The sequence below is a fragment of the Dermacentor variabilis genome, chromosome 10 (assembly GCF_050947875.1).
Source record: "Dermacentor variabilis isolate Ectoservices chromosome 10, ASM5094787v1, whole genome shotgun sequence".
Lineage (NCBI taxonomy): Eukaryota > Metazoa > Arthropoda > Arachnida > Ixodida > Ixodidae > Dermacentor > Dermacentor variabilis.
The window spans coordinates 90307543-90845422 of NC_134577.1; the positions used below are offsets into that span (position 1 = coordinate 90307543).

Genomic DNA, 537880 nt, shown 5'->3' on the forward strand with positions numbered 1-537880 from the left:
GAGAGGCAAAGCAGAAGAGTGGGTCTAAAAATTAATCTGCAGAAAACTAAAGTAATGCTTAACAGTCTCGGAAGAGAACAGCAATTTACAATAGGCAGCGAGGCACTGGAAGTCGTAAGGGAATACATCTACTTAGGGCAGGTAGTGACGGCGGATCCGGATCATGAGACGGCAATAATTAGAAGAATAAGAATGGGCTGGGGTGCGTTTGGCAGGCATTCTCAGATCATGAACAGCAGGTTGCCATTATCCCTCAAGAGAAAAGTATATAATAGCTGTGTCTTACCAGTACTCACCTACGGGGCAGAAACCTGGAGGCTTACGAAAAGGGTTCTACTCAAATTGAGGACGACGCAACGAGCTATGGAAAGAAGAATGATAGGTGTAACGTTAAGGGATAAGAAAAGAGCAGATTGGGTGAGGGAACAAACGCGAGTTAATGACATCTTAGTTGAAATCAAGAAAAAGAAATGGGCATGGGCAGGACATGTAATGAGGAGGGAAGATAACCGATGGTCATTAAGGGTTACGGACTGGATCCCAAGGGAAGGGAAGCGTAGCAGGGGGCGGCAGAAAGTTAGGTGGGCGGATGAGATTAAGAAGTTTGCAGGCATGGCATGGCCACAATTAGTACATGACCGGGGTTGTTGGAGAAGTATGGGAGAGGCCTTTGCCCTGCAGTGGGCGTAACCAGGCTGATGATGATGATGATACCAAGCATCATGTCCTGTATTCACGCAGCAGTTGAAAGCTGAACCACCGTCCCGCTGGTTCAGCTCCCACTGGTTCAGCTAGGAAATAGGCAATCGCCTATTTTTTAGCCTGTAGCAGTGCAGGAATGAGGCTAACGAGGCTTCCATATCGCTACACAGAATTGTGCAAGCAGACGGAAAGCAGCATTTGTTCGTCGGGAAGTGTGTGGCGGCGACTGGCTGACGCCATGTAAATACGGCCGGTGAAAACCACTCGACTGCCAAGGGGTTGAAAAAGCACCCACGGCCTCTTGGAATATGAAATTCGCAGAACAATGGTATAGAGCCGCAATAAAATAAACGTTAGCGCGGAGGAAAAGGTGAAATAAATAAAATACGACATGCATCGAGGATCCGAATAAGTATGCGCAGCAAAAAAAAGAACAAAACACACACACACACACACACACACACACACACACGCGCGCACGCACGCACGCACGCACGCACACACACACACACACACACACACACACACACACACACACACACACACACACACACACACACACACACACACACACACACACACACACACACACACACACACACACACACCTGGCTGCACACCAATTGCCCAAGGTTAGGAGAAAGATATCCCCCTCCCCCCCAAGGGAAAAGATGAGGTGAAGCCAGATGAGCGTTGTTTATTTACGCATGTAGGCACCAGGATCCGCCTGGAGAGCAACGAGAACAACTCCACTGACGGCAAGGACAATGACAACCACGATAGACAGATTTGCACTGTCGGTAAAGCTCCTGCGCGCAGCGAAAATGGCAAGGCAAAGTCGACGGCTACTGGCTAATAATGGATCTTGCCGCGCTAATAATGGGCTTTTGGGCTGAAACTCCTATTTGTGTCGACATCGCGCGAGCACGCCATCTTTGCTGGGTTGTCATGGTGACAGCGCGGCAAGATCCATTATTCGAGCACGATGAAAACTCGTCCAAGGCGTGCGCGGTTTTTAACGCCGCACTCCTAGCAGGCTGTGCCGGAAGCGTTCCAGTCACGTGGTGTCTTGGTCCCGGAAGAGAAGGGCGTGATGGCTCGTCCACTTGGCTGCGTCGCTTTTGCAGCCAAACTGTGCGTATCTGGATGCATAACCCCTCCACGCGCGGCTGATGTCACCACGAGCCATTTCGCTGCGCTGTATTCACGTGCGTGCACTCCGACGGCGGACAAAGCCGTCGCCTGCATAGAATGAACACACGCGCTGAGGCTCTGTCTTGAGCGCGGGCACGCAAGGACCCGAATATCGCCAAAAAGTTGGCCAATCGAACCTCGCCGTTGGTGAGATGGCTGCCGAGTGAGTGTTTTGTTATGACCCGCTGCGTCCAGGTACGCGAGGGACTCGTCGACCTCATCGCTAATCGACCCGGAGACGCAACGCATCGGCGTCGCACTATTGCGAGCTCCCGTCGCATTCGCACAACGCTCCCACACCAGCTAACCGCGAGCGGTCGAAGCACGCATGAGGTCAGTGATCATCAGTCGACCTCCGTGCGGTATCATCAACTGCGGCGGTATCATGGCTCTGAACGGTGCCGAAAAAATAGTGTATATTGGGCAGTGTTCTGAGCGCGTTCTTTTATTGCGTCCCTTTCCAGCGCATCGCATTGCATCACCATCGCGCCATGCCAGGACGGTATAGGCCACGATAAAAGCCGAGATTCTCGGCTGTTATCGCGATGACAGCCGGACGGCGAGGTTCGATTGGCCAACTCTTTAGCGATATTAGGGGCCTTGCGTGCGCGCGCTCAAGCCAGAGTAACCTGTGTTCATTATGTGCCGCGACGGCCTCGTCCGCCGACGTAGCGCACGCGCATGACGCTGTTCATAATACGGCGCAGCGAAATGGCTCGTGGTGACATCAGCCGCGCGTGGAGGGGTTATGCATCCAGATACGCACAGTTTGGCTGCAAAAGCGACGCAGCCGAGTGGACGAGCCATCACGCCCTTCTCTTCCGGGACCAAGACACCACGTGACTGGAACGCTTCCGGCACAGCCTGCTAGGAGTGCGGCGTTAAAAACCGCGCGCGCCTTGGACGAGTTTCCATCGTGCTCGAATAACGGATCTTGCCGCGCTGTCACCGTGACAACCCAGCAAAGATGGCGTGCTCGCGCGATGTCGACACAAATGGAAGTTTGAGCCCAAAACCCACACGCCAGTAGCTGTCGACTTCGGCGCAAGAGCTTTGCCGACAGGACAAATCCGTCTATCCTGGTCGTCATTTTCATTCCCGTCAATGGAGCTATTCCTGTTGCTCTCCTAGCGGATCCTGGTGCCTACATACGTCAATAAACAACGCTCATCCGGTTCCCCGTCACCTTTTTTTCCCCCAGTTACTAATACAGTGCAAGGTTCCATTTCAATAATTATAACGCCAACGCAAGCCAAAATACTACGACATTTAGCTCCGTCCACATTTTCCGGACGATGCTGTGTTCGATTCCGGAGAATTCGTAATAGACAACATGACTAATAACGGATATTGCTACTACGATCATCATGAGCGATTAGAACATTTGGTCGACCAGATTGGGTCCAGCCGGGACCGTCTCGCTAAATTCGGGGACGGTTGGTAAACTTAGTCGGACCCCCTCCTTCGTTTTCCCCCCTCTCTTCCGGCTTACAAAAGCGTCTTCTAGCGGTAACGTGGCTGTTTCAGTATTGTGGAAGGGTAATTGACTAGCACAGGTCAAATAACGTTTACCCCCCCCCCTTTTTTTTTTTAAATCTAAGACACAGATAAAGGGGGTTGTACACGTTGCCTTGGTTGTGATTGGAGGCACTCGTGTTTCGGTGTCGACATCGCGTCTCGCAGTCTGTTTTTTTCAACGATGTGTGGCTTCGTGGCGACGTATACATTAATTCTGTATATAAGAACACCTTTCGTAAATAAAATTTCCAGTTGCTAGTAAGCGCCTTCTCCCGTGTTCTTCCCAAGTCTCCGTTTTGGCAGCGCTTTTCCATCTTGAAATAAACGTCCGACAAGAAAGAAGGTGGTCCACCCGCAGCCTAGCGGCTTACTTCCTTGCACATTTTTTTTGTGCAACTGCAATCAACGCGAACATAACACTTGAATTTAAGAAAAAGTAAAGAAATAAACATATATTTGCGGTTTTACTGGAAGTTCTCAGAAACGGCGAGTACAATATATGTCATTATTGTTTTTTTTTTCTTCTCTCACGGCAACTTCTGTTGTACCGGGTGTACGCATAGTCGAGTGTTTAGCGGTTCGGCTATGCTCGGTTGACCTTTAACGTTGTTTAAGCAGCTTGCAGCGTTCTTTTCTCAAACCAGGCGCGCTGAAGGAGGCGGTGCTGATGCATCCATATTTTCAGCTATGCTTCGTTATGTAGATATTGCTTAATTCTTTCTGTTTTTCTTTCTTTATTTGTTTTCCTGCGTTTCCACCGTGGAGGCGTTTGACGCATGTAAGCGGTTGCAGCTGCTCCTTGTCACTTAAGAGGAATACATGAATATGACGTCGTAAAAAGAGATAGAAAAAAAAAAAAAGAAGCGGAGACCACATACTGTCAAGCAGAGCCCACGTCACGCAGAGTTCGCGTGACGTCATCAAGCCTCTCTGAAACCGGAACGAAAGGGTCAGATACCTCCCACGCACTCTGCGTGCGTGCGTTATCGCACGGCACTCCCGATGTTTTCGTCGGTTTGCATTTTTTGTCGATTTTATTTTTGAATAGGTATCGCGTATTTTTCTTCTCATTTTTCCTTTCTCTCTCTCTCTGTCTTTTTTTCAATCCTTACAGTTGGCTTACGTGTACTTCTTGTTTTTCGTCGCTGCACCTGTCAGAGCCCGGTGAGCTGTAAACAAAGTAAAAATAGCGTGCTGGTGTCATGGGCCTCTGCTCGCAGCGGCACATCTGTTTTGCTGCCTTTTCTTGCTTTTCTTGTACTAATATAGGTGCCGTTCTTTCTTTTAGAGTTATCCGAATTTAAAACAAAAAAGCAGATTGCCTGTGGGATGTATCACAATTTCACTCCTAGAGCTGGATCTTTATTTTAAAAATATAAAAGTTCGCGCATTCTGGGGCGTATCTTGTCCTCAAACAATAATTGTAATCTGTCTTGCTTGCGTTTCCTCTCTTGAAAACTCTGCGCACGCTACTTTCCTGTCAAGAATGCTATGTCACGCTGACAACGCGCACGCCGTTTCTGATCTGGAAGTATCGGACGTGAAGTGTTAGGTATAAGCCCCAATGTAAGCGATCTTGCGCCCGACGGCGTTATCGAGATGGCTGTCGCGTTCACTCGTCGCCTACAAGTGAAACCCCAAGCGAGCGACGACTTTGAGCGGCGTCTCCACGGATTTGCGCCTGTATGAGAGCGGTAAACACGCATCGAAACTTGCATACCGCATGCCTAATAATTAGAGTGAAGCTGTATACCTCTACCATCCAAGGAAATTTTCGTGTCGTTGGCCAATGCCCCCTTTACTAGATGCCAGCCGCGTTGCTTGCTTTTCCATTGCGGCGGCGGTTCCCTTAGTTGAAGTTAGTTCAGAATAAATTCCGTGAGGCGGCGCTCGTTGCCTTTTCAACTTCCCGCGGATGTGGCAGCGAAGGCTGAATGCTCCACCGGCGCTTTATATGCGCGGGCGTCTGTTAGCGAGCGTTATCACGGGCCTCCGAGATGGCAACAGACGCCATGGTAATCTCAGAGGCCGCAGCACGTGATCTAGGTTGCAGACGTCCGCCACAAGCGGCGCTCGTTGCCTTTTCGTGGAGGAGAGAAAAGGGAGAGGGCCAGGAACCGAGTTTGCGGACAACGCGGCTGGCATCTAGTAAGGGAGGCATTGCGTTGGCATGGCAAGCAAAAAACTCTCCGAATACGTGGGCCGATCCCGAATATAGTGCAATGCCAGGCCGACCCGTGGAGGAGGTGCAGTTCGCCATTAAGGGGCCCACGTACACAGCTTCGCTGGTCATCCTTCTTCACAGAGTGGAAGGGCACTGAGATTTTTTTTATTTCCTTGTTTTTCTTTTTTGCTGTACAGAGCGGCATAAAATATTTCTGAAGGTCTCGCGGAAGGTTGCTTTATCCTTGCTCGTGCCTACATTGGGTCGTTTGCTTGCTTCGTGCGAGCAACCGGTAGTATGTAACTGATGTGCATCCTGTTCCGGCTTCTCACTATTGTTTCGCCTCTCACAGCACTTCCGGGCGACGAGCGACGACTTGTGCATTTCCAGAACCTGCAGCGATCGAGCGACAAGAACGAGCGATTTTTGTCGCGCGACGGCCCGTTTCGTCGCTCGAAGCCGTCGCTCGCCAAAGTCGCGCACTAAATCGCTCACGTGCCCTCCCGGCTTTAAACAAAAAAAGAATGTCATGCAAGATAGATAAACGCTTCTTCTTATTGGACAAGATAAGACACAAAGGGTGGGATCTTTCATTAGAGCAAGAAGTTTAAGGTGCGAATATTATTTGCACGAGAAATCAAAATTCATAGTCGAATAATTACCAAAACTTCGGTGGTTAACCTATTACCTACCTGCTTTACGCTTCATGTTGCAATGTGCGAATTCAAGCCGGTGAGCTCGGAAGGCACATCCACTTGGGACAAATACTCAGGATTGCACCAGATTCGAGATTGCTATTGGCCCATTTTTGTGTCCACTGCAGGACGAAGGCCTTCCCCAGCGATCTCCAATTACACCTGTGCCGCGCGAGCTGATTCCAAATTGCGCCTTGCAAATTTCCTAATTTCGACACCCCACCTATAATTTTCTGCCGTCCTCGACTGCGCTTTCCCGTCTTGATATTTTTTGTTCCCAATATTGCCAAGGCATTTGTTCCTAAAATGTGCTGTGAAATACAATGGCGTTCCAGTTAATTTCGTGCTTTAATGCCTAAAAAGGCGTTTTCTTAAATATGTAAGGGGGACAACAGTACATTTTTTGCCGCGAGTCTGACAGCGCCTATCTCAAAACTGGTGCTAGTTTAAAAATTCGCTGCAAGTGGACGTGCCTTGAGAACTCACTGGCTTCAATTCGTAAATCGCTATGTATACCTTTATATTTCGCTAAAAGGTTGAGTGAAATATAAAAGAAAGATGTGGCCTTTCATTTTTGTGCAAATAATGTGCCCCTCTGCGTAATCCAGCGCAATGAGCTTATTTGTGCTATGCGCCAACTACTATTAAAGAAACGGTAAGTAATAAAAATATAAAGAAGAAAAAAGACGTATAAAATGAAGCTACGGTGCCTTGGTGTGCCTTTCTTTCTCACCACAGCTGCTTAGCGGTTGAGATTTGCGGATGATGGTTTCTTGGTGTCGTGTGATTGTGGGGGTGTGTAGAATGGGGGAACTCCCACCATTTCACCATTCGCAATGCACAGACCCTTCCTAGTCCAGCCCACTTCAACTACCACCGATGTCTCCTCGAAGAAGATTCCTCTCCCTTCATATAGAATACGACGACCGTCCAAAACACCCCTGACATCTTGCGGATATATCAAGAGTGGCCGAAGGAGAAATGTCACTGTACTGCCAACGTGTTGACAAGGCGACTTGGGTTCGTCAGGCCATCATCACGTCAGCAACTTCTGTCTTGTTTGGGTTTGTGGATATACATATGTCATCCTGGCGCCTCTTCCAGTTCCATATCCCGCCTGCTCATTGACCGTCGCTGAGCAACAGCATAAATTTCTGTCACTTTGTTATAGCTGTTGAGACATTCAGTCTCTGAGTGCAAGGTCGCAGTTTCGGTTACCAGTCGCTGCGGTATTTGGCATGTTAAAATAAGTCCGATCGATCGATCGATCGATCGATCTTTACCTTTTCCCTCGGAGTGCCTCCAGCTGCTACGGCGGTCAGCAGATGAGAACTGCGGCACGAACCCGATGACCGCCAGCGTGTTTTGAGGCACATGTGCATCGCAGGAACGCGTCCAAGATTGTGCCAACACACACCATGTGCATGACATCATCAAGCCGGCACGGCTAGTCTGCGAACACCAAGGCACTGACGGCCCTGTTCTGGTGACCATGGTGGAACCCCGCGAAGGTGAGAGCAAGAGAGTTCGTACTAATGAGGCACCCAATAAGGAGAACGACAGTACTTCAAACTGTGACCTAAGCGATTATGAAGCCATTGAGTGTGATGAATAACCTTTAAGATTCGCGATCTACAAAAAAAAAAAGAAAGAACTGAAGGAATCCCAGTGGCGTTCCGACCATCAGAAGAAGGACACAATTTTTGGCAAGTGAATGCAAATCGTGATGCATCAGAAATTGTCTCCGTGGCAAAGCAAAAAGTTCAAACGTTCCGAGTGAACAAAGACGGCAGTTTTTCAGTGAGTGTTACCTCAGTGGCATCTGCGAAAAACCTGCTTTTATCGCACGAAGTTGCATGACTAATAGTTCAGCCATACATACCGGCTCCGCACACTCGAAGTGTCGGAAAGATTCGTCGCGTGCGACTTCAGTACACTGAAGGGCAACTGCTTGAGTTTGTGAAAGGTTTTGGAGTAATATCAGCTATCAGCCCACCGACAAGCACGATACCACCGTCTGGAGGATGATACAGTTGAATCGCGCTCTTTGCACAGTACAATCCTTCACTTGACAGATGATCAGCCATTGCCTCAGATAATCCAATTGGGCTTCACCAGCCACCCGGTGGAAGAATACCTTGGTCCTACCTTGAGGGGTTATAACTGTCAGAGGTTTGGACACCTGGCATAAAACTGTCGTGGAACTCGTCGATGTAAGATCTGCTCTGAGAAGCATGAGCATGTTGAACGCAATTCTGTGAGACAGCCTAAATATGCAAATTGTGCGGGTAATCATACGGCTTCTTTCTCGTGATGTCCACAGAACAAGGCCGCAACCATGCTACGCAAACATAAATTAATTTATGGGAAGCAACCACGACACAAGGAGTGCCTCCCGAATCTTTATGCAGTGAGCTCAGCGAATAATCGCCAGTTTACATAAACTGAGCAAAAAATGAAAAGAATCATCGTATTCGTCGGCATTAAAGCGCCAAGCTGCGCAGGGTCTCAGAGACAGCGGAGTCGTCATTCTGGTACGTCCACTGAAGGCCACACATCACAACAATATCAGCGACCCAACCTAGGACAACCTCAGCGATCAACTCAGACAGCGACTGGAACATCGGCGTTCCAGGATAGCACTGCGCCACTGTTGGACAGACGATTCTACCAATGCTGTTTGCTGCAGTTCGAACAATTGTCACAGCCCTACCTGAGGCGAACAAGCTTCCAGAGGTAAATGCATTGTTATGTCATCATCATCATCATCATCATCATCATCATCATCATCATCAGCAGCAGCAGCAGCAGCAGCAGCAGCAGCAGCAGCAGCAGCAGCAGCAGCAGCCTGGTTACGCCCACTGCAGGGCAAAGGCCTCTCTTATACTTCTCCAACTACCCCGGTCATGCACTAATTGTGGCCATGTTGTCCCTGCAAACTTCTTAATCTCATTCGCCCACCTAAATTTATGCCGCCCCCTGCTACGCTTCCCTTCCCTTGGAATCCAGTCCGTAACCCTTAATGACCATCGGTTACTTTCCCTTTTCATTACATGTCCTGCCCATGCCCCCCATTTCTTTTTCATGATTTCAACTAAGATGTCATTAACTCGCGGTTGTTCCCTCACCCAATCTGCTCTTTTCTTATCCCTTAACGTTACACCCCTCATTCTTCTTTCCATAATTCGTTGCGTTGTCCTCAATTTAAGTAGAACTCTTTTCGTAAGCCTCCAGGTTTCTGCCCCTTACGCGAGCACTTGTAAGACACAGCTGTTATACACTTTTTTCTTGGGGGATAAAGGCAACCTGCTGTTCATGATCTGAGAATGCCTGCCGAACGCACCCCAGCCCATTCTTATTCTTCTGATCATTTCAGTGTCATGATCCGGATCCGCGGTCACTACCTGTCCTAAGTAGATGTATTCCCTTACCACCTCCAGTGCCTCGCTACCTACCGTAAACTGCTGTCCTCTACCGAGACTGTTAAACATTACTTTAGTTTTCTGCAGATTAATTTTTAGACCCACCCTTCTGCTTTGTCTCTCCAGGCCAGTGAGCATGCATTGCAATTGGTTCCCTGAGTTACTAAGCAAGGCAATATCATCAGCGAATCGCAAGTTACTAAGGTGTTCTCCGTTACCTCTTATCCCCAATTCTTCCCAATCCAGGTCTCTGGATACCTCCTGTAAGCACGCTGTGAATAGCATTGGAGAGATCGTATCTCCCTGCCTGACGCCTTTCTTTATTGGGATTTTGTTGGTTTCTTTATGGAGGACTACGGTGGCTGTGGAGGCGCTATATATATATCTTTCAGTATTTTTACATACGGCTCGTCTACACCCTGATTCCGTAATGCCTCCATGAGTGCTGATGTTTCGACTGAATCAAACGTTTTCTCGTAATCAATGAAAGCTATATATAAGGGTTGGTTATAGTCCGCACATTTCTCTATCACCTGATTGATATTGTGAATACATGGTCTATTGTTGAGTAGCCTTTACGGAATCCTGCCTGGTCATTGGTTGACAGAATCCTAAGGTGTTCCTGGTTCTATTTGTGATTACCTTAGTAAATACTTTGTAGGCAACGGAAAGTAAGCTGACCGGTCTATAATTTTTCAAGTCTTTGGTGTCTCCTTTCTTATGGATTAGGATTATGTTAGCTTCTTCCAAGATTCCAGTACGCTCGAGGTCATGAGGAAATACATATACAGGGTGGCCAGTTTTTCTAGAACAATCTTCCCACCATCCTTCAACAAATCTGCTGCTACCTGAACCTCACCAGCTGCCTTCCCCCTTTGCATATCTCCCAACGCTTTCTTTACTTATTCCGGCGTTACTTGTGGGATTTCAAATTCCTTTAGACTATTCTCTTTTCCATTATCGTCGTGGGTGCCACTGGTACTGTATAAATCTCTATAGGGCTCCTCAGCCACTTGAACTATCTCATCCATATTTGTAATGATATTGCCAGTTTTGTCTCTTAACGCACACATCTTATTCTTGCCAATTCCTAGTTTCTTCTTCACTGCTTTTAGCCTTCCTCCGTTCCTGAGAGCATGTTCAATTCTATCCATATTATACTTCCTTATGTCAGCTGTCTTACGCTTGTTGATTAACTTGGAAATTTCTGCCACTTCTATTCTAGCTGTAGGGTTAGAGGCTTTCATACATTGGCGTTTCTTGATCAGATCTTTTGTCTCCTGCAATAGCTTACTGGTCTCCTGTCTAACGGAATTACCACCGACTTATATTGCACCCTCCTTAATGATGCCCATAAGATTGTCGTTCATTGCTTCAACACTAAGGTCCTCTTCCTGAGTTAAAGCCGGCTACCTGTTCTGTAGCTTGATCAGGAATTCCTCTGTTGTCTATGGAGCCATTAATGAGCAAGCTGTCCACATCAGTGCTACTGCATAGCAATCCTGAATAGTCGTTACGAAAATGTCGCAATATTTCAGAAAGACGCTAATAGCCTTCGATCCAAATCTGCTGATTTTCGCAAGTTGGTTGCACAATACAGCTTCCCTGTGCTATGCATACAAGAGGCTGGAGTACGTGATAATTTCCCTCTTGCTAATTACATATTATATAAATCCTCTCGTCCAGCTGGACGCAGTAGAACAATGATCTGCGTTCGAAAATATTTGCGCTTTCACCTCATTCAGTCAAGCAGTTCTGATTTTCCTGAATATCTAGCCTGCAAAATATATCTCGCAGAACTATGTGTAACAGTCGTAAGCATATACCTGCAAGCATCGAGACGTATTATGATTGATAATTTGGAAAATATTTTTAGCATCACAGGATCGAACATTATAATATGCGGCGACTCTAACGCACACAACGTAACATGGGGGAGTAATCACTGTGATGCCCGTGGGAATGTCGTTTAATGTGCCGCTGAAAGATGCACTCTGTCAATATTGAATGATGGATCTGTCACATTTATGCAGCGATATTGCTACGCCAGTTGCATAGACGTAACACTGTGCTCTAATGATCTTGTTACCAACGCTGGGTGGACAACAAATGCAAAGACACGTGGAAGCGATCACTGCCCAATTCTTATATAGCATCCGCGTTTAAAAAGTACTGTGAAACTAATATACGTTGCTCTTTCGCCAACACTTGTCCAGTCGAGTGGATTGTGAAACAGACGTAGAAAAACTCACATCAGCGATACAAGAAGCAATGAAATGTGTACGAAACAAGCACCCATTCCTGACGAGTGCACATCAGTTGATGGAGAATACGACCATGTGAGAGCTGTAATAGAAAGAGCAGAAAGAGCCTATCGCCGGAGTGGAAATAAAGAAGCGTATAGAAATTTGCAGCAAATCCACTCAGTCATGCGGAGACAACTACAAAAAATAGGGGAAAAAAGATGGCGTGAATTTAGGAATACGTACGCTGTCTTCCCTGACACCGCTTCCACAATGCTGGATGACTATTCGTGCATTATGCGGCCCCGTTTTTCAAATACAACCATTTCGTGCTGTCGCAATAGCCAAGGATACTTCAGAATTAGTGATTGCTGAGGAATTCTGCAAAGTTATAACTAGAACAAGCGTATCTATTACTAGTGCTGAGTTTCAATGCTCGATTGAAATGGCAGAACAAAAAGTTCTTGCGTGTTTTCAGTCGCAGCATCTACAACTAGACTACGAATTATCTATGATGGAGTTAAAATGTGCGCTTTCGTCTTCTAAGGCAAAGACTGCTGCAGGTCCGAATGTCATTACATACGGTATGTTGCAAAACATGGTACATAATGGTCGATTGGCACTTTTGGAATAACTCAATGACTTGTGGAAAAATGAATCTGTCCCTGACTCTTGGAAAACGGCATAAGTCATACCTATATTGCAGTCTGGCAAAACACCTCTATCTTTTGAATCTTCTCGTTTTGCAAGTCTGACGAGCTGTTAAGGCAAGGTCATCGAGAAAATGATTGACACTAGGCTGCAATGGTGGTGTGAGCAAACAGAAGCACTTCCTAATCATACGACAAGATTTCGAAGACGGCGACGCCCCAAGGATGTAATTTTGAATATCATTACGTATGCTGAATACGAACGAGCTAGGGGAAATGTCACAATAGCGGTTTTTTGGACATTAAACGAGCATTCGATACAGTCGGCCATGCTCATATAATATGTGGTCTGTTAGAAGTGGGAGTCTCTGGAAGGGCGCTACAGTGGATATCCATATTCTTGAAAGGCAGGTCAATATTTATTCAAACAAGCGTAGGAAAACGTTCCTCTCATAATATTTTTCAAGGAGTCTCACAAGGCATTATCTTAAGTCCGTTTCTCTTTAATTGTGTGATGGCGAATTTACCGCGGAGATTTCCACCTGCACTACTCTATATATGCGGATGTTTGCGTTTGGGCCTCTGGTTCAAGTACTAGCCTTGTTCAATCAACTTTGCAGGAAGGCCCAAGCATTGTGGACAAAGAGGAATGGAACTGTGTTGCAGTAAGACGGTTCTGTTGACTTTAACCAAAGGGCATCTAAAGGATTTTCAGCTGTGCCTTGAGGGATAACCTTTAGACATAGTGAAACAACACAAATTTCTGAGGGTTATTAGACAGCCAACTTTCTTGGAATTGTCACATTAAAACCCTCGAAGAACAAATAAACTCATTAATAAATGTTCTTCGTCGTGTAGTAGGCAAGACATAGGGAGGCTTGGTTTCATCATTACTAAAAGTACATAATGCACTTATAAAGCAAAAGATAGCATATTCTTCACCTGTTCTGCATGGGATCTCGCGTTCATTTGAAGAGAGACTCCAAGGATTAATAGCTAGGGGCCTTAGAGTATGCTTAGGCGTTCTTAGAGTAACCTCAAGTTCCTTAGTAATTGCAGAGGCACGTCATCCTCCATTTCCTATTATGAGGGGAGTGAAACCTGTCGACACTACTTTCGCGTTTCAGTGCAGCACAAAGGACGTCCACTAGCAAGTGCACTAATTTAGAGACAGGGCGAACATAAATTCGGTGAGTCAGGTGCACAAGGGTCCGCTATCACATCACGAATTTTGGTTCTCAGATATCTCTTACCCTCCACGGCGACTCGTGGCTCCAAAAATTGAACTTTTGGTTGAGGGAATTATTCGCTAACGAGATATGTTTATGCTAGCAGCACAAAAACTGGCGTTATACTAAATATACTTTTGATACCCTGGCTATATTCAAGCTTGTACAGATGGTTCTTGCCAAACAAGTTCTCCTACAGCTGCCTTTGTCATTCCATAATGGAACCAAACACAAACATTTAAACTATCTCACACCGCGTCATCAACAACAGCAGAGCTTTTTGCAATATTGTCTTCGCTACGCTACATAAATTCAATGCAATAATGGCCACAATGGGTCATCCTTTGTGACTAGCAGGTAGCTTTGTCTTCACTTCATAGTGACATCAGCAATTCGCAAAACATGGTATTAGTTAACGAGATACTTTAGGAACTCACAAAAGCAAATCAAGAAAATCGCGCAGTAATATTGCGACGGATGCCTGGCCACTGCAGTGTCCCTGAGAACGTTGCAGCAGATAAGGCAGCTGGACAAGCGCATGTTAATAACGCCACACATGGTCTCCCTCTAACAGAAGGCGAATTGCGCCGCATACTAAGACAGGTAGTCCGCGGTTGCAAAGTGACATGGTTTGATCAGAACTCGACATCTTCAGATTTGTTTCACTTTGACCAATCACTTCAATTTAAAGTCCCTTCCACGTTAAGCACAACCAGAGCCTTTGAAACGCTGACTGACCGTCTGCGGCTCGATACCGCGTACACAAAACACTTTCGACATAAAATTTCAAGAGCTGAAAGTGCGGAATGCACTTGTGGTCACGCTGATGAAGATGTACAGCATTGCATCTTATGCCAGAATGTCCCTGACACGGCACACACGACCTACGCTTAGCACTTGAGTTAATCGTATTACATCGCAGGCCCTTCAGCCTCAGGAATATCTTTGGTTCTTAGCCAACATACTCATTGCAAAGACGAGCGTTACTGGCCCTTCAAAGATTTGTAGAATCGAGTAATATTCTTGGAAACTATTGAGTAGAGTGTTAAATGTGATATCGCATTCTGTTTTTCTTTTACCCGAGTTTGGCCAATCCAATGCCTGGTTTTTTGTAACTTCATAAGAATGTGCCCTTATTTTAGTCTAGCTATGTGACCGGACTGTGTTTACTTTAGTGCACGCATATGTGACTGGACTTTGTGTTGCTGTGCTATTGAGTTGGCTTTCAGTTTTAGTGTGGCATTAGTCTACTTACGTGACTGGACTATGTGTTTTTATAATTTGGAGTTGTCTTTCAGTTACAGCGTGACATTAGTGTACTTAATAAAGGGAAAATGAGACATCCAGCCTAAACGTAGCTAAGTGCTATAAAGGAAACGCATACGGGTTCCTCGAAAGAAAAGCCTCGCAGTTGAAGAAAAAGTCGTTCTGGTGCGGGACTCGAACCCGGGACCACCGTCTTTCCGGGGCAGCCGCTCTACCATCTGAGCTAACCAGGCGGCTAGCAGATGGCAGGTGAAGTCGAATTTATCAACAACTCAGAAGCAGTCCTGCATTCTTTTATGCCGAAAACCTGTTCTGAGTGGAACCGCCTTCCCTCTTCTATCGCCACCTTAGCCGATGCATCATCATTCAAGACCACTGTAACAGATCATCTTTTAAAATCACTCGAATTTTGTTGTCTTTTCTTTTTATTTTGCTGCTGTTACTGTCTGTTTACATTGTCCTTGTCCTTATAGTCGTGAATGTTTTTTGTTTGTAAACCATGTACCCACCCCCTCTGTATAATGCCCACTGGGCCCTGAGGGTATGATAATAAATGATAATAAATAAATGAAAAACGCAAAAGTTTCACGCAATAGTTCTGCGGAAACCCGCAAGGTGGAGAGGCATAATTAATGAAGAGAAAATGAGACATCCACCCAAACGTAGCTAAGTGCTACAAAGGAAACCCATACCGGTTCCTCGAAAGAAAAGCTTCCCAGTTCTGAAGCTTTTCTTTCGAGGAACCCGACCCGTATGGGTTTCCTTCGTAGCACTTCGCTACGTTTGAGTGGATGTCTCATTTTCCCTTCGTTAATGACTCCTCTCCACCTTGCGGGTTTCCGCAGAACTATTATGTCATTAGTGTACTTATGTTATCTGAATTAGTGTTATGATTTCATTATCTTTTGTTGTGATTTGTTCCTTCTTTTTAAAAAAATATGGAGGACGCTTAAGCTTCGCCCGTTCGCACCGTCCACTCAAAACGATATACGCGAGCCAAACGTCGTAATCGGCACGGACAACCGCGCCGAGACGCGCTATGAAGGCGGACGCGTCCACGGGGCGAGTGGCGCGCCACGTGTCGGGGCAGCGTTGTACATTGCGAGGAGGGGGTCTTCTGTGTTTACCGCAAGATGGCTCTGCGGGTGCGCAGAGCGCAGAAGAAATGTAGCGGAAACGTACTTCGCTACTCGTGTAACTGCGACTTCTGTAATTTACATGTTCATAATTACTGATATACAACGCAATATAACTTGCTATAACCGCATTCACTAGAGGCGCTTTTGTCCCGCTTTGAACCACCGAAGTCGTGGCTGAGCTTTTTAAAATTTTTTTTATTACCGGCTTGGCAAAAGAAAGTACAATGTGAATATTACATGGCCATAAAAACAACTAGCCAATGCCGGACCAGTGTGTTGTGATAAGAACGACGTAGGCTAGTCACTTTGTCCAAAACACTTAGCCAATCAGGAGGATGGCTCTGTGCACAGAAAAATTCGCGTATATATAGCACACTTTCAATGAAGTGTTCATGTGCTGGGACCCGAACAATGCGCTCATGTCAACATCATCATAATTTATTTTTCCTTAAGGACCCCTGTCGGGGTATTACATAAGGGGGGTTACAGAAGATAAGGATAGAAACAAAGATATGGTTACAATTTCTTACAAGACTCAGCCTGTGGATTCGCATTAAAACAAACAAACAACAACAACAAAAAAAGCCAAGAGGCACACTGAATAGAATTCAAAAGCAAATCAGCAGAACAGTCACAATGTGAGACGGCAATCGCAAAAGAATGAAGACACAGTACGGTCATTATAAGGTTAGGGTTTAAGGTGATCAGTAAGCAGCTGCTTGAAGATAATGGGGTTGCGCTCATTGACAACTCTATCTGGTAAATTGTTCCACTCTATTGTTCCACGCGTTCGCCACACGCTATGCATGCACAGAAGCATTAACAGATCGACAGGCACTCCCTCTGGTTCCGCGCATGGCACGAATCGAAAAAAAAAAACGTCGTGGCTGAGTGGTAGCGTCTTCGTCTCACACTGCGGAGACTCTGGTTCGATTCCCACCCAGCCCATCTTGCAAGTTGTTTTTTTATTTATGAGTTGCCTTCTGGGATTTTTCGCTCACGGCCAACACCACGACACCGGCTTTTCTACGACACGAGCTCCTTAACGCTGTCGCGTTAAAACCCTGTGTGAAAAGGAGTAGCCGGCGCCAATTAAAGGCGACCAGATCTCCTAAATATCATGTAATAAAAGAAGTATTGGGCGGCAACAGCACACTTGGAAGCACCACCACCATGGAGGTGCCACAATTAACTTACGCTTGCATTCTTGCTTTGATTCATCGACTTCTTTATTTTTTTGACGTTTTGCTCCAGCACTTCACCATCGCGTTAAAGATGGCGAGCAAACAAATAGGCATCGCTGCTTCCGCAGGCACTCCAGATGAGCCAATTCGCCCAAATCAGTTTGTTGAGCACGAAAGTGGGCCAGTAAAGTGATAGAGTCGAACGTCCGCCGAAGTTGTGGGACGCAGACGCCTAGTGCCGCCGGGCATACGTGCCGGTAAAAATAGGTAAAAGCGCGCTCCTGGTTTGGTGCTGGGCAACCACGGGAGTTCCAGACGCTCGGAAGGACACCCACCTGATGGGAAGTTGGCGGCGCGGGATCGCCAGACACCTTTCTTTTATGTAACCAGCGCAAGATGGGACACAGAACACCAGAAATGCGACAAAGACAAGCGCTGGAAGATTGACACAATCAACAAAGCCCGATAAACTAGAAACAAACTGAAGCAAGGTGTGAGACCGAGCCTTTCTTGTGTTCTATGTCCTCTCTTGCGCTGGTTACATCAGCATGGAATACCAGCTAGCCCGGTCTCAAACCTTGATTCCTTTTTGTGTTGTTTGCTGAAGCTCACAAAGCCAATCAAATAGAACGACTGAAGCTCACGCCCACCGGAAGATCAGTGCTGCAACGGCTGAGCTACGGTGAAACTTTTATAACCACCACGGACCGAAAAGAAATAATTCCCTCAAACCTCCGCGAATCCTTGTGCATAGCCCAAATTCCACGCAACATGCACCCCACGTACCACAAGGAAAGAAGACAAGCCCGAGTGGATGCTCTACGGCGAAGACACAGGCAAGATCCGGACGCCAGACACACCGACGCAGTCAAATACCCGCAAAGAAACGCTTACGCCCTGAGCGTCGTAGATTCTCAGGGCTCCACAGGATCCACAGGATTCTCTCAGGATCCACAGTCCGTAAACGAAACCCCGAGACTGCAGACGAGACGGCGATCGCCCTAGCAACTACCACGTGCATGGACGCAGCTGTCATCTTCTCCGACTCTCAAGCAGCAGTCAGGAATTACGCTAAGGGTCGCGTGTCGACAGAAGCACTGAAGATATTGAAGCACCGCAGTACTCCGATCCCCTACACCTGCGTGACATGGGTTCCTGGGCACAAGGGGCTGGAGGGGAACGAAGCTGCACATGCCGCGGCCCGAGGCCACACCTGCCGGGCCAACCCTTCCTACTCTCGAGACGCCCGGTCTGCGTCAGCGGAGGCAGAGACCGTACCCATCACGAACTCAGGGATCCTTCAACATCACAGGTTGGAAAGCAGGGTGTACCCACCACCTCACCCAAAGCTCAACAACGAAGAAAGCACTACACTCAGAAGACTGCAAAGTAATACTTATATCCATGGAATCATCATGCGTAGACTGTACCCAACGCTACAAGGATACCACTGCCCAATGTGCGGCGTACCGGACACCTTAGCGCACCTGATCCTCGAATGTCCATGGCATCTGGACAAAGACGCATTGCCTTCACCGAGAGACTACTGCAAGGCCAGACAAAGCGAAAACCTCATAGAAACGTGGGAGGCCAGGCTCGTCTCCGAGGACCTGGAACAACAACGACGTCTCGTTGCCAGGGCCAAGGAAGCAGCGAAGGCCAGACGGTTCCTGGGATGAGGAGACCTCCCACCGAGAGTAGAACCGGGGCTTATCCCGGAATACTGTTTCCGAAATAAAAGTTTATTCCTCCTTGGTGGTTTGTCCTGGCTCCACTACGGCGTGCCTCATTATCAGAAAGTGGTTTTGGCACTTAAAACCCCATAATTTAATTTAACACTTTTCGCGTGACGGAAAAATTTTCCTCTGGTATTCGCCAAAGAATTCTTACGCATTAAAAAAGTGCGCACTACTGCTCAAAGAAGAAAACTGCGCCGACATGGCACACAACGAAGGGGTGCGCGACATCCGCAGTAATATCGCGCGGTGTGAAAGGCTGGGAATAAATATATCGGATGCACCGTGTTAGTTAGAAACGTCCTACTTACCTCACAAAGGCTCGCGGACGGCGGTCCGTAGAAGTTTGCGTCGCCGATCCGGTGCATCCATATCTTTCTTTGCTCCACATCATGCTTGCCGGACGGCAGCGTAAAAAAGCCTTTTGTCACTCATTGAGGCGGCCCGCATCAGTCCCAGACTGATCCCGCAGGACCTAAATAAAGTTATTCATACCATACCATACTCATTGAGGCGATTACGGCAACCATAGACGCAGCCACTCATGATGAAAAGAAGGAACAGAGCAAGGAAGCGCGCTGTTCTTAACGACGCGCTCATAACGGAAGCTACCGTCACTATATTAACCACATACTACTTACACCACGGCCGGTATTCATACGAGATGTTCATTTTATGGATCGCCAGCCGTTTGTGCGCGGGCGCGAGTAAGAGCGGGCGCGAAAGAGAAAGTCTAGGGGCTTGTGCTCCTTGAATATATGACTGCCTAGGCACTACTGAGGAGGGAGGTTTCTTAGCGCGTGTAGCAGGCGTTTGTCGCTAGGCGTGCCGGCATTGCTGAGTGGGGTCGAGTTTGCGCTTGGACGCTGACTGCCGGCGCGGTAAAATAGGTGAAGCAGCGGGCACTGACGCCCGATTTGGCGACCGCTGTGACGGACAGACTGTCTGGCACCTGCGGCGCTCGTGCTAAGTCAGTCGTGGCGGATCATAGCTTTCTCGCGCCTTACGAAAATGTACCTTGTAAATAACATAACAAATGTTTCTGTGGGCGCAGTAGCGACCGTAGTAGAGCCAGGGCCGTATATATTGAAGATGTGGAAGGCAGAGTGCCTTAGCAATCGCGGTTGAACGCAAGTGGCTGAAAGGCCGCCGGTGACGATGACTGACTCAGCACCAGCGCCGCAGGCGCGAGAAAGTCTGTACCTTCAGGCGCAAAGTTCCGACTGTGTTGCAGAAGTCGCGGGGCGCGGTAGTGCTTGACTTAGCGTCACAAATTGGCGGCTGAACGTAATTATGTTTATTCAATGGTGTTTTTTAGTAATTGTAACAACGTGTCATTATTTCACATTATTGGCGGCGCCTCCAGGACACCAAAGCTAGAACCCGGACTGGTCCGTGGGTTGGGGCTCACCGAGGCCTGCGGGTGCCAGGGGTGTATAAGATCGGCTGTCCGCTATCACCGACATCCAATTTTTATGCGAACACCCCCTGAAACGCTTCGGCCTACGCGGCCTCAACCCACTGGTCACCCTCCTTCCAGCTTTGATCACCCCACTGCCCCTTGGGTGAGTTGGTGATCCTGCGACGCCTGCTTCACTATAACCTCAGGTGCTCTCCTAAGGCCTCCGCTTGCCGGTTACATGTGCCCTCCTGGAGCAGTGCTTGTAAAAAATCCAATCTATCGTCGCGACAAAAAAAGCAACCCACGACTTATACAACACCAGTCAGAACCTTGCCCCTTCAGACACAGTGATCACCAAATGGGGCGTTCGTGCCCACTGCCTCAATGCGCGGGCAGCCAGCCGTAGAGCGTAAAGAAACTCGACCGCACTCCGCAATGCCGGCATGTCTAGGGAACAAACGCATACAACACGCCCTAAGAAACCTCCTCCGTATAGTGCCTTATATTCAAGGAGCAAAACGCCCATATTTTCTCTATCGCGCCCACTCTTACTCGCGCTTGCGCACAAACGACTGGCGATCCCTCAACTGAACCTCTAGTCGTAGTCATTCGTTGCATCTAAAATAGCGCACGCTTTCTTCTCGGATGAAAAAACAAAATTGGAAAGCACGCGTTGTCACGTGAAAGTGGTAATCTAATCGGAAAGGAGAGACGGGTGGCGGAAAGCGCGGATAAGGGAGAAAGACGTAGAGCCCTCGCTGCGGCGGCGCCAAAACTGAAAGGTTGGCGCTACTTTTAAACATTGAGGGATCTTATAGTTAGGACCCGTGGACTTTCTGGCGTGCGTCTAAATGTCGTACAAAAATTCCTCACGTGACCTGATTAGGTGCCTAGGGACAGGATCGTTTAGGGATTTTTGAGAAGGTCTGATGGTGGCGCCGAGCGACGCCGTGGCGTGTTCGTTCTCGGCGTGATCGTTCTCTGGCCCACGCGGACCGCGCATTGTTCAACGTTGCTTATGTGATTGTGCGTGCGTTTCTTGTGTGTTGGTTGTAGGTTCTGTGTTACTTGGCGGAAAGCCGCGAGTAGTGGTGGTGTGGCAGTGCGGCTTTCGCCTCGGTGAACCCTGAAAGTACAGAATCTGCGTTGTGTGACCCGTGCTTCCTTGACACTTGAAATGTCGAAGTGGCCTAGCGCCTCGGCAGCAAAGTTCTGCGAATCGCGATGCCGTGACGCCGTGTCCGACTTTGCTTAACGGACATCGAGGGATATGCTGCTCGCTACAAGTCATGTAAATGCGACTGCGTCGACCGCCCACTGTTCAGCGCTGAATGTGTGTTTGGTGTGCCGTGCTTGAAACGAGTGGTGCAGCCGTGCAGCGGGGGGTGGTGGAGGAGCAGAGGGGCTTAGGGTCTCCATTGGCACGTTTACAGATCTGTGCTCCCATTTTGGTCTCATTAGCGGCTGTCGCGTGATTGTGGTGTGCTCCTTGCCTAGTATGAAGTTTACGATGCTAACAGACAGCGACATCACTCTGTGATGTTCACGTTTTTCCGTGCTATATGTCATTTGCGTGACGAAGGAGTTGAAAACGAGGCATATGTCTGTGTTTGCGTTTGTGTGTCGTAAATTACTTCCTATTGCGGAAATTCTGGCAGTCTTATTACACAATGAGTACGAACGTAAACATATAAACGTATTTCTGTGTCTGAAATTTTGAATTACCCATAATACCCTTTACGACTGATAAGTGGGCGACACAGCCTGTGTGAATCAGCTACGTTTTGTTGCGACGCTCTTCCATGTCATAGACTGGTGCATGGTGCGCGTTTATTTCTGTACTGTTGTAAAAACCATTTGTTTATTCACTCAATACGAATGTACTGCTTCTTCGCCGTAGTACATTTTAGTTACGCGGTGAAGGATACTAAAAGTGGGAGGGGGCCGCTATCACCCAGCATAGTATGCCCATTCAGGCGACCTGAGAAGCGGCGGTTAAGGAATTAAGGAACTCTTTTTTGTGTCCGGTGATAATGGCCCCTTTTCACGTTAGTATGCTTCACCGCAGAACTTAGCTGTATTGCGAAAAAGGTAATTTAAAAAGCTCAAATATGCAACGTTTGCTTGCTACACCGCAATACAGGGGCGGAAATAAGCATCGTGCAGTAAAGCATAGTAAGAGTGTAAAGGGCACATAGGTTTACTCATTATTTTCAGTTGTGATATAATTTGCAAGTGCATCTGTGCTCTTGCTAAACTTCATTGACAGTTTTTTGTACATTAAAAATTCACATTGCAGGGAAGCTTACTAAAGCACATTCGTCATGTTGTAATGCATTATTCACCTTCAATGTAGGAGCACAATGCGGATTCATGCCCATGCTTCTGGCTGGACTGCACACGCTCTTTGAGAATTCATTCATTGTTCATAATTGCACAGATACTGTACTCTAAACTGGAGGGCTGAATTTGATACAGAAGCAAAATTTTTATTAAGGGGACAAGATGTTGCCAAGATGGTTGCAGCACAGCTTTTTTTGCTTTCAGGCACCTTTTCTACTAGAAGCTTCCATCGCAGTGTTTCGAGCCTCTTTGAATCAGCATATAATGTATATAAAAATCGGACACCGATTGGGAACATCACTGATGCTCTCTGCTGTAAGCTGCGCACAGGAAAAGTTATGCCTATGTATAGAAAAAAATGTAGCATGACCAGACAAAATAAAAGGGGGTGGGCTGCAGCAATACTAAGTGTTAAATAGTGCATTATCCTCTCCCTTGAGTTTTCTGTTTTGTGCTTTTATTATGGATCCTCCACAGTAACCTCACGAGTGCTGAACTTGAGCGTGTTGGTTTCAGATCTCAAGGTTGTTACTAACAGAACAGTGTGATAAAAGACAAAGAGCTTGGAGGCATCCTTGTCACCTTGCTTGTCTCATGATGTTGCTTCATAAGCACCGTGAGCATCCAGGCCAACTAGGAAGGGAGGTTTGTTGCAATCACTTCTGAACTGTATTTCCACCAAACCAACAGTGCTCTCAATGAGAACTTTTGGACAGTAGAATGCTTGCACCCAACAAAGTCTAAGAACGAAGCATTCAGGATGTGCGAAGTGGGCCTTTTGAAGCAGGCATCATTGCTGAAGGGGCTTTGCCTGTCTGCCCTCTTTATGGATACACAAAGATGATTTCTTCTTTGAGAGGGATTGTTTCAGATTTCGCTACATGGCAACAATACTGGGTGTATAGTAGCAGATAAGCTTTTATTTGCCCACTGTTAATAATAAGTTCCTTCTCCAGTGCCCCTGTGGAAGTGCCTACTTTTTGGACACAAAGTGCTCTCCATGCATGCATGCATCTTTAGCTTGTAAAGACGTCTATTACCCCTTGCCTCAAGCTGGTCCTTGTTGATGTCACCCAAGAAGACATTGGGGAGTATGGCGATGCAGACTTACATAACACTGTTGATACCAGTGAAACCAGATTAATGGAGCTGCTGTTTTTTTGTCCACTCTATCTTCGTCAGTTACAATGAGCAGTACTTTGTCCAAACAGAAGGCATATGTAGTAGGTCATGCATAGCCTGCGCACTAAGACTTGTTGGCACGTTATAAAGAGACCTGCCTGAGAACCTTAGGACAGTGTCTATATGCAAAAGCCTTCTGACGTGTTGATGACTTCCTTCCCTTTATCACACTTTGCCTGATGAAGCCAGCAACTGGGTCAATTAGATGTTCAACAGGCTTCCTACTAGTTTTCCCAGCGTCTCCTTTATCAGGGTGCTGCTCACAGATACCTGTTTTCTTGACCTTGCACTGTACTTTAACCATGGCCACACCTGCTGAACCTATAGTATGCGATCAGAAAAGTGCTATACATCATGTTGCTCCAAACTCATGACATGTGCTACAAGGCCTTGAGGAACATAATTTCCGCCCTCATCATACTGTATGAAGCTTCGCATGACAAGTGCGACAATTAACATCTGCTGGTTTTTCAGTACTATTCCTGTCCAGCTTGCTGAAAGCTATCCTGAGTGTTTCAAAAGCAAGACTGCTGCCGGACATGAAGTGCATAAACCATGGGTCGCTATAACCATATATGTCACACAAAATGAAGAAGGCCACTGAGTGTACAGGCGGTTTACTTCATATCCAACAAGCTTGGTTCTCCCTTTGCAAGTGAGTAAACCCAACTTGCCCCAAAGACATGACCTGTGACAAACTATGTGCCAGATGTTGTGTCCTCTGCAAAGCTGAAGATGTGTACAAGATCCTGACACCCGCAGCGGCTTCTACACTGGGCAAACAGGCTACTATAAGAACGACTGCCTTTACTAATATGCTAATAACATGAAAACGGGCAGAAATTTGGCTACTCATTGGGGCCAACCGCATGTTCAAGCGACTCTTCCATCAGATGTGTGTTGTTCACAGGAACTGGGGTTATACAAATGCAGATAAAAACAATGATGTTTGAAGGTAGTAGAGTTGAAGTATATTCTGCACAAGCAGTGCTGCTTGCAGCACTGGTACCTTATAGCTACAATTCATGGCTACCCCACCATGCAAAGGCACTGTTCTTGAATTATTAACTTCTATTTATTATATTTATTGTGGCCATATATTGCAAGTACATATCATCCACATTGTGTGCAGTATGGTTAAATGATGTCAACTATGATAGCCATTCCTAACCTGAGATGCACCAAAACTAATATAGGCAACAAATTGTAATTCAGAAAGACAACCAGTGCACAGGATAAATGACAGACTTTCTTCTATTGAACAAAAGTCACATGTCACCAGCAGTGGGTAACAAACTTGCAAGCTTGGGTGACAGAGGCAAAACTTCGCGAAATGCTACAATCATGCGCAAATGAAAACAGCCTATGGCAAAAAAAACGACATTATATTGTACTGAATGAAAGGGCAAGACTCCATCCAAGAACACACTATGGCACCACATACTTGACACGGTGTAAAAGAAGTTAACTTGCCCTCCCCATAAAAAAAAAGAAACTGAAAACATGCCTTAAAAGGCAATGTGCAGAGTCTGAAAGCAAGAAAAAACAACCCAAGAAAGGTTTCGCTAAGTCTTTCAATTATTAAAATTGTCAAACTGTCTAGTCACTTCTTAATAATTTGCACAGCTGAAAAGGAAGGAAAGAAAGCCCAATAGCAGGGCCACAGAAAATGTCACCAAATAAATAAACTTCGCTTACCAAGGATACCTCTGGTTTAGCTGTCTGACTCTGACAATAATTGTGTATGAGCTTTTCTTGTTTAGAGTGGTTTAATAGATAGTGGAAAAAATGGCCATGAGAGCACCAGGTGTATGCATAGTTGATGCACAAAAAGCCACTGTTTTCTTACTTTTATTTTTTTTCTCTACTACTATTCACGAATATTTAAGTGCCTTAATAGCACTGCTAACATCCTACTGCAAAACACAATATTGGGCAACTTGTTGCATAAAGAAAATTGGAGTTTCACTCATACTACGAAACAGTGATGCAATAGATAATGAAATATGCGCATGAAGCTTGCTTCATGCGGTGTTTGTTGAAGTGAACAATTGCCAGTGCAAGTCAGTTATCTCCTTTAAAGAAGTAAAATAAGTACGAGTCGTATTTATTTGTGGGAGTTGTGCCTCCCAATGTTGAAGTGGAAAGACTACGTTTCTTCCTCCTCTTTCATTACCAGACTTGGTTACTGGTCTCCACCAAAACAACCCTTTAGCTTTTTACTGCTGAATTCATTTGATTTTCTCAAATCTAGATTTGAGCTACCCATTGCTAGGTCTCGTGCTGTGCCCCATCCAGTAAATCTGAGAAGGCAAGCACTAGAAGAAGATTAACGAAGCAGATGCACCCAATCACTGTCATTACATGCAAAGAGAAAATTTAACATATGACTGCTTTCACAAGTGGGGAAAGTGATGAGTAAGAACTTGAAGGTGTGGACGCCAGCTCTATATACAGTACGCAGACATTGAACAGGTGTTAGCCAATCGTGGCACCTGTTTACTAGATCGCACTCTCCAGGATCAGTATTCGCCACGACTGTACCTTCAGCAGAGTGGCTGAAATGTAGAATTGTGGACTGCCAGTATTTTGATCATATATTTGAACCCACGCAGCACAATGAGAACTTTATTTGCAATATTCTAGCAATAAATTTGGGAATGAGAGTGACAACACCAGTAGACATCAGAACAAGGGGAGTTGGCCCATAGCAGCTATTGATGTAAAAAAGAAGACTGGCATAAGCACAAAAATTAAGATGGGCACGTTACATGCCTTTGTTCTGGTAGTGGTCCAGTACTTTGGTGATACAGTTAATGATCTCGAATGAGTTCAAGGAGCAAGAATTTAGCCCAGAAAAATATTACGCTTAACAGCTGTATCTAGTTGTATCATTTTTCTATGCCGCTTTATATAACCCTGTTCACACTGCTAGGAAGGGAAGCGTAGCAGAGGGCGGCAGAAAGTTAGGTGGGCGGATGAGATTAAGAAATTTGCAGGGACAACATGGCCACAATTAGTACATGACCGGGGCAGTTGGAGAAGTATGGGAGAGGCCTTTGCCCAGCAGTGGGCCTAACCAGGCTGCTGCTGGTGCTGCTGATGATGATGATGGCCACACTTACCTATAGCACATGAGTGGCATCCTGAAAAAAATGAGCTTTTGATATTGCTTTGGAGAAAATTCATCTGCTTCGGCGGGACAGTATGTATACGTACTGCGCATACCCGCATTCGGTTTACCTTATCCCAACTATTAATCACCTTCTTACCTCATCAGCGAATCCTTCCTGCAACCAAGTGTGTTGGTCCGGGTTTTACCTGCATTTCCACCTGTGCAGTTGGTAAAAGTCTTTGGCTGTTTACTGTAACTTCATATTCAGATATTTCGTTGCATAAGAGGCTTTGGCAACACTGGCAACATTAATGCCTGGGCAGGCTTCATGAAAGGCCACCAGTACCTCCTCGTTGCAGACTGTGCTCAACATCCTTCTTGGTTGAACTGTGACTAAGAACCCATATATCTTTCCTCCGAAGCGGATGTCATTGGCAATGGTTCGAAGCAGAAAGAGGCTATTGTGCCACATGTCAACCTTAGGCCAGAAACCAATTTGGAACAGGTGGAAATCGTCTTGTCTTTCCCAGATGCTGGTTCACCCTCGCGAGGCACATTCCTTCAGTCAATTGGCACACTGTCAATGTGAGTAATAATAATAATAATATTTGGGGTTTTACGTGCCAAAACCACTTTCTGGTTATGAGGCACGCCGTAGTGGAGGACTCCGGAAATTTTGACCACCTGGGGTTCTTTAACGTGCACCTAAATCTAAGCACACGGGTGTTTTCGCATTTCGCCCCCATCGAAATGCGGCCGCCGTGGCCGGGATTCGATCCCGCGACCTCGTGCTCAGCAGCCCAACACCATAGCCGATGTGAGTGAGACTCATGAAAGGTTGTCTATGGTGTCAGGTTTCTTGCCTGGTTTCAGTAGTGGCATCATGACCAAGTATTTCCACTTTGTGGGGGATTCCAATATTCCAGATTTCATTGATTACAAGCAATAGTGCTTCCTCGTTTCGGCAAGATTCCTCAACATCTGCAAAGTGACTCCATCTTTGCCACGTGCACTTTAAGTGTTGACATGCTCGAGAGCAACAGGTTCTGCCATCGTATATAGAGGCCTTCTATTCCTCCCTTTACAAGTGGTCCTTAACCTGCGTAGAACTCAGGTGATGGTCAGTCACTGCGAGGTGGTCGGGCAAAGCATCTGCAGCTTGTTCCTCAAATTTCTCAGATGTGCACTGAAGATCGAGCAGCGTGTTTTCAATAGTATTACAGTATTTGGTTCATCCTGTTATAGCCGAGAATGTGTTACAGCTTACTGAGACCTATACGTTTAAATGACGCGCAGTGATCCATCCACTGGTCTCTGGCAAGTTTCTTAGCCTGACATCTTGCCTCCTCAGTCTTGTGCAGAACATTGATTGGCTTTGTTGCGTGCAGCCACAATTTCATTATGAAGCTTGTCTTGCTCACCCCAAAGTTGCAGCAGGTGCTTGTCAGGGCTGGATGTTGCCCTAGTAAGCTCTAGTTTGCATGTCGCTCTTTGCAGTGTGTGAAGGATGCATGCTGCTAGCGACTCTTCAGTACCTTCACATTCTGCAGACTCAAGTGTATCACGAAAGTGGTCCCAGCCTAAAACCCTGATTTTGAGAATGTGGCACATTTTCACTCCTACATCAAGTATTACATCGGATAATGGTCACTGGCTCTTGGGGCAGAGTCGCACTGACACTCTGGATGAAGGCCCCAGTTTCCCATGCTAGGTAAGTGTACTGCCCTTCTGTTTGAATGGAGGGTATGGCAGTTGGGATAGTTGGTGTCATTTGTTAATTCGAGGTCTGTGGTGTCTGCTTCATCAAGGTGGCATCATCTTGGCCGCACGTCTTTGCATCCCCAATATAGGTGATGTGCATTGAGCTCACCTCGACTGAGTATTACGTGCTTGGGAAAGCGAATTTGAAGATGTCCAAGCCAACTGAAGTCGCCTTGGCTGCAGTGCCTGGTTTTGGGACAGAGGTTGACCAATGCCGAAACGGCTTCCTTTCACTATCTTAGCCTGCAGCACACCACCACAACTTTCTGATGGGACATATGTTTATTCAAGCTGTTCCTTCCTTGCCCTAATTCAATAATAGCCAATTTTAGCAGCTGCAAATCAAGCGGACTTCAGAAGACTGCCGATTTTTTAGCCACTTCTAGCAGCTTATTGCTTGGTTAATTTTCTAGTTGGGCATGACATGCTTCGTGCTTAAAAATGAACTGTTTAAAGAATTATTGGAGTAATATTAGGACAGGCAGCTCTGACTGAGTCATCACTGCTTTTGTCGCAAAACGTGGCAATGAGCTAGGCAGATGCTGTCACGAAACCGTAGGTTGTATGAGTACAGAAGAAACAAATTTGGAGTTGTGAAATTCAAAGCCATATTTTTAGAGCCTCTCTTTATACTGCTAACATTAGAGAGGTTTAGATTAGTGGACGCAAGCAGCCTGCGTAAACAAGCACCACGTTGGGGTATTTCTGGCACCCATGTGGTTTGCATAACCAAGCAGCACTCGAGTCGCTTGCGTCCTCTTATGCAGTACTATTATTTTCATTGTAAAGCAACCAATATCGCAGTAAGTCTGATCAACCTGCATCAATATGCTAGAAATTTTTAAGCACTTAAGGTGTGTTGGTTGAATGTTTTAAGCACTTCACCACACCCTTGGCCACTAGACCGCTGCGTCCGTGTATGTCACGTTTTTTTTTGTTGCTGGTGCGTTCGAGTTTTTGCTTGAGCGCTTGTATCCTCGCCTGTCTCCGTTTCTTGTCGCGCTCGGGATGCACGTTTCCGGGCATGGTGCTTGCGTGTAGCTTGTCTCTGATCTCGTGTGGGATATGCTGAGGTAGATGCCTCTTATTTTCGACTTGGTAGCCCAGATCTTGCAGCAGGGCTGTTCCTCTCTTTGTCAGCTTTAGTATCTCCAGCTGGTTGACGTTGTGAGCTTCCCCGAGCTCTTCCCATGTGCTGTGGACTCCCACTTTGAGTAATTTCGCTGTGGACATGAAGGGCAATGGGCCCATGGCAATTTTGTAGGCTTTTCTGATGAGGACGTTGATTTTATCTCGTTGACTGTTCATGTCAACGTATGGGGTCCGGTACGTGGCGATGCTCGTGATCAGCGCTAGTCGCATTCTCGTGCAGTCTTCTTTCTTGAGTCGGTGACTTTTGCTTGTCACCCGTTGGTGACAAGCGAGTATACCATTATGTCGTGGCTTTTCTCAGCCACCGCAAAGCTCGCATCGGCATAGCAGGCGTACAATCGGACATATATGATCTACCGCAGAAGGGTACTCCGCAAGGGTCAATATTATCTCCTTTCCTCTTCAACATCGGACTTAGAAAACTTGCTTTACAACTGGAAAACATCCCAAAACTCGGATGTACCTTCTATGCCGACGATATCACTCTATGGGCAACCAAGGGTTCATACGGCGACAGAGAAAACACGTTACTCGCAGCTATCGGATACATCGAGTCATACCTAACCACAGCAGGAATGAGGTGTGCCCCACACAAGTCGGAGTACCTTCAAGTCCGGCCTAAGCAAACTAAGGAACATCGAGCCCCGCCAATACATCTCGAGATTGCCGGGCAACCTATAAAGCGCGTCCCGACCGCACGCATACTAGGTATGCACATCCAGGAGAACAACGGCATAAAGCTAGCCTCAGAGAAATTAAGTCACGTTATAAGAAGCACCGCATCACTCATCGCCAGAGTAGCGCGCAGCAAAGATGGTTTCACAGAGGACGAAACCTTAAGACTGGTACAAGCCCTCGTCATCAGCCGTGTCACGTACGCGCTACCGTATCAAGTCAAGCGCAAAAGCGAGACAGAACGCATGGACACTCTTATAAGAACCGCGTACAAAACGGCCTTACAGCTACCGTCAAGCACAAGCACAAAGAAATTACTAGCGCTAGGCGTATACAACACCTTTGAGGAGCTAGCAAGTGCCACGCTCATAGCGCAGAGGGAGCGCCTCAACAAGACTCAACAGGGAAGACACCTTCTTCAACGGCTAGGGTACCCGCTGACACCTCAGTACTGCAAAGAAGAAACACAACTCTTGCCTAACCACATTAGAGAGAACATTGTAGTAGACCCTATCCCCAAGAACATGCACCCCACCCACAATCAGGAGAGAAGAGCAGCGCGTGCCCGCATGTTGCACAAACGTTGTTTCAGAGACCCGGATACGTACTACACGGACGCTAGCCCGTGTCCCTCGTCGCCACGTTGCGGGCTCAAATACACAATCGCCGTTGTCAATCAGGGGAACCTGGTAGCCTCAGCCTCCATCCGCGCCACATGCAGCGCAGCAGCAGAAGCAGCAGCAATCGCTCTCGCACTTCGCGACGCCGAGAGCAAGGGAAGGTCCGCCCGTGTCCTTACTGACTCACAAGCGGCTTGTCGTTTATACCTGAATGGAACACTCCCTATACAAGCCATTCGAATCCTGGGTCGCACACTACAATGGACCCATGGTATCGTCTGGTGCCCCGGGCACGAAGGCCTGCGGGGCAACGAAGAGGAGGACTGCGCAGCTCGAGGTCTCACTAGCCGAGCGGCTGACCACACCGTTCTTCAGCCCCCGACAGACCGACGAGCGACCCACGAGTTATTAACGACAGGTCAACAAATACTACAGGACCAACGGCTCGGAAGAACGCAATACGCTCCCCCACACAAAGCTCTCAATAACCTCCAGGCAAGGGACTGGCGCCGCCTGCAAACTAACACATACCCACGCTTATCTCGTCTACACGCAATCTACCCAGACAGTTATACGTCCCGAACATGTCCCTGGTGTAGCAACCACACAGCGACACTCGCGCACATAACACACGAATGCACCGACCGTCCGGGCGACGCGATTTCGCCACGAGTCACAACACACACACTCACTACGTGGTCTTGGGAGGCGAGACTCTCAGAACTGGACCTGGGAAGCCAACTGGCGACCCTCGACCAGGCCCGGCGAGCCGCGATCGCCAGTGGAGCCCTGTCAGAGGGAACCACCCAGGAATAAACCGCGCAACGGTTTCTGCAATAATAAAATTTCTCCTCCTCCTCCTGCTCCTTGTTGCACTGTTCTGTGAATATTTTCCAACTCTGCTTCCCCGGCCCTGAGCTTTTGAATCAGGAGTCCGAGGATGCGAAGCGTCGTAACCTGCGGAAACACGATGCCTCCAACCTTTACTTCTTGGTCTGGGATCTGCTGCGGTTGTCGGCCTCTTGTGCGCATCCTTAGCATCAAGAGCTCCGACTTTTCTGGTGCGCCCTTCAGTCGACTTGTTTCCAGGTACATTTCCGTTTTGTCAACGGCTTCTTGCAGAGCGTCTTGCTGTTTGCTAGTCGACCTTCCCGTAGTCCAGATAGTGAGGTGGTCAGCAGGTATTGAGCGACCAATCCTTTCAATTTATGTCAATTCTTTAGGCAGTCTGACAAGCATGTGACGCAAACTCGGGCATCATCTTCGTTGGTCCGCCAGGCTTGGTGGCCGGCCAGGCTAGGTAGGCAACATTGGTCACCGCACCCAATAATCACTGACTAGCACAGCTGCTCGCGGTCAGTCATTGTTCATCACCACCAACGTCTAACGGAGTGTGCCTCGAGCCCTCCCTTGTTCACGAACCCAGGCGGATCGTGACACTGGCGACGAGTACCCACGGATCGTCCCACGCCGCGGCGAGCGGTGAAACACCGCCTCCCGTTGCTGCTGCCATGCTGCTGTACGGAAGGCTCGCGCCGTTCGAGGGAGATGGTCCTTCCGGGCTAACGACACACCCGAGGCAAAACAGATGGACATTTTCCTCGCCAGCCGCGGGACCCGCGTCTTCAGTCTCCTGCTCGATCTTCTCAAGCCAGCCACGCCGCATGTTAAGACGCTGAGTGAGCTGCTCGCCATACTGCGTTCGCACTTCAACCCAGCACCATCCACACTAATGGAGCGTTTCCGTTTCAATAACTGGAGCCGCCGGGAAGGAGAAACCCTCGGGCAGTTCGTTGCTGTGCTACGAGGGTTAGCGAGTGTCTGCGTTTTCGGGGACCAACTGGACTCGCTGCTCCGTGACCGTTTCGTCTGCGGCATCAACGACCCCGCCACGCAGACGCGACTCCAGGAGCTTCCCGGCCCCTCGCTGGACGACGCCATGAAGGCAGCGCTGGCAATGGAAGCTGCCGCCAAGGACGCCGGCTAGATGGCCCGTGCGACTGGCTCACGGTCGGCGTAAGCGGTGGTCAACAAGTTGGCAACAAAGGGCAGTACCTGCGGTCGCTGTTGTGGTGCCCACTCCCCCTCACAGTGCCAGTTCTCTCAAGCACAATGCTTCGCGTGCGGGAAAACTGGGCACCTGGCACGTGTATGCCGAAGGGGGAGGACAAACAGTTAACAGCAGCAGCAGCCTGGTTCAAGCCCTGGTACCACACAAGCCCGCGGCCAGGGTAGCCATCGCAAAGGTACGCGGCTGGGGCGTGCGGAAGCAGGCTCAAGCTCTTCCGTGGACAGGCTCCACGTCGTAGCCGAGGACCCGCCGATTTTCGACATGTGGCACACAGGCCTTGTACCGTCGTCTGTGTCGCCGTACATGCTTACCGCCGAAATCTGCGGCACCCCATTTCCATGGAGATGGACACAGGGGCCAGCGTGTCTGTCATGGCCAGGAAACGGTTCAAGCGTACTCTCCCCGGCGTGTCCGTCCAGGCCTCGGGTGTGATGCTGCGCAGCTACTCCGGGCGGCTCTCGCAGGTCCAGGGTCAGGCACAGGTCAGCATTCGCTTTGGTGGCAGGGAGGCAACCCTTCCCCTCTATTTAACCAAGGGGTCGTCGCCGACGCTGCTGGGCCGAAACTGGATTCATGCACTTCGTGTTCGTCTGCCAGAGTGCCAGGAAACCAGCTTGCATGCGGTGAAAGACATCCCCAGCCTCCTAACCGAGTTCAAATCCCTGTTCCAGCCAGGGGTGGGCACAATCGCCGGCACGACGGCTGGCATATATGTACCTGAGAGAGCCCGGTCACGTTTTTTTAAGCCTCGCCCACTGCCGTTCGCCCTGAAGGACGGGGTCACCCAGGAGCTGCAACGGTTACAGCGAGAGGGCATTCTGGTGCCCATCAAGACGTCTGAATGAGCCGCTCCCATTGTACCAGTCCTCAAGCAAGACGGCAGTGTCAGGATCTGCGGGGATTTCAGGGTTACCATCAACCCCGTCGCAACTGTCGAGAAGTACCCGCTGCCCCGGATTGAAGATCTCTGGTCAGCGTTGTCCGCTGGACAGAAGTTTACCAAGCTCGAGCTCAGAGATGCTTACCAGCAGCTGGTGCTCCAGGATGCTTCCCGGAAGTATGTCCCAATATCGACAACTTTGGTGCTCTTCCAGTACAGGCGCTTACCATTTGGCGCGGCCTCAGCCCCGGCCATATTTCAGAGGGAGATGTACAACCTCTTCAGGGGCATGAGGCACGTGGCGGTGTACTTGGATGACATCCTGGTTACTGGCAGCGACGACGGAGACACCTCCGAACCTGCACAATATCCTGGCACGGCTGCAGGACGCCAGGCTCAAGCTCAAGCTGGAAAAGTGCGTTTTCCTGGCCTCCAGTGTTGAGTACTTGGGGCATGTCATTTCCCAGGCTGGCCTAGTCCCGGCTCCCCGCAAAGTTGATGCTGTGCTCAAGGCGCCTAAGCCCCAGAACAAGAAGGAGCTTCAGAGCTACCTCGGCCTCCTCAACCTCTACAGGAGCTTCCTGCCGAACCTGTCGGAGCATCTACAGCCACTCCATCTTCTGCTTCGAGATGGTCAGCAGTGGATCTAGAAGAAGGAGCAGGACCGAGCCTTCCAGCGCAGCAAGGGGTTAATCATCAAGGCTCCAGTGCTGGTACACTTCGATCCTGCCAAGCCTGTCGTCCTGACCGTAGATGCGTCGCCGTACGGCTTGGGAGCCGTCCTGTCACACCGGGAAAAGGATAGACAGGAACGCCCTGTGTCGTTTGCTTCTCGTCGGCTTCATGCTGCAGAGCAACGCTACAGCCAGCTGGACAAGGAAGGCTTGGCCCTCATGTTCGGTGTCGAAAGCTTCCACCAGTATCTGTGGGGCCAGAAGTTTGAGTCGGTCATGGACCACAAGCCGCTTTGGGGCTGCTAGGGCCTGACACGGCAGTTCCCATGCAGGCATCACTTCGAGTTTTCCTGGCCCACCTTGGTCCGCTGGACAGGTGGTGTCTCCTGCCAGCGCCTCATCGCTGCTCGTCCACATACCAGATGGGGCCACGTGGCACAGACATGCCAACCATGTTAGGCCTCGCCTCAGGACCTGGCCAGCACCCTCGACTGCCACTTCCGAGTTCCAGCCTGCAGGAGGACTAGCGGCAACACCAGTCGCTTCCTGCGGAGCACCGCCCACCTCGGAGGCGGCAAGCATTGCCAGTGGTGCGGCGCCTGTTGGGGCCGGTATAAAGTCCGGCACTACTCACAAGGCCGACCACTGTGGACCCTACGGATGGAGCGAGGCTGTCTCAGGCAGCACCCGGCGTTTCTACACCTGGCCCGTCAACACCAGTGCCCAGGCGGAGTACTCGACGGCGGAGGCCACCAGACCGTTACTCGCCTGTGTAGCAGGCACCGTCGAGCCGGCTAGAACGGAGGCAGAGCCTCGTACATTGAACTTAGAAGTTTTTTGTTGTCGACAAACAAACTGGGGTCAAGGGGGTGTGACAAGCATGTGACGCCCCCCCCGGGCATCATGTTCGTTGGCCCGCCAGGCTTGGTGGCCTGCCAGGCTCGGTAGGCAACATTGGTCACCGCACCCAATAAACACCGACGAACACAGCTGCTCGCAGTCAGTCATCGTTCAGCACCACCACGCTGCGGAGCGTCCGTCTAACGGAGAGTGCCTCGAGCCCTCCCTTGTTCACGAACCCGGGCGGATCGTGACAGGTAGTGAGCTCATCACCAGATTGAATAGCATCGGCGAAATGGCGGAGCCTTGTGGCGTTCCCTTTCACGGTATTTCGAATTTCTCAGAGCGTAATTTGCCTATTCCAAAGACAGCAAAGAGAGGAAAAGAAAAAAAAGACATGCAGTGGAGTTTGGGCTTCTGCTTACGCTGCGCCGATTGGTTATACAGTCGAACGCCTCTACAACGAACGCCTCTACAGCGAAATTACCTGCATAACGAAGGACTGATTATCTTGGCCAGATTGCTATCTTTAGAGTGCATTTAAGGAGCCCGTTACTGCGGCGAGCGTTCGGCGTCGGCGTAACCGAGCGAATGAGCACGGCGAAGGATGAAAGAGCGAACGCAGAGCTAAGCGGGTATGAAAGACGCCAGGAGGAAAGCGAAAGAGGAGGGTCTGGCGAAAGCGTGCGAAGAAAGGCGTAGTGCGGCGACGATCGCTACGATATGGCGCTAGAGTAGCGCGCGTCGTCTGGCAGGTCTGCCTATGGCGGCTGCTGTGAATCGCGCCACCCACGCGTTGCCTCTCGCGATCTCGGATGCACCGCGATGTGAAAACAAGTATAGAGCTGCGCTGAAGTCCCCATTAAGGATTATTGTTATCGTCAGTGAGTTTTTTATTTATATTGTGAATGCTTCTGCAATGAAGGCAGCTGCAACGAATTTACCTGTGCAACGAAGGCATTTAGGCGTCCACGGTGGCTGATTTGTTGCTTTGCAACGAATGTCATGAAGCGATGACGCCACTACCCTCCGCAGACGTCACCAAAGTGCACGGTCTGCGCTAGACCTAACGGCAGCGCTAGTTACGCACTTGATCAGCGTGCTGTTATCAGAAGTCCTGCTGCAATGCTCCAGGAATGGCTCAACTCGTACGTTAGTTGTTGCAACGCATCTATGGGTACGATGGCTGACGAATACGTCACAGTTGACGACTGCTTGGCGATGTAATTGTATCTGACGACCGACAACGTTTTAGCCATCTAAGACGGAAAGGACGCGAATGCCAATGAAAGTGACACAATTTTGTGTGTATTTGCGCGCTTCCTTCACGCTCGAAAAATAAGAGACTTTCATGTGGCATGGTATCGAGCAATAGAAAGCTGCATCAGCAGTTTTTCATATTGCTCTACAATTTTCTCATTGACCCTCCTCACCTAATTAAAGAATGATGACGATGAAATAACTACGACGGCATTACAACAACGGTATGGCAACGAATGCATGACGACAACTGTATGACGACAGTAAAATGACGATGATGGCATGACAACGGTATGATGACAATAGTATGATGAAGAGCGCTTGACGGCAACGGTGTGCCGAACACTGTACACTGAGCCTGCGTGATGACCGTGGCGTGACGATGACGGCATCCCTTCTTCTTTAAAAAAAAGTATTCATATGCATAAGCTTTTACATCACATGCTTCATCATTCTCATTATCTTTTTCGCTTTCTATGTAGCTGCCCAATAACGCTCTGATACAGACAGTGATTTCAGTTTCTTCTTCTAATCATGCTTTTTTTTAACGTCGTTCTTCCCAATTCTTTCGCGAGGCGTGCGCCACTACGTGTGAGAAGACGAAGAAGCAGTCATCTAAAGGTGCCTCGGGGCCTTGTTTTCAGCAGAAGCGCCGAAGCATATATAGCTCTGGACCGAGGCCTTTGTGTTAAAGAAAGGGCATGGACCTCTTCCTCCCGCGGCGACTCGCAGCCGCCGACCTTCTGACGAGTGAGTGCTTCGACTGCCAGGAAGGCTTCGGCGACGGAGTGTTCCAGAGGCGGCTGTTGATCCTCAGCGCCGTCACCATCTTCCTGCTGGACGGACACGCCGCACTGCTTCCCGTGATCTCGCGCGACGTGGACCATTGGTGCAAGAGACCGGCCGCATACAACGTCTCCGCGGACGCTTGGAAGAACTATGCCATACCTGTGGGCGCCGATGGACGCCGCAGTCGTTGCTACGTATTCGAGAATCTCGGAGACTCGCCGAACGACACGGACACGGTGGTAGAGTGCTACGAGTGGGACTACGACCAAGCGCAAGCCTCGACATCAGTCATTAGCGTCTGGAACATGGTTTGCCATAGACGCCCCTTGCTCGCCGCCATAATGGCGGTGCAGAACGCGGGTTCCGGCGCGTTCCTGCTGCTTTCGGGTGCCGCGGCCGACCTACTCGGCAGGATGCCTGTTCACTTGGTAGCCGCGACGGCTACAATTGCGTCGACAGTAGCTGGCTGCCTGACTACCAACTACGCGCTTTACACCTTGGCGCAGTTTTTTGCATCCGGTGGCGCGGCCGTCAGCTCCGCCGTGACCGTGCTCGTCTGCTTCGAGGTTACCGTCCACGAGCACAGGCCGCTGTACCTCATCTTCGCTGCGACAGCCAGCTTCTTGCTGGGCGACCTGTGGTTTGTCATCAATAGGAGCCTGCAGATCAGCTGGGCCCTGATACAAGCCGCGTTTCTCTCGCCTACACTGCTTCTCCTCGCTACGTTTGCGGTCGCGCAAGAATCACCGCGCTGGCTCATCGCCAAGGGCCGCCTGGAAGAGGCCGAGGCCGTGATGCTGTTTGCGGCCGAAATGAACCACTTTCCCTTCGCCGGCACAGCCTGCCTGCTCGACAAACTGAAGAGGGATCACTGGAAGCACCGGAACGGCGCCGCCTCCTCCACCGTTCAAGAAGGCCCGTTGCTCGACGCCGTCTCGGTCCGGCGGCGAGCGTTGATAATGTTCGCCGTCCTGTTCTCCCTCATGTTCGCCGTCTTCACAGACGTGATATCAACAATGGTGCGAACCGACGACAGCAAGGGCAAAAGTGGTTTGTTCATGGGCGCCCAGTTAGCTGGCGGCCTGCTCAGTTACGCGGTCATGCACACTGCGGTCACCCGCTTTGCGCTGGTGAAGGTGCTCCGCGTGGCCTTGATGGTGGCCGGCCTCGCCCACTGTGTGCTCGCTTTCGTCGTCAGCTTCAATCCCGCGGCCACCATTTTACTGGCGCTCTCGCGCGGCATCCTTATCGTAGCCATCGTCATCAGCGTCGCGTACGTCATGGAGATGGTCCCCACGGCCGTGCGCGGTGTGGCCCTGTGCTGGGCGCTGGCCAGTGGCTACATCGGCGCCCTCTGCGCCAGTGCAACCCTGGTGCTGCACCAACTCGGCCGCGAGGACGTAGCGTGCGCCACGTCGGCGCTCCTGCTCTTGATGTCGCTGTTTGCGACATCCGACCTGCCCGCTTCCTCTGCAGTCGAGTGCATGGTCGCTAATGCCGCGACTAGGCGACGTCCCTCGATCTCCAGCAAGGTCTCCATAGACCACATGAAGAAGACGCTGGAACAGGGCGGGATGGGATCCAGGTCGACCGCTAGGAGCAGGAGAAGCCTGTCGGAGGTTTCGCTGCGCTCGTGTTCGGGCCACACCGACGCGCAACATTTCTGACCATTATAGATGTATATATATATATATATATCCTCTATACTCCCTGCACCAGCCGAAAACGTTAAGTAAACATGTCTTACTTCCAAAAAGTTTGTCGTTCTGCATATGTTACGCCGTGACCAGCATGCTGAACTCTGAAGAAACCCCTCCCCATATATATATATATATATATATATATATATATATATATATATATATATATATATATATAATGTCCAATTATCTGCGGCGGCTTGCGCGAGAAATGGTCGTAAGCGCATACACTTTCGAGACAGTTCGGCTTACTTTATTAGTAATTTGCTGTAGACTGGAGGGGGGGGCACGAGAGGGGTTCAAGAGGGATCCATTCGAAGGCAGGCCAATGTGTGTACCTATCAAAATGTCTTTATTTTTCTTCTATAATTTTTGAAGTGACATTATACACAGTTGCAAAATGGGACATTCAAGTTTCTAATTCCGGTGTCGCCATGTTTTTGTGATTTGCAGTGGAAATTAGTTTCCTTTAGAAACCTTTCTGGAAATATCGAACAGCACAGACGAACAATATACTTGCAGAAGACCACACGGGTGCTGACTGACAACTGGTTTATTCGAAGGAACGGGAATTTTGCATGAAATTATTTCTGCATTTCTCTTTCTTTCATTTTTTGCTGAATATATGAAGTGCTTTAATGCGCAGAGTGCGTTACGGTAAGGCTGGAGGCCAAGTAAATAACGCGGGCAGTTTTTATTTTATTCTGGGTATAATTTGCTTGACTAACCTTTGCTGGGTCTTTTGCCACATCTGTACAATAGAAATAAGCCGACTTCAGCCATTCCTCCGGCTGTGGATTCCTTTGCGAACTGTGGCGGCAGCTGGTTCTCGCATGAGACAGGGAGGGGTAATACCGTCACACCCAAAGTAATAACGGAGAGAACATTAGCAGTCAATGAGCGTGGAATGTGATAAAATAATATGCGAATCCAAAAAGCTATGGGAACAGTTTAAGGCGAATCTTTCCTTGGTGTTTCCGAGCAACACTGGATGAAGATAGCAAGAGAGAATAAACATATTTATTATGTGAAATTAACATGGGAGAGGCGCGCTCATTCCGGAATGCCTTGAGCTCGGGAACCGTCCTGGGTCCTGGCGATCAGCCGTTGCTGATCTTTGAGGTCGGAGCTGGCAAAAGCTCTCTCCCAAAGCCGGTTGGTGCGATAAGGGTTTGGAGGATTTAGTCGTGCCTGTCTGCAACCCCCTACTATATGCCTAATAGACTCGGTTTCTCCGCAGACGCGGCATTTCGGAGATAATTTTGTATGGGCTACGAGATACTTTCCGGCTGGGTGTGGGAATGCATTGACTTGTAGAGCTCGGAGGAATGTTTCCTGGTTTCTAGTTAGTTACTTGATTGGGGGAGGGTATGTTCTGCGGGCTAGCTTGTAATGTTGTGCGACATCTTGGTGCGAGACTGGATTGTGCATGCGCTCGGATGCGGATTCCTCAGCGTCGGCTCGGCGCGTCAAATCTCGAGCCACGAGCTTGGCGATTTCATTGCCAGGAATGCCGTGGTGATCGTGACTGGTATAGTTGGCGGCTTTTGACTAATGATTCTGAGCGTCTTGGATTGAATTCTGCCGCTAGTGAAGCTGCGACAGGCTTGTTGAGAGTTGGTCCTTATGATTTCAACCTTTGTTTGGGAGATAGCGAGAACTATGGCCTCTTCCTCACCTTGGAGGGGATTTTTTCAGGGGAATGAAATGCTGATCCGATGTTCTTTGTTTGCGACGACGGCGGCTGTTGTGGCTGCTCGTCCGGGGTAAAACGGCGCGCATCCGTGTAGTTTGTAGAGGGTTGACTTCCGTGTTGCTTGTGTATGACCCGGGCGTCCCTTCGCAGCGCGGGCTGCGCTGGGTACATGTTGCAAGTTAGGGAAGGCGCGGTGATGTTGCTCCGGATGGCATGGGGCAAGCTTACAGTCTGAGGTGACGAGTGGCGAAGATAGCAAAATTTGCTCTCAGCGCAAGTTTATTATTGCATATAGAGCATATAAAGCGCAAGCATTTATATAGAGCGAAATAAACATTTCCTCATTTACAAGGCGTTTCGCGTCTACCTTATGAAATTGCACGTGGCATAGATTCGATGGAGGCTTGTAGAGGTAGTTCGCAATCATTTTAATTAAGTAAACGGTTCCGCACTAAGGCCGCGCGCGATTGAGCAGCAGAAGCAAAAAAAAAAAGAAAAATAATGGTGGACGCTTAAGCTTCGCCTTCAAGAGTGAAACGCGATAGCGTTATCGCACCCCGTTCGCACCGCCCACTCATTCGCTCGGCATGCTCTTGACGAGACGAAGGGGAGAAGCGGGCGAGTAGCGTGCCACCTGTCGGGGCAGCGCCGTACATTGCGAGGACGGGGTCTTCTGCGTTTGCCGAAAGATGGCTCTGCGTGTGCGCCAAGCGCAGAAGAAATGTAGCGGAAACGTACTTCGCTACTCGTTTAACTGCGACTTCTGTAGTTTACATCCTCATAATTACCGATATACACCGCAGTATAACTTTCTACGGCACGTTTCTAAGGCAACACCGCATTCACTAGAGGCGCTTTTGTCGCGCTTTGAACCATCGAACTCATGGCTGAGTGGTAGCGTCTGTCTCACCCTCCGGAGACCTTGGTTCGATTCCCTCCCAGCCCTACTTGCAAGTCGTTTTTATTTATGAATTGCCTTCCGGGATTTTTCGCTCACGGCCAATGCCACAGACACCGGCTTTTCTGCGACACGAGCTCCTTAACGCATTCGCGTTAACGAGTAGCGCAGCCGGCGTAGCACGTGCCAGCTAGCGTTCAAAACGCGCTCGTCTGAAACCGAAACCAGAAGGAGATAATCCCAGCCGTTTAGTGCGTTACAGTCAATTCGGCCGCTGGGCTCTGAGGGTGTGTCCGCTCTTGTTCCTGAATGATTAAAGTAGCGCCATTTCCGCCATCCTACCCTGCTTCGCACTCGTTTCTCTTCGCGTGCACTTGCATCCCGATGGTGGTGACCCTTGTCCGATGCATGTAGCAGACGACGTCACGCGTTAAAGCGAACGGGATGACAATTTCTTAGTTTCACGCTTTTGTTTTAGCTCCTATTAATTTCCTGTCGCGCTGAAATTACACCCGAGAGCCTTAATTTGAACCCTGGGAAGAAAAAGTGCTACTAAGGAAATTTTAGGGCAAAAACAGGTAAACAAGAAATATGCTTCGGAGTGACTGCAGGGATAGCGTGGGAGCCCACGTTCCAGTCTCTGTACGGGTTTTCTCGAATCGTCGCAAGTAACTATGAAGCACGGCTGCCTCAAAATATTAATCAGAAATAGAAGCTACAAATCTGTTTTGATTACCCGCCGACTATAACTGCTCAGTTATGCAGCTACGTCGTTATGGCAAGCAAAAGCGCTGACTGAAACCACACCAGCAATTCAGACTGATGGTGTGGAATTCAGGAACGATGTGGCTAGAGCCTATACCTGGATCAAGACCTGGATGAGTACAATAAAGATTAAAATTTATTATGTTGGCACTGACTGGGCTCTCTGGCTGATCAAAATTGTTCGTCTCTCGAAGCGGGCTTGATACCGAAAGCACTGCATTGCCATAATAAAAAGTTTTAGTTAGCGTAATAGTGGGGTTAAGAGAAGTCGCGTTACTGTTCCACAAACGAACTTAGCAGAAAGTGAGTTTAGTATAGCGTGATAGCGTAGTTTACGTGCAGGGCGCTATTTCGTTACGTTTTGAATTTCACATACATAGTGCACCTAACTGATTCTATCTGTATGTGCATCTAGAAAGTGCCAAGAGGTAGCGTAATTGAAGCCAGGTTGAAGCCAGGAGCGTGTTGTATTAGTACTTTCCATGTCCACCAATCCGTGGCAAAATCAGTACAACCACTACAGGCTGCCTACTATAAGCTCCGAGATCTTCCGATCGAATAGGCCATAGATGGCACTGGCACCTCAAAGGTTTTTCTTGTTAGGCTTCAATGCGTTCGAAACGAGAAGCGATCTCGAGAGCTCCACAAGGTTATCCATAATGCTCTGTCGTTAAAGCGGCCTGATACATAAGTGAAAGCCGTTTACACAGTTATTTGCTGTGAACGAAGTGAGTTCTACAAAAGCAGTGCCAAATTCAGTTAGAAGCTGGTGGCCAGGGACCACTGCCATGTTTTACGTAAACTGCGCAAGGACGGTAAAGTTAAGTCTGAGAAATATTGAGTGCATGTTTAGCACTATGGGTCATTTAGCATTCTGTGCATGTTCATTTCAATCCTGCTATTATGCACTCAACTAAAGCTTGTCTATTGTTGCAAATGAATAGAGTCGGAAGCATAAAAGGGTGCTAAACGTACTGCAATGTGTAACTGCGACACCAGTCACCAGCGCAGTGAAAATGGTGTTGATTTGCACAAAAGACACGTTTTTGACTCGGTCAACTTGTCTGTGTTTTGGATCGAAGTGGAGAAAGGCATTTGAAGTGCAAGTAGGCTGCTTCAGAAATACTTTGTCGCGAAAAGCACTTCAGTGCGTTCAGCATAAGTGGAGTTATTGGCAATACGAGCCAAGCTCGGATTCGGACTCGGACAGCAAACCTTAGAGCATGCTGGGTGCAGTATCCGGTTCCAGCTTCTTTTTGCCAAAATCGCGCTTAATCAAATGCTCAAATTGTTCATGCGAAAGAAAAATAACTTACATATTAAACAGGAGACAAAAAATACCTACATAAATTAAACATCATACGTCCGGAAAACGATTCGTCGTGGACAAATATTAGCGAAAAAACACAGAAAGAATATCGTAAATTTTGATCGAATGAGCAGCGTTTCCGACGGAATTTTCAAAGGTCAAATATTACGTTCTTCATAAATCTTATCCCATGCAAGTCTGATTTGTTTCATGAGTACTCTAAGGTTAGCCGACGCTGTATTTTTTTCCACGGTAAACACATATGCTTAAAAGCGCATATAGTCCTTGGGTATCACACTGTTTTTCTTATATCAAAAACCATGCAGAAACTCCGCCGAGTTATATAAGTGTGCGGAAGCATACCCCCAAATTTCACTTGAAAGCCCCCAAATCCAAGTTGGCCCACACCTACTCTTATCTTCCCATGCAATTTCTATGGAGCCCTATGTATCCTATGAGCACTCTCTTATCATTTTCATTTATTTTTCGGTTTCAGTTGGTTCCGTATCGCTTATAAAGCTACTAATCTTCTAAAGGCTACTCAACAATAGACCATATTCACACTATCAATCAGGTGATAGAAAAATGTGCGGAATATAACCAACCTTTATATATAGCTTTCATTGATTACGAGAAAGCGTTTGATTCAGTCGAAAGCTCAGCAGTCATGGAGGCATTGCGGAATCAGGGTGTAGAAGAGCCGTATGTAAAAATACTGGAAGATATCTATAGCGGCTCCACAGCCACCATAGTCCCCTCCATAAAGGAAGCAACAAAATCCCAATAAAGAAAGGCGTCAGGCAATCAGGCCAGGTACGATCTCTCCAATGCTATTCACAGCGTGTTTACAGGAGGTATTCAGAGACCTCGATTGGGAAGAATTGGGGATAAGAGTTAATGAAGAATACCTTACTAACTTGCGATTCGCTGATGATTTTGCCTTGCTTAGTAACTCAGGGGAACAACTGCAATGTGTGCTCACTGACCTGGAGAGGCAAAGCCGAAGGGTGGGCCTAAAAATTATTCTGCAGAAAACTAAAGTAATGTTTAACAGTCTCGGAAGAGAACAGCAGTTTACAATAGGTAGTGACGTACTCGAAGTGGTAAGGGAATACATCTACTTAGGACAGGTAGTGACTGCGGATCCGGATCATGAGACTGAAATAATCAGAAGAATAAGAATGGGCTGGGATGCGTTTGGCAGGCATTCTCCGATCATGAACAGCAGGTTGCGATTATCCCTAAAGAGAAAAGATTATAACAGCTGTGTCTTACCAATACTCACGTATGGGGCAGAAACCTGGAGGCTTACGAAAAGGGTTCTACTTAAATTGAGGACAACGTAACGATCTATGGAAAGAAGAAGGATAGGTGTAACGTTAAGGGATAAGAAAAGAGCAGATTGGGTGAGGGAACAAACGCGAGTTAATGATATCTTAGTTGAAATCAAGAAAAGGAAATGGGGCATGGGCAGGACACGTAATGAGGAGGGAAGATAACCGATGGTCATTAAGGGTTACGGACTGGATTCCAAGGGAAGGGAAGCGTAGCAGAAGGCGGCAGCAAGTTAGGTGGGCGGATGAGATTAAGAAGTTTGCAGGGACAACAAGGCCACAATTAGTACTGACCGGGGTTGTTGGAGAAGTATGGGAGAGGCCTTTGCCCTGCAGTGGGCGTAACCAGGCTGATGATGATGATGAATCGTCTAAATTTACACTATGATAACAATTGAATGTCTTAGAAAATTACACATTTTTGTGCAGATACAAGACAGTACACTTTTCGCGGCCACGGCGGCCGCATTTCGATGGGGGCGAAATGCGAAAACACCCGTGTACTTAGATTTAGGTGCACGTTAAGCAACGCACCCCTGAAAACCCGGATGCCTGGCCGGAGGGTTACTTATACCCGTCTTATAAACCGATGGCTGTCCGGCGGTGGATATCGAACCACGCACGTCGCCCCCCCCCCTCCCCCCTCGACGATCCGGGCTTCCTACCTACTGGCCCACTGCTGCCTTTTGAAGGCGTTCTCATTCGGCAACGGCGTCCTAATAGCAATGGTTAAATACGGTGCAACGTGTATTTAACGTAACGACATCGAGCGAACAGACTGCTAGACGCTTTTTTTTCCCTCTAGGAGTTTGATTACTTGATAGCTAAGGGGGTCAATGATTGGCATGAGCGAAGGCAGGGAAACAACGAGACAATTCCTTTTGCAGCTTCTTTCGCACATGCTTGGCGTCTGCAAATTCGAGCGCGTGGACTGCCTTTCGGCGTCGGGTTTGTTTTCTTTGTGTGAAGCCGGCTTGCTCATCGTATGCGGAGGACTTCACGCACTATCTCACTGCACACTGTGGGGAAAAAGTATCTACAAATGAAAAGACAAATAACCGACAGATGTCGGTTCAGATGCACGGCATCTGAGGGTTTATGCGCGCCTTGCTCATCGATGCGCGTCCGTGACAGAATTGCACGTGACTAAACACCTCCGGCCGTCGGCCGGAAGGTCGTTGATCGAGGGTGAACGCACGCTGCGACTCAAGGACGCGCGTCGTTCGTGCGCATCTTTTCGGGCTGACAACGCTTATTGGTTCGCAGACAGTTGCGGAGGAAACAGAGGTTGCAGCGTGGAAGAAAATTAGACGCTGTTTTTACAGGACACGGCATTGTTGCGCCTCGGGGAAAGACGCCATCACCACTACACCGCTTTCGCATTGAATTCTGATATACTCTTGCAATTACTGATAGACGTACTATCCACTCCTCGTCGTGTCACGGTCCACTTCCCTATCCGCATTTGATATCTTTTTTCTTTTCCTACGATTACACCTCCCTCCCCTTCTTAATGCGCTCCCACTACTTTCTTTATACCCCTCTTTATATCTCCAACCTCACCTTCCTTACTATTTCACTCCCGCGATAATTGGGGAGAAACGAGGTTCAACCATATAAGTCTTAACCATATAAGGTATCGATGATGTTCAATATAACTGGTGCTTAGTCAGCAAATTATTTTCCGATTCCTTGTGCTCCGTCGCCTGCCAGTGGCTCCTTGACCCCGACGAAGCGTTTGACGCAGCATTCCTGCCAAAGAGGCTACCAACATACGTATATCAATTGGAAAATAAAACTTAGTGGTGGTCAATTGTCTCCATGCTCGCCTCCGAGATCCCGCGTACTTGAAGCGTACACACACTGCATACACATGCTCACGTCCAAGCCGAAGTATCCACGCATGAATCTGCGGCGGTCGCAATCCCTCCTGTGTGCTCCGTTGTTGAGGTGCACGTCTTTGGAAGGGCTGTTCCGGACTCGTGCATCCGAGGGTACGGAGAACTACAAGTTGAATTCACCACGTCACCGATAAATCGAACCGCAGTGCAGAGTGATGCTCAAGTGTGGACCAGTCTTGAGCACGGCTATACGTAAACATTCCTGCGCTTGTGTGACTGGGCTTGCTATGCCATGCGAAGAAATACATCGCAGCGGAGCTGCTCAGCGCAGCTGGGGCTGTTTAGTCGGTATTTCAAACCTTTTTTACTGTAATATTTATGAGAATTGCTAAAAGCCACCGCTGAAGAAAACAAGGGAAGCAATGATGACAACAAACGAGAAGAAATAGTGTGGATATTTTTTCTTCTTCTTTTATGTACAGGCTCTACAACAGGCCTTACAAACAATCTTCACTGCGCCATGGTCAGAAAGCCAAAGCATTGAGGGGGAAACGCAGCTGCAGTCCATGGTGCGGGGCGTAATATGTATACATGCTAAATACAGTCGGGGCATGGTGAGCTTTGCCGTCTTGTGATTAAAACGCGTGAGTGACTAGCGTGCACGTGAACAGCTTTTTTAAAAAAAGAAAAAAAAATCGGTCACCAGCGTAGACAACAACACACGCAAATAACTGCAGAGTTTGCAGCAATATGTGAGGCGTCAACCTCTTGTCACACCGCGCACATCGCGATCGAGCCCACTCAGGATCGAATTTCTCCGTCGTGATTGGCTTCCTTGCTCAATCTGCGGAAGGGAGCCAATCGCCGTCGAGAATTTCGATCCAGATGGGGCTCGAAAGTGGTCGTGTGACACCGGCATAAGTCACAACGTACGAGACTTCTTGCAATGCACGGCGCTATGTGGAACACGTGGGTTCAACCGTGACACCGGAGTCGCGGAGCAATAAAAACACGTGCCGAGAGCCGAAGGGACTCTTCCTAAACCACCGCTAAAGAACGGAAGGGAAATAGACTTTGTACATCAAACTCAACAAGTGTAAAACGTTCGGCTTAAAAAGCATGCACGCACATTAACGAAAGCAGGTCACAACAATAACGTAATATAACCAGAGCGTAACTTCCATTTAACAACGGCGTAAACAATGCCACAACTTTGGCATAACGCAAGTGCCCGAATTAGTCGTCCACAAATAGTGTTGCACAGATCTGAGTATTCTTGTCTTTTTCTCTCATCGAAAACAAGTACAAGCGCGCACAGAAACCTCCGCTGCAGAATTGGCTCTTCTCGTGAGCGAAGTTTGTCATGTTATCAGACTAAAAACGCAAGGATAGCGCAAGCACTAAACAGCGGAAGGAAAATGGCAAGTTGGCTGTCCTCCATTCTCGCCACTTGCGCTTATAGGTCAACACAAACCACAACACAAATGAAATACAACAGTTATATGTGCAAGCGCATTGCAACATATGGCGCATGCAACGTCACAGTGTCCCGACATTCCAAGTGCATCCGTTTACGGCAGACACCAAAACGTTGCATCAACTTTCCAGATAAAGCCGCCGCACTTTCCGATACAGGCATGCATCCCTCGCTATTCTGTGGCCCAAAGGTAAGGCAATTGATCCCCCGCTGTGGTCCGCGAGAACTGTATGGTGGCCTATCGCACCCACACTTTTCGACAAACCAAACACAAGAAGCACGTGTAGCAATGGCGTGGGGTGCGAATGAGACACCGCAAATGACCGGGCAAGTGTCGAAGGCGGGGTTGCGACGCCATGCAAGTCATTCCAGACCATTTGTTTTGTGACGAGGGCCGGCAGATGCTACCTAACTCGATAAAAGTAAAAGGAAACTCTGCGAGTGCTACCACTTTTAGAATATGATAACCCGGCACAACATTGGCAGCAAGAAGTGTTCGGCTCGCGCCACAGGCTAGCAGGGTGCGCTGGAATAGCTAAGAATGCGACATTGTCACAAAGGAGCTAATTAGGCGAAAACCCATCTCTTTCGTGGCTTAATTAGGCAATAGCGATACCTACCCACTGTAAGCAGCTGCTGCTGACCAAGTTGGGGAGCCCCAGGCGGAAACCGCACGGGACCTATTTTTGGCGTATTTTCGTGGTCGCGTTGCCCGGCGTCGGTGCATTCACTTTACTCAGCACGATAAGCCCATTATCCACTTTTATCAGCAACGTCAATCAGAACATTTCGGCGATCATGACAGTGACACTGCGCAGAATAAAATGCACACCCCGCCGACATATGTACCCTGTCTGTGCCTCGCGAAGCCTGAAGGCCATAAAGGCTTGACAAGGCCTGTACCCTGTCAAGCCTTTATGGCCTTTCCTTTGTGCTTCACCATTTGTACTTTGTGTTTGAATGCTGAAATACACGTGTGGATATACGTGGATATGAAGATTTGACTCGGTCAAAGCCACGTCAGAAACTCCTCACACTATAAGCTAAATATGCATGGTCGTCACGTTATACACGCATAATGATGCTGCATGTTGAACGTTTCAGCCTCATGGAGCTCACCTCAAGAGAAGGTGATCAATATATTCCAAGTCATAGCTTCTGTCTTCTGGTGTCTCATGCTCTAACAAGGCTCGTATAGATTTTTAGGCACATCATCGACATATTCTTTCTTTTGTCTGTACAAATATTTCCGAGTAATACTCGTTTCTGGGCTAGTCGCTACACATTGTATTACGTACCAAAAGAACTATAACCACTCATCGCAAATTGACATAAAAATAAGGGAATGAAGGGTCAAGGTGAGCGCATTCTTATGGTCCTAGCGCACACCTTGTCCATTCCTCCCCTTATATTTATGTGGATATGCGCTAAGGGGCCATAGTTCTTATGGTCCGTGATATACAAATATTTTCATAGGTTATTTAAAAACGTACGAAGCCGCTTCTGCTTCTGTAAAAAATAGTGGTCCACGTTTTCGAGTCGATAGGCGTGACACACTGGTTTGGTCTGAGCCTACTATTTTGGCACTGTTTTGTAGCTGTCTAAGAAGTGATGCTTAATGACCCAGGAATTTTCGATTCTAAAAGCGACAGCGTTGTCAGAAGCACAATGGGTCATGACGATATACCTCGCAGTTAATGGTCGCGAAATAAGGTGGCATTATAGTCACGCGGAGCGGCAGTCACAATGCTGAATTAAGCAATGAACGTGCGAAGAATTTCAATAACCGCTGCTCAATAAGCTGTGGCCGCAACAAGACACGTCGCCTCTTTTCCATTTTTAAGCATATATAGCGTAAGTCGTGCCACTCCCATTTCCGACCGCCGGAACACGCTGTCGTAAGACAGTGAGAGTTGGGCCCAAACTGGTTTCTTTAGGCGCATTTCACTTTAACATCGCTCGTGAACGGTGTCGCCAGTGAACCATACGTAAACGCGCATTCGTGTCAAGTGTCCATTGCGCCGGTAATGAAGTTCCCATGAGGTTAAGCGTTGTTGAAACCTTACTTGTACACGCCTGATACCCTCAGTGATTGGCTCGAGGGAACAGCAGTCTTTCACTGTAGAATTTGACACTTAGGATCGAGAAAGACTTCACAGGGCACCGGGGTGATAGTCTAGCTTTCGCGGACTTTGTGTCTACAAAGACTTGATCGCGGTCAACCCTAAGGATGATACGCGAAGGGGAACAAAGATACACTCAAGAACAAGATCTAAAATCTTTCGGCAAAGGCTGGTTAGCACAGCCTGTCTTTAAGTTTGTAGGGGTGGCACTGCACAGATAACGTATATACATAATGTCTGCGCATGATTGTGTCGCTTTGAGTTACCTGTGAAACGACGCTCTTACGAACCCAAAACTAAACTCCAGAAACAAGCTTGCGCGGGGCACAACGACTCGATTTTGCAGTCGGCGTGAAAGAAATACAGGCAGCACAAAGTTGAATCCTCCAAGGACAACGGTGCTTGAGCAACGACATGCAGACAAGGGACAGGCAACGCCTTCACTAAACACGCGCTCAGATGCGGGACTGAAAGGGTAGGCAGTAAAAACCGTCAAGCTGTCACGCGTTCACAGGGGCCAGCGCGTACGAGAAGCTGTTTAGGCGGTGCACGCTGACTAGGACAGCCCGGGTTTGTTAACAAAATAAGCAACAAAAAACGAAGCTTTAACAGAACAGAGATGCGTGCCGTGGCATGGTTCGATTACAACCAGAGAGGGACACGGACTAGAGCAGCACACGAATATAACAATGCATACACTCAAGTGTTCACACTGGCGAAAGGGGCACATTGCGAGAATCCAGCCGGCAACACAACAGCGCTTCTTCATCGTTTTACCACTGCACTCGCGAAATCCAGAGCAACATCCGATAGACAGTTTGAAAATCCACAGATTACAGCGTCTCCCGTTTACAAAAAGAAAATGAAGAAGAATGAAGAGAAGTGAGCGTTCAGCATGGTGTTCGAGATCGCGTAGTGCTCAGTGATCTTGGAGGACATGCGTACAGCTACCGATACAAGCTGTGCGCAAGATTCTTCGTTCAGGGAATGCGGACAGTACAGCTAACTGAAAGGGCGCCTCGGTGCTACACCGCAGCCACCACGGTGCACAGTTTTCGGGCTCGTGGAGCAACAAGCGAGTCGACTTTCGCACTGCCAGGCCTGGCGTGGAAACAGCACCTCCGTGTTCATCCTGCATGATTATCTATGGTTTATGGCCGACGTAATCAGCATGCGTAACCAGCTTGGCCATGTCGGCTCACTAATTGACGCCTTGGCTAAGCGTGCAAACGCGTTACAAGCGGTGTCACACAGTGCCACGTCTAAGTAAATGCTGGCGTAAAGGTCGTGCCGAAATGGATAAAACATGGTGCGTCACCTGGGCCGCTATTTTGTAGCGATGCCTTATGCATTATTCTATGCTATTCTTATCATCCACCACACACGGCCGCCTGATCGCGTTGATAATGTGGGCAGACCGTCGCTCTGACCAGTGGCCAAGCGCGAAAAGCCTGAAAAGGCATAGAATCGGAAAAGGCATCGCTACAAAATACCGGCCCTGTAGAGCTGTTCTCACCGAAAGTCGAATTACCGCAAACGCGCACCCACGTATTACAACAGCAAGAAATTTACATTTTCTTTTCGGGTTGGCGTCGTCCTGTCATTCGGTTTGAGCAAGATGCAGAGCTTTTTGAGTATTTTCAAACGATTGAACACATCATCCCCAGTACGACGTCCGAGAGTGAAGTTCTCCGGAAAACATTGAACCAGCTGGACTCTAGACTGTTTTCGGAAATGAAGATCCTTGGACCATGGCCGTACGCGTCGAAGGCAAAGAAAACCATGAAAGCATTGTATAAGCACCTCAAGTCGACATGCATCGGCAACCGTGTGTAGACTCGGTGTGAACCTTCAAATGTGCACAAAACTGCGCTCTCTCTATCAACACTCTCTTTTCGTCCCCAGTACTGGGTAGCAAACTGGACGTTCGTCTGATCTGGTCAACCTCCCTGCCGTTCCTCTCTTCTATTTGTATCTCTCTCTCTCTCTCTCTTGAACCAACATGGTGGAAAGTCAGCGAATCCCTTGTCAAAGGCTGCCGCCATCCTTCCACTACGACTATCACCGAGGTGCGCTATCACTCCGGAAAACAGGCCACGGGAGACAACCAAGTGCAACAGCGACGTTTCGCAACCGCCACAACCGAAGATCTCTGTCGAACAATGAGCATCCGCATCAAGCGCGGAACCATGCACATCAAAACAATTCGATGCGTCAGTGCGGAGACTAGTCGCACCAACAACCCCATCGAACATGTTGCCAGCGTGTTCCAAGAGACGGAGCAGCAGTCGTGCCGATAGATCGGATAATTTCGACAAAAATGCGTTCCCAACGTCACGGACTAACACTGACACCAAACTGGCACACGATCACCTTCCCCGACTCCAGCTTGGCAGAAATGAAGCGCCGCAGTGCGACTAGTTTTACGTGCGCAGAGCATGAATTCGCCGTCCAATTCTCCAGAAAAGTCATGTCATCAGCTTTATGCCAACTAAAGTTGTGTTCGTTTCGCATGACAGCAAAAACAGTTAAATGGTTACGCAATGAACTGACTCTCAATAGCCTTTTTTTGGCGAAATCACGTGAGGAACATAAAGTTCTGTCATAACGCAGTTCGCGTTTTGCGGCTTTCGAAGTTCGGCACGACTTACTCACTTTTGATATGCTGAGTCTCTTTATGCCGTCAGCAACAAAAAGGAATTTTTCTTTTTTGCTTTGAGTTGATGTGTCCGCAAAAAAAAAAAAACGAGAAGCTATGGTATGCTGTGGGAATCCGCCACGTTTTTCTCCATTGATCCACTCATAGGTAGCGTAACTCTGAGGCAAGCAGAGTAGACATGCTAGCGGGATCCCACAATATGGCGGAATTCAACTATTTTTAGAACAGCATTCCGCAAATTTACAGGGCACCCAATTTTGACACTGAACGAGATACGGTTAGTGTTCGGAAACTAAGCGCGTATGATGGCTTGCCGTTTATTAGTGTGCCGAATATTAAACAATCAGAGTGTTCAGTCATCCGGTACAGACATATAGTTGCATAATACCGGTGTCACACGTAAACTTCTTATCGTGATCGGGGCCGATCCGGATTGGGCTTGACCCGGATCGAGTGTTGCTACACGGTCATTTGCGATCGCGACCTTGCGGGATCCGGATCCGGACAATCGCGATCCGTGAATCACGATAAGGCCTCTTGATCGCGATCGCAGGTTGCTGTATGCACCCTCCAGCGCAGTATTCTGAAAACGCTAAAACCAATAAGTGAAGGAAGCTCAATAAAAAAACACTTAAGAACATTTAAAAACATTTTTATAAACAATAGTAAGCTGTAAAATTGAAATATTGTCCAAATATAGTGACATTTTGCAAATCTGAATTTGCAACCAAACATTATGCAGTTCTGAGAGTTGCCGGCGACCAGCAGACGATAATAACTCGATCAGGATCGTTGGACCGAGTAGCAGCGACCGCTGTTGGTCGCGATCAAGAAATCCAATCCGCATCCGCCCCGAGCGCTATCAGAAGTGTACGTGTGATACCGGTATCAAACATTCTGAGATTACCCGTGCGGTGAACAAACATAATCTGCGCCACGCATCTTACCCTTATTGCGTTACACGTGATATGTTTAGAAGGGGTTTGAAGCTGAAGGAGCTGCAAGGGACTGTGGGATAAACAGATTTATCGTGGTGACATTGCAGATGGGGCGGTCAGGTCCTTGAGAGACGACTTCTCCAATCTGCTCATAGAGACACATGGACACTATGAAATCTGTACATCCCAGTCCAAACGTGTAAGCCTTGAAACAGAGCTTTCTCAAACCCGATCGGCCACTTCAGCTAGGTGTGGATATTGGTGCCATAAAAAGTGCGCTGGGAATATATATACAGTGTGTACTTTCAGCGTTCTTAGATAAAGTGCCTGAACTAGTTTCTTGCTCCCATGTGAAGGACAGGGAATATTCCGAACGAGCAGAAAACACGGAGAAGGAGGTCAAAGTCTGTGAGGTCTTCACTTACAGTCCACCGCAGTTAAAAGGTGTTCGGCCGAGACGAGAAAAAGTTGCACTTGCAAGGCCATATGGTTGCCCACTGAACAATTCGCATCTCATTTTCACCGCACTCTCTCTATAGTTAAACCTGAGTGCACGTTACACACGCAAGCATCAGAATATTCCAGTCCCTGCATCTCAGCCCTGCCTCGGAGAAGCTCTGATTTTCACGAACTACGCAGACTCGGCCCACTCATCAACGCTTTGTATTTAGGTTTTTTTTTGTACCAGGCCGTAACAATTGACAGGCAGTCTTAGCGCAAATAAAAGCGCATACTTCGACGGCCATATACCAACGCGGTCCTTTTAACCTGCTCTCTCAAACATTCGGGTGGACGGCGGGGTCAAGCTGCTTACCAAAAGCACGCTTTGCCCAAAATTTTTGATCAAAATATTGCTTTTGTACACGCGAAATCCCCGCCTTCTCCCTTTTACACGGACACGTGTGCATCCACATATACAAGCACGCACACAGACCGAACAGACACACGTAAGTAGCGCGATTCGAACGTAACTCAATTCCACCAAAGAAACTGAACCTCGACGATTATCCGCACCGGAAAGCGCTCACAACCGGGCAGGCGCGTGCAGCCCGGCGGAGGTCCCAGTGTCGCAGGCAGGTCGTGCCCGTGGCCGACGCAACGGCAGCTTCCACGATTCCCTCCAACAATGATATGCGTGGTTACGGCTCCGGACAGATAAGGAGCAACAGCGAGATATATGCAGCATTCACTTAGGCTACTTTGGTCCATGCTGAAATTTCTGCGCACGACAGTTTTTTACCCCGTCTCCTATAAGATCCTCGCCGCGCAGACATTGCAAATCGAACCCACGACCTGGGTATATGCCACCAGCGTTTGGTGTCGTCCTTTGTTGCGTCGTACGACCCGGAGCGATCTTTCGACTAGTGTCCATTTGGTTGGTGGGCGACGAACGTCTGGGCTGTTGCCTGAACGGCGTCAGTTCCACGAAACGACACTATGAACGTTCGCGCAGCATGGAGCAGCAGGTGGCGCCACCTCACTCGTGCCTTGGTGAGCCGGGCTGCGGACTGGCGATTGGCTGCGTGACTGCAGTGGCGGCGCCCGCGTCGCCTCCTCCTCCTCCTCCTCCAACGCCGCAACTGCTGCTGCTGCTGCTGGCTTCGTCGGTGCTGAACCAGTGCTTCTTGAGGGAGACGCTCTCGCGGAGCGGACTGTGCATTCTGCGACAGAGAACAATGTGGATACTGCACACATAACGCTTTCTACACGAATCCGTCCTAACTATCCATATCCAAAGTGCACCTAGTCCACCTAAGGAGTCCTCAAATCGACCCTCAATAGAAAGGTTTTAGGGTGTCCAGTTCGCTTCACGTGTCCAATTTAATTTGTTCGTACCCAGACGTTTTACTCGCTGTATCATGATGTGCTATAACAACCAACAACTCATGAGCTAAGGGGGTTTCATCATCATCACGGCCACGTGTGCAGTTTAATTTGTTCGTACCCAGTCGTGTTCCTCGCAGTGTCATGATGTGCTATAACCTACAACCACTGCTCTAAGGGGGTTTCATCATCATCACGACCATCATAATCTTATCCACTTCCGGAAGAAGGCCTAGCTCACCCAACAATCTTCAGTTACGCTAGTCCCTTGCGCCGCCGGACTCCACCTTACGCATCCAAATTTATTAGTTCTATCACTCCATTTTGTTGTCTGCCACTCTCAAATGTGTTTTCCTGCGATTTGCACATTATGTTACTCTACGAATTAATGATTTGCCCGACTCCACTTCGCGTTAATCTCAGCCACAGTATCAGCTACCAAGCTGGCTCCTTAATTTACACTTCCATTGTCATTTTTCGTTCCACACCATATCGACTGCCCTTTAGGTTTTCCAGTCACTTCTCATATGCTCCAAATTTTGACTCCATTGGTAAACAGTGACCTTATGCTGGTTATACAATTTCCCCTTCGAGAAAATGGTAAGCTGCCGTTCATGAAGCAAGAAGTGAAGCATTATCGGCAATGAAGCGGGCAACTAAAGCAGCCGACTCTGGAAAAAGAAAAGGTTAAGCGAAGAAAATAGGAACAGATAGTTCACTGAGCGAAGAGTGTTGCTCTACATAGATGTGAAGCAGGAGAAGTGAAAATACATCAGTAAACACAGACAAAAAAAGCTTCGCTTATAAGGGATTCCCACATATGCGGTCGATGGCCTGGTTTTTTCAAAATTTTTTATGACCGGCACCCGAATGATGAGACACACATGATTCTTACCATAGGGCCCCAAACATGCTAATGCAGACGTGATCTATGCTGAGTAGAGCGCGCTCAACAGTGCCGGCATGACAGGCAAATTAGCACGCTTCGGTCAACGCTTTTGCGGACCTCACTTTTACAGATGCCCATTCTTTCACCGCTCACCACTAGCTTGTGTTGCCTTTGAGTCTTGAACATGACTTCCTTCATGGAGATTACGCCTATGACTGCTAGCGAGAAACCACAGGTGGTCTAGACAGTCAAATTTCTGAGGAGCTGGTCATTGGCCGCGTTGCGCAGAACACTTCGCTTTTTTCTAGTCCCACATGTGAAGATAAGAAACGTTGGGCTGCATCCATTGTTGATTGGGAAGAGGCCAACCTAAGAAAAAGGGCTCCAATCCACGCTGCGAAGGTGGTTGGCAAGCGAAGCTGTGGTATCACCTTATCCGATAGACCAATGTGACGTAGCCTTCAACTGGGTCTTACCTAGCCTGAGCACGACGCCGTTGTGCATACTGACGTTGCTGCTCGCGTCACCGGTCATCATGTGCACGCAGCTCCTCGGTAGTCCTAACATAAGTGTGGTACTTATACAATGCTATCAGAACACAAATGAAATCAGTTGCTAGAAGGATTCTCCCTTTGCATATTGCTACGGAACAGCCGCCACAGTGTGGCTGCACTGAGGAGGAAGAAGACGTGGGCCCCGCTTGATATAGTGGTAATATGATTGAATAAATTCTTTTATTTATTTAATCATATTACCACCTGATTCGGTGCCTATCCCCCATAGTGGGTTTGTGCCATTGATTGAGGCTTCATCATCATCAGCGTCGCCATTATAGCCTTCCGTTAGCTTCCCTGTAAATAAATTGTACATAGCATTGGGCTTCAGCTACATGTAACATTAATTTGGTGGAGGTAGACGTTCCCCGTACCCGTCATGGAGCTTCGCAGCGGTCGCAACGGCGACAGTGCAACTTCGGCTCCTGCTGGCGGCACTTCATCTACGCAACCGCCTCCGCCTGCAGCTCCGACCTACGTCGCCGTTTCCCCCCCCCCTCGGAATCCTGGTGTTTTCAACGGAGTCGGCAGTCCTGATGTTGACGACTGGCTCCGCCTATACGAACGTGTCAGCACCAGTCACAGGTGGGATCTGACTATTATGCTTGCGACCGTTCTTTTCTACCTCGACGGAGCTCCACTTACATGGTTCCAGACTCACGAAGAGGAGATCTCGAGCTGGGATCTCTTCAAAGACAAGCTACGCGACCTTTTTGGCAATCCGTTTGGTCGACAAGTCAATTCCAAGAAAGCCCTTGCCACACGTGTGCAGACGTCGACCGAGTCCTACGTGTTGTACATTCTCGATGTGTTGGCCCTTTGTGCCAAGGGTGACCCGACCATGTCTGAGGACGATAAGGTTAATCACGTCCTCAAAGGCATTGCTGACGATGCCTTCAATTTACTGGTGTTTACGAACGTCACCAGCATCGATACGATCCTCAAGGAGTGCCGCCGTCTCGAGCATGCTAAAAGCCGCCGGGTATCCCAGCACATCACGCGACTTCCCAACACAGCTGCTACGTCATCCTGTGACGACCTCTTCCACCAGCCGTCGCGATGTGACAACTTGACCCGCATCATTCGTCATGAGGTCGAAGCGGCACAACCGGCGGCCCCTTCATTCCCGTCACCTGATCATCCTCCGTAGACAATCTCCTTGATCCAGGCCGTCGTCCGTCAAGACTTGTCCATCGTCGGCGTGCAATCCATTCGTTCCGTACGCTCGGAACATTTGTCTCCACGCACGTCCCCACCGCACTCTTCTTACTCCACTTATGGAGAGCGCAACCCCTCCGAATGGCGAACCGTGGACTACAAGCCGATCTGTTTTAACTGCCGACGCATTGGACATGTCGCTCGCCACTGCCGCAGCCGCTGGACTTCTCCGATGCGCTATCTTCCTGATTACCACCTTCGCCCCTCTAGCGCGTCCTTTTCTTTCGCCCCTTCTATGCCCGCTCCATCATCTGACCCTCCGACACTTTTGACACGGCCCCGCTACTCCCGCTCGCCTTCTCCCTCCCGTCGTCAATCTCGTTCGCCCCCGTCACGCCGTGCTCCTTCTCCGACCTACTCGCCGCACCCCCGACTGGAAAACTAGACAGTGCAGCTTCTGGAGGTGAAGCTGCAATGACGACATTGGCACGAAATCCTCGCTTCACTTTACCCACGAACAAGAATGTTTTGGACGTTCTCGTCGACGATTGCGCGTTGATTGACACCGGGGCGCACGTGTCCATTATGAGTGCTGCTCTTCGCCGTCGGCTCAAGAAAGTTGTGACGCCCGCCCCGAACAGATTATTACAAGTCGCCGACGGAGGGACTGTCGCTATTGCTGCCATGTGCTCTGCCCGACTCACCATTGCTGAGAGACACACCGTCGTTATCTTCACCGTCATCAAGCATTGCCTTCACTAACTCATTCTCGGTCTGGATTTCCTTGCCAATCATTCTGCCCTCATTGACTGTTCGGCTTCGCCTTGACTTGCCTCTTCTTGCCGACCCTGTGCACCCGCCTCCAAGCCGTTTGAGCTGCATGGATTTTATTCGCCTACCGCCTCACTCTGTGACACACGTCGACTTGTTGTCCTCACCAGCTGTACCTGACGGTAATTACGTGGTCGCACCAATTCCGGCAGTTACACTTACACGTGGTGTTACCGTGCCGCACAGTGTGCTGACAATTACTGGCAGCCGCACCTGCCTTCTCCTTGTCAATTTCGCGCTAACCACCCAAGTTCTGCCTCAGGGGATTTCATTGACTATAATTAGCGCTCTCCAGGATGATGAGATCAAGCCATTCACAGTGGAAGATCGTCACAGCTCAGCCCATACCGTGACGTCATAGCACGGTGCTGACGTCGACATTGAGAAGATGGTTTCATCTGACCTTACACCTGCTCAAGCTGAAGCTATTTGCCGCGTTCTTGAAGGCTATCGCGACATTTTCGACTTTGACAATCGACCCTTAGGTCAAACGTCCATCGTGACCCATCGCATAAACACTGGCGATGCGAACCCTGTTCGCCGACGTCCATATCGTGTTTCTGCGTCCGAACGAGCTGTTATCCAACAGGAAGTCGAAAAGATGCTTTCAAAGGACATTATCGAGCCTTCCTGTAGTCCCTGGGCTTCTCCCGTCGTACTTGTCAAAAAGAAGGATGGAACGTGGCGTTCTTGTGTCGATTATCGCCACCTGAACAAAATCACAAAAAAGGACGTGCGCCCTTTGCCACGTATTGATGACGCTCTAGACTGCCTGTACGGTGCCACCTATTTTTCTTCTATCACTTACGCTCCGGCTACTGGCAGATATCCATCGACGACATGGACCGAGAGAAGACTGCATTTGTTACCCCTGACGGCCTTTATCAGTTGAAGGTGATGTCTTTCGGTCTCTGTAACGCGCCCGCCACCTTCAAACGAATGATGGACTCTTTGCTTCAGGGGTTCAAGTGGTCCACCTGTTTGTGCTATCTGGACGACGTCATCGTTTATTCGCGCACATTTGACGCGCATCTAGACCGTCTTTCAGCGATTCTTGACGTGCTTCGCCGCGCCGGTCTCCAGCTGAACTCGTCAAAATGTCACTTCGCTACGCCGCCAAATCACCGTCCTTGGACACCTCGTGGAGGCCAGAGGCGTGCGACCTGATCCGGACAAAATTCGCGCCGTTACGAACCTTCCTGTTCCGAAGTCTACCAAGGACGTTCGTAGTTTTGTAGGGCGGTGCTCTTATTTCCGACGCTTTGTGCAGGATTTTGCGACCATCGCACGTCCCCTTACCGACCTCTTGAAGAAAGACGCCCCATTTTTCTTGGAGACCTGACCATGCCGCATCTTTTTCGCAGCTCACTACTCTCCTTACCACGCCTCCAATTCTGGCCCACTTTGACCCGTCTGCCTCAACGGAAGTTCGAATTGATGCCAGTGGTCACGGCATAGGAGCAGTGTTAGCACAACGCCAGCGTGGACATGATCGCGTTATAGCTTATGCCAGCCGACGTCTATCACCCGCCGAGGGAAATTATTCAATCACAGAGCGCGAGTGCCTCGCTCTTGTGTGGGCTGTTGCGAAGTTTCGTCCATACTTATACGGACGCCCCTTTTGTGTTATCACTGATCACCACGCGCTCTGCTGGCTATCCTCGCTCAAGGACCCCACGGGACGCCTCGCTCGCTGGGCGTTACGGCTGCAAGAATATACCTTCTCCGTGATATATAAGACGGGACGCTTGCACCAGGATGCCGATTGTTTGTCCCGCTACACCGTCGACGAACCGGCTGATGCGGACGCCATCGCATGCGTTTTCTCTGTGTACCAGTTGCTTGAAATCGGCAACGAGCAACGCCAGGATCCTTCATTACGAGCCCTCATCGATCATCTGGAGTCAACGCCTGGCGACGCCTCTCTCCGGATGTTTCTCCTTAAGAGGAAGCTTTAGCTCGAGTGCTCCTATCTAAATACATGTAAAAGGAGAATTCGTTTTTCTCGGCAACCACCGCACCAAATTTGATGAGGTTTGTTGCATTTAAAAGAAAAACTTAATATCTAGTGACTGTTGGTTTCGAATTTTTGAGTTAGGTTGTCAATTTTTTATTAAAAATTGGCAAAAATTGAAAATTTTGAAAAAACGAAACTATCAAGTTTGCAACTCTGTCACTCAACCACTATAAATGTTAATACAATTCTGTGAATTGCATCTAATAGTACATCTAAAGCGGACAAAATTGATATGTTACACATGAATATAAAAAAATTTAATCATAGGGAAATACAACTTTTTGCAAAACCGTTGTAACCAACGTAACAAATTCACGTAAGATGTAAAATGACATATCGAATTTGTCCGCTTTGAATGATCTAATGGATGCCGTTTACAGAACCGCGATATCAGTTCTTGATGCAGAGCTATGAATTTGTAAACTTCGTGCTTCTATTTTTTTCAAACGGTCAAATATTTGAAAATCGTTTTAAGAAAATTGAAGCCCTAAATCAAAATTCCGCTTCCAACAGTCACTAGAATTTAACTTTCTCTTTCATATGCGAAAAATTTCATCAAAATCGGTCCAGGGGTTATCTCATAAAAACGTTTTTGCGTTTTACATGTATTTGGATAGGCCGCGTCGGAGTTGGGCCCGAGCTAAAGCTTCCTCTTAAGGAGGGGACATTATATCGCCGCAATCTCGATCCACACGGCCTAGACTTTCTGCTCGTAATTCCATCACACCTGCGTTCGACTGTCTTCCAACAACTTCACGACGCTCCCTTGGCTGGACACTTGGGCGTCTCGCGCACATACGACCGTGTACGCCGTCAATTCTTTTGGCCGAGTCTCGCCCGCTCCGTGCGGCGCTACGTTGCCGCTTGTGAGCCCTGTCAGCGCCGGAAGAAGCCCTCCACACCTCCAGCTGGATGTGTTCAGCCGATCGACATCCCACCGGAACCCTTTTTCCGGGTTGGTCTAGACTTTCTTGGACCGTTTCCTCTCTCGGGCTCCGGAAATAAATGGGTCGCCGTCGTTACTGATTATGCTACGCGGTACGCAATCACCAGAGCCCTCCCGACAAGTTGTGCTACTGATGTTGCTGACTTTCTGCTCTATGACATCATTTTAGTGCACGGTGCTCCGCACCAATTACTCACTGGCCGCAGCTTTCTGTCGGCAGTCGTCTAGGACATCCTCCGCTCCCGCTCGACAAAGCACAAGTTCAGCACGTCCTACCACCCCCAGATCAACGGCCTCACGGAGCGCCTCAACCGGATCATCACCGACATGCTTTCGAACTACGTTGCGACCGACCACCACGACTGGGATCTTCACTTACCACATGTGACGTTCGCGTATAATTCATCGCGTCACGACATCGCCGGCTATTCACCATTCTATCTCCTATTTGGCCGAGAACCCGCGTTGCCCTTGGACACATTGTTGCCCTCGGCCACACGTTCAACCACTGAATACGCCCGCGACGCGATCGCACACGCCGACCACGCGCGCCTGCTCGCCCGCACCCGTCTCGAGGCCTCACAGGAGCATCAAAGACGCCTCTATGATTGCCACCATCGCGACTTGCACTTTACTCCGGGTTCTCTGGTGCTTCTCTGGTCACCCATTCGACGTGTGGGCCTTTCCCAAAAGCTGCTGTCGCGCTACACTGGCCCATACCGTGTAGTGCGACAAGTGACCGGTGTCACGTATGAAGTCATCCCCGCCGACCTCTCAGCGTCATCGTCGGCTGAAAGTGAGATCGTTCACGTGGCGAGACTAAAGCCATACCACGCACCTTTCACCGCGGATGTGTAGATTAAGCACCGGGACGGTGCTTCTACTGCCGGGGGTGATGCTACGGAACAGGCGCCACAGTGTGGCTGCACTGAGGAGGAAGAAGACGACGTGGGCCCCGCTTGATATAGCGTCGCCATTTCTGCCTTCCGTTAGCTTCCTTGTAAATAAATTGTATATAGCATTGGGCTTCAGCTACACGTAACAATATGAAAGTGCAGTCACGTCATTCCCTGCTTCGTATGCTACAGTTGCCGCTTCCCAGCAACTGCAGCTCACGCAATCGTAATCTATACCGGGAAACGTTTGCGTCGAACGCTATACGCGAAGGCGAGCTTCCTGGTTCTTTTTTTTTCTTTCCCCCGAACGACCGGCATCGCCACTGCTACGGATGGATGGATGGATGTTATAAGCGTCCCCTTTGGAACGGGGCGCTGGGTTGCGCCACCAAGCTCTTGCTATTATACTGTGTAATGTCTTAGCTAGGTTAAGAAAGAAAGAAAAAAAAACCACTATGAATTCCCACAACCAAATTTTATGACCTTCCATTGCGAACTTTCCTTTTGTAAGTCTCCGTGCTTTGTCGTTTCCCTACTTTTCTTCCATCAATCTTCACGGATGGATGGATGGATGGAACGTAGGAGCGTCCCCTTTGAAACGGGGCGATGGCAGTTGCCACCATGCTCAGATTTTTATTTTGCCTTTTATTTTTATCTGTGTTGTGTGTTATTGAATTTCTCGATTTTCTTTAAATACGTCTTCCTACCCTTTTAACCTTATGCCACCTCTCTGCTTTTGAGCCACCAATCCTCCAATCGCCTTTTGCTAATTTCCACCGCATATTTATTTACATGACTATCATCTCTGAACCCTAGGGCCTCAGGAAGGGTGAGTGTGGCCGCATCGACATCGGGATTGATACCATCACATTCTAGTATGAGGTGTTCCATCGTTTCTACATATTTACCACACACAGTACATGTGTCTTCTTCTTCGTTAAATTTCTTTTATAGCTCCGCGTTCTAAGACATCCTGATCTAGCTTCAAAGAGTAGGGCACTGCCTCTTGAGTTATCATAAAACGCTTCCTTCCTGATCTGCTGTTTCCAGTATCGATATAGTTCTACACTATGCTTCTTTTCCATTGAATTTATCCAATTTTTACCTTCCGCATTTTTAACCTGTCGTTTAATGCTCTGTCCTTTTTTGTCCTCGTGTCTGGCATACTTACTGGTTAGCTTCCTAGTTCTTTTCCGCCATTGTGAGTCAACGCTCTTTCTGTATAGGTATTTAAACACCTTAGCTTCCCACCTGTTATCATCCAATTTCCTCAGACGTTTTTCGTATAGGATTTTACTCTGAGCTTCCCGTGCTTCGAATGATGCCCAGCCCATATCTCCCTGTACTGCTTCGTTTGTGATTTTCCCGTGGGCACCTAGTGCTAACCTTCCCACAGCTCTCTGATTTATTTCTAGTCTCGACTGAACCTCTGCCCTTAAACACAGGACCGCATTCCCGAAAGTAAGCCCCGGCACCATTACTCCCTTCCAAATGCCTCTCAGTACCTCATACCTGTTGTAACCCCACAATGCCTTATGTTTCATTATCCCGGCATCTCTTCGCCCTTTTGCTATTAGAGACTGTTCGTGCTTTTCCGTGTACCTCTGCCCTTTGTTTATCCATACCCCGAGATACTTGCATTCGGCCACTCGGGGTATTTCGTGGCCTTGTATTGTAAGCTCCTGATCAGTTGTATCGTTGAAAAACATCCCACCGGACTTAGCTGCACTAAAACTGAAACCTAAACTGTCTCCTTCGTCCCCACAGTAATTAACCAGAGTTTGCAAATCTTCCTGGCTATCTGCTAACAGTACAATATCGTCCGCATACATTAAACCCGGTAGTCGTTGCTCAACAACCTTTTCGCCTAATCTGGACGACAGATTATACCCTAGATTGCTTCGTTGTAACCTTCTTTCCATGCTTATCATATAAAGCATGAATGAACAGCAGCGGTCATAGAGGACGACCTTGCCTTAATCCTTTGTGAACCTCGACAGTTGTCGTACTCTTGATTCCTTCCCATGTTATTTCAACATTATTTTCTCGATATAGTTCCTGTAGAAAATCAATTACCTCATTACCGATACCTTCAGCTTTTAATATGTTCCACAGGAGTTCGCTGTTCACATTGTCGTATGCACCACTTATGTCCAGGAAGGCTAAATACAGAGGTCTATTTTCCGCCTTAGCTATTTCTATGCACTGGGTAAGCACGAACAGGCTATCATCTAAGCGCCTACCACTTCTGAACCCGTTCTGAAGTTCTCCAAGTATTCTATTACTTTCTACCCATGACTGCATTTTTAATTTCACCGCCTGCATCGCCAGCCTATATATAACTGATGTTATCGTAATTGGTCGGAAAGATTTTATGTTCTTCTTATCACCTTTCCCTTTATAAATCAAATTCATTTTACTCTGTTTCCAACTGTGCGGAATTTGCTTATTTGTTATGACTGCCTCCAATGCTTTTATCAGCGTTTCCTTGCTTCTTGGGCCAAGTTCATTAATTAAGTTGATTGGAATTTCGTCTATCCCCGCGGACGTGCATTTTGGAACATTTGCTTCCGCCTTTTTCCAGTTAAGATTGGTCAGTCCTAAGCTGTTTTCTATTATGCTATTCTGTGTTGCTCCCTCACTTGGGGCGATTACCCTATCGTCTTTCCTAAATGACTCTGCTATAACTGAACCAATGTAGTTCACAGCGTGATCTCCCTCTAAACAATTTCCTTCGGCATCGTGAATCTGTTCCTCTTTTCTGTGATTAGCTTTACCAAGCCAGCTTATATGGTTCCAGAATTTTCTTGACCCCCCTTTAGTTGCATCGCGAATTTCAGCCAGTCAGCGATCAGAGGACTGCTTTATTTTAGCCTGGACGAGGACCTGCACTTGTTGTTTCTTTTGTCGATAATATTCCCATTTTTGGCCTATTTCCTCTTCAGATAACTGCGCCCTCTTTGCTTCTCTGTGTTCCCGAGATGCCCACCGTAGTTGTTCGATGGCCTCTCTAATTTCCTTATTCCACCAACTTCGTGGCTTCCCCTTTCCTCTCCAGCGGTTTACACCTTTTACCTCTTTTATTTTTGTACTAATGAGTAGGTCTAACTGATTATAATCCCACCTTTCCGTGGGATGTTTCTTTATTGCTTCCTCTATGCCAGCCGCTATTTGCGCTATTTGCGCGTCATTTAATTTTGCGTACTCTTTTTGGCTTCCCTGCATTTTTCTTTTGAGTAGGGCTCCCAACTGTAGACTAATACGCTTATGATCACTTCCGAGGCTGTACTTCCCCTCTTCGTCTATTTCCATTATTGCTAGCTTGCTATACGATCCCTGCGACATTAAGCAGTAGTCAATGGTCGTTTGTCTGTTACGGGACTCCCACGTGATTTGTCCCTCACACTTAGTTTCTCTATTTACTATAACTAGGTTGTGTCGTTCACAGAAGTCTAGCATCAACTTCCCATTACAATCTGTGTATCCATACAGATCCTCGATGTGGCCATTCATGTCACCCAGCAGACAAATATCGGACCCTTCTCCAAACTGCTTTATATCGTCATCGAGACACTTCACTAGATCTTTGTTCTCTTGCCTGTATTTGTCCCCTGTCCCTAAATAAACTACTCCTAGCCATGCCTTTTTACCGGCAATTGTACCTGATACCCAGACATGTTCTTTGCAAGTTAACTTTATTCTTTGCCAATTTGTTCCTTGGTGTATGAGCATACCTACTCCTCCTCCCTTGCTCTCCGTTGTTGTTCTATTGCTCCCTTCCCAGACGTGCCTTCAATAAGCGGTGGGTCTTCTAGATCCCTGAGGTGTGTTTCGCATAGCGCGTATACACCTACTTCTTCGTCCTTTAACTGCTGTTCTATTTCTAACCACCTCGCTCTCTTTCTACCGCCTTGCATGTTTATGCACCTGATCCTGGTGTTAAATTTATTTGTAGTTTTCTTCCTGGACCTCCTAGTGGCCATTTTATTGGCGTCAGCCTCTATTGTTGCACTTTCTACACTGTTTCTACCTACCCCTACGCCCTGAGGCGCAGTGGACCCCCTAAAAAAGCTACTGCCCGGCCTGCCAGGCGCCAGCCGATCTCGGCTCCTAGCCTTCCATTAAAGTGGACGGATGCGCGGAGGCAAGCGCCATCTGGTGGTGCAGCAAGGAACCCAATGGTGCACGCGGCACGCGTCGGTCGAGCTTTTTAGGCTGCGGAGGCGAAGGGATCCCGGGATCCTAGTCATATACAGCTTTGCAGTAAAACATCAAGCGCTGGTGGCGCTTGCTCTCCCGGACACGAGCAAGCCAATACGGCGCATTGTGGTAGCTTGACATTATAATGCATATCACCAACCCGCCAACTAACTGGCTGACTATTAATCTAGTGGCAGTAAGACGGTACATTAAGAACTCACGACGTGAGAAATCCCAGCTCGAAACGAAAAAAAAAAACTATCATCGAGCCGACTTCAGCGCGGAGCTGCAAAGGAAAACCACGTGGGTTTCTCAGAAAGGAAGATTCGCAGCTGAAGAAAAAAAAATCATTCAGGAGTGGAGAACTTTTTTTTTGTTCAACTGCGAAGGTTTTCTTTCTGACAAACCCGCGTGGGTGCGTCTCCTTTGTAGCTGCGTGCCGCAGCACAGTGGACGACATTTTGTTTCCCCTTTCACGAACATTCCTCCATCTTGCGAGATTCCGTAGAACTGGCTTGCCAAGTCACAGCTTTCCACGGGTGTGCTTACCTGCGGCGAGCTTCGGCGATGTGCGGGGTGGTGGTCTGCCGAGGCGCACTGCTCGAGGAAAACCCAGCTCCGCCTGCGAGGGGTCGGCGATTAAGCGCAACCGAGAATAGAGTCTGTTCGCCGTGTGCCCAGATCTATTGCAATACCTAGGCGAGATGCGTGACTGGGATCGAACAACTAATTCCCGCGGCCACGGGATTCCGAGCGCATGGGAGCAACGCAGTCATGACGTGGTCGTGTTTGCCGCGTTAAGAGGAAGCGTCTCGCTGGTAGTTACTTAAATGAATGGGAAAAGAGCAAGCCTTTTCCTTGCTATCTATCCGCTGCGGAGAACTTGATAAGGTTTTGTTGTACTTAAATCAAAAAGATCAAGATATACCGACTGTAGGAATCGGGTCCCGTATTCACAAAACGTACTCACGCAATAATTCTTTGTAGCAGGAAGTTCCAGCCAATCCTAATACTGGACATACCTTTAGAGAAGGCATCTAGCCAACGGCAAAATCATTTGCGAACGGTAAGCTTTGTGAATTCGGCCCCAGATCATTTTTTGTTAAGGCACGTACCAACTGTTTAGAAAAAGGGTTGTTGAACCGCCCCCCCCCCTCCCCCTTCAATGAATCAAGCGTCAGGCTAACAACACTACTCATCGATAAACAATGGTATCTCTGTTCTAAAAACGGCACCTATTAAGACGTTCAAAGTAGATGAAATAAATGTATTATACACCGCTCTGGTGCGTTTCTGAGTATTAACTAATTTTGCAAAATCCTCGTAAGCAGTTCAACAGTTTCAGGTAAGCTGTAAACGCACGCATCACATTTGTACGCTTGTAAAATTCTGACAGATGCTGTTTCCAGAAACGCAATATGTGTTTTTGGTGTAGAGTTGTGGAATTTTTATTCTAGTGCGTATATTTCTTAGAAACTAAGCGATTTTCGGCAATTCTTGCAATGACAATAAAGACGCGAATAAAAATTTCGTTTCCCGGAGTCGGTAGAAATTGGCTTTCTCTGCTAAATGCCACAACTCTCAATCAGATCGGTCAAGAAGTTGCTCAAAGAGAACATTTGTGCGTTTTACATGTGTTTGAATCAAAGTGTGCGATGTTAATGTGCGCCTCGCAAGGCAAAAAAGGTGACCGAAGAAAGCGAGTTCCTGCGCTGAAAGAGGTGCAGACACTACGAAGAAAACTGCGAATGGCCCTGAACTGCCTTAAATTGCTTGCCTGCAGCGCAGACTTTGAGTGCCGTTCCGGACCGTCAAATTCCGTCACATTGTCGAATTCGCCATCTTGCCAGCTCTGACTGGCTGACAGCGCTACTAGAGCATCTCTGATTGGCTAAAAATGCCAACGTAGCGGTATTCTGCAGTGTCCAAAAGTGCCCCTGCACCGAGCGGGTGAAATGCGTATTCATGTCTTATTGTCTGTTCCATGCTTTCCGACATGCCATTAACTCTGTTTCGGCAGCGTAGTCCTCAATTTTAACGCGAGCTGAGTGTTTCTTCAATATGCCGTATTTTTTTACATTGCTAATTGTGTCATCTTCAGGATGCGAAAAAAGTTCTATACCCGTGTCCTAGAAAAAAAAATTCACCGATGATTGCAACACTCCTCAATGCTAAATTTGAGCGCAGCTGTATACGCGTTTTCATTTCGCGATATACTGGCTGGCGCGGACAATCTTTCTCGTGCGGCACATCGCAAACGGAGCGATGTGTGGCGCGGCTGCCTCCCTATAATCGAGAGATCGCGAGAGGCGGCGTGTGGGCACGATTCAGAGCAGCCGCCGCACACAGACCTCCACTCATGCAGCGCTTTTTTCCATAACGACAACGCGCGTTACTCTGGCGCCACCTCGTGGCCATCGCCACCGCAAAGTACATCTTGCGCGGCACTACGCTTTTATTCTCACGCTTTCACGATACCTTTCTCCCCCGCTTTCATCCTCGCGCTCTCTTCGCTATCGCCGTCTTGCATATGCCGCAGCGCTCCGCGTTAGCTTTCATCCTTCGCTGTGTTCGTTCGCTCGGTTACGAGGTACAACGCCGACGCTCGCCGCAGGAACGGGCACCTAAGAGCTGCGCTCTAAAAGCCTTTACGCCAGAATCCTGATGCTGGATGTATTACTAGAAAAGCCGACCAGTCAATGGCACAGAGCACTTCCAAGCGAAAAGCTTTGCGATTTTGACAGCAGGCGATCAACATTGCGCTGCAGTTCTCAGCACCCAGAACATCACGCTTGCATTTATTGCTCAGTACCAGAGCTGGCTTACAAGCGAAGGAAAACATTGATTTAATGAAAACAGTGCAGTGATTTCCTTATTCGCACACCGAATTAAATCTATTACTCACTGGCAACCTAACCATTCAGTACAAGTTCCACAAAAATATAAATAAAATGAAATAAAAATAAATAAAAACAAACAAGCAAATGCGCTGCGCCTGCACTTCGTGCCTCTAAACTCCAAGACAACGCTGCCGAGAGACACCGACACTGAACGAAGATCGCCACCGCCATGACGTCACGAAAATGAGTGAGCGCAATCCATTGGCGTATATATACAAATTCTGAATTAGCTACATTTTCCACCGAATTTTCAGGTTGCCACCTATTATAGTACCTTATGTGTGGCTAATATTTATCCCATATGAAGAAAAATATAGTCTGAAATAATAATCGAAATACTGTAAAGGAGCCAGGGGCTCAGAATATAGCTGCCTATGGGAACGCGGAAGCTGTACAAGGTATTTACTCTTGATTGCTTTCTATCGACAAAGGTTCCATTAAGCCGAGCACTTAACATCCAAGTGTCAATATATATATATATATATATATATATATATATATATATATATATATATATATATATATATATATAATTAGAAGCTCGAGTATTTTCATTGACTGTTCACATGGATGCAACCCAGTCTTTTAGATATTGCGCGATTATTGCTTTGTTTGAGTTATCCTTCAACTCGAATCTTCCAGTTCCATTACAGACACATTCACCATGCTATAGGACTGTCACTGAGAAACTTCCGCGTCATGTATTCATACCGGCCAGACGAGACCTGCTATAGTTCTGGTTCATCGACCACTCTGCTTGTCACGATTATCGCCGCCGAGTTAGTCCGTTTCTTCGTGGACAAAAGTTTGTCCAATAAATCGTTTCCGCTTTTTCAGTTGATTGCATTTCCGTCGCCTCGTTCCTACACCGCGTGACAATACAGTCGAACTTCGCTATATCAAAATCGCATCCTTCACGAGAATGCCTTCGTTATATCGAATATTCGTTATAAGCATGCATTCGTTACATGGTATCGACCACGCATTCAGGAGAGCTGACGTTAGGGCACCTTGGTACCGATGCATGGCGGAAAAACCGCACAACACTGAGCGAATACGGAATAGGCACACCGGAGTTGATATCGACCATGCACATTTTAGATTTACTTCGTTATATGTGATAATTCGTTATATCTGTGTTAGTTATATAGAGGTTCGATTTTACTACTCAGTAATCTACTATGCTTGTTTTCCCGATGCGAAAAGAGCTCAACTGCACAACCGGAGCCTCAATTTTCGAACACTAAGGAATAAAACAAGGGAAGGCTCACCACTCTCGTCGTTCGCTGGTAGCTGTGGTTCGCTTGAGGTGCGGGCGGGCGTCGCCAACAAGTGGCGCGCGAGCAGCGAGGGTCGTGCGCCCGCTGCTGCGAGCTCCTCGAGGCTGGCGGCCCCCCACGGCGCCTCAAAGAACTGCCGCCTGAGTTCGGCCATGTTGCAAGCCTTTGACTGGGCACTCTGCAACAGGCATAGAACGAACGATGGTGTAAGAAAGCGGCATAGTTAGCAAACACGATGCCTGGTTGCGGAACGAACAATATGCTGAGCCGCGATCAGAATGAGTGAGCATGTTGACAGGCGGACATTATAGTCGCCGCGCCCGCGACTGAAGCGTCTGTATCATGCCTCCACACTTTCGCCCGTTCATCCACTCTCACAGTGATTCCCCAGTTCACGAAGAGGCACAACTGTAAACGTCATTTCCACTCGGTCACCCTTAGCCAAGGGCTGGCGCATTCATTCATTCATTCATTCATTCATTCATTCATTCATTCATTCGTTCATTCGTTCATTCATTCATTTGTTTGTTTGTTTGTTATTTCGTTCATTCGTTTGTTCCTTAGCTCACTCACTCACTCACTCACTCACTCGAGAAGTTTAATATTACGACTTGAAACGCCACTACAAAAATAGTGACGCAAGTTTTCCACTCTATCACTGAATAAGCTTGATGACAGGCGAACAAATTTCAAATGGAAATGGTATGTCATTGGGCATTCCAAATGGAATAATGAAATGCGTAGAATTAGGTCCCCGTTTTGCCCATCATTCACAGTAGGACTGAACCGCCCTATTCGCGGTCCGCGTTACAGATACCCGAGCCTTACATTCAACAAGAGAAAAGAAAAACAGCATAAAGAAAGAAGACGCACACTGGAAACATACAAGAAGACAGGAAAGATGCAATGCACCAACTAGCCCAGCAACGTGTTTTACTAGAATACCTTACTTTCAGTCGAACAACTTTCGCACGAAAACTCCCTCCGCGATTCGCGGCGTTCTCGCCCACTCTTACACCCCCAGCCCCATCCCTCACCATAGAGCAGGCCGCACACTGGCGTCGACTACAAACTCGGACTGCTCCGTACCCCGTACTACTACATGCCAGATACCCAGACCAATTCCCCTCAACATGCAAACTTTGCGGCAAGCCAGGAGACTTCCTGCACACGCTCCTCACATGCCCCACCTTCCCTCATCCCCCATCACCTGCCGTGGCGGTGTCTTACTGGGAGACTCTTCTGACCTGCACTTCCGCTCAAGACCAGTGCCGGATCATCTCCAGTGCAATAAGAAGGATTGCGCTTCAAGGACTCTCCTTCGCTTTGTAAGGGTGCCCCCTCATAGTAAGGGAGCACTCAAGTGCCATGTAGGGGGCATCGCCCCCACCATTCATATCATTGGCAATAAATGTTTCTACCACCACCACGCCCACTCTCCCCCCAGCGAGACGCACCTGTTCCGAAGAGGAGGAGGAGGCGCAAGTGGTCGTACTCCAGGTGTCGCGCGTGCAACTCCGCGCCTCCACCCTGCGGGCCGCGGCCCTGCGAGGGGGAGGCACGGGCGCCGGCTCGGCGGCGTCCTCGGAGGCGCTGGAACGCGCGCCGAGCCTCTCGACGCCGCCGCTGCTGCTGCTGCCGCTGTTGGCGAGCGGCTGTTGGCGCAGCCCGCTGCCCTCGTCGCTGGCCTCGGATTCGGCGTCCTCGGAGCCGCCACCGCCGCACCACTGGTGCACTGTGCCACCTGGGAACGTGCGAGTGAACGCTGCTTTGGAGAGAGAGAGAGAGAGAGAGAGAGAGAGAGAGAGAGAGACAAAGCAGAGAAGAGGAAAAGCGAGAAGGAGTTTTGTCTGAGGAGCAGGTTGCGGTTACAATTTTGCAAGAGATCGTGATGATATCGAAGAGGCTGCAAAACTAGAGCGCGCGCACACACACACGCACACGCACACACACACACACACACACACACACACACACACACACACACACACACACACACACACACACACACACACACACACACACACGCACAAGTTACCCTCATGTTCGAGCTCTGGCACTGCAGGCACTGAGAAGAACGACTTCTTCCGCCTCCTCCTAAAATTTATCTATTCAATGCACAGTGGCATAACAGACCCCATTCTTGTTAGCCACCTTTCCTCACTCCCTTTCATTTCTCTCTCTCTCACTCTGTGCTTTTCTCATTTATTATAAATGGATGAAACTGGGGACATTAAATCTACTAGCGCTTTACAATGAGTCGCTCGCACTCAAAGATGGTCCCGGAGCCATATGGCGCAGAACTGGCTGTTTGATGAAGACATGTGCTATCCCTCTCTCTCGCACACACTAATTTTCACGCAGCACCGGTGAGCCCAGATAACAAGCTGGGCAGTTATCAAACTACTGGCCGAAACAATAAAACTAGTCGAATGAGTATCTGGACGCGAGAGCGAGGAATTTGCAATTGTAAAAAAGAAGTAAACGAGAAAAAAGAAAAGGACCCCGGCTAGTGAGGTCATTGATATTCGTTTACCTCAAAAACAAGCAGTGGCGGTGACAGTGAGGACGAGCCCTCGACTCAGCGGCATGCAGGAAAGGTCACTTTTGATTGCACATAGTGGACATTTGCGCAAAGAAATTAGGCAACTTTAGATAATTTATGCAATTAAGCAAGAGAGCGTTTGTGAAGCGTACATCCAAAACCCGGCATTAAATATGTTTTCCGAAGGCTACACACATCTGGGGCCATATAGCCCCCGTAAAACTATTTCATTCTGACTTTTCCAATCTCCTGACGTCAAATTTACGCAACCGCTGACGCAAGGATCGGACGGTGGCCAGAAGTGTTGTTTGAACAGCCCAATGAAGCGCTTTGTTCGTTCGTAGGAGGTCACTTTTGACTGCTTTAAAAGCAGATAGCACTGCCTTCTCGATAGGTTCTTATCTGATTAGCTGACAGGGGGCGAGAAACATGCCGAAGCGAAGAAGGTTTCGCCGGATTCGAACTCGCGCACTGAAAGTAGATAACCGCACGAGGAAGACGGTGCCGGCGTCTGCGGTTGGTCCGCTTCTCCTAGCTAAGTTTGCGGTGGCTGGTTAAAAATGGCGCCGACGTTTAGCGGAAGCCGCTAAAAGGGATCCTCAGCGAAGAGGAGTTGTCAGAGCGATGTCGTATACGCGGGGGAGAGGGCTCGAGAACAGTACACTTTAACGAAAAAGTAGTTATTATACGCCGAGAAACCAATTCTCTTCCGCACCTCTGAGTAGCCAGCGCCAGAGCAATCGTCGGGTAGCTATATTTTATTCCTTTCGAAATAGGGCAGTCTCCGGCTATTCTGAAAATAAATAAATAAATGCAGTTTTGTTCGGCATATTAATGCATCTTTCGTGCGTACACGTCACTTTGACGTGGTGAGTTCTGGCGCTCTTGTGACGTCGCGTGACAGACAGCAGAAGTTGGTGCAGCCCGAGATATTTTGACCACTAGTGGAGGGCTGATGGTAAAAAAGATGTAGAATATAATAATTTTCTTTTGATCGGCCTAATCTTGCATAATGAGTGTTTATACGTCACGTCAGGTGGGAAGTCCTTGCGGGTTTTCGTGACGTCACGTGACAGCCAGGCAAAGCAGGAGGGGCCTGAGATATTTTTTGACGAATGGTGGAGGGATATAGGTGCAGAAATGGAATAGAATTAGGGATATCCTTACGTTATAGCGCCCTCGCAAGGATTTCCTTGGAATCAAATGTTTTCACACGCCAGAAGTCATTATGTGTATATAATTTAGGAGGTCACCACGAACGGCAATATCCGGACCCGGCAGCTGTCTCGCTCAGGCGCGCACTCGGGAATCGATTGCGAGTCCTCGATGTACGAGATTCCCTTGCCTTCGGTTTCCTTCACTTTCGAATGACAATCCACGACGTGATGTACATTTGATACGGAAATTTCAAGGTGCGTGTCACCGCTCGGCTTTCTGTCCGAGAGTTTTCGATGGATAAAGAAGCTTCCGGTCTGTGTAAAATAACTCGTTCGCTATTCCGAAAGTCCTGTTCCAGTTCAGTTAAACATAGTTCCTTTGAGAAATCGCACAAACCGCGGCGGATCAATGGTTGCTACGTTCTAATGCAGAGCAAAGAGGTCGCGGGGTGCGGTTCCCGGCCGCGACAGGCGCATTTCGATAGGGAATGAAAAAAAAAACACGCTCGTGCGTCGTGCTTTTGGTGCTTTTGAAGGTCAACCGCAACGAAATTTTACTTTGGCTGAATTGGTTATATGTGAGAACTATACTCCACCGAAACAATCTTGGCGAACCCACAGGGCTGGTGATTGTACAATTCTCGTATTAGCAGCCTCTAAACCGGAGCTAGGCAGACGACGCCTGTACCCATTGCTTGGGAGCCATGACGTAAGTCCCAGCACGTCATTTCCGTGATTCTTATTTCAGCACGCCGCGGGCGCCGCTTAATCCCGGAGTTCAGGCAGAGGAGCCGCGCATTCTCGGTTATGCGTGACTTCCGGCGAGCGGTAATGGCGACACTTTCTATGATGCGAAAGAGTGAAATGGTCCATTGAGCGAAAACGCCGGCGTCTGCCACCTGTAGCAGCGACAGAGCCGGCGAATTACCAGTGGCCGCGACGCCACGTCACAAGCGCGCCTCGACGGAGCAGAGCGGGTGAAAGTGAACACCTGCTGCCACGATAGCGCGCCAGATGTTTCGTGAGGGGAGAGGGCATCGCCGCGACGCCACGTCACCGCTCGCTCTCGGAAGCCTGTATTATTCGCGCGTTCCTTGTGCGCGCAAGCTCTCGCCCGCGCTCTAACTGCGCCTCGGTAAGGCCAAGTGAAAACGAACCAATCGTCTCAACGCGTTCACCCACCCGCAAAGGGTTAACAGCTGTTAACAACTGGAAGGACCGCTACACGGCGTTCAGTCGGACATTAACGCTTTCGCATTCACAACTCATAAGAAGTGCTTAGGTGTCATCGCATCTTTTCTTTAGTTTCGGTATCAAAAATGGCATTTTCTTGCGAGCTTTTCGTGACGCTTCCACTTTTATTTCAAAGGTGAAATTTTGCCCGAAGCCTCTATTTCTACACTGTCTTCAACTAGCACTTCCACGCGATTCGTTGAAGTTGGCCTTCAAGGAAATCGAGTTGCTCTAAATAGCTATGTCACGTTTAAAACGTGGCGCCCACGACGTGTTTGAGGTTCCCCAATCACTTCCGGCTCAAGCAGTTCGCAAAAAGCACAGGCTTCGAGACCTGCTTCTGTAACTAAGAAGCAACCGTCGCCGGGGCGTGCGCTTCTCCGCTACAGCGTCTCTCACAGCCCGCGTTTCACTCCGGCACTCCAAGCCTCATAACGTATTAATTTTAAAGCAAAGCTTCCTTTACGAGCCTTCAATAACTTTGCCGACCATGGCTGCCGCTTTTTGCCGAACAGAGCAAGGTCGCGAGAAAAGACCGTGTGAGCAAGACCGTGCGCGCGCGCCATTTTCCATTAGGCCGTATACGTAGGAATGACTCGGCTTAATTAGAGTAATTCTCATTAAGGTCTTTCACATTGTACTTATTTCTGCGCAATGCCACGTTCCCCATTATTCTTTCGACAAGCATCAAACATACGCCTTCGTGACATCACTGTAGCGATATCTCACGGCGTGTATTCGCATTAATTGAGTTAGCATTATTTCAACGTTACTTCTGAACATAAAATTTACATTACCTATGCTGTGCATTCTCCGAGACGGAAGCAGACACAAAAGTACGCATAGTCGTTACTTGAATAGCGCTTAGTTAATAGCTTGAACATAGTTTCGCTGCGCTTAGATTCCAAATGCAGGGTCTTTTTTTTTTAGCTGCACCAAATCTTTAAAAGGAACCTGAGGCACATAAGTCTAACCCTTGAACTAAATTACTCGATGAGGGGGTCGTTACATGCAAGACAAATCAAAATTCTTAATGAAATAATTAACATAATTAGGCGACTTACATTTTAAATTCATTACCTTACGGCCCATATTTCAATGTAAGAATTGTAACTAGTGCGTTCGCAAGGCGTATCCACTTGGAACGAATTGCGAGGATGGCGTCGGTTGCGAGATATATGCAGCGCCAAGCTTGCGGTAAAAATGAAGTGTTGTTCCACTTACTTCTATAAGAAAACGCTGTTTTTGCATTGAAGCACAAAAGTAACTCCAAACGCCAAAGCATTTGGTCGGACACTGAAAATTAATATCTCGACATTGATGTAGTCCTGAACTTTCGTTCCAAGCAGACACGCCTGGCAAGCTCACCGGCTACAATTCGTAGATAGAAATATGTACCATAAATAATTACCTTTATTATTATTATTATTATTTATTATTATTATTATTATTATTATTATTATTATTATCTTTATTATTAAATTGCGCATTTCGATATCTCGTAGAAGTAATATGGCCGGCCCATGGAGTAATTCAGCTCAAGGGTTAGAAATGTGCTACCTGCCATAGGCATTTGTTAATAAAAAAAAATGTGGCGCAGATAAAAGAATAAATACCTGATATGCATTGGTTTCAGGAGATCTTTATGTATTCGGAGAAAAGCATTTTTTTTTTATTCGATGCAGCTTCGGCACGGCCGCGCTTACCTGTCAGCTGGCTGGCGAGCACGACGGGTTCGGCTGCGTCATCACTGTCCTGGCTCTGCGTCGTGGCTTCGTCGTGCAGCGGAGATTCGACTGCGCACAAGTGCAACACTGAGAACTCGGCACACATCAACACTCGGCAACAACGAACGCCTCAGCGGGCGCCACTTGCCCTATTGTGGAACACTTTGTGCACTCGTATGACAAAGCTCAGCGCCCTTGTTAATCATAAGCGCATAACTGCACCTGGCGTGATACTCTCGAAGCTGCATGCATGCGCGTCGGAAGCCGAAACTCACGGGCGAGTTGCTTCGCGCGCAGAATGTTCGGTTTGTAAGTTGTGCATTATTAAGGTTAAATATGCTAATCTCCCGGTATACCTCCCAATGACCAAAGTCATTTAGCGAAAGTATACACGTTCGAGCCATTAAGTTGCGAAGTATTAATTTTACTTGCGCTATCGGGTTATACTTTGTGTTCGCAATGGTTCGTGAAGATTCTCGTTCGAAGCTTGTTGCATGCGATGTGTGCCTCCGAGATGCCAAGTCCCGTTAAATTTCACTTGCGATAGCAAGTAATAGTTGGTGTTCACACTGGTTAGTATGGAGTCTCTTCTGAAGCATATTGTCTGTCAAATGTCTAACGGCATATAGGAAATAATAAAAAAAGAGGGAAAACAACAACACAACGCTCCGCACCAACATCTCCAAGGCAACAGCCGTCATTCTCCGAGTGCATGCTACATGACTCCACAATACTACGCCTAAGCTAACAAAGTACGTAGTTTATTGGTGGCACAAGGAAATTCTCCACTCTGCACCTGAAGCTGCTGTTGATAAGCGAGAGAACGTACAGTCAGCCACGAAAATTTACGGGTCACGCGATTTGTGATAAACCTTAATTCCCGCGAAGCCTGGCTCCACAGCACTGGATTCGTCGGCACGGTTTCAGCGTGCAGCAGACTTAGTGACGTACAGAATAACCTATGAGGTTAGTATTGCCATGCTTTAGCGAAGCAGAAATTGACATTTTATTTGGAAACCGTGGTCTGTAAACTTCTGTGTACGTCAGGGGTATCGTGTACGAGACCTGAACTGCCTGCACCTTTAGTTTTTTTTCTCCTTACTTATTTCAAACAATCTTTCGAAACTGCCTTGAAGGGCACGGCTAGAGCTGAACAGCTGGCCGATTAGCCAGGACACTTTCACAGACACAGTTTACAGAACTTCGATATGTGTTTTTGATGCCGAGTTACGGATTCGCAAACTTCGTAAACTTTTTCTGCCGATTATTAGCAATGTTTGTAAAAATTGAGGTTTTAAATCAGATTTACCCTTACAACAGTTGCCATAATTAATTCTTTCTCTCAATTGGAACAAATTTATCCAAATTGCTCCAGCGGTTGTCTCATGAGAACAGTTCTGCGCTTTACATGTATATTTGAATAGTGAAATCTAGTGAAATCGGAGCTGGTCATGAGCTAAAGTTTCCTCTGAGCTTTGTCAGTCAATTTTTCTCGAAGTTAGCCTAATATGGATTACGTAAATATTCATCGGAGATATAAAGTCCGATGCACGCTGGACTGCATGGAATTGTTTAGGCGCACTATGGCCGTCTGGCTTGTGAAAATTACCATAAGTTTCGTCAGTCATACCGCTGTGTTGTCACAAGCGACGAAGTGCCTTGCGAACACTGCGAGTTAAGACGAAAACCAGGATGCCGCATGGACAGCCAACCTAACAAACGATGTTACATCATCACCTGTGTTTAGGACAATAAAAACGGTTCCTTGCAAGGGTTATGAAACGATGTTTACTTCCTCTCCCGTTTAAGTGTAGATGCTGCTTTCATCACCTGACCAGGGTATTTAAATAACATGTCACACTGTCACCATATAGGTGAAGCATTGACAGCGACTGCGAAGTAGTACACAACTGCGTTAAGTAACGTCCGTCGTTTTAGCGGCCGTATATATATATATATATATATATACCTGTAAACATTCGCTAACTCATTCAATTAACAAACATTGTGTCACTCGCCCACTGCCAAACATGAACAGATCTAACTCGATCACAGCGAACTCTCGCTGTCACGACGCTGGTATGACGAATATCGCCGGCCGCGCGAAGGGAACTCTTCCCGCTGCATCTTGCTTGAAGGCGTCTCCAAACTCGGGATGACGCGACCTCCTACACTAGGTGCGTAATCTCAAGACAGTGCGTATGAAGTCACCAGCCATCTCGGCTCGCCCTCAACTTTTGCGCCCGCCGCAGATTACCTGCAAGAGACGGCGCGTGAGCCGCGTATGGGCCCAGCAGTGCGAACAACGCCGCCAGCGCCGAGCTAAACGAGGGAATACGCGCTCAACCCCCACTCGCTTATAGCGCTCGCTTGATCACGCGACGTTAAATATTGGGTGCGCTGAAAAATGGCGCGCATCAAGCACGAACCTTCCCGGCTCACCCTTGCACGCTCCCCCTCGCACCGAAGTGTACGACGCGCAGTAGGATCTTATCACACTTGAAGTTTATATGGAACACCACGGCGACGCCGACTACGAAGGCGAAAATTCATTTGGATTGTTCACATGATTTCTTCCGCAATAAAAATGGGTCCTTCACGTTCGTAACGTATGTCAGTCGTTAATAAGAACCGAATGGGACAGCAGTAATGTTCCTGAGCGGTCTTCGGGCGTGAGGAAGTTGGACAGAGCCGGATGGTTGGTCTACAGGACTTCCGAGGGAAGATAAATGACTTACCGTCCCCCTCCGACGCGCACCGCCTGAGCGTGACGGCCTCGAGCAGGGTGTAGTGTTCCTCCGCCACCTGTTCATGGCGCGGCGCCTCGTCCGGGAAGATGCGGTCCACGTACATGATGAGCAGCTCGATGACACGCGTCTGATGCACAGTGTCCACTAGAGAGCTCAACGAGGCGCTGCCCTCACTGCGATAGAAGAAAGACAGAGAGCGGCTCCGTTAAAGGAATACTGAACGTTTTCGAAATTGTATAGAAACTGTAGCCAACACACGTAAATGGATACGACACGTAGTAGGTATGATTGTTGAAAAACATAAGGTATTATAATTTGATGCTAAAGCTGGTCTTACATTACCGTGATGTCATGACAGAGCAAAAAATTCATCGACGATTACGATACTCCCCAATGCGAAATTTGGGAGCGACTGTATAAACGCTTTCATTTCGAGATATATTAGCTGGCGCGGACAACCTGTCTCGTGCGGCATGTAGCAAACGAGTGAAGTGTGGTGCGACTGTCTCGCTAATCGGGGGATACCGAGAGGCAGCGCGGGGTGACGCGTGGGCGCGACTCAGAGCAGCCGCCGCAGACAGACTTCCGCTCATGGAGCGCTTTGTTTTGACGCGCTCGCAGCATGCCTTATCGATGGCCTCACCGGTGAACGGACAAAGTGCTCTACTCTGACACTATCTCGGAGCGATCTGGCGGCGAGCCGCTGCGGCAGTCACGTGACGGCATGAAAATCTCGCCTCTTCTAGTAGGTGCGAGATGTCGCGTGCTTTTTTCCTACATCTGCTGACAGGTCGGTGCTGTGTTTAAGTTCTTCGTCCTTCGTCCCTAACGCGAGTCATGTATGATGAAGATGATGACGTCCTTGCCACTGATCATAATCATGTTGGTAGGCTCTCTTCTGTTGCGGCGTCGCAGCATTCCAAAGTCAAGGAAAACGAAGTACCGGGTGACGTCTCCGCGCCCTTGTGTTCAGGGTACGTTTTGTCACACAGAATTAGATATGGCACACTGTCTCCAAAGACCTTTCCATCAGAACGTCTCAGTTTGTATTCATTATTATAAAGAACGATCTCAAACCATGGCAATCGAAACAAACGCGAACGAGACCAAACTAAGCAAACCAATTATGCGCGAGCGAGAGCTGACGCGAGCAGACGATAGTACGAAACGAGCAGTCAGGCAAATCCGCATGACACGAGCTTCCCGCGCGCATGTCACTGAAGCTCTCATTGGTCTCCGCCGTCCGCGACTCGCATCTTTCATATCTAGCTCCGCGTTCGCTCTCTCATCCTTCGCTGCTGTGCTCGCTCGTTCAGTTAGACCGACGCCGACGCTCGCCGCAGGAACGGGCGCACTAGGAGCTGCGCTCTGAAAATTTACTGGAGTCGTACACCAATAAAACTAGGTAGGATGGCGTTGCCATGGAGAAAGGAAATAAGCTAGGAGGGAGCATTAGGTCACGCAGCCAGCCTTCGCAAGCCAGTTCTCCATGACGCTATCGTCTTAGATTTTTCTTTCTCTAAATGACGGCTTAACACGTGACCCAGGTCGGCGGCCTCGGCCCAGTGCACTGCGCTCGCGGTAGGTTTCAATCGACGCGCACATACTTCGGGTGAAACTCCGCTCACATTCTCTCCCGATATGTTCGCGCAGATTCAGGCATTCATATTGCGACGTATACATTTATCGACATGGTTGCTACGTGATAGTTCGTTAGCCGCACGCTGCGGTCGAATCCGTTGTCTTTGCGGAAGATCGTGCGCTCAGCGCGGGCGATGGAAGACGCTAAATCTCACCGCCACATGATCCCGTGTTAGGCCGGCTCTCTTGGCTTCAGTTATGTTTCCATCAGCGCGCCCCTCCCAGTTATTTATTATTCCATAAGCGTTGCTCATAAAATTAAACCGAGAGCTCTGAGCGCGTTTATTTTGACTGCACTCACATGTCAAAGCTGGAGCGATCGCACGAACGGAGCAAGCCAGTTTGTCCTGACCAACTGGGTACCGAAACCGAAGCTGGTTTGTAGAAAACATAACGGAAAATTATTTAAGGAGGTATATGATGCTTAGCAGTATTTTGTTAGGGTTAAAGAAAAAAGTGCCAGTAATTTTTTTTCGCAGATGCTAAAAAATTAAATTATGGGGTTTTACGTGCCGAAACCACCTCCTGATTATGAGGCACGCCGTAGTGGAGGACTCCGGAAATTTAGACCCCCTGGGGTTCTTTAACGTGCACATAAATCTAAGTACCACGGGTGTTTTCGCATTTCGCCCCCATCGAAATGCGGCCGCCGTGGCCGGGATTCGATCCCGCGACCTCGTGCTCAGCAGCCCAACACCATAGCCACTGAGCAACCACGGCGGGTTTTCGCAGATGTGTGCTGCAGTCTGACAGCTTATACATCAAATACTTGCGAAGACCGCACCATAAGCGAAATTTCACACCGTTCGTGTGTAGTCGATGGCGTCCCTCGAACGAAGGACAACTGCTCCTGCGTTAGAGCACGATAGTGGTTGGCTCCACTCAACCCCGTATTGGGATGCGCGCCTTAACATTGGAAGCATATGCGTGGCTCGGTCGAAGTAACGCCTGACGCGAACGCGCAGAAGGAAACGCAACGAGCGCCCTGAGGCCCTATAACGTAAAACTATTCCAATATGTTTTTATTCCAATCTCCTGACGTCAAATTTGCGTAACCGCCGACGTAAGGATCGGGCGGTCACCCGCAGGGTTGTCTGAATAGACCAATCAAACGCTCTCCTCGTTCAGAGGAATTCCCTTTTGTTTGCTTGAAAAACGAATAACATTGCCTGCACTGAGCGGCTTGTCTTATCTAATTGGCTGACAAGAGGTGAGGAGCACGCTTAAGTGGAGAGGGATTCGATGGGGCCGAGCCACTGCACTGAATATCGATAACCGGATCAAGAGGGTGGTGCCGGCGTCTGCGGTTGGTTCGCTTTTTCTTACTAGCTTGCGGTGGCTAGCCGAAAATTGCGGCAGCATGCAACGGAAGCTTAAGGATGACGCTGAAACGGTTCCTCGGCAAAGTGTTGACAGAACGAGGTCGTAAACGTGCCGAAAGTGCTCGAAAACGTTACACGCCCACGCAAAATGTTTTATTAGACGCAAATAAACCCATGCTCTCCGGCAGGAGCGAGTAGCCAGTACCGGAGCGATTGGTGGCAGCCATCTTTTATTCCTTTCGGACCGGGGCAGCCTGCGGCTATTCAGAAGAAAATTCACTTTTGGTCGGCATATTAATGTATCTTTAACGCGTACACGCCACTTCGACGCGGTAAGTTTTTGCGGTTTTGTGATGTCACGTGAGAGGCAGGTGAAATGGGTGCAGCCCGAAAACTTTTGACCAATAGCCGAGGGCTATGGCGAAAAGGCGTCGAATCAGAAATAACTATTTTTGTTTTGTTCGGTAAAATTATGCATAATCAGTGTGTACACGTCATATCAGATGGGGAGCTATCACGGTTTTCGTGACGTCGCGTGAGAGACAGGTTAAGTGGGGGTGGTCCAAAAAAGTTTTTAACCAATCATGGAAGGCTGATTGCAGAATTGGAATAGAAAAGTTTGGAATAGTTTTACGTTATAGCGCCCCTGGGCACGTTCCCATCAGGCGTCGTTTAGGTCAAGTCGAGCACGGGCTTCAAGTTGAGGCGCATTTACGAATACGACGGTTAGTGACGGTACACATACCACGCAGGTTGCCTTGCAGAACAACGACGTCAATTTCTCACCGCCACAGCCGTGCGAACTCCTGGATAACCTCCAACGCGGACGAGAGACAAATATTACGGACGAAAAAAAAAAAGATGGAGTTTTGCGTGCGAAAACCACAATTTGATTATGAGGCACGCCGTAGTGGGGGACAACGGAAATCTGGGAGCCTGGGGTTCTTCAACGTGCCCCTGAATCTAAGTACACGGGTGTTTTCGCATTTCGCCCCCGTCGAAGTGCGGCCGCCGTGGCCGGGATTCGATCCCGCGGTATCGTGCTTAGCAGCCCAGCACCATAGCCACTAAGCAACTTCGGCGGGTAAATATTACGGACGACTTGGCTAAAGAAACCCCGCATACAAATCGTTTATCCGAATGACATACACGCAAGATAACTTTCTATTTCATAATCATTGATAATTGCGTTTAAAAGCGAATTCGGGTGTCCGACCTCGTCGCGTTGCATTTACATTTGATAGCGGCCACGATGGTGCACACAGGTCTTTACCGCACACGCAAGCCGTTGGAGAACTTCCTTCAAGAGGTTCGCTGTAAATAAACAATTACTAGACAAGAAAACGCCGTGCCAGCACGCCTTTAAGGCAGGTTAACTAGCGACACTGAACGCCGAGAACCACGAACGCCGAATAACAGGGACGTTACCTTGTGTTCCTGTCCCCGTCGTTTTGCGCCACCGGTTGCACCTTAACGTGAATGGCCAACTAGCTAGAAAGAAGATCCCTTAAAAAAAAAATGACCGTCCGATTGTGGAAAGCTTATTGTTCGTGTATTCTAACCGCCCAACGGACACTTCCGTCTCGTGCATATAAGCTGACGCCGAAGACCGGCTTGAAACAACCTTTAAAGTTGTTTGTAAAGAATTTCGGCTTCTTTTACAACTATTCGTGCCCCGCTGGCTTAATACTTACAGTAAAACACTTGAATTACGCATACTACTTATTTGATATAAGGTGGGCGTTGATTATTTGTCGTTTTCTATAACGCTGCTATTTCTTGATAGCACTGCCATCTTGTGAAAGTACAGAGAACCACATTATTATTATTATTATTATTATTATTATTATTATTATTATTATTATTATTATTATTATTATTATTATTATTATTATTATTATTATTATTATTTGATATGAAAACACACACACACAGAGAGAAATAGGGAAGAAGCAAGCTGGACATTGCCACCAAGAGGGGCACATTGCAAAACCTGCCTACTCTTTAGGAAAGAGGGGATATAAAAGGAAGTTGAAGACACGGAGAAGGACAGTAAATAAGAAAGAAAAAGCAAGATGACAGGCCACATCAACATGTGCGGGGGAAAAAGAAGGACAGCCTACTATTGTAGAATATTAGAAAAGGAGATATCGTTTTTAGGCTTGTCATAACCATGAAAAGCGACGTGTCTGTAGTTTTAAGAGTTTCGAGGACACACTTCGAGTTTCTATTCACTTGTTACTGCAGCATGTATTGCTATGTCAGTTTTTCTTCTTTTTTCTCTCCGCTCCACAACAGGTTGAGCGCGGAGCAAGCATTATTTTAAAACAAGCAACTACACTCTCTCGATGACAAATTTCCCCATTGAAAAGTCTTATACGCCCCGCATCCGTAGTCATCGAGAGAGTGTAGTTGTCATCGCTGACAACTGACAAAGAGAGAGTGTACACGCCGCGTGCACCGCCTATAAAGGCGCCACTGATGGCCACCTAACGGGCGCTTCCAACAGTACGCGCGAGAGCAGTAGCAGACGACAACCCCTTTGCAGCAAGGACGGCTGAAGTTCGCGGCTGCGATTTCTCCTTTGTTCGGGCGCCAGACTGCATCTTCTGCAGTGACAGCTGTAGGGAAAACGCTGACCTCTGTGGGAGCGGGTATGAACACGATGTTACCGGTGTTCGGGCCAACAAGGTCCACATACATGCCAGGTGCGTCCCGCAGAGAAACGCCATGAACCCCATTTACATTAAGTGGACCTCATGTGGACTAGCCGATAAATTTTGTTTACTAATGCGATATCTTCGATCGTGTTTTTTATTCTACCCTTTCCGTAATGCTGCTTCTGTACCTCAACAATAAGCACCCATCGTTAGTGCAGACTCTATATGAAACAAATCCTCACGGTGCGATGTCTGCATATGTCGTTGTGATTTTTCTGCCGATGAATACATGTGACATCGCTGAATAAGTACAGTCAAAGTCACCTCAAGAAGAGTAATTGCGAATTTATTGATGGAAACTCGTACACTAGTCAACGAAGTCACCAAACGCACGAGTTAATAAAAGCGCATGTTAGCGCTGTACCGCCGATGAACTGCCGTTCTCGCTGCAGTTTTTGCAATTTTAAATTCCCCAAGGGAGCAGGGAGCTGCTTGGAAACGTACAAAGCTAAAGTCTTGCTAACTTTTCAGTACTTTTTTTTATATGTTACTAGAGAGAGGTGCTCCATGATATATTTAAAGGCAGAGCAGCGCCAGTCAAAGTAGATGAGAGATGGCGGCAAGGCCCGGTTTAGTCCTGTGCGGCGTAAGCATAATAAGAAATAATCCAGTTGAATGCAAAATTCACATGCAAGAAGAGACCCCTACGTTGTGAAACAAATAAATCACTCGGCGTATTAAGTCTGCTCAGACAGCATCGAGGTGTGATGACTTCCCTAACGTGACGCGAACTTTTCAGCGAAAAATGGAACAAAAATACCATATGCAGCAACTATTAGCAATTCTCGCCCTGAACTACCTATTTCCTAAACACATTTCCCAAAAACCACAATATCTAAGATGCCCTCGGGCGAAAAGAATAAAGCTGTTAAAGAAGCATGCTTGGTATCATTCCGATAAGACACAGCGTGATTTATACCCTTTACAAACGAGGCAGGGTGAAAACCCCGCAGCTCAAAAGAATCAACAAGAGTTATGCATGAAGCAACTAGCCACAGTTAAACATGTGCGAAGCCAAGCATAAAATAGATGTAAAAACATGAAGTGCGCGACAGCCGGTGCGAGGATTTACGGCGCCACATAAAACTAACAATTTCAGTTCTTGTAAACTTCTGTAGCTTTATCGTACAATACAATGCGCTCGTGCAGTCGTGCTGCCTAGCTAGCCCAACGCGGTAAAGAAGCGGAAAACAATATACGCCGCAAACGGCATTCCGAACTTCAGCGAAATGCCTTTAAACCCCATGCTGCACTGCAGATGAACTTCGTCGCTTACGCGTCTAACTACGATCGAGTGAAAAAAAACACCGAAGCGACAAATGAAAGGATGAGAACAAGAAATTTCCCGCCGAAGCGACGATCCATTGCTACTGTTGCTCCCGCTGATGAGGCTTTGCGGGGAATGAGTAGAACCGTATCGCCGGCACGTTTTCGCCGGTATTTGAGCCCCCACCGTGCAACAATTCTTCGACATTCCTTGAAGCTTTGGCCACCCCACACATGCGAAGGGTGTTGCCTATTTTGCTCAGAAAACGTGAATGAGACAGAAAAACGCTATCAACGACACAACAAACTACGGCTGGCTCATCTTCTGTATGTTCTGTGCAAAGCCGCCACCAGTGGCGCGCCCATCGGTGCGCACTACGCGTATGAACACTTGTATTCTTCATATAAACGCATATAATCGTATAGAAATAGGGCAGATGGCACGCGGGCCTTTTCCAGTAGGGCTTGCGTGCCTCTGCATGTTCCTGTCGAGACTTGCCTCGTGCGTAAGAGCGTGGGGCCGAACACAATGGCCAGGTTTCCGGCAGGCATCTGGTTCAGATGTGAATGCGCCGCAACCCGCGCCAGGTGGCGCAGCAGCGCCGCCAGGGTGCGCGCGTGCAGCGGCGGCAGTTGCGCCACCAGCGACCGCAGCGCCGCCACCACGGCCTCTTCCTCTTCCTCGTCGTGACGGTGATCGCCGTCCCTGTTTTCATCATCTCCCAGCTCGTCCTCGTCCTCTTCAGAGTGGTGGTGGTGGGCGACGCCGGTGCCACCGGGGTGCTCCTGCGCATGCGTGTAACCAGCGACGCTTGTCAGTTCGCAAGCCTCATCACGCCAGTTCTACGTTTGTTGCGTGCTCGCGTAGAACGAGTCCGGCAATTCGTGCACCAGCTTTCACAGATACAGTTTCTATAAACGTTGCCGCGCATAAACGCGACAATACTTGTATAGCATCCAAATGCGCTGACTCGACAAACTGTGCCACGTCAAAGTACTTGAGACAGTGGAGCACATACTTGTTGCTCGTTTCTTATACAGCCGTGAACGGCAGGCACTGACCTCTTCGCTAGCGCCAATAAACAACAGGTCGTTGAGAAGAGTGGCACTGGGTTCTTGACCGGACGCGATATCAACGGAGCGAGCCACCATGCAAGGTTCTGTTATAATTTTTTTAGCACTGCAGGCCTTGATCCATGGTTCTAAACGGGTCCTGTGGACGCAACGTGTATATAATCGCATCCTACTGCTTATATAACCTCATCCTAACTCCTCAGACCCCTCTTTCATTAATCTTCTTCACTCTGAGCAGTGTCGCCGCCTTCATTGCCTATACTACCACAAGCCGACCTCTCTGCGTTTACTCAATAACTTCTCTCTCGTGTCCTGCACGAACACAGCAGCACAAGAAATACCCTGAATTCGTTCTGCACAAAGCCTGCAAGCGCCACGTTAAACGAATGCAAACTGTCAATGTGATGTCGCCACGTTGCTCTGATGAAACGAAAAGCGAAGCAGCCGCACCTCAAGATATGGTAGCTTAGAAAGAGCAGGTTCATCGCAGCGGACATGTTCAGCGCGAGCTGACCACCGCAAATCGAAAGCAAAGGCGGCCCGTAATCGGTAGCACATTTGTCCCGTTATTGTTTGTGCACTTTGAAAGCAAGCAAGAGACGTCCGATTTGTGGTCGCTACTGTGGTATTAAACTAGATTCCCGAGAGGCGCAAGGCGAAGGATGTGGCGTTGCACTCTTCCGCCATGTTGTACTATACTGTGGACGCTCGTGAAAGGAGGCCGCGTAGGATTGCCGCCGTAAGAGGTCGCTGCGTTGACCCCCAGCGTAGTGTTCCTGTATATGCTCGCGCAGGGAGCTGTGGGAGCATATACAGGGACACTACCCTAGCGGTATTACACGTGCACGACACTCCCCTGAAGGGTCCTGTACTTAGCGACATAGTAGCCTAGCTAGCCATTTGCAAAGCACAGTACACCATGGACACGGCAAACAATAGTTGTTTTTCCACAGTTCTTCCAGCTAAATGTGGATTGATTGACCCATTACTCGCGTTTTTTTTCTTTCTTTAATATATTGTTGTTGCACCTATTTCTGTATAATACCAAGCACATTGCAACCACATTATCGATATTGCATTGGCTTTTTCCCTTGCTTTCCTTTTTTTTCTTTGAACTGCGTTATGCATGTTGTTTTTATTATACACTTGCTTACTATATGACTTAACGATGCCTTCAGTGCCAGTGAAGGTGCCGAAATCAGCGCATTTCATATATTTGCTTCTGGAATCACTTTCCGAACAGACTGCCATCGTCATATACAAAACGTTTTCGGCAGTGGAGGTGACGCAAAGGCACGCGGCTTATGCTATTCGTTTTGATTGGTTGGGCATGAACATATATTGTGCGTACTTACGCTATACATTGGCGACGTTAAATAAATATACGTGCTTTATGGTTTTTGAAGCTACGAAGAAGACACACATTTGTGCAGCACAAACTAAATTCGTTTGCAACTGACACTGTAGATGAGCTGTCCAACGGCTTGCACTAGGGTGCCTCAATGCGCGCCTCCTCCCCCACGACGGGCGAGGAGGTCACCGAGGCACCGTAGTCTACATGGAAGTACAATGCAAAAACAGGCACTTTCACGTAGTACGTACGTACGAACACTGCGTAAAGTTTGTTCCGCACACCTTTCACTAACATCCAACGGCTGCTCACAAAATTTACTGTGTGTGAGAAAGTGCGTCTGCAGGCGGCTTACCTAGAAGGCACCACCCTATCAAGCTGCGAAGGGAAGCCAAGAATGGGAAGAAAACTTCCGGTACCACGAGATGTAGGGCCGCGTTTTGATTGGAAACAGCATAATACCTCGCTGGGTCAGGGAAATACGAAAGAGTATGGTTCTTTCTCTCACCCGCTTTTATTTTGAATTTGTGAACTGAATAACGTCTGCATGGTAGCGTCAATTTTCATAATTCCTTTTTTTTTTTTTGGCGTTCACCTCGGGATATATATCACAAGGATCGGGTTGTGATGCAGAACTAGGAGGGTATAAAATGGTCGAAGGGCCACTTTAAGAATGGTGCTTGGCGATCAATGCCGTTAGCTGCCGGGCATTCCCCCCAAAAGCAATTTGAGGCTTTTTCAGGCTAGTCACGGTACCCACGCCACTCAATAAATGTTATTAGTAGCATTAGTATTACTCGATAGCCTTAAAGTGGGAGACCCAAAGTTACGGGACGCTATCGACCGGCCGCACAAGAGAACGCGCACGTGGATGTTTGGGCTTTTCGGTATACGCTATACTGCCTGCTTCGGGATGCAATTTCGGAATCTTTGTTGAAGAACGTGAGCGAATAAACAACTACCGAGAGAAATGCGCAGCGTGGCCGGCAGTGTGCCTACCCGAGATGTATAAGTATTCCTATCTGTTTCCGTTCCTAATCGTCCATTAGCGCTCCGCCATAGGTCAGAAAGATTCGGGTCCAGCCCATATGGGCGATGCGCCCGCCCATATGGGCTGGACCCGAACCGTTCTGACCTATCACGAAGGGCTAACGGCCGATTTCAAATGAAAACAGACCGGAGATAGTTTTACGTCACGCCGGCCCCGGCTGTCCGGCATACCTTGGCCAGCGCGATGAAGTGCGGGTAGAGGCGGTACGTGAGCAGCGGCTCGGGCAGCTGCCGCAGGTACAGCTTGAGCACGTTGGCCACCACGTGCGGCGGCGAGTCGCTCAGGTCGACCAGGGTGGCGCCGTTCTCGAAGCACTGGCACAGGCGCTCCACCTTGGACTTGACGCCCGAGACGCGGTAGAGGCCCCGCACGCCGTAGCCGCGGGCGTCCATCTCGGCGATGCAGCGGCGCACGATGTAGGGCACCTCGTCGGCGGGCTGGCCGCCCAGCTCCACGCCGAAGGTGGTCATCTTGCGCGGCAGCCGCTTGTGGCCGCACCGGATGGCCAGCGTCTCCAGGCACTTCTTGTGCGAGGACAGGCCGCACTGCGTGTGTGTGTGCGCGCCCGTGAGTGTAGAGGAACACACAGCAGGCGTCGTGTGGGTCGTCATCGGCCCACGCCCACACAAGTTATTAGAATGGGCTCCATCAACAGGTCAGCAAACATAAAAGTATACGGAAAAGACGAGCGAGCGATTATGTCCATATATCTGCGCCTTCACTCTGCCTTTGGTTTCTGTTTATAGCGTAAGCACCACCGCTCTTGCTGCGATGGCAATTGTGCGAACGCTACAGGCGAATTTTAGCCGTCGCTGTGACGTTCCGGATATATATAAGCATGTGTATATTTAAATAAATAAACGAATAGAATTGACCACCGGCTCGATTCCAAAAGGGGACCCACAGCAGATAAGCCCGATGTTCTAGTCACTAGTAGAACACATTGTGCGGCTAGTTGGTTCATAGCCTTCAAAAGATGACGGGCCAACAGTGACAGCACACTAAGAAGTAACAAAGACCGAACAAGGCGCTTCCTGTTTTTGTTCCTTTGTTCCATTACGCCACCTAAGGATGCCTCATTAGGCGGAATAGGACACAATTAAGAATATCCCGAGGGCGAGCCAGCGCGCTCAGACGCTTGGCGCGTTTTATTGCAATATCCATCGTAATAGTTCCCTTATTTTTCATCATGAAGATGGTGGAGGCTGGGACAAAAAGCAGAGAAGCAGCTTGACCAGCTCCGGCCTTCCGGAAATACACTTTGCATACCGAGTGCACATCTTCAATATCAAAAGGTCACATGTACAGCAGATAAGACAAACAGCATTATCAACAGCATTAAATGTACAGCAGATAAGACAAACAGCATTAAATATATTTAATGCTGTTGATAATGCTGTTGGTCTTATCTGCTGCACATGTCACCTTCTGATCACTGTAAACGGAAATAAACCCACATGGGAATTTTTACCAGGTGATGTATCCTAAAAACTCTCCATGCTTGAATATTTACTCCGATGTATGGCAGCAATACAACGGCATTCGCTCGTTCCACTCCGTTGACTAGCTGCGGGATGATAAAGGCGACACGACGCGATTTTACTCCGCCTCAAAACCTTGTTCTCTTGTACAAACTACGCACAGGGAGTTTTAGACCCCCCCTCCGCCGAAACAGGTTGGCCACGTGGCGCTTCCCATGAGGCTGCGCACCGCGCCAGCGAGCGGCCGCGTTTGGCGGAGTCGGCAGTGCTCACGGCTTACGGTTTGTTTGCATCTGTGAAGTAGCAATCCGTGCCAGCTTCTCGTCAATGTTTTTTCCGATATTTCCTACCGGAAAGTGTTACAGGCGTGCCTGAAGCTCACTGTATCTCAGCTTCATATGCGTTAGCTGTGATCACTTTGCTGACAACGATGAATACAAGGGCAACGTGTTCAAGAGCGGAGCAAGGCTTAGGTATACCACGAAACTTCTCGTTGACTCGCGATGTCGGCTCAGATTTCCGACAGTGCTTTCGTGTTGCGTGACCCTGGCTTGTATTCTCCAGCACGTGAAATGCGACGTTTAAGTGCTTGTGAGTATACGCTGACAACGTCCGATATAATGTTTGAAAGGTCCACGTAGCAATGGCAACATCAGCCGCTGTCCGAGCGACAACGTGCATGAATGGCATGTTCCGAGTTCGTGGCGGTGCTGTGTTGCCAGCGAGAAAGACCGGACTGCATGCAACTGTATGTATCTGTGCACGGATACCCTCGCCCGAGAAAAAGGGTAAGACGTAAGTACGTACTGTAGATAAAGCTTCTTACTGAGTCATGTGAATCGAATTGTTATCACGCAGTTTGTTTTGATAGGTCGTTGCTTCTGATAATGCATGCATTAGCGTTATGCTTTATCCCAGATTTAGGAGCATAGCTGCCGGCTCTGAATGTGAGGACTCGTTCGACATATCAGTGATGTGGCTCCGTTTCACAACCGGGAAACATTGTTTGGACGCTGAGCAAGTAGTGCGGTCAAACAAATGTGTGACTACGCACTTCTCGGTTTTACGAGGGCTGCCGCGGGTCATACTCACATGTAATAAATTCTTGCTACGCTACCACTATTTCGCACGACGTTAATTTTGCCATGAAGCACACGCACTTACATCTGTTTGCTTACCGTAACTAACGCACTACTTTTTGGCCGCGAACGCCGGCAGCGTGCGAAGTCGCTTTGGCACTCACACAATTGCGTGCTATTTTTGAAAAACTATACCATTAACTTTGCATTCTCACTATTCTGATTCAACAGTTTTGTGTTGATTAAAGTCTTCTGTTAATTTCAGAGAGGCAGATCTCATATGAGCGAGCATGTGAGTCGTAGTTCTGAAAACAGCACAGCTGGTCGCTAGGCGGTTTCGAGGCACAGAATGTTGCGGCTATATATACTGGCACCTTGCTTCTTGATGCGTGTCGCGTTTACGTTGCATGTCTTTCAAAGTTTTGCATTGAGCGTTTCTCAAATGTTTATGTATGTGATGGTTTATGTGCTTTCATTGACTTGTTTCATCGAATTTGATGCGGTCTTGTGTGTATATTTCGAACTTTGACCAGTAGCCTCTGCATCTAAATATATTCACGCAAACAGACGCTATACCACTTTTTATAGTCCCGTTGCACTTCGAAAAAACTCCGTCCAGCGTGAAGCAACAAAATAAAGACAAAAAAAGAAGAAACTCCCAAGGTTTCACGCAAAAATTCCGCTCGCACGGAGTAAAAATTCTGCTCGGACCATACGGAGTATAATAAACTGTCAACCGGGGGGTCGCTAGAGGACAAGCATTATACTCCCACCTGAGAGTTATTTCCACTTGCAGTCTAGCACACACACAAAAAGACAGCATTAGCAACGGCAATGCGAACTATTTTCGTTGGATAGAAACAAAAGAGCACACTGAGACAGCTTACATTACGATAAAAAAAGGCAAACTCACAACTACGGAATGCTGTGTTTAACTTCCACAGTTAGGCCAGAGTGACATGTGTCCCATTTATGACGAAACGGAGCAATTATGCTTAATGCAGATACTGTTTAGCAGTGGTAAAATAGGATTAAATAAGAAACAGTACATAATTGCAGACTAATTTACAAAACTAATGAAACAACATTTAGTAATTTGAAAAGAAAGCACGCAATTCTTTTCGGGATGACCCTTCCGGAGCGACGTTTTCATCGCTGCGTAAGTTTATTAACTCCGAAAGCTTGTGTATCAACAAATGTGTCCCGTAGTTGGTTCTACGTAATTGTACTTTCCAAGCCTACGCATGACGAACGGAGTATTTGTGAACGGAGTAACCTCCTATCTAAGCAGGCTCGTTGAGCAAGAAAATGTTCATTGCTATTTATTTCTAATTCGTATGTTACGGTAAGGCAATAAGAGTATAGATAAGCAATTTATAATATATGCTTAAGAAAAAGTGGTGCTGAGGGATGATCCAAAGCTACGTTATGCGTGTGTTTTAGCATTCCTTTCTGAAGGGAGTGTAGCATTCGTAAGTGCGTGGAAGTAGTAGATCCTCATACAAGATGACAGTAAGTTATATATAAATAAAAATGCGAGTTTTAAATAGGTTTAACATTCATGGGGAGAGTTCGTTCCTTAACTTATCCCTACGATACTGGATAACGTTTGTATAACATAACTAACGTGGTCGTCCAAAGAAATTCTTTCCGAAACTATTAGTTCAAGTATCTTAAATGTTTTAACTGTGTCTTTGCCCCATATTACGAACCTTTGCCCCATATTAGGGTCATCACAAAAACTATATCAGTGACAACGTCTTTACTTTTGGACCGGAGAAGCAGAGCCTTTGTTTTAGTAATATTAATCTTTAGTGCATTGTAATCAGTCAACTTACCAAGTTGCATTAATGTTTGGTTTGCCTTATTGATAACGTCCCATAATGATATGCCGGAGAAAAGCAAAGTCGTGTCATATGCTTAAATTGCAAATTTGTTGTTTTATCAGTATCTACAGCATCATTTATAAACTAGTTAAAGAGAAATGGACGAAGGATACCTCCTTGTGGAACATCAGACAAAAACTGGTTTTACACGAGGTGAGTGGCCATTTATATTTACTAACTGGTGCCTGCAACTTAAATGAGAGCGGAGAAGGGCCAATGCTTTGCCGCGAAATCCACACTTTTCTAGTTTCTTTATTAACAAGTTATGATTAAGATAGTCGAATGCTTTGTTAAAATCTACATACATCTCCAGAGCCAAGTGTCCTTTCTCAAAACCATTCAAAATGAGCTCCTTCTGTACTAATAGAGCGAGTTCTGCTAACGAGTTCTGCTAGGCGCTTTTTCCTGAAGCCGAACTGTGAAGTATGTATCATCTCACGCATATTGAAAACGCTTGAAAAGGTATTTGAAAAGGTATTGAAAAGGCTATTGAAAAGGTATTTGCCATTGCAGTGTTCCAAGTAACGGCATTCTCCGGTATTGAGATTGACAAAAATAATCGAATAAATCTGCTAATCGTTTCTCAGTAAATTTTTTCATTACTCTGACTTATTCTTGTTCAAATATACGAACGCGTTGAGCAATTCGTCCACGGACGCTTCGAAAAAATACATAAATAACCAAATGAATGAATGAATGCAGAAAAGAAGGAACAAGCGAACGAACGCCAAAAGTACAGACTGCTGAGGAGCAGGACGTCATGCACACGTGGACGAACTGCACGGGCGCAGCGCCCTGAAGCATCTGCCGCGCAGCGTGAACCGACGGCTTACCTCCGAGCACTCGACCCCTTGGAAGTAGACGTAGGAGTCGCATTCCCGGCAGCGGGACGGCGTGCGCAGCTTTCGGAAAGAGTGCGTCTCGGCGGCCAGGGACAGGCACATGGGTCGGCCCGCGGCCCGCTCTGCGAGGCAACGACACCCGCACAAGCGTGATGGCCCACTCCCGAAAGGAAACACCCACACTTACACCCATATGTATGCGTAACTTTCGACAAATAAACAATTCAGCAGGTAGATTACTATAGGTGGTCTAGTGCCGGCCGGCCGGTCGGCCGGTCGGCCGGTCGGCCGGCCGGTCGGTCGGTCGGTCGGTCGGTCGGTCGGTCGGTCGGTCGGTCGGTCGGTCGGTCGGTCGGTCGGCCGGTCGGCCGGTCGGCCGGTCGGCCGGTCGGCCGGTCGGCCGGTCGGCCGGTCAGCCGGTCGGCCGGTAATAGACGCTGGTATCAGATCAATCGACAAGTAGGCAGGTAAATGTTGCTGAAAGCTGGGCTACACGGTTTTAGTGATATTATGAAACACGTTACGGCGCTAAGGAAGATGAAAACACAAGGAAACGAATTGCAAAGTACGGGCACTGGACACCAATTGACTTTAGAGCACAAATTATATTACATGCATGCATCGAAGTTCCAAATTACATCGGCATATCATTCAAAGCGCCTGTCACAATTTCGCGACATTTTCCTAGTAAATGAGAAATATGGATATGGCGGTATCGATAAATCGATTATCTTGAAGCTACGAACAGTTATAGAGGCCCAGACAGTGCAGTGAAAGAAAGCATTCTAAACAACGTAATTTATACAATTTTCGCTGATCACCTACAGCCTGCAGAACGATTGTGCAACAGTGCACATTAATATAGTGGCTCTTTCAAAGAATATTTATTCAAAGTTATCTTAGAATTTTAGTTTGGCGTTTTGTGTTATCACTCTGGAAGCTTTTTCAATGTCATATTCTCTCTTTATGTGCCACGTGTATGATTATCATTTGTACCTATTACACCTAACAAATTACAAAAGTTTTCTGTTCGCCATGAGGATTTCCTTCATGCTATTGACCTCCCAACACCCATTGAGAGAAAGCCTGTGGTGCTTCCCACATGCTGACGGGCATGCAGTTTATCATAGCCACTGAAGTGTAGGGGCACATACATGTCTAGCACGCTTTACAATCACCATCAGTGTTCCCAAGTAGAATTGAACTCAATATTAATTTTCATGCGCTGCACACGAGAAATAGTTGGAGCAAAAGCATCACTGAAGCAACTTGACCAGCTCCCACTGCCTACAAAGGGCAGCAAAGCAGTGACATCTTATTATGAACAGCAACTTGAAATACTGAAATCATTACAGTAATAGAAAAACATTAATACTAGACACAAATTTAGCAAGGTACAACAGTTAATTATCAAGCATCACGAAATATTTCACTAAATGTTAGAAAAGTACATGTACGCATACATATATATATAAGTAAAAAGTGGGACTACAGTGATACTATTTGGAAAATGAATGAATCACATCACTTCAGGAACTTGCCATCATCACTGCGTCACTACTATTCCATAAGCCAATTATTATGTTCCCGCTGTCACATACGTTCACACATTGGCCTCCCACTATGTATCCTACCATCCACCCAGTACACCCACCGTTCGCCCAGCACGCACACCATTCATCCACCATTTACACAAGTCACCCAGTATGTATCCCACCATCCACTTAGCACACTCACCATTCACTCAACATGCCCACCATTGAGACAAGTCACCCAGTATGTATACCACCAATACATCCCACAATCTACCATTGCACCCACTATCTATCTACCACTGCACCCACCATCCACCAAGTATACGCAAGATGCATTCCATCATACCCAACATGTTTTTCAACATGCCCAGTACATTTTCCACGATGCCCAGCATAAAATTAATGGTGGGAAATGCTGGGATTTTCAATTGGGTAGGCAGGCATCAATCAATTTTTCAATCACTTACTAAGTAGGTATCGAATATCTTACATGTAAATTTTGTAGGCGCGAGCTGCTAACGACAGTCCTGCCTGACTGGCCAGTTCTCGGTCGGTCAGTCAGCCAACAAGCCAAGCAAGCAGGCGGCCAGCCAATCAATCCATTTGCCCTTGCGGATACATACGGTCCTCCCCCCTCCCCCCACTAAAAAAAAAAAGAAAATGTGGAACACGGAACACGGCCCAGAAGGAGTTAAGGTACCGTTGTCGTGGTCGGTGTCCAGCTCGTCGCCGGAAGAGACGGTCAGCAGCATGGTCCGCGCCATCGCCTGCGGGCTGGCAGCGGGACTCGTGTCCCCCGAACGGTTGCTGCCATCCGAGTCGCTGGCCCCGGCCCAGCCCGCCGGGCGCGATGCGGCAGCTGCACGTGAAGACACGTTCGGAGAACAGTTCGTCCTGTACAGCACTCAATGAAGAAGCCTGGGCTATGGTTGGAACTAGCAGCACAATGCGCTACCTGTTCGACCCCTTGTTCGACCCAGTGACCTATAGGTAGGCGGGAAAACGCTTAGATACAAACAAACATACAAACGATATAGAGACCCTGGAAAGTGCACGAATTATCAAAAGAATGCTAAGGCATTATAAAATGAGTTAATGAACCCTTACATCACACTGGCCCTGGCGTATCCAGGAGGATCCCCCACGTAGATTGCAACGAAGTACCACGACTCTAGGATGTATAGCTGAGAGTGTTGGTTGAGCATGATCTGTTAAAGGCGTGAAGACGATGGTGGACAAATTTTGGCGCCCTGTGTTTGCGTGTGTGCATGTGTGTTTCTCTCTTGGTCCGCCGTCGTCTTCGCGCCTTTAACATCAGATCTTCCACGACTCCTTGTGCTCTTTAGTGACGCTGGTTTGTGCCCTATCTGTTGACGCGTTTTCGTGGCATGGACAGAGACGCTCAGTCGTAGGAATTGCCGCCTTGGATCGCAGGGTTTAACCCGCCGGTGTAGCCACTACTGTCACCACCCGGCGCATGCAGCTGTCACATCACCACTCACCTTCGGAAGATAGCCTGGCTTCGAGCGCTGCCTGGTCCAGCGTCTCTAGTTCGGCTTCGTGTACTTTGCGTGACTCAGTCCTGCGCCATACAAGAATAGGTACGCGGACATTTGGGTCTTGCGAATTGAGTCACGGAGCACTGTCTAATAAAAATGCTGAGTGCACAGTTGCTAGAACGGCGTAGCGTATGTCTGCTCCCTGTTCGGCACACCCTATCTGAGGAGCGAAGAACTAAAAAATAATTCGCAGTTCCCCCGGAAAGGAGAAGCAGCGATTGCGATAGCAAATTAGTAGATAGCTGCAAGAAGTAAGGATAGTAGTCTTATCGGCCGTATAGATTTGTAAACATTCGCTTCCTAACTAAATTAACAATGATAGAATAGGTAAGCGTGACTCAACGAGGACGTAGAAACAGACACAAGGAGACAGCGCTGTCTTTGTGTGTCTGCTTCTTTCTACGTCCTTGTTCAGTCGCGCTTACATATTCCATCATGAATTCAAAAGAACTAGTACGTCAACGCGTTTTAACCGAGACCCCCCCTCCCCCCTCCCCTCTTGCGCTGCTTCCCCACTTTTCCTTCGTGCGCAAGATGGAGCCGCGCTCGTCAGTTCCCATTGCGTCCAGTCGCGAAATACACTGTTGCTGCCGGAGCACAACGCGCCCCCCACCCTCCCTCCCTTCCACCCACGGTCTTACGCGCGACGGAAGACGGCGCGTTTGCTTTCAGTCGCGCGCGCGAGATTGGGCCGCGATCACCAGCTCGCCTCGCGTGCTTTCACTGTCACGTACGGCATACGGCGCGCGGCGACGCCGTTCTCGCCCTTGGGCTTTATACGTAACGTCACGACGACGGCGACGGCAAAAATGCGCCTGGAATGTCCATATAAATTTTATGCAATTGTAATACGACTGGAAGACTTAAGAACGTGGTTCATGCAAGGAAAGTTTTGCGACACACCCGACATCATGAAAATGGCTGGAAGTGTCCGTGAGCTCCTAAATTAATTAAATTCTCGGGTTTTACGTGCCAGAACTTCGATCTGATGATGACGCACGCCGTAGTGGGGGATTCCCGATCAATTTTGACTGCCTGGGGTTGCTTGATGTGCACCCAATGCACGGTACACGGGCGTTTTTGCATTTCGCCCCCATCGAAATGCGGGTGCCGTGACCTGGATTTGATACCGCGACTTCGTGCTTAGCAGAGTAACGCCAAAGCCACTAAGAAACCACGCGGAATGGCCGTAAGCTTCAATCAAGGAACAACACGCACAGGTGAGAAAGGATGAAACGTAAGCTTCATTAGTTACAGCTTCGGGTGCACGTTGATGAATTTGCACTGACCCACCGTGGTTGCTTGGCGGCTATGGTGTTGGGTTGCTAAGCACGAGATCGCGGGACAAGATCCCAGCCACAGCGGCGGCATTTAAATGGGGCCGAAATGCGAAAACAATCGTGTACTTAGATTTAGGTTCACGTTAAGGAACCCGAGGTGGTCAAAATAATTCGAAGTCCCTAACTACGGCGTGCCCCACAATCAGATCGGGGTTTTGGCACGTAAAACCCCATACTTTAATTAAACTTGCGCTGTAGCAAGGCGCCGAATCCACTATGTTTGCTGCAGCATGCTATTGCGGCTTCAACTAGCGTGCGCTGGGCGATAGACGGCTGTTGTCTCAGACATTTTGGCGCACCCCTTTGCGCATTTCTTTCCTGCTTAGATTTATCACACACAGCAGGCTTCAGACAAGACGATAAGAAGTAGTTCAAAAGCTAACTTGCTAACGCATGCATTTTGCGCTACTGGACGTTACGGAGGCACATATGACATACATGAGGTGTCAGACAAAGGGCTTCCCGAACTAGCGCTAACACAACGCGTACCTGCTAACACTATAGAATGAGAATGAAATGCACAAAACCGAATGAGAGAGAGAGAGAGAGAGCGCTCCCACCTCGTGTCTCCGGCACATGGCTCGAAGGCGAGCAGCTTGAGTTCGGCGGGGTGCCGTCCTGATGGAATACGGCGTACGAACTCCAGGTACTGCGAACCCGGTTCGTACAGGCGGCTGCTCTCGCACAGTGTCTGAAACTGCAGGGATATAGAGAAGGTAGTGTAAACAGAAGGATAACGATTACCCTGTTTACTGTCATCGTGTTAAGCCGTGAATAGCTAACCACTGCGCAAGCTCATGGTTTCCAATTACAAACTATAACGATGGCTTCTGTAGTACATAATCTTTAACTTGGTAAAGAGCTTTCTTGGGCTGGATTTTTCCGAACAACATAAATTCGGTGCAGTGAGGAAGCGACGCTCCGATAACCGTATTCATTCGCCAGCATATTAGACCAGCTGAATGTGGAAGGAAATGGAAAAGCCAAATCTTTGAGTCAGATTCGCAACGGAACTAATCAGCCGCGATCCAAAGCCTAGCTCATACGCACAGCCCTATGATTCTTTCCGCACGGTGAACAGCTGTGACTGAGATTTGCTCGGACAGTTATTTCGTGAGGGCTCAAGTGAGCCTCGGAGGTGCTGCCGATTCGGACACGATATCTCGCCAGACTTGCGCGTAACAAATTACGTGTAATTAATTACAATTTTTTTGTAGTTTCGCAATCGATCTAAAGCTTCCTTGCTCGGTAACACTAACTGTAATTCAATAACTTTTTTATTCAGTAACCAATTACATGTAAACAGTTATTTTATTGACGAGACGAGGCAAGCTGCAACAGGCGATACAGGTTAGAGCAGTTTAATTTGGCGGGGAACTATGCGGCAGCTTCGGCGGTGCGCACATTCTGACATGGGAGTCCGGGAGCTCGGCGGACGAGTTGAGCGGGCGCTGCTGGGGTCGACAGCGCCCGCCACATCGGACTATGATGCCCGGAAACGAACTACGGACGCTTTGTTCCATTGTTTTGGACCCACCGGAAGCCGCGTTGAGCAACCACAACTTTGGCAAATCAGTTCTGCGCAAGCCCGCAAGGTGGAGGAAAGTACATGAAAACGAAAAATTGACATCCACCCGAATTGTAGCACGAAGCTACAAATGAAACCCACGCGGGTTTCTCAGAAAGAAAGCCTCGCAGTTGAAGAAACATTCGTCGTGGCGTTAGTCGATTGGCGTTGGTACGATTGGCGTTTCACCCGGGTTCGAGTACCGGACCAGGATGAATTTTTCTTCACCTGCGACGCTTTTTTTCTGAAAAACCCGTACGGGTTTTCTTTGTAGCTTCGTGCTTCAATTCGGGTGGATGCCAATTTTTCTCTTTCAACCCCACTTCGTACGCAAGGCGTTCGGAAGTTACACCGCCCTTCCTTCCAGCGCACTCGTCGAGTGAGCTGTCAGTGTCGTTGCTGGTGTCTCGACAATACAACGGGGGAAGATGACCGACGAAAATTTCGAAAAACGATTGTTGATGAAGATCAACAACGCGTGAAGGGCTACTGAGGACGCACCAAAGAGCCTGGCCAGCTCGTTCTACCTAGTGTATTTGTGCGCTATTAATGAAGCTTTGGATAAAAATAACGTAAAAAGTATCGGTTACTCGTCAGTATTTGCTCAAGTACTTTCTCATGGCCAGTAAGTGGTAACTGTAACCAACTACATTTCTAAATAAACTGTAACAGTAATTGGTAACAATATTTTCTGTAATGTGTGTTTTCTGTCTGTACCTCGCGAACGTCCCCTTGAGATGAGGCGGAAAGATAGCATCCTGAAGTAGGGTATGATATCCCTGCACTGCCCGGTTATCTGATCTCGCGCAGTTTAACAACACACACACACACACACACACACACACACACACACACACACACACACACACACACACACACACATTTATATATATATATATATATATATATATATATATATATATATATATATATATATATATATATATATATATGCTTGAGTTGGTCCGAGTTTTTTCTTGAGGTGTTAAACTACGGAAGCTCGAGGCGCAATTGCGCCATCAGCGCAGCCGCAACCACTGTCGTGCTGTCCCGCTCAAGGCACACGCGTTGCTCGCGCGCGGAATGGCTAAAATCGAATACAGACACGAGGAGTGCGTGTGGCTGAGAAAAATGGCGAAGCCAAGTAGATGCACTGTCAACGCTGCTACGTTCGATCGCCTCGATGGCGGAGCACGGGCAGCGTTGTGCGTTTTGCTGCAAGCATGAAGCGCTGTGCGCGACGCACGCTATAAGCACACGGGCGTTCCTCCTGAGGTGGGTATTCTGTAAGTGTCCGCACACTGTACGTGTCCATTTGCTGGTGCTGAAGTGCTGATTCGCTAGGCAGGTGTACGCGCCAGAAAGAGACAGGTGACCCCAACCAATCAGGATTTCAGCAGCAGACAGAATGATATTGTTCATTAGAATGCCCCCTTCAGCAGGAGAGAGAGAGAGAGAGAGAGAGGGGGGGGTATTCTGCAGTATAATCTTCAGGCGCAAGTTGGAATCAACTAGTGCAAGACAGGAGAAATTGGAGATCGCTGGGGGAGGCCTACGTCTTCTAGTGGACATACGATTGAGCAGAAGATGAAGAAGAAGATGATGAAGAAGGCTAGATAGAAACACCAGTACCTGAATGGGCGCAGGCGCGGTGACGGTGTGCTGCAACTGGAAGTAGGCCACTGTCACGGCCTTCATGGTCTGGTCGCACTGGCACATCAGCTCGCGAACCTGCTGCAGAACCTCCGCCTGGACAACACACAGAGAGAAGGAAGCGTTCAGACCACGGAGGAAGGAAAAAAGAAAATCGTAGAGGAGGGAGCGCCAGGTTCATAAATCGGCAAAGTAAGCCAACACTCGCTCACCAGTATATTTTCGCAGGCTAATGTACTCACTCAAATCGTCGCGTGCTCTCGAAATCGCTGGCACTCAGGTTCTTACTGGCGCCCTCTCTATCATACCAACATACTCGCGTTCAAAGTCAGTTTCATTCGCATGCACAGGCAGCTACTTACACTCGCTTTTGCTCTCAGCGCTCATTCTCATACACACTCACGTTAACTAACACTCGCTGACGACGACTTTCCTTTGCACTCGCATGAACCAGCACTCACTCTTGTACATGCTCGTCAGTTTCGTAACCAGAAGTTATTTTTATTTTTTTCAAGGAGGGGATGGGGAGGGGTTGAGCGCAAATTGACCACGGAAGGGAGGGGCCAAGGTGGTGGCCTCTGTTTTACGCCAGGGACACTGGTACACGGAAATTTCCGGAAAAGTGGCACGTGCCCGGTTTCCCCCCTTGGTTGCATCCCTGATACTGAAGTCCATTCCAACCCTTCATCTCTTACTAACGGCCTATCTCACGCCGGTGAAATTGTTGAGCCAGTGTACTCGTGAGTGAGTACGCCAGCCTCGGGACTTGGATGAGAGTATTGAAGCCTTGGCATAAAATTTATAAAGGAAAGGCTCACGGAAAATAGGCCCTCACGACGTGATAAGCAAGCGGAAATGTCCAGCCGCCGAGCTTGTGTGGACATATCGTGAGAGGTACACAGCGCAGAGCAGATGGCGAGGGATGACCGCGACGCGGGCGTCACTGAAAGCTATCGCGAACAAAACAATGCTTTCAGAGGCCCGGTAACCATGGGGGGCGTACTACTCTAGAACCAACGCGCAGGTTTGACCCGAAGGGGAGGAGTGGGCCGGGCGACACGGAGGGCTGGCTTGCCGAGGCCAGCTGCCTCAAGTCACGCTCCCTCCAGTCATTTTCCTTTCTCCTCGATTTGGCCAAACAGAAAGACGCCGAGTGCCGTCAGAGCTGCCGGAGGAGTCGTCTCCGGCGAAAGAGCCGAAGGCAGTTTGCACGACTGACTCAAAGAGCCCCCTATTGAGGATTACAGCTTCACAAATAGAAAAGGCCGCACTCTGCCCAATATTCTGCGTCGTGGTAAAGCTCGTCAGCGGATTCCGTGGCCCTTCGACGCTACAGGAGAGTGTCATGGCGTGCGCTAAAACCTGCGACATTACACAGTCCCAGCCGCTGGAACGGTCCGAACGATCTGTCACGCTGCTCTGCCCTGCGAACGGCGCGCCGAATGTACGTTATCAGTGCACGTGCTAAGAAAACGCGTTCTACGTTGGATCATCTATTTTGACAAGGTCATCCATAAATAACAGATGGACGCGATGTTCCGCCAACTTTGTACCTTACTTACTACACGATGATTTCGAAGGGATTGCCGAATGAGTGATTTTGGCTTCGCTTTGCCTGCGCTCGGGAACACCCACACGGTCCTCCACGGCTAAGTGTATAGTTGGGCGTTTTATCCCGCTGTTACCTCTGCAGGGCAGATGACCCACGGTCTATTATCGTTGTAGAATAGCTTTCTTTACTTCGCAATAGATCATTGGTCGAAGTTGGAGAGATCGCCGTTTGCGATAACGATCGACATGATCGATGCAAACTACGCCGCAATGACCAATCGTGAAAGGCCCCTACAGCAGATAGGTGTTGCAGATACGCGGGGAGGTACTGCAAGAAGCCGCGCTCCTGACGGAACCGCGCACCTCAAGTCTTCCTTAGCGCAAGGACGCGCAAAGCTGGCAAGTGACGGCAACAGCATCGGTAGAGGAGTGCAGTAACGGGATGCTAAAACTCTGTTACATTAGTCACCATTGGTCACACGTAAAAGCTTGAGCATAGCGCTGCACAAACGCAGAAGTCGCACTTTTGACTGGACCGTGCGCACCATCGTCCTCTCCAGCGCAACGATTCGGGAAGATGGCAGACGACGGAGCACGAACGGGGTGCTAAAACTCGCCATCGTATTTGTGGCTCAAAGCATGGCGCCACAAACAGAGCCCTGGCAGAAGCCGCTGCGCGATAAGAAAGCGCACCTTGGTCCTCTCTAGCGCCACGATGCGCTCGTTGGCCTCCACGACGCAGGCCTTGTAGGTGGTCTCGGCCTCGCGCGCCTTCTGCAGGGCCTCCTCTTCGACGCGACGCCGGCGCTCGTCGCCGTCGGCCCGCTGGGCGGCCTTGTCGTGCTCCTGGTGTCGCTGCACGTACAGCGCGCGGGCCTTGCGCACGTTCGCCTCCAGCTCTTGCTGCAAGGGCGAGAACGGGGAAGAGGGGTGGGGGAGGGCATCGGCCCATGTGTGACACCAGCGGCAGCAACCTTCGCGTTACCATACACCGCACGGTTCACGAGAGCTACGCATTCAGACAAGGAAGGCGATATTCGCGTCGGCCCAGCGTCTGTAGTCTTGCGGAAAAGAGAAAGAATAGCTTTATCAAGGAAAATTTATGCCTCGCTTCCATTTGTTTGCATGCGCAAAGGCGTTCGCTGCGTCTGACGGTAGTGGTGCACGGTGACACAGCGTGCTACCCGCGCAGAAACTGATCTTTGTGCGTGTTACGAGCTTAGTTCAAGAGTATAAAGGCTACTCGAAAGTTCGGCGCTTGTCCTGCGTCTATGTCTTGCATTGCCCAGCCTAAATTTGGCGCCGGTATACCATGTTCCATAATGCTCCTGCTGGGCCCTGCAGTAGGGTTCCTTAGGCGCCTCTAGCATTCTAATGTGGCAATTCCGATAGGCGAATGCGTTAGGCTACGCTGAGAAACCGATCGTCATCATCGCCGGACGGGTATCAGACTGCACCATAAGAAAGAGTGAAAAATGAAAAGGAATAAATCTGAAAGGAAAGTACAGAGAAATAGCGATAGACTAGGAGGCCGACTGTGTTCAACGTAGCAGTTGCCTCACCATTCGCTTGAGTTCTCTCTGCCAGGCTTCCTTGAGCTGCTTACGCGCCTTTTCGTGCTCGTTCCTCCTGGCCGACAGAGGCTGCGAAAACAGAGGCAGAACAAGGTCATTGAACCGCGCGCCCCCAAAGACACACCGCTACACATTCATGTGCGAACGAATAAAAAAATGGCAGTGGCTTAGCTCGGCTATGCCAGGATATATGTAGCGAAAGCTAAGGCATAGCATGGTTAGCCTTGGTTAATATTGATTGCAAGTCCAGGTTAGTCTGGTTGTCTAGCTATGTTGCGGCGTTTAGCCAGTCGTTCGGCGCGCTGTTCGTCTGTTTCTTGGGCGATTCCTTTCCTCTTCATCTCGTTCCTATGTTGATTCCAGGCCTCCTGCTGCCTATAAGAATTGTCGCCGTCCATACAGCCGCCTCAACTATAGTTGCGGCGCACGCGAGCTCTCCTTTTCAATCCTCCGACATGTTATCAGGCATGCGACGCAGCTGGCGAAGCGATCGAAGGCGAACGCAACGACAAGGAACGCGGTGTGACGTCATGTGCCTCCTCGGAGCAAGGCCACGGCGAAATCGCAAGTTCGCGGCGAGTAAAGCTGCCGCTTTAAAAAAGAAGGTGCTCATGTGCTTGCCTTCTGCTGTGGCTGTGTGTAGGGTCAAATGCCACAAGAGAGAAAGTGTTTAGAAGCGTCCGGATAAGGAAATACTAGCTAGCAGACTACGAACAGTTACTTATGGATGATAGGTTCTGCAGGTCACATATGCAGCCTGACACCTTTGTTTCACAATGTATTTAGCAATACTATGTCATATGGCCAACCGCACGATAAAAAAGTGTGTTCCGTGAGAGTTCTGAAGTGTCAAACAGTACGAAGTAAATTATTTTGGCGATGCGAATTTTCTTGAAACCGTATCTGCTACCACAAAGCAGATTTACTTTAAATGCGAGGTGATGCACACAATATGGTGCAGAATGCACAGCAAGCGAGCGAGCGAGCGAACGAACATCACAGTCACTACGTAATGGAAAGAATAATGGAATGAAATGATCCGCACGACACCTACGGTCAAGGAAGACGTTCGCTTTGCGTGGAACGTATTTCGTCCCAGCGCGTTTAACACTTTCTTGTTGGCTTGAAGGGAGAATAAGGGTGCAAAGACATACACTAGAACGTTACCACTCTTGTGGATGTTTGTGAGCGGAGAGTGACCATGACATATTTGAGGCGACATTCACATTCGAGAACAAAACTTTGCCCTCGCTATTTCGCTCACCCACAAACCACGGCCGCGATCAATGAGCTGTCCCAATCTTGACACAGACATGCGGTCTAGTTGTTCCCACGATTCTCAGTACATTACGGGTACGTTGCAGAGGTACAACTGACGAGCCAGCTAGAGAAGACGCAACAAACGCCAGCCGAGTCTTCCGAACCCTGCGGACGTTTGCGCGCTTTTTTTTTTTCGGGAGGGGGGGGGGGAGCTGCCGTCTCGACTCGAATTGGGGGGTAGTGGCTTGTGAGCCTTAACGTGCCATCTTGAATTTTAATCGTTGCACGTAATTTAACTATTTCGAATGTAATTTAGCTGATATTTGATAGTTATTCAGCTTCGATCAGAAGTCGCCACGTGGAATCCCGCCCAGGAAACCTCCAATTAGCAAATTCGAAAGCACCACTACTGGGGAGCGTATCCTGTAACTATTCAGCTAGTTGAATGCCCATTTCGTCCATTACGGCCACCGCTAATTGGCTGGAGCTGTATACGACAGAGAAGGACACAGGCTGGGGCCGGCTACCTTCTTGAAATCACCAGTGCAGCTCCAGCCAACCAGTGGCGGCCGAAATGGACCGAAAATGGCAATCCACTAAGTGGATGCTTACAGAATGCCCTCCCCTCCTGCACAGTATTCCATATTTACGTCGTCCACGCACATGCCAAAACACTGGCCTAAGTAAGGTGGTACTTGTGGGGATGCGCGACTCTCGCGCGTCCCCTGATGTTTTTCCCGCATAGCGCATCTCCTGTAATCCCACTTCGCCGCGTGGCCTGCGTGACGTCAGCGGCGGTCGATGTGGTTGAAGCGCAGTGCGAGAGATGGCGCGAGTGTTGCGTTGCTAACGCCGCCTCACGGCAGGGTTACTTGGGGGCGCAGGGGAGGACGGGCTGTCTCTTCCCCGGCGCGTCGGCGAACGGCGTGGACATCCCGCGCGCCGCCGACGGATGCTTCTGCGAGACCGCCTCGCGTGGCCGCCTTCGAACGCGCCACTATTCGCGTGACCATACACGCGAAGGACCAGGCGTTGGGGTCCAGCATGGGGCGAACATATTCGCTCGCTTCCGGTCGCGGTGAGTCAGACTTCTAGATTTGTCGCGCCCCCATCGGCATGTTTTGTGGGTAGCACCTCGGCTAGCAGGCACTGATCTATGAAAGGTGCAATAAATGCCCTTGTGATTGTTTGCACTACTGTGTTGTCGTTCCTTTGTCCCAAGAGCACGGGTGTGAGAGACCCCACATACTGTACGTTCGTTTATTTTTGCTCGCACTGTGTTGTGTTAACGAAATTATCGTCGATTATTTCAGCACTTGTGTGTCCGTGCGCAGCACCGCCGCGTGCAGTGAGCACGGGTAGAGTAGAAGTAAAGCGAGCGCGTTACCTCGACGAACTTGTGGTCATGCAGCAGGGTACAGTTGGAGAGGCAATTGTTGGCGTTGTCCAGGTCCTGGTCGATGGCCGTGCAGTAGATGGACTGGAACGGCAGGAAGCTCTGCACCCGGCCACAGAGTACAATTACTTCGAAAATGAAATCACATTCCCTTAATGAAACGCTCGAACCTCGCCAATACACTTTCCCGGATACCAGGCTCTACTGCTGCAGTCCCGGAGAGAGCTTATTAGGCGGGTTCTGCTGTCTAATGTAATTTCACCATTCTCCTTAAATAGTGTTCACGACTTCACGTGAATGGCCTTCTGTATTTCTGGCCGCGCAAAGTAGACGCAGGAATTACTTCAGAAGAGATGCAAGACTGCCTCGAACTGGTGGTTTGTTCGCGCTTTAAGACGTATTGTAACGTTGTGTTTTCGTGTACAGTGCGTAGGTGCCTGTACCTGCTCGCAGTTTCAGAGTTTCTTTTTTGTCGCATCGTATCCCACAGAACAATCGGAAGCAATCGAAGACGGCCTCCTCCTCTCCTCAACCCCCCCCCCTATAAAGATAAAGAGAAAAACAAGAAGAATATTTGACGCAGGACATGGCGGAGGACTTCACTGATTTATAATCTAACAACATGACTAGGGCCGAGGCTTCACCTCTACATTCTTTTTGATTACTTTTTTTTTGTTCCTGCCTCAATTCGCGCTGCTAAATGTTGAATCATGTAGAACCAACAAGACCGATCTCCGACGCGATGCCATAGAAGCGCATCTCTGTGAACCGTTATAGAAGCACTCCACGACACAACCGCGAACTCAAACGATCACTGTCTTCCTGGTAGCTAGCTTCTGTCACGACGAAAGCAATCTATCGTTTATAAAAAAAACGTGCTGTATGAATCTAAATGAGCGGCCTCACCTCTTCCTTAAGGGCAGGTCGCATGGTCTGCGCCAGCTTGAGCAGGTTTCGGGCGTGCTCGGCCTCTGTATGTAGAAACAAGCCTCATCAACCAAAGCTGTCCTCTTGCCAAGCTTAACAACAACACACAGAAGCAGTGCAACAAAGCAGATCCTAAGTAGATGAGAACGAGAGTCGTCGAGTTCGCTCTTATTCAACTAGGGTGCGAGTTAACAACGTGACGTCACCTTCTGCATGCCTAGGACGTTTCCTTAAGCCACCGTAACTCTTGTACGCGTGGATGCTCTTGATACGCACTTAAGCTTCTCGCAAAAAAAATGTTTTACGGCATACTTGACATTTGAACGCCGGCCTTTTTTGTTCACAAGCCAGTGTCTTAAAAGGCTTCCTCTCACTGAGTTTAATAAGGCATTGCAAACAAGCAAAGCCGGCGCGTAAATCACACGGTGACGATCGCGCCCAGAAAATATTACGCCAAATGTAGTTGTCGAGAAAGGCAATATATTAAAAAGAAACCCACGCGAGCCTGTTCTCACAGCAGTGACAACTGTTCTTGCCAAGGGCAACAACGTCGCTGGCACGTTCTACTACGACAGAGGTCTTGCCTCCAATATCACAGATTAGAATACAATGCAGCGCAACTATCCGGTAGCAACACCAACAGGCTGATCCCCATGATATTCGAAAGCATGCACAACTGCCACAAGCGGTGTACAGCGCCGAAGAAAAGAAGAACGAGAAGGAAACAGAGGCGTGGCTAACGACGACAACATAACGCATGCTCTGAGAATCGGTATGTGAGAAGGAAAGGAGGAACTTCTTTTCCATAATGGTGGTCGGGGCTGTGAAAGCCCTGACCACCATTATGAGGACCCTGGGAGTGTTAGCCAGCGCCACCACTCGCAGACCTTGGCGGCGGACGTGGAACGTCCTTCTTGCCGCAGGCGTCACGAGAACGTGATCTTTTTGGGTGAGGGCAACTGGTCAATAAACCCACATATGCTACCTGAAGGCATCAATGTTCCCGGATTCGAGACCCTCGTTATGTAATCAACGAGAAAAAAAGGGGGTTAACCGAGGGGTCCGATTTGTAAGTGTGAGTGGTGGCGCTGGCTAACACTCCCAGGGTTCCACTAGGACACATAAATACTCAAGAAAGTGGATGGGAAAACAGCGCCGCGGCAGCTCAACTGTTAGAGCATCGCACGCGAAATGCGAAGGTTGTGGGTTCGGTTCCCACCTGCGGCAAGTTGTTTTTTCATCCACTTTAATTTCCATTAATTTATCGTTTCTTTATTTCATTTATTAAGCGCAAGTAATTTCCCCTATGTTGTCCTTGGTGTCAGTGTTTGTTGGCTTCTTATGATATGACTAATAAAAATCGGGCCCCTCGGTTAACCCCCTTTTTTCTCGTTCCTTTCGTCTGTAGTTATTTTAAGCCACTAACATCAAATTCGAGTGCAGACAGGCTACGTTACGTTGCCACACGTCAGTTCGCTTTTCAAATTCGTCAACGCGTCGTCTGACAAACTGTTCGAGGCCACGAAGAAATCCTCTCCTTCTCCTCTCTCTCTGCTCCGGGTGCTGCGCGCCGCTGCGCTACCCTCGAGAACATTTCAAGAAAGAACACTCAATGTTTCATAAAGCAGAGCTCGTAGCTTTGTTTTTACTATCATTTGCTGCCGTTCGTGGCGGGCGATACTTCCGTTCCCGCGCTTCATCTTATGCTGCGAGTGTAGGGGCAAATTGTGTAGGCAGACGTAGGTCTAATTAAGATTTGCCCCACGTTCAATGCTTAATTATCTACGATTATGCAGGCAGTGTCCTAAACAAGGTTGCTAGCGAAGCGCCTAAATTGCGGTCCGTGAATGCAAATAGCCTTCCTACCTCCTAAAGTAAGACAAAAATTCACGCATTCAACCGCGACGTCGATAGGGAAGGAGGGAAACTTCGCGTTTGACTGCGAGAGGCAAGCGACGCCTGTCCTTATATGTCTTTCTTCTTCTACAGCACGGTTTGCAATAGGCCGACTTCGCGTCTGTTATTACTGCACTTAGCGCGCAGGCATAGCGGGCACATAGCAAGCGAACTCGGGATCTGCAGCTACTGGAAAATTTTCGTCACAGCTCGCTTCTCCGCACTATAGCTGTTAATGCGGCGAAGCCAACTGCTTCATTATCATTGTCATGTACAAGTCAGTGAGTGGTCTGCACTTTCACCACGCGCGCGTTCGCGCATCAGTGCACGTCTGTCGCCAGACTTTATGGGGTTTGTGTAAACGTAGCTCTTGCGTTTGCGTGTGTGTTTGTGTGCGTATGTGCGTGCGTGAAACTGAAAGCAATCGTGAACGACTGTGCTTACCGAGGTTAGCGCGCTTTTCGACGTAGCTGATGACATCCTTGGCATACTTGGACCAGATCTTGGCGCGTCGCAGAGCGAATTCTACGCCATCGTCGATCCGCATCAGCTTGGCGTCCGCCTCCGGACCCGTCAGCGTCATTGGAGACGCTGTGGAAACAAGAGCGCAGGACGATCACTTCGCGCCTCGCGGTAGAATGACGTGGCGCGTTTCTATCAAAGCATTATGAATGCGAGGATCGCGAAACATATATTGTACAAACGTTATTTCTTTCAGCAGCTCAAGCTGCACGAATATATCAAGATTATCTTACCAACGCGCGACAGACGAGAACTAGAACAACCATACGTGTTGCACGCTATGAAATTTAGGCGATGACGCCACCGCGTGACATCAAATTTTCGCGAGCTTTTCTCTTATTTTTTACGTGGCATCATTTCCTTCACTAAAAAAAATGAACGGCAGACGTTGACAGATCGAACCTTTCTTTATCTTATTTCCCAATATGAATAATATACTTATAACAGCTATTGTAATATTAATATTAACGAGACTCCGTTAGCAACCGCCACAACCTGTGAAATAGCCGGAGTGACTTCGGGGATTTGCAAACTGCGTCACCACTCACCTTGCGGCATTACTTCATTTTAGCGACGTAACAAAGCTCTCGTTAGGCGTGGCCGATTTGACACATTACATGAGGACTTTACCACATTAGACACACTTAACGGTTTCCATTCAGAGCAGGAGCGTCTATGAAAAAGCGCAATAAAGGCATTTAGAAATTATTTCTCTTAGGAGCAATGCGTGTGACGCAGGACAAACCGTAAAACATGTTCAACATTAACTAGAAGATGTCGCTTACTATGTTATGTTTCAAGAAGGAAACAATGTAAAGCACAGAGGATGCAGAACCAGAAGTCCGCCCAATCAGGGCCCAATGAAGTAGGGAAGCCTCAGAATGAGCGAAAGCGTGGTTTCTTATTCTTTTTTTTTTAATGGGATGAAAATAAGTAGAGAAGTCTGTTCGCTGTGCCATTAACTAAAAATAGAATATTAAAATCCGTACGCTCAATAAAGAAAACGCATTAGTTAATAGCAAAGTATAAAAGAGAAAAGTGTATCGTCACTAGAGGAGACAAATATTTGCGAAAAGTCACTCGAAACAGCGTGCGCGGATGTCGGAGGCATACGATTACGTTTCACACTGGAAATAGATTGAGGGCGATCGATTGATGAAGGCGAATTCTGGCGCACTCACCGTAGGACCGTGACGTCGGCGCCTGCTTGTCCGGCGACAGGAGGTTCTCGCAGCTCTGCGATTAAAAATAGAAGATGAAGAAGAAGAAAAAAGAAAAGACAGGCCGGCAACGCCTTACATTTGGAACATACGAGAAATCGAAGTACTCATGGAAGCGTGATTTAAAAAAAAAAAACACTTCTATTTCATTTTTTAATTTTATTTTTGCAGCTTCGGCTCCGTCAGGGAATGACGCTGTGATACAGCCAAACCCGATTATAACAAACCCGGGTACAGTGAATTACGCGCTATGTATTGAACACGCCAAACTTTAATAGCAATTACAATGTGAAATATATGCGCTAAAGCGAATTGGGTATTGGATCCATCGAACTCCGAGCGCCTACATCATAATACTGCCTGCAGTGGATAATATATATATATATATATATATATATATATATATATATATATTACGCAGTCGCTTCTCGAGCATTGATTTTTTTTTCTTTTTGGATAGTATGGGCGAGCGAGCGCTTGATAGCATGTGCGGAGGAAACGGGAAAGGCTGCCCTCTGTAACACCTATGGATCGTCCCGGGTTGCTGTGTTACCAACAAACTTTCACACGTTACAGAAAAAACCTATCCGATTACACTTAATTTAGACAGAAACATCATTGACTATAGTGAAAAATTTCTGTCCCACGAGATTAAACAGTTACTAAAACGCAATCAAATAACTTGCCGTTACTTTGCTCCCAACCATTTATTAACATTGCACAAATACAGCAAATAGAACGGGCTGTCCTGGGCTTTTCGGGGTGTCTTCTGCAACCATTTACCCGTTATTTACTTACGCTAACAACTGCTCACCAAAATTTCCCTCGGTCATAATTGCCTCGCTATTTTGGTGAAGGAATCAGCAACGACACTTAAAACTCACTCTATGCGCGCGCGGGAGGAAAGCACGGTGTTGTAACGTACGAACATTGTGGTTTGCTTAATGCCGCCACGCTCGCGTCTGGACCCTGTGTTAAGCGCGAGCCCTCGTAATCACTGGATCTCGTCGAAGGCAATCCCGATATACGGCCAACGTAAAGAGAAAAAGCTCAGCGCCCTTCCACTCTGTGAAGAAGGACGACCAGTGAAGCTGTGTTTGTGGGCCCCTTAATACTGAATACTGAACTTAATACTGAATACTGAATACTTAATACTGAACCTTCGCCGCCGGTTGGCGCAGCACTGCACTATCTTCGGGATCAGCCCACGTGTGGGGAGTCTTGTGCCACCACAGGGACAAGATCCTGAGGGAACTATAGGCCTTAACAGCTGCGCTGTAAAATTCGTAACATATTTGTTTCTTGACTAATCACTTAGTTGGATAATTAATTATTTAATTAATGAAGCCGAACACGGGAGCAGCGGCGCGAGCGCGTGCGCGCGGTAGCGCCGAAGGGTGCCAACGAGCCACCTGTGCAAGAAGACGACGTCGCTGGGGCCAATCGTCATGGTGACAGGTTTTGTGTTAACACACGGACACGATCCTGGGGGGAACTAGTCCTAAACAGCTTTGCTGTTAAAAATAAAGGAAGAAAACAAAAAAGAAAAAGTCGTCTGTGGGCAATTTCCACGCATGAACGTCCAAGTGGCCATCACTATTTAGCCGTGGCAGCGTCAGCGGAAATCGTCGGCGAACATGCAGTTGAAAATGGGGCCACAAATATTAAGCGTTCGAGTCTGCCTGTCTGAACAAGCGAATCGGCGAGGTCGCTGCGTGCCGGGAATGCGGGCGTTGTCCTGTAGTTCCCGCGAAATTCAAGCGTTAGAAGCTGCATCGCCAGCGCGTACGAAACTGAAAATACGTGCAGAGACAAACGGACGACAGAAAAACGTAGAGCGATGGAGCTTTTCTAAATTCCAACTAGCGCCAACTCTCTTCCTTAATGCGTCCCCTGGCACAGCTTGTCGCGTCAATAAAGTAACTAACTGCATGTAACATGTTACTCAAAGAAGGAATTGAATTACAACGAGCTTTACCGAGTAAAAAGGTAACCAATCAACACAAAGCTGCCAAAAATGTAATTGGTTACAACTAATTATGTGTAATTCATAGCGTACACGTTTGGTTACTTACACGTTCTACTGCTCCAAGAGTCCGGTCGCCATGGTATATTTAAGCACGGTCGCGCAAGTTTGTTCCTTCGCATATAACGAACTCATCATAAACGTACACAAATGTCCGTTATCGCCGGGCTCGGATACATCGAATTACTTGATATATCGAACTCTGTTTCGCGCGCCAGCCTGCAAGTTATTAACCGGGTTTGACTGTAGTCGCACCTCACACAGGCCACTTCGGTTCGTTTCGATTTCATTGAATAGGCGCGATCTTCGCGGCTCTCGTTCTGCGAAACTTCCTGCTAACTCTATGTACATTTAAAAAAGTTCGAAACAAATTGCGTCGGCGAATCTCGTTCCCAAACAAGCTGATCACGCTCTCCCAGACTCACCTTGTGTGCCAGGCCCTCATTCTACCCGGTCACCTGCCCCAACAATGTAAAATAAGCGGCCCAACAAACCTAAAGACAAGCACCTTCAAGCGGTTTCCTATCGACTACCCTTTGCTTTTCATTGCGCCAACGAAGCGCGAACGTCTGTTACAAAGACTAAACTAAAGAAAAAATAGGAAATTGGGGCGCGATAAACTTGACCAACCGAAGGAAAAGTAAGGCGCTGCGAGACGACCGCACAGGACGCACTACAACAGGGCCACCAATAGGAGCACTCGCCGAGCGCATTCGGGAATATATCGAACGGTTCGTTACGGTAGCACTCCGTGGGTCAATCAATCGACGCCACGTATAAACGGCCGGCAAGACCACAGGGCGACCTTTTAGCCCTTCAATTCAATAAACCACAGTTCGCACGAAAGAGCAGCCATGTCTATATTATATGAAAGATCGAAGATACAAGTTTGTGGACGTGTTCGCGGATCCTGCTGAGACGATTTCGAACGTCTTCGAATAATTCCATACGTTTTCGCGCATTATTCTTACGAAAATCCCTAAGGTTCCTCCTCAGTCTTGATGGTCCCTCCCCAGTCTTTAACTATGCGACCTACTTGAGTTACTTTCTCGGTAGAAAATGGCGATCGCCTTAATAAACTGAAACCAAAAAAAAAAAAAAGCTCTCCGCTATCTCCCGTACGAAGATGGGACGATTGCCCTCCAGACAGGTTTAGGGCACTTGGTAGATGACAGGCCTTTCACAGAAGAGAAGATCTTGGGACCGTGGCTACGTGCCTCTGCGACGTAGAAAGCTACAAAAGCGCTGCTGCGATTCTTGAAATGCACCAGCCTCCATGACTGCGTGTGACTGACTCGTTGATGAACGCTTGACTGCCTGTGTACGAGTGCGAAGTGTGAACTTCTCTGTTCCTTCTCGTCTTTCACTGCCCATCTCCATTTTCACAGTGCAGGGTAGTCAACCGGGCTCAGCCTGGTTAACCTTCCTGCCTTTCCCTTATGACCTCTATTTTTCTCTCTCTCTACCACCTCCTTTTCTGCGCTATTTCCACAAAGAGAAAATCAATAGATGCGGACGTATTGGAGGACGTGCGGTACGCTTGAACAGGTTACGAAAAGAGCAGGCACTTTAGTAATTCTTGTGTGTACGCCCTGACGCACCGATTCAAAGATATTCGAAGATTAGAAGATGTTTCTCGCGACGGCCGTGGCCGCAATATTTTTCGCCCTGAGCTTTTCACACGCCGCGTTTTCTTTCATTTTCTTTTTGCTCCGCAACTCTGCCTTTCTGACATCTTTAAAAAAAAATATGTTTACAAATACACAGATTTGTTTCGTGCAAGGAATTATAATAAGAAAGGCTAGTACACTGTCCATGAATCCAGTGTTTTCTGTGGGGAGGGCGTCCTGGGCGAAGGCATGATGTCGTACGGAAGTGGCGAGGAGGGGCTCCATGGAGTCCGGGACAAAACCACGGAAAGAGAGCTCCACCGACCTTCATTTCTTATTTTTTTTTTGTTGTGGATAGCGGTGTCGCAGACCGGGCACGAATAACTTTGCAGAGCGCGATGTTGTTGGTGCCAGATCGCGGGTCACGGCCGGCGCGAGTGCTGCTACTTTGAACTCCCGCGCTTTTCAGCCGGAAACGTGTCGGAGATCAGGCACTTCTCGTGCTTGTCACCGGTTGCGCAAACTGCACAGCGTTCACAAGATAGCCTGCTAGCACCGAACGCCTCTTTAATCAGACATACATCGGGTGCACGACAGATAATAGTGGCTCCAAAACACGCCACGGTGCTATAGCGCGAACGCTGCGGGTCTGGTAGGGGCACGAGCGGACTGCGTCATCTATGCGCGCCAAAGAAAGTGCTTTTGACATCTTCTTTCTTTCTTTATTCTTGTGCGTGACACAGGCGTTGGCCGGGTCGCGCGAAAGTATCTAGTATGTTTCTATTCTGACTCTTTAAAATACTCCTTTTGACAGCATTTCTGTATGTTCGCATTTCAAAGGTCTATTTTAACGCGATAGCGTTAAGGAGCTCGTGTCGCAGAAAAGCCGGTGTCGTCGGTGTCGGCGTCCGCGGCGTTGGCCGTGAGTGATAAATCACGGCAGGCACTTCATAAATAAAAAGCAACTTCCAAGATGGGCTGGGTGGGAATCCAACCAGGGTCTCCGTAGTGTGAGACGGAGACGTTATCCACTGAGCCACGAGTTCGATGCTTCAAAGCGGTACAAAAGCGCCTCTAGTGAACGCGGTGTTGCCTTAGAAACGAGCTGTTTCTGAGGCTCAGGCGTGCGTCGCTTGCTCAGGCGCACATTTCGTTGTCGCGCCGAACGCTGCGTTGCTCGACGCTCACCGCGTCCGATGCGGGGCGCGTAGTCGCTGCGCCGTAGCCCATTGTCTTACACCCCTTGGCGGGTCGACGGGAACGCTGTCGCGTTCCACTCTTGAAGGCGAAGCTTAAGCGTCCTCCAATTTTTTAAATCCTACTCTGCTTCCGATATTTTCTTTTGGAAAAAACATTGTTCGTTCTTTTCTGTATTTGTTTTTGACCCCAATCATACGAACTATAATTAAAGGCGCAACATCAAAACACTAACCTTTCCATCAACTCTCAATAGAGACTTTTTTTCTGTCTCAAATAACTGTCACGCCACCTTACAGAAAAAAAAAAAGTACGAGGAGTCGTGTCCCAAGCTGCGTATCACTGAACATATGATTTCGGCTATACCGTTATGCTTTTGCTTGAGCTTCTAAAGCGAATGCCGTAAGATCTAAAAAAAGAAACAGACCTCACACTGAGAAGCGTGGCACGCCAAGACACTGTAAGGCTACTGCCGATTATTGCCAATTATTAAAGTGATTTTCTCGTTTTGAGCAAGTTTTCGCAGACGAAAGGCGCAGACTCACAAAAGCAGAATCACGCTTTGTCCTGCACTGGTGGTGTGCCAGCCAGCAAACTCTAAAAAAAAATGGCAGTGGCTTAGCTCGGTTATGCCATGATATACGTAGCGAAAGATAAGGCATAGCATGGTTAGCCTTGGTTAATCTTGATTGCAAGTCCAGGTTAGTATGGTTGTCTAGCTATGTTGCGGCGTTTAGCCACTCGTTCGGCGCACTGTTCGTCTGTTTCCTGGGCGATTCCTCATCAGCTCTTTCCGATGTCGATTCCAGGCATCCTCCTGCTTACCAGAATTGTCGCCGTCCATACTGCCGCCTCAACTGTGGTTGCGGCGCACGCGAGCTCTCCTTTTCAATCCTCCGACATGTTATCAGGCATGCGACGCAGCTGGCGAGGCGAGCGGAGGCGAGCGCAACGACGAGGAACGCGGTGTGACGTGGTACCAAACGGCGGCGGCGGTAAGGCGCGGCGCTGCACAGCGGCGGAACATAGAGTCACTGGAAAAAAAATTCAGAGTACCGCAAAGGTCGGGATTTGACTGGCAACACTGAGCGGCCACCGTCATATACCTTCCAAGCCGACTGCGTCGCGGGAAGGCCGCCGTGTTGGAAGAGCTTGATATTCGGTGACACATCGGGTTGTGTTTATTGAAGTACAGATACTTTGTGCCCCGTGATAATGGTTGCTAAGAACGAAAACAAAATGTTATTTTGTGCGAAGTAATGCAGCCGGTGGTTGTTTTGCACGTCGATCGTGTTTACTGCCTGAACGGTGCTACGATTGTGGGCAGCAGCTTAGCGCTGCTATCGGGAGCTTATGCACGTGGTTTTTTTTTCCCTTCCGCGGAGCGAGCTACGAAGGAAACATTTCGTCACTTCGAGCCGGAATGAGGCAACCTTCAGCTTTTGGGCATGAAGATCGTGGACCGCCGTCGGCTTTTATTGAATGTTTCCAAGCAGGACGAAACTAACACCTGACAGTGTCACAGGTACGTACGTTCATTGTATAATTTCACAAGCTAAATCCGATACATTTAATTTAGTTTGTAAACGGATACCACGCGTTCTCGATTCTGCCGGGCGACTTCGTCCGCTGTATACGCACGACACACTGCGACTGCCGTGTGCGCACCGGTGTTTGGCCGTGATCGTAAGACGATCTGTGCACAGCAGGCGTAAAAACCAACTTCGATGACCATTTTGCGCACTAAATCTTGTGGAAGGCCAATGTGGGCAATTTATATGATCACAGCAACGTATATGTACTTCTGTACACTGATAATGAGCGAGAGTTTGCTACATTGCGATTTATGAACGCGGCTGTCTAGTGCGTTCATGAGCGGCTACTCTTCTCAATTTATTTATGACTGTTTTCTTAGACTGCCAAGATTTGCTGCATGTGTAAACAAAAGCAGGAAGGCCCGCTGGTGACGCAGCACTTTTTTGCCTAAGTTACATAGGCGACGTATAAAATTCTTGTGCTTTTAGAGCGGTTTATGAAACATGCATAGTGACCGAGTGAAACTAAAGCTACTGGGTGTTCTGTTGTTTTGTATTTCTTGTTATGCATCAAGCACAGCATTATTTTGGTATGCACCGCAGCATTTCAACATAAAACATAATTTGTGTGCTGACTTCAGTTCATTGCATGTGCTCAGCTTACAAGCTAAAATTTGAAGGATGTGCTGTGAATATCACCTGGCCATTAATTTCAAGCTCGAAATGCGTATGTATAAATGAGCAAAGGATAAGTGGAAAAAAAGAAATATCATGGGCCTCGTATTGACCATGTTTTTATTGACGGCGATCGTCACGATCTGCGAAAAACAAGTGCCATATGGGTCGAGTGACTCGAGGCGAGAGCGCGCTCACGAGCGCGGGGAAATGATGCGAGTACCTGGTGCACGTGAGGAGGCGGAATTCTCGCGCGACAAGTGTGCCTTCGCGTGCCACGAGCACGGAATAACCGCGTGTGTTGAGCAACAAACGCATACACGTGTACCCGCGTCAAGCGTGCAAGACGCGAACGATCCCTGCAATGAACTCCTACTTGCGTAGCATCGCTAACACCGCGTGCACTTCGCTTAAATATCTTCTAAAACAGTGGCAAAAAGCACAAGCAAGGTGTACTTATACCTCGCACACGCGGGTGTTTCTTATAGGCTTGAAGTTCTACCGGCCGATTCTGTGTAACCACGCAGAACGACGCTCTCGGTCATTTTTCCCGGTCGGAATCTAGAAAAAAGTCTTTCCAGACTCGGTCCGGTTGCTGCATCCGAAGGCGCAGCAGCCAGGCATGATTTCCTTGCAGTTAAATGCGAGCGCGACAATCGGAACACAAAAAAGATAGGGAACCTGCGCTGCCTGCGCTCTCAGCCGGCCCGCTCGCGCTTGGAAGGTATATGGCACCCCAATGTCACGTGGTACGGTTGGGCCAATGAACGCGTCGGCGGCGCGGGGAAAACGAACGCGGTACTCTGAAATTTTTTCCAGTGACTCTAGCGGAACACCTGTGGCTCGGTGCTACTAGTGGCGCATGCGCAGTAGGAGCGAGAGATAGAGAGAGAGAGAGAGAGAAATATGCGCGGCGAGGCGCGCGTTGTGACGTCATGTGCCTCCTCGGAGCACCGCCACGGTGAAAACGCAAGTTCGCGGCCAGTAAAGCGTTCGCTTTAAAAACAAAGGGCATCGGGAATGACCGGACTCCAAGAAAGGGTTTCACAACTCGTTTTGAAGAACTCCGGTTAGCATTAAAGACAGCGTGATTGCTTCGCCTGTCACGTGTTTATCATTTCGAAGTCGTCACGGGTGCGCAGGAGGAAGAGAATTCTTCGCTTCTCAGCCTTAGCGACCGCTTCCTTCTCCCCCTCCTGAAGGATCTCGACTCGTACGCGAAGCAAAATCGACGCTGGTGGCCGTCGGGGCCGTTGCGAGCCACCCCTACGGTCTTTGCGTGCCTTAGCCTGCGTTGCGAAGTCCTGCCAAGGCACGCAAGTTTTTTTTTTTTCGGGTTTCTTTTCCACGCAAGCGTCCAGTGCTTACGCAACAAAAGCCTATTTTTCTGTGTCGCGCATCCCGTGGCATGCCATGTAGTCATCCAGCGAAGGACGCCGCGTTGCGCCCGCAGGGGTAGCACGGCGCAAGTTAAGCTATTTGCATCGCGCTTAGGGAGTTGGTGACGCCATGCCAGGTCCCGGACAACCGAGGGTCATTTGCATGTAGAGAATTTGAACGCTCTGTATGTTTACCGACGGTCTTTTTTGAAAGCGTGATGAGCGCGACTGTAAGTTGTCGTGTTGTAAGTTATGCAGTGACAGAGGAAAAAAAATTCCGTGCAAGCTTGGCTACTTTGCCCCTCAACATCTTCAAATGTGGCAGTGTGATGACCCCCTGCACGAAGCTCGTTATAGCGATACTAAGAAGAATCGCTAAGATCAGCTTACTGTGGTGAATGATTTCTTGAACACTTCAATTACACTCATATTTGGCGCCAAATTGAGTGGGGTAGAGGGGGGGGGGGTAAAGTAGATGAGAACAAGAAAAATAAAAAAAGCGAAAGAAAGTTATATCAGTATATCATGACCTCACGGATGTTAAAGAACCTTCACATGTATGACACTTTTTTCCAGAAAAGTTTTCGAGACATGTGTCTTGGATTTCACTAGAATGCAATGCTGTTGTTTATCGATGCGCTATTAGCTGGTGCAAAGCGTATGTTGTCTAAAACTCTTGACGTCGCGAGGAACTTGTGCCGGAACATGAAACCCGCCTTCCAATTTGCATTTTTTAATTGTGCGATTACGGGGAAGGAGCTTTCCGCCGTCCGAGATTCCAGAAGAGCGATTTATCAAACCGTCGTAATTTGAAATTCCTCTTTACTACCCCTTTCTATGTCCGCGAAACTTACGCGAGGATTATGCGCTACGTGCGAGCCAGGCATAGTACATAGATACAAAAAGATAGATTACGCCAAGAGACAAAAGAGACAGGCGAGATACAGACAAAGAGATAGACAAGAGACAAAAAGATAGATTACGCGCGAAATGAACCGCTGGACTACTTGCTTTGTAGCATAACTTAATAGGAAACGAACAGGATAGGTGCTATGCAAGAGTAGTAAATAGGCGTTACACGGAAGAAAGTTTTGCAGCCTGAAGGGCGCTTCTTTGTCCCACGGCTGCAATTTCTTTTGTTATACGCGACAGTGACTTCTAACTACGCCTGCCATTGGAGAAGCTGTAGTTGAAAATTCTATATTCCTTCTGACCACCTGGTATACACCGAAATAACTGAAAGGAGAGTTTGACAGCGGCATATTAGAGTCACGTACAAGCAAAATCTTATTACGAGGCACGGCGTATTATGTGATTCCGGGCTAATTTTGACCGTCTCGGTTTCAATAACGAACATCCAATGCACGATAGGCCACTTTTCTTTATTTTAAATTGCGTGATTGTTTGTTTCCTTGCCGATCTTTTCTGGCTGAATTGTCTTCAAGTGTAATTGAACTCAACCACGCGCTCCCCTCACTCAATGCCTCTCTGGAGGCCTGTGAGGTATTTCTCAACAGAAGCCAAATAAAAATGTAAGAGCGTTTTTTGCACACCACCCCCGTCGGAATGCGCCGACGTGCTCACCAGCGCTGTGCGGCAGCCACTGGGCTACCGCGGCTGGAACTCAGCTATACCACGACGTTTACGTACCCCAAGGACTCGCCAAAAACGCAGAACTTCATTTGTCCGCATCAACGATTCGATCTCTCTCTTTAAAGGTGAGGGTGTTGCTTATGGGACAAACTGGCACCATGAAGAGCTAACTTCTTTTTTTTTACTGTCTTTCCCTTTTTTTTTCAAGTACAGTGCAGTACCCTATTACCTTGGGAAGTGTGGGAGAACGCGGCTCTGCGGCAGACGACTCACGCTGTAGGTGAACGCTGTTGCTCCCCTACGCGCATGCGCAGTGCGCAATTCATTCGCACTGCCGCCACCTGTGCGCGCACTTTGAGCGCTCCCAACGCGTGAGCCCCGCGCTCCATGTAACAGTGGACCACTCTGTAACCAGCTGTTCCGCACTACTATTTAAATTTATATTAAAGTTACACTAAAGCAAACCAATAAATTTAGACTTATAAAATACTCTTCGAAAAGTCTGTTGTAATTAATTACATGATAATAGGTCGATTATTATTATTACTAGAAGTTTATTTTCTTTTCCTTTTTAATTTCGCGCCGAAACGTCGGTACGTCAGTGCGACGTCACAGATTTCAGTGTTTTTGTTTTTCGTATTTGAGTCGCGTTGGCTGAGCAAAAGTTCTAGAAACTTGCCGCATTCAGCCTTTGGCTCCTCAAGAATGCGATGCACTCAATCTTCTTACCGCTAAAGAATTTCTTAGGCCCAAGAAGACGTTGTCATAATCCATGATGTCACAGCAAGCTGGAGCAGCGTCGTCACCCATTTTTTGTGCTTTTCGCCTTTTTTTTTTTTTTCTGGCTTACCGAGCGAATTGGCTCGCGGTAAGAATGCTTTTGCCATTGTGAAAGAGTAATTTTACTCACACAGAAGAAATAATTTTTCTCTTTAGCATCCCTCTCTAAGCACACGCGGTCCTCACAGACGGGCCGCGACAGAACTAAACTTCTGGAAATTATTTACCCGCGCGGTTGCGTTGCTGCGGCGGGCGAACCCCGACAGTGGGGTGAGGTCTTACCCGCGCCTTGCCGATGGCACTCGTGGAGCCCGTGTCCAGGTCTCCCATCAGGTACTCGGACACCCTGCACCACGAGGAAAGAGACACCAACGTCAGGAGATGAGGAAAGGTGCGTGGCATAGTGGCAGCGAACGAGGCGAATGAGAGAGCAAAACGCTTTTGTTGAAGAGGACGGCTTGCGACCGTTTTAGTTACACAACATCACTTGTCATTAAAGGTCCAGACACGCAACGCGCCTGCGTTAAAAGACACGAGACGTCGGAAAGCTTCGGGCATAGCGCTACCACGTACCGTGGCGGCTAAAAGTCTTCGTTTGAAACCACTAACTTCTTTACAAATAACTCGCATTCTTTCGAAAGCACGGCCAGAGGACAAAGACAGAAGCCGAATTCCCGGCTGCCGTCAAATCACGCAGTTAATGTAGAGCAAATGCAATGTACAGCTCTGTTTTGCATTCGACAAGGGTTGCCTGTGCAGTTGCACATGAGGACACAGGTGGCTTGCGGTGGAGCTCGCTTTCAGTTAAACTGCATGTTGCTTGCTCATGGTGAACGAGGAGGAGGAGGAATGAACGTTTATTGTAAGAAACAGCGAGAAAGTGTCCTTTCTTCGCCCTAGGTGGGCGGCTCTCTTAGTCCAGAACGCCGTCGGCTAATGCTGCAGCCCGGGCCAGGTCCACCAGACTTCGCTGATCTTCCAGGCTCTGTGCCTTTAACATTGCCTCCCACGTTTCTTCGATCGCTTGTAGCGGTTCTGAGGCATCATCTTCACTGTTTTTCTCGCGGTGCGGGCACACCAACACATGTTGTGGGAGCGTGTCTGGTACGTCACAATACCGGCATAGGTATGAGAATTTGGTGGGGTGCATTCGGTGCATGATAATTCCATGTAAACGAAGCGAAGCTGAAAATGTAAACGCGAAGTATTTCTTTTCCTTTGTGTCGAATAATGTTACGGAGCAATGGGGCGTGACGCTAAAGTCTAGCTGACTGTCGACAAAGACAGTTAGGCGGGAAGAAAGTGCGACCGGTTCGGCCAGCCATCTTGTTTATGCGCCGTTGCCGCAGATCGCAAAGAACCTGTAAATATACTTTTTTTTCCTTCTTTACGTAATCGCTTCGCTGTTTCCGCCCTGTAACAATATCCTTATTTTGGGCGACACTTGCACAGTTGGACGAAAAATCAACATTTATTCCCTCAAGTATTTCGTATGTTCCTTCCTTAAGCGGTATAGCACTGGTACAGACAAAATACAACGACTGGTTATGCTACCGTAATTGTTAATTGTTGTTATTTGTTGTGTCAGCACATTCCACATAACTATACCAGTGCAAGAGGGTACACGCTTGTTGGGCGAGTTGCTACACGCTTTGAACAGGGAAATGACGGTGAAACAGAAAAAAAAGAGACCAGAAAGAAAAACAAGGAGGGGGGGGGGAACGGAACACACAGATAATTGAAGGGCAGGGCGCCCACCTAATCTGTGACTTCAAAGCGAGACGGTATGCACGAGTTCCTCTTTCGACGCGCCCTGAGAGAAAAGCAGGAAAATGGCGCAGGTAAACCGCATTCCCGCGAAATGCGTGTACGAATCTACTCAAAGCGAACGCGATAAGATCAGAAAGCTTAGGGCGTTGAGAACGTGTTTTCAAACCCGTTCACGTCTCCTCCACCGGCCTGTCCCCTTCTGCACCGGCCCAGACACAGAGGCAACGAATTAGGGACCACCTCCTGGGATCCTGTCTGGGCCTTCGCGAGGTCCGCACCCGCCCCATTCGCGGCCTGGACTACCACCCACGTCGAGCACCTGACCTAAAGTTTCCGACGCATGGTCGTCTGCACCGGCCGCTCCTGGACTTCATCCAGGAGACAGACCTATATATTTTTATTTAGTTTATGCCGTAGAACATAGCGGCAGCAATTTATTTAAAAACTTGGGGGCCGCTTCAGCTTCGCCTTTAAGAGTGGAACGCGATGGCGTTCAAACATCCTTAATAATAATAATATTTGGGGTTTTACGTGCCAAAACCACTTTCTGATTATGAGGCACGCCGTAGTGGAGGACTCCGGAAATTTTTGACCACCTGAGGTTCTTTAACGTGCACCTAAATCAAAGCACACGGGTGTTTTCGCATTTAGCCCCCATGGAAATGCGGCCGCCGTGGCCGGGATTCGATCCCGCGACCTCGTGCTCAGCAGCCCAACACCATAGCCACTGAGCAACCACGGCGGGTTCAAACACATCCTTGACTACCTCTCACGCTTGCCGGCAATGCAGCGTATGTAACCGCAATGTTTCCCGGGATACGCTGGTGGCTAACGCTATGCACGAAGGCGAGGTTTGTGGTAGAAACGTCGCCTCTTGCGTGGGCCGATCCAGGAGATAGTGAAGAGCCGCACCAAAAAGAAAAGATTAAATCATTTACAGGTTTCTGCTATTGTTTCGCAATATTATATTAAATACTGAGAAGATTTAACCTAAAACGCACGCGCTGTCGGCGTCTTATTTTATGACATTTGTTTGTGGGCTGTCATTTTTCAAATTCCGAGTAAATAACTTTGTCAAGAGTGTAAGACAAGGTATGAGCAACATTAGTGGCAGTATAAGCATATATATATATATATATATACCGCATGTCATATAGCAAGGCATGGCATTATATATATATATATATATATATATATATATATATATATACAAACACACACACACACACACACACACACACACACACACACACACACACACACACACACACACGGTAACCTTCACCGACGCCGGCGCCGACGTCGCATCTACTGCGACAAGGGGCCCTTTATGCTACCGCGTTAAAAAAAAATAAAAAAAGAAGCTTGTCTTTAGTTGAACAATGCGGTGTGCCCAGTCTGCTTTACCGCGGCGTCCTCGCTATTACGTTGAATGACAGCAGGCACGGGGCGCGCTCGGCGAAGTTTCAAAAGTGAAGCTTTTCTTTGCGAATTTATGCCGCCGCGTTTTCGTGACCGTGGGAGCCGCGTGGCCGTTCTAGCTGTCACCGGATAGGCCAACCAATCACAGCGGAGGAGCCGCGCGTACGTCACCGCCGCTGGGTTCCGCGCATCACCACTGCGCATCCGGAGCAGCGGCGGCGCCGGCTGGGGCTGCGCGCATCCGCATCGCGCATCCGCGGCTGCACGCTAATGAGGAAGCAGACGCTCCTTGCGGATAGAATGGGTCCGAATGGCGCTACGTAGGTATGCGCATGCATGCTGCCTCTGTCACTGCGCATGCGCAGTGTGTGTGTGTGCGTGCGCGCACACGCACGCACGCACGCGTGTACTCGTGTTTCGATTACTCACACGAAGCTTCGCTCACTGTAGATTCCAACTCGTAGGATCTCCTGAATTTATTTTTCTTTCATTTTCCCCCCTCCTCTTTACCAAAATTACATCACGAAATTAGTGTTCTCATCCTAATCCACCCCGGCAGCTTAGTGGCTATGGCAGTGCATGTGCTGTTTAGCACGAGGTTGCCATTTCAATTCCTGGCCCTGGCGGCCGCACATGAATGGGAGCGGAATGCAAAACAAAAAAATAATAATAATGGAAGAAGAAAGGAAACCGCTCACGTATCTCGCTTTCGGAGAACCCCAGGTCGTCAAAATTAAATGCAGAGCCCTCCACTACAGGGCGTGATTCACTTTAGGCGCACAAGCATTTATTCTCCGTGTGAGGTCTCAAGAACACCCTTGCTTTTCTTTTTTGGTTTGCATTCGTTGAGCTTTGAAAGTGGACTCATTTAGCGCATTTTTCCAGCGCCGTTCAATTCTGGCCTATTGCAATCAGCCGTGTGCGAACCAGTGTAATCACCACCACCACCAGCGACAACATAACTCCTACAAGCAGAGGAGCACGAGCTCGAAGAGGCCTACGTGACTGCAGAATGTGCCGATGGGAATTCGGGATGCGCACTCTCGAGCAAAAGTGTACAGGCTATACGTGCTCTCTGACGTCGAGAAAAAGGACTCACCGACGATTACGATACTGCCTAATGCGAATTTGGACCGCAGTTGTTTAAGGTGTTTTGAATTCGCCATTTAATATGGCAAAAAAGATTGATTGTGAACTTAATGTTTAAAAACAACGCAAAATACGTACACCGGACAACAGAAAGGAGGATGGCACACACATGGCGATGTGTGTGGCCCATCCTGCTTTCTGTCGTCCGGTGTACGTTTTTAACGCTGTTTTTAAACATTATGGAAAACCACCAACTCGCCCAATCTGCCGTTCTCTTTCTGAACGACAGGGTCCTCTCGGCGGCGGCGCTGAGCCTCTGCTCGGGCAGCTCATTTAGCAGCAGCAGCATACGAAGCACTTCCAACGGTTGCGTCGCTCATTGTTCACAAAGAAAGCGCGAACACGGGAACGCTTGGCTCGTGCGGAACGTGTTCTCTGGCGGTGGCGGCGCAGGCCGAAGTAGCGCATGCGCAGTGGGTGCTAAGCCCACGACGGCGCTTTGTGAACGCGCTCACCGCGTGCCTGGTCGCCGCCGTGGAGAACGCCTCGTTCGGCACTCCGCTTTCCTCCTCACTCTTTCGCCATACTGTCCTAATCATGCTACCGCTGCACCCTCCACCTCCGCTTTCCTCCTCGCGCTCTCTCCGCTTTCGCCGTCTTTCATCCCCCGCTGCGCTCCGCGTTCGCTCTTTCATCCTTCGCTGTGCTCGTTCGCTCGGTTACGCCGACGCTCAACGCAGGAACGGGGTCCTAAAAGCTGCGCCTTAAGAAATCTTTGCAGTCGAGACATAGAAAGCCTGAGGTTGACTACTATAGTCCAAGCTAAAGCATGCGAACAGAGCGGTTTTTCATCAAGTTTCGAGTGTACGTCTAAGCTACGAACAAATAACCTTTAGAGCGCAGCTCTTAGCCGCCCAGTCCTGCGTTGTGCGTCGGCGTGCCTCGGCGTGCCACAGCGTAACCGAGCGAACGAGCACAGCGAAGGATGAAAAAGCGAATGCGGAGCGCAGCAGGGTATGAAAGACGGCGACAGCGAAGAAAGCGCGAGGAGGAAAGCGGAGGAAGCCACCTTGAAGCACCGCCAGATGGCGCTCACATCCGCGCATGCACGGCAGCGGTGGCGCCGGCCGTCCGAGGGAAAGAAAAAAAACTATCCATCCTTGCTCTGCAAAAGTGGACTTCCAGCGAAGCTGTTGAAAATCACCACTACAACAGCTGAGAGTAGTATGCAATGCTTTATTGCTTTAGAGTAATAATAGTTGTGCTATTATATAGTCATGGTAGGAATGCGGTGCTGCAACATCGAAATCATGTTGCTAGGCTGCTTATTTTATATACGAACGGCTACGGATGTCACAACCCACGTTGCTAGCTGGTGTCAACGAGGCAGATTGCGCAACAGTAATCTTTACTGCGAAACATATGCGGCGGGTGCTACGTGCTTCGCATTGCTGGCACGAGGAGAGCGTTATAATAAATTACGTGGTTCGCATGCTCTTTTTGAGCTTGTTTTTTATCGACACGCATGCTGTTCTGTATGTTGTATGCGTGACTCCAAAGAATGTATGCACTGTTCGCTGCACTTTGCCGAGTGCTTGTAGCCTCTGTCTTACGGGGATATGAGCCGTTGCATTTTTATGTTCGCTTACGGGGAATGCGAGTGCTTACGGGGGCACGCGCCGTTGATGATGATAGTTTTCTGTCGGCGGACGCGAAAGAATCCCGGGATTCTGGACATATACGGCTTCGCTGTATAAATTAAAAAAGAACCAGAAAGCTCGCCTTCGCGCATAGCGTTTGCTGCAAGCGTTTCCCAGTTACGATTACGGTTGGAAATGCTGCAGTTTCCGGAAAGCGGCAACTGCCTGTGGCCGGTCTATATATGGCAGCGCGCGTCGCGGCTCTGCCAGTCACTGCGCCGATCGGTGCGATGCCTCAATATATCCCGAAATAAAAACATGTAGAGAGCTGCGCTCAAAATGCGCATTAGGGGGTATTGTAACCGTAGGTTAATTTTCTTCACGGAGACAGTGGTTCGTGCGACTTTTCTTCTTTTACGAGCGTAAACGTGCAGGAACCAGTGTATGGTGGGCACGTAGGCAGAAATACGTAGCCGTACAAAACGACGTAGACGTACAAAAACATAGACGTAGAAAAATTTAAAAATAAAAAGAAACAACGGCAAAGCTTTAAACAGGGTAGTATTTATTGAGCTAGTTGGTTTCATAGCTAAGACGAGTATGAACAGCTGACCTAAAAAAAACAAAAAAAAAACAGAGGACTCACGGAGACAGACAAGGATGTCGCTGTGCTAAAAACTGAATTTCCTATAGGAGGCACGGACGCTGTATGTCTCTTTCTTTTCCTGCTTTTTTTCCTATTTTTTGAGCGTGCACTTCAACATATGTAGCCGGCCGAAATCACAAAAATAAATTCAGTTGTTAGTACCGCGACGTCCTTGTCGCGAAGTTCTTTGTCTTTCTTTAGCTCAGCTGCTCAAACCCGTACTATATTAGAACAGGCCCTGCAGTAATTCACCGAGCAGTTCCTGTCTTGTTCAGTTAAGAGTGCAGTGTATATGTACCGCAACATGGGTCATTATCTGCCGTTATCATCGCCGTTTGTCGTACGGCTCGAACGGTGCAGCACCGCCATTATCACCGATATCGACCCCCGCGCATGACGGATGACAAGAAACAATGTGAAATTCGCTCCATTCTGCGGTCATTCGACCAATCAGCCAGCTTTATTACTTCATTATCAAAGAAAGAGTGCGCGCACAATGAGTGTACCGACAGCCAACAGGTTAAATACCGGTCCCCAAAACAAACTGGACGTATGCAGGCAAGCCAGAGGGAGAAATAAAATTTAAAAATAATAGTAATAGAAAAGGCCGAGTACGTATTTCGTTTTCAAAACCACTTTGGCGTTACCTAAAAAGCGCGATAGGGGTGATTTGCGTTTGCAGGCCCTGCGATGGCATTCGCCACCTGTCAGCCATATGTCAGCCGTGTTCCGTGAGGTGGCATAGTAACGCGACAATCGTATTAGCCATATAGCCACATACGACCACTTTTTCATTCATGCGACAACCGAAAGATCCGCAGGGATCACGCTTTGTAACAATCTACTGCGCTCTCGATGATTCTTTTTTAAATTACCCGCGCCGCGAGGGCAGCTTAGTGACTAGGGCGCCACGCTTCCGAGCTCAAGGTTGCGGGTTCGATGACCATAGCGGCGACCGTCGGAATACAAAAAAAAAAAGGAAAAAACGCTCGTGCACTTAGATTTCAGGTGTACGTTATAAAGAACAGCTGATGGGCAAAATAAATCCGGACTCCTCCCACTACGCCGTGTTCCGTAATCATATCACCGTTTCGGCACGTAAAACTCCAGAATGTGAGTTTCTTTTTTTTTTTTTCTCAAGTCACCCATCGGGCAGGGGGGCCCAGAGATGCGAAAACAAATGTCAGATGATGGGGTTTACGGGGACACTAAATAACCAGAAGATTATATCAGGTTTATTAGTAAATTATTTTCTACAATACCATGAAAGGCACTCTCATCGTAGGATTGGGCTTGGTAATCAAGAAAGGGTGCGAAAACGAATTGCGGGTGGTGACGCTCCCTTGAAGTTCCCGCACCGCCTTGTGACGTCATGGACTTGAACAGCGCCAGGGTATCTTTTTCTTCAACAGTAATGATCGTCTACATTGTGTTCCAAATGAGGTAAGAAGAAGCCACAGATCGAACTTAGCAAGTTTAATAAATTCACACTTAGCTACAATGGTCAAAATACGAAAACAAACAAACAAAACAAACATTACTTTGAAATCCGTGACGCCACGGTGAAATACCTGCCCTCGGAATTCAGCGCGAAATTCAAGAAAAATGGAACTTTGACCAGCATTTTTTGTTGTAGTAATCAACCGATTACCGCGATATTAACGAAAATAGAGCTCTGAAAGAACATTCTATCGGTTTAAACTGACTAAGTGCTTCTTAATAATTATTTAAAGTGCGACTTGCCGCAAAGCATGCTTAGTAATTAGATGAACAAAAAGGGACACCAGATACAGCAATGTATCCTTTTACAATGTAGGTACTGCAGTAATGAGTTCGTGCATTCACCTTTTCGATGGAAAGAAAATTACATCGCATTGCAACGAGTTCGCGCATTTGTAGTCCGCTACCCAACGGGTATACGGTGCTCTGGAACACCGTGCTTCAAGCTCGATCGCTTTGAGCATCGCGCCTCAAATAACCCGAGGACGTCTCTGTACTCACATTCCGCACTCGCTGGAAGCCGTCGAACGAAGCGAGCCGGCTTCGTACAATCCATTCGGCCGAGTAAAGCGGGGACTTGGAGACCACACGCTATTAGCGGTCGATGGAGCCGCCTCGCGTTTGGCGGACAAACGCGCGCGCTACGGCAAAGCCCTCTATACAGACGCGACACGCAGGCCGCAGACAGCGAGGGTGTGACAACGCGTCTCGACGCGGCACCGGAACTGATAACACGCTTATCACCGAGCCGGCAAGAAAAAGCAAACGCGCACACGCGCAGTCAATTGCGCGTCGATTAGCCCCCGGTCCTGTGGTTTCCGCCCACCCGCTGCGCGTATAATGAGGAGAATCGAAGGTGATAGCCGCGCCGCGGCAGTAAGCAGTGCCGTAAGCAGCGCATTAAGTAAGACTGTAAGCAGTGCCTGAAGTGACGATAGGCGAGCGGTTTAACGCCCCGAATATTCGCGCCAGGAGGCGAAGGGCGCATGCCGCGTGTGGCTTGCGGACTAATTCCAGCCGTGCTTTTAGCTAGAACAGCTATCTTTAGCTATTAGTGCGAAGCTTTATTTGAGAGCTCTCCCAGATTTTCCCGACGGTGGCTGCTTCCTTGCCGAATGTGCTTGCAGATGTACTACATACAGGGGACATACGAAAGTACCCACGAAGTAGCTCGGATGGACCTTGAACGCTGATCACATATTTCCTGCTCTGTTTGGCGTTACAACAACAAAATTAACTCCCTTCCTACATAAAACCTGCCCATATAATATCGGCTCAAACATATCTCCAAAGAAGACTGATGATCTGTTAATAGATTGGTTAATTATAGTTCACGATTTTTTAAAAAAATTTAGTCATTCGGGCCGTGCCACTGGGGTCGTGCGCATTTTTGACCGATACTCCAAGATGGGTATTGTCCCAGTGCGACACAAGAGGTATAGAATCCCTAAATGTTGATTGACACGTGTCCTCACTATACTCTTTGCCTGCACCTGCCATCGCCAAATCGCATACGCATTTCCGTTAGCTGTAAAACTTTTAATGAACAACCTTACTAACGTCTCGCATAGATTCCGACCTGTGCGTTGGACTTGCACGAGTTTCTTTCTTGTATTTTTTTTTCTTCATTTCTTTTTGCACTGTAATGCGATAGGGCCACGGTATGGAATCGACAATGCGATTATAAATCTGGCAGCGGAAGATAGGGAAAGTCCGGCAGCGCAGGCTGGCGCTAATGATAATTGACGGGCTTTTAACCTGGCTACTTTTCCCCAAAGATTCTTTCTCAATTACTCACGGGCGACTTGGAACAGTCGTAGCATGCGTTCAGCGCACAACTACTTCGTCAGTATCCCACTTAACTCAATAACTTAGCCTACGGCCCGAATTTACACCTCTACCCTGCAGAGAGAACGCATATCACCGTTGTTCTTAGCATGGAAAATCACTCCTGTTGGCGTGCAACCAGTTGCTTCAATACCTCTGTGGCAAATTAGTTGTGCTTCATGATGCGGAAAATTGCGATCTAGGCCTCAGTATATATAGCCAGCAGCTACGAAAGCGACCGCCCCGGAAAGGCGTTGGTCGCATGTTCGATCCCCGGACGAGGACGAACTTTTTCGTCAAACTGCGAAGCTTTCTGGTCGAGAAACGCGTACTTACTTTGTAGCTTGGTGCTACACTCGTGCGGATGATGATATTCTTTCAACTACTCGCTCCTAACGTGCCTTCTAAAGTACACGAAGGCTATTGGAATGGCGTTAGCGTAACTGGGCCTCGAACGTGCTGCTCGTGATTTAACGTAATGTCATTTCGCCGTAGCGAACGGTATGCACCAACTGACTATTTGAATCGTTCATGAGCTTTAATAGGAAGAGAGACGGCAAAGGTAGGGAGGTCACCAAGACGCAGTTCCGGTTTGCCACCCTTGCGCAGGGAGAAGAGGGTTAAGGGATGAAAAGAAACGAGGGCGAAGGAGGAAGACACTAGTGGTTGTCTTCATCACGCTTACAGTCGGTCACCGAGGCCAGTCGATTTCGTAAGGAACTTCTCAAGAGCACCCTTCGGGAGTTCTGTTTCGCGACTGCTCAAAATATGCACCGAAGACTTCGCGAACGCTACTCCACTAAGCCGTGCAATACGCCCGCCATTCCCGAGCCTTTTATTGCGCTTTAGTAAATCCGGGCTTACTTCTTTACTCTCCGTTACATACGCCGCAAGTGCCTGTATGTTCCACCGGCTGTGCCGACGGCAGCGCCCGGCTTGGCGTTCTCACCGATGCCCTGGATGCAGGCTGCGTGTTGCTGACTGCTCTTTTATTGGCATTTGATAGCGAGTCATGCCGCCGGTGCTCTACGAGATTCGCTGTGGAACTTCCCCTGACGAGCGTCGCTGTAAAAATGCGAAACCAACGAAGTTCTCCTGAAGCGTATAGTGTACATAAAGTAAGTGGCGTTCGGCTGAAACCATTGCAGCGTCTCCCTCTGCCCGAAGTACCTGCTGCTGAACGCCAGGGCGAGGTGGTCGACGGCCTCGAAGCAGGCCTGCGACGAGGACGATCCGCCGGGCCCGTAGTCGTGGCCCTTGACCCGCTGGATGAGCGCCGAGGCGGCGACCAGCAGCTCGGCCGACTGGATGGGCGGGTACTTCTCCAGGATGGAGCGGAGGATGCGGAGCACCTGGCCCAGACGCTCGTGAGCCGCCACCAGTCGCGTCTCGCGGCGCTGCTTCTCTGCACACGGGGTGGGGGGAGACGACTCGCAGTCAAGCACTTTGAGCATTGCGTACGCTCGGACTGGTCGACGTGACATTTAAAAGGAAGCCTAAGCTCGGGTGCCAACTCTTATTTCCCTGTTCAAGTACACTTGACACGCAGCAGTACATTCGAGAGACAATCGCTAGAGCAACTTGAATGACATTTGTTGCATTTACAAGAAAAAAATATTCTATCGAATGTACGAAGCAGAATTTAGATTGAGCGCCTCCAAGATTTAACAAAAGAAGAAAGCGGAAGCTCGAAATTTATGGATCTGTAACTGTTCGCAAAAAACAGACATCCGTTTCAAAAACGGATATAGATTTCTCAAGCCACTGCTCGTTGTAAGAGTCGTCCAGGAGCGCTATGGGTGGTGTTAAAATCCAGCTCCTGGCGACCACTTTCTTGGAGTAACGGAAACAGATCTGGTTTCGGGGGCCGCATGCGCCGGAAACGATTTCGGGAGCCAGAAAGACGGCATTTCGGCCATGTTTTGGACATCACCTACCGCAGCGCGCTGAACACTTTCCAGCCGAGAGACGGCACTGCCCTGCACTCGGTGCTACCTGGTGCAGGGAAGTGATTAGGTCAGTGGTTAGAGCAGTGCGGCAGTGGCTAGATAAGACAGAATGTAAGGCAGCAGCGGTAAAATATACAACGTAGAGAGGAAGAAGATCAAGAAGGAAACTTCATACGATAACTAGAGAGGCGGTGCATTCCTTCGTGAGGCTCATGCCTACGAATCTTGGACACTGCGCATTCGCCAATGTGTCGAACTTAACTGCAGTAGACAAGCGCACCTCTATGAGCAGCATTAAAAAAAAATACATATGTCACAAGATTGGCCTAATTTCAACAAGGTCCAGTTAGCAACGCCGAGAGTGTGCTTCCTTCTGATATCGTACCCATTTACGGCAGTTTGTCGCAATGTCCTCCTGCGGTACAGCAGCGTCATTGTCAGGACTAAAACACTGCTGTAACGAAGCATTCACTCTCGACGTTGCTAACTGAAACTTGTTGAAACTCAGGCAACACTGTGAATATATATATAATGAAGAAGAAAAGAGTATACGACGTAGTTTGAACAACCACAGTATATCGCACTGATGTTCCGGCTGGTGGACCAGCTTTTATCAAAGCTTGCTAAATTCACATCTTGATGTTTTTGTTGTTGTTGTACACATCCTGTACGTTATTCAAGCCTCAAGAATTATTTTTTTTTATATTTCACTTTACCGCGTGCCTTTTGCCATACGCGGCACACACACACACACGTGTGCACCCACCGTGTGCCTCCGGCGCGAAGGCCTTCCTGAGCCTCCCCAGGGCCTCCTTGAAGGCGCGCACGTCGTGCGTGAGCACGAGGATGTCCTCGCGCTGAACCATGGCCCCCGTCGAGGCCGACGCGCCGCCCCCGTGGCGGCAATCGTCGCGCGCCCCGCTGCTGTCGTTGCTGCTGGCGCTGCTCGCGCTGCTGGCCAGGCTGGTCGCCGACTGCGCCAACCCCGAAGACGACGCAATCCAACCAATGACCGCAATCAAGCCGCAAAAAAAAAAAAAGATAAGTCACGTCGGTTAACGTCCAGAAATTGCACGGTGACTTATGAGAGACGCTGTAGCGGAGGGTGCCGAGAAGGAGACAGTCAAAAGGTATTCGTTTGAATTGCGGAGAACTCTTACATCTATAGGCGCCTGCATGCTGTACAGTGTGCCCGTAAAGTCACGGTGCATTTTCTGACCGGTCGCAGGAAAGCAACAAAACGAGACAGAAACGTGAAATCTGCACCTCAATAAAAGGGAAGTTCTCCAAGTTTCCGTAGTACGACGTGCAAGGGCGTGCGCACGCAGGTGACGACGCAGCACCACGAACTGCGCAGCCGCGGTTCAGCCAACGCCACTCCGCGCGTGGACGGTACAGAGGAAAGTTCGGCGTGTTCTGTGGCTCGCTAAATTCGAATCCGTAGCCAACGTGCAACGCGAATATCGTCGCGTGTACAACGAAGCGCCACCTCATAGGAATAACACTGATCCGTGGGATAAGCAGCTGAAGGATACCGGCCAGTTTGCTGCACAAAGCCCGTTCTAGTAGGCCAGCGGTATGTGACGCGTCTGTAGGGGCCACACGGGCGAGTTACATAAGGAACCCCAAGAAATGTGTGCGTGCGTGTGCTCTACAATCACTGAACAGGTATAAACTTGGAGAGTTTTCCTTCTATTTCGTGAAGATTTCACATTCCTATCTCATTTCCTTGATTTCCTGCGACCAGTCATAAAGTGCACCATGACTTCACGGACACACTGTATATGCTCTGCGTGAGAAAGGGGATCGGGGACACAAAGGCTGTAGAGGAAGAAGAGGGCGGGAAAGGGGGAAGCCAAAGGCACGAAAAGATCTGATAATGGAACGTCCAGGTGAGACAAAGACGATGCTATTAACGTAAGCAGGTTAAACTTGTCAGTTAAGCCAGTGTCTTCGGATCACCTGGGGTTCCTTAACGAGACAGTAACGATGAACGCAAAAAAAAATTTAGACAGACAAAGTATGCACGCAAAACGCTACTTTCGTTGATTTTGCGATAATACAGGCTCATTGTTAGAATAAAAACTGAAGGCCGAGTTTCGGTTTTCCGAATTTCGAGCCGACACCTAGGGCCGGTAGGTCAGTTTGACGTCACGCTTTTGCAATTTTTCTTGCTTTCCTGTTTGGGCTGCTGTGGCAGTAAAAAGTTTTTGAGACGTTTAAGCTTTAGTCTTTAGCGCTTTTAGAATACGATATAGTCAATTCATACCGACACAAATTTATCTAGTGCTGAGTTAACGCCGTCGAAATCCATGACGTCACGGCGAGGTGGTGCGGCAACTTCAAGGAGGCGTCGCCACCCCTTTGCGCCTTACTGCTGCTGCTGATGTTTGTTGACGTGCCCTTTGAAACGGGGCGGCGGGAACAAATAGTCAGCTAGCCTGCTTGATTGAATAAGCTTTTGCTACATCTATGGTATACAATATTTTCCCTATCTGATCTAGATCTTAATTTTGTATTTAATATCTCTGTCACTACACTGTACCATTACCCACACTTGCAACGACTCCGGCTCTATCAATCTTTTCCCTGCTTTCATTCCACCTATAATCTAATCGTCCCTTATCTCCACTGCTGCCCAGTTAATCTTTTCTGACTTACCAAGCGTCCTCGCACGGTGGCTTTCCTTTTGGGGAGGGCGGGGGGTATTGTAGAATGTGAATTAGGTAGCGCTGCAAAAATAATTTTACTTTTTAGTTTTCTTTGGAAACGTGCACCCAATGCATAGTACACAAGTAAGTGTACTATGACCACAGTCGGAGGTCAGCCTGCCATATTGTCTGTTTATTTAGGTATTTATTTTTACTGGTATAATCTTTGCCTTCGGCTCAGCAAGCATAACAAGTGAGCAAGCAACGATTGCCTTAAACAAAGGTGTTACTGGATTTAAGAACATTTTGCAGTATACCTCCATGCGTGTCGGTGCAACTCCGCTCACTCACTCACTAACTAAATAACTAACTAGCTAGCTCGCTCACTCGCTCACGCACTACCTCACTAACTCACTCACTCACTCGCTCAATCACAATCGCTCACTCGCTCAATCCCTTACTCCCTCAATCGCTCGCTCAATCACTCATTCACTCACTCAATCACTCACTCACGCACTCCTTCACTCATTCACTCACTCACTCGCTCGCTCAGTCACTCGCTCACTCATTCACTCGCTCATTCACTCACTCACTCCCTCAATTGCTCATCCACACACTCACTCGCTCAATCGCCGATTCACCCACTCGCTCGCTCGCTGACTCACTCACTTACTCGCTCACTAGCTCGCTCACTCGCTGGCTCAATCACTCGCTGGCTCAATCACTCGCTCGCTCGCTGGCTCAATCACTCACTCAGTCGCTCGCTCGCTCACTCACTCACTCAATCACTCTAACTCATTCACTCGCTTGATCGCTCACTTACTCACTCGCTCGCTCGCTCAATCGCTCATTCACTCCCTCACTCAATCACTACTCGCTCACTCAATCACTAATTCACTCGCTCAATCACTCGCTCAGAACTCGCTCAGTCGCTCGATCACTCACTCTTACTCACGCAAGCACGCACCCACGCACGCACGCCCGTACACACACGCTCCCGCAGTTATACTCGCGCAAAAGACGCTGCGGCACATTCGAGAATTTCAGAATGGGGTACTTCAGACACACCTAAGCGTTGGGGACGCAGACGAGACTGTGGGCCCTTCGTGCTCATTCGTGTTCGCTGTGCCACTTTCCTTTTTATCCAGCGGCCGTGGCTGTGTTTTCTTTTGCACGTCCGGCGCTTTGCGTTCCTCAACGTTTGGGCACACTAATCTAAAACTCTCTATTAGAAATAGCGGACTCAAAGTTAGAGGACGCTATCCACCGGGCGCAAAAGAAGTGTTGCGAAGTTTGGGTTTTTAGCGTTTCCTACCACACTCCCCGACGCACGTTCGACTGTTTCCCACCGCGCTCTCTACCAGCTCGGTTTGCAGCGGTGCGGAGCCCTCGCGAGATATGAGCCAGAGACAGCCTGCCCACAGCCGAACGCATACGCTAGCCGCTTCCCAGAGCAATCGGAGTGGCCACCCGATCGAGTTTCTGCCGGACCTCGGTCGCGATCTCAGGTTGAAGGCGGGATCGCCTCCGAGAGCTCCGGATGAACCGGCGTCCCAGCGCAGGATTTTCGACCAGCCGGAGTGTACCGCAGAACGTTATTAGTCATCCTCGCACGCCACCTGCAGTGAGGAGAAGAGGACGCGCCCACCTGGCGGGCTTCGGGTGCGGAGGGTCCCATGGCCGCGCGTCCACCGCCCGGGTCGGACGCAGGAGACCTCGACTGGCCCGCGCCACGTGAAGCCGACGGACCCGGATCCTCGGGCTGAAGGGTCTGCGCAACAGAAAGAAATAAGAGTTTAGTTATTTATTTTATTTACTTATTTATCACACGTTACAGCTACGCTCCTATACGGAGCATTCAGGAAGGGAGGAAAGTGAAAAAAGGAAAGAAAAAAAAAAGAAGGCCAGTCTGCGACGAAAATTGGATACCCTTAGAAATATGTACGCTAATAACGGAAAATACAGCGCTACAGCCGTAATACAACTTCAACAGCACCTGAAGACAAAAATAGAGAATGTGCACATATTAAACAAAACTCGAACAAGCAGACACCCCCCCCCCCCCTAAAAGAAGCAAGAAAAAAAGCACATGAAAGAAAAAAAACAGACGGACATTGCACATCAACAAGAAGCATAATGTGCACGTAAACGTCCAAGATAAAGGCCGCGATCAATAATTGTTACTATGGCATCAGCGAGAGCAGTCAGCCACGTAGCATATAAGTTACAGGAGGGATTTTTCCCAAAGATTCGTTGAAAGCTCAAATTATTTCGAAGGCTTCGTGACATACAATGCGGCCTTTCCAGAAGAAGGGAGAGGGGGGAGGCGGCGGGTGTAGACGTTATTATGCAATAAGACATGATACGGTAACAAACACGGCGAGTTTCGTGGGGCTGAAAGGAAATGCGTAGTTTTATTTCTGTAATGCTAAAACTTGGATCTATTTTACGTGAATTATACCGGGTAGTTTATCGATTGCGTCGGAATACCGAAGCTGAACAAAAAACGCAGTTTCGCCCCTAAGGCGAAGCATCGATTGCGATATCAAATTCGCGGACAGGAATACGATGCAAGGATAACACTTGTCGGCCGTATGGACGTGTAAACAGTCACTTGCTAACTAAATAAGTATAGTGTCAGCGCGCACAGCAAACATGAACACATCACACTCGACGACTGCGGACTCGCTGTCAAAACGCTGGCGTGAGGAAACGCGGCAGCAGCAGCGAGCGAAGTGACATTCGTGCTGTCGATCGCTTCAACGCAAGGCGAGTGCTGAGGACACACAGCACGCACAAGGCTACGAGCCGCCGACGTGCCTAGACTCCGCCCCCAACGCAGATCGCTCTCAAGATACGGCCTCGCGACCGCGCGCAGCCGCCACATGCGCAGTTGCAGGCGGAGAGAACTCCCCCTCCCTCCTCTCCCCCCGGTGCTTCGCAACGCTGGGCGCCTTGCGCAGGCGAGATTGAGCCGCGATCGACTAACGCCCCTTACCAATCGTCAGCTCCCCTCACACGCTTTCACTCGCAATACAGTGTAGGGCGCGCGGCGACGGTGTTATCGCCCTAGGACTTTATACGGAACCTGACGGCGACGCCGACGGCAGAAATGCGCTTGGAGCGCCGATATAGTTAATATCGGAATTAAAGGAAACACAGAAGCGTCTACTATTGTGTGAACCGGGACTACACCAGAACACACCGAGATTTTCCGGTTCTGTACTTCAGATGAAAGGCAAACAAATGCAGTTTAAATTGCGCTTGGTTACATAACTTGGGACACTTTTGGCCCTTTCTTTCTAAACCATCACGCATACTACAGATAACGGCGTATCATGTTTATTAAACTGTGCCACAAGGGAACATAACTGAAAAACGTTACCATGCAAGTTGATGGCACACTGGCCTATGTTCGGGAAAATGCTCACACGAAGAAAGAGTAAAGATATGACCTTGCGAGGATTCCTAGCTGCTTCGAATTTTACAATTTAATTCAACGCTGGAGTTATACGTGCCAAAACAACATCTCATTATGAGGCACCCCCGTAGTGTACGGGGGGGGGGGAGGTTGCTTTTAATTTCGATCAATTGGGTATCTTTGACATGCACCCAAAGCCCCCATCGAAATGCGGCCGGTATTTGTTCCCGCGGCATCGTGCCTAGCGGTGCAATCAACAATCAACGTCATAGCCACTAAGCCATCTCGGCAGGTGGCCGCTTCACGGGCAGAGTACCACAGCGCGTGCAAGCCCCCAGTAAGACTGGCAAAAGGTCACTGTAGTGGTTGCTTCCTGGCCACAACACCGGGAGAGGGTAAAACATGGCAGGTGTTGGAAAATCCTCCCACCACCGAATGCGGCGTAGGCTTCATGCGCAGGTTGCGAGTCTGAAAACTGTAGCGTAGATATGTTTTCACGTTTCTGGCTTGTGCGAAACATACCTGCGGCGGCTGAAATTTAAAAAAAAAATGAAATAAAGGAAAGAGAGTGAAAAAAATAAAAACTTGAACCAGGAAACGCGAATGGCATTCAACGCCCGGCCACGCTCTAGCTTGGCACAGTGTCGCACAATACATATACACTCTAAGAACAGTTTACACCCTTTGGCTTGCCCCTTCTGCCACACAAAGATAATCGTCATCTGCCTTGATGCGTTTCCTTTCTTTATCGCTGCGAGCCCAGAACTTTCCAGTAACGAATGACACGCGCGTTATCAGCATAGAACAGTTTACACCCTTTGGAGTGCCCGTTCTGATAACGCGCGTGCCGTTCGTCACTCGAAAGTTCCGGGCTTGCAGCGATAAAGAAAGGAAACGCATCAAGGCAGATGACGATTATTTTTGTGTGGCAGAAGGGGCAAGCCAAAGGGTGTAAACTGTTCTTAGAGTGTACTTCAAAAAGTTGCTTTAAAGGGACAACTGTTTTAAAAGGTCACACGCTACATGCCCGTGAGCAGTCTTCTTCACCGGCTGTGGAAGCGGTGGTCGCGCCGCTACACCATATCTAAAGCAATAAAGCGTTGCATACCCCTCTCAGCAGTTGTGGTGGTGAATTTCAACAGCTTCATTGGACATCCACTTTCGCAGGGCTGGGATGGCGAGTCAATTCTTTTTTTTAATTACGCGATATTAGAGTAAATCCTGCCGCTTTCATGTGACACCAGCAACTCGTCGTGGCACGGGAAACATAATGCAATGGCAATAAAACAATACCTAAAAAAAAACGCTGAATAATTTCGTTGTGGCCTGCCGGATCCCTCTGAATAGCGGAGTGTTTACATAGCTGGGCTCAGGATCACTGAGAGGGCAAGAAAGAACGCTACGGCGACGAAGAAAGAAAAAAAAGGACAGAAAAAGGAGCGCGACAGGTTTCGCCTCTTGTATTATCGATTTCCGAGCGGAGCTAATTATCGTCGAATACTGTCGCCACAGTAGGAATTTCCGCTTCTTTTTGATTGTCTTTTCCGGCTTCTGCAAAAGTGACGTCTCCTAATACGTTTACTTTGCTATTGTTTCCTTTCTCTCTTCTTCTTTCGTATGCGTTACAGTAATTGACCTCTTCAATTATGCCGACTTTGCTGTTGTACTCAATAATATTTTTCGCTCGGTTCAGCCAAATTTCGTCCTCGCCGTTCACTGCTTTCCTTTATTTCGTTAGTCTTCCTGCTCTGATTGTAGCACGTTTCCGAAACATGCCTGCCTTCGTTTTTCTTCCTCTTTTTTTGTGAATTTCGCACAATATGGCCACTCCAGTCTTGCGGACTTGGCCGTTATTTTTGTCAGTTTCTTCGTTTCTTTCACGCTCATTCTTTGCTGTTTGCCTTGATTGGTTTTCCGTCGCTGTTCTCTGATAACACCGCGTTTCCGAACACGCGTATTGTGTCATCACTTCTTTTCGTGTAAGAACAGCGCATTGGTCGAGCTCTCTAGATTGGCTTTCCGAGCTATAAAATTCAGTTTCTTCTGCTTTAAGTCTGTATTTTTACTGTAACTATTATTAGAATTATTTTTTGCTTTGGCTGCTTTTTTTTATGACGGCTGTCAGTTCACTCGGAACGCTGTTCTTCTTGCTTATTTCAGGCCCAGCTGAGGGCCCTTAGCGAAAATTAATGAGAAGAACGAAAAAGAAAGAGAGAGACTGCAGGCCATTTCGGCAAGCATGGCAAAATATGTGGGTGCCGTCCAGAATCGTTCCAGCGAGAAAATTACCAGACAAATTATTCAGGGCTTTTATATTAACAAACCAGGAGACGAGCATATCAGCGCATCATTAAAGTCACTATGCTCCGTTTCATAGACAGAAGTCCACGCAGTGGAAGCTATATACGAAAGTAGTGCGGCGGCAGAAGTATCCCTCCGTTTGTTTTGCAGCGCAGTTGTTTTCGTTCTGCGGCTCTTTCTGGGGATTAACTGCTTCAAATATTACCACAGCGGCTAGTGTGCGTGAGGGTGCGCGAAATCGCGTACTGTTGGTGCACGTTTGCGCTTTCGGTGCGTGGCGCACTATGGTTGTCGTGGTGACTGCAAGCAGCGCGACGTGGCCGCTGGTCGCATAAATATATTACTCCCGCTCGCTCTGCGGTAACAACAAAATAAAAAGTTCATGTTCGGCTAAGCCTTCCCTGTAATAATTACTTCGTATCATGCGAATGAATGAATGTATGTGGTTTAGTGGCGCAAGGGCCAGATATGGCCAAAGAGCGCCAAGACAGTGCTAGTGATTTCGCGGTGGAATGATGAGTTCTGTGACGAAGATGTGACTTGGCTGTAAAGTGGCCTAAAAATAGTCGCTGTAAAGTGCGTAAAATCTATGTGCTATAAAATTATGGCGATGATTAATGACGAGTACTATGAACATTAAAATCCATCGTAGAAGGATGATGCAAAATATAAAATATATAAGATGATAAAATTTCTTCGAGCACTGCTGCCTCGCCAGAGCCCTTGAACCACAAGGGCCTAGAGGCATGTGCTATTCAAAATAATTATCACAGCGCCATCCTCTGAAGAGAGGAGACGCTACGAACATGTGGGGCTAAAAACATGAAACACAACATCTTTCAGATAACTTAGGACCGCGTTGGTGTCAAATAGCGGTTCTGGGCCGAGTAACATTACTGGATGAAGGGGGATCTGCTGCCGGTATGCTATGGGAAAATGTTTCTTTCTTTCATATTCGGCTTTCCGACACTCCAGAAGGACGTGGAGGACGGTGAGCCTCTCCCCGCATCTACCGCAGGTTGGAGGCTCGTTTCCGGTGAGTAAAAAGTTATGTGTGCCAAATGTGTGTCCTATTCTTAGACGACAGAATAGGACATCTGTCCGGCGTGATTTTGTTACGGAAGGCCAGGATCCTAACTGTGGCTTTATCACGTGGAGCTTATTTGTTTCCGCGTCCCATAGGCGTTGCCACTGGTTCCGTAGTTTCCTCCGTAAGAAGGGCTTCAGGTCTGTGACAGGAACTGCAGCGGTGTGATTAGCAGAATGTGATGCAACTGACGTGGCCATCTGGTCCGCCACAACGTTACCTTCGATGCCCCTATGACCTGGCACCCAGCATATGATGACATGCTGATTACCTATATACGCTTTACACAGAGCAGAATAGAGTTCGTTAATTACCGGATTTTTGTGGTTAGAGAATGCCATCAAGGCCTTCACAACACTAAGGGAATCCGTATATATGACTGCTTTCTGGAGTTTTGATTTTCTGATATGTTTCACAGCCGACAATAGTGCGTAGGCCTCAGCCGTAAAGATACTAGTTTCCGCATGTAGTACATCGGTTTCCGAGAAGGATGGCCCGACGGCTGCGTAGGACACCCCGTCGTGTGACTTCGATGCGTCTGTGTAGAACTCCGTGCAGGAGTGTTTGTGCTGGAGTTCCCGGAAATGCATTTGGATTTCAATGTCTGAAGCGTGTTTCGTAACTTGCATGAAAGATATATCGCATTGTATGAGCTGCCACTCCCAAGGAGGTAGCAGCTTGGCTGGATGCATTAGGCGAAGTTCGAGGAGTGGAACACGCATTTCATGACTAAGCTCCCTCACACGCAGCGAGAAAGGCTGTCTTACGGAAGGACGGTTACGAAACAGTGTAGCATATGTCATATCATTAATGGTGTTAAAACAGGCATGTTCAGGATTAGAGTGGACTTTCAAAAAATATGTTTGGCTGATGTATGTTCTCTGTATATGAAGTGACCACTCATTCGATTCTGCATATAAGCTTTCAATAGGACTTGTTCTGAAAGCTCCAGTGGCCAGTCGGATTCCTAGATGGTGGACCGGATCTAGCATCTTTAGGGCGCTCAGGGCTGCAGAATGATAGATCACGGCGCCGTAGTCCAACCGTGATCGGATGAGGCTCTTGTAAAGATTCATTAAACATTTCCTGTCGCTGCCCCATGTTGTGTGGGATAACACTTTAAGTAGGTTCATTGTTTTTAAGCATTTGACCTTGAGGTACTTTATGTGTGGAATAAACGTTAATTTCGAATCAAGTATGATGCCTAAGAACTTGTGTTCTTTGTTCACAGGAATTCGCTGACCATACATTTCGATACTGGGTTCTGCAATGAGCCCTCTCTTTATTGTGAAAAGCACACAAGAACTTTTGTTGGGGTTAACTTTAAATCCGTTTTCTTCTGCCCATTTGGACACTTTGTTCAAGCCATGTTGAACTTGCCTCTCACATACAGTAAGGTTGCAGGATTTGAAACCCATCTGTATGTCGTCTACGTAAACAGAATAAAAAATGGCTGGCGGTAATGAAGCACGAAGGGTGTTCATTTTCACGATGAAGAGCGTGCAGCTAAGTACACCTCCTTGAGGTACACCAGTTTCCTGTATAAAAGGTCGCGACAATACATTGCCGACTTTCACGCGGAATGTACGGTCGGACAAATAGCTTTCTATTAGGACGAGCATATTGCCACGGATGCCAATTCCCGACAAGTCTCTCACGATTCCATAGCGCCACGTAGTGTCGTACGCCTTCTCCATATCGAGGAATACTGATAGGAAATATTGTTTATGTAGAAAGGCGTCGCGAATGTTTCCCTCAATGCGCACAAGGTGATCGGTTGTGGACCGCCCTTCTCTGAAGCCACACTGAAAGGGATCGAGGATATTGTTGAGCTCAAGGAAATGTACAAGTCTGCGGTTAACCATTTTTTCAAAAAGCTTACAAAGACAATTTGTAAGAGCTATCGGACGGTAACTTGCCGCCAAGGAAGGGCCTTTACCCTGCTTAAGAACAGGGACCACAATCGCTTCTTTCCATGTGGATGGGAGGTATCCCGTAGCCCAAATAGCGTTGAAAAGCTTGAGTAGTGTAAATTTGGTGTCAGTGTGTAAGTTTCTGATCATTTCGTACATGACTCTATCAGGTCCCGGTGCAGAGCTTTTGCATGTGGTCAAAGCAGCTCTCAACTCTGCAATACTGAACGGCCGGTTATAAGGTTCATTCTGTCTGGATTTTCGTATTATTGGCTTACATTCTTCTATTTGTTTGTATTTGAAAAACGATTGCGAATAATGGTTTGAACTCGACACGCTCTCAAAGTGTTCTCCAAGTGTGTCTGCCTGATCTTTCAGTGTTTCACCTTGTGTGTTCACCAATGGAAGTGAATATGTTTGTCGCCCTTTTATCCTACTAACCCTGTTCCAGACTTTGGCCTCATCTGTATAGGAGTTGATACCAGATAAAAACTTCTGCCAACTCTCTCTTCTGGCCTGTCGGCGGATTCGCCTGCCTTGGGATTTCACTTTTTTAAAATTTATAAGATTCTCCGCAGTGGGGGAGGCGCGTAGCATCCCCCACGCTTTGTTTTGTTTCTTACGAGCGATCCTACAATCGTCGTTCCACCACGGGACACGCCGTTTGCATGTCAATCCATTTACTTGTGATATACATTTAGTTGCGGCATCTATTATGAAGGCTGTAAAATATTCCACGGCAGCATCAATTCCTAGCGAGGACATGTCATCCCATGATATATTGGTTAAGTTTCCGAATTTCTCCCAGTCTGCTGTCTCAGTCTTCCACCTAGGAGCCTGTGGTGGATATTGTTCTTCTTTAAGTGTTCTTAATAGTACAGGGAAGTGGTCGCTTCCGTAAGGATCGTTCGTAACTTCCCATTCTAGTTCAGGCAGTATGGACGGAGAGACTATGCTCAGATCAATTGAAGAAAAGGTATTGTTTGCAAGACAGTAATATGTGGGCTTCTTCTTATTCAGAAGGCACGCACCAGAAGAGAAAAGGAACTGTTCAACAAGACGACCTCGCGCATCTATACGAGAGTCGCCCCACAGGGAGCTGTGCGCATTGAAATCGCCAAGAACAACATAAGGTTCTGCCAATTGATCTATAAAGGATTGGAATTCATGTTTTGTTAATTTGTAGTTTGGGAGTACGTAAAGGGAGCAAATGGTGACGAGTTTATTTAGAAGAACAGCTCGAACCGCCACTGCTTTGAGGGGCGTTTGTAGCTGTAAATGCTGACAGGAGATGCTTTTATGAATTAAAATGGCAACACCGCCTGATGATACGACAGCATCATCGCGATCTTTGCGGAACTTGACATACGGTCGGAGAAAGTTTGTGTGTTGTGGTGTTAAGTGTGTTTCCTGTAGACACAGCACTTTTGGATTGTGTTTTTGGATAAGCTCTTGTACGTCATCAAGGTTCCTAAGGAGACCTCTGACATTCCATTGAATTATTTGTGTAGCCATATTGGAAGGAAATAAGTGCTGTGTGTATGGAAAGGGAGGTGTTGCGTTAGGTTACAGAGCTCTTTCGAGGCCCTGTAACGGGAGTTACGGGAGTTCGAGGGAGTCTCGACGCTCCTTAGGCGTTTGGTGCGCCTTGGGGATAGGTGTAGTGTCCATTGCCTCTTGTGAGGCGCCGGACACGTGCTCTTGCGAGCGAGAAGTTATAAGGGAGAGTCCTGCCTTGGAGGGCAAGACCCCTGCGCCCACCAGCCCGGAGGTCGATGGGGCACCCTGCGGGATTTGGCTGCGCCGGCTGTTGCCAGCGCTGGAAGGGGCCGGGGAGGTTGGGGCAGCCTCGGCTGCGCCCACCTTCGGGGTCGATGGCCCCGTTTGCTGAGTAGGCGGCGCAGCGCTAGCTGCAACCGCCGTGGGGGCAGATGGCGTAACTGCCGACTCACTGCCGCCGGAGACCGTTGTGGCGCTGCCCCCTGACGCGCCACTTCGGCAAAGGTGTTCTTTGGCAGGAAGGACACCCGCCTGCGTGCCTCTTTGAACGATATGTTTTCCTTAACTTTGATTGTGACTATGTCTTTCTCTTTTTTCATTTCATTTTTTCATTTCTCTTTTTACATTGATAACATTCTGATCACTGAAGCCCTCCAAGAGTTCATCCTCAGAGAGCTCCAGCAAGTCATCGTCCGAGACAGCACCGCGGCTTGTGTTCATGGTACGGTGCGGGGTTACTGTTACTTGGGTCTCTCCAAATGACACAAGTTTCGGCAGCTTCTCATACTGCTTCTGGTTTTGGAGCTCCAAAAGGAGATCACCACTTGACATTCTCGACACCTTATATCCTGTACCGAAAACTTCGGTCAAAGACTTGGATACAAGGAACGGTGAAATGGATCGCACTAGTTTGTCTGGGTTTTCTGAGTGAATCACGTGGAATCGCGGAAAGTTGTGGACTTGTCGTCCGAAAAATTGGAAGAGTTCTTCGGTGCGCCCTCGTTTCTGAGGGCGATCAGGAAGTTTGGGAAAAGAAGTTTCCATGAAATATATAAAAATTCGGCAACAGCGCCGACCACCCACCACGGAGCCCAACGAGGGGACGCGGCAGAGCTTGCATGCAAGTCTGCACGACGCCAGCCGTACGCCGCCACTATAACCAAATATGGTGTACCCAAGGTTGGATAGCCACACAGGGTTAACCCTTGCCGCCAAGAAGAAGGAAGTGAATAGAAGAGAGAAGGAGACAGGAAAGGTGGAAAGTAAGGGAAAGACGAAGTTTGTAGGAAGAGAGAGACAGGAAAAGGCGACTGCCGATTTCCCCCGGGTGGGTCAGTCCGGGGGTGCCGTCTACGTGAAGCAGAGGCCAAAGAGGTGTGTTGCCTCCGCCGGGGGGCCTTAAAGGTCCGAACACCCGGCATTGGCTCAACCCCCAGGATCCCCTTTTCCCCAGACACGGCTAAGCCGCGCACGGCTACACGCGGGAGGGTCCAACCCTCGTGTGCTCGGGTACGTGGTGTCGCAACACACCAAACGCCTGCTTACACAGACACCCCTGCGGGCCGTATCATGCGAAATAAGAAGTTAGACGCTTACGGCGAGTTCGGCAAATCTCACCGGGCCGCATGCGTGCGGGGTGCTCTGGGGGCGACGATATGATTGGACGAAACGGCGCATCAGGGCGCCCCGCCCCGTTGCTTGCCGGTACGATGTGCCGAAATGGCCATTACTGCTACATCGAATCCCGTGGTCCATGCCTATTTATCCGCGGAGGAAGGAAGTGACTAGGAGGGAGTATCTCTGGATAAATTTGAAGCCAGGAAAGAGTTGGCCCAATGCGTGATCCTGTCACGGCTACAGCTTTAGTCTTCCAATTCAGCGTACACTGTACAAGAAAGGGTGCGATAGCAACTTGCGGCTGTCGCACCAGCAAGTTGCGAAGAAGACGATTGAATGCGCACGTTGCAATAAACGTGCCGAAGTTGCACGAGCACATCGGTAGACAATGCGCACGAAGGAGTTGGCAAAGCACACAAACGAGTGTGCTCCGGTTAGACATGCGCACAATTTGGCGGTGGTAGTGATGTTTATTGGCATTCGCTTCGAAACGGAACTGTGACAAATAGTAACCCAGCTTGCTTGATCTGTAGTGAGGATTCACTGCACCTATCGAGGTCTGGGATTTCTCCTATCTAATCTCTATTCCTACTTTAATCCCTACATTCTATACAGTTACCAACGCTTACAACGACTCCGGTTCTATCAATCTCTTCCCTGAATTCTTTTTCCCGCCAATACTCTAAATGTCGCTTACTCATCTCGGCGGCTCTTGAAAGACAAAGGCCGAGCGAAACCGACGGAACGTTGCCCCACAGGGCGACCAACCGCGGGAGTAACACGCGCTGGAGTTGAGTAGAGACCACCCGCTGAGAAGACGTCAGGGCCCGCGTCATGGCGCCATTTAGTCATGGTGTCGTTCTGCAGGCGACTACATGAAGTTGTCTCTCTCTCTCTCTCTCAACTGCTGAACAGTTCATCCTTCCATATTTATTTATTTATTTATTTATTTATTTATTTATTTATTTATTCATTTATTTTCTGAAAGATCTGTTGTTGAGACATTATATGAGGGAGTGGGCGGTTAATGGCAAACAAACTGAGAGAGAGAGGGAGAAACGAAGAGGAATGGCAAACAAAAATATTACAAGTCGAAACGGGGTGTTTCCGATAAGCTGCTTGAATGCAAGTGGGTCGACGGTAGTGGCAACTTCGGTGGGCAGGCCTTTCCAGTCTCGTGCTGTGCGCGGAAAAAATGACCAATTAAAAGTGAAAGTATGAGTTTGTGGGGGATATATGCTGTGTTAGAGTGACTGGCGCGGACAGTGAGGTGTCTTCCTTTTAGGTACGGGTTATCAAAGGCAATTCGTTGAGCCTCAACGCTATCTTGAAAGTACACACTCCATACGGGTCTCGCTGGATGAATACTGCGACGTACCGAGTCGGCTCCGAACTTCTGTTGCACACACACACACACACACACACACACACACACACACACACACACACACACACACACACACACACACACACACACACACACACACACACACACACACACACACACACACACACACACACACACACACACACACACACACACACACACCTCCTCCTCCCGTGACGCAGATGTGCTCCACTTTCTTTCTTTTCTTTATTTCTTTTTTTGTCATCAGGCAGCTATCCCGGGCTTCAAATAGCGAGGCCTCTGCGTTGTCGTACAGATTTTCTCGCCTGACTTCTTTGACATTTTTGTAAATTTCCGTGGCCTTTCTTGTTTCCCTTCTTTGAATCCAGTTCGCTGTCTGTTCCTCTCAGTTTATTTTTTATGACGCCTGGGGAGGGATTCTGTAGGAGTCCATGTCGTGGCCTGTCCATTCCGGCCGCTGCTGATTGGCTGGGTCCACTCAGCGCCATTGCTCCGTGCATTCGCAAGTCTCTATGGATGGATGGATGGATGGATGGATGGATGGATGGATGGATGTTATGAGCGTCCCCTTTGGAAAGGGGCGATAGGTTACGCCACTAAGCTCTTGCTATTATACTACTTAATGTCCTACCTAGGTAAAAAAAGAAAAAGAAAAGAAAAAGAACCTGTGGACGTCAACCACTAGCCCCATCTGTCAGCGGCGGGTGCTGTGCGGTCGCTTCACTCAATGGGAAACGTGTTTTAAGAAATGCCTACAAAGCAACGCTATTCCTGTTTTTTTTTTTTTTTTGCACGGAAACGACTTCGTTTATATATTCTGTAGGTCGATCATTCTGTCAATAGGTGACAAGTTTGGTTTTATTTCGGTAATTTTCTTGGGTTCGACGGCCACTTTTCTGTACCATAACGAAACTCCAAGCGACGTGTTTGGAGATTGATACCACAGAAATAAGTTCATCCACCCAAGTCACTAAAGTGACGCAATCAATCTGCGTACTTGAGAAGTTTGGCCTAATTCCCCAATGCTTCTGAGGTTACAAAAATATAAAAGCCCTTTTGTAAAAAACGCACGCAGGGGTATGTACCTTTTATGAGAACATCGGCCGCCCAGAAATATATGCAAATTGTAAAGTTTTTAAGTAAAATAGCTCTTCTGGAAGGCTGAAAAGAGCGGACGGCTTGTATTATGAAAAAAAAGAAAACTGTGGGGTAAACAACTTCTTCACTTTCTTCAAACTTTCGCAATCGCTTCGACGTTAAACGACAATAAGCCGGTTTCAAAGAAAAAAGAACGAAGCAACCGTAGCTTGAAACATCAATTGGACAATAGTAAAGTCTTTCCTTATAGCTAAACAGGAAAACTGACAAGCCTTCGTGGAAAATTGCGAAAACGTGCGATGACATTTATCGACGATCATCACAGAATTAGGGAACTACGTTACGACGTCACGGTGGCCTAAGTTGGTGAACTGAACACGTTGGGGGCGCAGAAGGAACAACCACAACGTAGAACAAGGATAAACAACGCAGCGCTTCGCCGTTTGTCAGTCTTCCCTTCTGTGGTGTTCCTTCTGTGGACAACGTGTTCAATTCCCAAGAATTACATACGGAGAACCGTTTCCGTCGGGTCACCTAGAAAATCGAGAAAGTTGTGCAGGAACAAAAAAAAAGAAAAGAAAGGAAGAAGAAACTAGGAACCTGAGCGCCCTGTCGTTTCTGTAAAATGATGAAGTACACGGGCATCGCTGCGTTTACAAAAGCACGGCCGCTGGAGGAGGAGGAATAAACTTTATGTGTGCACAGCAGATTCGAGGTCTAGGCCTCTGTACCTAGATGACGGCCTCGAGCCCTTGGGCCCTGGCGGCATCTTCGACCTGCAGGATTGCCTTGAGTTGGTCTTCCGGTGCACAGCTCAGCAACGCGGTCTCCCACTGCTCTCTGGTCTTGTGTATTTTATTCTGTGTGGGTGGCCGAGGACAAGTCCAAACCATATGTTGTAGGCCCGCCATTTCTTGACAGAATCTACATCTATCCGAGTAAAGGTGCGGGCAGTAGCGGTGGTAGGCCACCGGGTTCGAATATGTATCTGGTTTGTAAGACGCGCCATGCCGTCGCATGCCGTCTACTCAGCGAGGGGTGTGCCGGGGGGAAATGGGCCCTTCCGAATTTATAGTGTTTGGTGATCTGATTAAAAAAATAAGGCGCTATACCGCGTGAATTGAAAATGCTGTCATCACTGCGGGGCCAACAGTCGGGGACTGTTGTCTGGGATCTGCATAGAAAATACGCGAGGAAGGCGCTTCGAACACCGTCGCCGATGCCATAGAGTTTTGTACCATAATTACTACAGAGGTAACTCTGGCGCTAATGTCCACGGGCGCTGCAATGGGAGCGGTTATACCAGCATGGGAATTATGGGGAAGTAGATGGATGTGCCTAAATTTCGTCCTTCTGGCTACAAGCAGCTTTACGACATGGTAAACTCGTCATTTTAAACAGCGTGTACTGCGTAATAAATACTTAAATGAACATGGTTAAAACTGTCCCACGGCCGGATCCGAACACAGGACCTCCCGCACAGAGGACTAATGTCGAAACCATTAAGCATGCGTCGACAAGCGACGCGAAACGCCCTTGCGAATTTACCGCGGGCATGCCATGCGTCTTGAAACGCCTGGCGCGTTTCGATTTGGCCACATAAATAATAAAGGCACATAAGGCCTTATACAAAGCCACAAGAACGTCTGAATCCGCAAGCACGAAGATCAGACAAATACATGTACTTCCCATCGTTCCAGTGGTGGGTCAACGACTGCAGCGCCAGAGTTCGCTATAGTATATATTGTAGGAAACTCTATGGCCGACGCCATAGAGTTTCTCACTATAACACCTAGAGGAAAAGCTGGCGCCACCGTCTATGGGGGTTTCTTAAGGGGGCACCGTGCCGTCATGAGAATGACGGTATATTTGTCTGCGAGGCTCGTGTTGGCTAGTGTTGTAAGAGGCTTCGTCTAAAACGTGGATGTGGCTACACAAATAACGCGTTCTCAAAGTAAAATCTTCATAAAATGTTTCCATTCACGCATATTACATCTTTACTCACCTACAATGCATGACGACGGGAAGAAAAGCAAGAACAGACGACAAACTGTTTCAAAGCGAGCGCGAACCTTGTCGTCTGTCCTCCAACTTTAGCGGCCCGCTGGTACTTTTTACGTAACATATAATCGTACGAGCAATAACAAGTTCTTATAGTTAAACAAAACATGTTTTTGCGCAATAATGAAACCAAAAATTGGAGGACGCTTAAGCTTCGCCTTCAAGAGTGGAACGCGACAGCGTTCCCGTCGACCCGCCAAGGGGTATTGGGCTACGGCGCAGCGACTACGCGCCCCGCATCGGACGCGGTGAGCGTCGAGCAACGCAGCGTTCGGCGCGACAACGAAATGTGCGCCTCAGCAAGCGACGCACGCCTGAGCCTTAGAAACAGCTCGTTTCTAAGGTAACACCGCGTTCACTAGAGGCGCTTTTGTACCGCTTTGAAGCATCGAACCCGTGGCTCAGTGGTAACGTCTCCGTCTCACACTCCGGAGACCCTGGTTCGATTCCCACCCAGCCCATCTTGGAAGTTGCTTTTTATTTATGAAGTGCCTGCAGGCGTGATTTATCGCTCACGGCCAACGCCGCGGACGCCGACGCCGACACCGACGCCGACGACACCGGCTTTTCTGCGACACGAGCTCCTTAACGCTATCGCGTTAAAACAGCTTTTCACGTGCTGTTTTAGTAGAAAATGAATCATTGTGACAGACGGAACGCCAAGCTAGCCAAGCTAGGCGCTAGCCAAGCGCGTCTTCAAGGTGTCCTGTCTCTCCAAGAACGATGCCAATCCGAAGTCACAATATACCGGCATTCCCATGCATACCACAGCGCAGCAGCGCCAGATTTCCCTCTAGGTAATGTAGTGAGAAACTATGGCCGACGCGTCTCATCCCCGGCAACTATTGGCGGCGAGGAGTTACGGAGTCGCCATCTATCGGAAGCGCCTCGCTGGCGTAGTATGAGGGATCACGCGGCGCGCTCCTGATAGGTTTTGCTGTCAGCGCTCACTGAAAATCCCACGCACGAGCTCTCCCGGACATTTCTGCAAGTACTTTCTAAACGAGAGACGTTTTCTACTGTGTAATAATTTTGGGCAAACTGAAAGCACAGAATCGTTTGCAGACGCTATCTCTTTACCGAATACGTACAGTGAACGCCACTGGACGCGGTCGCCGCGATGGAGTCTCCCAAACCGGCTTATTGCGTGAAAGGTAGGTGAACGCTTAGAGCAAACTATGTGAGATATGTTGTTATAGTGTTTGTATAACTAAATGGAGCGTAATAGAATGAAGCCTCAATGCAGCGTTCGCACAGATTCGCAGCGACCGACTGCGCTTCTGAATGCTTGTCCGCGCGCTGTTTCGCTTTCGCGGCGTGCGCGTTTTTGCCCCGTGCCATGAGCTTTAGGCCGCAGAATATGAGCATTTGACAGTATACAAGCAACCACTGTTGCCTGGGCGCTATCAGAGCTGTTCAAAAATAATTTCATTGTAGAGACTTCGACGCCTACGGCGATTTTGATGTGCCATCGCGACGATTCAATCTTTTTTTTTTCTTCTAAATTCTTGGATGTTCCAATATTATTTCTCGAGTTGCGTCGCACAGTAGGTTTATCGCTGTTCTCAGCGTGCGATTTCCCGCTGCTTCTTTTTTTATATGGTCATGGTCATATATGGTCATGGTCATATATGGTCATGGTCGTATGGTCATGTTTGCATTAATTCATAACACAAACATGACCATATGCCATGCTTTCTTTTTTAATCCGCTTCTTACCGCTCCCTTTCCTCTCCAGTGAACTTTCCAGTATCTCTAACATCGACAACTTCATAGACCAAACCGTCATGACATTAGTCTGGCAGCGGACTCGGGCGAGCGTCTCAGTGCGCGTTTTCCGAACATCGCAAATCCGGCGCCGCAGCAGAAATTTTCCTCGCGTCTGTGCTTGCTGCCTACCCGAGTTGTATAGCCGATGACTGTTTGTCGGTTTTATGTTTCGCGAGCCAAGCTTCACGCAGCTTCTTGTCCTGCGGCTACGTGTGAATAAGGCTGACACCGGGCTCCGTTGCGTACGTTCGGCATTGCGGCACCGAGCAGTAGCCTACCTTGTTGCGCGCCTTTAAAGGCAGCCACTACCTATTGTAGTGCTTTCAAGCGTTGTAAAGGAGACACTCGAAGCGGGAAAATCTCGCCACTAAATGAGGACCGCAGCGTACGCGGGAATTTAAACTGTCGTTTTCAGCTCGCTTCGGCGCTCCCGAAGCAGCCGACGCGGCCGCTATGTACACGTGATCCCTAATAGCACGTCACGCCGACGGTGGCGCCAACTTTTCCAGTGGTGGAGCTCGAGGCCAATAGCGCCGTCCGGCCCAGCCAAACGGCCGAGAATGCAACTATGGCTGTCACGTTCGCTCCCATTGCAGCCACTCCCAATCGCCGCTATAATTGACAGACAAATAGCAATAATTGTCCAGAGTAAGGCATTAAATATTTTAGGCTAACAGTGTCACTCTCATCATATCGACGCAAAGCATCCGGTCATTACAGTTTGGGAAGTTTGCGACCCATCGCCCAGGAACTGATTCGTTAGGGGGGGGGGGGGGGGAGGGGGGAGGCGGAACGCGCTTCTCTCGCAGCAAGATCATTCGGAACAACATCCACATGCTTCACTCATTCTCCCTGCGGACTAGTACAACGGCTGTTGTAGTCACTCGTAATATACGAACGGAACGAATATACGACAACATAGAAGAGTGACTTTTGGGACTGAATGCGAATCGAATGGCGAAGCCTCTGCGCTTCGCATTCGAAATATCGAACATTCGCGTACCTCCGCTCTCAAGTTGCAAATCGAATGAGCGACGAAGCGACGTGAAGGTTCGGCAACGAAGCGAGGGGGGGGGGGGGAGCGCGCGCTCGAAGCGTGTCCGCAGCCGTCGGCAATGCGAACTTCGCGTTCCCGTCTCACCCGATATGCCTGCCGGTGGTGCAGGCAACAGGTAGGTCGGCGCGCGCTATATTTAGAGCCGCGGCTCGCGGGGGAGGGAAGGGAGGAGGAGGGGGAGTGAGGGTAGCCTGGCCCCACAACGCCCTCTCTGGCCACATCGGCCGACGCGCGTCGACGGCGACACCCGAGCTATCGAGCTGTGCACACGCGCCTCCAACGGGGCGCCATGCAAGCCGGTCGATGTTTTAGCGGTGTTTTGGAAACGATCGCGCCGCGTATCCCACGTGCGAACCCCTTGCAGATTGCGTTCAACTGTTAAAGGGAACGCTCCGGTGCGAGGCTCTCGTTTTTGCTTGCGCTGTAGCTGCAAAAGCCAGCTGCAACCAACGTACTCGTGGCCTCCGAGATGGGGCGGTGCGCGCCGCGCGCCGCGCGATCTCAGAGGCTTTGGTTTACTGCACATGTGTGGCAGAAAGGTGCCAGCGCCGCCAATCGCAGGTCGTCTGCTGCAAAACTTGGTGCACGTTAAATTAAAATGAAATTATGGGGTTTAACGTGGCGAAACCGCTTTCTGATTGTGAGGCATGCTAGAGGATTCCGGATATTTCGACGACCTGGGGTTCTTTAACGTGCTCCTAAATCTAAGTACACAGGTGTTTTCGCATTTCGCCCCCAGCGAAATGCGGCCGCCATGGCCGGGAAGCGACCTCGTGCTCGGCAGCCCAACGCCATAGCCACTGAGCAACCACGGCGGGTCTTGGCGCACGTGCTCTGCACTGATGTAATTCCTTGAAAAAAATGGACCGGGCTATAGAGTTATATTATTAGAGATATACCCTCCATCGCTTTCAAAGATAAATAGGAAGCGATTACGTAAGACCTTCCTACCGGCGGTAAGTTGGATGCATGATAAACGCTATGTAAAGGGGCGGGGGTTGTTTCAGCATATTCTTACGTTAGCCTTCGTGAAAATCAACATCAATTTGGCATCACAGACACCCCTGTCGTCATCATAGACGACAAAAAGCAACCATAATGTGCGTTTCGAGTACAGCGATTGATGTAGAAATCGAGAATGTTGCGTCGGCGTTAGAACCCTACTACGCGATATTATGTCTTTATATTCGCTTTCAGGAAAAGAAAAAGGAACGAAAAACGGTTTTTATGAAAAAGGAACGTCAGGAGGCGCTAACTTTTTTTCGCATATGGGGCTGTTGCCGTGATGATTAAAGTACTGGGTGATAAAAGAAAATATTAAGTTAAGCTTGACCGACAGATTATTTTTGTAGAAGTCCATCACCGCTTTCTGAGTGCCGATATAACAATTTGTTGCGTAGAAGACGTCGCAGCTGCTCCTCTATCAGAACCGCCCGCGTCAGAACGGACGAGCTGACGTCATCAGCACGCGACCTCCTTCAATGCCCCTCACTGTGAGTTGGCCAGTGCCGACTTCACATGAGAGGTACCGTAGCTAACAACAGGAGGCGCCACTCTCACTTCTAGTTTTTTTTTAAATCATTTTGTCGCTTAAAGAAAGCTCTGTTTTCGCTACGAATGACGAATTCATTACTACAGAAGCCTACTATTTCAACATAGCCTGACCTAATATTTTCCTCTAGTGTTCCTTTAACCACACAGAGCCCGAACACTATTCCACATCAAATAAGATTACAGAAATTTGTTCTATGGTATTTATTTCTGGCCATTTATAGCGGCTGAGCGGCAGCGCGACCGACATGAGCTCGGGCGTGCTGTGACCGCTAGTGACCGCTAGGATCAGTGACCGCTAGCCGTTTGTAAGCATTGCAGCCTAACCTCGCTGTAAACAGATTTACACCCCCTAAAGGTGCTTTCTGTCTGTAATTAACTCACACCATTAAACCTTTTACGGGTGTGAGTAATAGACGAAATCGCACCACTGGAGACCCTTAGGGGCGTAGGTCAGTTTCCAGTGCTCGAATACGCGGGAAAATCAGAAAGTCCTTGCCCTATTTTTTGTCAGCTAAAATAAGGTAAATACCGGTAATTACACATATACGTACTATTCTACGTACATTACACTATTTTTCCCCATAGTCCACACACCGGCTCAGACATTGCAGACGATTCATTGAAGCAATCATTCGATTGCCTTACATCATGTCATCCAACTGATTAAGCACCCGAAGACATCAGATCTTCCGGTAGCCTAAGAACCCTTGAACGATGTTAAACGCTCCCATACGAAATGCCAAGCTCCCGGCAAATGTCCCTAAGGCGGACACGCCGATCCGCCTTCACCGTTGCATCCACGCGGGTAATCTCAGCCAGCGACGCACGCGGCCTCCCCGACCGCTCATTGTCATGCGAGTCTCCACGGCCCTTTTGCGAACGCACCGCACCGCCACTTCATACTTCTCAAAGCGAGACACCCTTTCCCCATACGTGGGCTGCATTTTCCCTGCGGATTTCGATGGGCGTTTGTACCTCGCTCCATAGAAAACGAATCACGTGTGAATCAGAACCGCCGTCTTCAACAACTGACGGCAGCGCCGTGTCGTGTAGCTACCGGCAGATAAGGCCGGGTGCGTCGAAGAAAAGTCCACCGCTTGGAATGCATATATTAATTTCACATTTACAGCCGTAATTTGGCTCAAAAAAATAGAGGCAAGGACTTTCTGATTCGACCTCGTACATTTGGTGGAGGTGCGGGATAGCGCGGGACTTCAGTGCTCCATGGTGGACGGAGACCGGAACCAGTAACTATTAATTAGTAGCAATTTGCTGAAATATCCGCAACATAGTGTATGTGTGCCAATTCTGGTCAGCAGTGGAGACGCCTTATACGTTGACAGCTGGGAAGAAAGCTTCGAGTCCTACTAATGGAGCGCACCTGGAACCGTACGGAAGACCCCCCTGCGATGTGACGCCGCCTGGCGTCGACGAGAGTAAGCTAACAAAGCAGATATCATAGCCGTATTTTCACACTTCGCGTGGGTGAACATATACAGGAAAGAACACGACGTAGCTTCCACTAAGTGCGTAAGAAAGCGTGCCTACGTTTTCGCGTGAGCCAAGACGACCTCAACGCCAAGTTTTCCAACATCAGCCGCCATCTTGCTTGGGCAGCAAAGTACCTTGCATCGGTTCGGACTTCGATGCGGTTTTGGTAAAGGTGTCTTGTTTGCCGGCTTCATCAGAATTGGAACGATGCTTAAGATGGTCTTTGCCCATTTAGCTGTCTATTTAGTCGTCTAAGGTGAGTATTGGAATAAAGCCCCTATACTGCCTCTAAATAGGTACCTCAAAAAACGCCACTATGGAATTTGCAACAAGATTAAAGCGCCTAAATCAGAATTTCGAAGCATCAAACAGCGTATCGGCAATGATTCGCGACGTTAGCTCGTTGGGGAAGCTGGTACATGGTACTGACTACCGAGTATCGAGATATGCTAGCAAATAGTGTGGGGAAGGAAAACCGTGTGCCTAGCCACCGACTTAGTCACTGCCGTCCTCTCGGTGTTCTTTCTTAATTTCCCACACTGTTCGCCTGCATCCCTAAACTAAAAAAAATATATATATAATTTGGCCTTTGAGGGCTTAAACAAACAAACAAACAAACAAACAAACAAACAAACAAACAAACAAACAAACAAAAACGGCTTTTCAAGTCTTCAGCATACCAGTCGGTGATAAAAATCGACTCGAAAAGAGATTACGTTCCGAGCTGTTTTGGTATCCGCGGAAGGATATTACTGCCTGAACTTTTTTCGCTCTCTCTCTCTTCGTTGTCCAACCCGACGATATAGCCGCCGTGGCGATCGCCTGCTCTTGACCGCGGGCCGCACTTACAGGTTGATGGCGTTTATTATTTTTGTCTTCTTCCCCACTCTGCTTCTCTCTTTATATGTGAGCCTGTGTGTTCACGAAGCGAGGTGGCCTCTTTCTGGCGCGCTCGCTTCCGCCCTGGCACCGGCTATCGATCGAGAGCGCGCGCATCGGGTGGGGAATGGGAAACTTGCCGCGGAAACGAGCGCGTCCCAGCCACTCGACGGGAGCCAGCACGGTGCGCGCGATGCATGTATAGCCTCTCGAATCGCGCGCGCGACACCCACGCCCTCTGTTTCGCTCCTCCTGTGAACACGGCTCGTTACGTCACGATATTGTGAGCCCCGCCCCCTCCCCCACTCTCAAATCTTCGGCTCCACCCAAAATTTCGACCTCGCGGATACATGAGATACGAAATCGCCGCGAGAAAACCGAGCCCCTGTGCGGTTTTTTACTTTATGTTAAAACGATATAAAAACGACATTGTTGCCGTGGCAATATAGCGCGGTCACACGAGGCGCCTCGCGCCGTAGCCACCGGCGACGCGGTGCTGTTGCACGTACGACGGCGCATGCGCGGTTCACACCACAGGGTCCGCCCTGCCCGCGAGTCTTCGGGTCACGTGACCTGGAGCGGGTGCCACGGTGAGAGCGCGAGGGCGAGCCGAGACACTGTGCGCGCCGTCTTCCCGCGCGCACAGTGTCTGATGTCGAGTTCTCTACTGTTTTTTTAAGGCGCTGTACTATACAGTTGAAACGGTAGCAGCACGAAACGTTAGTTTTAAGGACGAGGCGCCGACGCTCGTGTACGCTTTCGCGGTAATCCAGATTATACGTTCCGCACGTGTGTGTGCTAACACCAAGCGTGTTTCGTTGGTAAGCGAATATTTACAGCACTTTATACCGGCGGCATAACTACGCGTTTTCCTTTGTGTAATAGTGCAATAATTGGCTACCGCTTCTATACTGCTTCGCCTTTCTGGCGATAGTGCAACTTTTTCGACGCCTTACAACTCTGACGGTGACTCATTTCCAGGTAGCAGTAATGAAGAAAGTAATATGATACAGTAAAAATATATTATAGGATTTTACGTGCCAAAACCACTTTCTAATTATGAGTCACGCCGTAGTGGAGGCCTCCGGAAATTTCGACACCCTGGAGTTCTTTAACGTGCACCTAAATCTAAGTACACTGGTGTGTTCGCATTGCACCGCCATCGAAATGCGGCCGCCGTGGCCGGGATTCGATGCCGCGACTTCGTACTCAGCAGCCGAACACCATAGCCACTGAGCAATCACGGCGGTTTACAATAAAATGAAGTGTCACAATTACAAACTGAAAACTGTTCCTTTTATTTCGATTAAAAATGTATTCTGAGGTTTTAAATGCAAAAAACCACCGTCTGATTAGAGGCACGCCATAGTGGCGGACACCAGATTTTGACCACCTGCTTGCTGGTCTTTAACGTGCACCCAATGCACGATACACGAGCGTTTCTTCATCTGCCTCTCCCCCCCCCCCCCCGCCATGCAAATGCGGTGACTGCGCCCTTTTATTTTCATATCAATTAACGTTGACCATGCCGTGGTAGTTCAGCGACTGTGGCTTTTACACTATTGAGATCGAGGTCGCGGGTTCGATGCTGGCCAGGCCGGCCACATTTCAATAGGGGCGACGTGCAAGAACGCTCGCGTACAGTGCATTTGGTACATATTAGGCAGCAATAGCGTAGTGACATCAATGCGGCACCTGTAGTATTTGATGAATGTCAGTATTCTTTGAAAAGAAGTAGCAGTTTCGCCCGAAACGCGAAGGACCGAAAGGCGAAGCACCGATTGCGATAGCAAATTAGTAGACACCTATATGAAGTAAGAACAGTAGTATTATCTGCCGTATATAAACTTGTAAACATTCGCTTACTCACTAAATTAACAATGATATAATGTGTAAGCGCGACTGACCCAGGACGCAGAAAGGAACACACAGAGAGCGCTGTTCCGGTGTGTCTGCTTCTTTCTACGTCGTCGTTCAATCGTGCTTACGCATTCTATCATAGATTCAAACGAACTAGCCCGCCAACACGTTTTAACTAAATTAACAAGCACGGTGTCACGCGCGCACAGGTTAACAGGAACGCATTTCGTTCGATGACCGCGGCAACTTGCTGTCAAAACGCTAGAGTGAGGAATCGCGGCAGCAGCAGCGAGCGAATTGACCTTCGCGTATCTCTCGCTTCAGCGCGAACGAAACGTCGAAAGCACAGCTCAAAGGAAGCTACCGGCACTAAGCGCACGCTGCAAACGTCGCAGATTGCTTTGGAGGTGAGGCCTGCGCGGGCGCGCACTTTGACCACGTCGCAGATCGCTTTCAAGATACGGCAGCCGCCCCGGAGAACGCCCCCCTCTCTCTCTCTCTCACCTCACCCGCGTGCCTCGAGCGCGACAGGAGAGGGCGCGCTTCCGGCCCGCCTTCCTCGCTCGCATACGCGTGATTGAGCCGCCGCGTTCGCCGGCACACCTTCGCACGCTTTCACCGGGACACACAGCATGCGGCACGCGGCGACGATTTTGTCGCCCTTGAACTTTATACGGAACATCACGGCGACACCGACGGCAGAAATGCGTCTAAAGTGTCCATATAATTGCTATCGCAATAAAATTATGGTTGATCCTCTTTCACAGGAATCGGTAGAATACGAAAGTGAAACGTTTCTTCAGAAAAGCAGTTGATTGCACGTGCACTGCGCAAATCCGCCATAGACCACAGGCGTTCGCAAACCGTACAAACGAAACCGAATGGCTCGTTAGTAAATCACTTCGTTAACACGTGGTCCGTTGCAGCGAAACGCGAACGATTTACGGGTCGGCGACCCTGCTGCAGGTTCGTTTGGCGCGAGGCGTCCTGATGCCGAGTCGATTCGGCGAAGGTACGAGCATTTTAACGCGATGGTGTTAAGGATTTAGGTTAAGGTTTTAACTGTTCGATTGGCTAAGGTTTAATTGGTTAGGGTTTTATATTGTTTTCATGCCGTCACGTACGTAAGTGCATGCTCATGGTTGCTATCATAGTACCCACGTGGTTGTTTGGGGGTTGACCGACACCGGAAGTAAAATTTTCGTTGTTGATAGTCAGCGCTTGTGCTCGTCTTCGTTTATTCTTGTGTCCTTCTTATGTTGCGCTATACAGATACCTTTCAATGATAGCGCTAACGAGCCCGTGTCGCAGAAAACCCGGCGTCGGCGCCCAAAAAGAATTTAGCACTACATTCCGAACCGCCCAAGCACTTCTCTACCGCCAAAGTTGCTCATACCTTGTCTTTCATTCTTTACAAAGTTATTCCTCGGAATTTTGAGAACGGCAGCCCATAAAAAATATAATTGAAAAAAAAGCTCCGACAGCGCATGTCCTTTACGTTAGCTCTTCTCAGATTGAAAAAATTGGAGGACGCTTAAGCTTCGCCTTCAAGAGTGGAACGCGACAGCGTTCCCGTCGACCCGCCAAGGGGTATTGGGCTACGGCGCAGCGACTACGCGCCCCGCATCGGACGCGGTGAGCGTCGAGCAACGCAGCGTTCGGCGCGACAACGAAATGTGCGCCTGAGCAAGCGACGCACGCCTGAGCCGTAGAAACAGCTCGTTTCTAAGGCAACACCGCGTTCACTAGAGGCGCTTTTGTACCGCTTTGAAGCATCGAACTCGTGGCTCAGTGGTAACGTCTCCGTCTCACACTCCGGAGACCCTGGTTCGATTCTCACCCAGCCCATCTTGGAAGTTGCTTTTTATTTATGAAGTGCCTGCCGTGATTTATCGCTCACGGCCAACGCCGCCGACGCCGACACCGACGACACCGGCTTTTCTGCGACACGAGCTCCTTAACGCTATCGCGTTAATATTAAAGGCGCGAAACAATAACAGGAGATCGACCCACGCAAGAGGCCGCGTTTCTACCAGAAAGCTCGCCTTCGTGCATAGCGTTCGCAGCCAACGTTTCTCGGTAAACGTTACGGTTACATAAGCTGCAGTTGCCGGGAAGCATGAAGAGCAGTACGAGGTCTTTAAACGCTACCGCGTTCCACTCCTAAAAGCGAAGCTTAAGCGTCCTCCACATTTTAACGCGATAGCGTTAAGGAGCTCGTGTCGCAGAAAAGCCGGTGTCGTCGGCGTCCGCGGCGTTGGCCGTGAGCGATAAATCACGGCAGGCACTTCATAAATAAAAAGAAACTTCCAAGATGGGCTGGGTGGGAATCGAACCAGGGTCTCCGGAGTGTGAGACGGAGACGTTACCACTGAGCCACGAGTTCGATGCTTCAAAGCGGTACAAAAGCGCCTCTAGTGAACGCGGTGTTGCCTTAGAAACGAGCTGTTTCTACGGCTCAGGCGTGCGTCGCTTGCTCAGGCGCACATTTCGTTGTCGCGCCGAACGCTGCGTTGCTCGACGCTCACCGCGTCCGATGCGGGGCGCGTAGTCGCTGCGCCGTAGCCCATTGTCTTACACCCCTTGGTGGGTCGACGGGAACGCTGTCGCGTTCCACTCTTGAAGGCGAAGCTTAAGCGTCCTCCAATTTTTTTTGTCCCGGCTCCGTGTAGTGTCTTGGGCAGCCAGTTGAGTTGCGACACGTTCAGCTTCAGGAATGCGAGTGGTAGAGTTCGCAGCGTGCGACGCGAACGCGCGATGGAGTTTTGCTTAACGCTGGCATCTCTGTCGCCGGATCAGAGTGAGATTCGCCCAAACCTCCTTGGATTCGCCAGTCGACGTCGTTGCCTTTCTGCACCGCTTAGAGCAGCAGTTTTCTTAGCTGGCGCCATCGCATGCGATGCAGTATAGGTGGCGTGTAAGCGCTGCTGATGCATCTTGAAGCTGCACTCCGTAGGCGACGAGGTGTCACAGGCTAATCGGTCGCGAAATACAAACCATGTGCGGAAACTGCGTCCTCGCCTAAGCAGAAGGCCTACACCGTGTTAGAACCTCCGCTGCGATGAGATTACCGATGCGCCCACTGTCATCGCTCGTTAGCGCCATGATGCAGTAGCGCGCTTTACCCCGCCTAAATGGTGCCGTCTTTGTCAAGAGAGCATATTTTACGCGTTTGCGCCGACGTAACATCCGTTAGAGGAAGTTCATGGTGGACCCCGGCATAAAACACCTTTGTATTGAAATCGTTGTGTATATATAAAATGTAAAAGTATAGGGGCATAACTACAGCGGTGAAAAAAAAGCGGAAGCCCACAACAAGGTGAAGACAGAACTGGCTCATGTTATGGGATGTTGTGGGTTACCATTAAACAAAAATGCGTTAGCAATAGGAGTGCTCAAGTGGAATGTATAGAGGTATATACAATTCGCTCTTCGTAGAGGCAGGATGTGTGTCGAGCAAGCTCTTGAAGAACCCTTTGCAATGTAGTGAACGCGGTTAAAGTCGTATTCGGGATCTCAAAGAGGCACTACGGAATTATAACGCATTTCTCTAGCATTTACCGCTAAATCGCCATTGAATTTGTTTCTTTTGTGAACACTGATAAATACGTAAAAGAATACTCAAAACAACTATAGAGCAATTTTCTGCCTCAACAACCACAACCTTATTCCTCAACAGGAATAAGGTTTACCTTCGCGCACTCGACCAAGAGGCGCCGATAAACGTATAAGCATGCAGCGTTAACGGCAAACAGACCGGCACGAGCGAGCCAACAAGTGGTCGGAGCCGCTCAAAACAAGCCGACACAAGCGGCGCGCCTTGTCCAGAAATAGCTCGACGCTGGGCTCCCATGCAACCCCGGGCAAAATCCAGACGGAAGCGCGGAAAGTTTGCCAGAACCAGAGCCCGCTGAGAACAAGAAGAGCCTGTCCGCAGATAAACCCAAGCTTAAGGGGAAGCGTTAACTCGGCGCCGACTCCGATTTCTCTATCCGAGAACGCGCAAAACGCGAAAATGCTTTTGTGAGAGAGCCTCTGAACCGATTCGAATGAAATTGGTTGCATTTGAGAGGAGATAGAGTTAAGCTCTGGTGACTGCAGTAATCAGGGCTACACATTAAAATTTTAATAAAGAACAACGAAAACAACAACAACGACGACGACGACAACAATAACAATAATAATAATGAAATCTGGAGAGCCATGAAGCCCAATAACCACGATAGGATACTGCAGAAACAGAGAGAGAGAGAGAGAGAGAGAGAGAGAGAGATAGGGAAGGAGAACGGCAGGAACGTCCACCACGACAAACTGGTTTGCTACCCTAAATAGGAGAACGGGGAAAGGGGGGAGGGTGTATAGAAAGGTCAGAAGAAAATTTACAAGAGGCATGAATTCTGCGAGCGACATAGCCAAACAGCAATCGTCATAACTAAGCGCATCGGTCATACGGAGCCAACCGATTTATTAAGAAATAGAAAGCACAGGGGAATTTGCGTGTAGTCTTTAGTTGAAGTGTAGCAATGGTAAAGTCAAATGAAAGAGGACTAAAAAAAGATCTTGCCGCCGGTTGGAGCCGATCGCGCAACCTCGGCGTTAGGCGCATGGATTGCACCCCCCTACCAGTTGTCTCACGGCGGCGGCTCTTCCAAACGTCGCCATTCACGGGTATTTATGTATGCGTAGCCCTGGGAGTGTCAGCCAGCACCACTCAGGACATCGCGGCGGATGTGGAACGTCTCTTTGACCAATGCGATCTTGAGGAGCAGGCGGCTGACGAATAAAACCCTCGTACGCTGCACCTGAAGGCACCAAACGTACGAACGCTGTGCCTAGCCTACACATAGGAGGCTATGCGTAGCGAAGTCTGGCTGAACACAGTCAAGCCGTCAAACGGTTTAACGCACGCGGCGACTGCACCACTCGTACACGCCCCAGTCACGTATGTGACGTGAAAATAGTGCCGTGGACCCGTGGAAAACAGCCTCCGGTAGAGGCACAGGCGGCCGCAGCCACTATAGGCGGCCTTGTGATAAGGGCGACAGATGACGGTACAGATACGCGGAAAGAAGCAGCAGCCAGGTCGGTCGATTCGCTATGTATGCTTCTTCACACTGGTCGTTACCAGCCCGAGTTTGCACCGTCGGGCGCAACACAGCTGCCATTAGCGGTACAGCATTAACGTGCGCTGCTTATCAGCGGGATTGCCGCTATGCCGGAACGCAGCCATAGCATATAAACAACCTCTGTGCCCGTTAAACGGTGTCGACGTTGAAACCACTGGACTCCGGTGTCCGCTTGTGCATTGTAAATAACGCTGCCCGAAGTGTCTTTTCTTTTTCTTTTCTTTTTATCACAACGACCGTTCTGTCACAGCCGACGTTGCATCGTATGCAAACAACCTTTGGTGAGGCGAAATGGGCGTTCATATGAATTATGATGGAGTTGGACCGTGAGCGGACTCGTTGCGCTTGTACTGGGCTAAAAAGAGAAAAAAAAGAAAAAAGAAGAGAGGGAGGAAACGTTTCCGCACGCGGACTAGTTGCGTTCATGCCAAGTAGTTCATTCCTGAACTAATCGGAAAGTTTGCTCAATACATTGTTGTCGTTGCTCTTCGTTTTTTGTTTGTTCGTTCATTTGTTTTGGAAAGACGTTATTCGAGGCGATGGACGTAAGCTTCTACGCGTTAATGACTCGTCGAAGCGTTTGAAGACTGAACGTTGCCGAATTAACAATTCACTCGAAAAAAAAAAAAAAAGGGACAGGATACCGGTTGTAAGTGCGAAATGGAGGGCAGCCAGTACACATAAAAACACAATAACTTCGTGTACCAGTCGTCCGCGGCACCGGTTTCGAGAAGCGCACGTATACTCTAATCTACGGCGAACTGCCATTAATGTTGCTCTTAACATTCCTTCGCATTGCATTTTGCCGCAGTGTAGAAAAAAAATCTAAAAAAAAAACACGGTGATTTGCGCCGCCCATTAATTCGCGCGCGTACTCCTCCAAAATGGTGCCACAGACAGTATATATTCGCAGGAAATATTCGTGTTGCCACTGCCGGAGTTAAATTTTTTTTTTCAATTACAACGCGGCCCAAAATGTAGTTCTTAACGGAGGATTTGATTAGTGAACTTTATTTAGTGGTGACGATAACGCGGTGAATTCGACGACTTGCCGAAAAGACGTCGCCTCTTAATCCACTGCTGCGTTGCATTTCGTTGTCATTATCCTACGCCCACTGGACGCAAGAGGAAGGCCTCTATTGACTGGCCCCACTGTGCGTATATCGGCAAATTTCCTCATTTCACCACGCCATCTTATTTTCAGCCACCTTTGACTGCGCTTCCCTTTCTCGCAGTACCGATTCTCTCACTCAATCTAATGGACCACCCAGCCCATCATATACTATATATACTATACTATATACTACACTATACTGTACTATCTGCCCTAGACACATCACATATCCTGACAAGGTCCATTTATTCCTCTCAACGTCAACTAGAAAGTCGCCTACACCTCCGCTCGCATTCTAATCCACCACCGCTGTCTTCCCGTCTCTTCAAGTTACGCCTAACCTTGTTCGTTCCATCGCTCATTGTGCGGTCCTTATACGCTTCATTTCAAGCTTCTTGTATACAAGTTTCCTTGAATTCTTCCCCGAAAGGCCCAGTGTTCAATGAACTGCCAATTGCGCCAATGAAAAATAAAAGAGATACCTTCAAAAGCCTACGCGACAACGCTATGAAGCGGATTCATCGTTTCGACAGACGTGAAGAGCGCTTAATTTATTTATTTTGCTGTATAACTCTGCGATACCAAATCCATAGCCATAGCCACAGCTAAGGCTCCTCTCAAAGCCAGGATGTCACTTTGGGGCGTTGCTGAGTCGAGCAACTAATCAATAAAAGTGTTGACACCTTTCGAAAAAGCGCTCAGATTCTATAGTGAATAGAGCACGCATCTTCACATCGCCGTTATCTTTCTTTTTTTCTGTTGAAATCGTCTTGCAAAGCAAATAACCGGTCTTAAACAGTTAAGCGTAAAGCAGCGAGGCGATCAAGAGGAATTGTGCTCCAACAATATTCTAGCATATCTGGCGCACAGCTCGGCTTACGACAGCAGTCAACCGCGAACGCCGCGGAAACTGAACGGCTGAGTCGTTGCCCCGCTAAGCACGCGTGGTCGCGGAATCAAATTCCGGCCTCGGCGGCCACGTTTCGCTGGGGGCGAACAGCAAACTCGCCATTACGTGTGCCGTGCATTGTGTGTATTTGTCAGTTTATTTTGGGCAACATAAATACAAGGTTTGCCCGCAAGGTAAGGCAAAAGGAGGGCGTAATCCTCCTGACTAAGGCCTTTACCTCGCTGGAGCAGCAGAAGTAGCAGTCAACTGATAACAAAGTACAACTAATATGACACAAAACTTCAAAACTATTTACAGCAAAATTTTAAACACAATGAAAAGTATAAACCGTTTGCCAAATAGCAAGTAACTGAAGAAATACAGCACAGGAAAAATAAGAACATTCTGTTATTAACAAAAATTATGCATTCAGAGTAGAACATTAATAACATTACTATTGATATTACACAAAGAAACTTTATTAACATTCGTTAAACATACAGTGATCAGAAAATATTATGTTTTGTATTGCATGTTTAAATTTGTGAATTGTTCTAGAATTTATAGCTTCGGCAACAATGTTAGGGTACATATTACATAAAGAAATGGTTTCATATTCGATCGTTTGCGTGCCATATTTTGTCCTTGGTTTCTTTATTATTATTGATGTGTGACGTAGGTTGTATCCCGTGTCTCTACTCAGGTAAAGAGTTGAAAATAGTTCCCTGTTGCTGGAGATCTGCTTAAATAGCCGTATACAGATCTTTGTTTTGTAAGAGTCTCTAATATTAGGAATGTTGTAGCGCATCATTAGTATAGAGAAGTTCAGCAACCGGACAGCTCGCCGTTGCAAAGCTGCCAATTTTTCTATATCTGTTTTATTACCATTTCCCCATACTAAGAGGCAGTAGCTAAGATGCGAGTGCACAAACGAAAAGTACAATTGTATGAGAATTGTATGTATATTTACAGATCCCCGGGTGTTTAATAATTAACACGGGAGCCCTCCACTACGACATGCATCATAATAAGATCGTGACGTTAACCCGTAAAATTCCATGATTTATTATTATTATTATTATTATTATTATTATTAGAGGCGGTAAGCCTCCTTTGGGCTTGGAGTAGCACGTGCGCACACCTTCCTCATAAGCATGGCCAGAAGTCCAGAACGTGAAGTCTGTGTGGGTGCACAGAGATGATTAGGATAATGCTGTGCGGTTGTCCTCGTTTCGGTGTGCATAATCAGAGACACCAGGGGCATACTGGCATTGGACCTAACGAAAGCGTTCGACACGGTGAAACACAGATTTCTAATGGAAACGATCTCGGTGATGGGGCTCGGCCGGAAATTCCACTCCTACGTAGGCTCCTTCCTCAGAGATAGGAAAGCCACGATCAAAATAGGTCAGGCCACGTCCGATTGGTACACGCTGGGCGCGAGGGGCACCCCACAAGGGGCGGTGCTCTCCCCACTATTATTCAATCAAGCATTGAAAGGGCTCTCGGACCGGCTGACGAGAGTGACCAACGTCAATCACGCCCTGTACGCAGACGATATTACGGTGTGGTGCCCGGGAGGGTCCGACGCAGAAGTCGAGCGGGCTCTTCAAGAGGCGCTGGACACAACGGAAGAGTACCTGAAGGAAACGGTACTCCGTCTGCCACCCAGCAAATCGGAACTGTTGCTGTACAGGCCCTCGAAACAAGGCATGAGGAGTTTGACGCCGATCGATCAAATAACAATCTAATTACACACGAGTGCCGGCCAGCCGATCCCCAGAGTGGACACTATAAGAATCCTGGGGCTGCTAATTGAGGCTAAAGGCGGTAACACGCAAACGGTCATGAAACTCACGTCCAAAACGGAGAACATGCTCCGGCTGATCCTCAGGGTGACCAACCGCAGGGGAGGGCTCAGCGAGAGCAATCTCATCAGACTTTACCACGCCTTCCTCATGAGTCACGTAAATTACGTAGCCTCGGCGCTAAAATGGACCAAGAGAGACGCGGCCAAGATAGACACACTGATGCGCAATAGCATCAAGAGGGTGCTAGGTCTTCCGATCAGTACAAGCACGGAGTGGCTCGATCGGCTAGGGGTCCACAATTCGCTAGCAGAAATCATCGAAGCACAGACCAAGGCACAGGTCGTGCGGCTGTCGGCCACCAGGGCCGGCAGACGCATCCTAGAAGAAGCAGGGATAAATGCAGAGGCAGAGTGCAACGCACGCAGCGTCGCGCTTAGCGCGGCGGTCAGGGGCACTTTCAAGGTAGAACCGCTTCCGAGAAACGTTCACCCGCAATTCAACGAGGGGCGCCGAAAGGCGAGGGCCCGAGCACTGATAAAATCGACCGCCAACTGTCCGGGACTGGCGGCATTTGTAGACGCGGCCCAGTACGGGCGCAGCGACCGGTATGCGGCCGTCTCGATACGCTGGGATGGTACGATCATTAACGCATCATCGGTCAAGGGGGTAACGTCCGAGGTGGCCGAACAAGTGGCAATAGCCATGGCAATGAGGGACCCCGAACGTCCTTACGTATACACAGATTCGCGATCGGCGGCCAGAGCATTCTCCTCAGGTTCGATATCGCGGAAAGCGGCGGCCGTCCTCGGCAGCGAGGGAGCCGCGGGTCATCACATCCTCAAATGGTTTCCAACCCACATGGGGGCCGACGTGCACCCCGAATTTCCCAACGCCAACGAGCTGGCGCACGGACGCGCGCGAGGACTCACGCAGCGCGGCGATCATGGCGAGCGAGCTGGCGGGGAGGGAGGGAAGCACCGAGACCCGCTGCTCACCTTCAACAAAATAACAACGCACTATCAGCTGTCGAGGAGGACCTTCCCACTCCCCCACGCTAAACTCACCAGACCACAGTCATCTATATTCAGAATGCTGCAAACAAGGTCGTTCCCCTCGAGAGGTAGAATGAGCCTTTATTCACCGGACGTAGAGCCGCAATGTCCGGATTGCGGCGAATCGTACCGCTCGCTATCGCACATGCTCCGGCAATGCTCCGCGTTAAGCGGCACCGTGTTCAGCAAAGAAGAAGACTGGATGGACGCCCTGCGAAACGACGACCACCAGACCCAGCTCCGGGCCGTCCAGAGGGCTCACGAAAGGGCGGAGGCTCACGGGCTTCCCGCCCCAACGTGGGTGCGGCCCGCGACCCCTGCCGACCACTAAACCAAGAGTGGGTGGGAAGGGGTTCCCCAGGACCCAATAAAGTTATCTCCTCCTCCTGCACCACAGGCTTGCCAAGTTTCACAAGAGTTCCTTTACGTAAGAACAGAATGGAAGGACCCCAGATGCCTTCTCCGTGTTTGTGCGCACGAATTCTCTTCCCATATTCTATTCTTCCCTCCTCCTTGTTTTATACCCTTTCCCCCAGCGCAGCGTCACCAGCCGGACAGTTAATCTGGTTAACTTATCTGCGTCTCCTTTCTTTCTTTCTTTCTTTCTTTCTTCCTTTCTTTGTTTCTCTTTCTTTCTTTCTCTCTCTTTCTTTCGTTTTCAATTAAACATACCCACCAATTTAAATACCCGACACATGCTCTCCGAAGCGCCTGGACCGTTTTCTGGTCATAAGACAACAGACACGCGCCTCCCTGTCTGAAATTCTAATGCATTAGCATTACGAGTGCCAAAGCGGGAAGTACCAACTACCTTGTGTCATTGCTTGCTGGCTTTTTTATGATACGGTTAATAAAGCCGGACCCCTCGGTTTCCTTTCTTCTCCACCACACACACACACACACACTGTATAATGTATATATATATATATATATACACACACACTCACAAACGAGCGGGGGAATCATACAAAGGCGGCTCGCGAAAGACCAGGCGAAGCCCTAATACGAAAGAGTTGCCGCCCGCGCCACAAGCGGAAGCGGCCACGCTGCGCCCAGATAATATCGCGCGAGCCGTTAACACGTGCACAACGTTTGCTTGCTTTGAGTCACATCCTTGTTCACAAGCGAGAGGGCCCGGATGAAATACGAACAGCGTGACCTCGCCGGGGCTTTATGGCCGCGCGGGCCATGTGGCCACTCGCGTAGCGGGCAGGCGGGCTTCGTTGCCATACAAGCTTTTCCCGCCACACATACGTGGTCCCGCGGCGTCGTTCGCCGGGGCAGCTAGGCCTCACCCGAGAAACACCGCCGGAGCATTAAATATACGGCCCCGGTGGTGATAGCGACGCACTTGGTGGTGATGTGGCTGCAACGGCGTTGCGGCGGAGACGGGTTTTATAATTGGTCCCGGCGGTGGCCCTGTCTGAGCCCCCTTCCCCTACCGTCAGTGAAACACACACACACACACACACACACACATTTTATATATATATATATATATATATATATATATATATATATATATATATATATATATATATGTATATATATATATATCCAGTGTGGTTCAACATTAAAAGGCATTTCCAGCTCCAGTTTATAGCTCATGTCCGACCTACACCCGGGTATCCTTATGTACACACAAAGAGGAGGGAGAAGAATTTATTTACACAAAGGCAGAGAGGTCGGCCTGAGCCATACGCACGTAGCTCGTTATGGCCTCCTATGAAGCACTGGGGCACGGTGAAGAAAAAAGAGCGATACGTGGTGACGACGAAGAGAAACATCACCAATCGTAGTCCCCGGCGTTGCGGTATCTCCAAATCCGAGTGTCATGGTCCAGTGGCTCGTAACAAGGCTAGAACCACCCTTATAACCACGGCGGCGCTGTTTTGTGTCTGACCAAGAATTCAAAACGGCGTCATCAGATACAGCAGCCTGCTATCTACGCCTGCGATCGAAAATACCATGCTTCTTACGTTCTCGCATATATGCCGCCCAAACGCAAAACAGACGTTTCCATGGTAACCGACATGCAGTGATCGAATTTGAACCAGTCTCACTGCAACCTACGACAGTTGGGCGCAGGAAAAACATGGCGAGCAGTCAGTGCAGCGGTTGATCCACCGTAGGAATGATGGGTATGCAGAGATGTCCAACAATCATGCACCAGTATTGAAAAACATATGCAAATGCCGCGTAGCTGGACAGAACCAAGGTTACGTTGTTTGCCGCCGCTCGGAGATACTCAGATTCATATTTTACATCCTGCCTATTACATAATTACTCTTAATCAATTAATAGACATTTTAAATGTTATGATCAGATGAAAAGTTTCACGGGGAAATTGTAGAGCAACATGAAAAACTCCCGATACAGCTTTCTGTCGCTCAACGTGTGCTACGTACAAGTGTTTTTCCTAACGTGAAAGAAACCCGCGAGTACACGCAATATTGCCGCGCCACTGACCGCTCGAGGCACTTTGCGTGTATTCGCGGGTTTTTTTCGTAAAGTACTTTTTCGTCAAATAATAAAGGTGTAGTAGCTTCTAAATTTGTTTTGGGCTTCGCAACAAGGGTTTCCTACGTTAATTGGATGATTTAGAGCAACGCGGGAATAGTAGCGCGCAATATATAGCTTGCGAGAAATCAAATGAAAATAAAACTGGCATTTATGCCTATAAAATTGAGACAGTACATGAACGAAAATGCATAAAAGATCGTCTAGCAACCGTGCAATCCCGCAAGTCATTTGGCAAAGAGCAAGTCGATTACGGCCGGTTATAAGAGCAAGCGATCACACTGACGCGATTGCACAGAAGTGTGGCCACGTAAAGCCACATGCAAGGAACTACCGCTACCATGCAAATAACGACGATCAAACACACAACTTTAGGAAAGGAGGTGTCGAAGTATGGCGGGGGCAATCGACCTGCATGTTGCAGCTCCTGTAATGGAGTATCTTTCTTGAAGGAAAATTAAGAAATTAAATTATAGGGTTTTACGTGCCAAAACGACTTTCTGATTATGAGACACGCCGTAGTGGGGGACTCCGGAAATTTGGACCACCTGGGGTTCTTTAACGTGCAGCTAAATCTAAGTACACGGGTGTTTTCGCATTTCGCCCCCATCGAAATGCGGCCGCCGTGGCCGGGATTCGATCCCGCGACCTCCTTTTACTTGAAGAAAGGAAATAAACGAGGAGAGAGCATCACGTCCCGCACCGATCCAATTGGCAAGCCAACTCTCATGTGAAGCCATTCCCACCGCTTTTTCCCTCCCAGTACCGGCCCAACGCATGACGTCCTTAATACTCAGCACATTGGCCTATACAATGTTTGGTTCCTGGTAGTTTTAATCAATGCGCACTTGTTCGACTGCTATGGCGTGGCTCTGCCTGCTGAGCGAGATCACTTAGACCTACCACGCGCTCTGACGTGACGATCACGTGTTGGGTAGACTCGTTTTACTTCAATCGCTTTGTGCAATGTTCTGTCATAGTTCTCCCTTTCCTCCACGATATTTGAGCAGAAAACGCCAATTACGCAAGGGCGGGGTTCACCACGCATGCGCACTTGGAAGAAAGCTCTAGCGGTGACGGTAACTGTAGAACGTCAACGAAATGCTGAAGTATACTCTAACGATGCCTGTTCACGGTGCAAGGACCGCTCACAAGCACCGTCGCATACGGTAAACACCAGTTTGAAATTAGGCGTTCGTCCTTCGTCCAACCTGCGCTGTCCTTTTGCCAATCGCGCCGGAGGCAAAGCCTGCGCCGCAACGTATATACGCATACACCAACCAAGCCCAGCCACGTTGTTTGATTTCTTCGCACTTTCGAATGTACCGCACTCGTAGGCGGAAGAAGAGGAACGACTAGAAGCGTAAATAACAGAGGTTCGCCTCGCACTATTTTCGACCGCTTAATCGATTAGGAAATTAGCCGCCAAACCCGCGACGAATTAATCGACTAATCGGTAGCCGCATCGATCAGTATCGCAGCCCTACTTTATTCCAAACTAGTGAACCACCTCTTTCGGCAACCGGTTTGTCCTGTATTCGTTTAAAGACTTTTAACGTCTTCCTTTCCATGCTTTTCGATTAAGGTTAGTTAGTTCGGCTTCCTTGAGCACAGGTCGCGTCTGCTCGTTAGCTTCTGTGTACAACAGCCACTCAGAGCAGTGCGGTAAGCATTGCACTACTACTACTACTATTACTACTACTACTACTAATACTAATAATATTAATAATCACAATAATAATAATATGAGAAGATGTGATCTCGGAGAAAAGAACAGGCTGCCGCATTCGGCTTAAAACAGCTCCAGCTGAATAAATACCTTCTGGCTTAATAAAAGAAGAGAAGTCCCTATAGAAAAGGCTGTACGGTACTTCTGTTCGCCGTTAATTAATTAAATAGTCATTACTCGGCAGCTTTTCGACAACTTGCGCACCTTGTTTTCCTCCGACGTCTTCGGCAAGCTTGGTCTCGCACTGTCATCGGCTTGGCTCGTCACTGAACCGCCTTTGACAAGATTCGGGTCGCCTTCGATAAGCTCAATGTGCACCTTTGTAGTTCCGACAAGGCGGGGATTATTATTGCAATGAGTCTACTCATATAGTATGCTATTCCTTTACACATTCCGTTAGTATTCCGATCGGCACTCCGCCCACGTTATCACCGGGATCGGCATGCCCTGAACGGGAGCTGATAAGAACAGGAATAGCATCGAGCGAAAGCAATCCTTGCATAGCAGTGGCATAGCCAGAAATTTCGTTCGTAGGTTGTGTGAGGGAGTGGGTGTCGCAGAAGACAAAATAACGAAATCGAGATGTGACCGCACGACAACACGTCCTTGCGGCGCAACAATCTTTTTTTGGTTGACCAATACGGAAAGAGAGAAATGCAACGAGAGGAATGCGACGCTGGCCACAAGCGAACGTCTCCTTGAGCGTCTGATGCCGCGACCAAAGGACGGAGCGAATAAAAAGAAAGCGCAAGGCTTGGTCGATAGTGCAGCGTGCGCCTACTCATTACCATGGCATCGTATGCACCGGCGCGACAAGACAGAAAGAGGCGCGGTATATGTCTCACCAAAGGTGGTGATTTCAAATGTGCCTTGAGGGAGTGGTTAACGGGAAAAAAAGAATTGAGTGACGATGCCCGTGAGGAGGGAGAGCGTAGAGTTTGGAGGGCGCCGCAGGACCGCATTTGCGTCCAGGTCAGCAGGCTGCAGGTGCAGCCTGTGGGCCAGGCCCGGGGAGGCCTCTGGCTGGAAGTGGCAACACGTTTCTGAACAGAGTGCGTTTCTATGGTGTGATAGGGCCAGTAACTTGATGTTGCCGCCATGTTCCGGATAGAGGTGTCGAACTGTTTGCGCAGCGTGAATAGGAATTCTAGGCAAAATCCTAGGATGGTTTCCGGCACATGTGGCTGTCTTGATCGCTGTGCATGACTGCGCGACATATATTTTTTTTTGGGGGGGGGCAGTGTTGATGGCAACGGCAACAGTGCCCTCGTCGCCCTCCGATGCGATGGCTTGTGGTGTCGGCATTGTAAAATTACTTCATCGGTTAAAGGCCTTTGATAGTCTCTGTAAACTGTAGCGAGGACAGTTAAAGAGGAGGTGTTGAAGAGTCTCCTCGCTACCGCAGTAATAACACGAGGCGTCGTCGGCCCGTCCGATTCGGAATGCAAAATACTTCGTAAAGGCCACTCCTAGCCATATTCGACAAAGCAGAATAGCTTCGCGTCGGCAGAGTCCAGCTGGGATGCGAATGTGGAGCAAAGAGTCTACGTGGTGCAGCCGGTTGCTTCGAAAACTTCGCGTGTTCCTAGAACGTGACACCTCGGGTGAGCATTCGAAGTTTAGCAGCGGCGTCTGTCTTTGATAACGGCATCGACTCCTCTTCATCACCTTGAAGAGCCTACCGAGCAGCGTTATCGGGTTGTTCATTAGCTATGACGCCGCAGTCACTTGGAGGCGACTGAAATGTCGCATGGCGTCCTTTCGCAGTCAAAGTATGGATTAATTCTCTAATCTCGAATGCTAGTTGTTCGTTTGGTCCGCGCCGCAGGGATGATAGCAAAAACTGCATTGCTGCCTTCGAGTCAATGAATATTGACCATCTGCGAGGTTGTTTCTTGGCTGACGAGACAAAGTGCAGCGCGAAGAGCAGCAAGCTGCGCAGCCATCGATTTCGTTGGGTGACCCGTCTTGAAACTGACGGTGGTGGCTCTCACTGGGAAAACTACGGCTCCAAAGGAACGTTGGAGAGCTGCTGATTCAACTGTATAAATATGTACGTGGTGGGCGTACCTGTCACGCGAAAGGAGCAGAGTTAGCTCTTTAAGAGCAGGTGATGACAGCTCAGATTATTTTTTATTCCTGTCACCGAGAGATGCGGTGCAGGTCAAGCCAAACACCATGGAGGTATCGATGGATTAGTTGTGGGTATTAAGGCTGGCGGAAGGCCGGGCGTAATAATCCGAAATTGTAACACAATTTGATGCCTGCGGCATTTCTGACGGTAGCGTTGCAAGATGATGGGAACGGACTCGGGCTAAGTGCTCAATGTGCACTCTAAGAATTTCCAAGCCTCTGCTAATGTGCATTTTGGCAAACCAAGACAAGCTATGAGAGCCCGAGCTTGAATAGCCTGTAGAGCACAAAGATTTGTACTGCAAGCGTTGGTCAGTACCAGCAAACAGTGTCTCAACAAGCCCAGAAAAAGAGCCCTGTACAATTCCAACGTTGCGTGCGCTGACATTCCCAAGGTATTTCCGCCCAGAAACTTCAAAATGTGGGAGATTGTTGTCAGGCGCTGTTTTAAGTGGGTGACGTGCGTGCTCCGTGAGAGATCCCTCTCAATTAGTATGCAAAGAAATCTGCGAGACTTCTCATAAGAAATGATGTGAGCATTTATAGCGTAGGCGTATATAGGGTGTCATTGGTCTGCGAGCGAATGCCACCAGTGCACATTTCTCTGACGAGATTCAAGACTTTGGTTGGCAGGCATAAAGCTGTCAGAGTGCAGCTTTTTGAAGTCATGCACGCATCTGAGGACGTGTCACACCTGAATTCCATATGGCGTCTGCGTACATTGATATCTTGATCGCTGCTCGCAGATGTTCAACGAGACAATGAGTTTGAGGTTGAATAGGGCGGGGCTTAGTACTCCGCCTTGAGGAACGCCTCGGTAGGTGTAGTGTCGTGCGCTTCTCGTGCGGTAGCCTATTCTGGATACTCTTGAAACGGTTGGCCTAGGGGGCCGAGTTTTTCAATAACACGTACAAACACACAAAGGTACCCATGCTCGCAAAACACATAAGCGTAGACGCACACCAACCCAACACTTGAAAAAGAAAAAGAAACTAAAAGTAAAATAAAATAACGCAGTTCAGTGGTTTTACGTGCCAAAACCACGATATCATTACAATGTACGCCATAGTCGGAGGCTCCGGGTTAATTTTGACCACCTGGGGTTTTTTTAATGTGCACCCAATGCTCAGGGTTTCTGCATTTCGCCCCCATCGAAACGCGACCGCCACAGCCGGGATTCGATCCCGCATATCCTTTTTTGTTGTAGCGCAAGCGAAACAAGGACAACAGAAACGCACACCTGACACACACACAGCGCTATGCGATGTGTATGCCAGGTGTGTTTATTTTAGTTACCCTTGTTCAGCTTGCGCTACAAGAAAATAAGATATGCCGCATCAACAAGCCCCTATAGCTATCGTCATCGATCCCGCAACCTCAGGCTTAGCAGTGCAACACCAAAGCCACTACGCTACCACGATGGGACTTGAAAAACTCAAACGAAAATCCTTACTGACGCGAGCTTCGCCTCGCAGCCATTCGCACTGTGGAGAAGTCAGCTTCGACGAGCTCTTTGTTACGCGTTATACAGACGACACGGAAACGGCATGAGTGTTCGCCAACCATACATCTATAACTGGCTTGTTAACACGGGAAAACCTGCAGTCATTATCTAGAAGAAAGAACCATTATTTGTGTTTAAAATTTGAGTACAAAGTTAGAACAGGATATTTTAAGACACACACACATCACACGCAAGCAACCGCGCGCGCGCGTGTGTGTGTGTGCGTGTGTGTGTGTCACTCTTTATTGAAGAGAAAAAATAATGCAAAAGAAAAGTCTGCCTACGGTGACGCTGTGCTTTGATCCATACTTTCAGTCTATGCAGAAACTTTGCAAATTCTCTCTAATATTTTTTTATTGCGTTGTTCGCTATGGACTTTTGTTTCTTCAAAGCGCTTTGTACGAAAAAAATTTGCATTTCCTTGCTTATAATTTTTGAATGAAATACATAGCCATCGTTTGTATTCCTTATCAACGCGAAAAGATAAATTATCTCTCATATTCCCGGCATGCTGGAGTACCTCTATACAATCGCAGTCACGAGAGAGGCTAGAACAATCGCTAATTCACACTTTTCGTTCACCAGCACGGACGCCTAATTATGTAAGGCATACGTGAAATAAATGGCGCATGCGCGGAACGGGGCTATCACGACGAACGTATCTACACGTGCTCTCCGACAAGAGCTATCTCTCTATTCGAAAGGTTGATTGATAGATCGACGACACACTCACTCTCACTTTCTGATATTAAAGGAGAGTTCGTTACCTATACCTTGGTGATTATTTCTCGCTTATTTTGTTACAAGTATATCTAACACGCTAAGCAACGAAAAATCGTTACCATAGGGTTTGCAGTATCAATAAGATAACGAAAGAAATTTATACAGGCGAGTGCAAAAGCACTGTAGTCGAGCGGCGAGGCGCTATGCGGCCTCAGAAACCTGCCATTGCCCCAGTGTCAACGTCACAAAGCGAATTTCGCTTTAACGGGGCGTCGTGGCCAGTTCGTTGCTGCGTCACGTCATCGCGAAAACGCCGTTCACATCGTCCGCTCCGGAAATCCGTCCCAGGACGCAATTGTCGGTGTCATTCTGTGTACAGTCGTTTCGTGTATCGCATCATGGGGGTAGCTGCACGAGCATGCGCGCCCACCAGCTATAAGAGACCGCCAGACAACGGAGGGCGTTTTTTCGAGGCGCTACGGGGGCGACAGCCCGCGCGTCGCCTCCGCCCGGCATCCAAAACCAGCGTGGGCCCCAGGCAGTCACCACTGCATCGGCTCCGTCATCTGACCCCCGTGCTCCTTGGGAACGCGAGCGCGGAATGAGGAGAGCAGGCGGTTAGAAAGTGCTTGTTGAAAAGCCGATGGAGAGGGACGTCCTTATTCTAGAACAAAAAGAAAGAAAAAGAAAAGCTATAAAATCCGAGCAAAATGAGCTCGCACAGCGCGACTGACACGCTCTGCGCTAAACAACCATTTCTTCTCGAATGTTGTCAGTTTCACACAGCACTGTTTGCGCATTATCGCTGATTGGAAACGTACAAAATGAGTCGGTGCAGGTTAACGACATAATGCCGCCTCAAATATGCACTTTGGTTTCGTCGCATCTCGGTGCCAGCTATAGGGTCTTTCGCGGTTCGCAGGGGCAAATGGCGTCGGCAGTGCCCTCTTTCGTTCGAAGAAAATGTAGACCAACGTTGTGCGAGCACTACACTTGGCTTCCTTCTCAATTCAAGAGCTACTAAGCCACCTGTGGTAGCTCAAAAGGTATTCCGCTGATGAGCGAAGGAACTAGGGTTCGAGTCCCGGCCGCGGCGCTCCCACTCCTTTGTGGGCGGGAATGCGAAAATTTTCGTGCGCTTATGGCATAAACCTATTGAAACAATCCGCACGCCATTCCAATAATTCTATACATATTCCGCACGATTTCCGTATAATCCTTATGTAATATATATAAATTCTGTACAAATGCCGCGCAATTTCTATAAGCAGCTTACGAAAAAACGTATGGAATTATTCGACTTCATACAAAACATTTTAGTGGGGAAGTGACACCCGCAGGGTTAGTGCCATAATCGCATATGATTACATGGGTTTAAGTGAGCACAAATGCTCTTTAATAGGAGATCCCGCATGACAATACTGTATTACCAGTACGACTTTTTATTTCTTCTTTTAAAAGATCTCACCCTTAACGAATCCGAGATGGTCAAAATTAATCTGTAGCTCTCCATCCTCGTATGGGGCCTCGCAGATATCATCGTAAATGTAGGACGAATTGCGCGGTAATCATGACAGATGTCTTCATCTCTCTCTCTCTTGGCGTTATTATCTCTCTCTCTTCGTTATTGGCGTTAAAGCGCTGGTCGTCATAGGATGTAGGCAACATCGTAGAGTAAAACTTCAAAATAATGGCCTTACGCTGTTCCCCGGACGTAAGGTAGCACGACGCCTGTCTAGCCATCACAATTTGTCGTTGAACGTTCACGGTTTTAGAGCTAAATGCTGTGACGACGATCACAAAAGGAGGAAGAAATCGGCCAAAGCAATCCGAGCGACTCGCGCATCAATGACTGCGAAGCTGTTCATGTATATACGCATTTTTTTTTTCGCGCGCCCTTTGAAAGTACTATAGGGGTCTCTCCTTTGCTCTTGCCAGAGATCTACCTAAGACTTCGCAAATGTTCGCACTATATCCGGTAGAATTCCTTCGCTTTATACGCAAGTCTTTTCATGTGCGTCGTAATATCCGAGCTTAGTACTTCCACAGACCGCGTTGTATCCGACGCATATTCCTCTATTCTGCGCTAGCTCTACCCACGCCGGCGTCTGGGGCTGCGCGCTGCAACGATCACTAGCTGTTCTGATATCGAGGATTCATCACCGACGCCTCTATCGACGTCATCGATGTACGTTAACGACGTAATAAGAAACACCTGAGTACGCCAATGCGTACTCAGTCGTTTTTTTCTTTGTAGATTTTCCTTTTAATCGCGCTAACTACTCAAAACGCCCCTCGGACGTTGTGCACAGTGACCGAATACTACTTGATTGCACTTAAAGGCGCCCTTAAACCACGCAAAGTCCTACGTATCATTTCTTATACGTTGTGTTTGATACTTGAACACTCATGTCTAAGCGCAATAAACGCAACACGAAGGCCATATAGCATATCACTTTTGATGCGCTAGATATAGATAGTTCAGTTGTGGATATAGTGCAGGACACCACCGACTAATAAATGATAACTACGCTATTTTTTTATTCAAACAATATTCGAATGCATTTCTTTGTACAGTCACCCACAAAATTTTACGTACCACGGGATCTGAGAACAAGTTGAAAAATATCCGCAGGCTCACAACGTAGTCAGGTGCTCGCGTTTCCAGCCACTGCTGAACAACGTGGTGATGTAAGCTTTTACTGGCTACATTTACAGGTTGCTCGAGTATACAGCGTTTAACGAGATACCGTGGTGCGTAAACTTTTGTGGTTGACTGTACTAGTGATTTAATTATGGGTTTTTTACTAGCCAAAACCACGATCTCCGGAATAATTTGGACCACCTGTGGTTCTCTAACGCGCACACAAACTGAGATAACTGCAGCGGTGGCGTAGAGGTAGAACACCCGCCTTGCGTGCAAGAGGTCCGTGGTTCGAATCCCGGTGCCGGCAATTTTCCACCGGATTAAAAAAAAACCGCGTGTTGATAAAATTGCACAAACAGGCCTGGAGTGTGGCCTGATCCCGGTGACCAGAACCGGTAACGCACTCCCTCACCAGAGCAGGATTGGCCACTCTGGTGCAGTACTTGGCCACAACCTCCTATATGAACACAACAATGAAACCCCGGCCCTCAGTCCCCAGCAGCTGCGAAGCAACTGACCACGGCGGCGGTCAGACCTGCGACGCAGCAGAGGGTGCTAAGAATCACTGGCTCCGGACAGGCCGCCATTGGAATATGAACCTGGCAACGTTTAACGCTAGAACGTTATCTAGTGAGGCGAGTCTAGCAGTGCTATTGGAGGCAGAAGGCAGTAAATGGGATATAATAGGGCTCAGTGAAGTTAGGAGGCGGAAAGAAGCCTATACAGTGCTAAAAAGCGGGCACGTCCTGTGCTACCGGGGCTTAGCGGAGAGAAGAGAACTAGGAGTCGGATTCCTGATTAATAAGAATATATCTGGTAACATACAGGAATTCTATAGCATTAACGAGAGGGTGGCAGGTCTTGTGAAACTTAATAAGAGGTACAAAATGAAGATTGTACAGGTCTACGCCCCTACATCCAGTCATGATGACCAGGAAGTCGAAAGCTTCTATGAAGACGTGGAATCGGCGATGGGTAGAGTGAAAACTAAATACACTATACTAATAGGGGACTTTAATGCCAAGGTAGGCAAAAAGCAGGCTGGAGACAAGGCAGTGGGGGAATATGGCATAGGCACTAGGAATAGCAGGGGAGAGTTATTAGTAGAGTTTGCGGAACAGAATAATATGAGGATAATGAATACCTTCTTCCGCAAGCGGGACAGCCGAAAGTGGACCTGGAGGAGCCCGAACGACGAGACTAGAAATGAAATAGACTTCATACTCTGCGCTAACCCTGGCATCATACAAGATGTGGACGTGCTCGGCAAGGTGCGCTGCAGTGACCACAGGATGTTAAGAACTCGAATTAGCCTAGACCTGAGGAGGGAACGGAAGAAACTGGTACATAAGAAGCCGATTAATGAGTTAGCGGTAAGGGGGAAAATAGAGGAATTCCAGATCAAGCTACAGAACAGGTATTCGGCTTTAACTCCGGAAGAGGACCTTAGTGTTGAAGCAATGAACGACAATCTTGTGGGCATCATTAAGGAGTGTGCAATGGAAGTCGGTGGTAACTCCGTTAGGCAGGATACCAGCAAACTATCGCAGGAGACGAAAGATCTGATCAAGAAACGCCAATGTATGAAAGCATCTAACCCTACAGCTAGAATAGAACTGGCAGAACTTTCGAAGTTAACAAGCGTAAGACAGCTGACATAAGGAACTATAATATGGATAGAATTGAACATGCTCTCAGGAACGGAGGAAGCTTAAAAACAGTGACGAAGAAACTAGGAATTGGCAAGAATCAGATGTATGCGTTAAGAGACAAAGCCGGCAATATCATTACTAATATGGATGAGATAGTTCAAGTGGCTGAGGATTTCTATAGAGATTTATACAGTACCAGTGGCACCCTCGACGATAATGGAAGAGAAATTAGTCCAGAGGAATTCGAAATCCCAAAGGTAACGCCGGAAGAAGTGAAGAAATCCTTGGGAGATATGCAAAGGGGGAAGGCAGCTGGGGAGGATCAGGTGACAACAGATTTGTTGAAGGATGGTGGACAGATTGTTCTAGAGAAACTGGCCACGCTGTATACGCAATGCCTCATGACCTAGAGCGTACCGGAATCTTGGAAGAACGCTAACATAATCCTAATCCATAAGAAAGGGGACGCCAAAGACTTGAAAAATTATAGACCGATCAGCTTACTGTCCGTTGCCTACAAACTATTTACTAAGGTAATCGCAAATAGAATCAGGAACACCTTAGACTTCTGTCAAGCAAAGGACCAGGGAGGATTCCGTAAAGGCTACTCAACAATAGATCATATTCACACTATCAATCAGGTGATAGAGAAATGTGCGGAATATAACCAACCCTTATATATAGCTTTCATTGATTACGAGAAAGCGTTTGATTCTGTCGAAACCTCAGCAGTCATAGAGGCATTACGGAATCAGGGTGTAGACGAGCCGTATATAAAAATACTGAAAGATATCTATAACTGCTCCACAGCCACCGTAGTCCTCCATAAAGCAAGCAACAAAATCCCAATAAAGAAAGGCGTCAGGCAAGGAGATACGATATCTCCAATGCTATTCACAGCATGTTTACAGGAGGTATTCAGAGACTTGGATTGGGAAGAATTGGGGATAAAAGTTAATGGAGAATACCTTAGTAACTTGCGATTCGCTGATGATATTGCCTTGCTTAGTAACTCAGGGGACCAATTGCAATGCATGCTCACTGACCTGGAGAGGCAAAGCAGAAGAGTGGGTCTAAAAATTAATCTGCAGAAAACTAAAGCAATGCTTAACAGTCTCGGAAGAGAACAGCAATTTACAATAGGCAGCGAGGCACTGGAAGTCGTAAGGGAATACATCTACTTAGGGCAGGTAGTGACGGCGGATCCGGATCATGAGACGGAAATAATCAGAAGAATAAGAATGGGCTGGGGTGCGTTTGGCAGGCATTCTCAGATCATGAACAGCAGGTTGCCGTTATCCCTCAAGAGAAAAATATACAATAGCTGTGTCTTACCAGTACTCACCTACGGGGCAGAAACCTGGAGGCTTACGAAAAGGGTTCTACTCAAATTGAGGACGACGCAACGAGCTATGGAAAGAAGATGGTGTAACGTTAACGTGTAACGCTATGGTGTAACGTTAAGGGATAAGAAAAGAGCAGATTGGGTGAGGGAACAAACGCGAGTTAATGACATCTTAGTTGAAATCAAGAAAAAGAAATGGGCATGGGCAGGACATGTAATGAGGAGGGAAGATAACCGATGGTCATTAAGGGTTACGGACTGGATCCCAAGGGAAGGGAAGCGTAGCAGGGGGCGGCAGAAAGTTAGGTGGGCGGATGAAATTAAGAAGTTTGCAGGCATGGCATGGCCACAATTAGTACATGACCGTGGTTGTTGGAGAAGTATGGGAGAGGCCTTTGTCCTGCAGTGGGCGTAACCAGGCTGATGATGATGATGACACAAAACTAAGCACACAGGTGCTTTTGCATTTCGCCCCCATCGAAATGCGGCCGCCGTGGTCGGGAGTCGATCCCGCGACCTCGTGCTTAGCAGCCCAACACCGCAGACACTAAGCAACCACGGCGGGTCGACTGTACGAGTACACTCTCCATGAAGAGGGAGCAGGTTCTTAGTAATTTCCCTGACGTGGAACAGCATTTAGGCTTTCCGAGCTTAAGACGCCGTTAATTATAAGCAGGCGTTACTTTGTATCGAAGAGACACTACATATCTCTCGTCGAATTGAGCCGCATGCAAACGCCTGCGATACGCAACGACTCCCAGATTTCTTTTTTTTTTCCCTACAGTTTATTTGTCGCTGACGTCCGGGATACTTGCTCGCGCGCTTTAACGGGAGCCCTGGGACTCCGGTGACAACACCGGGGCCACGCGTCGGGGCGCAAATCCATCAACGAGGGATTACGAACCGCTCAAACGTCCAAGGGCGGACAATTGGGAGAGGCGCGCGCCAGCAACGGGACGCGCCTTTAATCAGCGTGTGGGCGCTGGTGCTCCCAGCCGCGAAGACGGTGTCAGACTGCATCACTAACTCAATCGCTCTCGAGGAGGACCGAACCTCCTCCCCCCCTCTCCCCCGGGAGGGGGGGGGGGGCGAACGGCGCTTCCGTACTTGTATCCCTCAATCGGTGAGGCGTGGGCGCAATCAGGACGCCTCGCGAAATCCAATTTATCGGCGACCAAAAACGGCGCGAGGGGTAAAGTTGCGCGAGAGTTACGAGAGTATATACAGTCGCAAGTACAAACACGCAGCTACACTCCGCTGCTGCAGCGAGTACGTATAAGTTGTACGCGGCGGACAACGACAGATTGACCTTGGCGACACTCGCGACCTCTTGCGTCGACGTCGTCTTCTGCACGTAGCTATAGTGTGCTCGTTAGCCAGGCGTACGTACATGCGGCGCGGCACGAACGAGTGCGAGGTCGCGTCGAAATCGCCGTCATCCAATCGTCCTGTCCACTGCAGAAGGAAAGCCTCTCTCTCTCTCTCTCCTAGCGAACTCCGACTGCCCTCCCCCCTCCTCCCCGTCTTGCGATGGCTGGCTCTCTGCCTTTATCGACACTGTCCTCTGGCGCGTACCCGACTATACGGGTCCCTTCCCTTGGCCCCATCTCTAACTCCAATGGGCCACTGGATACATGCTGTACGCATTACTTGGCTCGCCCAGCTCCATTTCTCCCTCTTAATGTCAGCGAGAACATCAGCCTATCGCCGTTCTATCTCGCTAATTCGCACCGCTGTCTTCCTGTTTCTTAAAGGTACGCCTATCATATTTCGCTCCATCGCTCGTCCAGCAATGCTTAGCTTCTCCTCAAGCTGCTTCATTGTATTGTCTATCGGGGCTCGAAGAAAGCCCTCCAGCCTTCTCGCAAAAAAAAGAAACCGTTTTGTTAACGCGCTCCACCGTATCCTTTAAGCGGAATAGCACGCATTCCAAAGGACGAGGACGAAGGAAGCGACGTGGATTTCCAGCGCTTCGTGTATATGAGTCGCTTCGACTGTGCCTGCCCCTTTTTTAACGGGCGCTGGTCTATATACTAAACGTAATGGATTACTAATCAGCCTAGTCAGCCAGTCGTACATCATATTTTCATTTTTCTTGTTTTTGAACGGCTGTCGATAAATTCAAGCGCCCTGTCATCTCCTAATTTCCCGGTTACTCAAGGAAGCCACCGGAATAGCTGCAGTTCGACTCCCCAGCCAAGGGGAATTTCCTTTATGCAAAGGCTTTCACGTTGGCGAGACCGAAGTGTCGGTTTCCTTCGCGAATGAGTTCTGCGAAAGCCCGCCAGTTGGAGGATGATTCACGAAAGGGAAATTCGACGTCCGCAAAAAGAAAAGAAAGAAAGAACGAAAACTCCGGGTTTCTCCGCTAAGAAAGCTTCGCAGCTGAAGAAAAATTCGCCTTATAGCGCCACGGATAACCTGACCGGGGAGTAAAGCCTTTCAGGAACGGTGGCTAGCAAATCAGCAGGAGGCTAGCAAATCGCAGAGCGGGCCCGAACGAACCGACAACTCGAAGTGCGGGGACCCCGAGTATGACAACACTGAATATTAAGTGTCCCGTGTCGCAGAAAATACGGCGTCGGCGTCCGGCGTTGCCGTGAGCGAAAATTCCCGTACATATTTGGGTACACGCGTATGCCACGCCTCGCTACACGGCATGCGGCAGGTGCGGGTTACATTGCCGCACCATTCTATCGCCAAAGTTGCTCCGTACCTTGTCCTACACTCTCGCCGAAGTTATGGCTCGGAATTTTGAGAACGACAGCCCACAAACGAATGCCACGAAACAAAACGCCGTTAAATCTTCTCAAACCGAAACGAAACAACAGAAGATCAGCTCACGCAAGAGGCCACGCTTCTACCAGAAAGCTCGCCTTCGTGCATAGCGTTCACCGCCTGCGTTTGCCGGTAAACATTACGGTTACGTAAGCTGCACTTGCAGGGAAGCGTGCAGTCAGGGCCATTTGAATGCTATCGCGCTCCACTCTTAAAAGGCGAAGCACAAGCACCCTCCATTTTTTTTACGGGTTTCCCTGTAGCTGCCTGCGCTGCTTTCAGACGGGATGCTGCAGTTTCACAGTTCAATTTATTCAGCAGGAAATGTATTAGCATGCTGTAACAGGCATATTTTATGATTCCCCCCCCCCTGTTCGATATCGCTTTCTCTTAGTCATTTCATTCGCCCCTGCTTCGCCGAATCGCTTGCTGTCCAAGAGCAGCACGCAGAGCAAGCTCCGTAAGAAGGGAACATTATAATTTTGCTTCTCGACCTTCCCTAGAATTCCTTCAGCGTTCGAATAAGTAAAGTACATAAATTAAAAAAATAATAATAATGTTTCTAGTACGTCCGCCATAGACTTGGACGTTGGCAACGAAATTGGTTCAGCGCCGAACTAAGTCCACAACGAATAAATGAATTCATGAAGCACAATACTCCTTTTTTTTCTTTCTCGACACATTCTACAGTGTCTTTCTGTTGCTTACTAAATGATGAGATAGCGGCGAAACCTGCCTGAATCCTGAATCATCAAAAATAAATTGCGAGGGAATGTAGGGAGAAAAACGAAAGAAACAAAATAAAAACCGAGAACAAAAGGCAAGAAAAAAAAAGGGGGGGGGGGAGCGACTTAGCGCCCGTCTCAGTAGCTCAGTGGCCATGGGGTTAAGCGGATGAGTACGAGGTCGCGGGTTCGATCCCAACCGCGACGGCCGCATTTCGGTGGGGGCGAAGTGGAAAATCACCCGTGAACTTAGTGCGTTAGGTGCACGTTAAAGAACCGCTGTAGTGGTCAAATTTAATCCGGAGCCAGCCACTACAGCATGCCTTATAATCACGCCGCAGTTTTGGCACCTTGAACGCCAGAATATGCTTTTTTTTTTTTAAATAGCGGTCGAATAGAGCAGGACCTAACTCGGCTATCAATAGTGGAGGAAATTTTGGTAATAGCAATATATATATATATATACATATATGCAAAATTACCTTCCTCCCTCTCAAATGAAAAAATAAGGGCGAAAAAACGGAGGGAGGCAAGCAGAGCCTTAACGTTGATGGGACGGCATTACGAATGCCCCAGAGTGAATCCTAACTAGAAACGAGCTCCCTTTCTCAGTAGCTTTTTCTTATAGAATGACTACACGATGACACTTTTTTTTTTTTTTTACAGCGAAGCTGTTTATGGCTAGGGTTCCGTGAATCTTTAGTGTCTGCCAACAAATCTGCGTGTGCAAAAACTCAACTCCAGAATTTGACGCATAGTCGCTTCATTCTATGCAAAAGCTTAAGCGTCTCATCACCTGTATATGCATCTTCAGTACATCTTAGTGTTTAATAGCACCATGTTCAAGATCAGCAGACTTACAGGTAAATATTTTTATTTTGCTTGCTTACAGGGGTATGGGCCATTCAGTATCTTAAGTGGACGACAAATTTCTCGCTGGGTAAGCATAGAAATGCTTACGCATTTAATAACAAAGGTGATACGAGAATGTGTGTGCGTAACTATCGTCACTCTTGCTTTATCAAAACTACTCCATAAATTACATGACAATTGGCCGCTACCACAGTGAAGTGGTAAATGTTGCGGAATTGCCGTCTGGCTGTCAATACATGGGCTTCGAGGGGGGGAAAATGGAAAACCGCATGTTTTGTCTGCTAGGATAAAATTCTAGTCCTGCCAAGTTTCATTAAGCTAATTAACTATGAAGTATGCTCGATGGCAAATTACAAACAAACGAGCTTTGTTTAGTGCCCTCGTTTGGCTTTGCTGTCCATGCCACCTTCAACACCATGGATTGGGGGCGTCATTGGGAGCACGACACCAACTTCGCTGGCAATCCACCTTCACAGAGTGGAATGGCTCCCTTTTTTTAAAAAAATATTTTGCACGTTGTGAACGCCCCCCCCCCCCCCCCGACTACTTTTTTTTTTATTTCATTTTTCGCACGTCGTCAGCGGACGCTTCGACAGCCGATTGAAGGCGCAAGAGGCTCCTTTGCGAAGATAAGTAAAGAAAGTTGGGGGAGGGGGGGGGGGGAGTCTATGATCGCGGATAATCTCCTGTCGCCGCCCGTTCTTCTGGAAAGCTGTGTCGCACGAACGGCTTAGTGAATCTGACATCCTGGGAGAGAATGAGCTAAAAGCTGTAGTACAAGCTCTTGCCCGCACAATGCATCCTCCTCGCCTGGTATTTGCAGGCTCTGTCACCATCGCGACGGGCTTCGTCGCACAGGGGGAGAGGTCAAGGGCTATAACACCGCGATGCTACCGTGATGTATAAGCGACTGCGCAGAGACAACTGTGATCCCTGGTGTGTACCCATCAATCTCTGTATTTACATTTTCGTTTTGTTTCTTGCCATTTCACATTTTTCTTTACGCCTGTTTCACATTTCTTCTTGCCATTTTTGTGCGGTAGGACCATCCCAATGAATTATTTCATGAACTCAAAACTGGAGCCTTGCGTGCCGAAACCACGATGCGTTATATTTACAGGCAGCTTATCTAAGGAAACGAGTTCACGATCACAGCCGCCGCGGCTGGGATCGAACCTGTGACCTCGAGCTTAGAAGCGCGACCGCTAAGCTACCGCATCGAGTCGAGTTGAAATTGGACCCGTCGATGCTTCTTCTTTAATTCTTTCAAGTTATATCGTTACCAAATGTTCGGGTAATCACGCCCGTGCCATGCACGTTCCATTTACAACCTTACACATGTAAATTGGTTATATTCCAACCCGGAATATAACCGGTTATTGGAATATAACCAACCCTTATATATAGCTTTCATAGATTACGAGAAAGCGTTTGATTCAGTCGAAACCTCAGCAGTCATGGAGGCATTACGGAATCAGGGTGTAGATGAGCCATATGTAAAAATACTGGAAGATATCTATAGCGGCTCCACAGCCACCGTAGTCCTCCATAAAGAAAGCAACAAAATCCCAATAAAGAAAGGCGCCAGGCAGGGCGATACGATCTCCCCAATGCTATTCACAGCGTGTTTACAGGAGGTATTCAGAGACCTGGATTGGGAAGAATTGGGGATAAAAGTTAATGGAGAATACCTTAGTAACTTGCGATTCGCTGATGATATTGCCTTGCTTAGTAACTCAGGGGACCAATTGCAATGCATGCTCACTGACCTGGAGAGGCAAAGCAGAAGAGTGGGTCTAAAAATTAATATGCAGAAAACTAAAGTAATGCTTAACAGTCTCGGGAGAGAACAGCAATTTACAATAGGCAGCGAGGCACTGGAAGTCGTAAGGGACTACATCTACTTAGGGCAGGTAGTGACGGCGGATCCGGATCATGAGACGGAAATAATCAGAAGAATAAGAATGGGCTGGAGTGCGTTTGGCAGGCAGTCCCAAATCATGAACAGCAGGTTGCCGTTATCCCTCAAGAGAAAAGTATATAATAGCTGCGTCTTACCAGTACTCACCTACGGGGCAGAAACCTGGAGGCTTACGAAAAGGGTTCTACTCAAATTGAGTACGACACAACGAGCTATGGAAAGAAGAATGATAGGTGTAACGTTAAGGGATAAGAAAAGAGCAGATTGGGTGAGGGAACAAACGCGAGTTAATGACATCTTAGTTGAAATCAAGAAAAAGAAATGGGCATGGGCAGGACATGTAATGAGGAGGGAAGATAAAAAAACCGATGGTCATTAAGGGTTACGGACTGGATCCCAAGGGAAGGGAAGCGTAGCAGGGGGCGGCAGAAAGTTAGGTGGGCGGATGAGATTAAGAAGTTTGCAGGCATGGCATGGCCACAATTAGTACATGACCGGGGTTGTTGGAGAAGTATGGGAGAGGCCTTTGCCCTGCAGTGGGCGTAACCAGGCTGATGATGATGATGATGATGACATGTAAATTGTGTGCAGCAAAACGTGCGAACGGTACCACCTGTGCGTTTTTGCTATCTTGCGCTCACTTGATTATAGGCTTTAATGTGAAATGCATGCTTCTCATTGTATGACGCATTCTTTGTTTCCTTTTTGCTCTTCTGTGTTTTGCCGCGCTCCAGAGTAGAGTGTCACCCGAAGAAACGGGTTCTAACGCTTTGTCATGAACTCGTTTGCTTTAGCATCAATCCTTCTGACAACTATCGTACTTGTCGATATAAACTTGTAACTGCATTGCGGGCTGAGAGAAAGCTTCTGTTCGAGAGTAGATGCCCTTCATTATTATTTAAGGCGACTTCAAGACCCAAACCGCGCATGAAATATATACTTCTGAATGCGGATATAATGGCCAATAATTTGTCGGCACAAAGGTTTTAAAAAGTTGGCTCGCCATGCATCCCAGCCCTGCAAAACTGGACGTCCTGCGAAGCTGTTGAAAACCACCAGTACAACTGTTTAGAGGGTATATGCAATGCTGTACTTCTTTAGAATAATGGTAATAACGGTGATTTAGAGTAGTGATAGTAATGGTAACTTTGGCAGCACGCCGCCGCTGGTTGTATTGCCGTTTATTTTTCCTTTTCCGCTCCTCGTATTCGCGCCGCTCTTAGGGAGTCCTTATTGCGCGTTTCCTACTCATAGCGGTGCTGCAACAACAACGAAACCAGTTGCTAGGCTGGTTCCTTCATATATGAAAGGCTAGTGACGGCACGCCCCACGTCGCAAGCTGCCGTCGCCGCGGAAGCTTGCGCAACAGTAATTTTTACCGCGAAACGTATTTGCGGGGAGCGCTACGCGCTTCGCATTGTTATCAGGAGCGCCTTATTATCAATAATGCTGTTTGGATGCTTGTCTTGCACTTGTTCCTAATTGAAACGAGCGCTGTGTTGTATGCGTGATTCTAAAGAATGTACGCACTTTTCGCTTCAATCGCTGAAGGTTCTTTTTTTAATCGCTGACGTTTTTGGTGTTCCTTTTTTTTTTTCGTGAGGACGCGCCGCTAAAAAATCCCGACCAACTGTAGAGACTGACCGCTTCGCTGTAAAATGTCCCCAAAGCCACGGGAACTCATACTTGTCAATGCCATTGTACTGGCTTGACTCAACAACTTTCTAAAAAAGAATAAAAAAAAAGAAAAGCAGATGTTCTGCTATCTGTGCGTGTGGCATCGTCAGTACGACACAAACCGTCCAACAGAGCCAACACATAATATCACATAACGCATATTTTCACCTAAGAATGTGACTAATAATGAATACATTTTTTCTCACATAACGATGGGAAAACGTTCGCACGGAAGCAGCGATAGGCCCCAAGAAAATTTGTGGAATCGCGGTTTATCCGCCGTGGTAGGTCGGCCCACAATTCTAACCGTGGCCCTCTACCGGATGTTTACAGTCGCTTCGTGGATAAAAAGGGTGTATTTCGCTCTACTGTAACATCTGTGTAGTGGCGATGCCATCCGGGAATAAGTGGCGAAACTTCTATGGCTTGTGTCTGCTTTCATAACATTGCAAAGACATTGACAAGTATAACAATTTCATTGTTTTTTATTTCTTGTTTGTTACGAACAACATGTAAGAAGAGGGGTCAATCCTTTTCAGAGCGCTACTCTAAGACGCAAAGTATATCCTTAGGAGGAGTACCAGGAGGAGTACACAAGGCTCCTCTTACGTGAAACTTGCCGTTGCCTCGGCGATCGTCACGCTACCGGTCTCGATAGCTGTAACGTAACAGAAGCGGCGGCGAGTCCTTGTAATTGGGCCATGTTCTGCGACTAAAAGCCTGCCGCGCAATGTGTATGCAGTCCTTTCTCCGAGACGGCAGTAAATACGAGTCGACTTGCGAAATCGTGGAGATTCATCGACACGTAGATGAAAAAGGCCGCGAAATTGCTTTCCACGCGGTTATCTGGTCATTGGGGGATCAGCGGGAATGATTACGCAGGCAGGGCTTTTCGAGCGTCGTGCGAAGCAAAACCACCGCGCTCACCCCCAATTCCACTCTCTGGCATAGACGCTCCGAGGCGAGCTCGCCACCTGGCACAGCAGAGTGGAATATCGCACGCATACAAAGCGAACCAGACTGCCCGATATAATCTATCTGCTGCAACTCAATCGTCGTCGCCCGCACTTCACAGACGTGAGGCATCGCATTTTTTTTCTTTTCTTTTCCTTTTCTTTCTTTTCGATTGGGTTGTCACGCGGCATCACGTTGTAATGAAATGAAATATAAGCATGCAGGCCCGTTTTATACAGATACTGCAACGTCTGCTTTCGTTAGGAGTTGGCTTCCCGAAGGATGACAGAAAACTAATGGAAAGGATCGACCAGACAATATTCTATACTCGCGTACAACTTTGTGTGGCAATGAAGGGAAAGCTACGGAGGTAAAGTACGCACAAGTGAGAGCGCTTCTGAAAAAAGTCCCGTGTTTTCGTCCGCGTTAGTTTAAGCTGGGGAAGTGAAAACATGAACACGTTATTATCAACAGTTAAACAAGACAGAACACACCACTGGATGTAAAGGTTTAGTTATTTTGAGCCTTTTCCCTTCCGCGTCTGGGCAAACGCGAAACCGTCGCACATGGAAGCTGCGCCGATTCAGCGTCCGTTGCAAGCAAGCAAAAGCACTGTCAAACGCTGGCGGACTACTTGGCGCCGTAGCACACGTGCAGCAGCTCCGCCTCCGTAGCTTTTACTTCGTTGCTTCATTCACACAGTTAGCAGCCCTTTCATTTCCTTCTCGATCCTCCTGCTCCCGTACGCCGCGGTATAGCTCAGTGGCTATATACTCCTGCGCTCCTGAGCTCCGGGTTAATTAAGGGCTCGATTTAAACCGCGGCAGCCGCATTTCAACGGGGACGGAATGAAAAAAAAAAAAGAAAGACGTGTGCCGTCTGTTAGGCGCTCATTCAAGAACTCCAGGCGGTCAAAATTAATCCGACGACCCGTCGCCGCCCCCTTCCTCCCAACCCTTTATGGGGCGTGGCTAATTAATCGTAACATGGCTTTGGCAGGTGAAAAAGCCCGATATTTCTTTTCCTCCTCGTTCTCGCGAGCACCGGCTCAAGTGGCGACCGAGCTGAAAGAGTCGTCCGAAAAAAAAAAAGAAAAAACTAAGGTATTGACGGAGACGGTATTGACCCGGCCGCCCGGGACGTACAGGTAAGTCCACCTTAAACGGAGCGAGCACGCCATCACAGCGTCATCGCAACTCGCACGAGCGTGACCTTCTCCGGGCTTTCATCTCTGTCGTGCTCGTTCAGTCGTGTCGATCTATAGCGTCGTACGCCTGCACGATCCGGCCGGAAAAGCAAGGCACCTCTGCGCACTCATTAACGCCGCGTCGCGCGTTGCGAATTATTGCGCGAAATAACAGCAGCTGGTGCCGGGCATTCGACCATACTGCCGACGCCGACAAGCGAGAGCACGCTGTGTATAGTCGAATACAGATTCATTCATTCATTCATTCATTCATTCATTCATTCATTCATTCATTCATTCATTCATTCATTCCTGCGTCGCGTTCGCTAACTCGTACACTTTGCACGCAGCGCGAGAACGTAAAAGAAAGTGGGCGATATCATTTTTCTTTCTAATTAAAAGGGCAATATTGAGAAATACCTAATCGTTTTAGACTACAAGAGTATCAATTTAAAAAAAAAACTCTGCAGTCCTTAATATGGTGGTGATACGCTGATTACCAGAAGAAAAAAATGAAGCTCAAACTCGCATTGTCTAGAAACCTCGCGCCGAAGCTTCGGCACTGGTACGCCTGTGTGATGTGACATCCAGGTTCTACATTAGTATACTTTTCTCGTACTTGGGCTGCTGTGGCGCAGTTCGGAGTTCTCGAAACTCGCCCACTCTGGCCCTTGGTTCCCTTGTAATGTAATCGAGTCTATTTTTTTTTTTAGCCGATAAGCATTTAACTATGCTCGAGAAGACAGGGTCGGTATAAACGACACAAGGGCAAGCTGGTGCAGAAATTTCAAAGCGGCGTCGCCACCCCATTCTAGCTTGTTCTTTTTTTTTGCATCTTTTGTAGGTTAATTGTAAAGCGGGCTCTTAGGATTGGTGTTCTCCATCCCCACCCCCCTTTTTTTCCTTCTTCTGGTATTGTAGAAGCGTAACTTACTAAAACAGCCCACGTTAATTGTTCTCTTTGGTGCCTCTTTAACATAACGTCTCGCTCGGCCGTACTGACGAACGGTAACCTGTTTAATCCCTGCAGGCCGCCGACCGACCAAGTTTCGTCATCGTCCAATCTCACGACTCTATAACTTTAGTAAACGCTGTAATCAGAATCCGGCGACTCTCGCTTCCAGAACGTGGCGTGCTCATACGAGGGACGTTCTAAAAGTAAGTTTCGTCATTTATTTTCACACAGAAACTCCGTTACCAAAAAAAAAAAAAAAAAGACGTCACGACAACGACATCAGCAAGCACTATTACTTAGGGCGCAGGGCGTTCCCCCTGCGACATTCTAAATTAAGTAGGCCACAGGCGGTTACATTGAGGTTGAGGGTTGGGCGAGTTGGCATTGCATTCTAAAACTGGTACAGCGCAACAGGCTCGGCTTGTTTCTTCCTTTGTGTGTTAATGTAACCAGTTTTACGGTTACATTAAGGCTTCTCTGCAGACAAGAACGTACCCTAACCCGGTCGTCATTAATAAAATTAATCCGGACTGCCGGGTTTCAGTATACTGTAGCAAGTGCGAGGGTTCGCTCGATTTATAACACGTGCTTTGGCGCTGCTTGGCGTTGGCCGGTGATGATTCTCGAGGCGAACAGTGGTGGCAGCGGATGCTGCGCAGTGGAGGACCAACTCAGGGCTGTCCAGAGGGCCCGTGTGACAGCAGAGGGGCTCGGCATGTCTGTCTCGACGTGGGAGCGGCCCGAATCAGTCCCAGATTGATCCCTCAGGACGTCAATAAAGTTCTTCATGCCATACCGCGGCATCATAAATTATACACCTTGCACTGTTTTCCCACATAGTCGTCACCGACATCGAGACATTTGTCGTAGCGTGCAATCGGTTTGAAGGAACCACTCTGGTAAAACTCGGTGGCCTGCGATGCAAGGCATGGTCGCACAGTCTGCTCCACCTCAGCACTGTTTTCGAAGTGACGTCTCGAGAGTGCGGCTTTCGATGCAGGTTACATGTTTAACACGCTACGTCGGCATCGAGGGCATCTCCGTCGCCGGTCAACGTCTCGAGGTGAGCGCTTACGAGGCTGCCCCCCACTACACGTGCAAGGGTGTCATCCGTGGCGTCTCCCTTACCGACGGGCCCGCGGCGATCGGCAAAAAACTCGTGAACCCGAGAAATCCCACGGCGCTGGGCGCCAAAAGAATCAAGAACGCCGGCACCGTGATAGTTCTGTTCGAGGGGTACCGGGTGCCAAATTTTGTCTCCTACTATCGCCAGGTGCACTTTATTTCGCAAGCAAATGGACGTGTGTTACAGCTGCGGCAGACTCGGGCACCGCTCCGACGTCTGCCCTTCGCCCAACGACGCCATCTGCAGAGGATGCGGAGAAGCAAACCCCGATGCTCAGCATAGGTGCGATCCCAAATGCAAGCTGTGCGGAGGCGACCACCTTACCGCCGCCAAGGAGTGCAAGCGACGATTTCAGACGCCATATCTCGTCAGGCGCAGAGGGGGGCAACGCTCCCGCGCCCTCAACGGCGAACATTTTCCGCCCATGGAGGGCGCGAATCAAGCCCGGCAAGCATCGCCTGAACGCCAATACGGTCGCAGCCGCTCCCGGTCAAGGGGCATATCCAGGTCTCGTGGCCGCTCCAGCGTTCGCACCAGGAGCCGCTCCGTCTCCAGGGCCAGGTCGAGGTCAAGATCCCTGTCGCGATCCATATCCAGGTCCAGATCCGGTTCCAGAACCCAACCAGCATCCGGGCCTCAGCCCGCCTCCACCCGTTGCGGAAAGCAGCCGACCCTTGTTTGGGCCGATCTGGTACGACCCAAGCCCGGCGCCAATACCGAGGCTGCTGCGGCATCTCGTAGCAACCCGCCCACAGAGCAAGCTAGAGACGCGGAAGTCATCCGCTTACGCAAAGGAAACGACGACCTCAGGAACACCATCAAGAGGCTAGTTAGCGAAATGGCTGAGATTAGGAAACTCGTTTCGAATGTGTCGGGTAACGGTGCGTCAGTCACGGCCACCGAGACTCCAATCCCAGCTCCGGTAGACGGTACTGCGATGTCCTCCAAACGCAGGGCAGTACTCTGAAACAAACATGTGAATCGGGAGCGTTGTCTGCAGAAGTCAGCGAGATTAAGCAAAGTCTCATTGGGCTGGCAGACGGCCTCAAACAGGTCACCGCTAGCGTCGCTTGCCTCAGTGATAACGTTCGCCAAATTCAGGTTGCGCTCGGGGACCCCAACAGGGGCCTCGTTGCTCTCGCAGATCGCATCGACGCCATTTAGGCGCGAATGGCTTCATTCGCCTCCGTCGTACAACCGCTAACCGTTCCCGCCATACTAAAGGAAGCTACACTTCATTATCCCATTAGCGCGGCGACGGGAGGTCCCATTCTTTGCACAGGCCTAACTGCCCCGTTACGTGGTAGTCCGTCAGCTCAGCCATAATGGATAGATCCAAAGAGAGTTTTCGCACTTGGCAATGGAACTGCAGAGAGTATTCTAACAAAAAAGCCCCTCTGCAGCAGTTTTTCAGGTCTTTCGCTGCGAAACCTCAAGTCATTGCTCTCCAGGAAACAATCTCCGCCGCCTCACTCCAGGGCTACAGGGCCGTGTCGGGCCGGCCTGGCGGGCGAGGGATTTGCACCTTGATCGATAAACGGCTAACTCATGTTACCCACGACCTCAAGCTGGCGAGTGGTAGAATCGAATATGTCATGTTCTAAATCCTGCTCGACGTTCGGCAGCGGAATCAACGCAGAAACGCAGTCGGCGACTTCAACGCACCATATGGCATCTGGGGTTACGTCTACAACACTACCAAGGGGCGCAACCTGTGGCAAGACGCCAACGAGATGGACCTCACTCTGGTCACTGACAAGAATTTTCCTACGTGCATCGGCAACTCCGTCACCCGGGACTCGACACCCGACCTCGCCTTCGTGAGGAACGTCGAGGACGTGGTTTGGGAGAACACCGCCATGGAGTTCGGCAGCGACCACTACATTCTCGAGACCAACTTCAAGGTGTCTCGGAGTAGGGTCAGTGAATTCACGTTCATCAATTGGGACCATTTTCGCAAGATTCGTGAAGAACCCGGGAGAGCCAGGGCACCCGCCGCCCTCGAAGAATGGTGTGAAGGCATCCGGAACGACGCTTCCGCGGCCACCAAGAAAGTGGAAACAGATCTCAACGTCGACCGGACGGACAGCTGACTCGCCCACCTGATCGAGGCCAAAACCACCCTGCTCCGCCGATGGAAGGGTCAAAGGCTCAATCGCAGACTCCGAAAGAAGATTTCGGAGCTCAACAAGGTCATCGATGTCCACTGCACGGCGCTATGCCAGCAGCAGTGGGACGAGCTCTGCGAATCCATCGACGGACAGATGCGCAACGGCAAATCCTGGGGTATGCTGAAGCACCCTCTCGACGAAAGTGGCTCGAAGTCAAATCAAAGGCATACGTTGGCCGGGGCCCTTCACGAAGCCACCAGGTCTCAAACGGTCGATGAACTCGTCGCAAACCTCATACAGAAGTACCTGCCTGTCCGTCGCGGCGGAGATCCGTCGACCCAACTCCCGGAATACCGAGGCCCTCCACGCCCGGAGCTGGACGAAAACTTCTCCATTGCCGAGGTGAGACAGGCCATCTTCGCGCTCAACCGCAAGTCTGCGCCGGGTCCGGACGGAGTCACCAACAGAATGCCGAGAAACCTCGACGACACGCCGATTATCTTTCTGACCGACAAGATAAACGAGTCCTGGAAGAGGGGCATTGTACCTGCAGAATGGAAGACGGCCAGCACGGTGCTCATTCCCAAGCCCGGCAAGGCCCCGAACATCGAAAACTTGAGGCCGATTTCTCTGACCTCCTGCGTCGGCAAGGTCATGGAGCGCGTCGTCCTCAACAGGCTTAACGGGTACCTCGAAGACAACGAGGTTTACACGTAGAACACGATCGGCTTCCGCGCCGGACTCTCAACGCAGGATGCCATGAAACTAATCAAGCATCAGATTGTGGATGGCCGTTCCAGAGACGTCAAGGCTCTGCTCGGTCTGGACCTCTAGAAGGCTTTCGACAACGTGCTCCACACCTTCATTGTCAAGACCATTCAGACCTGGGTCTCGGTTCCAGATTCCACAGCTACGTCAGCTCTTTTCTAACTGACAGGCAGGCCAAGCTTCGCATTGGAGACTTCAGCTCCGAAGATGTGCCCCTCGGAGGGCGGGGCACACCTCAGGGCGCCGTCATCTCCCCAACACTATTTAACATCTGTATGATTGGTCTTTCCGAGAGGTTGGCGCGCGTCGAGGAGGTCAAGCACACCATCTACGCCGATGACATCACCATATGGTGCTCGCGCGGCTGCGAGGGCAGAGTCGAAGAAGCCATGCAGGAGTCGATCGACGTGATACAGGAGTATCTCCGCCCCACCGGGCTTCGATACTCCTCCGCCAAGTAGGAGCTCCTACTTTACAGAAAAGAGAAGGGAGGCAGACCCAAAGATTGGAACCCAGTCTCCGAAAGCAGCATCAGACTTCGCACTTGTGACGGGGGGGATGATACCCAGGGTTGACGTTATTCGGGTCCTGGGCATGTTTGTGGAATTCAACGGCGGGAACGGAACTGCTCTCAGCAAGATCATCGCAAAGACGGACAACGCTTTCCGCCTCGTTCGCAGAATCGCAAACCGGCATCGAGGAATGAAGGAAAACAATCTTCTCAGCCTGATCTATGCCTTCGTACTCTGCCACTTCACGTACACAATTTCTATGCACAACTGGCTCAGAGCGGAGCGAGATAAGCTCAACATTCTTACCCGCAAAATAGTCAAGAGGGCTCTTGGGCTACCCATCAGGACCCATACCGAGGATCTCTTGAAGCTGGGGGTACATAACACCGCCGAGGAGATTGCCGAAGCCCAAGAACGCGCGCAACTCTGTCGCCTGACGACCACAGCGGCAGGTAAACGCATCCTCGAAGAGCTGGTTTACCACCCTGCGGAACTCCCGATTGTCAGTACTCCCATCCCTAGGTGCATTCGAGACAAGTTCGTAGTGGCCCCTGTGCCCCGAAACGTCCATCCCGTCCACAACGAGGGCAGACGCAAGGCCAGAGGAGCAGCCATCCTCAAACACATCAAGCAACACGACATTAGAGCAAGCTTCGTCGACGCCGCGGAGTACAGTGACGGGAAAACCTTTGCCGTCGTTGTGGTCGACTCGAGCGGCAAGATTTCCTATAGCGCCTCGATTCGCACTTCAGACCCCGGAGTCGCCGAGCAAGTCGCCATCGCCCTCGCCCTGCTAGACGGTCGTGGGTCCGAAATCTATAGTGATTCGATAACGGCAGTTAGGGCTTTTCAGAAGGGTTGCATCGCCAAGGAAGCTGTTCGTCTTCTTAGCGGCTCGAGTCCACATGCTCTCACAAACCATTCAATTCACTGGTTTCCCGCTCACGTAGAATCGGTCGAGGGTGCTCCCACGAACCTCAATGAGTCTGCCCACGAGGCTGCGCGTGACCTCACCGACCGCGCTTCCTCTATAAGGAGCACAGCCTCCCCTCCTCTCTACGGTCATAGGGACGCTCCCGCTACTCACAACGAGATTATTAAATATTTCTACATGTCCAGAAGGGTCTTTCCACCCCCTCACCCCAGGTTGAATAGGGCGCAAGCCGTTTCGCTTAGGCTTCTACAGACCAGCACATATCCGTGTCTGTACGCTCTCCACGAGGCTTACCAAGACGTGTATTGCGACGACGCCTGCCCGTCCTGCGGCCAGACCTCCACTCTACCTCACATGCTCTGGGAGGGCCGGGTCGACATACCCCAGGTTCATCAAGGAAGGTGGGACTCGCTTCTGCGTAGCCCCGCTCTAGAAAAGCAAATCCTGGCCGTCCGGCGTGCCCGCGACCGGACCGGTGGGCTAGACCTGCCGGTCCCGACGTGGGACTAGCCGGGTGCGCGACGAGTTCACGTCCTCGCCGGACCTGCAATAAGGTTTACTCACTCACTCAATACATGTGCCCATTCATACCGGATAAACAGCACGCGCTTCCACAGGCGGCCACGTTGTCAGCACGCGTCTGTCTGCCATCGTGATTTGTACTCGAATAACCTCGGGCACGCCGGTATGCTGCTACTCGCTCTCTTCTTCGGCGCCGTGGGCGTGCGTCATTCCTCCTCCGCTGACGCTTCTTCCGTCGTTGAACCAGCAACGGGCGTGGATTTTTATGGCGATTGTTTGTTTCACCTGGCCTACCATCTTTCCTTAAAAAAAAAAAAAAAGAAGACGAACTTATTTTCGGAACGTCCCTCGTATAACATTACGGGCTCAATCTGCTCGGTGGCTCGCGCGCATTTCAAAGATGGACATCACAGCTCGATCCTTTTCCTAATGCGATCACGAAAAAGGCTGCGGTGAGCACCAACGAACCGAACCAACTGAATCGACAACGTTTAGGAATAACGAGCGCTCTTGCCACTTCGACTGTGACGTCATAGGGAAAGGCTGCGATGCTGCTCGATCGAAAACAACAGTAGCGTTTACGCGAATGTGGCAATAGCGCATCGCATCATTTTTTTTTCTAAGCGTTCCGTATACACCTAAAGGGACGTTTAGTATTCTCGTAAATGCCCACTGGCAGTGCGAAATCGGAGTAAGGGCAGGAGAGAAGGGCCAGATAGGAAAAGCGTTGCCCAACAAATGTGGCCTTAAAGGAGCACCGTTGTTAAACATTCGACATGTGATTTCTTGTATAAAATGAAGGTACTAACCCTCTAAACAGTAGAAAAACAAATATAGGCAAACGTCAATGTGTCCCAAGTAATTCGTATTACTGCTTGTTCCTAGAACTACTTTCTGCTTTAGAGATCTGGCGGAGGTGAAGGAACTACAAGAAGGAGGAAAGACTGCGTTAACTGTTTCACACAGTGGCAGGCATCTAAACCATGGGCATGGGTCGCGACGTCATGGCTTGTTCTGTGACGTCATGACTTGCTCTGCGTTCCTCCGCTGTCTGCGGCTGTCAGAAGTTAGCGCAGCCAGAATAAACGACGTCACCACACTTCGCTCGTGCGTCATGACGCCAGGATAATGTCGACGATGAGAACTCCGGTCTTTAAAGCCCTATACTTTCGTGGAGGAAGGAACGAACTAGCGGGGGAGTATTGCGCAAACATGATTGGAGCGAAACATGCCGACCCAACACGCGATCGTCACGTCTGAGCGCGCGGCAGGTTTTAGTGATACCGCTCTGCTGGTAGAGCCAAGGCTGAGTAGCCTAACAAGTCCCGCGTCGAATAAAAGGTACCGGGAACCAAACATTTTCCGCCAGTACGCCGGGTCTCAGAGATTACGTTTCGGGCCGACATTGCAGGGAAAAAGTGGCTTCAGGGAAAGTTGGCTAGCAAAGGCCGGCTGCGTGGCGTAACGCCCCCTCCTAATTTATTTGCTTAGCCCATGACAACTTAAGTATCGAATAATAAATACCATCTTACTTGTCCCAAACTTCGGGATGGTTACGTATCGTTTTTTTTCGTTTATGGTTTTACAAGTGAGAAGCACGTGGTAAGAACCTAAAAAAATGTTTCAGCATACTTCTGTAATGTAACATCCGGAAAGTCGCATAAACGGGTAGAGCCGCCTCCATTGAATTCATGTTAAACCATTAGCGCATCGCATCAAGCAGAAGAGCGCAAGAACCGGGACGCCCGGCGTTCCTTCCCCTTTGCTCATGGTCGAGGCGCGCTAGCTAAAAAAAAAAAAAAGAAAGAAAGAAGAACATGCGCAAGCTCGTTTCGGACGCCATCGAAGGAGGGTTTTGATGCGCTACACGCATGCGCTGACGATTAACATCACGATTCACGGTGCGCGAGCATCTCATTACGCTGCTAATGTTTTCACATTGCTAACGATGGCGCTGAGCGTTCGCCATACGAAACTTGCGAGCAGCCGGCGTCTTAGCGTGACGTCGCCGCCTATCTAGAAAAATTGGTGCACGGTCATTAAAGTTCGTTCTCGAACAAATACGAGGCAGCGTGCGTTTTGTCCAAGAAAAAGCAGACAGACCTTTATTCTTTACGAAAACTTAAAACGCTCCGAGTTTTCATGATCATTAATAGAGCGATTAGAATGTGACGACACTGGACAACGTTTCGGAAGGCATGGAAAAGTGCGGCGTTTCCTATTCACGGCTACGTGTTAGTTTGTTCACAAAAAGACTATGATCCATCTGCACATGCGTTAACCACTTCTAATTATCGTTCTATTCAAGATAGAACTGCGAATAACGCTATCGATAGGGTATAGTAAATTTCTGTACGCACGTAAGGACAGAGGAAACGCGAACATTGAGAAACCAAGCTGTCACGGCACGCGGCGGTGTTCATTCGCTCCAAGGTGGGCAGATAACGGTGCCCCTGACGACACGCTGATCCGACAGGAAAGCAACGACACAAACGCGCATGTCACACGCCCGCTCGCCTGCGAGTGAAACCACACAAACGTGACAGCTTTCGCATCGGGCGCAGCGTTCTGCTCGCCCCTGTGACACAGTGCTCGCAAAAGAGGTTTCTTCGTGCAAATACGGCGACGGGCATTTGTCTCGATGCAACGCATACACAGCACCCGGCGGAATCACCGTTTCCTGTGCGCGTCCATTTCAGAACGCTTACGGCATTGTGCCGCAATTATGCGATGTGGAAACTTGCACGCATTACGAAAAGAGCGACGCATCGCTCCCTCCTATATACGGCCCGCGCAGAAACTGACGTCGGGTGGAGCTCTGACACTTGACGCGAGACGACACTGCCAGCGTCTAGCGATGACGCGCAGCCGGAAGCAGTGTGACAAATTCTGCGACGACCACCCTACCCGCTTCCGACCACGTAATGTCGCATAGCACACGCACAAAAAAAAATCTCTAACCAGGAGGAGCACGCCAGGCCGGCAAGCACGCCAGGCGAGGACGATCGAAGTGGAGCGAAGCGCATAGCGGCAGCTGCACGGAACATAGCCGTGCGCGGCAAAAGGGTTAAAAAAAAGACGACGCGCTGCGATGAGCCGCTACTAATTCGGCTCGCGCGCGCGAGAGAGGGAGAGAAGGCGCCCAAAGTCCCGGAGGCAGAAGGAAAGAGAGAGGCGGTCCTCCTACCTGGATGATGCCGGGCAGCGCGATGACCACTCCGGCCGCGTAGCTGGCCCTCCTCTGGCGACACGTCTTGCAGAGCGCCTTGGCCAAGTCCACCACGTTGCGATAGGGCAGGCTGGCGCGTCGTCCGCCCGCGCCTCGCGGCTCGACGGCCGAACCGCCGCCGCTCTTGGCAGCGCGACGCCCCCCGCCGCCGCCTCCCCCGCTCATGGTCGGAGTGGGCGGGCGGCGGACGACGCGAAGAGTTTTCGGGTGGGCGAGGGACGCCCGAATCAACAGGTAGGCGCCCGCGCCCCGGAGCGGCCCACGGAGCGGGCACCCGCCATCTTCGGCGAAAGCGCGGCCGAGGACGTCGCACGCCGCCCTCCGCCGCTGGAACGGAAACGAAACCACGCGGCGACTCCGACCGCCGGGGACAACGACGCGCGGGCCACCGACCACTCACTCGGCGGCAGCAGGCACGACTCTCGCTGCCGTTCGGCACAGATCGGCGGAGCGGGCACGGCGGCGGTGTGTGTGTGTGTGGCGCACACGGATTGCTTCTGCCGCGCCCGGTTGCCAGCCACCTCGGCGGCACGCACCACGTTCGCTGCCACACCTGCGCGCGCCGGGCAAACGACGACGAGCACCGTGCGCGAGTGTGTGAGCGCGCTCACCTGCGGCGATGGCCCGCCGGCGCTTCGATCCGCGCACTCGCGCGCCAGCGCTGCCACCGGCAGCGTCGGGATGTGCGCGCGGAGGGAGGGGGCAAGGGATATTTCGGTGGCCGCGGCCATCGATCCACGTGGGACCCTCTGCCGGAGGAGCACGGGCCGCCAAAAGACGACAGCGACGCCGCCACAGGTGGCGAACGCCGGCCGCCGTGGCAAGGTCGACACGCCTCTCCCTTCGGGCACTCGCCGTATAGCGGCTGTCTCGCGGTCCTCCGCATCCTTCGCTTCGCCGAGGCGAGGAAGGAGGGGCTCGCCCACAGTCGACGGCAGGGATGAGGAATCGCTTCTGTGCCAGTTGGATTCGAACTCGCGACGTCGACGTGCGAGCTATCGCTCCGTAGTCCCAGCACGGTCGCGTTTAGTGCGGCAGAAAAGTGTATGACTCTACGAGGCCAAGCGATCACCGCGAGGCCAAGGTTCACGTCCGCCTTCGGTCGGAAACCAGCCTTGTGTATCCATCCGCCTTTTCAGCCTCACATAAACCGAGTACAACCATGGACTCCAGAAGCGGGGAGGCAGGAGGGGCTTGAGCTTACCTGGCCCTCGGAAACGAGGGGGCTCAACACCCCTCCTTTCCCAACCTTCAGCTTCCCTTATTCGTACGCAGGACACACACAACACACATGCTAACTGTGTTATCGTTGCACAAAGAAATATCGCCCGCTTAAACCGAGCAGGACAATACGCGCAGTGACCCTTTCCACTGTCTCCTTTCCTAGACACCAGCCGCGTGTCACCCACGAAACGCACGGAACCAGCACACGTCACGTACAAACAACTTCATACGGCGCCCCACGGCGTCCCGATCCTCGGGAAGCTGAGGGGAAGGGTCTCAGCCTGTCCTTTCAACATCGGCGAATGTTTTGAGCCCAGTCACTCGAAGAACACTCCCGAATCCTCCGAGCACACGCGTGCGCTGTCAAACTTCGGATCAGGCCACATACGGATGAAAACAGGCGGTTGATATACGAGGCGTTTTGCTTGCGAGAATCGGAAAACTGCATTAGCGCACCTTCTCCTCCGTATCACGCGTAAAGATATCAGTTATTTGGCCGGGAGGATGCGTGGCGCACGCGCGCGATAACCGATTTGCAGGACGTGACAGGTGTATACTCTCGAATCTCGACGTGAGTGTGCGTCTTTCATGAACGCTATCATTGTGGCAGTACATCAAGTTGATGCGCAGCGCCCGGGCCCGCGCAGCTCGTGTTTGTGTTTTCGTCTTCCTTAGCGCCTACAACCACGTTTCATGATGCCATTAGCCAGCTTTTCCATTAAGCGATAGCGCCCATTGCTTCAAAACTTCTTTGACTCGCAATAGTTCGAAAGCCTCCCATGACGAATGAGAAGGCCGACGGTGTCCGGGGTATGGGGTGTTGAGTACAGCTGTTACTGAATTTTTAAAGCGAGGCTTTCTGAGCACACGCTCTTCCTGACCGTGACTGCTGGGCTCCTGCCGAGTAGGCGCGAACATCGCTTATAGCACGTGCAGTGGCGTAGCTAGGTCGTCTGGCACCCGGGGCCCTTAGCTCTTCTGTCACCCCCCCCCCCCCCCGGGTGTAGTCGAGGAAGGCAAGGATATCGACAAGTTTCGGGTGTCTTCAGACGTATATGACACCCCCCCCCCCCCCCGTACTGGCCCCGTGCACCCGGGGCCCACGGCCCCCCGGCCCCCCCTGTTGCTACGCCACTGAGCACGTGACATGGAGACCACGCGGCGCCCCGTGAGCGCGCGCCAGCTTCCATCAGGCCGTGGGCGTAGGAATGAAACGGGAAAAATACTGGTCAACCTCGCTCCCCCGTCTCTCGCGTCGTATACGTACACCTGTCCTCGCCATTCTTACCTCGTGACGTCACCGCATCGACGTCTCGGCGTGCGTACCCGTGAACTGCCGTTTGCATTTTCCGCGTAGCTCGTGAGCGGCGCACTACGTGACAGCGCATTAAAGATGCGGCCAACACGGTCCATGAACATAACGACAGCAGGCGATTGCGCGTTGCATAGCTAGACGACCATAAGACAATTGTACGCATCGCGTTTATTTGTATAGCAATTAAGGAACCGCTTCACGAACGCTTCGCAAAGATTGCACTATGTGCGTCGGACCTGCATACTTATTTTTAATGTTTAATTCAACATTTATCCTGGTCAGACTCTGTCACAGACGGTACTATTCCTCTCTTTTCCAATTATACTGCGTGGACAGAACATCAGCCATGCAGCCTAGACTGACAGGCAGAAATTTTATAACTGGAGTATTGCTATGGGACGAGTGTGCCCTGGTTATTGCAGCGAAAGAAGGCATTTTAAGCTATTTTAGATACGCGCTGATGCTCAATTTCGCTTCTCAAGTCGTCTCAGCAGTTAAATCAACTGTAAACTTTTGAGCGCGTCTCAAAAAAAGCTTGGAAATAGTTTCAAAACATTTGTACACATTCTATAATGATAAATAACTCACGTATTCACGACAATACTTTCATAATTCCTTTATACAATTTCAACAATGAAAAAAACTCGCAAATTTTGAATAGCACGTTACGTAATGTGTATTTTTTTACGCAAAAGGAGTTGATCAATCCTTCGCGACAAATTCTTGCCCATGTCTTGCGCTAGCTGGTTCCAAGTTGTGCCTGCAAATGTTCTCAATTCCGATTTTTAAATTTCACCGCCCCACCCAGTTCTTCACCGTCCTCGATTGTACCTCCCCTTCCAACGGCACCCATTCTGTAACTCTAATGGCCCCCCGGTTATCTGCCCTACGCATTACGTGACCTGCCCATCATCTCCTTTCTTTCCTTGTAATGTCCACTAAAATTACCTTTGCTCCCGTTAGCCTCTGATCCACACCGCTCTCTTGTCTTTTAACGTAACGCATAACATATTGGAGCGCAGCTCTCAGGCACCCGTTCCTGCGTTGAGCGTCGGCGCCCCTCGGTGTAACCGAGCGAACGAGCACAGCGAAAGAAGAAAGAGCGAAGGCGGAAAGCAGAGGGTGATCAAAGACGGCGATAGCGAAGAAAGCGCGAGGAGGAGGGTGCAGCGGAACCATGAGGCGTAAAGCGAAGGAAGGAAGGTATGGCGAAAGCGTGAGAAGAAAATCGTACTGCCGCGCAAGACATGCTATGCGACGACGATCGCCAGAGTAGCGCGCGTCGTCTGTTCCCTGATGACGCCATCGATAAGGCATGCGACGAGCCCGTCAGCCGATACCACATATGGAAACAAAGCGCTGCATGAGCGGACGTCCGCCTGCGGTGGCTGCTGTGAATCGCGGCTACGCGCGATTTGCCTCGCCTCGCGCGATATCCCGATTGGCGAGGCAGTCGCGCCACACTTCGCTCCGCTTGCAACGTACCGCACGAGAGAGATTGTCCGCGTAAGCCAATATATCGCGAAATGAAAACACGTCCAGAGCTGCACTCAAATTTCGCATTAGGGAGTATCGTAATCGTCGTTGGTGCTTTTCCGTTCCACCGCTCCTTGCGCGGCCCTTTAATTCTTATCGAGCCTCTTTATTAACCTCACAGTCCCCGATTTGGTGATGCCAGCCACCTACAACTCATTTTACAGGTGGCTATATGCGAGGTGTCTTATTTTATCGTGAGCGCAACTTGTAAATGTCAGACGTATTATGTACAACAATTCTATTTATTGAGCTAGATTTCTCTGAGCCGCAGACATCACCTGTACAAAAAATGAAAGTGAATACTTCACTAATTAACAAATTTCCTCTGACTTTAATCTAATCACTTTATAATAGATATTGTAGTTTACGAATGTAGCCAGTGTCTTTGAAAGTCACATTCAATTGGAACAAAATTTAGCAATGACACAAGTTTCCAGATATGCATTCCCAACGTTCACAACGAAATGCATGGGTGTTCCAGAAAAACGTTTACCCTCAGTGCAAAGCAAGGTGTTTATAGTAAAAGAGTAAGTGGAACAGCAGTGCATTTTTAACGCGATAGCGTTAAGGAGCTCGTGTCGCAGAAAAGCCGGTGTCGTCGGCGTCGGTGTCGGCGTCCGCGGCGTTGGCCGTGAGCGATAAATCACGGCAGGCACTTCATAAATAAAAAGCAACTTCCAAGATGGGCTGGGTGGGGATCGAACCAGGGTCTCCGGAGTGTGAGACGGAGACGTTACCACTCAGCCACGAGTTTTTTTTTTCTTTATTGTACTCACTCAGCCACGAGTTCGACGCTTGAAAGGGGTACAAACGCGCTTCTAGTGAACGCGGTGTTGCCTTAAAAACGTGCCGTACAAAGTTATACTGCGGTGTATATCGGTAATTATGAGCATGTAACTTACAGAAGTCGCATTTACACGAGTAGCGAAGTAAGTTTCCGCTACATTGCTTCTGCGCTTACCGCACACGCAGAGCCATCTTGCGGCAAACACAGAAGACCCCCTCCTCTCAATGTACGGCGCTGCGCCGACAGGTGGCGCGCCATGCGCGCATTGGGGCTGTGCGCGGACCGGTGCCAGGCGCGTCGCGGCTAACTCTCCCCTGACGACGCTTCGCCGTGCTCCCACGCGGGTTGCAGAATCAAGCGCCGTTCCTTTCTTTAGATCACTATCTATCTATCTCTCTGCCCGTGCCGATCACGACGTTTGGCTGGCGTAGATCGTTTCCCCCTCCGAGACATCGAGTTCTTTGGTTCGTTCCGTTTGCTCAGGCGCACGTTTCGTTGCCGCGCCGAACGCTGCGTTGCTCGACGCTCTCCGTGTGATAGGTGGCCGCAAAGTCCGATGCGGGGCGCCTCGTAAGTGATCCCTGCGCCGTAGCGCATTGTCTTACACCCCTTGGCGGGTCGATGGGAACGCTGTCGCGTTCCACTCTTGAAGGCGAAGCTTAAGCGTCCACCAATTTTTTACCACAAGTTCGACACTGTTTATCTCAAAACTGGTGCTATAGCTTCAAAAATTCGTTTTAAATGGATGCGCCTTGAAAAATCACCGGTTTCATTTCCTCTATTCCTGCGCACGCGCTAAACAGCTGAAAAGCAAACCATAGTGATATTTTGCTAGTTAATCAATTACGCGTATACCTGTTTCCCGTGCAAGTAATGCGTCCTCTTCGAGTATTTTAGCTCAACAAGCAGATTTGTGCTACATATCACAGACAACTCTTAAAAAATTCCGTCAACGTTAAAATAAAAACACCCGGTATATAACCCGATTCGTTCTACACGGGCAGTACCGTTTGAGCTATATACTCGACGCGACGCACTCAGCAAATTCTCGGGAGAGGGGAGGAAGGGGTTTGCTAGGAAAGCTTCGCATTAAAAAAGAAACGGAGCCCACAGGCACGCATAATCAGAAACGCGGCTCCGCAATTTGCGTCCGATACAAGGAATGCCACTATAGGCGCGACGTCCGCATGCCGGCATAACGTGGATGGAATTCGTAATCTCACGACGATATTTTCGGCCACGTCAAGTGCGACGCGTTCCTGCGCATTTCTTGGCGGTCACATGTCGTCACGCCTGGCGGGCTGGTCGAATATTCCGTGCGAAGGCTGCGCGTAGGACGAGCGTGAAGCGAAAGCGAACTTGTTTTGACGACAGCGCGGCGGGATATATGGAAGGTATCAGTGTATAGGGTGCCAATGAGTTTCTCGTAATTATTTACAGGGAGTAACCGGCCGCTGCATAATGCTGTGCGGGAACGTCGGGAAGTGGTGGCTTCGCGAATTGGCATCTTTCTCGGTAATGCCAAGACACTGTAAAGAAGCGTGTGGCTAGCAGCGTTCTGTTCGTTGCGATGGTTCATCACATTCTTCATTGTTCTGCAACAGTACTTTATTCAGGAATTGTAACTCGTGCTGAAGTATGCAGTTATATGGAACGTGAAACGACCAAAGTACACGTGGGTGCATTGGGTAAGTACTCCTGGGTAAACAGAGTTTAAGTATTCGTAGGAACTCATAGGTAATTGTGTGTCCTGTATCCCCCTTTCTTTGTCCGCGTCTTCTAAAGTCCACTTCGGAAAGGCTAAAGCTGTCTAGTGGCTCGGTACAATATGGTAGCGTAGACTGTATCCAGTGTACAGGGTGGCCAATCAGAGATTTCTCTAGGCTACATGCCACTCGATCGTTAACATTTAAGGTGACAAACTGCGAATTACTACGAAAGTTAACACAGTATATGGATCGGTGCTCTCATGATTCGTCAGCAGCGAATGAGAGATCCTCTGTCGCGGTGGCTGAGAGCACGACGTTGGATTTCAATAGAGGAGGTGCAAGAACGCCTTGAACTTAGATTCAGGTTCACGTAAAAAAAAAACAGGTGCTTGAAATTTTAAACAAAATAATTATGTATGACGTACTGCATGCAAACGTGCGTAGTCTGCCAGTCAGTATAAAAACTGCAAGTAAAAACATTTCTTACGTATAGCAGGCTTCTGTTTAATAATAGTATGTATACCTCGAAACCCACACCTCACATATACACATCTTTAAAACCTCCTTGCATAACGACACACCTTTCATGAGCCAGTTCCACCAGGAATGCTTCCCTTTGTCAATTGGAGTTGAGTATGCCCTTTCTTTCCTTCCTTCTTTCTTTCTTTCTTTCTTTTTTGACGACCCGTGCTATCCGTGCCACTTTCCGCGTCAATTTAAAACATAATTCTCTGTTTCGGAGATAAAATCATTCTTGCACAATCTGCAAAAAATAAAAGTTTTATCTCCAACAGAGGGAATGACATTCTCACTTCGACGCAGAAAGTGTAGAACGGATTTCGCGAGCCGAGACATGGCGGTTAAACATCGCAACGATACAGCTCGTAGTTCCTCGGCTCAAATGTACACGTGCCTCTTAAGCTACACGTAGCACTCTCCGTTTTATTGCGCTATCAACTACACGGACGTTCGATGAACACAACCGCCACCACCGTTGTCGTGCTCTTCCGCTATCGACGGCGCATGCGCCGTTCGCAAGCAGAGATTTTGGGGGTCTCCCGATATAGAGTACGTTTGGCTGCAGCAACAGCGAAGCGAAGCGGACGCTCCGCCAGCGCTCCGCTCGATCAGCTCGGTGGTGGAGCCAGGACGGCGTCCTGCCTTCCTTTCCTGGCAGGAGTGTCGTGCGCGCGCATATCGCAACGACACTAGCGTTTCTTCTCAGCTGTTGTGGTTATGTAGTACTGTCTGAGCAGTACGGTCACTTAAACGTCGAGCTCACCTTATGGAATATGTCATCGGGCACTGACGAACGACGAAGATTGTCCACTCTGGTCTCATGTCGCCCACTATCGATGGGCGACGCCTACGATACTTACTGCCTGCGCTCTTCATTGATGGATGGATGGATGGATGGATGGATGTATGCTATGAGCGTCCCCTCTGAAATGGGGCTGTGGGTTGCGCCACGCAGCTCTTTTCCTTGTTTGCCGAGTGGCCTACCCACCTTACCATTTTTTTTACAAGCATAAATTACAAGCATCACACTGTCCCATACAACAGTGGGACCGAACTGGGCTGGAAAACTCCCTACTTTTCTGTCACCAAACCTCTAGCCGCATTTTGCTAAAGTCTCTTGCTGACATCAAACCAGCGTTGTAGAAATGCGCTCTGGCCTGCTGCCAGAGCGCATTTCTTTCTACCCAGCAGGGGTAGCCTTCGCAGCAGCGTCGCGCGGACATTTTGGACTTGCGCGTAATTAGAACATCGTCAGAGAAGTGCAAGGGCAGAACTAAACCATGCTACCGCGATCATTGTTTCGCCCTGACCAGCCGTGGTTGCTTAGTGGGTATGGCGTTGGGCGGCTAAGCACGAGGTCTCGGGGATACGAATCCCCGTGACGCGGCCGAATTTAGGTGGGGGCAAAATGCGAAAACATCCCGTGTATTTAGATTCAGGTGCACGCTGAAGAACACCTGGAGGTCCAAATTATTGCGAAGTCCTCCACTACGCTGTGCTTCATAATCGAATCGTGGTGCTTGCACGTAAAATCCCATAACTTGAATTTAACTTATTCTTTCTCCCTGCGGCGAGACGGCCAATTTCTTGTCACCCGTAGTTCGACAACGACCCGTCAGCAACACCCTAACCTAATAATCAGGCATTAAACCTGCTTCGTCTTCCCTGCGTTCAATAACTTGCAATAAAGTTTGGTGGTGCTTGTGATTTACGACCTAACGCCTGCTTATTACGAAAAAAAATGTCCGTAGTTTATAGGAAGAGTTTTTCTAAAAGTTACAGAGCAACCGTGTGCTACTGTAGTTACCGAAACGAACGACCACAACGCTCGAATCTTCATTTCTTCGGCTCCGTCAACAATCTCACTGTCGCAACTGTCTGTGTTGCATTTCTAACGTCAATCTAGTAATAGACATTGTCAAAACACATGCCTACGTCATTTTTCCGGTTTCTTCATATCCATTGATGCATTCCGCGGACTTATTGTGGGACGATTAATCTCGGCGATGCTATTCGTTGCGCGAGACGCAGTACACAGCGCGTTGTGTGATTGCAGCGGTCCTGCTCCATCAGCCAATGAGCGCGCACGGAAAGTGACGTACGAAAGTCGAAGTACGTCACCGCAGACTTCTTTGAGCGTACCGCGGGCAGCCGCGGAGGTTGTTTCTGGGTGTTCCGAGGAGGAGGATAAAACACTTTTTGAAAGGAATGAAAAGACGCGAGTGACGAGAGGTTCTGATTCTTCTTGCTTCCGGGTCACGCCGGTGAAGGGACTCCCAAGTCCAGGAGTCCAAAGGCTGCCGAAGGCCGGACCGGCATGCCACACCGGCTGCTGCTGGTCTCGCGAATTTTAGCTGGACAGAACCGCCTCTTCTGGGGTTGGGTTTGCGATTGGGGGAACGTTGGGAGTATTGGGGCCGGGCCTGCGCAAAGATACTTCGCAATTCTATCATGACACGATACAAGATACCCGGGCAACAAGTATTTCAGACACATATTCAAGATGCTACCGACAGTTGTTCCTACCGGCACGGTACTTTTCATTTGTATCTCAAGATACTTCGATAAATTAGAATATTGCTTATTATAAATCTCTAACATGTAGCAGAAAACGAGTATGCCCAGAAACGTTTGCTTGGAAATATATTTCCACTAACTTAGTTTCATTTGGATCAAATGTCTGTCGGTACCTCAAGAGTTTCGTCTTTCGTGATCAATGTATAATAGTTTCATTCCGAAACAATTCATTGGGGTTGGTGTAGCTACTTAAGATGACATGTTTTTATACGCTGCACTATCAACCGTTTTTACTTTTCGCTATTGTAATTGATGCGAATCGCTGCTCTGCTTGCATGCCGACCAGCTGGGCGGGTAGCCAAGTAATTGCAAAAACGCCAATAAGAAGCGTCTGTAGAATGGCGCAAATACCGCAGTGAAGTTTTAACTTTGTCCGTAAATGTATTATTATTCACGGAATAGCGGATCACGAGACATATCTGCAGCGGCAACAACGCTGGCAGTGACATCTTTTGTGACGCGTCTTGTATACAAAGAGCACATAAAGCTTCAATGACCAACTTGCTGTACTTATCTGCTGGCCTAAAGCGCGCCTTAGCGACATATTCCTTAACGTGCAATCATTATACGATTTTGCATCTACGAGAAATCTTGTGCAGCTTAACAACGTTTCGTAAGTATCGTAGTGGCACAGAGCCTCGCAAGATGTCGCCGCTTTTCACACTATTGTAGCTTCGGTTACCTGGTGATTAACAGTAGGAAGTTTAAGGGTGAGGTTAAAAAAAGAAGAATGTATCCAAGTAAAATGGAAAGGCGCTTCCGTATCACCCAATCACAGTGAATACGTGGAAACACGATACAGGCGGCAGCACTAATATAGCTATGGCATTTAAGCATGAAGTATCGAGTATTGTCAACTTACCTGTTATAAGGGCACGCAATAGAAAATTCCGTGCCTATAGAAATTCAAGCGGCTTAATGGCAACAGTATCAGCTTGAGAAGCGGAGTTTATCCAGCGTTTGGCACGCTGACTTTGTGATAGTATCTTGTATCATGTATCCTAAGATACGCGATACATTCTTTCATGTATCGGAAGTACATACACTGATACACGTCTTGCCAGACGTATCGTGACACAGATACAAGATACCCAAAGAGTATATGTAAGATAGTATTTAAGGTACATGCATATTCGACACTCCCCAGCACTGGCTGGGCCAAGCCCAAGTGGTGTAATACAGCGAGGCAGACTCTCAGCGTTGCGGAAACTTGTGGGAGTATATATAGGGTGGCTTGCACTGCGCGATAGAGGTTTACGTGAGGATAGGTGTTTGCAGTTTCCGCCCCGCGGATGACTCCTACAGATTGAGGGTTTTACGAGCAGGGCGAGATAGACAGCGGGACAGGCGGTATATAGTGTCGGAGGAGGTTTGGATAGGTAAGGGCTATGGGTTCCATGCAAGTTCCTTGTGCAGCGGGGCACGAATGGCATTAGCTCGGGTAACGGCGTGCGCCCGGTGGTTCCCACTGGGAGAACCGTGGCCAGGAGTCCATACTATAGTCATGTAGCGGGAAATGGAGGCTGCGTTGGGGAGCACACGATAGGCGGAAGGGAGGCATGTGGCTAACTGCCACATGCCTCCAGCGAGTCGGAAATGAGGATGACACCATCACGTTTTGGGCGTTCCACAAGGGCGATGGCAATGACCGCCTCCTCCTATTCAGCCGTGCTGGTGTTCCGGAAGAAAGTCGTGGTTACTTCCTGCAGGTTGCTGTAGACGACGCTCACCGTGTAGGCTGAACGATGGGGTATCTTGGCCGCATGCAGGCGAAGTGTATGAATGGGGTGGTCGCCATAGCGGCCGAGTCATGCTTCACTGGGGGGAACGACAAAGGCAGGAATTTATCGCGGCGGCAATTATACGGACGCTCTACGCACGCTTGCACCGATGAATTGGAGTTGTTGTGCTGTCCAACTATGGACGCCGGATGCGCCATACGCGCGCGCGGGATTAGAGGCTACCCAGATACGGAGAGTACGTTTGGCTCTAAAAATGACGTAGCGAAGTGGACGCACCCTCTGCACTCCACTCGATCGGCTTGGTGGCGGAGCCCGGACGGCGTCCTCCCTTCCGTTCGTGGCGCTAGCGTTGTATGCAGGCATAGTGCAAGAACACTAGCGTTTGTTCTCAGCTGTTGCGTGTGCGCACTGGTCTTATCATAACGAGCACTAAACACCAAGCTAACGTATCGAATATTTCACTAGGTGCCCAATAACGATGACGGTTATTATTTCCGGTGTCATCACGCGCGCCATCGAGGTGCGATGTCTGCAAACCCCCTGCCGGCGCTCTTCACGGATGGATGGGCGCTATGCACGGGCGGACCATTTGAAATGGGGCAGTCGGTCGCGCAACCAAGCTCGTTTAGCTATTTTGCCGAATGTATTCCTTATCTTATTCCTTCACAGACAAAATATTGCCACCATCAAATTTCTGAAATTTTTTGCCACCAAACCTTCAACCGCATTTTATTAGGCTCTGTTACGGACATCACGCCAGCGTTGTGAGACAATTGGGGTCAGACCACTGTTTTTTCAGCCCTGCAGGAGTTGCCTTGCCAGCAGCGTCGCGCCGACATTTTCCACTTGCGTGTAGTTAGAACATCGTCTCAGGAGTTCAACCTCAAAACTAAACCCCGGTATTGCTGTCAATGTTTCACCATGCGGGCGAAACTGCTCATTGCTGGTCACCCTTACTTCGACAAAGACCCGTCAGCAGTACCCAGACCAGATAATTAGGCATCAAGCCTACCTAACTTCCCTGCGTTTCATAGCTGGGAATAAGGTTTGGTGCTACTTGTGAGTTATAGCCCAATGCCTACTGATTAAAAAAAATTGTTCGTAGTACATAGGAGGAGTTTTGTAAAAGTTAGGAAACAGCCTTGTGCTACTGTAGTTGTCAAAACGAAAGAGCACTATGCTCGAGGCCTCGTTGGTTCGGCTCCTTCAGTGTAGCCGGGTTGCTGTACATGGTGGACACAGTATATTTCTATCGTTAATCTAGTACTAATAGACATTTTCAAAACATATTTCATGTTGAATCTTCCGGTTTCTTCACATCGATTCATGCATTCTGGGGCCGTATTCTCGGACGATACAATTTCGGCGATGCTACTCGCCGCGCGCGACGCAGTACAGGGCGCGTTGTACGATTCCAGGGGTTCATCCATATTAGCCAATGAGCGCGCACGGAAAGTGACATCTCCGGAAGTGACGTACGAAAGTCGAAGTACGTCACCGCCGACTTCTTTGAGCGTACCGCGAGCTGCCGCGGAGGTCGTGTGTTCCGAGGAGGAGGATGAAACGTTTATTCAAATAAATGAAAAGACGGCAGTGACGAGGACTTCTGATTCCTCTTGCTTCCGTGTTGCGCCAGTGAAGGGACGGCTCAGTCCAGGAGTCCTACTGCTTATCTTATTTTGTTATAGCGCAAGCGTGACACGGACAACAGAAGGCACATCTGACACGCACAGCGCTGTTGCCTTCTGTGCCGTGCCTTCTGTTGTCCGTGTCAAGCTTGCGCTATAACAAAATAAGATATGCCGTACCAACAAGCCCCTATTGCTATCCTCGTCCTACTGCTCCCGCGGGCCGGACCGACCAGCCACACCAGCTGCTGCTGGTCAAGCGGATTGTTGCTGGACAGAACCGCCTCTTCGGGGGTTGGGTTTGCGAATAGGGCACAGTTGGGTGTATCGGGACAAGCCCAATACTCCCAGCCTAATTACGTGAAAACTGTCAATGAGAAAATTGTAGAGCAACATCAAACACTCCCGATGCAGCTTTCTGTTGCTCAATACGTACTACATAAATGTGTTTTGCTACGATTTGTTAATCCCGTTTCCTGCTATACATGCACAGTAGTGTTGCTTACGGTATTGTCATTGAAGGCCTCTATTAGTGTCCTCTGTTAGAATAACCTGCTCAATTATTTACCAGTTTCCTATCTTAGTTCATATATAACAATGTTGTCTCTGTTACTACAATTGCATAAACACAGTGTATCCATCCCCTCTGTAACGCCTTTTGGGGCTGAAGGCGTTCAAATAAATAAATAAACAAATAAATAAATAAATAGATAAATAAAATAAATAAATAAATAAATAATGGTCATATTTCGTTGAAGTCACACAGCCGTTCGAAGCCCAAAGGACGGACTTTAGGCAAATACATGTAGCTCCCATCATGCCCTCTGGCTAATTCGCCATACTTGCAGCTCACGTAGACACTAACGCCACAGTTGTTCCTTCTATATTAATTCTTGCTGGAAATACCACGCGTTAGAAGACTCGCATATACGGTGGCGCCAGATCTGCCTCTAGGTAATATTGTAAGAAACTACAAGAACGAAATGAGGCCCCCAACCGTTCTTTATTTCGCGTGTTTCAGCGACGACCGTCTCTCGTTAATAAATTTACGGCATTAGAGATGAAAGGATAAGTCTTGTTTACATCTGCTTTTGTTTACTTGCGAAAGCGAGATTATTGCTGACATCTTCGATTAGCATAATCAAGTTTCCCAATGGCCATATGTAAACGCAAGGACAGCTGGGAGAATTGGAATTGTAACATGATGAAACATCGCGGAAGCCCAGCACACGGCTACGAAACAAGACGTAGCAATCAATCTAAACAAAATTTTATTGAAAAAGAAAATGCATATACATGATAGTGGCGGTGATCTATTGGCATCCCCTTCCGAACGGGGCGGTGACGAATGGTCATGAATTCACCGTTGCCAGCGCAAGCAAGACGAGGACAGAAGGAATAGGGACTTACACACACACACACACTCGCACACACTCGCACGCACGCGCACACACACACACACACACACACACACACACACACACACACACACACACACACACACACACACACACACACACACACACACACACACACACACACACACACACACACACACACACACCTGACACCCCCCGAAGGGGATCCCGACACCACTAAAGATATCATTTCAGACCAACCCCACCCCCTGCTCTCTTAGAGACAGGCAGTCATCCCGGAAAAGAATTACGCTGATGCTATGGTATGCTATGGTGATAGGTTTAAGAAACGTTTACTCTTTGCGGAGGTGCACGCTACGTGGCCCTGAATCTGAGGCCCAATTTTGATGTTCAGCGCGGAGACCACAGAGCGCAGACGACTAAGCAGGCGACAGTGTTACACTGCCAACTGCAGGGAGCGGAGAAACCCTGACGTCGCGGTATAAACGCAAGACACGTCCGTGTGTTTTCGACCATGCAATTTTGCCGGCGCTCAGAGTGTCACGCCGTAAACTATAATCACAGTTAATGGACAGCTAGAGGCATTTCACTGTCGTCACGGGTATACCTTTATTTGGCCGTAAGAGCTCCGTCGCACTGGAGCTGGTTCTATTCGCCGCTATCAACACAATTAGATTTTTTCGGGGCCCGATACCGGTGTCACTACAGCAGCCGCGAGCACTTCAACGGCAGTCGCTCGTACTGCGGCGCTGTTGGCGTGTCGGTCGTCTCGCGGGGGTGGTCCCATTTTGGCCTTACGCACTGCCTGCTCAAGAAAGCGTTCAGATTTTGGCGTTTGGCATAAACCTACGAGGCCGCTAAGTGCCTCGAAAAGGAATTACGAGCAAGGACGGTGCCAGCCACCGCTGTGTTTCGTAAACTATAAAGTTTAATTGGTGTGTTTCTGTTAATTAGCAGCTTTTCCTTCATCATTTGTTGATAAAAAGCGTTCAGCCTTAATTAGAAAAAATAACGCCGTAAGAAGAGCGCTAGCCCCGTGAACTACCCCCCCCCCTCTCTGCCGTTCGATCAAGAACGATATAATCAATGACTTCGTATTCATACCTCCCCGCGTTTTGGTAACATCCCCCCAGCCCCTGCAAAAAAAAAGAGAAGAAATCGCAGTTCTGGATAAACACATGAGAAGGAGCACACATATAAACAGTACTAGAACGGAGACAAAACTAAAGATTCAGTTGTAAGTAATCTCTGTTGATGAATCATTCACTTCGCCCGTATTTATAAATAAGCTCAAATGTTTTGAAAATAAAGACAAGTGCTGAGTGCGGTGACCAACGTGCCGGCCATAACTGCACGCACGAATGCGGCCGAAGTACTCGTGGGTACACTGAGTTCTTCGGTACACGTGGCTAACTGTGTGTCCTGTACCACCCTTTGTTTATCCGCGTCTTCTAGCTCAAAAATTCATTTCGGAAAGGCACGTGACCTGACAGTGGCCCGGTACAATATGGTGTCATACACTGTATCCAGTGTACAGGCTGGACAGTAAGTGATTTGTCTAGACAATATTGTGACACGCTGACGAAGATGTCTTAATCCTGGTCGGAAGACGACGACGCTCTGGACTTCGAGCGCTGTCTACCATGTTGTCAGCTGCTGTAATTATTGTAAATATCTTGTAAATGTACGTCTAACTGTTTTTAACCCCGTAACATTTTTGGTCGAGGTTGCGGGATCATTATCAAGACGGATTTACGCAGCGGGCGCTCCTTGGCTGCATCTACAATGCTAGCTCAAGGCGAGGATGCTTCGGGCCCGTCGGCACCCACGCCTATTGTCATTCTAGCACAACCCCGCGACCCAGGAACCTTTTCTGGCACCGACGACATTGATGTTGAAGACTGGCTTCAACTATATGAGCGGGTGAGCGCCAGCAGCCACTGGGACCAGACCATCATGCTCGCTAATGTGATATTTTACCTCGTCGGCACGGCACGCGTCTGGTTTCAGACCCACGAGGAGGAACTTACCAGCTGGGACATTTGTACACAAAAGCTCAAAGATTTGTTTGGCAAGCCTGTTGGACGTCAGCGCGCCGCCCAAGAAGACCTCGCTTCGCGTGTCCAGGCGTGCACTGAATCCTACCTCACGTACATCCAGGACGTGCTCGCTCTGTGCCGCAAAGTGGGTCTGAAGATGTCCGAACCTGATAAGGTTGCACATGTCGTTAAGGGCATATCAGATGATCCGTTCCATCTCCTTGTCTTCAAGAATTTTTCTACTGTGCAAGCCATCATTATCGAATGCCGGCGGTTTGAAGAAGCCAAGAGTCGCGGCATTGCCAACACGGCTGCTACGTCCACCTTCGAAGACCTCCGCAGTCCGCCCACACCCAACCGCTTTGATGACATCCTCCATGTCATCCGACGTGAAATAGAAGCCGCATTTCCTATCACGACCCCAACCCATGGCCCCGACAAGTGCCAGGCGACCGTCTCATTGATACAGTCCGTCGTGCGCCAAGAATTGGCCAACGTTGGCTTGACCAACGTCTGCTCAGTTAATTGGCCTGACTACACTCCTTCCAGCACTGTCATACGCACCCACAGCCTAAATGCCCCAACCCGGTATCGAAACCCGACCGAATGGCGTACTCCAGACGACAGGCCTATATGCTTCACTTGTGGCCGTATCGGCCATATTTCACGTCACTGCCGGTCTTCGTGGAATTCGACACCCTGGTCCTACCATCCAGCTCACGGCCCTCATGCTGCTCCTCGGTTCCCCCCGCCAACGCAGCCAGTAAATTCTGGCGACACTTCTCTGCCTACCCGCTCTAGCCGCTCTCCTTCGCCACGTCGCCGCTTCTCCCGATCGCCCCCATCTCGCCGATCACCGTCCCCTAGCTCCTTCCGGCGCACCCTTCCGGAAAACTAACGGGTGCAGCACCTGGAGGTGATGCTGCCAAACCGACCCGACGCAAAAATTCTCTTGTGACCTTGCCCACACATCGGAACCTCATTGAAGTGAACGTGGATGGTGTACCTGTTACGGCTCTGATTGGCGCGCACGTATCTGTGATGAATGCTCAGCTTCGGAATCGTCTCAAGAAAGTGCTCACTCCTGCCCCGTCGCCTGTGGTCCAAGTCGCCGACGGTGGAACACCAGCCGTTATTGGCATGTGTCCGGCTTGCGTGGGTGTCACCGGACATCATACTTCTGTTTTATTTTATGTTCTAGAGCACTGCCCTCACGACCCCATCCTGGGCCTTGACTTTCTGTCTACACATTCCGCTTTGATAGACTGTTCTGCTGGTGTTGTGCAACTCGCTCTAGCTGCTGCTACTGACCCTCCCGATAGTGCTCCGATACGGCTATGTTCCACACAGCATATTCGCCTCCCTCACCGTGCCGTTACCTACATAGGTGTCTCCCCCGTTCCAGCTGTACCAGACGGTGACTACATCGTGTCCTCTAATCCGGATGTCCTGCTCTCGCATAACGTCGCTTTTCCTCACGCCGTCATTACCTTTTCGGACAACACGTCCTGCCTTCCGCATGTGAACTTTGGACTCTGTACACAAGTACTCCCGCGCGGAATATCCCTGGCGCAAATAACGCCAGCCAGAGACTACCACATTTCGGATTAAATTGTGACAGCTCCTCGTGTTCAAGTCTTGCTTCGCCCCCTGTCCCTTCACACCTGAATGCCCTAACAAAAATGATTGCTCCCGACCTTCCGCCCCAGCGTGCTCAAGAACTACGTTGCCTCCTTGCCTCATACGGGGACATATTCGACCTTGGAGAGCGCCCTGTAGGACAAACATCTGTCGTAAAACATCGAATAAACACCGGTGCTGCGAGCCCGATCCATCGGCGACCCTAGCGTGTCTCGCCTACTGAGCGACATATTATCCAACATGAAGTTGACAAGATGCTTTCTCGAGACATCATCGAACCTTCTTGCAGCCCATGCGCATCGCCTGTTGTACTAGTTGAAAAGAAAGACAACAGTCGGCGATTTTGCGTCGATTATCGACACCTCAACAACGTCACAAAGAAAGACGTCTATCCGCTACCACGCATTGACGATGCCCTGGATTGCCTGTATGGAGCACAATATTTTTCGTCCATCGACCTTCGCTCCGGCTACTGGCAAATAGCCGTCGATGACATGGACCGCGAGGAGACAGCTTTTATTACTCCCGATGGCCTGTATTAGTCCAAAGCGATGCCCTTCGGTTTATGCAATGCCCCGGCCACATTTGAACGAATGATGGACGCCCTCCTACATGGTTGCAAGTGGTCCATCTGCCTCTGTTACCTGGACGACGTGATAGTTTTTTCACCGACTTTTGCGACACACCTCAAACCCCTATCGACGATCCTATCTGTTTTCCGTCAGGCGGGGCTACAGCTAAATTCGTCCAAGTGCCACTTCGGCCGTCGGGAAATTTCTGTGCTCGGGCATCTCGTCGATTCTTCTGGTCTACGCCCTGATCACGATAAAACACGGGCAGTCAAAGACTTTCCCGTGCCAACATGGGCCAAGTATGTTCGCAGTTTCTTGAGCCTTTGCTCCTACTTCCGTCGGTTTGTCCGAAATTTCGCGAACGTCGCGCGCCCTCTCAATCAGCTCCTCAAGAAAGACGCTGCCTTCATTTGGGGCCCAGAGAAAGCTGGTGCTTTCACCGAGCTGATTGGGCTGCTTACGTCCCCGCCCATTCTCGCTCACTTTGATGAGTCAGCTCCAACAGAAGTCCGTACCGATGCCAGTGGCCACGGTATTGGCGCTATCTTGGCACAGAAATAACAAGGGCGAGAACGTGTTATTGCTTACGCCAGCCACCTTCTTTCCTCTGATGAGCGCAATTATTCCATCACTGAACGCGAGTGTCTGGCTCTCGTTTGGGCAGTGGGTAAATTGCGCCCTTATATGTACGGCCGCCAATTCACAGTCATCACTGATCACCACGCTCTGTGTTGGCTTTCATCCCTCAAAGATCCTTCAGGGCGCCTTGGCCGCTGGGATCTGCGCCTTCAAGAATACTATTCAGTTGTGTACAAGACCGGCCGGTTACATCAAGACGCAGACTGCTTGTCGCGACATTCTGTCGACCCTCCTGACGTTTCTGCGGCCGGCATACCTGTCACCGTTCTCTCTCTGGCTGCTTTTCGCGATATTGGAGCCGAACAACGTCGGGACTTCTCCTTACAAGACCTTATTCAACGGCCCACTTCAACGACGCCCGATCCTTCCCTTCGCACGTTCGAACTCACAGATGGTATATTGTACCGCTCTAACATGCGCCCGGACGGCCCTGCCCGACTCTTCATTGTGCCTGAGCATCTGCGTCAGACTGTTCTCGCCCAGGTTCATGATGTACCGACTGCAGGTCACCTTGCGTGTCACGGACTTATGACGGCGTTCGTCGGCGCTTCTTTTGGCCTGGTCTGTACCATGACGTCTGCCGTTATGTTGCTACGTGTGACCTTTGTCAACGACGCAAAAAGCCGACCACACTACCTGCTGGTGCCCTTCAACCACTTGATGTACCATCAGAAACATTCTTCCGTGTAGGTGTTGATCTTTTAGGTCCTTTTCCTACGTCTGCTTCGGGAAACAAGTGGATTGCTGTAGCAACAGACTACGCCACCCAATATGCAATCACACGGGCTCTTCCGACAAGCTGTGCAACCGACGTCGCCGACTTCCTCCTAGAGAACGTCATTCTTCACCACGGTCCCCCTCGACAGCTCCTCACCGACCGAGGCCGCTACTTTCTTTCTAAAGTTGTCAATTACATTCTACACTCGTGCGCGACTAAACACAAACTTGCTACAGCTTACCGTCCACAAACAAACGGTCTAACTGAGCGCCTTAACCTCACCCTTACTGACATGCTGTCCATGGATATCTCCGATGACCATCGCGACTGGGACGTTGCGCTGCCTTTCGTTACTTTCGCCTATAATTCGTCTCGCCATGATACCGCAGGCTACTCTCCATTCTTCCTCTTGTTTGGCCGCGACCCCACGCTACCTTTCGACACCGTTCTGCCTGTTACTCTGAATTCCACATCCGAGTACGCCCGTGAAGCCATACTCAACGCTCAAGAAGCATGCCATATTGCCCGACGTCGACTTGTGGAGTCGCAGGACAATCAGCGGCGCTTATATGACGCCCGCCATCGTGACGTCCATTACACACCGGGCACCCTGGTTCTCCTTTGGTCGCCGTCGTGACGCGTTGGCCTCTCGGAGAAGTTACTTTCACGCTACTCTGGCCCTTCCCGTGTCTTGCGTGAAGTAACTGACGTCACGTACGAAATCGCCCCTCTTGAGCCAGCCGTGGTTCAGCAACGCTCCGACGTGGTCCACGTCGTGCGCCTTAAGTTGCATCATTCGCCCGCCTCCTTACCAGCACCGAGCCGGTGCTTCCGCCGCAGGGGGTCATGTGAAACGCTGACGAAGGAGATGTTTTAATCCTGGTCGGAAGAAGACGACGCTCTGGACTTCGCGCGCTGTCTACCATGTTGTCAGCTGCTGCAATTATTGTAAATTTCTTGTAAATATACGTCTGACTGTTTTTAACCCCACAACAATATGTCACTGGATTGTTAACTTTCAAGGTGACAAACTGTGAATGCCTCCACAAGTTAACACAGTATATGACTCGGTGCTTTCATGATTCGCCAGCTGGGAAAGATCGCCCGTCGCGGTAGCTCAGAGCACAAGGTCGCGGTTTCGATTCCCGGCGGCCGTACTTCAATATGCCCTTCTTAGTTTTAGATGGACGTCAAAGAATCCCAGGTGCTCGAAGTTAATGCGGGACGCGTTTACTACATGACGTCCCTTATAAGCAACAGCGTACTTTCGTGACGGTAAAATCCGTAACTTACTTTAAATAAATTTCATTTAATAAACAATCGCATGTATAACCACAAAGCTGAGAAAATTGACCTTCTCCCACTCGCGCGGTCTCGCATCGCTGCCGTTCTGCGCATCCACTGCCACTTCGAGGCGAGTTGTATACTCAATGACGGTGAGGCAACACAGAAACGAGCTTCGAGGTAATTAAGTATGAAAGACATTCGTTTGAGTGGGGTAACATGAGAGGAATAGTCAAATGAGAGATAGAGAGAGAGAGAGAGAAACTTTATTGATCAGCTAATCGGAGTTATGGCAGGTCTGGGTGAGGCCTTCAGTCCAGGGCTCCCCTGGCTCTTGCGGCTCGCTAAACTTGGTCCAGGAGGGCCCATTGGCTTCCCCGATCCTCGCTTGCGAGCAGTGCCTCCCACTGCCATACAAAGTCCGTGAGACCTGACGTCACTTGGCCGAGCCGTACATACCCACGTTATGTGGGCCAGCGTGAGTTTTGAACCGCACCACGGGCAGGTGTCAATGTAGTATGTCGGGTGCTTTTTGTGTAAGAGGTTTAGGGGTGGGTATGATTTGGTTTGTATGCGGAGCCAGTTTTGGGCTTGTCTTCTATTTGGTTCGGAGTGTGGAGGGCCATAGGTCCGTCTCTCCCTCCTCCATTTCTCTAATATGCCTCGCACTGCGGGCGGAGGTTCCTCTAGGGTTCTGGCCGCTGCTCGGTCGTTGCTACCTACAGCTACGCGGTCTGCAATTTCGTTCTCATCCAGTCCGCTGTCCGCGGTGCACCACGTAGCCGAGTATTCTTTGGGCACTGCGCGGTAGCAGTCCCCGCATGAAGAGTCGACACGCTGCCTGCGAGTCTGTAAGCACATGATCCAACTGACCCTTGAAGTCGGCGTCTCGTATCGCCAGCGCTATTTCCGCTGTCTCTGCTGTGCATACCGATGTAGTCTTAACCGTAGGGGTTATCGTGGTGACTCCGTTGCTTGCGGTGATAGCGTAAAAGTCCCTGCGAGCGGTTGCACTAGCGTCCGTGTAGTTGGCGGCGGGATCCTTGCCGAATCGCTTCTGCAGAGTCCTCGTCCTGCCCTGCCTGCGGCCTGCGTGGTACTTGGCACTCATATTTCTTGGTATGGGTGAGACACGGACGTGCTGCCTCAAATCTCGTGACAACCAGTCTGTGTCGTCTCCGCAGAACAGGGGTCGAGCGTTGTATCCCAGTCTTCGGAGAATAGAGCGGCCCTGGGGCGTAGAGCTCAGCCTTTCTCCTTGCGATATCAGAACTGCAGCGGCATGTTCTTCGTATTTGTTGTGCATACCCAACCGCTCCAGGCGCTCCGTGCTGACTGTGTTCGGGAGTCCCAGAACAGATTTGTATGCCGTTCTGATAAGGGTGTCCGCCTTCTTCATTTTAGTTTGGTTAAGTTTTTGGAATGGCAGGCCGTAACTGATGCGGCTAATCGCAAATGCGTGCCACCAGCCTAATAGTTTCTTCTTCCGCGAGCCTGCGTCCAACTCGCCATATCATACGCGCCACACTCTTCACGGTTGGTTTAGAGCTCCGAATTGTGACATTGACATTGCCGCTTTCTTGGATAAGTAAGCCAAGCACCCTCATTTCGGTGACTTCGCGAATGGCCTGGCCATCGAGATGTCAGTCTATCTGTGGTGTGGCAACTTTCTTACGACGCTTGCTGCGTACTCGCACGAACTCTGATTTTTCGGGTCCGCACGTCATATCCGCGTGCTTGGTGAAGTTTACTACCTTGTCTATGGCCTCCTGTAATAGGTCTTGTTTTTCGCCATCTTTTATGCTTTTCTCCCCCGGTGTCTTCACAACGTTATGTCATCCGAGGTCCCGCCCTTGCTTGAGTTCTAGGGCCAGTCGCCGCATCCCCACGTTGAAAAGAAGCGGTGACAAGATTGAGCCCTGTGGAGTTCCTCGGTTGGGCATTACAATGACATCAGAGCGCGTATACTGCCATACCCAGTCGTTGCCTTGCTGTCGCGAACGAAGGTAAGGACGTACCGAAACACCCTTCTTCCCCAACCTATAGACCTTCGAGGATTGCTTCGTGAGAGATCATACCAACAGTCAAGTGAAAATAAAGGAAAATTACCCGCTCCCGTACCACAAAGTAGAACGGGAACAATATACAAGACAGAGGCGAACGCACTTTGGCACGGAACGCCAGAGGTGTTCAACGGTCCGTTCGTAATCCACCAGGAACGCGTCCTGAAGTTGCAACGCCAGGAGAAATATCAAATCTCAAAAGAACAGAAACAATATTTTTTTTATTTTAAGGTATGCTTCCTTGCCGAGTTCCAGGAACTTTTTCGTACGTATCTCGCCTCTAACGGGCAGAACGTGTTCAACGAAATGGCGCCACCTAGGAACGGCGCAGCGAAGAATTATTTGCCGTTTGAAGCACAGAGTTTTATACAATATGCACTAGAGGGAAATATAGCGCTATTGTCCACGGGAGCTGCAAGTAGCATGGTTAAGCTAAAATGTAAATGACGGTTATTACGTCGATTTGCCTAAACTCGGTCCCTTCGGCTTCAGACGACTTTGCGAACTGATCGTTTGACACGAAATACGGCGTTATAGATAATTAAATAAACATTAATAAAACTCTCCGGCGGCAGCATTCGAACTCAGGACCTCTAGTACACAAACCGGACATCGAAACAATTACGCACGCGTCGACCCGTTGCATTTATAGTGGGAACGCGAGCGCGTTGAGACGCTTGGCGCATTTCGATCCGCCAGTTGCACTACAGCAGGAACCGACTCATCAGGAACACCACCAGTGCAACACGACACTATGAATGGCAGCTGAACATTCAAACAGAATAATTATATACGATGTACTGCACGCAAACGTGCGCAGTCTGCCAGTCAGTCTAATAACTGCAAGTAAAAACATTTCTTACGTATAGCAGGCTGCTGTTTAAAAATAATATTTATACCTCCAAACCCAAACCTCACATATACACATCTTTAAGACCTCCTTGCATAACGACACAGCTTTCACGAGACAATTCCATCAGGAATGCTTCCCTTTGTCAACTGGAGTTGAGTATACCCGTTCTTTTTTTTCTTCTTTCTTTCTTTCTTTCTTTTCTTTTTTGTCGACCCGTGCTATCCGTGCCACTTTCCGCGTCAATTTAAAACATAATTATCTGTTTCGGAGATAAAATCGTTCTTGCACAATCTGCAAAAAATAACAGTTTTATCTCCAACAGAGGGAATGACATTCTCACTTCGACGCAGAAAGCGGCGAACGGATTTCGGGAGCCGACACGTCACTGTTAAACATATCAACCATACAGCTCATCGTTCTTCGTGAACTAAAATGTACACGTGCCTCTTAAGCTCTACGTAGCACGCTCCGTTTTATTGCGATAGCAAGTACACGGACGTCCGAGGCACACAGCCTACTCCGCCACCGCCACCATTGTCGTGCTGTCCTGCTATCGACGGCGCATGCGCCGTTTTCAAGCACACATTTAGAGGGCCTCCCGATGTAGAGTACGTTCTGCCGCAGCAATGACGAAGCGAAGTGGACGCTCCGCCAGCGCTCCACTCGATCAGCAGGTGGCGGGGCCACTTTCCTAGCACAAGTGTTCTGCGCACGCATGGTGCAAGGACACTAGCGTTTCTTCTCGCTGTTATGTTTATTTACTATAGTCTGAGCAGTATGGTCACTAAACAACAAGCTAACCTTATCGAATGTTTCACCGGGTGCTGACGAGCGAAGAAGATTATTACATCTGGTCTCATGTTGCCCACCATCGATGGGTGACGCCTGCTATACCACTGCCAGCGCTCTTCATGAACGGATGGACACATGGATGGACGCTATGAGCATCCTCTCTGAAATAGGCGGTGGGTTGCGCCTAGCAGCTGTTTTCCTTATTTTGCCGAAAGACGTACCCACCTTATCATTTTTACACATAAAAATTACCAGCATCATATTGTCAGATACATTAGTGGGACTGGACTGGACTGGAAAATTCTTTACTTTCTTGCGAGCAAACTTCCAGACACATATTACTAAACTCTCTTGCTGACATAAAGTCAGCGTTAGAGCGCATTTCTTTCTGCCCAGCAGGGGTTGCCTTGTCAACAGCGTCTCGCCAACATTTTGGACTTGCGTGTAATTAGAACATCGTCCGAGAAGTGCAAGGGCAATACTAAAGCATGCTACCGCGATCAATGTTTCGCCGTGACCGCCGTGGTTGCTTAGTGGCTATGGCGTTGTGCTGTTAAGCACGAGGTCGCGGGATGGAATCCCGGCGACGCGGCCGTATTTCGGTGGGGGCGAACTGCGAGAACATCCCGTGTACTTAGATTCAGGTGCACGTTAAAGAACCACTGGTAGTCCAAATTGTTCCGAAGTCCCCCCTCAATGTGGTGTGCTTCATAATCAAATCGTGGTTCTTGCACGTAAAACCCCGTAAGTTAAATTTAATTTATTGCTTCGCACTGCGGCGAGACTGGCAATTTTTTGTCACGCGTAATTCGACAACGACCCGTCAGCAACACCCTAACCTGATAATCAGGCATTAAACCTGCTTCGTTTTCCCTGCGTTCAATAACTTGCAATAAAGTTTGGTGGTGCTTGTGATTTATGGCCCAACGCCTGGTTATTACGAAAAAAAGTGTCCGTAGTATATAGGAAGAGTTTTGTAAAAGTTACAGAGCAACCCTGTGCTACTGTAGTTACCGAAACGAAAGAGCACAACGCTCGAATCTTCATTTCTTCGGCTCCGTCAACAATTGCACTGTCACAACTGTCTGTGTTGCATTTCTAACGTCAATCTAGTAATAGACATTGTCAAAACACATGCCTACGTCATTCTTCCGGTTTCTTCATATCCATTGATACATTCCGCGGACCTATTGTCGGACGATTAATCTCGGCGATGCTATTCGTTGCGCGCGACGCAGTACACAGCGCGTTGTGTGATTGCAGCGGTCCTGCTCCACCAGCCAATGAGCGCGCACGGAAAGTGACGTACGAAAGTCGAAGTACGTCACCGCAGACTTCTTTGAGCGTACCGCGGGCAGTAGGGGAGGTTGTTTCTGGGTGTTCCGAGGAGGAGGATAAAACACTTTTTGAAAGGAATGAAAAGACGCGAGTGACGAGAGATTCTGATTCTTCTTGCTTGCGTGTCGCGCCAGTGAAGGGACTCCCAAGTCCAGGAGTCCATAGGCTGCCGATGGCCGGACCGGCATGCCACACCGGCTGCTGCTGGTGGTGCGGATTTTAGTGGGACAGAACCACTTTTTCGGGGGTTGAGTTTGCGATTATAGAGAAAGGTTGGGAGTATTGGGGCAAGGGCTGCGCAAAGATACTTGGGGATTCTATCATGACACGACACAATATACCCGGGCAACAAGTATTTGAGATACAGATGCAAGATGCTATCGCAGTTAATGTTTCCGGTTCGATAGTTTTCATTTGTATCTTAAGGTACTTCGATAAATTGGCAAATTTCTTATTATAGATCTCTATAATGTCGGAGCAAACGCGTATGCACCGAAACGTTTGCTTGGAAATGCATTTAACTCCCACAAACCTTGTTTCGTTGGAATTAAATGTCTGTCAGTATCTCGAAATTTTTTTTCTTTCGTGTTTAATGTTAAAATTTTCATTCCGAAACAATTCACTGGGGTTGGTGTAGTTACTTAAGATGAAATGTTTTCATACGCCGCACCGTCAGCGGTTTTCGCTCGTCGCTTTTGTCATTGATGCGAGTCGCTGCTCTGCTTGCATGCCGGCCAGCTAGCGGGTCGCCATCTAATTACAAAAACGTCAATAAGAAGCCTCTGCCCGATGGCGCAAATACTGCTGTGGAGTTTTAACTTTGTTCGTAAATGTATTACCGTTTACGCATTACCGGATCACGGGGCAGGTTTACAGCGGTAACAAAGCTGTCAGCAACATTTTTTTTGTGACGTGTCCTGTAAACAGAGAGGACGCAAAGCTGCAGCGACCTCTCATACTGTACTTATCTGCTGGCCCAAATCCCTCGCTAGCGACATATTCCTTAACGTGCACTCATTTTACCATTTTGCATCTACGAGAAATCTTGTGCAGCCCAAAAACTTTTGATACGTATTGTAGCGGCACAGAGCGTCACAGGACGCCGCCGCTATTCACACTGCTCCAACTTGTAGCTCCGGTTACCTGGTGATTAACAGTAAGAAATTTAAGGGTGAGCTAAAAAAAAAGAAAAATATATCTAAGTAAAATAGAAAGGCGCTTCCATATCACGCAATCAGAGCGAATACGTAGAAACACGATACAGGCGGCAGCACTATAGTAGCTATGGCATTGAAGCATGAGGTATTGAGTAGGGTCAACTTGCCTGTGAAGGCCACCCAATAGAAAATTCGGTGCCTCTAGAAATTCAAGCGGCTTAGTGGCAGCAGTATAAGCTTGAGAAGTGGTATGGTATGGTATGAAGAACTTTATTTAGGTCCTGAAGGATCAGTCTGGGACTGATGCGGGCCGCTCCCACGTCGGTACAGAGAGGCCGAGCCCCTCTGCCATCACACGGGCCCTCTGGACAGCCCTGAGTTGGTCCGCCAGCACTTCACTGTGCAGCATTCGCTGCCACCACTGTTCACCTCGAGAACCATCACCGGCCAACGCCAAGCAGCGCCACAGCATGTGTTGTAAATCGAGCAAACCCCCACACTTACTACAATAGACTGAAACCCCGCAGTCCGGATTAATTTTATTCATGATGACCGGGTTAGGGTACGTCCGTGTCTGCAGAAGCCTTAATGTAACCGCCTGCGGCCTACTTAATTTAGGATGTGGCAACGGGAATGCCCTGCGCCCTAAGTAATAGTGCTTGGTGATTTCGTTGTAGGTTAACAGTTGGTCCCTGTACTCAGGAGCGGGAGATCCAGCCCCTTCAGGGAGTACACGGCACACTAATCCTCGTGCCTCCCTGTGCGCCACCTCGTTGAGGTTACGCGGGGCTCCCTCCACTGTCCCCATGTGCGCCGGGAACCAAGTAACGGTATGCGAAGTGATATCCCGACCCTGCAGCAGTCTGTTAGCCGGTTCCGCAACAAGTCCTCTCGAGAAGGCTGTAATCGCAGATCGCGAATCGCTAAACACCAAAACGCTTCTAGGATCAATTAGTGCTAGAGCAATAGCCACCTGTTCAGCAACCCCCGGGTCTTTGGTATAAATGGAAGCAGCATTTCTAACGCTCTCTTTGCCATCTACTACCACCACCGAATAAGCATTTTTACCATTAATCCATGCGGCGTCAACAAACGCAGACTCCTCCTCCTGATCCTTTGCCTCTCGCAACAAAGCCCTAGCTCTCGCGACCCGCCTCCCTACATTGTGCACGGGGTGCACATTCCGCGGAATGGACGAACCATGATATTTGCCCTAAGGTTCACGTTCAACTCGTGTAGGGGCGCCCTATCGTGCGACACAGCCACCGATTCTTCAATTGACTGTAATATATACCTACCCGCTGGTGTACCTAGCAACCGCTCCCTCTGTGCGGTACGTTGAGCGTCAGCAATTTCATCTAAAGTATTATGCAAACCCAGTCGTAACAACATATCGTTTGACGTAGTCATAGGCAGACCAAGCGCAGCCTTGATGGCTTTTCTGATTAATGCTTCCAATTTATTTTTCTCCAACATTTATAGTTTAGCAAGGCGACGTTGCAATAGCCAGTACCTTGTATCCAAAGATACGCGATACATTGTTTCATGTATCGGAAATACAGATACTGATGCACATCTTACCAGACGCATCGTGATGCAGATACGAGATACCCAAAGAGTATGTAAGATAGTATTTAAGATATGTATATTCGACACTGCCCAGCACTGGTTGGGTCAAGCCTAAGTGGTGTGATACAGGGAGGCAGACTCTCCGCGTTGGGAAACTTGTGGGAGTGTATATAGGGTGGCTTGTATGGCGCGATAGAGGCTTACGTGAGGATAGGTGTTTGCAGTTTCTGCCACGCAGGTGCCTCCTTCAGAGTGAGGGTAGGCGGTAGTGTCGGAGGAAGTTCGAATAGGTAGGAGCTATGGGTTTCATGTGAGTTCCTTGTGCCGCGGGGCACGGATGGCAAAAGCTCGGGTAACGGCGTGCTCCCGGTGGTTCCCACTGAGAGAACCGTGGCCAGGAGTCCATATATAGTCATGTATGTCTTGAGTTTCCTGTTATTATTGCGCCACTCCCCTTAAATACTCTTTTATTATAGCCAAATATTGTCCCGCTTGCTCTGTAATTCTATTAGTTATATTTTACTTTGTGAAAATTTCTTGTTCACTGACCTCCCCCGTTTTAAAGCATTCGGTTTGTCTTTTGCACAATTTTTAACATTACATTACTACATATTAGTTCATTTCTTGCGCTGTATTTCTTGTATATGTATTCACATATGTATTATAATTATTGTATAACCTTTGAGAGCACTCTCCCCCCTTACACAATGCTTCTAGGGGCCTGTAAGATATCTTTAAATAAATAAAAATAAACAGTGGGAGATGGAGGGTGCGTTGGGGAGGGTAGGATAGGCGGAACGCAAGAGCTGGACTCGGAGGTGACTGCGACGGGCCTCCTGCGAGACCGAAGTGAGGATGGCACCGTCATGTTTTGGGCGTTCCACAAGGGCGAGGACAATGACCGCCTCCTCCGATGCCACCGTGGTGGTCCGGAAGGATGTTGAGGTCACTTCCTGCAGGCTGATTTACACGACGCTCACCATGTAGGCTGAACGACGGAGCATCTCGGCTGCATCCACGTAAAGTGTATAAACGGGCTGGTCCGCCTAGCGGGCGAGTCGTGCTTTACTTTCGGCGACCGCCAAAGGCGGGAATTAGTCTCCACGGCAATTACACGGGCGCTCCAGCCACGTTCGCACCGTAGCGCCGGCATTGTCGTGCTGCCTCGCTATCGACGGCGCATGTGCCGTCGATAGCGAGACAGCGATAGCGATTGAGATAGTCATAGCGAGATAGCGATAGCGAGATTGAGCGCTCCGTTCATTCGGCTCTGTGGCGGAGCCAGGACGGCGTCCTGCCTTCCTTTCCTGGCACGAGCGTTCTGCGCACGCATAGTGCAAGGACACTAGGTTTCTTCTCAGCGTGTGTGTGTGCACTGGTCTTATCAGAACGGGTAGTGAACATCAAGCTAACGTTATCTAATACCAGTGTTACACGACCACTTTCAATCTCGGTCGTGCCCGATCCTGATCGAAATACTCGGTCGCCGCGATTGGCTCGCTCCGGCACAGTGCGCATGAAAGACAATCGTGACCGAAAAAAAAAGTCAGATCCCTATGGAAAGGGCAGCGTGCAACATCCGCGTAATATTCTACAGGGCGCAGGCTAGCGCCGACGTTTATTGCCTACGATCTCATCTCCAGAACCATCGAGATGATGTTGATGAAAATTACTGTTATTACTGGCATCTCCTTTGTAACGGGGCGGCGACAAGTAGTCGCCCAGCCTGCTTGATTTAATCAAGTCTTATTCGGCGAATATGAGGCGCGACGCATGCAACACAACTGGCGGCGGTCTTCACCAGGGCAGCGTCGTGAGAAGCCTGGCAGCTGGCGAGGCACTGTTCCTCCTGCCCAGCAGGAGTTGCTTGCCTGCAGCGTACCGCCAACAACATTCACGCGCGTGTAGTTAAGGCATCGTCCGAGGAGTTGGAGCGCGCAACGCTAAGCCCTGCTATCGGTAACCTTTCTTTCCTCAAAAGTTATGCCTGTGACCCAAGAGCACAAAAGAATGACAGCTAACTGCTTAATGCCTTATACCGTATTGACCCTTGCGCGGTGCAACACGGACGTATACTTAATGGGATAACCACGTAATGCTATTTGCAGCATTGTGCGTTCTTACAACTCATTCGGCCGTTGAATGCGCACGCCCGCTCCCAGTACTTCTTCGCAGTTACGGCTGCATATGAAAGATACACATTTCTGAAGGAACCTAAGATTTTCCTACAGAAGAATACTCCTCTTAAACGGTTGTTGTGAAAGTTGATGAAGTTTTGTCATCTAATTATCTTTTTTGATGGAATCGCTGATGGCAAACAAACAGCATTTTCTGCAGCTATCAACATCGCGACGTTTGTTGTCATTAAACGTGCGCATGTATAGCAGTAGCTTCAGATATACTGCAATTCAGGAAATTAAAAGACTTGAAAAATACTAACATTAACGTCCCCTTCGTGCCCCGGGTATTATATTTTCTTGCGGCCTTATTTTAATTGCTTATTCTCTCTTTCGATGTGCGCGAGTCCGCAGAGATATTGCTGAGAGGTGGCGCTACTTTCGCACCAGTGTGACGTCACGCGTCGCCTGCACTACACGCAGCCTTGTGCATATTTCAGTGCACCTTTCCGATCAGGAAATTAGGGGTCCGTCTTGCTGGCGGCGTCTAGCCATGCAGGTCGTCAGAATAAACCCACGCTCCCTCACACACCGATGTTTCTTCTCGCAGGCTGTGCTCCCACTGACGCGCATTCACTCGCGTCTCAACTTGCGCCTGCTCTTACTACCAACGCCGCCATCGCATTGCTGCAGTCACTTGCACTGACACTCGCGCCTACACACTCACCCTCGCATACATACTGACGTTTTCACGCACTCGAAGACAGGCACTCACGTTCGCACTCACGTTTTCTCTAATTCAACCGTCACTGACTTTCACTCGTACTCACGTCAACCGGCACTCGCTAGCCGTTCATACTCGCGCCCTGCTACAACCTCTGCCACTCGCTAACGCTCTGTACCTCATACCTGTGAAACGAGTGCAACGTGATTGTGAGACAGTGTATACACTGCCTCCTGCGAATCTAGTGCCGTTCACTAAGATCGTACGATCTGTATACATGGTGCTCAAAATTAAGCTTCGTGGTTTTCTTAATATAAGGCACTGGAAAACACGCGAAGACCAGCTCTGCAAATAAGTCATGTGGCCCGGGGCCGGGACACAAAGTGATGTGATAATAATCGCTGTCCGCAGCCGAATGAACTAAAATTGAATAATTAGATTTTGGTGGGCTGCAGTAAGAGGATATGTTTGTATCGAAAAGTTAGAGGCAGTCGTGCTTCTACACAGTATCATTTGGAAGAATTATTCCTGCGTGTCTGTGCTCCGAGATATCCGACTCCAAATTTGAATTATCGTTCTCATGATTACGCATGCAAGAGAGTGAGCATCTGCGCAAAGCTATTCACTGATGTGACGCGGCTTTTGCGTGCGGCGTTTAGCCGGACAACGGGGCGGGGGCATAGGCAGAGGTGATGACTGTTCCCCTTCCCCTGTCGGCTGGCGAAATCAAGATGTGACAGCGCAGTGTGCCGTACAGTTGCTGCTCTTGATTTCAATAAAACTTACAATGCTTGGAAATCAGCAGTCACTTTATTTGCGTAGCCCAGGCCATGCCCGCTCGTCTATAGTGACCTTTGCGCACGCGCAGTGCCCTCCTGCTTCTCCGCTCGCGCCATTACCTCGGCATGGCAGCTGCCGCCATCGTTCCAGGGTGCGCGGTCGCGTGTCACGACAACGGTGTCGGGTTTCTCGATTTCTTATTTTGCCAGTCGAGAGGGGAAGGGGGACAGTTGTCACCTTTACAATACCTCTGCCCCGTTGTCAGACTAAACGCCGCACGCAACACCTGCGTCTCATCAGGGAGCAGCTTTTGCGCCGGTCCTAACTCTCTTGCATGCGAAATCGCGCGAACGACAATTAAAACTTGCAGTCGGATATCTGGAAGCACCGACACGCTAGAAGAATTCTTCCAACTGATACTGTGTAGAAATACGACTGCCTCTAACTTTTCAGTACAAACGTACCCACTGACTGCAGTCAACAAAAAGCTAATTATTCACTTTTAGTTAATTGGGCTCCGTAAAGCGATAATTATCATCTCGCTTTGTGTCCCCCTGGCCGCACAACTTATTTGCACAGGTGGTCTTCACGCGTATCCCAGTGCCCGATTTTAAGAAAACCATAAAGCTTAATTTTGAACACCTTTTACATAATAGACATGCACTAGGTTATGGGGGTGGTTAACTGCTACTATACCCTCACCGTTACCACGTGCGATTACAAGCACCTTGGTAAAGTTTGTGACAAACCATCGCTACATTTTAGCCACAGTGACTGGCACGAACCCTATGTTTTAAGAGTGTATACACATGTGAGCCGGCATGTCGACGTACGCGCCCAGCTGCATGTGAAACTTCGGCTCGCGCGAGGACCATCGTCGGCGCGCTGTGGTTTACGCACCGCCTGGTTTGTAGGTCTACGTTACTATAAGTGCGCTTCGTGTTCTGCTATAAATGCAAAGCAAAATCATTTCTTTTCTGCGGTGAGAACTGCGGTGCCTCACCACTGGATGAACGTTCATCGTTTCCGCCGGAAGAACAACGAATACCCAATTCGTAACCTCGGTTATTACGTAACAAGGACCACAGTGTGGCGAGCTTCGAGCGCTAATAAGCCCGCGGTGAGCTAGAGAGATATCTTTTTTTTTTTTTACGTCGTCACAATAAGTACGCAGGTCAAAGTATTTAGATAGACAGCTTTGCATTTCAATGAAGCGGTGTATAGGAACTCGGATATTTCGAGCTCATTAGCGAAGCACCGTCGCCGTCACCCGGCCGATGCCAGTCGAATATTCGCTGCACATCAATGAGCGAAAGTACACAGGCAGGCTAGAAGCAAGTTTTATTTTTCTTTTCTTCTTCGTAAAGGTCACGGAACATGGACATGGCCCACGGCTACCTGGAAGAGGGAGGCCGCCAACCTGAAGGGCACAGACTGCGTTTTCTGAGAATAAAATTTTATTATCTCTATCTCTCTTCGTACCGGCAAAAAAAAAAAAACGAAAATCATACGCGCTGCATCTTACGAGCGATGTTATCCGCATAGACCTGCGATACTCTCGAATAAAAATAGCAACGACAACAGAATTTCCTCCATCGCCAGAAATTTAACGCGTAAAAAATAAACAAACCAGAATGCTTCATTCAACGATTCCTTCGGCTCGAAAACAATTTGCTGCAACAGCACAGGGCCCTCGAATGGAAACGACCATATAACTAGCTTTCTTTTATTTCTTTGATTACTTTTAGTTTGAATGTAGAAAAACAGGAGGGTAGACCTCTTTAAGGTAATGATCCTTAAATTCCAAAGTACACTATACTCAGGCACGAAAAAATGAAAGAAAAAGCGATGTCAACGCGCATTACATACACAAACAGAAGTCGCAAGCCTCCGAATAACGTGTCGATATACCTGTATTAATAGCGGCAGCGTAGTCCAGTACCTGTGACAGTCAAACATCACATACGTGCTTCAACATCATACTTGTTCTTGTTCTTGTTCCCTAGTCAAATGTCGCAACCCACTCTGGGGGATCGGCCATGAATCGGGCGGTGAAGGAACTGCGCCTTGAATTGCCGTAGTCGTAGTCGTCGTTGTTGTTAGTATTGCTGCTGCCCCAAAACACCGCTCATGCCCTCCAGGATAACTAGTTATATAGACGGTAATAAATACTGGGCAGAAGAACTGATGAAAGAAGGAATAACAAAAAGCAATAGCTAATAAAGGAATAGCATAATTTTGATTAGGCACACTTCACAAAGAGCGCGCAAAATGCACCACGGTGAAACCCCCCCTGCCAGCAGTATAACGTTCTGGACGATTATTATTATTATTATTATTATTATTATTATTATTATTATTATTATTATTATTATTATTATTATTATTATTATTATTATTATTATTATTATTATTAAAGCGAAGCTTTCTTTGCCTGCTCTCCCGACTTTCCGGGCGCTGCTGCTGCAGTCTTGCTAGCGCGCGCCGCTGGGTTTCGTGCAACACAAACAGATGGCGCTCGCCTCCGCGCATACCGGCTGGCGCCGCCGCGGCAGCGTTTCACAGTCTGTGCGCACGACACGTGATGCTTGCTTTCCTATGCGACAAAAAATGCAGGTGCAGGGCTGTGTATGGGCGGTGATAGCGTCAACATTGCAATCGCCCATAACCTGAAGAGAGCGCTTGGAGCTGGAGTCTCAACAGCGGGCTGGCCACGTGTGCAGAAGGACAACGTAAACGCGCGCCAGCAAAATGGCTCCAAACCGTGCACTCAGCTTCGAGGACACCCGGGACCGAAAGTAGCGTCGCGCGGAACAGGAACGTCTTCGCTACGCAGCGAAACGTGGTGCAGATCGCGAATGTATGCATACAATGTATACACAAAAATATATTAATTGAATTATTACAGCCAGACCCATAATTCAATTAATGCTTAACACTTCTGCCACGATGCGATGTGCCATGCGAGGCAATGGTAATGATCAACCGTCTCAGAGATTATGGATAACGACACGCAACAACGCCTCAAGCAAACAAGTCTCCCTGTGTGTTCTGTGGACTACGCACACAAGGGGGGGGGGGGGGGCGTGGAGAAGGACGACAAAAGACAGGGAGGTTAGCCAGTGTAAGTACCGGCTGGCTACCCTGTGCTGGGGAAAGGTGTAGAGGGAATGAAAAGAGAAAGAAGAACAGGGAAAAAAAAGGAAATCGGAGAATTCATACAGTAACGCAATACTACGCGCAAGAACACTCAAAGGCGGTCGCACAATTCGCATGTCCTTAAAATCTTCAGCAAAGCCCTTAAGGCCTTGAGTGTCGAAGCCCGTCTGGACCGGTGTCCTAGAGCTTTTTCCTCTGTAAAAGGGCGATTGTCCAGTTTTTCGAGCACGGTCACGAGCACTTTTCTTGGCACTTTGTAACGGGGACAGTCACAATCGGAGGTGCTCAATCGTCTCCTCGCAGCCGCAGGTGTCGCAAGTAGAGCTGTCGGCCATTCCAATGCGGAATGAATAGGAGTTCGTGAATGCCACGCCGAGCCACAGGCGGCACAGAAGTGTTGCTTTCGCTAGTGGTAACACTGGTGGTAGACGGAGTTGCAGACGTGGATCCAATCTGTGGAGACGTGCGTTCGTGAATTCACTGGTGTTCCACAGATTCTGCGTAAGCTCGCGGGCGAGGGAGCGAAGACTTGTGGCTGTATCTGTTCATGACAATGGTATTGGTATAACATGGCCACCATCGTGGGCCGATCGGGCGGCGTCATCCGCACTGTCGTTTCCCGAAATTCCGCAGTGACCCGGTATCCACTGGTAGACGATGTTGTGCCCCTTTTTGATTGCGTGATGGTGGAGTAGTCGGATGTCTGCCACTAGTTGCACATTTGGTCCGTGGTTGAAAGGGGAGACCAGACACTGGAGAGCTGCCTTGGAGTCAGATAAGATGGACCATGATTGTTGATGATTTGTGACCAATAAACTCCAGAGCAGCACGGATAGCCGCGAGTTCTGCAGCCGTCGAGGATGTAATGTGAGACGTCTTGAACTTGAGGGTGACAGACTCCGCGGGAATTACCACTGCACCAGCTGAACTTTTAGAGGAGACAGAACCGTCCGTGTAAACGTGGATGCGTTCTTTGTGCTTGTCATGTAGGAATGAAAGCACGGTTTGTTTGAGGGCGAAAGATGACATATCCGTTATCTTTTTGATACCGGGAATAACAGGAAGAGCCTGGAGTGGATGGAGGCACCACAGCGGTAGAGATGGTCGTGCTGCAGGCGTGAAGTTTTATGGTAAAGTTCCATGGTTGGCGGCAATAATCCTGCTAAACGCTGAACGAGGTCGAGCGGCAGGAAGGGAGGCGAGATGATGCAATGGAAGTCGGGCGAAGTGCCTGATATGCATCCTTAAAGCGTCGACTTGAAGATACGTATTGATAGAGTGGTCATGCGCAATGGCTACTGTTGCTGCCGTGGATGTACATCTGGGAAGATCAAGGCAAATTTGCAGAGCTTGAGCTTGTACAGACTGGAGGACACGGAGGTTGGTCTTGCTGGTACCACCCAGTACAGGTAAGCTGTAGCGCAGGAGACCGAGGAACAGTGCGTTATAGAGTTGGAGCATCGCACTCACAGGCGCACCCCATGACTTTCCCGCACGAAATCTGAGCCCGTAGGTTATCATGACTAATTTACTTTTTAGGTAGGAGATATGAGGAGTCCAGGAGAGGTCTCGGTCTATTATCACTCCTAGAAAGCGGTGCGTCTTCTCGTAGGCGTGTGTTGTGATGGCGCACCATCCTCTGTTTGCACAAAGAATGACCTGTCCTTCAAGAAGCTGAATATCCACCGAAAAACAAGGCCGCCTAGGCCGATATCGCCCAAAGCGTCCAGGATGGCTCGATGGGTTACGGTGTCATAAGGGCCTTTAACATCCAGGAACATCGCCACTGACAGCCTCTTTAGGCTTTTTTCGTGCTGAGCAGACGAGACAAGGTCTAGTTCTCTAGGAAAGGTGATGGAGAGGATGGCGCTGACGCGTCTAGAGTGATATCTAGAACACTACCAGTTATACCCTGACGCTATGAGAGGCTTTCGACGCGGACGCTCTTCTGACTACGCACACAAACAGCAGTGGTGCAGGCAAGGTGTTTGACATCACTTGGACACCACTGTCGTATTGCACTAAACGCAGAAGAAATTGGAGATTCGCCGCCACTATCACCGCTAATCATTGTCAATCAAAGCAAACAGCATACAAAGCTTCGCTTACATCAATTCCCACAGTGCGTGGGATCCGCAGATTTATTTTATACATAGAAACATGGAGACATATAGATAATTTAGGGCCGGCTATTCCCAAATCCCAAATATGTTGCTCAAGAAACAATAAAAAAAGAAAAACGCGGGAAGCAAATATCAAGAAGCATTGTACACGCACGAAAACAAGCACACGCATTCTCTACGGGCACTGCAGCACTGAAAGCAGCTCAGTTGATCTAAAGCTGTCAACCATCACACAAGTGTGAAAGAATTCACTCGTCTCTATTCATGCATACATATATAGGGACAACTCAATGGGCTCCTCAAATAATGTATGTTCGTAATAGGAAGTTGTTGTTGTTGTTGTTGTTGTTGCTGTTGTTGTGGTGGTCGTCGTCGTTGTTGCTGTTTAAGCCTCAACAGATGGCTCATGCCTACAATGTAGATTGGCCACACTGGAGTTAATGAAGAGTGCGCTCAACAAAAGACAAAACGGGTTTGAAAACCAAACTATAAAAAGTAAAATATAGGCAGCTGAAGAGTAACAAAGTTTTGATAGGGCTTATTCATAAAAAAGGGGCCCGTAAATAAAGTATCGTCGCGGTAATAAAGTACAAACTAGCAGCGTAATCTTCTGGCCGCTACAATGGACTTGCAGGACAGTAATATTAAGCCCATGGATTGTGCCTAATCGATAAGCAACAAAGAACGATAGATTTGATGTTGGCAGCGTTAAGCCGAGACTACCAGGAGGAATTACGACAAACGTTCTGCGGTGACAGAAGAGGGAAGGGAAAAGAAAAAGAAATGGTCTACAGTTTTTGGTTCGTCATAAAGAAGAGCCGAGGTTAATTATACATACACCGGAAGTATCAAACGTAAAATTTAAACACGGAATTCTACAACGGAAACTTGACAACGTCACCTCGAATTCTTGTGAAAGGCATTTGCTCAAGCTACACGAGAATTTTAGCTGTGGAAAATAATAAAAGAAAATTGCAGATGATTCATCGCAGTTTAGAAATAAAAGGTGTGTAAATCTCTTATAAAGGAAAAATTAAGAATAGTGAAATGCGGACTATTTTGGCATGACGATGCAAGCAGGTCAGCGGACTCATGTAGAAAGTCCACGGGCTAACTATGTCCGCAAATCGGTGGACCCACTGTGTCGGAGCGCCCGGACAAAGCGGACATAGACAACCCGTCCTGCACAAGTGTTTGAAGGATACTCAGCAGCTGCGACCGGCTATTTGAAGTTAAATGTGTACAGACGGAAAGCACGGCATCTGTAACAATCATTACGTCTCTAGATTTCTGAGGACCCGATTTTCTGATTACCACGATAATTGCCAGAAATTCTGCAAGAGATATCGCGATGGGTTCAGGCCGACGGAGCGAAAAAGGGCCAGTTAAGTCGAGCGAGGAAGAAATAATACAAAAGAGCCAAATCCAGTCTTCTACAAACTTTTAGTTGCGTCCGTATAAATAAACAAAGTGAGAAGGAAATTGACAGAGTTTATCTTGGAAGGAGAGTTTGATGTAGACCTTGAGGTATCTCTCCAAATTATACATGCACATGCGCCCTACATGTGCATGTATAATATACATGCACAGTATACACCAGTTATACATGTACCCATTCGAATTACACATGCACAGGCGCCACCGCTCACAGAGTGTGCGTGGGCACGCAAAAGCCCGCGAAAATTGAGAAGCGCGAATGTTGCGCGCGATAACTGAGTCGATACACCGTGTGCCGTTGGCCGCTGCATAATATCGCCGGGTGATCTTTTTTTTTGTTTGTTTTACTTTATTTTGGTATCGCCATTGTAGCGCCGCGTCTTCTCGTTTTATTTTTTCGAAGCGTGAATCTTACTCGTACCCATATACAATTTCATACGAGATTTGCTATAAAGTGGACATGTGGCCGCGGTGTCTCAGCGGCTATGCGTTTGCGCTGCAGAGAACGAGGTCCCAGGTTGGATTTATACATGCCGCGACAGCCGCTATTCAGATGAAGGCGAAATGCAAAAAAAGAAGAAAAGACGCTCCTGTATACCGTGCGTTTAAAGAACCCCAGGCGGCCAATTTGATTAAGAACGCGACTGCGAGGTATCGGTATAAAGCAAACTTTGATACAGGCGCGACTCGATTGTCGTTTCGATATATGTCACGCCATTTTTTCGTGTGCTCTCTACCGGATGGTGTGGGCGCGTTTTTTTCTTTTTTTTCTTCTTTTAGATGCGCACTTAAACTGTCGTATAGCGCCTCCTCCATGGCCAGCTAGCGCTTGTTTCCTTATGGCGCACAATTAGTTCCTTTCATTGTTTGGGGGGGGGGGGAGGGGACAAGTAAGCCCGAATAGAGTTCTGTTGATTTCATTCATTTGCTTTGTCGTCGCCTCAATCCTACATGCGTGACGATAGTGCGAGGGCGAAACTGAGGACGCGAGCTGGTTATGTAGCCTGCCGACAACGACAGCGTCGCACAGGGAAGGACGAACAGACGGGCGGAATATGGTTCAAAATATATAGTTTCGTGCTTTTAACCGACGTCGCGAGGTAAAGGTAGCTTCAACATCTTTCGAACGGCTGAAGGTATAGCGTATGTCACGCGCTTTAAATTATATGAACAGTCACACTTTCGTATACGTCATACATACACGGTTCGACACAGTTTTCTACTCGACAAGCACGGCAATTTTCCGGTCTCTGTTAAGGGACTTCTCGCGTAAATAACAACTCCTCTTCAAATAGTGGAATTAGGCAGTCTGTCGAGAGTATATATGTATTTCAGGTATACGCTCATTTGCATTTTTTTTTCGGAAGACGAGTCATTCTCTGAAATCTTGTTGCAAGTCGATAAAGCAGACCACTCAATGTCGTTTCCGCCGTATTACATGTCTAAAGACAAAAAAAAAATCGCAAAGCAAGTCTGTTTTCTCTTGTCTAAGCGTGATTCCGAAAGACCCGTACACGCGTTGCCTATATACACAAACGTACAAAACGTTGCGCACGAAACACTGCTACAAACATTCCCAAGTCTGCGCCAACGCTATACATTTCGGATACGAATCTAATATAGTACTTGGTTAGGCGTTGTACCGCTGCCGCGGCTCGAGTACAGTCGGGCGCCGAGTATCGGGCGTGGCAAATGAAAATTCCGGGGGATCCCACACATACGTAGGGATTGGTTATCGGGTTATGAATAATAGAACGGCGCGGCGCACATCAAGGAACGGCTAGCTATACTCGAGTAACAGGCGCTGCCGGAAGCGATATACAACCGACTGCGTCCACAGCGCGGCCGCGCAGAGCGGGGACGCGGCTCGCTTGAGTGGCGGAAGACGGATGCGAGCGTCATTTGCACGCCAAGAGCCGGCAAGAGCGGAGGAGGAGGAGGAGGAGGAGGAGGAAGGATCGGACCGACTCACCAGACCGACGGGGCCGCTGGCACACTTGGCATGACGGACTCGGGTGAAGCCCAGCGGGGACTCCATGGACCTGCACGCCGAGACAGAGAGAGATGCTGACTTCGATAAAAGTTGCGGCAGAACCCATCTCGCGGTGTGACTGGCGACAGTAATGCGTTAGCAGTGAACCGATATAGCGACACGACGCATTGCCATCGCCAGCTTCGAATGCTACTCGAGCTGATGGGCAAAAAGATGTGATACACACGATAACTTTTTTTTAAAGTTATGCAGAGCCCACACACCGCGGAAATTAACATTATGCGAGGCATTTCTGCGGGCTATCTATACCATTGCTCGGGGTTACGCAAAGTGTCACCAGATGACGCAACGTGTTCGAGCGGGTGTGGCGACGAGAACGGAAAGGCGACGGCAAGACGACGGCAAGACGACGGTAGCTTGGCGGTTTAATTGTGTTGAAACGATGCACGTGGACAACTGAGCTACTTGGTTTTGAATAGCAGTATGAAACATCGTTCCGACGTAAGAAAAGAAAACTATGACGAGCAGAGAGGGACAAGAACGCCGTCAAGAACGCCGGCGTCCTTGTCCCTCTCTGCTTGTCGCTTCTTTCTTTTTTTTTTTGGTAAGCCTATGTAAGCCTATGGTAAGCCTATGTGACTTCAGAAATTTGAAAGTTTTTCCCGTATTTGGGCCGTATTGCCGCAGGAAAAGTTATAGAGACAATTGCTGGATTGAGTCTTTGACCTATTTAGAATGACGTACACTATTATAACGCTTATTTACTGATAAGCAGCTTGGTGGACGAGAGCAGGCGCTGTCGAAATTCATGACGTCACAGCGAGCTGCTGTGACGTCAACATTACGGCGACGCCGGGCCACCGGTTTCGCGTTTATGCGCCTAATTGTGGCTCACCGCACCTGCTCGCACAGTAATACTAATCACTTTGACATTGCGCAAGCTTCATTCACTAGTACGGGTTAACTTATAATTCTTCTTTAGCGTACGTTCATAAAAGGCCAGAGTTTCATTTATTCTGAGCGCTGCAACGAAAGTGTAAGTTTCTTTATTTTTTTGTCAGCAAAGAGTTCCGCTGACAATGCACCGCTGTGTCAGCACTTCTTTTATTGTCTTGCCACCCACGCCCGACGCAAACAAAAGCAAGTCCAGTCTCATGCCTGTACGTAAACCCCGCGTGCCTGAAGGAGACAATTAGCAGCGCGTCGCGAACAAAGTTCGTAAAGCACACAGCGCAGGATACTTATTCGCTGCGAACTGAGAGTCTAACCGAACACAACGGTGGTTAAGCGATCAACTGGTACTAATAAGCACGCGTGCTGCGTTACGCCGACTGACATTTGCCTGCTTACGGCGTCACTAATTAAGGATCGCCGGAAACTTGCCCAATTAGCCACAGTGACTAAAAACGAGAAGACATTTCCGTAACGCCGCTTATTATGTTCTTACTTTAGACCACCTCGTGTCAGTGACTACGCAAGTAGTAGAGGTCAGGAAGAAGGAAAGGGCAGTGAAGGGAAGAGCTCGTTCACTGAGATGTTAAGGTCCCATAGAGCGTTCTTAAAAAAAAAAAGACCAAAGAGAAATATGGCGGTAGCGCAGCTTTGTGGGCGAAAGGCAAGCATGGTGGTTACGCCAGCATGAGATTATGTGTAGCACAGTCTATTCCCGCTAATTGGACCACGGCTAACTCATTTTTTGTTTAATTTTAATGCCCCGCCATGTCACGCAGAGACACCATACATGGCTGTGAAAGGAAAATTCGCTTAGTTCGAACGCGAAAGCAGGTCGCTTCGGTTAATTCGACCTCCCCCAACAGTGCCCTCTCATGCGCGCTGTGGTTCCTGCAAAAGCTTGAAAGGGCAAGAAATTCAGCAGACGACGCTACTAGTTTCTTAGGCGATTGCAGTGACGGCAGCGACGTGTCCTGCAGTAGTGATGACGGCTTGCGCTGGCGCTGTACTCTACGCGATGTCCCTATTGGCGATTTTATCAGCGTCCGACGATACTGTCGAGGTCTGTGGGCCACTGACCGACGGCGACATGTATAGTTATTGTAATATTGTATCGAACACATTTTACCGCCGTTCCTTAATCCGTCCTTTCGGATAATTCGACCAGAACTTGCGGTCTCGCAAGGGGCGCTGCAAGACAGACATAAACTACATACACTGAAAGGCCACACGAAAGGAAAAATCTCATACAACACATTCAAACATAAAATTAACTCAAATAAACAAAACAAAAGTCAAAGACGTTGTTCCACACGTGTACCGCAGCGTGACGGTAGGGATATAGTACAGTGATACTTGAAAAAATGCGGAGTGATGCATCGACTAGAGACAAAACTCAAATTTAATGACGTCTCGGTTCCCCTACTGGATCCTTGTTCACAACAAAAACCAGTATGTATATTGTGAAGACGAAGATAACTTGGTTTCGGGCGCTCGCACAGCGAGCGCAGGAAGAGAGGAAGAGGACGAAGTAAAAGTAAACCAAGCATTGAATAACTGTCTACTGGATCGTTTTGAACTTTCCTCGCTTTAATTTATGCATCAAAGTTATAGATATATAAATTTATTACCGAACACATATGTAAAGTCTGCCCGACTCTCGGAATCACCGTGAGTGGGTATGCGCCAAACACATCAAGATCATCATGATAATCACCACCACCACCACCACCACCACCACCACCATCATCATCATCATCATCATCATCATCATCATTCGGGCGGACGGCCAATTATCTGCTTCTCTTCTTTACAATGGCGTAGTCGACGAAAACGCGCCCTAAGGCACCCCAGCGTTTAGGGCAATCCTCGTGTGATCACGCCGTGCTGGTTGCCTTATTCGGCCGCGGAAGGCCGTCCACACTTCCCTTGCCATGAATCTCTGCGCCAGGACATCGTCAAACTCTCAAACGCCAAGGGATGCCGTTCACGCTCCTGGGCCCCTGGGCCGGTTGGCCCGAGTACTGCGGTCGTCGCCTCAGTATGCGCGGATTGCGCCCCTGGCTCAACGGGCGGCTAAGCCGGCATTTTCACGAAGCCATGCGAGCCATCTCGCTGCTCTCGCAGCAGCTGAACTACATCGTTTCGGCCACCTCCGGTCTCCCGCCTGCAACCTTGCCATCACGGGCTGCCTCGAGACTAGCGGATTTTCACAAGTTTCAGAATGACCCCATTCTGTGGGTGCAAGAAGCCAACGCGCTCGGCGCTCGCCATGCCCGGCCCGACAACACGATATGGCTGATTACAACGTGGCGGCTTCATGGCGGTGCTAAGGTGTGGGACAACTATACGAAGGTCGCAAGTACCCGTCCTGCGCCGAATGGAGCGCAGCTTTGACGGCTGTGTTCCGCCCGCTCTCGTATGCCTGCGACGAGCCCGGCTATAGCATTGCTCCGCCGTCGGAGCTCCCGAGGAGAACCACCCTGACGAAGCAGTGGTGCCCAGCAACGCCTGAACAGAGAGGTCCGCAGGCTGCCCCACCACAGACACCGACTCACCGGGTGTCGCCCTCGGCTTCACACCGGGCGGTGGAAATCGTATGACAACCACCGCTCCCGTGTCGTCCCACCACCGGACGGCGCATCACAAGCCAGCGCCAATGGCTCCACCGCAGTTAGCCAACACGCAACAGACTACCGCTGGTACTTTGACATGACAGTTTACGCCAGCTGAGCTGCACCGACGAAAACCCTGCGAAGCTCCGGAGCAGCATTATCCCGGCACTGCAGCTGCATCTGGAACTGACATATTCCTTCGCCACCTGCCCTTCTGTAGACACCGAGTGTGAGCCCTTTTTTTTCCGCCACTGGTCTCGAACTCTGCGTCGGCATCCGAAGCCACACTACCAATTCCAGAGAGCGAGACGACTTTCCGCCCACAGCATACGGCGAAGCGGCTCCCAAACTCAACAATGCTGGGACGCGCGAAGGCGCCGACGCTACCACTCCAGAAACGCGCACTGTCCACGGATCACGTCTGGGAGGTGCTTCTTCATTCGTCGGAATGCCATCCTTGGACGTCAGCGCAGTCTCTGCCTGAATTCCCGACCATTCCACCTGCGCTGGTGGAGGCCTCGCTGAGGGAAGCGAAGGAGACTAGGTCATCATCATCAAAGAGTTGCCCATACGCGAAAGACGCGCAAGAGACAGCAAGATTTGCAAGTTACCACCGCAAAAAACCATCGCAAGAGACCTCAAGAGACGCGCAAAAGACCAGAAACCCAAGGCATGCGGTATTTCGTGGAGCTCAGCTGCTTCGAGCGCATCGGCGAGCATCGATCAGTCAGCGGCAACGCTGCGAAGAAGCACCCGACGGCTACAGGCAGAGAGGCTGTTCACTCTACAGCGTCTCCTGCGTGCGCGCCCAACTGCGACGGCATAATCGTCGGCGAGACCTGCGACCAGCGCACCCAACCGACACATGCCCCCCGCCAGAGAAGCTGGTTGCGCGCAGGACGGCTCACCAACGACGACTTCCCTCCCTGGCCAAGTTGCCTTCATGTTAAATTGCGTGTTTGCAAGCCGTGCTGTCAACTTGCAGCGTGGCCGAGTCTGAAGGCCAAGTGAACTTGGTCTCGGGCGCTCGCACAGCAAGCGCGGGAAGAGAGGAAGACGACGAAGTATAAGTAAACCAGCAGGCGTTCTGGAGGACGGCCGATTGTCTGCTCCTCTCCTTTGCAATATGCGTACGCATATTATATTATAAAATAGAGGGTGCCTCGATGAGGCGGCCATTACTTCTAGGAGAAATCAAGATGCTTAATTGAATAATTAACATATTTAGCTAATTACCATTTTTAATTAATTACTTTACGGCACACATTTAAATGTACGTTTTGTCGCTAGTGAATATGCAAGGGAACGGAACTGTCATGAATGACATGCCATGCATGCATTTTCTAACAAGTTATATATCAGGGTATCCATTACATGATTGACAATGCATGTATTCCATGACATGGTCGTCATGAATGACATAAATGACACGAGATGATAGCATCGTGGTCATTCCTTTAACTGGATATATGTATTAGGATATATGCGTGGTAAAACATGACGTGCACGACATGACAACACTTACAAGGAATAACATGTTCGTGCATGAGAGAGAGAGAGAGAGAGAGGTTTAATGATACGAAATGCAAAGAGGTAGCCCTGAGGTACATTCCTCTAGCCAGCTACACTGCGTTGGGGGAAGCCGAAGAGGGAAAGAGAGGGGGAAGAAAAGGCGCACGATGGGTGACGATGATGAGGAAAGATGTAAAGCCTATAGTAAGCCTACAGCCCAGGCCCGTGCTTTAAAAAAAACCAAGTAAGTACTTGATGGCCTTAAAACGCCTTTTAACGTCTGATCAAGGCCCTAAAATAACGTCCTCCGGCAGAGGTGGGCTGCCGAGGCGCGTAAGGACATTGTTCGACTTTTGACGATCTTCCACGTACTGAGGGCAGTCACACAGCACGTGACCTACAGTCTCTCTCGCACTGCACAGCTCGCAGTCTGGAGATTCGGTGCGTCGCATGATGTGCACGTACCCACGCGTAAACGCCACCCCAGCCTAAGTCTGTGCAGGAGGCTGCCACGGCTGCGTTGATTTTCGGGAGGTAGCCTAAACTTCGTCGCAGAGTCCAATCTTTGCAGGCGTATGTGGCGATTATCCAGATTGTCCCAGTGCTTTTCTGTCGCTTTTCGGATGACACACGAGAGAAGGCAGCTGGCGTCCGCTCTTGAAAAATGAATAGCAAGCGGTGGCTCTGGTTCTTCGAGCGCCTTCCTCGCTTCGGCATCGGCCAGTTTGTTGCCGTGTGTACACCACGGGGACTGGGAGCCCACTGAAATGCAATGTGGTGGCCGTTCTCTTCCGCTAGAGTGTGTAGCTCGGTAGCCTGAAGAGCCAATACTCTGTAAGAGCTTGCTTTCATTACGACTCTAAGTATGTGCAAAGCGCGTTTCGCATCACTAAAGTCTGCCCATACTAGAGGAGGCTGTCGCAATATATATTGCACTGCCTGTCTGATTGCCACTAGTTCCGTGGATGTTGGTGTCGTCTTGTTTCGCAAATGAAACCGCCGAATGACTCGATGCGCAGGCTAGGCGAAAGCCTAACCTGACGCATACGACGAGGCCGATCCGTCTGTATATACGTTCACCGATAAGCCATATTCTTTTGAAATATATTCAAGCGTTAGATGTCTGAGGCCCTCGGTAAGCATTCGCGATTCTTTAGAAATTTCGGGAACTGGGAGTCGCACGCACCCGTATTTTGGCATGTCTTGTGATTAATGTCATGCCATGCAATTTATGGCACTCATGTCATGTCATGGATGGATGGGCGGATTGATGGATATCAGCCACGGGCCTGCTCTCCTAAGTTGACGCCTTACGTGACGCCATCGGGCTAAAAAGGATGTTCCACATGCGCTCACCATAGCTTTCAGTGGCGCTGGCTAACACTCCTAGGGCTAGATCTAGTAAGCATAAATACCCAAGTTAGTGGACGGATTGGCTGTGGAGGATTGACTGGTAGGGCAACGCACGCGTAACGCACGAAGGTTGCGGGCTCGGCTCCCACCCACGGTAAGTTATCTTTTGTCCGCTTTCACTTTCCTTTTCTTTATTATTTTGTACATTTTCAATTGAAAGCCACAACCAATTTCCTAGACGCTGTCCTTGGCTTAATTGTATGTTGGCTTTACATGGTCATGATTATAGTTTATATACGTAAGTCTATAATCTAGCTATCTACATAAGTGTAGATAGTGTGATGTGTGGTGCGCGACACGGTGCGGTGTTCGGGACGGTCAGGAGCAGACGACACTGAGTGCACGCGAGCCGAGGTGGAAGGAGGAAAACAACGACGCCGAAGAGCGTCCGGCACGAGAACGCGCGGCGCATGAAACAACAAAAAGAAGAAAAGCAACCAATCGGAAAAGACCACGGGGAGTCAGGCAGCCAATCCGAGAATGCCGAATCGGCCAGACCAGAAGAAAAAGCGTGGTGCGCGGGCAGAAAGAGCGGACACTCGAGGACACGCAGGGAGACGCCGGGGAGACGCCAGGAGAGTCCGAGGAAGCGACGGCAGGAGGAGGTCAACCACCGGAGCGGGCGTTGAAGACGGGCCGTCGGGTTCCGGACCCGAGCCCACCAGGACTTCACCCGACCGGGGCCTCCTGCCAACCTGTTCCTGTGCGTCGCCCGTCTACCTGAGCGTGCCGCCAGCTCCTCAAGGCCGGTGAGCTTCTGCGCCAGTGGGCAGGACGAGAGCAGTCGGGCTACGGGCCCGAGTTCTACGCCAGCTGCCCGGCCAGAACGCCGCCCCGTCTGTCGTGCCGCCTGCTGCCCGAGGCCGGCGTTCGAGCTTCTGCGCCAGTGGGCAGGGCAAGAGCAGTCGGGCTACGGGCCCGAGCTCTACATCCAGCTGCCTGCCCGGCCAGAACGCCGCCGCCGTCGACCCCTGCCACCCAGCCGCCCGCTTTACCTCGCCTAGCCAGAGCTGGCGCGCTCATGTCGCTCGCCCGGTCGATCAGCTTGTACCGCGACCTATGGTGAGACCGGCGCCACTCCTTTCGCTAGCTTGTCGCCGCGTCGCCGCGTCGAGACTGTGACGCGTCCCCGCTCTCGTGGCAAGCCCGGACTTGCGTACTCGTTAACCGCATGCAAGCCCCATGTGTGTTTCTATCCGCGATTATGCCTATTTGAATGTTTGTTTTCTGTTTTCTATTTTCTTCTACTTATTCTAAGCTTTCTTTTGTTTGATTAAAAGTCTTTGTGTGTGTGTTCAAACCAACGGCTTTGTCCTCAATTGGGTTCTCGGAGGCTCCGCCTAAGAGAACCAACCGAACCATTGAGTACACGAACCTTTGCTCCATATTAGAGGCATCACAGATAGCTAGACACATGACAGACAGATAGATGGATAGATTGATTTAATGAGCAGCAGGGTAGAGTGTGATCCCACCGCACTGGCATTGATCGCCAGCTGTTTTAGCTGTTTTCAATGAAGACGCGCCAGACACTGGAAGTGGTGCTATTCCTTTATCGGCGCTACCCATAATGCCAAGAACGTCGAGGGAAATAAAACTAACACTAACGGGTAAACACGATCCATTCCCATAATGCCTTCGAAAGACTGAAGGGGTATGCGAAGCGGAATGCATTAGAGAGCGCTGTGTCCCCAATTAGGTGTACGCAGCTAGCGAAAAGATAGATAGATAGATCAAGGATAGGAAAGGCAGGGAGGTCAACCAGAAAAGCAGCGAAAAGAAGTTTCTTCTTAAGCATAGCTTACGTCAGTTGTCTCTTTTTATTGTTATTTATTTTATCTCGCATGATGTCTCTCTTCAATTTCGAACTGCATGCGATATGCCCTAAGAAATTGCATAATACGTCCTATAATTATTCGTTGGGGCGTGCATTTCAGCGCATTAACACGGCTGACGGCGGCGAGCCCTAAAACTTCAGTTCGAGCGCAAAAAAACTTCAATATGGGTCAAATTACTCGATGTTCGCCCTGACTGCACGCTATCTCCGCCGATTCCCCGTACTGTATTAGATTACGCAAATATCGTCTCGGCTATTTTTTACAGGCGGCATTGAATAGTCCTCTGCGCGCGAGTCGTAAATTAAAGGCCGCATCCGGCGCAGCGTTCGTATATGGGTGGCCGGGATATAGGCGGCACATTGTTCGTGCTTGGGATTTAAAAAAAAAAAGTACCTCTCAAATCTCTTTTACCGAGTGCCTCGCAACACCGCTTGTGCGAAAGGTCGGCAGCGAGACAAAAAAAAAAAAAAAAAAAGAGTGGGACGTACTTTGGGATATCGGACACAAAGGAGATCGTGTTTCATTTAAATGAAAGCTCGGCCACTTAGCTTTCAACGAGGGCCGCCCGGACGGCACGTGCAGTGTGCTTCAATGCCCGACCATAGTCCGAAATAGCTCGACCCCGTGTTGTCGAAGTTGAAGGATACCAACTTATGCCAACTCGCTCTTCTTGCTTCTTTTTCTTTACCTATTTATTTTTCTGCGTCTCTGTTTCGCTTTTCTGATTGTACTTGAAAAGGTGAATGTTGCACAGTAGGATGTATATTGAATGTTCCTTTGCTGCCCCTTTAAAATTACATGCCCGTAATTATATTCTGTATGTATTACCCTGTAACTTTTTTAAAAGTGAGCGTATGTACATGGCACACTGTATGTTTTCTTTAAATTTTTTTGTATTGATCGTTATATTGCCTACACATTCGTAATGTATTATAACTTTCGCTACCTTGAGACGTTTATTACATTGTTTCTTGTTTTGTTTTTGTTTTCCCTTGTTGCATTTATTTTTGTATTTTCGCGTTCGTACCGTTACTGCGTGCTGCACGTTAATTCCTTAGCCGCGTGCACTAATAGCGAAAGGTCGCCGTGACAGTTTATACCATGGGACCATACCGATGTGCCATAAAACATGTGTGCCCGTGTAGTACGTACATCCCACGAATATACATTTATATAGAATTTCAGGGTTTCACGTTAATGGCACAAAGAAGCGGCCTATGGTTTGTGGTACCTACACTGTTAAAGTTTGCGCCCTTTGAGTCTCGTCTTGTCCTGCAGCGACAATCGTCGTCTGTCTTGCCCGCGTTTCCTTTCTTTAATACTGCGAACCCGAAATACTTGCAAGTCACTGAGGCCTTGCGCCTTATCAGCGTGACGCAGCATCCTCGTCAGGAAAGTAGCGAGCGCCGAGCTTTCAAGAAAGGAAACGCAAGCAAGGCAGATTACGATTATCGTTGTGGGACAAGATAAGCCCCAAAGGGTGCAAACTTTTTCAAGAGTCTAGCAAAAAGACATTTCCACAAACCAAACGCCAATTCAATGGGTGCGCTGAGTTGCCATAACATTCTTCTTAGCAAAGAGTGCAAGGCATGCCATTACACCCATTTCTTAGAAACCGTGCATTCACGCGCTATTCAATGTTGCATCCTGATACTCCAGTGAATAATAACAGGGCAGCGCCACCTATAGATATGGAACCACGAAAACGTAGTAGTTACTGCACGGACCAATAGATGCCACTAAATCCCGCTGGGGAAAAAAATGCTGATTTCTTCTGTTTTGTTCCTCAGATTTACATCGTGAAGCGGCGACGGTCAAAACACAATAGAACTTTGACACTCAATCACACTTTATACACACCAGAACAGCCGCAACAAAGAACACACATAGGCTCAGAAGTTCGCCTACAAACACCGCTTGTACTGACTACACTGATTTGCCTTCAGACAGGCTTATATATAGCCACAGCGTTTTGACCTACAGAGCAGTACCAGTGGGAGCATTTCTTTTCTACAGAAATAAACAATAAATCTTCATAGAATGCTCGTTTCTATATATTCAATTAATAGGCACCTCCAAACCACACATGCATGTTAATATACAAACGCACAATATTGAATGCCTTTCGATTAGGGACTCCTTATCAGCACTGTGGCAACATTTACGAAGTGCTTTGACAGCTCATCAAAACCCTAGCCCGAAAAGGTTGTTTTAAAGAAGAATGCATTTTTACGGAAACCAGAATATAATTTTCGTAATCGAAACACCCTAACACCCACATTCTTGCACATTTCTGTTTGGAAATAGATGTTTTTGGCGCTGCAAATCTTCTTAAGAGTGCAGAGTGCTTTACAGCGTGGGTAGAAAATGTATTGGTCTCAACTTCGGCCAATAAGCTTCTGGTTATTTGTTTTAACCTAACGCTGACATCTAGAATTTGCTGTGTACTAATGATTAGGCCCATACATCCTCTACACTCTTAAAACGGTTGCAACCTTTGATGTGTACATTTGCCCCACAACAGTAATCACCATTTACCCTGCTTGCGTTTCCTTTCTTGAAAACTCGGTGCTCGCTACTTTTCTATCGAGAAGCTGTGTCACCCTGATAACGCGCAAGCCGTTCGCGACTTGGGAGCAGTGGGCTCACAGCGTTGAAGAAGGGGAATGCGGGCAAGACAGATGACGATTATTGTTTTGGGATAAGATAAGCCCCAAAGGGCGCAAATGTGCTTAAAAGAGAGTAACATCTGCTATCACACTGTTTTCAGAACATGGCAAGGGTCACTGCGCAGAAGTCATCCAAATCTAGCGCCACTCATCATCACAATGTGTCGAGTATTACGTATTCATTCCGAATTACATAACAAAATTAGGCCTACTACGAGATAAGCCCACAAGGCAAGGCAAAATGAGGACAGAATCTTCGTCACTAACACCCGTATTCTCTAACGATCCTCGACTCGAAAGTCCTCGACGGATGAATGGATATTATGAGCGTCCCCTTTGGAACGGGGCGGTGGGTTGCGCCACCAAGCTCTTGCTATTATGCTGCCTACTGCCCTACCTAGGTTAAAAAAGAAACAAAAAAACACTATGAACTCCCACTACCAAATTTTCTGACCCCCGATTGCGAACTTTGCTTTTGTACGTCTCCGTTTTATGTCGTTTTCCTACTTTTCTTTCAACAATCTTCCGATCGGCTCTTACTAATCTCTATTGCGGACATGTTTACTTTACCACTGCTCTCGCTGAACCCAAGTGTTTCAAGGAGGCCAGTGGTGCCTAAATCGACCGCTGGGCAGATGTCTTCATATTCTAATAAAACATCCTCCATAGTTTTCCTAGCTTTACCGCAGCAGGCACAAGCTTCTTCCTTCTTATATCTCGCTTTATAGGTCCGTGTTCTAAGGCATCCCGACCTCGCTTCGAAAAGTAATGAGCTTCCCTTTGAGTTATCATAAGTTGTTTCTTTCCTTATTTCGTTGTTTCCTCTTAATTAGTTACTCATGGCAGGTTTATTTTCCATTGGCGCCACCCATGAGATTATTTCAGCCTCTCTGACTTTCCGCTCGACCTTCTTTGTTGCTGTATTGCCCAAGCTACAGGCTGCATACTTGCTGGTAAACTTTCTAGTTCTTTTCCTCCACTGTGAGTCAATGTTTTTCCTGTACAGATACCTCAACGCTCTCCCAGCCCATTTACTTTCTTCCATATTCCTCAGTAGTTCTTCATAATCAATTTTACTGCTAGCTTCCCTCACTTCAAAACTAGTCCAGCCCATATCACCCTGCAAAGCTCAATTTGTTGTCTTCCCTTGAGCGCCCAATGCGAGGCGTCATACTGACGTTTGGTTCCCATCGAGCCCTGATTGTACCCCTGATATAAAGCAAACAACCGCATTTCGAAAAGTAAGTCCTGGAACCATTACACCTTTCCACATACCCCGGAGCACCTCGTACCTATTTTATCTCCATAGCGCTCTGTGCTTCGTTATGGCTGCATTTCTCTTCCCCTTCACTGTTATTGTGTTTTCCTGTGTTTCCATATATCTATTGCCTTCGTTTATCTATATATTAAGGTTTTCATATTCTCTTACCCGAGGTATTTCCTGGCCCTGTATTGCAAGTAGCTGTTCACTGTTTTCATTGAATACCATAACGCCTGATTTTCTAACACTAAATTTCAAACCTAAATTGTTGCCTTCCTGTTCACAGATATTAGCCAGACGTTGCAAATCACCACTTTGCTTGTTAGCTAGCAACACAATGTCGTCCGCATAAAATAAAGCTGGAAGCTGCTGCTCTCCTACTGTACCCGCCTGTTTGTATGAGAGATTAAACCCTATATTGCTTCCTTCTAGCACCTTCTCCATCTTCACCATGTATATCATGAACAGCAATGGGGATAAACGGCACCCATGCCTCAGTCCCTTGTTGATATCAACTTTCTCCTCGCTCCTCATCCCTCCCCATTCAACGCAAACGGTAATTTCTCGGTTAATCTCTCTCAAAAGCTGTAGACAATCGCCCCCTAAGCCTTCCCTTTCCAGAATATCCCACAAAATGTTGTGGTCTACGTTGTCACAGGCTCCTGTAATGTGCAAAAAGGCCACATATAACGGTCTGCTTTCTGCTTTTGATATTTCAATACACTGAGTAAGAACAAACAAGTTATCATCCAAACGTCTACCTATTCTGAAGCCATTCTGAAGTTCTCGCATAATGCCGTTATTCTCTGCCCATGCTTGCCGCCTTAATTTGATTGCCTGCATTGCTAGCCTGTATATTACCGATGTAATGGTAAACGCTCTGTACGAGTGAATTCTATCCTTTTGCCCCTTACCTTCATAAATTACATTCATTCTACTTTGTCGCCAACTGTCTGGTATTCGTCTATCTTTTAAAGTTTTTTCCACTGCTTTCACCAGAGCTTCCTTACTTTTTGGTCCTAGTGCATTAATCAGCCTAACGGGAACCTCGTCTAGCCCTGTGGCTGTGCGCTTAGGAATTTTCTCTTGGCTTTTTTGCAGTTGAATTTTGTCAGCACCAGCTCCTTTTCCACCTGGGTCTCTTTCATGCTATTTTTTTTCTTCAAATACGACCTCGTCATTGCCTTGGAAAGATTCGGCTGTTATTTTGCGGATGTAATTTAGAGCCGCTTCACCTTCTAGTTTGTTTCCATCTTCGTCTATAGGATATGTTGTTGTATTGTTGTTGACTTCCTACCTAATAATTTTATGTGGTTACAATATATTCTAGGTGCGGCCTTCTTTTTCTCACGTATTTCTGACAACCAACGTTCACTTTCACGTTTTATCTTTGCTTGGACCAGTATTTGAACCATAGACTTTTTCTCCCAGTATATTTCCCATTTACTGGCCACTTCATCCTGCGGCAACTGCGCCTTCTTTGCCTGCCGGTGCTCTCGGGATGCTTTCTGTCGTTCGGCGATCGCTTCTCGTATCTCCTTGTTCCACCAGCTTTTCGGTTACTTTTTTCCTTTCCAACGAACATGTTGTTTCTCTTTCCGTATTTCTGTCGTTATTACACTTGGAAGCTCGCTATATTCCCACTCTTGGCGATTTGCCAAGTTCTTCCCCAGCTCTAGTGACTACATTTGTTATTTGTTCAGCGTTCAAATCTGGACTGGCCATTTTGCACTCCTCGCTCTCTTTCCCAACTACATATCCCATTTTCAAAATGATGCGTTTATGGTCACTCCCCGTGCTGCTAAACCCTTCCTCATCGATGACCATTTCTGTCAACTCCCCTCCTCCACTGCACCGAGCGCCGCCCCTCGACAGGAGAAGGCAGTTCGCTTCACAAGACACGGCCTCCGTGATTAGCGTGCCCTGGCAGGTTTTTCCCCGGCCGTCCCGTTCGCACGGGTAGAGCGTAATTGCAGTTATGGGCGTGGCCGGTTTCTTTTCCGCACCGCGGCGCTCGCAGCCGAGGGCTTTCGTATGGCCGGCAAAAAGCAGTGAACGGATTGATAAGGCCAACTCCGTTACAAGCATGGGTAACGGTACAAGGTAGATAGAGAAGTTTTGAAGAGAGAAAAAGATTGAGGTGCATACAAAAATTCTAGAATGAAAAGCGTGCACAGCATAGCTGATTCACTCAAGCAGGCTAGGTAACATTTTCACCGCCCCGCTTAAAAGGAGATGCCACTAAATCATCATCATCATCATCACCGTTTCCATGCGTCTACAGGAGGCTTTCGCGCACTGCGATACTGTTGCTGCGGCTAGGATGGGGCGAGCAAAACAAATGCACTGGCGGCTATTTATTCTCAAATGCGCTACTTTTCTTTTTGTGCATACTCCCAGTTAATTCACGTGGCTATGCAGACGTGGTATATCTCTGCAAGAGTTCGTCATCAGGCTGACAGAAAGTATGAATACCCAACAACTATCGCTTTTCATCGACATGTTGAACTACACATATGTAGCGCTGGCTTCCTCAGCGAACGAACAGCCAGTTCAAAGGCAAATATTTAACGTGAAATGTCACTGAAAGTGCAAACACGCAATGCATGTTTCGGCTAAGGCGCATCAAGCTTTAAGAAGGGTTTCATCACGGATTAAAAGATGTCCGTGTGTTCAGCTGCATGCGTTTGCGTGCCATTGTCTGTTGCGTGCCGCAGTTTGTAGACTGGCTGGAACGAAGCGTGAAATGGTAAAGTATGCAATTATTTGCTCGTCTATTAATACCCTATAGCGGCCGCTGAAGCAGGAAGTATAATTACGAAGAGTGTGATTGAAATGTTAATTGCGCCGAAAACAAAAACCCATTGTGTTTGCTTGCGGTATGTTTATTTTGTTTAGGAAAATGTGTTCATTTATTAATATCTTACATACGCCATGCAGAAGGCACTGGGTAAGGGAGAAACTACCGCTACATCAAAGCAAAACAGGCGTTATGTAACAAGGCAAACAAAAAAGCATCGACGTAACAAAAGCGTTATTCGCGCAACGTAATAACGTGTTAGATCAATACAGTCAATAAAGAAAAGTACAGTCGAAATGAAAACGAAAAGCAGGAAATAAAGTACGCACGGTAAGATACAAGTAAGCAGTACGCGAAGGTCAACACCCTATAGATTAGGTGTACAACGCGGCAATGACCACATCAAGTGATGAATCACTGCAATGCAAAGTGCAAAAAGAAAAGAAAAGAAAGAAGGAAAGAAAGAAAGAAAGAAAGAAAGAAAGAAAGAAAGAAAGAAAGAAACTACGACAATGCAACAGCAATGAAAGTCTGGCATCTACGATAAGCGTCAAGTTTAGGGACAATACATGGTATGTGAACCATATAATTTGTTTAGCAAAATAAATTATTAAACATAAGTACCACAGCATCAATGTATAAGAGCACAGAAATGTACTGGGGAAAAAGGCACCAGAGAACTATACGGTTGAGACGTCAAAATGCTCGAGGCGGAGTTGAAAAACTGCCTGGGATATACCCTGCGAAAAATATCCCGCAACACGTGAAAAGAGAGGCAATGCGCACGTTGATATCTCGCGCGGTCTGCCCTCCTACGGCCGTCTCCGCGTGCGCCGGAGCCCTAGGCTAACAGCGCCATCCAGGGGCAGCCGGGCGCGCGTCGCATTAAGTAGCATTAATTTTATTTTTCTGGGGAGCGCGCCGAAAGGGACGACCAGCGCAGCACCTGCTACCGCGCGCAATCTCGGAGGCCACGGTAAAAAAATTGCAGTAGAGTGTCAATTAACGTGCAATGACCGCTCCTATCGAAGAGCAGCGCTACCAGTTACTTTTTCGAGCCAGGTGCCATGGAGGAACGTTCAAGAATACCGGGGCATAAGGCCCTCTTTTTGCTGGAACAGCAGCAGAAGAAGCAGGCTTTCGTCAATAAAAATGAATACATCGACACCGATCAAAGTGAAGAACGTATTAAAAACGTGCCTTGTTTTTTTCTACATTGTTGTTCACGGCCGAAAGAGATCTCGTCAGATTCTAGGAGGTTTTATCAGTTGTCGTGTCAGAAAAGCAAAAACACCAAATCAGTATCATAATTACCCCCGAACGCTCATCATATACGCCCATTTTGATATTCCCAAATTTCTACCTAAACGTGCGTAAACTTAACGCAAAGCCCATAGCTAGTGTTTTTTTTTTTATTTCCTAGAGCAAATCTAAAGTTGTGAGTGGTTGAGAAAATCAGGTACCAATTCATTACTTCATATACTAATCAATTGCTTAATCAATTAAAGGTTAGCCAGCCAGCTATAAAGGGCTGTAAAGGTGAACAGGTAATTATTCTTAATATCAATATATTTTAGGCGAGGTTGGCGCCATTACGTCGCACCGGCTACTCCTCGTCGCTAGGCAAAGAAAATTAAATCCCGAAAAGCGCTGAACAACATTGCATACGGCCATACAATACGAACACATAAAAAGATCTGCCCGCGAGTCCACAAAGTCGCAGAATATAGTAAAGGAACACGCTCAAAAAGATGTACAAACACGTATAAACACGCGCAGTTCCAAAAATAAATAAAAGCACTCCAAATTGTCAATGTAAGCGCACAGTTCACAGTTTTGCAGATGAGTCGATCATAATTACACAGTGCACCACACACCTACATAACTTATTACACCTAAGTGAAACATGCGTGAAGCAAGACACGGAAATTTAGAGTAAACCTAACCTATGTTTCTATTTGCTAGAAAAGTTCTTCAACGAACGAGCGCTCTTCTCTGCAAGCTCACTGTTGGCCATGTGCGAAATATTTTTTAAGGCGAAAGCCTTACAGGGACCCTGAAACAATTTTGACGGTTTTGTACAAGCGTACGTATTTGCACATTTGCGGCCGTCACAACACGCGGAGGATTACTACCACAATAAGTGGTAGTAATAAGTGGCAATAAGTGGCATGGCTATGGAGGAGGGTATCCTGTAGTTGTCCGTGTCTATCTTAATAGTACACGTGTCAATATGAGACGCTTCACTACTTGTCGAAACGTTGGCTCCTGCATTCACCTTGTTCACGTTTTGCTCATACCACAATAAGTAGTGTTTCAAAGCGGACTGCGCTAGGGCGTTTCACAGGATGAGCGGAGTTTCAAATGTGAACGGTCTGCACGGTGTAGCCACCTGGTGGCACAAGAGCTCAACCACACACAGAACTAAAACAGCAGTAATCAAATGTATTATAGTTTGCTGCTGGTGTAACTTTTTGGCGGAAGCGCGATCGTGAACACGTTGTTTCTCTAAATGTTTAGAATGCTTTGCACTTGGTTAGAGGAATATTAGCTATTTGTTTGTCTGGTTACGGTTTGAGCCACCTGGTGGCTGGACAGCGCAGCCCGATCTAAGACCGATGAGGCCGTTCACGTACGTCTACGCTAAAGCTCCTGCATCACGGTAATAGTAGTATGGAGGGGCTTTGGTTTGTGCGTCCACCCATCCGTCGAAACGCCCAGCTCGCGTTTGGTTACCTGAATACCGGACGCGTTCGGCGCTGCGACAGAATGCTCGCAACACACGCTGCTCCGATAGCTATCGCTTGGGATCGACTGCCAGGCGACTGGCGGGGAGGTTGGAGAGGCAGCGCGCGCCGACTTCGAGACAACCGGAAGTAGACGACACGACTTCCGTTCATGACGCAGAGCCAGTGAAGGCGGAGCTAGCGCCGATCAGTCGGCGTGCGAGTCTGGGACAAAATGCATGGCTACGGAGGAGGGTATCCTGTAATTGTCCGTATCAATCTAAATAGTACACGTGTCAATATGAGACGCTTCACACAAATTGTTGTGCGAATGATTTACTGTAGCTGTGCCACACGCGTCTACAAAATTTGTCCGAAGTGTTTCATGGGCCCTTTACGTGGTTCGTTGCAATGACTCACAATCGAAAAAAGTGGAGCCTAGTCCGGTGATGCAAAAAATCCATGATGCACAAAATATCATTATCAAGCAAAGATGCAATGGCTGAATATGAATGAAGAAACGGCGGAGAGAAAGAACGAAGAAAGAGGAAGGAAAGAAACAAAGAGGGAACGAAATAAATAAATAAATAAATAAATCAAGAGAGAGAGAATGAATAAAGGAACGAAATAACCTTTAGGTAGTGCATTAGGTGCTCGCATGTGTAGTTGAGGAGGTCGTTTACTTCACACTGCGGCTCGTTATGTCTTGCAGGAAGTTCGACCCCTCCGATCGTATAACTTATTGCGGTACCACGAGTGCATCAGGCTTTCGCCTTCACGTGTTATTGTAGTGTACTGCCGAACTTTCTTTTTAGGGAACGGGGGGGGGGGGGGGTTGCGGGTGATCCTATAACACCAAATCTGCCTTGAGTGCATGTGCTCTCTCTAGTTTCTGGTTTTGGACACTCGAGAATGAGGTGGCGTACATCTTCGTTTTCGGGGCCACAAAGGCACCGCGGCCTGTCAGCGCGTTTTATCCTCCACAAAATGTGTCGCGCCGTACCAAAAACGCGGACGGCGCGAAGATTCCCTCTTATAAACAGGATTACTGATCCGACCGAAGAGCAGTGGGAGGATCGACTGACGTGCGTGGACCTCGAGGACGAGCAACGCATGGTGGACAGGGCCAGGCTGGCAGTGCGGGTCTACGGCTTCCTAGACTAAAGGAGGCCTCCCACCTCGGGCAGCATTTTTCCTTTCGCTTTTTTTTTAATATCCATTTCGTAGCTGCATCCACTACAGTGTTTCTAGGAATACTGTAGTACGTGCTCCGGCATCAACAGAAACACTGTAACGTTGATTCGTTGCTCTAGCTTTCGCATGCTCTTTTGGCGTTTTATACAATAAATGTTTACTCAAGGAATAATTAATTGTCAGAGTTCTTTAGCAACGTGAAGGCGACTAGGTAATCACTAAAAAATAACACATTTTTCAGCACTTTCAGCCAATTCTATGAAGCGCAGGCATGTACCCAGAGAGGGGGGGGGCGGCCACTCCCCCTCGAAATTAAGCGGCATACCCTCCCCCCCCTACTCCCCACCCACGCCACCACTCCTCTCACACATTCCTAAAGCGCCGCCAAATCAATGTTGAGACTTCACAGCTATTTGGCGGCCAACGTTTTGCTTCCCTTTTCACTCCATTTGGATGGCGGCAGTTATCGGCATCTCCTGAAGTGTGAAGGCCAGTTTTCTGAAAGATTCGGTGCTCGCGCGATTAACTCGAGATGCTTTCAGTTGTCACCACCTATTCAACGGCCACGCGCATTGCTGTTGCTTCGTTAGTTCAACCTTCTTCGTTTAGACTGATCCAGGAACCAGGAAAGGGATTCGGTTCGTAGTCAGCTGGTCAGTATGCCCGAGAAATGCCGCGACGGTGGCAGATCCTCTGAACCATATACCCGCGATATGAGTTAAATAAGGTGGAAAATAAAATAATGCGAAACAGCGTCCATCGTCAAACACTGCAATAACCCTTAAAAGGAAGGTTTAGCTCGGGCCCAACTCTCACGCAGCCTATTCAAATACGTGTAAAACGAAAAAAAAAAAACTTTTTGAGATAACCCGTGAACCGATATTAATGAAATTTGTTGCATTTGAGAGAGAGTTAGATTCTAGTGACTGTTGGAAGCTGAATTTCGATTTATGGCCTGAATTATGTGAAAAAATTTTCAAATATCCGAAAGTTCGAAAAAGATAGATGAATGAAGTTTATAATTTAAAAGCTCTGCATGAAAAACAGATACCGCAGTTCTGTAAACGGCATCCATTAGATCATTCAAAGCGGACAATTTCCATACGTCAATTTATACCTTACGTGAATTTGTTGCGTTGTGTACAAGGGTTCAGCAAAAGCTGTATTTCCATACTACTGAATTTTTTTAGATTCATGTGTAACATATAAATGTTGTCCCATTTAGATGTGACATCACATGTAATTCACAGAATTGTGAAATCATTTTTCTTTGCTGAGTTAAAGAGTTGTAAACTTGATAGTTTCGTTTTCTGAAGATTTTTGATATTTTGCCAATTTTTCAATAAAAATTCACGATCTAAATCATAAATTGGAAACCAAGTCACTAGATTTTAAATTTCTCTTTTAAATGCAACAAACCTCATCAAATTTGATGCCGTGGTTGCCGAAAAAACGAATTCTCCTTTTACATGTGTTTAGATAGGAGCACCCGAGCTAGAGCTTCCTCTTGAACCCATAAGCAATATGACCCTCATCCGTTACCTCGTTTGGTTTTACCCAATTGTACAGCACTTTTCGTGCAAAATTGGCAACTGCAAACAAGAGTCTCAAGGAGTTGAGAAATTAAGCAATCTACTAAGGGAGAGAGCCAAGACAGCAGCCAAACAGGAACAAAAAGCGAATATTAACAAATTTAACCGTTGTTTATGGAAATATTTATGGATCAACATCTTTTTTTATTAAAAAGGAAGTAGAGAAAACGCCGCCGGAAATGGAGAACAATTCCGTGTGTTTTGAATGACGCTTCTACAGTTATCAGTGGAGCCGCCTGACGTAGCCACTTCTCTGCTGTGCTTATGTATAGGTGTTTTTGTATCCTTCCGTGGTGGGCGCAGTACGCCTATAACCGCAGCGTCCTGCGCTCTACACGGTTATACGGGACTGGCGGCCACGCATCGTTACGAAACTTCCCAAATAACAATACGAGTCGGTTGTGGCATTCGATAGAACAGTAAACGAGGGATCCAAAAGAACTCTAATTGTTCTGCAAATGTATATTTTTCTATAATTCTCCTAGAGCTAATTCAAGAAACGCTGCTATAGTCGGATACAACTCAAGTCCACAGTGAAGCCCCGCACACGCCCTCATAATCGCCAACCACTGTTCCTCCGCGAGGCTGCTCATAATTCGTACTTCAAGCTTTTCCTGTTACCCAAATTAGGCGTAAATACAAAAATAAAATTATTAGGGCGTAAATTTATACGTTTTCCTTCGCCCATAGTAGTGGAATGGTGAATGCTTAATTTATTGAACTGAAATAAAATGCTTGCTTCGCTGCAACTATGCAGTCAGTTGTACTTGTGTCAAGTTGCACTTCAATTGGCAGTGAAGCATCATCAGTAAAATGGGCTCAGCAGTGAAATGAACTGTACCGCAGACTTTTGAAGATTAAATTAATTATGGAGTTTTACGTGCCGAAGCCACGAGGCATGCCGTAGTGGGGGTCTCCGGATCACCTGGAGTTCTCTAACGCGCACCTAAATCTAAGTACATGGGTGTTTTCGCATTTCGCCTCAATCGAAAATGCGGCTGCCGTGGCCGGGATTCGATGCCGCGACCTTGTGCTTCGCAGCTCAACATCATAGCCACTAAGAAACCATGGCAAGTAGACTTTTGAAGAGTGAAATGCTCAGACTCGATACACTTCCTCCATGTCTGTTGCACACCTCATTGCTTCCGTCGATGAAAAGACTATTCAAGAACAGCAGACGCTCCGGAAGTATAAAGTACGACGCCATTTTGAAAGGACCGAATGACGACGATATTGTTTGCTTCAAGGATTGGCTGGCGGTGTAACACAACCACGTGTTCCAGCCGTGTGCCTTGGTTGTCAACTGCTGTTTTTTTTTTAAGTTGTATGCTACCATAGAAATCTTTATTATACACTTTCGCTTTTTTAATTGTTCTTGGCAGTGTTCTTCTTGCACTTTTTTCCTGCGCGAGTCCATTTGATGTGGTTCCTTGTTTGCTTAGTAAAGGAGAGGTGTATTTCACGCGCGTACCTGTGAGATACACCTTATTTCATTGCTCTTTTGCGGGTTTAAGCGTCTTTATAGCGAATGATGGGCGTTAACATTTGTACTAGTAAAGGTACCCCCCCCCCCATTTGCACAGAAAAGTTACCTTGGATTAGGCCCCCCTCCCCCACCCCCTAAAAAAAATCCTGGGTACGTGCCTGATAAGTATACAGACGGTAAAATTACAGATATAATAATACAGACGGTGACGGTAAATACGGACGGTGACATGAACATACAAGGTGGTGCAAGCAGGATAAATGGGTGGAAATTATAACGCGCAGCTGAATGACGAAGCTATTAGCCTGTACGCCTTGACCGAAGCGCACCTACGAGATTTGGAGCAGTCGCCTGTTATGGACAATATTGTACGGGACAGGTGCCCCAGAATTACTGGGTCAAGGAAACGTGGAGGAGTGGACACGCTAATTAGGCTAGGTAAGAAGTGGCAAAGGGTGAAAGAGACGTAAGGAGCCCGTACGAATTAGCGGCACACGGGAAGGCAAAAAGACGTGGGTGGGAGTAGCTTACCTATGGACAGGTAGATATCATCATCACCACTATCCTCATCATCAGCCCATTTATGTCTACTGCAGGACGAAGGCCTGTCCCTGCGATCTCCAGTTGCCCCTGTCTTGCGCCAACCGATTCTAACTTGCGCCTGCAAATTTCCTGATTTCATCCCCCCGCCTAGTTTTCCACCTTCCTCGACTACGCTTCTCTTATCTTGGCACCCATTCTGTAACCCCAATGGTCCATCGGTTATCCATCCCACACGTTACATGGCCTGCCCAGCTACATTTCTTTCTCTTAATGTCAATTAGAATATCGGCTATTCCCGTTTGCTCTGCGATCCACCACCGCTCTCTTCCTCTCTCTTAACGTTACGCCGACATTATTCGTTCAATCGCTCTTTGCGCGGTCCTTTACTTGTTTTCGAGCTTCTTTGTCAATATCCAAGTCTCTGCCCCATTTGTTATCACTGGTAGAATGCGGTGACTGTACACCTTTCTTTTCAATGACAATGGTAAGCTTCCAGTCAGGATATGGCAATGTCTGCCGTATGCACTCCAACCCAATTTTTTTCTGCTGTAAATTTCTTTCTCATGAGCATGGTCCCCTGTGAGTAATTGACCTAGGTAAACGTACTCCTTCACAGACTGTAGAGGTTGACTGGCAATCTTGAACTCTTGTTGCCTTGCCAGGCTATTGAGCATTATCTTTGTTTTCTGCATATTAATCGTCAACCCCACTCTTATGCTTTCTCTGTTAAAGTCCTCAACCATTTGTTGTAATTCGTCCCCAGTGTAGCCGAACAGGACAATGTCATCTGTAAATTGAAGGTCGCTGAGATATTCGCCGTTGATCCTCACTCCTAAGCCTTCCCAATTTAATAAATTGAATACTTCTTCCAAGCACAGAGTGAATAGTATGGGAAAGATTGTGTCTCCTTGCTTGACCCCTTTCTTGACAGGTAACTTTCTAGTTTTCTTGTGGAGAACCAAGGTAGCTGTGGAACCTCTGTAGATATTTTTCAAGCTATTTACGTAAGCATTCTGTACTTCTTGATTACGTAATGTCTCTATGACTGCTCGTACCTCTACTGAACCAAATGCCTTTTTTTCATAATCTTGAAAACCATATAGATTGTACACTGCAGATTTCTCGATTACCTGATTGATGACATGGATGTGATCCATCGTAAAATATCCCTTCCTGAAGGCAGCCTCTTCTCTTGGTAGCCTGAAGTCAAGTGTTGCCGTTATTCTATTGGAAGCTATTTTGGTGAATATTTTATACAATACTGAAAGCAAGCCAATGGGACTATAATTTTTCAATTCCTTAACGACTCCCTTCTTGCGGATTAGTATAATGTAGGCATTCTTCCAGTTCTTTCGGACCCTTGAAGTCGCGAGACACTTCGTATAAAGGGCCGCAAGCTTTTCAAGCATTATGTCTCCTCCATCTTTGATTAAATCCACTGTTATTCCATCTACTCCTGCCGCTTTTCCCCGTGTCATGTCTTGCAAGGCCCTTCTAACTTACATCGTTAGTTATAGAAGGAGCCTCTGTAACCTGTTCATTAGTACTTCGAATGAAAGTAGCGTGGCTGTTTTGGGTACTTTACAGGTCAGCATAGAATTGTTCCGCTGCTTTTACTATACCTTCTAAATGGCTGATGACATTACCCTGCTTATATTTCAGTGCATACATCTTGGCTTGTCCTATGCCAAGCTTTTGTCTCACTGATTTCAAGCTGCGTCCATTTTTTACTGCTTCCTTGGTCTTTCTCACGTTATAATTTCGAATATCCCTTACTTTCTCCATGTTGATCAGTTTTGACAGTTCCGCGAATTTTATCTAATGTCTTGAGTTGGACACATTCATGCTTTGTCGTTTCTTTGTTAGGTCCTTTGTTACTTGGGAGAGCTCGCCTACTGGTTGCCTTGGTGCCTTACCTGCCACTTCAACTGCTGCTTCTGAAACCAGCCTAGTTACGGTTTCATTGATTACCTCTATGTCATGTTCATCTCCCTATTCTAAAGCTGCATATTTGTTTGCAAGCACCAGCCTGAATAGGTCTGCTTCTACCCTTACTGCGTCTAGGTTGGCCTGTTTCTTCTTGACTAATTTTAGAATTTCTGTCTTCATATTGCGGGAAATCCTAGATCTCACTAACCTATGATCACTGCACTTTACCCTACCCAACACTTCTGCAGCCTGCACTATGCTGTGACCGGCAGGGAGTATGAAATCTATTCCATCTCTTGTTTCTCCAGTAGGGCTTTTCCAGGTCGATTGCCTGTCGCTACGCTTCCGGAAGAAGGTATTCATTATTCGGGGCTTATTCCTTACCGCGAATTCCAATATTTCTCCTCTAGCGCTCCTAGAATCCATGCCGTAGTTGCCAATTGCTTGTTCACCAGCCTGCTTTTTCCACACTTTTGCGTTGAAGACGCCCATGACTACAGTATCCTGAGTTTGCGCTTTTCTCGTCGCTAGTTCAACATCTTCATAAAACTGTTGTACTTTTTCATCATCGTGACTGGAGGTTGGAGCATAGGCTTGTACTACCTTTATTCTATATCGCCTATTCAGCTTTATTACGACTACTGCTACCCTCTCATTAATGCTGTAGAATTCATAAATATTGCCCGCTATGTCCTTATCGATTAGAAATCCTACTCTGTATTGTCTATTCTTTCTAAGTCCTCTGTCGCAGAGGACGTGGCCGTTAGTCGGCACTATATAAGCCTCACAAACACTTCTAACCTCATTAACGCCAATAGTATCCCACGCAATGTCTGATAATTCCTCAAAGAGTCCTGCTAAGCTGGCTTCACTCGGGAGGGTCCGTGTGTTGAACGTTGCCAAGTAGTGATAGCAGAGATAAAATAAATAATCGATTGATTCCATTAGAAGCTGTATTAATTAGTTCGGTAAACCGGACAGGATGGTAATAGTAGAATATATGAATACACACATGGATGATTTACACAGATATACCGATTACAACGGTTCTCTAGTGCTTGATGTGCGCGATTAACGGAACCTCGTAGTAGTTAAAAGGGGGAAATAAAGGCTATGGCCAGATAACGTGGCAAAGCAGAAACAGACAGTCATGTGTAGACTACGCCTCAGTCTCAGAAACGGTCTGCGAACGACTATACCGAATGACGACAGATGAACATGTAAAATATAGCTAGGGTAGCGATCATAAACGTCTAACCTTAAAATTTGGGAGAGATAATAATGCAAAACACGAACCGATAGCAGCAAAATGCTTAAAGAATGAATGAAAAGCAAATAGCAGAGGTCTCAAAAGACATAGAGGGAAAAAATGAAGGCGCTTCCTACAAGTCTCAGCATATAAGGAACGGGTTGACGTTAAAGCAGGGAATAAGACATACACTGCAAAAAAATTGTTGGACTGGAAAGAAAAAAAAAACCACGTAAGTGGTGGAACAGGAAAATAAAGAAAGCTACAGGAGAGCGTAAACAGGCGTCTAGGGACCATCGAGAAGCCAAAAAGTTGGGGTTGCACGAAAAAGAGGCGCTCCTCAGACGGAACAGATACCGAGAAAATAAAAGGGTGGCGACTGAGCTTGCGCAAGAGAAAATTGAATGCGCAGGTGAATGTTGGGCCCATTACATTCGCAAAAGAGGAAAAGGCGCTCCACTAAGATTCTGGAGCCATGTAAGAGCATTCGAAGCTCCAACTGACAATTCACAACCGGTTATAAGGGACGAAGACTATAAGGGATAGGCAACCGGTTTTAAGGGATGAAAGTGACGATGCGCTGCGGTATATCAGAGACGTTATTAGGCATAAATGTGTCAAGAAAGAAAGCGTAGTCCCAACTCAAACACATTCAGCAACAACGGAGAAGACTGAAAAACCAAAATTTAATGTAGAAAAATTTTACTGAAAAAAAAAGTAGAAGACAAGTCAAGCTGCTTTCTCTGCAGCTTTTCCCCCTTGTTTTTCTTCCACAACCATGTACCTCCTTGCTTGTGGCAATAAATAAATAAAATAAATAAATAAATAAATAAATAAATAAATAAATAAATAATAACACGGCCGCAGTAGCCGATGAAATTCCAATACACCTAATCAAAAGCCACTGCTGCCTAATGCCATAGAGCAAATGCTCAAAACGATGATGATGATGATGATGATGATGATGATGATGATGATGAAAAACTTTATTTATCCCTCTTTAAAGGGAAGGGGGCAATGGAATAGAGGGTGGGGGGAGGAACTGCTTGAAGTAGGCCTCCTTTATCCTCTCAGCCCACTCCAGGATGGCCTCCTGAAGATCGGGGCCTGGAGCTGCGCAAGGCAGCCTCCCACTGCTCCTCACTAGATATTAATTGCTTGAGGAAGAAAATTCCGGATAGATGGCGTGAAAGCGAGAAGCTCGTTTGCAAAGGCAAAGGTGATAAGGATAAGACGAGCTCGTACAGTCCAGTTACGGTAGCATCGGTGATACATATAGAATGGGAGTGCAAACCATAACATTAGAACTGTCGAAGCGGGCTGAAAAATATGATGTACTGTACAAGGCAGACGCTTAGAGGATAATATGTTTGTACTAACTCAGTGCATAGAGATTTCAATACCTCTGAATAGACCTTTATGGATATAATTTCTAGATATCAAGCGCGCTTACGACAACATACACAGGGAATTGTTATGGGATATTCTCAAGTCCGAATATATAGATGACCATTTCGTAGAGCCAATGAGGGAGATTTATAAAGATAACCGAGTACGAATTGCAAGAGAAGGCCGGAAATGCAATGAAGTGGTGGAAATTAACCGAATACTGAAGCAACCATGTCTTCTGTCTCCATTGTTGCCCACGCTTCATGTTAAGCATGTGGAAAGACGACTGGAAAACAGCGAATTAGGGTTTGATTTATGCTAAATGCGTAATGAATAGACGGTGCAAAAGAAGGTACACGCATTCATGTATGTGGACGACATAGTGCTGCTAGCGGACAATGCAGGCGATTTACCGACACTTGCGAATATCTCTGGCAACGCAGCCACAAATCTAGGCCTCAAGTTTAGCACTGATAAATCTGGAATTATGATCTTTAAAGGGACCCTGAAACGATTTTGACGATTTTGTACTAACGTACTGAGTCGTTAGAGTAGGTCCTTTTGATCATTAATTGACGCATCTAAGTGCTCCGCGTAAAGCGTGTAATTTACTATAAGGTTTTATAAATGTACATCGCTGCCGATCGCAGCACACTGTTCACCGGAATTTTCAGCCGCCCCTACCCATGCGATGTAAATTACCCAATTGGCGTCAGAAGGGCGAGCTATCCGATTGGCTGCCCTGGGCGCGTCATCGATAATTTTTCCACCTTTATGGTGAACAAATGATGTTCGTAATAGTTGGAACGTTCGTTAATTTGTTTCTATAGAAAGAAAGTAACAGAGAGAAGAATGCACAAGAACATTTTCACACTACACTTAAGCACTTCCGGCACACAGCAAGCGAAGTCTGCTTGTGCTACAATGTGATCCATTTTGACGAGAGCTCCGCAGTCAGAGTCGGTCTCAGTCTTTTCGCGAGCACTATGATTCGACTTTGTTGCGTTGTGGACTGCAAACGTAGCGACTGGCAATATGCCAAGCTGCGACATCGTGTCCCTATGCAAGGCAGCAGAGGAGCGGACTGGCTGCAGCACATCGGACTGTCGCTATCCGATCGGTGCCAGGATTTGCGCGTTTGTGGCCGTCACTTTACACCGGAAGATTACTAACGCAATAGCGTTTCGCGAGTCCGGTATTAGGGTAAACGCAAGCGCAAAGGAGACGGGGCCTGGTCGTTTGACCGGTCGTTTCACGGGATGAGCAGAAGCGCAAAAGTGAAGGGTCTGCAGGGTGCAGCCACCTGGTGGCACAGAACTCTACCACATACAGCAGCACTAACCAAATGTATTCTTCTTTGCCGCTGGTGGAAATTTTTCGCGGGAGTGCAATGGTTAACACGTTGTTTTTGTAAATGTTTAAAATGTTTTACACTTGGTTAGAGCAATATTAGCGCTTTGTTGGGCTGGGGGACAGAAATCTCGCAACGCACGCTGCTTCGATGGCTCTCGCTTGGCGCCGACTGCCGAGCAGGTGGCGGAGAGTTTGGAGAGACTTCGCGCCACGGAGGATGCTTTGCGCGCTACCTCCTAGAGAACTGGAAGTCGACGACACGACGTGCCATCACGACGCAGAGCCAGTGAAGGCGAAGCTTAGCCCCGATCACTCGGCGAACGAGTTGAGGAGAAAATGCATGACTATGGAGGAGGGTAACTTGTAGTCGTCCGTAACTCTCATAATATGAGAGGTTTCACACAAACTGTGGTGCGAATGATTAACTTTAGCTGTGCCCTACGCGTCTACGAATTTTGTCCGAACCGTCTCCGGGGCCCTTTAACGAAGGCACGAGTAATCGCGTCGTGATAACTGAACGGCAAGTCACACCCAAAGTCGAGCAATATAAATACCTGGGCGCAAAAATAAACGAAGGAAATACTTATTCAAGCATCCACCAAGGGAATCTGAAAATAGAAAGGAAGCGGAAAGCTGCAATAATGAAACACAGAGCACTATGGGGCCACAATAAGTATGAGGTGGTGCTTGTATTCTTGAAAAGAGTAATATGGTGCCAGCGCTAACTTTCGCAAATGCCATTCTGTGCTTAAAATCGGATATCGTGTCGGGGTTGGAAGTAAACCGAAAATCGGTAGGTTGGTTGGCTTTGGGAGCCCACGATAAAACCACAAATGAGGCAGGGTGACAGGGTTTGGGCCTTTTTTGCAATCAGAGAAGCGCAGAGCAAAATTACTTTTGAAGAAAGACATGGGTCAAAATAAATGGGCGCCTAAAGTGCACCAGTATGCGTACTTGAAAAGCGTGGACACCGAATGTAGGAAGATGTCAAGAAAGTTGGCAACCAAGTTGGTAACCCTCCTTATGTAACGCCTTCTTAAGGAGAGATAAATGAGAAGTACAGGGTAATTGAAAGTGTAAATAGACAACCTGGAGTCAACAGAAAGAAAGTGAGAGAAGTAGATACAATGAATTGGATGCAAAGAATAGGAACAAAGAAGACCATGTAGAATTACAAGAATGGCAAGAAAGAAATTAGAAGGGAAAATCTGTACGATAACACTTAGGGTTGTGCCTTGGCTATTTGAAGCTCGAGCTGGCTGCCTAGGGAGAAAGACATTCCGGAACAAGTATTCGCAACAAGATGAGGCATGAGTCTGCTGCAGCGAATAACCGGAGACCACTCAGCACACCATAAAGTAATGCGAAGGTATTCACCCAGCGAGACCCGTAAGTAACCTGCACCTCCCAGAAGCGCTTGGATTTCAAGCGGATGAAAGCATCAACCGGTCAGCAGTCGAGCAAGGGAAGTTTAGAGTGCTGGTGGAAAAAAAGCAGGAAACAGATTGATACGACCGGATTCGTTACAGGGATGGGTAGCGGTACGAGATAAGAAGTTTTGAGGAAGAGAAAAAAAAAAAGATTAGGGAGATGTATACAAAATGCTAGAATAAAAAGCATGTATAGCATACCTGCATACTCAAGCATGCTAGGTGTGTATTTGTCACCACCCTGTTTCAAATGGAACGCCAATAAACCATCATCATCATCGATGCTCGGTATTTGATGCGCCGTTCCCGTGGGCGCAACACCTCGCGCGTGACTCCGTGATGCTTAAAACGGTTGTAAAACGTAATGCCGTAGATTTTTTCGCAATAGTCATCATAGCGGCACTCTCGATCGTCAAGTCCTGCCTACGAAGTACGCAAAATCGCCGCACCGAGGCGATGCCATCGGCGCCGTTCAACAAGATTTTTCTGGCACGTTGCAGGTCCCCGTTAAGGTAATATATAGTATCTTTTTTCCCCTATTGCAGAAGAGCAATTTACTAAGTGCAGCAGCACATTCAACTTTGCCGTTATTACAGCGACGCTGTATATGGCTAGGGTTCCATGCATTTTTGTTCTCCGTGAACAAAAACTATCATCATCAATGACTCATACCTCCGTAAGCATTCATGCTCCCGTAAGCAAGAAAAAATGCAATGGCTCATAGTCCTGTAAGGCAGAGGCTAAAAGCACTCCGCAAAGTGAAGCGAACAGCACGTGCTTAAATTCTTTCTAATCACGCATACAACATAAAGAACAGCATGTCGGAAAGAGTCATCATCAATGGCTCATACCACCGTGAGCAGTATGGCTCATACCCCCGTAAACAAGCAAATAATGCAATGACTCATAGTACCGTAAGGTTCATGGCTACTCACTTTGCGTAAATTAGCTGCGATGACGCTGCCCTTGTTGTCGTTGTCAGCGATTTCAATGTGTATGTGTGGGTACCGAAAAGGGAGCGGTTTACGCTTTCCGTGTTGCAGACATATCCCTCACGATGCCACACCAATCCGACCCAACCGACCCCCCGGCGGCTTACGAGCATCGATCTGACATTATCAAAGAATGTGACTGCAATTCTGAGTGAAATAATGACCACCCATCAAGACAATAAATAAATGTGCCTACCTTTCATCACGATGACCACCCATCAAGAAAATAAACGAGTTCTCGTCTTTGTTCAAAATTATGCGTCACCTCCGTGTCGTGTGCTAAACAGTTTTGCTGGTCAACCACCTTCACAAAGTGGAATGACTCATGACTTTTTTTATTTAAGTTGTTTTTTTTTAGAACTCTGATTACGCTAAACAACGCCAGCACTAAGGCGATCTCGGTGCAACCTACAGGTTCGCAGTACTGATACGAGTACATTGCCTATCATTTCCCAGTAACAGTTTTTCACCTGCTAACTGCTGATACAAAGTTATCAATCGGCGCAAGATACGCCTACGTGTATCTGAACTTTCCTTGCGTTTTCAAATAAGGGTCCCTATCTTGAAGGCCCCAAATAGCTTTGTGCACACGGCCTTTGACTCACGCGAGGGCAACGAGCTATAGGATTTAGCGCTCGCTCTTTGAGTCGTGCGCTTGCCGCGTTTCGACGAGCGAAAACGAAAGCTTCAACAAGAAAATCATCTAAAGCACAGCAAAATCGCTCTTTCGACGCGTGTTTCATGAATAATAACAAGTATGAGCACTGATGCCCTGTTAATAATAAATCGAGTCATTTTAAGCTCTGACTTTCATCTGATCAGCCGACCTAGCAACGAGACGGGCCTCTCGGTCCCTAATAGCGCCGAGATGCGTTTGCGTGAGGCCTGACGGCCTTCAATTTCGGCTACCGATCCAAGAAATAACAATGATTTCTCGCTTAACCCTTATTTTCTTCTTGCTTAATGTTTACATGGAATTCATTTCATTTCATTTACTTTCACCTTAAAGGCCCGGATGTATTACATAAGGGAGGGCTTTAATCCTTGCGACAATGTTAGAACAAATGTACGGAACAGTGAAGAATCAACAATAAAGTAAAACAAGCCAGGAACAATTGTGAAAAAACGGGGAGCATCGTGTTAGAGTAAAGGTAGGTGGGATCGGTAATTAATCAATGTGGTTAGTTAACATTTCGCGGAACGTTTTACGGTCAGTGCATGACACGATCTCTTCTGGGAGATGGCTCCAATGGGAGTTATTTGGCGTCGGGCAAGAATGAAGTGTTCACGGCAGGTGATCGGGCGTTAATTTTTGCTATGGGACGACTGTGGCTTAAGCGAGAGGATGTACGTAAGGGTGGATTTAATAGGGAATGCCTGGAGTGTGGATGGTAATAAAAGGCGTGAAGCAAGCAGAGACGAGAGACGATCCGGCGGGAAGCAAGTGATGGTAGTTCAAGTGTACGTTTTAGTGCGGTTATGCTCGTATCACGAGAGTACTTGATAGTTATAAACCGAGCAGCGCGATTTTGTATTGCTTCTATGCCATAGGTCAGATATGATTGAGAAGGGTGCCAGATAGATGACGTATATTCTAACTGCGTTCGTACGAATGTAAGATATGCTAGCTTTTTTTATTTCTGGTGATGTAGCTTTCAGGTTGCGTTTTAAATATCCAAGGGTAATGTCAATATGAGTTGCCCATGATAGTGTCGATGTCATGTGAACGCCGAGGTATTTGTAAGACGGGGCATGATTGATAGGAGCTGAATTTATTGTGTAGGTGTGACTGGATAAGCTGTGGTTGCGGGTGAATTACATAGCTTTTCATTTAGAAAGGTTAAGCGGCATGGACCATTTCTCGCACCATACTGCGATGGAAACGAGATCCTGTTGTGGTGCGGTAATGTCATTCGAGCCTTTGATATATAGGGAATATAGGACACAGACATCCGCGAAAAGACATAATGAGTGAAAGCAAAAGCCTACAAAGTTGTTCATTGCTTTTGATGGCCGCAGGTTAATGAGGGCCGGGGCCGAACGTGGTGCAAGGCGAGAGCCGTCGCTTCGATGGATACCGCCATGTTCGTTGACGCAAACCTTTTGTGTCGAGTTTGGGTCGGCACATTTCCGCTAAATAGCGTCGTTAACGCAAACCCTATAAAATCTTTTCCCGTCTCCCGCCTGCGCAGTGGCACTAACGCAATTTCTTTGGGGCCGCTAAACCTTCGGGGCCCATATTCTAAAGCTCTCTAATAATGTCGCCGGTCCTTTAGCGACAGAACCTTGCCCTATGATTGCATGCTTGAAGCGAACAGTGGTGCGCATTTTGGGACGCACGCGAACAGCAGCGATTACGCTGGTATGTACGACGAGTCTTGCATGACTAGCCGACGCGTTTGACCCGCAGGTCAGACTTCGACGCCCGTGCTCGCCTCTATCGTTGTGCTGTGGGTGTCACCTGTTTATCCGGGCACGAATTGGACCAATAAAGAGTTAGTTCTCGTCCCTAACAGTTTTGCTACTGTCTCGTCGTTGACCGTCAGTACAATGTGACAATATTATTCGGGCATCGCGTGCTGCCTTTTTATAGAGCGGACTACCTGTCCAGTGTAACCGTTTTAGTTTCACGCACGCAATCGCGAGAGTACTACGTGCGCTAAGCGTCGCATGCGCGAGTCGCTCATAGTTTCGCGTGCGCAGAGATTTGTATAGGTGGAGGCTTTGCAAACGTGTATAGATCGTTGCTTCTGCACGTCCATAGGCGCCCCTTAGCCAGCAAACACGAACACTACTCCAGCCAAGTTCGTTCACGAGGTGCGCAATCGGAGCCAACGCGCGATCCTCGCACCTCGTGAACAAGAGAAGCAGCTCGTGCTGCGTTCACTGCCTGGTAGCTCTTATACGGTGAGTATCATGATTTTTGCAGTGCGATAGCAAGGATTCTATGTCTTGATCAGCCTCCTCACAAGCGCACACAGTTCTGTCTGTTTTCTTTCTTTCTAGTACAAGAAGTATCTGGTACAGAATGTGCCAATCCCAAGTCTATGAAATGCTGCTTCCATAGAGCGGCTGCTTTTCATAGGTATGGTGAACTGCATGTTAGGGTCTATCACATCTAATGTGGATCTTTCCGCACCATTTGTGAACCAATTTTCTCTGCACATTCGAACACATAGTTCGCTCAAAGGACAACGCTCATCACTCGCCGCCGGGGGTAGTAGCGATAGTACCCCATTTTGGTGAGCTTCGCGCGCCATGTAGTCTGCAATGACGTTCCCTGCAATTTCGCCATGACTTGGTATCCATTGGATTACGTGTGATGTCACGGAGAGGTCCTTTGCTAGTGTAAGCCTTTTGTGTTTTAATGTACTGTTTGCTTCCCACAAGGTTGTACTTTTTTCTGTGCACAATAGCGAAGCTTGCGAATCGCTCCGAATTACCCATAGAAAGGATCCCGAATGCGAACATATGAAGCGTAATGCCGAAAGCTAGTATAGCATACAGCTCTAGCGTCGCAGATGTAAAGAAGCGCAGGGTAAATGTTCTTCGCTCTTTATATGCTGGCATAAAAAACGCTGATGTAGAGCTCCCATTCTTACGCGAACCACCTGTGTAGACATGACCACGATCTCTGCATGCAGTGTAGAGGTGTGACAAGGTAAACTCTTTGGTTGCAATGACTGGCATGTCGCACTTACATGTTAGATCGGCAATGGAAGTGACGGTTATTTTTTTTGGTATTGGTTCCCTGTCTTTACATTGGCTTCGTAGTTATTCGATAACAAATCCCCGCAGACGTCAGCACACGAAGTTACAAGGATGATATCCATTCAGAAAGCTCACATTTATTGTAGTCAGACAACCCGAGGAGAACCGTAAGACGCACTGCAATAGTCATCAGGATGGCACGAAGTCCTTATTTCTCTAGAACAGCAGAGGCCCTAATGTCTCGCAGAACGAGAATTACTAATACGAAAACGGCACACCAGTAATTTAATTGACGTGAAAGCAAAGAACTAGCTTGCGTAAGCACACAATAACAAAGCGTACAGTATATCGCCATCAATGTGTAGATGCACGAAGAAAAAAAGGTTGGGCTTTCTCAATTTAGGATGCATGGCCAGACGGTGACATTGAATCTGCACGCATATGTACTCAATGTAATCTGTGATAGTCTTAGAGGAATAGCGCACCCATGAACAAGGGCACATGTTCTTGTGTGCGCTATTCTTCTATAGACCACCATTAACTACTAAAAAAAAAAAGGCCAAACTGGCACATTTAGTGACCTCACCAGTGACCACCATCGTGACTTTGTGCGCTCGGTATAGCTCTTTTCGACCGTTGTCCTCACTAACCACGTGACGTTCCTTCCCGTATTACGTATTTCAGCATATCCTCAACGTCACGTGCAAGCGCCATCATCACCTCTACCGTAATTTCAAAAGATATAAAGGCAGCGAGGAGTCAACTTACGGAGGGCAGCTGTCACCCGACGCGCTCCAAGACGGCCTGTGAGTGAGGCTTCCCGGCAGGGTCCCGAGAGAAGCCGAGCAGCGACGGAAACGCGACTGGCAACGTGCGGCCCCCAATACAGATCCCGCCATTATTACGCCCCCGCCCGCGAGGGTCGGCATTGAGGGAAACACTTGTCGGTTCGGAGCGTTATTGCTGCGAGCTTTTTCTGCGCGCGCTTCGAACGCGATCGAGGGCGAACACAGCGCGCGAGGTGCATACTCGTAGGCACACAATGCAGGCTCACAGCTGTGGCCCCGCTTTTCCATTCGTTCGTCCAACATTAGTGAAGCTGCCTCGCTTGTCTCTTCAGCGGCCGCTAGCTCTTCTCGACATCGCACGGCTCGTTTGACCTCGTGCGTCCGATATGCGCCCGAAGACCGACGTTCCCGTGCGACCCTCGAGTGTACGTATCCTCAAGAAAACTATTACAGACCTGCTGGGATCCCTGAAGGGACACTCAAGAGAATAATAAGTTGAGTTGTATTAATACATTCGTCGTCGTCGTCGTTGTCATCATCATCATCATCATCATCATCATCATCATCATCATCACGCCTATGTTTACTACAGGACGAACACCTCTTCCATACGACAGCGGCGTTTTAACTTATTACGCCGCCCCAGGAAATGTCAAATAATCGCGCTCTTCGCCACTCTGGCACCAAATTTAGAAGTATCACGTGGAAATTTTTAAACACCCTGCTAGGCATTATAAATGATATGGGAAAAGCACATATGTTTTCTGGTACGGTCAGGAGATTCTTGGCGCGCTTCCCGAAATGCCGGCGGCCTGCTTCGTCTATATACAGGACGGAACGCCCCTGTATGCTCAGCGATCTCCAATTACCCTCCTTGTGCCAGCTGACCACATCTCACGCCTGCAAATTTCCTACAGCTTGGAGGTGGCGCACAGGGCGTCACTACAGGACGTCACTTACAGAGTGCAGTGATTGTGCACTTTTCTTCTCACGGACAGCGGTAAGCGGAAGGTCACGACTTGGCGATGCCCCCTACCGTGTGCGCTCCCACCAATTTTTATTATTCTGTACATTTCCTTCTCACTATAAGCATTAGTGCACTGCACTATTGTGGGCTATGGTACGGAGCGAGACACACTATCATCTGTGTTCTACTTGACTGCATAATTAGTCAACATTAGTTATTAACAGACTTCGCAAGTATTAACTTTAGGGCAAAAACATTGAATGAGAATGTTGTAGAGCACTCTAGGAAACATTTAATTCAGCAAGCAGCTTACAACTTTCTACTTGTTCCGCAATCATTTTTATCTGAGTTCTAAAGAAAGCTCCCGAAATATTAAGAAAGAAAGTAAGAAAGAAAGAAAGAAAGAAAGAAACAAAGAAAGAAAGCACGTGACACGCCCGCTTGCGCGCCGGGATTGTGGTGCCCTCAAACGTGCCAAGCATGAACGAACAGCACCCTCAGCCCGGTCTGCTGCCTGGTCTGCATATCGCCATATATACTTAAGCATATCACTGGCGTAAATTGCCAAATTGCGCTGGCTTTCATTAGGACGCCGAAAAAAAATTATTACATAACTAGGAATTCTAAGACTGCTGAATTAGATGTTTCCTATATAACGCTCTATAACTTTCTCGTTGGAAGTTTTGTCCTGAAGTTATTACTCGTGAAGTTGATCTTGACTGATTGTGCAATTAGGCAGAGTTCAAAAATAGCGCAACTCGCTCCGTGCAATGACCGACAACACCGACATTTGGTCGCGTTCTCCTAAAGTGCTTAGGCATACTTTTTAAACCATTGGCTATAGAGTTAGCTGGGACGCCCTGTGTGTAGAGCCCATACAGTGTCACTGTCCTACCTTCGACTCTCGATCAAAGACGTGCTCTGCGCACCAGCCTCACCCGCGGAAGCAAAGATGCCGGCACCTCGGCCGCACGCCTCTGCGGTTTATGCACAGGGCCACCAAATCGATAATGCGACTCGCAACCATACTAGACGAGCAATTGCGACTACCTCCGTATGAAATTTTGTCGTTTTACATGCCAAAACAAAAGCCACAATCTGATTATGAGGTACGCCGTATAGTATAGGGACTGCGCATTAGTGTTGACCATCTAGCTTTCCTTAACGTGCACCTAAATCTAAGTTCACAAGCGTTCTTGCATGTCGCCCCCATCAAAATGCGGCCGCCGCTGACTTTTACTCGACTGTATAAACATGAGTCAACATCCATGCATCTGCGGATGTGCGCACATTGAATCCCCTTCTTCCTTTTCTCTTCCTGATGGGGTCGAGTGAGTGAGTGAGTGAAAAACTTTATCAGCTCTATGTTCGCTGGTCTTCTGCGGTTCTCAGATGGCTTCGTCCATCTTCTCGCACAACGGTCGGTTGCCCTTAGTCCAGGGCTCCGCTGGATGCTGCTGCCAGTTGTGCTCGCCGAATCAGACCTTCTTGGTCCACCTGGCGATCGCTGGAGAGCACTCCCTCCCATTGCTCCGCACTCGGGTTTGGTATAACGGGTACCACGTCTATCTTCTGGCATGCCCACGTTATGTGATACAGCGTGGGTGTTTCGTGGTACCAGGGGCATTTGTCATTGTATTGTGTGGGATAAATTTTGCTGAGTACGTTTGGGTTCGGGTAGGAGCCCGTTTGTAGCTGCCTCCACGCGACAGAGTCCTCTCTGCTAAGGGAGTTGTGCGGTGGTGGATACCGCTTTCTGCAGCCCTTGTAGTAATTTAGTATCGCCGAATAGTCTTGGGGTACAGGTTCGGTCCCCTCGAAGTCGCCTACGTTGGATGCTCGGTAATAAGTGTACCATCGAACTATCCTGTCCGCCTCTTGGTTCCCTGCCACTCCCATGTGTCCCGGCGTCCATACTATCGTATGCCTAATTGGTTCTTCTTTTGTTTGTCGTTGTGTTATGTGGTCTCCGGAGCGGAGTATGCGGAGCGCTCCGTGCCCTATTCTGCCGCGTAGGTAGTTGCGGCACGCTGTTTGCGAGTCTGTAAGAATTGTTAGAGACCGTTTAGACCGATATCCCTCCGCTGCCGCTAGAGCGACGGCCGCTTCTTCAGCCTCGACTATCGTACAGCCTTGTAGTGATGCGCTGGTGATCTCGCGTAGGTTCGAATCAATCACCGTTGCTACCGCGTTGCTGTTGCTCTACCCCGCTGCTCTGGCGTGTGTGGCTGCGTGCACATATACCGTCGTTTCTTGGGGTGCTAGTGTCTTTTGTAGGTATTCAGCCCTCGCTTCTCTGCGTGCTTTGTGTAGTTTGGGATCCATGTTCCGGGGTATGGGTGCTACCTTTATTGTGTTGCGATACTCGTCCGGAATTGTTTCGGTCCTCTGTATCTCTTGAAGTTGATCGGCGCAGCCTAGTTTCTTCAGGAGCTCCCTTCCAGATGGGGTCTGCTGTAGTCTGCGCTGTTGGGAGACTAGTTGCGCCTCTTTCAATTCCTCGAAGGTGTTGTGTAGTCCTAAGGCTAGGAGCTTTTCGGTTGAGGTGTTGTGGGGAAGGTGGAGCGGGGGGGGGGGGGGGGTTTGTAGGCTTTGCGTAGAATCGCGTCCGCCTGTTGTACCTCACTCTTGACGGGATTGTAGTATGGGAGGCTGTATGCCACTCGGCTGACGACCAGGCTTCTGACCAGCTTGAGTGTGTCCTCCTCTCGCATGCCGTGGCGTCTGTGTGAGAGGGGCGTGATCATGCAGGCCACTTGTAGGGTGCATGCCTTGAGTAGGGCGAGGGTGTGGGTGCAGCGTTGGTTTGACTGTATCCTCATCCCCAGGATTCTGATGAGCGTCTTTTCCGGTATCGGCTTCCCCTCGAGGTAGACCTTGAGCTTTAACTCGTCGCTGGTGGGTACTGTGCGGTTTTGCTTTCCTCTCCAAACTCTCAGGAGCTCGGACTTCTCAGTGGAGCAGGCTAGCCCTCTTGCTCTGACGTAGTCCTCTACGCAGGTGGCTGCCTCTTGTAACTTCTCTTCTTTCTGTCTGAGTGAGCCTGTGTTAACCCAGATGGTGATGTCGTCGGCATACATGGCATGGTGTATGCCGTCGATTTCTTTTAGCTGTTTTGCCCAGCCAATCATGGCTATGTTGAAAATCGTGAGGGAGATGACCGACCCTTGAGGCGTCCCTTTGTTTGGAGCAAGGAACTTCTCTGATCTGAGCTCTCCGAGGCCAATCGTTGCCGTTCTGTTTGAAAGGAAGGCTTTGACGTAGCCGTAGAGTCTCCTCCCGCATTTCAGGTCGTTCATGCCCGTGAGGATAGCCTCATGGCTCACATTGTCAAAAGCTCCCTTGATATCCAATGCCATTGTTATATTCTCCCCGCTCCTGGGGACGTTCCCGAGTACTTCTTCTTTGATTTGAAGCAGTACGTCTTGGGTCGATAATTTTGCTCTGAATCCAAACATGTTGTGGGGATACAGTTCGTTGTACTCCATGTACTGTTGTAGTCTCAGCGTCACCACTCGTTCGTACAGTTTTCCCAGACACGATGTGAGCGAGATCGGTCTGAAGTTCTCAATTTGCAGTTTCTTGCCCGGTTTAGGAATCATCACTACCTCCGCATGCTTCCACTCCTCGGGGACGGTCTCAGCTTCCCAGTGTTTGTTGAGAAAGTCGGTTAATTCTGCGACTAACTCTTCACTGAGGTTGCGGATGAGTGCGTTATTGATCTTGTCTGCACCCGCGGCCGTGTTCCTGGTTGTGTTTCGAATCGCTGCGTACACCTCTTCTCGCGTGATGGGTCTGGGGTCGACATGCGAAAATACCCGTGTACTTATATTTAGGTGCACGTGAAAGAACCTCAGGTGGTCCAAATTTCCGGAGTACCCCACTACGGCGTGCCTCATAATGAGATCGTGGTTTTGGCACGTAAAGCCCCATAATTTAATTTGATATTTTTTCTCGTCCCGACGTGCAGGGTAGCAAACCGGGCGCGAACTTGGTTAACCTCCCTGCCTTACCTTCTTTATATGTGTATGTATATATCATCGTCATTACCATCGTCATCCGATTTTTTATGTGCAAAGCAGAGCGAGGACCTGTTCCAGCGATCTCCAATTGCGACATTATTTTCATCCTCTTATTTACTTACATTGTTAAATCAAGTCACGTCCACGCGTTTTGCTGCGAGCTATTAAAGAAAGGAGTACAGGAGGCCTACGCGAATATTTTGTGAAAAATCTACAAATATTCCACAGCTACCTTGGTCCTCCGCAAGTAGTAAGTTACCTATCAGGAAAGGGGTCAGGCAAGAAGACACAATCTGTCCTATGCTATTCACTGCATGATTGGAGGAAGTATTCAAGCTATTAAACTGGGAAGGCTTAGGAGTGAGGATCAACGGCAAATATCTCAGCGACCTTCGGTTTGCAGATGACGTTGTCCTGTTCAGCAACGCTGCAGCTGCCATGGGGACAAATTAAAACAAATGGTTGAGTGCCTTAACACAGAAAGTGTAAGCGTGTGGTTGAAGATTAATATGCAGAAGACAATGTTCAGTAGCCTGGCAAGACAACAAGAGTTCAGGATCGCTATTCAGCCCCTAGAGTCTGTGAACTGCGTTTATCTAGGTCAATTACTCACAGGGGACCCTGATCATGAGAAGGAAATTTAAAGAATAAAAATGGGTTGGAGTGCATACGGCAGGGATTGCCAGGTCCTGACCGGGAGCTTACCACTATCATTAAAAAGAAAGGCGTACAATCAATGCATTCTACCTGTGCTAACACATGGGACATAAACTTGGAGGTTGACAAGGAAGCTCGAGAACAAGTTAAGGACAGCGCAAAGAGCGATGGAACGAAAAATGTTAGGCGTAACGTTAAGAGACAGGAAGGGATCAGTGTGGACCAGCGAGTAAACGGGATTCTAATTGACATTAAAAAGAAAAAAATGAAGCTGGGCAGGTCATGTAATGCGTAGGTTGGGTGTCAAGAGAAGGGAAGCGCAGTCGAGGACGGCAGACGACTAAGTGGGGCGATGAAATTAGGAAATTCGCGGGCTCTAGTTGGAATCGGTTGGCGTAGGACAGGGGTAATCGCAGATGGCAGGGAGAGGCCTTCGTCTTGGCAGTGGACATAAAATATACTGCTGCTGCTGATGATGATTAAAAAAAAAGTCACGCTTTCGCCCGAAAGGCGGAGCACCGATTGCGACAGCAAATTAGTAGATAGCTAGACGAAACCTCGCCTCTCATCCCGAACCTACCTTTCGGACGGTTGTGTCGGCCTCCATGCTTGGATTACAAGGAGGCGCAACCCTCCCCGGCCTTAGGCACCACATCTAGCATTGTGCTACGTCTACCATTGACCGACGTGCACGGCCTCCGAGAAGCTGGATTACAGAGGGTCGCCACACCCTCCAGCGTCAGCTGCCAAGACGCAAGTGTTCTCCAGACTAGGTCACACGGTTTATGCACACACACCGTAATGCCCCATCCAATTGAACGGGTGGCGGTGCAGCGGTGGCGTAGAGGTAGAACACCCGCCTCACGTGCAAGAGGTCCGTGGTTCGAATCCCTGTGCCGGCAATTTTCCACCGGATAAAAAAAAAAGAAAAAAAATCCGCGTGTTGAAAATTGCACAAACAGGCCTGGAGTGTGGCCTGATCCCGGTGACCAGAACCGGTAACGCACTCCCTCACCAGAGCAGGATTGGCCACCCTGGTGCAGTACTTGGCCACAACCTCCTATATGAACAGAACAATCAAACCCCGGCCCTCAGTCCCCAACAGCTGCGAAGCAGCTGACCGCGGCGGCGGTCAGACCTGCGACGCAGCAGATGGTGCTAAGAATCACTGGCTCCGGACAGGCCGCCATTGGAATATGAACCTGGCAACGTTTAACGCTAGGACGTTATCTAGTGAGGCGAGTCTAGCAGTGCTATTGGAGGAATTAGAGGGCAGTAAATGGGATATAATAGGGCTCAGTGAAGTTAGGACGCCAAAAGAAGCCTATACAGTGCTAAAAAGCGGGCACGTCCTGTGCTACCGGGGCTTAGCGGAGAGAAGAGAACTAGGAGTCGGATTCCTGATTAATAAGAATATAGCTGGTAACATACAGGAATTGTATAGCATTAACGAGAGGGTGGCAGGTATTGTTGTGAAACTTAATAAGAGGTACAAAATGAAGATTGTACAGGTCTACGCCCCTACATCCAGTCATGATGACCAGGAAGTCGAAAGCTTCTATGAAGACGTGGAATCGACGATGGGTAGAGTGAAAACTAAATGCACTATACTAATGGGCGACTAAGGGGACGCCAAAGACTTGAAAAATTATAGACCGATCAGCTTACTGTCCGTTGCCTACAAACTATTTACTAAGGTAATCGCAAGTAGAATCAGGAACACCTTAGACTTCTGTCAAGCAAAGGACCAGGCAGGATTCCGTAAAGGCTACTCAACAATAGATCATATTCACACTATCAATCAGGTGATAGAGAAATGTGCGGAATATAACCAACCCTTATATATAGCTTTCATTGATTACGAGAAAGCGTTTGATTCTGTCGAAACCTCAGCAGTCATGGAGGCATTGCGGAATCAGGGTGTAGACGAGCCGTATGTAAAAATACTGAAAGATATCTATAGCGGCTCCACAGCCACCGTAGTCCTCCATAAAGCAAGCAACAAAATCCCAATAAAGAAAGGCGTCAGGCAGGGAGATATGATATCTCCAATGCTATTCACAGCGTGTTTACAGGAGGTATTCAGAGACCTGGATTGGGAAGAATTGGGGATAAAAGTTAATGGAGAATACCTTAGTAACTTGCGATTCGCTGATGATATTGCCTTGCTTAGTAACTCAGGGGACCAATTGCAATGCATGCTCACTGACCTGGAGAGGCAAAGCAGAAGAGTGGGTCTAAAAATTAATCTGCAGAAAACTAAACTAATGCTTAACAGTCTCGGAAGAGAACAGCAATTTACAATAGGCAGCGAGGCACTGGAAGTCTTAAGGGAATACATCTACTTAGGGCAGGTAGTGACGGCGGATCCGGATCATGAGACGGAAATAATCAGAAGAATAAGAATGGGCTGGGGTGCGTTTGGCAGGCATTCTCAGATCATGAACAGCAGGTTGCCATTATCCCTCAAGAGAAAAGTATATAATAGCTGTGCCTTACCAGTACTCACCTACGGGGCAGAAACCTGGAGGCTTACGAAAAGGGTTCTACTCAAATTGAGGACGACGCAACGAGCTATGGAAAGAAGAATGATAGGTGTAACGTTAAGGGATAAGAAAAGAGCAGATTGGGTGAGGGAACAAACGCGAGTTAATGACATCTTAGTTGAAATCAAGAAAAAGAAATGGACATGGGCAGGACATGTAATGAGGAGGGAAGATAACCGATGGTCATTAAGGGTTACGGACTGGATCCCAAGGGAAGGGAAGCGTAACAGGGGGCGGCAGAAAGTTAGGTGGGTGGATGAGATTAAGTTTGCAGGCATGGCATGGCCACAATTAGTACATATGACCGGGGTTGTTGGAGAAGTATGGGAGAGGCCTTTGCCCTGCAGTGGGCGTAACCAGGCTGATGATGATGATACGAAACAAGGATAGTAGCTTTATCGACCGCATAAACTTGTAAACATTCGCTTAGTAACTAAATTAACAATGGCATAACATGCAAGCGCGACTGAGCGAGGACGTAGAAAGAAACAGAGACAGCGCTGTCTCTGTGTGTCTGTTTCTTCCTACGTCCTCGTTCAGTTGCGCGTACACATCCTATCACTGATTCAAACCAACTAGCCCGCCAACGCGTTTCAACAAAATTAACAAGAGCGGTGTCACGCGCGCACACGTAAACATGAACACATCTCGCTTGACAGCGCAAACTCGCTGTCAAAATGCTGGAGTGAGGAATTGCGGCAGCAACAGCGATCGAATTGACCTTCGTGCACCTCTCGCTTCAACGAGAACGAAACGTCGAAAGCACAGCGCATACGAAGATATACCGGCACTGCGCGCACTTTGCAAACATCGCAGATCGCTTTGAAAAAGAGGCCCGCGCGGGCGCGCACTTTGGCTACGCCGCTGATTGCTTTAGATGCGGCGCCAGCCGCCGGAGAAGAACCCCCCCCCCCTCCTCCTCCTTCGCCTCAACCCCGTGCCTCGCGCGCGACAGGAGGGGGCGCGCTTCCGGCTTGCCTTCCTCCCTCGCGCACGCGAGATTGAACCGCGTTCGCCTGCTCACCATCGCACGCCTGCACTCGCACATACAGCATACGGCGCGCGGCGACGATTTTATCGCCCTTGGACTTTATGCGGAACCTCACGGCGACGGCGACGGCAGAAATCACCTGGAGTGTGCATATAATTGCGATCACAATAAGTGCTGGGTTATTTCATTTACGTAATCACATAATAATTTATTTAACAATTTAACGTTATGGAGAAGCTGGTGAAACATTGTGTTTGTTTCCAATCCGTAATAAAGATGGCTGAATCAAGGCGTAAATCTCATCCAAGACCCTTACACGATTTCACCAATCTTTTCAATACCTGAATGTTTCATTTACATTTTATTTGTTAGAGCGTCCGCCCCCCCCCCCCCCCATCCCCTTGGCTGGATGCGGTGTTAAAAAACAGTTCGTTCTATGCCTACGGCACGCAAGTAGGACCAATATTCCTCCACGCTATTTTCATTTGTAAACAAAAACAACCGTCGTCGCTAAGCGCGCAGTGCGTTGAACATATGCACTTGCGCAATAAAGCGTGCAGTGAGAACTTCGGTTTCAGCACGCCAGAATATTTTAGGCGCATTTATTTCCGCATGTAGCGGGTGTGTACGCCACGGTGCACTCGTTCAAGCGAAGACCTCGGTCTAACGGAATCAAACGCAGGCGCAGGTTCTTCATAAGTTTACGCTCCAACGCAAAAGAGAGGAGGTCGAGGATCGATGGTAAATATTCTCTCAGAATTAGCCGGACTTATATAAAGTGCAGCTTAATTCCTAACATATACCGGATGTTCAATATACATTTATTAATGCCACTAGCTTAATTAGTGAGAACAGGCAGCTTGCTTCAGGCAATCGCGATAGCCAAAAACATGACAGATATTAATACACCCCTCAACGAAGAGCAGCCTTTAAGCGCGAATTAAAACATATCCCCTCAGAATGCACGATAACCGGAGAAGCACCTCGCGATTGTCGAGTTTTCGGTCGGTCATTCACAACAGCAACCGTAAATGACACGATATACTGACACGGTTCTAGAGGTGATCCCACGTTTCGCGATACACCTGGCCTACATGAATGTACGCGTGGAGTTGAATCGCGCAGTTCGCAGTATCGAGAGGTCAGCGAAGTCTGGCTGCACCGACGCTGTCATAATCTTAACGGGAGCGACAACACAATAGCTGACTTCGGTGCACTCGCGCGAAGTTGCTCAACTGTTTCCGAATTGAGATGTCGGCGATTATTTATGGCGCGCGCTCAGACACACAATTACGGCGAAATACGCAAGTTGGGTGCTCGCGGAATATACGCGAACGCTCAACATATGGGCCAGTGACCGATTCGATCGAAGAAAGGAAGAAACGTAGGGGAGAGATCGAAAGCGAGAGGAGGGAGAGGCAGCCACTCCGGGTTGGTTAACACCAACAGGCAGAGTGCGAGGGGCGCAAAGGAGGATCGCTTCACCGCTCGACTCGCTCATGCGGGACCGTCGGCTTTTGCAGCCCCGATGTGCGGCGTCTGTCTCACTCCGAGGTTTCGCTCATCGCTCTCGGCTCCTCTCATCACTGCGGCGTCCTAGCGTCGTCGCGGAGATGGATTGAAGGCGTTCACGCGAAGGGCAGTAAACCGAAGCGGGCACGACGCACCGCGTCTTCCATATCACGCACATAGCGCTGGAGCGGTGTACGAAAACGTTCACGGGGGTCCGAACTCGGTGCAAGAACGGGCCGAGCGGCGCGCACGCACAGACCAGCTGCGCAAGCACAGAAGAGTGGGAAACACATGCACTGACCACAAATTACGACCGCCGGGAGGATCCTCCAAACTTGGTCATGCTCGGGGAAGCAGCGCTTGCGGGGTGGCCGCCTTCGTTTCTCGAGGACTCCGTGGACAGATAAAAACTCGCCGGGTGATGGCAAGGAGCAAGTGCGCTGGCTTGCTTTTTGCACGACTGTTGTCGCCGCACCGCCGCCGCTGGCCTCGCCTTCGCTGCTATGCGGTCATTTAAATAAACTTGGCCGACCCTTCGAGAGCAAAAAAGCCTAGCGCGCGCGCGCAGCACGCAGCAGCTAGTCGCGTCGTCGCCGCCGTCGACCCACACCCTCGTGGTGGCGGCGGGGGCTGGCTAGCGCTGCTACTACCCGCCAAGACCGCGGCGCGTTTTTTTGTTTGTGCTCGAGAAACCTCACGCGGAGGCGTGGGCCGGCCGATTCCGCCGCTCGCGCGAGTTGTGACGACGAGCTCGCGCGACGCCATGCCGATCGCAGCGTCTGTATGAGCTTTCTTCCGCACCGAGACGCGAAGATATTCTTTTTTTGTTTTTTTCCACCACGCATTCCTACAGCGCGTCAGCTGATGCGTGTCGCCGCAGTTCATGTCGCCGTTCCACCATTTACGAGACACGAGCGAGACGTAGCGTCGAAACTGGAACCAGTCCACTCGTTCCACTTTTTCAGCATCGCCCACTGTGGTGTCGCCTCTTGATGGCGCTACGATCGTCATAGAGTTTTGCATTTTAGCCCCCTTACGTTAAGTAGCGCATAAGAGCAAATTATAAACGCAATAAACTGCCAGCAATGCCATACATTAGTTTTTGTATTATAGTCTGGATGCTCTGCAATGAGTAGTGAAATAAGTACCTCTGTTTGTCACCGTTGCCGCGCTGTTAAAAAAAAATAAGAAGTATTACCTTACATAAAATAATATTTTAATTATTGCAGTACACATATAAACTTCCCATAAAGGTTTGTTTTAACTAACCTAACTACGTAAAGACTGCTAAAGACCGTTCAAGAACGTTGATAACGAAACAGACAGCGTTTGAAGTCAAGTCAAGCCTCTCAGTCAAGTATCTTCCAGCGGTACTTGCCGGACTCCTTTGGCAGCGGCTGGCAGATTTCGTGGTTCCGTTAATGCCCTGTTTGAGTGTCCCGTCCGTTCTGCGTCTAGTTTTTCTGATATGAGTGCGGTTTGAGAAGCGTAGCACATATTCGGCGGGCCACCGCGAAGGGCCTGCGACCAAGGGGACCACTTGATTGCTTCCTCGGGTCATCGCCAGCGGTACGTATCGATTCCGGGGCCGGCCGTTTACGATGCTTCGTGTCTCGGCTACTCAAGGCCGCGATTTGCTGTCAGTTCCGCTCAACACAGCACCGTCAGCCGGTGTTAGTGTTCGCGCAATTAATCGCCCGGGCTAACGGTGGGAAGTTGCCCCAGGTCTGAACTCACGATTGTAGTCGCGCGACGGCGCCGGCTGTTCGCTTTCGCATTGCATTCCGTTGCACTCGGTTCTTGTTCTACATCCCATTTTCCTGTTTATCTCTCGCCGTTGCAGATAATCCGGCACCATGTCTGCTTCAGCCATTTACATACTGGACCTGAAGGGCAAGGTAAGCGCTCAGCAGCTCCTTGGTGGCGGCGTTCTCGGTGCGAGCTTTCGCTGGACCACCGCGGCAACACAGGAAGCGAGCCACTGAGGGCTTCCCTGCCCTACACTCGGGCTAGATCATCGACATCGCCAGCTGCCTGCTCTCGTCACGGCGGCAGCGTAGCGCTACGCTGTGTTGGAACGGCCGCGGCGCGATCACTTTCTGTACGCAGTGGGCGTGGTCTTGTTGAAGTATGTTCGGAACTACGTCAGACACGAACCGTATTCAGACACGTTGCTGCAGAGCCCGCCGGCGCGTATCCCTTGCCAGACAACAGCCTGAAAGCGAATAAAGCAAAAAAGGTGGAGGAAAGAAAGTGATGTAGTCGTGCTTAAAAGTGACGTTTAAGCTTAGAACAGTCAGCTAAAAAGAGATTGCACAAGTGGATGAAACCACCTCTAGGGTAACAAGCTTGGTAGTGAGTGCTTAAAAGAGTATGTTCTCTTTAAATAGACCAGTAGGTTGACTCATGTATTTCTTTTACTTGTAATAGGATCATCAAAACGAAACCTTCATGCTGTGTTAGCATTTACTTTCTAAATGTTCTTGAGGCATGCACAAGTTAGGGCCTTCCGTATGCTGTGAGCTGTTTATCAAGACGCCAGGTGTTTGGACAGGCACTGAAGAACCATTTAGTCACAGAAGAAGGGTCATAGTTCAGATGCTGTCAACAAACTCACTGCATAATATAGGGTAACAGAACAAGAACCACACTCAGTGTAGTTATTCACAAAACTCACATTGGCTGTACCTGCCTTTGTGACTCAGTGGCTGTGCTTTCTGCTGCTGAATGCCAGGTTGCGAGTTTTATACCCTGCAGCTTCGGCCACACTTCAATGATGGTGTGACGTAAAAATGCTCGTGCCGACATCTGCATGCACGTTAAAGAACTGGAAGTGGTCAAAATTATCTGTATTTCTCTGCTACAGATTCTGTCATAGTGCTTGTGATGCTTTAGAATGGTAAAACACATCAGTCACACCGACTGTGACTTTTGTTCGCAAGAATATAATGAGCTTCAAGTAGGTAAATCTCTTGTTTACCTAAGAAAGCTTCTGCTTATATTTATTGAAAGAAAGTAGATGCATGAAACAGCAGCAGTAACTGTAAACTAAGAAAGCAGGATGCGCCCACTTAACTCTTTCGTTACAGCCAGAAATGTTCTCATCGTCAGTGCGTTTATGTTTTTAACATTTTATTTCAAGACATTGTAGTTGCTACATATACTGCGATACAATATTATAGACCGATCACTGGTGTTCTGAATGGCTGTATAGCAATAATAATTTCTCAGGCAATTTTTGATAATTTTTATGAGAAACTTCAAAGAAGCACCTCAAGAAACATGAATGAAAGTGTTAGTTTGCTATTTTTAGTATAATTGTCGAGAGAATAAAAAAAAAGATCTGAAATACAAAATATGCACCTGGTTCCTTTTTCATAACTTTTGTTAGTTATAACATGCAAAAAAAATTATGAAGATAAGCTGGCATCAATATTATCCATAGTGATGCCCATCCAATGAGGAAAGCAGAAGCTTCAAAAATGTGAAAACGGGTAAGTTCTTGTACAGAGAGCATTTGTTTTTGCTCATTGCAGCCGGCACTTAATTCTTTACAGCATTCTCTAGGCTGTAGAATGTGCTAGATTACAAAGCTGGTCAAGCTTCGTTCACTGGTCTGAAATCGGGTGTGGGCTCAGCTCTTGTGTGAATGAAAACCTGACGATACGGGAAGGATTGCCCCTAATAATTTGTATGTACGCTGTCAAAGTGCTGGTGGATAAAAGCAACACACAGTGGGGCAAATAAAGGAGCACTTGATATTAGTTGAATGCAGTTATCAGAACAACAAGCACTCACGAGCACTTAGTATTGCTTGATACATCGTAAAAACAGCCTATACATCGTATCAGAAAATTGACCACCGAAAAGTAGCTTTTGTGTCTTCACTGCTGATGTCATTTAAAAATTATGTTGCCGAGTAGACGAAAGCACAAATTTTGCATTTTTTTATTGAAATATGAGGAGCACAGAACGCTAGTTTCAGCGATACCTCCAGTCGAAGTTATGTTTTTCAGAGTGCTCAATCTGCCGAAAATTGCACAAATAAAGTAAAATTGCACAGTCATGTCCATTGGTGCATGATGTTGCTAGTTAAAGAATCCCAATGGATATGTTTAAATTGCTTTCAATTTACACCAACTTGCTAAGGATTTCTTGTGAAGCATTCTTTACAAGTAGGATATTTTTTTTATAATTCTTTATTAATAAAGCTTTCATTGTAAGTTGGAATGGCAGATGCGTGACAATTGCATGTCACCTTTCTTATCCATGTAAAATACCTTCACTGTTTCACATCTAACATGGTCCTTCTTTCTAAATAAAATGATTGTTTTTCCAATTCCATTCTACTAGGGGCGACATGCTTAACTTATTGTTTCATAATGTATGGTTTTTATTTCCATGAACTCGGTTGTAGGTCTCTCCAGCCGCTTTGCACAGCTTTCGTATAAATTGGGCTAACCTAGTTTTGAAATTCTTTCCAGTGTTATGAACACATGTAACCACCACATAAATTTTCACATAGAAAGCGTACATTATTAGCTCGTTTGACCTTTATATTTAAACAGAATAAGCTGGCTCATCAACTGCGGCATTCCACCGCTAACTGCAGAGCACAGGGGATATGTGATGTGGGCGAAATGCTGAAATTTATGCGTAAAAGACGCTTTTTCTTGTTTGCAAGTGTGCTTCTCTGCATTGTGCATTTGCCAAACTAATGGTGCGGCAGCCCGTGGCACCATTAGTTATGCGGTGAAATATGACGTGTCAAGTTGTATTTCTGGTCGCTTGTGCCCGCTTTCGTCATGAGTCATGGCTACATTTTCCATGGCATTGGAGGAGCAAACTGTGTTCGTACAAGCAGATTGCAAAACATAACTGCACCGCCATTAACATGACAAACTGCCTCATGAGAAATCCAGCTTTACAATTATGGAAAGGGTCCATGGCTTATGTTGCACAAACCTGTGTGGTCAAAATTAACTTGCAACCTCTCTGAAGCACAGCATTCCTCACGTTCAAGCTGTGGCTTTGGAATGTGACTGAGAATTTGCACCTTGATGCGGAAAGTGAGTTGTGCAAAACGCAAATACACCGTTACTGGTTGAGGGATTGAACTGGACACCACTGTCATTTCAAACCAGCCACTGCACCATCTGAGCATTCCAATATGCTAACAGATGGTACAGTGAGGACAAAGCAAATGACAACTTGAAGCACTTAAGCAATAAACTCTTTTTAGCTAAAAGCTGCTTTCAGGAAGAATACAAATTTCTTAGTTTACATTAAATGGTCTGAAGTCACTGCATTAACAATGATGGGAAGAAACTTCTTTAGTGAGTTAATAAAGGTTCTGTTTGATGATTTGTTTTGTTTCATCCAAAAAGCTGGCAGTTGGACTTGTTGAAGGCTGCTGTAATAATTTTGGCTCCCTGGGTTTCTTTAACGTGTATCCAAATCTCGTTATATGAGCATTTCTGCATTCCACCCCTTTGTATATACGCTGCAATGGCTGGTAGCTAAATCTGCTAGCTATCCTGTGGCAACCAAATGCCATGGCAACTGAGACTATGCACCAGGTGCCTCTCGCTGACCCTTCGTTATTACCACTTCCTGCATATGGCTGGGAACAGTGGCTACACACTTTTGCATTTATGTCCTTTTATTAAAGCTTTATTCTTCGCAACAGGCATCATAGTCTGACAAGGATCCACAGGTGCCTAGAATTGGCTTGACAAATTTCATCTTTTCCAACCTATCCATTGCGAACAACTTCCTTATCGAATCCGACCTATTGCCCTGTTAAAATTTGCATCTGCTTTGTTTGTTTGTCTGGGTAGCCTTACAGTTAGTGATATGCTTATTTATTTTATTATTCTTGCTGTTCTTTTCATTTTGTCACACAATTTCACCTTTCCTCACTGCTCAGTTTTTATCAGTCCTGGAAGTTTATTTGTAGTTGTGATTTAGTATAAGCCATCCGATTCTTGTTCAACACACTATAGTGGGCGTGAGCCTCAGGTCTCTTGGCCAACTGTAACAACTGTTGTTGCATTCCGTTGTGCGCAGGTGCTGATATCGCGCAACTACCGCGGAGACATAGACATGACATGTATCGACAAGTTCATGACTCTGCTTATGGAGAAGGAAGAGGAAGGCTGTGTGACGCCTATCCTCCGGCACTCGGACATCGCCTTCATGTACATCAAGCACAACAACCTCTACTGTATCCTTTTCTCTGGCCACGAGGCTGGCCCCGAGAATTTCGCTGGTGCGCTCGTCTCAACTGCTGTTGCTGAAGAATTTCTTTGAAGGACAATACCCTTGACAAAAAACACACTCGTTCATCACTCTCAAATGCACAGGAAGTTCTAGGTTAGGTTGCAAAAGAGTTGTGCGTGTCATGCAGTGCATTGAACAGATAACCTGTTTTGTATTTAGGGGGACACTGAAGGAAAATATTAAGCCAAGTTAGATCGGTAGATTATTCATCAAGGAGCATATCACCGCTAGATTATTCATCTAAAAGTATGTCACCATCGTGTGTGTGCCAATGTACGACAGTTGCACGGAAAATTGCCACCAATTCCACTGCTGCTCCACGATTTTCATCGCCCGTGCCAAAGTGGACGAATTGACGTAGTCCCCACGTGACCTCCCTTTCTGCCGCTCCTTGTGAATCGGTCAGTGCTGATGTCACGTGAGAGGCACCATAGTCGAAAATAGGTGGCGCTACTTTCATTTCCCATTTTCATAACTTTCTCGCATGCAGATGCTCTGTTCTCACTACAAAGGACGAATTTATTATTGCAGAAGCCTAATCACTCAATCTAGCTCTCAACTTAATATTTTCCTTTAGGGTCCCTTTAAGCAACAACTGGTGCCAAGGGAAGGGAAGTGCAGCTGAAGGCTGCAAATGGGGATACTGATGCTACATTTCTCGAACTCGGTGCAGTGCAAACAATGCTACGGCCCACGTCAGCCAACCAGAATGAGAGAACCAGAAGAAAGGCTGGTCACTCTCTCTGCGGTGTTTACTGAATGAAAGCTTCACAAGCTTCACAGAAGGATTCATAGTGCCCTTCTCAGAACAACACCCAGCCAGTTCTTGTTGCTGATTGGCCGGCTCGAGCCCTATCCTTTGTTGCACTGGAGACGGAGTGGAGATGGATCAGTGTGGTTTGGGAAAGAAGTACTGCATTGGTTAAGTTGATGGTACGAATGCCGTAATTGAAAATCTCTTCGAGCAGCTCTTTTCCTGCAGTTGATGACAATGGCACTGAATAAGTGGAAGGTTAAATAATAAAAGAGTCTTGTACAGAAGTGTGCATGTTAGTTTTGCTTTTATGTAACAATAGTTGTCGAATGCATTGACAGCGTAAGGTCTTGCGTAAACTCCTACTGGAGGAAACTACCCGCCGTGGTTGCTTAGTGGCCATGGTGTTGGGCTGCTAAGCACGAAGTTGCAGGATTGAATCCCGGCCACTGTGACCGCATTTCGATAGGGGTGAAATGCAGACACCCATGTACTTAGATTCAGGTGCAAGTTAAAGAACCCCAGGCGGTCCAAATTTTGGATGTCTCCCACTACAGCATGCCTCATAATCAAATCATGGTTTTGGCATGTAAAACCCCATAATTTAATTTTTTAATGGAGCATCGATAAGTAAAGGTTTTCGGATTAACACCTGTTGACTTTCTGGCATGCTCTGTAACAGCTTGCTAGAGAAGACAGCAGGTGTGATGGCTGCCCACAGTTATCTGACCTACATGATGGGACATCCTGGAGGTATTTTTTGTTTTCTTTGTTATCAGTTCGTAATAAATGTAGGAAAGTACTTAGTCTCCTAATGACTGCAGATTTGTTTTAGAGAGCAGCTCTTAATGGCTCATTCCTGCAGTGAGCAGTGGTGTTGGCGTGACTGAGTGAACGAGCACAACAGCAAACGATGAAAGAGTGAACGCAGAGCAGCAGATGAAAGATGCGAGCCACGAACAGCAGACACCATTGAGAGCGGCCCCTTCAGTGACGTACGCGTGGGAAACTGGTTTCATGTGGACCTGCCCGACCGCTTAATGCGTACTCGTATCTGGTCTCAGCCAGACCGCTCATTTCGTACTATTGTCTATGTACTCGCATCAGCTCTCGCTTGTGCCTTTTTGGTTTGCTTGGTTTGGTCTCGTTCATGCTTGTTTCAATTGCCATGGTTTGCGACTGTCTTGTAATCTGATTGCATGCGTGACGTGAATCATGTAGTACTTTCTGGAAGCCAGGCGGCACCAGTGTTTGCACTGGAATCTTTATGAGTCATGTATAAAAACCGACATACTGGACCTGCAGATCAAATTTTCGACTATTGCCGACTCTGCTACATGACTCATATTTTTTGCCTCAATATATCGCTAAATGAAAACACATATAGAGCTGCGCTCAAATTTCGCATGAGGGAGTATTGTAATCATTTGTGAATTTTTGTCTAGCTGCTTCGTGCGAGGCTATCATAGACTATGAAGTGTGTGTAAGAAATATCATTTTTGCATGTGTGCTAATGCCCCATATAAGCCAACAAGTTGCCATAACGCATGCAGGCTTGATGCTCTAGCATGTTGTTATCCTGTGAAATGTGAGCTCCTCATTTGAATGTGTTAAGAAATCAAAAACCACGCTTGTGGCCCTTGACCTGGTGTTCTTTCAGTGGTGGCGACTTCGAAGAAGAACGCCAACGTCGCTCTTATATTTGCATTCCTTCATAAGATAGTTACTGTAAGTATGAATTACTCATTCAATTCACTTTAATTTTTTTTAGACTTAAAGTACAATAGCAGCAACTGTACACTTACATGGGGTGTTGAATTGAAATTTTCAAAACATAAGGTTAAAAGTTAAAGGAGGAAGATAAATGTATTTTTTATGCACTGTTATTAAGAGTGCATTCTGTGCAGATCTGCATCATCAGGCTTAATATTATTACGAAATTATCGGTAGATACCAGAGAGACGAGCCGCTGCGAGAACGACGACGAAGTGGGTCAGTGCCCTTGGTGCGAGTGAATGTCGGCCTGGCGCTCTGGCTCCAGTCCAGTGTAAATAGCCTGTAAATAGCCTCTTTCGTCTATGTCTTTGTACACGTAACAATATGAACATGCTAACAATGCTCCAAATGTGACATGCCTTGTAGTATTAGCAAGTAGTAGTATACAGTGCCTTTCTTTTTTCTTTTTGTGCTTGCATACAGAATAGAAACCAACGCCAAAATGTGCTTTTTCGCACATATTTACACATTTCTTGCATGAAATCATGTGAGAAAGTGTTGGAGAAGTACTCCTTTTCAAAGTACAATAACAGAGTGAACAATTTACCACTTGTAACATATAATTGTGTAAGCTGCTGCAGTATTGTTGGTGTTTTCTATGTCCACACTGCTTGCATTTGTGTCAAGTCTACAGCATGTAATCATATGTCTCTGCCTCTGATGCGTTCAGGTGTTCAGTGAGTACTTCAAGGAGCTGGAGGAAGAGAGCATCCGGGACAACTTTGTCATCATCTATGAGCTGCTGGACGAGCTGATGGACTTTGGCTACCCGCAGACCACCGACGGCAAAATCCTGCAGGAGTTCATCACCCAGGAGAGCCACAAGATGGAGCTGCAGCCGCGGCTGCCCATGGCTGTCACCAACGCCGTCTCCTGGCGATCGGAAGGCGTCCGCTACCGCAAGAACGAGGTCTTCCTTGACGTCATTGAGTCAGTCAACCTGCTTGCCAATGCCGGTGGCAGCGTGCTGCGAAGCGAGATTGTGGGCTGCATCAAAATGCGCGTCTACCTCTCGGGCATGCCGGAGCTTCGCCTGGGCCTCAATGACAAGGTCCTTTTTGAGAGTACAGGGCGTGAGTAGAAAGATTCTCGGCACCATCTTCTATAATTCAGATCTCTTTCTTATTTAAGACAGTGTCATTATTTGAAGAAAGCTTCTAATGCAAAGCATCTTTTGCCTCCTACCAAGCACTTTGTGGTAGGTAATTCGTCTTATTATGTTGCTTTAGAGTGCAAAAGGTAGGTTGGGGTGTGTAGGTTGCTCTCTCATCACATTCGGGGCCTTTTCATTAATAAAAGAAATGTGTGGTGGTAAGAAGCAAAAGTGATGTGAAACTATCAAATTGACCAACATCAACATCAACGCAACCAACAAAATTAGTTTGCCTTCTCTATTTTAACCCCTCAAGGGTGCTATGTGCCCAATTACGCATGCCAGAATAGTACATTATAAACAAAAGCACTGATTAAAACAATGATAATGAAAATGTCTAGCATGCATCTTGAAGCACTTTTGACTGGACCTGTGCTGCAAGTTTGAATAGTATGTGTAAAATGTTTTAGTAAGGCAAGTTTAAAGGCAGATGACTGGCTGTTCGCTCTTGTGTCAGCATGTTGTTGTGTAGTGGGTTCACTTTCCATGTTTCTGGCAATTTTTTACATTGAGCATCTTCTTCAAGTGGCTGCACATGTGCTTTTTCGGCATGCTCATATCTGATGTCCCTGCAGTGAGTTCTCGCATGAAGTGTGCATTCTGTGAATTTGACAAAACTCGTTGGAAATTCGAAAACTCTTGTCTCTCCTGCCGCTGCACACCTTTCATAATTCTCAGTATGCAAGAAATGCGGTGAAACTACATTTAAATGGGCATAATTATATGGCGTATGAGAGGGTTCAAATCTTAACATGATAAATGCTATATTAATTGCGGTGTGGTCATTACATTTGTTTTTTCTTGACCTAATTGAACAGCTACGCTTGTAACTTAGTGTTAACTTCCTTGCCCTTCAGTCCACTCCTGTTCGAAATTTCGTGTATCCAGCAGCTGAGAAGCATGTGTTCTTCTAGTACTGATGGCAGAAGCATGCATTAAATATACTACTTTAGTCACTTCGGAGAGTGGTGGTGTGGAGTTTTGGCTTGGCCTTCATATAATTCTAGGGAGTTGCTTCTAGGGAGGCACTTTATGTGGGCTACATGTGCTACAGCATGCCTGTGCTATCCAACATGGGATCATCTTGTATACGCTCGCTAGAGAGCCTTCTGGCACAAGCACTGCGGCTACGCCTTGGCTTGCCACGCTGCACGTCAACTAAGGGCACAATAGCGGAAGCACAGGCTTGTCCAATCGACATATGCAGGTCTTGTGAGCCTGTGCCGAGTCCATCTCCACCTGGTGGCCAGACACTCACACCATCCTATGTCAACACTTCCAAGAACCAACCTTGACTGTGGTTTTTCTAAAGCAATTGCATGTCACGCAAGCATTATACCTGCAAGGTTCCAGGCCACCAACATCCCCGAGACACCTCCATGGACATTGCCAAGAGCACTAGTGAGGCTTCAGATACCCGTAATTATGAAGAAATCCCATGTTTTCTCCATTGGCTTGAAACAACTCACCCTGTCCCATATATTTACATTATATAGTGGGACTGTACAAGTGTATACCGATGGTTCGGTCACGCCATCTATCACAACGGCCGCATTTGTCATCCCACAGCTTGGAATTACTCGAAGGTTTCGATTAGATCACAAATCGACATCTATGGCTGTGGAACTTGCGGGAATACGGGAGTCTGTCCGTTTTATGAGAACGCAGACACCTCATAAATAGACGGTATTGTGTGATGCCAAATCAGCGCTACAGGCACTAAAATGCTTTTTAAAGAAAGGACCATACTACCTGCTTGTGCTGGAAAATGCCGAACTTCATCACAGTGCTGAATTAAGTGGCCACGTGATCATCTTTCAATGGGTGCCTAGTCATTGTGGTGTGATTGGCAATGAACTCACTGACAGTGAGGCACGATCGGCCTTCTTTTCCTCTGATGAAGTACGGATTGCCTACACGCGACCTGACACCAACTCCATGATCAAGGCACTCATGCAGGACCTTACAAAGGCATACAGAGCCCACAATGACAACATTCCTACAGCCTACACATGATCGACCCAGACGGTAAATTCTGTTTGCCCCCGAAGCTTACACGAAGCAAAACGTCATTGTCACACAGGATTTGGCTCAGCGTTGCTTTCACTCGTCGCTACGCGCACCTCATCGGCCAATCGAACAGTCCTGATTGTGAACACTGCCAGGTGCCTGAAACACTGGAACACATACTGTGCGATTGCCCAGCATATCTGCTGGAGCGAAAAACGTTAGAAAGTTTCCTAGCCAGTGTTGGCAAGCAACCACTGTCAGAGGAAGCTATCCTCGGCCCATGGCTTGACACTGCAACTTCAGTGCGTGCAACTAAAGTGTTGTTCAAGTTTCTGTAGGACACCAAGCTCGACGAGCGGCTCTAGCAAGGCAACTGTCTCATGTACATAAGCACTCACCACTTATCTTATCATCATCATCTATCCCAGTACTTCTGTCACTCCCCTTCCCTCTTCCCCAGTGCAGAGTAGCAGGCTGGAGCGCACTGGCTCAGGTCGACCTCTCGTCTTTACTGTCAGTAAATTCTATTCTCTCTCTCTCTCTCTAGGGCGTTGCTATTCCTTAACCGTGGCCGAAACTCCAGGCACTGGTGAACTATGTCACATGAGTTTTCACTGCCATCATGGAACTCTATACCTTGTAAAAACTTCGTTCCTGTAGTACGGAGGGGTTCCCATCTTCATTGTTTGGTGGTGTGTGCACTGTGAGAAAGCAGAGCATTATGATCGTTACCACAGTCTGCATAGCATGTGGCTTTGGACATGCAGGAAAACATTGCCATGTTTATGTTGTGGTGATTATGTGCATTATGTTGTGTGGTTCTGTGCTCTTGGCAGTACTCTCAATAGTTGCTTTGCCATTGATAGTTCGGTAGCAATTAAAATATCAGTCAGCATGCTCACTTACGAGTACACCGACTCCTACTTGCTCCACACTGATTTCACAAATGTGAGATGATAGAGCATAAGCGACAAAGGGTGTGAATTGATGCGAGCTTGCACAGGAGTGAGTGCTTGTTTAATGCAAGTACGAACAAATTAGTGGGGAGCTTGCATCTATGTGAGTAGGAACGTGACTGACAGTTGGCAAAGTGTGAGTGGACATGAATGTGTATGTGAGTGCCGGTGAGTGGGAGGGCATGTGAGTAGGAGTGTGAATGGCTGCTGGTAAGTTTGAAAGGAAACAGCTATAAACACGAGCGAGTGCTAGTGAATATGAGTGGGCGTAAGTAGAAATGGCAGTGAGCAGAAGGGTGCAATTGAGTACACTGCCTGCCAAGACATCGGTTAGTGAGTATCCACCTATTCTGCCTACCTATGGTCAGCAGTATAAATAGTACTGTCGATAGTTCTGAGTCAATAGAACCCAACTGATCAGGCCAAGTAAACAGCTTGCTGTGAGACTGTAGCAGTAGTGGTCTAATTAAGCTGTGCTCTCCGGCAATTGCAAAAGACTCGCTTCATCTGCCCAGGGGGCAAGAGCAAGTCGGTGGAGCTGGAAGATGTCAAGTTCCACCAGTGCGTGCGACTGTCACGCTTTGAGAACGACCGCACCATCTCCTTCATTCCACCGGACGGCGAGTTCGAGCTCATGTCGTACCGGCTCAACACCCATGTGAGTCATTCATCCATCTGTTCAGCGGGGCTTGAAAGGGATGCTAAAAGGTAACGTTGAGTTAATCTAGATTTGGAGATTACTTTTGGAGTATACTTGATATGTAACGGCATCATTCCGATGGAGGTGGAATGCAAAAACAGTCACATTTTTGGCACATATCTTTAACTAGTCTCACTAAAAGGTACTGCATTGAATTAGTTGTTGGGCTATTGGGGAATTGAGGCTCCATGGCGTATTTACTGGGTGAACAGCTATACAGTAAAGAAATAAAAATGAGGCAAAAATTTACAATCAATGCTTCTTTAATAGATGTGGACATCCAGCCTTTGTTGGCATAACATTCTAAGGATCAGTTAGGCGCATGTGTGTGTTAGCACCCAGCTCAGCTGCAGGAAGTGCGTGGTTTGATACCCACCGCTGGGCACCCACCAGTTTATAAGACAAGTAGTACAAGCTATCCCCAGCTAGGCCTCTGGCTTTCCAGTGGTGCAATACTTGGGAGAGATTCATACAGACCGCTATGCTAGCTGTGATAAAAACAAGACAAACAAAACACCAAAACAACTCGGAAAGGAATCTGCCACTCCCGTGCCGCCCACTTCCCTATGGGTGGGTTTCCTTTCCATCCGTTTGGGGCTTCCATAGTTGCCGGTCACAAGGCCGAGAGTGCGCTTGTACCTGTTTTACCATTAGGACCTTGCAGCAACAATCATCTGCCTCCCACAACAGTGGCAGAAGCTTGACTATTTCACCAAAGCTGTGGTGTGAGAAGGGATATTCAGAGACTTTCACATGTCTCTGTAGGGCCCCCTTTTAAGGTGAGAACCCACATAAACAATTGAGTGCCAGGTCGGAGTACATCTCTACCCACTAGAAAAAGAAATGGGTTTCCGGCAGCATAAGGATTCAAGCCTAGTATCGCCTGCATACGAGGCAGATGCTCTACCATTTCACTACTGCTGCGGTTCGTGCTTGTGTGTGTCTTTTTTCATGTCCATTCACTTCTTTAACTTGTTCACTGTGACATGGGTCACGGGTGGGTCACGGCGGTGCATGGCTTTCCTGTAGCGCTCAAGCGACGTCATTGCTAGAAATTACTGGAGAAGAAGAAAACTTGTTGCTTCTGGTTTGATGCGCCCTAGCCCATCTCTTTGCACCTTGAGCACAGCTCCCTGTTGACTCACCAGTGGGTCATAACGCACAGGAATCGAGACTTTCACAAGGTCCTGTAGCAGTGAATGCGTTAGGCAATTTTCGCGGCAAATGTTGTGCAACGCGTCACTTTGTCCTGTGCTTAGCCTGCCCGTGTTGTATGGACGTCCAGGTGAAACCGCTCATCTGGATCGAGTCTGTGATCGAACGCCACGCCCATAGCCGAGTGGAGTACATGGTCAAGGTTGGTATGCTGTTTCTGCCTCCTCATTACCAGCGTTATAGTAATAGCACATTTTTGCTACGTCCAGCAAATGTTAGATTAGCGATGTTTACGGGCACCCTGCGAAGTGCCTCAGTCGCTACAGGACTACGCTGCTGAGCACAAGGTCACAGTTTCAGTTGCTGGCTTCAGCAGCGGCATTTGAATGAAAAGGGAACACAACACTGCTGGTGCTTCGAGATTACAAGTATACTTAAAAAAGCGCATTATTTGGCGATCTGTAGGCAGGTCTGTGACTGTACAAAAAAAATTGTTTTGCTGTTAACGGCTATGGTTAGCTTGTTTATAAGACATGGTCATGAGTCTAAATTGCTGGCAAACAGCAAAGGAAGGCACCAATTAATTTCTCATGGCCTGACATACAGCACTAATACACCCAGTACTACTGTGTGATACTTCTCATATTTTTCCGTGTTCACATACTGTTTGATGCCTGCTGTTGAAAAAAAGTGTTCCCGGTCTGCCACCGTTGCTGTGAGTGGTACGGGCTAACACGCCCAGATTCGGATCTTGTGTGCCTACCCAAATACCCGAGAAAGTAGACTGGGGAAAGTCACTTCTGTAGCTCAATTCGTAGAGCACCACGTGTACATTGCACAGGTGGGTATGACTCCTGCCAACAGAAAGCTGTCTTTTCGTACACTTTCATTTCCCATTTACTTAGTATTTCTATATTTCAAATTGAAAAGCATGGTTAAATATCGCCTGTGCTTTCCAAAGCTTCAGTGTCTGTTGTCTTCATGCCATCATTGTAATTAAATAGTTAGGCTCGTGTGAATATTAATATTTTCGAATAATCTATAGAATATTATTTTATTCAATATTTGCTTCAGATTGAATTGGAATAGTATTAGGAATATTTTAATTATTTGAAACAAACAAACATCAATTTTAAATAATGTTCAATGAACAGTTTCAATTTTGGTGAACCAATCACCTTGCCATTGACCCGGTTTCTAGACAAAACAAGCCAGAGACGAAGCCACCATGCCACTGACCGAGCTTTCTGATTATCTAAGTTTCGAATAAGTGGTGTTCAAAACATGGCCTCTTAGTTGACCAGAATAATTTGACTAGAGTTACTGTTCGCTTCAAATACAAATCAAACTTGAAATTTTCTGTTTGACCATCCCTATTAAAAGTTGAGCCCCTCAATTTCTCTTATTCTTCATTGTTTACGTGCACTGTTTCTTCAGCAGGCCCATATTATATGGCTGTCATGAGTTTAGAATATTTTGCTTCATATTTATAATTATTTATGTTCTCTCTGAGGCATGACATAACCGCGGCTAACGCCTTGGTCGGTCTTCAACTGTGCAGGCTAAGAGTCAATTCAAGCGGCGGTCTACTGCTAACAACGTGGAGATTGTGATCCCGGTGCCACACGACGCAGACACGCCCAAGTTCAAGACAACCGTGGGCAATGTAAAATATGCACCCGAGCAAAACGCTGTCATCTGGAGCGTCAAGTCCTTTCCCGTATGTACCTTTTCTGAACTTCTAAGTATAGTAGAGTTCCGTTAATTCGGCTCTGGTTAATTCGATCCCAGCTGGCACCCGTGCATTTATGTGGGCCAAAACTTTTGTTATTTTGATCCTAAAATTGACCTTCGCCAGATAATTGCAGGATACTATTGTAGGATACAGTATTGTAGGATACTGACTGCCATTGAGCAACACATATCCGGCTCGTGCATTTATGTGGGCCAAAACATTTGTTATTTTGATCCTAAAATTGACCTTCGCCGGATAATTGCAGGATACTATTGTAGGATACAGTATTGTAGGATACGGACCGCCATTGAGCAACACATATCCGACTCTTGCCCATTTTTCTTGCTAAAAAATCGGTTGTGCGTAAGATTTGTGCATTGTTTAGGAGCTTTTAGGAACATCCTGCATCGAAGGTCCTGAACAACACCTCAGGCTTGGTGAAACAATGCAGTCAGCAAATACTAGCATACGCTGCTGTGAACACCTTCAGCCACATTTTGTACATTCGCCAACCGTTTATTCGGACCTCACGGGGACTGTGGAAATGTCCGAATAAACAGGTGTCCGAAAAAGCAGATTAAGGAAAAAAAAAGAGAAATGCTTTATTTCCACACAATTATTTGGGCTCGGCAGTAGGCTTGAAGAAATTGTGAATGCGCCGTTGCACGTTGTTCCGTTTACGCGCAATCAGATAAGCCTGAATCTCGGAGAGGGTCGTATGGTCACTGTAGGCTGCTGAAAGCACAGTCACTGCTTGTACATGCTCCGCATGTGACGGCAGCGCAGCATATGATGCGTCATTTTCAGGCTCGAAGTCATCGTCCGGCGGTGCAGCAGAAACCTGACGAATGATCTCGCCGTTGTCGAGTTTTGCACATGTCAGTACAGCAGCATCAGCACCTGTGAAACCGTCAAATAAGACGGTGTCCCGCATTGCAATGCAACCACTGCTCAAGTCTCAGCAGAAGATTTTCGGCGTCACTAGGGAGCACGTCGGAAGGCGACAAATCCTAGGCCTCCAGGCATCCGCTTGCCGGCATTCCCCAGCACAGTCTGCGCGGGCACTGTTGGCGCCATTAGACACTTGATGCGATGTTTCTGTATGCCACATTGCATCACTGCAACCTCAACACAGCACATAAAGCAAACATCATCATGCCGGCACGCCGACACCAGTCGCACAAACGAAAAATGTGGCCTATTCGCAGCGTCGTGCATGAAGAAAGAAACAAATCAGCTGCTGGACTGTCTTGACATGGCTTACTAAGCTGAGACCAGAACTGCTGTAGCTACGAACCAGGCAGAAACGATGATGATGAGCGGGGATTTGCAGTAGCGCCACTTCATGGGGCAGCAAGGAAGCTCCGTTCAAGACAAAAATGGCATTCAGCAAGTCGGACCATGCACAGGTCAGACTCTGTGCATGGTGCTCTCAATCGAGTTGGCTTAAGGAGTGACCAAAAAATCAGACGAGAGCTTGCAAGGTGTTCGAACTTTCGGCAGTTGTTATACATTATGGTCTATGGGGAGAATGGCGGTGCCGCGAAGCAGACCGAATAATCGAGCATGTCCGAATTTTTGGAGTCCGAAAAATCAATCGGCGACTGTAGTCATGCACAATAAGTAGAGCTCACAAACGGAATGTGAAGTCGCCTTTCCCTCAAATACTCTCTTTTCAAACAAGGCCTTCTCCTCACCTGCTTTGAGGCTGTGGGCAGCTTGTATACGTCGTCATATGCAAGGTCTTCATAGACAGCTTCTATTGGCTGATAAGCCGACATCAGTCAAGAATGACGTTTGGATCAGTCTGCTTCTTTCTACTAATACTGTGTATATTTATTGACACAGTTGAACAAACAGGCTAAAGTAAGCGAAAATCTTCTGATGAATTTCGATAAAAATTACGTACTTCCGGAAGAAGCCAACTCTCGCATTTTGCCACCCTGCTTATCAGTGTCATAGCCTTTTGGTCTCATTGATTTTGATTAGTTTTGAACACTCGGCTAGTTTCAAATCATGTGAAACTTAAGGTCATACAATGCGTACACTTGCCAGTGCGCGCTCACTTCTGGCCGCCCCTGGTTGGACGCCTTGGCAGCGATCGCTTTGTAGTGACCTATTGACAGCACTTGACAATGCATTCTTGCAGATAAACATAAATACTTTAGAAAATCGATGGGAAAACGACGCTGCGGTAGCTCAATTGGTAAGAGCATCGCACCGTATGCGAAAACGTGGGTTTGTGCCCCACCCGTGGCCATTTGTTCTTTTTGTCCACTGCAACCCGATAATGCAACCCATTGATTTATCGATTCGTTAATTCAATTAATAAGTACAAGTAATTTCCCTATGCTGCCCTTGACATCTTTGTTTGTTGGCTTCTTATGATTTGTTTTTGCTGCAAAGTATTTCTAACATAGCCTAGTTTAACTTCAACTGCCATTTCTCGACTTCGATAAAACATATTTCAGGACCCCTTTAATTTCTATGTTAGTTTCCTACTTTGGACACACAGAAAGAGGGTGCACATTTGGTTCAGGGGTGTGTTAGAATCTGGAAAATACTGCCAAATGAATCAGCAGCATGTTTGGTGTTTTTCTGCATCTTGTTTAATTCGGCGCCCCGGATAATTAGATCGAATTTGATCTAATTATCAGATCGAAGTAATGAAAGTCGACTGTTTGGGCAGCTACCTGTCCACCCACTGTGATTGTACCCACATGAAATAGGATTGGCGTAGGCTATGCCACAATCCAAGGAAAGAGAAGCGTAGCAGGAGACGGCATAAAGTTAGGTGGGCGGACGAGATTAAGAAGTTTGCAGGGACAACATGGCCACAACCAGTACATGACCGGGGTAGTTGGAGAAGTATGGGAGAGGCCTTCGCCCTGCAGTGGGCGTAACCAGGCTGATGATGATGATGATGATGATGATGATGCCACAATCGCATAAAACGAATTTTGAGCTGTTTCAGCTGTGCCTAAATAGACAGAGTGTACCAACCAGGCGACATGAATAGCCTCCTTTTTCACATTTGAAGCCATGCTGCATTTAAAGTGCGTTTTGAACGACTCGCAACTATGATGAAGTCTCAGTAATTCGAAATCTCTTGATCCGTATGGACGGCTAATTCAAAATGGTCTGTTTGTCCGGGCAAAGATCACAGGTCTCTGAATAGGGAAAAACTGTCACAAATTCGAATTCCTAGAACCACGCTATGGCTATTTCAAACCAAATTTCTCTGCTCTCATGGACCGACCGCCTTTTGGACAAATGTGGGCCAAAGGCCAAAGTTTAAATTGAGCCTTTTAGCTTCGTGTTATGCATTAGGCCCATAGTGCATGCAGTGCGTCTCCACGAAACTGGTGTAAAGTGCTCCGTGAGCAGCATTTTAGCATACTGTCATTGCATTCCAGGCTTGAGCGAGTAAGCAAATTAACAATCCAGTAAAGAGGTCGGCTTTTAAGACATTCTGTATCACCAGCAAATGACCAGTGCTAAAGTCTGTAGCATTATCTGATGGGCACATACTAGTCCACAGGTCACACTAATGTGATTATCCTTCCCTTTGCATTCCCTGCTTGAATTACCTGCACTTGCCCATATTGGATCCTTAATTACTGAGACAATGCTTCCAAAAATATACGTGGTAAGGCACTAGGTCTTTGTGATGGTACAGTCGCTGACCAGTAATTCGGACAGATTCAAGGAAATTCAGACACATTGCAGCACACGGCTTGAGAATTCGGACTTTGTGTTGCTTCACCTACATGACCGCATGCCAGTTCGGCCATTAAGTTGACCAAGTTGACCATTAAGTTGAAAAGCAATATTTTGATACGTTGTCAGTGCCGCTTTGATCCCGAAAGGGACAGTCTCCCCACTCAATCTAGTCATAGCCGACTCCGCCCAAACGACAGCGCAAACCAACCCAAGACGCTACAAGTTGTGAAGGACTGCATTAGAGTGCAGTAGAATAGACTGCATTCGTGGTCTATCGCATAAGTTCCACAAATCCATGTTTCTTCCTTTACATGTTAAGCTTCGGTTTGAGTGACTTCGTTGATTGCTATTACAAATTTTTATCGGTCATAATCATCAAGCAGCTTTAAATGGCGGTAGCTCCATTCTCGATGTCTCCATGAAGAGGGCGGCGATTGAGTGAGGGAACTATCGGGCAGTGGTTGTTTCGAAGAAACCTGCAACTGCAGTCATATGGCTATCACAGCATGGCCTGTCTCAGTTTAAGTTGTAGGAGATGGGGTTTGGTGCATTTGGAGACCCTAGTTTCATCTGTCTGTAGCGACAGCCATGACAATAGTTAAAATACACACTGACCAGGTTGCACGCAAGCATATGTGCACGTGCACAGCAACTCATTGACAAGCTTTTCTGGCTGTTTGTGAAATATGGACTTCTGGCAAAATTTGACATTTCAGACTGTGTTTATGCAGACTTTTAGGCGGTCTTCACCGACTCCAAATTATTGAGCGGTGTTGCAACTTGGGGTAACGTTTAGGCTAGGGATCCTCCTGGCACAGGGATGAGTATGTTAGGGAGTAGGAGTGAAAGATAAAGGGTTCATTTCACATTACTTACACTGGCTCCAGATGTGGAAGTCCACTCCATGTAGGAGCTCTTTAAATGTCTGAGCTCACTACGTCGTGTCTGAGCACATGTCAGCACATGTCATGACACACACTGCACCAAGGGTGCCCGCTTTTAAAACAGTAGTCTTCCCTAGGACTAGGGAATCTGATGACTTGGTCTCGGCCAATCCCAATCGTCAAATCGTTCACAAACTCCCTTCCACGGTGTTGCGCCGTTCAGCTGGATTCTACTTCCAATGTTGCGTGATCACCCTCGCATACGAGGCAATCATGTGGCAATTTGGGAAACCAAAGTCGACGCAGTTCCCATGGAAGTCTTCGACGTTTGCCCCCCTTGCATCAATTAGTGGGCTTCTTACAAAGGTCAAGTTGTAAGGGTCAGGAGACGGGCCTTCACGGTAGTTACCGCTTCACAGAGGGTTGTGGTTGTTGTCACCTTGAAGTGAGCTCCTTTGTTTGCATGTCACAGTCTATGTCAGGCCCCATTGCTGTCTAGACAGGTGCTGATGAAGTGACTGCCTTGTAGGCAGTACCTAAGGAACGTCTATTGCTGTTTTGAGAAGTAACAGCAGCGACTGTGTTTTACCGTGCACATTATTGAGCAGAATATTCAAAGGGGTTCTCCATTGTTCAAACTCTGTCTGTTTTATTCTAATAATTTTTCATTCTCCTTAGAGTTCAAATGAATTAGGTTCCACTGCGGTTTATTTGTGGCGCTCTCCAGGAGTTGAGGATTCACACTGTAAATGAGGACTGACAGCCGCCTAACCCTTTATTGATGAGTGTTGCCTACAGGCAACATACCAGAGAGAGAGCATAAACTTTTATTTTCAAATCAGCAAGACTTGAGTCTGGCGTCCTTTTAGTGCGTCTGGGCACCTGCTGCGGACGCAGTTCCACGGTGGATGCCCATACCATACCAGAAAAAAATTTGTTTCTTGCAGAGTTTCAGTATCGAGTGTGAAGTATCTGACTAAATGTCTTCCGGCAACACTGAATGACAGGCAGCAAGCGTCATTTGTTGGTTTGGAGCAGAACACTGGATGAGGAAGAAAGTCTGGCATGCTACTGACTGTCTTTTGAAAGCAAGGTCGGAAGAGACGCACCAATGCAAGATGTCCAGCTGCACTGGTGTCGCACATGTGATGTTTTTCCATCCAATCTCAATTCCATTAACTTATCCATTTCTTTAATTCAGTTAGTACAAGTAATCTCCCCTGTGTTGTCCTTGGTGTCTGTTTGGTGGCTTCTTATGACATGTGATGTAAAGCAAATGAAATGTGCACCTATGGCTCACATGTGATAACTGTCTACACAAATTGAACACTGAGCATTTGGTGGCTTGGGGTGAAGCCCACTTCCAGTTTCTTGCCTGGGGCTTTACTCCTATTGGTGAAAAAATTTCCGCAAGATATTTTCTTGATGTGTTTTGCATTCAGATACAAAATAAAATATTTAGGGGTCATTTATATGTATTGTCTTTAAAAGCCAGGAAACTGAGATGCAGTATCTTTTTCAGTACTTGTTTATGGGTGGGAAGCCTTAATTTCATAAGTCCTATTGCAGCGTAGAGCTGAGAGGCTCGCTCAGGTTTCTCTCTGCATTGAGCTTGGAGTTAGCCTTTCTATGCATGCTGCCACACTCTCCACCTGGCTGGAGGAAAGGGCAGCTCAGTAAGTGTTCTCGTCGCCCCCCCCACTTGCAGGGTGGCAAGGAGTACCTCATGCGGGCGCACTTTGGCCTCCCCAGCGTCGAGAGCGAGGAGACGGAAGGGCGCGCACCAATCCAGGTCAAGTTTGAGATACCCTACTTCACCACCTCCGGTATTCAGGTCAGCACCCATCGTTTTCTTTGGCTGCTTGTTGTTCTTCGGCTTATGTGTGCGCACACTTATGTGCACATTGCACCTGCGACAATAGCCCAGCAGTGGCTGTGGTATTGCACCACTGAGCTCTAAGTCACGGGCTCGATCCCAGCCACATCGGCCGCATTCTGATGGTGGTGGAATGCAAAAACGCCTGTGCATCGTGCGTTGAGTGCACGTTAAAGAAGCCCAGCTGGCTGAAATAATCCATGGTCCCCAGCTGCGGTGTATCTCATAATTAGATTGTGGTTTTGGCAAATAAAACCTCACAGTTTAAATTTGTTCTTTGATGTGCTCCTTGTACCAAGTGTCTTGCTGCGCCTGCTACATTGCTAATAACTATTCAATCAAGTGCGTTGGTACTATGTGCCGACAGCTTTGTGTGTGGTGTGTGTGTGTGTTTATTTGCTCATTTCCTCGGATCATTTACAGTCGTTAATTTCATTATCAAATGTTGGGTAAGCGCTGGCAATAAAAAATGAAGAAAATTCAGAAACACCTTTTGTAGAAAGAGTTGATTAAGCATTGCTCTGCAAGTGCTCTGGGAATGAAAAAGGAAGGACCCATGAGAAAGACGAATATGAGTGCCCCTTAGGGGCTGTTGATAATCGGGGGGATGTGTTGAAAAACATAGCTTTTTTCACTGCATTTACAGAAACCAGATCACTGCATGTATACCGAGTGGCTCAAATCTCGCACGAACGTCATAAAGAGTTTGAGAAAGACATCTTACTCCCACAGAAATAAACAGTCTTTTTCATTACTTTTCCACGAAAGATGCTTCCGAAATAGTTGCATTCTGCTAGCGCTCTTACTTGTGTGTCTATCTTTTTTTGTTGTTATCTTTGTCTCTGTAGTTCAGCTGAGGTCCCTGTATTCATTTTGAACACCTGAGGGTCTCTAGTACTATGCACCCAAAGATCAGTGCAGTAGTGCATTTGCATTCCAACCTCGTTGGAGTGTAGTTGCCAGGGACAGGATTGAAATCCACAATTTTGCTCACAAGGGTCGAACGTCACGAGACAGCGTTTCCCGTTAATACAAACACCCCACATGGTCTACATTAACCTGAGCTCTTCGTTGCAGTGTGTATTAGGAGGTTCAGTCAAACCTCGTTACAGCAAACATGAATACTACACCAAATGCGTGGCTATTCTGAACTGTCACTGAAAGTTTATAGAATTCACATGCAATTAAGAGTCATTATTGTGAGCTCGCGTGAGTGCATTACTGGTATACCATCAAGCCTGCTTAATATAATCGCGATAGTTCCATGTAAGGTGGTCACTTGGCACCGCCACCTGCAGTAGTTTGCTCGCGTCATCAATTCACTTTGCGCTGCCGTCCGCAGCAGTTCATGTCACCGCAGCGCTGTCGTTTATACCGGTTAGATCACGTTTCAGAACATTGATAGAGACACAGGGGTGCGTGGAGATGAGCAAGTGGCACAAGGCTCCTGCGTAATTAGACAACTCTCAGAGGAGTGTCCGCATGAATGTTTTTCACTTCACGTGCCCTCTCTTTTTGCCAAATCTTAGTTATAAGCATTTTTTAAAACGCTTCAAAAACTACTTAGATGTTTCAGAAATGCTTGCCATATCTGCCCGCACCTTGATTTGGTAGAGTAAAAAATATTGAATGCACTAAAACTCATCATTATTTGATGCAGTGAAAGCAATCTCTACTGAAAAATAAAACAGCCCACGTGTGCCACTATTAAAAGAGATATCGAGGGGAATAATAAATTACTAAAATGAATTACCAAAATACCAAAAGGCTGCTCATACGATCGGAAGATGCTTGATAAGTCAGAAGTGACACAAAGACCTACTACGGGTGCTGATTTGAAGCTCCTGGACTAACTTGCCGTGACGTCATGGATTTTCGCAGTGCTTGCTCAGACATAGTTCAATTTTTTGCTAGACGGTGGACTTCATTTTATTCTAAAGGAACCAGAGATGGAACAGAGCAAATTTCAAGAATTTCTCCTACTCCACAATGACCCAAACATGCAAAAATACTTTGAAATTTTGTGATGTTCATACTTGTGTACCAGCACTTGGGTTTCAAAGCAAAAATAGAGAAAATGAGAGCGTAGCATTGATTTTCTCATTTAATAACCAACCTGTTACCTCGGAATGAACGAAAGTAGAGTTTAAAAAATACTTTATAATTCTAGACTGATATTCTGTTTTGCTTTTAGATGCTGAAGTTTAACAAGAGCTAGAAATCTCACATTATGTCTGTGCAAGCACGGTACTAAAGGGTTTTAGAGGAGGGGCTCCAATCGTTTGGGGCCTCAAAGAAATAGCGTCAAAGCCACTGCACATGCGCGAGGTGCAAACTGTGTTTGGTTTTTGTGTCGCGGACTCTATTTCACTGATTTAGCGGGAGACCCAAAAGCTTTGCTTCAACAAACATGACGGCACCCATCGAAGCGGCAGCTCTACCCTAGCACCAAACTGGGTTCGATTCGTGCTAATGCGTGAAGTTCACAAGCTAGGAGAAGTGACTGTTGTTATAGCTTTGTCTCAACTAGCGTGTGTTATGAAGATTGATTCATTAGACACCGCTGATTCCGAATTAGATCGTCGATTTCATGGCTCGTAGGCCTGACACGGCTTAGCTTGGCCAGTGAAGGCACCTAAAGTTGGTTACTCAAAACTAAGCACAACAAATTGCTTGCTGCTAGTAGAACAACCTCTAAATTGTAAATTAACGCGGAAGCTCAAGTGTCAAAATCACTCTTATCATAAAATGGTGTACTTTATTTAATTATTTATGATAGCTTTCCTTTGATATTGTAATGGCCCTGCAAGCGCAAGACGCTATCCGCAAACACAAACCGCTATTCTAAAACTCTTTCCTGCATGCCCCAAAGCTAACACCCACAGAGCTCTCTGGGGCCCCAAACTTTCAGGGCCCCTAATCTAAAACTCTGCTATCCATTAATGAACAGCAACACCTTACAGGCAACACATGTGTTTTAGATGTTTGTGTCATCCTTTATCTTTGTAGTACTTCTATAATGGTTGCTGCATGCATCACATGATGACTGTTTTTTTACTTCATTTTCCGCTCTTTATAGCTCAAAATATGCACTTCACATTTGATTTATGGCACTATGATGATGTTTGCCTGTAACATTAAACAAAACGAAGATCTGACCTGCTGTTCTTTCTCCAGGTGCGCTACCTGAAGATTATAGAGAAGAGTGGCTACCAGGCGTTGCCCTGGGTTCGCTACATCACACAAAATGGAGACTACCAGCTTCGCACCAACTGAACACTGGTAGACAATAAAACGCAGTCAGTTAACCATGCAACTACTTGGACTATGTCTGGTCCATTGGCTGATTTGCCTATACATATGGCATTTACAAGCACACTATGTAGTGTCTTGACATCCACGATTCCCAAGAATGACCCCGTGTGCTTGCCAAGGATGAAAACCCTTATGACCTAAATTTGCAATGCCACATTATGATATGGGCTTATAATCTGGTATTCCAGTTAGGATTTCATCTGATGTCGTAAGACCACTGATTTGGGGCATGTGTGTGTGTGTGCCAGCCAGGGTTCATGCAGGTCCTTGAAACCCTTGAGAATCCTTGAACTTGAAAAGATTGTTTTCAAGGCCTTGAAAGTCCTGGAATTTTCGCAGATCCTTGAAAATCCTTGATTTTCCTAAATTCTTATTTTTAATAAACTTCCAGTGATTGTGTTCGATAAAATTGCAACCCACCTGAATTCCCGCTGCGATTTTGTTAAAAATAGGGTGTAAGTTTCATACAAAGTCAAGTAAGCACATGTCTAGCGGACGCTCGTGAACGTCTGGCAACATGGACGCTGGCCTGTCCACCGTTTCCTCTCACCCATTTCCTGTGCTACTTTCCAGTTGAGTATACAAATGGCCGCCACTGTGTCTGTGCGGTTGCATGGTCGCATCGTGACATTTTGTGCGGGTTTAGTGCTTGCATGCGCGGTTGTATCATCACGTTTTGTGCACATGTAACGCTTATGCATGCGTGTGCGGTTCCATCGTGACATTTTATGCAAGCGTAGCACTCGTGTATGTGCGGTTGTATCGCAATATTTAGTGCACTTGTACGGTGGTATCGTGACATTTTGTGCATTTGCAGCATAGTGCGTGCAAACAATGCCCGGAAAATGCAAATTTCAGCGGTCGTGGCTGAACAACGACAACTACCGAGAGTGGCTTGAGCCGGACATGTCAAATCCGCACAAGGTAAAATGCAAAGTTTGCTATAAGTGTTTCGACATCACTGCCATGGAGGAGTTTGCGTTAAAAAGCCACCTAAAAAGTGCAAAGCATAGAAAGCACATGCAAGCCGCCGGGAGTAACTGCATGATAAGGAGCCTCCTGACGATATCTGAATGTCAAGCGAATGAACCACAGCCACTGCCATCGCAGTCATCAAACTTGATGGATGCGTGCAAGAAGCATGAACTTGTGATGGATGCAGAAGTTCTGTAGACATTGAAGGTTATAACATCACACTATTCTTACCATTCGTCATCACAGGTGACTGAATTGTTTAAGAGGATGTTTGCAGACAGTGAGGTGGCACAATCTTTCACATGCGGAGAGCAGAAGTGCTCGTATATCGCGTGTCACGGCTTGAGGCCATTCTATCTTTCCTCTCTGCGGCGGGAGATAGAGAACAGTGACTACTATGTTGTCTTGTTCGACGAGTTTTTGACTGAGAATTGCCAGCAAAAGGAAATGGACGTTCATCTAAGGTACTGGGATGCATCACAGTACGCTACTTCACATCTGTGTTTAGGGCCATGCCAGGGCTGAAGACCTGCAAGAAAAACTACTTGATGCCTTAGAACCACTTCCATTACATAAAATAGTGCAACTATCGATGGACAGACCCAATGTGAATTTCAAGGCATTTAAAGGCCTGCCAGAGCACCTACAGAAGAACTATCAGGTGAGGTGTTTGGACTTGGCAGCTGTAGCTTGCACACTGTGCATAATGCCTATGCCGCATAATGCCGCTCGTATCATCCACTCGTCATATTCCTTTGATATCAGCGTTTCCTCCTTAAAAACTGCATCCGCATTATCCCCCTTATCGCTCCGTCGTCGCATTTCCAGCCTCTCTCTATTTCACAAATTCTTTCATAGCCCTATGCTCATCGCACCTTATATCCTTCCCCCTACACGCATATCTCACCGCACCAGCCATCAGCTACAGGTTGCCCATCCACGCTCACGCACAGTCACATTTTCAAATTCTTTTTTTTTCCTTGCACAGCTGCAGACTGGAACGGCCTTCCTAACAATGTTGCTGTCATTATGTGCCCATCGAAGTTCGTCGAAAATGTAAAAAACTGCCTCTTATTGTGACTATGTATTTTTATTCTTGCCACCCCTTATGTAACGCTCCATTTATTGGGGCCTTTAAGGTAATAAAATGAAAAGAAAGGCAGGTCTTGCAGCAAGCAAATGGAGCTTGGTAATTTAGCTCTCAAGTATGAGTATGTTGTTTCTTGATGCACCTGCCCTGGGAGAAGACTTTGTAGCTGTCACTGGACAAACTCTGTTTCCTCTCAAGTTCTGTGCACATCGGTGGATTGAGAACGTCCCGGTGATAGAGCAGATTCTGCTTCTCTGGCCTCACTGCAAAGAGTATGTGGAAGTGGCAAGAAGCAAGGAAGTGAACCTTCCCAAGTGTGCTTCTTTTCAGAACCTTTGTGGACTTTTGCTGTAAACCACTAGTGGTAGCAAAGCTCAAGTTTGCACTTGCTATTGCGATGACCCTCCAGCCATTTTCGACACACTTTCATACAGATAAGCCAGCTATGTTCTTGGCAAAGGACCTTGACAGTATTGTCAGAAAAACTGCTAACAAAGTTTCTCAAGTCTTCTGTTCTGTTCAGTGGGATTCACTGTCCTCCTGAAGATTGACTTTGAAGATTTTAAACAACCATGCTGGTCACACAGCTGACCAGCTTCTTAAAAGCCACAAAGTAGGTGTGAAAGCTGCATTTGCATTTCGCATGCAGTGCAAGCAGTTTCTTATAAGTGTCACAAAAAAAGATCCTGGAGAAGAGCCCCGTGTGATACCCCCATTGTGAGAGGCCTCTCTTCACTAGACCCCAGGCAGATGTCATCGAAGCCGGATGAGTATCTGGAAGGCTTAAAGAAAGTTACTCATTTCAGCAGAGAGAATCCATGAGCATTCAAGGGATACTGTGCTTGCACAGTTCATTGAGCTGCTACAGGAGCGCAAACATGAGTTGCAGCTGTTTGAAAGGAGCTCACATACACTTGACAAGTTTTTCTATGAACTTTTAAAGGTTGGCTCAGCATATGCTGAGCTTTGGAGGATTGTATACTCTGCTGCTTACACTTAGTCATGGCCAGGCAAGTGTGGAGAGAGGATTCAGCGTGAATCACCAGTAGAGAACATGAAAGAAGTGTCTCGCATTTCGCAGCGCATTATCTGTGATGCTGTAAACGTAGCAGGTGGCATTTTCAATGTGCCCATCACAAAGGAATTGAGAGCATCTGTGGCTTCTGCGAGGAACCAATACCGTGCCTTTTTAGAAACAGAAAAAAGCAGGAGCGTGAAGATGCGAAACAGGAAGAAACGCTGCATTGATGAAGAGATTGAAACTCTCAGAAGGAAGAAAAAGAAACTAGAAGCCGCTGTTGCAGAATCGACAGCTTCAGCAGACTCAAATGCAGAAAAAGCGGAGGCAACCAGTGACCTGACTTGCATAATGAAGTCAAACAGCCTAAGGAAGACTGCCAAGAGCAAGCAGCAGGATATCTTGGTCATTGATGTAAAAATTCAGGAGAAGCAAAATGAGGCCACGTAAAGACTGAGTGAGTGTTTGCTTGGTTGATCTTCTTTAGCGAGTAAATATTTGCATCTTCCAACACACTGAAAGTGGTCATCCGTGTAACTCTAACAAACAATCATAAGAAGTGGTCGAAAAAAAAATATCACTGGAGCCATCGTTTTGTCTGAAGACGAGTTTCCTTGTTACAACGTTGGCTCCAGCGACAATGCCCTTTTTCAGTGAATTCTCATCATTTCAAGCCTCTGTCTACCCCTGAACATCTGTCTTATTTGGATTTCTAACAGGGAATGTGGTCCTTGAAAATCCACACACAGGGCCTTGAAAGTCCTTGAAAACCTTTGAATTTTTGTCATATACTCCAGCATGAACCCTGGCCAGCTGTCCTAGCTAAATGTTACCAGCAAGTAAAAGGGGACGGCATTGCGCAAGTGTTGATCACTGTATGCTGACGCACATTTTTACGCCAACTACGAATATCTTTTGATTCTAAAAAAAAAGTAATTTAAGTATTACTGGCTACCGCTGCCAACCGATAATTTGGACTCGGCGAGGATCGCCAAAAATGAACAACCGGGACTCCTAAATACCACATTCACCTGAAATTAGGTGCCTTTACCAAAACAGGCGTGCCACATTATCGGATTGTCACTTTCAGGGATACCTTCAATTTCGTGTGGCTAGTACAGGAGGCATCGATGTCTACTAGTTATAGCATACTTAGCACGGTGCCAAGCACACTACAGTCAAATCTCGTTACTACGAACCCAACATTAATGAATTTCTGAAATTTATGAATATTTTAAAAATCCCCACTAGATTGCCTATATTTTCAATGTGAAAATATTTCAGAACTATGAATTTCAATACAGCGCATATTTCAGTATAACGCACGTAGTTTATTTCCCCTTCATAGCCAAAGAACATCAGTATTACGAATTCGGCTATAAGTAACAGCGCCGCAACTCTCGCGTGAAGCAGAAACCGCGAGTGCAGTAGCTACCATCATCACCATGTCGAGTGCCAACTGTTTCACCACGAACTTCACCAAGAACTTCACGACAAAGGTTTGGTGGGGTTTACGCGAGATTCAACGATGAATGCAGCTAGCGATGACGGCAAGAAGCAGCGAAAGTAGTTTTCACTGCAAGACAAATTGGACGTACTGCAGGAAATTGACGCAGGAAAAAAGCAAATCGACGTGTGCAGACAGCGCGGAATTGCCCCATCGACCGTTGCGACCATTTTGAAAGACCGAGACAAGATTGTCAAACTTCACCAGGAATCGCATCTCGCTCCTACAAGGAAACAGCTGTGACTGGGAAACATTCAAAACGTGGACCAAGCTGTTCTCACATGGTTCAAGATTCCAGAGTGCAAAACGTCCCTGTGTCTGGCCAATGCTCCAAGAAAAAGCCTGTGAATTTCCCGATGCACTTGAAATAACTGGGTTTGACACCAGTGCAAGTTGGCCTTTTCGTTTCCACCAAAGGAACACAATAACTTGGAAGGTAGTCTCGTGTGAGGAAAAGGCTGCTGACAGAGAAGGCGAGGATTCCTGGAACAATGATTGTTTTCTAGAGGTGGCTGAATCGTACTCTGAAGACGATATTTTCAACGCGGATGAGGCCACATGTTTTTATCAGCTCCTGCCAGACCGGACGATGCACTTGAAAGAGCAGCAGTGCAAAGAAGGGAAGAAGTCGCATCTTTGCGTGACAGTCCTGTTCTGTTGCTATGCAACAAGCATGAAGAAAATTAAACCGCTTGTCATCGGCAAGTACACGAAGCCTCGCTGCATGAAAAACGTCATGTCATTACCGTACGCCTACAGCGCTAAGAAGCGAGCCTGGATGACCAGAGAACTCTTTTCCGAGTGGCTGACCAAACTCCCCGACCCAATGAAGAGGGATGACCGAAGAATTCTACTGGTTGTCGACAACTGCTCTGCTCACATAGGGAATGTTCGCTTGACGCACGTTCACGTGGAGTTTCTGCCACCAAACAACACGTCCTTGCTGCAACCTCTGGACCAGGGCATTATAAAAAGCGTGAAAGCAGAATTTCATAAGCACTTTGTGCAGCGGTCGATTATCAACTTCTGCCTAAAGCAGCCGACTGCAATCAATATTCGTCTGGCAGCGGAAATGCTCGCAGGAGCTTGGTGGAACTTGAAAGCGTCCACGATTAGCAACTGCTGGCGAAAGGCAGTGCTTGTCAAAGCACCTGTGCAGCTTGGAGATGACCTGGAGGTGGCCGACAACAACCAAGGAGACCTGTAAACCGATGTTGTGGAACAGCTGCCCGCGGTCTCTTCCTTCGACAACTATGTGGAGGGCGACAGTGCAGCACTAACAGCAGCAGACCTGACAACCAAAGAGATTGTTAACTGCTGTCGCGACGTCTCCAGTGACGATGACGACCTGAAGGAAGACGAACACATAAGATGAGATCGTGTTGAACATTGATGTTTTAGTACACATCAACCAAGTGTGCACTTTCATCGCTCGGTGCAATGACGTACCCGATGAGGTATTGCGCAAAGTGGAAGATATAGACGCATTCCTAATCGGTTGAGCGTGCTGCATGCGCCAGAAGAAAATCAGGTTTCTTCAAATAAAGCAGCTTTGAAGTGAGTGAAACATTTTTATTTTAGAGTATGCTTGTCTGCACACGCGTCTGCTGCCAAGGTACGCCATTTTCATTCGTAGGTTTGTCCACTGGCTTTTAACTGCAAGTTTTTCATTACAATATTTCAAAATAGCGAACGATATTTGGTGGTGCCGCGTGATTCGTTATATCGAGATTTGACTGTATATTGTCACTGGGTGGTAACGCTGCCGCCTGTCAATGCATCCGGTGTTAGTGAAGCAAAATATCGCTAAAATGAAAGTATCTTCAGAAATGATCGTCCAAGAATATGGTCCAAGTTGCTCTATGCGTTGGTGTGCATACATACGCTTGCCCTTTGCATAGACATTTATAGCACTGCCCTTTATGCTATTCCTTTTGCACTTTTTGCGCTTCGTGAGTGGTTAGAGCGACGCTCTGCACACATTATCAAAGGGATCAGCCAGCCATGAACGGTAGGTGATATAAGAGTGGCATATCGAGCAGAAGGCATCGCTACAACATAGTGGCTAGCATCTCAACCATTGTCATGCTGTTGCTACAGATATACGAATGTACAGTCAATGCAACTACTATGAAGAGTAGCCTTTGCTGCTTTCTTATTGAGGAGGCAATGCATAAAAACAAAAATATTGCTATTTCTGCTTGACTCGGTAGCCGAATTAGCACACAGTCATGCAGTTGGAGTCCAAATTATCGCATGGTGCACTGTAAGGTGTCTGAAATTTTGGTCGTCCGTATATGTGAAGTTTCTGGGGCCAATGGCTAGTGCCACAGAGCTGTCCAAATAATCAAGCATGTCCGAATTAATGGTTGGCCGACTGTATATTTTAAATAACTTACCTAATCGATAAAGCACCAATGCAAAAGTCATTAAGGATGTTGAGAAAGGTGATCGATAAGAATGTGTAAAACAAGCTATGTCTTGTGTTTACCTTCCTTTTTCCTTTGAAAAAATCTAAGTCTGGAAAATTAAATAAAGCAAAAAAATGCATAGATCCCACACACTATGGGAAATTTACGTTATGCGAAGCATTTTGCAGGCAGCTGACCATGCATTGTTGTTCAAGGTTCTGCAAAGCATTACCAGGTTGGCCAATGTGTCTGTGTAAATTTAGTGTTTGTGTGTGTGATGCGAGTACAGTGAACTATAATTGATGCGAGTGCGTGATCACAGCAGCAAGACAACTACGACGGTGACGACGATTGCATGATTTCTACAAACGATGAAATTGACGTAAGTGAGTGGCATGGAGCGGTGAGATGGGTATGAAACGCAGAAGCTTAATGCTCACTGACGCCAGCATGTGGTATCACTTAAGGACATAAACTGGCTATTTGACAGCATTTATGTAGCACAACCTGAAGCCTGTGTCCTTTTATAACCATTCGGAAGAGTGGCATTGTGCAGCTGCTTACCTTGGTTGAACTGTGATGATGCTGCCATTAGAGGAATTCGATGCAGCGTTTTCATATTCGGAGACTATGTGCACCAGGAAAGAGCACGCCTCAGTGTTTGGTTAAGTGGCCTGGCAATGACAAGAAGGGCCACAAAAGTCTGGTACAGCTTTGGGAGAAACGAGGAGGTGGCGCATTGCTGTTTGGCGATTTCAACACTCGTGGTAAACTTGTTTTTCTATCGCTGTTTATACGGATGCAACCACCACTTGGTGTTCTGATGTCAAGATGCTGGGATCTTACATGTGCCACCTGGCTCAAGTGCAGAGGGCATGAGAGACTCAGAGGCGTGAGTCTGATTACGAAGCTGGTATGACTATACACTGTAAAACAAAAAGGTGAAGATGCTTACCGCATAGGGTTGGCGGCGATAGCTGTGAATGCGGCGTGCGACCACCCGGGAGGAGATTTCTTGGTACTGGAATAAGAAACTCAGTGCGCGCCGGTGTCCACGCGCGAGACGGGCAAGCGAGTATTAGGGTGAAGCTGCCGTGGTGGGCAGCTGCTGTTCTCGATTGTGTGTGCCTCACGCAAATTCTTGTTTACGGGGGATCAACGATTGGAAAGCATTTCAAACGATCAGTTTGGCGATGTAATGAACGTTGGTGGCGATGCTGAAATATCACGTTTTCCAGCAACGTGTGGACGGGTAAAAAATAAGCGGAACTCAATTGGGTAATTTTCTTGTGTTCTCGATCATGAAGGTTGGTGCCGGGAAATCCTACATAATGGGACCGTATCAACGAGGTCCTATTGTATGTTGAGTTAAAGAAACGATGCGACAGCATCATATTAGAGATGATCGATTAATTTTTTTATTCGATTAACAATTACTAATTTTAGCCTTAATCAATTAATTACTTTTGGTGCAGGGTTTTTCTATTGAATAACTGAAATTATTGCCGGCAATTTCAAAAAGGTTAAAACACAGTTATCTACTTATGTAGGACCCTATTTTGATGTTAGAGAGGTGTAACCAAGTTTGAAACAAGTGTATAAACACTTGATGAAGTATAATCTTTAACTTGTTAAAGAATAAATATAGTTGGCACTAGTGGCTTTTGAAAAGTTAATAAATGTTATAAATGGCACATCATGCAAAATTAGATAAGATACACGGTAATAGTGAATGCTGTACAGTAGAATTAAACATAAATTTAAAATTTGGCCAAAGTGAAAGGTGAAGTCCAACTGAAGTACGGAAGAAACTGCAATAACAGGGAAAAAGAAAATTACTGGTGTAGGATCTTAAACTACACGCTCTTTTCTACGAAGCGAATAAATGCCAGTTGGCTGGGTGAAACCGGCGACACCTTTGAATGGCCGCACAACCAGCATGCGACAATAGACGCTCAGATGCTACAGATTTGCTGGAATTGACATGAACTTCATCGCTATGTCGAAGTAATGCTCCAAACTGGCACGCATGCTGTGCCATGTCTTTAGGGGACTGGTAGTGGCAGGAATATCAATGACTGGGTTTGTTGTGGTATGCCTTGAATTGCGAGGGCATTTCAAGCTTCCGGCAAGGGGCAGTGTGGTGGCATAAAGTGGTGTGGGGAAGAAGGGAAGCACTTGGGTACAGCCTCAGTCAGGACTCGGAAAAGCAGCAGTGTTACTGCGCCAAGTAGTCCGCCAGCGTTTGACAGTGCTTTGACAGTGATCTGCCTCCGTTGCTTAAGCTAGGGAAGCAAAGCGCGCACAAGTGAGAGCGCTTATGAAAAGAGTCCCACATTTTCATCCTCTTTAGATTAAGCTGGGGAAGAGAAAACATACACACCTTATTAGCAACAGTTAAATGAGACAAAACACACGATTGAATGTAAAAGCTTACTTATATTGCGGCTTTTCCCTTCTGCATCTAGGCAAATGCAAAACCGTCGTGGAAACCGCCGATTCAGCGTCTGTTCCGAGCAACCAAAAGCACTGCCAGACACTGGCAGACTACTTGGCGCGGTAATACATATGCGGAAGCTCCGCCTCCCTAGCTTTCCCTTCATAGCCACAGAAAGTTGTCCCCGAGTATAGCAGACCAACCGGAAGTCGTAGGTTCTTGTTCGACCAGTAAATAGCGCCTGATCCTGGTGACATCACCAGATACACTCTGGTGACGTCACAACGAGCGTTGGTTACACCGGAAAGGCCCGGAGAGGAGCACAGGATTGTTTTTTTTTATTTTGTGACGTGCCCGTGGCGCGTAGCGTTGCATCGCTTGGCATCGTTGATCGTTACAGCATTCTCAACTCTATGCACGTGTTTACTTCAAAAGTTTAAAAAATGTTGGAGGTGGTTTAGTAGCACTTTAAGCCCATATAAGATGGTGCAGCTTAAAAACACAGAAAGAAAAGAAAAAGAAAACGCTAGAACTTGTTAACTAGATCAAAGTAGACTTAATTAGTTGTACGCGCAAGCACCACGGGTAACCTTTCATCAAAGTGACGTTTCTATACCTCGTATCTTTTACAAAATTTCGATCTCATGCACACTGTGACGTGCTTGCGTATGCGTACACACCGAGTTTTCTATTAGATACCTCTAAAGTGGGTGAAGTCCACCTGCAATGCTATGAAGAAATACTTGGCATGGGACCTGTCTTCAAACATTGCAGCCCAGCGCTCTACGTTACCGTTAGGCCACAATCGCACATTCTAGAGCGCAACTCTGCGGCAGCCGTTCCTGTGGCGAGCCTAAGCGTTGGTGGCGTAACCAAGCGAAGAAGCACAGCGAAAGATGAAAGAGCGAACGTGGAGCGGGATATGAAAGACGCGAGTCGCAAGCGGCGGAGACCAATAGAGAGGTTTAGTTTAGGAGACGCAAGTGGCTTGCGTACGCAAAAACTAGGGGCCACGGTACTGCGCATGCGCAGACGATTAGGGGCGACAGTACTGCGCATGCGCAGTACCGTGGCCCCTAGTTCTGCGTACGCAAGCCGCTTGCGTCTCCTAAACTAAAACTCTCTAATGAGAGCATCAGTGACGTGCGCGCGGGAAACTGGCGTCATGCGGACACGCCCGACCGCTCGGTGCTTACTTGTGTCTGGTCTCAGCCAGACCGCTCGTTTCGTGCTGTCGTCTGCTAGCGTCAGCTCTCGCTCGCGCTTGTTTCGATTTTCATGGTTTGCGATTGTTTTGTAATTTGATAGTATGCGCGACGCGAATTACGCAGTACTTTTTGGAATCCACGCGGCACCGGCGATAACAATGGAACCTTCGACGAGTCATATATAAAAGCCGGCGAGCTTGACCCGCAGATCAGATTTTCGGCGATTGCCCCCCCCCCCCATATATACATTGTTCTCTCAAATTCTTTGCCTCAATATATTGTGATATGAATACACGTATAGAGCTTGCACTCAGATTTCGCATTGTTCAGTTTGTCCATATATATATATATAAGTTGTTCCCTGGCAAGGTCGACCTACTTTGCCGCTAATAACGGGAGCTTCTGAATATTCATTAACGAAAATTTATTTACTTATTACCTTAGGGGCAGTTGCCTAAATAATGAGTTTGAAGGCAGTCACGTTTTAATGCACTGCCATTTAAATATCTTGAAAGTCGCACCTATTTGTTTACCATCGAATTTTAACGGTAAATCCAGGCAATATATCGAAACCTAGCGCGCCGGGAGCTCGTTTTCCAACTTTGGAACACAAAAAGCAGGCGTGCGATCGTGGCCTAATGGTTAGAACACTTAATTGGCTGCTGTGCGCGGTGGCAGAGGTTCATAGAATTACTGTATAGGATCCCTTTCCATAAAGGGAGCCTAGCTCTCTCTATATGTTCGATTCTCATATTGCTCACAGATTTCATTTTTCTTAAAGCGAGGCGAGACAAAAGAATTATCAAAGGGCCAAGAATGAGCCAGAGACTGCTTCACATTAAAAGCATAATCTTTACTTTCCTCACCCCTCCTCTGCACAACATTTTATCTCGGCTGGGGTGGGAACAGCAATATGACCCTGCCTATTGCTCCTTTGAAGGGGTCCCTGAAAAGGTTTGGACGAATTTTGTAGACGCATAAGGTACAGCGACAGTAAAACATTAGCGCCACAATCGAAGTGGAGAGTCTCAAATTAACAGAGCTACGGACGATTAGAAGGTATACTCCTCTCTAGCCGTGTTTTTTTTCTCCTCAACTCGTTCATCGAGTGATCGAGGCTAATTAGCTCCGCCTTCACTGGGTCTGCGTAATGAGGCGACGTCGTGCCGTCTACTTCCGGTTGTCTTGTACCCAGCGCTCGAAGCCTATCCAACCTCTCCGCTAGCCGCCTGGGATGTTAATCACTGGCGAGAGCTATCGAAGTATTGTCCGTTGCGTGAATTCTGTCGCAGCACCGAGCGTGTCCGGTATTCCGGTAACCGCAGGCGAGCTGGGCGTTCTGACGGATGAGCGGAGGCCTTAACTAAAGCCGCTCCATACTACTACCACTGTGATGTGCACAGTGCAGCCACTTGGTGGCGCAGAGCTTAACTATCCAAACACAGAGCTAGAAGAAGAGTTCTGGACGTTTAAGTGCCAAAGCCACGATTTGGTAGGGCGTTCTTGCTGGCTAGTTGGTTCGATAATGAGGCACGTCGTAGTGGGGACTCCGGATTAATTTTGGCTTCCAGGGTATCTTTAACGCGTCCTTATGGCATGGAACATGGTTAGAGTGCAGTAGAATACCACTAAACTCCAGCAAGGGCGTTTTCGCATTTCGCCCCCATCGAAATGCGGCTGCCGCGGCCGGAATTTGGTCCCGCGACCTCGTGCTTAGCATCACAACGCCATAGCCGCTAAACCACCACGGCGTATAAACACAGAGCTACTGTGTAGCTCTGTGTAACTCTGTGTATAACATTTTAAACGTCAAAAAAGACATCCCAGGAATCAAAAGTTGGCTACTAGCTAGCTTGATACAGCTTGAACAGGCTAGAAACAGCTAGAGCTATCTTAAGCTACAGTTTAGACATCTTCAAGATGGCTAGCACTTGATGTCTTTAAGCTATGCTCACTGAAGACGTTCAGTTAGAAAAAAAAAAAACGTCGAGACATTTCAGCGCCCTGGCTAGCACTTGATGTCTCCAAGCCACACGTTTCTAGCAATTGTAAATACAATCACTTAGAAGAAGTTCAAAATTTCGAAGGCATTGCCAGGAAGATTCCACGGCAGCCTCAACGAATAGGACGGGTGAGTGGGGCGGCTTGTCAGTACACAGAGTGAAGGGGGAGGGGGGCGACACGGTCAATTCTGTAAGCGCGGAAGTTGCCGGCACGCTTCGGAAAAGGTGAGGGGATATAGCTGCGTTGATGGGGCATATTGAAACCCTTTGTAGCGTAATGAGCACCACAATAAACGGCGCGCGCGGAAACCGATTCTTCGTAGATTTCTTACGCACGTTTTGAAGCACGCACGTTCGCTGGTTCAAACCTGGTACCACATTGATGGAATGCTACGACTTGCAGCCCACAAATGGGGTGCGCAATTTAAAGCGTACATAAAAAGCAAGTAAAATATATATGCTGTACAAGAACATAGCTGTGCGTTAAAGTGTTTTAAAGTTAAAATATGCAAGCACGTGAAAGGTTAGGCAGCTTTATTCAAGCACAGCGCAGGTGGCGCCACATGCAGCAGTGCCGCTTCGCGCTTTTTTTTTTTTTTTGCCGATGTTGAAACTTTCGGCAGCGGTGGCGGCGGCTCGTTCGTGCTGTTCGCTTGCTTAAAGTGATATATGATCTCGAGTGGAGAACTTCGGATTGTGTTTGCAAGAACGGCAGCAACAACACCGCTTTATTTCGGTACGGTAAGTGGTTTATATTTATTTACTTATTTATTTCATTTCAGCATCAGACGAAAACAGAGCCTGATGCAGGGACAGAAGCTAAAGGCTGATGGAGCCTGACGGGGCCTCTGACCCTAAACAGTCTACAGCGGTTACAGATACAACACAAATCTTAGAAATAAAGGAAATAAAGTAAAAAAGAACGCAGCATTTGACGCCTGTACACAAACGTATTGCATATACTGTTGCACACAAATGACACATAACAAATCATGCATAATAGGACGCTAAGCAATTTACTTGAATAAATCAGCGCAAACAGCTGTTGTACAAAAACATACAAATGAAATATAATTGTCAGTGAAACTTAATAATGTTGCTTGAAACGACACAAAAGAAAGATAAGAGCAATTGCTAGAGTCATCTTGTGTTAAATAGAGTTTTGTGTATCCTTTGTGTGAAGACAGTAAAATATGAAAAACACTTCAATTTGGCTATAGTTAAAGTGGCAGGATAACAATAGCTCCCTAAGTTGGCTTGGAAGATGATTGATGATGAGATGGTTGAGATGAGATGATGATGAAGATGATTGGAAGGTTCCTACTTTGCTGGAAAACATTTTGAACGACACGAACGTCTGTTGACGTTTCGGATTGTTGCGTTCGTGCAGTTATTGACGCAGCTTGTGTCAGATTGGAATATTTCACGAGGTCGCGGGATCGAATCCCGGCCACGGCGGCCGCATTTCGATGGGGGCGAAATGCGAAAACACCCGTGTGCTTAGGTTTAGGTCACGTTAAAGAACCCCAGGTGGTCAAAATTTCTGGAGTCCTCCACTACGGCGTGCCTCATAATCAGAAAGTGGTTTTGGCACGTAAAACCCCAAATATTATTATTATTAGATTGGAATATTTTTTTTTTAGGTTTGTTAGCAGATTTTTTTCTTTTGCCTCTTTGCAACTTGAATATGGTAATGGATTTCAGGCTTCGACGGTAGCTGTGTAGTTCTGTTATCGACTCGATATGTGGTTGCGATACTATATCCATCACACCCACCGTGGTTGCTCAGTGGCTATGGTGTTAGGCTGCTGAGCACAAGGTCGCGGGATCAAATCCCGGCCACGGCGGCAGCATTTCGATGGGGGCGAAATGCGAAAACACCCGTGTACTTAGATTTAGGTGCACGTTAAAAGAACCCCAGGTGGTCGAAATTTCCTGAGTCCTCCACTACGGCGTGCCTCATAATCAGAAAGTGGTTTTGGCACGTAAAACCCCATAATTTAAATTTAATATCCATCAGTATGCGCTGTAATTAAACGTGATCGGATAAATAACACTCGCAGACTGCCACTACAGACGAGAACTAAGAGAGACCACAAAAATGTCGCATGAAAGTCGCCTTAACACCATTCGTTGACCTTCCAAATCAGGAAAAAATTTGCTAATAGCTCCATATTTAGCTCACGGAAGTGTGTCCACTCCACTATTACGCTGAAGGCAAAGCAAATAATACTAACGGCAGGCAGCAGGAAAGTGCGGTCGCCGAACTTAACGGCCGCCTGCAGCTAGGCCTTTTTTGTATAACGATGTCAGTAAAGAGCAGAAGATTGTGATGCTGTTTCAAGAGAAACCAAAGGGTAGTAAAAATCAGTAGCAGCTCATAAGCACACGTATGCAACATTTCAGGAAAATCGAACTTTCGAAGTGGTTCAAAAATCTGACGGGCACTGCATACTATTTCGAGTGCAAAAAATTATCACCTTTACACATTAGCTATGTCAACGTTAAGAAATTTGTTACTGTGTGACTCCTTTCGATGCTCCTGTGTGAAGTGTAAGAAAATTGGCAGTGGCTTAGCTCGGCTATGCCAGGATATACGTAGCGAAAGCTAAGGCATAGCATGGTTAGCCTTGGTTAATCTTGATTGCAAGTCCAGGTTAGTCTGGTTTCTAGCTCTGTTTCGGCGTTTAGTCAGTCGTTCGGCGCGCTGTTCGTCTGTTTCCTGGGCGATTCGTTTCCTCTTCATCTCGTTTCGATGTCGCTTCCAGGCATATTCCTGCTTATCAGAATTGTCGCCGTCCATACTGCCGCCTCAACTGTGGTTGCGGCGCACGCGAGCTCTCCTTTTCAATCCTCCGACATGTTATCAGGCACGCGACGCAGCTGGCGAAGCGAGCGGAGGTGAGCGCAACGACGAGGAACGCGGTGTGACGTCATACCAAACGGCGGCGGCGGAAAGGCGCGGCACTGCGCAGCGGCGGAACACCTGTGGCTTGGTGCTACTAGTGGCGCATGCGCGTAGTGACTAGGGAGTGACAGAGAGAGAAATATCCGCGGCGAGGCGCGCGTTGTGACGTCATGTGCCTCCTCGGAGCACCGCGACGGCAAAATCGCAAGTTCGCTGCCAGTAAAGCTTTCGCTTTAAAAGCTTATACTGAAATTATGAAGAACATTAAATTACTTTTGCACGTATTGTTTTGCTCGAATGCTTATAAATTTAAAAAATTTTGTATAGGTAATATATTTTAACCGTCGGTTGGCCTTCATTCTATTTTTACTGAATCACTGACCATCTTGTCCGTCTTGAACATGAAATTCGACATGCATTTTTACACAAACAACACTGTCTTGCAGTTTTTTTCGATTTAGAAAAAGCCTATGATACCACATGGAGATATGGAATTTTAAGAGACCTGGCTGACCTCGGCATCCGCGGTAAAATGCTGAATTGCCTAGCTGATTTTATGTCTACTAGAACATTTCAGGTACGTCTTGGTTCAGTATATTCTCATTTACGCAGGAAAATGGCGTTCCACAAGGCTGTGTTCTCAGCACGACAGTGTTTATAGTAAAAATGAACTCAGTTAATAAAATTATACCGTCGTCTCTTATGCATTCTGTTTACGTAGACGATCTCCAAGTGGCTTGCCGCGCCTCATATTTGCCAACCTGTGAAAGGCAGCTGCAAATGACAATAAATAAACTTACACAATGGGCTAACAAAAATGGTTTCCCTTTCTCCACACAGAAAACAGTTACTGTTTTGTTCTCACAGAAACGAAGGCTACACAGCAATCCAGTCCTAAACTTCAACGACGCCATATTGCCGGTGAAACAAGACCATAAGTTTTTATGGGTAACCTTTGACACCAAACTTAACTTCCTTACTAACATTAAAACACTAAAGATTAAAGCAAATAAAGCTCTAAATATCCTTTATGTTTTGTCTCACATGCACTGGGGTTCCGACCGAACGTGCCTTTTACGTGTTTACCGGTCTCTTGTGCGTAGCCTTTTAGACTACGGCTCCGTAGTTTACAGCTCGGCCAGACAGTCCTACATCCAACGACTTTATCCAGTACATAACCTTGGACTGCGACTGGCAAGTGGTGCCTACAGAACGTCACCTATTCAAAGTTTATATGTTGAGTGTAATGAACCCTCATTGCATCAGCGCAGAGCATTACTCACTTTTTCCTACGTACTAAGAATTCAGTCATCACCACAACACATATGCTACAATATCCTCACACAATGCAACTCACGCCTACACTATACAAATAAACCGAACATGATTAAACCGCTTGTCCTGCGATATGAGGAATATGTTCGGGATTATGACATTCCTTGCGAAGTCCTCCAGGTTGCCAGAAAGCCACAGCGTTTGCCCCCGTGGTATGAGTTTGAACCGCTATGTGACTGGACACTGACACATTTAAAGAAGAAAGACACCCCATGCGAACACATCACACAAGAATGCCGTACACTTCAGGACAAATATCAAAATAACATGCAATATTACACTGATGGCTCTAAAACGAAAGAGCACGTGGGTGTGGAGGTCGTAACGGAAAACTGGGAAAAAAGTATTCGACTGCCACAACACGCCTCTGTTTTCACGGCCGAAGTTTTAGCTACATCATCATCATCATCACCACCACCACCATCATCATCATCATCATCAGCCTGGTTACGCCCACTGCAGGGCAAAGGCCTCTCCTATACTTCGACAACTACCCCGGTCATGTACTAATTGTGGCCATGTTGTCCCTCCAAACTTCCTAATCTCATCTGCCCACCTAACTTTCTGTCGCCCCCTGCTACGCTTCCCTTCCCTTGGAATCCACTCCGTAACCCTTAATGACCATCGGTTATCTTCCCTCCTCATTACATGTCCTGTCCATGCCCATTTCTTTTTCTTGATTTCAGCTAAGATGTCTTTAACGCGCGTTTGTTCCCTCACCCAATCTGCTCTTTTCTTATCCCTCAACGTTACACCTATCATTCTTCTTTCCATAGCTCGTTGCTATATGGGTTGTTCTAAAGAAGGTTATCGCTGATAAACACAAAAATGCAGTCATATACACAGATGCTTTAAGCACACTAAAGGCTCTACATATTAAATCTGAGTGTGGACCCCTGATTGGAGACATTTTAAACATGGTGGCTTTTAACGAATACGGGAGGTCAATTCGTTTCTGTTGGGTCCCAAGGCACGTTGGGATACCGGGTAACGAAGCAGTTGATAGATATGCATTGATGGCAGCACACAAAGAAATTACAAACACAACACTCCCATATAATGACAGCATCCGTGCAATTAGAAAAGCCTTCATGGTAAAATGGCAGCGTGAATGCGACCGATGTTCCGACAACAAGCTACATCTCACGAAACCCACAGTTGGCGAGTGGAAGTCATGCTATCATCAGGAGCGGTTCATCGAAGTAGTTTTATGCCGACTACGCATTGGGCACACACACCTCACACACAATTACTTACGAAAGAAGACACACCAACATGCGAGAAATGTCAACAGCCACTAACAGTTATGCACATATTACTCACATGCACGGAGACAAACACACAGTTGAACACTTTTGCACAAATTATATCAACTACACATACCTTTACACCCTGCTCTAATTTTAGGTGTTGATCCACTAGTACCATTATGTGAAGTCCGTAAGTTTCTAGATGACACTGGCTTTTTACATAAAATATAGATTAACAAAGCCTTTTCCTTCACAAACTGGATCTTAAAACACCTCGTGTTTGGCGCAGCATAGCCTCAGCCGCTTTTGCGTCATTAAACCCCATTTAACTAAGTAACTAACTAACTAACTAACTAACTAACTAACTAACTAACTAACTAACTAACTAACTAACTAACTAACTAACTAACTATTTTTACTGAATAGTTTCTGCGTTGCACTAACTCCATGTGTCTGTCAAGACAGCTGCACCGCTTGCAGTGTCAGAGTGTCTACCTATCAGGAAAACTGGGAATCCGAAGGGATTTTGAATAGTCTCGAAATATTCAGGGAAAACTCAGGGAATTTGTGCATCCATAATGAAAAATTAGCTGTAATTTTATTGAAAGGGAACGAAAGTCGCGCTAATGCTGGCCTGAGTAACAGAGAGGAATCGTAACAAATCCTCTTTGACGGCGTGTCATCGGTTCAAGTTTCCAGTGTACAGTCGACTGATTTTCCGGACACCTGATTTTCGGTACATGCCCGATAATTTGGACGGCTTCGCCGTACCATCACGTACACCACAAAGTCAATATATATAGAGCGTCTGAAATTTTGGACGCAAGAACCTTTCGCCGACCGATTTTCTGGACTTCCTGCCGTGACCGCAGGTCTGAACCGGCCACCGCCGCCATTTTGATTATTTCGTCGCCTGAAATCGGTTCTATCGCAAGGAGATCCGCTGGCAGCCGTAGCCATCACAGCGGCAACGCTAGGCCGAGCTGCTTCGACGATCGCTACTAAGATTCTTGCCGTTCCATGCCGTGTTTTTCGTTGAAAAAATTCGCCGCTGTCACCAATTGCACCGACTCTGCCTTCGTAATCCTCACGATTGACCTCGAAGCTCGGAAAGCACGGCGCGTTGCATAATGCCGGTTCTCGAAGGTCAGCTTCGCCTCTGTACAGCCATGTTAAGCGGTGAAGCATACGCAAAGTATTGTGGTGAAGCTTAATAATAATAATATTTTGGGTTTTACGTGCCAAAACCACTTTCTGATTATGAGGCACGCCGTAGTGGAGGACTCCGGAAATTTTGACCACCTGGGGTTCTTTAACGTGCACCTAAATCTAAGCACACGGGTGTTTTCGCATTTCGCCCCCATCGAAATGCGGCCGCCGTGGCCGGGATTCGATCCCGCGACCTCGTGCTCAGCAGCCGAACACCATAGCCACTGAGCAACCACGGCGGGTTTGAAGCTTAAGCGTGGAAAGGGGCATTTGTCAAGGTACACAGTATGTATTCCTTAATTATACACGCTTGCACCCGCCGTCTCCTGTCGCAGTTCAAGCACCGATAGGCCTAATAAGTGTACTGGGAAGCCTTCAGAGCTTTTTCGGACGAGCCTGTGCTGATTTGAGCCCTTAAGGGCAGCAAAATACATGCACTATTTTTTGGACTGCCCGATTTTTCGGACGTGTTCGCGGCCCCTAGGGAGTCCGAAAAATCGGACGTTGACTGTACGACTAACCAAGAGAATGCTTCAAATGGTCCATGGGGCTAACGCACGGCGAAAGGAACAGAGAAGACTGACGCATCGAGGAAGGAACGGGAAAGGAGGTGTGCTTCCGCTTCTTTGAAGGAGCTTGAGCTCAAAAAACAAAGTGTTGGCTTTCGCCGAGATGCAGGTGCCCTTCATCCAAACCAAAATAAGCTCTCTAAATCAGTGAAACGCAACACTGAGGCGTTGTGTTGCGTTTACGTGCGTGCTTTAGCTAGGGAGTAATTTATGTTCATGAACAATCGCTTAATGACTAGCGTCTATGGGCTGTTGCGCTCAATATGGCATCATTGGAAAAAAAATGCGACGAAAGGTAGCCTTGAATGCCACAGAGAACCAGTGATCTATTGAGATATCGTGGGCTCCCTGGAGCGCGCATGCCGCAGAAAAGCACGTGGCAATTCGCTTATGTTCGCGGCAGTATTGTGTACAGATCGCGAAAGGTTCCTTGCCAGGTTCGAAAAGTGCTGCCGCGTTGTTTCGTAATTATTTCCCAGAATGTAAAGTAGCATCAAACATAATTAGTTGAATTGTGGTATTCAACGTCCCAAAACTGCACAGTTAGTGCACAGTGGGTTACGAGGGACGCCGCAGTGGAGGGCTCGGTATTAATTTTGACCACGTATATACCGTTCAACGTGCACCCGATGCACAGTGCAGCGAGTCTCGTTGTATTCCACCCCCACAGAAATGCGGCCTCCGCGTTCGGTAATCGAACCAGCACCCTCGAGCTCCGCAGCACAACCCCATAGCCACTCGGGTGTCATCAGATTGAAGACGGTGCCAAAACCATAGGTGGCAGTGCCAAGAAGTATTTATTTTATCCATAACGAACGAAAAACGTATCTGTTGACTGCGATGGGAACGTCTGGCCTTTAGGCCTGCGTGTCCGCTTCGCCGTGCAATCTCACTGGGCGGTCCGGCAGGGCAGGGGTAAGGGCGATGGATCATCTTCACACTCGGGTTCCGCAACTCCGCTGTGCGCAGCATAGTACAGTTGCTGCTGGGCTGAGAACTTCCACCCCGAAGCGTGCAGCTCTAGAAGCTCGAGCAGCGCCAGTCGAGTCTCGGCGGAGGCATCGGGCGTCGAGAACTCGTCCCGCATGCACGCCACCAGTGCCGCCATGCGGGCGGGCGCGGCTCGCTCGGCAGTCATGCCCGCAGTTTTCAGCGCACTGCGGATGCACTCGATCTGCGGATAAGATATTTTTCGCTGAAGTCATGATCGTGGCCGCCATCTTAGGATACTAGTACCCGGAGAAGCTGAGTAAACAAGAAACGCGACAAATCGACAGCAGTGATAATCCGATGAAAACGTTCGCCGTAAAAAAAAAATAAAACATGACGTACGCGAGATCACAAGGCGCAGTGACGCCGTAGTGGTCGCCATGTTTGGGTACTAGTGCTACGAGAAGCTGCGTCCGGGATGTCACATGAAAACTATCTATACTGCACTGTTCATGACGCGCGCGATCTGAATACATTTTGAGCTATGGAATTGGAGACAACGTTCAAGAATTTTCAGGTGCACTGTAGGCGCGTCTTCCGCTTGAAGCGATAAGTTCATAACACTGATAATGCGGCGAAAAAAATAAAGCCTGCAAAAAAAATGTGAGACACTGACGCCTGGCATTTTCTTTCGTGCAGCCACACGTTACCACGATGCAATACTAAGGAACGGGGCATAAACGATCATTCGCTGAAAAATAACGACCCCGGCCGATTTGGGCATACATAGTTTTATACTAACGTTATTGGAGAGAACTTCGGAGTTGCAGTTGTCCAGTGGCTACTACACGGCTCTATCTTGGATCTTCGTGCTTGTGGCTTCAGGTGTTCTCCTGGCGTTATTTACTGCGCTTTATCTCCCGTTATTGGCCCTAGCTTTGAGTTACACTTTTGTAAAGGCAGAGGGCAGTAACACTTTGCGTGCGCGCGCATAGTAACTGCGAATTGTTGCATTTCTAATGAAGCGTTTTGTTGAAAACCATCAAGTTGCAAAGTCGTAAAGCCATTTGAAGCCAGATGGGCGAATTTTTTCGGAAAAATTGATGTACTATACCCATCATTCCCGTGCTGGCTGAACAGCCACGCTTGCAAGCTCCCTAAACCCTATAGTGCCCAGAGCTTCCGTCTTTTAATTTTCGTAGGAAACTATGGATATTGGGGAACAGACGTTAGAAGGATGTCGACCTGGGTGTGCCAGTCCAGGTCTGGCGAGTGTATCATGAACTTGCAGGACTCGCACAGAAGTAACGCCAGGCAGAAGATGTGTCCGGAGTGGCACGACGCGACCGCCGAAGCCTTTCCTTTTCCAGGGATAGCGGTCAGGAGCACGGACAGGAAGCTCACGAAGGCCCCCCACCGGTGACTATCCTTTTGCTCCGGCGGTGGCTCCACCGGTGCCGCGGCGGTGAACTTTGGCAGTAGGAGGTCGCGTTGCTTGAACCAGTTGCGGCAGGCGCACAGAAGGCGGTCGATGAACACACCTGCTCGCTCCTTCTGCGATTTTTTTCAGGGAAAGAAACAAAATCGGACGACATGACTAACTTAGCAAACATAATACGGGGTGCTCAGCGTTAAAGTGACGAAAGGCAAGCGAGATATGCGGTGCGGTGCCGAAAACATGCGTAGCGTAAGACGGCAACTCCACTTTAAAATAGAAAGCGGCCAGGCCTTCGTCCGAGTGGTCCGGACTACACCGTGAGCCATGTAGTTGTCTTGCATTGATGACACCCACCGTGGTTGATTAGTGGCTATGGTGCTCTGCTGCTAAGCACGAGGTGCCGCGATCGAATCCCGGTCACGGCGGCCGCATTTCGATGGGGGCGAAATGCGAAAACACCCGTGTACTTAGATATCCCCAGGTGGTCAAAATTTCCGGAGTCCTCCACTACGGCGTGCCTCATAATCAGAAAGGGCTTTTGGCACGTAAAACCCCATAATTTATTTTTTTAACTGTTACACCCTTATGGGTGCTGATTTATCCCGTTGCTAACTCTCTTACCATTAGGCCTAAAATATTTTTTTCTCTAACTACAAAACTTGCGATTAGAGAAGCCGTTGTTGCAATTTAATAACTCTGAGCGCCTGGTGGACACCGAGATATCTGAAACCAGGTTGTCCCAGTGATAGCTATTAACTAGGGGTGGGCGAATATTCTAAGTTTCGCGTATGAGTCGACTACAGATAGCTACTATTCGTATTGTTATTCATGAAGAAAGGATTCGGTATTTTCGAATATCAGAAACGCATCAAATAGGTGTAACGTTAAGGGATAAGAAAAGAGCAGATTGGGTGAGGGAACAAACGCGAGTTAATGACATCTTAGTTGAAATCAAGAAAAAGAAATGGGCATGGGCAGGACATGTAATGAGGAGGGAAGATAACCGTTGGTCATTAAGGGTTACGGACTGGATTCCAAGGGAAGGGAAGCGTAGCAGGGGGCGGCAGAAAGTTAGGTGGGCGGATGAGATTAAGAAGTTTGCAGGGACGGTATGGCCACAATTAGTACATGACCGGGGCTGTTGGAGACATATGGGAGAGGCCTTTGCCCTGCAGTGGGCGTAACCAGGCTGATGATGATGATGATGATGATGATCAAATATTTCGCAAAGTCGAAACGTAAAGCTGTTGCTGTTCACTACCCAGTAAACAAAGTTGCAAATTATTAAGAGTTAGACGCCGAAAATTTTTGAAGCGATGCAGAAACAAAATGGTTAATGCAAGCCGAGTTTACAGTTTCGTGGCAGGAGCCTATTGTTACTTCTCAACACCACAAAGGCGTAATAGGGCATTTGCCACGAGTCAAACCGCTACCAATGCATCAGCGCTTATCCAGACGTCAATGAATCGTGGACACCGACTCTTGACGGGTCCCACAAAATGCCCTCACCTCACTCCAACTTGGCAGCCTGAGCGAAAGATGTAAAGGAGGGGAACAACGTCGACGACCTGAGAGTCGCAGGTTTCTTTCTTGCCACATATTCCAAACCAGTGTTTTTGGAGGCGTAGTTACTGCGGGTTGTTGCGAGCATGGACAATGTATCGCTACGAAGTCGAGAAGTGCGATTTGCTGCTGGACAGTCTTCAGATTCCCTAGACGACTCGCCTAGGGAAGACGACGGCATTAAAAGCGGATACTTTTCGAGAGTGAGGACAGAGGGTCCTGATATGAACTCGGACGTTTAACTTGCTCTCGCGTGGAGTGGGCTTCCGTAACTGTAGCCATGTAACCAAGCCAATAAACCCGTTTTCCTTCATTTTCTACAACCTGTCGTAGCAATCGATGGGCTTGGTGGATTCCTTGCCCTAACGTCACCCTAAGCTGCAACACTATACATGTCAACCTGTGATATTTGCTTGTATACGCTGTCATTTACTGTCCGTGGCAGTCTAGTCATGTAGACATTTCATCTTTTACGCTACGTCAGGTGGGGCTTATTTTTTGCGACCGACCAGTTTACATGTGTCTACGGCACGCAATTTCTTCAGCAGTTGCCCCCCCCCCCCCCATCAGTTACATTTTCTTCTGGCAACCATTTATTTAGCGTTGTCTGGAAATATAGTCATACAACGTCCATTCTTTCTTGAGATTGATCGCAACCTGGCTCAAACGTTTTTGACATGTTATTCATGAAGTATTTTTAATGGCAATAATTAATCCTTTGTTGAAGGCTCATCCTTTGTTCAGGATAGTTAGCCATTTTCCACTATTTAGCACAGGTGTGGTACTAAATTATACTGCCGTATCCATTCCTGCTGCAAATTTACGCGTTTGACTATTCGATATTTGACTCAATATTCGATTCATATTCGAATAATTTGATGTTCGCCCACCTCTACTATTAACGTTTATTTTTCGCAGTGTTTGTGTGATCTATCGCTTCACATCCATCATGTTTACTTGCCACGAAGTCGCCAAAAATAATTAAATACGAATTTATCAAGATGCGATCTTGCCCCTAAAGAATAAAGCCACAAGACAAGCTGCGCACCCTTCATACACCAATAAGGGTGTTAACGCGTTTGGCTAGAAAGAAAGTCATGCACTTAAACCCGCGATTAAGAATTTAATTGTGGTGCTACGTGAGAAAACCATGATATGATTATGACGGCACGCCGTAGTGGGGAACTTGGGATTAAATTTGACCACCTAGGGTTCCTTTACGTGCACGCAATGGACGGCACACATGCATTTTTTTTTTGCATTTCGCCCCCATCGAAATGCGGGGCCACGCGATTGAAGGAACATCGTTCCATGAAAGATTCCCCCAGCAGTAAGAGGTGGTACCCTGGTACAACTGCAGTGAACACATGACCACGGCGTGTTGCGTGGTGCTGCAGAACGCACAGACCAGCCAAATCGCTGTGCGTGGGGATGTAAAATGTGGCTCACAGAACACACGTAGGAATAAAGGAAATTTTAATTTGCCAGACTTGTTCTAGGCACCTCCGCCCCCCCCCCCCGTGCTGTCGCCCCTCCCCCCCGCAATTAGTGTGCATGTGGAGGGGGGACGAGTATGTGAAACCCAGTGTAACAAGTTTTTTTCAATTTCGTCGTACCTTTAGAACGCAGTCGGCCGTTCCTGTGGCGAGCCGTCGGCGTCTCTGGTAACCGAGCGAACGAGAGCAGCGAAGAATGAAAGAGCGAACGCGGAGCGCTATGGGGCGTGAAAGACAGCGACAGCGAAGAGAGCGCGAGGAGGAAAAAGGAGGAGGAGCGTATGGCGAAAGCGTGAGAAGAAAAAATGGCTGTGGCTTAGCTAAGGTTAAGCCCAGGATGCGAAGCATACTAGCCTTTATTTTAGTTGTTGAACCACTGTTTAGCCTGGTGAACTGCTGTTGCTTGGCTATATTTGGTTCGGCTAGACGAAGAAACAACTCATGCGTTACTCTGCTTCGCCTTCAAGAGTGGAACGCGACAGCGTTCCCGTCGACCCGCCAAGGGGTGTAAGACAATGGGCTACGGCGCAGCGACTACGCGCCCCGCATTGGACGCGGTGAGCGTCGAGCAACGCAGTGTTCGGCGCGGCAACGAAATGTGCGCCTGAGCAAGCGACGCACGCCTGAGCCTTAGAGACAGCTCGTTTCTAAGGCAACACCGCATTCACTAGAGGCGCTTTTGTACCGCTTTGAAGCATCGTACTCGTGGCTCAGTGGTAGCGTCTCCGTCTCACACTCCGGAGACCCTGGTTCCATTCCCACCCAGCCCATCTTGCAAGAGTTGAGCCAAAGCCACCTAGAAACAAGCGCAGCTGCTTATATACTGCCGCGACGCCGCGAGCGACGGCGCGAGTTGGAGCCCCGTTTCTCCTCTGTCGTGACGTCACGGTGTCACGTGGTATGGCATGGGGTCACTAAAGGTCATTGAAGGCGACACCGCCGCGCCTGAGGAGCTGGGTTGAGCTCTAGTAATATGCTTCGCATAAAACATAGTGCCGCGCAAGACGGGCTCTGCGGCGACGATGGTTACGAGATGGCGCCAGCAATACCGTATATGCATGAGGGGAGGTCTGTCCGCCGTAGCTGCTGTGAATCGCGCCCACGCGTCACCCAGGCTCTGCCTCTCGCGATCTTTCGATCAGCGAGGCAATCACGCCATGCTTCGCTCCGTTTGCAACCTGCCGCAAGAGAGTGTCCCCGCCAGGCGATATATCGCGAAATGAAAACACGTATGGAGCTGCGCTAAAACTTCGCATTAGGGAGTATCGAAATCGTCGGTGATTTTTTAAAATCCCCTACACATTGATAGAACCTAACGCGCTTAAGACCTCGAAGCAACGAAGTGAACTCTACATCTCGCGCTATATAACGAAGCTTTGTGTGTGTGTGCGGGGTGGGTGTGAATGGTATTGGTTAATTATTAAAAAAATATGGTATATGCAGAGTCAGTTCAGGTGACGAACGACAGTGACCTGTTAATAAAGTCTGTCACTTTTACGCAGGAACACAAGAAACGCTAAAAGGGCTCGCTGTCTACGGCTTGCTGTGCGTACGCAGACGACACTCGCATCTTTTTTTCTGTTCTTGAATAAATATATTCGCACAAGTGTGTTAGGTGTTTTCAAATAAATGGAGTTTCCCAATTACCGAATTAATTTTCTGATCTCATTGAATTCGTCGAAATCAAATTTAAATGTGCGACGAAAGGCTGATCACTTATGGACTTTAGTGTCACTGCCACGCTCACGAACAAGAGCTTCTTCAGCAGGGCGAGGAGTTCCTCGACTAGAGGATTCCCAGAGGAAGGTCAAGGAAGAGACAATAATACAAAGGGGAATGAAAGAAGGGGACATCCGGACGAGGCAATTTCTGACGCATGAACACGTTTGTTTATTTGAAGGGCACTTTCCGTTACATTCCGAACCTGTCTCAGCTTTGCTTGCATGAATTCGACTCGACCAAGTCGAGTCAGAACTGCAGATGGCCCATAATGACCAGGTCGCGTTTACATGTGCATATCATGCCAAGCGGGTTGGGCGAGTCAACTCAACCCTTGCAAGCGGGTTTGACCGAACTCGCCCGCCGTTCGCTCGGCCCGTAGCACTTTCGTTTACATGAACTCGACGACCGGGTTCTCGACAGGCCGACTCTACCCAAATTTGTCGTGGTCATGCGAACGTAGTTACTGATCATAGGTTTCCCGACTGAGAAGGCTTCACCATCACAAGTTGCTTTGCCGCCAGGCTTTTTCTTTTCTTGGGTCGGGGCGGGAGGGGGGGGGGAGCGGGAGAGACTCGCACTTGACCGGGGCTTTAAGGGGGCGGCAGATATTGCCACACGTCTTTTTATGCCAGGTATCTCGGTACAAAAAACATTTCTGAAGGGGGACGATTCGCACTTTACCGGAGCTTTGAGGAGCAGATGGGCTTTGCGGCACGTCCTTTTGTGCCAGGTATCCCGATACAAAAACAATCCGCCTTTTTCATTTTCCTGTGCTACTCTCGGCCGCACGCCTCGGGAAACGTTTTGGAAGGGTGCCGGGGTATTCGCCGGTTGCTTTCTGTACCTGCGCCCACGTTGAGTGCGCATCGGTTGCGAGTTTCATGGATCGCGAATAATTTTAACGCGATAGCGTTAAGGAGCCCGTGTCGCAGAAAGCCCGGTGTTCTGCGTCGGTCGTCACATCGGCAATAAAGTTTCGAAGCCTTCCATATGATGCAAGGAACTGACTGAACTAGTTGAATTTCTCAAGCTAACATACGCAGAAAAAATCGTAAACTATGACTTGCATACAACCTACAGACATGATAGCTCTAGATTGTAATTTGACTTTACGAGAAAACATAATTCTGTTACGCGAGAACTCAAGGGAACCCCTTCACACACACGAACCGGCCGCGGTGTTCACAGATCGACCGCGGCGTCCGCCATGTTGCGCGCGCCGGCGCGATGGGTGTCTTGGGGGCCACGGCCATCTATTGTGAATGCTGTAAAATACTCCACAGCAGCATCAATTTCTAAAGAAGACATATCAGCCCATGAGATGCTAGTGAGAGTTTGAAATTTCTCCCAGTCGGCTGTATCTATCTTCCACCTAGGAGCCTGTGGAGGAGGATATTCATTTTCTTTAGACGTTCTTCGTAGTATGGGGAAGTGGTCGCTGCCGTAAGGGTTGTTGGTAATTTCCCATTCAAGTTCAGGCTGTATAGACGGGGAAACTATGGTAAGATCTATTGAAGAAAAGGTTCTGTTTGCAAGAGAGTAATATGTGGGTTCCTTTTTATTCAGCAGGCATGCACCAGAAGAAAATAGGAACTGCTCAACAAGACGTCCTCGCGCATTAATACTAGGGTCGCCCCAAAGGTAGCCGTGTGCATTGAAATCGCCAACAACAACATGAGGTTCTGGCAATTAATCTATAAAGGACCGAAATTCATGTTTGTTCAATTTGTAATGTGGGGGTATGTAAAGCGAGCAAATAGTGATGTTTGTTTAGCAGAACTACTCCAACCGCCACTGCTTCAAGGGCCGTTCGTAGCTGTAAACATTGACACGCTATGCTTTTTTGAATTACAATGGCAACACCGCCCGATGATGCGATAGCATCATCGCAATCGTTGCGAAAAGTAACTTACTGTCGAAGAAAGTTTGTGTGTTTGGTTTTAATTGTGTTTCCTGTAAACACAGCATTCTTGGATTGTGTTCGTGGATGAGTTCTTGTACATCATCAAGGTTTCTCAGAAGACCTCTGACGTTCCATTGAATGATTTGTGTATCCATATTTAAAGTAAATTGGTGCTGTGTATACAGAAACAGACGTGATGCATTAGGTTACAGAGCTCTTTCGAGGCCCTGTAACCGGGGGTTTCCCTTTTCTGAAGCGTCCGAGGGAGCCTCGCCGCTCCTTAGGCGCTTGGTGCGCCGTGAGGATAGGTGTGTCCACTGCCTCTTGTGAGGCGCCGGACACGCGCTCTTGCGAGCGAGAAGTTTTTCGGGAGAGTTTCACCTTGGAAGGCAAGATCCCTGCGCCCACCAGCCCGGAGGTCGATGGGGCTCCCTGTGGGATTTGGCTGCGCCGGCTGTTGCCAGCGCTGGAAGGGACCAGGGAGGTTGGGGCAGCCTCGGCTGCGCCCAGCTTCGTGGCCACTATCGGTCCTGCGGGATCGCTGCGTGTAGCGCAGGTTGCCGCAGATAACTCTTGTGGGGCCGGCGACCCAAGGGTAGCCTGGCCTGTTTGCTGGTTGGATGGGGTAGGCTTACCTACTTCCACCCTGGGGGCAGGAGCCAAAGGTACCTGCTCGCTGTACGCGGGCTCGGCACTTGGCAATGGCCGCTGCGACGCTGCCCCCCGACGCGCCGCATCAGCATAAGGTGTGCTGTGGAACGGTAAGCACCTCTTACGGGCTTCCTTAAACAAAATGTTTTCTTTGACATTGAGGGTGATTATTTCTTTTTCTTTCTTCCAGTTCGGACAGGAGCATGAGTGAGCTGGGTGGTCACCGCTGCAGTTCACACAGTGAGGTGTGCCACTGCAGTTGTCGGAGGGGTGGCCCTGAACTCCAAACTTTGCACAAGTTATTTTACCACGGCAGCTCTGCGAGCCATGGCAAACCTTAGGCATTGGAAACAACGTCTAGGGTTTGGAATATATGGTCGGACTGTTAACCTAATGTATCCTGTTTCAACGGTTTCCGGAAGAACGCTAGATGCAAATGTTAAGACGAGGTGTTTGGTCGGAATTTCTTTGTTGTCCCGTCTAAGGATAATTCGCTTTACATCAGTCACATTTTGATCTTTCCACCCGTCCAGGAGTTCAGCTTCTGTCAAATCCTGAAGGTGTACTTCTGACACGACTCTGCGTGAGCTATTCATTGATCGGTGTGGTGTAATAGAAACTGGTATGTTATCAGATGTCACCAGAGTGCCTAGCTTCTCGTAGTGATTTTTTTTAGGGATCTCAAGAAGAAGGTCTCCCGCTTGCCATTTTTGTTCCTTCGGTCAAAGATTTTGAAACTATGAATGGTGAAATGAGTCTGGCTTGTTTTTCAGCGTTCTCGCTATGTACAACAAGGCATTTCGGGTAGGTCTCCTTTGTGCGGGTCAAACATGTGCTGAAGTCTTCGGCGCGTCCCCTCTTCTGAGGGTGACGATCAAGTAGGCGGGGAAATGCGGGTGTTCCCATGGTATTTCGGTTCGTTTTCGGCAGCAATGGCGGCTACCCACCACGGAGCCCAACATGGGGACGCTGCAGAACTTAACGCGTAAGGCTCCGGGCGCCAACCGTACATTGCCTCTATAACCTAATATATTATACCCAAGGGAGGCCACACACACACAAGGTTAACCCTAGCCGCCCTAGGAAATTAGGAAGTGACGGAAGAGAAGAGATGATAGGACAGTAAAAGAAAGAAGATAGGAAAGAAAATAGATTGAAGAGGGGGACAGGAAAAGGCGACTGCCGATTTCCCCCGGGTGGGTCAGTCCGGGGGTGCCGTCTACGTGAAGCCGAGGCCAAAGAGGTGTGTTTCATCCGCCGAGGGGCCGTAAAGGTCCAACACCCGGCATCGGCTCAACCCCCCGGATCCGCTTTTCCCCGGACACGGCTAAGCCGCGCACGGCTACGCGCGGGAGAGGCCAAGCCTCATGTGCTCGGGTACGTGGTGTCGCAACACACCAAACGCCTGCTGTCGCAGACGCCCCTGCGGGGACAGATCGTTGTTAACGTAAAATATTGTGGAAAAGATGCATCGCTGGTATGAAATAATGTCGAAAGGTAGCAAAGCATACATATCTGCGCATATGTGGCCCGTTCCTCCCTGGGACGAGTCAATATGAGCGGCCGAACCACTTGCACAACGGCAACTGTGATCCAGATACGCATATTATGGGCCATCAATGTTAATTTATTGCTGATTACAGATAAACATTGATTCTCTGAAATTGACAAATGTATCAGCAGAACACGCACAGACCCACCCATCTACGTAGCGAATGCGATCGGCAGCCTAGAGGTACGGTGACGTACAGAGGGCGCAGCGCTATGTCGCCGCTTGCCGCTTTTTGTGTACGCGCAGTGCGAAGTGAGTGTAGTGTAGTTCATTTCAAATCGTCACTTTACTTCATGCTAACTGCTCACATTTCAGTTCAGGACCACCGGTAGCGGGTGCGCAAAGTCGACGGCACCAGGTTTAACCTTTGATGAACAATATCAACGTTGGCTCAAGCATCGTGTGCGCTGCTTGAGAGGGTTGAAGCTTGTGCATTTCAACTGAATAGGCATTTTTGACTCATTTTGAGTGCGACTAATAATATATACAAGTGGAGACGCTGTCGCTATTGTGTTGTCGGTTCCACGGCCGATGCCGCCAGGTTCGGTCGCACGATGCTTGGCACGCTGATTTTGTCGGTGCCGTCGACGCGAAGCCCGTCGCAGTACAACTCACGCTCATCGATTACGTTGTATATGGCTGCATCATTGTCGGTCGGGTATGATGGTTTCAGTGACACACTGTGGTGAATAGTCGGTCAATCGTTGGCGTGAGCGTCTTGTCGGTCTCGTATCGACCTAGTGTTACCGCGCATTAAATGAGTATACGTGAAGTCAGGCATGCGTTGCCACTACCAGCAAGTGAGGGCCCACGCTGCAAAAAGACTACGTCTGCAACGCAATATTTGGGTGCCGCCGAAGCGTAACGCATGGACTATCAGTAAAATTTGCTTGCGATCAATGCTAAAAATTTAATTAAATTACGGAATTTTACGTATCAAAACTACTTTCCGATTATGAGGCATGTCGTAGTGAAGGACTCCGGAAATTTGGACCACCTGGGGTTCTTTAACTTGTACCTAAATCTAACTACACGGGTGTTTTCGCATTTCGCCCCCATCGAAATGCGGCAGCCGTGGCCGGGATTCGATCGCGGCACCTCGTGTTTAGCAGCCGAGCACCATAGCCACTAAGCAACGACGGTGTGTGCCATCAATGCCAGACGACAACTACATGGCTCACGGTGTAGTCCGGACCACTCGGACGAAGGCGTGGCCGCTTTCTGTTTTAAAGTGGAGTTGAAGTCTCGCGCTACGCATGTTTTCAGCACCGCACCGAGGTCAAGCTAATAGTGAATAATAATATATGGGGTTTTACGTGCCAAAACCACTTTCTGATTATGAGGCACGCCGTAGTGGAGGACTCCGGAAATTTAGACCACCTGGGGTTCTTTAACGTGCACCTAAATCTAAGTACACGGGTGTTTTCGCATTTCGCCCCCATCGAAATGCGGCCGCCGTGGCCGGGATTCGATCCCGCGACCTCGTGCTCAGCAGCCTAACACCATAGCCACTGAGCAACCACGGCGGGTAAGCTAATAGTGAAGTTTCAACGCGGTAGATGACACGAGTGTTTGCAGCAGCGCGCATCCGAGGGCTTTCTTTTGTCGGATGACTTTTTGGTTCGCGGCCCCGCACGCGACCCTTCCAAAACGTTTCGCGACTAATCCGCTAGGGCAGGGCCCATGCGACTTCACGCCATGAAAAAGGCGGGTACTGAAGGGGGCGGGGGGCGGACTCGCACTTGAGCGGGGCTTTAAGGGACAGGTGGGCTTTGCAGCATGTAATTTTATGGCAGGTATCCCGATACAAGAACACTCCTGAAGGGGGGGGGAATCGCACTTTAGCGGCGCTTTAAGAGACTGGTGGGCTTTGCAGCATGTAATCTTATGGCAGGTATCCCGATACAAAAACACTCCTGAAGGGGGGGGGGGACTCGCACTTGAGCAGGGCTTTAAGGGACTGGTGGGCTTTGCAGCACGTAATTTTATGCCAAGTATCCCGATACAAAAACAATCTTGAAGGGGGGGGGGACTCGCACTTGAGCGGGACTGTAAGGGTCTGGTAGGCATGGCAGCATGTAATTTTATGCCAAGTATGCCGATGCAAAATACTCCTGAAGGGGGGACTCGCACTTGAACGGGGCTTTAAGGGACTGGTGGGCTTTGCAGCATGTAATTTTATGGCAGGTATCCCGATACAAAAACACTCCTGAAGGGGGAGGGACTCGCACTTGAGCGGGGCTTTAAGGGACTGGTGGGCTTTGCCGCACGTAATTTTATGCCAAGTATACCGATACAAAAACAATCCTGAAGGGTGGGGACTCGCACTTGAGCGGGGCTGTAAGGGTCTGGTAGGCTTGGCAGCTTGTAATTTTATGCCAAGTATGCCGATACAGAAATACTCTTTAAGGGGGGTCTCGCACTTGAGTGGGGCTTTAAGGGACAGGTGGGCTTGGCAGCATGTAATTTTATGGCAGGTATCCCGATACAAAAACACTCCTTAAGGGAGGGAGGACTCGCACTTGAGCGGGGCTTTAAGGGACTAGTGGGCTTTGCAGCATGTAATTCTATGGCAGGTATCCCGATAGAAGAACACTCCTGAAGTGGGGAATCGCACTTGAGCGGGGCTTTAAGGGACTGGTGGGCTTTACAGCATGTAATTTTATGGCAGGTATCCCGATACAAAAACACTCCTGAAGGGGGGGGGGACGCGCACTTGAGCAGGGCTTTAAGGGACTGGTAGGCTTTGCTGCACGTAATTTTATGCCAAGTATCCCGATACAATAACACTCCTGAAGGGAGGGGACTCGCACTTGAGCGGGGCTTTAAGGGGCTGGTGGGCTTGGCAGCATGTAATTTTATGGCAGGTATCCCGATACAAAAACACTCCTGAAGGGGGGGGGCTCGCACTTGAGCAGGGCTTTGAGGGACAGGTGGGCTTTGCAGCATGTAATATTATGGCAGGTATCCTGATACAAAAACACTCCTGAAGGGAGGGGACTCGCACTTGAGAGGGGCGTTAAGGGACTGGTGGGCTTTGCAGCACGTAATTTTATGCCAAGTATGCCGATGCAAAAATACTCCTGAAGGGGGGGACTCGCACTTGAGCGGGGCTTTAAGGGACTGGTGGGCTTTGCAGCACGTAATATTATGCCAAGTATCCCGATACAATAACACTCCTGAAGGGGGGGGACTCGAGCGGGGCGTTAAGGGACTGGTGGGCTTTGCAGCACGTAATATTATGCCAAGTATGCCCATGCAAAAATACTCCTCAAGGGCGGGGACTCGCACTTGAGCGGGGCTTGAAGGGACTGGTGGGCTTGGCAGCATGTATTCTTATGGCAGGTATCCCGACACAAAAACACTCCTGAAGGGGGGGGACTCGCACTTTAGCGGGGCTGTAAGGGTCTGGTAGGCTTGGCAGCTTGTAATTTTATGCCAAGTATGCAGATGCAAAAACAATCCTGAAGGGGGGGGGGGACACTCGCACTTGAGCGGGGCTTTAAGGGACTGGTGGGCTTTGCAGCACGTAATTTTATGCCAAGTATCCCGATACAAAAACAATCTTGAAGGGGGGGGGGACTCGCACTTGAGCGGGACTGTAAGGGTCTGGTAGGCATGGCAGCATGTAATTTTATGCCAAGTATGCCGATGCAAAACACTCCTGAAGGGGGGGACTCGCACTTGAGCGGGATTTTAAGGGACTGGTGGGCTTTTCAGCATGTAATTTTATGGCAGGTATCCCGATAGAAAAACACTCCTGAAGGGGGGACTCGCACTTGAGCGGGGCTATAAGGATCCGGTGGGCTTTCCTGCACGTATTTTTGTGCCAGGTGTGCCGTTACAAAAACAGTTTTGAAGGGGGGTCTCGCACTTGAGCGGGGCTATAAGGCTCCGGTGGGCTTTGCAGCATATATTTTTTGTGTCTGGTATGCCGTTACAAAAACAGCTCTGTAGGGGGAGGGGACTCCCAAGTGAGCGGGGGTTTATGTGACCGGTGGGCTTTGCAGGATGTATTTTGTGCCAGGTATGCCGTTACAAAAACAGTTCTGAAGGAAGGTCTCGCACTTGAGCGGGAAAATAATGATCCGGTGGGCTTTGCCGCACGTATTTTTGTGCCAGGTATGCCGTTACAAAAACAGTTTTGAAGGGGGGTCTCGCACTCGAGCGGGGCTGTAAAGATCCGATGGGCTTTGCAGCATGTATTTTTGTGCCAGGTATGCCGTTACAAAAACAGTTTAGAAGGGGGGTCTCGCACTGAGCGGGGCTATAAGGATCCGGTGGGCTTTGCAGCATGTATTTTTGTGCCAGGTATGCCGTTGCAGAAACAGTTCTGAATGGGATGTCTCGCACTTGAGCGGGGCTATAACGATCTGGTGGGCTTTGCTGCATGTATTTTTGTGCCAGGTATGCCGTTACAAAAACAGATCTGAAGGGGGTGTTTCGCACTTGAGCGGGGCTTTAAGGGACAGGTGGGCTTTGCAGCATGTAATTTTATGCCAAGTATCCCGATACAAAAATACTCCTGAAGTGGGGGGGGGGGGGTACTGGCACTTGAGCGGGGCTTAAGGGACTTGTGGGCTTGGCAGGATGTAATTTTATCGCAGGTATCCCGATAAAAAAACACTCCTGAAGGGGGGGACTCGCACTTGAGCGGGGCTTTAAGGGACTGGTGGGCGTTGCAGCGCGTAATTTTATGCCAATTATCCCGATACAAAAATACTCCTGAAGGGGGGGGAATCGCACTTTAGCGGCGCTTTAAGAGACTGGTGGGCTTTGCAGCATGTAATCTTATGGCAGGCATCCCGATACAAAAACACTCCTGAAGGGGGGGGGGGACTCGCACTTGAGCAGGGCTTTAAGGGACTGGTGGGCTTTGCAGCACGTAATTTTATGGCAGGTATCAAGATGTAAAAACACTAATGAAGGGGGGGGACTCGCACTTGAACGGGGCTTTAAGGGACTGGTGGGCTTGGCAGCATGTAATTTTATGGCAGGTATCCCGATACAAAAACACTCCTGAAGGGGGGGGGGGCTCGCACTTGAGCAGGGCTTTGAGGGACAGGTGGGCTTTGCAGCATGTAATATTATGGTAGGTATCCCGATACAAAAACACTCCTGAAGGTGGGGGGACTCGCACTTGAGCGGGATTTTAAGGGACTGGTGGGCTTTTCAGCATGTAATTTTATGGCAGGTATCCCGATAGAAAAACACTCCTGAAGGGGGGACTCGCACTTGAGCGGGGCTATAAGGATCCGGTGGGCTTTCCTGCACGTATTTTTGTGCCAGGTGTGCCGTTACAAAAACAGTTTTGAAGGGGGGTCTCGCACTTGAGCGGGGCTATAAGGCTCCGGTGGGCTTTGCAGCATATATTTTTTGTGTCTGGTATGCCGTTACAAAAACAGCTCTGTAGGGGGAGGGGACTCCCAAGTGAGCGGGGGTTTATGTGACCGGTGGGCTTTGCAGGATGTATTTTGTGCCAGGTATGCCGTTACAAAAACAGTTCTGAAGGAAGGTCTCGCACTTGAGCGGGAAAATAATGATCCGGTGGGCTTTGCCGCACGTATTTTTGTGCCAGGTATGCCGTTACAAAAACAGTTTTGAAGGGGGGTCTCGCACTCGAGCGGGGCTGTAAAGATCCGATGGGCTTTGCAGCATGTATTTTTGTGCCAGGTATGCCGTTACAAAAACAGTTTAGAAGGGGGGTCTCGCACTGAGCGGGGCTATAAGGATCCGGTGGGCTTTGCAGCATGTATTTTTGTGCCAGGTATGCCGTTGCAGAAACAGTTCTGAATGGGATGTCTCGCACTTGAGCGGGGCTATAACGATCTGGTGGGCTTTGCTGCATGTATTTTTGTGCCAGGTATGCCGTTACAAAAACAGATCTGAAGGGGGTGTTTCGCACTTGAGCGGGGCTTTAAGGGACAGGTGGGCTTTGCAGCATGTAATTTTATGCCAAGTATCCCGATACAAAAATACTCCTGAAGTGGGGGGGGGGGGGGGTACTGGCACTTGAGCGGGGCTTAAGGGACTTGTGGGCTTGGCAGGATGTAATTTTATCGCAGGTATCCCGATAAAAAAACACTCCTGAAGGGGGGGACTCGCACTTGAGCGGGGCTTTAAGGGACTGGTGGGCGTTGCAGCGCGTAATTTTATGCCAATTATCCCGATACAAAAATACTCCTGAAGGGGGGGGAATCGCACTTTAGCGGCGCTTTAAGAGACTGGTGGGCTTTGCAGCATGTAATCTTATGGCAGGCATCCCGATACAAAAACACTCCTGAAGGGGGGGGGGGGACTCGCACTTGAGCAGGGCTTTAAGGGACTGGTGGGCTTTGCAGCACGTAATTTTATGGCAGGTATCAAGATGTAAAAACACTAATGAAGGGGGGGGGGACTCGCACTTGAGCGGGGCTTTAAGTGACCGGTGGGCTTTGCAGCACGTATTTTTGTGCCAGGTACACAATATAAGAACAGACTGAAGGGGGAGGTCTCGCACTTGACCGGGGCTATAAGGATCCGGTGGGCTTTCCCGCACGTATTTTTGTGCCAGGTATGCAGTTACAAAAACAGCTCTGAAGGGGGGGACTCGCACGTGAGCGGGGGTTTAAGTGACCGGTGGGCTTTGCAGCATGTATTTTGCGCCAGGTATGCCGTTATAAAAACAGTTTTGAAGGGAGGTCTCGCACTTGAGCGGGGCTATAAGGATCCGGTGGGCTTTGCAGCATGTATTTTTGTGCCAGGTATGTCGTTAGGAAAACAGTTCTGAAGGGGGTGTTTCACGTTTGAGCGGGGCTATAAGGATCCGGTGGGCTTTGCAGCATGTATTTTTGTGCCTGGTATGCCGTTATAAAAACAGTTTTGAAAGGGGTGTCTCGCACTTGAGCGGGGCTATGAGGATCCGGTGGGCTTTGCAGCATGTATTTTTGTGCCAGGTATGTCGTTACAAAAACAGTTCTGTAGGGAGGTCTCGCACTTGAGCGGGGCTATAAGGATCGGGTGGGCTTTGCAGCATATATTTTGTGCCAGGTATGCCGTTACAAAAACAGCTCTGAAGGGGGGGACTCGCACGTGAGCGGGGGTTTAAGTGACCGGTGGGCTTTGCAGCACGTATTTTTGTGCCAGGTATGCCGTTACAAAAACAGTTCTGAAGGGGGGGTCTCGCACTTGAGCGGGCTATAAGGACCCGGTGGGCTTTGCTGCATGTGTTTTTGTGCCAGGTATGCCGTTACAAAAACAGTTCTGAAGGGGGTGTCTCGCACTTGTGCGGGGCTATAAGGATCCGGTGGGCTTTGCAGAATGTATTTTTGTGCCAGGTATGCCGTTACAAAAACAGTTCTTAAGGGGGTGTGTCGCACTTGAGCAGGGCTATAAGGATCCGGTGGGCTTCGCAGCATGTACTTTTTTGTTCCAGGTATGGCGTTACAAGAACAGTTCTGAAGGGGGGTGTTGCACTTGAGCGGGGCTATAAGGATCTGGTGGGCTTTCCCGCACGTATTTTTGTGCCAGGTATGCCGTTACAAAAACAGTTATGAAGGCGGTGTCTAGCACTTGAGCGGGGCTGTATGGATCCGGTGGGCTTCGCAGCATGTATTTTTGTGCCAGGTATGGCGTTACAAAAACAGTTCTGTAAGGGGGTCTTGCATTTGAGCGGGGCTATAAGGATCCGGTGGGCTTTGCAGCATGTATTTTGTGCCAGTTATGCCGTTACAAAAACAGTTCTGAAGGAGGCGAGGGTGGGGGGGGGGGCTCGTACTTGAGCGCGGCTTTAAGCGGCCGGCCGGCTTTGCCACACGTCTTTTTGTGCCAAGTACCCACTGACGTACTGCCGCTGGGGCTTCCCGTAGGTGAAAAACAAAAATATGGCTCTTCATTTCGCCTTCTAATAATGAACCTGTTACCACGGAAATACATGTATAAAGCTTTAAAAGTCTACTTGATCAGTGTAATGTGACAAGTGCTTACGTCTTTAGCGTCCATTTAACATACACGTTTTCTGGCACTCGGCGTACGACTGCTTTCAGATGCCTCCATTCTAATATAATTAACACAGATCAACTTTATACCATTTCCGGGTTACTCCGATGTTGCATGGTAGAGGTTGTGAGGAATGATTTGTAAACGGTACAAACGGAGCTACTCCCAGAAACAAATGCGACCTTAGCGGAGGTGACAGCAATAGCACTAGTTATGAAAAAAAGTGCCCGCTGTTAACTAAGCCTCCTCTATGTAGAATTGTATTTACGGGCTCACTGGCCGCGTGCTGAAAATTGCTATAGAGCGATGGCCCTGTCCATATATCCACACTCGTTTCCTGCCGTCCTCGATTATGCTTCCATTCTCTTGGCACCCGTTCTGTAACCGATAACCCACCGGTTATCGCAAATGTTCTAGAGACACCGGCAAGACAGGGTTAGTAGCACGCTATGATGACGCTAGCTGCCGTGAAATTTCACAGAGCTGTAATCACTTCCTTTCTTTTTAATTTCTGATGAGCATTTTGGCCACAGACACAGCGTCGTTTTGAGGCCAAATGTGTACGGCGATGTAACGTAACTAAACTATCATGAACGTAGATTGTAAAACAAGGCGTGGGTACTACAAGAAATGGAGAGCATCTTCGTTCGGAATAAAAGCCTATAATTAGCGTACGCAGCATGCCAAACTGTAGATCCTAAGATGACAAGCTGGGCACGGTACTTGCCATTTAATATGCGTGGAGCATACGTGCGCGCTCAGCAAAGAAAAACAAAGGCGCTTGAAGCTCGCTTCTCCACATCAGTTGACATTTCTGTGGAGGAGCCCTACTACATGGTGTACCTGTCTTCGACGTTGACGGCCATCACCTTAGTGTTCGTAAGGTTTTCGCCACAGTGAAGTCATGTTTCAGCACAGATAGGTACCGAAAGAAAATGTTGTGAATGCAGAAGAGTAAATGAGTTCAATGATGTGGGTCACTTTGTGGTCGAATAAAGCGGGTAGTTTATTTAACGGAGGGATGCGCGACGTAGAGAAGTTACTACAACGACGCCCTTGGCGTACTGTAATGCCACATAGCGGTAAGGTAAGCCTTTTCCCACTACGTGCAGCAGACCCAAGGCAACAGATTTCCGTAGCTCAGAAGAATCGATTTAGTTCGTCGAGTTGTTACGCCTTCTGCCTCAAAAACTCAATTGACGAATATAAATACCTAGGTGCCACAACCAGAAACCTAAGTTGCAACTCGCATGTCTCCCACATCTCTGACTCAGCATTTCGTAAACTGTCTTCTAAGGCACAAACTCCCTGACCAAACATTTTGGTGCATACTCGTAAATGGACACAGTAAACTCGAGTACACTTGCGTTATTCGGGACCCTTACATAAAAACAAACCTACACGCCCCCGAGATAATACAGCGCAAGGCTCTCAGCTTTATTTTTAAATATCGACGTACAGACTCTCCTAAATCACCGATAAAGAAACACGATATCCATACGCTCCAAATAAGACCTGATATTAACAGATTAAAGTTCCTCTTGAAAGTTATTTTCGAGTACCTTACAGCATACCTAAGCTCTGTCACTAGAAGACAAAAGAGGCATCGTCATGAAAACCAATGCCACACAGCCCCAGAACTGGCATCTAAATAGTCGTTTTTCTCCTGAAGAATGAGTGACGAAGAAACTACGATCAGTCTTAACAGAGAGACTTAATATTACTGATCGCGTTGATTCACAGTACAACTGTGTGTTTCCTTGTCATTTGTTCAATTACGATGTTGGCGAGCATTGATAGTGTTATTAGTGTTTTATTGAGTGTTGTATATGCTTATTTCTATCCTATACTTGCTTTCCTCCTATCTAAAGTACGCAATATTGAACCACCTATTTCTTTCCATGTATTCCCCTTGCCTATGTTTCTAACTCATATGTTTCTTTGCATATCTTTTTGAATTGATCCTCCAGCTTGGGCCTATTGCGGCCTGCTGTATCTTGTAAATCAGTAAAATAAACGAAATTATTCCCTAGGGTGTGCGCTCACGGCACATTTTTTACTATGTAGTAGTATATATATATATATATATATATATATATATATATATATATATATATATATATATATATATATATATATATATATATATAGCGTACATCGCGTTGCAACAATGTATGTTGCCGTATTTCCCCTACGACCAGGTACCTTTTTTTGTATAGTGATGCGTCCGCCGGACCTACTACCTACTCATCCTGGCCGTGGTGCTTTGACGGGCTTTAGGACCGAATGTCAGAATTTCAATTTCCGCGATAGTGTCGTATTCGTCATCGTGTCATCTCCGGTTGGCCTACAAGACGACATGCGGCGCGTGAGCTCTCACGTAGCAGAGTTGCTGCGAGGGCCAGGAAAGAGGGGGGGGGGCGGCACTGTCATTCGTTAGCTCGCTAGCTGCTTCATCGCGGGAAGGCGAGCTGAAGAGTGGTGGCTTTCGAGCAAGCAAGTTGCGGGAGGGGCCAGAAGGAGGAGGAGGGGACGCTCTCTCTCACTCGCTCCATCTGTACGATCGTTCGGGTTATTAGCTTACATTGACAATCATACTCAATGGTTTCTACTAAAACTTTTGATATTATTATTGTTGATACGAAAGCGTCAAATGGCCCATCGAATGAAAAATTCCGGCTCTGTAGTCTGCAGCAGCGAAACGGCACCTAAATTCCCATTGGTTGCGACGCCAGGTCTCAAACGTGCCTGGGCGGAGCAGAGCGGGCGTAAAGGAACACCTGCTGTAGCAGCAGTGCGCCAGGTGTTGCGTGAGGGGAGAGGGCATCGCCGCGACGCCACGTCACACTCGCTCTCGGGAGCCGGCGCGAGGTATCGCTCTCGCACCTCCACTGGGCTTAACTGCTGCTCCTGCCTGCCGGCATTGGGGGCCGCTTCTTCCTCGGTCTCTCCTCGACGTCGGTGGCATGAGGCGTTGGCACCGCAGGCTGCTGCTGCCTCTTGCTAGGTCGGGCATCACGTGCCGCTATGGTACAATACTCACAGCGCAAAACTAGAAAGACCGCTCAGCGGCGTTCACTTGGACATCAATGCTTTCGCTTTGACAACTCATAAGAAGTGCTTAGGTGTCCTCTTATTATTATTATTATTATTATTATTATTATTATTATTATTATTATTATTATTATTTATCGTGCTCATGAATAGCCAGAGGCCTTGGCGGTGGTGTGCTTCAGAGGTGTAGATAAGAAATAGGTGTACCGAATTAAAACATTCAATTAAAAAAATGTACCCAATATTAAAGTTTTCGACATTGACGGACTCCTCGACTGACGCTGTCAACATGGAAACGCAATAAATTTTTCTGCAACGTTACGCCTGCTGAATTACATTTGTTAGTCACCATCACAAACAAAACATTCTGAGACTGCGTACGCCCAAGCAAAGTTTAGCGCTAATGTAATGTCCGGACATATCGTATTGCGTACAACATTAAATAATAAACATAAAAAACCTAAAAAAGCCTAATCACGCTGCTTACGTCGCATTTCCGACGGCGTTAACTTGCATTTATAGAACACATGGACATGAGGGGGTAACAAGTAAGATGAGGTCTGCGTGAGCCCGTAATATGATGGAAGGTTCGTAAAAGGGAAAGTTGTCAACCACTCGACTGTAGCATGAAGGTACAAAGAAAACTCGTGTTTCCTTTCTGAGAAACCAGTTTGGATTTACTTTGTAGGTTCGTGTATGCCGTCGGCTGCATAAAATTTTTTTTCCCTTTCAGAGATTTAAAAAGTTGTACGTCATAAAGATCTATCACGGAGCACGACAGAATTAAGCTGCGGGCTTGATGAGGGTGCACAAGACGCGTGCTCGCGTGCTTACGACTCACCGCGATGACGCAGGCGCAAAACCTGGCCGCCATCTCGGCGCTGTCGTCGTCGTTGATGGCCTTCCCGCACACGGCGCGCACCAGTCGATCCACCTGCTCGGCCGTCAAGGAATCCGGGTCTGCGAGGAAAGGGCGCAGGGCTCACGCCACGCTCGAGTTACGGCAAAAGCATTGGAGATATGGCGGTTGAAGTGCCTTAACGTACTAAACGAGAAGAAATGGCGGTTAACCGAGGGGCCCGATTTTCATTAATCACATAAGCCAAAAAAAAAACAGACACTATGGACAACACAGGGGAAATTACTTGTCCTTACTAACTGAAATAAAGGAATTCTGAATTAATGGAATTGAAAGTGGACTAAAAAAACAACTTGCCGCAGGTGGGGAACGATCTCATGTCTTCGCATTACGTGGAGCATCGCACGCGTAATGCGAAGACGTGGGATCGTTCCCCAACTGCGTCAAGTTGTTTTTTTCTTCATCGACTTTCAATTCCATTAATTCAGAATTCCTTTGTTTCAGTTAGTAAGGACAAGTATTTGTCCCCGTATTGTCCTTGGTGTCTGTGCTTTTTGCTTCTTAACGTACTAAAGCTTCACGAACTGAAAGGATCACATGAATATGAAAGGCTCGAATAGGTCAACACCAAGATAACCGTCTTCACTTGCATGTCTTGCAAAAAAGACGCTTTACGGCTAGCCTGTAAAGTCCTACATCGCTGCCACACTGCACACTTATTTAAGAAGCACCACATCATTCAGGTTACATCAAGGTACGATTACGAACTATGCCGTTTATGGAAAAACTGGGTTTACAGTAAAATAACTAAGCCATAACAAGCTTAGCTAGGCGAGAAAAAAACTTCTTTGCTTATAAATGTTCGCCATCCTGAAGTGTAGTATGTCGCCAAAGTAGAACCAATTACGGAGATCAAATGTTAAAATTTCAATTGCCTACACTTCTAAACCACATAACAAATGAAAATAACATCGACATATCTGGTATATCACCCAAAGAACCGCGCTTAGTATTTGTATAGTGATGTGATACGGTGGCTTACTTTTTTCTTTACGCCTGCTCTGTAATCTCCTTCTCGAGCGACGTTCCATAACTCGCGCATGTGTTTCCTCTTAGTAGGTTGTACTCTCTCAGCCGCACGCTTTTATGCTGTGCCGTGTGCTAGGGCGTCAGGGCTCCTCAAGCTGTTCTCACAACTTTTACCTGTCTTTCTCGTAACTTTTTTTTCCGTGGAATAAAATTTTGATTCAATTCAATAACAGAGGAGACCTCCACCTGGAAACTTCAGTGAAAGCGACTACAGCGCAGAACCAGAAATAGACAAGGGCAAATCAGCAGATGTGTGCAAGTTAGGCTGCACGAATATAAGCTGAAGGTAAAAAAAAAGGCACGAAAGATTTCCTTGCCTGCACAGCACTCAGTGCCGTTGCGTTGCACAGCTTGAAGATACGAGAGATATGGCCAAGCATCAGAGTTATTTTGCCAGAATAATTATAGAAAAAGCAGTGGCAGACAGATGTCCCATCCGTAAACGTCCTACCTCCAGGCATTTGGGTAGTATGGCATATAGTGTTCCTTTGTAGATAGTTTGTTCTCGCTTAGTGCTTTTCGAATCGCTGTGCCTTTGTTGCACGCCTGTGTGTGTGTGTGTGTGAGAGAGAGAGAGAGAGAGAGAGAGTCGGCGTTTGTGACCGTCCCTTTCCTGCGCTGTAGTCTCTTTGCCGAAACGTTACCTCAAGTAGAAGAGAAATCGCAGCCGAGGCCTGCGGATTCAGCGTCCTTGTCGGCTGCTTGAGAGGTCACGGGTTTAAAACCACGGTGCAGCCGGTTACCCACGGATTATAATTTGGCGCAATGGTACAAACGCTATGCAAAGGGGGAAGAGCGCTGCGGTGGCGTAGAGGTAGAACACCCGCCTCGCGTGCGAGAGGTCCGTGGTTCGAATCCCGGTGCCGCGCAATTTTCCACCGGAATAAAAAAAAACATCCGGGTGTTCATAAAATTGCACAAACAGGCCTGGAGTGTGGCCTGATCCCGGTGACCAGAACCGGTAACACACTCCCTCACCAGAGCAGGATTGGCCACCCTGGTGTAGTACTTGGCCACAACCTCCTATATGAATACAACAATTAAACCCCGGCCTACAGTCCCCAGCAGCTGCGAAGCAACTGACCACGGCGGCGGTCAGACCTGCGACGCAGCAGAGGGTGCGAAGAATCCCTGGCTCTGGACAGGCCGCCATTGGAATATGAACCTGGCAACGTTTCACGCTAGAACGTTATCTAGTGAGGCGAGTCTAGCAGTGCTATTGAAGGAATTAGAGGGCAGTAAATGGGATATAATAGGGCTCAGTGAAGTTAGGAGGCCAAACGAAGCATATACAGTGCTAAATAGCGGGCACGTCCTGTGCTACCGGGGCTTTGCGGAGAGACGAGAACTAGGAGTCCGATTCCTAATTAATAAGAATATAGCTGGTAACATACAGGAATTCTATAGCATTAACGAGAGAGTGGCAGGTCTTGCTGTAAAATTTAATAAGAGCTACAAAATGAAGGCTGTACAGGTCTACGCCCCTACATCCAGTCGTGATGACCAGGAAGTCGAAAGCTTCTATGAAGACGTGGAATCGGCGATGGGTAGAGTGAAAACTAAATGCACTATACTAATGGGCGACCTCAATGCCAAGGTAGGCAAGAAGCAGGCTGAAGACAAGGCAGTGGAGGAATATGGCATAGGCACTAGGAATAACAGGGGAGAGTTATTGGTAGAGTTTATGATAATGAATACCTTCTTCTGCAAGCGGGATAGCCGAAAGTGGACGTGGAGGAGCCCTACTGGCGAAAGACTAAAAATGAAATAGACCTCACACTCTGCGCTAACCCTGGCATCATACAAGATGTGACCATAGGATGGTAAGAACTCGAATTAGCCTCGACCTGAGGAGGGAGCGGAAGAAACTGGTACATAAGAAGCCGATCAATGAGTTAGCGGTAAGAGGAAAAATAGAGGAGTTCCAGATCAAGCTACAGAGCAGGTATTCGGCTTTAACTCAGGAAGAGGACTTTAGTGTTGAATCAGTGAACGACAATCGTGTGGTCATCATTAAGGAGTGCAATAGAAGTCGCTGGTAACTCCGTTAGACAGGATACCAGTAAGCAATCGCAGGAGACGAAAGATCTGATCACGAAACGCCAATGTATGAAAGCCTCTAACCCTACTGCTAGAATAGAACTGGCAGAACTTTCGAAGGTAATCAACAAGCGTAAGACAACAGACATAAGGAAGTATAATATGGATAGAATTTAACATGCTCTCAGGAATGGAGGAAGCCTAAAAGCAGTGAAGAAGAAACTAGGAATTGGCAAGAATCAGATGTATGCGTTAAGAGGCAAAGCCGGCAATATCATTACCAATATGGCTGAGATAGTTCAAGTGGCTGAGGAGTTCTATAGAGATTTATACAGTACCAATGGCACCCACGACGATAATAGAAGAGAATAGTCTAGAGGAATTTGAAATCCCACAGGTAACGCCGGAAGAAGTAAAGAAAGCCTTGGGAGCTATGCAAAGGGGGAAGGCAGCTGGGGAGGATCAGGCAACAGCAGATTTATTGAAGGATGGTGGGCAGATTGTTCTAGAGACACTGGCCACCCCGTATACGCACTGCCTCATGACTTCGAGCGTACCGGAATCTTGGAAAAACGCTAACATAATCCTAATCCATAAGAAAGGGGACGCCAAAGACTTGAAAAATTATAGTCCGATCACCTTACTGTCCGTTGCCTACAAAGTATTTACTAAGGTAATTGCAAATAGAATCAGGAACACCTTAGACTTCCGTCAACCAAAGGACCAGGCAGGATTCCGTAAAGGCTATTCAAACATAGACCATATTCACACTATCAATCAGGTGATAGAAGAATGTGCGCAATATAACCAACCTTTTTATATATCTTTCATTGATTACGAGAAAGCATTTTATTCAGTCGAAACCTTAGCAGTCATGGAAGCATTGCGGAATCAGGGTGTAGACGAGCCGTATGTAAATATATTGAAAGATCTATAGCGGCTCCACAGCCACCGTAGTCCTCCATAAAGAAAGCAACAAAATTCCAATAAAGAAAGGCGTCAGACAGGGAGATACGATCTGACCAATGCTATTCACAGCGTGTTTACAGGGGGTATTCCGGGACCTGGATTGTGAAGAATTGCGGATAAGAGTCAATGGAGAATACCTTAATAACTTGCGATTCACTGATGATATTGCCTTGCTTAGTAACTCAGGGGCCCAACTGCAATGCATGCTCACTGACCTGGAGAGGCAAAGCCGGAGGGTGGATCTAAAAATTAATCTGCAGAAAACGAAAGTAATGTTTAACAGTCTCGGAAGAGAACAGCCGTTTACGATAGGTAGTGAGGCACTGGAAGTGGTAAGGGAATATATCTACTTAGGACAGGTAGTGACTGCGGATCCAGATCATGAGAATGAAATAATCAGAAGAATAAGAATGGGCTGGGGTGCGTTTGGCAGGCATTCTCAGATCATGAACAGCAGGTTACCATTATCCCTCAAGAGAAAAGTTTATAACAGCTGTGTCTTACCAGTACTCACGTACGGGGCAGAAACCTGGAGGCTTACGAAAAGGGTTCTACTTAAATTGAGGACGACGCAACGAGCTATGGAAAGAAGAATGATAGGTGTAACGTTAGGGGATAAGAAAAGAGCCGATTGGGTGAGGGAACAAACGCGAGTTAATAATATCTTAGTTGAAATCAAGAAAAAAAATGGGGGCATGGGCAGGACACGTAATGAGGAGGGATGATAACCGATGGTCATTAAGAGTTACAGAATGGATTCCAAGGGAAGGGAAGCGTAGCAGAGGGCGGCAGAAAGTTAGGTGGGCGGATGAGATTAAAGGGAAGCTGAAGAGTCTGGAATTCAATAAGAGGCTCATATACGGATGTGGGAACCTTATAAACCATGAAGGTAAAATTTTGGGGGGATTTTTCACTGAGGAGCGACGCAATCGTCAGTTAAAATTGCGCTGTAGCTCCGCCCCCCGTCGAGCGCCGCGCGCTGCTGCTGACGCTGACGATGCGAGCGGAGACCGGAAACCGCGGCTTAGTGACGTCAACACTGGTGTTCCGCTCCTTCGCAGTCTCCGCGACCGTGCCTGACCGGGCTTATTTCTGCGTGCGTGTCGTCCTAATCTGCTTCGCTCGACCCTACATTCCTTTATTTGTGTGTATATAGGAGTGGTAGTTGACGTGTGCAGCATCAATTGAACGTGTAGGCCGATCATGCCGGCGTTATGTGCAGCCTACGCTTGCACGAACACCAGCGGCCGCGACGATGTTCCGATGTTCCATTAGTTCCTGCAAGACAAGAAGCTTTCAGCTAAGTGGGAGGCTGCTATGAAGCTAAACAACTTCAAGCGCTCAAGAACAAGTGTTGTGCTCTAACCACTTCCGTGACGATTACTACAGGAGCTTATCAATAATGCGTGCTTTGGGTTCTCCTAAAAAAATTGTTAGCACGCTGAACGGAAAGTGCATGTTTATCGCCCTCCCTTGACGCAGGTTTCATCGCCAAGCGCCGCGAATTTTCTATTCGTACGTGGGTTGTGAAACAGACTGCAGTTTGCAGGGACAACATGGCCACAATTAGTCCATGACCGGGGTAGTTGGAGAAGTATGGGAGAGGCCTTTGCCCTGCAGTGGGCGTAACCAGGCTGATAGAGATGATGGTACAAATGAAGGAAATCCTAGTGCCGGGCCGGTGTACCATGACGTCTATTATAATCCGATGATAAGCGGCGACAGCGGTACATCGGCCCGACACTAGGCTTTCCTCAGGGGTGAAACGTATGGGGTAGGAGTGCGCGCCGTGGGAATCGCGTAGAAACCCTGTCGGCACGCATAACCCTCTAGAGGCGGCCTTGCCATTTCCGTTGCATCAATTTTCTATAGGGCGTCCGCAAACAGCTGGTGGGTGGGGACACCGTCGGTTCAACAACGGCAACTTTACAACAAAGTCTCGATCCGAGCACTTGTTCCAAGACAGTGCCCGTGTCGAAGTGTTAGATCCAGGCTAAAGACTCCGCGGTTGAGAAAGATAGACTTAGAAAAATGAGTGAACACCGCAGGGCGCTGTCAACTGAAATTTATTGGAGAAAAACAAGTTCGGCAGCGTGTTACAGTGCAGTAACACGAAAAGACGAAAGCCCGCTGCACGCGTGGTATTCATTAAGTTATACAATCGGAGAGACATAACGAACCGCTGTGTGAAGTGAACCCATGGCGCTGTAGGTCGACCTCCTCAACGATACTTGTGAGCACCTAATGCGCCACCTAGAAATTCCTTCCTTCCTTCCTCCCTCCCTCTCTCCCTCCCACCCTTCTTTCCTTAATATGTTTGCATCACTGGACTAGACGCCGCTTTTTTCAAGTATGAGCGCCGCCTTTTTCGGGTATGAGCCAATGCAACGAACCACTTAAGCCTTTTGCCCTGATAAGGAATAAGAATAAACATGAGCAATAGCCTAGCGTTCGTGTTCTGTTGATCCTCTGCATTCGTGAATTTCGCGGTGTTTGTTACCATCATCACGAACAGTCGTTTTTAACGCGACGGCGTTAAAGAGGTCGTGTCGCAGAAAATCCGGCGTTGGCGTCCGGCGTCCCGCATCGGCGTCGGGCGTAGCGGCAAAACGTTTTTCGAACCACTTAAACCCAGGCAAGCAATTGGAAGGAACGTACGAAATTCAATTTCTCAAGCTAAAATGCTCAGGAAAAATGGTAAACTAGGACTTGCACACAACCTGCGGACACGATAGCTCTCGGATTGTAATTTGACTATACGAGAAAACATTATTCTGTTACGCGAAAACAAAAAAAAGACCATTCACACACACAAGCCGGCCGCGGCGTTCACAGACCCGCCGCGGTGTCCGCCATTTTGAGCGCGCCCGGTTCCTTGCAATCCACTGGCGCTCGCCTCCGCCGCATCGCAAGAGGCCGCGTTTCTACCACAAAGCTCGCCTTCGTGCATAACGTTCGCGGCAAGGGTTTCCCGTTAAACATTACGGTTACATACGCTGCAATTGCCGGGAAGCGTGAGAAACAGTCAGGGATCTCTGAATGCTATCGCGTTCCACTCTTAAAGGGGAAGCTTAAGTGTCCATTTTTTAGACGACGTGAGCGCAATGTAGCAATGACGATGACAGCGCGGGGACGACGGCATGACGAGAGTCGGGCGACGAAGATGGACTGACAAAGATGGAAAATATGTGACATCACGACCACGGTACGGCAAAGAATGCATATCGACTGCATGAAGACGACATCATAGCGAGGGTCGGATGAAGACGCTGGAATGGCGACGATGGGCCAGCCACGACGACATCACGACCACAAGCACGAATCTACTTGCCCGAGCTATTACACAACTTTGTTAACTGGTGCGGCGTGAAAGGCGGGATGATGACTGCATGATGAAAGTAAGTCAGATGACGTAGCTGGAATGACGACAGTGTAACTACCACGACAGCATCAGGACAGTGGTATGGCAACGAATGCATGACGACTATGTGAAGACAACATGGCGGCGATGGCTCGACGAGGGCAGCATGACGGAAGCTGGATGACTAAGCTGTAACGACCACGACTTCACAAACACCAGCACATACCTAGTGACCCAAGCTATTTGACAACTTCGTTCACTTGGTCGGCACGAAAGGGTGGACGGCGACGGCAGGACAGTGTCGGACGACAGACCAGGAATGACGAAGAGAGAATGACAACGACGGCGTCATGACAATGGAACGTTGACGAATGCATGACGACGAAGCAAGACGAGAGTCGGATGACTAAGTTGGAGTGACTGCGATGAATTGACCACGACAGGATCAGGACCACCAGTACATACCCAGTGGTCTAAGCTGTTAGCCAACTTGGGTCATTTGGTCGGCATGACACACACACACACACACACACACACACACACACACACACCACCACCACCACTACTACTACTACTACTACTACCACCACTACCACTACTACTACTACCACCACCACCACTACTACTACTACCACCACTACTACTACTACCACTACTACCACTACTACTACTACCACCACTACCACTACTACTACTACTACCACTACTACTACTACTACCACCACTACTACTACTACTACCACTACCACCACTACTACTACTACTACCACTACCACCACTACTACTACTACTACTACTACCACTACCACCACTACACTCTAAGAACAGTTTACACCCTTTGGCTTGCCCCTTCTGCCACACAAAAATAATCGTCATCTGCCTTGATCCGTTTCCTTTCTTTATCGCTGCGAGCCCAGAACTTTCCAGTAACGAATGGCACGCGCGTTATCAGCATAGAACAGTTTACACCCTTTGGAGCGCCCCTTCTGATAACGCGCGTGCCTTTCGTCACTGGAAAGTTCCGGGCTTGCAGCGATAAAGAAAGGAAACGCATCAAGGCAGATGATTATTTTTGTGTGGCAGAAGGGGCAAGCCAAAGGGTGTAAACTGTTTTTAGAGTGTACTACTACTACTACCACTACCACCACTACCACCACTACTACTACTACTACCACTACTACCACTACTACCACCACTACTACCACTACCACTACTACCACCACTACTACCACTACTACCACCACCACCACCACCACCACCACTACCACCACTACCACCACTACCACCACTACTACCACTACCACCACTACCACCACCACTACCACCACTACCACCACCACTACCACCACCACCACCACCACCACCACCACCACCACTACTACTACTACTACTACTACTGCTATCCAAACCTCACGTGCGAATTTCTACAGTGCGAAAATGACGTCCTTTGTGTTGCAACATAGGGGTGCAAAATATCCAGAAATTATGATCGGAAGAAAGAAAAATTTCGTTTTTTTGTTTCAGGAAATTTGGGAAATTGAGAAAAATTGTAACTCCAGTGATAAATAGGTTATACTTACTATGCGAGCAATAAAAATAATTACCCTTAAGAGGAAGCTTTAGCTCGGGTGCTACTATCTAAATACATGTAAAAGGAGAATTCGTTTTTCTCGACAGCCACTGCACTATATTTGACGAATTTTGTTGCATTTAAAAGAAAACACTTAAAATCTACTGACTGTTCGTTTGAAATTCTTGATTAGATAGTCAATCCTTTATTAAAAATTGTCAAATACCGAAAATTTTCAGAAAAAGAAACAATCAAGTTTGCAACTCTAAGTCAGCAGAGAAAAACGATATCACAATTGCATTATTTGCACCTGATAGTACATCTAAAGCGGGCAACACTGATATGTTACCCCCCCCCCCCCATGAATCTAAAAAAAATCTATAATATTGAAATACAGCTTTTTCAGAGCCCTTCTACAAAACGTAACAGATTCACGTAAGACAAATTGACATATCGAATTTGTCCGCTTTGAATGATCTAATGGATGTCGTTTATAGAACCGCGATATCTGTTCTTGGTGCAGAGCTATTAATATATAGATTTCGTGCGTCTATTCTTTTTTCGAACTAGCAAATAGTTTAAAATTTCTTTAACAATATTTAGACCCCAAATCGAAATTACGCTTCGAACAGTCACTAGAATTTAACTTTTTAGCTCAAACGCAACAAATTTCATTAAAATCGGTGCAGAGGTTATCTTAGAAAAGCGTTTTTTGCGTTTTACATGTATTTGAATGGGCCGTATCGGAGTTGGCCCCGACCTAAAGCTTCCTGTTAAGTACATACGGTAATTACCTAGATACCTAGATAACACGTAAAAAAATGGAATGAACGCCTCGTTCTCTTTTACGAAAGATTGCTAATCTGATAACTGAAAGAAATGTTACTCAGCGTCCGCGTCGCTCTTGCTGGAAGCACTTGCATTAGACTCCAATGCGGCTGCTTCCACATTGAAATTTGTAAGTTGACAAGCTTTCGAACACGTTTATGAGCCTGTCGCGAAGGTTATGACGAATATTTCCGAACAAAGACCAGTTTCGTTCACAACTGGTAGATGGTCAATCAATCTGAAACAGCCTAGGCGCTGTAAGTGGCCGCGCCTGACTAATGCAAAGGCCTTACAACAAAGTAGACGCCCTCACGTGCTTCGCGAAGTCCCAGGCTCCAGTCCCGAACGAAAACCCAGAGGGCGCCCTGTATTCGGCTACTTTTGAAGCTACGCTATGTTTTTATAGCGGGACTGAGGGCTAATAACGAAGACATGCACTTCAGATCTGTGCTGCCATTTTCTTGAGGTCGCAGCTTCTAGAACCGTACGCTGGCTGCATAACCGAGAATGGCAAATATAACTGTATGTGGAAATTGTAACGTTTTCTTTTCACGATCTCGGTGCTGAAAAAAAAAAACTGGAGAAAAAAAGCGTCTTTTCCCCCAAATCCTTCCGGGTTTTTTCGACGCCATTACCTCTCTAATCCTACCTACAAAGGCTACCCATGTGGGACTTGTCTCCAAATAATATTCGTAATATATTGCTACGGGATAGTATTTCCAATGACGAAGAGCTGAGCAGTAAGAAGACGACGACGACGACGATTTGAAGCTAGCGCGGGCTGTTGCCTCTTGGCCAAGCGCAGCGTATTTTCTTGTAAATATACTTGTACATAGCTTTTCGTCTGCGTCTTCCTCAGTAACAATATGTTACGTGCATTTACACTAATTATCGCTGCACTTTCTCTAATTGCAGGTCATGAAAGACATGTTTATCAGCGTGACAGCGTTTCTCACAGGAAAGTATCGAGCGCAGATCGTGTTAAATAATGGAAATGAACGCAAACAGACGGTCATGTTCGGGGAGATGTGCCCAAGTTAGCACGATATCCGTGGGCCCCTGATGGAAATTCGAGGATATCCCCACCAATGTTTCGTCCGCAGGATGGCTGCGGTATGAAATTCTTGCGTTTCTTTCCCTCTGTACCGCACCAGTACATGTTCCTTTTTTGAAGTACGGAAGCTCGTACCGCATAGAGCTTTTTGTACTATGCTGAGGCGCTGGCTTGTCGATGCGGCAGCCCCGTGCTCTTCCTTGCGTGACGTCTCGTGACCCGAAAAACTGCGGTCGACGCCCTCACCGCCGCTGGTCTCACGCTTTCGCCGCTGCTGCCGCGTTCGACGCTCGCTGGCTCTGGTTGAGGACGATGGCGCACGCTGCGTGAGGAAGCCATAGGGAACACGCTGTTTTTATTTCCAGTAGCAAGTTACACGCACGTTCCGAGAACAAAAGTACACGGACCGCAGGCACGCCAAAAAACCTAATTCAGTCTTAATTCAGCTTAATTCAACCTAATTCAGGCGCACAACAGCGAAATTCAGTGCAATAGAAAGTTTACATTGCGAAGTTTGGGCCTGCAGTCCTCAATTTCAAGGTACGTTCATAGGCGGAGAAGAAAATTGGCTTTATCGCGGAATCTAGCCCGTCAAACCACACTCGAGACGTGCTTGCGCCGTCGCCGTGCTGTCCCGGGTGCGACGGCGCATGCGCAGCCCGCCCGCCCGCCCGCTCGCCCAGCCGCTTGGAGAAGTTGCAAGCAACGTGGCCTGCTGCGGCTGCAAGCGCCAGCAGCTAAGGTTAGCAAGCTGGGGTCGTGACGCCCGCTGCCATCTCGCACACCCAGCGTTGGAGACGACTCGATCGGTCGAGTTTTCGGAGGAGCGGCAGCATGGAACGCTCGCTTCGGTACAAGCGCGCGCACTCGGCCTCGCAGGCGCTCCACGTTAGGCCAGCGTTGGGAGCGCGATTGTTCGCGGATATGGAGTACGCTATTGTTCACGTCGGCCTTTGGGCGTGGGACACCACTCGTGTTCGGCTGGTAAGTGAACGTCTACTGCCATCTATACTGCCCACAATATGCGAGACTTGTTTCGTGGACTATTATAATACTTTGCTGTTCCTGTCAACGATTCGTCATTCAGGCGAAACATGCGTTTTAGTCAGAACTGAAAGTGCTTTAACAGCAAAACGTTTTACTCGAGCTCGAATACTGAAGAAATGCGGGCTTCGAATATCGAATCGAACACTCCCATAATTCTGAAAGCAAAAGTTGAGAAAGAAGCGAAAAGCGCCAAAGTGGCGCCAAATAATACACAAGGTTTTTCTTTAGTAAGCTCCATATAGCATTGGACGGCCGCCGACGCTAATAATGTGTCTAACATTGCAATTGGCTAGTAGCTCCTCTTACGAACACTCGTAACAGGTCAGCAGAAAAGAAGACGCCGGCCAAGAAGGTGTGCTTAACAAATTTCGGACGTTGCAGCTACCGCTTCAGCCTTGTCTCAACAAACAAGGCTTGCGTATGTAAGGCGAAACGTACAATGGCTCTAGGAATTTTTTTATCAGCGCCCTTATCTTTAATGCGAAGCATTCTTAGCGAACTTCAGGTGTTTTGAGTGCGTCCGTCCGTCCATTCATTCATTCATTCATTCATTCATTCATTCATTCATTCATTCATTCATTCATTCATTCATTCATTCATTCATTCATTCACATTATCATACGTTGTGATGCCGTGGTGGTCGTTTCTACAACTGGATATATATCATAACAGGCATGGGGCGGCATGACATGCACAACATAACATTCATGTTATGATATAAAGAACATGAGATCTTTGTCATGGCACGTACGTTACGACATATACGACATAAATGGTATGAATGACATGATGCCGTCGTGGTCGTTTCTTAACTCAATATATGTCACAATATCAGGCTATCTCCCTCATGATTCTTGCAATTAACGCATGGCCCTCAGCCCCCAGCGACTGCGGAGCAGCTGACCATGGCAGCAGTCAGACCTGCAGCGCGGCAGGGGATGCTAAGAACCTCTGGATCCGGAAAGGCCGCCACTGGGAACTGAACCGGGCACCATTTAACACGCGAACCTTCTCGAGTGAGGCTTGCTTAGCAGCGCTCTTTGAGGAATTATCAGGCATTGCCTGGAATATTATTGACCTTAGTGAGGTTGGAAGAACTGGTGGGGCTCATACAGTGCTGACTAACGGCCCCGTCCACTGCTACATAGGTCTTTCAGATAAGAGAATACGAGGTAGGATTTCTCATCCATAAGGACATAGTGGGCATCATTGATTAATGAGCATTAATGAGAGGGTAGCAGTCGTCATAATAAAGCTCAATAAGAGGTATAAAATAAAGGCCGTACAACCCTGCGCTCGAACCTCCAGTCTTGATGATGAAGAAATGCAACATGTTTCTGAAGACGTTGAACTAGCAATGAGAAAGGTGCAAACAAGCAATTGGCAACAACGGCATCGATTCTTAATAAAGAAACGGCAAAGCATGAAAGTGTAACTCAAGAGATAAGATTCAACTCGCTGACCTGTCAAAAGTCATCCAAGAAAAAGAATAAGTAAGGGATATTCGAAATTGTAACGTGGGAAAGATTCAGAAAACAGTCATAAATGGCCGCAGCATGTAATCAGTGAGAAGAAAACTTGGCATAGGACAGGGCAAGATGCATACACTGTAAGATAAGCAGGATAATGTCATTAGCAATTTCGTTGATATAGTAAAAGCAGCAGAAGAATTCTATACTGACCCGTACAATACCCAGAGCAGCCACGCTACTTTCATTCGAAGCTGTGATGAAGAGGATACAAAGGTTTCCTTCTATACCTGGCAATGATGCTAGAAGGGCCTTGCAAGACATGGCCCGGGGAAAAGCGGCAGAAGGTATAATAACAGTCGATTTAGTCAATGCTGGAGTAGATATGATGTTTTAAATGCTTGCGGCACTTTAAACGCAATGCTTCACGACATCAAGTGTATCAGATACCTGCAAGAATGCCAACATTAAATTGAATTGTGGGGTTTTACTTGCCGAAACCAGGATCTAAATATGAAGCACGCGGTAGCGGGAGACTGGATTTTGACCGCCTGGGGTTCTTTAACGTGCACCTACGTCTAACTACACGGATGTTCTCGCATTTCGCCCGCGTTGAAATGCGGCCGTGGTGGCCGGGATTTGATCCCGTGACCTCGTGGTTAGCAGCGCAGCACCAAAGCCACTAAGCAACCATGGCAGCTTAGAATGCCAAAATTATACTAATCCATAAGAAGGGAGACGTTAAAGAATTGAATAATTATAGGGCCCGTTAGCTTGCTTTCAGTATTGTGTAAGAGCTTCACCAAAATACTTTCCAGTAGAATCAGGAAAACACTTCAGTCATTCAAGAGAAGGCTGGCTTCAGGAAGGGACATTCTACCTTGGCCCACATCCATGTCATCAATCAGGTATTTAGAAATCTGCAGAGTACAATGAACCTCTCTGTACGGCTTTCATAGATTAAGAAAAATCATTTGATTCAGTAGAGATACCAGCAGTCATAGAGGCATTCTGTAATCAAGGAGTAGACAAGGAATTCTTGAATATCTCGGGAAATAGCTACACACATTTTCTACTTGTTTCTTCACAAGCAGAAAATTACCGATCTAGAAAGCGGTCAAGCAAGGAGACAATCTCTGCAATGTTATTCCCTGCATGTTTAGAGTATTCAGTCTGGGAAGGTCTAGGAGTGAGGGCCAACGCCTAATATATCGGCAACCTTCGATTTGCATTGACATTGTCCTCTTCAGCAAAACTAGGCACGAATTGCAACCTATTATGAAAGACCTTAACCAAGAAAGTGTAATATTGGAGTTTAATATCACTATGCAGAAGAGGAAGATAATTTTCAATAGCTTGGAAAGGGAACAAGAATTCATGATCGCCAGTCAGCCTTTAGAGTCTGTGCAGGAGTATGTTTACCTAGGTCAATTACTCACAGGAGACCCTGATGTATGGGGTTTTATGGCGCAAGGGCCAGGAATGGCCAAAAAGCGCCATGTATGTGGTAGTGGGTGTGCAGTGCAACTATGATTACTATGAAATTGGTGTGACGTGGCTGTAAAGGGGCCTTAAAATATACGCTCTAAAGTGCGTAAAATCTGTGTAATAAAATTATGGCGATGACATATGACTTGTACTATGAACATTTCGATACATTTAAAAAGAATGATACGATAGGTAAAATATATCAGATTATAAGAAATGCTACAGCACTACTGCCTCCTTAGAGCCCTTGAAAACACAAAAGCCTGGAGGCATGTGCTATGCAAAACAATTATCGCAGTGGCATCCTCTGGAGAGAGGAGGCGCTACGAATGCATGGGACTAATAACATGTAAGACCACATCTCTGAGAAAACCTTGGACTGTGTCTGTACTAAAAAGCGGTTCTGGACCAAGAAACATCGCAGGATGAAGGGGAATGTGCTGTCGGTATGCTAAGGAAAAATGTCTCTTTCTCTCAGATTCGGCTTCCCGACACTCCAGGAGGACGTGGAGTACGGTCAGCCTCTCCCCGCATCTACCACAGGTTGGAGGCTCACTTCCGGTGAGTAGAAAGTTATGGGTGCCAAATGTGTGTCCTATTCTTAGACGACAGAATAGGACATCTGTTCGGCGCGATATTGTAGTAGAGGGCCAGAATCCTAACTGTGGCTTTATCAGGTGGAGCTTATCCGTTTCCGCGTCCCACATGTGTTGCCAGTGGGCTCGCAGCTTCCTTCGCAAGAAAGGCCTCAGATCTGTGACAGGCACCTCAGCGGTAGGGTTAGCGGCTCGCGATGCGATCGACGTGGCCATCTCGTCCGCCAGAACGTTGCCTTCAATTTCCCTATGGCCAGGCACCCAGCATATTATGATATGCTGCTTAGATGAGTACGCTTTACACAAGACGGAATAGTGTTCATTAAATACGGGATTTTTACGTTTGCTGAATGTGATTAAGGCCTTCACGACGCTTAGGGAGTCTGTATAGATCGCTGCTTTCGGAAGTTTCGATTTCCTTATATGCTTCACAGCAGAGAGTAATGCGTAGGCCTCGGCCGTAAATATGCTTGTTTCCGGATGCAGTACGTCGGATTACGAGAAGGATGGGCCGACGGCTGCATTGGATACCCCGGCATTTGACTTCGAAGCGTCTGTGTAGAACTCTGCACAGGAATGTTTGTGCTGGAGTTCTAGGAAATGCATTCTGATTTCGGCCTCAGGAGCGTGCTTTGTAACTTGAATGAAAGATGTGTCGCATTCTATCAGCTGCCACTCCCAAGGAGGTAGCAGCTTGGCTGGATGCATTAGGCGAAGCTCGAGGAGTGGAACATGCATTTCTTCACTAAGCTCCCTCACAGGCAGCGAGAAAGGCTGTCTTACGGAGGGACGATTGCGAAGGAGTGTAGCATATCTCATGTCATTAACGGTATTAAAACACGGATGTTGAGGACTTGAGTGGACTTTCAGAAAATATGTTTGGCTGATGTATGTTCTCTGCAGATGAAGTTACCACTCATTTGATTCTACATATAGACCTTGTATGGGACTCTTTCTGAAAGCACCAGTGGCCAGTCGGATTCCTAGATGGTGGACTGGGTCTAGCATCTTTAGCGCGCTCGGGGCGGCAGAGTTATATACTACAGCACCATAATCCAATCGAGACCGAATTAGGCTCTTGTATAGGTTCATTAAACACTTCCTGTCACTACCCCATGTAGTTTGGGATAGAAGTTTCATTAAGTTCATTGTTTTTAGACATTTTTCTTTCAGATATTTAATGTGTGGAATGAAAGTGAGTCTGTCGTCATGTATGATACCTAGGAATTAGTACTCTTTGCTGATAGCTATTCGTTGTCCACACAGTTCTAAGGAAGGATCCGGAACCAGGCCTGTCTTTCTTGTGAAAAGAACGCAAGAGCTTTTGTTAGGATTGATCTTAAATCCGTTCTTGTCTGCCCACATTGAGACTTTGTTCAGGCCATGCTGTACCTGTCTGTCAGACTGCGAGGTTACAAGATTTGAAAGCTATTTGTATGTCGTCCACGTAGACAGAATAAAAGATTGCCGGTGGTAATGAAGCGCGAAGCGTGTTCATCTTCACGATGAAGAGTGTGCAGCTGAGCACGCCTCCTTGGGGTGCACCCGTTTCTTGCGTAAAAGGACGCGAAAGTACATTACCGACTTTTACCCGGAAGGTACGACTGGACAGATAGCTTTCTATTAGGTTTAGCATATTACCATGGATGCCCATTTTTGACAAGTCTCTTAAGATTCCGTAACGCCGCGTCGTATCGTAAGCCTTCTCCATATCGAGGGATATGGATAAGAAGAATTGTTTGTGTACAAATACGCCCCGGATATTGGCTTCTACACGTACAAGATGGTCAGTTGTGGAGCGCCCCTTCTCGGAAACCGCACTGATAGGGATCAAGGATTTTGCTCAGTTCAAGGAAATGAATGAGTCGCCGATTAATCATTTTTTCAAACACCTTACAAATGCAACTTGTGAGGGCTATCGGGCGGTAACTTGCCACTGAGGAAGGGTCCTTGCCTTGTTTCAGAACGGGGACCACAATGACTTCCTTCCATGCGGTTGGAAGGTACCCTGCATCCCAAATGGTGTTGAAAAGTGTGAGTAGTGTAACCTGCGTGTCATTGTTTAAGTTTTTGAGCATTTCATACATGATTCTATCAGATCCTGGTGCGGAGCTGTTGCATGCGCTCAAGGCAGCTCTCAATTCGGCAAAACAAAAAGAACGGTTGTAAGGCTCATTCTCTCGACCTTTTCTTGTTAATGGCTTACGTTCTTCTGTTTGTTTCTATTTGAGAAAGGATTGTGTATAATTTGTTGGACTTGACACGCTCTCAAAATATTCCCCAAGTGAGTCTGCCTGGTCTTGCAGTGTATCGCCCTGTGTGTTTATCAGGGGGAGTGAATATGTTTGGCGCCCTCTAATCCTTTTAACCCTGTTCCAGGCTTTGGCCTCATCTCTAAACCAGTTAATACTCGATAAAAACTTGTGCCAACTTTCTCTTCTGGCCTGTCGGCGGGTTCGCCTGCCTTGGGACTTTATTTTTTTAAAGTTGACAAGATTCTCAGCGGTGGGAGAAGCGCGCAGCAACCCCCACGCCTTGTTCTGATTCTTACGGGCTGTCCGACATTCGCTGTTCCACCACGGTACACGTGGTTTGCATGCCAAACCACTTACTTCGTATATGCATTTGATGCGGTATCTATTATGAATGCTGTAAGATAATCCACAGCAGCATCAATTTCTAAAGAAGACATGTCAGCCCATGAGATGCTAGAGAGAGTTCGAAATTTCTGCCAGTCGGCTGTGTCTATCTTCCATCTAGGAGCTTGTGGAGGATATTGGCTTTCTTTACATGTTCTTATCAGTATGGGGAAGTGGTCGCTCCCGTAAGGATTGTTCATAACTTCCCATTAGAGTTCAGGCAGTATACACGGGGAATCTAGGCTGAGGTCAATTGAAGAAAATGTTCTGTTGGCGAGAGAATAATATGTGGGTGCCTTCTTATTCAGCAGGCATGCACCAGAAGAGAAAAGGAACTGTTCAACAAGACGACCTCGCGCATCTATACGAGAGTCGCCCCACAGGCAGTTGTGCGCATTGAAATCCCCAAGTACAACATAAGGTTCGGGCAATTCATCTATGAAGGACTGAAATTCATGTTTGCTTAGTTTGTAGTGTGGGGGTATATAAATCGAGCAAATAATGATAAGTTTGTTTAGCAAAACAACTCGAACCGCCACTGCTTCAAGGGCCGTTCGTAGCTGTAAATGTTGACGTGCTATGCTCTTTTGGATTACAATTGCAACACTTCCCGATGATGCGATTGCATCATAGCGATCTTTGCGAAAAGTAACATGCTGTCGGAGAAAGTTTGTGTGTTGTGATTTTAGGTGTGTTTCCTGTAGACACAGCACTTTTGGATTGTGTTTGTGTATAATCTCTTGCACATCATCAAGATTCCTGAGAAGACCTCTGACATTCCATTGGATGATTTGTGTATTCATATTTAAAGAAAACTGGTGCTGTGTTTACGGAAACGGAAAGGATGCCTTAGATTACAGAGCCCTTTCGAGGCCCTGTAACAGGGGTTCTGCCCTTTTTGCAGCGTTCGAGCGAGTCTCGGCGCCCCTTAGGCGTTTGGTGCGCCTTGAGGTCAGGTGTAGTGTCCATTGCCTCCTGTGAGACGCCGGACAAGCGCTCTTGCGAGCGAGAGGTTTTCCGAGAGAGTCCTGCCCCGGAAGGCAAGACCCCTGCGCCCACCAGCCCGGAGGTCGATGGGGCTCCCTGAGGGATTTGGCTGCGCTGGCCATTGCCAGCGCTGGAAGGGGCCTCGGAGGTTGGGGCAGCCTCGGCTGCGCCCACCTTCGGGGTTGATTGCCCCGTCTGCTGGGTTGGCGGAGGAGCGCTAGCTGCAACCGCCGCGGGGGCAGATGGCGTAGCTGCCGACTCACGGCTTGTGGGTCGGACAGCCGCCGGAGGCCGTTGTGACGCTGCCCCCTGACGCGCCACTTCGGCAAAGCTGGCCTTAGGAACGTATGCAACCCGCCTGCGTGCCTCTTTGAATGATATGTTTTCTTTTACTTTGATTGTTACTATTTCTTTTTCTTTCTTCCAAGACGGGCATGATCGCGAGTATGCGGCATGCTCGCCATCACAATTTACATAGTGGAAAGAATTCTCACAAGCTTCAGAGGAGTGTTCATGCGCGCTGCATTTCGCACAGGTTTGGCGGCCTCGGCAGCTCTGCGAACCATGGCCAAAACGCTGGCACTTGAAACATGGGAGGGGATTTGGCACGTACGGTCTTACACGGAGCTTGATGTACCCGGTCTCGATTGACTCGGGCAGGACACTTGAATTGAAGGTGAGTATTAGGTGTTTAGTCGCAAGTTCTTTACCATCTCGCCTCATCTTAATTCTTTTGACATTTATAACATTTTGTTCACTGAAGCCCTCCAAGAGCTCAGCCTCAGTGCGCTCCAGCAAATCATCGTCCGAGACAACGCCGCGGGAGGTATTCATTGTGCGGTGCGGGGTTACTACTACTTGGGTCTCCCCAAATGATGCTAGCTGAGGCAGTTTCTCAAATTGCTTCTGATCGCGGAGCTCCAAGAGGAGGTCACCGCTAGCCACCCTCGAAACCTTATATCCTGGACCAAAAACTTCGGTAAGAGACTTAGATACAAGGAACGGGGAGATTGTTCGCACTTGTTTAGCTGGTTTTTCTGCGTGGATGACATGAAAACGAGGAAAATTGTGGACTTGTCGTCCGAAAAACTGAAAAACTTCTTCGGTGCGCCCTCGTTGCTGAGGGCGATCAGGTAGTTTAGGAAAAGCATGTTCCATAAGTAACGTTGGGTTTTCGGCCGCGATGCCGACCACCCACCATGGAGCCCAACAGGGGGACGTGACAGAAGTTCCTGCTAGAGAAACCCTGCCAACGCCAACCGTACATCGCTGCTGTAACCAAATACAGCATAACCAAGGCTGGCTAGCTACACAAGGTTAACCCTTGCCGCCGGGAAACTAGGAAGTGAGGAGAAGTGATGAGAAGATAGGAAAGATTAAAAAGGCAAGAGAGAAAGACGAAGATTGGAGAGGAGGACAGGAAAAGGCGACTGCCGATTTCCCCCGGGTGGGTCAGTCCGGGGGTGCCGTCTACGTGAAGCAGAGGCCAAAGAGGTGTGTTGCCTCCGCCAGGGGGCCTTAAAGGTCCAAAATCCCGGCATCGGCTCAACCCCCAGGATCCCCTTTTCCCCGGACACGGCTAAGCCGCGCACGGCTACACGCGGGAGAGTCCAACCCTCGTGTGCTCGGGTATGTGGTGTCGCAACACACCAAACGCCTGCTTGCGCAGACGCCCCTGCGGGGACAGGAGACCCTGATCATGAGAAGCGAATTTACAGAGAAATGAAAATGGGTTGGAGTGCCTATGGCAGGCATTACCAAATTTTGCCTGTGAGCTTACCACTGTCATTGAATATAAAAGTCTACAATCATGGCATACTACCGGTGCTAACATATGGGACAGAAACTTTGAGGCTAACAAAGAAGCTCGAGAACTACTTAAGGACTACAGAAAGAGCGATGGAACGAAAAAAAGTCGCAGTTTTGCTAGAAAGGCTAAGCATCTAGTGCGATAGCGAATTAGTAGACAGCTATACGAATAAAGGGCAATAGTTTTACCGGCCGTATAAACTTGTGAACATTCGCTTACTAACTAAATTAACGTGCATGGTGTCATGCGTGCACAGGCAAACATGAACACATTACACTTGATGACGGCGGACACTCGCTGTCAAAATGCCGTCGTGAGGTAGCACGGCAGCAGCAGCGAGCGAAGCGACCTTCACGCTGTCTATCGCTTCAACAGAAATTGAGCGGCGAGAGCACAGCGCACACAAAGCTATGAGCCGTCGGCGCACCTGGACTTCCCCAATCACCGATCCCTTTCAAGATAGGGCCCTTACGGCTGCGCCATACGCAGTTGCCGCTGAAGTAGAACGCCCCCCATCCCCCGCTTCCTCCTCTCTCTTGCGCTGGCGAAATTGAGCCACCGTCATCGACTCGCCCTCGCACGCTTTCACTCGCACATACAACATATACGGCACGCGGCGACGATGTTATGGCCCTTGGACTTTTATTTTTATTTATTTCTTCACACTGTCAGCCCGTGAGGGCCGATACAGAGTGAAAAAAAAACAACGCTAGGAGAGGCAGCTTACAAATAAATTAGCACTTCAGAACAGGCTCTTCGTAAACACGTACACATTTTGAAAATAAGCATACATCGATACATCGTTCTTAATGCGCGATACATTGTTCAACGATACTCATAATAATGTCAAATATAGTCACGCCCGTTACGCGGAGACGGATTGCTGCCAACGTGAGGGAGAAAAATTAAGAGAGCCCCAAGGTACTCAACAATAGCCACACGCTTAGAAGTGTACATTTACAGTATCCGTAAGCACAGACCGTACATAAATTTAAAATGTTCACAAACAAGTTCAAGTACAACTGGACGCTCTCACTCACGCAAACGAAGAAAGTGCAGTGATATTCCGTCCGTTTTAGGTGAGCGGATGGCTGGAAGATGTGCAGATCGGGAAGAATTTTCAAATTGGTCAGCAGTTTCGATTGAAAAATGGTCTAACAAAGATTTTTCGAATTGATTTAGACTTCCTGCAATTACGGTTTCTCGCGGCAGAAGGTTCCATTCTTCTATTGTTTTAGGAAGCAAAGAGTATTGGAAGTGTTTATACGTGTCATTATCGGCGTGAACTGACCTTGATGACTACTTCTTACTTTTCGCGAGGGCCGCTGCCTTAAGTACAGCTCAGAGTTAAAATTACAGTACATGTGCGTTAAATAAAGAAACTTTAATAGTGCCACTCTACGCCGCTGTGAAAAAGGAGGGAGTTTGAGCTGATGTAGCATTTCTGTAACAGATTCTGATGATCGATAGTTGGGCATTATGAACCTTCTGGCTCTTCTTTGGTTCCTTGTATTTTTGAGACGGGTCCCATACTATGCTGCCGTACTCTAACACATGACGCACTTTACACGGAAGAGTACGGCGACGGCGACGCTGATGGTAGAAATGCGCCCGGGGTGTTCATGTAATTGCTATCACGATAAAATTTGAGGCTTTACGTTCAGAGACCGGAAGACAACTGTGTAGATGAGAGAGCAAACGAGGATAACCGTTCCTATGTGTGGGCAGCGCAACCCGGACGAAGGACAAGAGGAAGTACACAATTCGAGCGCAGACTAACAACTGGTTTATTATTTCAAGCAACGGACTATAATATACAGAAAATGTAAACACGTGTAAAATGACGTTTACAAAGGTGTTAGCCTATCTTGCCATTCAAGAAATCAGCTTCTTTATCCTGTAGAGTGATAGAAGGCTAGCTGACGCATGTGCCTGAGTTCACATGCATGCATAACCGACAATATAGCTGACATTAAGAGAAAGAAATGGAGCTGGGCAGGCCATGTAATGCGTAGGGTGGATAACCGGTGGACCATTCGAATTACAGAATTGGTGCCAAGGAAAGGGAAGTGCAGTCGAGGACGGCAGAAGGCTACGTGGGGTGATCAAATTAACACATTCCCAGGCGCAAGTCGGAATCAGCTAGCGCAAGACCGCGGCAAGTGGAGATCGCAGGGAGGTCTTCGTCTTGCAGTGAGCTGTTATCAAAGTATGAGTGACACCAATGCGTGACCTGACATGGCATAAATTTCACGACAAATTTCATGACATGCATGACATGGATTGTTATGTGTTCCATGGCATGACATCAACGACAATCACATGCTTGTTATAGCAAGCATGCCATGACTAAATAGTATGAATGACAGGATGCTGCCGTCGTCCCGTTACTTTAACTTGATTATATATATATATATATATATATATATATATATATATATATATATATATATATATACTATACATGGATATGAATTGCATGACGTGGGCGTGGCCTGAAATTAACATGAACGTCATCACATGCGTGTCATGAATTAAATGTACTGAATTGCATGGCATTACTGACAAGGCATGCGTGAGCATGCCACGCACGCACTTCTCGCCACACGTATATCTTGATACATATCCAGTTAAAGAAATGACCACGACGCCATTGCTTCATGTCATCTAGTCATTCATGACAATAACGTCATGCCTTGCATGTGCATGGCGTTATGTCATGTGCATGCCGTGCGTGTGCATGCCGGTGTTATGCACATGCATGTGTTATGCATGTGCATGCCGTGCATGTCATGGATACCCTAAGATATAACTTCTTAAAAATGGAATTGACATGATTGACAATCATGGCATCCATGTCACGAATGTCATAAAGGAGATGACTATACTGGATTGAATTGCATGCTGGATATATTCTGTCATGCATGTCATGTCAAAATAATTGCCTAATTGCCATGGTCTGTATGTGAAGCCATGACATGATTCCCATGAATGTCCTGACATGCATGACAAGAATGCGATAAATTCATGACAGGCATGACAAGAATGCCATAAATTCATGACAGGCATGACAAGAATGCCATAAATTCATGACAGGCATGACAAGAATGCCATAAATTCATGACAGGCATGACAAGAATGCCATAAATTCATGACAGGCATGACAAGAATGCCATAAATTCACGATATGCATGCACGTACACACGGCATGACATTACCACGAGAAGAACTTATGCCGACCCAGTAGACTAAGTTGTCTGCTCACTTCGGTTGTTGAGTATATGCTCGCGTTCGTGATGAATTGATGATCATTGCATAGTAATTCTAGCTTCACCCGCCGTGGTTGCTCAGTGTCTATGGTGTTGGGCTGCTGAGCACGAGGTCGCGGGATCGAATCCCGGCCACGGCGGCCGCATTTCGATGGGGGCGAAATGCGAAAACACCCGTGTGCTTAGATTTAGGTGCACGTTAAAGAACCCCAGGTGGTCAAAATTTCCGGAGTCCTCCACTACGGCGTGCCTCATAATCAGAAAGTGGTTTTGGCACGTAAAACCCCAAATATTATTATTATTATTAATTCTAGCTTCGTAATCCGACTCCCGCCTCTGGTTCTCAAATGCCATCGGCCTTCGAGTTAGGTGACGCGCGCAAGAAGATCCCGGTATCTCGGCAGCAGAACACCGGCTGGCGATTGCATGCGCTCAGAAAGCGATCCAGAAGCACGTTTTCCACGAGCGTTGATTTCCGAGCGCCGGAGAGCAACACGCCGCCTCCTCTTTCCTCCCAAAGTTCGTACCGGACTTTCCCGGCCCTTGTCGTCGCTACCAGGCCGCTAAATCAAATATTCTTTCTTAAGAACGTAATCCAGCGCTACTTTTTTTAACGAGGCCACAGAGAAACATGACAGGACGGGCGCTTTTGTACTCATCGAAAAAAAGTAGCGCTGGATGAAGTTCTTAAAAAAGAAATATCGCCGACGAGTACGATACTCCATAATGCGAAATTTGAGCCAAGCTGTATACTTGTTTTCATTTCGCGAAATATTGGCAGGCGTACAAAATCTGTCTCGTGCGACACATTGCAAACGGAGAGAAGAGAGGCGCGAAAGCCTCGCTAATCGGGAGATCGCGAGAGGCAGCGCGTGGGTGACGCGTGGGCGCGATTCACAGCAGCCGCCGCAGACAGACCTCCACTCGTGCAGCGCTTTGTTGCCGTATATGGTATCGATCGACGCGCTCGCCGCATGCCGTCGGTGAACAGACGACAGCGCGCTACCCTGGCGCCATCTCGTAACGGTCGTCGCCGCGGAGCCCGTCTTGCCCGGCGCTACGCTTTTCTTCTCACGCTTTAGCCATACCCTCCTCCTCCACTTTCCTCCTCGCATTCTCTTAGCTATCGCCTTCTTTCATCTGCCGCTGCGTTCCGCCTTCGCTCTTTAATCCTTCCCTTGCTCGATCGCCCGGTTATGCTGACGGAGGCCGCCGAGGTCCGACGCCAACTCGAAACGCAGGAACGGGCGCCTACGAGCTGCGCTCAAAAATGCATCGCCAACTACTGCCGCAGCGTGTTTTCTTAAACATCCCGACGTGCTCTATCCTAGTACACAGTGTTCAAGGCCGACAACAACATCATCATCATCAGCCTGGTTACGCCCACTGGAGGGCGTAACCAGGCTAATGATGATGATAATGATGATGATGATGATGCTCCCATACTTCTCCAACTACCCCGCTCATGTAGTAATTGTGGCCATGTTAACAAGAATATAGCTGGTAACATACAGGAATTCTATAGCATTAACGAGAGGGTGGCCGGTCTTGTGAAACTTAATAAGAGGTACAAACTGAAGATTGTACAGGTCTACGCCCCTACATCCAGTCATGATGACCAGGAAGTCGAAAGCTTCTATGAAGACGTGGAATCCGCGATGGGTAGAGTGAAAACTAAATACAGTATACTAATGGGCGACTTTAATGCCAAGGTAGGCAAGAAGCAGGCTGGAGACAAGGCAGTGGGGGAATATGGCATAGGCACTAGGAATAGCAGGGGAGAGTTATCAGAAGAGTTTGCGGAACATAATAATATGAGGATAATGAATACCTTCTTCCGCAAGCGGGACAGCCGAAAGTGGTTCTGGAGGAGCCCGGACGGCGAGACTAGAAATGAAATAGACTTCATACTCTGCGCTAACCCTGGCATCATACAAGATGTGGACGTGCTCGGCAAGGTGCGCTGCAGTGACCACAGGATGGTAAGAACTCGAATTAGCCTAGACCTGAGGAGGGAACGGAAGAAACTGGTACATAAGAAGCCGATTAATGAGTTAGCGGTAAGAGGGAAAATAGAGGAACTCCAGATCAAGCTACAGAACAGGTATTCGGCTTTAACTCCGGAAGAGGACCTTAGTGTTGAAGCAATGAACGACAATCTTGTAGGCATCATTAAGGAGTGTGCAAAGGAAGTCGGTGGTAACTCCGTTAGGCAGGATACCAGCAAACTATCGCAGGAGGCGAAAGATCTGATCAAGAAACGCCAATGTATGAAAGCATCTAACCCTACAGCTAGAATAGAATTGGCAGAAATTTCGAAGTTAATCAACAAGCGTAAGACAGCTGACATAAGGAAGTATAATATGGATAAAATTGAACATGCTCTCAGGAACGGAGGAAGCCTAAAAACAGTGAAGAAGAAACTGGGAATTGGCAAGAATCAGATGTATGCGTTAAGAGACAAAGCTGGCAGTATCATTACTAATATGGATGAGATAGTTCAAGTGGTTGAGGATTTCTATAGAGATTTATACAGTACCAGTGGCACCCTCGACGATAATGGAAAAGAAATTAGTCCAGAGGAATTCGAAATCCCAAAGGTAACGCCGGAAGAAGTAAAGAAAGCCTTGGGAGATATGCAAAGGGAGAAGGCAGCTGGGGAGGATCAGGTAACAACAGATTTGTTGAAGGATGGTGGACAGATTGTTCTAGAGAAACTGGCCACCCTGTATACGCAATGCCTCATGACCTCGAGCGTACCGGAATCTTGAAAGAACGCTAACATAATCCTAATCCATAAGAAAAGGGACGCCAAAGACTTGAAAAATAATAGAACGATCAGCTTACTGTCCGTTGCCTGCAAACTATTTACTAAGGTAATCGCAAATAGAATCAGGAACACCTTAGACTTCCGTCAACCAAAGGACCAGGCAGGGTTCCGTAAAGGCTACTCAACAATAGACCATATTCACACTATCAATCAGGTGATAGAGAAATATGCGGAGTATAACCAATCCTTATATATAGCTTTTATTGATTACGAGAAAGTGTTTGATTCAGTCGAAATCTCAGCAGTCATGGAGGCATTACGGAATTAGGGTGTAGACGAGCCGTATGTAAAAATACTGAATGATATCTATAGCGGCTCCACAGCCACCGTAGTCCTCCATAAAGCAAGCAACATAATCCCAATAAAGAAAGGCGTCAGGCAGGGAGATACGATATCTCCAATGCTATTCACAGCGTGTTTGCAGAAGGTATTCCGAGACCTGGATTGGGAAGAACTGGGGATAAAAGTTAATGGAGAATACCTTAGTAACTTCCGATTCGCTGATGATATTGCCTTGCTTAGTAACTCAGGGGACCAATTGCAATGCATGCTCACTGACCTGGAGAGGCAAAGCAGAAGAGTGGGTCTAAAAATTAATCTGCAGAAAACTAAAGCAATGTTTAACAGTCTCGCAAGAGAATAATTAATATTTGGGGTTTTACGTGCCAAAACCACTTTCTGATTATGAGGCACGCCGTAGTGGAGGACTCCGGAAATTTTGACCACCTGGGGTTCTTTAACGTGCACCTAAATCTAAGCACACGGATGTTTTCGCATTTCGCCCCCATCGAAATGCGGCCGCCGTGGCCGGGATTCGATCCCGCGACCTCGTGCTTAGCAGCCCAATACCATAGCCACTGAGCAACCACGGCGGGTTCGGAAGAGAACAGCCGTTTACGATAGGTAGTGAGGCACTGGAAGTGGTAAGGGAATATATCTACTTAGGACAGGTAGTGACTGCGGATCCGGATCATGAGAATTAAATAATCAGAAGAATAAGAATGGGCTGGCGTGCGTTTGGCAGGCATTCTCAGATCATGAACAGCAGGTTGCCATTATCCCTCAAGAGAAAAGTATATAATAGCTGTGTCTTACCAGTACTCACCTACGGGGCAGAAACCTGGAGGCTTACGAAAGAGTTCTACTGAAATTGAGGACGACGCAACGAGCTATGGAAAGAAGAATCATAGGTGTAACGTTAAGGGATAAGAAAAGAGCAGATTGGGTGAGGGAACAAACGCGAGTTAATGACATCTTAGTTGAAATCAAGAAAAAGAAATGGGCATGGGCAGGACATGTAATGTGGAGGAAAGATAACCGATGGTCATTAAGGGTTACGGACTGGATTCCAAGGGAAGGGACGCGTAGCAGGGGCGGCAGAAAGTTAGGTGGGCGGATGAGATTAAGAAGTTTGCTGGCATGGCATGGCCACAATTAGTACATGACCGGGGCTGTTGGAGAAGTATGGGAGAGGCCTTTGCCCTGCAGTGGGCGTAACCAGGCTGATGATGATGATGATCATGATGATGTCCCTGCAAACTTCTTGATCTCATCCGCCCACCTAACTTTCTGCCGCCCTCTGCTACGCTTCCCTTCCCTTGGAATTCATTCCGTAACTCTTAATGACCATCGGTTATCTTCCATCCTCATTACGTGTCCTGCCCATGCCTCCCCCCCATTTCTTTTTCTTGGTTTCAACTAAGATATCCTTAACTCGCGTTTGTCCCCTCACCCAATCTGCTCTTTTCTTATCCCTTAACGTTACACCCATCATTCTTCTTTCCATAGGCCGTTGCGTCGTCCTCAATTTAAGTAGAACCCTTTTCGTAAGCCTCCAGGTTTCTGCCCCGTACGTAAGTACTGGTAAGACACAGCTGTTATAAACTTTTCTCTTGAGGGATAATGGCAACCTGCTGTTCATGATCTGAAAATGCCTACCAAACACACCCCAGCCCATTCTAATTCTTCTGATTATTTCAGTCCCATGAACCGGATCCGCAGTCATTACCTGTCCTAAGTAGATGTATTCCCTTACCACTTCCAGTGCCTCACTACCTATCGTAAACTGCTGTTCTCTTCCGAGACTGTTAAACATTACTTTAGTTTTCTGCAGATTAATTTTTAGACCCACCCTACGGCTTTCCCTCTCCAGGTCAGTGAGCATGCATTGCAGTTGGTCCCCTGAGTTACTAAGCCATGCAAATCATCAGCGAGTCACAGGATACTAAGGTATTCTCCATTGACCGTTATTCCCAATTCTTCCCAATCCAAGTCTCTAAATACCTCCTGTAAACACGCTGTGAATAGCATTGGAGAGATGGTATCTCCCTGCCTGACGCCTTTCTTTATTGGGATTTTGTTGCTTTCTTTATGGAGGACTACAGTGGCTGTGGAGCCGCTATATATATCTTTCAGTATTTTTACATACGGCTCGTCTACACCCTCATTCCGCAATGCCTCCTTACTGCTGAGGTTTCGACTGAATCAAACGCTTTCTCGTAATCAATGAAAGCCATATATAAAGGTTGGTTATATTCCGCACATTTTCCTATCACCTGATTGATAGTGCGAATATGGTCTATTGTTGAGTAGCCTTTACGGAATCCTGCCTGGTCATTCGGTTGACGGAAGTCTAAGGTGTTCCTCATTCTATCTGCAATTATCTTAGTAAATACTTTGTAGGCAACGGACAGTAAGCTGATTGGTCTTGTTACGTTTCGCCTACGACGCGCGGTTTAGCCGGCGCGACTGCAACAAAGCGGCAGACATTTTGGCCCGTTCGGCGTCGCCGCTACGCTCCCCGCCAAGCGCGTCCAGGCATGTTCCGATGCCACGTGTCTTCATGTGCGTGTGTGAGTGTATGTGCCATTGTGCCCGACCGGAGGCGCTACGAGAGTAGAGGTCACCTTCTCCTCCCAGCCATTGTGCCCGACCGAAGGCGCTACGAGAGTAGAAGTCTCCTTCTCCTCCCAGCCATTGTGCCCGACCGAAGGCGCTACGAGAGTAGGAGTTACCTTCTCCTCCCAGTCTTTGTGCCCGACCGGCGGCGCTACGACAGTATGCGTCACCTTATCTCATTGTACAATCACGTGCTCGTCTATTGAGGGGTTCCTTCTTGCCCTCAACTGCGAGAATATAAAAGCAGCTGCCCCCGGACGCCAAAAAAGAGGGCTCCGATTTCTTCTGTTGAGTAAAGTGCTCTCCCGTCTCTCTACTTCGGTCAAACTGACCGCCAACTCTTTGCGATGTTAAAATAAACAAGTTGTTTTGTTGTTACCAGTCGACTCATGCTTTGCCGGGACCTTCGGATGCTTCCAGTTGTACCCCAGGCCGCCAGGCCAACGCTACCCTTGGGGCTTGCGACCCAGGTACAACAACGGGCGTCAGCGCCGAGTTCCCAACAGGTCGTACCATCAGTGCGACCACAACAACCGTTGCCATCGGTGGGATTCAAACAGTCTATAATTTTTCAAGTCTTTGGCGTCCGCTTTCTTATGCATTAGGGTTATGTTAGCGTTTTTCCAAGATTCCGGTATGCTCGAAGTCATGAGGCATGCCCAGGCATGAGGCAGGGTGCCCAGTCTCTCTGGAACAATTTGCCCACTATCCTTCAACAAATCTGCTGTTACCTGATACTCCCCAGCTGCCTTCCCCCTTTGCATAGCTCCCTAGGCTTTCTTTACTTCTTCCAGCGTTACCTGTGGGATTTCGAATTGCTCTAGAATATTCTCTCTTCCATTATCGTCGTGGGTGCCAATGGTACTGTATAAAACTCTATAGAGCTCCTCAGCCACTTGAACTATCTCATCCATATTAGTAATGATATTGCCAGCTTTGTCTCTTAATGTGTACAACTGATTCTTGTCAATTCCTAGTTTCTTCTTCACTGCTTTTAGGCTTCCTGCGTTCCTGAGAGCATGTTGAATTCTATCCATATTATACTGTCTTATGTCAGCTGTCTTACGCTTGTTGATTAACTTCGAAAGTTCTGCCAGTTCTATTCTAGCAGTAGGGTTAGAGGCTTTCATACATTGGCGTTTCTTGATCAGATCTTTCGTCTCCTGCGATAGCTTACTGGTATCCTGTCTAACGGAGTTACCAGTGACTTCTATTGCACTCCTTAATGATGACCACACGATTGTCGTTCACTGATTCAACACTAAGGTCCTCTTCCTGAGTTAAAGCCGAATACCTGTTCTGTAGCTTGATCCGGAATTCCTCTATTTTCCCTCTTACCACTAACTGATTGATGGGCTTCTTATGTGCCAGTTTCTTTCGTTCCCTCCTGAGGTCTAGGCTAATTCGAGTTCTTACCATCCTATGGTCACAGCAGCGCACCTTGCTGAGCACGTCCACATTTTGTATGGTACCAGGGATAGCGCAGAGTATGAAGTCTATTTCATTTCTAGTCTTGCCGTTCGGGCTGCTCCACGTCCACTTTCGGCTATCCCGCTTGCGGAAGAAGGTGTTCATTATTCACATATTATTCTGTTCCGCAAACTCTACTAATAACCCTCCCCTTCTATTCCTAGTGCTTATGCCATATTCCCCCACTGCCTTGTCTACAGCCTGCTTCTTGCCTACCTTGGCATTGAAGTCGCCCATCAGTATAGTGTATTTTGTGTTGACTTTACCCATCGCCGATTCAACGTCTTCATAGAAGCTTTCGACTTCCTGGGCATCATGACTGGATGTAGGGGCGCAGACCTGTAGAAACTTCAATTTGTACCTCTTATTAAGTTTCACAACAAGACCTGCCACCCTCTCGTTAATGCTATAGAATTCCTGTATGTTACCAGCTATATTCTTATTAATCAGGAATCCGACACCTAGTTCTCGTCCCTCCGCTAAGCCCCGGTAGCACAGGACGTGCCCGCTTTTTAGCACTGTATATGCTTCTTTTGGCCTCCTAACTTCACTGAGCCCTATTATATCCCATTTACTGCCCTCTAATTCCTCCAATAGCACTGCTAGACTCGCCTCGATCACTAGATAACGTGCTAGCGTTAAACGTTGCCAGGTTCATATTCGAATGGCGGCCTGTCCGGAGCCAGGGGTTCTTAGCACCCTCTGCTGCGTCGCAGGTCTGACCGCCGCCGTGGTCACTTGCTTCGCAGCTGCTGGGGACTGAGGGCCGGGGTTTGATTGTTGTATTCATATAGGAGGTTGTGGCCAACTACTGCACCAGGTTGCAGCGGTGGCGTAGAGGTAGTACACCCGCCTCGCGTGCAAGAGGTCCGTGGTTCGAACCCCGGTGCCGCGAAGTTTTCCACCGGATTCAAAAAATAAAAAATCCGCGTGTTGATAAAATTGCATTAACAGGCCTGAAGTGTGGCCTGATCCCGGTGACCAGAACCGGCAACGTATTCCCTCACCAGAGCAGGATTGGCCACCCTGGTGCAGTACTTGGCCACAACCTCCTATAAATCCGACAACACTGCGTCGAATTTCACTATGACAACGTCATCGCAGTCCGGCTAAGGCGAGCGGCTGAACCGCCCGAATGGCTGTAAAATGAGCGTGGCTTTATGTCGCGCTAGAGTATCGCCGTCAGGTGATACCACGTGCTGCTGTCAGCGAGCACTTCTGCGTTTCTTACACATCTCGCACCTCCATGCCGCCCTTATACTTTGCCCATCCATGCACACGCGGACCTTATACGCCCCACGTGCTCTATGTTTGAGGTAATCGGCTGATGTGCAAAGATGAGAAAGCCGTGATGGCGCTGTCTTCCAATGCGGCTAGTGTTGGAGGTTACGTAATCTCAATTTTCGGAGAGGCTTTGAAGTGAAAGGCGTCAAGAAGCGTTTGCACCCCGCTGCCGGCGCTCTTCACCGCGACAGCGTTCTGACAGCGAGTTCGCGGCCATCGAGCGAGACCTGTTCTGGTTTGCCGGCGCCGGCGTGACACTATGCTCATTAATTTAATTTGTAGCGAATTTTTACTCCCATTTATAAGATCGATAAAACTACGAACCTTACTTTGTTTAGTTGTCTTATACTTCGCTATCGTTATCAGTGTTTCGCTTTCCGGACGAAATTGACTTTTCTATAAATATGAAGCTTCTGGGAATGCACGGGGTGGTGTCCGAAATTTCATTCATATCAACCAAAAGTGCAAGTTCATCTTTCGTGGTTAGGGGGGCCATAACGCATGGGACAACACACTCATGGGGCGTTTCTAGCGGTTGAAAGGCTAAAATGGTCAGTCCTGGCCATTGCACCAATAAGCCCTAGACATCGTCCAAAGGCTAAAATAATCGTATTTCGCTATAATATTCTGCTATATTCTAATAACGATGAAATCTAACATCAATTTCTCGAATCAGATACCCTGATTCGTTTGCGGAATTTAGAAAGTTTCCGCACCCTGCCGTGTCAAAACCAATCGCTAAAGAGACAGCGTGCGACTCTGATGGCGTGGGGATGTGTCATTGTGTACCACATTTCCTTTGAGCTTCCATATACTCTGGGTGTCTACAAATCATGTGCCTGTATAGGAGCGTATATGCGCAAAACGCAGAAATGCTTTTCCGACACAACTCGAACCGATTTGAATGAAACGTGTTGCATTTAAAAAATAAGATAGAGTCTACCGACATAGGATGCGAAATTTTCATTTAGGGCATAATCATTTTTACAAAAAATGAACGACCATCGGTAAGTAAAAAGAAGTAGAAGCACGTAGTTTACAAACCTGTAATTCCTCACCCCAAACATATATATATATAAGTTCTGCGAGCTGTACATATCCGAGCATTTCAAGTGGACAAATATGTTACATTAATTTACAGCGTACGTTTAGTCGTCACAAGGTTTACGAGGGTTTTGCAAAAGCCCCCCCCCCCCAACCTCACAAATTAGCAAAACATTTCAGAACAGCCTACGATGTCCGCTTTAAATATATTATTAGGGGCAGTTTAACGAATTGCTACCGTTTTTATTTTTGCGAAGTTACAGAGTTGTAAACTCGATAGCTGAAGTTTAAAAAAAATTCGCACTTTTTGAGAATTTTTTCAAGATCATTTATGGCATGAATTAAAGCTATGCGTCTTTTGATTTTCCTTTGAAATACAGCTCAATCGAAACCAGCGCACTAGTTGCAAAGAAAAGTAATTAGTCCGTTCCAATTTATTTTGACAGCACATCCCGAGCTAAAGCTTCCTCTTAAGCCATCATAGTTCGTACTAAAATTGGCGAGAACCGCCAAAGATAAAGGAATCTGAAAGAAAAGACTTACAACTTTTCAACTCTGTACGAAAAACATATCCCGGCTCTGTAAACTCTCTTAAAGCATATCGAATGAAAAAAAAATGATATACGTGTTACAACCGACGTAAAATAGTTGAATTGTTTACGAGAGTATAGCAGCATTTATACTCGTAAATTATTCGTATATTTCCAAGCGATGTTTAATACATTAGTTTTGTCTGGTCAAGATGTCTCAATAGGTGCCATTTAGAAAATGGTGATATTGCTTTCTATTTCCAAGTTACAAAGCTGGAAACTTGATACCCGACCTTGTTGAGATATGGCCATTTGAATTTTTTCCAAAAGAAACATTGACGGCTTAAATTAAAAATCTACTCGCTCCAGTCGGTAGAGTTTTGCGTTCGCATTTAAATTCAAGATTCAATTTATGCGGTGCTGGGTTGCCGAGCAAACCGATTATCCCAGATAATTATACACGAGCTCCCGCGCAAAAGCTTCCTTTTAGGCTTCGAAGAAGTTACACGGCTCCCTGTTGGCGAGGCTAGTCGTGGTTTGCGAAATTTCGCGCCGCTTGAATGTGTACGTATAAGGCCTGAGTGGCAAAGAGAAATTGGTGCAGAGGTCCAAGGCGTCGAGAGCGTTAGCTTGACCGTTAAGGAGGTGCGAGATCGTTTCGACAATTGGGGCAGCCATTGCTTGCGCAGAATACACAATTCCAGTGCAATTCCAATCACACTGGAAAGGCCCCCGTGGAAGTTACCCGATGGCTTCATTGCTGATGTCACAAAATCGTACATCTAGAAACGGTGCACCCATATGGACATGGACACCTGTCACGGCTGAATTTAAATAATTTTTGGCACACTACAAAAGCAGCCCACCTATTCCTTTTATTTTTTTTCTTTGTTATCGGCTTCAAGAGAACGGGAGGTAGCCTTGGTAGGCTAGTTGGTGCCCATTGATTGGTTTAATTGCCTGCGATAAATTAAGAAAGCAACAAGAACGCAAGGATGCATCGACGGGACAAGCGCTAACTGGCAACCGAGGTCGAACGTTTCCTTCGTTGCAGAATGCATTCAATGGTGCATTTCGTAGTGCTCTTGCGCAGACATATAGGGTTGTTGCAAGTAACCGAATTTGATTCAATCCGGAGGCAAATCGGCACGGGAGCTACTGAAAAACAAAAAGAACCATCCTTGATTGCAGGACCGCCGTATGGTGTAACCATAATTCCCCAACCCGCACGATTAGCTAAAGACGAGATGTCTCGGTGCAACAACATAGATTTGCAGCATATATTTGTATATGCGCTATCGGACAGAATTAAGAACAGACGGAGTAAGCAAAGCTGCTAAAAACATTTCCATCTGCACGCTCCAATACTCACCCCGTACATTCGACGAGAACTAGCTGAAGGCAATACGTTATACCCGGCTCGCGCTTTCCGCTGCCTCTTTGGCATTGCATTATGTGGTTGGCTAACAATCGACCTGTGTTTCGCGTGAAGATGAACGGCTCAAGCGTCTCCGTCAGACAACTGCGGCCACGTGATCGCAAAGGTGATCGAGCTGAGAGTAACATGCTGACAGACAAAGACGGTTCCTGTGTGGTGATTTCTATTAACACTGGAAAAGCGGAATGGCGTCCTTGCGCACACAGTTCCCATTGTTGTGTTAACAATATCTCGAGAATTCCTTACTCTAGCACTATACTATAATGACGTCATTTTTTTACTGCACACTGTTTGTTAGCTATGAGTTATTTTCTTTTGTACCGGATAACCATGCTGTAGGTTTCTTCAAATATTAATAGTTTTGAATAGACTAGGAATATTTGCTTCAAATATAGGATAAGAGTCCTGGAGTAGGATTTCATTGGAAATAATAATACCACACCGCTACCATTTAGCTATTGCGCGTACAACCATGTACATATTGTGAAGTCGTCTTACGTAACATCTTATTATAAGACCATGTATACTGCATATTACCTGCTACTTTTTGCTTAAAACTAATATATATATATATATATATATATATATATATATATATATATATATTACCATTTGTAACCACTCCTCCCGGTACTACTTTTTGGTCTTGGCGCACGTTGACGAAATTGAAAAAAACATATGTGAAAACATCGAAACTGGTTCGATGGATAATCCAAGTTTTATAACTTGTAATCAATTTGCAGTGTTTACAACAAGCCACCGAAATGGCGTGGGACAACTGGTGCTACCGTGCATGGAGAGAAATGCCCTGTTGTAAATATTGGGGCCATTGGTTCACTCAGACCTGAAGACGACATTCAAATCCTCAAAGATTTCTCTGTAATCGTGTTTCACCCATACGCGGCGATCAGCCGGTCCACATGCTCTTCAATCCGTCACCAGACAGCTATGTTGCACTGGACCATTCAGAAAGTCGTTTATGCGTCAGGCCCTTCTACGTAGTTCTAAAACGCTCCACTTGCGCCACTTCGCTCTGCTTACGTCAATTATTTGGTCTTTAAGAACGTTCAGCAAGCGTTGATCAATGCACCATGGGCACAAATTGAAACTCGAAACAGTAATAACTGATCAGAACGCCTGCTACACATGAGTTCTTGGAAATGTCATGTGTAATCACACTGTATCTGGTTTCTGAGCATGTATAATAGTTCGAAGTGTACGTTTAGGAGTCTTAATTAAGCCACTGTTACAAATTCATGTGAACCTGAAACCGCAACAACGCATTGGGGTAGTTTCGGAATTGTTCGCGTTTGAATTTATTCCGACAGTAGATGAGCACAACACTTGTAAAAGGCAGCGGCTCATTCACGCGGTTCTCGCTCGCAGGGACGTAAACAAAAGACGTCATTGTGTGTGAATGCCACTATGCGATCAACCGTCACACGGCAGTAAAATTTGCTGTACGTTGGCTAATGAATGCACAGGTGACCCAAATTCCTGTACCTGGCATGATGAAAGTGAACGCACCGAGACTGCACTGGTGATACGCCTCCTGCGTGAGGGTTGAAACGTTGACTGAATTGTTGAGGCAATGTGAAGAGGATGTACTCTCTTTTATCGTTGGCCATAGTGTTGAGTCTTTACTGTCCGAACATGCGCCTGTGAACAGCATTATTAGAAGAAGGCAGTCAGCTAGGCGTACAAGGGCATCCTCTTCTGCATCATCATCGGAATACGACCACCCCTTCACAGAGTCGTACCCATGAGAGCGAGCATGGCATAGCACAGCATCGAAAGCTCTTTAATATTACCGCGCGTTGTGGATGTTTCCTCACATAAGCTCTGCGATAGTCATTTACTTGTGCTGTTTGCACGGTTTTTTTTTTCTCTGTTTATGCGATGTAGAGATAAACGAATGTTACGCTTATAAGTACAAACGTTGTGCTGCATTGCCACCACCACCGACACTCGACGGATTGTCCTTGCGCCGATGCCGGTAGAGTACAAGTAAACATACATAGATAAACAGATACACGCCGTCTGATCAGATGCAGTCGATGGAAGATAGTGCTCACCTTCAAACGTTCAGCCGTCGCTGTCGACTTCTGCTGGGGCGTGGACGCTGCAATCCCAGCATTGTCGGATAACGGCTTTACATCGCAAGCGCTTTGAGCGCCCCCGCAGGCCAACGGCGGGGCCTCCTGATCAGCAGGTGGTTCGCCAGACGTAACGACCATATCTGCAACAAGAAAAGTGCAACCGGGCGCTTAGAAATACGTACATATTTTAACTGCAGCGTACTGTATGTAACTTAGATCGCTGCATCCAGTTAATACTATTCGAGTATTAGCGGGTGGGTCGATGAAGCCGGGATGGTATTCTGAACACCGCTATAAATTCCGCCGAGCTTGCTTTGTTGACCAATTAATTTCAGGGGAGGCAACAACCCTGTTATAGTCACAAGCGGGGAATGGTAAGCAAAATTTATCAGGGAACTTTTGCAGAGAATAAAGAAAGCCAGGGGTCGCATTTTTTCAACGCTGGCATTTCATTTCGAAACCATTACTTTCATCGATAGTCAGTGGCTAGGACGTCTCCGCATCATTATTATCGCTGGGAAAGGACACGACTGCCACACTGTTAGCAAAAGGAATGAAAAGTGAAATATAACATTGACGTAAGAGTTCTGCGGAAACCGGCAAGGTGGAGAGAAGTAATTAAGAGAAAATGAAACGTCCACCCAGTCGCAGCAATTCCTACAAAGGAAACCCATTCGGATTTCCTTTGTAACACGTATGGGTTTCCTTTGTAGCAATTGCTACGATTGGGTAGACGTCCGATTTTCTCTTAATGAAATATAACATTACGAAATATGGGCCCAGAACCAAGAGAATCCAATGATTTTATTTCTTTGTTCGCGAGGCACAACATCCCAAAGCTATTAGCAATCGTAGTGAAGGTGTCCAGATTAAGTTTTACCCCTTGATGCTGTTTAGGGAGCACCTAAATGTAAGTAAGCGAGCGCTGTCGCATTTCGCGCCCATCGAAATGCGGCCGCCGGGAATCGAACCCAGAACCTCGCGCTTAGCGCCACAGGGACATGGCCAGTAAGCCACCTCGGCGAGTTGGGTGCGCGTTAAAGAAACGCAGGTGGTCAAACTTAATCCTGAGAGCCCCTAATGCAGCCTCAATCATAATCTCCTGTGCAGTTTGGAGACATAAAACCCACCAATTTTCATTCTTTTAACGCGTGCTTGACCGGCTCAATTGTACAGCTGTCTTGCACGACCTTAGTATATATGTTTAACATGCTGGCGGTGAATCCACCTAAGCTGCCCTTAGTCCCCGAGATCAGCGTTCACAGCGCCATTTTAGCGCCTTGTTGTTTGGACACGATGCTAAAGCAAAGATGGTGGCGCGCAATACACACAGGGTGACGCCATTTCGTCTGAGATTCGGGGAAGAGCCGGAACCAGGTACCAAATTCAAGTCGTTCGTTGTCGCCATTCAATCAACGTTAGCTTCATCTTTAGGACATGGTGTCAGTATATACCGGCTGTTTTTACAAAGACATTACGTAGTATCTAACAGCATTACAGAAACGCTGTCAGTGGTGGCGACTCTGGGATGACGGGAAATACGGGGTAATTAGTAGCCAATTACCAAAGAATACATCAATTAACTCCTAAATCTTTAGGTTCAGCGAGCTCATGGTAATTGGGAAATGCAAGCCAGCCCTCCGTACAAACAAGAATAGCTTTTGGATATGAAAAATTGCGATTACCCGCGGAACTGTGGCACGACGAATTTCGGCCAAGTGCGCGAAAACGAAATCGGAACTCTCTATCGGCCGCTGGGATTCCGTTTGAATGGAAGTGCCGTTTCTCGCGTAGTGCGCATTGCCATCGGCTCGGGACGAACAGAGAAAAGTGCGTACTCGTCCGTAGTACCTAGGTAAGGTCTCAATATTTCTCTCCCGCAACTCACACAAACGCACAAGCGTCGGGGCGGCAAAGGCGGCGCACCTGTCACGTGCCTGCGCCGTCGCGTGTCTGTCGCGTTACGTATTTGTGGACCGTAAAAAATTGCACAGAGAATAAAGAGTTAGTGGAATGCATAAGCGCTGATATTAATTGTTTCGGGAATGGTGCTGAAATTGTCCTATTAGGTGACATGAATGCCCACAAAGGACAATAACGGGAAGTCAATGCTAGACCTTTGTGAGCAACATAACCTCGTGATCGTGAATACAGGGCCTAAGTGTGAAGGGCAGATCACGTGGGAAGTGGGAAACCGGCAATCAACCATTGATTACCGTCTGATGACAGAAGGAATTGACGATAAGTTGAGAGAAATGATTATTGATGAGGAAGGGCATAGCAGCATAGGGAGTGACCATAAACGCATCATTTTGAAAATGGGATATGTAGTTGGGGAAGAGAGCAAGGAGAGCAAAATGGCCAGTCCAAATTTGAACGCTGAACAAATAGCAAATATAGTCATTAGAGTTGAGGAAGAACTTGGCAAATGGCCAAGTAAAGAAGGGGAATATGGTGAGCTTCTCAGTGTAATAACCACAGAAAGCACATGTTCGTTGGAAAGGAAAAAAGAAACCGAAAAGCTGGTGGAACAAGGAGATACGAGAAGCGATCGCCGAACGACAAAGCATCCCGAGAGCACCGGCAGGCAAAGAAGGCGCAGTTGCCACAGAATGAAGTAACCAGTAGATGGGAAATATACAGGGAGAAAAAAGTCTATGGTTCAAATACTGGTGCAAGCAAAATTAAAAGGTGAAAGTGAAAGTTGGTTGTCAGAAATACGTGAGAAAAAGAAGGCCGCACCTAGAATATTTTGGAGCCACATAAAATTATTAGGCAGGAAGTCAACAACTATACAACAACATATCCTGGACGAAGATGAAAACAGACTGGAAGGAGAAGCGGCAATAAATTACACCCGAAAAGTAACAGCCGAATCTTTCCAAGGCAATGACGAGGTTGTATTTGAAGAAAAAAAAAAGAGTATGAAAGAGACCCAGTGGGAAAGGAGCTGGTGCTGGAGAAATTTCAACTGGAAGAAAGCGGAAGAGGAAATTGCGAAGCGCACTGACACAGAGCTATACGAGGTTCCCATTAAGCTGATAAATGAACTAGGACCAAAAAGTAAGGAAGCTCTGGTGAAAGCAGTGGAAAAAAAACTTTAAAAGATGGACGAATACCAGGCAGTTGGCGACAAAGTGGAATGAATTTAATTTATAAATGTAAGGGGGAGGAAGACAGAATTCACTCGTATAGACCATTGACCATTACATCGGTAATATACAAGTTAGCAATGCAGGCAATCAAATTAAAGCTTGAAGTATGGGCAGAGAATAATGGCATTTTGGGAGAGCTTCAGAATGGCTTCAGAATAGGTAGGCGCTTGGATGATAACTTGTTTGTTCTTACTCAGTATATTGAAATATCAAAACCAGAAAGCAGACCGTTGTATGTGGCCTTTTTGGACATTACAGGAGCCTACGACAACGTAGACGGCAACATTATGTGGGATATTCTGGAAGGGGAAGGCTTAGGTAACGATTGTCTACAGCTTTTGAGAGAGATTTACCTAGAAAATACCGTTTGCATTGAATGGGAAGGTATGAAGAGTGACGAGAAAGTTCATATCAACAAGGGACTGAGGCAGGGGTGCCCTTTATCCCTGCTGCTGTTTATGATGTACATGGTGAGGACGGAGACTGCGCTAGAAGGAAGTAATATCGGATTGAATCTCTCATAAAACAGGCGGGTACAGTAGTAGAGCAGCTTCTCCCAGGTTTATTTTATTCGGACGACATTGTGTTGCTAGCTAAGAAGCAAATTGATTTGCAACGTCTGGCGTCTGGCTGCAACGTCTGTGGACAGGAAGGCAACAATTTAGGTTTGAAATTTAGTGTTAGAAAATCAGGTGTTATGGTATTCAATGAAAACAGTGGACAGCGGAGATACAGGGCCAAGAAATACCTCGGGTAACAGAATATAAATACCTCGGTATATGGATAAATAAAGACAATGGATATATGGAAACACAGGAAAAAACCATAACAGTAAAGGGGAAGAGAAATGCAGCCATAATGAAGCACAGAGCGCTATGGGGATACAATAGGTACGAGGTCCTCCGAGGTATGTGGAAAGGTGTAATGGTTCCAGGACTTACTTTTGGAAATGCAGTTGTTTGCTTTAAATCGGGGGTACAATCAGGACTCAACGGGAACCAAATGTCAGGGGGTCGCCTCGCATTGGGCGCTCACGGGAAGACTACAAATGAAGCTGTGCAGGGTGATAGGGGCTGGACTAGATTTGAAGTGAGGGAAGCTCGCAGTAAAATTGAGTATGAAGAACGGCTGAGGAATATGGAAGAAAGTAAATAGGCTGGGAGAGTGTTCAGGTATCTGCAGAGAAAAAAAACATTGATTCACAGTGGAGGAAAAGAACTAGGAAGCTTACCAGCAAGTATGCGGCCTGTAGGGTGGGCAACACAACAAGAAAGAAGGTCAAGCGGAAAGTCAGAGAGGCTGAAATAATCTCATGGGTGGCGGCAATGGAAAAGAAACCTGCCATGAGTAACTGCTTAAGAGGAAAGAACGAAATAACTCAAAGGGAAGCTCATTACTTTTCGAAGCGAGATCGGGATGTCTTAGAACACGCACCTATAAAGCGAGATATAAAAAGGAAGAAGAAGCATGTGCTTGCTGCGGTAAAGCTAGGGAAACGACGGAGCATGTTGTATTAGAATGTGAAGACGTCTACCCAGCGGTCGATTTAGGCACCACTGGCATCCGTGAAGCCCTTAGGTTCAGCGGGAGCAGTGGTAAAGCAAGCATGTCCGTAATAGGTATCAGTAAGAGGCGATTGGAGTGTAGCGGCAGCAGCATCGGCGTCGCACGAGAGATGACGTAGACGCTAGCGTCTACACGAGGCTCGAGCGGCTGGCACGCTCCGGCACGGGCTAGCGTTCCGAAGGAGATTAAAAAGAATGCTACGCTAAGAGATCGAGTGTCAGTTCTTCCTCTCCTGCGAGTCCGAGACTTTAACGGTCTACTTGGTCGCTCGTCGCCACAGTTTGGTGACCCGGACGTGATACTGCCATACGCTCCTGTGGTAGAGACGACCATGGACCAGACCGACGCTACGAGAGCTCAAGGCCAGAACCCTTCCGAGGAACGCGGTGAGCCCTCCTGTTCCGCCATCGCTGTCCGCCTCCCACAGTACTGGGACCAGCATCCTTCGGCGTGGTTTCTTCAGGCCGAAGCGCAATTTCAAGTCGCTGGTATCCGCTCTCAAGCCTCGAAGTTCCATTACGCCGTCGCAGCGCTCTCGCTCGCCGCCATTGACGAGGTAGCAGATTTGTTGAACTCCCCATTGTCTGCCGCCGCCTATGACGATCTCAAGGCAGCACTGCTACAGCGCACAGCAGCTTCACAACGTTCTCGCATCCAGCAGCTTCTGTCCGCTGAAGAACTCGGCGACCGACGCCCTCGTCAACTTCTTCGCCGAATGAGCCAGCTGCTCGGAAACAACGCGAGATCCATCGACGACACGCTGTTGCGCGAATTGTTAACGCGATAGCGTTAAGGAGCTCGTGTCGCAGAAAAGCCGGTGTCGGCGGCGTCGGTGTCGGTGTCGGCGTCCGCGGCGTTGACCGTGAGCGATAAATCACGGCAGGCACTTCATAAATAAAAAGCAACTTCCAAGATGGGCTGGGTGGGAATCGAACCAGGGTCTCCGGAGTGTGAGACGGAGACGTTACCACTGAGCCACGAGTTCGATGCATCAAAGCGGTACAAAAGCGCCTCTAGTGAACGCGGTGTTGCCTTAGAAACGAGCTGTTTCTAAGGCTCAGGCGTGCGTCGCTTGCTCAGGCGCACATTTCGTTGTCGCGCCGAACGCTGCGTTGCTCGACGCTCACCGCGTCCGATGCGGGGCGCGTAGTCGCTGCGCCGTAGCCCAATACCCCTTGGCGGGTCGACGGGAACGCTGTCGCGTTCCACTCTTGAAGGCGAAGCTTAAGCGTCCTCCAATTGTTTTTGCAACGACTCCCGGCTAACGTGCAGATGGTCCTGGCGACAGCCTCCACCATGGACCTTACCGGACTTGCCGCTTTGGCCGAAAAAGTCATGGAAGTAGCCACCCCAACTATCGCAGCCACGTCACCGTCTCCGGGTGACAATACAACCGCTCTGCAAACTCTTCCCTTCTCTTCCGCAGTGCAATCTCAGCTCGACTCCTTGTGTGAGCGCCTGGAACGCATCATCTGTGGAGCGGAACATCGCCGCACATCTCGTCGCCCACGCAGCCGTAGTTCCGGCAGATCAAGACGCACGGGCACCCGCAATGAAACCTCAGCTACAACGCCTGGCGTTTGCTACTACCACCGCCGTTTTGGAAACTACGCTCGTCACTATCGGCGTCCCTGCGCTTGGCAGGGAAACGGGCCGGCCGACCTCTAACGGCGACGAGTGGTCCGGCCCAGCACACAAGTCACCTTTTCTACGTGACGGACAGAGTTACGGGTCAACGGTTCTTAGTCGACACAGGTGCTGACCTCAGCATTCTTCCCGCAAACCACTCCGACCGAAAAGCGACACCTGTCTTGTTTTTGCAAGCCGTCAACGGCACCGGGATTCCAGTTTTCTCGTCACGCTCCGTCATGCTAAACCTTGGCCTTCGACGAGCGTTCCGCTCGATTTTCCTGGTTGCAGACGTCCGTCATGCAGTCATTGGAGCAGACTTTTTGCATAACTACGGACTCCTTGTGGACATCCAACGACGCCGTCTCATCGACTCCGTGACCCAGCTATCCGTTCCCGGCGTCCCATCATCAGGCACATCGCCCATAGCGCCCATTTCTGCCATGTTGGACGAACCTTTCGCCGCGCTCCTACGCGAGTTTCCCACTTTGAGGCGCCTGCCGGACTGGACGCAACCGGTACAACATGATGTGTGCCATCACATCGTCACCTCCCGCCCACCGGTCTGTTTCCCACCCCGGCGTTTGTCCCCGGAGAAACTCAAGATCGCTCGCGCAGAGTTCGAACACATGCTGCAACTTGGCATCATCCGCCCTTCCTCGAGTAACTGGGCATCACCACTTCACATGGTGCCTAAGAAGACGGGAGACTAGCGCCCATGCGGCGATTACCGGGCACTAAACAACGTCACAGTTCCTGATCGCTACCCTCTACCGAACATTCAGGACTTCACGGTAGCGTTGCACGGTGCGACGATCTTTTCTAAGATCGATCTCGTTCGCGCCTACCATCAACTACCGGTCGCTGAAGAAGACATTCCCAAGACCGCTATGACCACACCCTTCGGTCTTTTCGAATTTCTCCGCATGCCTTTCGGTTTACGGAACGCGGGCCAATCCTTTCAGCGTTTCATCGATTCCGTCACCCGGGGTTTGCCTTTCGTTTTTGCATACATTGACGACCTTCTCGTCGCAAGCTCTTCGGCAGAAGAACATCTTCACCACTTGCGGTTGTTGTTTTCACGCCTTGCCAGTAAAGGAATTGTCATCAACGCCGCCAAGAGTGAATTCGGTCAACCCGAACTCGAGTTCCTCGGTCATATCGTCGACGCTAACGGCATTCGACCACTGCCGTCCAAGATCCGCGCCATCGAAAACCTTCCCCGACCGACCACACTCACCAAGCTTCGCCAATTTCTCGGATTCGTCAATTTCTACCGCCGATTCATTCCCGAGTGCGCACTACTTATGGCTCCGCTAGGCGCTCTCCTGGTAAACAAACGCAAACAAGTGCTTCAGTCGACTGAAGAGGCCACCGACGCTTTCACAAGAGGCAAGTCTGCCCTCGCCGACGCCACGCTGCTTAGACACCCAAAGCCAGAGGCACCCACTGCCATCATGACCGACGTTTCAAACACCGCCGTTGGTGCCGTTCTGCAACAATTCATCGACAATGCGTGGCATCCACTCGCTTTTTTCTCCAAGAAACTGAAGCTTGCGCAGTCCCGCTACAGCGTGTTCGGCCGTGAATTACTCGCTATTTACCTGGCTATCAAGCATTTTCGCCATTTCCTAGAAGGCCGTGCATTCACTGTCTTGACTGACCACAAGCCCCTTGTGCACGCAACGAATCGCTCGGCGTCCTGTTACTTGCCCCGCGAGATTCGACACCTTTCCTACATCTCCGAGTTTACAACAACGTTCCACCACATCAAGGGCACCGACAACGTTCCAGCCGACGTTCTGAGTCGTGTCAATGTCGTTTCCACTTTGACATCGGAACCTTTCATCATCGAGGCCGACTTACTCGCCAGTCAACAGCGTGACGACACTGAACTTCGTACACTCCGGAATTCGTCAACGTCCCTGAAATTGGAAGACGTCGTTGTGACCCCAGATGGTACATCCGTCGTCTGCGACACTTCTAACGACACACCTAGACCATACATTCCGGCATCCCTTCGCAGACGTCTATTCGAAACCGTGCACAACCTGTCGCACCCTGGCATACGCGCGACACAGAAGCTCCTTTCCAGTCGTTTCATTTGGCCTCGGCTAAACGCGCAAGTTCGCGATTGGGTTCGCTGCTGTTTGTCGTGTCAACGTTCGAAGATCCAGCGTCACCCCATTCCGCCTGCCAAGTCTTTTCTTCCACCGGATGCTCGTTTTGACACCGTACACCTGGACCTCGTCGGCCCTCTCCCACCTTCGAAAGGTTACTGCTACATACTGACATGCATCGACCGTTATACACGGTGGCCAGAAGCTACACCTATATCTGACATCTCAGCGCCCACTGTTGCAGCAGCTTTCGTGTCTACGTGGATCGCAAGGTTCGGCTGCCCATCCACAATAATCACATATCGCGGTCGACAGTTTGACTCAGCACTCTTCAACGAGCTACTCAAACTACTCGGAACGACACGTTCTCGCACAACTGCTTACCACCCGAAGTCCAATGCACTAGTTGAACGTTTTCACCGGCATCTCAAGGCCTCCCTTATGGCACATGAATCGCCGGAGAAGTGGGTCCTGCATTTGCCCCTCGTCTTACTTGGCATCAGAGCCGCACTCAAGAGCGACCTAGGTTGCTCCTGTGCTGAGCTAGTTTACGGCACTCACCTACGCCTTCCGTGCGATTTCTTTGTCGCCACCCCCAAAACGCCTATGCCATCACCTGCCGACTACGTTGCCGAACTGCAAGCTTTCTTCAGCTAGATACGCCCCGTGCCTACATGTTCACAAGAAGCAAGGTCCCCGTACGTTTCTCCCGCACTCACCTCTGCTACGCACGTTTTCGTGCGTAACTGTGCCGTGCGGAAGCCTTTGCAGCCACACTACTCCGGGCCATATTGTGTCATATTGGCCATATGGGGCCATATTGGTGGAAGAAAAGTAGGGAAACGACAAAAGACGGAGACGTACAAAAGCACAGTTCGTAATAGGGTATCAGAAAATCTGGGCGTGGTAGTTCATCGTGTTTTTTTTTCTTTTTTCATTGTTTAACCTAGGTAGGACATTATGCAGTATAATAGCAAGAGCTTGGTGGCGCAGCCTACCGCTGCGTTCCAAAGGGGACGCTCATAACATCCATCCATACGTCGATCCATCCATGCGCCGTTGACAAACGTATGGATGACAAACGCGTATCTTGTCAGCCCGTTGCTTCACCTCCTGACTCGCTGCTTCGGTATGCATAGCATAGCTCTGAAGTCTCCGCCAGAGCCTTTGGAATCTCGCGTTCCTTTTCCGCTTGATACTTTCGAGCCGCCATTGCTGCGTCTGCAAGTAAGTGCTGGCGTGCAACATAGCGCACCTAGCGCAAGCAAGCCACGTCCGTCTGGGGCGCGCACACCCGTACCGGGGAGCGGAGCAAGGAGTGGAGGCGCCGAGACAGTAGCGGCTGGCGAGCGGGTGCGAGTGGGAGAGCACGCGCATGCGCGTGGAGGGGGTCGATTTCAGAGCGACCTTCGACCGAAGCTTGACTAGCTGATTATCCTCTCACGTTCTGAACACAGCCTGTGCAAGTGTTCATTGTTGCACAACATTGTTCGATACTCCACATTACTGCTCGGCATTGTACAGAGACTGAACAAAGCATGTGGATGCTGCAGAGCCAGTTGAACGCAAAATTTACCGCCTTGCTTGCACATAAAAGCTCATCGAACGCAGTAGACCATGTACGAAGAGGCTTCTGCATGCTCCCTGACCTGAAAACCAGCGCTTCGCGAGCCTACGGAATGCAGTAAAAAACGAAGTGGCTGCTGCAGTGAGTAAAACCACATGCCCCATTTCATCATCCTCATCAATATTATTATCATCATCCTCAATGTACAATAGAGGGAAAACACGGAGAAGGCGGGGAGAAGAAATTCAAGAGGTGCCGAGAAGAGGATATGCCACCTTGAAGAAGACAAGTCCACTTGTCGAAACGTTGGCTTCCGCATTTACCTTGTTAGTTTTTCTCATCGTCCATGCACAATAGGAACTAAAACCTATTTCAGATTTTCGAAACTATTACTTTCCCGCATAGCATGGGCATCACTATGGATAGTATTGACTCAAATAAATCTTTAGAGTATTTTTTTCTTGCGTGATCTGACTTACAAAAGTTGGGAACTAGGAACTAGGTGCATACCTTGGTGTAGTTAATTACTTCAAGAAATTTCTAAAGGCCCTCACAACGAAGCTTTATTACATAAGGGGGATGGCAAAAGTTGCATGACAAACTATAGAAAATGAATAGGCAACAAGAATCAAAATGTGGCGGAACAACACTACTAAATGAAATATTAAAAAAAACGCGACATAAGGAACAATACGAAAAAAATCAGACACATTACGGTCAATGGAGCACAACTGAATAAAAAACTACGGGTCGCTTTATTTTTTTTGGAAGTTGTTCAAAATTAGTCGCATTCATTTCAGTTGCGATTGCAGGAGGTAACTGGTTCCACTCAATGGTTTTGGGCATGAACGGGTTGGCAAAAGTTGAAGTGCGGCAAGTGATGCGTTTGATCTTGAAAGAATGGTCTCGACGTGGAAAGACGGCGGAAGGTGAGTGAAAGAAATCGTCATGAAGCAACGGATTGTGATAAATTTTGTACAACTGAGTTAAGTGAGCAAGTCTGCGACGATGGGAAAGGTTATCAAGACGCGCACGACCTATTAACGCCACGACGCTGGAATGTTCGCCAAGAAATGCTTCGCGCTCAAAAAATGAAACGAGCAGCACGGTTCTGCAGGGATTCAATGTTATCTATGATGCAGGCTTGATCCGGGTCCCATATGGCTGAAGCGTACTCGATTTTAGGTCGGATTAAGGTAATATAAGCAGGTTTACGCACCCGCGCAGGAGCCTGTCGAAGGTTACGTTTTAAGTGGCGAAGAGAACGATTAGAAGCTGCTAGAATCAAATCAATGTGATAATTTCAGGTTAAGCCGGACTGAAGGTGAACTCCTAAATGTTTTAAGTGGAAGCTGTCTCAACTGTTATGTCATTACGAGTATGTGGTCGGGATCCGGCAAGAATTTCTAGTGAAGGAGACGAGCTTTGTCTTAGAGTGATTTAGGGTCGTTAGCCACAATGAACACCAAGTGTTAATTGAATTGAGGACAGTTTGTGAAGACTGAAGGTTAGTGTCAGTGTTAATGGATCGGCACACAAAGCAGTCGTCAGCGAACAGCCTAATTTGGGAAGCAATTAGGTAAAGCATTAATATATATATATATATATATATATATATATATATATATATATATATATATATTATAAGATTTTTTTAAATTCTCAGTATCGAAACTAAAAAATCGTAATTTATTACTTTTAGTCGTTTTTCTTGAGGTGCTTCCTACATGTTTCACATAGGAATCCTGACAAATTCTGAGCAATTATTACTGCTATGCATCCATTCAGAACCCCAATCATCAGGTTATAACTTTATGTATATGTTGCGACGACTATGTCTTGAAATAAAATGTTGAAACAGAAATGCAACGAAAAGGAGCAGGTTTATAGCGGTCTCGAAAGCGCTAATATGCTGTTATTTGCATTCATACTGATTGTCACTGTCATGTTCAACTGATTGATTATAGTGCAATGCTTTACATAACGTACGTTGGTCAGCGACTACCGCGTTCCTAATCGGGAATCTAAAGTAGACAACAGCGCATTAACGGACGGAGGGCAGAAGGGGTACAAATATACGCACACTCGCACAGGCAATTTCCAAACGAACTGCCTCGTTGCCCCGTTGCAAAAACACAATCGAAAAAGAAAAGGCCACGAAAAGTAAGGAAAGAAAACAGAACAAAACGGCTCTCAGTATTCTAAGAAAACCAAGGAATATTAGGATAGTGCACCATTCAATGCGCATTGAAGATGTTCTAGTTCTTTGACGAGGCAACTGAAGGCTGCGGACGCAGCCTTGACCATAAGTGTCACCTTTGCGCGACTACTCGCATGCTTTGCAATGACCAAAGTCTGATGAAACTGCGGCTACAAAAACATAATTGTGTCCTCCCTAATATTACTTACGAGGCAGCGCTTGGGTCCATCTCGTTTTGTCCTCCGTCCATTAATGCGCTGTGAAGTCTTCAATAGAAAACCAACTAGCTAGGTCACACACTTTGTTTAACAATATACAACTTTTGTAAATGCTTTGAATTTTCTTTCCGGCCTCATCCATCAAAAAGATCCGGCCACTGCAACAAAAAGGCCTAATTTAATAGCAATCTCAAGATTAAAGATATGGCACTGAAGTATACGCGGTTTAACAAGGACAATAATTAGACGAGCCGGATATTTATCACCTTGGAAAGGCAGCACTAATGAACGGGACCACCAGAAAGCGAGGGGAAAAAGACGGACAACTCGCAAGTAAAGCTTTCATTGAGCCCACACTCCACACAAGCGCACATACACGTCATCGGTGAGGATTCGAATTAGCGGCGTGCGGCTCCATCGCCTTGCTTTCTTGGGGTCCCGCGATTCCGTTAGCCGCTGCCTTTCCAATATGCCTAAGGGGGTTTGCAGGCCCGCATGGCATTTTCTTGTGCGCTAGGACTATCTGTCACACCGTCAGACTGAGCTCGGATATCTGATACTTCATTAAACAGCACAGCGTTCCATCGCCAGACACAGAAATCAAGCGGGGGACGATGCCTGCCAGCCCACTCGAAATAACCCTTCCAAGTTTCGACGTCCTCCCTACACGAAGCGTCGTCACATATATCGAAAGCACTTTGCTTGAACACGGTTAGACCGAGGCGCAGACCGGGCCTTTAAGGATAAGCAGAAGCAAATGTCCCCGCTCACCTGCTGATGCCTTCCCGCCCGGTGCTCCTGGGATCGTCCTAGAACACCGGTAGCCTACGATCATATCAAGGCGGTGGGTTCGCCGTTCTAAAAGAACAGACTTCCTGTTCGTGAACCTTCCTCCACCTTGCGGAATACCGCAGAACTAATTTCCTAAAAGCGGTGTTGCTAGGACACTGCAGGCAGCCGTTTGTTACAAGTGCGGCTCAACAACACGCGCTCGCTCCAAACGTGGATTCAAAACCTGACGGCCCCTCGGCCCCTTCGTCTGCACGGTAGCGAAGGTCGCGCTTCCGACCGCCGGGAACTTCCGATGGTGCGCGCACTCCGACTGGCTGCTTTTCTTTCTTTCTTTAAAACTGCGTCACCGTATCTCTAACAGCTGCGACGTTGTCGGTATCACCCTTTGCTCGCTTTTCGCGCGTTGAAATCGCGCTCAGTTTCCAAGCGTGAGTCGACAATTTGGTGAACTGCGCAAGAACGCGGCACTTTTTTGCCGTAAACCGAAGCCAGAGGCAAGCGATCACGTGCGTTACGGCGAGCGTCGCGAAGTGACAATGAAACGAACAAAGAGGAAAAGACTGAACTTGATCAAAGGCTTACTGCAGAAACAGCGCCATGCTCGGCATTTATTACGTGTGATTTGGGTGGGTTGTCGTGGTCGCGAAAGCAGGACAGCACGCTTTGAGCTTTTCGGTTGTATATTTCCGAGTCTGGGGGGGGGGGGCTGCGTGGCAGGGTGTGAACTTATGTCTGTAAGCGCGTATGTAACGTTATGCGAGAGTGACCATTTCGGAAAACACCGGGACACCATGCTCAAACGGGACACTCTGTGCCAGATATATCTGGCATAATTCTTAGCCGTACCTGCAGCGTCAACTGCGCCCCGCGCCCCTTTTCAGCAGCGGGGCTGATTCATTATCGTTCTTCTATTGCTTGCGGTTGATTTGGTAAAGTTGATTTGGTGATTTGGTGATTCTGGTAAAGCTGCCGAAGAGGAAGAGGACCCAGGGTCGAAGAAGGAACTCACAGCAGGCGAACAGCGCAACAACTTGTCTCTCGTAAGATGGACTATTATAAGCTCATTTATTGAGTTTAGCAATAAGTGTGCCGTCATTGCGACAGATGACTGACACTGCGAAGAAAAATCTCGAATTGGCATTTTTGCTCCTGCTCTAGAGTGGTCATTCTCAATGAGGATTCCGGACTACTTTATCCGTATTTCTGGTTGAATTTCTGGCTGTGCTGTCAACCTTGCGCAAACTAAATTAATCGATATCGATAGTAGTCATAATAACTGGTTCTTTATACTTGTTTTCGTTGCTCACAGCAAATAGTTGAACTGACTTTTTACGTGCATTTCGTTTCATAGGGTCTGCCGACACAAATTTAATCAGTGTGCTTTGGGTGCCTGGACATAGGGTATTATTTATGAACGAAATGGATGACAGTCTCGTGAGAGTGGCCCTCAGTGACCCTGTAGTATCCTTGCTTCCCATACATCAGCTTTTGACTCAGATTCAGTAGAATACGCAATTATTCAAGAATTCTTGAACCCACCTATGGCTGACTTTTCAGAATATCGACACCTACTATTCTCTTGGCACAAAAATTCCTTTCACGCCAGAAGGAATTAAATAATTTTTGATCCCATGATTTTGTTGGGGAATATCGGTCTTACATTATTATCGCCACAGGGCTGATCTGGCGCCCTCCCCTCTGTGCCCAATTTGTGGATAGGATGAGACTGTGGCTAATTTCTTTTATTGTATCGCCGTTTTTATTCTTCAAGGAAATATATTATAGAATAATGTTTAGATAACTTCGTCTAAATTTTTCCATTCCGGGAATACATTCTATAGGAGCCTCACTATTGGCCACTGCCATAGTTGTGTTCCCACAGCCGTGGAGAAATTAATAATTGTTTCGGGGAAGTTTTACTAAGTTCTTCTTACGTTATTATTCATTCATTTCTTTCTGACGTTTCTTTTTGCTAATTTTAGTAGTAACCGCAATTTCCTTAGATTTAGGTGCAGATTAAGGAAATCCAGGTGGTCGAAATTGTGGCGGAGTCCCCCACTACGGCGGTCCTCATAATCAGAGCGTCGTTTTGGCGCGTAAAATCCCATAAATAAATTTAAAAATTTCTGAACTTTCCAATGCAAGCAGAATCTTGGCCAATCCCCCGTAGTGGGCATGCGCCATGGAAGAAGGAAAAATATAGGAGGGAGTATTGCGCAACGTGATGAGTGAGTGAGTGAATAAACTTTATTGTAGGTCCGGCGAGGACGCGAACTCGTCGCGCACCCGGCTAGTCCCACGTCGGGACCGGCAGGTCTAGCCCACCGGCCCGGTCGCGGGCACGCCGGACGGCCAGGATTTGCTTTTCTAGAGCGGGGCTACGCAAAAGCGAGTCCCACTCCTCCTTGATGAATTTGGGGTATGTCGACCCGCACTCCCAGAGCATGTGAGGTAGAGTGGAGGTCTGGCCGCAGGACGGGCAGGCGTCGTCGTGATACACGTCGGGGTAAGCCTCGTGGAGAGCGGACAGACACGGATATGTGCTGGTCTGTAGGAGCCGAAGCGAAACGGCTTGCGCCCTATTCAACTTGGGGTGAGGGGGTGGAAACACCCTTCTTGACATGTAGAAATATTTAATAATCTCGTTGTGAGTAGCGGGAGCGTCCCTGTGACCGTAGAGAGGAGGGGAGTCAGTGCTCCTTATAGAGGAAGCGCGGTCGGTGAGGTCACGCGCAGCCTCGTGGGCAGACTCATTGAGGTTCGTGGGAGCACCCTCGACCGATTCTACGTGAGCGGGAAACCAGTGAATTGAATGGTTTGTGAGAGCATGTGGACTCGAGCCGCTAAGAAGACGAACAGCTTCCTTGGCGATGCAACCCTTCTGAAAAGCCCTAACTGCCGTTATCGAATCACTATAGATTTCGGACCCACGACCGTCTAGCAGGGCGAGGGCGATGGCGACTTGCTCGGCGACTCCGGGGTCTGAAGTGCGAATCGAGGCGCTATAGGAAATCTTGCCGCTCGAGTCGACCACAACGACGGCAAAGGTTTTCCCGTCACTGTACTCCGCGGCGTCGACGAAGCTTGCGCTAATGTCGTGTCGCTGTATCTGTTTGAGGATGGCTGCTTCTCTGGCCTTGCGTCTGCCGTCTTTGTGGACGGGATGGACGTTTCGGGGCACAGGGGCCAATACGAACTTGTCTCGAATGCACCTAGGGATCGGGGCACTGACCATCGAGAATTCCGCAGGGTGGTAACCCAGCTCTTCGAGGATGCGTTTACCTGCCGCTGTGGTGGCCAGGCGGCTGAGTTGCGTGCGTTCTTGGGCTTCGGCAATCTCTTCGGCGGTGTTATGTACCCCCAGCTTCAAGAGATCCTCGGTATGGGTCCGGATGGGTAGCCCGAGAGCCCTCTTGACTATTTTGCGGATAAGAACGTTGAGCTTGTCTCGCTCCGCTCTGAGCCAGTTGTGCATAGAAATCGTGTACGTGAGGTGGCAGAGTACGAAGGCATTGATCAGCCTGAGAAGATTGCTTTCCTTCATGCCTCGATGCCGGTTTGCGATTCTGCGAACTAGGCGGAAAGCGTTGTCCGTCTTTGCGATAATCTTTCGGAGAGCAGTTCCGTTGCCGCCGTTGAATTCGACAAACATGCCCAGGACCCGAATAACGTCGACCCTGGGTATCACCCCCCCGTCACAAGTGCGAAGTCTGATGCTGCTTTCAGAGACTGGTTTCCAATCTTTGGGCCTGCCTCCCTTCTCTTTTCTGTAAAGTAGCAGCTCCGACTTGGCGGGGGAGCATCGAAGTCCGGTGGGGCGGAGATACTCCTGGATCACGTCGATCGTCTCCTGCATGGCTTCTTCGACTCTGCCCTCGCAGCCGCGGGAGCACCATATGGTGATGTCATCTGCGTAAATGGTGTGCTTGACGTCCTCGACGCGCGCCAACCTGTCGGAAAGACCAATCATACAGATGTTAAACAATGTTGGGGAGATGACGGCGCCCTGAGGTGTGCCCCGCCCTCCGAGGGGCACATCTTCGGAGCGGAAGTCTCCAATGCGAAGCTTGGCCTTCCTGTCAGTTAGAAAAAAGCTGACGTAGTTGTGGAATCTGGAACCGAGACCCAGGTCTGAAATGGTCTCGACGATGAAGGTGTGGAGCACGTTGTCGAAAGCCTTCTCGAGATCCAGACCGAGTAGAGCCTTGACGTCTCTGGAATGGCCATCCACAATCTGATGCTTGATTAGTTTCATGGCATCCTGCGTTGAGATTCCGGCGCGGAAGCCGATCATGTTGTAAGTGTAAACCTCGTTGTCTTCGAGATACCCGTTAAGCCTGTTGAGGACGACGCTCTCCATGACCTTGCCGACGCAGAAGGTCAGAGAAATCGGCCTCAAGTTTTCGATGTTCGGGGCCTTGCCGGGCTTGGGAATGAGCACCGTGCAGGCCGTCTTCCATTCTGCAGGTACAATGCCGTTCTTCCAGGACTCGTTTATCTTGTCGGTCAGAAAGATAATCGACGTGTCGTCGAGGTTTCTCAACATTCTGTTGGTGACTCCGTCCGGACCCGGCGCAGACTTGCGGTTGAGCGCGAAGATGGCCTGCCTGACCTCGGCAATGGAGAAGTCTTCATCAAGCTCGGGTCGTGGAGGGCCTCGGTATTCCGGGAGTTGGGTCGACGGATCTCCGTCGCGACGGACAGGCAGGTACTTCTGTATGAGGTTTGCGACGAGTTCATCGACCGTGTTAGACCTGGTGGCTTCGTGAAGGGCCCGGGCCAACGTATGCCTTTGATTTGACTTCGAGCCGCTTTCATCGAGAAGGTGCTTTAGCATACCCCAGGATTTGCCGTTGCGCATCTGTCCGTCGATGGATTCGCAGGGCTCGTCCCACTGCTGCTGGCATAGCGCCTTGCAGTGGTCTCCGATGACCTTGTTGTGCTCTGAAATCGAAGCCACACCTGGTGGCCCATCACGTGATCGCACGTCAAAGTGCGCGGTTGCTTTTAGCGTTCCTACTCTCCAGGCAGAGCCATGGTACGGCACCCGAACAAGTGCGCGCCGAATAATAACTACTGGCATAGCTACTGGGAACCAAGCGTCTCTGCAAATCTCGATTCTTGCTCCGTGATCGCGACGCAAGAGGTCACGTGTTGGCCCTGGCCCATTACTCTGGCTTCGCTGAGCGTTTGCTTGCCAAGGCTGGCTGCATGACGTAATGCTCCTTCTTTATTTTTTGTTCCTACATGATATGCGCCATCATAAGTGGAAAACGAAACGAGACGGAACGCCGACTAATTAAGATTGAACAGTTTAAGTTGTCAATCTTGTGTCTGGAACTTTATAACTCTTACACTTGTTGTTCCGTTCATTCGCCTCTTCCTCGCTACCCGCTACGGCATAGCTCAGTGGCTGTGGCGCCCTTCTGCTCCCCCTGAGGTTTAATTTCGCCTGGGTGGGCCAAGTTATACCGGGATACGTCGATCTACTACGACGTCCCTCGTATCCGACATGCAGTTTCGAGACGTTAAACCCCCACAGGTTCAGTTGTCGCTGCTGGGCTCATTCCAACAGGTACTTTTATGCGGCCCGTCTCACTGCTTAATCATAAGCTCTCTTTTTTCTCTTCTTATTTATTGATGTGTTTGTTTATTTCTTTCTTTATTAAAGCGAAAGCCTTTCTAGGCTCATGGTGAAGTTTGTGTCAGCAGACCTGAGCGCTGGAGTGTCCGCCGAACCGTCATCACGCCATATGAAGACAGATTAAAGAATGAAAAATGATTAATAGTGGTAGTTAGTGAAGGACAATGTTATAATAGAGATTGGTTGAGGTTAACAATGACTAGTAATGACTACTAATGACTCCGAAATGACCAATATGTCTAACGACGGCTTGTAATGACCACAATTGATAAGAAATGACTAGAAAGGCCTAGTAATGAGTAGTAATGCCTAAAATGACTGCTAGTGACTTGTAATGAATACTAATGACTACGAAATGACCAGTTAAGTGTAATGACGGCTTGTAATGACCACAATTAATTACAGATGACTAAAATGCTTACTAGTGAGCATTAATGACTACTAATGACTGAAATGACTTGTATTGACTAGTAATGACTATAAAATGACCAATCTGTGACAACTTGTAACGACTATAATTGATTATTAATGACTAAAATGCTTAGTAATGATGAGTAATGACTAATAATGACTGAAATGATTTGTAATGACTACTGATGAGTATGATATGACCAACATGTCTAACGACGGCTTGTAATGACTGCAACTGATTACAAATGACTAAATATGCTTAGTAGGGAGAAGTAGTGACTAAAGAAAGAAGAGAAAGAGAAGAGGCAAAGAGAAAGAGGCGAATCATAAGAGGAGGAGAGTAGGCATTCGCCATTCACCTATTAAGAGAGATCCTAAGAGACCCTGTAATTTTTATTTATTCGAAAGCTGTGCCAGTAATACATTTATAGACGCCACACGACTCTGAGGTCATCGTCGTCGTCGGCTTCTTCTCCATCATCATCATCATCATCATCATCATCGTCGTCGTCATCATCACCATCATCAAGAAGCAGAAGAAGAAGCTTACCTGAAAGCCCGTCCGACAGGTAAGAGCTCTGCATCCTTTCACCCGTATTTTGTGTCTTGCGGTGCTTCGAGTACGGTAATTACCTCTCAGTCCATCCCAGTGCGTCCCATGTGACACGATTATTTAAAGTGCGCCGTTGTCGTGTACCCTCGTCTAACGGTGTGTGTTAGGGTTACTTTGCGGGAACACATTTCGTAGCCAGAGCACAGCGGAGACTAAACTAAAGCAAGGAAGGAACTTGGGCGGACAATCATTTTTTTTATTTACAGTCGTCCGCTTCGTCTTGATCTCTTACTTGCTCATCGCCGCGAAATATTCATGAGTTAGGTTATTTAACTTGGGCCATTATGTAGATTCAAGGCCCAAACAGGGTGGGCGTAATAGAGGAAAAGAATATACAGCAAGCATATAAACAATGAACAGTAATATCGTATTTTATAGAAAATGTTCGTGATAAGAAACTTCAGTCACGTATTGCACGCGAAAAAAGAAACTTTAATGTGTCTTTCGGTCCAAAAAAGGTGTTGATTGATTACCTATCGTGTTGGTGTGGCGTATGTCTGGTCGTTAAGGCGTCGAAAATGGTGAAGGTCTGAGTGTTTTTTTTTTGTGTGTGTCCAATTCTTGAGCGTACGAAATAAATGCAGGCACAGTTATTTCCTTCGTGATGTGGCTCTCTTGTAGTGCACTATATCAGTTGGAAATTCGTGCGCTGAAAACTTTACTATAAGCATACAGCGTTAATTCGGATTCGTTCTAATTTGTTAATAGTGCTATACGTCAGGCTGAAGCATAAACGGGCTCAAGCCGAAGCCAGCCGCTACCACCGCGATTCTCGTGATAACATTAAAAACATTCTAGGTTCGAAAGAAGCTAATACACTGCGATATAAATGCGAGAAAAGGAGGCTATTCGCTGTCTTACGATGTCAAGATAGTTTCACATTTTATTTAAGTGTAATCCGTCTTGTTTTCTTGCTGTTTTTTCTTTAACAGTCCAGGCAGCTGAGTCTCTGTGCAGCTGAGTCAGTGATCATGCGTGGCATCGTCGGCTTAGTCCTGGGCGTCGCGTTCTCGCTCGGTGGAGGCTCTGGCTCTAGCTCGACAGCGTCGCGGATCTCCGAGCCTGCAGGGGAACCGGAACGTAAGCCCGGCATCTCTGATTCGCGCGCTCTCTTGACTTCGTGCGGGTACAGCCGCCACGGTGGCCCGACAACGCGGTGTCGTGGGCCTCGATTACAGACTGCAGAGGTGAATCTCGCGTCACCAATTCGCGACTACTGTGCCTATGTGTGTGTGCGTGTAGCGATGACGAATAGTTTTGATTATACAGAGAAACGGGGCGTAGACAGGACGGCGAAAAAGAAAGATGCGGTGCGCAGCACTGAACGTGTTTTCAGTGTTAACGTTCACCAACGACCTCACATTCGCACCTAGCAAAAGTTTGTTTCTTTCACATGGAGCACATGGCTACAAATCCTTCTATATGGCATGTTGAAGAACAAATATTGTTAGAATGTTTTTCGTCTCAAGAGTGGTACTAAGTGTTCCTTGAAATCGACAAGACGAGAAAAACAGAGAATTTTAAAACGAGGCAGAAGTTCAAAGCACGGTGGAGACCTGAAGGTAAATTATAAAAAGCGAAATAAATTTTGAGATTTTTACGCGCCACAACCACGACCAGACTACAAGGCGGGCCGAAGTGGGGTGTTCCGGATTAATTTCGGTGACCGGGGCTTCCTTAACGTGCCCCCAATCGCTATCCGTCCCCAGCGACGTTAAGAAAATAATGTCAGCGGGCTGTCTTCTTGTGCCCATCGCAAGCACGTGACAGGGATACGTATATAGAGAGTCCTATGTCATGGTAAGGCGTCGTACACATGCGCCATTTTTGTTTTGTCCTTTTGTTCTGTTACAGATGGAGGTGGTTGCAACGTGCCCTACTTCACGCGTCAGCGCGAGCTGTGCGACGCCGCGTTCAGACGAGGAACTCGGCAAGCCGGTTGGAAAACGAACACTGCATGCTCGTGAGTGGGTGCCCCTGGGCCCAACAAGACACGCGGGGCGTTTGCTTGAACCCGACAGCAGCGGGTCGAGTCGGGCTTGTCGCGTTGGAATTGGCCTGTATAGAGTATACGTGTGAACACTATAGTAGCACTTGCTGTCGTGCTAGTTGGTGCATCTCAAGTATTAAGGTATTATTTATTTATTTAAAATTGAATTATGGGGGTTTTACGTGCCAAAATCATTTTCTGATTATGAGGCACGCCGTAGTGGAGGACTCCGGAAATTTCGACCACCTGCGGTTCCTTAACGTGCACCTAAAACGTAAGTACGCAGGTGCTTTCGCATTTCGCCGCCATCGAAATGCGGCCGCCGTGGCCGGGATTCGATCCCACGACCTCGTGCTCAGCGGCCCAACACCAAAGCCCCTGAGCGACCACGGCGGGTAATTATATATTTTAGTTTTATTTATATGATTTATTTAATACTGCCAGCAACCTTTCTGGCCGCCGAAGCGGGATTGGGTGCACGGCATCATGACTAATTTTTGGTGCAAATCATTGCCGCGCTGTGACGACGAAAGAACAATGGCACAACACAAACACCAACAACGGTAATACAGTGAACAATCAACACTTATTAGCGTATGGGCACTTTCTAAAGAGTAACAAAGAACGCGCAGGAATCACAAGAAAGGAACAACGGCTCTTAAAAAATATTCCGACTTTGATAAGTTCACCACCTCATCCGGCAGCCCATTCCATTCAACAAAAGTTCTCGGGAGAAAGGAACCCTTGTAGGCATGTGTCCTGCATTGAGGTACTAAAATAGCCCCGCTGTGTCTCTTCCGGGTAGGTATTGACGTGTTAAATTACATTTATGCCTGGAAATATAGTTTTACTGGGCTGTTAATGATGTTGAATTGCATTTTTAGGCGGTGCAACTTCCGCCGTGATTCGAGTGTGCAAATATCGGACCACGTATAAAGATCAGATATGCACACCTGCCTACCATAAGCATTGTAAACAAAGCAAAACGCTTTTTTTTAATACGTTCTATGCGCTTAGCTTATATTTCGGTGTGTGGATCCCATACTACATCTGCGTACTCGAGTAACGGGCGTACAAAGGGTGTATATGCAACTAATTTTGTTTTGCTGTTACAGTGTTTCAAGCGATGCCTGAGCAACCACAGTCGTTGTGAAGCTGTAGAGACGATGTTTTTAATACGGGAGGTCTAACCCAATGTGAAATTAATAAAGTATTTCAACTGGTTAACAAGGGTGTTTTGGATATTATTGACACTGTATGCGTGAAGAAGTGACTATTCTTTACGTATTATTGTAATTTGGGCGCATTTTGAGGTAATCAAACTGATCTCCCACAGATGACCCCAGTTAGTAGTATCCATTAGGTAGTTTTTTACTTCGGCTTGATCCTCGATTGTTTGCATGGTGTGATGGAAAATGCAGTCGTCTGCAAAATAAACAAGAAAAAACGGCTGAGGATAGGAGGGTCGATGGACAGATCCTTGAGATATTATAAGAAAAAGAAGCGGCCAAAGAACCGAGCCTTGAGGAATCCCAGAAAGCACTGTTGTTGTATGAGACTTCGAGTTAGCTATTCGTACGTATAGATATGGTGGTTAGAAAGGTAAGAGTCACGCCACATTACAAGTTGGTTATTGTTTAAGAGGCTCATAAGTTTTCTCATTAAATTCGAATGGGACACGCGTCGAACCCTTTCTGGAAATCGAGAAAAATTTACCTTTGTTTGCCCACCTTCGTCCAGGGTCGCGAAGAATTCCTTGGTGATATGAATCAGTTGCGTGACCATCGATAGGCCCCGCAGAAAACCATGCTGGCTGTTCGTGAAAAAAATTCGAGCTCTCCAAAAAGAAGAACGAGCTCACGTATTTAAAAATGAAGTGTTGGATAACCTTGCTGGCGGCGTATAACAGAGAAATGGGCATATAATTTGCTACGGAGTACTTATCGCCGAATTTGTACATCGGCACGGCCTTTGCCGTTTTCCAATCTTTAGGAACTTCACCTTTATGCAGACTTGTGGTGAAGATAAATATTTCGCGTACCATTCGGCGCATCTGCAAAGAAGCTTGGAATATCGTTCGGTCCGGATGACTTCTTTGTCTCGAGGTGAAGAAGTGCTAAAAAAATGCCCTGCTAGCTAATGACAAGGTGTAGGTGCATCTAGATTTTTGTTTCTAGAATTCGGCAACCGTGTCTCTTCCACGCAGAACTGCGCTGAAAAATTGGTCATTAAAGACTGACACTATTCTACATTTGTCCGGAACGGCAGAGCTGTGCAAAAAAAAGTTTGCTTACAGCTTCTTTCTTTTCAATTAGGGGCCTCCAAAACTTTTGGGTGTCGCTGGTAAGGAAGTTGTGCATTCTGATGTTAAAAAGCTGGTAACTTTGACAATCTAGTCTGCAGACAACCTGCAGTACCTTTTCTGTGAACGAGCACTTGACAAGCACTTAACACGACGTTTTGATTGAATGATTTCACGTGTAATCCAAGGGTTAGAGCTGTTCACTTTCCTAAGTTTAAGAGGGACAAACTACCGTGTAGACTCATGAATCGTGTACTTGAAACTCAGCCATAAACCATCAGCACTCGAAGCAACATCGGCGGCCATTTCATCTAGCATCTCATAGTTCAGTTCGAGAAGGTCTAAAATATTAGTGTCGTCAGCGTGATTATAGTAAAGAAACGTGGTTTTTTGTCTCTCTAGTCTCGGACCGTCTGAGGTTGCTTTTAAAGAGTACCATGTTGAATTAATTCAACATCGTCAGTGGGACCAACTTCGTGGAAATTCCAGCTGGTAGACGCGTATTCTACCTTTGATCGAACTAATAATTTACAAACAAAATTGTTTTACAGGTTGTGCGGCGTGTCGTAGATATCGTCTAAGAAAACACAAAGTTTTGTTAGCTTCCCAGATGATGTCAGTCACATCACGTGCGTTCCGTGACAAATCATTATATAAGGTAACGCCAAGATATCTGCACATACCGATTCAACATGTGTGTTAGCGAAGTTGTAACGGTAGCGCAATGAGTTACAGCGACGACTGATGGAGATAAGTTTACGTTCAGCACGGTTCAAGGTCTTTAACCAGTCGTCGCACCATTTTTGGGTGTGGTCGAGGTTTTCATTATGAACCATTTAGTCTGATAAGTTAGTCATAGAGCTGTAGATAGCATAGTCATCAGAGAACATGCGAACGTTAGAGCATAAAATCAGGGGCAGGTCATTAATAAATATTAAGAGTATTAGTGTGCCGATGAAACCTTGCGATACACCTGGTGGTACATCTGAAATGTGTTCAAGTAAAGCTCTTGTTTGGGCTAGTTGGTTCATGCTTGAATGAGTAAAGGCAAGGTGCTAGTCCTGTCGTTTGTGTCCTTCTTCAGTCCTTGTCTTTTGCGCCTTGCCTTTAAGGCTAAACCCCACGAGCGCGATATTGTGCGCGTCAGCGACGAGCGACGGCTTAGAGCGACGGTTCGGGCTGTCGCTCGAACAGATCGCTTGGTCTTGTCGCGCAATCGCTCGGTTCTGCAAATCTGGAATTCGTCGCTCGTCGCCCGGAAGTGCTATGAGCGACTAGCCAATAGCGCGAAGCCGGAACTGGATGTACATCATTCGAGTACTACCGATTGTGGCACGGTACGAGCAAACGACTGAATTTTTATAGTGCAAGGATAAGGACCTACTGGAAGACCTTCAGAAATATTTTATGCTGCTTATTATAGTAAAACACATCAACTTAAGTTAAAAACACGTGTCAGGCTAGTTTCGGCGCCTACACTGCTGCCCTCATACCGGTAACACTGGGAAGACGTCGCCCGAAGTTATCGCTCACATGGGGTGCGACTTGTAGGCGACGAGCGAACGCAACAGCCATCTCCATCGCGTCACTTGTGGCTGTCGCGTGCAAGATCGTTTGCATGGGGTTTAAACTTTACTCATTCAAATGTGTGTAGTGCAGAAAAATGGTAACAGACAAACGGTAGAAACAGTCATTTTCAGAACTATAAAGAAATATTTAAAGAGAAGGAGCAGAAGAAGAAAGACAAGTGGAACAACCCTGCTTGTACCCACCACTACCGCATTTCTTTAGTGACGTTCTTACCGTATAGACTCGTGTAAGGGCCGCAACCCTAGCCCAAAATTTGGGGGGAAATTGCCAGCGGTGAAGCAATTGCGCTCGGTGCCCCTATGCGTACTAGCGCGTGCCACTAACAGCATATGGTATCAAGAGTAGCGGCCCTTAGACAGGACCGAAAGAAATGGTTCAGTCCCGTGTAAGGGCCGCAACTCCTCAAAATTGCGAGAAAAGTGCGGCCCTTACACGGGTTGATGCGGTCATATGCATCACCAGCCTTAGATGTTGACACCACCGATGCGGACGACATTAGAGATATCTTCAGCGGTCACAAGACGACGTCGCGAGTGACGTCATGCTCAACGTTGTACTCTGCGTTTCTTGCCGCATCGCAGGCTCATTGGCGACTACAAAGAGTGCCTGGCCGAGCTGATTGAGGAAACCACGTGCGCGAACAGGGCTTTCCTCCTGGACCAGCTCAAACCGATGCGACGACAGATCGAACTGAGCCACGGCCACTGCATCCGAGAGCAGGAGGGTACGCGATGCCGCCGCACGCGACTAGCTGTTCGGTCTATATAGACCCATTGCGCTGATCGTTGCAGAGTTGATGGCATAGCGTCGGAACACACAGCCTAGCTAGCGGTCGTAACTAAATGGGAGAGACACGATAGACAATCGCAGTGAACCTCCCGATCGTTTATCACACAAACCAAGAGAGTCCTGGATGCCTAAATACGCATGCTGTGCATACGACTCGACATATTCGAGATCGACATCAGAAAGCACGAATGTTCGCGAGCTCGGCAAAGTGATGAAGCATGGGTGGCTGTTACTTAGAATGGTGTCTCAAATTCTTTGCCTCCGTAGCAGTCGGTATCAGCGATTCTGGGGTAATAAACTAAAGCGTGGTAACGCTCTCCGGCCGGTAGAATGTGCCCATGCCCGTTTTTGAAAGTATATGCAAGCAAACGCTGACGCCGCATGGAGAGGCTGTATTTTGCAACGATAGTGTTTCTGGTCTATCCTTTTGGCCATGACGTCACAGATTCTTGGGCCATCGCGACAAGACTGGCGCAGCGTCATTCGCGACGTCAGCGTGACTATGGAGTCTTATACTTGATTTCGCTTGCGAGGGACTCGTGTAGTGTGTTCACATTGGAGAGGGCGAAAACGCACCGCAATGAGTAGTGCGTAGGATACTCAGTTTTGATGACGTTGCGTGGGGCGGGCACTGTCATAAGACGAAACTTCCATCTCGGTGACCAACATCAGAGCACCGAAACATTGGAGCGAAAACAAACGCTCCAAACCGCCACCTCGGTGCTTTGGAGCGCACGGATTCGCCGCGCGTCCAATTGGAGGCCAACTGCAACGTAATTTTGGAGCGCGTAAAAATCCTAGTTTCAGATTGTCTATATACATGGCAGCCTCCGTGCAAAATTTTACGTACACTCCAGGAAAAACGCGCAAAAGTTGGCCTTTTTGATAATGATACCGCAAAAAAAAAAAAGTGCCCCGCTAAGAGGCGCATGACAGAATGCATGACGTCCGAGGTTAAGGGCTGCCCATAACTGCTCGCAGTTCACTGAAAAATCTCGAAGGCTGCGTCATGTCGGCTATCCACGAGGTCATAGTTGTCTGCCTAGTTGATACTTAAAGCCTGCTAATAAACAAGTAGACATTTACCGGCCCTGCATGTTCGCCAAAATTTCCTTCAATATTATGTACTCCCAATTTATATACAATTTATCCAAAGCGAAGTTTCGTTGCTCTTGGACTTTAGCAATACTGGTCCCACGAGCAGTTTGGAAGTGCTTCTGACAAAGTCCGCACTTTTTTCCCTCTCGCATTACGGTTCGCTGAAAATGTGTGAAAACAATTATGGGCTTGTGATAATCTTTACAGCGCCATCGAAGGCGAGGCCCATGGACGGAGTTCCTGGGAGCCCGAAATCGGCGAGCCGAGAGGTCAAGGCATGGCAGGTACAATTCCTCTGTGCCGAGGAATTTAATTCCAACCTGAGAAGAGGCAAACATGGCAGTCCTGTGGTCGAGACTCGTCGGATTTGCTGGTAGGCCTTTACTGAAGTCGCCTTGTACGCACGCCGCCCATGTATATGATAGGGCGCGTGGTACGGGAAGTGATGGTAAAATTTTTCTCGCGAGCCTCTGGAAACACCGCGTTAACATCAATGTAAATGCGTGCATATGTACATCCTCCAAATACACGTTATGCATATCTCACATAATCGCATAGCGTAGATAGTTTTTCCGAATCAGCCTTACTCTAAAACTCTAGTAATTCGCCTTGCACGTGTTCCGTTTCGCTGAACGTAAATATGTACCTATACGGCCAGGCACATCTTCGTGCTGTAATAAAGCATAATTACAACTCACTAATACATAGCCATTCTCCATACTAAACATCCCTCTAATATCAGATGGATTTAGCCGTGCTCTAGACATGCTATCGCCAGGAAATGGCAGTCAGCTGCCTTGCCCCTGCTTTAGTTTTGCCTCGGGGGAAGATGTGTAACGTATGAGACCGTGACCTCCCGGGTCGAAATAAAAAGAACGGCTAAAGCTATATTCTTGCAGTATTGGTTGAAGGTGATGGCGGAGCAAGCAACCTGTATAAAACACCGTTTATATCGACTCTTTCAAATCCGGCAAGTGTTTTCGAAAGCGTTTCAGCGCTATCCTTAAGTGTCATCACTCCAACATTGCCAAGAGCATCGACGCAGAGGCAGTAACCTGAAACGTTATCATTCATCCGGCGTTAAGCTTTACGCTAAAGAGAATCTTACGGCAATTCACATTACGCCCATTTCTCAAATGTCATATGTTGTCGTGCTACGCAAAGACGTTAGTGTTTTGCACTCAAAACTCAGTCACCGTGCACCTATATATGACTGGGGGTATATAACTAACGTATACACCAACGCCACCGTGCTCGCAACACTCACACTGCATGAGAGACTCGCATCTGCATCTAAAGAGACCCTGCGCTTGCGGCGCGTCCTCGCGTGCTCTTCATCGGCCTCGTTTCTTGTGAATATTGTTTAGGAAAGGTGCCGCAGAGATGCTATGCTTTGTGGTAACCGAACCATAGCGTACAATACGTTGACTCTATGGGGTACACTCTGTGCGACACCGCATGATAGTTCACGCGTGCGACCCTCCTGTAGCTGTGCAACGTGCGCGCAGCGTGAATCACGTGGCCCGACTAAACGTCGCTGTTGCTCTCGAACAGATGTGGCACGCACTGCATACAATAAGGCGACCGTACCGATGTATTTAACACGCTACGGCAGACTCATCATCGCCGCGGAAGGTTACTCCAATCACATTCATGCGAGTCGGCAGCACATAAAAATGACTTTCTTAAAAGCGTGCAGAATACCCTGCTGACTTCGAGTTAAAGCGTTTATATTTAGTTAAAGTGATAGAATAATGCTCGAGAACCCCTAAGGCGTCAATATTATCCTGAACAAAGCTTTAGAAAACGAGAAATTGAGGCAAATACGGGACACGATTTGGCCACTCGTCCGGCACCATCAATTACTGGCCCAGTGATTTAGGCACTCCTCATTTTAATACTGTCACTAGTACTTAGCCTCTCGTAATGAGAAGACCTCTGCATTGCATTACAAAATGGAAGAAAATACTACTTGTCTAGTTCGCTTTGAAGTTTAGAAAAAAAAACTTATCGGCTTTACCATTGACAACGACGCGTTCGGTCGAAAGGTTTCGTTTTCGCTAGACTGTGCGCCGCCCGCGCTTTCGCGTTTCAGTAGTTTCGTTATCGCCTAGTGCTGTGCTGGTTTTGTGCGTTCGCAAAACTCGCACAAACTACAAGTAGCACAGAATACCGCGTCAATGTGATATTGCGAGATGCCGGAATGGTCCACTCCATTTGACCAAAAGCAGCCGCAGAGTCCAATCTAGCGCTCTTTCTTGGCTCGGCTTCTCCCTGGCTGCACGTCTGCGTTTTGCGAAAAGAAAGAAAGACATAACGCCGCCTGTCTGGCACTGTTTTACTCATCGGCGGCAGTAAAGCGCGCTGATATTGTATGTAACGTCACCACTCTCTCTCTCTCTCTCTCTCTCTCTCTCTCTCGGGGCCGGGCAATGTGAACTGCGCTAAAGGTGTGTGGACCCTTCATACGCCATTTCCTCTTAAACTAAGCCCCTTTTTTGGCACGAAACAAGCGCTGCATGGTGTGGTTTCTGGTATGTGTCCCTTCAAGACGCGTCGCGCCAGCGAGAGAGAGACTTCTCGGAAGCAATGACAAGGCGCATCATGTGACTGAATGGCGCATGTTTAGTCTATGGAAGGTTATAGCTTGTCTGCGTGCGCATTGCCCTTCAGTGAATACAGGCAGACATGGACGGTGGTAACAACGACGGTAGCGACAACGCATGACGCCTTGTTCAAGCACAACGCGGTAGAAACGTTTTCGTGTTACATTGTTGTCCTATAACCAATAAAATTTAAAAGAAAGAGGTGCCACGAGTTGATTGTTTCGTCATTGTGGACGTTTTAAACCAGGAGCTAAGTAGAATGCGGTTGGTCAGCTGCCGTAATAGCTCCACAACATGTTTGTTTTAAGCTCTGCGCCACAAGATGGCGCCGCGAACGCGGTTACTCACGTCTACGTCATTGGTTGACCCGATATCCATTAGATGGTATTCTCTCAGGATGAAATGGGAAACCTTTAGCTCGTCCATATACGCATGCCCATTCACAAAACGCCGGAAAGATGGGCGTGAGCAGCAGCGCTCGTGGCGCCACCTTCTGATGGTGACACCAACCAGAGCGCACGAAACTATCAAGCCCTGACGACAATAGTCAAGAGAGCAGAGTGATGTACTGTAACGAATGCGCTTCAACAACAACGCACCAAACCATTTCCGTGGTGGCTGTTCTTGTACCACTTAGTTACTGGCCTGAAAGCGTTAGAAGTGACAAATAATTTTTCTATTTTTTCTTGAATGAGATACTGTCAGATCTCGCCACCACCACTACTCCTGCTGCTGCCCACGCGCCTGGCCTTTCGGTACTCCGTAAACTGCAATATGGATATGGGCAACCTGTAACTTTTTCGTGAAAGCATTAGCCTGTTAGTGTGCGCATTTTCATTTACGGAACACAGGGCTACTGGAGACGTAGGCGTCTGCAGGCGCGTTGGTGGCGTCATCCTGTGGCGCAGCGTTTAACGAGAAAGAACACTGCTACTAGAGCTAGCTTGTCAATATACGCACTACACTCCACGGAATACGGGGTTACCGGAGATGTGTGCGGCAGTAGCAAGGCTATAGTACCGATATACCATGGCACTTTGTCCGACCACTACACATTCGGAGAGTTCATCTGTTACATGCGGGTTCTCGTCGAAACAGACAAAAGAACTGAATGTTAAAAGTTACCTCATTACCCACGCTCTAGAACAGCCGTAAGGTATGCAATAAAGCTGTGCTTTCTCTGATTATGCTCTGCACCAGCAATTCAGCTGTTTAGGCCTACATCGCCAGCCTTCCGGTATTCTGTAAACTGCTGTACATTTTACAAAAGGAGATCAAAAATCACTGTTATTGCAATGGCCAACCATACTCGACTTCGCAGATGTTGTAAAGCGTCGGCAGAGACATAGTCGTTAACACATGCTGTCTCTCTCTTTCTCACGCTCCTTCGACGACAACAGAACACCCACGTGACACAAAAGCATTTCAACGGGTTCGGGTTAGGACACGGTTAGGTTAGGTTAGGTTGGTTGGACAAAGCGTCGCGAGATGTCACTGGTACGGCAGTTGACGTCTCCGGTTGTTTGTGAAGCATGACGCGTACACGGACAAGCTAACAGTCTAAATTTCTTTGCTGCGTAAAGGAACTGAAAGCGTGTGGTGCCACATTAGGGCTTCTGGCAGTGGGCGGCGAGTGCCTCTTAGTTCTCCCGACCGCCCTGCTCGCGAAACCAACCCAACGACTGGATGACGTAAGCGTGACGTCCCTTGTGGTTGCAGGTACCTGGACCGCTACCAAGGCTGCGTTGACACGGCGCTTCGCGGTGCCCGGGAAGATCCGGAACTCGTGAGGCACATGGAGTACTTTGTCGGAGCACTTACGCGGAAGTACCGAGCGATGTGCTACACCGTGACGAAGCTCACGACGCCTGAGGTTGCCAAGCGTCCTCAGGGTAAGCCTCGTTCATCCCGCTGCACAGTCTACTTTAAAAGTGAACTCCGGGTGTCCGAGATAATGCGACTTAAACGATTGTTGAACAGCGTTAATGAGAAAGTGGTCTAGAGGATTCGTTAGACTTTTACAGATCCAAAATCAGTCAGCAGGCTTTCGGGTAAGGCCTGAGCAATCAGTGCCGTAATATGCATTAAGTCTCCACATTATGCGTGAGCCATACGGTAAGGGCGAACTGGAAGTTGTGTTATAGGGGCGGAAAGACAGAGTGGTGGTGCGCGTACAGTCGTCAGCTTCATGTTATCATTATTTAGAAGCATCTAATGGAATTTATTGGCATTTATTGGCAAATAAACGCCCAAAATCGCCAGAGCTTTGGAGCAGCAAAAGTCTGACAGCTGCCCCGTGGACAGTATAATTACAAACTTTATGACGATCTGGAAAATCAGTTCCGTGAAAACACGCATAGTGGAGAAAGATTCATGAAAGCCTTCGTGCTGTACAGTGGGAGGCCTGACAACTCTACGGTTTTTGAAACGTTGTCCTAATTTGTGGATTTCTGCAGAACTGATCTGCCATATTCGCTCTCCCTGCTCTTCCAAACTTCGAATAGTTGGGCGTCTCTCTGCGATCTGCTAGCCTCCTGGTTAGCCTAGTAGGTAGAGCTACTGTTTCGGAAAGGCGCTGCCCCATTTTTAACCCCTAAGCTAACACATTTTTTTTTTACTGCGAAGCGTTTTCTTTCTCTTCTGAGAAACTCGCATTGGTTTCTTCTCTAGCTCCGTGGTACAGTCGGGTAGATGTCGATTTTCTCTCTTGTGAGTATTTCCGGCGGTCCAAGCAGCAGCTGGCAGACTTTTGACAACGGCTGCACAAGCTACTCCGCCTGAATAATATCTATGTTGCTGCAATTTTTGACACGATTTGCTTGAACCAGGGACTTCTAACATTTCCTAGGATCACTGAAAAGCATTACTCTGAGGCTGTCACATAATAATGCGTAATCGTGAATTACGCCTCTGAAATTTCAGAACGTCGGGCCTTACCATGAGAACTAGGACACATGATAAGCCGGCAAACACGCATCATCAACGATGGGTGGCGACGTTCCGTTTCCTTGAAGTTCCCTCTCGCAGTGACGTCATTGATTTTGACGGTGTGTGCTATAGCAGGGGTTCCCAAGTTTTCTGGCATTGGGAACCATCCCCCCCCCCTCCTTCCTTCCCAGAGTGTCGCGGAAATCCATCACCAATTCTTTTTCTCACTGATGCGCTTATTCATGACATCGCGATGATTGTTGCGATGAATGAATTGAAATGAGAAGAAAATAGGTGCACATATTATCGGGTCATTCAAACAGGGTAATAATCCACCCAGGGGGTCGGGGGTCGGGGGTCGGATTTGTTTAGACCGCTCGCGGAAGCCTAAAATGCCGTTGGCGGTCGCCCAGGGTTTCGTGAGACACAAATCAAATCAAATTTATTTTCTAGTATACATGCTGAATGGGCATTTGGGGCTAAAATCAACATAGGTAGGTTGACGTGTCCCAAAAGACTTTATAAGGCAAAAACAATCAGTGTGCACAAATTACGACACTACAATATCCTTACAATACAAGAGGCGCTTAGTAGACATGGCGAAAAGGAAGACGAAGATGGGCATCTGGGTCGCCAAAATTATTCCGTTAATTAAAAAACCAGGGGCAGGGTATACTATCGACAACATCAGACCAATTGCGTTGACATCAAACATAGTGAAACTTATTGAAAGAGTGCTTCTCGGACATATTTTACAGTTTATTGACGACAATCGATTGTTGAGTCCGTGTCAAATTGGATTTCGATCTGGCTATTCAATATGGCACGCGCATGTAGACCTTGAAAGTCGCATTAACATCGCCAGACAGGCAAAACAATACGCGGCTCTAGTTACCTTAGATATATGCAAAGCCTGTGACAGCATTGAACATACAATTTTAACGAATCGGTTACAGAGCCATTGCTTTCCAGGCTATATAGTAGCATGGGTGCATGAATTTTTAAAAGACCGGGAGTTCTATTGTTTTCGAAGCGGCTATTCTTCCAGTAAATATAAGCAAACAAGAGGTGTGCCTCAGGGATCGGTACTTTCACCAGTATTATTTAATATTTTACTGAGCAGAATCCCCGTTCACCCAGCTGTCAGTACATACGTTTATGCTGATGACATTGCCTTTTTTGGTATGGCTAGCGACATATACTCTCTTTACGAAATACTGCAGTCGTATCTAAGGGAACTGGAAGGCTGGCTGGATAGCTTACACTTAAACCTGAATGCTAATAAGTGTGCTATCCTTGTTTTTCCCGTTAAAGACCCAGTATACATATCGCTTAACTATCATCTCGAAGATATCCCACAAGTAGAATCACTAAAATACCTTGGAGTGATTTACAACGGAAATCTTAACTGGCGGCCGCATATTGAATATATTGCGACAAAAGGAGCTCGTTCAATGGGCATTTTGCGCAAGTTGAGCAACCGAAGAACAGGTATGCGAAGAAAATCCCTCTTGATGGTGTATAAGATGTATGTTCGTCCGGTGTTAGAATTTGGATGCGTTTTATTCTCAGCTGTTCCAGCATACAAGCTTCGGCCGCTAGTTTTGTTGGAACGAGAGGTGCTACGTCTGTGCTTAGGCCTCCCAAAATTCGTTTCGAATGCCGTATTATACCTGGAGGCAAGAATCCCACCCATAATATACCGATTTCGCCTTCTGACAGTTCAGACTTTCCTAAGGCTATATGAATCTCCATTAAACCGCCTTCAAATTATTTTCCTCTCTAATCCAGAATTATTTTTTCCTATTCATTGGCCCAGGTTTCATAGACCACAGATTATATTTGTGCAAACATTACTTGAACCACTATGTGCACATTCGCGAGGTGCTTCATGATAATACGCATTCAAATTACCCAGAGATCAGGTTTGATGACATTTTCCCAAACCACGCGAAACTCCTCCCTTACGGCATTTTTAACGCCATGTTGCAAGACCACCTGAGCAGCCTAGAAACAAACGTTATCATTGCAACAGATGCCTCACAGTGCGAGGAAAAAGCTGGCATTGGAATATTTTGTCCTGCGCTCGACTGGTCTTTTTCTTTAAGGTTGCCTGATTTTGTGCCTATTTTTCTGGCCGAGTTGTTAGCCGTAATCCTAGCTTTACGTAAATTAGACCCAATTATTACAACGGCTGCCATTCTGACTGACTCCCTTTCAGTATGCTCTTGCCTTACCGCTACTAATGAGTCACCCATGCTAAAACTATTCCGCTTACTAGTTCCTGCCCATGTGCGATGTGTTCATTTGATTTGGGTGCCAGGGCATAAAGGTTTGTTTTTTAATGCAACTGCTGATTCACTGGCAAATGCATCACTATCCGGCCCTGTTCTTCCTATTCTACCAGTGACAGCACAGATCACGGCGACAAGATTTCGGATGCGATCAATAAGATTAGCCTTATCAAACCCACATTTGACTGCTTCTCCAGAGTATAAGCACCTGGTATTTCCCTGGCATAGCGAATCCTGTGACACAAAGATGCTGGAGGTCTGCCTCACCAAATTACGCTGCCGCATACCCTCGCTGAATTTCTACTTACACAGGTCGGGTTTGGTTCCCTCCCCCCTCTGTTCTTTTTGTAATGAGGAAGAGACGATACACCACTTTCTTCTATCTTGTCGCCGCTTTACTGCGCTTAGAAAAAGATGGTTGGAAATACCTTTTCGAAGAATTGGCCTGGACTTGACAGAACCTGCAATTCTTTCGTTCGGAGCGTCCACTTTGGGATTCAGCCACACGGATGCATGCTTCGCTGTCCGAACATTCGTTATGGAATCTAAACGAATGCCCTGCTAAATTCCTTTATTTTTGTTTTTACTTTTAAGTTAATTATTACCAATTCAATATTACCTTCCTGATGTTATTCAACAGGCAATTCTGCGCTATTCAATGCTATTTCAATAACTATTAGGAAATTTATGCTCCATAATAATTTCGAATAATCCACCCATCTCTTGGCCAATCCCCCATCGTGGGTAGGAGCCACACGCATCACAGGCCACAACAACAACAACAAACTGGTTTCCATCCTGGTCTCTGGCTGCGCTGCTCTTGTAAACGCATTTAATTAGTTCCTTTGTTTGTGTCTCCCCGTAGACCATATCGAACATCTCTGTCGGAACGCCATGTAATTCAAGCTGAGATTAACCAGATGTTTGATGAAAAGATCACTGAGTCTTCTTCGAGTCCGTGGGCATCACCCCTAGTGTTGGTTAAGGAGAAGGATGGAACACGGCGCTTCCGTGCGGGTTACCTCCATCTGAACAAATTCACTAAGAAAGACGTCTACCCGCTGCCACGAATCTACGTCGCCCTTGATTGCTTCTACGGTGCCAGCTACTTCTTTATTGACCTTTGAAGTCCGGACGCCTGCACCAGGACGCGGATAGTTTGTCGCGTTACGCCGCCGACAGCTCCCGTGCCCTTGACATCCAGAATGCTGCTTGTGTTTTCTCCGCGTCACAGCTCCACCGCATCGCGGACGAGCAACGTCGTGATGCGTGACCCAAAGCGCTCATCGATCGTTTTGAATGCGCGCCCGACGACTCTTCGTTACGCCTCTTAGTTCTCCAGGATGGTACTTTGCACTGTCGTAGTGTTCATCCCGAAGGCCCCGATCTCCTACTCGTCTTCTTAAAGCACCTCCGTTTGACCGTTCTAGGGGAGCTTTACGACGCGGTCGCCGCTGGACATCTCGGCGTCTCTTCAACCTGCGATAGAGTACGCCGCCGCTTCTTCTGCCCCGGTTTTGCAAATTCTGTGCTACGTTACGTTGCAGTTTGTGAGCCATGTCAACGCGGCAAGAAGCCATTCCTGCTTCCCGCTGGTTACATTCAGCCACATTAAATCCCGGTAGAGCCATTCGGTCGTCCCAGTTTGGACCTCCTGGGCCCTTTTCCGGTATCTGCGTCGGGGAACAGGTAGGTTGCTGTCGCGCTTGGCTACGCGACCAGATACGCCATCACGCGCATTCTTCGAACCAGCTGCACAACTGATGTGACAGATTTACGGCTACACGACGTCATCTTGGTGCGTGAAGCTCCACATCAAGTACTCGTAAATCGAGGCCATGCCTTCTTCTCCAGGGTCATTGATGACATCATGCGAGTCTGCACTATCCAGTATCAGTTTACCACCTTCTACCATCCGCGAACCACCGACCGGACCGAGAGATTGAACCGGAACCTTACATATATGCTGGCGAAATACGTTTCAGCCTGATCAACTGCCCCCAGAGCATTACTAAAAGAAGTTAATCAGTGATTTTTTGTTAATTTTTCTTCTGAATCTCGAGTGATTAGCGGCAAGGCATGTCCGCCTCGCCTAGGAACTCGTCTGCAAAAACGCCACGTTCGCTGCGCTTATCGTTTGTTTTGAAATAAAAAAATATATATTGTTTAAAAAAAGGCGCCCTGTATGTCCGAGTAATTGACATGAGCGATTGTCCGAGTAAGTAACATGAAGTGACCGACAAACGGGAAGTGTGCCCAAGTACAGACACACGATCTATGGCGCCACGGCGATTTCGCGAACTTTGACTCCCTCTCGCCACCCGTCCATGGTTTACTGCGTTTCTTTCTCGCTTGCCAAGCGTTCTCAGAAGGGTAGAGAAGTGAGAGAAAACTTGGTTGCTGTCTGAACATTCTCCTGTGAAGGACACGTTATGCGGGAAAAAAGAAATGGCTCAAATAATGTCGCATTAACGCCACTTTAAGCCGCAAACTAAACACATCTTCGACGAATTGTAAGCGTGGCTCCCCATCGGTGTCCGCACTTCTGTTTGAAAAGAAACGACGAGCGTGCTGCTAATTTATGCATAAGGTGCACCGGGAAGTAAATTAGCTTTTGAAGTGAAAATATCATCGCATTTCGGCCACGGTAGTATGGCCAGCGCGCAACGCCAACTGTACACTTTGACTTCCGTCGATGACACTGCGCCCATTAATATCACGAAAGAACGGGCACCACGTGGCAGGCGTTCTAAAGTTGTACTCTCTCGTTTGTTCTTGTTTCTTTCGCCACCTGCAGAGTTCGGGTATAGACAATCACGGAAGTTGAAAATTAGAGGGTAGAGTAGCACGCTGGAAGTCAATCTTTCCGAAGAGTTTAAAGATTTAAACGAAACGAGAAAGCGTCTTCTAACGAAGATGCCAACCCTCGCAGTGAAGCTTGTCCGCGCGCTGTCCGGGTTCGAGAATAACAGCACGTCCGAACCCGACGTCAAGGAATGCGACTTGCACGCCAACACGGCAGCCTTCTTCGCCTGCGGTCTGCGGTTCAACGAAATCGTGAGCTACAACCCGCCGAAGGAAAAGGTCTGCACGTGGGTATTCACGTGTCTTCTTTTTTTTTTCGCTCCTTGCACTGCGCATGAACAACTCTCCATAAATCAGCCTACATAACCCGGCACGTGAAATCGCGAGCGAATCCGCAGTCCTGTATGCATCCACCTTAGTCTGGATGAGCCCGAGAGTGTCCGAGCGGCTGTGCGAATAACTCAGAAGTATTAAAATAAGTCCGAACGAGCCTCCGTCTGAATGAGTTGGGCCGAGTCAACTGACATGCTGTCTCGTAACAAGCTGCTTCAGTACGTCGAACAATGTAGTGGCACCTTGTGTTTAGTTCGCCGGTGTTACAACCTCGCTCTGTGGTCTGTGACAGCGACATCTTGGAAATGTTAGTTATATCTGAAGTCGAGTTTCTGTTTATGGCAATGACCATGATTGCATTCAGAAAAGTAGGGCACATAGTCGTTCTTGTATGGGTCCCCTCCTTAGCGAAATGACCTGTTCATCGTAACATTGTCCTGTCAAGAAGGCTTTCGCAATCATTGACTGTTAAAATGCATCAATTTATAGATTACTCTTTACTAAAAGCTAACTGTTGTGATGACGAGGATGTTCAGTCTAATATTGTGCCCACCCTATTAAATGTTCTCATCCCTTGCAGCTGACGCATCAATTTCCTGACGATTATACCTTGCCTAATAGTGTTCATTTCGTGCAATGGTTTCAGTGTTGTGCACAAGCCAGAAAATGGGGAACCTCCGATGCCTAAGAACTCGACGTGTTCAAAGTTTTTTCAGACCAGATTGCCAGAAAGCTACACTTCGCCAGCACTGGCTGATCCATGCGTCACTTATCAATAGCACAGCATGAGCACAGATCGTTGCCATGCGACTGGCCGCTCGAGGCACCTTGCGTGTATTCGCGGGCTTCTTTCACGCTCGGGAAAACACTTTTATGTAGCACGTATTGAACAAGAGAAAGCTGTACCGGGAGTTTTTCATGTTGCTGCACAATTTTCTCATTGACATTTTTCACCTCATTATAATATGTTAGGAACTTGATTAATTAATTAGGACTAATTATGGGATTATGCGGAATGCAAAAAAAAATCTGAGTATCTCTAAGCGACGGCGAACATTATCTTGGTTCTGTGGCATTTTGCATACTTTTAAGCACTGGCGCATGATAGTTGAGACACCTTGTATACGCGGCACGGGAAAGTGGAGGGAAGTCATTGTGCAACCTACTCAATACGTGCGCTTCCTGACAACGGCACTGCACACGGCGCCTCCTCTTGGTTGCAGGGGCTACTACCAGTTCGACAAGTGCACAAAGGTCGTGCAGTGCCCGTCCCTGTCCGACTTCAACACGCACTCGATGCACGTGCGAGACGTGCTGCTGCAGCCGTACGAGCCGTACTGCCACGGCTTCGTGCCACGCACCGGGGACGAGATTATCATACCCGATGTCATCTATACGGAGGTAATTTGCGCAGTCACCGCTCGGCAGTCGAGTCGAACATCGTTCTGCTCCTTCTCGTTCATCCTTCTTCTGGTTCATCCTAGCGCGTATCGCTTCACCGTTCGCGTCCGATGCCCAACGGCTGAGCGAGTCAGAAACACGACGGTTGTGAGTCTTTATGCGCGTGACGCGAGTCAGCCGTGTCCTTATGAGGAAAACAGCGCAGGACTATGCGAGGACAAGAAAAGAAACGGAACGGGGGCGTTGTTCATTTGTCCTCGCCTCGTGTCGCGTCATTGTCTTCGTAATGAATCGCTATAAGCTATATGTAGGTTTTCGGTGCTATTAGATGTGTTTTGCTCGAGTGGTGTTGCGTGCTCCAGGGTAGCGTACCGTACTGCTGCCGAGAAGTAGCGGCGCCTGCCTATCCAAGCTCGACCGACATTACTTATTGGGTAGCGTGGCGTTGTCGGCGGGCTGCAGGCATCCGGCAGATCATGGCGACCAAGCAGGGGCGAGACGATTTGCTAGTCCGAAACTGGCACGGTTTATTCAAAGGTAGTTGAAAGAAAATAAGAAAAGCATGAAGTATGAAATATCAAGTATGAAGTCTCTCAAAGTACATTTCGGAGCCCCTTAAATAGGCTCTCTACAAGTGTGGGCGGGATCTTGCTTGCGTCGAATGACACGTGACAGGCATGGAGAGAGGGCCCCTCCTCCTGCAATACCGAGCACGGGTAGGAGAAGTCGATCCTCTTTTCGATGAACCGGGGAGAAGGTCGGGTGAATGACCTCTCCGGCGTCGTGGGGTCCGGCCAAGAGAAGGTAAGGGGGGAACGAGGTAGCACACACGATGCCACGACCAAGAGAAGGTGGAGGGGATGAAGTCGCCCGTGGGCTCCGGCTCAGGGGGTAGGGTGAACGACCTCTCCGCCACGTGGTGTCAGACGCCAACCCTAACAGCATCTCCGGCGGGGGAGGAAGATCCCGACGTGTAGGGGCCAGCAGCCGCTGTACGAGGGATCGGCGTTTCGGTATCAGGATTCCCCGTAGAGGTCACGAACCCTTCGTTCGTAGCAGGTAGATTCCGGGGAGTGGTCATCCGTCCTCGTGGCGCTCTTGTGACCTTTCTCCTTAGTCCGGTCCGGTGAAATTGGTCTTTGCAAGCAGGTCTCGCAACTTTTCGTCTCCTGCGTGGGCAAGCAATCACCCCAGAACAGTGCCGGACCCACAACCACAAAGCAGCGAGCACAAGGCCACTCTCTCCCAAGACACACCCGGCTTTTAACAAAAAAAGAAAACCTGCTACACCTTTCTCATTTCCTACGCGCGTCCTCCCCCCCTTAACACTAAAAATAGCCATTTCTTGAAAGCGTTAAGACGTGGTTATCAAAATCAGCTACCAATCGGCTTGACTTCGGAAAAACATATGAATGCACGAAAAAAATGTCACGGAAACCCGGATGAGCATGAGTCTTTCGATACTCTAGGGGCAACGACTTAAACCGTCGGCATTGCCGTTAAGCTTACCGTTCTTGTAGCGAATATCGAACGTGTACTGTTGAAGAGCCAAGCTCCAGCGCAAAAGACGACCGTTTTTCGTAGACATGGACTGCAGCCATGTGAGCGGACAGTGGTCAGTCTCTATGGTGAATCTTGAGCCAGCGATATAGCAAGCTAGCTTCTGTACCGCCCAAACTACGCAGGCGCATTAATTTTCTGATGCACTGTATGCTTCCTCACGAACTGAAAGCTTTCTACTGGCGTACAGTACAGGGTGTTCGTTCTCGTCATCTTTCTTTTGACAGAGCACCACCCCCATACCCCTGTCACTGGCATCACACTGAAGAATGAATGGCTTAGAGTAGTCGGGCGCGTTCAACACTGGCTGACTCGTTAGTGCGTTCTTCAGCATACAAAAAGCCTTTTCTTTTGCGTCATCCCACTTTACCGTTTGTGGTTCTCTTTTTCTGGGAGCATCCGTTAAAGGACTTGCAATCTCGCAATACCGCGGTATAGATCTTTGGTAATAACCCGCCAAGCCAAGGAATGATCTGATGTCCCGCTTGGTGCGTGGTTGCGGGAAGTTGTCTATTGCGGTCAGTTTAACCTCGGAAGGCCGACGATGGCCTTGCCCTATTACGTGACCTAGATAAGCTACCTCCGCGCGCCCTAATTGGCATTTGGGAGCCTTAACAGTTAAGTTGGCCTCTCGTAGCCGACACAACACGGTTCGCAGGTGTTGCATATGGTCCGCCCATGATGAAGAAAAGATAGCTATGTCATCGAGATAGGGAAGTGCAAAGTCCTCCATTCCTCGTAGCACCTGGTCCATAAGGCTAGAGAAGAAATATGGCGCATTCTTCAATCCGAAACTCAGGACTTTCGGACGAAAGGTTCCCATCGGGGAAATAAACGCTGCAAGCCTGCTTGCCCTCTCGGTCAACGGAACTTGCCAATACCCTCTGACTAAATCGAGCGTAGAAATGAAATTAGCACTGCTCACTTTCTCAAGCCTTTCCTCGATATGCGGTATTGGATAAGTCTGGTCCTTCGTGATTAAATTGAGCCTGCGGTAGTCGATACATGGCCGCGGCTCTTTTCCTGGGACCTCAACCAAGATAAGAGGCGAGGTATAATCACTCTCTCCTGGCTCGATTACACCTAGCTCTAACATCTTGTTTATTTCAGCGGTCATGACTTCACGTTGACGAGGCGAAACGCGATAAGCTTTCGAACGAGCCGGGTCCGACGAGGTTAACTCCATATCGTGAACGATCGCAGTTGTCCTGCTCGGTGTGTCTGAAAATACGTCTTTAAATTCAAACATGAGTTCCCTCAGTTCGGCCCTCTGAATGGGATTCAACTCCGCCTGTTCTACTAACTTATCAATGGTCTCGTCAATGTCTTTTGTCTCCGTCACTGCTGGTAACTCTTGAAAGTCGACAGGCATTTCCTCAGGTTGGTTAAGGGACATGTTCACAATGGCTTCCCGCTGCCTTTAGGGTTTAAGTAGATTGCTATGGTACACTTGTGGTGTCCTTCGTTTTCCTGGTACCATGATTACGTAGTTTGTTTGAGATAATTTCTCAATTATGTCAACCGGTCCTTCCTATTGAACCTCTAGTTTGTTCTTCAACGAGGGTTTCAGGATCATTACCTTTTCCCCCACTTCAAAGCGTCGCGTGCGAGCCGTCCTGTCATAGTACCGCTTAGCCTTGCTTTGTGCCTTACGCATTTCCTGCCCTGCTAATTCCTGAGAAGCGTGCAGACGGTCTAACAGCTCTAGCACGTATGCCACAACCGAAGGATCGTCTGCCCGGCCTTCCCAGGCTTCTCGAACAATGCGGAGAGGGGAGCGAAGGCAGCGTCCGTAAACGAGCTCTGAAGGTGAAAAACCTGTTGATTCGTGCGGTGCAGTTCGAAGCGCGAACATTGCTGCAGGCAAGCAACTCTCCCAATCGGCTTTGTGCTCATAACAAAGGGCTCGCAAAAGCCGTTTCATGACTGAGTGGACTTTCTCTACCGCGTTTGACTGCGGGTGGTACACTGAGCTATGGATAATTTTAATACCGCACCTTTCCAGAAACGTCGAGGTCAGTGCGCTCGTAAAGTCGGATCCTTGATCTGACTGGATTTCTGCGGGAAACCCTACTCGCGCGAAGATAGATAAAAGCGCGTTGACGATCTCCGCCGAGCTTAGTTCTTTGAGAGGCACGGCCTCGGGAAATTTCGTTGCGGGGCATAGTGCAGTAAGAATATGTCGATAGCCAGACTTCGTTGCAGGAAGTGGTCCCACTGTGTCTATTATGAGCCTGCGAAATGGCTCCGTGATAATGGAAACAAGTTTCATTGGCGCTTTAGCCTTATCTCCGGGCTTGCCTATGCGTTGACATGTGTCGCAGCTCCTTACAAATGCTTCTATTTCTCGAAAGCAGCCGGGCCAGTAAAATTCCTGCAATAAGCGGTCCTTCGTTTTACGAATGCCCAGATGCCCTGTCCAAAAGCCCCCGTGAACCAGGTGCAGGAGCTGCTCACGATAGGGATGAGGCACCACGAGTTGGTCGAATTTCACTCCCTTTCGACTGGTGTACTTTCTATAGAGGATGCCAGCCCTCTTTAGGAACTTCACGTTCTGTTTGGCTACACCTTCTTTAGCGTCAGGCCTTAAGTTACGCAGGGTGGAATCTTTTTCCTGCTCAGCAATCAATGTGGCAGGGCTTACATTCAATAACCTTTGCCTGCATTCTGCCTCGTGCGACATTTCAGGCTCTGCTGCTTTCCTGACTTCTTCATTAGCTCACGTACCTTCCGCATCATCCCCCATAGGGCCGTCTGGTTCGGTACTGGTGGACGAATCCTCCTTCAAACCCGTTTCCTCCATTACTGAACACTCCTACACTGCCTTGGCCGTGAGCTCCCGTGCCTTGGAACGAGTTAAGGCTTGCACTATCACTTCACTAAACCCGATTCCCCTGCGTCGTAGCAAACCCTCAGATTTGTTAGAAAACAAATATGAATACGGAGGCGGGAGATGTGCCGAGACGGCAGCTTCAGTGTCTAGTACTCCAAAAGGTCCTTCGATACGAATCTTGGCCACAGGGAGACAAACACTGGAGGTTTCCACGGCTTGCCTTATCCAAGCACATTCTCCCATGAACTGGCCTTCCTCAACGTACGACGGGTGCACTACATCCATTGTGGCTGCTGAGTCGCGAAGCACCCTACACGGTTTGCCGTTTACCACGAGGTCTCGAATGTACGGTTCTAGCAATTTCAGGTTTTCCTCGTTACTAGTTAGTGACATCAACACTAACTTGGGATTTTTGCATGCCACGGAGATATGCCCCGTTTGCTGGCAGTTGTAGCAAACTATTGGTTTCTTGGCCTCGTAAGCCCTTTTCTTTTGCCTTTCTGCCCTCTGTTCGGGTGACTCCTCCCTTCCCTTGCTGTTCTCGTCACTACTTTTCACTGAATCTGACCTTTCCTTTAATTTATACTGATTCGACTTTGACCAACGCTCTGGCTTGTCGGCTCTGTATTTAGTCACCTCCTTCTTAGGAGCTTCGTTGCCTTCGAACGCACGGCGGGAGTACGTACTCCTCAGCGAGATTGGCCGCTCTCGTGATAGTGTCTACGCCTGGCCTATCCTGAACCCAATACTTGATGTTTACTGGCAGCCGGCGGTAGAACTGTTCTAAGGAAACGCACTGCATTGTCTTTTCAGCATCGCCGAGTGCACCCTCTTCTCTATGCCATTCCTTCAGGTTTACCTCCAAGGTGTATGCAAAATCTGAATATGACTCACTTTTGGTCTTCTCGACTTCCCTGAACTCTCGCCTGAATGCTTCAGCTGATAATCTATACTTTTTAAGCAGATTTGCTTTGACTTCATCGAAGTCCTCTGCTTCTTCTTTCCCCATGCGGGCGATAATATCAGCTACCTCACGTGGCAGTAACGTAAGCAAGCGTTGCGACCACGTGTTTCTCGCGAATTTTGCCTTCTCACACGTGCGCTCAAACTGCACCAGAAAAAGACCTATGTCCCCTCCTACTGCGTAGGGCGCCATCAAGTCTGTCATTCTGCGCTCGCTTTCACGTGCCTATGTGCTAGGTCTTTCGCTATTTTGTGCTTTCAGAAGCTCAATCTCTAGACGCTTCATTTCGAGTGCGTCGCCTGCAACACGGTCGCGCTCTTCTTTGGCCTCACGTGCGGCGCGCTCGCGCTCTTCTTTTTCATCTTTCTCGAGGCGCTTACGCTCTTCTTCTTTTTCTTTAATGCTCTCTAGGCATTCCGTCAGTTCCTCGTCGTCTGCCCCGGTCGCTTCGACCGCCTCAATGATCTCCGGCTTTCTCTTTGATTCGGCAATTTGGAGGCCCAACTCTTTGGCCAAGCTCAACAATTCCGGCTTCTTTATTGCCTTCAAGTTCATGGCTGCCCTTAGTGCTGCTAAACCTTCACTCTATACAACCTTGACGTACTCAAACTTCCGTCAACGGTTTAGAGAAAAATCACTGCTATGTACTTTCCAAAAAATACGTAAAAGCCAAGTGATATCTCAGTGAAGAAAAGCCGTGCACTCACCATATGCAGTCATGATCCAGACACCTTCCTTCCGAACGTTGTTGCCAGGACGAAGAGGCTACGATCTCGTAGTTGTCGTCCAAGTTGGGGTCTCCAGGATTCCGTATCCCAATCGCTGCCAGCCAGTTTGTTGCGCGCTCCAAGGTAGCGTACCGTACTGCTGCCGAGAAGTAGCGGCGCCTGCCTATCGAAGCTCGACCGACATTACTTATTGGGTAGCGTGGCGTTTTCGGCGGGCTGCAGGCATCCGGTAGATCATGGCGACCAAGCAGGGGCGAGACGATTTGCTAGTGCGAAACTGGCACGGTTTATTCAAAGGTAGTTGAAAGAAAATAAGAAAAGCATGAAGTATCAAGTATCAAGTATGAAGTCTCTCAAAGTACATTTCGGAGCCCCTTAAATAGGCTCTCTACAAGTGTGGGCGGGATCTTGCTTCCGTCGAATGACACGTGACAGGCATGGAGAGAGGGACCCTCCTCCTGCAATACCGAGCACGGGTAGGAGAAGTCGATCCTCTTTTCGATGAACCGGGGAGAAGGTCGGGTGAATGACCTCTCCGGCGTCGTGGGGTCCGGCCAAGAGAAGGTAAGGGGGGAACGAGGTAGCACACACGATGCCACGACCAAGAGAAGGTGGAGGGGATGAAGTCGCCCGTGGGCTCCGGCTCAGGGGGTAGGGTGAACGACCTCTCCGCCACGTGGTGTCAGACGCCAACCCTAACAGTGGTTACCAGTATTTGTGGGACGGGAGGTTACATACTTTACGTCACTGAAGCAGTCGAGAATGACGAAGGGATCGACGTAGCGTGCCACGAACTTGCGGCACAAGCTGCGCTTGCTAATAGGCGTGCGGAGTTAGGCGAGATCCTTCTTTAGCTTGAGAAACGTGGCGATGGCAGACGTTGAAGTGAGTTCTTGAACGCTCTTGACCTGTCAAAGTGCGGAGGCGGGTGACGCGACGGGCCTCACCTGTGCGGATTTGTAGCTATGAAAGTTAACACTTCGTCCCCGTGTTCTTTCCTTGTCTTTTTTTCTGTGCGTGACGTGTGTGCGTGCGCATGTGCGTATGTTTGCGTGTGAGTGTGTGCACATGTGTGTGTGTCGGTGCGTGTGTGTGTTTGTGTGTGCATATGTGTGAGCGTGTGTGCGTATGTGTGTGGGAGAAAGAGAGAGAGACTACATAGACGATGGTCGTCATGCTGTTCGGTGAATTCAGGAAGCATGTCAAATGGCGCCGAGATATCAAAAATCACACATCTGTCGTCGGTAGAGGAAGGCGCGACAGACAGTCGGCGTCCGCGTGGCGGTTACCGCTCTTGTAGCATACCGCTTGTCAACCTTTCGAAAATACCAAAGGGGTCTTGAAGGCAGGCCCAGCAGCAGAGAGAGTGACGATTGATGATTACTGAGAAGTGATCAACGGCTGTAGACGTGCGGGTGAAACTTGTGAACGCCAAAAATGACTTCGAGATTCTCTGTATAGTTATCCTCCGACTTGCTCAAATAACTTGCTCATTTCCGGAGGCAAAACTGCCAGCTTGCCGAAATGCTTGATGCCTGTGCTATCGCCGCAAAACGTTGTAGACGTGCAGGTCGAAGGAACCGCTACATTTGCGCTTAACAATATGGTCTCAGCAGTTAGTGTTTACGTGGTGGGCTTTGTCGACGACTGGGTAACGTCACCACGTCACTTTTCGCTGTTATACTTCAGACTGCGAGCACTCAGCCCATCCAATTGTCTGCTGCGTTCACTGCCACACTCATTACCAGTGGCGTAGCAACAGGGGGGGCCGGGGGGCCGTGGGCCCCGGGTGCAAGAGGCCAGTGGGGGGGGGGGGGTGTCATACGTCTGAACATACCCCTCTTTCCGCGGGCTACACCCGGGGCGGGGGGGGGGGTGACAGAAGGCCCATGGGCCCCGGGTACCAGACGACCTAGCTACGCCACTGCTCATTACTCAGAGCAATCTCTATAGAATCGAGTTTCTTGAGTTGTCTGCCTGCTCTCATAACGTCATCACATTTGTGGTATTCAAATAAAATTGAATGGAGTTGAAATAATTATAGTGTGGTACTGCTTGCTGCGTCATAGCGTTCTCATTGACTTCACCCGTGCGGAAGACGCACTGTCTTGCCTCTGCAACACTATGCCTGATGTTGTTGCAGCCGATGCCGAGGTCCCTCCAGAAAGTTCGTCGCTTGTCGCTTTGTCATGTCCCCCTGTGCTCGACGCTTCTCTACTGTTTACGCCGTCATCACTGCTTATTAAGCGCACAATCCTATCACTTCCATTTGCCGATCTCGAAATCACCTCTGGCGCCAAAACGATGCCAACTCACGATCCCCCCATTTGCCTACTCGCTCGCTCTCCTTCATGGCGAGTCCTTCGGCTGTGTCGGTGCCATTGACTTTCCTCAGTCTCTAAAAGGGCCTCCTTCCTTTTCTGTTGTCCCGTTCGATACCATTACATTACTTTCCGACTACCCACCAGCGGCTGCCGAAGTATTCAATTCTGGCATTGACGCCGACCTTTCCACAGGCCTTGGGCTGTACTGACACTGTCGCACACAATATCGGCACTGAATCAGAGCCTCCGCTACGGCAACACCCGTATCGTGTTTCAGCAGCAGAACGGCGGCTTATGATGAATGACGAGGTGGAGGACATGTTCGTACGTGGCGTCATTCAGGTGGTCGTCCTCAGTGGGGCTAGTGCGAAAGAAAGATGGCCCTATTCGATTCTGTGTTGGTTGCCGTTGTCTCAACAAAATTACATGGAAGGACATCTATCCCTTACCACGTAATGACGACACCCTCGATTACATGCAAGGTTCTGAGTATATTTCGTCATTGGACCTGCGGTCTGGCAACTGGCAAGTTTCTGTGACTGCATGTGATCACCGTAAGACTGCGTTTGGGACGCTTATGGGTTTTATGAATTTGCCGTCATGCCGTTTGGTTTCTGAAATGCGCCTGCCGCTTTTGAGCGTATGGTGGACAATATCCTTCGCAGTCTAAAGTGGAACGTCTGCTTATGCTGTATGTATGACAACCTCATATTTCCCCCGAATTTTTTACAAATCTGAGCTGTCTCGGCCAAGTTCTTACGTGCCTTAAGACTGCTGCCCTCCAGCTGAACAATAAAAAGTGTCGTTCAGCTGCTCGTAAATCGACTATCACGGACCTAGTTGTATCCAGAGTCTGTGTTCTCTTAGACCTCGGGAAACTTCCCGCTGTCGCCAACTTCCCGAAACTGATGGCACCAAAGGCCCTCCGAAGTTTCATCGGGCCCTGCTCTTACTTTCGTCGCTTTTTGCGCAATTTCAATTCCGCCCGTAAGCGAACGCACTGTTTTCAGCACCTACTAACAGAATTTGGTAGCTTTGGACGGGTTTGTGTGGTGGCCGGTGACTTTAACGCTCAGCATACTGCATGGGTTTACGTCAAATCACAGGCTAAAGGGACCCGCTTATGGAATGCCATCTGTAGCATGACATACATACTGCTTACCAACCCAGAGCACCCCACTCGGATAGGCAACAGCGTATCTCGTGACACCTGCCCTGACCTTACCTTTGTGCGCAATACTGGCCCAGTCGTTGCGCACGGGCCTTTAGAGGAGCACCTTGGTAGTGACCACTACATTGTGGCGACCACCTTGTCATTACGCAGTGCGCGCAGACCCGAGCGAAATGTGAGTATAACGGATTGGGCGAAATTCAGGGAACGTCGCCAGGATCGACCTGAGCGCCAAGGGTACGAACGCTGGCATGACTCTCTCGCACAAGATCTAGAGATCACCACGAGCACACTGCGCACCAGAACTGAGACACCAGACATAGACCCGCAATTGCTTCATCTTTGGAACGCCCGCAGAGGGTTGACACGACGACGGAAACGACAACGCGTCGACCGCAAACTTAGAAACGTATAGATCAAATTACACGGGAATCTCAGGAGTATGCAGAGATTCTTACGAGGAATAACTGGCGAGGATTTTGCGATCGCCTCTCAGGCACATTGAGCACAGCAAAAACGTGGTCGATTCTTCGCTCACTCACAGATCCCACCACAACAAAGGGAAAAACATTTCAACAGCTGCACATCTTAATGTACGAGTACAGGGACGATGTCTGGACACTACTCAGAGAGCTAGAGAAGCATTTCATACCCAAAGGCCCGCCGCCGCAGTACCCTGACTATCCTTATGTAGGCGAGACGAACGAATTGCTCGATGCAGACATCACATCTGACGAGGTGCGGGTGGTCCTACAAGACCTACGCCGCAACACGGCAACGGGAGCCGACCACATCCGGTTCGCCACCCTTCGTAACCTCAGTGACGCGGATATTAACCACCTCACCTATATCTTCAATGATTGCTGGCGCAAGGGCATGCTTCCCCAAGCATGGCGACACGCCGACATCACACTGATCCCCAAACCGGGCAAGCGTGTTAAGGTTGAAAACTTACGACCCAGCTCCCTAACATCCTGCATTGGTAAGCTCATGGAGCATGTACTCTTGCGGCGTCTGCAGCCCTTCCTCGAAGAAAAATCATTCTTTTCTAACTCTCAATTCGGATATCGGGCTCATCTGTCTGCCAAAGATGTGCTTTTACAATTGCGGGAGGAGGTCATAGGACCTCCGTCGTCCGCCCAAACGAGAGCCCTCATAGCCTTAGACCTGAAAGGAGCATTCGATAATGTTGAACATGACCTCATCCTTCGCAATGTTGCACATTCACACTGTGGAATTCGTATGTACAACTATATCCGCGCATTTCTTCGAGATTGCACGGCCACCGTAGGAATGGGACCGCATCGATCCGGTACGATTGGCTTTGTAGGACGTGGGACACCCCAGGGCTCAGTTCTTTCCACTACTCTATCAATATCGCGCTCACGGGGCTCCCCCGGCTACTTGACCAGATTCCCTGATGTCGCCAACGCTATTTATTTATTTATTTATTTATTTACTTACATACCTACAGCGCCCAATGTTGGGCATTAGAGTAGGGGGAAGGAATATACAAATGATGCAAATACAGATGATTGATGTTACAAAAGGATACATCTAATACACAATACAACAAAATATTGATATTGAAAACACAGTACTTAACACAACATTACACCTAAGGGTATTTTGAACTACAATACAAATACACTTTAGTACATAATACAACTCAATGATATTATTCATAATAATTATAATAAAGTAATGGGAAAAAAAGAACAGCGAGTAAGGCAAAAAGCCGCGGACAGGAAAGGTCAATTTCCTATTCTGTCTGAAGCGAAACACATTTTAGAACTAGACATTTAAATGTTTCGATAATAAAGTTTCGAACACAGATGGCGTTGCTGTAACGATTTCGAGCGGCGGTTTATTCCAATCATGCACAGTTTTTGGAAAGAAGGAATGCTTATATAGGTTGATACGGCATTTGTACTCTTGTACCTTTAGCGGATGATCTGTTCTAGGTGATATGTAGCTTGGATTCTTTATGTATGTGTCCCTGCACAAACCAGTCTTGCCTGTATAAATATGGAAAAAAAGTTTAGGTCGCAAATATTTCCGTCGGTTCTCGAGAAGTGGCCATACCAAGGTAACACGTATTCGTGATGAGCTCTGAGTGAAATCATAGTTGGCAGTAACGAACCGGGCGGCGCGTTTTTGTATTCGTTCCAGTTGGTTGATGGCTGTGTTTGTCTCTGGGTCCCAGGCAGAGCTGCCGTACTCTAACATCGGACGAACATTTGTTAAATAGAGCGTTTCCTTTACCTTATGGGCGGCTCTCCAAAAATTACGTTTTAGAAAATTTAACATACGACTAGCCTTAGACGCCACGCTCTCTTATATGGTCATTCCAAGAAAGATTTTTAAAGACAACGCCTAAGTACTGCAACTACTTACCTCGACCAATGGTTCAGTGTTTAGAAAGTAATTTTTAACAAGTGGTATCCTCTTGTTATGGAAGCGAATGACAATGCACTTGGCAGAGTTTAATTTCATGCTCCAGCTGTCGCACCACGTGGACACTGGTAAAAGGTCATTTTGTAAGATACTTGAATCGGAAGGGGACGTAATGGCGCGATATATGCAACAATCATCAGCATACAGGCGTATGTGACTGGAAAGATGCGTTCCTATGTCATTTATGAATATTAGAAATAACAGTGGGCCCAAGACGGACCCCTGTGGAACGCCCGATAAGACTTCAGTCTCTGATGAGGTCGGCCCTTCAAGGACAACACGCTGGTTTCTACCAGTAAGATACGCCTCAAGCCATTTCATCAGTGATGCTGGAATTTTGATGGCAGACAGTTTTGTGAGTAGAAGGTTATGTGCAACAGAATCAAAAGCTTTCTGAAAATCCAGAAATACGCAGTCAACCTGGTGTCCGTGATTTATTGATGATGCGATTTCATGGGTGAATTCGATTAGCTGAGTCTCACATGAGAATCCCCGGCGAAACCCATGTTGCGTGGGGCAAAAGAATCCCTTGCTCTGTAAGTGACTCATCAAGTTGGTATAAATTATATGCTCTAGTAGCTTACATGAGACGCTAATTAGTGAAATAGGCCTGTAATTTTTTGTCTTTGTCTTGTCGCCGCCTTTAAATACAGGTACTACGTTACCACTTTTCCAATCTTTAGGCAGGGACCCCTCTTCGATGGATGCCTGAAAAAGAATTACTAGAAATGGGGCGACGGATGCAGCACAGTTCTTTAAGACATAGCTTGGAATGTGATCAGGACCAGATGCGAAGCTAACTTTAACGTTCTTGAGCAGTGAAGCAACTCCCTGTTCTGTTATTTCTATGTTTTCCATTTGTTCGAAGTCGGTAGGAATTGGTAAGTCTTTCACAATAGCAGCAGTGCCGGAAAATATTGATTGGAAGTAGTGATTAAAGTGCTCAGTCTAGCTGGTTACGTCATCACCATAATTTGCGTCATCTATAGTATCAGGCACAGCTACTTTGTTGTTCCTTTTACTTTTTACATACTTCCAGAGATCCTTCGGATTAGATTTTATTTTGTCACCTAATGTGCGCAGGTATGTAGCCTCAGCGTTCCTCGTTTCCTTGTTGATAGTCTTGCTTAGCCCTTTCACCTTCAGATACGTGTCGGAATCCGGGCATGCGCAATATTTGCGATATAATCGGTGCCTTCTGTTAATAATTGATCGAAGGTTGTGGTTCATCCATGGCTTATCAGTTTGCCGTCGGGACGATACGATGCATGATGGGACGCAAATTTGAACTAATGACAATAGTTTAGCTTTAAACAAACACCAGGCAAAATTAACGTCGATGTTTGAGGTGTGTCGACAAAATTCAGGTAGAAAGCCGTCAAGTTTCAGAGATAGGGATGAGTGATCTGCTTTATTATAAAAGAACATCTTCCGTGGCGGTGGTCTTTTTCGGCGCATAGCAGTACACGTTAGTTTTGCAGTAACGACTTCATGGTCGCTTATACCGGGAATTACGGTGACGCTGGACACAAGATCTCGATCATTACAGAGGAACAGATCAATTATGCTTTCATTAGCTGATCCTAACCTTGTTGAGCACTCAACAAACTGGAACAGAGAGTTGGCTTTTATCAGCTCGCAAAATGCTGTGGAAATAAGAAACGAGGAATTGTTTTGCGGTTGAAAGTTTTCCCATTTAATATGGGGAAAGTTAAAGTCGCCACCAAGAATAATATATGTCGTGTTTAACGAAAGCATGATGTCATTCATTTTAAACAAAGGCTCCGGTGACCTGCAGTTTGGGGGCCTGTAGAACGATCCGATTGCTACAGAGTGGCCGTTTGCGAGCATCACCCCACCAGACCGTTTCACAAAGGCAGCTTTCTACGTTGATGGGGGTGCTGCTGAGACTACTGTGGATCAAAACAAAGACGCAACCACCGTGGCAGTTGCAGTCTTTTCTGTAAACAGTGTAGTCTGACGGAAATAGTTCGCTGTTGTAGACTGAACTATCAAGCCATGACCCTGTGCCAATGACTACATGTGGTCTTGTCGATTCTAAAAGAGCTTCAAACTCATGTTTTTTCTTTGGTTTTTTAGACTTCGACAATTCACGGCAATGAAATTCAGGTTGTGAGCCGACTTCCGAGATGTGGCGAACTGTGATGGCTATCCGTCTAACTCTATTACGTTATCAGAACCAGCATTATATTTGTAGGTCTTTTTACCTATCTTGAGCTTATTATAACTGCCACGTGATTTAGCAAACTGAAGCAACTTCTTGCGCTCAAAACAAACCTTCTTAGAGTAGTCTTCACTAATGCCAAATCTTGTTCCCTTTAGTCTCGAGGCGGCCTCAAGGACACGTTGTCTTCCTTTAAATGATATAAATTTTACTATTAATGGTCTTTTCTTGTGCTCAGAGTACCGCCCTATTCTATGTACTCTCTCCATAGATTGTAGTTCAAGTGACACATATAATTTCTCTGTACAGAAGGACGTAATCTTTTCTTCTGATTCAGCCCATGTCTCCTTCGCGGTGTCGGGAAGGCCGAAAAAAATAAAGTTATTCCGGCGAGACCTATTTTCTAGGTCGTCTTAGCTATCACGTATTGAGGCAAGTGAAGAAGTGGCCGAGTCAACACGAGATGAAATCCTTTCTATCGTGGCGTGCAGTGATGTGACGCGTGATGCCGTTTCCTCAGCGAGTTGAACTTTGGCACTGAAATCGTTTATCTTTTGTTCCATAAGTTGCTGATTAGCTCGAAGGCAGCGGATCTCATCTAGTATGTCGGACTGCCCTTGAATCATCAATGGAATTTTCATAATAGCTTGAAACATTTGCTGTTCTTGTTCGGTAGAAAGGGGCCCTGGATTTTGTTCTACATCTCCAGAGAGCAGTAAGTAAATCTTAGGCAGACAACCAAGGCTGCAACTTAACCCAATATAGCACAGTTTGCTTGCAGCGAAGAGTAAGCATGCAATGGGATCTGACGCCGATTTTTTTAAATGGCTTGCCATTCACAAAACTGTAGGAGTAACTAACCTGCATAAAAAGTAGGCATAAATTTCTGGTAGCCATGTCGGCGCCAGATCCCAGAGTGGTGTGGCGAGGCAGCTGCTTATGTAGTTTTCTGTCCGGGGCTGACCCCTGTTGCCAGCAGACAAGTTGATCAACCACAGGTGTCGCTGTGGCGTCCAGTGTTCTTTGTGGATCCGAGAAGCGAAGAGTCGGGCAGGTGCCGTCAAAGTCGAAAGGTGTCGTGTTCAGCGCTCCGCGTCGAACCGGAAAGCGAAGGGCCGTACAGCTGTCGGTCAATCCGACGCTCTCGGCGCTCAGGGGACACGTCAATTTGGCGAACACGTAAGCAGCGTACGTCATCTGCATAAAAAGTAGGCGTAAATTTCTGGTAGCCATGTCGGCGCCAGATCCCAGAGTGGTGTGGCGAGGCAGCTGCTTATGTAGCTTTCTGTCCGAGGCTGACCCCTGTTGCCAGCAGACGAGTTAATCAACCACAGGTGTCGCTGTGGCGTCCAGTGTTCTTTGTGGATCCGAGAAGCGAAGAGTCGGGCAGGTGCCGTCAAAGTCGAAAGGTGTCGTGTTCAGCGCTCCGCGTCGAACCGGAAAGCGAAGGGCCGTACAGCTGTCGGTCAATCCGACGCTCTCGGCGCTCAGGGGACACGTCAATTTGGCGAACACGTAAGCAGCGTACGTCATCTGCATAAAAAGTAGGCGTAAATTTCTGGTAGCCATGTCGGCGCCAGATCCCAGAGTGGTGTGGCGAGGCAGCTGCTTATGTAGCTTTCTGTCCGAGGCTGACCCCTGTTGCCAGCAGACGAGTTAATCAACCACAGGTGTCGCTGTGGCGTCCAGTGTTCTTTGTGGATCCGAGAAGCGAAGAGTCGGGCAGGTGCCGTCAAAGTCGAAAGGTGTCGTGTTCAGCGCTCCGCGTCGAACCGGAAAGCGAAGGGCCGTACAGCTGTCGGTCAATCCGACGCTCTCGGCGCTCAGGGGACACGTCAATTTGGCGAACACGTAAGCAGCGTACGTCATCTGCATAAAAAGTAGGCGTAAATTTCTGGTAGCCATGTCGGCGCCAGATCCCAGAGTGGTGTGGCGAGGCAGCTGCTTATGTAGCTTTCTGTCCGAGGCTGACCCCTGTTGCCAGCAGACGAGTTAATCAACCACAGGTGTCGCTGTGGCGTCCAGTGTTCTTTGTGGATCCGAGAAGCGAAGAGTCGGGCAGGTGCCGTCAAAGTCGAAAGGTGTCGTGTTCAGCGCTCCGCGTCGAACCGGGAAGTGAAGGGCCGTACAGCTGTCGGTCAATCCGGCGCTCTCGGCGCTCAGGGGACACGTCAATTTGGCGAACACGCAAGCAGCGTACGTAATCTGCATAAAAAGTAGGCGTAAATTTCTGGTAGCCATGTCGGCGCCAGATTCCCCATGATCCCCTCCGTTGCCTACCTATAGCTCGGTAGTTTTAGATGGCACCGAATCCCCGAGAGACTCTGCTGCAATGCGCGGAACAAATGCGGACGGCATTACTATCTGGCCGACACGGGGTTCCGACGGAGCCATTCAGGACCGACCGCAGCAAGCAGTCGATAGTTTCCGAGTACGCGAGAAAATGCGGCTTAAAATGTGCTCCGGAAAAGTCAGAGCTCATAATCATTCGCCCCCGGAGCCGTTCCTCTACTCCCCTATCACTGTGCACGTGGATGGCACACCGATACGACAGGTTAATCGTGCTCGTATCCTCAGCCTACACGTCCAAGCGGATGGCAGGACAAACTACACTGTTTCCCTTCTATCCAGACAGATTGAGCAAATTCTGGCCATGATTCGGAGGGTCTCCAACAGGCGCTCGGGCCTTCGAGAAGAGGACATGTTGCGCTTGGTGGAGGCATGCGTGATGAGCCGCCTTTCATACCATCTCCCATTTCAGCGGTTGACCCAAGCGCAACAACTTCGCATAGACGCAATGATTCGCAAAGCGACGAAGCTGGCCCATGGCCTACCAAATTATACTTCCACACGCCGTCTCCTTAACTTAGGGACACATAACACACTAGGCGAGCTGCTAGAAGCACATTGGGTCAGCCATCGCCAGCGCCTCCTACTCACTCCTACTGGCCGCCATCTTCTCACACGGCTAGGATACTCTGTCCCACCCCTTGAGTCTGAAACCCGTCCAACGATCTTGTCGTCAGCGATACGCCAAGCACTAAGTATTCATCCATTGCCAGGTAATATGCACCTCGAGCATGACAAAGGGCGGCGCAAAGCCCGTGTACGATACGTTAGCCGCATGCTTGCAAACATCCCGGAAACACAAACTTTATACACGGACACATCACGCACTCAAGAGGGCTATACCTCGGTAGTTTTGGATGGCACCGAATCCCTCAGAGACTCTGCTGCAATGCGCGGAACAAATGCCGCTTACGGAGAAATTCTCGGTGTTGCTCTTGCAATTCGATACGCCATCCGTGTTCCCAAGGAAGTGTATATATTAACAGACTCGCAGCAGGCACGCCGGGCGTTCCTATCAGGATATGGCGTCCCGAGAGCGGCGCACCAAATTCTCAGATTCCGCAAAATACACCAACCACGCCTCCCCGCATCCACTTACTCTGGACCCCTGGTCATACGTCGCTGCCGGGTAGCGAATGCGCACACGCGGTTGCCCGAGAAATTTCCCTCAGGGCGACTCGGCGTGGTGAGGTTACTAGTTCAGAGTGGGGGGATCCCTTGCTCCGTTATAAAGACATACTCCGTCATTACACACGCATTCGTCGCACCCACGCCGCACCACCGCCGTCCTTCTCGCGGGAGGAAGCAGTGGCATTACGCCAGTTACAAACCGCAACTTTTCCAAATCTTGTCTCTCTCAATAAATTCTACCCACACTGTTATGCAGATCGTTGCCCTGGCTGTGGCAGCTCGCCCATAATCTTTCACGCCACGATTGAGTGCACTGCAAATATCTTTCCTCCCTTGCCAACTCTCCTTTACCCCCTAAGCAAAAAAAAGCTGTGGGACGATGCCCTCCGCGACGGACCTCCCGAGGTCGTCCGAGCTGTGATACAACGGGCTCGAAACATCGCCGGAATCTTCTTAGGGACCCTGGACTCAGGGTTCCTCCCACACTGCTCTCGCCATTCAAATATTATTAATAAAGATGTTTTACTCTCTCTCTCTCTCCGCCATCATTGCATTCCTGATGCAACTTCTAAAAGCTGGCACCGACATTTCTAGTTGGTACGCTGAATAGGATGTAGCATTCCGTATACTCTGAGTCAGCTGCTATCTCCTCCGATACCCCGTCACATCGATTCCCAGTCTCCTAAGGCAGTGCATAGAGATACCAGTGGTGTCGGCCTTGATGCAGTACTCGCATAACGCAAATCCACCTATGCAGAATGTCTCGCATACGCGATTCGCACACACGAAAAGGCTGAAACCATGTATGTGTTACTGAAAAGCAGTGCCTGGCCATTGTGTGGGCTCTCGCGGTATTCTGGCCCTACCTCTATGGCCGTCCTTTCTACGTCATCACGGATGCTGTGCTGGTTGTCGTCCCTCAAGGACCCCTCTGGGAAGCCTGGCCACTTGGCACATCAGCTGCAAGAGCACGACGCACAAGTGGTGTAAAGGTCAGGCCGCTACCACAATGAGGTGGATGCCCTTTCTCGGTGTCTGCTACCACTTGACGCTTCCTTGGTCTCGGCGCTCAACTTCCATTCTTTGCCGTCAGAGCAGCGCAAGAATTCGTGGATGGTTAGTGTCCTTAACAGCCAGCCCGCCCCCATGGCGGTCTCTTCTTGCCGCGAGCTCAACCGTCAAGCCGCTCATTTTATTGCGCACGACAACTTGCTGTACCACCGGAGCTATACGCCTGACGGTTGAAAGTGGCTGCTGGTCGTACCTCGTCACATGCGCTTAGACATCTGGGCTGCTTTTTACGCCAACCTACAGAGTGCTCATGCCGGCGTGTTGAAAACGCATAGTTCCCCGCGCGGAATGTGCAACTTCGTCGGCAAGTACACGGCGTGCCAGCAACTCAATGCGCCTCCTCAGCATTCGACCGGCGCACTTCAATCTCTACTTTGCCAAGAGCATCATTTCGACCGCGTCGGCATCGACCTTTATGGCTCACTCCCGTCCATCATGTATGGGAACAGATGGATCATCGTTGGCGTTGACCATTTCATCCGCTATGCTGAGACAGCAACCGTTTCCGCCGGTACAGTTAGGGCGGTTGCTTTGGGTGCGTGCGGGCGGTCGCACTGTGTCGAAGCACGAAATTGCTACGCCATTTCGTGCTTCGCCATTCCTTAAGAATGTGTTGTTGTAGTACGCTGCTTGAGAAGTCACTCGTCCACCAGTCCTTGGTAGACCAGCGTCGCGTCAGAAAGCAGTTCGATCAATACGAATGCATGCCGCAGTATGTGCCTCTCACAGTGTCAAAACACTGAATTATATTTATATATATATAGATACTAACATTTAATGATACAGGGCGTCGGTGGTTCAGTAGTAGAAAACATTCATTAGCAGCTTCTACATTACGTTTTCGATTTGAATACCAAATGTGTTACTATTCTATCCTAATATCATTGTTAAGTACAAGCCCCATGCAACCGATCCTGCGCACGACAGCGACAAGCGACGTGATTTAGATGGCTGTCGCGCTCACTCGTGGCTAGAAGTCGTACCCCATGGGAGCGACGACTTCGAGCGACATCTCCCTGGTGTTGCCGGTACATATGAGGGCAGCAAATGCGCGCCAAAACAAGCCCGTGGCGCGTGCTTTATCAAGTCGTGTTTTGCTGTAAGGAACAGCGTAAAATATTTCTGAAGGCCTTCCAGTAGGTTTTTATCGTTGCACGTATAAAAATTCAATCGTTTGCTCGTTCCGTGCTACAATCGGTAGTTCTTGAGTGATGTGCACCCTTGCAATTCTTTAACAATAGCACGTGAGCGTCAACCGCACGACGTCTCACTGGCCTTGCAGCGGTGAGGGGCACTCCTGAAGCGAATAGATTGATTAACAGTGCGCATTCCAACTCAAATTTGCCTTGCACGTCCGCACATAAAGTTGCCAATCCCGCCGTCAGTCGCCACTACAAGGCCGCTGACAGGCCTTACGGTCGACGTTCGCGTGTTATTGTTAAAAAATTGCAAGGGTGTACATCAAGTTTCGCCTTCGCGCTACAGGCTACTCGCTCATAGCACTTCTAGATTTCATGAACCGTTCTAGATTTCAAGAACCGAGCGAATCAAGAACGAGCGACACGTTAGCGCGACGGCCCGTTTCGTCGCTCAAGGCAGTCGCTCCTCGCCATCGCGCCCAAAATGGCTCTCGCGGGGTTTGTGCTTTAGGGTTATCTTTGTACTGTCTCGTAATTGTCGTAATCGCAAATTCGCTCTTGTACCCACAGACGCCGAGCATTACGAAAGGCCCGAAAGGCCCGACAAGACCGAAAGGCCCCAAGGGCCCGACAGGCCCGACACGCCCGACAACTGCGACGGGCAGCCGTTGCGATGAAGACGCATACCTCGAGAAGTACTTCGACTGCGGCCTCAAGTTCGTGTTCAACATGAACGACGTGGGCACAAAAGGCGACTCGAAATACGAATGCCACGTGTGCAGGTGAGAGCCCAGTTTCGGCCGTCGCAATAGGTTGGGCTGTATTTAGAAATTATGCTTCCGCAATACCAATATAACAACAACAAGAAAGGACGAGTTATTCTTACTGTAACGAAGAGCTTTGTATGCCAGAAAAGAAAACTACAGTGAAAAATCGCGCAATGAGGAAGGAAGCTTTAGCTCGGAACGAACTCTGATTTCTCCATTAAACTACATGTGTAACGCAGGGATGCTTATTTATGAGACAGGCGCAGAACCGATTTCAATGAAGTTAGCGGCAGTTGCGGTGGAGAAAAGTAAGCTCTCTCGTTTTTCGGAAGTACAGCTTTGACTTAAGACACTGAAGCTCTTACAAAAGGAAAAAAAAATATGTTCGAGATCTAGTGCGTCAAAACGAAATAGAAGCACAAAGTTTATAAATTTGTAACACTGAACCTAAAATGAGTATCGAAGTTTTGTGAATATTATATGTCAACTCCAGCGGTGAAAGCTTGTTACAATGTCCACGAGGATTTTGTAAAAGTTGTGCTGACGAATTAGTCGTATACTTCAGGGCTGTTCGCTTTCGAAGTGTTATAAGGTACAGTTCACAATTTGATACTATCACTTTTGCTGCCCCTTTATCGAGTTGTTTATATTATTTTATTTTGTTTTGTTTACCTTTAAAGCCCATCGGCCATTAAATGAGGTGGGGATTATGGGGATACATTACAGTAACACGAATGCCGAAAATTTTATGCGCGCAACAAATATTTCAGTATTGCTAAAAATGTTGTGCAGTATTCCTAGAGAACGTCATAGAGGAACACTTGCACAAGAAAGTACAAGTACGGTTCCAGATTTACAGAAACTAGAAGTATACAAGAAAACACTAGCATTGGAAAATACGACACTGCAATTTGGAAAGGCAAGTGCACAACTATAAAAGGACTACTTGAAAACACCACGAGAAAAGAAGTTGGATAAACCCACTCCTGCATACACTCTAGATGCTGGCTGGCGATCACGAATTATTGCACCCTTGCCATGCCATTGAGCAATACTAATCTCTTCTACATATTAATCTTCAACCCTACTCCTACAATTTCAAGCTTAAGGTGCTGATTAATTTGGTGCAATTCGTACCCAAAGTTTCTTCCCTACATAGTATACAGTGCATTGAAGTATTATTGTACTTTAATCGTCACTAGTCGTCCCTCAAGGATTAAACTTTCGCCAAACAGTTTCCTTGAGATAGAAAATAAATATAATACTTGAATTTGGCCTCCGCATATTTCGAGCATCCAATAAATATTATTAAAACATAAATACTGCATTATTTTAAACAGGTTTTACTGTTTCCCTTTGCAGTCTCATTTATAATGTTGCGTGACAAATACGTATTTACCTCGTGGCTAACTATACCGCATAGTTTCACACTACAGCTAAGAGACCGAAATCTCTGTGCGCGCTTTAGGCCCTTTTTTCCCCGCCAGATGAGCTCTTCAGCAAGCGCGAAATTTTAGGGCATAAAGTTTCCTGCATTAATCACCAGTGAGAACTGTGACACTAGTGTCTACGGAAACCTAAAGCATGGCGGTTCAATCTGCCATCACGGGAATGGTGCTTAGTACATTCAGTTGCCTAAAGCTTATTCTTTTGTTTCAAGCGGCGTTGCGACTTTCTAAACTAAGACAGAATATCTATGCTTTTAATATTCAGCAAAGCTTTAGACTTAATAATATCTTAGAGCGCTAAAAACAAGCTGTGGAAATCAACAATGTGCCGGTCAAGCCAGTCAAATAGATTCTGCAATTTGTAGCTCCTGTGCTTGTCATATTCTTAATCTGATTCTTGAATCGGATGAGTTTCCTGAGAAAAATGAATATAATTCGGGTAATTGTTATACTTTAAAGGACCCAGATTCACTTATTATGAAATTCGAGAAGTGCATTCGAAGTTCAAATAGACAATTTCAGAAATACTTTGCCACGCAAAGTACTTTAATGGGTACTTTAATGGGGCAGGGAGCGTGCCTCAGGGAGCGTGTCTCAGGCAATCTCGAGCTCGCGCCTCTCGGACGACTGGCGATGTGTCTGCAGCGCCGGGCATTCTTCTTCACTACAGTCGCCCCTCCCCCATAGAAAAACGAGCCATCCTGCCGACTTATGGTGAGCACAGAATCGTGGGGTCGTAATTCGGCGACAGGCAATATACGTGGACGGTTTCACGACCACGACAGCGTTGGTCCGTAGGTGGAGTGAAAGACTCGACAATATAGTTCACAGGCGATGTCTGCGCAACAACATGGTAGGGTCCTCGATATTTGGACACAAGCTTGCATGACAGTCGAGCAAGAACGGCGGGAACCCAAAGCCACACAAGGGAGCCCGGAAGAAAGTGACAATGCGGGTGATCATCGTCACGTCGAGACTTTTGTTTCCAATGGTCGACGGCTGTAAAGGTACGGGCGAGCTGACGGCATTCCTCTGCGCGCCGGGCAGCTTCAGAGATGGGCGTACATTCGGATGAGTCGGGTCTGTACGGAAGAATGGTGTCGAGGGTAGTCGAAGGTTCGCGGACATACAAGAGGAAGAATGGGGAGAAGTTTGTGGTCGCCTGTGGGGCAGTGTTGTAGGCGATTGTGATGAATGGCAAAATGAGGTCCCAATCAGTGTGATCAGATGCGACGTATTTGTAGAGCATGCCGCCAAGGGTGCGGTTAAATCTTTCCGTCAGACCATTAGTTTGAGGATGGTAGGCGGTGGTGGTGCGATGAACGATGCGACATTCAGCAAGGAGCGAGTTTACGACTTCGGAGAGGAGGACACGTCCTCTATCACTCAAAAGTTCGCGAGGTGCACCGTTACGGAGAATGAAGTTTTTCAGGAGGAAGGATGCTATATCGCGAGCGGTGGCAGCAGGCCGAGCGGCTGTTTCTGCGTATCACGTCAAATGGTCGATGGCGACGACTACCCAGCGGTTTCCGGAGGCCGTGCTCGGAAGGGGTCCATACATGTCAGTGCCAATGCGATGGAAGGGCCTGGTAGGGCACGGGATTGGTTGATGTGGATTAGAGACATGCTGAGCAGGAACTTGGGGCATTCGCACTGAGGGCACGACCAAATGTACTTGCGCACAAAGGTGTACATGCCACGCGAATAAAGCCTAGAGCGAAGCCGGGTGTACGTCTTGAAGACACCCGAATGTGCGCACTGTGGGTCAGTATGGAAGGCAGAGCATATTTCACCACGAAGATGTCGCGGTATGACCAGCAACCAGTTGCGGACGTCAGAGACATAATTCGGGCGACAGAGAAGTCCATCCCGAATTTTGAAGTGAGATGCTTGGCGGCACAAAGCTCCAGAGGGTGAAGGAACAGTCACCGGGTTTGAAAGGAACCGGATAAGAGTACTAATCCAGGTGTCCTTGCATTGCTCTGAAGCCATGTCTCAGCCTGTTGGGAACGAAAGCACTTGATCAACGGCAGAGAGGCAGGCATCGCTTTCGGTTCACACGGGCGAACTGGAAAGCGCGTCGGCATCGGTGTAGGGGCGGCCAGACATGTAGACAACGCGCACGTTGAAATCTTGTAACCACAAAGCCCTGCGAACTAATCGACCTGAGGAGTTCCTCAACGTGGACAGCCAACAAAGTGCATGGTGGTCTGTACTCACGTCGAAGGGACGGCCATAGAGGTAGGGTAGAATTTTACCAAGTGCCCCGATTATGGCCAAACATTCCTTCTCCGTAACGGAATAATTCTTCTCGGCTTTGGTGAGGGTGCGGCTTCCGTATGCAACGACCTACTCGTCGAATCGAGATTTGCGCTGCGGGGCACAGCGCCAAGTCCAACACCGCTGGCCTCGGTGTGCATTTCGGTCGCAGCTGTCGGGTCGAAGTGACGCAGTATAGGCGTCGAGGTCAGTAGACCTCACAACTCTTGGAAGGCATCTTCACAAGCGGACCACCAGGCGTTGTCGTTCAAGTCGCTTTGTAGAAGCTGATTCAAGGGAGTGGTGATGGATGCCAAATTCCGAATGAAGCGGCGAAAGCAAGGTCACAAGCCAAGGATCCTGCTAAGTTCTCTTACGGAGGAAGGTTTGGGAAAATCAGCAACTGCACGGAGCTTGGAGGCGTCAGGAAGGATATTGTGTTGAGATACTACATGGCCAAGGATGGTGAGCTGACTTGCGCCAAAGTGGCATTTCTTCAGGTTGAGGTGAAGGCCGGCGGTAGTTAGGCACTGTAACACTTCCTCCAGCCTACAGAGATGGGTGGGAAAATCGGACGAAAAAATAACCATTTCATCTAAGTAGCACAGTCACGTTTTCTACTTCAGACCACGCAAAAGGTTGTCCATCATACGCTCAAATGTTGCGGGGGCGTTGCAAAGCCCGAAATGAATTACACGAAATTCATATAGGCCATCTGGTGTTACAAAGGCCGTTTTAGGTTGGCCTTCGAGTGCCATAGGGATTTGCCACTAGCCGCTGCGTAGGTCGATAGAAGAGAAGAACTCCGCGCCTTGGAGACAGTCAAGGGCGTCGTCAATTCTCGGAAGAGGGTAAACTTGTTTACGAGTTATTTTGTTAAGACGACGGTAATCGACACATAATCGAAAGGACCCAAACTCTTCCTTAACGAGAACAAAGGGAGATGCCCAGGGGCTATCCGAAGGCTGAATGACGCCGCGCTTGAGCATCTCAGCTACTTGGTCGTCGATAACACGGCGCTCTGTCGCGCATACACGATATGGTCTTTGTCGCAGTGGCACACCGGTACCCGTGTCGATGCGATGAGAAACAGTTGACGTGCGGCCCAAGGGAACATGCTGGCAGTCGAAAGACGAACGGAACTTGTCGAGAAGGCGTAGAAGCTTGGCGCGTTAAGAAACAGTCAACGTGTCGGCGATGGAGCTATGTAAAGCATCGTGCGAAGTCGGCTCCTGCACGGGGTTACAGGTCACTCCGGCGACCTCATGAAAGGCGATGGAACCAGTTGGCATGTCAATGATGGCAGCAGGGTCGACACACTGGGCACGGCCAACGCACTCCTCACGAAGCAAAGTGAGAGGACAGGACAGTCGGTTGGCGACTGGCAGACTGCTGACGCCGGCATGAACGTCCAAAAAAAGCAGCGAAAGGCAGCGGGGAACATCTGCGACGAGCGAAAATTGTAGATTGCGTAAAAAGTATGCTGGCATTCGCAACAATGTTGCATGGCACTGTGGCAAGGGCAGATGAGTGGGGTGGAATTGTAACGTCTTCGGCAATAAACACTTTATCTTCAGGTTCACGAGTGTCAAGGAGTGGGGCATTAAACGGCGTTTGAAATTTCACTTCAGCACGAGAACAGTCGATGACGGCCTTATTGGCGGAAAGGAAGGCCTAGCCCATACTAAGAACCTGGGAACAAGAACACAGCACCGAAAATTCGACGGTGTAGAGGAGACCGTTGATCACAACGCGAGCAGGACACGCAGCTGCAGGTGTGATACGGTCTGCGCGGGCAGTTTGAAGTGACACGTTGGACCATTGGCGTCATAACTTTTCTGAGCGAACGGCAAAGTTTGGCACTAATAACTGAAACTGCGGCGCCAGTGTCAACAAGGCCGAGTGCAGCGACGCCGTTCACCTATACGTAAATAACGTTAGTTGGAGAAGGGATAGGCCTTGGTCTGTTCGTGGGTGACGCTGTTCTTGCGTCTTGAACTGCGACAATTAGTTTTCCCGTTCCGGCGAAGAAGAACGACGACGCATCGGCGAAAGCGACCGGCGTCGAGGCGATGGCGAACGGCGGTCAACAAGAGGGCGGTGGTCCAAGTAGGAAGACATCTGGCCAGGGTTATTAGATGCGGAGGATGACGGGTATGGGGAAACGTGTGTTGCGGCGTCGAAGCAACGGTGGTAGGACGTTGCGCGGCGACGCCAAAATCGCGCAACGTGACCAGGTAGACCACAGGCGAAACATATTGGCCGGTTGTCAGGAGTGTGTCATTGTCCACTGCTGTGTGGGTACCGCGGCTGAACCAACTGAGGTGCTGGACGCAATGGCACGACCGATGGGGATGGCGCTAAGGTCTGAGGTGGTGGCCGCGCGGGAGCCTCGGCGTAGCTGAGAGGTGCAGTCACCTCGGGAAAAGCAACGGGAGTCGGCACCGGCAGAGTGTCGCGGGCAGAAGGGAGAGCTGCGCACACTTGCTCGTGGATGAGCTGGCAAAGGTTGGCCGTCAAAGGCGAAGGTGGTGGCGTGGCTGAGTACAGCAGCGAAAGCTGAAGAGCGACATCAGCACGGACGAACTCTTTCATTTGGCAAAGCAGGGAGTCCAGCTAAGGAGCAGCGGTCATGCTCGCGATGGTTTCGTCCGACGCAGGGGGGGGGGGGGGGGGGCGCCAAGTGTGCAGACGCTGTGTGCAGAGCTCGTCGAAATTCTGACAAAGCTCAATGACCTGAGAAACAGTGCCTGGGTTTTTGGACAGCAGCATATGAAAGGCATCGTTAGAAATGCCCTTCATGAAGCAACGTACCTTGTCCGCCTCCGCCACCGTCGAGTTGACACGCCGGCAGAGGTCGACGATGTCCTCTATACAGCTGGTGAACGTTTCACCAGTTTGCTGGGATCGGCTTCATAGGCGTTGTTCAGCGCGACGTTTGCGCACGCCAGGGCGGCCGAAAACTTCTGCGATGCCGGTCTTGAAGCTAGCCCACGTGCGGAGATCGGCTTCGTGGTTTTTGAACCACAGCTTGGCGACTCCCGATAAATAGAAGATCACGTTGCCGAGTTTGAGGGAATCGTCCCATTTGTTGTTGCTGCTGGTGCGTTCATACGATTCCAGCCAATCTTCAACGTCTTTCTCATCGGTGGCGCTGAAGATATCAGGATCCCGCTGACGCTGGGCACCGGCACATTCGATGGCTGGAGTAACCGGTGGGGATGTCGGGCTCGCGTCGTCAGGCATCACGGATGACAAGTTCGGGTGCGTAATTCCAGGATGGGGGTAAACCGCAGCACCTCCACCAGAATCTAATAAGAATATGGTACAAGAGAGCCGCAGGCAGGGTGTCTCAACCAGAGCAACTCAGGCAATCTCGAGCTCGCGCCTCCCGGACGACTGGTCATGTGTCTGCAGCGCCGGGAATTCCTCTTCACTAAACTATATAATGTTCAAAGAAAACGCAACATGACCGAGCGAAATCCTCACAGCAAATCGTGCAGAACGAAAAGTTTTCATGCGCTTATAGAAAGGCAATGATTTAAGGTCAATGCAATCATTCACGAAAACTAGCATGGATAAATAGGTTGTAATGTATAGGCGCGATTGTTAATATCAAATCCAAGCACCGCTTTTTAAGGAGCGCAGGTGTGGAAGATGTCCTGGACAACCAATGAGAGAAAGTAGCGGCCCCGGTCAGTAAGGAGTTGTCGGGGAATGCCGTGGTGAAGTATGGCTGCACCGAGAAGGAAGTCAGCGATGTCGGTTGCACAACTGGTAGGGAGAGCTCGCGTGATCGCGTACCGGGTGGTGTAGTCCGCAACAACTGCTATCCACTTGTACCCACTATGCGATAAAGGAAAAGGGCCGAGGAGATTCAGACCTACTCTAAAGAATGGCGAAGATGGTATTTCAATGGGCTGAAGACGGCGAGCTGGTAGGGCTGCTGGTATTTTGCGGTGCTGACAAGATTTACAGGAGACGTCGTAACAGCAAACGGAACGGTAAATACCGGGCCAGAAGAAACGACGCCAAGCACGGTCATGTGTCTTTCAGACTCCCAGATGACCCGCGGTGGGACATCATGCAACTGTGTGAGCACAGTCCCATGCATATGCGTGGGAACGAAGAGTAGCAGTTCAGGGCCATGAGGGTGCATGTTGTAACGCTACAATATGCCATCTTGGAGCACAAAGATACGCGAAGAGGATGAAGTTGGAAGGTCCGTCAGGCTGAGAATGATGTCTCTCAGGTAAGGGTCACGTCGTTGCTCATCGGCAGTGACACCAAACGCGGTAAGCGCGAGGACGCAAGTTGACTCGCAGGTCTCAGGCTAGCCTGGTGGGTCTTCTGGATGACGTGAGAAGCAATCAGCGTCCTCATAGAGTCAGCCTGTCTTATCCACCACTGTGTAAGTGTATTCTTGCAGGGTGTCTGCCAACCGGGAAAACCGGGAAAACTGGGAATTCTCAAGGATTTTGAGTAGTCTGAAAAAACTCCGGGAAAATTCAAGGGATTTGGGCCTCTGTCAGGGAAAATTAACTGTAATTTTATTGAAAAGGTCAAAAGTCGCGGTAATGCTGGCTCGGGTAAGAGACAGGAATCGTAATGAATCATCTTTGACGCCTTGTGGTCGGCTGGAGGAGTTGCCAGTGTACAGTCAATGACCGACTATGCGGATTGATGCTAATTTGGACGGCTTCGTGGCACCACCCATAGAGTCAATGTATCAGAACGTCTCAAACTTCGGAGGCAAGAACTCTTCGCCGTCCGATTTCCGGACGTTTTGCCGTGACTGCAGGTCCGAAACGGCTTTTGTCAAAGCCACCACCGCTGCCATTTTGATTACCTCGCAGCCTCGTACCGGCGCTCTCGTACGCCGATCCGCTGGCAGCCGTAGCCACCACTGCGGCAACGCTAGGCCTAGCTGCTTCGGCGTTCGCTTTGAAGCTTCTCGCCGTTGGTTGCCGTGCTTTTTATGTGCCGAGAGAAAGTTAAGTCCTAAGAGGATTGCATGTGGGCACTGATCCAAGACGTAAAACGAAACTAAAGTGTGGCGTCCGGCTACAGTGACACGGGTGGTGCACAACCCAGCAACAGCCGGATTGACACCATCGGCTTCGCGGACTACAGCGATCGGAGCAGGGGTAAGAACTTTCTTCAGACGAATGCGGAGGTGTGAGTTCATGACCGATATGTGGGCGTCGGTGTAAATGAGTGCGATGACAGTTATACCGTCCACGTCTGCGTTGATGAGGTTCTGATGTCCAAGTAGTCTGAGTAGGGGAATTCCAGGCCAGGTCGTTGTGGCAGGCTCACCTCTCGGATCTGCGCCCGTCAGTTTTCCGATGAGCGGCGGGAGTATGAGGGAGAAGGAGAGTGACGACGCAGAGGTGAGCGGGGCAGTTGTCGGGATCGCGAGGAGGAGTGGTTTGATCGTGCTGGCCATGGTGGCGGATGTGCTGGCCATGACCGGCACACGGAAACTACCACCCGGACGTCAGATGTTTCGATAGCTGAGACCAAGGCTGCGAGTTTTAAATACTGCGACAATAGCAGGAAATGTGTCCAACGCGTCCACAACAGAAGCCGATGGGCCTGTCATAGGAAGTGCGCCATTTTGCGGAATTCAGATAATGAGGTGGAACGGTGGGGCGTCTGTATAACTCAGGTGTGACAGGTGGTTGGTAGCCAAGTCCGTTTAGGGGCAAAGCGTCTGTAATCCTGCGTTTGCGAGTTCTTAACGCACAACGGTTTGGATAAGAAAATTTGGTTGCATGGGGCTCGTCGTGGTTACGCACCTGAAGGGGAACTGGGGAGGCAGCGTCAATCTCGCGGCGGATGATGCGCACAATATTGTCGGATGCAGCAGGAACGGGTGGAACTGGCGGGACACGGAGGTCTTCGCAGGTAGACGTCGCAGCCGATTTCGGAAGACGTGTGAAGTTCTGAGTAACGCGGCGACCTTCTCTTCTTCATAGCGTCGGCATTCATTGATGACGTCTTGCAATGTGGATGAGTTGGACTGTGGAAGCGTGAGCACGTCCTGGATCTATGTCACATAGGACTCGGTGTAAGTATGAGCTCGGTATGCAAGTTCTTTCTGCGCAGCACGACGGCATCCGATGGGCCTGCCAAACAGACCGATGAGCTTTTGCTTACATGCCTCAAAGCTCGTAAGTTCCTGTTCGTGTTTCAGAAACCGCTCTTCTGCCGTACCCGCCACGTAAAATATGGTGTTCACTAGCATCATAGTCGGGTCCCGGTTGCTAGCGCTCACCCGTTCGTACAGTTGAAGCCAGTCTTCGACGTCGGTGTTGTCAGAGCCGGCAAATGTACCTGGTTCACGTGGTTGTGTCACAACGTCGGGATGGTTGGCGGCGGATGGTTGAGGCACGGTTGGTTACCTGCTCGAAGCATCCTCGTCTTCACCGAGCACTGGCATCGTCTGCTGCATATAGCCGTCTTGAAACTTGAAAAACCCGCACTCTCCACCAAATGTTACGGGGAGAAAAGACGCTTGACAATATATTTGCAAGATATATACAACGGGCAGCAGGACAGGCATACAAGGTGGAGCCTGTGCCCGCGACTATCGCCGATCGTCGTCTTCGTCAGTCCTCTCATCATCGTTCGCTCCTGCAGCGCCTCGTAGCAATATAAGTTTTGCTCATGTCCCCAATTTTTTCGGATTTTTTGTCTAACGATCAATTTGGATTTAAGAAAGGTCGATCCACGGAAACAGCCATAAACTGAAAGAAGGTGTACTCTGGAACATTGAGGCTAACTTTTTTTAATTTAGATCTTCTTATTTATTTTTGTAAGGCCTTTGACAGCTTGAGACGCGATGTATTAACTCAGAGGCTATCCCCTGATACGATATCGACCGGGTGAAGTGGGTCTTCACCGCAAGAATCAGGAAACGACGACAAAAGCAAGCATCATGGTGATGAAAAAGGTAGAAAAGAACGTATTCACTTCACTTGTACATGGCTGTGACTCTATCTGAGTCTCAAGCGGTCCTGCCCAACACGGGTGCCAAGACGGTCTTAAAACCATCCTGGTAGTCAGTGTCTTGTTGGAAAACTTGGGGAACCTGTGGAAGTGTCAGTGCGTTTGTGAGGTTGGGAATTCGACGAACTCTTCCCGTTCGTGTCTCCTCTTTTGGGTCCTCCCCTTGATGTCTGCTCAGGGCGCAAACGGGTGACGCTTTTTCTGGGAAGAGGGCAATTATCTCGACATGGAAACGCCCGTTTGATTCTTTCCCACACTGGTGAGGTGCAACTGCAGGTTTACGTTAACAGCCTTTCTTGGGGCGAGGCAAATCATCTCGTCATAAAAATGCACGCCCGAAAGTTATTCACGCTTGAAAGGTCGATCATAACACCCGATACATAACACCCGCGGCAGGTCTATCAAATTGTTTAAAGATTACATAAACAACCGTAAGCTCTCCGTGTCGCTAGATAACTAACTATCACGTTCCTTACGCATGCAAAGTGGTGTACTTCAAGGGAGCGTACTGGGCCCCTTACTTTTTAGCGTTTAAATAAATGACATCGTTGGCATAGAGTAAGATTTGTTATACAGGGCGTCCCAGCCAACATTCACTAGGGTTTAAAGATATGCGAATACTACATAGCTAGACAGAACCAAGGTAATGTTGTTTGTCGTCGCTTATAGATATTTAAATTATTTTTTCGTGCCGGCTAATTAGACAATTAGTCTTAATTAATCAACTTGTCACATTTTATAATTAGATGGAAAGTGTCAACGAGAACATTGTAGAGAGACAGGAAGAAATCCGGATACAGCTTTCTTTTGCTCAATACGTGCTACGTGAAAGTATTTTTTTTTTTCGAGCATGAAACGAGCTCGTCAATGCACGCAAAATTGCCGCGCGACTGGCCGCTAGAGGCACTTGCCGGGCAAGGAGTGTGCACACGAGACGGCTCGAGGACTCACAGACCGAGCCTCTGGATCGACCTCGTCGAGGGGGGAGGAAGAGGAGGGATTTGAAAGGAGTTGCAGTTAGAACACGCAGCATTGTGGACTAAGAAGGAGATTCTACCCTCCACCACACGGGTCATTAAACAAGAATCAGGCGGTGGCGCGGCGCCTCCTTCGGACACGACGAATCACTACGCCTTTGAAATTTATTCAGACAAATGCAAATGCTGTAGCAGCAGGGCGGACCTGAGCCGCATGCTCTGGGCCTGCCCGGAGGCTACCATGAGGGTCGAACTCCTTCGCGCACGGGGGAGGGGGGGGGGAAGGGGGTGGCCGCTTTTCTCAGTTTCGACCCACAAAAAACAAGGCACGCTTAATTCGGCAGGCCGAAGACGCCGCCAGGGCCCACGGGATCGTGGCCGACTCCTAAGTTGGGTCCTCCCGCTCCCCTGCAAGGGGGAGGGTGGGGATCCTTCTGCGAATTCAACAAAGTTTGTTCATCATCATTGTCGTCACATAGGCAACTTCTAACTGCTACTCCTCAACGCAGAATGATTTTCTGAATTTCATTATAGGAGCAGTTAACTTGTGTGATTATCGTATACTCAGCTCCATTTTTTACTTCTCCTTTAACGCGTTCAAAGATTTCTGATGTTTGTTTCATTCTTGACGACGAAATCAGACATGTGGACCCGTAGTTCAGCGTCCTGGCCTTTGCGAAGTTTTAAAAATAAATATAAATTTCAATGGCCTTCAGCATAATCTGCCTGTCATTGAAAACAAATACGAAGATATAATAAACTGCACTTTTAAGGAACCGAAAAGCCACTTTGTATATCTGAAACAATTTTTCGCAAGCTTTCTTTTGAAACAGAATTACCTTTTTCATTTTTATCATGTAATGACATGTTATGCTCTTGTACCTTAGTCCTCGCCTATTTGTTTCCGTATGAGGGAATACTATTGTTTGTATAGCTATAATAATTTTAGATGTAGAAATGATTCTTCTAAACTGGTGCTTTGTTTGTACTGTGCTATTTACGTTAATTTTCTTTTTTATGCTTTATTACGCAATGTCGTATTAAATTTAATCTATCTGTAATGTTGCTCATGTTTGTTATATAGGATTGACCATCATAGCTTTAGATATAGATATGTATTTTTGTATTTGGAAGTGGGGTACTACTTGCACCACTTTAATGGCTGTTATCATTTTTATTGTTTGTATTTCTGCTAAAGTTCCAGTATTAAAGTTATAAATCTTATTGTAAAGAATATTATTATTCTCTAATCACCAATTTATCGTCGGATGTTGCAGCATTAAGCCTTTTTTTTTTCCTAATGTGCACTTTCATACCTAATATTACGCAGCTACCATGTAGAGGTTTATGGGCATAGTCAAGCTGTTGATTAGGCGTTTAGGCTACATTTGTTTCCAGGATGTTTCCGGAAGAAATAAACGTGAACTGAATTGAATAATTCTCAACAAATCATTGCGTCATAGATGCAAAAATTTGCAGTGTTTTATCATGTGCGCAAATGCTCATTGACTTTGAAAAAAGTTTTGAAGAAAGACGGATTGCTCGGAAATATAGAAAGACAAAGATTATAAATGACGTCACAACAGCGTCTAAATCCGCAAGAACGAATACTAAAAGAAAGCATACGTACTACTCGTCATTCGCGTGGTAGCTCAGCGGTGGCAGTGCCAGAATTTCCTTTGGTAATTTTTGTGCAAAGCTCGTCACTGCGATGACTGTGCGCCCTGAAATTGCATCACTTGTTTGATGAAGCGAATAGCTTTCTAGTAGCGTTAGCTATCCCCTTAGATCAGTTGACAATTATTCTCGTGCATGGTTACTGCACGACCTTTCTTTGTCTTTGGTTTTTCGCTTTCCTTGCAGCGTCGTGAAGTCCCACAAGGATTGCCTTCGTATGATCAAGACGGCGTCTAACTGCGACGAGGATGACATCAAAATCAGGGCCGTACTCGACTACATCGACCAAGAACTGTGGTCTATCGGAGGCGTCAAATGCCCCAAGGACCAATGCAAGAAGAGAACCGGTAGCGCGAGCATTGCCACTCTAACCACCCCTTGCCAACCACTGATTTTATTTTATAAAATCAACTTTACTTTTTATTGACGAATGTTGTCTACAGGCAACATACCGGAAAACCTTTCTTTCTGCTTGTTGAGCTTCTATATTGAGTACAAAGTTTCTGGCTATAGTTCTTCGGCCAACACTGATTGACAGGCAGCAAGCATCATTTGTTCGTTTCGGGCAGCAACGCAGGACGAGGAAGAAGTTCGGCACATTGCTCGCTTTCGTTTGGAAGCACGGTCAGAGGAGACCGACCGATGCAAAAGCACCGGCTGCAGTGGGGTGACACACGCGATGTTAAGCAAACGAAATGCATACCTGTGGCTCACATGTCAGGAGAGACATCTTTGCAAACTGCAGACGAAGCCACAGGTGGCTTGGGGTGAAGCCAGCTTCCAGATATCTGCCTCGTGGTTCCGCCCTAGTGCTGAAACGCATCCGCGACACACACACACACACACACACACACACACACACACACACACACACACACACACACACACACACACACACACACACACACATATATATATATATATATATATATATATATATATATATATATATATATATATATATATATATATATATATATATATATATATATAAACAATCCTTTCGCGTACTTGTATGTCCGAAAACTTACCACTAGCTGTCGCTGAAAACTGTACAATAGCTGCATTCTCGCGGGGCTAACATATGGGGCGGAAACTTGGAGGTTAACAAAGAAGCTCAAGAACAAGTTAAGGACTGCGCAAAGAGCGACGTAGCTAAAACTTGTTAGGCGTAACGTCAAGAGGCAAGAAGATGGCGGTGTGCATGAGAAAGCAAACGAGGATAGCCAATAGCCTAATAAAGAAATAGTTGGAGTTGGAACCATTAAAGTTACAGAGTAGGTGCGAAGGAAAGGGAAGCGCAGTCGAGGAAGCCAGAAAATTAGGTGAGGTGGTGAAATTAGGAAGGTTGTAAGGGCTAGTTGGAGTCAGCTAGCGCAATACAAGGGTAATTGGAGATCGTTGGGAGAGGCCTTCGTCCTGGCTGTGGACATAAAAATAGGCGCATGTTAATGATGATGACGACGATGATATGTGCCGTCAATGGAGGGTTAAAAAGCCTCTCACCAAGTTTGGTCATAGCAAAAACACATGCGCTGCGTGTAGATCACGTGGTGGCGATCTTGTCTGCAAAGTATGAAATGGTTGCCCGGCTCGAAAGCGGCCGAAACACTGAAAACAGAAGCCCGCGCTCCCTTCCTCTCAAGGAAGCCGCCCTTCAAGCGAGAGTCAAGGTCACAGGCACAGTTGCCTCTACGCAAGACACACTTCTTGCAACGTCACCAACCATATCCAACGTGACTTGGTTAATAATACAATTAGGAACGGTGAACATTACAACTACAGATGCGTCATGCAAGCAAACATGCAAAATAATAATAAAAACTTAAGGAATGAGCCGGGGCTTGTCACGTGAACGCGACGCACGCTCCTGTCTCCGGTAGGGGACCAATCAGGGAAGGAACTCCGCTTGCGAACGCAGTTCGACGCATTGGGGGAGGGTGTCTCTGTTGGGAGTGAAGCTGGCCTCCTGGCGGTGTGGTATAAGAGGGAAGTTGAATGAAGTGGAATTAATTATTGGATTTTACGTTCCAAAACCTCGATATGGTTACGAGGCACGTCGTAGTGGTGGACTACGGAGTGACTTTGGCCACCTGGGGTTATTTAATGTGCGCCCAATGCACGGTATACGCGGGCGTCTCCTTTTTTTTTTTATTTCGCCCCTTTTGAAGATGTGTACCGCCGCGGCCGGGATTCGATCCCGTGTCCTCGGTCTTAGCCGCGCGAGGCCAAAGCCACTGCGTCAGCATGGCGTGTCAAAAGTTCAATTTCTTATATTTCTCCTCGAATACTGAAGCGATATGAAAAATAATATCGGTGAAACGCTTGTAAGCGTTTTAAAACTTTCGTTGTATACCTAAAGCTTACAAAGAGGCCCGGTGAGGGTCTGCTTAATAGCAAAAATGTTCTCAATATGAGCATCCACTGCTGATCGGCCGCGGTTCCCTGACTTAAACTAAATGTTTGTTTCACTAGTTTCTTCTTCGAACGCTTCACTCAACATATCGTCGCTCTAATCTATAAACGTAATTTCGCCTAGTGTTCAGTTTAGTATATTTTTTCGGGGGGGGGGCGAGGGGGGGGGCGCCGGATTCACATTCATACTACAATACAGCAGTCCTGCAGGACCACGCCACCTAATAGGTATTCTTTGGGCTCGCCGCTTTGTCTCACTGTGTCCGAGCAAACTGATACACAGATAGGATGTGCTGATTACTATTGCAATAACAAGGAAATAATTAACAGACGTAGCACGAATTGCAGGCGAATTATTCTTCTACCGCCGTTTTTTTTTCTTTTTTTTGCATTACTTAACTTTCACCAGAAAGAAAAATTAAGCATTTAATTCAATTGTGACACCAAATGCATTGTCGCATACACGAGAGTATTAGTAGGGTATTTAGGCGATCATGAAGTGTTCACTGCAGGCCACTACAGGCAGAGGCTACAGTAAATAGAGTGGACCTTTTAACGCGAGTCATATGTCCTTGCTTCTGTCCTACTCACTTGGTTAGCATTGTGTCTGCGTCACTTAAATACAATGCGACAATTTTTCGCTAATCATCCACTGACAAACAACAAGAGACGGCGTGCCTTCCGTAATAAAGACCTCACTGTAATCCTCACGATAGTGCACTAATTTCTCTTTTTTTAAACCCGAGCTTTCTTTGTGGAGTCCGACGAGTTATGCTTCTGTAGTCGGCGGCGGTGATGGTGGTGGTTGGACTCTTGTGAGAGGAGGAAAGCGGGGAGCGAGAAGGGGGAGAGTAGAGGCACGTATTCGAGGAAGGAGGGAGCTGGGAGAGGGAGGAAACGCCCGCCAGTTGGCTGGCGCAAGCCATCGCGTCAGTGGATGCGAGGCGAAATCTTCGCTCGCATCGATTCCCATGGTGCGTGGGACCTGAACGTTTTTCGTTTTTTTTTTTTCGTGTCGGCAACTAGTCACTGAGTTAAACAAAGCAAATGGAAAACATGGCGTTTTCCAAATCGTACCAACTTGGCCAAGAAGAAGTAGTTTTATTAAAAACACAAGTGGCACATCACTCCGAGTGACGGCTCGCGAGCATAGTGTTACCGGGTCGCTTCCCCCACTAACATTTTTGTTACACAGACATTAGGACGCGCATATATATATATATATATATATATATATATATATATATATATATATATATATATTAGTCATGAGTATTTTCGAAGCTACGTATGCATATTGAAGTTGTGGGGAAACAGTTCAATGATAATTTTAGGGGGCAGCACGAGTAAGTTGTTTCTTTAATTTACAAAGATAATGAAGGCCGATAGTGAAGCCTGATATTATTTGAACGTGCAGGTTTCCCGTGTTTCGCGCATAGTTAATTGCACGCACATGGCGATCGGTTCTGCAAAAACCCGCAAGGGTGAGAAAGGTTAATGAAATGAAGAATCGTCATCCACTCGATTGAACGCAGCAAGACGCCGACAGGGAGACCCGTATAACGAAAGCATGTATGGATGTTTGTCAAAATAAAAGCTTCGGAGTTGAGGGAAGAAATTCGTCTTGGTTCGCCAACGAAACGCAGTACCAACGCCTTTCCGGCGCTACGCTCCTGGTCAACTCAGATGATTGAGCGACCACCCTGGAAAGGTGTTGGTGCTGCGTTCGAATCTCGGACCGCGACGCCGTTTTTCTCAAATGCGACGCTTTCTTTCTAAAGAAAAACCCCGCGTGGGTTTACTCTGTAGGCACGTGCCACGTCGGGTTGATGAGAATATTTTTTCTCTTTCAATTTTACTTACAGTGCCTGTCCCTTACGTGTCCCTTCGCAGGAAGGATACGGTTCCGGTCCTCGCAGCAGCTCTGCCATCTGCGCGAGTATGCCGGGACGTACTTCACGTGCGGCGCGCGTTTCCTGAAGAACACCTTCCCCATTCGCCCTCCCATCGAGGAAGACTGCAGGTACGCAAGTAGTCCACGTTTCCAAACAAAAAGGCGGTGAAGGCTTTCACGGCGGACACCAGTGCTAGAGAACTAGTGCCGATCGGGTGCCTTCTCCGCGGCAAAGGGCACGACAACGACACGCAGATAGATGCACACAAAGCCACACTTCCGACAAGTTGAATGAGCAGGAGGGGAAACATACTTACCCCTCCAATGGCCGAACACAGTTCCCCATTCATGAAAAACTTGAATAACTCTTTTCCCTTTATTTCTTTCCTGGGAAAGAACATTTGTAAAGAAAATAATGTTTTCCTGAGAGAGAGCGAGAGAAATTTATTTACAGAAAGGCAGAGAGGTCGGCCTGAGCTATAACTTGCTTTGGCCTGCTACTCTACACTGGCGAAAAGGGACGGGGAGGGATAGAGCTGAAGAATGACGATGGCGCTATAAGGAAGAGATGCCTATGTACACATTCACAGAGTTGTGGCATCTTTAAAGCCGTGCGCCCAGCCCAGTGGCTTGGAGAAAAGCTACAACGGCATTTGATAGCAGGGCTGCGCTGTTTGCATTAGGCCAAGGACCTAAAAGAAACTCGTCTGATAGCGGCCTCTTATGGATCTTTGCAATGGAAAAGACAAGTTGCTGTTGTTCTTGCGCGTACTAGGGACACGCGCAAAATATATGTTCAAGTGTCTCTGGCACCTCGCAGCAGTCACAGTTTGGGCTAGTATCACTGGCACCTATCGTATGTCGATAACGGTTAGGGAATGCGACACCAAGGCGAATCCGGTGCACCATGCTCGTGGGGCTTCTTTTGAACTTGTGAAGCATATGAAATTTCATTTCTCGGTCCAGTTTGTGTAATCGCTTGTGTCATTGATCTGGTTGGGTCCAGTGTTCCAACGTACGGCTGCGTATTACGCGACGAAGTAGGGCGTTTGTGTCTGTTAGTGAGAACGGAATGCGTGCTTCACAAGCATTATCTAAGGCAGGCTTCGCTTCAGCGTCTGCCTGTTCATTACCGATCGCGCCAAAGTCTGAGGGTATCCACTGAAAGGTGAAATTATGGCCATTTCTAGTTGCGTGTTGGGGACACTCAGTAATTTCTATAGCCATGGAATAATATGGGACCCGTCTGAGGGCTCAGTCAGTCGTTTGAAGAGCTGGCTTGCAATCGCAGAATATTGTCCATGCGTGAAGAGGCTCCTCAGAGATAAATCGAAGTGCCTCCCGGATAGCAACACGTTCTGCGGCAGTTGATGTTGAGCTATGGTCAAGTTTAAACCGCCGAGTGATGATAGTATGTGGAATGACGAAGGCTGCAGTGGAGGCATATGGTGTGACAGAGCCATCGGTATACACGTGTACAGTATCTCCGTACTCTGCAGAAATGTGCAACAGGGTGAGTTGCCTGAGGCCAATAGACGCGACGGATGATTTTTTAGTAATTCTAGGAATCTGCAATGTAACGACAGGTTTAGGCAGAACCCATGGTGGTATTTTCAGAATACAGGCGGGAGAAAAACTTGATGGCAGAACACTCTGATGGCGCGATATAGTCCTTGAAAAGCTGCAACCTGGGTGGTTGGCAGGGAGCGATGACACAGGATGGTGCATGTGTCGGGTCAACACGCGAAGGTACATTCGAAGAAGCTCGCAGAGCAGGTATACCACAATAGGACAAGCACGAGCTTCCGCTATTGTTCCATTGGTTGACGTGCATCGTGGGAGGCCCAAAGATGTGCGCGATGCTTGAGCTTGAATGTTCTCAAGCGCGCGCACACAGCTAAGTCCCACGCTTGAGAGCGCGGGCATGCTGTACTGTAGATACCCTACGAATAGTGCTTGGTACAATTGGAGTAATGACGACTCCGAGGTGCCCCATTCTGTTCCTGCAACCACGCAAAGGACGTGAACAAAACTCTTCAGCTTTGACTTCAGTGCGGCGACGTGCCTTGACCAAGATAATCCCCGGTCTTATGACTAAGCCAAGGAATCTGTGGTGTGTAACCGTAGGTATCACTACTCCGTTAGCGATTATCGGATACCTGGTCATTTGTTTGCGCGTGAATGTAATCACGGAACATTTTTCTGTTGAGTGTTTGAGGCTTTGACGCCGCATATACTTAGTTGTGATTGTCACTGCACGTTGAAGCCTAGCAGGCATTTGGGGACGGGCGGCTCCAGATGCCCATATGCATATGTCGTCCGCATACGTGCTAATCTTCACCGTGCTAGGAAGTTCAGATGCAAGGCCAATCAATGCAACATTGAAAAGAGTTGGACTGAAAACTCCCCCTCGTGGAACACCTCTATGTATATGGTACTATCCGTTGTCGCCATCACTTGTCGACATAAACACCGTGCGGCCACTGAGGTAGCTAACAATCCAAGCATATAGCCGGCCACCGACGTCTAAATCTTCCAGAGCATCAAGGATTGCAAAATGGAGTACATTGTCGTATGCACCCTTAATATCCAGAAAAACAGCTCCAACTAATCGACGGCGATTTCTATCCAGTTGAACAGTGTATACCAAGTCGATAACACCGTCAATGGAAGAACGGTCTCTTCTAAAACCGTGCATAAAATCAGGAAAGCAATTATTTTTCTCTAGAAACCATTCCAGCCTTGACAAGACCATTCTTTCCATTACTTTGCCGACGCAACTGGCTAAGGCGATCGGTCTGTAGGAGGAAAGCTCGTTAGGGGACTTCCCCGGTTTAAGCAGCGCTACAACGCGACGGCATTTCCAACTATCTGGAACATTTCCTGTTTCCCACGTCGTATTATAAGAAGATAGCAGAGTGCAGCGTACGTGATTCCGTCCGGTCCTAGTGCCGATGAGCGTCGAGAAACAGAAATCGCAGCGTCAAGCTCTTGCATCGTAAACGGTACTTCGAGTCGTTCATCAGGTGATGGGGGCGCGATGGTGACAAGGGATGATATGACTGCATTAGATGCGCCCACAATTAGTTTACAGTAGTCTTCTGCTACCTCGAACTCGGTCCGGCGTTGATGTAGAGCCACCGCACGGAATGGGTGTCTTTGTTGTGGAGTTGCCTGGATACTTCGTATGACCCGCCAGATCTTAGATAGAGGCTGTCTTGAATCTAGGGATCGACAGAATGTCCTCTAACGCTGTCTGCCAAGCTTCTCCAGATGTCGAAGAACATGTCGTTGAGCTCGACGACTGCTCGAAAGGTCTGACGGGGACTTTGCTCTTCTGTATCGCCGCTCTGCGCAGCGACGGATTGCACGAAGGGTCTCATATTGTATGTCGACCGATGATCTGTGCCTCGGCATTTTGACTTCTCTGGTTTTGTCCCGCAGGGTAGAGGTAATTGTGCCCTCTATTTCGGATGGAAGTGTCATACACTGACAGGCGGTGCCGACAGAGGTCTTAAATAAAATACAGTCTGTTTGAAGAATGCAACATGAGTCTTAACGGCGAAACCAGTTAAAGTGAACGTAAGTGGGGAGGTGGCCACTGAGTCTCTAGATCCGTCGACCAGCATGCTGAAGACGGAAGGCTCTTTGATATAAACATTAGGTATAGACAACTGCTGTAAGAGGTGCCACAAATAAAGGTAGGAGACCCGTCATTGAGCACATTTAGTCCCTGACTACACATGAATCGGCCAAATATTTGCCACGAGAATTCATCGAAGTGCTGCCCCACAGGGGATGGTGCGCGTTAAAGTCACCAATCACAATATGAGGACCTTGCGATGCTTGCAGCAGAGACATCAGGTGGGAGCAATCGATCCTCGCTCTTGGGTGGATGTATCCTCCAATCACTGTAACCGTGCGGCATCTGTGTTTTATGGTAAGGCACACGTAATCATTAGTAGTATGCGATGGGACGTCATGTCTAAAATACAACAGATCGTGACGAATACCAACTAATACTTGGCTTCAGGCTTTGTCGTTGCGAGACCACATCTGGACTTATCCATAAATGTGGAAAGAAGAATTCATATTAGGTTCACAGATAACAATAGCTGGAAAGTGGTACTTAACTACCTGCTGTCCGAAATCCGACAAATGTCCACGTAGACCTCGAGCATTCCATTGCATAACAAGCGATTGACGCATCCGTTCTTCAAAGATCATCGCTATACTTGCTTAGTGAAGATCCACTAGCAACGATTCCAACACTTCCTGAGATCCCAATAAAGCTATGGGACATAATCGCTCTTCAGGCTGCTTTTTATTGCTTACTTGTATGTTAGGAACGTGGCAAACATTTTTCAAAAAAATTGAAATATCGAAGCTTAGATGCCACGAGGTGCATCCCCACGGACGTAGAAGTGACCACCTTCTTGTGTTTTCTGTGGTAAAAACTTTATTTAATTGCCTAAGTACGCAGAGGAAGTATGAACTACGTGCCGTCACTGCCATGTTGCAGCTTCATCTTGGATTTTCACATAAATTTAAAGAATTCTAAACGCACTTAAAAGTTCTTCTCTGCCGCCTGTGACAACACGGAGGTTTGGATCAATTTAGCGTCGATTTTCCCGAAAGCGGATGCCAGACCTACGAGTAAACCGCTTAAATACAGATCCGTGAGTACAAAGTTTCATATCGTTTATATTACGGAACGAATATTTTAAGCAATCACAACGCAGTGAATCTTGAAAAAAGAAAGATAGTTGAAGGTCATGTGCAATATATTGTACAAGGAGTCTTGCAAGAATATTTCTTTCTGAAACGAACTAACTCACGTATTCAGAAATGCGTCTTAACTTTAAGCCCATGCTTGACTTGATATATATGACGCCTCGTGTGAACGTGCCCATTACCCCCACGGCGTTTCCTTCGGTGCGTTCACGACAGGCGTCCTTTAAATCAAGTCAGGTGTGGGCCTGAAGCTAAGATGCATTTATGAATAAGGGGTAAGTTACCACAAAAGCAGCACTTTCTTGAGTGCGACATAAACAGTGAAATCAGTTACAAATGGGTGTAAAGTTATGCGCATTGAAACGTGTGCTACCTATGCAAGAAGAGCGGCGCACATGCGACACACGCTGCCCGGAACTATCAGCCCGTGTTGCTGAGCGACACGACGCAGCTGTCTACAATAGCATCTAAACCTTCAGACGCCATAAAGATCGCCGCGAGAACACGTACGTATGAGAGCGCAGGTTGGCATTCGGTGAGGAGCGCGATCATTAACTGGGTTGCGCAGGACCAAGTGCAATTAGGGAGGTAAATTTGGGTATAAATATTCATTGACGATTACAATAAGCCGTAGTGACAAATTTGAGTGCAGCTCTGTACGTGTTTTATAAATATTCATTGACGATTGCGATAAGCCGTAGTGAGAAATTTGAGTGCAGCTCTGTACGTGTTTCCATTTTTCGATATATTGGCTGGCGCGAAACAATATCTTGTGCGGCACATTGAAAATGGAGTGAAATGTTACATGACTGCCTCGCTAATCGGGAGATCACCAGAGGCAGCGCGTGCGTGACGCGTGAGCGAGATTCGCAGCAGCCGCCGCAGACGGACCTCCCTCGGCTCATGTAGCGCTTTGTTTCGATACTAGACGACGCGCGCTACTCTGGCGCCATCTCGCAGCCATCGTCTTGCGGGGCACTACGCTTTTCTTCTCGCGCTTTAGCCCTGCCCTCCTCCTCCTCCTCCTCCGCTTGCCACCTTGTGGTTCCGCTGCACCATCCTCCTCCGCTTTCCGCCTCGCGTTCTCTTCGCTATCGCTCTTTTATCTCCCGCTGTGCTCTGCGTTCGCTTTCATCTCTCGCTGTGCTCGTTTGCTCGGTTACGAGGTACGACACCGACGCTCGCCGCATGAACGGAGGCATAAGAGCAGCGCTCTAAGACGGGTAAATAGTAGAGATAGTTACTACCTTTATTCTGGTTATAGTAAAAGGTGCCGATTCAGTTTATTAAGGAATGACGTGCTTGACGGTGTATATTTGTGGTGACGAGGATATTTAGCTATAGCGCTCTTTGTTGCGTGATTCCGTAGAGAAAAGCCGCAATGATCGGAACATGTGTAGCAGTGTTGCACAAGGCTATACCTACATGCCGATTTGTAATACGTTGTGCTGTACTGTGTTGAGCCGTGTCGAGCTATGAGGTAGTTTCAGTGGAATGGATGTTTGCGGTAGACATCGAAAAAAAGACCCGCTTCGGCAGTAAAACCGATTTGACGCGTCCGGCCGACCATTGATTAAGGAACAAGGGGAGCATATATGCTGGCGCATGCTGCCTGAAGCAACGCCAACACCAGACAATGACAAGTGTGCGTCCTCTGCGACGACAAGGCTGAGAAGATGCATATTTCTCTGCTACTAAGCCATGGTGCCGTCTGTCCCCGCGTGCTGTGTTTCGCCGTGTTTTGCCGTTGCGATGACACATTGCGCCACCGTTCTATTGCGGGGACAGTAAGTATAGTGATCAAGCAGTTAGTCATTGAAAGTAATTGAAAACTATATAAAGTAATAAAGAGACAGCCGTTCTGAAATGTCAGCATAGTTCCTTCGGAGACATGCCGATCGGCGATGCCGACCACGGGGGGACTGGTGATACACGATAATTTGTCGCTGATTAAGAAAAATCAATGAACTAATATTTAACCTTCTAGTTTGAGCGGGCTCATCGGAGAGCTAGCAAGCTGCGGCTGCTAACCGTTAACAGGTCAGCGGTCGAGATGAGCAAGATACGTTGAGAATGTTATGCGGTGATGTATACCACATCGCACACATCAACTGCGAAAGAGAGCGCCCCCTTGTTGCTATTGTTCTCGAAGTTCTATATAACCACTGTGCTGACCGTGCTGATGTTGCAGGTTCTACAAGGATTTCCTGGTGTGCCTGGACCTCCTCATACAGTGCCGTACAGTGAGCGACATCGAAGCGAATCTCAAACACTTCACCGCGGTGCTTACGGCAGGCTACGAGGATCGGTGCAAAGGTCACAACGCAAGCGGTGAGTGCATGCAACTGCGATAATCTAAGGAAGCAGTGGAGAGGAACGAAGTCAAACCTCGTGTTTAGCTGGAAACATGCGATGCGGAACACCTAAGGAATGGCCCTAAGGAAGGCGCCGTAGAAGGGTGGCAAATGTCTTTCGAAAAGGCTTCATCGAGGTATCATTAGCCGGTGGACCGTTTTGGGGCATCGATGGAGCGAATTCATCAAGCGCTCAAATTTAGCTGGCGCATTGCAGAAAACAAAATGCACAAATTTGAATTGGCAGAGCCCTCATCAGGTGCCACAAATGCAGTCCATGTGATCCACAGCAATTTCCCAACAGCCAGATGAGAAATTGGATAGACGATAAATGCTTTGCCCTGTGGAGACAGTCAAGCGCATCATCTATGCTCGGTAAAGAGTACATGTGTTAGTAATGCTATGAATATGTGCACTCAAATTAAGAACGCTAAGGGCTGTCTACTTCTTTTTCTTTTTTTGTGTGACGAGTATGCTTTACAATCACGGTTTGCTCGAGTATCAGGATGATCGATAATTCCGAAAGAGCCGCGGACAAAACACATCTAGTAGAATGCGTTCCATTTCGGGTGCCTCGCATGCTCCGGCCATGATTATTAATGCGAAAAAAACATTTTTTAAATTCATTTAATAATAATGTCTAACCTCATAGAGGGCCATAACATAGAGCACAATAGAATTATATACATCAAATATGGATAATGTCAATGTACGTAAAGTTGTTTACACTTGTCAATTCACAATTAATAAGATGTTCATTTGAATGCTGTTCTGCAGACATCTGACGTTTATCAAAATACGCACAATGAACATCAAGTCGCACATATCACTTGGCACATCAAAACTAAATTGAAAACTCCCGTAAATACGCCTCAGAATCATTTTCAAGGTGGGTGACATCTTTTAGGCTAACAATAGAGTTTGGCAATTGGTTCCACATTTCTATCGCATAGGGAAAAAATGAGTATAGAAATGTATCACTGTTGGTACGGTACGACGTTATGACATAGTCGTGGTTCGTTTGCGGGTTTCTTTTGCCTGGAGCGTGTAGATATTTGAGCTTATCAATCTTAAGTGGATCCTGCATTATTTGATAAAGTACCTTCAGCCTATATTTCTTTCTACGTACCTGAAGAAGATCCAAGTTGCAACGCTGTAACATAAGCATGACCGATCCCTTCCTTCGGTACGTGGAAGAAATAAAATGCCGTCAAGCATACACAGTATGGGTAAATAGCTCCGAAAGTGAAACGCGAACAACAACGAACTAATTTTACACGTAATTTACATACAGGTGTGACCTGTAATCGCTGGTTACTCGATTTGTAGGGATGCTGGAGTCCCAAGTGCACTTTTCAGTGGCTTTCTTAAGCCACTGTTATAATTGCATGTGAAACTGACATCGAAATAACACATTGAAGTATATAGTTTCGGAATTGTCTGCGTTTGAATTCATGAGCATCGTGTTACATCGAAGCTACCAATAAAAGAACTGCAGACACTTCACACATGCAAGCCGGTCAAAAGACTGCAGAAATTTTGTTTCTTTTAGTGACAAGGTCACAAACGGCATTAAGCGCACTTATCCCATTCTGGTGCCACGCCGTACACCTCATCTCTCTTTCAATCGCTTGCGGATACCGTGAAAGAAAACGTGTTAACCCGAAGCATGGTGGGCACCTGCATCCCCGCAAAAATGATCATCTAGATGAATCCACGCCATAAATATATATATATATATATATATATATATATATATATATATATATATATATATATATATATATATATATATATATATATATAGTCATATCATAAGAAGCCAACAAACACTGACACCAAGGACAACATAGGGCAAATTACTTGTGCTTAATAAATGAAATAAAGAAACGATGAAGTAATGGAAATTAAAATGGATGAAAAAACAACTTGCCGCAGGTGGGAACCGAACCCACAACCTTCGCATTTCGCGTGCGATGCTCTACCAATTTAGCTACCGCGGCGTCGTTTTCCCATCCACTTTCTTGGGTATTTATGTGTCCTAGTAGAACCCTGGGAGTGTTAGCCAGCGCCACCACTCACAGACCTTGGCGTCGGACGTGGAACGTCATTTTTTTTTGCCGCAGGCGTCACGAGAACGTGATCTGTTAGGGTGAAGGCAACTGGTCAATAAACCCACATATGCTACCTGAAGGCATCAATGTTGCAGGATTCGAGACCCTCGTTATGTAATGAACGAGAAGAAAGGGGGTTAACCGAGGGGCCCGATTTTTATTAGTCATATCATAAGAAGCCAACAAACACTGACACCAAGGAAAACATATGGGAAAGTACTCGTGCTTAATAAATGGAATGCAAACACGATAAGTTAATGGAAATTAAAGTGGATGAGCAAACAACTTGCCGCAGGTGGGAACCGAGGGTCTCGAATCCGGCAACATTGATGCCTGCAGGTAGCATACGTGGGTTTATTGACCTGTTACCTTCACCCACAAAGATCACGTTCTCGTGACGCCTGCTGCAAAAAGGACGTTCCTCGTCCGCCGCCAAGGTCTGTGAGTGGTGGCGCTGGCTAACACTCCCAGGGTTCTACTAGTACACATAAATACCCAAGAAAGTGGATGGGAAAACAGCGCCGCGGCAGCTCAATTGGTAGAGCATTGCAGGCGAAAAGCGAAGGTTGTTGGTTCGGTTCCCACCTGCGGCAAGTTGTTTTTTCATCCAGTTTATTTTCCATTACCTTATCGTTTCTACATTCCATTTATTAAGCACAAGTACTTTCCCCTATGCTGTCCTTGGTGCGTCAGTGTTTGTTGGCTTTTTATATGACTAATAAAGATTGGGCCCCTCAGTTAACCCCCTTTCTTCTCATATATATATATATATATATATATATATATACTTCTCATTTTCTGGAAGCCAACAACTAGTTGATGACCTAGTGATCATTCTGTCTGTTCTGCCACTGTCTGTTTAACCGTTCTGTGGAAAAAAAAATGACCAACCCTTCCCCTACCCGAAAATGGGAGGTAAGCGAAGCTTGTCCTGGAGTGCACTTGAACTTAGTCATGGCTAAGTAACCCTGACGTAATGGTGCCGGATTGCTTCGGCCTCCCGCTCCCTCAACTCGGGATCTTCTCGTTGCTGTCGGATTGCCTAGGCTCGGGCAGCTCATATAGCCTCCATCGGCGCGGCCTTTCACGGGCGAGTTCTCGCCGCCGCTCGTCGAAGAGTGCCCGTTGCTCGGGGGAACGCATAACGCATCGCCGTCCCATCCGTTTTCCGAGACTGAAGTGAACGGAAACGAAGCCGGCGCAGAGCGCTCGAAACCCTTTCCTACCCTTTCCCTCCCCCGCGGAAGCGAAACGACTCTGATTGGTGGCGAGCTGACGCCACGCGCGCAACCAATCAAACCCCCCTCTAATGTGCATTTTCCCTCAGCTGCTGTGCTCTTGGAGCAACTGGATTTTTTAGGGACTACATGGACACCGAAACTTGTGAATGCAGTGTAATGCAATGCCCAGTGCAAGCTTCGCTTTAAAAATTCAGTGATGATTTAGCGGTAAATGCGAGAGAAATGCGTTACCATTACGTCGCACCGCTTTTAGCTCCGGAATCCACGATTTAAACCGCGTTCGCCACATTGAAAGGCGTTGTTCAGGAGCTAACTCGACATACTTCCTGTACTCCAAGTAGCGAAGTCGAATTGACGGTTGTCCGGAAAAGCAGAACACCGTCAGCTGCACTATGTATGTATGTATGTATGTATGTATGTATGTATGTATGTATGTATGTATGTATGTATGTATGTATGTATGTATGTATGTATGTATGTATGTATGTATGTATGTATGTTTGTATGTATGTATGTATGTATGTATGTATGTATGTATGTATGTATGTATGTATGTATGTATGTATGTATGTATGTATGTATGTATGTATGTATGTATGTATGTATGTATGTGTGCGTGTGTGTGTGTGTGTGTGTGCGTGCCCGCGTGTCAGTATACTCACCTGATGCTACGCCCGTCAGTCTCGCCGCCCGCAGTATGCGGCACAAGTGTGTTCACCGAACGCCGCCCGTCTGTCTTTCAGAGCCGTGCACCAAGCTGCACCTGATGAAGGCCTTCTTTTCGTGCGGCACCACCTACTACCAGGCACGCCGCAATGTTTTCCTGTGGTACCGTATGGCCCAGCCCGGAGTGTGCGAGTACGTTACGAGCGCGTCCCACGGAGGGGCGCTGTGGCGATAAGACTTTTTTAATCAACGTGACATTTTCGCCTTTTGAGTTTTTCACGTTAAAGGGCCCCTCACCAGGCCCCATAGCAAATTTTGGTTATACTCTGGAAGGTTTTACATGTCCTCCAAGGAGCGTTCTGCCGCAAATATTTTTCAAATCGGCTCATTAATAGCCGACACAGAAATATTTCACTGCCGCGAACCCATAGTTTCAGCAGGCGGGCTCCACTGCCAAGTAAGACGCTCTCTCCACTCGCCCCGTCTAGCCTCCGGAAGCGAAATTCCTTCCCTGCGTTCTCCCATAGCGGGCCTCGAGGATCGCGTGACGCATACGCCACGGGCCCTGCCTTCATTTTTTTCCCCCTCGCTTTTTTTTCGGCGCTACGCACTTCCGCTGGCAGCGTCGCGCGCGAGCTGTTGTCTCGTTTGCGGAGCGTACGATTTTGCGCGCTGTGCACAAGGACGCATGACTTGCGGTATAATTCAGTGCTACACGAATACTGACGCAGAAGAAGCGGATCGCAGAGCCCTATCACGCGCTGCAACACGGCAGAAAATGGCATAGTTCCGGTACCTGCGCACGTAGCTGCACGACCGTGGGAACAAGCAGACGGAACGGAAATACATCTCTCTTGCTTCGGTACGAAGTAAAACAAAAGGACACGAAGACATTCCGTTTGTGTTTTTTATTATTTTTCTAAACTTCAATTCGTCAATTCAAGCAACAGACCACAGAAATTATAGATGGTGCCTTGAATAATTCTCGAAGTCACATGTCACCTCGGGCGACGTCACACTGCAGACTCGAGTAAGTAGGCGCAGGGACGCGAGTACGTCATCGTCCGGCTTGAAACGCGGCGGCCGCGAGGAGAAGGAAAAACGGCGTTCGGTTTGAAATTTCAGATCCTTCCATGGCGCGTATGGATGGAATACTCGCAGACACGATCGTTATCACGCAATCTATGCTGGGTGCTTGTCAGCTCAAAATGGGCAGATTAGGTGAGGGGCCCTAAGTGAAGGCCCTAAAACCACAAAACTCCAGAAAAATTACTCGCTGGCCGAAGAGTGTCCTATATAAAATATTGTAATAACTTTTCGACGGTCAGTTTCGGTTTCGCATCTACTGTGCCGCAACTTCATCATGCAGAAGGTGATGACGTCCGGACGTTGGCGACGTTTTGACACCCGCTGTGGTTCGCTCTGTCACCTCCTACGTTGTTACTCGATCGTTGTTAGGATCGACATATATTTGAGAGCGTTGAATATTACATCAATTGTGTCTGCTTGTGGTGTATCCTGAGGTGCAGTTTACATAATTGGTATTTCATGTTTTATTTGTGAGTTACAAATTTGTAAACTGAATACTTGCGTGTGTTTCATTTCCATATTTTTAATTTTTCAAGAATTTGTGTTAATTTATGGCATAAATTTAGAATATAATTCCCTGACCCACTTGGTTTTAAATTCTTTCAAATGCCATAACACTCGTAAAAATTGGTGCAGTGGTTGCCGAGAGAAAAGATTTCATTGTTTGTATTTATAGATTTATTTATTGATTTACTTGAGTGCCTTAAGGGACCGTTAGAGCATGAGGGCCATCGAAAAGGTCAAGCGTAAGTACAATATATAGAGTATAAATGATATAGGAAGACATTACCGACCCCCCCCCCCAAAAAATATGATGTGCGATAAAAAATTAAAGGAGCTCCAGAGCTAAAGTTTTCTCTTACCTGTAACCATGATGCAGAGAGAAAGAAGAAAACATTGAGAATTAAATATTCACAGCAGGACGAAGCGCGTAGCCATTGTAGAAAGAAAGCCGGAAACGACGCGGCGCGTTGTAATGAAAAAGCCAAGAGATTAACCCAGCCAGCATCGTAATAAACGTTCACCTTACAGAAAGCCGGATTTCAAAGCTGATGGTAGCAGTAACTGGTCAGCAGCCTAATAAGCAAGACAGATTGGAGTTTAGAAACGTTCCACACCCCTACAGGTAAAAAGAAAGGAGGGAAGTGGTTGATAGAGGCCGGTCGTTACAGAGCGTAAGGTAAGCTTAGAATACAGAAATAAGCACGATGGTGGACCGCTATTTTGGTGTTAAAGCTGGCTCGCTCACACAGGCCACGTGGCTATATTTCTTCACTTCCCGTGTCAAGAAAATCCGATTAGCAATCGTAACTCATACAACTTTAGTGATTATAGCGTTGAACTGCTGGGCTCACGGTTGCGGGTTCGAACCCTGCTGCAGAGACCACATTTACGTGGGGTAAAAACGCGAGAACGCTCGTCCACTCAAATTTGGGTGTACCTTAAAGAACCTCGGGCGGCAAAAATTATTCCAGGAGTCCCCAACTACTACGGAGTGCCTCATAATCAGATCGCTTTTTTTTTTTGCACGTAAAACGCCAGCATTTAAAGGGAAGCTGAAAGCTTTTCCAGAACAAATGAGTGAAGAGCAGTACGTCGTGGTTTTCAACCCTCTGAATTCGAATATCGCATCGAAATTGAGCGAAAGAAAGCGCAAACCTATTTTATTTCGACGAAAAGTGCAGCAGCAGACACGCCCAGCTCGCGCTCCTCGTTTCCGCCTGTGATTGGTCGGGCGCCTCGTGACGTCAACAATGGTCTTCGTCCGGACCGACAGCTGCCGCTACACACGAAGCACGGTGCAAGGCAGTTTGGTGCTGTTTTGCTGAGACGGTCATGGAAAATTTCGAGAGCTTGCGTTTCCTTGAGGTGTTCGGCGTTAAGTCCAAACTCCACGAGAGTGATTTTGTGCGCGACAGTGACGGGCGACAGCTTCGAGCGACAAAACGGGCCGTCGCTTGAACAGATCGCTCGGTGTTGTCGCTCGATCGCTCGTTTATAGAAATCTAGAACTCGTCGCTCGTCGCCCGGAAGTGCTATCAGCGACTAACCAATAGTGCGAGGCCGGAACTGGACGTACATAACTCCAATACTACTGCTTGTCGCCCGGAACGAGCAAACTATAGAATTTTACACGTGCAAGAATAAGAACCTAGTGCAAGACCTTCAGAAATATTTTATTTGCTCCTTGTTCAGTAAAATACATCAACTTAAATTGATAAAGCATGCGTCACGCTAGTTTCGGCGCGTATATTGCTGCCCTCATGCCGGGAAGCCGTCGCTCAAAGCCGTCGCTGGCGTGGAGTTCGGCTTGCAGGCGACGAGTGAATGCGACAGCCATCGCCTCGCTTGTCGCGCTGTCGCTGTCGCGTGCAAGATCACTTGTAAGGGGTTTATGCTTTACTCCCTACATGTACGAGCTGATTGCGAAGAGATGGCCTCTCCAAGAAGCAAAAAATGCTGGTGCAAGCACTGCTTTCCACGCGAACGAAGGCGAAGTGTTAGCATCTTCTTATGTTGGAAATGTTCTTTGGCGAGTATGTTTTTTGCTAAGCTGAATTCAGTGTTCCAGTGAGTACGTTTCCGGGCAAACAACTGTCGTGTATGTTCCTGCATGCCTCCTCGTAGAACATAAGCCGTGATGCGATCTTCGGCATTTGTGCGCTGCCCCAAAGCTGTCGGCAATCTAAACAGACGGTTTAGACGCGGGAAAAGTTTACCGGCTGTTGTAGCACGTGTAGTATAGAACCTTCATCAGCGCGCTATCCGCACGCTACTCGTAACCGGCGGCTACGTGAGATGGTCGGTTTCTCTATGTGTGCGAGAGAAGGGGGAGCGCAGCGTCCTGGCGGTAGCAGGCTTTCCAACACATGCAAACTTTACACTTGCACTGCGTTATGGTAGCTGCATTCAGGCTGTTTCACAACACACGTGCGAATAGAAAATTCGCGGCGCTTGGGGATCTAGTGCAAGAACCTAGTGCAAGGCCTTCAGAAATATTTTATTTGCTCCTTGTTCAGTAAAATACATCAAGTTAAATTGATAAAGCATGCGTCACGCTAGTTTCGGCGCGTATATTGCTGCCCTCATGCCGGGAAGTCGTCGCTCAAAGCCGTCGCTGGCGTGGAGTTCGGCTTGCAGGCGACGAGTGAACGCGACAGCCATCGCCTCGCTTGTCGTGCTGTCGCTGTCGCGTGCAAGATCACTTGTAAGGGGTTTATACTTTACTCCCTACATGACCTGCGTCAAGGGTGGGAGATAAACATGCACCTTCCGTTCAGCATGCTAACACGAAGGAGAACCCAAAGCACGCATTATTGATAAAATCCAGTAGTAATCGTCACGGAAGTGGTTATGAGCACAAGACTGTTGTTCTTGAGCGCTTGAAGTTGTTTCGCTTCACAGCAGCCTCCCACTTAGCTGAATGCTTCTTGTCTTGCAGGAACTAAGGAAACATCGGAACATCGTCGCGGCCGCTGGTGTTCGTGCAAGCGTAGGCTGCACAGAACGCCGCAATGATCGGCCTACAAGTTCAATTGATGCTGCGCACGTCAACTACTACTCCTATCACACACAAACAAAGGAATGTAGGGTCGAGCGAAGCAGATTAAGACGGCACGCACGCAGAAATAAGCCCGGTCAGGCACTTTCGTGGAGACTGCGAAGGAACGGAACACCAGTGCTGACGTCACTACGTCGCGGTTTCCGGTCTCCGCTCGCATCGTCAGCGTCAGCAGCAGCGCGCGGCGCTCCACGGGGGGCGGAGCTACAGCGCAATTTTAACCGACGATTGCGTCGCTCCTAAGTGAAAAATCCCCCCCAAAATTTTACCTACATGGTTTATAGGGCTCCCGCATCTGTATATGAGCGTCTTATTGAATTCAACAGACTCTTCAGTTTCCCTTTAATTGAATTTTAGGTCGTCATTTCTTTCCATCATAAACACACAAAAGACATAGTAGGCTAAGGAACTAGTGACCTGGCCTTTGCAACTTTTTTTTTATTATTCTACATACTGCAGACTAACCGCGACCCATGCAGGAGCAGGCACATCAATGTAGCTTCTTATAATTTTAGAACGCAGAAATGATCCAGTTATTGACAACGTCATTTTTAATCCCTTTTTAATCTCATTCTTTAAATCTCGTTTCCTTGCGATAAATGAAGTTCCATACCCTACATACCCCTGATAACCTTGTGGCAAGCATCAGGGCTTCCCAATTATTTACTTTGCACTGATTTACTATGTATTATACAAACAATTTTTGGTTTGCTAGCCAGTGAGGCGGATTCTTGACGTCATATTACGCTGGCTCGCTACGTTTCTGCGGTCGCTAGGCGGATGCTAGGTGTGAGCGCACCACATAAAACACGCACGACCGTTTAGTTTTCACTTTTTAGAGAACAACGTAATCATACCTAACCTTATTGCTAGGCAACACACATTAGAGGAAAGGTCAGTGAGCAAGCCATCAGTGTCGCTATCTGAAAAGACACAATTCCTCGGTTTATCGTTGCAACTATTGCAGTGCATCTTTTGATCATGCCTCGGACAAGTGCGTGGTTCCTCGACATGCGCCACTGAACATGTTGTTGTTGTTGTTGTTGTTGTTGTTGTTGTTGTTGTTGTTGTCTCGTTTGTTTCTGCTCGTTCGGTACATATTTATCGATGTGGGCGAAACTAAAATCTACAGTTGAAAGTAGCGCTCTCTCTGTGTATCTGTTTCTACGTCGCCGTTCAGTCGCGCCTAGACACTTTATCGCTGATTCAAACCAACTAGCCCGTCAACGTGTTTTTATCAAAGAGAGAGAGAGAGAGAGCCGGACATTACAGTGTTCCCTTTAACATTTAACCGCACTGTACATGCTCCACTGTTCACGTCGCGCACGCAGTCGGAATAAACGTCATTCTTTTGCTGCAGAATTGACGACCTATTCGCGAAAATTCCAATATGCGAAGGCGCATCTGGCGCCGAGCGATAACCTTGTAGCAATGATTAGTCGGTGAGAAATGGACACAGGAAAAGTAATCTACACTTGTCACTATTATAAGCGCTTCCCAAACTTTATATTTGCTAACTGACATATTCTTTTGTGCGGGAAAAGCGCGCATCACAAGCAAAAAAAAAAGGCTGTCAGTACTCTTTGATCTCTCCTGTAATAACTCCTCCCCCGTTCCTCTCCTCACCCGCCGCGGTAGCTTAGTTGCTATGAAAAAAAAAAAAAAAATGCCCGCGCCCCGCACAATAGCGGCAAGAGAAAGATCCCCCGGTGGTCAAAAATTAATCTGGAGTACTTCACTACGGCGTGCCTCATAATCAAATCGTGGTTTCCCCACGTGAAACCCCAGAATTAAATTCAAGCTTAACGGGTATCGTGTGTGCACGAGTCCATGCCGGTCGCGCCAGCCGCATTCTGATTATGATGGGATGCAAAAAAATGATCGCGTATCATTCGCGGGTGCACGCTTGAAGAGACATACACAAAAATAAATGAACGTAGTCAAATTTTCTCCTTGCTATCCCTCTATGATGCGTAAATCGTAATCACATCGGGACTTTGGCGCGTGAAACCTCAGAACTTAAATTCTCATTTCTTTTCCTTATCTCTCTTTCTCTCTCTCTCTTCAACGCAGATTACTGCAGACCTTCTACATGTGCGTGGAGACCGCCGCCATCGGCTGCACAGAGTTTGCCGAGCTGATCGCGAAGCTGAAGGAGGTCGTCACGCACATCTACACGAAACACGGGTCGGCCTGCGGACCCCGCGAAGGTGCGGACGCAGTCGACCGGAAGTCTACTGCTCGTTAAAGGCCTCCGAGCAGTGTATCAGAAAACGCGAAAAGCAATACTTACCGGCGTTGTGAAACAATTAACTCTCTCGTTGGTGTAAGTATAGCGTGAGGACGACGAAGGCACTCACTCGAAGATTTGGTGCCACCACGTGGCAGTACAGCATACAGGGGAGAATCAACATTCTATTGCGAGTGAATCGCGTTTAGTGGAAGAGAGTGTGGCTTTCCGAGCGTTGCTTTTCCCGTACTTAAATCGGCATTAAGAGGCACCAAACTCATCGTGTCAAAAAATTGATGCGTTGAGCTCTGTAGGATTAGCCAAGAAAACGCATCCGGCCTTTCACGCTTTCTCACTTTTTTAAAAAACGACGATTCGATTCAAGCGCCCGTATCGAAAGGTGAGCATTCGATCCAAAGACGGAATCGAATAGGACAATATTCGATTCGTTATTTGAAAGTTTTGAAGATTCGTACACCCCTAATGGTTGTTAAGGCTCGTAAAGTGGTTAGATGGTTTTCTATGCCAGAGGCTAAGTAAATCTGACAAACATTCTTAGTGCCTAAAGGTGCATAGGAATATACACGAAAAGAGACGGCGATTTTAAAGCTAAAGGAATGCGCAGGTGGTTATGGTTTCGTAAAGGAAGAGTATGACCATACCAGAAGCTTAGTCTGATCATTCCTCTATTTAGTTTCTTTGATTGTATGTTTTCTGCAACGCTGATTTGTTTTTCCTGTGTCATAATGGAGGGCTGGATATCTTTACATTTCCATTTAATGAATTTCGCGCCTCACTTGATGCAAATGTAGTTTCGTAGGTTTTTCTTCTCATTTCTTTGTATACCGTAACTCTACATATTTACTGCAATTCTCATTCTTTAAGAATTATATCAAGTTTCCAGTATTTACGTCTGTAATCTTACCACTTTCAGGCCAACTTTAATTAGTCTATCTGCCTGCCAATGGGTTACGACGCCCTTCACTCACAAAAAAAAATAATTCTTAATATTCATCCGGTGCTGGGCCGTATCGAACCCGCGTCATATGAGTATATGTTCAGACGTGCGCCATGCGCGGACTTTGCGGTGGCGGCGCTAGATGGCGCTTCGTGCCCAGAGGGAAGCACGAGGTCGGTGTCCTGCCGCAGCGCATGCGACATACAAGATGCTTTTCGGCCGTGTCGATACGGTGCGCAGCTACATTACTTCAATGCTAATCACATTGACATCGACATGTCATCTCGAGATTGGTTCTGCTGGAATTGTTTTTTAATTTTTGCTGCCTGAAACATGTTTAAGGTTTTTTCGAAACCTTGGACTCTGTACACACACATGCAATAGCCGTTTCTGTGCCGCATTAGGCTCGTATAAATATAGAAAATAAATAAGTACCTTAGTTCTTTTTATGGGCATCTTGTGCATAAACCACGTTACTTTATATACTTAAACGATTTCTTTAAAAGATAACACATACAGCGGATAAGACAATTATATTCTTAGGACTGAACTAATCTGAGGCGGACATTACCAGCAGTACAATTGAAGATGCATGATTCATTGTTCAACAATACTTCTCGAATTGCTTTTAAGGCTAACCACTTTTTTCCCATCCCACTTTTGGGTAACTGGCTCATACCGTTTGCCAATTATACAACTTGGGCCACTGAGTATATGGCACTGGGTAGGTTCTCGATTACACAAACACAACTAGAGGCAAGGACTGAGGCAGGCGGAGAAAACGTGGAGAATGAAGTAAAGGAAACAAAATGGGACCAGGGCATGCGTAGAGCAAGGAGCCACACAGAATTCAAGTGACGGCATTTCAGCAAACATCAAGGAAAGGTTTGCTTATCACTGACACAGACATATACCTGGCATGCCCCAATTTTTAGGTCTGTCAAGAAAAAAGGAAAAGAGGCGCCAGTCCATGTGTGTGTGTGTGTATATATATATATATATATATGTATATATATATGTTAGGTTGTGGAGTGTATAACGCTTCGTGTATTTTTTTCTTCAATTCTACGTGGTGCTATCTTAGTGGTATTAAAAAGAACCATTATACTAGCCACTAATCGCATCACTCCCGACTGATCAACGGTACACTTCACCACTCGGGGGGTTCGTGCAGACGACAACAGGCGGCGACGCTTTCTGCGGCTCGACTGGCAGACGTCGTGCGACCAGCTCAAGGCCGTCAGGAGCCTGGTGCTGTGCGGCGTCGCCTTCGACCGCACGCTGCCGACGACGCGAAACGGCTCCGCCGCTGCGATCGACGAGTCGGCGAAGACCACCGCCGTCTGCCCGTGAGTCCCTAAGAAGGAAGGAAAGAGAAGAGCAGAAGGCAGGGAGTTTTCTACGTGCCGCACACGTGTTCGTTCAGAAAGACACTAAAGAGAAGAATTGTTCGGGCTACGTAATTTCAATACCCATCGCTCACTACCAAACAAAGAGGAAAGCAGCTCTTAGACGAGAGGAAGCTCGGTAATCCAGAAAAGACGCAAGAACGAAAAACACGAATCGCGCCGATGCGGCTTTGAAGTTACCGCTGCGAGCTCGATGTGATGACATTCTGAAGGCGTCTGCTAGGACTCAGCAAATTTTTTTTCTTTTTTCTTTTTGACTGGTAAACATGAACTCCGTTGTATTCTACACAAGCCAAAGACTGAAGTTAACAAGCTTCGAAAACATTTGCTATGCCACAACTACCTGAATGTGAAAAAAAAAGAAAATTGATAACCGTGACGTCGCACTAGCGTGCTAGCGTAAGAATTCACGGATGATGGCCCTAATAGATAGCCATTATTACACGTACAGCCCTCCTCTCAAGCAGACAGTCACGCTGTGTATTCGGTTGTAACTGCATAATAATAATAATAATAATAATAATAATAATAATAATAATAATAATAATAATAATAATAATAATAATAATAATAATAATAATAATAATAATAATAACTTATCGTTGCATCATCACTTATCAGTTATTTGTTCTAAACTGAGGTCAGTAGCCTGGCTGTTATTCAATATCAAATGTATTGCACCCTTGTCTGTAAAAAAGATTATAGCACAGGCACTAGGTTACAGTGTGTTGAGGTATGGCATTACAGTCTTTGGCTTTTGTTTGGATGGTTGGAGCTGCAGGGTTGACCGGATTATAAAGAACATTCTTAAAAATGTTGCGTACAATTCCCCAATAGTAACATCTGCAAACGTCTTCCGCGAACTTGGGCTACGAAACTTCCATTCATTACCTATAGAAACAGTTGTCGTTAAACATTTCTGGAATTCCGCTTTCAAACCAAAACGTGGCGCCGCAAGGGAGCTTAGAAAACATGTCCCTTATGTAGTTCTGCGTTCAGCCACAAGGTATGGAGCGGCCAGACGCTGTGCTTATGCGCCTGACATATTTAACAGATTATCAGGAGAAATCTTTCACGCGACATCAAAAAGCACGCTGAAACACTTCTTAAAGCAGCTACAGTAAAATTACCCTCTTGTACATTCTTTTTTGCATCGCAATATTTACGTCTTCAACTTTTGTTATATGTAGATAACCAAATGTTATCTTGTTCTTGTCAATTTTTGCCTTTCGTTTTTTTTTGTTTTTTTATTTCTTTATTTTTCTTCATTTCTCATCAATTTATGTATATTTGTTTGCTTTGTCTATCACATTCATTGGCACGGTCCTACAAGCCAACTGAGGCTTAGACCGGCCTGCTTGTGTTGTATATTTTGTGGCAATAAGCATTATTATTATTATTATTATTATTATTATTATTATTATTATTATTATTATTATTATTATTATTATTATTATTATTATTATTATTATTATTATTATTATTATTATTATTATTATTATTATTATTATTAAACACCCTAAGCGCTTTGTCATCTAGAAAATTTTTATTTATAGTACAGTGCACATAAAATGTCCTAAGGCATGCTCATCTAGCCACCTTACCAGCGCAGGACCAAGCGGACGATGGAAGTGTTTATTGCTTGATTTCTTTATTTCCACCGTCAGTGAAGCAGGAAAAGAAAGTGGAACACGTTGGGTGATAAGGATAGAGTGAAGAAGCGGTTCCCGGGCCTGAAATCCTGTCATCTCTTTATTCCCTTTAAAGAAATTCAACGTATAACTGGCTTACCTCAAAACTATAAGCTGCAGACAGCAGTTCGCTATGGCGCAAAAGAAGACCCCCTTAAAAACTTTACGTCCTGCTGTTCTAAACGTTCGTCTGTGTCGAAGTGCACGGGTTGTTTCGTGGCCACCACCGCATGGGGCCGGCAAGTGTGATCTTATGCTTGAGGAGCAATACACAACGAGCCACTGGGCACTTTACACAATCTTTTTTATTGAGTCATCGAAATTTACAAACGAATACCCCGCTGAGTGATCTGAGATAAGTTTTACTCGTATTCAAAATCTCGAATATTGGACGAAACGTATCGCCATTTCTTGCGGACACTCCAGAGGCTTCCGCACCGCCGTTGCCGTCCGTCGTGCTGGGCTGGGCACAACGGCGCATGCGCGGACAAGACCGCCAAGTGCGCACAGCGGAGCGCACACGCGGCTCGCACGCCACCTGTTGCAGGTCACCTGACCTACGGAGGCGCGGAACAGTTGAAATGGCGAAGGGAGCGGCAGCAGGGAACGTTCACTTTTTGGGACAAGTAGTGCAAACTTCCCGCTGCGGGCGCATATCTCATACCAACTGAGTTGCGAGCGCCAGCGTTCACGTTCGTCGACTGAACTCTCTTCACGCGTGTCCTTGAGTGCCACGACGCCAAGTGCATTGACTTAGTATACCAAGGTTTCCTGCAACTAATGATGCCAACAACGCTACGAGACTTACATCGTATGTAACAGTCTGGCACACTGCTATCTTTGCCAACGCTTCGCCATACGCGGGAAACTGCGACCTTTTGTTTCTTTCACTCGATCACAGTTTACGACGTTCTTGGCGGGTGAACTTTATTGCATATTCATTTAAAGCGAATAGCTTCCTTTTGGCACTTTCGCCCGTTCTCGTGGCGGTGGCCGGACTTTCACCGCTGATGCAAAGGCGACGATGCAAATGTCACGTGGTCTCGCGCATCCGAGTTGCGGGGCGCTTTCGTCTGCGAACGCTAACGATATAACTATTTGAGACGTGCCACGTCAGAGCTTTAGGGTTGTCTGAAGGTTTAGAAGCTATGGTGGAGAGCCCGGGAAAGACAGCCCTCCCCCCACCACCCTCTCCCCACGTGGCGGATTCGAGAGAGGAGGATGCCAGTTGTCTTTCACTCTTGTGCTCGCGCCGCCGGAAACAGCACACACATTCCGAATAGGCACATGTACAGGCATGTGTACTAGGCTTATAGGTGCGCACTGAATAACAGCTCTGTTCTCGACAGAATTGGGCAACGAAACAACAAACACTATTTAAATGTCCTCGCTGCATCAAATGCAGGGATGCCTTGAAGTACATCATTCATTTGTTATAGCGAATAACTAATCTTTGAAATCTTTTAATTTTTGAAAGCGTTTGGATTTTCGCTTACATCGGCAATCGCCGCCAATCGACGACGATTGCCGATGGAAGCGCACAGTCTTTTTTTTTTCCTTCCCTCGCTTTTAGGTTGCTGCGAGAAATGACGTACTGTCTTCGTTCGGCTGCTGAAGACAACGGCTGCTCGGACTCTCGTTTCCTCAAGTCCGCGATATCGGTGCTCCGAAAAGATCTGCTATCTGAATTTGATGACAATTGCGGCGCCATAGCTTCGGCTGAGAACAAGTCCCACCTGTACCCTCCAGGTAAAGTAGCAGCAGTGGAAGTGTTGCCGCTAATCCTTTTTTTTTTTCTAATTACGGGGTTTTACGTGGCAAAACCGCGTTCCAATTATGAGGCACAAGGTAGTGGGGGGGGGGGGGGGGTATCCCCAGTCATCTTGCTTCCCCTAGGATTCTAATCAATGCACTTATATCTGAGTACATGCGGTCGATACCTTGAGGAAGAGCGTTGTAAATTTTTTTGTTTTGCTTCGTATAACGAAAAAAAAAGGTCTTTAGCCAAAGGTACGAAGTGGATGATAAAGGCGCAATATGATGGTGCTACTCCAATTAATACATTGCTGTAGATAGTGATTACCTAAAAGGGTAATCAGTTATAATCAGGGGTGTAGCTTATAAGCCGCGGTTTTCTTCTGCTGAGCTTAAGTGGCTGGTTCGAATCTAAGCCAGGACTTTCGAATACCGATGAAGATGGAATACAAAAGAGATAAAAGCACCAAGCTACAGGGAATCTTTGTTTCGTATAAATTTACTACTGTAAGCGATTTTTTATGAATCCTCGAGGAGAAAGATAGAGATAGTAAATATATTTATCTTTCACCTAGCCTGATGCCATACCGTTCCCGTATAGCCCTGATATGTGATACCAGGGTTTACTGGAAGATTACAGAGAGGGTACGACAGAAAGCGAGCCAGCTCCATCGGGAAGTGGGGTGAAGGCGGCAAGGTATTCTCGACAAAGAAGCTTTTAGAGATGTTTGGGGAGGGAATGCCCATAAGATATGGGCGTTATCGGTATAGCCGCCACAGCAGTCCCCAGGCCTCCCTCTACTCCTGCCAGAGGACTCCGAGGATGAGATTCTGTAAGCGCTTAACAAAAAAAAAAAGAAGGCTACGCTGCGCGGGCTTCGGTCTAACCACTACTCTTCCCCCCCCCCCCCCCCCCCACCACACACAAAACTTTCTCAAAGAGACAGCACGATTTGGCGGTCTGCACGAACCCACACCTCCCTGTCTCCTCATTTCGTCCATCATATATACTCAGTGTACGAATCCTCGACTTTTGGACTACGAACGCTTATGTTTAATAAACAACATGTTCATGTTACCTTCTCACGACTGCGACCTCACTCACACTCACTCGCACACGCAAACGTCCCAGTGTTGCGACATGCTCACAGGACGGATTTGCAGAAGCAGTCTTCTCCCTGCAAGGACTCTTAATGTGGAGAAGCAACCTCTACAGTTATACGCAATGTCTCGCGTTATCAGGTCCAACTAGGTCAGGCTACAGGGACCGCTCGCACGAAGGAATTTACAGACGTGTGAGCGTTTGCGTGTGTGCGTGTGTGTGGTGCGCGCGCCAGGCAGAAAAAATAGCTTCGATTTTGAGATCTTCTTCATCTGGGCTTCCATGGTTAATTGCCTTGACCCTGGAGTGTGACTGGTGTGATAGACTGGCGGAAAAAGCTATTTTTGGTCGCTTTTGTGGCTTACGTCAACCTTTACTGACACGCTAATGTTGACATGCTACTTGGTGCCAACATCACAGTGGAAAGCGTAGAATACGAATGAACGCACTATGAACCTGTGCAAGCATACATGGTGCAAAGAAGCATGTAGCTTACCAAATGGGCCACGTAAAATAAGCAAAATGCACTACGTTCATGCCTTCCAGGCCCCAATATTTATTTATTTATTTATTTATTTATTTATTTATTTATTTATTTATTTATTTATTTGCTTGTTTTTGTTCGTTTGTTTGTTTGTTTGCTTGCTTGCTTCGTAGCGAAAACAACCTTCATTCGGATGAAAGACACCCTTCGGAAAACCTTAAAGATCTGTTCTGCCACTGCCAGAACTCAACCCAATATATTGCAAACGCTTTCATACATCCGGTGGAAATTACTGTTCTCCACCCAGAACATTCTCGTAGATATGCTTCGCTGCGTCCGAGCTTAGTACACCGATGCCCTCCGTCACTTCGGACGCATATCCCTCGTATGGTACACCGGCTACACCAACGCCTGCGTCAGACCTGCGCGTTCTCACCGGCGTTCTGGTAATACGGCCGCTTCGGGTACTCCAACGCAGGCTGCTTTGCTGGCTGCCATTTGATTGACACTTGATGCTGACCACACCCTTGCATGCAGCCGTCGGCCTTGGCCGTCACCGCCGCACGAGGCCCAGGCTACTATTCTGGACATTGACAAATTCCGCCATCTTGTCGAATTAACCATCTTGTCACCTCTGATTGGCCCAAAGGGTTGCTACGGCCTCCCTGATTGGCTCAAGATGGCTTTTTCGCCAAATTTTCAACGTCCCAGGATGTTACAATATTCAGGATAGCACCCCCCGTTGTGGAACTCCCCTGTACACTTTCGCTGTGAAATTTTTGTCACGTTCCAGAAAAAAAAAACAATTAGCGAGAACGGCTTCGTTGCTTTCTTTCTTCTTTGATGCTGATGGCAAGTAGGTTTTTCTAGCGCGAGTGTCGGGTCTGTTCAAAGAACGTCATGGTTAGTTTAAGTGCCTCATGCGATGAGAAGCAGAATTTCATGATGCGAGATGATTATGAAAAATAATTCAATAAAATAAGTTCGTATACTCAGCAGTGCTAAACGAATAGTGCGAGGACCATGCTCGACAAATGAGTGTGAAAAGCCTAATTAAAGTCATTGAAATCCGCAGCGCACTCACTTGCAAAAAGAAGAGATCTCGTGCAAGCGTCAGTGGATCACTCCTGCGGCAAAACAGAAGCCTTGGGGTGCAGAACTTTTAAGGACACCAATTCCCAGAGTGGAAATTCAATGCGGAGGGGAGAGCTGTAGGGTGGGTCTTCTAAGATGTACTTCTTTCTATATATCGTACTTGCGAATACAACACCTTTAGTGAACGCATTAAGCGTCGCGGCATTAAGCAGTCGTTCGCTTCCAAGAAGTAGATAATGGTGCTGATGTACGAAACATTCATATATTTCCTTAAGATGTATCCTCCTTTTGAGGTTCCATTTGCTTACCTTCTTTAAATTACGCGCTGTGCTGCCCACCTTTTACCTTCCTTTGTCATTTTACAGCCTGCAAGCTTAAGGAATTCACACAGGAATGGGAGTCGTGTGACTGGAAAATGGAAGATTTCTACGCTGTTCCTTTGTACCGAAATGCCGCCAGGTCCAGGACGACGCGTATCAGCCGCGTCGCGCGGCACAAACTCTGCGCGTGAGTGTTTCGAAGCCACCGTTGTTGTTGCAGTTGTTGTTGTAGCTGCAAGCATACAAAATGAGTATTAAAGCACAAACATCTTAAAAAACACGGGGGGAGGGGGGTATTCATTATTTATTTATTTATTTATTTATTTATTTATTTATTTATTTATTTATTTATTCCTAAGGGGCTCCTATTTGGAGTGTTTTGTGTGTCGGGGACGATACATTAATTTTCGTAAAAACGTGTAGCACATGAAAACAAGCAAACAAAAAAGAAATAAGCGTTATACATAGTTAAATTGAGACATTAAGCTATAACCATGCCAAGCGCAAAGACTAAACAGCGTTGTAGGTGGTTAATGTTAAGTTTCTGAACGCAGCATTATCGCGAACGTTAGTGATACTCTCTGGAACATCATTCCAGCAGCTGCTCGCACCTGGTAGCGCACACGTACTGCTATCTTGGGTTAGGTCGAAAAGAGGCGCATGTATGCGTTCGCTACGCAGCGGGCGTGATGTACACTGATGACGTATGCTAGTGGCAATGTACTTGCATGTGCACTGTAAAGAAATTTTAAGGAGTAAAGAAGCAAAAAGCTCCTTTTCGTCGTGATTCCGAGGACGAAAGTGTGAACGTGTACTGCATGTTGGTGACACTAGAGCGGCGGTGCCAATCCATGGCGCTGAAACGTGCTGCTTGGTTTTGTACCGATTCTAGTGAATTGATTAGATACGCTTGATGTGGCAACCAGAAGAGTGCCTGTATGCCAGAAGAATCTTCACGCTCTGATTTTCTGTAATATTTGTTCCGTGCGTTATATTTTGTGTAATATATATTTTATTATAAATTTGTGCGTCGTATGCGCTGCAGTTTCACGTTTGCGAGAATACGAAGTTGATAATTATACGTTGATAATTTGTATAATATGTATTCTATTGCGAACGCGGTACCTATTATGAATCATGAAAAATTCTATGCATTATGCATTGCATAATAAATTTATGCATGTTACACGCGGTATTTCCTTAAATGCGGGACTAATAGTTTAACCGAATTCATGCCATCCGTCTGCAGTGAACTTGCCGGTCACCGCGCCTGCCTCGCCGACTCTGCCGCCAGAAGCCACTGCCAGGCACTGGCGCCCCAAGCGGCGGCTATCGGCAACACGCTTTTCCACCGGCTCGAAGACGGCTACTGCTCGGCCTGTGGTCCCTGTCAGAGACGGGACCAACTATTGCTCCTCGCGGTTGTTGCCATAGCGTCAGCCGTGATGGCCATAGGAGATTCGTAGATTGATTAATGCGTCGCGAAAGTTGATCCGTCTCGTCAAAAACAAGAGGAATTACGTTTCATTTGCTTATTTAGATGGCGCTGCGCCCTTACACTAGTATACGAATTAGTTTGAAGAATTTTTTCCGGAACAGTACCGGCGTGATTGCTTGGCCACGATGGCGGTACCTTGGGCTCACGAATATAATCGTTCGTCAGCAGCGCCTCACTCCACATTGTAGGCTATCAGTGATTTGTGGCGGAAGATTAACTGCTCTCTGGTGCAATGCTGTGCAACCTTCATTTATCGTCATACACAATTTGGTGATATCGTGCTTTTATTTAATTTCTTTTTCTTTATTTCATAGACAAATTTACGCTACATCGCTCAGCATTGTTTATATCTTGGTTTAGCTTCGCGCCGGAACATTTTAGCTGCATTTCTCTTTGCGCGGTGCGAATTCTGAATAAAATGATATTCATTAAACACAATGTCAGCAGCCTGATGTCGGCAGCACTGCTTACACTAATGATGTTATTTGGCGTTTCAAATGCGTTTCATCGTAACGTGGCTGCCACTTAAAAGCGCTGCAAACTCTGTCCTGCGACAATCGGCAAAGTTGGCACATTGACGAAGGTGCACTGGTATAACTATGGCTTTTGCTAGAGCAATTCGTCCTCGTACATTGGATTTATTTGCTTCAACAATTAATTTGTTGGGCGTCTTTTAACGACATTCAAGGGACGTTAAGAAACCACGTGAAATCACTTCATGTGGATATTCTAAATGAAACTTTTCATGACTTGTCACGTGTCAGTCTTTCAGCTTTGTGGAAGACACGCGGGTCCCAGCGATTACTCTGGAACATTCGACGACTCATGTATAAAAGCCTACGCGCTTGACCCGCTGATCAGATTTTGACAATGGCCGACTGTGTTGGCCGCTGTCACCGTTCTTTGAGCGTAGCCTGTTTTTGTGGGCACAGGTTCGCCCAATAAAAGCTAGTTTCGTCTTTCACAGTATTGCTACTGTGTTCTTTATACGTAACCACCACGTGACAATATATAGAAAAATATGTCGCCGGGGCGGGCTGTTCAAATTTCATTTTGGATGTTCTTGTAGATGTTAGTATTTCCGATTTTTGCGCCTCCGACGAACCAAGCGTAACTTAATGCGGGGCTTTAGCCAAACATGGTTGTCCTCAGTGAGCCGCCGTGCGCTTTGTCAGTGGACTTGTCGCGACACCCCACGGCGGCCGCGGCATCTACGCTACGTAGCAGACGGCAGCTACATGCAAGTGTATTGCGCAGGCGCAGCGTTTGCTTTGAGAACGAGAGTGCTTGAGTGCACACTCGCGCTCAAAGGCTCCAGTCTGACCGTGCCACGGGATGCGGACCGGCTTTGTCCTTCACCAGCTTGACCGACGGATAGTAGCCACATTCAATTCGCGCGTTTTGAAGCAGTGTCAATATTCTACTAAGGCGTCTTACCAAGAGCGGCCAGAAGTGAGCGTGCGCTCGCAAGCGTTCGTGCGCTCAGACCTTACGTAGCATAGTTGAACGTTCAAAACTAGTCGAAATTAGCGAGACCCGACGGCTGCGACACCGAAAAGCAGCCTGGCCAATGTTTAGTTCCTACGTGGGCGGCCATGGCCGTGCGTGACCAGACGATAGCCGGCGTCTTCCAGAAGTACGTGGTTCTTATCGAAATTCGAAACCGGGTTTTCACATCCTCCAACCTGTTTATTAAACTGCGTCAATAAATATACGCAGTAACACTAGGAAGAAGCGCATTGATCCAAACACCCTCCTTGACTGGTGTGAGCTCTTTAGCAATAGCAGTCCAGTATGAGAATATGCTATATTACGGAATAAAGCGTCTAGAAAAGACTGAGTAGCAGGCTTCTGTTGAAAAGAGTGTGAGGAAAAGGTAACTTGCGAAATCCACGGGCCGCGCACGAGTGCAAAATTTGGCTGACATGTTCACAGCAGCGTACGCTACACGCGGATGGCGTTTTTTCGCCAAGGCCGATAGGCGGTTCAGGACCCCTTTTAGTGCGCTAACAGGAATGGATGGATGGATGGATGGATGGATGGATGGACGGACGGACGGATGGATGGATGGACGGATGGATGGATGGATGGATGGATGGATGGACGGATGGATGGATGGATGGACGGACGGATGGATGGATGGATGGATGGATGGACGGGTGGATGGATGGATGGACGGATGGATGGATGGATGGATGGACGGATGGATGGATGGATGGATGGACGGACGGACGGACGGACGGACGGACGGACGGACGGACGGATGGATGGATGGATGGACGGACGGACGGACGGACGGACGGACGGACGGACGGACGGATGGATGGATGGATGGATGATATGAGCGTCCCCTTTGGAACGGGGTGGTGGATTGCGCCAACAAGCTCTTGCTGCTATACTGCCTAATATCCTACCTAGATTAAACAATAAAAAAGAGAATAAAAAACACTATGAACTACCACGCCCAAAATTTCTGATCCCCTATTGCGAACTGTGCTTTGCTACATACTGCGTCATCCAGTGGCGCTGTCGTGAAGTTCAGGCGCGGCCTCCGAGAAGAGCAGCGTGGTTTGCCGGTGGCTGTGAACGTAATATGTTCCCTCAATTGTACACGATGAGTGACCCAACTTCCATGCCCGCCTGCGTACCCTACAGCACGTGCCTAAACCTACACCCAGTCACCCAAGTTATCTTTTTGTGTGCATAGCTACTGGCACTTACACAGTAGTCCAAGTTGTAGCGTTGAGGCCGAGAGAGCATCGAGTGACAGCTATATTTGGAAAGTCCGCAAAAGAAGGATAAAAGCTCAGAAAGAAAGCCCGACCCAACCTCTTCCCTCAAACAAACTTAACAACACACAATAACAAAACACTATATCAACGGATCAACACTATATACAATATATACAGCCCTGCAGTGGAGGTCTGTAGGGCGTGTACAAGAGGGTTTTCGCGTACATCCTCCATTTGTACGCGGCCTTCGGGGCCGGGCTTCGAACCCGTCCCACTACAGCACAGTCGCGCAACCCCCAAGCCACTGCGCTACCCCGAAGGGTGTAAGTGTAGGGTTTAAGCTACTTTATATGGTTTGCGTTCATCTGATGGCTAAAGCGGGAAGCAAGTCAGAGTAACGGGATCAATAAATGAGCTTGACAGTACGGTGCATTAAGAAATAAAGAAAATGTATTTGCGAAAACGAAGAAGCCAACTAGTGCGGATGCGATGACTTTGGTTTCTGGTTTTTTTAATTATCTCGGTTGGTTTCTTTCCTCGAAACCAAGTAAATTATGTGTTAATCGGCGTAGCAAGTGGTGAGGACTTCACCGGTACCGGACGTTTCACGGTGTGTGACTTTTTTGACGTTTTGCGAGTGTGTGAAGTTCCGACTACGCCGCGGCACAGCCAACCCTAGCGTAGTAGCTGGGCCTAACCTCGGCGAGGCAGCGCGGGTAGGCCTGGGCCCAGCCCTGCGACAACGGGCCAAGATGGAGCGCAGGATGGAGATCGTGGAGGGAGAAGACATCTCTCAAGAAGAAGCAAGCAGCCCCGGCTGGATGACGGCATATGGCCGCAAGAACGGCAAAAGGATGAGAGCGGCGACTACTACCCGCGAAGGCAACCCAAGACGTGGCGAGCGAAAGGACGGAGGCCGCACTGCCGCTCCACGGAGCGCGTACCAGCGCATCGTCGCCACCTCAAGGCTCCCTCGACTACCGAGGGACACGTATCGCATCATCGTCAGGCCAAGGGACGGCCTCAACGAGACCAAGGTTAGCCAAATACGTTTCGAGCAAGAGCTAGCCATGGCGGCCGCCCTGGCTCCGGCCAAAATTGAAGAGGACACCATTTGCCCCAACGGTACCCAAAACATGTATGTGGTGTGTACTCCTTATGAGAAAAATGCGTGCGCCTACGTAAAGGCACAGCAAGTCCGGCTAGGCGAAAGCACGTACCGGATCTCTGTGTACCCGGCTCCCCCCGACGACACGTGTAAAGGAGTAATACGGGGTGTCGACGTGGATGTCAACGAGGCTCAACTAGGAGCAAGAATTGTGAACCGCCGCAACCCACGAGCCATCCAGGCCAAAAGAATCAAGAACACCACGGCTGTGGTAGTATTGTTCAAGGGTAGGAAGGTGCCCAGTTATGTGTCTTGCGGCCCGAGCATGTTTCGCTGTACGCTCTACAAGAGACAAACGAAAATTTGTCACGGCTGCGGAGGTTTAGGACATCGTGCCGACGTTTGCCCTAATCCAAACAGCAAGTGGTGCCGCACGTGAGGACAGAAATCACCAGCGGACGATCATCAGTGCATTCCAAAGTGTTTGCTATGCGAAGGTCCACATCCCACTGCGGACAGAGTATGCAAACACAGATTTCAAGTCCCCTACATTGTCAGAAGGAGAAGACGCCAACGCCACTGGCGCGCCGAGAAGACGCAGGTGGCCCGAGCAATGCAGTCACGCGACTCCAGCGTATTAACCAGCGCCGCCAGCACCCTCGGAAGAGGTCGCTCCAGGACGCTATCTACTAGAGTTACTGTATATGCTACCACAGGTAGCAGAGTTGCGCGTAGGTCCGCCATCTTGCCTGGGAAGCAACCAAATCTGTGCGGCTTCGCCGCACTCCGTTTTTTGCAGGCGGCATGCCTACCGTATGGTCGATCGACCGGTGGTGGTTTTGCATCGCTTTTGGACTGCTTGTGCGCCTAATCGCAAACAAAGCGCATCGAAACAGCTGACTGCATAAGATCGTCAAGAAAAAGGTGCCGAGATCGGTCGCCACCGAAGCTTCGGCCTAGCGTATCTGCCGAGTCCGTCTGTACGCTCTCGGCGCGCCTAGGCTCAGGAATCAAGAAGTCTAACACGGATAAATCACTCTATATTTCAGCTTTCGCATCGGTGTTCTTAAATAAACCATTTTTTTCATGTTTACAGTGCCAGCACAAGTAGCGATGAGCGCCGATGTGACGCGTCATAAACACAGGTATATATGTGCTGTCGCGGAAGGCTCCCGGCACTAGCCTGCGCTTCTCTGACGAAGATATATGACTAGACAGACGTGTCGACTGAAAGGCACCACTGAACTAAGAAAACGTTGCATATCCTTCGCGTGAAGAACAAGAAACAGCTATCCAAATCAGTAGTAACAGCCCATACAACGTCTCGGGTCGGCGGTTCATTTAGGACTTTTTTTCAAAGGTAAAATGCCAGTCGCAAGTGAAAATAGATGTTGTGGCACTTCCGAGCATGCTACTGAATACGGACAGCAATATTTTCTTTGTGGTACAGGCATGAGTTTTATATGCAGGGTGATAGCGCATCTACCATGACTGAGCGAGACATCTCTGAAACTAAAACTGCTTCTCGATCCTTGACATGGCATATTATCCACTCATGTTCTCGTCCTGGCGTGCGTGGCGCAGTGTTAAAGTACCGGGCTTGGGATATGTAGGTCCGACGATCGAATCCTGGTCGGAAATTTTTTTTTATTTTTTTATTGCACCAAATCGCTCTCTGTTGCTTTTTGTATTCCAACAAAATATATACAGTGTCCAGGCACCGCGTATTTAACGCGCTAGAGTTATTTTTCGCACCAGTACTCAGTGCCTCTGAGTACGCCGTGCCTGCCCAGCATCCAGCGCGCGGCACTGGGCCCATAATCCGGCACTGCACTGAACACTGGATAATGGGTACTCGGTTTTGCATTAGAGATACCTGCTTATGTGCCAAAGCTCTCAACGTGTAGGCAGTCCAAAACATTACTGGTGAATCAATGACCAACCATTAGTATTTCGAGACTGGTACCCCATTAGACTTGCTGTAGAAACGTACCCACCTACTAGCAGGCACTGGATATCAGCCACACTGGATATCAGCCACACCTGCAAGTACCACTTCATTATGTGCCTTTTCACTGCAGGGATTCCAAAAGTAACTTCTGTGGGAGTGTAGTGAAGGTTTTTCTCTCACAGGATTGACATAGCTACATTGACATAGCTATATAGCTAGCTCTCCGCAGCTAGCCCGCACGCGAACAGCGAACGCCAAGGTCGGCCGGATTCGCTTTGAATTTGACTGGCGATAACTTGTGTCAATCCAGTTCGCTGCAGCGGCGGCGTCGGGAAATACAAAAATTGGCCCGAGCATCTGCTTCTCCGCAATGCACGGTTGCTTGACTACCACGTGATAACGCTCTGCCAATAGAAGCGCTAGCGGTGTGATAAAACAGACGCGCAACTCTGCTACCTGTGGTAGCATATACAGTAACTCTACTATCTACGCGGTGGCGCGACGCCAAGCGGAGCCGCTCCCGTTCCAGAGGGCGCTCGGCGTCTCGAACGAGATTTCAGGAGGAGCTCACCTGGGCGGATCGAGTGGCGAAGACGCCCAAACCCAGAAAGGTAACGCGGTCGGTATCGCCAGAGCATAGTGCACAGCGCGAAATTCAACTTCTACGTCAGGAGATTGCTAGTCTCAACGAAGAGCTATGCAAGCAGAAAGTTGCGCAGGCCATTCAAAGCAGGGTCGAGGGTGCGAAAGCCGCGGATAATGCCGTGCAGAAAACCACGCAGGAACCCAAGGTTGAGGTCAGCAAAGCCAAACGTAAGGCCCCCCCTCCACTTAAGGACGACTCGGAGATGAGCGAGTCGGAGATGGCCGGGGTGGAAAACTCGCAGAACAAAATGCTCGAAGAGTTATTTAGGATTTCCCAAGACAATCAGGCAAGCATTAACCATCCCGCGCAGCGCACGTGAGCACTTGAGAGTAAAGTAGGAGCTATAGAAAATAAAGTAGTAGCAGTTTAAAACAAGATGGCGAAAAAGGCCAAGTGAAAGGTTCGTAGGCAAGCTGCAGCTAATGACGGCACTGGGACGGCCCCGAAGGGTCATCAAAATCTAAACTAGCGAAATGGCGGGCACTCAAAAGGGTCTAGTAATTTGGCAGTGGAATTGTGCTAGCTTTCAAAGGCGCAAGACTTCGCTGCAACAGTACATTACAGCTGAGGCCAAAAGGCCGCAAGTAATTTTGCAACAGGAGACACTGTGTTACGCCAACCCTCGCCGGCTACAAATCGGTGGCGGCAAGAGGGGGAGTCCAAGAGAGGTATAGCTACGCTAGTGAGCAAAAAGCTCGCATACGTTGAACATGACATTCAGCCAGGTCGCGGCAGAATGGAGGCGCTTCTCGTTGAGGTTATCCCCAACAGCTGGCTTAAACAAAGCGTGTCCATACTCAACGTTTACAGCCCCCCATCCGATCAGACACAGTATTTCCACTCCCTGTTTATGAAGGCGGCTTCTCAGAGTCATCGTTAGTAATCGCGGGAGACTTCAACGCCCCATACAACGCATGGGGGTACATCAGGCAGACGGCTAAGGGCACAAATCTAGCGCGGGCCGTCGATGACCTAGCGCTAACAGTCATCACCGCTCCCCGTTTCCCCACGAGACTGGGCACGCCGGTGACTAGAGACACAACCCCCGATCTCGCCCTTATCAAAAATGTAGAGCAAACAACCTGGGATAACAAGCTAGAAAACCTAGGCAGCGATCACTTCATCATTAGCGTTACCCTTCAGGTCAGAGCCTCCCAGGCCAGAGAACTTAAAGTGACCGACTGGGATGCTTTCCGTAAGCTCACAAACGAAGACACGGGCAAATACGCCAGCTTCAGCGAACTCGTCGAGACACTCAGAGCAGATGCTGAAAAGGCTAAATAAACTATTCAAACCAAGCTCGAGGTTGCCAGGATGAACCCGCACCTCGCACATCTCTTGGAAGCTAAAGCCTCTATTTTGAGGCGATGGAAAACACAAAGGCTTACCCGCAGGTTGCGAAAGAAGGTTGCCGCACTTAACAGGGAGATTGAACAGTACTGCACCGAGTTAGCTAGGCTACAATGGGCAGAAATCTGTTCAGCAGTCAATGGGCGCATGCACACAGGCGGAAAATGGAATCTCCTTAAACACATGCTACATGACACGCAAACGAAAATCAATCAAAGACAGACATTGTGCCGCCTCATTCACAGTTACAAACAAGGAGGAGGAACCGAACAAACGCTCTTAGACGAGGTAGCGAATAGATATCTCCCGCTAGGCGCAGCACACTCACAGGAATATCCCAACATCGAATGGGGCACGGTAAAGGAGCTCGATGACCCCTTCACGGAGTCCGAAATCAGAGCAGTACTTCACAACTTAAATAGCACGTCGGCCTCAGGTCCGGACGGCATCTCAAACAGATTGCCAAGGAACCTGGATGATAGATCACTTTAGCTGCTAACGAAAGAGGTCCACAAGACTTGGGAGAACGGGTGCGCCGCGGACGAGTGGAAAGCGGCCTTAGTTGTGCTTATCCCGAAACCGAGTAAGCCCCTAAACCTTGACAACCTAAGGACGATATCGCTAACCTCTTGCGTAGGCAAGGTAGCGGAGCATGGGATCCTCCACAGGATGTCGGATTACATAGAACGCAACGAACTCTTCCCACACAACATGGTTGGCTTCAGGCCCGGCTTTTCCACACAGGATGTAGTTCTACTCCTTAAGAAGCACATTTTCGATAACAGCAGAAGGGATGTTAGGGGCACCTTTGCCCCTTTGACGTGACCAAGGCCTTTGACACCATATCTCATTGATCTGTCCTGCAGGGCACGGCATCTTCTTCCTAACCCGAAGTTAGACAGGTCTCAATCAGTTTCACTTAGAATGCTCCAGACGGGCTCATTCCCCTCGCTGGGCTTTCTCAGCCATATCTACACAGACATCGATTCAAGCTGTCCGGACTGTAATGAGATTTATTGTTCCTTAGCGCACTTGCTCTGGCAATGCCCCGCATTACCTAACGGCCCTCTATCCAGCGAAGCCGACTGGGAAGAGGCACTCCTGAGCCCATCGCTCCAGACACAACTAGAGGCAATCCAGAGGGCCCAAGAAAGGGCGGAACATCCCGGTATTCCTGCCCCGACTTGGACGCGGCCAGCGGCTTCTGCGGGTCCCCGATAAGGGCCCCTGCTGAAGCTCCTCAGGATCAAATAAAGTTCATTGTCCGTCCGTCCGTCCGTGCGTCCGTCTGTGCGTCCGTCTGTCCGTCCGTCTGTCCGTCTGTCTGTCCGTCTGTCTGTCCGTACGTCTGTCCGTCCGTCTGTCTGTCCGTATGTCTGTCTGTCCGTCTGTCTGCCGATACCATTCGTATTTGGAAATGAGTGTTAATCGAGGCTGTCGGCGACGTATGTCATGCTGCTATATAATGTTTAAAGAAAACGCGACATGAACGAGCGAAATCCTCCCAGCGAATCGTGCAGAAGGAAAAGTTCTCATGCGCCAATAGAAAGACAATGATCCAAAGTCAATGAAATCATTCACGAAAACTAGCATGGTTAAATAGGTTGTAATGTATTGGCGCGATGGTTTATATCAAAGCAAAGCACCGCTTTTTCAGAAGCGCAGGTGTGCAAGATGTCCTGGACAACCTATGAGAGAAAGTGGCGGCCCCGGTAAGCATAGGAGTTGTCGGGAAGTGCCGTGGTGAAGTTTCACTGCGTCGAGAAGGAAGTCAGCGACGTCGGTTGCACAACTGGTAGGAAGGGCCCGCGTGATTGCGTACCGGGTGGTGTAGTCCGCAACAACTGCTATCCACTTGTTTCCACTAAGCGATAAAGGAAAAGGGCCGAGGAGATTAAGACCAACTCTAAAGAATGGCGAAGATGGTATTTCAACGGGGTGAAGACGGCTAGCTGGTTGGGCAGCTGGTTTTTTGCGGTACTGAAAAGATATACAGGAGGCGACCAACAAACGGAACGGTATATACCGGGCCAGAAGGAACGATGCCGAACACCGTCATGTGCCTTTGAGACTCCCAGATGACCAGCGGTGGGACATCATGCAACTGTGTGAGCACAGCCTCACGCATATGCTTGGGAACGAAGAGTAGCAGTTCACGGCCATGAGAGTGCATGTTGTAACGCTACAATATGCAATCTTGTAGCACATATATACGCGAAGAGGGTGAAGTTGGCAGGTCCGTCAGGCTGAGAATGATTTCTCTCAGGTAAGGGTCGCGTCGTTGCTCATCGGCGATGTCACCAAACGCGGTAAGCGCGAGGACGCAAGTTGACTCGCCAGTTTCAGGCTAGCCTGGTGGGTCTACTGGATGACTTGACCAGCAATCAGCGTCATTATGGAGTCAGCCTGTCTTATCCACCCCTGTGTAAGAGTACTCTTGCAGGGTGTCTACCAACCGGGAAAACCGGGAAAACTGGGAATTATGAAGGATTTTGAGTAGTGTAGAAAAACTCCGGGAAAACTCAGGGAATTTGGCCCTTTGTCAGGGAAAATTAGCTGTAATTTTATTCAAAGGGTCGAAAGTCGCGGTAACGCTGGCTCAAGTCACAGACCGGAATTGAAATTAATCATCTTTGACGCCCTGTAGTCGTCTGGAGGATGATGATGATGTGTGGTGTTTTATGGCGCAAGGGCCAGGTTTGGCCAAAGAGCGCCAAGCCAATGGTAAATAGATCAAAGTGAAGCGATAAATTACGAGCAATGAAATTTACAGGGCTGTAAAGGGGCTTAAAAGACGGTCACTGTAAAATGTGTAAGAGCTACATTTTATAAAACTATGACAATGACTATGAAGCGTACCGAGGACGCGAAAGGCGCATAGTAAAAGAGTTACAATGTGCTAAAATTGGTCATTTGGAAAAAATTCGCAAAAGCTCTACTGCCCAAACAGAGTCCTTGAAGCGCAAGGACCTGAAGGTGTGTGCTGTACAAGGACTACGATCACAGCAGTATCCTCTAGAGAGAGGATGTGCTACGATACTATTGGGCTATTAACATGTAAAACCACATCATTCAAGAAACCTAGGACAGTTTTGGTGGTAAAAAGGGGTTCCTTACCAAGACATATACCGGGATGGAGAGGGAAACAATACGGTATGCTAGAGTAAAATGCTTCCTTCTTTCTCTTTCGGCTTCCCGACATTCCACAAGGACGTAGAGGAGGGTAAGCCTTTCACTACATCTACCACAGTTAGGAGGTTCGTTGCCAGTAAGCAGAAAATTGTGAGTACGATATGTGCGTTCTATTCTGAGTCTACATAATAGGACATCAGTTCGTCTTGTTTTTGTAATGGGGGGCCAGAAGCCTATCCTTGGCTTGATCAAATGCAGCTTATTATTTGTTTCATTATTCCACATGCGTTGACAGTAGCTTCGTAGTTTCGTTCGCAAAAAATTTTTGAGGTCTGCGGCAGGAATAGCAGTGGTGGAATTACCAGCTTGGGGGGGGGGGGGAGTTGTAATTGATGTGGCCATTTGGTCGGCCAGCACATTACCTTCGATGCATCTATGATCAGGGACCCAGCATATTGTCACATGTCTACGAGACGAATAAATATTGCACAAGAGAGAGTAAAGCTCACTGAAAATATTATATTTGTGTTTTCTTAAGGACATTGGTGCTTTTAGAGCACTTTACGAGTCCGTGAATATTATTGCTTTCTCTAGTTTTAATGTCTTTATGTGTTTTACCGCAGACAGTACTGCGTAGGCTTCTGCAGTAAAGATGCGTGCATGTGGGTTCAGTAGAGCTGCTTCAGAGAAAGAGGGTCCAACAGCCTCGTAAAACACACCAACATGCGATTTTGACGCATCGGTGTAGAATTCCGAACAGTACTTCAATTGGAGTTCATGGAAATGCATTCGTATTTCGAGCTCAGGTGCGCATTTTGTAACTATTACAAAAGATATATCATGTTCTATCACCTGCCAATCCCAAGGCGGTAGCTGCTTAGCTGCTTCGCTGGAGGCACTAAGCGATGTTCGAAGAGTGGGACATTCATTTCCACGCTAAGCATCCTCACGCGGAGTGAGAAAGGCAGTCTCACAGAGGGTCGATTACAGAAAAGTGCAGTACATGTCGAATCGTTAATAGTTTCACAACATGGATCTTCAGGATTAGAGTGCACTTTGAGGAAATATGTAAAGCTGGTGTAAGATCTCTGCAGATTGAGTGACTACTCATTCGATTCTACATGTACTCGTATGCTTTCAATGAGGCTAGTTCTGAATACGCCTGTGGCCAGACGGATACCCAGGTAGTGGACGGGATCCAGCATCTTTAGTGCACTCGAGGCGGCAGCGTTGTATACTATGGCGCCATAGTCTAACCTTGATTGCATGAGGATCTTATAAATATTCATTATACACTTCCTGTCGCTACCCCATGTTGTGTGTCATTGTATTTTGAGTGAGTTCATTGTTTTTAGACATTTAGCTTTGAGATATTTTATGTGTGGGATAAAAGTAAGCTTACAGTCAACTGTTATACCTAGAAATTTTTTTTCTTTCTTGACAGCTATTTCTTTTCCACACAGTTCCATGCACGGGTCTGGAACCAGGCCTCTCTTTCTTGTAAAGAGAACACACGAACTTTTGTCAGGGTTGATTTTAAACCCATTTTCGTCTGCCCACTTAGAGTTCCTGTTCAATCCCTGCTGTGCTTGTCCTTCGCACACTGCAAGGTTACAGGATTTAAAACCTATTTGTATTTCATCTACGTATACGGAATAATATATAGCTGGTGGTAATGAAGCGCGGAGTGTGTTCATTTTAACTATAAAGAGTGTGCAGCTGAGAACACCTCCTTGGGGTACACCAGTTTCCTGTATAAATGGACGGGAAAGTGCATTCCCCACTCTCACGTGGAATGTACGATTGGACAGATAACTTTCTATTAGGCTTCGCATATTGCCACGGAGGCCCATTCCCGACAAGTCTCGCAAGATCCCGTATCGCCACGTTGTGTCGTACGCCTTTTCCATATCGAGGCATATCGATAAGAAAAATTTTTTGTCTACAAACGCGTCACTTATATTCCCCTCAATGCGCACGAGATGGTCGGTTATAGACCGACCCTCTCTGAAGCCACACTGGTAGGTCTCAAGTATTTTTTTTAATTTCAAGGATATGTATGAGTCGCCGGTTTATCATTTGCTCAAACAGCTTACAAAGGCAACTCGTGAGAGCTGACGGGCGGTAGCTTCACGGTGACAAAAGATCATTACCTTGCTTCAAAACGGGAACCACGATAGCTTCTTTCCATGTAGGTGGAAGATATCCAGCAGCCCAAATAGTGTTAAAAAGTACAAGTAGTGACAGTTGTGTGTCAGTGTGTACGTTCTCAATCATGTAGTACATTATTCTATCAGGTCCCGGTGCAGAGCTGTCGCATACGATCAAGGCAGCTCTCAGCTCGGCAATGCAGAAAGGACGGTTGTATGGTGCGTTTTGTGGGGATTTCCGCTCAAATGCCTAAGGTTCTTCTATTTGCCTGTACTTGATAAAAGATCTTGAGTAGTATATTGAGCTTGACACATGCTCAAAGTGCTCCACTAGGGTGTTTGCCTGTTCTTCTAGAGTATTCCCTTGATCGTTCACCAGAGGCAACGGATTTATTTGCTGCCCTTTTACCTTCCTTACGCCATTCCAAACTTTCGCCTCCTGTGTGTACGAAGTTATACCTGAAAGGAACCTCGCCCAGCTTTCTCTCCTCGCCTGACGTCGTATCCGCCTTCCCTGCGATTTTATGTATTTAAATTCAATTTAATTTTCTGTATTCAGTGTTTTGCGCAATACTCACCAAGCATTATTCTGCCTCTTTCGCGTATTTCTACAGTCATCATTCCACAAGGGAACACGTCTTTTAGGTAGGCCACCATTCGTTTGCGGGATAAACTTTTCAGCAGGATCAAAAATAAAAGCGGTAAATTATGCGACAGCATCACTTATACTAAAATTGTTTATAAAATTGGGTGATAAATGAGTAGTCTCTTTAAAATACTCCCAGTATGGTATGGTATGAAGAACTTTATTTAGGTCCGCAGGGATCAGTCTGGGACTGATGCGGGCCGCTCCCACGTCGGTACAGAGAGGCCGAGCCCCTCTGCTATCACACGGGCCCTCTGGACAGCCCTGAGTTGGTCCGCCAGCACTTCACTGTGCAGCATTCGCTGCCACCACTGTTCACCTCGAGAACCATCACCGGCCAACGCCAAGCAGCGCCACAGCATGTGTTGTAAATCGAGCAAACCCCCACACTTACTACAATAAACTGAAACCCCGCAGTCCTGATTAATTTTATTCATGATGACAGGGTTAGGGTACGTCCGTGTCTGCAGAAGCCTTAATGTAACCGCCTGCGGCCTACTTAATTTAGTATGTGGCAACGGGAATGCCCTGCGCCCTAAGTAATAGTGCTTGGTGATTTCGTTGTAGGTTAACAGTTGGTCCCTGTACTCAGGAGCGGGAGATCCAGCCCCTTCAGGGAGTACACGGTACACTAATCCTCGTGCCTCCCTGTGCACCACCTCGTTGAGGTTACGCGGGGCTCCCTCCACTGTCCCCATGTGCGCCGGGAACCAAGTAACGGTATGCGAAGTGATATTCCTACCCTGCAGCAGTCTGTTAGCCGGTTCCGCAAGAAGTCCTCTCGAGAAGGCTGTAATCGCAGATCGCGAGTCGCTAAACACCAAAACTCTTCTATAATCAATTAGTGCTAGAGCAATAGCCACCTGTTCAGCAACCCCCGGGTCTTTGGTATAAATGGAAGCAGCATTTCTAACGCTCCCTTTGCCATCTACTACCACCACCGAATAAGCATTTTTACCATTAATCCATGCGGCGTCAACAAACGCAGACTCCTCCTCCTGATCCTTTGCCTCTCGCAACAAAGCCCTAGCTCTCGCGACCCGCCTCCCTACATTGTGTACGGGGTGCACATTCCGCGGAAATGGACGAACCATGATATTTGCCCTAAGGTTCACGTTCAACTCGTGTAGGGGCGCCCTATCGTGCGACACAGCCACCGATTCTTCAATTGACTGTAATATATACCTACCCGCTGGTGTACCTAGCAACCGCTCCCTCTGTGCGGTACGTTGAGCCTCAGCAATTTCATCTAAAGTATTATGCAAACCCAGTCGTAACAACATATCGTTTGACGTAGTCATAGGCAGACCAAGCGCAGCCTTGATGGCTTTTCTGATTAATGTTTCCAATTTATTTTTCTCCCCCCTATTCCAATTTAGCATAGCTGCCACATACGAGAAATGACACATAATAAATGCGTGAACTAAGCGCATCGCACCTTCTTCTCCTAAACCCCTATGCCTATTAGAGATCCTTCTTATAAGTCTTATGTCCTCCTCCGTTTTCTTGGTAATACGCTGAATGGTTCTAATGTTCGATCCGTTCGCTTCAAGTACAAAACCCAGGACCCTGATTGCTTCAACTTTGGGTATCACCGACCCTTCCCTAGTATGAATCCTAATGCAAGGCTCAACTTCCGGTACCCAACCCCTCGGCCTACGACCTAGCTTCTTAGATTTGAAGATCAACAACTCCGACTTTTTAGTGGAGCACTGGAGCCCCATGAGACCCAGGCACTCCTCCGTAAGCGTTACCACCTGCTGCAGCCTAGCCTCAAGCTCCCCATCACTACCACCGACACTCCATATAGTTATGTCATCCGCGTAGATAGAATAGCCTACATCCTGGACAGTGTCCAGTCTATTAGCCAACTTCGACATCGCCAGATTGAATAACATAGGCGAGAGTACGGATCCCTGCGGAGTACCACAGCAACCCAATTTAACGACTTCCGATTTTATCTCCCCAAACCTGAGACATGTCTTTCTATCCGTAAGGAAAGCCTTGACAAAATTGAAAAGCCGCTGCCCCATATTCAAGTCCGATAGCACCCGTAGAATGAAAGAATGTCGGATTTTATCGAAAGCTTTTTCCACATCAAGTCCAATTAGTGCCTTAGTATCCCTTGTTCGCCGGTCAAGGATCGGATGCTTAATCCTGATCATAGCATCCTGAGTCGAGAGGCCGGGCCGAAATCCTATCATCGAATGCGGAAAGACCCCATTGCCCTCAACATAACGCGTTAGCCTATTTAAAATGGCATGCTCAGCGACTTTTCCCAAACACGACGTCAGGGAAATGGGTCTGAGATTTTCAAGCCCTATGGCCTTGCCCGGTTTGGGTATCAGAACAGTAGTTGCCAGTTTCCACTCTTCCGGGAAAGAGCCTTCCTTCCATAGGCAATTGATCTGCCGCGTAAGGAACTCAATTGACCCATCGTCTAAATTCCGTAGCATTTTATTCGTAATGCCATCCGGCCCTGATGCCGATCGACCATTAAGATTCTGCAGCGCCATCCTGATATCACTTTCAGTAAATTCCGCGTCCATAGCTGCATTTTCGTTTCCACAATATTCCAAAACCACATCAGGTGTATCGTGCCAGGTCTCCAAAGGAAGGTATCTCTGAGCCAAATCCTTTAGCAACTCCTGCTCCGTGGAGTCCCGACACGCCTGATGGACCAGCTTACCTATCACAGTCCTCTGATTAGACTTAGTGTTTGTCTCATCTAGTAAATGTCTGAGCAAACTGCATGCGCCTCCCCTCTTAATGCGACCATCAGTAGAATTGCACACTTCATCCCATTGCTGCTTGCACAGTACCCGACAATGGTCTTCAATTTCCTGATTAACCACTGCTATACGCTTTCTAAGCCTTCTATTTAATCTCTGACCCTTCCATCTCGCTAACATCGACTGCTTTGCTTCCAACAAATGTGCCAGGCGACTATCCATGTGTTCCGTGTCAATATCGGTCTGAACCTCTTTAGTGGACGCCTCAACATCACTTTTAAGCTGACTAGTCCACTGTTCCAAGGTCAACTCATTTCCTTCATCATCGATTCTCTGCGCTCTTCTTTTCCTAAATGCATCCCAGTCAACCATCCTGAATGTGCGCTCCTTTTTATTAGCCACTGCCAAAGTAATCATAAGTATGTAATGATCGCTACCAAAATCTTTATTAGAATTGGACCAGGACGAATCCACCACCCCCCGAACAAAAGTGAGATCAGGTGTCGAATCTCTACATGTCGACGTGCCACATCTGGTGGGATACGAGGGGTCTGTAATCAGAGTTAAATTCAAGTATAGTGCCTGCTGCCATAGTCTCTCCCCCTTAATAGTGCTATAAACATACTTCCACACATGATATGGTGCATTGAAGTCCCCTCCAATAAGCAACGGTGCATCCTTAGCCAGATTGGTTGCCTTGGTCAAGAGAGATTTGAAACTCTGCTTCGTGTCCCGGGTGCTACTGTACAGGTTAAGTAGGTAAACGCTCCTCTGACATGACCTTTGCCGACCTAAGATTACTTCCACCATAATATATTCAATCTTGCAATCTGCCATGTGAAGATCATGTCTAATATACGCCAACCTCCTATTAATGAGAGTAGCGAGTCCTCTGCCCTGTTCATTATCCTTAACTTCCGCTTTGAAATTCGTTAAGGTCACGTTAGACGTCAGTGTTTCCTGTAACATGATAACTTGAGGCTTGACACCATGCGTTCTAACAAACTGCTGCAGAGACGCCTTCTTATGATTGAACCCCCTACAATTCCACTGCCAAATACTAAATGAACTATTTAACAGAGCCATCTTGACCACGGAAATTTGGTGAACTAGTTTTGAGCTCAAGTCCACTCGGCGACTTACCCTGCTGGGCTAGCGGCCGAGTGCACTCCCGCTCCATAACAGGGACCACTGTCTCGTTTAGATATATTTCAATTTTGCCTAATCTCTGATCCGTGATATTTTCCCGTTCTTCTATCCGCTCCAGTCTACTAATGATCTGATTTACACTTTCTTGCAATGTCGCCATCATTGCTTTAAGCTCCGAACCGACTTTACCCTGAATCCGTACGGTCGAGGATAAGGCCCTCTTTTTCGGAGCAGGCGTCTCTTCGTCCGCCATGTTCTGTTCTGCGACATCCACAGACCTTGGTACCTCAACCGAGTCATCATGTTTCCCAGTCTGTCTTAAGCTATCGTTGTTACCGGAAGGTAAGCCGTGCCTAAGTTCAGCTATCTCTATTATAAGCCCGTCAATGGCTGCTTTTAAACTACGATTCTCTCTCTCCAATTGCGCAATCCTATCCCTATCCTTATTACCATCCACATGCTCCTGGCGCTGCTCGGGCGCTCGGCCGGCGCTGATGCCACCCTTGACCTTGTCAGCCCAGGTGGTCTGGCTCCCAGCTGCGCCGCCGCCGCCACCAGCTGCAGGAAAGCGCACCCGCGCCTCCATAGAAACGGATCGGCTCCTGGTCGTACGAGTCCCAGAAGATGGCCGCTGCCTCGACCTGGAGCGGCTCCTAGAGCGCGAGCGGCCCTTAGAGCGTCACTCCCAGTCACCTGATGCTAATTTCCAAATGGGAACACGAGGAGGGTTTTCAAGCTGCGTTATTGAGTTTCAAGTTATAGGCAAGTGGTCACTTCCAAATGGATTATTCATCACATTCCATTTCAAATGAGGGAGAAAGGAAGCGGAGCTTATTGCTAGGTCTATATATGAATACGAATTGTGCTTAATGCTGTAATATGTTGGTTGCTTCTTATTGAACAGGCAAGCTCTAGAGTTCAGAATAAAGTTTTCAATGAGTCGACCTCTTACGTCGCAACGCGCGTCTCCCGACAACGTGCTGTGGGCTTTAAAATCACCCACAAATATGTAGGGTTCCGGGAGCTGTTTTATGAGGTTATAGAAATCAGCTTTTTGGAGGCGATAGCTTGGGGATATATATATGCTACAGACAGTTACCAACTTATTGACAAGAACCACTATAATTGACATTGCATCGAGGGGTATCTGTAATACATAGATAGATAAACTTTATTAAAAGAATAATCAGAAAAACCGCTAATGGTCGGGGCCCTTAGTCCAGGGCTCCGCTGGCTCTTGCCATCTTCTCAGCTCTCTTAATCAGCTTGAGCTGGTCGTCGAGGGCCGAGCTGGACAGCAGTGCCTCCCATTGCTCCCTCGTTATGTTCGTGTCTGGGTGTTCTATGTTGTGTAGTGTGCACTCCCACGTAATGTGGTATAGGGTTGGTGTGGCCCCACACCATGGGCATTCGTCCCTGTAGGCTGTGGGGTGTATCCGATGTAATATGTGTAGGTTCGTGTAAGTGCCTGTCTGGAGCCTACGCCAGGCAGCGGCATCTTCTGTCTTTAGGTTTCGATGGGGTGGTGGATATCGCAAGCGACGCCTTCTGTGGTAGTTCACGATGGCTGAATACTCGAGGTCGACAGGGTCCAGGTCTTCTGCAGCCGGCGTGATGAGTGCTCGGTTATGTACGAATCCTCGAGCTGCTCTGTCGGCTTGCAGGTTGCCCGTGATGCCTGTGTGACCCGGTATCCAGATGATAGTTTGGGTGGCGAAGTCCTCAGAGTCCTCCTTGAGTATTCCGGCTAGGACTTGTGCAGCAGGTCTTCCAATTCTACCCTGTAGGAAGTTGCGGCAGGCCTGCTGGGAATCCGTGAGGATCGTCAATGGTTGATTTGCGTGTAGGCCCTCGCAGATGGCTAACGCGATGGCCAGCTCTTCGGCTTCCGTAATCGTGCAGGGGCGGGTCGATGCCGCGGAGGTAACGTGGCCTCGGTGGTCGCATGCCACTGCAACTGCGCCCTTGTAGTTCGTCCCATACATGGCGGCGTCCGTAAACCGGGCCGTTGTACTGAACCTGAACGCTTTCTCCATGTACTGGGCCCTTGCTCTCCTCCTGCCGGAGTGTAGATTAGGGTCCATGTTGCGTGGTATCGGGGCAACGTGAAACCTGTCCTGGACGTGACGAGGTATCAAGCAGGTTTCTTGGGTTCGTGTTGTTATTGCTGGGAACCCCAAGGTTCGTAGGACCTGCCGGCCCGTGCGAGTCCGCGCAAGTCTCTGTTGTTGCGAGACGTAATGGGCTTCTGTCAGTTCGCTGAGGGTGTTGTGCAACCCTAGCGTCAATAATTTTTCAGTCGATGTACTCATCGGCAGGCGGAGAGCGGTCTTCAAAGCCATCCTCAAAAGTGTGTCGGCCTGCTTTGTCTCGGACTGTGTGAGGTGGTAGTAAGGCAGGCTCTATGTGATTCTGCTCACCACCAGGCTACTGACCAGTCGGAGGGTGTCCCTTTCCTTCCTTTCCTTTGTTCTTGGATGTTACGCGGGAGATCATGCGTGATACCGCCTTGACACTGGTTTTAAGGAGCGCAAGGGTGTGTGTGGCCCGCTGGTTGGACTGCAGCCACATGCCCAGCAGCCTCAGCAATGGCTTCTCTGGTATGAGGCCCCCGTTGAGGCGTACCTCGAGTCTTCTTGTTGGGTCTGTGGGGACTGTGGTTACCCCGGCCTCGCCAGACTCGTAGAAGCTCAGATTTCTCGGGGGAGCATTGTAGACCCCGTTGGCTGACGTAATCTTGGATGAGATTTGCTGCAGTATGCAGCCGTTCTTCTTTTTCAACGAGGGACCCTGTTGTGGTCCAGAGCGTTATATCGTCTGCGTAGATTGCGTGCCGAAGACCTGCTACGTCCTGCAGTTTGCTTGCGAGACCGATCATGGCGACGTTGAACAGCGTGGGAGAGATGACAGCACCTTGTGGTGTGCCCTTGTTGGGAGGGTGGTACACTGGAGTCTGGATCTCTCCCATCTTCAGCTCCACCGTGCGGTGGCTCAGGAAGCTCTGAACATACTTGTACGTTCGCTCGCCGCAGTTGGTGTTGGCCAGCCCTTCTAGGATTCCTTGGTGGCTGTCGAAAGCCCCTTTGATGTCGATTGCTAGGATGACGTGCTCGCCGCTGCGGGAAACGTTACTGAGGACTTCTTCCTTGATTTGAAGTAGTACATCTTGTGTGGACAGGCCTGCGCGGAAACCGAACATGGTGTCCGGTAGGTGTTTGTTATCTTCCAAGTGTCTCTGGAGTCTCGTGTTTATAATTTTTTTCGTACACCTTGCCGAGGCAGGACGTGAGCGATATGGGTCTAAGGTTTTCAATTGCCAATTTCTTGCCCGGTTTAGGGATCATGATTATTCGTGCGTGTTTCCACATCGCCGGTACCGTACCTTGTTCCCAGTGTTGGTTGAGAAAGGCCGTGAGCGCGGAGATAGACTTGTCGCTCAGGTTTCTGATCATCGAATTCGTGATTTGGTCCGTGCCCGCCGCTGTGTTACGGGTGGTGGCTGCGATGACTGCTCTCAATTCGTTTTCGGTGATCGGTTCGTCCATTAGTGGGTTGGGTTGTCCTGCGTAGGGTGTTCTACATGGTTGTGTGGGAGTGGGATCTCCATAGCACTTGGTCTTGATGGCATCGATGAGGTCTTGTTGGCTGCCTGGGTAGGTGTCTAGTAACCTTTCCAGAGCCCTGTGTCCTTCTCCTTTGGTTTTGGTGGGGTCCAGGATGGCTTTGAGGATGTGCCACGTCTTGGCCGTGTCCAGCGTGCCACCGAAGGAGTCACAGAATCTATACCAGTTCGCTGAGGCGAGTTGCATGGCATAGTCTTCTGCTTCCACTGTTATTTGTGCTATGCGCGTCTTAAGTTTCCTGTTATATTTCTGCTTTTTCCAGCGGCGGGTAAGGCCCCTTTTGGCATCCCGCAGGTGTAGTAAGTGGGGATCCACCTCTGGGGTCTCTTCCGTTCTGGCGATTTCCTTTGTGTGGCGTTGTTTATGTCGACGGAGATTGTCGCACCAGTCTTCCAGGTTCGTGATTGTGTCGGCATCCTGTTCTTGGGCTTCCCTGATTTTGCGCCAGTCAGTGTGTTTAGCTGTGCCGATCTGCCTGCGTAGGCGTCCAGTCTGTAGTGTTATGTTTAGTATGTAGTGATCGCTGCCTAGGTTTTCGAGTGTGTTGAGCCATTCGGCTCGCGTGGTTTGAGTGATGAAGGCGAGGTCGGGAGTGGTGTCGCGTGTTACGCTGTTCCCTTCCCTCGTTGGTATGTTCGGGTCTGTGATGAGTGTGAGGTGACACTGCTCAATTAGTGTTTGTAGCTGGAGACCCTTCCAATCCTGCCTCTGGTACCCCCATAGCGTGTTCTGAGCGTTGAAGTCGCCTATGATTACCAGGGGACTGTCTTTAGCAAGGCGGAGGGTGTCCCCAAAGAGTTTTCCTATGTTTGCCCGCCTTTGGCTGGGGGGGCAATAAATGTTGAGGATGAAGGCGCTCTGTTTCTGGTTGCCTTTGTATATTATTTCGAGAAGTACATGTAGTATGTCCACGTCGTCTATGGGTTTGTGTTGTATGGTTGTGATGTTTCTGTCTACTAGTGTGGCTACCTTCCACTTGTCGTCTTGACTTGTGTGGTATTCTTCGTAGCCATGTAGTGTTGGTCGGGTACCGGGCTCTTGTAGGGCTATGACCCCCGGTGGCTTTGAGGAATGGGTGATCAATTGTGTCAGTAGCCCTTTCTTCCTCCGGAACCCACGGAAGTTCCATTGCCAAATTTCTAAGTTTTCTTTGACTTGCCTGTATGGTCTAGGCATTGTTGGACGTTGTGGTCGGTGACGTTACGATTTGGTTCGGGGCTGCTACAGGTGTGGCCTTGTAAAGGTTCTGTCGTAGCGTCTTCCGTAGTTTTATGGAGTGAAGCTGGTTCCTAAGCTTGCTATCTACAGTGGATGCCATGTGTTTTATTGCTGCATCTGTGCGTTGTATTGCAGTCTGTGTTATTTGTTCCAACTGGGCGCGTGTAGCGTCCATGAAGGCTTGCATCTGGTTGCGGATGGCATCGACATGGGTTTGTAGGTCGATGATGTCCTTGTGCGGAGCCATCTCTTGTGGTATTTGTGTGAGCTGTATCACTTGTTGTTTGAGTTGTCTGTTTTCTTGTGTGAGTGTTTGTATCTGTGCGCGCATGGTGGCGAGTTCCTGTTCCAATTTAACAGATAGTGGCGTCTGTGGTTTTTTATACGAGGGGGAGGCTACTGCTGCCCAGCTTACCTCGTGTACTTTGGTGGTAGTCCTCTTGGGTGAGGCTTCCTTGGTCTTTCGGTGGTGCTGCTGGGGCCCCTTGTCTTTGAGTGCCGCGGTGGCTGGTGCTGCCTGCTCTCCTTGTTTGGGCGTCGACCGAGATCGCCGTCTCGGCGACCGAAAGTGAGACCGGGGGCGAGAGCAGGAGCGGGACCTGAACCTTGGGTTGGAATCGGACCGGGATCCGTAGATGCTCGGAGACTCCGAGTAGTCGGAGTCTTCCCGCTCGGAGCTGAACCATCGCGGGCGAAGGTCAGCCGCCTTGGTCGACTGAGTGACCGGGCGGGGCTGTCGTTGGGTTTTGGGTGTGGTCGTGGAGGTAGGCTTCCATCTGGGTGGAATGCGCTTGAGCTTGTTGTTGCACTCTGTTGCAGCCGTGAGATGGGCCCCTCCGCACAGGGCGCACTTCGGAACACAAGTGTGTCCGGCGTCTGGGTTAATGTGGTTGCAAACGTTGCACGCACGCACCATTGGGTTGGGGCAGACGTCTGGTCGGTGTCCGGTGATTCTACAGATGGAGCAGAACTGCCTTGTCGGCTGGTAGTCTCGGCAAGGCATCTCCCCTCCGTAGTAATACACAAATCTAGGCACCTGGGGTCCCTCGAAGTGGAGTAGGGCTGTCTGGGATTGTCCGAGCATACGGGCCCGCACGATGCGGACTCCATGTGTGCGGACCCGAAGATTCGCCATAAGCTCTTCTTCGCCGGTGCCTGCGTCGATGCCGTGTACGACACCTTTAAGCAGGCCCTCGGGTGTTGATAGATACACCTTCACAGGGTGTGATCGTCCGTGAAAGGTGAGGCTTACAATTTTCATGAGGGTGGCCGCGGTGGCCTCGTGAGGGGTGCTCACGATGATGATGTTCGAGCCGTGTCGCAGGCGGACGATGAAATCATCCACCTTGCAGGTCGGCGCACCTCCGGTGGCTTGGACGATCGCCTTGGCCACCTGGTGGGTCTGTAGTTTTCGAACTATGTGGCCCGGGGTCGGGCGGATAATGATTTTCATGTCAGTGCGCGGGAGTGGAGGCGCGCGTCGGCGAGGCCTGCTCCTTGCAGCCGCGTCTTCAGAAATAGGTGTACCGGCTCCGCGCTCTTCGCAGGTAGCTTGCGACGTGGCTTTCGCGGCGGCGGCTGGCGCCTGGGTTAGAGCTAGCCCTAACGGTGTGGCTTTCGATGGCGGGGTTTGCCCGACCGGGTCTTGCTCACCAGTGGATTGTTGTTTTTGAAGACGGCGTTTCCGATGAAGGGAAACGACCGTTTGCCACTGAGATTCTTGATTGTGGAGCTGCTCCGAGAGGACGGGAGACGGCCCGGGCAAGGCCTCGTCAGGCAGGGGTCTCGGGTGACTCTCGGATACGACTTCCATGGTTTCAGTGTCGGTGGGTTGGTGGGCAATGGTGCCTGGGTTTCCCGCGATCGTAGCGTTCTGGGCTGGGTCGCCCCCACAGCTCACCGTAGAAACGGTGGCTGCTTGCGGGTCTCTGAGCTCCCGCGCGCCAGCGTTCGGTGTTAGGGCTAACCCTACCGTCGGCGTGGCCGAACGAATAGGGCTCTCGTTGGTCTTAAAACTGCGGCTCACCGAAGTTCGGTTCCGTAGAATCCCCTTGATGTTTAGAAATATATTCCGCTGATCCCAGTGGTACCAGAAGATTTTGGACGCTTGGAAAATTTGAAATCACGGAGCCGATGCAAAGCACGTCTGCACGCTTCGAGCTTCTTCTTCTTCCTCGGGGTATCTGTAAGACAACGTGGCGACAAGCTACAGACTTGCCTGCGAGGATTGCTACACCGCCGCCCGAGGTGTTAGCCTTATCACGGTCCTTGCGAAAGATGGTGTACTGGCGAAGAAAGTTTGTTTGTGTACGTTTTAGATGCGTCTATTGAACAAACAGCAATATTGAATTATGCTTGTTTAGGAGTTCTCTAATATCGTCAAGGTTATGTAGAAGACCTCTAACATTCCATTGCAGTATTTGTGTATCCATTATCTTACTTGTGTTTGGTGCTGTGTGTTTAAGAGACGACGATTCTCTCACGGGCATTTTGCAGGCGCCGTGACGGGAGTTTTGTCTCTTTTGTAGCCATCGAGAGTGCCTCACCGCTCCTTAGACGCTGGTGGCGCCGTCTGGCTGTTGGTTGTGTCCATCGCCTCTTGCGAGGCGCTGGTTCCGAGCACTTTGTTTGACGTGAAGGCCTTGGCACGTTGGACGAGGCCTTTGAGGCCACCTGGCCGGAGGCGGATGGCCCCTGCTTCTGGGTTGGAAGAGCAGCGCTAGCTGCAGCCACCGTGGGGGCAGATGGCGTAACTGCAAACTCACTGCTTCTGGGTTGGACAGCCGCCTGAAGCCATTGTGTCGCTGCCCCCTGACGCGTCACATCGGCAAAGGTGTACTTGGGCTGGTATGAAACCCGCGTGCGTGCCTCCTTGAAACTTAAGTTTTCCTTGACTTTGATTGTAACAATTTCCTTTTCTTTTTTTCCATGATGGGCACGACCACGAGTACGCGGCGTGCTCCCCATCACAGTTATCACAATGGAGTCTGTTCTCACAAGCTTCAGAGGTATGTTCATGTGCACTGCATTTCGCACAGGTTTTGCGGCCTCGGCAGCTCTGCGAACTGGGGCTGAAACGGTGGCATTTGGAACACCTGAGGGGGTTGGGCACATATGGCCTCACACTGAGCTTGATGTACCCTGCCTCGATTGACTCTGGCAGGACGTTCAAACCGAAGGTGATAATCAAGTTTTTGGTTTGGATTTCTTTGCCATCTCGCCTCATCTTAATTCTTTTGACATTTATAACATTCTGTTCAGGGAAGCCCTCCAAGAGTTCAGCCTCAGTGAGCTCCAGCAAATCATCGTCTGAGGCAACGGCGCGGGTGGTATTCATCGTGCGGTGCGGGGTTACTACTGCTTGGGTCTCCCCAAATGATACAAGTTTAGGCAGTTTCTCAAATTGCGTCTGATCGCGGAGCTCCAAGACGAGGTCAGCGCCAGCCATCTTCGACGCCTTATAGCCTGGACGAAAAACTTCGGTAAGAGATTTCGACACAAGGAATGGTGAGATTTTTCGCACTGGTTTAGCTAGTTTTTCAGAATGGATCTCGTGGAAACGAGGGAAAGATTCTTTTTGCCGACCAAAAAATTGAAATACTTCACCGGTGTCCCCTCTGTTCTGAGGGCGATCAGGGAGTAGGGGGAAGGAGCTAGCCATAGAGATATGTGAGATTTCGGCACTAACACAAGCCACCCACCGTAGAGACCTACAAGGGGACGCTGCAGGACCTGTGAAACACGGCCTGCAAACGCCAGCTGTACACTACGACTATAACCAAATATGAAATAACCTAGGTTGGCTATTCACACAAGGTTAACCCTTGCTGCCTGGAAAAATTGGAAGTAAAGGGAAGCCAGAAGAAGACAGGAAAGGTGGAAAGTAAGGGAAAGACGAAGGTTGTAGGGCGAGAGAGACAGGAAAAGGCAACTAT

At 48.1% G+C, this 537880-nt stretch overlaps 4 protein-coding genes across 8 annotated transcripts; 2 read left to right on the plus strand and 2 right to left on the minus strand.

The window, feature by feature from the left end:
• Positions 1 to 37496: 37496 nt before the first annotated feature.
• LOC142559653 (solute carrier family 22 member 13-like) lies at positions 37497 to 39710 on the plus strand. The gene has a single exon (XM_075671222.1). The coding sequence runs from the start codon at positions 37819 to 37821 to the stop codon at positions 39571 to 39573; it is 1755 nt and encodes a 584-aa protein (XP_075527337.1). The 5' UTR covers positions 37497 to 37818; the 3' UTR covers positions 39574 to 39710.
• An 8185-nt stretch (positions 39711 to 47895) lies between these two features.
• Positions 47896 to 298321, minus strand: LOC142560808 (rho GTPase-activating protein 29-like). Of its 4 annotated transcripts, XM_075673171.1 has the most exons (25): positions 297901 to 298321; positions 251443 to 251512; positions 142204 to 142326; positions 138671 to 138878; positions 137126 to 137360; positions 126344 to 126407; positions 115228 to 115282; positions 113969 to 114115; positions 111608 to 111672; positions 110693 to 110803; positions 108034 to 108114; positions 107165 to 107374; positions 104900 to 105016; positions 102261 to 102397; positions 100304 to 100383; positions 99502 to 99660; positions 97258 to 97388; positions 92149 to 92523; positions 89002 to 89288; positions 81542 to 81726; positions 78783 to 78872; positions 73599 to 73885; positions 72133 to 72319; positions 68511 to 68583; positions 47896 to 56307 (listed from the first exon to the last, which is right to left on the minus strand). In XM_075673171.1, the coding sequence occupies exons 2-25, from the start codon at positions 251506 to 251508 to the stop codon at positions 56124 to 56126; spliced, it is 3657 nt and encodes a 1218-aa protein (XP_075529286.1). In that variant the 5' UTR covers positions 251509 to 251512; positions 297901 to 298321; the 3' UTR covers positions 47896 to 56123. The 4 variants fall into 4 exon arrangements, with proteins under 4 accessions (XP_075529286.1, XP_075529284.1, XP_075529285.1 ...); XM_075673169.1 differs by lacking the exons at positions 251443 to 251512; positions 297901 to 298321 and adding an exon at positions 210008 to 210271; XM_075673170.1 differs by lacking the exons at positions 68511 to 68583; positions 251443 to 251512; positions 297901 to 298321 and adding an exon at positions 210008 to 210271.
• A 622-nt stretch (positions 298322 to 298943) lies between these two features.
• Positions 298944 to 323919, plus strand: AP-1mu (adaptor protein complex 1, mu subunit). Its single transcript, XM_075673173.1, has 10 exons — positions 298944 to 299168; positions 299443 to 299497; positions 303669 to 303825; positions 306296 to 306363; positions 307082 to 307484; positions 311046 to 311188; positions 312516 to 312587; positions 313947 to 314105; positions 320436 to 320561; positions 323781 to 323919. The coding sequence occupies exons 2-10, from the start codon at positions 299456 to 299458 to the stop codon at positions 323877 to 323879; spliced, it is 1269 nt and encodes a 422-aa protein (XP_075529288.1). The 5' UTR covers positions 298944 to 299168; positions 299443 to 299455; the 3' UTR covers positions 323880 to 323919.
• A 20697-nt stretch (positions 323920 to 344616) lies between these two features.
• On the minus strand, positions 344617 to 418327 carry LOC142559654 (MIF4G domain-containing protein B-like). Of its 2 annotated transcripts, XM_075671224.1 has the most exons (7): positions 418019 to 418109; positions 417239 to 417405; positions 404769 to 404932; positions 378030 to 378216; positions 366966 to 367084; positions 346014 to 346322; positions 344617 to 345012 (listed from the first exon to the last, which is right to left on the minus strand). In XM_075671224.1, the coding sequence occupies exons 3-7, from the start codon at positions 404928 to 404930 to the stop codon at positions 344728 to 344730; spliced, it is 1062 nt and encodes a 353-aa protein (XP_075527339.1). In that variant the 5' UTR covers positions 404931 to 404932; positions 417239 to 417405; positions 418019 to 418109; the 3' UTR covers positions 344617 to 344727. The 2 variants fall into 2 exon arrangements, with proteins under 2 accessions (XP_075527339.1, XP_075527338.1); XM_075671223.1 differs by lacking the exon at positions 417239 to 417405 and having other exon boundaries at positions 418019 to 418327.
• Positions 418328 to 537880: the final 119553 nt, after the last annotated feature.

Excerpts from the sequence above, each read along its gene's own strand:
- LOC142559653 (XM_075671222.1), top strand. The coding sequence starts at position 37,819 with ATGGACCTCTTCCTCCCGCGGCGACTCGCAGCCGCCGACCTTCTGACG.
- AP-1mu (XM_075673173.1), top strand. The coding sequence starts at position 299,456 with ATGTCTGCTTCAGCCATTTACATACTGGACCTGAAGGGCAAG. Across the intron at positions 307,485-311,045 it reads CCTTTTTGAGAGTACAGGGC|GGGGCAAGAGCAAGTCGGTG; the intron begins GTGAGTAGAAAG and ends TCATCTGCCCAG. Across the intron at positions 312,588-313,946 it reads GAGTGGAGTACATGGTCAAG|GCTAAGAGTCAATTCAAGCG; the intron begins GTTGGTATGCTG and ends TCAACTGTGCAG.
- LOC142559654 (XM_075671223.1), bottom strand. The coding sequence starts at position 418,082 with ATGATCGTAGGCTACCGGTGTTCTAGGACGATCCCAGGAGCACCGGGC. Across the intron at positions 378,217-404,768 it reads CGACGGCTGAACGTTTGAAG|CGTGCGCCATCGTCCTCAAC; the intron begins GTGAGCACTATC and ends TTCCTCACGCAG. Across the intron at positions 345,013-346,013 it reads ACCTGGACTGGCACACCCAG|ATCGAGTGCATCCGCAGTGC; the intron begins GTCGACATCCTT and ends TCTTATCCGCAG.
- LOC142560808 (XM_075673169.1), bottom strand. The coding sequence starts at position 210,214 with ATGAGCGGGGGAGGCGGCGGCGGGGGGCGTCGCGCTGCCAAGAGCGGC. Across the intron at positions 108,115-110,692 it reads ATGACCACAAGTTCGTCGAG|CCTCTGTCGGCCAGGAGGAA; the intron begins GTAACGCGCTCG and ends CTGTTTTCGCAG. Across the intron at positions 107,375-108,033 it reads AGAGAGAACTCAAGCGAATG|CAAGAGCTGGAGGCGAACGT; the intron begins GTGAGGCAACTG and ends TCGCCCTTGCAG.